General features: G+C 42.2%; 7 protein-coding genes, 2 long non-coding RNA genes and 2 other non-coding genes across 52 annotated transcripts; 4 read left to right on the forward strand and 7 right to left on the reverse strand.

The window, feature by feature from the left end:
* The first annotated feature begins 7,441 nt into the window (after window positions 1–7,441).
* ANAPC5 (anaphase promoting complex subunit 5) lies at window positions 7,442–51,271 on the forward strand. Its single transcript, XM_011287834.4, has 17 exons — window positions 7,442–7,754; window positions 11,235–11,314; window positions 12,198–12,307; window positions 13,117–13,309; window positions 22,899–22,965; window positions 25,307–25,408; window positions 26,202–26,392; window positions 30,234–30,315; window positions 30,964–31,053; window positions 32,758–32,939; window positions 34,005–34,140; window positions 38,030–38,104; window positions 40,838–40,959; window positions 41,418–41,525; window positions 41,609–41,756; window positions 50,385–50,547; window positions 50,948–51,271. The coding sequence occupies exons 1-17, from the start codon at window positions 7,548–7,550 to the stop codon at window positions 51,157–51,159; spliced, it is 2,268 nt and encodes a 755-aa protein (XP_011286136.1). The 5' UTR covers window positions 7,442–7,547; the 3' UTR covers window positions 51,160–51,271.
* A 6,657-nt stretch (window positions 51,272–57,928) lies between these two features.
* CAMKK2 (calcium/calmodulin dependent protein kinase kinase 2) lies at window positions 57,929–105,575 on the forward strand. Of its 5 annotated transcripts, none has more exons than XM_023241394.2 (17): window positions 57,929–58,082; window positions 73,005–73,498; window positions 77,570–77,617; window positions 78,301–78,354; window positions 79,081–79,132; window positions 79,491–79,624; window positions 82,209–82,245; window positions 88,158–88,179; window positions 88,329–88,417; window positions 89,610–89,809; window positions 90,416–90,469; window positions 92,558–92,631; window positions 92,727–92,814; window positions 93,961–94,089; window positions 98,976–99,076; window positions 99,583–99,625; window positions 102,469–105,575. In XM_023241394.2, exons 2-17 carry the CDS (start codon window positions 73,046–73,048, stop codon window positions 102,631–102,633), a joined length of 1,743 nt encoding a protein of 580 aa, XP_023097162.1. In that variant the 5' UTR covers window positions 57,929–58,082; window positions 73,005–73,045; the 3' UTR covers window positions 102,634–105,575. The 5 variants fall into 5 exon arrangements, with proteins under 5 accessions (XP_023097162.1, XP_023097165.1, XP_023097164.1 ...); XM_023241397.2 differs by having other exon boundaries at window positions 102,785–105,575; XM_023241396.2 differs by lacking the exon at window positions 99,583–99,625.
* A 2,008-nt stretch (window positions 105,576–107,583) lies between these two features.
* P2RX4 (purinergic receptor P2X 4) lies at window positions 107,584–126,321 on the reverse strand. 2 transcript variants are annotated; one of them, XM_023241408.2, is made up of 12 exons: window positions 126,188–126,321; window positions 121,732–121,879; window positions 117,099–117,170; window positions 116,935–117,007; window positions 116,425–116,521; window positions 112,477–112,557; window positions 112,233–112,374; window positions 111,998–112,134; window positions 109,340–109,433; window positions 109,113–109,178; window positions 108,686–108,781; window positions 107,584–108,117 (listed from the first exon to the last, which is right to left on the reverse strand). In XM_023241408.2, exons 1-12 carry the CDS (start codon window positions 126,319–126,321, stop codon window positions 108,091–108,093), a joined length of 1,167 nt encoding a protein of 388 aa, XP_023097176.1. In that variant the 3' UTR covers window positions 107,584–108,090. The 2 variants fall into 2 exon arrangements, with proteins under 2 accessions (XP_023097176.1, XP_023097177.1); XM_023241409.2 differs by lacking the exon at window positions 126,188–126,321 and adding an exon at window positions 126,069–126,166.
* A 64-nt stretch (window positions 126,322–126,385) lies between these two features.
* Window positions 126,386–355,712, forward strand: IFT81 (intraflagellar transport 81). Of its 23 annotated transcripts, none has more exons than XR_006587848.1 (24): window positions 231,591–231,829; window positions 234,452–234,610; window positions 235,130–235,233; window positions 235,638–235,818; window positions 237,955–238,044; window positions 239,903–239,968; window positions 240,281–240,391; window positions 242,215–242,299; window positions 248,465–248,628; window positions 250,259–250,354; window positions 257,611–257,757; window positions 279,181–279,330; window positions 288,782–288,910; window positions 290,657–290,746; window positions 301,977–302,063; window positions 303,094–303,165; window positions 303,250–303,335; window positions 310,939–310,984; window positions 316,711–316,854; window positions 325,952–326,092; window positions 334,709–334,872; window positions 338,181–338,739; window positions 354,089–354,189; window positions 354,319–355,712. XR_006587848.1 is itself a non-coding variant. In XM_045041408.1 (21 exons), exons 3-21 carry the CDS (start codon window positions 234,467–234,469, stop codon window positions 320,071–320,073), a joined length of 2,094 nt encoding a protein of 697 aa, XP_044897343.1. In that variant the 5' UTR covers window positions 126,386–126,518; window positions 127,104–127,192; window positions 234,452–234,466; the 3' UTR covers window positions 320,074–320,148. The 23 variants fall into 23 exon arrangements, 12 of the variants coding, with proteins under 12 accessions (XP_044897343.1, XP_044897344.1, XP_044897342.1 ...); XR_006587849.1 differs by having other exon boundaries at window positions 355,006–355,712; XR_006587852.1 differs by having other exon boundaries at window positions 334,784–334,872.
* Window positions 146,348–197,461, reverse strand: P2RX7 (purinergic receptor P2X 7). Of its 10 annotated transcripts, none has more exons than XM_045041423.1 (14): window positions 196,982–197,461; window positions 180,038–180,206; window positions 178,801–178,869; window positions 177,736–177,808; window positions 176,587–176,683; window positions 173,861–173,941; window positions 173,094–173,223; window positions 168,554–168,690; window positions 159,492–159,582; window positions 157,881–157,946; window positions 157,645–157,794; window positions 155,760–155,861; window positions 150,595–150,729; window positions 146,348–146,551 (listed from the first exon to the last, which is right to left on the reverse strand). In XM_045041423.1, the coding sequence occupies exons 1-13, from the start codon at window positions 197,104–197,106 to the stop codon at window positions 150,637–150,639; spliced, it is 1,383 nt and encodes a 460-aa protein (XP_044897358.1). In that variant the 5' UTR covers window positions 197,107–197,461; the 3' UTR covers window positions 146,348–146,551; window positions 150,595–150,636. The 10 variants fall into 10 exon arrangements, with proteins under 10 accessions (XP_044897358.1, XP_019670072.1, XP_044897359.1 ...); XM_011287830.3 differs by lacking the exons at window positions 146,348–146,551; window positions 150,595–150,729 and adding exons at window positions 151,811–152,352; window positions 185,067–185,216; XM_019814513.3 differs by lacking the exon at window positions 150,595–150,729 and having other exon boundaries at window positions 196,982–197,460.
* On the reverse strand, window positions 300,552–300,661 carry LOC111557447. The gene has a single exon (XR_002737482.1). It is a non-coding gene; the product is annotated as a U6 spliceosomal RNA (small nuclear RNA).
* LOC111557433 lies at window positions 335,615–335,721 on the reverse strand. The gene has a single exon (XR_002737471.2). It is a non-coding gene; the product is annotated as a U6 spliceosomal RNA (small nuclear RNA).
* A 9,112-nt stretch (window positions 355,713–364,824) lies between the features above and the next one.
* On the forward strand, window positions 364,825–423,579 carry ATP2A2 (ATPase sarcoplasmic/endoplasmic reticulum Ca2+ transporting 2). Of its 2 annotated transcripts, none has more exons than XR_002737073.2 (21): window positions 364,825–365,533; window positions 366,243–366,260; window positions 366,346–366,428; window positions 374,429–374,533; window positions 378,419–378,557; window positions 399,051–399,131; window positions 401,018–401,103; window positions 402,090–402,554; window positions 407,153–407,241; window positions 407,626–407,728; window positions 408,561–408,692; window positions 412,303–412,425; window positions 412,526–412,744; window positions 413,526–413,861; window positions 414,896–415,116; window positions 415,524–415,726; window positions 417,629–417,714; window positions 417,980–418,113; window positions 418,724–418,841; window positions 418,930–420,513; window positions 422,768–423,579. XR_002737073.2 is itself a non-coding variant. In NM_001009216.1 (21 exon segments), coding segments are annotated over 21 exon segments (2,994 nt in total). In that variant the 5' UTR covers window positions 365,257–365,415; the 3' UTR covers window positions 422,782–423,579.
* On the reverse strand, window positions 406,168–411,084 carry LOC123381396. 2 transcript variants are annotated; one of them, XR_006588276.1, is made up of 3 exons: window positions 410,363–411,084; window positions 408,775–408,838; window positions 406,168–407,399 (listed from the first exon to the last, which is right to left on the reverse strand). It is a non-coding gene; the product is annotated as an uncharacterized LOC123381396 (long non-coding RNA). The 2 variants fall into 2 exon arrangements; XR_006588277.1 differs by having other exon boundaries at window positions 406,168–406,646; window positions 407,256–408,838; window positions 410,363–411,079.
* LOC109493184 lies at window positions 420,350–430,413 on the reverse strand. The gene is made up of 3 exons (XR_002737182.2): window positions 428,805–430,413; window positions 424,415–424,477; window positions 420,350–420,759 (listed from the first exon to the last, which is right to left on the reverse strand). It is a non-coding gene; the product is annotated as an uncharacterized LOC109493184 (long non-coding RNA).
* Window positions 430,414–438,197: 7,784 nt separating this feature from the next.
* Window positions 438,198–457,992, reverse strand: ANAPC7 (anaphase promoting complex subunit 7). 4 transcript variants are annotated; one of them, XM_003994652.5, is made up of 11 exons: window positions 457,796–457,992; window positions 454,054–454,240; window positions 451,619–451,738; window positions 448,342–448,453; window positions 447,602–447,755; window positions 446,712–446,854; window positions 444,899–445,016; window positions 443,989–444,185; window positions 441,521–441,745; window positions 440,711–440,861; window positions 438,198–439,069 (listed from the first exon to the last, which is right to left on the reverse strand). In XM_003994652.5, exons 1-11 carry the CDS (start codon window positions 457,894–457,896, stop codon window positions 438,880–438,882), a joined length of 1,698 nt encoding a protein of 565 aa, XP_003994701.2. In that variant the 5' UTR covers window positions 457,897–457,992; the 3' UTR covers window positions 438,198–438,879. The 4 variants fall into 4 exon arrangements, with proteins under 4 accessions (XP_003994701.2, XP_023097178.1, XP_044897366.1 ...); XM_023241410.2 differs by having other exon boundaries at window positions 454,054–454,263; window positions 457,796–457,933; XM_045041431.1 differs by lacking the exon at window positions 457,796–457,992 and adding an exon at window positions 450,065–450,104 and having other exon boundaries at window positions 454,054–454,193.
* Window positions 457,993–469,435: the final 11,443 nt, after the last annotated feature.

Here is a 469,435-nt window from a genome sequence, read left to right on the forward strand (position 1 = left end):
AGCTGGCACTTTGGTCTTGGGCTTCCCGACTTCTAGAACTCTGAGAAAAAGAATCTTGTTTAAGCCACCTGTCTATGGCATTTTGTTATGGCAGCCTGAGCAAACTAAGACAGCTCGTACATCTTTTTATACAACTGGTTGGTAAGATTAAAAACATAAAAAATCAGATCCATTCTTCTTGGACCCAATTTTTCCTTTTGCCTAAATAAACTGAGGACCAAGGATGTTCTTCTCAAGGGGATGAGAAGGGACTGCTTCTAGTCGATAGCACTTTGGTCCCAATTCTTTACTGCCCCCTGTACCCACGCTTGTCACCATGTGACTTTGCAGCTTCTCTTGCTAAAGAGGTAGAGCCTATTTCCCTGACCTGGGCTAGTCTTATGCTTTAGCTAATAGAATGTGGCAGAGATACTGCTGTGTGTCCCCATGGAGCTGAGGACTCTAGGAGGGACTTGTCTCTACTTTCTTACACACAGGAGAACATTCTCTGGCGTAGCCTGCCAGAAGAGGAGAGACACATAGAGCCACACTCCAGGGGTCCCAGTCACGGCCATTCCAGATACCCAGTCAGCCAGCCCCCAGATCTATGATGGAGCTCCACCAGGGTTAGCAGAGCTCAGCATTATTGCTGCAGTAGGGAACTACCTTGCCGCTGTTTGGCACTAGATGTTCATTAAATGTCAGAGATCCAGAAACCCCTGCAAACTAAAATGTATGCAATTTTTACAAACCAAGGCATTAACATCCTGCAAAGAAGGAAAAGCAATGAACAAATATAGTTTCCGTTTCTGTTACTGAAAGCAGCCGTTTCTGGAAACTGCCATCTAGTCAAGTATTGAGAGAGAGTCAGGGTATCTTCAAAGAAATGAAAATGATGTGCAAAATGTACTCATATGCTTGTGAAAATTATGTAATGCATATTATCTCCCGCTTATTAGCACTAAGAGATACGCGAAGTGGTTCAAGCACACAAATGATGAGAGTTGACAGAAGTGTAAACTCCAACCCCAGTTAATTCATTTGTTCATTGATCCTTCCAGTTGTGGATGGTGAGGTTTCCTTTAGATGAAATAAGAGGTCCAGAGACAACAAGGAGAGTTTCTTTCCCCAGGGAGCGAAGTCAATTCAGGTCATGAGCTTTGAGAAGCTGGAATGTTACCTTGGGTCTGGAAATACTTAGTGATGCTTGTCAGGCTAGAGATCAAGTTTCCCCAGCAGCTCAGTTAATTACCCAGAACTTTCTGTATTAATTGAGCTCTGAGACTCTACGTGACTCTCTCAAAGTCGGGGCTCATTTTATTTAATAGGAATTATTTTCTTTTCTCTCAGCTGGATTTTCCTGGATTATCAAAAGAGATTGTTTATGCATGTATGCAGGAGACCTGGTTCACACATTACATTTTCCTTGCTCAGGGCAATCTGAGCAATTATATGTGTCCTCTAACAAGATGCTTAGAATTGCACAAAAACCACGGTTAGGGGGTTGTCATTTTCAGAAGTTTTGGAACCGATCAGCAGGTAAAGCATGTGCTCGGTGACACCACTGGCTTTCCCATCTGTTCTGGGACGTGCAGATGATGGGCCAGCACTTAGCTGCTGGAAAGCTACTGTCTAATGAGCAATGGGGAAAACTGGTTCTATTTGGCGTACTTCTACTTGCGAGAGTATGGTGTGCAGAGATACAGAAAATCATGAGTACAGTCATCCATTACTCAGAAAAACTTAAAACACCTCGATAATTACTCAGTTCTTTCATAATCATGGCATTGCTAATTATGACTCCTGATTAAATAGCAGGCTGGGTTCCTGATGTTCTTTAAAATGTAGAGGCCACCCTCGTTCATTGCTGCTGGGAATGTGAAATGGTGCACCTACAGAAAAGAGTCTGGCAGTTCCTAAAAAAGTTAAACATGGAGTTACTGTATGACCCAGAAATTCCGCTCATAGGAATATACCCAAAAGAGTGGAAGATATATGTTCCCACAAAAATGTGTGCATGAATGTGTGCATGACTTCACAAGAGCCAAATGATAGTGTAGTCTATCCTTAGAGTGGAATATTATTCAGCCTCGAAAAGGAATGAAGTTCTGACATAAGCTACATGGATGAACCTCAGAAATATTAGGCCACATGAAAGAAGCCAACACAGGGGCACCTGGGTGGCTCAGTCCGTTAAGTGCCCGACTCTGGGTTTCAGCTCAGGTCATGATCTCATGGTTTTGCGAGTTCGAGCCTCGAAATGGGCTCTGTGCTGACAGCGCAGAGCCTGCTTAGGATTCTCTGCTCTGCCTCTCCCCAACTTGGGCTCTTTCTGTCTCTCTCAAAATAAATACACTTTAAAAAAAAAAAAGCAAGTCAACACAAAAGGCCACCGATTGTATGGTTCCATTCATAAGAAGTGTCCAGAATACACACATCTATAGAGACAGAAAGGTTAGTGGCTTCCAGGACTTGAGGAGAAGGGGAACAAGGAGTGATTGCTAATGGGTCTGGGGTTTCATTTTGGGTCATTGAAATGTTCTGGAATTAGAGGGGCACCTGGGTGGCTCAGTTGGTTAAGCCTCTGACTCTTGGTTTTGGCTCAGGTCATAGTCTCACTGTTGGTGTGTTTGAGTCCCGAATTGGGCTTTGCACTGACAATGTGGAGTCTGCTTGGGATTCTCTCTCTTCCCATCTTTCTGCCCTTCCCCAACGTGTGCTCTCTCTCTTTGTCTCTCTAAATAAACAAATAAACTTTTAGAAATATTCTGGAATTAGATAGTGGTGATGCTTGCAGGGTCCTTTCCCATCCAAACTTTTCATTGTTTTTATTTTTAAATGTTTACTTATTTATTGTTGAGAGGTGGGTAGGGGGGCTCGATGTGGGGCTCAGACTCACGAACCATGAGATCATGACCTGCGCTGAAATCAATAATTGGACGCTTAACTGCTGGAGCCACCCAGGCGCCCTGCAAACCTTTCCTTGTTAATGTGATTGGCTCAAGTTCCAGGTGGCTGCTTGAATCACAGAGCTAGTTGGTTTTAAGGCCAAGACTGGATCGTGGGGAGTCTGATTCCCAGGCCAACTCTCTTTTTGTTTCATCAGTCATGCCAGATTTGCATCACGTTTTCTCTGACCGGCAGGAGAGTATTTGGTGACTGGGGAAGTAAAGGGGACAGTAACTGAATAGCACATAAGATGAGATGAAGGCTCATATAGGAACAAATCAAGGACCCTGAAGGTTTTTCCGGGAACTAAACAGGTCTGACAGGATAAACTGCTTTGCTTTTAGTATTTTCAAATATATATTAAGAAAGATGATTTTGGTTGCAAGAGCCAGAAACCTTCCTCAATCGAGCTAAAGTGAAAAGCAAACAAAACAAAAGCCCCAAAGCAAACTAACAAACATTTGCTAAGTTTTGTGGCTGCTAGGAAAGCCGATGCAGTTCAAGAATGAGTTGCAAGAACTATGGTCTCAAGGTAGAAAGAGAAGTCAGCGTACCACAGCTGTCTATTTCTTTCTCCCCTCCCTCCACCTCAACTCTGCTTGATTCTGTTTCTCTGTGCAAACTGGCCTTGTTCTCTCTTCCTACAGGTTACCTTTATTCTGGCGGCAGAGAATGTGGCATCAACAGCCCCACCTAGCATCCCCAGGAGAAAAAGGGATTCTTCTTTTTCCATAGTCCATATGGCAATCCTGGAGAAGGATCTGATGGGCTCTACTAGGGCCATACGCCCATCCCTATATTCAGATGGGCATGTTCAGTAACTTTGTTCAAATCAAAGACAACACATTCTGGGGAAGATAGTAGAGAATGCTCAACACACACACACAAATAAGCCCAAGTCCACGACAAGTTATAAATCCTTGATTCTTTTGTTGACTTGGAGGGCTGCTTTGAAATGTGAAAGGTGTAGGAGGTCAGCACTCAATTTTCATTTTTCATATTTTTAAACTCTTTTTCAAAAAAAAATTTTTTTTTGAGAGACGGAGAGAAAGAGAGTACAGGCACAGCAGAGAAAGGAGGCAGAGGAACCAAAGCAGGCTCCGTGCTGTCAGCCCAAAGCCCAACATGGGGCTCAAAATCTTAAGCTATGATATCATGACCTGAGCTAAAGTCAGATGCTCAAAGAACTGAGCCCCCCAGGTGCTCCCAGCATTCAGTTTTCATAGTTAAAAGTAAGGGAGGCCAGGGGCGCCTGGTGGCTCAGTTGGCTAGGTTTCTGACTCTTGATTTCTGCTCAGGTTATGATCTCACGGTTCGTGAGTTAGAGCCCTGCGTAGGGCTCTGCACAGATAGCTTGGGATTCTCTCTCTCCCTCTCTCCCTCTCTCTGCCCCTCCCCCACTCATGCATGTGTGCCCACCCTCTCGTTCTCAAAATAAACAAACTTAAAAAAAAAAAAAAAGTAAGGGAGGCCAACCACACATCTCTAACAGGATGTCCTTCTTAGTCTCCCAGAGACAGGGTGATTCATCAGGGATTTCTGACTCGTGACCTATGCCACTTTTTTTTTCTATGAGGTCAAATAACTAGTTTCTATATTCGCTGCTGTATCCCTAGGACTTACCACAATGTCTGGCACAGAATAGGTACTCAGAAATATTCTTAGAGTGAATTTTAAGGATTTGAAGCACAGCTGACTCAAAGGAATCTTGGCAATAATGAGCACATACCAGATGTCAGGTGCCTATGTCACTGCAAAGACTGAAAAAACAAAACCGGGTGCCGGCCCTTGAGGCACTCACACAGTCCATCAGAGTGGACTTTACTTATGCAGTCCATTATATGGACATTATCTGGACTTATACAGTCCATTACTTATGCAAATCATTGGTAAAAAGAAAAAAAAAACCCAAGGTTTGATAAGGCTTGAACAAATTGCTATGAAAATGGTTACATAATGGTGCAGTACATCCCTAACAGTTAAAATGGTTTCAGAATTTTGGTAACATTTAACCACGTTCTTAAAATCAAATATATACAGATGGAAACAGGAATTTCCAACCCAAATGTCCAGGTGAAGCTGCACCAATGGGTAAAGTAGGGTAAATGGGTGACTCGAGCTGCCTTTTAAGAGGCAATAATGAATGGCCAGGACTATTGTGATCTGGGGACAGCATTCCCTGAATAAAGGTGGCTCTTGCTTCTTATATCCAGTTAATTATTACCCCACAGGAATAAACCATGTTGCCAAATATTCTAATTTTTCAAGTGAAGCTGGAAATAGACTTTTTCAGAGGTATCAAATTTCTTAAAATTTTTTTAATGTTTAATGTTTATTTACTTTTGAGAGAGAGAGAGAGAGAGAGAGAGAGAGAGAGCGCGAGCAGGGGAGTGGCAAAGAGAGGGAAACAGAGGATTTGAAGCGGGCTCCAAGCTGACAGCAGAGAGCCTGATGTGGGGCTTGAACTCACAAAGTGGGAGATTATGACCTTAGCCAAAGTCAGATGCTTAACCAACTGAGCCACCCAAGCCCCCTGAAATTTCTTAATTTTTAAGTGTTGGCAAACATTATGCAAGACAAAACACGGGGCGCCTGGGTGGCTTGGTCAGTTAAGCGTCCGACTTCGCTCAGGTCATGACCTCGCCGTCCGTGAGTTCGAGCCCTGCGTCGGGCTCTGTGCTGATGGCTCAGAGCCTGGAGCCTGTTTCGGATTCTGTGTCTCGCTCTCTCTCTGACCCTCTCCCATTCATGCTCTGTCTCTCTCTGTCTCAAAAATGAATAAACGTTAAAAAAAAAAAAAAAAAGACAAAACACGTTTGATGGGTCACATTTGGTTCAGAGGCCACCAGCTTGCAACTTTTAGTCTAGAAGTTCACCACTTTTATGTCCAGCATCTAGAACAGCCTTGAATATAGTAGGAGCTCAGCATATATTTATTGAATAAATAAATGAATGACTCAAAAGTCTTATCAATTTAGAGTAAAATTGTTACTTAGGATTTTCAAACACTTACTTTCCTCTTTACATTCAGTAATGTGTTTCTATTCAGGATTTTAAGGTTGAATAAAAGTTCCACAAATGTCCTTCACCAACTTTTATTCTATGCTATACCCACCATGCAAAAAGATTCTGAGGGAGCTGTGAAATGTTAAGTATGCTTTTTCATTAAAAAAAAAAAAAAAAAAGGAAAGGGGGATGGTTTTACAAAAATAAACTGAGGCAAGGAAAGAAGTTATTTACGAATTAAATTTCCTGCAAAAAGTCAGTTTCCCCCTTTATAAATAAGACACGGTTACATAGGTATTGTATGTGGTGAAATGCACAGTCATATGTCCAAAATATACGTAATTGTATGTGTAACATGTGAAGAGTTCTCAAGATATGGCATCAAGGTCTTGTATTCCAAGCTATCAATAACTTCTTTTCTGGCACAGTTATTTAGTCTGTATATAACCTGCCTCCTTTTCTGTTTTTGTGAACTAAAACCACATATTCATTCATTACTTATCCAACAAAATAGTGATTGAGACAACAAAAACAAGGCCCTAGGGGATGCCTGGTGGCTCAGTGAGTTAAGTCCTGTGACTTTTGATTTTGGCTCAGGTCATGATCTCACGGTTCTGAGATCAAGCCCTGAATCCAGCTCCACCCTGAGCATCTCTCTCTCTCTCAAAATAAATAAATAAACCTTAAAAAAAAAACAAAAACAAAAACAAAAACAAAACACCCACAACTCTCCAAAAACAAACACAAGGCACTACTAGGCACAGTGCATGTGTATAGCCAAAGTTGAATAGACATGGTTTTTCTTTCAAGGGTCATAGACACTACTATACAGGCAAATCATTATTAATAATAAGTCAGGCTATAGAGAAGTGTCTTGGGAGAGATATCGATGAATGGAAGGGGAATTGTAATAAATCAGATTTAAAATATTGTCTAGGGATTGATTTTGGAGGGATACAAATGCCAGACTACGGATCTTGTAGTTTATTAGGTAGGAAACAGAGGCTCACTAAACGAAAGTGATGTTACCTTCCATTTCATGTAAGGATGCAAGGTCACTTGCAACCTGACTTGGCTGTCTCCAAATGGCATTTGTGAAGTACTGAGAAAAAAATGCTTCATCATGTCTTAAAAGAGTTTAATGAAACTCTCAAATTTTGAATTTAGAAATTAACATAATGGATCAAATACAAATTTTAAAGGTACAAATTTAATTTTGTTGCTTCGTTTCAAAATTCAATTTTAACTGTTTTCGAATTAAACAAAAGGGCAGTCGCCGCACCACAACCTGTTCAGCTCCGGTTCCAAAGCGTCAGCTCCCTTCCACGGTTCCATTCCAAGCCACCCCGGAACCTGCTCTTTCATTCGAGTTTCTGTAGGGACTCAGTCTTTAAGTACACCGCCTTTGCCCCACCCTGCGCAGCACCCCTGGACATTCTGATTGGCTGTAGCCCTTCCATGTGCTTTGGTCTGGCTTCTCTGATTGGCCAACGGCGAAGATGCCCGTATCCTGGGCTACAGCGCGGGCGAACTGAGGCCTAGGGCTGGCTGTGGTGTGTTTCAAGCGGGAACCCGGCAGTCGGCCGGGCTCCTGGGCTTAGTCCGGGGGCGCCATGGCCAGCGTCCACGAGAGCCTGTACTTCAACCCCATGATGACCAATGGGGTAGTGCACGCCAACGTGTTCGGCATCAAGGACTGGGTGACTCCGTATAAGATCGCAGTGCTGGTGCTGCTGAACGAGATGGGCCGCACGGGCGAGGGCGCCGTCAGCCTCATGGAGCGGCGGAGGCTCAACCAGCTGCTCCTGCCGCTGTTGCAGGTGAGCGGCCCCCACCGACCGGCTCCCGCTCATTCAGCAAACCTTTTCTGAGCACCTGTTCTGTGCGGGACACCTCGCTGGGCCTGGGGGGCGCGAGTGTTCATCAGATACTCTTTCAGCCCTGGAGGACCGAAAAAATAAAAATAAATAAAGGAGTTAATACCACCTGCTAACTGAGTGCTTACCATGCGCTAGGCGCTGTTACATGCATTTTTTTCTTGCAGGTTCATATTTGGCTCCAGCATTTATTAGCTGAGTGACTGGGTAAGAGTTATTTTCTGACATCCTGCGTCTTCTATAGAAAGGGGCTACACGTAGTCCTGAGAGTTGGAGACAGATGAATCATACAGGCACCTAGAGGACCGCAATAAGTAGTAATAATGACCTATAACTAACATTGAACACTTCCTGTTTGCTAAGCACCTCACATGTTTTATTTCATTTCGCCGACTCAGGGTATAGTTTCACCACGTACTGGCTGTGTGACTGTGGCAAGTTCTATAATCTACTTGGGTCTTTGGATTCTCTGTAAAACGAGGACAATGATAGAAACTATGTTTGGGGATGGCTGTATTAAATTAGAAGATCCATGGAAAGCACATAGTTTGTGGCACATAGTAAATGCTCAATGTTAACTATTTTCATTTTCATGTATTCTCATAAAGCATGTACCTTCTTTTATATAGGTTGTGGGGTTTTTTGTTTTCATTTATGTGTGTGATTTTATGACTAATGTCTCTCCCTTAGTAGACTAACTTCAACGAGGGCAGTGTTTTATCCTACTTTTGTTCACTCTTATATCCCCACAGCTGAGTAGAGCGCCTAAGTAAATGTGTGGAATAAGTGAAATGGAATAAACCCTCTTATGGCAGATGTGTGAACTCGGGTGGAGTGGGAGGTCTTAGAAGAAGTGGTACTGAAGGGTGAGCAGTTGGCTATTGAGCAGTGGTGGCAGGAACAAAGATCTGGAGTCCTGGGCCCCCACATTATCAATATTCTTGACTTTTTATAGTCTATCACCCGTATGTTGGGGGAGAGAAGGGGTACTGAGGACACAGAGGTTAAGTGGCTTGCCCACCTGGTTGAATAAAAGGAATGGGGTCTCTTACTTGTAGCTCCCAGTCCTAGCCTCATTACTATTATTACAAATACATTTTCCCCACTATTGAAATAAAAGTTATAATACTAAAAGATTTGGTAATAGAGAAAAGAAACAAAACAGTACTTGTGTTTTAACTCACACATCTTTCTGCCTTTGCTCATACCGTGTTTTTTGTCCTAGATTTTCCTTTGGGTTCTTTGTCAGGCTGAATACTATGTGGTGTAGTAACATTCCAACCAGACTCCCAATTCCTTTGCAAAATTTGGCTTTAAACAGTTAATTTTTAAAAATTCATGTTTTAAAGTTTACTTATTTATTTTGAGAGAGAGAGAGGGAGAGAGAGTGGGGAAGGGGCAGAAAGGGAGGGAGAGGGAGAATCCCAAGCACGCTCTGTGCATGGTCAGTGCAGAGCCCAGTGTGTGTCTCAAACTGAAGGAACTGTGAGATCATGACCTGAGCTGAGATCAAGGGTCTGTTGCTCAAGGGACTGGGCCACCCAGGTACCCCCAAATTTGTTAATTTTTAACTACTTAACTAACACACAAAGATTCATTGTAAAAACTTCAGCTGATCCTAAAATTGATGGAGTGAAAGGTTATGGTTCTGCATGGCCTCCAATCCTTTTCCCTCTCAGAGATTATCACTGTTAATGTTCGTTCGTTTGGCCACAGGCCAGAATGGATCTTTCTAGACCTTTTGCTAAATGCCTGTATATAGATAGATGGAGCCATATGGTTTTAAGTATATATATGTGTGTGTATCCTTTTAATTCTGCTTAAATTTTTAAAAAAGTGTTTTTTTTTGTTTTTTGTTTTTTTTTTTTTACATAAATGTGACTTCTATTCTACAGCTTGCTCCTTTCACTTAACCAGTCTTGGAGACCTTTCCATATCAGCACATTTGAATAGAGCTACCTCATTCTTTTTTTTTTTTTTCTTTTTTAAACAGCTGCAGTGTATTCCACAATAAGAAAAGAAACATAACTCCTAACTTTAATTAATATTTAAATACATTTATAATTTATTATAAATTATAGATTAACTATTAATGGACTTATAGGTGCTTTTCAGTTTTTTTTTTTTTTTCAACGTTTATTTATTTTTGGGACAGAGAGAGACAGAGCATGAACGGGGGAGGGGCAGAGAGAGAGGGAGACACAGAACCGGAAACAGGCTCCGGGCTCCGAGCCATCAGCCCAGAGCCTGACGCGGGGCTCGAACTCACGGACCGCGAGATCGTGACCTGGCTGAAGTCGGACGCTTAACTGACTGCGCCACCCAGGCGCCCCTAGTTTTTCTTCATTTCAAACAATGCATGCCGAATGTACCTTCCCTACAAGTGGAATTGCTGGGTTAGCCACATCTGAAATTAGCATATATAGTGTCAACTTACTCTCCAAAAAAGATTCACTGTTTAGTTTTTTGTTTTTTTTTTTAGTTTATTTATTTATTTTGAGAGAGGGAGAGAGCAGGCAAGGAAGAGTGAGTGAGGGGGGAAGGGCAAAGAGAGAGAGAGAGAATCCCAGGCAGGCCCCAAGCCGTCAGCACAGAGTTCAGAGATGCAGGGCTTGATCTCACAACTGTGAGATCACCATCGGAGCTGAAACCAAGAGCTGGACGCCAAACTAAATGAACCACCCAGGCGCCCCCAGTGTTTAGTTTTTAAACCTCAATTATATTGTAGTTGTCGTTGTCTTCTTTTTTAAAGATTTTGTATTTAAGTAATCTCTATACCCAAGGTGGGGCTCAAACTCACAACCCTGACATCAAGAGTCATGTTCCACCAACTGAGCCAGCCAGGCGCCCCTACATTGTAGTCTTGACAGCTGAGGTTGCATACTCCTTGTCTCTACTGGTATGTTTTATGGACTTGGGCGCATAGTATGTCTGCCTACCTTACAAGGTTTGGGGAAGGATCCAGTAAGATTATGTTTGTGAAAAATAGGACACCTACGTTTGTATAATGTCTTCCAGTTTATGAAGCACTTAGCCTTTTTTTACTCTTTCTGGCACAAGCAAGGGAGATGGTTATTATTATCTCCGTTTTACTGATGAAGGTTTCTGAGCCCTAGTTAGGGCTCAGAGAGGCTACAGCTTTGCCATGATTACAAAATTAAGAAGGAAAGAACAGGTCCTCAGACTACAGGCAGGGTCTCTGTTTTGTTCCCATTTTAAACTATTCCGCAGATGAAACAAGAATGCTATGCAAATGTAAAGTATTACTTTAGTGCTTTAGTTTTTTTTTTTTTTTTTTCTTCCTGATTTGAGAGTTCATGTTTGGAATAATTGTTAAAGCAGAGAGAAATTCATGTTTACAACTGTTTATCATTCTCCAGCTCCTTGAAATTTATCCATAACCTCTCTATCTCCTTTACCCAGGGCCCAGATATTACACTGTCTAAACTATACAAGTTAATTGAAGAATCTTGTCCCCAGCTGGCAAATTCAGTACAGATCAGGTAAGCTTCCTTTTCTTCTGTATATATGAGAATATGTTTACGAAGATGAAAATTAGAGACGTGCACATGGTAATGAATTCTCTAAAAACATATCTTTGTAAGTCTCAGTAAACAAAAACTCAGTTTTCCTAAGAACTTTACTTTTTTCTTAATGTTTTTTATTTTATTTTAATTTTTTTTAAGTTTATTTATTTTTGAGAGAGAGAGAGAGAGAGACAGTGCAAGTGGAGGAGGGGCAGAGAAAGAGGGAGACAATCCGAAGGAGGCTCCAGGCTCTGAGCTGTCAGCACAGAGCCTGACACGGGGCTTGAACCCATGAACATTTAACCGACTGAGCCATCCAGGCGCCACGTTTTTTATTTATTTTTGAGAGAGAGTACAAGCCGGGAAGGGGCAGAGAGAGAAGAGGACAGAGGATCTGAAGCAGGCTCTGCACTGACAGCAACAAGCCTGATGGGCAGCTCGAACTCACGAACTGTGAGATCATGACCTGAGCTATGAAACCAAGAGTTGGACCCTTAATTGACTGAGCCACCCAGGTGCCCCTACTTTTTTTTTTTTTTTTTGAAAAATGGTAGTTAACATTAAACCTATTTCAAAATTTATTTTTCTGTATGGATCTTTGTTCTTTTATTTGCTGCAGGGAGTTCCATTTTGCTAGCTGATGTGTTACTCTGACAGGTTTTATGATGAAAACGGTGATACTTTTCAGAATAATGGGAGTGACATTTTGAATTATCAAGTTTGTTTTATGTGCCACCATTTTCTATGAATCTCTGAATTGCTTTTAAAATAGATTTATTGGAGATAATTGTGGAATGTGAAACATGGAAAGATGTTTAAAGGGCCTTCCTAAAATGTGCACCTCAATTTTCTCATTCAGAATCAAACTGATGGCTGAAGGCGAATTGAAGGATATGGAACAATTTTTTGATGACCTGTCAGATTCTTTTTCTGGAACTGAACCAGAGGTTCACAAAACGAGTGTAGTAGGTATGAAGCTCTTCTAAGGAGAGCAGAGAATATTTTCATTGAAGTGAGCAGCTTTCTAAATCACATCTGTCATCACTCTGCTATCTCTGAACAAACACAGTGGGACATGTTTTAGTTGTACTTACTGCCTTGCCATTTTGTTCTATGTTTAAATAATTGTCTTGTAGAAAAGCGTCTTCTGTTTTGTCTGTAGTAGTCCAACTATTAGCCCAGTCCTGCGGGCTTTTAGGGGTTCATGGCTCCTTCCCACAGTCCTCTGGGCTCCTGGTCTGCATTGTGCAACTCCCTAAGTCAGGGTCACCAACTAAACTTTTATGAAAAGAATTAAGTAAGAATATGTTATTGAGGGCATATGTGGACTTTCTTGATGCTTTCCTATTAGCTTTATATCCATGCTGCATCCATTTGGCTTTTTCACACGGTAGTTTTTATGTTACTCAACATCAGCTATTGTTGATCGCCTGTGTGCCAGGCTCTGGACTTACAAGATAGATAGGGACCTTCCTCTTAAGGAGATCACGTACTGGTAGGGTGGGGCCAGATGGTGAAAAGTAAGTAGGTAAATAAGATAATTCAAATAGTTCCAATAGCCATGAAAAAAGATATTGGATGGGTAAAGATGATGGAGTGCAGGGGTGGGGAGGAAACCAGTTTTGTAAGAGATGGGGAAGAACGTTCTAGGTGGAGGGAATAGAAACTGCAAACGTCTCTTTTTGATGCTTTTGAAGCAAGATTGCAACATATAGTATGAACTCTGTGTAACCTGGATTTCAATTAATGCCTTCGCCTGCGTATGTCTTATTTTATAGGTTTATTTCTGCGCCATATGATCTTGGCATACAGTAAGCTTTCTTTCAGTCAAGTATTTAAACTGTACACCGCCCTTCAACAGTACTTCCAAAACGGTGAGAAAAAGTCAGTGGAGGATGCTGACATGGAACTGACCAGCAGAGAGGAGGGGGAAAGAAAAATGGAAAAGGAAGAACTTGATGTATCTATAAGGTAATTTGGGTTTTTCGGATAGACATCCCTTTCCTGTGAAATAGCATAATTACAGGCATAATAAGTCCTCATTCATTCAGAGTTCACATGCTGGCTACCATCTTTTTGCCTCTCCAGATCCAAGAAGTGGACCCATATGGGCTGCATCAGTGAGTGGGCTCCTTGCCCTCTGACATCTGATTGGGAGGCACTGGTGGGAAATCCAGAGTGAGGAGAGTGGGGACAGGGTGTTGATCCACTTGCTCCCTTACTTCAGGGTCATGGTGGACTGGTTGTAGGGTCATACTCCTATCAGGTGGTCCTCCCTGCATTCTTCTGGGGTTGGGGAAGTAGGAAGATTTCCCTGGCCTGGGGTGTAAGGTGCCCCACTGTTACCAGTCCTGGGGACTGTATTGTCCCTTATGGCTTCTCTGTGTCCTGCCCCTGGTTCTTTAAGTGGTCCTTTTTTAAACTCTTCTCAAATCACCATGTTTGAATGTGCCATTTGTTTCCTGCTGGGACCCCGACTGATAGTGTTCCATGTCAGCATCCAGCAGGAGCTAATGACTGAGTCAGTGAAAATGGATTGAGTGCCTACGGAAGTTTAAGCATTGGGGATGACGTGCCACTGCTCACCTAGTTGTTTAACCTCAAAACCTTGGAGTGTCCTTGGTTCTTCCCTCTTTGTCACCCTGACAGCTAGTGCTTCAGCAGGCCAGTCAATTGTTCCTCCACGATAGTTTTTGTTTTTGTAATTTATTTATTTATTTTGAGAGAGAGAGAGACAGACAGACAGACTCGGGGCTCAAACTCCCGAACTGTGAGATCACAACCTGAGCTGAAATCAGGAGTCTGATGCATAATCAATGGAGCCACTCAGACACCCCCATGATAGTTTGGACTTAGGTCATTTGTCTCCATCATCACTGCTGCCCCTGCAGCCCAAGCACTGCATTTTCTTAGTGGATGACTTCTGTAGCCTCTTCACTGGCCTCCTTGCCTCCACTCTTGTCTCCCTGCAATCTGTTTTTCTTATTTACTTGTTTGTTTGTTTGTTTATTTAAGTAATCACTCCACCCAACATGGGGCTCGAACTCATAACCCTGAGATTAAGAGTCTCATACTGTATCAACTGAGCCAGCCAGGCACCCCTCCCTGTCCTCTATTTTTCATGCAGCATCCGGGGGAATCTTTGTGAATGTAAATCACGCCATGTCACCCTTCTGCTCCAAACCCTCAGCCATTGTCCTTGAAATTTAGATGAGAATCCAAGCTTATCACAGCCTCAGTGCCTGTGTGATCAGGCCCCATCATCCTCCCTACCTCTTGCTGCTTACTCTCCCCTTCACTCTCAGGAGTCCACCTGCTCAGGCGTGCTTTTGGCTTTGTGAACACACAGGCCTTTGCTGACCACATACCTGAAGTAACCTCCATCCCAAATATTCCTGGCAGCTTCAGTTCCTTCATAGCTCTTCTCACTGAGTAACTTGTTACATTTATGTGCTTACTCGTTTGTATCTTGTTTCTTCTGCCTTAGCATCCCTTCAGATCTAAGACCCTTCTCTGTCTTGCTTCATTGCATTTTTGCCAGTGCTCCGTGTAGTGCGTGTCTCATAGAATGTGCCTGTGCTGGGTGAATGAATGCAGAAAATCAACATAGGCAGTCTGTCACTCACACTGGTGAGTGGTCTCATAACATACTTTTTATTGCCTTCCCTCACTTTGCTGTCTTGCTTCCCCTTCACGTGAACTGTTACCTGGGATCACCTCCCAAATAAACTACTGCTACTTGGAGGGAAAAACACATGTGTGTGTATACCTATGTGTATATTCCATATTCCCTGATCTCAAGGAGCCCACAGTGTGGTGTGGAAGACTGACACCCAACAGATCATTACATGGCAGTGTGCTCAGCTCTGATTTAAATAAGCTTCATCTGCCCTAAGAAGGCTGGCTAACTGCCTTTGGGGGGGGGGTGGTGTGTGGTTCCTGTGAGTGGCCTTTGTATGGTTGTGATTTGTTTAGCACATGCTTGGGCTCTGGGTTCGAGGGATTATATAGTACCTTTAAATACTTCCAAACCTCCCTTACTTATCGTTGCTTACAAATGTCTTTCCTCTAGTGGAGAGGCAGGAAAGTGTGGGGTTAAGAGTCTGGTTGCGGCCTTGGACTGCTGGGTTTGAATTCTGACTCCTCCACTTATTCCCTGTGAGACTCTGAGCCAGTTACTTACCCTCTCTGTGCTTCAGTGTCTTCATCCGTAAAGTGGGGGATCTGATTCCTTCCTCAGAGGGTTGTTGTGACAATCAAATGTCAAGTCCGCATAAATATTCTGAACTGTGCCTGGCGTGTAGTACATGTTCAACAAATACTGGCTATTCTTATTCTCTTGTTTCTTTTTTAGCTGAGACCCCCTAAGGAGTGCATTGGGGCTGTCCTGTAGTCTTTGTTCTGGCTACTTAATATGCTTCAAATAGCAGAATGTCACGTCTTGTAAAATGTTAAAATTCAGACTTGTTTTGCATTGGCTTTCTCCTAAATTAATCCCATTTAATTAGGTCTAGCTACATTTTTTGTTTTTATCCTGTTCTAAGAATTCATTTGTGTGTGACCCAGTGTATTTGCTATGAAGATGTATCATTTCATGTCAAATCACTATGTTGTACACCAGAAACTAATGTAACATTGTGTGAAAAAGAAAAGGAAAAAAAGTGTATAGTGATTTACAATGTATACAAAATTTTGGGGGGCGCCTGGGTGGCTCAGTCAGTTGAGTGCCCCGACTCTTGATTTTGGCTCAGGTCATGATCCCAGGGTCCTAGGATTGAGCCCCACATTGGGCTCCGTGCTGAGCGTGGAGCCCGTTTGAGATTCCTCTCTCTCCTCTGCCCCGCTCCCCAATTGGCGCTTTCTTTCTCTTAAAAAAAAAAAAAAACCTTAAAGTAGGGGTGAACAATTTGAAACCATAAGAACTGAGAATCAAATTGTGTACTTATTACAATTTTATATCTTCAAAGATGAAACTGGAATGTTATTTCACTTAAAATGTACAACATGCAGAATGCTCTGTAATGGTAAAAAAATGTACACCAATGTAAATTTTTATAATTTTCCAGTAAATGACATTTCTGGATCAAAGAAAAAGGTATAGTTTCAGAAAATAGCATACATATAGTAGACGGAATTTTGTCACTGAAATTAAGAGGTATATTATTTACATATTCTCATTAAGTATTATAATAAGGGTTTAAAAAATTTTTTTTTAATGTAAGTAATCTCTACACCCAGTATGGGCCTTGAACTCACGACCCTGAGATCAAGAGTCACATGCTTTTCTGACTGAGCCAGCCAGGTGTCCCTAGAATATATTTATGTTAAAAAAATATATATATATATATTGCAGTTGTTTCTTGGTTCTTTTAAAGAGGGAAATCTTATTTTCTGGTGATCTTTTCTAATGTTTTATTGCATTTATGAAAAATTTCTCAATTTAGTCCTTTTATTCTTTCTTTCTTTCCTTTTATTTATTTATTTTTTAATTTATTTTTTAATTTTTTTTTCAACGTTTTTTATTTATTTTTGGGACAGAGAGAGACAGAGCATGAACGGGGGAGGGGCAGAGAGAGAGGGAGACACAGAATCCGAAACAGGCTCCAGGCTCCGAGCCATCAGCCCAGAGCCCGACGCGGGGCTTGAATTCACGGACCGCGAGATCGTGACCTGGCTGAAGTCGGACGCTTAACCAACTGTGCCACCCAGGCGCCCCTATTTTTTAATTTTTTTTAACGTTTATTTATTTTTGAGACAGAGAGAGACAGAGCATGAACGGGGGAGGGGCAGAGAGAGAGGGAGACACAGAATCTGAAATGGGCACAAGGCTCTGAGCTGTCAGCACAGAGCCCGACGTGGGGCTTGAACTCACAGACCTTGAGATCATGACCTGAGCCGAAGTCGGACGCTTAACTGACTGAGCCACCCAGGCGTCCCTTTCTTTCTTTTTTTTTAAGTTATTGGAATGTTTTCAGGTCTCTTTTCTTCGGGAAAGTTATTTTTCTTGCCCCAGAAATTTGTATTAAAATTAGAAAGGGGAAAGAAATATTGTATAGTTTGTAAATCTCCCGTCCTCCAATGAAATGACTCCTGTTTGGAAAGAGGAACCCGACTGTTAATTTAGAAGGGAGGGAATAAATATTCAGTCAACACGTGTTTGTCATAAAAAAAAAAAAAATCCGATCACAGATGCACCTGGGTGGCTCAGTCAGTTAAGCGTCTGACTTCAGCTCAGGGCATGATCAGGTTTGTGAGTTCGAGCCCTATATCGGGCTCTGTGCTGATCGCTCAGAGCCTAGAGCCTACTTCAGATCCTGTGTCTCCTTCTCTCTGCCCTTCCCCTGCTCACGCTTTGTCTCTCCCTCTTTCAAAAATAAATAAACATTAAAAAAATTAAAAAAGCCATCACAGAAGAGAGGGCACACTGAAACTGAGCCTCTGTGCTTCCTTTGCTGGCAGTTGCCAACGGTCTGCAGTGAAGAGCTGGCTGATAGGTTTGCCCCACGTGAGTCTGTAGCGGAGGCTTCTGGTCTGCAAGCTGCTGTAGTTACAGCTTCTCTTTACTCCTAAAAGGAACTAACAGAAGTAGAAATTCTCTGGTATTTCTTCCCTTGATTTAATAGAAATCTCCCAAATTTGTTCATTTATTCCACAAATAGTGCTTCCGATGTGGCAGGCTCCCCGTTAAGGTGCTGTGTTGTCAGCCAGGAGGACAAAGTCCAGTCCTTGAGGGGTTACGTGGGGGAAGGTCAGATGGTAGAGAGCCAACTGATAAGGAACGTAGTTTCAGAGCAATGCAGTGCAATCAAGAGGAGAGGGGACCCACGGGTAGAGAGTAACTGGGGGTTCCACTGGGGAGGGGCCTTTGGACTGGGAGCTAGGTAATGAAGGAGCCAGGGGGGAATTGCCAGAGGACACAGCAGACACACAGCTTCCAAGACAGGAGAAGCTGGCATATCGGAAGCATAGGTGGAGGGCAGTGTGGCTGCATCATGCCCTCTGGTCACATACCTCAGAAGGGCTAGGGTCCTTGCTTCCTCCTTGGATATTTAGTAACTGTTCCTGTCTCAGTCCCTCGCCTCCCTTGCTTCTGTCAATACCCTGCTCAGAAACCTCACCAGATTCCACAAAGTCTCCTCACCTGGTGTTCCAGGCCTTCCACAGTTGACCTTTCTGACCTTACCTTTAGTTTCTGAGCTTGGATCCCTGGCGTCTTTTGTTTCTGTTTCCTGAAATGTCTTCTTCCTTCCTCATCATTTTCTCTGCTCCTTCCCAACTAGCAAGTGATTTTCCCACTTCTCAGTACAGAGTTCATATCACCCTTGGCCTTTACCATTTACTGCCATCTTTTCACCTGGGCTGGCCTTAGCTTTCCCCAAGATTAAGCCTGTTAGCACACTATATCCTCCAGGACCTAAAATGGTGTTTTACGTATTGCAAGTGGTCAAAAACAAAAAAATAAAACCTTTGTGGATTGATTAATCTCATATGTATTTTTTTTAAGTGTTTATTTATTTTTGAGAGAGAGAGACAGCTCAAGCAGGGAAGGGACAGAGAGAGGGAGACACAGAATCTGAAGCAGGCTCCAGGCTCTGAGCTGTCAGCCCAGAACCCGATGTGGGCTTGAACCCATGAACTGTAAGATCATGACCTGAGCCAAAGTTGGACGCTTAACTGACTGAGCCACCCAGGAGCCCTGATTAATCTCACATTAAAAAAATTTCAATTACAGTGGTAGATTTAAGCCCTTTAGGGGAATTTCCAGATTCCTGAGAATCTTACAAATGCCATGTACTAGGTTAATATTAAAAATGCACATCTTTGGGGCACCTGGGTCGCTCAGTTGGTTAAGCATCCAACTTCAGCTCAGGTCATGAACTCACGGTTCATGAGTTCGAGCCCCGCATCGGGCTCTCTGCTATCAGCACAGAGCCGGCTTCAGATCCTCTGTCCTCCTCTTTCTCCTCCTCCCTATGCATGCTGTCTCTGTCTCTCTCAAAATAAATAAACTTAAAAAAAAAATGCACATCTTTGCATGAGCACCTGGGTGGCTCAGTTGGTTAAGTATCTGACTCTTGATTTTGGCTCAGGTCATGATCTCACAGTTCAGTTCATGAGATCAAGCCCCCTTGCTTGGGATTCTGCTCTCCTCTCTCTTTCTCGCCCCCCCTCAAAATAAATAAGTAAACATTTTTTTTTAAATGCACATCTTTGCCAACTTTTGAGTACAGTTTTACAAGATTCATGGACTTAGAGCCCATCCCTGAACCCAACTTAAGTGCCCTTGATTTATGGACTAGTAAGTCTAAAATTCTGTCTCAGCTAATAACTGAATTTATAAGCAAGGTATACTTGAACTTTTTCCTAAGTGGGTAGCCTTTTTCCTAAATTGAATACTTCTGTGGCTTCTTAAGAATTACTTTTTTCCTGCATATATTTGTGAGGCCTTAAGGAAACCAAGGAAGAGTCAGTAAAGGATGGTTTGGGCCATGGGGTTTTTACTTGCTCTTCCCAAGCTGGTTCATGTCAGCCATGATTGCCACCATGGAGGCCAGAACCAAATTCGATCTTCATTTATGGGAACTGTATTTCCGTTTCTTATAGAATCAGTTTGCATGATGCTGATTTTCTCTAGTTTATTAACCTTATTGCTCCTGTGTCCTTCCTTATAAGCTACCCCCAATTTTCAGGGACAGGGGAAGGGTTTAAATAAAGCATTTGTTAACTGTGAGCATTGTGGACTTCTAAGATTTTAAGTAATCTCTACACCCATCGTGGGGCTCCGAGATCAAGGGGCGCCCGGGTGGCTCAGTTGGTTGAGCGTCCAACCTTGGATCGGGTCATGATCTCACAGTTTGTGACTTTGAGCCCTGTGTAGGGCTCTGTGCTGACAGGTCAGAGCCTGGAGCCTACTTCAGATTCTGTGTCTCCCTCTCTCTCTGCCCCTCCCCCTCTCACACACTATCTCTCTCTCAAAAATAAACACACACAAAAAAAATAAAATTAAAAAAAAAAACAAACCAAAACTTCGAGATTAAGAGTTGCCTGCTCTACTGACCAAGGCAGCCAGGTGCCCTGAGTGTTGTGGACTTTAGAGGCAGATGGGACCAGAAGCCTGTGTCTAGTTTCATTCAGAGTCTCACCTGTCTCTAGCCTTTTTGCATGCAGCCATATATAATTATGCCAAGCCTTGGGTTTAACCTTGGTTAAAGCGGTGTGCTAAGAGAAAAGGACTTCTTACTGTCCTGATACTGTTTTCCATTTGAGAACTTGGCCTGTGAATTTTTTTCCATTTCCCTCTAGGTCACTATTGTGTTACTGATCTTTGTTAGACCTGGGCTGGAGCTGGTTCTTGGCAGCTCTGATGGCTACAGAATCTGATACACTGCTTAGGGATTATTAAGTAATATTTAACAAAAATGAAGCCAAGAGGGGTGCCTGAGTGGCTCAGTTGGTTAAGTGTCTGATTTTGGCTCTGGTCATGATCTCACAGTTTGTGGGTTTGGGCCCCATGTCCGTCCAGCTCAGCTCTGTGCTGGCAGCTTGGAGCTTGGAGCCTGCGTCAGATTCTCTGTCTCCCTCTCTCTCTGCCCCTACCCCCCTTGCACTCTCTCCTCTCTAAAAAGTAAATAAATAAACATTAAAAAAAAAAAAAAGGCACCTGGGTGGGTCAGTCAGTCGAGCGTCTGACTTCAGCTTAGGTCATGATCTCATGGTTCATGAGTTTGAGCCCCGCATGGGGCTTGCTGCTGTCAGCGCAGAGCCCGCTTTGGATCCTCTGTCCCCCTCTCTTTACGCCCCTCCCCCACTCATGCTCTATCAAAAATAAACATTAAAAAAAAGAAAGAAAGAAAGAAATGAAGCCAAGAGAATATTAGAGCAGTGTTTCCCAAAGTGTTTTCTGTGGAACACTAGTAGTTCATAAAAGATGTGAGGAAAGGATTCTTTGGTCAATTAGTTTGGTAAATGATACATTAAACAAAAGTAAATGAAGTTTCAGGGTGCCTGGGTGGGTCAGTCAGTTGAGCAGACAACTTTGGCTCAGGTCATGATCTCGTGGTTCGTGGGTTCAAGCCCCGCGTTGAGCTCTGTGCTGACAGCTCAGAGCCTGGGGCCTGCTTCAGATCCTGTGTCTCCCTCTCTCTCTGCCCCTCTCCTGCTTATGCCTCTGTCTCTCTCTGTCTCTCAAAAATGAATAAATGTTAAAAAAATAAAAAAAAGTAAATGAAGTTTTTTTTTGTTGGATTTCTCTCAGGTGCATCATTAATCTCGAATTAAGATAGAGCATACAACTGTCTCCAAATTACATAACCTCAGAAGAATTTTTTCTTCTTTCAGAATATCCATTTATATATTATTTATGTGAAAGTTTGAAAACTGCTTGTATTAGATGCAGAGTGCTTATGAAAACATTATTTATGAGTAAATATTGATTTTTATACTTATCAAAATCTTGTAGAGCAGGCATTTCTTAGAGTCATGTGGCAAAAGGGATTACTCATACTTTTCCTCTCAAAATAAGACTTTTCTATTGTGTATATGCAGATTTGTCAGGTCTAGGTTTATACCCGTATATTCCTTGTCTGTTAAATCTGCATAATCTAAACTTCTAGGCAAATGGTTATGTCTTAGGAGAAGCCACTTTCTTCTGCTCTGAAGTATCCCACATCTTGTATCTGTAGCAAGGAGTTAGAAACTCTCCATCCATTCATTTCCCAATCTCTTGAGTGCCTGTTTTATTCCTAGGCATGGCACTAGGTATTGGCATCCAGTTGCAAGTACGAGCAGCCAGGTGTGGCAATGCATAGGTGCTGTGCTCAGCCTCTCTAGTAGGAGACAGTGGCAGCTCAAATGAGAGATGTCAGGAGAGATTCTTGGAGGACATCACATGTCAGTTAGTCTTGAATGATGGGTGGTGTACCGTAGTCCAACAGTGGGTGGGACAATGGGCTTTCAGGCCAAGGAAGCAGCAGGGGCATCTTGATGCCGTAGATCTGCGAGGACGTCATCAGGCTGGGAATGTGGGTGAGAAAGAAAAGGCAAAGGAGAGAGGTAGGAGCTAGGATCACTCATGGAGCATTGCCCCTGCCCTGCTATAATAAAATCCCCAGTGTGGATTTTATTCTGGAAGCTGGGTACCACGATAGATTCGCATTGTAGAAAGATCATGCTATGTAGAATTTAGGTCTATAGCTGTCCATAGTTACATGGTGTGAACTTTGGCAGGTCATTCAACATCACTTTTTAAGTATGTCTTTTCTATTCCTGAGAGGAGAGAATTAATTTTAAAAGTTTTTGAGATCTTCTGATGAAGCCATTTGACTTGGTTAGCATTACCGTTCTTGCTGTTGTGGAATTCTTTTTTGTTTGTTTGGCTTTTTAGGTTTAATGCCATTATAGTTAACGCACAGTGTAATACTGGTTTCATGTGTACAGTATAGTAATTTGACATTTCATAAACCCCTGGTGCTCAACACACGTGTGCTCCTTAATCCCCATCACCTAGTTCACCCTTCCATGTTGTGTAATTCCTTGTTATTTTTGTTTTATTCTTTTCCAGAGAAGAGGAGGTATCTTGCAGTGGGCCTCTCTCCCAAAAACAAGCAGAATTTTTTCTTTCTCAACAGGTATGTGTTAATTCTGTTATTTATCATGAACTTTAAAAAAGATATGTCATCACATACGCCTGTTTCGTTGGTAGGCTTATTAGTGAATCTGCTTTATTCCTTATTCTTGGTCCTCTTTCCTTTACTAACAATACAGTTGTGGTTATGTGTTCTTTCCGATTTTGTGTGTGATTTTCTTTTTCTTTTTCTTTTCTTCTTTTTTTTTTTAATAGATTTTATTTTTAAGTAATCTCTACCCCCATCGTGGGGCTCAAACTTAAAATGCTGATATCAAGAATTGAATGCTCTACAAACTGAGCCAGCCCAGTGCCCCATGATTTTATTTTTCTTAAAGTTATAATGCATGCTCATTTTATAATAGTGTGTGACTAACACAGGCCAAAAATGTGCTTTGGAAGACTTACTTCTCTTCCCCCAACATTTTATTATGGACATTTTCTTTTTTTTTTTTTTTTTTTTTCAACGTTTATTTATTTTTGGGACAGAGAGAGACAGAGCATGAACGGGGGAGGGGCAGAGAGAGAGGGAGACACAGAATCGGAAACAGGCTCCAGGCTCTGAGCCATCAGCCCAGAGCCCGATGCGGGGCTCGAACTCACGGACTGCGAGATCGTGACCTGGCTGAAGTCAGACGCTTAACCGACTGCGCCACCCAGGCGCCCCAATTGTGGACATTTTCGAACAGAAAGAAAAGTTGAGGAGCATTGCACAGTGAATACCTATATACCCGTCACCCAGATGCCACAATTAGTATTTTGCTCTGTCTTTATCAATACCTACACGTCCTCTATCCAGCCACCATTTCATCTTATTTTTTGATGTATTTCAGGTTGCAGACACCGGTACAGTTCACTCCCAATGTTTCTTTCTTTCTTTTTTTTTTTTTTTAACCCCAAACATGTCTTGCTGGTGCTTTTGAGCCATACTTTTTCATTTGCTCGGAAACAGAAGCTGAATATTTTTCTCCCATGTTTTTTTTGAGCATAGAATTTTGATATTTTGTTCTACTTTTCTAATTCTCCTTATTTTGTTATTAATTTTCTTTTTGCAGAAAGATGTACTGTTTAGGTCTAGCTGAAAAGTCATAGAATCACCCCTGCAGATGAATTTCAGACAGATTAGAAAAAAACCCTCTAGACAACCAGTGAAGTATGGAGGAGACAATATAGCTAGAGCCTCACCACATTCTCACACTTCATTCAGTCCGTTACAGGTGGATTAAAGGGTAAATGTGAATAGTTAAAGCTATAATTAGACCAGAAGGAACTACATATTAACTTTTAACTGATCTCTGGGTGGGGAACGACTTTCTAAACATAAAAGCTGTGGAAGAAAGCATGTAGGAGAAGATCATTTGATTTTTCAGCATAAAAATTAAAAACGTCTGCATGTCAGAACACACTCTAACAAAACTAAAAGGCAAACAATAAAATAGGAAAAAGGATTTGCAATAAATATGGCAGTCACAGGGTTAATACTTTTGCTTTAAAAATCATATTATCAAAGACTTTGATGATGAGACAAACTTTATACTATTGAATGAAAAGAGCAGGAAGTAAAATGATATACAGTGTTCTAGTTTTATTAAAAATATGGTCTATGTATGTACATATAGAAAAAAGACTGGAATAAGACACTGACATATCAATAGTGTTATTTCTGGGTGGAGGGGTTACAGATGATTTTTGTTTTCTTCCATATGTCTTTCCATGTTTTGGAATCTTCTATAATATAATGAATTCAAGTGAAATTAGAAATTATTATTACTTACAAATAAAAATTTGTGTAGGTAAAGTTGAAGAGTTTGTAATCAAGTTAAGTACTAATAATTAATTTAGGACTGGTTTTCTAACATATTTTATATAATCATTGCTGGTACCATCTACTTGAAACAGATAGCCAGGAGTAGGGCATCTGGGTGCTTTGAGGCCCTTTGCCAGGCTGGAAGTGCACACTACCTGCCCTGAAGGCACTCACAGTCCGGGGTGGGGTCACACTGGCACTTTTAATGTAGGTTGCTAAGTACTGCAGGAAGGGTTCCTGCAGGGGCCTACGGGAGCATATAGGGACTTACAGGACCTTACCTAGTCTAAAAGCTGATATAAGCAAGTGACTAAAGTCTACATGGGGTCCTGAAGGACAAGTTTGAGTTTGCGAGGCGTGTGAGGAGTGTGTGGATGGGGAGAGGGAGTTGGCAGGCTTTTTGTCTCAGGAAGAGGAAACGCTGTGGCCAAGAGGAGAGAGGAGCAGTGGGAAGGAACATAGGGGATCCTAGTCAGTATACATTTCCATATGTTGACCGGCCACGTCTTTCTTCTGAGTTGTCATCTTTAAATTTCAGGCTTCTTTGTTAAAGAATGATGAGACAAAAGCCCTCACTCCAGCTTCTCTGCAGAAAGAACTGAACAACTTGTTGAAATTTAATCCTGATTTTGCTGAAGCGGTGAGTCTTTTGAGTTGGAAAGCCACAATCAGGCTACTCTTTATATTGAAGAGCCATGCAAATGAGGATTGTCCCATTGGCCCAGTTTCTTGGAAAGAAATGTTGTTGGCAAGTCTATAAGCCTGGGTTGCAAAGCTTTCCCTCCTACCCCCTCCTCCCTGGGCCATTAGGGGTTTCTTCAATCCCTTTTCTGTTGCTATTCCCATTCATTCATCATCTCTCTGAGGATGTGAATTATTGACAGATGATAGTTCAAGTGCCTCATCAGGCTCCATGCTGACAGTGTGGAGCCTGCTTGGGATTCTCTTTCTCTATCTGCCCCTCCCCTGCTTGCTCTCTCTCTCTCTCTCTCTCTCTCTCTCTCTCTCTCTCTCTCTCAAAATAAATAAATATAAATTAAAAAAAAATTTTTTTTTAAATTTTTATATTTGAGCTTACAGTCTTCCTTGATACCTGAGGTAGGTGAGGTTCCCCCCCCCCCCCCCATCACCCTCGGGTCCTAGTATAACCAGTGGCATAGTGGATATATATTTGGCATAAAACTCTGACACAGATCATAATGGGGCTCCCATTTTTCATTTGGCGACTTCCTAGCCCATTCCCAGGGAGGAAACAAACCACTGTATCTTGAACTTGCTTCATCCTGCCAGTGGGAAAACATGAAGCTAAACTGTCTTCACGGAGGGCGGAGGAACACGGGTATTTGCAGCTAGTAGGCCGCTCTGAATTAGTCTCAAGCCAGTGGAAGCTGAACATTTAAAATATGTGGATTGTTTCTTGTTTCTTGTTTCAGCACTATCTCAGCTACTTAAACAACCTCCGGGTTCAAGATGTCTTCAGTTCAACACACAGCCTCCTTCATTATTTTGATCGCTTGATTCTTACTGGGGCGGAAAGCAAAAGTAATGGGGAAGAGGGGTACGGCCGGAGCCTGCGATACGCCGCGCTGAACCTGGCCGCCCTGCACTGCCGCTTCGGTCACTAGTGAGTTGATAGGTTTTTGTTTCTGCAGAAACTGAAGAAATCAACTCTCAAATGTTAACGCAGATGTAGGTTTTAAATGCAGTGTTGAAAAATCAAAAGGGGCGTCTGGGTGGCTCAGTCATTTAAGCGTGGGACCCTTGATTTTGGCTCAGGTCATGATCTCATGGTTGGTGGGATTGAGCCCTCGACTGGTTCTGCGCTGACAGTGGAGCCTGCTTGGAGTTCCCTCTCTCCTTCTCTCTGCCCGGTTCCTCCTTGCACTCTTTCTCTCAAAATAAAAGAAGAAGAAAGAGGAGGAGGAGGAGGAAGGAGGAAGAAGAAGAAGAAGAAGAAGAAAGATACCCTCCTACCTGGGCTTGTCAATAACTTCCCAAGAGGGAAGTTCCATGGACAGCAGTTAATGAAGACCTTCTCCTTAAGCAGTCTGCCCCCTGGTGTCACCAGTGAGCATTACTAGCTAGTGTATGGCCTCTTTCCTTACTTCTAAGAACAATAGCCTTTGAATTAAAAGGAAATTAGGTCATTAGGCCAGAGATTCCCAAAAGGAATTTTTGGAGGTAATGATGGGGATACAAAAGCTATTTTCAGTATTTCAAAAAGCCAAAATGAAGTTGTACCTTTACTGGATAAAACACTGTACGGCTCACTAAGCCACATATTTGTGCTTTTGGACAGAATTCAGGCAGCTCAGTGAGGTGACACTGGCTTATGCCATTGTTAAGATATGCTTATGATTTTAATGAATAAAAATAGGAAAATTCCCCAATTATTTAGTAAATGGAGTTATGTCAATAAAACCTTAAAACATGGGGGCTATTTTGGAAACTGAAATAATGTGAATAAGGGTAAAAAAACTGGGAATTATTCATTGAAGGGGTCTCCTTGCCCCCCGTGACTTTTTCTCATTTGAGAGAAATGTGGTCTCTGCTACAGGCATCTTTAAATAGAGACTGTAGGGTATGTTACTGTAAATATGGTGTCCAAAGTTCAAGAGCTGAGACTTCTACCCCTTGCACTATGGGTCAGAAATGCTACTAATTTCTTTTATTTTTATTTTTATTATTTTTTTTATTTTAGAGAAAGAGTGAGTAGGGGAGGGGGGCAGAGGGAGAGAGAGAGAAACTTTTTAAAAAAGTTTATTTTGAGAGACAGAGTATGAGCAGGGGAAGGGGGGACAGGGGGAGAGAGAGAAACTTAAAGTTTATTTATTTTTGGGGGGGGGAGGGGGGAGAGGCAGAGAGCGAGGGAGAATCCCAAGCAGGCTCTGGCTCAGACTCAAGAAACTGTGAGATCATGGCCTCAGCCAAAATCAAGAGTTGGACGCTTAATCGACCAAGCCATCCAGGAGCCCTGAGACAGAGAATCTTAAGCAAGCCCCACACTCTGTGCAGAGCCTGACATGGGTCTCAATCCCACAATCCTAGGATGATGACCTGAGCAGAAATCAAGAGTCGGATCTCAACAGACTGAGCCACCCAGGTGGCCCTCTGTGGCCCTCTGTTAATTTCTGATTGTCTCATTTTAAAAGGGACATTGACAGGCTGGAGCTTGTGTAGGGGACACTCTCCTTGTAGGTGTTCAAAGCCATGTCATATGAACAGTGTGGGAAGGGTATGAGAATGGTGAGCCTGGAGAGAAAATGGTTTAGCCAAGCACGTGTTTGGCATCTTCATGTAGTAAAAGGTCATGTGAAGACAGCTTAGATTCCTGGAGAAGAACGAGAGCTAGGATGTGCAAGGGAAAGACAGTGCTTTCCTCATGATAAGGTTTTTCCACATGGAACCTCTAAGGAAGGGCCAGTGGGGTGCTCAAGCCTAGACCAGAGGTGTCAATGAGGGAATTTAAGCATTACATTGATAGTTGGACTCAGGAAGGTTCAAGGCTACTCCAAACTCCATGATTTTATGAGATTCCATGTTATCTTTTGACAGTCGACTTCTTTTTGCCTGCCCAGCTGTAATGACCTCTTAATTGGGGCCTTCCATTTTTTAGTTGTCATAATAAATAGCAACACTATTTCTAGTATCTACCATTAACCAATTTCTGTGTTTAGACCAGTTTCTGGTAGGATTTAGAAATTTGTATCTAGCATTCTAGATACAAATAATCTGTTGTGCAGAATTTCTTTATATTTACAATATTATCAACAGATAGGTAGCTAACTGCATGAAATTAATTGCTAAATTAATTTACTTGGGTCCATGCTTCTTTGTTTCTAGTCCTGGAGCTGTGGGCCCGTATTCATCTCTGTCACGCAGCTTATAGGATTGTGGGGACTTCTTGAAAATCGTTATAGTTGTTTATTGAGCATCTATGGTGTACTGGGTGCTGTTCTAGATGCTGAGGTTATAGCAGTGAAAAAAGAGGGGGAAAAAAGCCCCTGTTTTCATGGAGCTTGCCAGTGGGGGAGATAAACCATAAACAACACTAAACATAAGTGTAATGTATCCAGGTGATAGATGAGGATAAAGGGTCGGGGAGTGCTGTTGTTTTCATAAGGGACACTTCTCCAGATATATGCACAGATCACTCCTTCAATTTGTGAGTCTCTGTTTAATAAGGTAGCAGGTCAGCCCTCCCTAAGCTCTACTAACTTAATGTATGTATGAATTTGTATATATACATATCTATATATACACGCACATATATACATACATGTATACACACACACACACACACACACACATATATATTTTTAATGTTTATTTTTGAGAGAGAGAGAGAGAAAGAGTATGACCAGGGGAGGGGCAGAGAGAGGAGACAGAATCCGAAGCAGGCTCCAGGCTCTGAGCTGTCAGCACAGAGCCCGACGCGGGGCTTGAACCCACGAACCGTGAGATCATGACCTGAGCCAAAGTCAGACACTTAACTGACAGAGCCACCCAGGTACCCCTGCTAACTTAATGTTTGAATAGAGATTTAAAGCAGTCTTTAATCTACCTGGGAATCTACCTTTTGATAGATGTATCTGGTTTCTTTATTCAAACAAGTGGTTATTGAGGAACACACCAGCTCTCCCTAATTAAAATGGATTGTGTGAGGCTGATGCTAGAGGTGAAAGAAAATTCCTTATGTAAATGTTTCCTAAATAAGTGATACCCATTGATTCTATTTTGAGATCTTCAGTAACCCTGTGTTTATGAACTTCTTTTCTGTGACTTGCCACTGGGAAACTCAAAGTTTAAGAGCTCACCCTCTGCAGGCTTGTAAAGTAGTTGAAGAGATAAAATTAACAAGTAGAAAGTGATTAACAGTAGTATTTAATTAAACACTACAAGGTGGGTTACAGATTGCATTTCTGTGGGTGTTTTCAGAGGTGACAGCTCAGTAGGGCCAAGGATAGTTGGCTGAATTTCTGCAGATCTTGAGATTAGCTCAGATCTCCCAGATGGAGGGGAACCACGTCAGCAGGAAAAAAATCTCAGAAGTGAGTATCCTCAAAATACTTTTTAAAACTAGTTTTGAAAAAATACAAAATTATCAAATGCCATTGTAAAAAAATTCACATAATGCAGAAGGGAGTGCAGTGAAAAGTGAAATATTGTATCCTCTCCTTGTCCATCCTCCCAGTGGTAGACAATTAAAATAAAAATCTTAGGAGCTGAGATCAAGAAAAGCCCTTCCTTCTTGCCCTTTGTAGTAGAAATCCACCTTAGAAAGGATATGTTCTGTCTCCTCTGTTAATGTTTCTCACTGCTGGGGGAGGAAGTGCCTCTGAGGGAATAAGGTCATTGTTAGAGCTTCCAACCTCAGATGAATTACCGTGCAGATGCCTTCCTGTTAAGATGCTTGAACATGTTTGTGATTGTTAATGAGTTATTAATGTTCGGTCTGTCTCTAGTCAGCAGGCAGAGCTCGCCCTGCAAGAGGCGATTAGGATTGCCCAGGAGTCCAACGATCATGTGTGTCTCCAGCATTGCTTGGTGAGCCATCCCCTCCTGTCTCGGAAGTTTTGCCCCTGTGTTGAGTTGGCCTTCTGAAGGTCCCGTTCGAAATGGGTTGTTTTGCTGTTAGAAGGTCCTTAGCAATGAAGGGAAACTAGTTAGGTGGTTGTGGGAATTCAGAAAGGCAACCCATCATTATTTTCTTTCTTAATTCATGATTTCTATTTCACTTTGCGGGGGAATTTCTTGTCTACAGATTTTAATGCAAAGCTAACACATTAAACATTGGCATTAACAAAAAAGTGAATACAACACCTAGTAACTTGATGAGACATCCTCTTGTGAAAGTGTCAGCACCAAGCATAGGTAGAACACAGACTTCATTGAACAGTCCCTGAGAATCTCGATTTCTCAATTAAAGGCCATATGGGGGCTTCATGTTTTTTTTTTCCCCCTGGGACACTTGCCACTCACTGCTGTCAGAGGTGAAGATCAGTGGTTTGTTTATTTCAGTCTGACAGTTTTAATGTGTTCAATGGTTTTCATTTAGGTTCATACTTCATGAAAGAGAATTTTAGAGGATTTGTCTGTTCTCTTGTTGAATCTTTCTTATAACCACACTGATATTTGAACAGAACGTTAAGCATTATCATAGTTAGGATATATCCTGATGATTTCTCTTACCAGAGCTGGCTGTATGTCCTGGGGCAGAAGAGATCCGATAGCTATGTTCTGCTAGAGCATTCTGTGAAGAAGGCAGTACATTTTGGGTTACCGGTAAGGCTCACCTCCCTGTGAGATTATTTAAATAAATGGTGTGGTTTTATTCTTGGTAGTTTCATATGACCTTAATTATTAATGAAATCACTAAATTCTATTTGATGGGTTTCTCTCTGCTCCCTTTATCTTAATAACATCTATAAAAGTTCACTTATCAATTTGATGACGTCCTTATTTAGTTTATTGATCAACATTGACTTCCACATATTTACTTAGAAAAATTTCAGGAAAGGTTTATTTTTAAATCAGGGGTTGGCAAACTCTTCAGCCCATGGGCCAAATCTGGCTTGCTGCCTGCTTTTATATGTCCCTCAAGCTAAGAATGGGTTTTACATTTTTAAATAGTGCGGGTAAAAACAACAACAACAACAAAGAAGAATATGTGACAGAGACCAAATGTGGCCTGAAAAACCTAAATTATTTACTACCTGGCCCTTTATAGAACATGTTTGCTGATCCTTGTTCCAAAAGCAAACAAAGCCAGGAACCAGTAAACCTGACAGGCACATTTGTCCTTTCTTATTTTGAGTGATAGGGAAGGACCTGAGTTTTAGTCCTTGGTGACAGATACTCAGGGGCAATTAAAGGGCATAGTCTCCACACATGTAGTAGTAATGACGGTCAGAATCTAGATTACTGTTCCTCAAAGAACCTTCTTCTGTCTCAAAAACATCTGCTGACAGCTACATGCACGAAGGGTAGTGAGGCTGCTTAAGCATTCCATCTTGTGAGGTTTGCAGCAAGGTCCAGAAGAACTGAAAGTAATATGTGTAATAATTTAATGTATATGTTTTCTTAAAATTATAGTTGACACACTGTATATGCTTTTAAAATCTGTAAATTGTCCATTTAACTCATTTTGGGAAAGGAAACTTGTATGTACAGAATTGAATATAATGATAAAAGTAAGATGCCCCTTAAAATAAGTGATAGACATCTTAAGTACAATTTTTTGTTATGAATTTAAGCTGACTTTTTTTTTAAGTTTATTTATTTGTTTTGAGAGAGAGTGTGTGTGTGAGAGAGAGAGAGAGCATGAGCTGGGGAGGAGCAGAGAAAGAGGGAGAGAATCCCAAGCAAGCTCTGTGCACAGAGCCCGATGCAGGGCTCCATCCCACAGACTGTGAGGTTGTGACCTGAGCTGAAATCAAGAGTCTGATGTTTAACCGAATGAGCCACCCAGGTGCCCCTAAGCTGACTTTTGTAAATTGTGCTTTCATCTTTGAAAATTATACCAGAAATTAATGAAAAGATAATTATGCTCATAATAGGCATCCTTTAAAAAGTCTCCTACTCCATAATGTTCCCAGCACTGTTTGACACATACTGTTTTATTTTAATTCTTAGAATATTTTTTTATGATAGGGTCGATACCCATTTTGCCGATGAGGAAGCTGAGGCTGGCTAAGAAGCTAACTGACCCTTAGGTCACAGAATAAATAGCAGAGAAAGTGTTTAAGTCCAAGCCCCTTTTATGTCAAAGCCCTGGCTCTTCCAGGTCTACCATCCGCCTCTCTTCCAGCTCCAGTTTTTCGGGAGCACATTTCATATGGGTTAGGGTCAGGCTGTAGATACTTTCCTTTTAAATAATGCTGTCGGTTTACATGTGCTGAAACGTGAAATATGCCAAATTTCTGAAGAGCAAAACAAATTCTGTCATGTAATCTCTACCTTTCATCATGGGTACATCTGTCCCCTTAGTACCTTGCCTCCCTGGGAATCCAGTCCCTTGTTCAGCAGAGGGCTTTTGCTGGGAAGACGGCAAACAAACTGATGGATGCCCTTAAGGACTCTGACCTCCTGCACTGGAAACACAGCCTGTCAGAGCTCATCGATATCAGCATTGCACAGAAAACAGCCATCTGGAGACTCTATGGGCGCAGGTGGGTCTTCAAGCCGACTGTCTAGGCCGAAGGGGCCATCCTTCCAGCTATGAGCAGAAGCTAGCAGAGTGGTTCTATGAAAGGCCAAACGGGCAAGTCATTTCCGCCTTTGATGAAAGTTGTTTGTGCAGGGGATTAAAGAAAATGCTTATAGTTTTAAAACACTTTATACTTTGCACAAACTTTGTAGAGTTCTTCCCTATGCTCATTCATATTTACTCCTCCCAACTGCTCTGTGAGGTCACTGGTCATTGAGCTCTCAGGTTCACACATCTGATCTGCCCAAGATCACAGATGTCATTAGCAAGTGACAGAGCCAAGGCTGAGACCCAGGTGGTCTGGCTCCAAGCACCATGCCCCTGCGATCTGGGATGGGAATCTCTGGAATGTCGCTTCCTGTCCATGGGAGGCATGAGCCACATTTGCTCAGGTTGGGCTTCCCTGTTAGCCAAGGTGTGTTCTCTGAAGTGTCTCTAGTCCCAGGTTTAATTTTCCATTTGGCCTCCTTTAGCTTGGAAATCAACTTCTTGAACGAGGTTTTTAATCCTGGAGCCCTGTCACTACCTCACCTCCCACCTAGACAGTCTGCTCTTTCTAGGAATTTGCTAATGAAAGGAAGTGCCTCCTTCAGCAGTCTTGTTTTTGTGCTCGAGATGATTTTTTGGCATGATGCGCTCTGAGACAGCTGCGAACACTGGCCACTGCTTGCATTGCCAGAGCAGATGGTGCCAGGATGGCATCGGGTCTGAATTTATCCATGAAAACTAATTAACACGCTGTGACCACAGGGAAAATTAGAGGCAGTTGGGGGGTCTACGGCTTGGAACTTCCGGTTGTACCATAACCTCTCCATGTTTCCTTTGGGGCTGCACACCCAGGGTGCTTTTCTGCTTTCCCTATGCTGAGGGCAGGAGGGCGGGCGGTGGGAGGCAGCTGCTCCCATGAAGCCAGAGCCTGCAGAGGGCCTTAGCTCCCTCCCATTCCCACTCAAGTAGTTGTGGGGTGTGGCTGAGGGGAGCCTGGGGCTCTCGACTGAAGGGAATTCCTTCCCGTGTCCTCGCCCAGCACCATGGCGCTGCAGCAAGCCCAGATGTTGCTGAGCATGAACAGCCTGGAGGCGGTGAATGCGGGTGTGCAGCAGAACAACACAGAGTCGTTTGCCGTCGCCCTCTGCCACCTCGCAGAGCTGCACGCAGAGCAGGTAGGCTGGTGGCTGGGCCTCCGTGCTCCCGGAGCAGTGGGGGTTCTGCCGTTTCTTTCCTCTGCTGCTGGGGAAAAGCACTGGGTATGTCTTGGACAGGTCTGGTTGGATGCAGGGGGCAGAAAGGGTAAAATCCCGTCAATGGAGATGGACTGGATGTGGACTCTACAAAGCTTGTTGAACTTGGGATCTCTTGTGGCATCGGCAAGGAGAATAAGAGGTCAGCTGTTTTTATGTCACAATTGGAATAAAAAGGAGTCTTTGAAACTTAAGGTAGTAGAGCTGTGTATGTTTATAGGAGCTGGGAAAGCATAGTAGAAGATTGCTGAAATGATAATAGCTAATGTTTCATGTACCTTTGTTCTGTGCCAGGCCCTGTGCTTGGTTTTTTACTTGTATTATCTTACCGAATCCTTATAATAGCACCATTATTCTCAGCCTTATTAGTCTCCCTATTTCACAGAACAAGAAACTGAGATCCAGGGAGCTAAGTCCTATATCTACACCAGTTAATGTTAAGTCGCCAGCCCAAGTCTGATTGGCTCCTAAGAAGGACGGTGGGAATTGGATGTAACCTTGTAATTTTACAGGATTGTGTTTATAGGGGATTGATTAAAGGGTTTGTCATGCTGCTCTAGGCTTTCTCTCTCCTTTGCTCCAAAATGTCTCCTTTCATGGGAAAGGAGTCAGGGAAACCTCTTACCCAAGCGCTGTATCTCAGTAAACACTGCCTTGGCTACAAGTGCATTTCCTTGATCATATAACATTTCTCCACTTCTCTGTGGCGTCCATTATTGTTAGGTTGTATGATAGCACTCAGTATTCCCTAATCTGCAGCCTGAGGATCTATGGATGGTGTCCACCCTTTCAGAAGTCTATAAATACTTCCCTCCACTAAACTTATTTTAGCATTTTACTATCCTTTCGGTATCTCTGGAGACAAAGGGGATGGATGGACTCTGGCTGATGGGTCCCACATGCACCTTCATCAGCTGGCTTCTTCCTGCACCTGGGAAGCATCACCCACACTTTCTGACAGCAAAACAGCTGCCAGCTAGCTGCACTTGCCATTTGCTTTCCCCAGGAATCTGCACGTTCATCTCACTCTTGGTTCTCCCCCACCCGCTTAATGACACTGGAACCTCTTTAACATCTCTTTTCCTCTCCTGGTACCATGGTTAAGTGGAGCAACTGGTAATGAATGAGTCGGTGAACCTTTAGTTAAGTATTTGGTATGAACCTCGTGTGACTTTTTTTCCCCAACAACTTCATTAAGATATAATTCACACGCCACTTTAAGTTTTCCCATATGGCTATTTGAAGTCAGATTCTCCCCACCAACCCCAGCCTTACACAGTGGATAACTTCCTTTCAATTCCCTTTGAGTTATGTAGGATAGAAATGATTTTTTTTTTTCTTCTGGACTGAAAATCTACTTAAAAAAATCTTGGTCTTGGCTCAATGTCTAAACCCTGAAGCTTTCTCCAAGGCCAATTATTAGACGTCTATGATGCTTCCTGGGGGATTTTTCTTGCTGTTGGATCTGTATTAGTATTTCCATCTTCATCTCCCTTATATCCCTAGGCTTATGTGAAAAACCTGCTGATCCATCATTGCCTGGCTCCAGTGGCCAGGATGTGTTGGGAAACTTTAGTATTGCACAGCTACAACATAGGCAGTGGCTTCTTCTTTTTTAAAAAAAGTTTTATTAATGTTTCTTTGTTTTTGAGAGAGACAGACAGAGAGAGAGAGAGAGAGAGAGAGAGAAACAGATCGTGAGTGGGGGAGGGGCAGAGAGAGAGAGGGAGATACAGAATCCGAAGCAGGCTCCAGGCTCTGCGCTGTCCACATGGAGCCCTATGTGGGGCTTGAACCTATGAGCCGTGAGATCATGACCTGAGCCGTAGTCAGATGCTTAACCGACTGAGCCACCCAGGGCTCCTAGGCAGTGGCTTCTTAATTTCAATTCAGTCTCCTCCCGCCTTCTCCTCAATCCGTCTTGGAAAGACTTTTCTAGTATTAGAACATCAACCAGGTAGCTATACCCACAGGGCTGATGATTGTCACATTTTTAATTATACACGTTAGGGAGACACCTGTGAAATTGAGTTGGCCAACTGTGGAGAAGACAGCTTTATCATGAGTCTCCATTTGCTCTTTTGTTTCCTTTATGTGTGCTTTGAATTGTGTTCTGAAATTGACCTCCAAATAAACTGGGTGCTGCTGTACTTTGGTATGGCCATGACTTGGGCGTGAGTGAACCTACAAAAAAGTTACAGGGTCTGAATTGCTGTTCCTGACCTTCCTCCTGTAACTCAGAGGAAGTGCTAAGACAGCCAGCCTCTTGCTCTTTTTGTGTGATTCTAGACCATCTGGTATTCTTCTTCCAGCCTAAGGAGAGGCAGGTCGCAGTGGGGGTGTTTTGGGGGATACTGCAATGTGTGTCTCTCTACTTGGCCTAAAGTTTTGACAACCCAACTCGATCCACATGCCCAACTCCCTCTGGCAGTCAATGGAAATCATTGGCAAGACTGGCCAGTTAAAAGTCCTAAGAATAAAAAGATTATTCACATTGTATTATAATTCAGTGTAATTTCTACTTAATTTACTTCAAATGAAAGTTCACTTTTGGTCTAACTGAGCTTCTATGTAGACAGAAGGTATATCATCTAATCAAAGGATTAGGACACATTGAAAAGCTTTTGGAGTCAAGAAACATTGCAGGAACATAAGGGTATAAAAAAAGATGAATATGTATTCACAGAAAAAATATAAATGACCAGAGAACATGAAAAATTTTCAGTCTAGTCATTAAAGAAATTCATGTTAATACAGTGAAATACTAGTTTCACCAATCAAATAGGCAACGCTTAAAAATTGTGGTAGGAGAAAGACATAGAAGGCTGTTATGAAAGTTCTCGGTACATTTCCGGAGGGTAATTTAGCAATGTGTATCAAAGGGCTTAGGAGTGCCTGCCATTTGACCAGCCAGTTCCACTTCAAAGGTCTTATCCTAAGGCAAGGACTGGACAAGTGGACAGTTACACAAAGGTGTGTGCACCAGGATATTCGCTGTAGCATCCTTAAAATGGAAAAAATTAGAAACGACCAAACTATCCCAAACTAGGAGGTCATTTAGATGTATCATAGTTCATTTACCTAATAAAATACTATGATGATATAACTTTGTATTTGTTAACACTGGAAAGATTGATTCAGTCAAAAAATATGCCTACCATGTAGTAAACAGTGTTCTAGGTAATTTACAAAAATAGTACGTATGCCTTTTTTTAGAATATGTGTATGTTTTTATTTATGTGCATAAGAGAAGTTTAGAAGGATATGTGCCCAAACATTCCTGTGATTATCTTTGGTGAAACTAAAATTGGCCTTTTTCTTATTGTTTACATGTATTTTGTAAGTTTTTTTCCTAGAGTGAACATACATTCATTACATGTGTAATTAAAAAAAAAATTTAGGGGGTGGCTCATCAGTTAAATGAGCCAACTTTGGCTCAGGTCATATTCTCACGGTTGGTGAGTTCAAGCCCCACGTCAGGCTCTGTGCTGACAGCCCAGAGCTTGGACCCTGCTTCAGACTCTGTGCTTCCCTCTTTCTCTGCCCCTCCCCCACCCACTCTCTGTCTCTCCCTCTCTCTCAAAAATGAATAAGCGTTAAAAAAAATTAAAAAAAATTTTTAATGAACAAAATATACTAGAACCTAAAAAAAAAAAACAAAAACAAGACCCCCTGATGTATGACAGTCTCTGCTTCATGTCTTCTAGGGTGCTGTACCACAAGCAGGTGCATCATAGCAACATCCTATGAGTGGTGTAGCAGATGTAGTTTCAACACAGGTGTGTTCATCAGTTCGTGTGTTTCCATTTAGGGCTGTTTTGCCGCAGCTTCGGAAGTGTTGAAGCACTTGAAGGAACGATTCCCGCCGAATAGTCAGCATGCCCAGGTAATCTAACTTTTGCATGGCATCCGATTTATTTCCGAGGAGACCGTTTTTACTGTATTGTTGTCAGAGTGGAATATTTTAAGGCCTCCTCTCGGTTTCTTGTGTCTTGGTTCCTTTCTGTGTCATCTGTGCATTGAGGTCAATATACATGCATACCAGCCTCTAAGCTCTGTGCAAGGCAGAGAATGGGCGCCTGGGTGGCTTAGTCGTTTGAGTGTTTGACTCTTGATTTTGGCTCAGGTCATGATCTCAGGATTTGTGGGATTGAGCCCTGCATCGGGCTCCATGCTGATAGCACAGGGGCTGCTTGGGATTCTCTCTCTCCCTGTCTGCCTCTCCCACACTTGCCCTCTCTCTCTCTCTCTCTCTCTCTCTCTCTCTCTCTCAAAATAAATAAATAAACTTTAAAAAATAAAAAGAAGGCAGAGGGATGCATGGGTGACTCAGTTGGTTAAGTGTTTGACTTTGGCTCAGGTCATGATCTCAAAGTTCTTGAGTTTGAGCCCCATGTTGGGCTCTGTGCTGACAGCTCAGAGCCTGGAGCCTGCTTGGGATTCTGTGTCTCCCTCTCTCTGCCCCTCCCCTACTTGCGTGCATGCACATGTGCGCTCACTCGCTCTCTCCCTCTCCCTCTCTCAAAAATAAGCAAATATTAAAAAAAAAAAAAGGCAGAAAAATAAACTCTGATACAAGATTTAAAGATTTATTTAGGGAACTTTTTTTCTCTCTGTCTTCATAGTTTTAAGTTTGTATTCCTTATATCTCTAACTGGAAATAAGAAAAGAAAATCATCCATGTCCATGGACAGATCAAGAATTAGGTCTCAGTTTGGTGCTGTGTCTCTTACTTGGCAACTCTAATCTCTTCCTCCCAGAATTAAATAACCTTTGGGAAGATGTTGTGCCCAGAGGGAATTGAATTAATTTTATAAAGCAGTCCCAGGCCCTGTGTTCCTTATTGCACTTTATCTATCTCTAATGGGGCTGAGAAACCTGTTACAGGAGCCCCTTCTTCTTCCCTCACTTTCCAAGTTTAGTCTTCAATGGATTAGAGAATTTGAAATCTTAAGAGACCATGGCCTGGGAGTCTCCTAGTGCTGGTCACTGAGGCTGCCACTCCCACAGGTTGTTGGCTCCGTGGCATTAGCTATAGTGTGGGTGCCCCTCTGCATGTGAAGTGTGCTTGGGCCTCATCGCTGCCTTCAGCAGGCTATGATCTGAATTCAAAGTGCCCAGCTGGGAAGGTGGTCTGCACATAAGATAGAAGATGGGAGATGATAGCACCTAAGGATGATGTGGGAACGAAAGAATTAAGGGGGTTCTGTGGCAGTGCTAATGCAACGGAACAGTTTTGGTGACAGTTCTAGCTGTTGAAGAAAAAAAAAAGGCAATTCACAGTTCACAGAAAAAACATATGGCCAGTAGGTATATGATAAGATGCTCAGCCTGGCTGGCAGTCAGGGAAATACCAGACAACAGTAATGAGATATTTCATACCTGTTAGATTGGCCAAAGGTAGAATATCTGACAGTACCAAGTGTTGGCAAGGATATTACTGGTGGGAAGTATAAATTGGTATAACCCACTTGAAGAACAAATGGGCACTGTATTGAATTGAAGTTGTGTATATCCTCCACCCGTGTTTCCACTGCTTGCTGTAGACCTGACATAAACTCTTGCACCAGCAGAGATGCACGAGAATGTTGATTGCAGCATTGTTCAGAAGAGTGAAAAATTGGCACTACCTAAATACTCATCATTGTGAGAACAGATATTCGTATAATTGAGAACTATTCGTTAGTGGAAAGGATGAACTAGAGCTACTTGTATTAACATGTGTAAGTCTGGGGGGTGGGAGGGAGGGGAAAGTGGGTGATGGACATTGAGGAGGGCACCTGTTGGGATGAGCACTGGATGTTGAATGGAAACCAATTTGGCAATAAATTTCATATTGAATAAAACACACACACACACACACACACACACACACACACACACACACACACAAACATGTGTAAGTCCCAGAAAAATACTGTTGAGCTTAAGAGCAAGTTGTCAAAGGATACATAAAGTATAGTGGTATTTACTTTCTGCAAAATTTAAAAACCTACACGATCATACCATATATTGTTTAAGGGTAAGAATATATGCTGTAATAGTATAAAAACATGAATGGGAATGATAAACACCAAATCAGGTGCTTACTTTGGTTTTATTTATTTGTTTGTTTGTTTTTGAGAGAGAGAAAAAGAAGGCACCAGTGAGCAAGGGGCAGAGAAAGAGAGAATCCCAGGAGGGGCAGAGAGAGATATAGAGAGAGACAGAGAGAGAGAGAGGGAGAGAGAGAGACAGAGAGAAGCGGGGCTCGTGTTTACCCAATGCGGGACTCAGACTCACAAACCATTAGATCATGACCTGAGCTGAAGTCGGACACTTAACAACTGAGACACCCAGGTGCCCCAGGTGCTTACTTTGGATAAAGAAAGAGAGGAATGGAATTTGCAAAAGACTTCGTTAGTATGCAGTAATATCTGAAGCAAATCAAAATGTTATGTTTTGACAAAGTTGGTGATTGGCACACATGTGTTTGTTACTTTATTCTTAGGGCTTTTTTACATCCTTGAAATATTTATAAAAAATTTTTAAATCTCAAAAATGCTGAAATATTTTTATATCTGTTGAATAACGAGGTGGACACTTGCATTTTGTCCTCAATTTTTTTTTTTCTTATTAGCTATGGATGCTATGTGATCAAAAAATACAGTTTGACAGAGCAATGAATGATGGCAAATACCATTTGGCTGATTCACTTGTTACAGGAATCACAGCTCTTAACAGCATAGAGGGTGTATACAGGTAAGAAACTTTGAAGATTCCAACCCCAGAATAAGGTAGTTCTTAAATGGCTTTATTCTTATTTTTGTGTGGATTAATTTATTAACTTTAGCTTAGGAAAAAACTTTTTTTTCCTATTTATTACAGGAAATTAGAAAATACAGATGAGTAATAGGGAGAAAATAAGTATCACCCAGAGAAAATCATGAACATTCTAATATCTGTAATTCCAGACTTGTTTTTTTCTTGTGTGTGTGGGGGGGTGCCGGGAGGGGTGTATACACACGTGTTTACACACACACACACACGCACACTTTTTTTTCTCCTCTTTTAACAAAAATTGTATCAGGCAAAGTTCTTCCCCTTGGGAGGTTTACAGTCTAATTGAGGAAGTAGAGATTGTAACCCTGAAAGTGACTATACTTGCAACCCTGGTAAAATATCAGCATAACCATTTGTTTATTTTGTTTCTGTGTCAGAAAAGCAATTGTACTACAAGCTCAGAACCAAATGTCAGAGGCGCACAAGCTTTTGCAAAAATTGTTGATTCATTGTCAGAAAATCAGGAATACAGAAATGGTGATCAGGTAAGGGAAGTCCCTTGAACATTTCCTACAGGTGGTCCTTTGTGCTGGATCTTCTCATCCCATGTCTTCCTCTTTGTGGGCAGTGTCCTGCTGTCTGTGGCCGAGCTATACTGGCGGTCTTCCTCCCCTACCATCGCGCTGCCTGTGCTCCTGCAGGCTCTGGCCCTCTCCAAGGAGTACCGGTTACAGTACTTGGCCTCTGAAACGGTGCTGAACTTGGCTTTTGCTCAGGTAAGCTGATCTCTGTTTTTATAGCACATATTTGTGCTCAAGAACTGCTTAGTCTGTTACTGCTTTTTGGTTTTGAAAGGGATAATAATGAGCTTTGACTTCTTAATACTGAAGTCTGGGAATACAGTCTCATTGTGTAAGCCCTCCAGGAAGTCTGAAGCTGTGAACCTGGTGGCTATACCGAGCTGTGTATCTAATAAAGGGGATGCACCCATTCATCGAGGACACTTGCATCATATTAATGATTTAGCTGGCCCAGAGCTCTGCTTGATTAACAAGGGGATAAATAAAAAAATGAGGAAGTTGTGTGTTCATTGAAAGGTTTTGGAAGTTAAAAGGTATTTTATGTTTGTTTACTGTCTCCCCCTGAGGAATGTAAAGGCCGTGAGAAAAGGGACTTTGTTTTTTCCTTGCTGTATCTTCTGGTACCTAGTAGAACCTCTACATAATAGGCTTTTAATAAATGTTTATTGAATGAATGCATTTTGAACTCACTGGCGCTAGGAGAATTTACTAACTAAAGCAGAGATTTCCCAAACCATGCATTAGATTAATTAGGAAGGGGCACCTGCGTGGCTCAGTCCGTTGAGTGTCGGACTCTTGATTTTGGCTCAGATCATGTTTTACATTATGGTTTGTGGGTTCAAGCCCTGCGTTGGGCTGGCTCTGTGCTGACATCGTGGAGCCTGCTTGGGATTCTCTATCTTCCTGGTCTCTCTCTTTCTACCCTGCTCGTGCTTTTTCCTTCTCTCTCAAAATAAATAAATAAACTTTACAGAAAGAAAGAAAAGGGGCACCTGGGTGGCTCAGTTGGCTGAGCATCTGACTTCCGCTCAGGTCATGATCTCAAGGTTTGTGAGTTTGAGCCCCAGACAGCCTGTTGGTGCAGGGCCCGCTTCAGATCCTCTGTCCCCCTATCTCTCTGCCTCTTCCCTGCTTATGCTCTCTCTCTCTCTCTCAAAAAATAAACAAAACATTAAAAAAAAGAAGCAAGAAAAAAATTGGGAAGATTTAAAAAATATCTACATATCTGGGGGCACCTGGGTGGCTCAGTTGGTTAAGCATCCGACTTCAGCTCAAGTCATGATCTTGCAGTTCCTGGTTCAAGTCCCACATCAGGCTCTCTGCTATGAGCACAGAGCCCGCTTTGGATCCTGATCGTGTCTCCCTCTTTCTCTGCCCCTCCTCCACTTGTGCTTTCCTTCTCTCAAAAATAAATAAACATTAAAAAAAAATCTACATATCTGGCTTTGCCTTGAAACATGGAGTCAGAATCTCTAGGGAAGGAGCAGAGGACTCTAATCTGTTTTCCAGCTCTAGTGATTTTTTTTCTCAATTAAGATAAAATTCACGTAACATAAAATTTACCATTTTAATCATTTTAAAGGGTACAATTCAGTGGTTTTAAGAATATTTACAGTGTTTTGCAGCCATCAACACTGTTTAATTTCAGAATATCTTCATCATTCCGAAAAGAAACCTGGACTCATTAAGTAGTAACTCCCATTAACCACCAAGCTACTTTCTGTCTCTGTGGGTTTGCCTATTCCGGATCTTTCATATAAATGGAATCATACAATATCTGGCCTTATGTAGTCTGGCTTCTTCACTTAGTAAGATGTTTTCAGGGTTCATTCATGTTGAATGGGACGTTCAGCATGTGTCACTGCTTCATTCCTTTTATTATTTATTTATTCTTTTATTCCTTTATTTATTTTAAGTTTATTTATTTATTTTGAGAGAGAGAGAGAGTGCCAAAGAGAGGAGAGAGAGAATCCAAAGCAGGCTCCACACTATCAGTGTGGAGCCTGAAGCGGGACTCAAACCCATGAACTGTGAGATCATGACCTGACCTGAAATGAAGAGTGGGAAGCTTAACCGACTGAGCCACCCAGGTGCCCCGCTTCATTCCTTTTAATGGCTGAATAATACTCCATTGGATGGATAGACTACATTTTGTCCATCCGTTGGTAGACATTTGGGTCAGCTATTATAAATAGCTGCTTTAAAAAATTATTTTTAATTGTTTATTTATTTAGAGAGAGAGGGAGAGAGAATATCCCAAGCAGGCTTTGCACTGTCAGCACAGAGCCCAACTTGGAGCTAGATCCCACTAGATCCCATGAACTATGAGATCATGATCTGAGCTGAAATCAAGAGTCAGATGCTTAACCAACTGAGCCACCCAGGTGCCCCTGAATAGCTGCTTTTAACATTCACATATAAGTTTTTGTGTAGTTACATGTTTTCATTTCTCTTGGACTTACTTAAGAGTAGAATTGCTGGGTCATATGATAATTCCATATCTAACTTTTTGTGGAACCACCAAACTTCCACAGTGACTGCACCATCTCTTCTCACCAGCAATGTATGAAGGTTCCGGTTTTTCCATGTTCTTGCCAGTACTTGTTATTTTCCTTTTTTTTTTTTTTTTTTGGTATTATACCCATCTGACTATAAAGTTCTATCTCATTGTGGTTTTGATTTGTATTTTTCTAATAACTCATGATATTGAGCATCTTTTTGTGTGCTCTTGGCCATTTGTATATATTCTTTGGAGACATGTCTAAGTCCTTTATCCACTTTTTAATTGGGTTATTGTCTTTTTGATGTTCAGTTATAAGATTGTTTTGTATATTCTGAATACTAGACCCTTGTCAGATATATGATTTGGAAATATGTTCTTTTCTCGGGGTTGTCTTTTTACTTTCTTGATCATGTCCTTTGATGCACTAAAGTTTTAAAATTTGATGAAATCCAATTTACCCTTTTTTTTCTTTTGCTGCTTGTGCTTTTTTTTTTTTTTTAAGTTCTTTGTTTTTTGTTTTTTTGGTTTACTTATTTTTGAGAGAGAGAGAGAAAGACAGAGCACAGGCAGGGGAGGGCCAGGGAGAGAGGGAGACACAGAATCCAAAGCAGGCTCCAGGCTCTGAGCTGTCAGCACAGAGGCTCTCAGAGCCTGACACGAGGATTGAACTCATGAGCCATGAGATCATGACCTGAACTGAAGTCAGAACTCAACTGACTGAGCCACCCAGGCACCCCTGTTGCTTGTGCTTTTGATGTTCTCCTTAAGAAACTGTTGCTTAATCCAAGTTCACAAAGATTTATACTTATGTTTCCTTCTAAGGTTTTGAATAGTTTTAGCTCTTCCATTTAGGTCTTTGATCAATTTAGAGTTAATTTTTTTAAAGTTTATTTATTTATTTTGAGAGAGGGAGAGAGCAGGGGAGGGGCAGAGAGAGAGGGGAGGGAGAATCCCAAGCAAACAAACCCTAAGATCATGACCCAAGCCAAAATCAAGATTCAGATGCCCAACCAACTGAGCCACCCAAGTGCCCTATTTTTGAGTTAATTTTTATATATGGCGTGAGGTAGGAGTCCAGCTTTATTCTTTCACATATGGATATCCCGGTGTCAAAGCACTACTTGTTGAAAACACTGTTCTTTTCCCATTGAGTAGTCTTGGCATCCGTGTCAAAAATATTGATCATTAATGTATGGATTTATTTCTGCACTCTCAGTTCTATTCCATTGGTCTGTTCTTATGATAATACCACACTGTTTGATTATTATATCTTTGTAGTAAACTTAAAATTAGGATGGAAGTAAGAGTTCTCTAATTTTGTGCTTCTTTTTTCAAGATCATTTTGGCTGTTGGTATTCTCTTGCAATTCCATATGAATTTTAGAATAGCTTGTCCATTTCAGTAAAAATAGTATTTAGAGTTTTGATAAGGAATGTGTTCAATCTGTAGATGAATTTGGAGAGTGTTACCATCTTCACACTATTAAATCTTCCAGTCCATTAACACAGGCTGTCTTTTTTTTTTTTAGGTCTTCTTTAATTTCTTTTTCTTTTCTTTTCTTTTTTTTTTTTTTTTTTTTAAGTTTACTTATTTATTTTGAGGCAGGGAGGAGCAGAGAGAGAGGAAGGGAGAGAGAGAATCCTAAGCAGATTCTTTGCTGCCAGCGCAGAGCCCAGTGTGGGGATCGAACTCATGAACCATGAGATCATGATCTAAGCCAAAATCAGGAGTTGGATGCTTAACGAGCTGAGTCACCCAGGTGCCCTAGGTCTTCTTTTTAGTTTTTTATTTTATTTATTTATTTTGAGAGGAGAGAGAGCAAGCAGGGGAGGGGCAGAGAGAGAGAGAATCCCAAGCAGGCTCCACACTGTTAGTGCAGAGCCCGATGCAGGGCTTGAACACACGAATGGTGAGATCATGACCCGAGCTGAAATCAAGAGTTGGATGCTTAACCGACTGAGCCATCCAGGTGCTCCCCCCGCCCCCCAGGTCTTCTTTCATATCTTCAATAGTGTCTTCTAGTTTTCAGTGTACAATTCTTACAGTTTCTTAGTTAAATTTATTCCTAAGTATTTTATTCTTTTTGATGCTATCATAAATGGAATTTTAAAAATTAATTTTATTTTTGGATTGTTCATTGCTAGTGTATATTGATCTTACATCCTGCAACTTTGCTGAACTTGTTTAATACCTGTTACAGGTTTTTAAGGATTCTTTAGAAGTTTTCTGTATATAAGATCATGTAACTCTGCAAATACAGAGTTTTACTTCTTCCATTGCAATTTGAATGCCTTTCATTTCTTTTTCTTGCCCAATTGCCCCATGTAGAACTTTCAGAACAGTGCTGAATAGAAGTGGCAAGAATATACATACTTGTTTTTGCTCCTGATCTTAGGGGCATGATTTCAGTCTTTTTTTTTTTTTTTTTCTGTTAATGTACTTTATTTGTTTGTTTGTTTATTTATTTATTTATTTAATATATGAAATTTATTGTCAAATTGGTTTCCATACAACACCCAGTGTTCATCCCAAAAGATGCCCTCTTCATTGCCCATCACCTCCCCTCCCCTCCCTCCCACCCCTCATCAACCCTCAGTTTGTTCTCAGTTTTTAAGAGTCTCTTATGCTTTGGCTCTCTCCCACTCTAACCTCTTTTTTTTTTTTTTTCTTCCCCTCCCCCATGGATTTCTGTTAAGTTTCTCAGGAGGATCCACATAAGAGTGAAAACATATGGTATCTGTCTTTCTCTGTATGGCTTATTTCACTTAGCATCACACTCTCCAGTTCCATCCATGTTGCTACAAAGGGCCATATTTCATTCTTTCTCATTGCCATGTAGTACTCCATTGTGTATATAAACCACAGTTTCTTTCTTTTTTTTTTTTTTTTTAAACCACAGTTTCTTTATCCATTCATCAGTTGATGGACATTTAGGCTTTTTCCATAATTTGGCTATTGTTGACAGTGCTGCTATAAACATTGGGGTACAAGTGCCCCTATGCATCAGTACTCCTGTATCCCTTGGGTAAATTCCTAGCAGTGCTACAGCTGGGTCATAGAGTAGGTCTATTTTTAATTTTTTGAGGAACCTCCACACTGTTTTCCAGAGCGGCTGCACCAGTTTGCATTCCCACCAACAGTGCAAGAGGGTTCCCGTTTTTCCACATCCTCTCCAGCATCTATAGTCTCCTGATTTGTTCATTTTGGCCACTCTGACTGGCGTGAGGTGATATCTGAGTGTGGTTTTGATTTGTATTTCCCTGATGAGGAGTGCCGTTGAGCATCTTTTCATGTGCCTGTTGGCCATCTGGATATCTTCTTTAGAGAAGTGTCTATTCATGTTTTCTGCCCATTTCTTCACTGGATTATTTGTTTTTTGGGTGTGGAGTTTGGTGAGCTCTTTATAGATTTTGGATACTAGCCCTTTGTCCGATATGTCATTTGCAAATATCTTTTCCCATTCCGTTGGTTGCCTTTTAGTTTTGTTGATTGTTTCCTTTGCTGTGCAGAAGCTTTTTATCTTCATGAGGTCCCAATAGTTCATTTTTGCTTTTAATTCCCTTGCCTTTGGAGATGTGTCAAGTAAGAAATTGCTGCGTGTGAGGTCAGAGAGGTCTTTTCCTGCTTTCTCCTCTAGTGTTTTGATGGTTTCCTGTCTCACATGCAGGTCCTTTATCCATTTTGAGTTTATTTTTGTGAATGGTGTAAGTAAGTGGTCTAGTTTCATTCTTCTGCATGTTGCTGTCCAGTTCTCCCAGCACCATTTGTTAAAGAGACTGTCTTTTTTCCATTGGATATTCTCTCCTGCTTTGTCAAAGATTAGTTGGCCATACTTTTGTGGGTCTAGTTCTGGGGTTTCTATTCTATTCCATTGGTCTATGTGTCTGTTTTTGTGCCAATACCATGCTGTCTTGATGATTACAGCTTTGTAGTAGAGGCTAAAGTCTGGGATTGTGATGCCTCCTTCTTTGGTCTTCTTCTAAAAAATTACTTTGGCTATTCGGGGCCTTTTGTGGTTCCATATGAATTTTAGGATTGCTTGTTCTAGCTTCGAGAAGAATGCTGGTGCAATTTTGATTGGGATTGCATTGAATGTATAGATAGCTTTGGGTAGTATTGACATTTTAACAATACTTATTCTTCCAACCCATGAGCATGGAATGTTTTTCCATTTCTTTATATCTTCTTCAATTTCCTTCATAAGCTTTCTATAGTTTTCAGCATACAGATCTTGTACATCTTTGGTTAGATTTATTCCTAGGTATTTTATGCTTCTTGGTCCAATTGTGAATGGGATCAGTTTATTTGTCTTTCTGTTGCTTCATTATTAGTGTATAAGAATGCAACTGATTTCTGTACATTGATGTTGTATCCTGCAACTTTGCCGAATTCATGTATCAGTTCTAGCAGACTTTTGGTGGAGTCTATCAGATTTTCCATGTATAATATCATGTCATCTGCAAAAAGTGAAAGCTTGACTTCATCTTTGCCAATTTTGATGCCTTTGATTTCCTAGCACTTCCAACACTATGTTAAACAACAGCGGTGAGAGTGTACATCCCTGTCGTGTTCGGTCTTTCATTTTTAACTATGATGTTAACTGTGGATTTTGCATAGATGCACTGGTACTAAGTTGAGGAAGTTCCCTTCTACTCCTGAATATTTTTATCATGAAAAGGTGTTGGGGTTTTGTGAAATGCTTTTTCTGTATCAGTTGAGTAGATCATGTGGTATTTTTCCTTTATTCTATTAATATTGTATATTACATTGATTTTTTTACATATTGAACTACTGTTGCATTCTTGGGATAAATCCTACTTGATTATGATGTATGATTTTTTGTTTTTTTGAGAGAGTGAGTGGGGGAGGGGCAAAGGGAGAGAGAATCTTAAGCAGGCTTCATGGCCAGCACAGACCCCAGTGTGGGGCTCGATGCAAGACTTGATCTCACAACTGTGAGATTATGACCTGAGCCAAAATCAAGAGTTAGACACTTCACCGACTGAGCCACCCAGGTGCCCCCGTGTATGATCCTTTTAATATGCTATTGGATTTGGTTTGCTAGTATTTGTTGAGGATTTTTGCATGCGTATTCATAAGGGATATTGGTCTGTAGTTTTCTTTCCTTTGATACCTTTATTTTGCTTTGGTATTAGGGCAACAGTGGCCTTACAAAGTGAGTTCCTTTCTCTTCTATTTTTGGAAGAATGAGAAGGATTGGTGTTAATTCTTCTTTAAATGTTTCGTAGAATTTACCAAGTTCTGTTCTTTGGTGTATATGTGTTTATAATTGTGTCTTCTTGATGAATTGACCCGTTAGCAGTATATAATGCCCTTTGTCTTTTGTAACAGTTTTTGACTTAAAGTCTGTTTTGTTTGATGTAAGTGTAGTCACTCCAGCTGTCTTCTGGCTACTGTTTGATGGAGTATCTCTTTTATGTTCTTTTACTTTCAGCCTGTTTGTGTCTTTTTTTTTTTTAAGCCTATTTGTCTTTTAACCAAGAGTGAGTCTCCTTGTAGATAGCATATAGTCAGATCATGTTTATTTTAAATCTACTCTGCTAATCTCTGCTTTTTAACTGAAGAGTTTAATTCATTTATATTTAATGTAATTATAGATTTGAAATTTTTTTTTTCCAACGTTTATTTATTTTTGGGACAGAGAGAGACAGAGCATGAACGGGGGAGGGGCAGAGAGAGAGGGAGACACAGAATCGGAAACAGGCTCCAGGCTCTGAGCCATCAGCCCAGAGCCTGACGCGGGGCTCGAACTCACGGACCGCGAGATCGTGACCTGGCTGAAGTCGGACGCTTAACCGACTGCGCCACCCAGGCGCCCCAATGTAATTATAGATTTGAAAGGACTTCTATTTTGCTATTTTTTTCTATATATTTCTTACATCTTTTTTGTTCCTCGGTTTCTCCATTACTGTTTCTTTTGTGTTAAATGGATGTTTCTTGTTTATTTTACTGTATACTTTCGAGTTATTTCTTAGTGGTTCCCCTTCTCCCAATGATTCTTGCACAATAAGTTTAACCCTTTGGAATCACCAAGCTAAAGGATATTGATTCTGAATGTTGTTGTAAAGACAAAAACCTTCCTATAGTGTGAATAACTACTACCTGCTATATCCATCATAATCTGAAGTCAGATTGTCATACAGTGTTTTCTAGGAGTGTGGTGCATATTAAATGTAGTACATGTCAGGGAGAACATAAGCCAGACATGGCCATTCAGGAAATAAGGTTCAGAAATAAAGCCTTTTCTGTAGTGGGCAGTGGGTGTGGGTAGGTACAGTACCACAATGTTTCTTTTTCAGCTCATCCTTGGAATCCCAGAACAGGCCTTAAGTCTTCTCCACATGGCCATTGAGCCCATCTTGGCTGACGGGGCTGTCCTGGACAAAGGCCGCGCCATGTTCTTGGTGGCCAAGTGCCAGGTGGCTTCAGCAGCTGCTTATGATCCACCAAAGAAAGCAGAAGGTAGGGAACCATACAAAGATTGCTATGCAATACTATTGCAGAAAAAAAATTAAATTTAGGACCCAGAAGAAGGAAGACATTAAATTTGGGATAGTATTTAAGTTCTCAAATACACGTTAAGATTTATGCAGTATTTAAAGTGCTTTGACATGCATGCTTGGGGTGAAGGTTGAGGGCAAGTGAATGATTATTTTAACCCTACAGAACCAAGTACCAGGCTGGAAATCAGGACTAAAGACCTTTTTTAAAACCTCCCACTAGTGTATTTTTTTCTTCTCAAAGAGTAGAGTATAAAAGTATCTCTGGTACATGTTAAACCAATGAAAGTAGATGTCAAGTTTTGAAAATTGTATGCAAAGTGTTGAGTTAAACATTGTGCTTTTTTCCCATTTTCCATCAGCTCTGGAGGCAGCCATTGAGAATCTCAATGAAGCCAAGAACTATTTTGCAAAGGTCGACTGCAAAGAGCAAATCAGAGATGTTGTTTACTTCCAGGCCAGACTCTACCACACCTTGGGGAAGACCCAGGAGAGGAACCGATGCGCGATGCTCTTCCGGCAGCTGCATCAGGAACTGCCCTCTCATGGGGTGCCCTTGATAAATCATCTCTAGTGAGAGCATCCCTGCTGGGCCGCTATACAGAATATAAGATTTTGGACTTCCCCTCCCTCCATGTAAATGATGTATTTGATGTCTGTCTTATCAATAAACTGCATTCTGATTAGTTTGTCTTATTTTGTTGCTAGAATATACATACTTATTTTTTCCCTTTTCTTTTTGATAGCAAAAGATACCAACTTTTTGTTGATAAACAGCTGTTTTATTAATAAGCTATTACAAGTGTTAAAGGTTATGTTCTCTCTGGGCAAAGTTGCCAGTGTCTTCTTAGGATCTGTGCACATTCTGCATCATCACAGGAATTTGTATTTAGCACCTATGCTCAGACATCAGCTCTTCTGGGTATCGGCAGGTCTCTCCAGGGGGTCAGTGGAGGTTTCTCTAAGACTTAGATTTTCCTTCTGAAGTTTCCCTGCTTTGTTGGACTGAGCTGGGGGGTTGTGGTGGGCCTGTGTGTGCTTGTAAGCACATGTTGGTTCTTGACTGGAAATTAAGAAGGAAAAGATCTGTTTATGGTTTTTGGACCAATGACAAGAAACAGATTTCAGTCACTTTCTGGGTATTTGTTTTCTTCTGTCTTCTACATTACTGTATTTCTTCTCTCTTTAACTATATTAATGAAGGATGATGATAACAAGTCTAGGAATTCATTATGAATGAGGGGATTATAAATTAAGAAAAGGTCTAAAGCTCAGAGGTGTGTGGATGCTATCACTCAAATATGTAGAGTATCTAATTTACACATCTCAACCCTGCCTTTAAGCAGAACCAGTTATTGCTTTGCAAATTTATCTTATCCCTCAGTGTTCACAGGAAAATCACTCTGTTTCAAGTCCAAAACAGCAACAAGGAACCAACCAAATTTTTCAGCTTCTATCATTGGCTCTTTCTCCGTTAAATTTAAACCTTCTGATGGAAAATAATTTATCTCCAGGGCTCTTTGAAACAGCGTAAAACAACTCCCACTCATAGGGAGCATTTGCCGGCTAAAGACAGCCGCTCTGGAAACAAGAGACTCTGTAAAGATAGAGACAGTAAGTGGTATGTTGATGTTTAAAAATCTTAAATTAGGGGCGCCTGGGTGGCTCAGTCGGTTGAGCGTCCGACTTCGGCTCAGGTCGTGATCTCACCGTCCGTGAGTTCAAGACCCCCGTTGGGCTCTGTGCTGACAGCTTGGAGCCTGGAGCCTGCTTCAGATTCTGTGTCTCTCTCTCTCTCTGACCCTCCCCCATTCATGCTCTGTTTCTTTCTGTCTCAAAAATAAATAAATGTGAAAAAAAATTAAAAATATTAAATTAATTTGAAAGGTTATATATGGAGATAGTAAAAGTTAAATTTTTTTTTAATTTTTTTTTCAACGTTTATTTATTTATTTTTGGGACAGAGAGAGACAAAGCATGAACGGGGGAGGGACAGAGAGAGAGGGAGACACAGAATCGGAAACAGGCTCCAGGCTCTGAGCCATCAGCCCAGAGCCTGACGCGGGGCTCGAACTCATGGACCGTGAGATCGTGACCTGGCTGAAGTCGGACGCTTAACCGACTGCGCCACCCAGGCGCCCCAAAAAGTTAAATATTCTTAAAGGCTGTAGAGTAAAAAGTAATTCTTCCTCCCAGGTAGTAACCACAATTACCAGTTTCTTTTTATTCTTCCAAATATAGTCTCTCATCTGATGTCAGTTTTGGCCCATGTATTTAAACTACAGTCTTTCTAGCCTAAGAAGTGATCACTCTGTCTCAGTGTAAGAAGGTTCAAGAGATGGGACAACATTGCTCAGCCGATCCCTCATGCATCAACATTAAAAACCAGAAATCATCAGATCTGACCAGGACTAACTACATGATTTGTGGGGCCAGTGCAAAGTAAAAATACAAAGCCTCTATTAAGTAGAGCATTAAACCAGGTAAGTGGCACAATTCAGTTGGAAACAGCAGAGTGACCCCCACATTCATAACTGGGTTACAACTCATTGGCTTTTTTCCTGGTGGAGCATTTGGTGAGGGAAGAGTCAGACTGGTGTAATGATGGGTGGTTTAATATAGGAGTGTAACAAAATGATGATTTGTTTAAATGGGGAAAGGGTTTGGCGAGGAGGGAATTGAAGCTATATAGCCAGTGGCCCTTCGGGTCTACACCAGAGAACTTACAGAGAAGAAAGTTGTAGTGACCCAAGCCAGTGGCTTGGCATGGTGGGAACTCTACCAGCAGGTTTGGTGTTGAGTGTTTCCAGGCCTGGGGCAAATGGGAGCAAATATTTTAACACTTAACAGACTGCCCTGTTGTAATTTATGTAAATATACTAATACATTTAATCTTTACAAGAATCCTAAGAAGTTGGCTACAGCATTAATCCCATTTAACAGACAGGAAACCAAGGCATAAGGAGATTAAGTCACTCATTCACCCAAGGCCACACAGCTGGTAGGTTGCAGAGCTGGGAATCCAACCCAGTTGCTACATTACCCTAGAGCTGCCTGTTCCTGGAGTTTTGAAAAGCACTGTAATGTTTTTGTGAACATTCTTTTCCAGTTCATTGGGCACATAGTTGTCATTTATCTAGTGCCCAATATAGGCTAGACACTGTGCTGGATACTTCCACACATACCATCTCTAATGCTTGTCGGCCAAATACCATTTTACACTTGAGGAGACTGCCTCAGAGAGTTGGCCTAATCCAGCCCCCTCACTAGTGAGGATCAGTCCCGGTGTACAGGCTTCTCAACCTCATCCCGGGACCACCTTTGTATTGACCTATATGCCTTGAATGCGTCTACTTGTTCAGAGCATTTTACATTTTGCCCTGATGTTTTTGGGTATTACACTGATTTTTTTCTTTCTCGTAGCACATCTAAGACAAACGAAGAGCTTCATCTGTGTCCCTGCCGACTTCTCCTTTTATGCTGTTGCTTATGTTTGAGACTAATAAACATATTAATCTCACTGCTCATTGAAGGGAAACTTCCCAGGCTTTTTTTCTTTTTTTTTCTTTTTTTTTCAACTGGTGTTTTTCTACTTTCCTGTTGAATGGGAAGGAATTCAATGAATTAAGTATATCAGCATGATTTATCCTGCTCTCTCTACCTGGATGTTCAAGGTTTGGAGAGTGGAATATTCCAGTGAACACCATGAGTAGAACATAGAACAGTTCCTAAAGGAAAAGACAAAGCCTTGGCAGGAGCTTATGATGCTGTACTATGTGGTGAGATAGTTAAAAAAAAATTTTTTTTTAATGTTTATTTATTTTTGAGAGAGCAAGACAGAGTGTGAGCAGGGGCAGTGGCAGAGAGAGAGGGAGACACGGAATCCGAAGCAGGTGCCAGGCTCTGAGCTGTCAGCACAGAGCCTGATGCGGGGCTCAAACCCACGAACTGTGAGCTCATGACCTGAGCCAAAGTTGGACGCTTAACCGACTGAGCCATCCAGGCGCCCCAGTGGGATAATTTTTAAGTCTTACTTTTCAGCCCCTCCCTTGTACTGTCCAAGTTTTCTTAAAAATAAGATTCAGATGCTTTGTTTACTTATTTTCTTGGCAATCTGTGTTGTCAAGACAACAAGATCTGTTTGCCTAGAATAGGTCTTTCTAGTGTTCTTGGAGGAAAAAACCCAAAAAGCAAAGCCAATTTTTTAAAAAAATTTTTATTTTAGAGATTGAGAGCATGAGCGGGGGAGAGGGGCGGAAGGGGAGAGAGAAAGAGGGAGAAGGAGAGAGAGAGAGAGAGAGAGAGGGAGAGGAAGAGGGAGAAAGAGAGAGAGAGAGAGAGAGAGAGAGAGAGAGAGAGAGAGAGAGAGAGAATCTTAAGCGGGCTCTATGCTTAGCATGGAGCCTGATGCAGGGCTCGATCCCACGACCTTGGGATCATGACCTGAGCTAAAATCAAGAGTTGGATGCTTGACTGACTAAGCAACCCAGATGCCCCAAGCAAGGCCAATTTTTATTTTCATATCTCTAAGAAGAAAATGGTTTCCTTCAGTGGGATGATTCCTATCATAAGAAAGGCCAAATGTCAATGAAAGGCAATTATGATGTTCCCTGCTTTTTTCTAATTCACTTCAATAAGGAAGGCACATAATTGATGGGGTTTTAAGCTCTGTACTAAGTATATTAATAGTTAGCACCTCTGAGCACATACGTGCCAGGCACCAAGCTGTTATCTTCACACACGTAATTGTATTTAAACTGAGCCTGTGAACTAGGTTTGTTATCTCCCTTTGACAGCTGATGAAACCGAAATCCCTTGTCCAAGACCATAGACCTGGTAACTAGCAAAGCTGGGATTTGAGCTACATCTGTTTTGACTCCAAAGTCACTGCTTTCAACCACAATGCTAAAGATAAACAAATGTTTCAGATGCGGTACTCATCTGTCCTCCAGGAATTTATAGCTCTCTTGGCAAGTCTGAACCCATTAGTGAAAAGGAAGGAATAGAGACAACCTGGTGGCCGAGCATCCATTACGTGGTATAGTCCTTGCCACAGGAGGTCAGAGAGGGGAGAGATCAAGGAGGGCCTGGGTCATAACATTTCAGGAACTTCTTGCAGAAAGTAGTGGATCTTGGGCTAGAGTTTGGATTTGAATGGGCACTTTCTTGCCTGTCTCACATAACTGGCTTCTTGCTTTATACAGCTGTATGAATATCTAAGTTTCTGACTGTTAGTTATAGTGTTCTAATACGACATAGATGATTTAGTAACATGATATAAACATACAGAATTGTATATTTTAACAAGTAGCAGGTACAGACATCAACCAATATCTATTTTGGTTTCTTTAGTAAAGCAGGGGTTGCCAAGCTATTGCTCACATGGGTCAAATCTGACATGTCGCCTGTTTTTAGAGGTCCTGCTAGCTGAGATTGGTTGAAACATTTTTAAATGGTTGAAGAGAAATCAAAACAATATTTTGTGACATGGGAAAATGAAATACAATTTAACTTTGAGTGTCTGTAAATAAGAGTTTTATCGGGACACAGCCACACCCATTCATTTATTTTTTGTCTATGGCTGCTAGAATGGCAGAGTGAGAAGTTGTCACAGAGACCACATGGCCTGAAAGCCAAAAATATTTACTATCTGGCCCTTTACAAAAAAAGTTTGTTGACCCCTGACATAGAGTCAGATATGTTCAAAGTGCTCCCTAATACATATTTTGGGGGAGAATATAGCAAACTATAGAAAAATAAAGAACTATGCATCCACCACTCAGAACTGACTTAACATTTTACCATTTGCTTCAAGTACATTCATAAGTGAAAGGCACAAAACTGTCTGGGTTGCTTGTCTCTATTCTCTGTCCCTACTCCCATCTTTGTAGCAGATTGTCATGAATTTAATTCACAGCCAATCCCTATTAACCTTTTTAAAAAACACTTATGTGTAAGCATGTGTCCATGAACAAGATAGACTATGTGGGGGTTTTAAATACGAACTGTACATCATACTGTATTCTGCAACTTGCTCCTTTACACAGCATTCTGGTTTGGGGATCTTCCCATATGTGTGCAAATAGATGTAATGTACTCCTTTGAACTATTGACAGTATCCCATCAAACGGCCATAACACGTTTTGTTTATCCATTCCCCTGATGAACATTTAGGAAGGCTATTTCTGGGTTTTCACTATTACCACAAAAGCATGAGACCTGGTGAATATCAGAAAGGGTGTACATCTTATCCAAAAGCTCTGAATTGTCTATGAGGGCTCCTGTAGCATGGAAATACCAGAGGACCTCAACAGAAATCCACCCAGTTGACAAGAGGACTTTGAACCTTTAATTACTTTGGCCTTTGACTCCCCTCTGGACTTGATTCCCTTTTGGCTTCTTGGCAGGGTCAGGGAAGACATCCCTTGGGTAACTTTTGGTTCAGGACTGGGTTTCAAAACCATCTAAGGCCGCTAGGTCAGGTAACCCTTGAGGTCTTCTCTCTCCCTCCCCCTGCAGTGCTGTTTAGTCCCAGATGGGGGACTAAACACACTCTCAAGGCTCCAGCAAAGTACGGCACCCAAAGGGGTAGACTGTGAAGAATATGATGTATCTCACAAAAAGCATCTAAGTAGTTTTGGGGGAAAGCTAGAACTTCATTGGGTTTGGAGTAGTTTGGTACATCCGGTGGAGTGGGGGTGGGAAAGGAACAGTGTTCCCCAGCCTTTAGGGCAGGCCCCGAGCGGTGGTCAGTGGAGAGGCGGGTGAGGAAGGGGGTTCCCCGAATGAGCGGTGACCCGAATCAGGCCGCATCCACCTCCCGGCAGCTGGTGCAGAGGCAGCAGCCCCGGGACGGAAGCCAGGCCGCGAGGCGGGACCCTGGGTGTCCCGCGGGCTTGGGGAACTTTCCACGACTCAGCCGCCGCCCTGCAGTCCCCGCGTCTGGCCAAACAATGCGAGCGCTGCCCGCGCGTCCGGCCTGCCCTAGGGTGCCGCAGCCGCCGCGGAGAGAACGGGCGTAGGGGCGCGCCGCGGACGGGGGCAAAGTTGCCGCGCAGCCTCTCGCGCTCGGACGCCCGGCAGGTCTCTCCCCTCCTCGCGGGTCCGCGGCCTCCTTCCACCGCTCCCGGCCCCGCCTCACTTCCCCTCGCCGCCGCCTCCTCCCCTTTCTTCTCCTGCTCCACCCCCCCCCCCCCCACGCCAGCCTTGCCGCTACTTTCGTCTCAGCCGGCTCCCACCTCCCCGCCCTCACCCGAGCGGGGCCGAGCCGGCGGGGGCGCGCCGAGGGCGGCTCCGCGCCCGGGTTTCCAGCGGCCGCGGCCAATCCCCGCGCAGCCCGCGGCGGCGTCGCGCTCCAGCCGGGACCGGGCGGCTCCTCCCGTCCCCGCCCCCTGCGCGCCCGCCGGGGCCGCGGAGTGGAGCGCGTGGCCGCGCCGAGACCAGCGGAGCCGAGCCGGGGGCGCAGAGCGCGGGAGGCGGCGGCGGCGCGGAGCCCAGGTGAGCTGACGGGAGCGGGGCCGCGGGTCGGGGCCGCAGCGCCGCAGTCTCGGGCGCCCTCGCCTCCTAGGGGCTGGGGGCCGCTGCCGGGATTGCAGACAAAGCCCAGAGGCCGGCCCCAGGTTCCCTCCACCGAAAGGACCCCACGTGCGCCGCCCCACGCCCCGCCACGTGGGGGGACCCGGTCCCCCGGCGCCCCTTCCCCCCGCGTCCTCGGGGCGCCCGGAGCCTCGGGGTAGCCTCCTCGGCTGGGCCGCGCCCGGCCGGGGGTGGCAGGGGCGGTCCCGGAGTTTGGAACCCGTGTATCACCCGCGGCCGGGGCCGTCAAGGATCTTGGAGGCGGCCTAGGCCCACCCCCTCGCGTTTGACAGGTGGGGAAAGCCACAGAGCGCAGGAGAGCAGAGGGCCGACGGACTTTGAGCACCCCACCCCCGCACCCCGCTTGTCTTGGGGGCAAGCCCAGGCCCTGGTAGGTTGGACACCAGGCGGCAGGACCCTGGATCAGCAGTTGCGGGGCCTGGGGACCTTTGCCTCTCTTAGTCGGCCCTTTGCCTCCGCCCTCCGGAACCGCGCTGGCTCGGTCCTTTTGACCTAAATTTACCTCGGGACCGCAGCACTCAGTGAGTGCAGAGAGGTGCCTTCACCGGCACCCTCTGCTTGACTCCTGGGGACGCGGGCAATCTGGGCCCAGCCCCGCTTAGCATTGGGTCTTGGTTCCTGGAGCTCTTGCAGGCTCCCCCCACTCTCTGCACTGCCCAGTTTGGGAAGCGGGGTGTTTTCACAGCTCTGCCAGCCGCTCTGCTGCTTGCACTTGGCGCTGAGGAGGTTGCACCTTATCCCCTCCTGTCTCCCCCAGAAGGTTGGTCGGAGAGGGATGGCATCCGTGTGGCGGGGAGCTCAGAGAGGGCTCGCTGGCCTGGCGTGGGACTTCTAGTGTCCACTTCCTTAGGGGCAACTTTTACCTTCCTCACTCTGAGAGTCCCCACAGCCCTAGAGATAGAAACTTCACGTGCCCTAGAGTGGTACTGTCGTTTACCACATCCCCTCCCCTGGCTCTGCCCCCACGGGGTGAGGGAAGAGAGAGTTCTCCATCCCCATAGGCTCCCTTGTTCTCAGGGGGAGGTAGGGCAACCTGGGGAGGGCTTTGGGGACGTTAGCCCCCCTCCTCTCAAACCACCCCACAGAAACATGCAATTTAAGAATTAACTGGGTGCATGCTATGCAAATACAGCTTCATGGTGAGCCTTCAAATCTCCTTCCAGATTGCTCATCATAAACCCTTCTGACATAGGAAAACAGCTACTGGTAGTGAGAGCACAGTGTATTTTTGTAATAAAAAGGAATAGCCATCATTTGATGAGTCCCTAAATACTGTGCCGTGTGTTACATGCATCCTCTCATTTCCTACCAACATCCTAGAGGAAGAGATTTTTTATTCCCATTGTAGAGATGAGGAGATTGAGGGTGGAAACAATCCTGAAGCATTGCTGGGAGTTAGCCTCATTTTATAGAGGGGTCAGAGGGGTTAAGTAACTGGCCCTGGGGGTCACACAGCCAACCCGGGTATGTCAGGCCCTAGAGCCCGCTCGTTTTAGAGCAGAGTCCCTTGCAGAGTCCCCCAGCTTTTTGAGAGGCCCAGAATTGTTTACTAAACCAGTCTATGTGGACACAGATCTAAGCAGGCATGGTGCTGACTGGGCTTGCCCTTGCTCCCAAGTTGTGAGTGGGCCAGAAGCCAAACATATTCCTAATACCTTTGTTCCCATCGGGGTGGTCCTACCTTCCTGGCAAGAGTTTGGAAAAGTGTCTGGTGACTTTGGTTGTCAAAATGATGCTGAGCACTTCTGGCTTTGGTAGGCGGGAGCCAGGGATTCAAAATGTCCGGCAAGCAGGCCAGATCCATGCCAGGCGTAAAGAATTGTCCTGCCCTGAATGCCAGGAGCATCCCTGTTGAGAATCACCAGGAGGAATAAGTGTGGTGGCAATGAAGGAAGCAGATGGCAATGGAGGTTCTGGTGAAATCTCTTCTGGCTGGTATGAATCCAGGAGGCTCCCAGAAAGAGGTGTCCTTTGTGCTCAGCCTTGAGGGATGGGCTTAAAAACAAACAAACAAACAAACAAACAAACAAACAAACAAAAAAACAGATTGGATGGGAGTTGGAGGGGAGGGATCTCACCTAGCAGAGGGAACTTTCTGCAGTAACCCAGAGTTCTCTCCTTGAGAATGTCAGCTTGGAACCAAGATGGGCTACAAGGTGGGGAGACAGTACTCTCAGGAAGGGATGGACTGGGTGGGGCAGGCCAGGCCTATTTTGGCTCAGATTTTAACATGGGTCACAGAGTCGTCCTCACCCCATCATGAACCCATTTAATGGAAGGGCTCAGAGAGGCGAAATACTGTAACTTGGTTAGGGTCACTTAGAACCTGCCTCTCCCCGGCAGGCTGCCTCCCAGTGGCTATGGGAAGCAGAGAGCTGCCATATCCTTTCCCAATCCTGGAGACTTGGGACAAATGCTGTTTCAGATTTTCCTTTGGGTCAGAAGGCCTTGTGTTGCTATTTTCCCCTAGATGTTTTGCTTTTCCAGTTAACTCCACCCCCTTGGGTTACAGGCCCCGGGTGTGGGGTTCAGGCATGCCTGGCTCCACGGTGCTGCAACGGCCTTCTCCCTCATTTCTGGTCTTCTTTCCTGGAAGTTAAGGAAATTGCGTCTCTGTTTTGGAATGGCCTTTTTTTTCTTTCAGGCTGTGCTTGTCGCCTTCTTGGCCTGTTAATAATAGGAGACCTTTTGTGTCTGGCTTCTTTTTTGTGGAACATAATGTTTTCAAGGTTCATCCATGCTGTAGACTCTGTCAGTGCTTCCTTTCTATGGCCGAGTAATATTCCCTTGTATGGATAGACCCCATTTTGTTTATCCTTTCATCGGTTGGTGGATATTTGGGTTGTTTCCAACACAAGGGTTTCTTAAGGCCACTTTGTGCATTCCTCTGCCTTCTCAGCCCCCAATTAATAAACCTCTGGGCATAAGACATTATTGTGTCTCTCTGTTTGCAGGAAGAGGGTCATGGAAGGAAGGGTTTCCGAAATCAGTTGGGGAACAGCTTCCTGGAATAGGGTTTTCAGAACTCCCTGCGTCTCGCTCGCCCCCCTCCACAAGAATCCTGCTTCCTCCCAAAGCTCAGTGCCTCCAGGGTCAGTGCACAGGTGTGACACATGTGATCTTAAGGGAGAGTGTGGATTTCATTCAGTTCCATTCTCTTCAGTCGCGATGATTTGTTAAATGTAGGTCCCCATGTCATCTTATCGGTATGTATTTTGTGAGACTTTTTCTAGGTAAGGGAATCCGCAAAGCAGAGAAAGCCTCACCAGACAGATGGAGCCCTAACCCTGTGGCCGGGCATGGAGTCAGCTCAGTCTCCCGACAGCTTGGCCAGAAATGCCCACCACGGAAATTGGAAATCTAGCAAAAACCAAGCTGGGAGGAAGCCCAGAAAAGACTAGCCCCTCAGCCCTTCCCTGTTTGATAGCTGAGTAGGAGTGCAAAGAGGAGGAGAGAACACTGTCTTTGGGGGGGTTAACTGTGAGCTGGCTTTCACACAGAAGATGGACACCATAGCTACCCTCTAGCTAGGTCACAGCGGCTCCATTTTACAGATGAGAAAATCAAGGCCCAAGCCCCTGGGATCTGTATAGTTAGTTTCCTGACATACCTTTTAACATAATATGCTGGCGGATGATGCCCATTTTCTTATGGAATGGAATCCCCCTTTTCCAGGAGGGTATGGTTTTGCTCTCTGAAAAAATAAGGTTTTAAGTGATTATTTTTTCTTTCTTCCCTGATTGGATCCCTTCCTCAACACAACCCAAATCTGGCATATTTCAAAGGGGGTGGGTGCTGTTGCTCCTCTGAAGATCTCTGGCTCCGGCATTCCTTGCTGGGGATGTTAGTGACCAAAACAGGGAAGGAGTGATTTCAGGCGTCAGTGTTTTCCATTTCTGTCGTGTTGGTAGTGGTGCTGCTGAACTTTTTTCTTCAATTATGAAACATGTTAAGCATAGAGAAAAGCCAAGTTTTGTTTTGTTTTGTGTTTTTGACTGCCTCGTGTTTTTGGAAGGCTGGATGGAAACAGGGCAGAGCAGGGCGCCGCGTTTCACTTAGCGCTGGCTCTGGAACTTTGATGATATTTCACTGAACTGAACCTACACTTTTGGGGGAGGGGGGTTGGTGACAAGCCCTGTCCTCGGAGCTGAGGGACGCTGGGACTTGGTCCCTGTCCCCAGAGAGCTCCCAGGTGAGTGATCTGTGAACTCTCTGGGAGTGCTTTGGAAAAGATAAATAATTCTAGCATTTTCCCTTTTGAAAAGGAGAGCAAGAAAATTCCAAGAGTCTGTTGTACCCCCACCCCCACCCCATCCTGAAAGCTGCTGAGCAACTATTTTTATGTTGTCTCTTTTTATCCTGTTGGCTTCTGTAAATAGTTGAGAGATGGCAGTTGCAGAGATAAAAATGCTAATTCCAACCTGGAGAGGAGAGAGGATGGTCCCCCAAGAAAATGCCCCCTCATCCCTCCCCAGGCCAAGGCCTTGCCCCTCTGCCTACAAGGGCATGAGGTAGAAGGTGAGTGGATGGGGGAAGGGGCATCATGGGTGGTGCTAGAGATAAGCCTCGGCTAGTTTAAATGGAGAACTAGTGGTTTGGGTGGGGGCAGGGTGTAGAAGAAAGAACACCTCCCTCATGGGTTTTTAAAGGTGCATTGGGATTTTGCCTTTGAGGCTTCTGATGGAAAGAGAGTTTATTTAGATTCATCCCAGACAATTCCCCTGTCTTCTGTGTCCAGGTGTGGGGGACAGGGTTGGTCCCTCAGAGGCAGAGCCAGCTCCCAGCCCCTCCTTGCCCCTACTAGCTGGGGTTGCTTTGTGCTGGAGGCTGCGGAGGGAACTAGATTTAGCATCACCTCCAAACAGCAGGGAAGAGGGAGGGAGGGAGGAGCCCTGTGGGTGGGCAAGGCAGGGGTGCTTGTGGGTTCTGAGCTGGCCCCTTCTATCTCCTGCTTGCCAAGCTTCAGAATGTTGGAGTCCAGGTCTTTTTCTTTTCATTACAAACTGAAATTCCGGTTGTTTCCCTGTCTCTTCCTTTGGTTCAGTGAAAGATGCAGTAGGAGAGGAGGAAAGAAGTAAATGGCTCCTACCTCCCTTTGCCAAATACCCCCAACACCCACTCCACACTCACCCACCCAGTCGCCCTTCCTGGCTCTTCAAGGTGGGGACCACCAGTGTGCACCTGGCTGTGTGATCCCAGCCACTCTCCACGACACTCGCTTATCCACCAATCAGTAGCCTCAAAGGAAGACACCTGAGCTTCTTGCTCTGTAAGCATCCTGGCCCCCAGGGCACACGGGGCTGCAGGGGTCAGGACTCCTGGTTTTCTAGCCCTGGAGACCTGCTGGGCTGCCTCGTGGAGGTCGCCTCACCTCCCTGGGTCCGAGGGACTCCATCTGCAGCCCTTCACGCTGATGATGAAAGCCTTGGGAGTGTGCACAAATTGTTTTGACATACGTAAGCAAGGACGCAAAGTTGTATGCACACTTTAATTTACATCTTGCAAAAAGTGATGTATGTGGACAAGAGTTAGAGGAGAAGATGAAAAGAATAAAGTTAGCATGGTGGGATTAGAGATAACAATTTTTGTTTTAATATAAATTCAGGCCAGTTGAGGGGCTTGAACTTGCTAGCTGTAGAATGCTTTCTTGGCAATAGCCTCAGTGTAGGGAGCATTTGCTGTGTGCAGGAGAAGGGATGTGCACTTGATCACCATGCCCCACCTCTCCAGGAGCCTCTGGTTTCACACCTGTGCTTTCCCAAAGCACTGTTTGATTGTGGGCAAGTCACTTGGACTCTGCCTCAGTTTCCTCACCAGTGAAATAAGCATGATACCTTGACATGGCTCCTAATGTTGTGACAGTTAGATGACATGATACATGCAAAGTGCTTAGAATAGTGCCTGCCACTTGGCAAGCACTACAGGTGGCTGGCTCCCATCTAAAGCTGCCATGGCCGCTGCTACAGTGATACATTTCTTGTACTGAAGGTGCTGGTCACTTTCTTTCCTTTGCTCTGTCCTATTTATCGGCCCTTCCTTTCCCCATCCTTGATTTTTTAATTTAAGGTTAGAGAGAGAAAAAAAAGACTTTGGAAGTTCTGGTTTCTGCCTGACTGTCAAGGTGAAGGCTATCTGGGTTATCAGGGAACCTGCAGCTGCCTGGTGGTTTGGCCTGGTTGAGAGCCTTAAGGTGTAGGCAACTGTTGATCTGTCAAGAAGCTTAGTGGGGAAGCTTTTCTGTCAATCAGCTCTGGGTTGTCTATCAGTCAAGACCCTTGGTTGTAAGTGACAGAAGACCAATCACAAACTAACAAGCAAAAATAGGTATTGGCTCATGTAGTTAAAAGCTTCTGGTATCTATGGACTTCAGGCATGGCTGGATCCAGGTACCCATACAATGTCTCCAGCTTCAGTTCTTCTCTGTCACCTCTCTTCTCTCTCTGTTGACTTTATTCTAAGCCAGGGTTCTCCCCAGCCCCTGATAACTCTAGAAATCCATCCTTCTTGTTCCAAGTACCATAGAAAGAGACATTTGCAATACTTCTGCCAAACCCTAGAATAAGACTTGGTAGTCTGACTTAAGTCACACACCTACTCTTGAATCAAATCACTTGACCAGAGAAATTCACGCCTGATTGAGCAGACTTAAGTTATATGGGAACCCCTGAAGTTGATGGTGCAGACAGCTACATGGAATCACCTTTCACAAGAAAGAGTGGTTTCCCAGATGTAAATCAGGCTGCTGCTATGAACTAAAGGAACATAGACAGATTCAAGGCCAAGTAAAGAAAACTTCTGAGCAGACTTGGGATGAGTGATACAAGCAACGGCCTCTAGCCAATATTTACTATATTTACTAGCCAATATTTACTGAGTGCCAACAGTGTTCTGGAAAGTTCTAGGTCCTAGAGTTGAGGAGTAAACAAGAAAGGCAAAGCCTTGGCACTTAGAAGTTAAGTCAGGTTGCTGTCTCCATTCCCAAATCCTATGCATTTCTTTTCTGATCACCCTAAGACCCCATGTCTTTGTACCCCTCTCGAGCAGGTGGAGGTTTTGGAAGTCAGAGGAATGGGCTGTCTGCTCCCCTTTGTTAGAGATTTTGCTCAGCCTGGACTTTATTCAGGATGCAACATGTGGACATTGCAGGGCTGTACTTGCAATTTTTAGCCCCTTCTTGAAAAACTCAGGCCAATTTTAGCTTTTCCTGGAACCACCGCTTAACTTTGGGCAAATCAGTAAATCTTTCTGGACGTTCATTTTCTCATTGGTGAAATGAAATGGTTGGAGCAGGTGACCACCGACGTGTGCCCTAATTTAGCGCTGTCATCTGATGCATCTCCAAGCAAGGCCTGTAGGGGTGAGATGTGGAAAAGGGGGAGGGGGCGTGTGACAGGCACTCAGCCTGTCCTGGGTGTTGAGGAGGCAAGGGGAAGTGGTGAGGACTGACCTTATCCCCTGTCCAAAGCTGCAGTGGGTTGTTGCCAGGAGAGAATATGGACCCAGTGCTATCAGAATGTCCAGTACTTTAAGAGACTCTGGAAATTATGACTTTTATCTGAAATGTGCTGGCTTTGAAATGTTGACATCTCATTCAAATAGTTTTAGACACAGGGTAGGCCAAGCAAAATAGGTTGGTGGCCAGATGTCACCCGAGAGTCACCATTTGCCACCTCTTTGCTCTAAGGACTGTGATGGGCACCGGGTCTGTGCACGCTAGCACCAGCATTATCCTTCCTGCCGTCTGCCAAGGGAGGGCCTTTGTCTTCTGGGGAGACAGTTTTAGTGCTTCCAAACTAAGGAGTGCTGAGGGAGATACATTGCTAAGAGTTGGTGTCACCGAATTGATAAGACTGTTTGGCTGGGCCAAGGCCCGAATCTGGAATATTCCTGCTGGCATCAAACCTTAGCGCTGTGTTGGCCAGTCCAGCTGAGCTTCCCAGGTCTCGCGCTCGTGCACTAGGAAACTCTTCTGAATCCGTGGCCTCTGAGTCAGTGGGCTTCCCTGGGTAGGTGGGAGCTGCCTTAGTTGGCTAGGGCTGCTGTGAGGGAGGATACAGCCTGGGGGGCTTCAAGAGCAGAACTGCATTTAGTCACAGTTCTGGAGGGCAGAAGTCCTAGATCAAGGTGCTGGGAGGGAGAATCTGTTCATGTCTCTCTCTGGTGGCTTGCTGGTGATCTTTGGCCTTCCTTGGCTTGAACATGCGTCCGCCTTCATGTTCTCATGGGGTTCTCCCCTGTGTGGCCCTAGGTCCAAATTCTCCCCTTTTTATAAGGACACTGGTTATATTCGAGTAGGACCCACCTAGTGACCTCATTTTAACTTGATGACCTTTGTGAAGACCCTGTCTCCAAATTAAGTTACATTCTGAGGTCCTGGGGTTAGAACTCCAGCATATCTTTTTCGAGGGGCACAGTTCAGTCTATAACAGGTGCCTAATGGGGTCCCTGTGACCTTGCCCTGGGCTGCCCTTTGTGTTCTCCATCAGCTTCCTATAAAGTTCTTGTCTCCAGCCCCTCCAGCTTCCTTTCCACAGTCCCTGCACACACTCGCACTCACACTCATGCTCACACCGGCCTCCAGTTCCAGGAGGGGTGGGGTGGTGTTTCTGTTCCTCAGCCTTCCCACGCCTTTACTGCCTTGGGGACTTCTCAGAGCTCACTCCTCCTGGAGCAAGTTCCTGCCCCCTCACCACCTACTCACCCTGTGGGTCTCAGCCTAAATATAATTTCCCCAAGCAAGGCCTTCCTTGACCCGCCCCCCATTCTGATCTGTTCTCTTTTGTCTTGGTTTCTCCCCGCTTGTACTTATACAGTCATTTGTGCTTTTAAGAAATCACATCTGTTTTGTTTATCCACCGCATAGTAGGTCCTCAGTAATTACTTGAAAGAACAAATGGGTGAGTGAATTTCCTTTAGGACCTCCCTGGGCCTCAGCTTCCCCACGTAAGAGAGGAGGTGGCTGGCCAAGCCTGTTATCTCAGGGAGGACATCATTGCTGGCCTTGGCCAAGGCATCCTTACAGCTATTTGGGGCCCCCATGTTGTCCCATGGTGCCCGGAACCGTGTAGGCTGTTCTCAGGTTGGGGCACACGTCCCTGGCACACTGGCTACTTGCTATCCCGGGCTCTGTGGTGGCTCTGTATTTGGTGAGCAGGCGCAGGTTGGAAACGACCCCCAGGAAATGAGAGCACGCTTCCAAGAGGCCAGGGCCACTGGGCTTCCTGGCAGAGGAAGCAGTGCTTCCCTTCACCCTGGCCCGGAGCCTGGTCCATCTGCTTCGGGAAGGGGCTGGTGGCTCTGAGTCACCCCGTGAGAGGTGGGGGAGCTTGCCACCGCCAGCCCTGGGGAGATGGGGAGGCCTTCGAGGGCAGGGAGAGAGGACCCAGGTTTGGGGCCGGAGGCTCCAGGGAGAGGACTCTTAGCATTTAGTCAAACCCAAGGAGCTTTGCGGAAAGGTCCTCTTATTCTGCTCCCCCCCCCCCCCATCCCCAAATACCTTGCTTAGCAGTCCCTCCCTGGCAGAGAGCCTGGGGGGATCAAATGAACCAGGCTGAGCCCTGCTTGGTGCAAGGTAAATGCTCAGTTGGATGTTAGCTATTGCTGTTGTTATGCAAACCATTGTCTTTGTATGATTATTTTCTCCTGGGCAGAGTGTTTTTTTTTTTTTTTTAAGTTCATTTATTTATTTTGAGAGAGAAAGAGAGAGCACAAGCAGGTGAGGAGGGCAGAGAGGAGCGAAAGAATCCCAAGCAGTCTCTGCACCATCAGCAAAGAGCCCGAGGCAGGGCTCTAACTCACAAACTGTGAGATCGTGACCTGAGCTGAAATCAAGAGTGGGTTGCTTAACCGAGTGAGGCACCCAGGCTCCGCTGCCCTGGGCAGAGTGTTGATAGGTTTCATCAGATCCTTATAGAGCCTGTGCCCTTGTAGAATCTGTGTCCCCAAAGCTGGTCAGAGCCAGACTCTGTAGGGGTCAGTGGTAGAAAATGACCCTCCTCAGGGTGAATGACCGGCTTGCTGATCAGGCCTTGCTGCAGACGGGGTGGGGGTGGGCAGGCTCCAGGTGACCTCCAGGCCCTGAGGTCTGGGCTCTCCTTCCTGAGACCCAGACACACCTGCCCCTGCAGCACAGAGGCCCCCATCTCCATCTCAGCTGGAGCATTTCTCCTCTCCCGCCTCCTCCAGACCTCAAGGGCCAAGGCCCTGGCCAGACGCCAGTTTGTCAAGGAGACTGATTAAAAGCAGCTTTGCTGGGGGCAGATGGCTTGGTGTCCTTGGCCTGAAGTGAAGATCGATAAGCAATTGTTTTTCTCTTGGCAAGAAAAAAATTCTCCATTAACTTTCTTAGGTGCTGCCAGACCAGTTTTCTTTTCAGGAACGCTGCAGTCCTATCAGAGGTGGTTCTGGGAGGGAAGACAGGTCACTGGTGCTGCTCTGCTCCCCTGCCCTGGGAGGGCTGTGGAACCCACACAAGAGCAGGCTGGCTCAATTGGACGTCAGTAGCTCTTAGGAACATTCTGGAACACGGCTGGCAAAACCCAGCCTAGTAGGCATTCAATAGGTAATTGAAAGAATAGCTTTTTGAGCACTTAACCAGGTACCAGACATGATACTGCGTGCTAGCTATTTAATCCTCATGACTAATGGGTTACCTCCCATTTTATAGATAAGAAAACTGAGGCTGAGGTGGGGCTAAGTCATTTGTGTGTGGTGAGCCCAGGCAGTTGAACTTCAAAGGCCCTGCTTTTCTTTTCCTGGGGAATACTCAACATAGCAAGCTGGACCGCAGAGAACCTTGAACTTGTGTTGGATTCTTTCACTGATAGGGAAGCCATGGCAGGAACACAGTTAATGATTTCTTTCTCAGACACAGTAAGGATGGGATAGAAGAACAGGAGTGGGACCAGCTGCCCCCTCCCCCTGCCTCAGCCCTCTAGGTTTATTATCCCAACTCCTATCATGGTCACAGCTGTCCTCTTTTAAGAATTCATCTCAGAAGAGTTACTGTTTGTCCATGGTACCCAGTGGAAAGTTAGTCCTTCCCACCCTGTCCCCTTGCTTCTGCAAACTAGTCATTTTCTCTTGAGGCCACTGTTAACCATTTTCGTATATACCTTTCCAGAAATATGCTGTTGCATATATAGTGATTTTCACACGTATGGCCTTTTTCCTGTTACGTCAAAATAGCAGCATACTAATGCTGTGGTTTTTTTTTTCCGTGTAACAGTGCGTCATGGAGCTAATTCATATTAGGCTGTGTAGAGTTACCTCTTTTAATTAAAAAACATTTTTTTAATGTTTATTTTTGAGAGAGAGAGATAGACAAAGTGTGAGTTGGGGAGGGGCAGAGAGAGAGGGAGACACAGAACCAAAGCAGGCTGCAGGCTCTGAGCTGTCAGCATAGAGCCTGATGAGGGGCTTGAACTCACGAACCGTGAGATTATGACCTGAGTCAAAGTTGATGCTTAACCGACTGAGCCACCCAGGTGCCCCAAGAGTCACCTCTTGTAAAATAAACGCATGTTTTCTCTGGGGATACATGTACCTCATCTTTTTTACTCAGTCCCCTGTGGATGGTCATTTCAAATCATACTGCCACAAGAAATCACTTTTTACATGTGTGAGGTTGTCTGTAGGGTAAATACTCAGGTGAGGAATTGCTAAGTCCAAGGTATATTCATTTGGAGTTTTGTTAGATATTGGTGAATTTCCATTTTTTTTTGTTTATTGTTTATTTTTGAGAGAGTGAGAGAGGGAGTGAGAGGGACCGAGCGTGGGGGGGGGGGAAGGGGCAGAGGGGAGGAGGACAGTGGATCCAAAGTGGGCCCCACGCTGACAGCAGGAAGCCTGATGCGATGCGGGGCTCAAACTCCCGAACCCGTGAGATCCTGACCTGAGCGGAAGTTGGATGCTTAACCTACTGAGCCACCCAGGTGCCCTAGTGAATTTCCTTTCATAAGGGTGCCCAATTCATACTCTCTGTAGCCTCACCAAAATAGTGCTATTATTACGTTTTTGGTCTTTGCCAATCTGATAGATGGAAAAAGTAGTAATTCCTTATAGTTTTATTATTAAAAATTTTCTTAATTTTGGTAAAATATACATAAAATAAATATTTACCATTTTAACCATTGTTAGGTGTACAATTCAGTGGCATTAATTACATTCACAGTGTTGAGAGACCATCACCAGTATCTATTTCCAGAACTTTTTCATCACTCCAAACTGAGGCTCTGTACCCCTTAAACAATGACTCCCTGTTCCCCTTTTCCCAGCTCCTGGTAACCTTTATTTTCTGTCTGTATGATTTTGTCTATTTTAGGTACCTCATATAATTGCAGTCATAGAGTATTTGTCTTTTAATATTTGGCGTGTTTCACTTAGCATGTTTTCAGAGTTCACCCATAGGATAGCATGTGTCAGAACTTAATTCCTTTTTACGGCCGAATCATATTCCATTTTATGGATAGAACACATTCTGTTTACCCATTCACAGTAGATGGACACTTGGGTTGTTTCCACCCTTTGACTATTGTGAACAGTGCTGTCATAAGCAAGAGTATATATGTATCTGTTTGGATCCCTGCTCTTAATTCTTCTGGGTATATACCTGGGAGAGGAATTGCTGGATCATATGGTAATTCTACAATTAACGTTTTGAGGACCCATCAAACCATTTCATTGTAGTTTAAATTTGCACTTCTCTTACTATAACTAAGGCTGAGCATCTTGTCATATGATGGGTTTCTTGGTTGATCTTTTACCGTGAACTCTGTGTTCATAAATTGTACCTGTGTCTGGGCTGGGCCACTGCAGTGATTTTGTTAATGCTTTTCCCATTGGTCTTTCCCCTGCTCCACAGGGTAGGGACCCCATCTGCTTGCATTACTGTCCAGATTGCCTGACACAGAAGCTGTTCCATAAATACTTCTTGCAGGACTGTCGTAAGAGGGCAAGTGGCATTTTTCAGCCTCTCATCCACCTCCTCCGCTCCCATCGACACCCTCCTCTCTATCCCCTCACTGCCACCCACTGTCATCAAGAGATATCCTTTCATTCATTCATACAATTTCTCTGCTCAGCACCACTGTTTGCCTGACATCTTCGTGATATGGGTGATCGATATGGAGAGCCACCACCATGAGCCTCTGCGGATGTACTCCCTGAATTCTAGTGGCACCTGTGACATTTGTCCAGCAGAATTTGTCAAACACATGAACCAAAGGTTAATATTCTGTCCCGGAGACAGAAGGAATTGACAGTCTAAGGAAGTGTCAACTTTTTTTGTTCACATAATATGAACTTAACCATTTAAAAATGAACACTTCAGTGGTACTTAGAACGTTGACAGTGTTGTACAGGTACCACCTCTGTTTACTTCCAGATCGTGTTCAGCGCCCCAGGAGACCCTATACCCATTTGCAGTCACTCCTGTGCTCCCCAGTACCTCCTCAATCATAGGCAATCACTAATCTACTTTCTGTTTCTATGGATTTACCTATTCTAGAAATTTCAAATAAAGAGGATTGTACGTATGTGACCTTTGGGGTCTGGCTTCCTTCACTTAGCATGATGTTGTCGAGGTTCATCTAGACTGTAACATGTATGAGTATTTCATTCCTTTTATGGCTGAATCATATTCCATTGTGTGGATAGACCACATCCTGGTTATCCATTCATCTGTTGATGGGCATGTGGTTGTTTTCCCTGTTTGGCTATCATGAATAGAGCTGTTTGAGTATTTACCTAGAAACAGAATTGCTGGGTCATTGTGGTAAATGTTTAGTTTTGTGAGGAACCACCAAGCTATTTGGTGTTCTTTTTTTTTTTTTTTTTTTTTTTTTTTTTTTTAGACACCCATCGTGGGGCTTGAACTCACAACCTGGAGATCAAGAGGAGCATGCTCTATCACTGAACCAGCCAGGCGCCCTGATCCTAATCTTTTGACTTCATGTTTGCCTTCTGCCTGGCAGGCACCAAGTAGCAGCTGAACTAAGACAACATTAGATAATAGATATGTTGAGTCTGGCTCCTCAGACAACATGAGCTGCCTGGCCCACTCTCTGGTGTGCCTTTCCTTCCTCTGATGTGACCTCTGACCCCTGCTCTTCAGTTGGCCCGAGGCCAGTCCAGACTGGACTGCTGTGCCAGTGGGTTTTGCTTAAACAAATCCCTTTCTTTCTCTCAAGCCTCAGTTTCCCCATTTACAAAATGGGACTGTAATAGCAAACCTAGGGTGCTTTTGAGATTATGCAGGCGTGCTGAAGGTGTTTTGTAAACTGTAAAGTGCTGTCTGAATCATTGCCATTGTGAAGTCATACAGCCTAGACATGGTCACGAGGAAGTGTTTTATTTGGCTGGTCCAGCATTTAAAAATATTTGAAATAATTGCTAATTAAAAAAAAAAAATCAAGAGACCTCACCTGATGTGTAGGTTCAGAGCTTCTCTATCATCATCATCATCATCATCATCATCATCATCAAAAAGTGGTGGTGGTGGGGGGGGGTGGGTACTGGCAATTCTAGACCCAGATCCAGTTTAGCAACAATTGGCTTGAGTTGAAAGTAGCTGCCAGCGCTGTAGGGCGCATGCGTCCTCTGTTTTGGGGTTTTCTCCTACTTTGTCCCTCCAGGAAGGGTTTGGGATTCTTATGTGTGTGAGGAGGACCTTTTCAAATAAGGAAATGTGGAGTGTGCTCCTCTGTTTACACTCAGAGATCACATCGCATCATGTTTTACAAGATGTCTTGAGGATGTCAGCTAGAGGCAGGAACAGACCCCCCAGCGGGGCCACAGGGGTGCTGACCCTTCCTCTCTCTGCAGGTGGCGCTGCCGCCGGATGGGAGTGCCCGGGCCCGCGCACCATGTCATCATGCGTCTCTAGCCAGCCCAGCAGCGACCGGGCCGCCCTCCAGGATGAGCTGGGGGGCGGGGGCAGCAGCAGCAGCGAAGGCCAGAAGCCCTGTGAGGCCCTGCAGGGCCTCTCGTCCCTGAGCATCCGCCTGGGCATGGAGTCCTTCATCGTGGTCACCGAGTGTGAGCCGGGCTGTGCGGTGGATCGCGGCCTGGCCCGGGACCGGCCCCTGGAGGCCGATGGCCAAGAGGTACCCCTCCACGCCTCCGCCTCCGGGTCCCAGGTCCGGCCCCAGCTCTGCGGTCGCAAGCTCTCTCTGCAGGAGCGGTCCCAGCTGGACGCGAATGGACGCTGCGTCCACCCGGCCCTGTCCCACTCGCCCGTGGGCTCCCCGCAGTCGTCGCCGAGGCTGCCCCGGCGGCCCACGGTGGAGTCCCACCACGTCTCCATCACTGGCATGCAGGTGTGTGAGCCGGCCCAGCCGATGGGGGGGGCCTCTGTTAGGTGGGGCTCCCCTAGAACACTGATTTGAGAGGTGACCCCCCCTCCCCGTGGAGACCCAGGTGGGGGTGGGAATGAGAGTAGAAGAGAAGGGGGTCAAGAAAGGGTGCATGATGGAGTTGGTTGCCACCATGGGCAACTGGGGCTCCATCTCTGGGGGACCCTGTTAGTGTAGAAAATTCTGTACCTCAGAATTTCTGTATCCTGTTTGAGGGCCAAGGGAGCCGGACCTTTTACACCAGCTCTTGGTGAGAGCTGCTGGGGGGCAGGTGACCTGCCCTGAGAGTGGGCAGAGCAGTGGGGCCACAGAGAGCCTCTAGGGGAGATGGAGGTGCTGGTGGCTGGGAGTTGTGCGGGAGATGGGGGTGGGTGAGAGACCTCACGGCCTAGCAGCAGGGCACCAGGCAGGCACTGGGCACTGTGTGTGCATGTCTCTTCTGATTCATACAAAAACTTCTGGGAGTTAGAACTGAGTCCCACTAGGGCTCATCTGGCCCTGTGTGATCTGCTCCTGCTCCTCCCCCCCCCCCCCCCCCCCCCGCCCGCCTTTCTGCTGCGACTCACAAGGCTCCTTCCACACTGCCTTCTTAGATTCCTCAGGTGTCCACACTCATTCCCTCTGTTAGGCCTTTACCCCTACTGTCCTCTCTGCTTGGAACCTCCCCGCTCTTTGCAGGGTCATCTGCCTCTGACAGCCAAGTTTCAACTCAGATGTCTCCTCCTCTGAAGGGCCTCTCTGACCACCCTCTGTAAGCAGCCTCAGCCTGCCACCCCTCCCTGCCCTGTCACCCTATTGACATAGCACTCAACACCATCTGATTGTTTGTGTGTCTGTTGAATTGTTTTTGGCCTGTCTCCCCAGCTAGAATGTAAGCTCAGAAGGAACAGTCCCATCCACTGTCATGTTTCCCAGCACCTAGCACAGAACCTGACACATAGTAGGAGCACAAAAATATTTGTTGAAGAAATGATTGAATTTAATTGGAAGAAGTGTGGACATTGAGAATAGCTTCCTAAAGGGGCTGACACTGAACTATATTTTGGGGGCTAGGTAGGACTTTCATAATTGGAGATGGGTACACACAGAGAATTCACTGCAGGGGGGATGCACAGCATGAGCAGAGGCCCAGAGGTAGAAGACAGGATATGGGGGAGAGGGCAGTCAGGGGTTCAGCTAGCTGAAGAATGGGGCCCATGTGTGGAGCACCGTGGCAACAGGGCTAGACAGAGAATTTGGCTTTATTTCAGTTAGAATTGAATCAGCTTAGAGAAACAGAGACCTGCCCCCCTTCACAACAGTGGCTTTAACACAATAGGGCTTGTTTATCATGTAAACTAAATCTGGAGGAGTGGGGACTAGTGTGGTGATTCTGTTGTCCTTAAAACCTTACTGCTGTGACTGTAGCCCTCACAGCTCCATTGCAGACAAGAAGAAGGAGCAGAGAAGAGGAAAAGGCATTTGCCTCCTAAGTCTGTCCTTTTTCTTGGAAGCTCTGCCCAACACTTCTGCCTGCCTCCTACTGGCTGTGTGGCCACCCCTAGCTGTAAGAAAGGCTGGAAAATGTAATTTTCCATCCTGGGCCATTGCCACTAAGCTATCCATTTATAAGGAAGAAAGAGGAGACTGGTATTTGGTGGGCAACTAGGCGACTCTGCCAAGGTCAGAGGAGTGGAGTCAGAACTTGACCTTGGAAGCATCAGGAACTGATATGATCAAGTGGAATCTAGGAAGAGGAATTCAGCAATATGTAGGGCTTGGATTAGGGGGCAGTGAGACCCCTTAGGACAGCTCTGCAGGGCCCCACTTCTGCTGGTCACATCCCTTCAGGACTCAGGGGGATGAAATCAACACTGGAGAGAAACAGTGCAACCAACCTAGTGAAGGGAGGGTTCTGTGAGCCGTGGAACACTATCCAGCAGATGAAAAGATGCAGGTCTGTGTGTACAGTCTGCCCTGGAACTGTCTCCAGTGATGTTGAGTGAGAAAAGAGGTTGAGAAGTGATTTAGTGTGACATCATTTTTGCCTCCCCAAAGCCCTATCCCAAAACAATGCTCTGTATTTTCAACAGGTGCACGTATGCGTGCATTTACATAGAAAAAGGCCTGGAAGTTTGTACACCAAACTGACATCAAGGTTTGGGGAAAGGGTTAGAGTTGGGGTGGCAGTGGGGTTCAAGGGAAGTGTTGGGCTTATCGGTAACACTTGAAGTTTTATTTTCTATTGTGTTTCTTTTCCCATTTTTACCTCTTTTTTCACTTCACATTTCCCCCCTAACTATATTGAGGTGTAACTGAAGTAAAACAAACCACATATTTCACGTGTACAATATGATCACTTTTGATACATGCATACATCTCTAAAAACATCACCCCAGTCAAGATCACAGACATTTCCAGCACACCCGACAACACATCCCTCCCTCCTCTTCCCCTTTCCCAGGTCACCACTGACCTACTTTTTATCATCATAGATTAGTTTGCAAGTTCAAGAATTTTCTGTAAGTGGAATCATTTAGTATGCACTCTTTTTTTTTTTTTTTTTGGCTTCACTTCTTTGATGGCATAACAATTTTGAGATTTGTCTTTATTACTGCATGCTTCCTTTTTATTGCTGCCTAGCATTCCATTGTCTGCAATGGACCACTTTTTGTTTATCCAGTTACCTGTCACTGGACTTTTGGGTTGTTTCCAGTATTTGACTATTACCAATAAAGCTGTTTCAAACATTTGTATGCAAGTCTGCACAGACACAAGTTTTCACATCTCTTGGATAAAGTTAGGAGCAGAATGGCTATGTCGTAGAGGAGGTGTTTGTTAAGAAACTACCCACTTGCTTTCCAAAGAGGCTGCACCATTTTAACTTCCTACTAGCAGTGTATAAAGGTTCTCCACGCCCTACATTCTGACAACATTTGGTATGGTCAGTCTTGGAGTTTAGCCAGTCTAATGGGTATGGTGTTAATTTACATTTCCCCAATGAGTCATGATGTTAAGCCTCTTCTTTTTTTTTGAGTGTCTTTTCATGTGCTTACTGATCATTTGTATATCTTCTTTGGAGAACTGTCTTTTCAAGTCTTTTGCCCATTTTTGTTATTTTTTAATTAAAAATTTTTTAATGTTTATGAAAAGCATTTTAATGTTTTTAATGTTTATTTGAGAGAGAGAGATAGAGACAGAGCATGAACAGGGGAGGGGCAGAGAGAGAGGGAAACACAGAATCCGAAGCAGGCTCCAGGCTCTGAGCTGTCAGCACAGAGCCCAACATGGGGCTAGAATTCCCAAACAGCAAGATCATGGTCTGAGCTGAAGTCAGCTGCCCAACCGACTGAGTCACGCAGGCACCCCATGCCCATTTTTAAATTAGGGTGTTGTTATTAATGAGTTTTTTGTGCTTTTTATACAAAAATAATCTTTGAGAAATTTTGTTAAGAAACCATTCTCTGCCCACAGTCACTCGGATTTTCTCCACTTGTGTTACTTTGTTTATATTGGACAACATAGTCCTTATATAGGATTACTTGTTTAATTTAAAATCAGCGTTTTAGGAACACCTCTTTAAAAATGTGTATTAAAAGAGTACATACTGTATGATCACATTTTTTTAAATATATATTTTTTAACATTTATTCATTTTTGAGACACCGAGAGAGACAGAGGTTGAGTGACAGAGGGGGCAGAGAGAGAAGGAGACACAGAATCTGAAACAGGCTCCAGGCTCTGAGCTGTCAGCACAGTGCCCGATGCGGGGCTCAAACTCATGGACTGCGAGATCATGACCTGAGCCAAAGTCAGACCCTTAACCGACTGAGCCACTCAGGCTCCCCATATTTTTTACAATGTACAAAATCTGTGTTGTTAAAGGTCAGGGTAGTGGTCACCCTGGAGACGGGCCAGTGTCTGAGAGATGCTTCAGGGGGTCGGGAATATTCTCTTTCTTGATTTGGGTCCTGGTTCATGTGTTTGTTTTGTGAAAAACGTATCTAGCTGCAAACTTACAATTCATATTCTGTGTGTTTCTACTTAACATTGCAGGATTGTGTACAGCTGAATCAGTACACACTGAAGGATGAAATTGGGAAGGTAAATATCCGAGGAGCCAGGCTGGTTTTCTGCATCTACCAAGGATGTCTCAGATACGGTGGAGGGAACCTGCTGGAGCTGGGAGCGAGAACGAGTCCTTGGAGGCAAAGTTGTGGGGGAGGGTTTTGTCATCACTGGTCCATCTGGTTTATTTTCTTTTTACATCAAAATATTAATGTGTTTCTACAGAAGCCCAGACAGCTTTAAGGGAATAACATATCACCAACATTAGTGGTGGTGTTTTTTTCTCCCTGAGGTACTCTCGCATCTATTTTTGCTTTTATTTCAGCCAACGGGCAGTGTTATTGCAGGGGTCAAAAACTCAAATATCAATAGAAAGCAAGTGAGTAATATAAATGAACAAAGCCTGCTAGGTGTAATGTATTAGGGAGTGGAGAGGACTATGGCAAACTGTTGACATGTGGAGGTGATTATGGGTCCATATGGCCAGATCTTCTGATTTTTTTCAAAAGAAGCTGAGAATCTAGATTTTTATATCTGATCTTTTTGGTTTTAAATGTCGGCAACTCACTCAAACTTTCTAAAAACTGCAGATGCAACAAAATGTAATTGCATAGCAGATTTGGTAAATTGGCTGCCGGTTTGCAGCCCCTGTATTAGGGTCCTCATTTTGCAGATCATAACTTCTGGATAGTATGTCATGGGCATCTCCCTTTATCCAGGGCTCCTATGGCGTGGTCAAGTTGGCCTACAATGAAAATGACAATACCTATTATGTAAGTATCCACATTCCCCTCCCCATCCCTGTCCTCGTCCAAAGCAAAACCCTCCTTTCCAGAATTAAGCTTCCTGAAAGATTTTCTTCGCTATTGTCTCATTTTATCCTTAGGTTGTTTCATTTTGTGCCTTAGGAAGGAAGTGATGTTCCCATTATACAGATGGGGAAATGGGGAGGCAAAGTGATCGGCTCAGAAAGAAAATGGATAAATTCAGCAAACGTCTCCTATTCTTACTCTGAGCTACCATTTCTACATCCTTCACAGCACCAAGAACCAGGTGGTAGTGAGGCAAATTGCCCTCGTTTGCCTTTGGAAGTCAGTCCAACTTGGGTTCAAATTCTGGCTCTCCCATTTGCCAGCTGTGTGTCCTTGGCCAAGTGACATCACACCTGAGCCTCAGTTTCCCCATGTGTAAAATAGCCAGTCTCTCGTCCATCACTCCAGCTGACTCATGTCTTGATTTAGTTGTAGCGAGTCCCAAGGCTCATGGTCCCAGTCAGGAAAGCTAACCTGGAGCCTTGGAAGCACTCTCAGGGCTGAGGGAACCCTGGCAGTTCAGTTTCCAGCCTGCAGCTGCTTGACCCACTCCAATGACGAGGCGCTCACTACATCGTCCTGAGGCCACCAGGGCACCAAGAGCTTCGGCAGGCCTAGGAGTGGAAGGAGCTCTCTCTCTCCCTTCCTCCCCATTTTAACCAAGATATGGGGTCTTGTCTTCCACAGGCGATGAAGGTGTTGTCGAAAAAGAAGCTGATCCGACAGGCAGGCTTTCCACGTGAGTTTGGTGGGCCAGGCCTTTGTTCTTAGGTGCGGGGCTGGGGCAAGAGAGAAGATCCCATTGAATGGTGTCCCCTACAGAGAGTGCCCAGGTAGATGCCCCAAAGACTCCTGTCACTGGGGCATGGGGCAGGAAGGAGGGTATTAACAGAAGGTTGAACAGGGGGCTGGGTCTCCATCCTCACTGATTTCCAGCAGCAGAGGAGACAGATGACAAGCAGGCTCCTTAAGGCCCCTGGGGACATCAGCCACTCCATCCCTGGCAAAACCCCCCCTACCCCCGACTTGGGTTGCCCCCTCTTCAGCTGCCATCTGCAGGGGAAAAGCTGTTTGCCCTGACCCTGTGTCTCCTCCAGGTCGCCCCCCGCCCCGAGGCACCCGGCCAGCTCCGGGAGGCTGCATCCAGCCTAGGGGCCCCATTGAGCAGGTGTACCAGGAAATCGCCATCCTCAAGAAGCTGGACCACCCCAATGTGGTAAAGCTGGTAGAGGTGAGCTGGGGGTCCAGGGAGGAGGGAGGCAGGGATAGTGATGGTCCAGTCTCGGCTCTGTTATTACCCACATGCCACACCACTAGTTTCTAGGGAGAGCCGCACCACGTTGAACAGCTTATTGCAAGGCTGAGTACTAGTTATTGCTCCCGACTCCTTGACTGCTGTTCTTTCATGTTATTCTCACCCTTTCCTACGACTATTTATTACTTCCATTTTATAGATAAAGGAATTGAGGGTCAGAGGGATACTGAAACTTGCCTGTTACCCATTTCTGTCTCTTTATTTATATATATAGATATAAGATAGATATAGATATAATATATATATATTATATCTGTATCTTACACACCTGTATTTCTATCTATATTTATATATGTTATACTATACTATACTATATATATATAAGTATACTGTATATATATATATATATATATATATATATATATATATATATATATATAATATTAGCACAAAAGCAACCCTATACATGTAAACAAATGGATGTGGCTGTGTTCCAATAAAACTTGATTTACAAAAACAGGCAGAGGCAGAGGGCCAGATTTGGCTTGCATGCTATATTTGCCATCTTCTGTTCTAGATCAGTAGTTCTCAAAGATTTTGGTCTTAGGATTCCTGTATGTTCTTCAAAATTATTGAAGACCCCCAAAAAAGTTTTGCTTATGTGGGTTGTATTTATTATTATTTGCCACATCAGAATTTAAAACTGAGAAGTTTACAAATTATTTATTAATTCATTTAAAAACAACAATAATCCCATTATGTAGCAATATATTTTTATGAAAAGTAACTATATTTTCTGGAAAACTGTGGTGAGAAGGGTGGCATAGTTCTACATTTTTGCAAAGTTTTGTTGTTTATGTGTGGCTTAATAGAAGATGGCTGGATTCTCATATCTGCTTCTGCATTCAGCCTCTTGTGACCTCGCGTGTGATGTGGTTTCTGGTTTCTCTACTAATAGAGAATGAGAGTGGAAAGGGCAAATATTATCTTAGTTTTAGAGTGAAAATAGTTTTGACCTCATGAACTCTGGGAAAACATCTTGGGGATCCCTAGGAGTCCCCGAGCCACATTTGGAGCACCTCTGGTGTAGATGACAGGACTTATAAGCAGCATGTGATAAAACATGTAACTGGACACGTGTTCGCAGTGCTTGCGGGAGCATGGAGTGCCAGCAGCCAGCCGACCCAAATGGCTGAGGAAGTCTTCTCAGGAGAAGGGATATTTGAGATGGTCCCGGTAGTTCCCTGGATGGAGACAACAGGGAAAGATGGGGAAGGGCATCACAGAGGGAGGAACAACATGTGCAAAGGGCTGGTGGCCTCTATTTGGGGGTATACCCCTGCCTTTGGTGGGTGTGAGGGTTAGCAGCCATGCCTTGACTGGGGCTTGTCAGGTGCAGAGCTCTAGGTAAGCCAGGCCCTGGGTCTGGCTCCTCCCACTGGGTAGGGCTTAGGGCTCCAGGTTGGCTGCCCTGGGCTTCTGCCTAGGGTAAATCTCTTTCTCATCCTGTGGATGTTGGTTGGCTGGGGAAGGTGAGGACGATGTGGGAAGAGGCGGGAAGACCAGTCCAGCCAAGGAGCCTGCCTTTGTTTCTTCTCAAAGGAGAGAGATGGTGGCTGCAGGCTATCTCCACTTGTCACACTGTCTCACAGTGTCAATTCACTGATGCTTGAGTCACCCATCTTAGAGGAAGCCCAGAGACACCTGTTTAGTGAGTGGCTCTGGGTCCTGACAGGATCTCCCCTCTCCCCACTGCCCTGTGGCATCTGAACTCTTCATCCAAGGCTGTTTGCCAGCCTGTTAGTCTATGCATCAGACATTCTGAGCACCTGCTATGTAACTTTGTCCTGTACAGGGCACCACGGAGGCAAATGAGGTGGATACAGCCCTTTGCAGAGAGGGGGAGATATAGAAATATATGACGAGATGAAAGCAGGATGGCCCTGAGAGGAGGACAGAGAGAATGTGCCATGGATGTTCTGGGCAGGGAGACGTCCTTTTCTGCAGGGGCAGGAGGTCATGGGGGCTCTTCATGGAGGAGTCAGAAGAGCCCAGACAGGATTTGAATTTTCACCTTGTGGATCAGTCCATTGTCTCGTAGGAGAGAGGGGGGATTCTTATTGAAGCTGAGACATTTTCCGGGGGGGAAGTTAAAAACAATTAAAAAAAAAAAAAAGTAATTTACTACTCCCAACGTGGGGCTCAAACTCATGGTCCCATGATTAAGAGTTGCATGCTCTACCGACTGACCCAGCCAGGTGCCCCCATTTCCCAGGGGAGGACTTTTTCCTCTCCTTTTTGTAATCTCCTTTCTGGGGGAGGTTTTGGACCCTTGAGGATTGGGCTAGAAGGTGTTTATTTTCCAGATGGCCATTTGGATCGCACACACTGTTTTTTTTCCTGTGCCCTTCATCTAAACCAGGAAAGCCAGTGGAAAGCACAGCCCTTCTGGTGGCACATGCAGTCCCGTGGCTGCTGCTTCCCCCCGCTCATATCATTTCCCTCTCTTCCTTTCCCCTGCTCTGTGTTTCCGGCCTGTTCCATGTGGCTGTGCCAATAGGTCCTGGATGACCCCAACGAGGACCATCTGTACATGGGTAAGAGAGCCCTTGCCTTCCTCTGCTCCTGCTCAGGCAGTTGCACCTGCCAAAGCTCAGGGGTCCTCTCGAGCAACCCCTGCCCCTGGCGTCTCCCACCAAGGACAGACAGCTTCCCCTTTCCCGCCGAGGCTGGGCCCCACAGTGAGCCACAGAGTGAGGCTGCTGCCTTACTTTGAAGCAGGAGGTAGAAGGGAGTGCTTGCTGGGACTTTATTGGGGGGGGGCTGTTTATTCATTTGCAAATATTTATTGAGCACCTGCTAATGCTGGGCAGGTTCAAGGCACTAAGAATGCATTGGTGAGTGAGAAAGTTGAGGCTTCTGCTCTTTAGAAGTTTAGAAGCTGACATTTTCGTCAGGGAAGACAGATAGTCAACAACTAAATAAACCAGTTAACTTCAGGTAGATCCTCTGAAGAAGGTTAAAGAGGATGACATGAGAGAGAGGGACTGAGGGGCCACGTCACATACGGGGTGATGATTTGGTACCTGAATGTCAAAGACACAGCCCTGTTACATCTGGGGAAGAGCATTCCAGGCATAGGGAACAGCAAGTGCAAAGGCTCTGAGGCTGGTGAGAGCTTAGTGTGTTTGAGAAGAACGTGGGTGGGACAGGGTAAACCAGGGAGAGGGGATGGGGGTGAGGTTGGAGAGCCTGAGAGGCCACAGTGGGGCATTCGGAGGCTTGGAGGGCACTGCACAAAGAAACAGAAGGACTCAGGCATGTCCTCAGAGACTTGATTTTTAAAAACTGGTGAAGATGTGGGGGAGCCCTGACTGTAGGTACTGATGAAGGAAGAAAGGGCAGAACTAATTCAAAACTGGACCGCAGACTGTTGGGTCCAGGGATGCATGATCAATAGGTTATATGTCCTTGCAACTTGGCTTGGTGGGCATTCACATGAGCCTGTGCATTTCAAGTGGGTACAGATGACAGCTGGGAGGGGTACCAAGGAGGTGAGGGGAGTGGGCGTGGCCAAGCCCAGCCTAGAATCCAGAAGTCTCCTGGATGAGCATGAGGATGATCCTGGGATAATCTTATGTTGCACAGGAGTGATTGGTCATCTGGGGTCTGGTTTGAATGGGTGTGGTTTGAAAACAGAGCTCAGCTTCTCCTCATGTAATTGCTGTGGTTCAGTTCCAAGAGAATGTTGTAGCTTAGGACATTTTATTTTTCATTCCCCCTCCTCTTCCCCTTTCCAGGTTTTTCCTATGAAAAATGTAAGCCTATAGAAAAGCTGAAAAAATAGTACAGTGAATGCCTGTATATCTTCTACCCAGAGTCAGCAGTTAATAATTTTTTGTCATATTTGCTGTATCAGTCTAGCCATGCATCCATCCATTTCTATTTTTTTTTTTTTTCTGAACTGTCCAAAAAGTAAATTAGCAGACATCTTGACACTTCAGGCCATAAATACTTCAGTGTGCATCTCACATAAGAACATTCTCTTAGGTGGTCACAATACTATTATTACATTTGAAAAAGTTAACTTCAGTTCCCTAAGAGCATCTAGTGTGCATTCCATGTTCAAATTTTAGGACTTTAAAAACCTTCCTGAAGAAACAATTTAGAAGCTACACAGTAAATAACATCAGATGTTAACTTTAAAAAATTATGTGAGAAAGAAACATTATTAAACTCTGAACAATACAGACTTGCAATATTTCCCAAATGTGGTATCATCACCACTTTATTTTTTTTTAAGTTTATTTTATTTATTTATTTATTTAAGTTTATTTATTTTGAAAGAGAGAGAGAGAATGAACAGGGGAGGAATAAATGGGGGGGGGCGGGGGATGGGGAGAGACAGAGGATCCGAAGCGGGTTCTGCATTTGACAGCAGAGATCCTGATGCAGGACTTGAACCCACGAATGTGAGATCATGACCTGAGCTGAAGTTGCATGTTTAACCGACTGAGCCATCCAGGCGCCCCTACCATCACCACTTTAAATATATGAGATGATTTTAAGTGATACATGGATAGACATTTAAAAAAAAATTTTAGATTTAATTTACCATTGTGTAAGAAAAACTATAGTGGCACAATAACTCTTGACTTCATGGATGTCATTACCCAGGATAAAGCTCAGAGTTTTTAAACTGAGTCATTTAAGGAAAAATATGAAACAAATAATAGTTTATGTGGTACATAATGGCCAGATGATAAACATATTAGGCAAATGAGTGAAGTTTAGGGAGCTATAGCAGATGTCATAAAATATAAAAGATAATTTTTGTCCCAGAATGGCATTCCCAGCACAGTTTGCTCACTTGGGGCTCCTGACAGGACTCTGCATGGCTTTTGTCTATTTCTGGGGAGTTTGGTTGTTCATTCAACAAACATAATTTGTTCTAGGTTTATCAAAACAAAAAAGAACACTCTGCCCTCAGGGGACTTTGTTGCTCTCATAAGGACAGATGGACACCGTCGTACTTAAATATTATGCTTAGCCTTTGAAGGTGACAACACCATGGAAAAAAAGTAAACCTGAGCAGGGTCAGGGGAACCAGGAGTTCCAGTTTGGGGGACTGGGAAATAGGGTGGCTCCTTGAGATGCTTCACCAGGGTGACATTTGTGCAGGACAGTGGGGAACAAATGGCAGAGGACATTTTATACCATTGTAAGACTTTGTCTTTTGCTGTGAGCAAGAAGGCAGCCATTGGAGGGTTTTGAGCAGAGTTGAATGAGTATAAAAAGAACCTGACCCAAGCTTGAAAGAGGAGTTTCCTAAGCCATTCGAATCAGGCAACTTCATCGACAGAGTTTTTCTCTTTTTGAGGCAGCGGTGTAGAAAGGAGCTAGCCTGACTTTGGGTATGTGATTCTAGTGAAAGTCCTGACATGGTTAGTTTTTAGTTTCCAGGCACAGACGTGTGTCGAGGATAGACAGGGTAGCACATGAGACTGGGTAGCAGGTATCAGCAAGGGTCCTACAGCTGCAGGCCTGACCCCCAGATAGTGTGGTCAGTATTTCTAGAGGCTAAAAACTCCCCACCCATTGTTCAGCCGTAGAAGGGGGTTAAACTATTAGTGACTGAAAATAGACCTGTTTCAACAGGCTGGCTTCTTCCAGGCCAACTAAATTATGGTGCTTGGGAATAAGCACAAAAATTCATGAAGCAGCTCTTGAAAGTCAAGTCTTCCAAAATGAAGGTGGGATAGGCCGGAGCTGAGGGGACCAGAGCTCCTGTCTGTGGACACCTTACCTTCAGTGCCATTGCTTTTGTTTCTAACCACAGCCTGAAGCCACAGCAGATCTGCCCCAGCTCAGGTTTGCCCAACACTGGTTGATGAGCCTGAAGACAGGAAAGGGCCTTAGGGAGTTAAGTTCCTTTCTGGTCAGAACCTTTAAGCTTCCTTTTTATTTTATTTTATTAAAAAGTTTTTTTTGTCGGGACGCCTGGGTGGCTCAGTCAGTTAAGCGTCTGACTTCGGCTCAGGTCATGATCTCACGGTTTGTGGGTTCGAGCCCCGCGTCGGGCTCTGTGCTGACAGCTCAGAGCCTGGAGCCTGTTTCAGATTCTGTGTCTCCTTCTCTCTCTGCCCCTCCCCCACTCACGCTCTGTCTTTCTCTCTGTCTCAAAAATAAATAAACATTAAAAAAAGAAAAAAAAAGTTTTTTTTGTTTAATGTTTATTTATTTTTGAGAGAGAGAGACAGAACACGAGCAGGGGAGGGGCAGAGAGAGAGACACACACACACAGAATCCCAAGCAGGCTCCAGGCTCTGAGCTGTTAGCACAGAGCCCAACACGGGGCTCAAACTCATGAACCGTGAGATTATGACCTGAGCCAAAGTCAGACCCTTAACCAACTGAACCACCCAGGTGCCCCATTTTATTTTTTTATTTTTTTATTTTTAAGTAGGCTCTATACCCAGCATGGAACCCAACGTGGGTCTTGAACTCATAACCCTGAGATCAAGATCTGAGCTGAGATCAAGAGTCAGATGCTTAACTGACTGAGCCACCCAGGCGCCCCTAAGCTTTATTTTTTATCTGAGGAGCTGGCTCTTTTCCCTCAACCACCTTAGCCCTTAGAGATCTTTGAAACAACCTTTTGGTTTCTTCTATAAGAAATTCCAATGTGGGTAGATGATTTCAGAACAACAGACAGCTCCAGAGTCCTTTTCCACTTGAGTTTGAAATTCACTGTGTGAATTTTTCACTTCTTAAAGGACAGCTTCATGGTCCCAGTTATGTTTGTTCAAGCAGGACAAAATTAAAATAACTATGAGACATGACCTAGTAACTCTGCTCTTAGGTATTTACACCCCAAAGAACTGAAAACAGATATCCACCCAAGTACTTGCACATGAATGTTATAGCAGCACTATTCACAATAGCCCAAATGTGGAAACAACCCAAATGTTTGTTAGCTGATGACTGGATACACAAAATGTTGCATATCCACAGTGGAATATTAGTCAGCCCTAAAAAGGAAGGAAGTACTGACATGTGATACAGTGTGGATGAACATTAAGTAAAAAAGCCAGTCACAAAAGGTCACTTAGCGTATGATTCCATATATGTGAAATTTCCAGAAAAGGCAAATCCGTAGAACAGAAATCTGGTTAGTGGTTGTGGGGGAGGGGGTTGGGAGGAGGGGAATGGCTGCTAATGGGCACAGGGTTTCTTTTTGAGGGGGTGAAAATTTTCTGGAACTAGGTAGAGGCAATAGTTGCACAACACCGTGAACACTAAATGCCACTGAATTGTAAACTTTAAAATAGTTAATTTTATGTTTTGGAAATTTCACCTCTATTTAAAAAAAAATTTTTTTTTAATGTTTTTATTTATTATTGAAGGAGAGAGAGACAGAGCATGAGCGGGGGAGGAGCAGAGAGAGAGGGAGACACAGAATTTGAAGCAGGCTCCAGGCTCTAAGCTGTCAGCACAGAGCCTGAAGCGGGGCTCGAACTCACGAACTGTGAGATCATGACCCGAGCCGAAGTCGGACGCTTAACCGACTGAGTCACCCAGGTGCCCCTCACCTCTGTTTTTAAAAATGCAAAAAACAAAACAAAAAGCCCCAACAACAACTTGTGCATTCCCTGAACACAGCTTAGCTAACTTGGTGGTTTGGAGCGGGGATCCCACACACATACAGGACTGGGAAGAAGCTCACACAGTGGGAGTCGTCTGCACATTGTACGTGAATGGGAGCCAAGCAGGGACCTGTTTAAGAGGAAGGGGATGGGCCCTTGAAGGGTGAGGAAATCTCCACCCCCACCTCTTGCTCCAAGTCTTGTTTTGGATCGAGAGTCACAGGGATGAGTCTGATGGTGCCAAGTGTGGGGTGTCGAGGAGCTGGAAGAATCTACAAGCATTGTTGGTCTGTAGCCTGACACAGCCTGGCAGTGTGGAGGAGGTGGGAGTTTCTTGAACCAAACATGTTCTTGTTTCTTGAACCCAAACTTTCCAGGGGTTCTGAAGACCCCTAGGGCTACTTCTTTGTGTCTAAGTAAAGAGAAATTGGGTTGTGTCCCCTTAGACCTGTTCTTTGGCATAAGGTGTCTCGGGACCTGACTTAAGAGGACATAGTTTAGTATCAATTGTGTCCCTGGAATCTCCAAGGTGTGAGTGGAGAGAAGAAAGGAGCCCGTGAGCCATCCCCACCTGTGTCCCATCTGCCTGCTTTGTTTTCCCCTGGCTGTAAGGTCCTTGGCTGTTTTGAGGATGAAAAGTACAGCCAGACCAGGGGTCCCAGGGACATCAGAAATCTCTGACCCCTAGTCTCCTAAGTAAGACCTTGACCAGTTTGGGCTGAGTGGACTGTTCCTTTCCCCGGCCCCAATATTCATTTCTGTGTTTCTTGGTGTTTTTATGGGCATTTGGGAGGTAGAGGAGGAAGAACAAGGTGGATTTCCAATTTCCCAATGTAACAGTTTACCCTTTCTCTTCCCTACAGTGTTTGAGCTGGTCAACCAAGGGTGAGTGTCCCCCCTCCTGGTGGGTATGACGCCTGAAACTTCTCGAGCTGCAGGAGCTTCTTGAGCGAGGTGGTGCTTGGTTCTGCTGGTGAAAGAGGGCGAAGGCCAGTGTGTCTGGTTTGCTTCTCATGCATGTGTTGACCTTTCAGGCCTGTGATGGAAGTGCCCACCCTTAAACCACTCTCTGAGGACCAGGCCCGTTTCTACTTCCAGGACCTGATCAAAGGCATAGAGTACCGTAAGCGGGGGCCTGTGGGAGGATTCTCAGTCAGGGGTGGTTAGCATCCCAGCTAGTGGATGGCAAGTGAGAAAGTAGAATTTCCCTCCTGGAGTGCAGGCAGATGGGTGGGAAACAGAATTGTCTGAGATGCAGTCGTGGACAGCTGCGGAAAGCCATGCCCTTGATGAGCAGAAACCCTTCTTTCTGCCACAAAAATTAAGAGCAATAGCGATAGTGGCCATTTTCCCTGGCACTTTCTGTGTGTACCAGGCACTGTTAGGGGCTCTATTCGCATTGTCCCTTATTCCCAGTGGCCCTGGGATAGGGATCCTGTTAAACCTCCTGGAACCTAAGTTTTCTCATCTGTAAAATGGAAATAAAGTATCTCTCACCAGGTTGAAATCAGCCAGTACATATTAGTAGCTCAGATTGGCAGGTGTCCTTTCTGCTTCTGGTTGTTAAACATTTTGTCCTTTAACCTGGCCTATCACGTAGTATTGTCATGAGATTTAAATGGGGTCCATGAGAAGCACTTAACATGGGGCTAGGCCCCAGACTGGGCACTCAACAAATGGAGCTGCTGGCCCTATTACTTAACTGACTGAGCCACCCAGGTGCCGCCCTGCTGGCCCTATTACTGATACCATCATCATCATCACCACTACCACCAAAGAAATGCAGTTGAGTCTTCCAGACTGTAGGATTGTTCTCTCCTATGGGTTGACATCCAGGCAGGAACAAGTTAAGCAAGTCCCCAATCCTATTTTGTGGCCCACACTTCCATTGGATCGGCTCCAGTCATTGTTGGTGTGGTGAGCAGGTTGAGTGTTGGCATTAGTAGGTGAAAATATGTTTGACTGTCACAAGTCTTGAGACTTCTAGCTGGAAGCCAGCCAGACTCAGCAGAAACTCTCCATGCACCGTCGGCACCCACAACTTAGACTAGCAGGCAGTTACTAATTATTATTGGCAGTCAGTGTTCTACTACTTCTTTCTGAAGATGGGAGAACTTCCTTAAAGACACTCTTTCTCCCTTATCTTTTAAAGCTGTGGGTATCCAGCAGGTTTGGGAGGGGGAGGCTAGGAGAGGCCTGGGGCTGTGAGAGAGCAGAGGGGTCCATATCTGTGTTTCTGGATTCCGTGGGCCACATAGAGCTCCTCACATGGTGTTCCTGCCTCCTCTCCTGTCTGGTGTCCGCCCTATCCCCAGTACACTACCAGAAGATCATCCACCGGGACATCAAACCTTCCAACCTGCTGGTGGGAGAAGATGGCCACATCAAGATTGCCGACTTTGGCGTGAGCAACGAGTTCAAGGGCAGTGATGCGCTTCTCTCTAACACCGTGGGCACACCTGCCTTCATGGCGCCTGAGTCGCTCTCAGAGACCCGGAAGATCTTCTCTGGGAAGGTAGGTGTGGACCTGCCTGAGATGCGGAGCTCTGTCGATTTAAGGGGCAAAAATCCAACTCACACTGGCTTAAACTGAATCCACTGGATCATGTAGATGAAGAGTGGCATCCAGCTTGGCTAGATACAGGGATTCAGTCAGAAATCCATCTCTCCATCTCTCAACTGTTTTCTTGAACTGGTTTTCTGCCCAGGTAGGTGGGTCACCTACAGCTCCAGGCTACTTTCTATCAGCTTACCAACCTCAGAGGAAAGAACATTCTTCTTTCTGAAGAGTCCTAGCAAAAATCTTGGGGTTGGCTCTGATTGGCTCAGCCTGGGGTCATGTGCCCATCTTTGAACCAATCACTGTGGCTGGGGGAAGTGGTGTTCTTATTGGCCAGGCCTGGGGCACATAAGCCAATCACAATGGCTGGGGGAAGTGAAGCTCTTACTGGCCAGACTTGAGTGGGGTGGGATCAATCTCACCTTAACTCCCTGGATCAGGAGTCAAGAAGGGGTGATTCCTTAGAGGAAGGCAAGAAGCTTTGATTCTTGGCGGGGCAGAAGCATTAGACACCCCTCACTGCCCCCTGTTCCCTTACACAAAGCTCTCTTTTTCTTACAGGCTTTGGATGTTTGGGCCATGGGTGTGACGCTGTACTGCTTTGTGTTTGGCCAGGTAACAGGGTGGGGTGTCCTGTGTCCTGAGTGTTGCTAGGCGGCCCCCTGGTTAATAGTTACCCTTGCAGGGAGACTGCTTATTCATTGAGTTGTATCATTCCATTTCCACAGTTGGACCTGAATATGGAAAGGATGGCTTTCCAAATGTACCTGCCTGTATGTAGTAATCATATCTGTGAAGAATGATCTGTTAAAATAGAAGGATTAGCATGAGGTTCCAGAGGTGGTAAATAGTTGATGAAGTTAGGGCAAGAACCACAAATGTGCTACCTCTCTTCCCACTCCTGAACGAGAGACCCATATCACAAATCAATAGCTGCCCTCTTTCTTCCTGAGCTTAGGACTGCTTTGATGTGCTTCTCAGCAGTGTTCCCAGAAGTTGTTGTTTGGAGGGATAGAATTGGAATGGAAGTGAAAATCCATTTGTCATTATTGATTTAGGGAGTTCTGTCTTGTCTCTCTGTTGTTTTATATTATTGATTTTTAGGAACTTCAGTTTTTAACTCTGAAGTTCAGATTAATTATGTGAGCAATAAAAATGTGGACTTTTCCTGTCCATGAACTTGTGGCTTTGTTGAGGAAAGCTTAAGAAACTGGTGTCATAGTTTATAATATCTTCCCTACCAGTGTTTGCTCAGGTAATTTTTAATCATATAGCAAAGTTGAAATAACTGTGGTAAACACCCACACAGCCACACCTGCATTCTACCATAAACAATTCACGCTGCTTGCTTTATCACATGTCTGTCCTTCTTCAACCTTATTTTTTTTATGCATTTTAGAGTAAGTTGCTAAGATCTCTACACTTCCTCCATATGCTTCAGAATGCAGTCATCAGCCAGAGCTCATAAGTTTTTTGTGGTTCTCCCCTGCCTGCCCCCCCCCCCACCCCCCGCTTTGGGGTAAAGTCTACGTATAATGAAATGTACAGATCTTAAGTGGTTAATGATGAGTCTGTCAAATGGATATACCTAGTGCAATCCAAACTCTGATCTCAAGTAACTGCTCTTAATGAAATAATTTTCCTTGGACAGGAGTGGACCAGGTCCCGTTCTGTGACCTTTTCCAACCTTCTGAGCACCCCACATAAAGGCTTCTTTTTCCAGCACGATACCTGAGCTCCTCCTCCTGGGTCAGGTCCTCCACTGAGTGAGAGCATTGATTGTCACCTGGGAGGTGGTGCATGAACAGGCTTCATAGTCAGCCCAATCTAGACTAAATCCCAGCTCTGCACTGCTTAAGACATGCCACCTCTGTGAGCTTCTGTTTTTCTCTTCTGTAAAATGAGAAGAGTATTTATTATTTCTTAAGGCTCTGAGAGCATCATCAGAAATAATTTAAGCATTCATTAACTCAACAGGTATTTATCAAAACGCTACTTTGCACCAGGGATGTTCCTGGGCCCTGGAGAATAAGCAGGAAGCAAGACAGATGAAAATCCCTGCCCTCTTGGAGTTGATGTTCCCAGTGCAAGAATTAAACAATAAGCAAATACAAATGTAATATAACGTCAGGCATAGGTGCTCTGATGAGAAATCACATGGCATTGAGGGGAACGGTGTGCTTTAGATAGGAGCTCGGGAAGGCCTCCCTGAGAAGGTGAGCTTTGATCAGAATGATGGGAGAAAATGAGCCATGTAGTTGTTGGTGGGAAGAACATTTCAGGCAGAGGGGCAGCCAATGAAGTATTGGTTCTGAGAAACGTCAGTACAGAGCCTGGGCCAGGTTAAGCCCTCACCAGTCACTGCTGTTGCTGCTACATCTTATGTATTGTTCTTAGTATTTATTGTTTCCCGGGCAGGTGGGTGGGGAGGAGTATTTGCTTCTGTATGAGTAGGTAAAGTAAAGCACAGCTACAGAGGAAAGTCACAGTGTGATTGGGAAGGGCTCTAGCCCTTCTAGAAGTCCATTCCTGGTTCTTCTAGAACTTGGGGGCATGGGAAATGCTTCCTCACTAGACTGGGCTACTACAGGGACATTTATTTCTCTGCTGTAACCCATGTGGAGTGACGCCAGCACGTGGCAGCCCTTGCAGACTGATGTGCCAGCCAGTGACGGCTACTCTGTCCCTGACTTCTCTTCATAGTGCCCGTTCATGGACGAGCGGATCATGTGTTTACACAGTAAGATCAAGAGTCAGGCCCTGGAGTTTCCAGATCAGTGAGTATTGCCTGTCTGTCCCAAGTCATCTTCCTCACCAAGCCTTTGGTAGTCCTGTGTATGTTTTCCACCCTTGATGTGTCTTCCACCCCCAGGCCCGACATAGCTGAGGACTTGAAGGACCTGATAACCCGCATGTTGGACAAGAACCCAGAATCAAGGATTGTGGTGCCAGAAATCAAGGTACCTGGGGGCCACCGCTCTGCCATGGGATGTGCACCAGGGGTCTGGCCTATGTTCTCTGCTTGGAATTGTTTGGCTCAACCCTGCCTTGGCCAGGCCCCACGCCCCTCCATCCACAGTGCTGCGCCCTCTTGGCCCCACTGCCCTCCCATGCCCTCAGTGTCTGGGCCGCTAGGTGCTGGTGGTGGCGGGGTGTGGGGAGGAGGGTTTGTACTCATGTTCACTGTGATTGTGGAATTGGGATCTGCTGTCAGTGGGGCAGCCAGTGCTCACTCCGATTGGCTTGGGCTGATGGCATCCACCCTCCAGACTGGGGCCTCTGTGTGCTCCACACCCTGGCTGCTGAAGTCCTGGGCCCTTTCCTTGACCCTCCCCATCCCTTTGAAGAATCTCAGTGAGGGTGGAAGGAAATTAGTGAGCAATCTGACACCCCCAGAACCTGCTGAATTCCATGTTTTGGAGAAAGCACTGTCAGGAGAGACCCCTGTGCACCCACTACACCCTGGCCAATGCCATATACATGCATATATCTGACTCTTTAAGAAATCTAGAGGTTTCCTTCAGGAACTCCTAGGCATCTAGCTAACTAGCGTTTGAAGAGAGGGAGGCCAAATGGTTACAGATAAGGGCTTGGACCCCAGGGGTGGGTAGTGGGATGGGAAAGACCCCTGCCTGGGTCCTTTCCTGACTGTGTCCTTCTAAGTGGTCTCACTGTGCCTCCCCAAGCCTCTCTTTCCCCTTCTGTGAAATGGGGAGGATCTGCCTGCTCTGAACAGAGCCTTCCGGGCATGAAGGAGAGTTGCTGAGGGATGATGGGTGCTCCTTGGGCACCATGAAAGGCAGATGCTGAATCTGATCACTTCTGTCAAGACCTGGGCCAGCTGGAGAATGCAGTCTGGCGCATACCCCGGCCTGGTGGCTCCTTCCCATTCTCTGTCTCTCTGTCTTTTCCACGTTTCCTCGCATTTCGCTCACCCCCCACCCTCTGCCTGGCTTGCCAGCTCTCTTGCATGCCTGACCTCAGGCCACCACCTCTGCCCTCCCGCATTTCCTCCCTGGCTCTGCTCGCTGGCAGGGCCTTGGTTTTGCTCTCCGGCCTCTGCGAGCTGGCCGCCTGCCCCTCACCCCTCCTGTCATTCGTTGAAGCTGCACCCCTGGGTCACGAGGCACGGGGCGGAGCCGTTGCCATCGGAGGACGAGAACTGCACGCTGGTCGAGGTGACCGAAGAGGAGGTCGAGAATTCGGTCAAACACATTCCCAGCCTGGCGACCGTGGTAAGGCGGGACGGACCACTGACCGAGCACAGGGACAGCCTGAGGCGGGCCGGCGAGGACAGGCCGGGACACAGGCGGGCATCTGAGAAGCAGATATTGGGCCTGAGAGTCAGGGGATGGCCGGGTCTGTCCCTCACCCACAGCCACCAGCCTCTCGGCCTTGGTCACACACACATCAGACCAGGAGGCCCCTGCATCTTGTAGCTTTAGTTCTGTCTCCAGACAGGTCCTGTGTTACTATGCAGAGCGGTAGCTCCTCTCCACAGATCCTACTGTCCCTTCTGGAATTCCTGCTCTCAGAGCATGTCAGGTGGAGCAGGAGGAGGACCAGGGCAGGTGCCAGGGGTGGGAGTTAAAGCTGAGGTCTCCAAGGTGGGATTCGTATCTGCTGGCTCTTCAGGCTCCAGAGTGGACGGCTGAGCTAATCTCACATCTGCTGTGTGGGCAGCTACCAGGGCTAGGGGCATGGGCTCCCAATTCATGTGCTCAGGAGCTCCTGGGCCCCTTTTATGGCCTGACATTTGGGTTCTGACCCAGGAAAAACGAGCCAGAATGTGGAATCCTCAGGCTTAACCTTGGAGACTCTGGGAATCGCCCACTTGCCAATCCCCTCCCTGCCTAGGGGGGCATCTGGCTCCAGGAGGGAGACCAGTATCCTCAAGGTCCTGGGGTCAGGGCTGCAGTCCCAGGGGCAGAATCCACCCCACTATGGCCACCTTGAAAGCCCTGGGGTGTGTCTGGCCAACGTCGGCCCCAGCAGGCAGGCAGGGCCCTGGGCTCTGGCCGGGGACTGCTGAGACTTTCTACAAAGACACAGTGTCTGACCTCAAGTAAATGCCCCTCTAGGAGTCCAAATGCTGGCTCCTTCTCTCCCAGCTTTGCACTTCTCCCTCCTGCTTCCCCACACACTTTCTCTCTCCTTCTTCCAAAACTTGAGCCACTGGGGTGGGGCATCCATTCATATCTTCCTCCTCCTCCCTGACCTGGGACCTCTGCATGATCTTCACTGTTAAAACTCACCCACACTCACTCTTTCTCATCCACCCACTGTACCCATGTCCTGTGCCCACAGCTGGGGAGGCAGCTGGCGTCTGATCCAGGTGCCCACCATGGGTTATTTCTGTTCCAGGCCCGAGATGTTCTTGGGAGAAGATGTCGGACCCTAGGGGTCTGGGAGCAGGGGGTACAGTGATGAGTAAAACCAACATGGTGCATCCTCTGTCCTAGAGAGACAGATGCTGGGCAAACAGCCAATAGATAAATGTATAATGTAACGGGGGCTGCAATGTGTACCCCTAAGGGGCACTGTGTAGCCCTAAGAGGGGAATGTGGCCAGTGTGATGGGTTGGAAAAGGGCCTCCTGGAAGAAGCAGGTGTGCACTGAGAAGATGGCAGAGTGTTAACTGGGCCACGGTACTATTGGGCCGAGGGTGTTCCTGGCAGAGGGAAGAGCAAACGTGGTGATCCTCTGGTGGGAGGAAGCTAGGCCCACAAGAAGCTTTAGAAAGCCAGGCAGGACGAGGAAGGTGGGGGGACAGTGACATGAGTCTGGGCAGCAGGTGGGGCCAGCCCACACAAGACCTGAGGCCACAGCCAAGACTTAAATCTTAGTCCCAAGGGATGTGGGGAGCACGTGCAGGATTTGAGTCAGGGGAATGGGACCATCTGAGTTGGCCTTAGAAAGATCCCACTTGGAAAATGGACTGTAGGCACCAGGGAGGAAGTAGGGGCTACTGTAGTCATCCAAGGGCGCGGGCTGGAGTGGGGAGGTCCAGGTCCCCTCCTGGCACCCGGTGTGTTCCAGGCACAGGGTTACAGAGATGAATGGAGTACAGCACTGGCCCTCATGGGGCTTCTGGCCTCGTAAGAAAGATGGAGTGGGAAAAATCACCCTCCTGTGCCATTATGTGGTGACAGGCCAGCGCAGAGAAGCAAGAGTGGAGGCTGCACAGAGGAGGAGCCCCTTCCGCTGGGTCCTGAGGGCTGGGAAGTTTGGCTGCTCTGACAAGGCCACAGGGAGGGGCGGGGTGGATGGTCTTGCCAGGGGACCACCCCCGGCAAAGGCACAGAAGGAAGGGGCTGGTGTGTTCCAGAAGCCACAGAACACAGTCCCAAGGGAGGCACCATGAGTGTCTTGCCACAGGGCATAGCCTTCATTTTCTAAGTCTGTGTTTTCCTTTTCTTCTTTAACGACATAGAATTCATGTAACATAAAATTAACCATTTTAAAGTGAACAATAAAGTAGCATTTATTATATTTTCAGTATTGGGCAACCATCACCTCTGGTTCTGAAACATTTGCATTTCCCCCACCAAAGAAATCCTGTACCTGTTAACAGTCACTCTGTTCTCCCCTCCTCTGGACCCCTGGCGACCCCCAGTTGGTTTTCTGTCTCTCTGGATATGCCTTTCCTGGGCATTTCGTGTCAGTGGAATCACACAGGATGTGGTCTTCTGTGTCTGGCTTCTTTTGCTCAGCATCATGTTTTTGAGGTTCATCCGGCTCGTAGCATGCCATTCCTTCTCATGGCTGAAGAATATGCTGTAGTATGAATAGGCCACATTTTGTTTATCCGTTTTTCAGATGCCGAGTGTTTCCACCTTTTGGTAAATCGGTGGGTTTTTAAAAAATGCTTAGATTTCTTCTTAGCAGCACACACACAAAAACAGTTCAGCACATAAAACAGCTTGAAAAGGCACCATGTTCTGCTTGAGGGGGTGGGGGTTAGAACCTTTCAGGGGGCTGAAGTCTTTTCCTTGAAAATTCCTTTGCAGGACACAGCAGCCAAAAGCATCACCAAAAATGACTAATTCGCTTCCTTTCTCCAGAACCTTCCTTGGCTCTCTGGCCAGCAACAGTAGAAGTTCCAGAGTTGTATGGGTGAAAGATTTTAAGCCAGGGAGTGAGGGAATCTGATCTGGGTTTTGGAAAGGATGGGACAGATCAGTAGGGGTGAGGCAGAAGACAGGGAGGCAGAGGAAGGCAGCTGAGCTGGGGCCGCGGGATGGGACGAGGGACGGTACCTTTTCCCAAGGGATCCTCTCCTCAGGCAGGTGTTTGCCAACCAGGCAGGGGACCCAGTCTGTGTTAGAGTGGACGAGGGGGCACACCTGCAAATTCCCGCTACTGGCAGTGAACAAGCCTGCCCTCAGGGCCTCTCAGACATGGATGGACCTTTGGCACCTCTCCGCTCCATTGCCCTCCCGCCACACCACCTGGTGCCCTGGGGTGCTGCCTCAGCAACTTAGACCTGGTCGGGTGTTTCCTGTCCTGCACTAAAACGCAGCCCCCTGAGAAACTAGTACCCTGTGTGATGCCAGTGGGAATGAATGTACAATGGTGTAACCACTGTAGAAACCAGCCTGGCAGTTCCTCAGAATGTGAACATGGTCATAACACGATCCAAGAATTCCACACCTGCGTGTGTACTCGAGAGAAATGAAAGCATTTTGTGTGGAAAACATGTCCACACACAAAAATGTGTACCTGGATGTTCATAGCGTTATTCACAATAGCCAAAAAGTGGAAATAGTCCCCACATCCACCAGTGGATGAATGGATAAACAAATGTGGCCTATCTGTACAAAGGAATGTTCTTTGGCAGCGAAGAGGGATGAAGCACTGATTCAAGCTGCAACAGGGTGAACCTTGAAAGCATGATGCGCAGTGTGGTAAGCCAGACACACTGTGTGGTTGCATTTGTGTGAGATGTCCAGAATAGACCAGTCCACAGAGACAGGACTCAGATCCGTGGTTGCCAGGGCCTGGGGGGAGGGGAAATGGGGTGTGGGTACTGCTTTTTTTTCTTGGGGTGAAGGAAATGTTCTGAAGTTAGTGGTGATGTGAATGTTCTAGAAACCATTGAACCGTATTATTTTTTTTAATGTTTACTTATCTTAGAGACAGAGTGTGAGCAGGGGAGGGGCATAGAGCGAGGGAGACAATCCAAAGCAGGCTCCAGGCTTTGGCTGTCAGCACAGAGCCTTATGCAGGGTTTGAACTCACAAACTGAGATCCTGACCTGAGCCAATATCGGACGCTTAGCTGACTAAGCCACCCAGGTGCCCTAACTTTATTATTATTTTTAATGTTTATTTATTTATCTTAGAGAATACAAGTGAGGGAGGGGCAGAGAGAGGGAGACACAGAATCTGATGCAGGCTCCAGGCTCTGAGCTGTCAGCTCAGAGCCCAAAGCGGGATTTGAACCCATGAACCATGAGATCATGACCTGAGCCAAAGTCAGACACTTAATGGCCTGAGCCACCCAGGCACCCCTTAAACTTTACACTTTAAAATGGTGAATTTCCTACTTTGTGAATTATATTTCAATTAAAATAAAAGTGCAGCCCTTGTTAATTTGACCTGGAAAACAATAGTTGGGTTTCTCGTTGGGGTGGTCATAGATAGCTTGCACTGAAAGTAAAGGCCCAGATTTGAAGATGAGACAGGTTGATGGGCCAGGAGGGCATGTGCAGCGATGGCTCAGGTGAAACAAATGGTGCCAGATGCAGAGACACCTGGAAGAGGAGGGACAGTGCAGGCCAGCTCTTCTGGAGCACAGGGTCCCCCTGAGGCTCAGGTAGAGATTAAGATAGGAGACTGTCAGAGCAAGGATTTTGGACCTTATCTTATTGACAGCCAGGGAGCCATAAATGGTTTTGGGTGCGGACTAGTCAGATTTGATGATGGCTTTGGCTTTTGTGTCCTGGGTGGGAGGGATGCTGCCCAGGGTGTTTCAAAGGCCAGTCACCAGCCACAAGCCCTGGGAGCTGTTGGGGGCTGGGAGAGAAAGGAAGAGGGAGCTAGCACCTGGGGGGTGGCACAAGGGAGGCTGTTGCCTGGAGTCTCCCCCAGGTGGCCCAGCTTCCTCCTCTCTCCTTCAGATCCTGGTGAAGACCATGATACGGAAACGCTCCTTTGGGAACCCGTTTGAGGGCAGCCGGCGGGAGGAGCGCTCATTGTCAGCGCCTGGAAACCTGCTTACGTGAGTATCCACCCTGAGTATCCACCCGCCTTCCTGTGGGGTGGGGAGCCGGAGGGCAGCCTTGCCCAGCCCCCTCTGCCTGGGCCCATCCCTGGAACGACTCAGACCAGACCTTCCAGGAAATCAGAGAAGCTGCTGGGTTTGGGTTTGCCCCACCCCAGGCTCAGCCCACCTCCTTTTGCTGACTGCTAACCCACACTGGAGTTATACCTTTCTCAGGGAGACTTGCATAACTGGGGGAACCTCTTGACAATCAGAAAGTGTTTTTGTGGCCCAGAAGCATGCATGCTTGATGGTGGGATTATCAGCCCTGTGGTGGACGAGCAAGCCCTCTCTCTCATGTGACCCAGTGTGTCACAGCAGAGATGCCCTGCTCAATATCCCCCTGGCAGCAGCTTTGTGAAGCTGGTGTTTGGGGTCTGAGTGTCTCTGGGGTGGGGGACAGGCATCTCATAGATCCCGTGTCCCTTCTCACTTCCCTTTTCCCTCCCCTCTGGCCATTCCAGCAAAAAACCAACCAGGGAGTGTGAGCCCCTGTCTGAGCCCAAGGTAATGCCTGCCTGCCTGCGCTGTAGCCTCTGCCGGAGCCTGGGGGCGGGGGCAGCTGCAGAGTGCGGGGCACCCCTACCCAGGCGGAGGCTCTTTCCAGCTTGGGCTGTGTGCCCAGGCTCACCTTGGGCCTCGGGACCTAGGATAAAAACAAGGGTCATCCAGGGGCTTGGACCCGACGGCGGGTCGTGCATGTGGGCTGGGCTGCGGGTGCATGGCGCTCCACCCGGAATGCCTGTGAATTCACCCAGGTCTCATGACCCAGTCTGGTACCCACACGTTCTCAGTGCACGTCAACGGCATTGAAGCTGCGTCGCAGGGTCCCATGGCTGCCCCTGCTCTGGGTCCATGTGGTCAGAGCTTAGATCAGGCATGCTATGCTCTGGGGCTGTCCAGCATCTACCCTTTCTTCTCCGATGGGTTAGGACCTAGAAAATAAGCCCTCTTCCAGCCTGCTGCAAATCCTTGTGAGAGTCCTCTGTCCCCTGGGTGGATCTGAACCTTTTCCCTTTTGGCCATCCGTCTTCTAAACACATAGTCTTGTCAGCATTACCCCACCTCCCAGGGCAGGTGAGAATTTTTGTCCCTGTGCACTGAGACGGTCCACACTCAGCACCCCTGCTGCCTCTCACCCTGCTAGTGCCTGTGGCAAGATAGAAATTCCAGTGTTCTTTCCTTTGAGTTCCACTCACTACCTCATTCTCAACTGGGAGCTCCAGGTCAATAACTGGAAAGCCATTTTTGTGTTTTAAGAGCAGCTTTATTGAGATATAATTCACATAGTACACATTTCACCCATTTAGAGTGTATGATTCAGTAGTTTTTAATATATTCACAGGGCTCTACAACCAACACCACAATCAATTTGAGAACATTTTCATGAGCCCCGGAAGAAACCCTGCACCCTTAGCTATCACCACTAGCTCCCCATTCCCAGCCAGTGCTAATCTACTCTCAGTTTCTATGGAGGTGCCTATTCTAGACATTTCACATCAATGGAATCGTACAGTATGTGACCTTTTGTGTCTGCCTTTTCTCACTCGGCGTCATTTTTCAAGGTTCAGCAGGTGTCGGTGCTTCATTCCTTTTTATGGTCAAATTCTATTCCATTGTATGGATAGGCCACATTTTATACATCCCTTCATTAAGTGATGGACACTGTTCCCATTTTGGCTCTCAAAGTGAATGCTGCTATGGCCATTCACATACAAGCAGCAGCCATTTGTGTTTGGTGAGATGGAATGACCTGTGTCACAGGAGTCAAGGGCTTATATAGGCATGCAGCGGACTGTTTACGCTCCGGGAAAGCGGCAGTTAGCAACCAGCCGGTTGTTGGCAGCCTGAGACTGCCTCCTCCCTGCTAGGTTGGTCCCCAGTTCTCTGCTGCCAGATGACAGGGTGGCCCTGTCTACTCTTTGACCTGCCATGGTGACAGAGAGTGGAAGCCTAATGAGCAGGCTTTTTTTTTTTTTTTTTTTTTTTTAAGTAGGCTTCACGCATACGTGGGGCTTGAACTCACAACCTTGAGATCAGGAGTCGCATGCTCTACGGACTGAACCAGCCAGGTCTTTTTCTTCTCAACCTGAAGTGTTAGGGTTGACCTCCCATCTGTGTGCAAGTCTGTCATTCATTATTTTCAGTGAGCTCAAAATCACAAGATACCAACAGACTGAGATTGGCCCAGAGGGTTTTAGTTCCCCTTTATTCCCTCACCTGCAGTCCCAGTAGCACCTGGGCATTACCTGCTCTTGCCCTCAGCCTGCTGGTGGGATGCTTCGATTGTCCAGATGACCCAGCACTCGAGTTCATAGGGCTTATTCAGGTGTTGGAGGCCTGGGGCCCAAGGCCTGCAGCCGACCATCTAAACTAAAAGCCAGCTGGACCAAGCAGTGCTTCTAGGGCAGAAGTGAAGGACCTGATTTGACATCTAGTTACCGCTTTCTTCCCTGGAGATTTGACCCCCTCTTCTGTGGCAGAAACATAAAAAGCCAATGAGCTTGCCTTTTAAACAAAGAGATGTTTCTTCCTAGGAATGTACAGACATCACGCTTTTCTCTTCCCTTGTGCAGGGACAGAGTTTCCCTCCTGGCCAGGGGCATACAGCAGATGTTAGTTAGTCCAATGTGGCAAGCCCAGTGGCTTCCCTTAGATGGGGCTGTCATCGCTTGCTGGTGGCAAGGGATTCAGCCTTCTCCTCAGGGATTTTCATTCCCAGCTCCCATAATAGCCCAGTCTGTCCCCCGGGCAGGTCTAGCTTCAGGATATGGGCTCTCAGGGGCACAGGGATGCCTTTCCTCCTTGGTCTCTTCTGCTCTGATCACTCACATCACCAAGAGGAGGGGCCTTCTCTCCATCCAAGGTGTCTCTTGGGCCTGTGTGCGGGGGGCAGTTCTCTTGACCACCATTTGCAGACATATGCAGGTTGGCCTGCTTGCTGCCCCTCAAGAAGCTCACCTTCAGGTGACTGAAGAATCTTCAATCTTAGCGTAAAGAAGTAAGGTTGAGGTGGGGTGGGGGACCCATCAAGATCTCTAAAAAAACCCCGTGGACAGGCCCCAAAGCTGGCGGCACACTACTCACTTGGGATGATTTGAGGTGTTACAGGGATAGGTTCGCATCTATTTTTATATGGTTCCTTTCTATTTTTAGCAAATGATGCTGCTTTTCCATTCACAGAGGGGGTTACAGAGTCTCCTTTGAAACTTTTATATAGGCAAGAAAAGGGGAGAGCATCTAGAAGGAAAAGCCAAGTCAATGACGTTCCAGGTGGTGTGGGAACGTGGGAGACGCCGGTCAGGCCACGGCAGCCTTGCCTTAACGTGGGTTTTCTGTTCGGTGAGCAGGAAGCAAGGCAGCGAAGACAGCCTCCGGGGCCCCGACCCGCCCCCCGTGGGGGAGGAGGAAGTGCTCTTGTGAAAGGCGGTCCCCGCGCCGAGAGTTGGGGGGCCCCGGCCCCCGGCCCCCGCGCACGCATGCATCCTCTGCGGCCCGACGAGGCGATGGAGTAGCTGCCCGGACGCGCGACCTCGCATGCAGGCTGCACCCTGCGTTTCCATAGCAGCATGTCCTACGGAAACCCAGCACGTGTGTAGAGCCTTGACCGTCATCTCTGGTGTTTGTTTTGTTTTTTTTTTTTTTCCTTCCTTTGTTGTTTTAAAGGGGACAAAAAAAAAAAAGACTTGACTCCATGACATCGACCTTGGCCGCTGGCTGGCTGAACGGGCAGGTGTGAGGAGTTGCAGACCCAAAGCCACATGCATTTTGGGACAATTGCTTTTTAAAACGTTTTTATGCCAAAAATCTTTCATTGTGAACTCAGAACCATGTCAGATATACCAAGTGAATGTGTGGGGTTTGAAAATCATGAAAAACTGGCAGAAAACTCTGGCGGTGTGGGCTGAGACCACAGAGTTAGTTGCTGCGTTTGAAAGGGAGAGGAAGAGGGGGTGTGATTCCTCCTACAAACCCTGAAACCCCCGAACTCCAAGCCAGTTGGCACCTTCCAGGACTGTGGACTCACGGAGTCAGAGCAGGGCCAGCCCTCAGTAGCTGCAGGGAGCTTCGATGCAACTTATTTGTAAGAAGGACTTTAAATTTTTTTATGGGTGGAATTGTAGTCAGGAAAAGGGAAAGGGCTTGAAGCTTAATTGCTTCACAAAGGGGGATTTTCCACCCCCAGAAGGGTAGTCTGTGCTTGTTTGGGGAGAGGGGAAAGGGTTCACCTAAAGGACTGATGGTCACAGCAGGTTTCTGAAATAGTTAACTGAGCTCTGGTAAATCTCTTGTTAAATTACAAAAACTTCAGGGTGAAATCCTACACTTCCATGTACATTACATGGCTTAAGAGTAAACAAAATATTTTCAATTCTCTAACAAGACTGAACTCTAGAGTAGTTCAGGGGTCATTTTGAGCTTCCAGGATATGTTCCCCGGCTTCAGGCATGTTAGATCCCAGTTAGAGCCTCTGCCTGTATATTAGCAGTTTAGCTTGTTGGTAACTTGTGTATTCTAGAGACGCCAAGGTTCTGTTTTCTTAAATACTAGCTGATTGTTGTAGTCCGTGAAACACTTAGTTTCTGGGGGGCCAGTTATGAAATACTTTGATTCTCATCCTGACAGGCAAAGTTCTATTAGGATCTACCCAATCACTCTGGGGCACCCTTTTAGAGAAGATTGTTGACACCCAGAGCAGTCCTCAGGGTCCACGAGGACCAGGGCTTGGCACAGGGAGTTCTGTTTTGTAGCCAGAAGTCCAGAGAGAAAAGGTTTACCTTTTTGACTTCCAACTAATACTGGGAACTTTCATTGCTATTCAAGTGCAACTTTTTCCAGAGCCAGACACGGGTGAGTGTGAAGTTCAAGGGGGAGGAAAACTAGAAGGCCTTTGCCCTGGGAAATTCCCAGTGCTTTGTGGACTCTGGCTTGGGGGAAATAGTGTCAGTAACTGGGTCCAGAGGCCATGCTTTTCTGTAGTTTCTGTCTGATCATTATTGGTAGGAGGACTTCTTGGAGAGAGACAGTGAAGCAAGGCCTTCCTGCCCTTGCCTGGTTTATTCACGGAACCTGAGTGTTACTGGCTTCCACAGATCTTCGTAAGCTCTTGAGTGTCATTTATTTAGCCAGACTTTTCTTGATATCTTGTAAACGATACAGAATTAGGGAATGCTGGTTTCTAAGAGCAAAGGACACCCATCAGATGAAGGGTTGTCTGGCCTGCTTACTTTCTTTTTTGTAACCTGGTACTTCCTCTCGCATTCCTGCGCTTGTTTATATATATGGGCAACACCCCTTCTGGGAGCAGATGGGGTCTGGTTAGTTTGCAGTAAGCACCTTGCGGTAGTTATAGTTAAAGTCACCCTGTCCTAGGTCCCAGCCTGTCTGTGTGGACTCTGGCCTGGCCGAGTGGCTTGCCCAGGGAGGGTGGGCAGCATATGGAGCTTCTGCGTTCTAGAACTTCTGTGTTTATACAGCTGCATCAGGCAAGACTGTTTCTTCCACCATGAAACAACCCATGTCGGATTTCCTCCTATGGGTAATGTCGGCTGTTTAGGCGGGTGGGTGGGGGGGAGGCCCGTATTCATAACTTTTTTTTTTTTCCAAAGAATCACCAAAGAAAGCTGTGGGAAGGAATCACTACCCCCAGAAAGTATAAGCAGAGGGCCGTACCATAAAGTGTAGAGCTACCATTCTCTCAGAGCACAAACATTGATTTTTCAGAAGCCGGCTCTGTCAGGAAAGGGGAGAAGCTGTCACGGGCAGCTTTTCTAGGTGAGCCAAAGGATGCCCTATCAGTTTCTTCCATTGCTGGCTCATCCATGGGACCAATTTGGTATAAGCAACCTGGGCCCTTGTGCTAGTTCTTGCTCCTTCTTCCTCTGCCCTGCTCCACAGCCCCCGTCTCTTCCGCAGGCTTACCAGGGGCTTGAAGAAAGCCTTAGCTAGCCCCTCATTGGCTCTGGGGGCTGGAGAGGCTGGCTTCCCAGGGTCTGGCCTTTCCTGTGAGTTAGGGCTCCCATCCTAAAAGCCCTTTTGGAACAAGGAGGCGAATACCTGAGCATTTGGACACACAGGCTCAACCTATTGCTCTCACTCATCTTCCAAAGGGGAGCTTTGCGTTGCTGGGCGAGGAAGAACCATGACCTCCACTTGCTTCCAAGGTGCTAGGGAATGTTTCCAGGTCGTCGGTTCCCATCCTCTTCACAGCTTTATGGGCCGAGTTCTGTGGGACTGCTGAGTTTTCTATTCTGTTTGATTTAATGCCCGATGCTTCTGTTTTATTCCTGATCCTTTCTACTATGCATTTTCCTTTTATCAGGTGTACAAAGTTAAATACTGTGTATTTATCACTTAAAAAGTACATGAACTTAAGAGAAAAATAAGCCTTTGGTGTTTTTTCCACAGATGTTTAAGCTTCTCTGTAAACTTGAAATAAACAGCAAAATGGTGCAAAGCCTGGGCCTTTGGGGGATATTTTTGTTGGTTGTTGTTTACAGGTGTCTCTAGGACATCGTCTTTATGGGTGTTTTCCTTCCTTAGGCTATGAGATCAAATGCCCAAGCCAGGGCTAATGTGTTCAGCATTACATTATTCATGCCCAGTATAACCATCTCCTAGTATCCCGCTACTGAAAGTGTGGTCCCTGGGCCAGGAGCATCCGCATCTCCTGAGAGTGCTTTGGAAATGCAAATTCCCAGGCCCCACTTAAACAAGATACCCGGGTGACTCGTGTGCACGCTAAAGTCTGAGAAGTACTGCTCTAGCAGGCTAGATTCTCCCAGTGGAGACGAACCAGATGAACAGCTCTGGGAGCCGCATTAATTGCACACAGAACACTGTCCTGTGAGCAGGCAGGTTACAGGACACATCACCCCGCGAGGTAGGTATTTAGCCCGTTTTATGGATCATCACCTGTAAAGTGAGGCTCAGAAATTTACTTAAGTCTGTTGTCTGAAGGCTTTGTCAGCAAATTCAGCGTTCTACAGAACCTGGACAGTTGCCGGTTCTCGTGGTGTCTGGAGACTGTTTCAGAACTGATGCTTCCTCCAGACTAGAGGCTGGGGGTTCCCTGTACTCCAAACATGAAGTGAGCCCAGAGCATTGCTTCACTGGCTTTGAACCTCGGTTTTCTGTCATGAAGGGATGGCAAATAAGTTCTGAAAACTTCCTGTTCTATTGCTGCAGAACTGTGATTATTGGAATATGGGGTCTTTAAGAGCAGGTGTTCCTATTCAAAGACCCCACTGAGAATCTGATGAAAGCTAAAAACAATGCACACAGGTGCATCCCTTTGCTGAGTTTTAAGGGTTCCTGAGACTCCTGAAAGTCCATCCACGAGTGCAAGGTGAAGCAGCAGCACCAGGGAGTGCCAGCACGTGGGAATATAGCTGAATACAAGATGCCTGGTGAGTAAAATAAGCAATCCCTCCCCCACCCTTCACCCCAGCTGGCTGTAGCGTTCCATCTGAGCTGAGGCCGAAAGAAGTGGCCCCCAGTCCAGAAACTCCGTTCTTAGCCTGCGAGATGAGAAGCCATCCCTAAAACGTCCACTTCCATTTGATCCATGTGTTCAGGCAGGCGTTGTTTTCAAAGAGGCAGCACGAACCAGAGCTTTTTATTCAAAGGGGTTCGGTAAACTTCCCCCCCCCCCGCCCCCAAAGCAAGAAAAGCCCAGGTTTTATGCAGCAGAAGCAGGCACTTCTAAAATAAACGTTCCCTTCAGTACTTGGAAATGAATTCGTGATTGGGGGGGGAGGGGCAAGCAGCTTTCTTTAAGGAGATCCTGAAGACTCCATGCAGAATTAAGTTGGTGTGAAGGCGAAGCTAGAAATAACTTCATTAACATTTCAAACAAGGTAGGTGTAGGTGGTGCTGCTTGTGGTTGGAGACTTCTGGAAAGCAAATGGGGAGGGGACAGGATAAGCCATGTTCTTGTTACTTAAAATTGTGTCCCCCATAGTGCAGGACCACAGTTTTATGTAAAAAAACACATGCACATGTAAGACTAGTCACCACAAGGGGGCACCTGGATGGCTCAGCCGGTTAAATGTCCGACCTCAGCTCAGGGCATGATCTCACGGTTTGTGAGTTCGAGCCCCTCGTGAGGCTCTGTGCTGACAGCTCAGAGCCTGCTTCAGATTCTGTGTCTCCCTCTCTCTCTGCCCTTCCCCTGCTCATGCTCTGTCTCTCTCTGTCTCAAAAATAAATAAAAACATTAAAAAAAAAAAGACAGTCACCACAGGACAAAATCTTGTAAATTCTGTAGGAACACAGCCTTACAAATATCAAGATGCCGAGGCCTTCAAGAGAAGGTCGAAGTCGGGGAAGATGCCTAAAGCCCCAACAACAGACTGTTTCAGGAAGCTTTTTCTGAACATGGTGAGCTGTGACAACAAATGGGTTTAGTGGTCGAAGTCAAAGGGAAGAGAGGAAAGTTCTAGTTCATGCTATGAGAACAAAGATTGAGAAAATCGTTTTAATGTTTGGTCCTTGATCACCTCGACATGCCTCTTCTCAAGGAGACGTGCTAACTCTGTCCCATGACAGTATGGATTGGGGGGAGGAAGAGTGGACCGGGTGACCAAGAGCCAGTGACCACACCCAGGTGCCCTTCCTTCCCTTATAAAGTGCTTGAACAGAGCTGCTGGGCCCCAGCTGGACCGGTCTCACAGTGGCCTGGAGACTGGAGCCCCTGAGGAAGGCTGGCCCTGCCCAGCAGCAGCAGTAGGGCCAGAGCCCTTAGGCCAGAGGTCGCCCCAACAACCCCACATTGAGGTGACCCACTGTGCAGGGTGGTTTACTACACACGCCCTACACACAAAACACGGGAGCAGCTGGGCAACCATGAAGTTCTTGTGCAGTGGAGATGGACTCAGAGTCTGGAACTTTCTCTGGGGTGACAATGGCAGCCTTTTCTCCCTCCTCGCTGTGCTCTGATGAGGGCCATGGGGAGCCCAGGTGTGGAGGCATCACTGGTCCATCTCACTGCCAAGCCCCTGCAAAGAAAGGTATGCTTATCGTTGACTGATACGCTTCTGGATAGATGTATAGACACCATGGGCTGCCCATAGGCAAGCCTGGGCCACTTGGGGCAGGCGAGAGCCAGGCACTCACCCTGAGAACTTTGGGCAGCCCTTCACAACTGTACATACTCAGCTTAGCCCGGTGCATGGGTTCTCAAAAAGCATGTTACCCAACCCCTCTTGCTATGTGAGGCAAGTTTAAGGAGTGTGTGGACATAGATTTTGTCATCATATTCATGATTATAAGTAACCTGAGATGTCACTAATTAAAATGAGGCTAGATTTTACAGAGTGAGCCCGTTTGAAGAAAAGTATGAAGTGAATACTAGTACAGATGGTCTAGAAATGGAGCGGAGGATGAGGGTAGTGAGCAGTGTGCCGCTGCCTGGGGTGACCACATGTCTAAGGAGTGCCACCTTTGCACCCGGGTCTCCCCCCAGATGGCCCAGCGCCCCAGGTGCTCACCACTGGCACAAAAAAGAGGCAGAGGTGGCAAGGTGCTTGGACCTTCCTGCCTGCTGGAGGTCAGGAGGCGGCCTACCTGCTCGTAATCCTCCACATACTTGTATTTCTTCTCCCGGTAGTAGTATCTTTTCTTCATGCAGTAGAGGACTATGACGTCACACAGCACTGTCGCCTGAGTGCAGCACAGGGCGAGAAAGAGCGAGCCAGGATGCTTCAGCCCCTGTTATTCTATGCATGCCCCTTCCCACAAAGCCTGGAATCTTTCAAGGATAGAAAGGGCAAGGCTCCACCTCTCAGGAGAAGGCAAGGCCCCGAGGGCCATGGTCTTGGAGAAGGGAAGGGGAGGTGGGGTTGGGGGCAAGGGCAAGAAACTTGGAGGGTTGATTCCAGAAACAAGTGTCAAGGGTAGGAACCAGGATGCCAGTGAAGGGTCTCACCTCACTGTGCTAACTACTGCTGAGGAGGGCGGGCAGCTGGGGGGGGGGGCGGTCTAAGTCACTCACCACCCCTAAGAGCGCCAAACCCGAGCCAATGTTGATCATGGTGGGAATGATGTCAAATTTCCCAGCCTACAAATGACCGAAGAAAAGGACAAAGTTGTGAGAGAGGTGGGCAAGAGCAGATAAGAGGTGGGGAGAGGGCCCGTGGACCCTGGCGAACCCAGAAGCCCGGGGTTCAGAACTCGGAAGCTCTGAACCAGAGCCCCAAGAGAAGCCGGCAGCCAGGCTACCTTTCCGAACACTATGATGTCGAAGCGGATGCCGTAGGCCTTGATGAGCGTGCGGTGCTCGGCGCCAGTCGGGTCACTGTAGTACTTGGCAAACCTAGGGAAAGGGGGACATCAGAGCAGAAATCCCGAGGCCCTCGGGAGCCGGCACTGCCTGCTGGACAGATGATACCTGAGCACCTCAGGGCCTCTCCCGGCTAATGTGGGTTGCACAGGAAGTGGGCTGGGCTGTTGGCAGGAGGATGCCAGGGCCCTTGGGGCACCAGAACTACTCTATCATCACTGTCCCCTCCTACGGTGGAGCTGGAACCTCATGCTCTGAACCTCCTTGACACAGCAGAACCACCTGCCTCTCTCAAGGAGATCCTGGTCACCGACAGCATGTGGCCGGCCAGCAGCTAGCCCTAGGACTGCCTTGTGGGTAGGGGCATGGAGCTGGCCATGAAACTCCACAAAACTCACAGAATCAGTGCTGGACATTTTTTTTTTTAAAGAACTACTGACCCATCGATGGATAAATGAGTAAATAAAATGTGGTATATCCACATAATGGAATATTCTTTGGCCATAAAGAGAGATAAAGTAATGACAAATGTACAATATGGATGAACCTTGGAAAAAAACATGATGCTGAGTGAAAGAAGCCAGTCACAGAAATCCATATAGTGTGTGATTCCATTTATGCAAATCCAGAGAGAAAGGAAGCAGATGGTGGTTGACAGGGACTGAGGTAGATGGGAAGATACAGGTGATGGCCGAAGGGGTTTCGCACTGAGGGGATGAAAATGTTCTAAAATTACACCGAGAGTGCTACAACTCTGTGAATGAACTAAAAATGACGGAATCCCACACTTTACATGGATGAAGAGTGTTGTGTAAACTATATCTCAATAAAGCCATTAAAAAAAAAAACATACACATGGGGGAATGGTGGTAGTGGGGGGTCTGTTGAGCCATGATGCCATTTGCTGCCCGTGTTACACATATAGCACGTTGATTCAGAGAAGCCTAAACTCTTGGCCCATGATTAGTCTGGCCCACAACCTCTATGTCATGGTCAGGCCTGGGGAATTCAGGTGGGGCCTGGTGCTAGTGGAGGTCAGGGGATGGGTGTCTTTCTGGTGATGGTTCCCATCGGCTTCTCTCTGTTCTGAGGTTCTGACCCAAGCTTGAGGTTTTTCCACAATGGTTTCTAAACTGTGTAACAGTAGAGACAGCAACACAAATCTAATTCCTTTACTAGGGAAAAAAAATCCAAATATCTGCCCTAGTATCAGTGAGTCAGGTGGTTCAAAATGATAGCTGACTGTAATTCTGGAGGTTTCTGTGATCCCGTATTGGCTTGCACACGTCACCACTAGAGGGAGACAAGTGCAACACAAAAGCACCTCAGACCTATTCAGGTGGCCCCTTGTGGGGATGCTTTTTTTGAGTGGCAAAATGTGTGACAGATGCCACAAAGGGCACACAACAATGTACGTGGCTACGGGTCTGGTTGCCTCAGGAAACATGACCCTGGCCCCCTGGTCCTCCCATCAGATTACCAGCTGTACCGGGCTGAACACTGTCACCCAAGATTCGAATCCACCTGGAACATGTGAATGGGAAAAGGAAATAGGAAAATAGGGTCTTTGCAGCTGGAATTAGTTGAGATGAGGTTGGACTGGATTAGGGTGGACTTTGATTCAATATGACTGGTGACCTTGTAAGAAGAGAGGACACACGGGGATGCGCACAGAGGGAAGGCTGTGTGACAACAGCGGCAGAGGTGGGAGTGATGAGTCTATGAGTCAAGGAACACTGGGGAGCCCCCAGAACCTGGAAAAGGCAAAAAAAGGTAGCTGGCCTTGCTGACATCTTGATTTGGGGACTTTGGCCTCCACATCCATGAGAGAATAACTTCCTGTTGTTTCAAGCCACCCACCTTGTGGTAATTTGTTGTGGCAGTCTCAGGACATGAATACTTGGTACTTTCGGTAGGGAAGTACCAGCAAAGGCCTTTCCTGAGGCTTAAGCCTGTATCTCCTGCACCCTGGGCATTCCAAAGGCAGACGTGGGTCTTTGAGAAACTAATTCCTGGGTCAGGCCCCAGAGGTCTTCAGACTGGAGGATCACAAGCTCACCCACTCCTCAAAATCAGTGAGCAGGGGTCCTAGGAGGCTGGCCCAAGGGAGCTCAAGCAGCCAGCCTCTCTGGGCTACTCTGAAAATTGTATCAACATGATTTTTTTTTTTTTATGTTTATTTTTGAGACAGAGACAGAGTTGGAGCAGGGGAGGGGCAGAGAGAGAGGGAGACACAGAATCTGAATCGGGCTCCAGGCTCCGAGCTGTCAGCACAGAGCGTGACAGAGGGCTTGATCTCAACAGACTGCAAAATCATGACTTGAGCTGAAGTCGGACTCTTAACCGACTGAGCCACCCAGGCGCCCCTCAACATGATTTCTGAAGTAAGAAGGGGCACAGGAGGCTCTCACGGGCCAGGATACTGTGGGCACAAGATCTACTAGGAACACTCTGGTACATACCTCTCCACCTGCCCTCAGAGGCTGCCTGAGTGCTGGTCTTTGGTGGGCACGGACACCCCCGCTGGGGAGTGATCCAGGCACTGTCGCCCCCCCACCCCCCAACACAAGAGAACCAGGCCCCAAGCTCACGCCTACCTGAAATTGTAGCCGGGGGACACATTGTGGTCCACATCCCGGGTGTCCAGGCGGCGGAAGGAGTACCTGGGCAAGCAGAGGGAGGCGGTTCTGTCCAGGTTGCAATCCCAGTTGATCTGGATACCCATGATACCTCCCTGCAGGTTGTGAGCAGAGACAGCAAGCTTTCCTCGGGCCCATTCTAGAACAAGATGCGTTAAAGGCTGTGTCAGAAAAGCCAGGGGCCTCTGCCTACCTCAATGGCCATGTCCTGGAAGCTGTGCCCTGCATTCTCCACTATTTTGCCAAGACGGAATATGGGGCAGAAGGGATCTGTTATGGCATCATAAATGCACGATTTGAGGTAGGTCGTGGTGATGTTGGGAAGAATATTCCTCCTAAAGTCAGGAGGAAGCAGAAATGAAGTGAGGGAAACCTCAAAGAGGAGCCAGAAGTTGCTCTAAGACACTGGTGAACTCACACAGCTGGCCGCCACTTACTTGCTGAAATTAAATTTGGGATACCAGATGTTGTTCTTAACCAAAAGAGTGAAGTTTTCTGCAGCCTTTAAAAAAGCAGGTCTGAAAAAGATAACGTAACATATTGTTAATAAAAGTACAAGTAGATGTATGCTCTCCTCCTTACGTAATATTTTTAAAAAGCACAGACACGTGTCCTACAATGTCATTTTGTCAAGAAAAAACATGATAACCTCTCGAGCATTTTCTACCATCCTCTGCATAAACACTAGGTTAACAGAGGAGGGTAAACTAAACCTTTCCTTTTCTTCCTGTCATGCCTCTTGCCGAAGGCAGTGGGCATTTAAGAGTTTGAAGAATAGCTAAGGAGAAAGGATGCCCGGTAGCTTCCCTTGAAATTATTCAGCCTGCAGCCGGTTTCGGGGTTTCAGGGTTTCAGAGTGAGCGCATCTCACTCAGGTGCCCTCGGGGGAATGCTCAACAGATCTGGTTTTACAAGTCCAAGCAAAGGTGAATTCACCAACAGGGTGGATCCTGATCTCATCGCAAAAGTACACAAAAATCACGTGTCTGCTGGCACTCTCTTCTTGGAAGTGCCACATCAGCTCCTGGCTGACAGGTACACGGTAAATCTGTCTCCAAGGGGACCCCGCTTCTTTGGTGCATCTCTACAGGAGAATCCAGTGCTGGGGGCAGACCCCTCTGTGGGGAAGGGCAGGGGGGGAGGGGGCAGGGGAGGCTTCCCTGATCCAGGTGGAATATTTGAGTTTATAAACAGTATCCATAGTCTTCTTAACCCTGAGACAGAAGCAAGTCCACACAGCAAAGACAGCTGAACCTGTCACCACTGATGCCAAGAAAGCCTTGACCAAGGTACTTCTCTCAGGGCTTCAAGTTCCCACATCCCTGTATCAAGAGGGATGGACTATATTAGGGTTTTTCAAACTATTGCCATTCTCTATACCATAGCTTTCCCCCCACATCTGTCTAACTCATATGTAAAACTTTTAACTTTTATTATTTTTTTAATTTTTTAAAAAATTTAATGAATTAATTTTATTTTAGAGAGAGAGAGAGCACACAAGTGGGGGAGAGGAGCAGAGGGAAGGGAGAGAGAGAGAAAGAGAGAAAGAGAAAGAGAATGAATGAGAATCCCAAGCAAGATCCATGCCTAGTGCAGAGCCCGATGCAGAGCACGATCCCAGGATTCTGGGGTCATGACCCAAGCTAAAATCAAGAATCAGTTGCCCAACTGACTGAGCCATCCAGGTGCCCCTAACTCACAGTTTAAAAAAAAAAAATGCTGGGGCGCCTGGGTGGCGCAGTCGGTTGAGCGTCCAACTTCAGCCAGGTCACGATCTCGCGGTCCGTGAGTTCGAGCCCCGCGTCAGGCTCTGGGCTGATGGCTCGGAGCCTGGAGCCTGTTTCCGATTCTGTGTCTCCCTCTCTCTCTGCCCCTCCCCCGTTCATGCTCTGTCTCTCTCTGTCCCAAAAATAAATAAATGTTGAAAAAAAAAATTAAAAAAAAAATGCAGGTGTAATCCACACAATATAAAATTAACCATTTTAAAGAGTTAATTCAGTGGCATTAAATACATTCACGATGTTGTGCAACTATCACACATCTAGTTCTAGAACATTTTTATCACCCCAAAGAGAAACTTTGTACCCATTAAGCACTAGTATCTATTCCCCCCACCCCCACGCCCTACCTACCCCCTGCCTTTGGGAACCACTAATCTACTTTTTGTCTCTCCAAATTTGTCTACTCTGGACATTTTATATAAACAGATTCATACAATATGTGGCCTTTTGTGTCTGGCTTCTTTCACTTAGCACCATGTTTTCTAGGTTCATCCACATTGTAGCATCTAGCGTTTCATTCTCTTTTTATGGCTGTGTCCTATTCCTTTGCATGGATGGACTGTAATCTGTTTATCTCTTTCTCTGATGGACATTTGTGTTGTTCCTGCCTTTAGGATCAACTGACTGTTTTTTACTGACATTCATTTTGAAATGAAACTTTCCATCATGACCATAAGAAGTATCATTTGCCTCAAGTCAGAGGTCATTGTTCAAATAAATATAATCATATCAAAACAGTATTACTAAAAGTTGTAGTTAAGGGGCACCTGGGGGGGCTCAGTTGGTTAAGCGTCCAACTCTTGATTTCGGCTCAGGTCATGAGATGGAGCCCTATGTCAGGCTCCGTGCCTAGAGTGAAGCCTGCTTGGAGTTCGTTCGTTCATTCTCATTCTCTCTCTCTGCCCCCCCCCCCCTCCACCGCCCCTCTCCCCTGCTTACACTATCTCTCTCTCTCTCTCTCAAAAAAAAAAAAAAAAGTTCTACTTAATATTACTGTTTGCCCAAGGTGCTGAATCTGGGGATTGTAATTTATGAGAAATGGAAATCAGCAAGTTCTAAAAGACACCCCAAACCAGGATTTCCTCCTTGATATAAGCTTAGAAGCTGAATAAGAATGGGAATGTCCTTCTCTTCATGTGACTCATGTTATTTCATGTTATCAGTGTATACTTAAAAATCATCCTCCACTCGATTAGATACATAACAGTGCTGTCCAATGAAAATATACTGAGACACAAATACAAGCCACCTTGCAATTTCAAGTGTCTAGTAGTCACATTAAAAAGTAAAAATAACAAGTGCAACTAACTTTTCTATAATAACCCAATATATCTGAAGTATTATTTCACCAGGTAAACATATCATATATATATGTATCATATATATATATATATGATATAAAGTATCATATATATATGTATATAGTATCATATATATGTATATAGTATCATATATGTAATATATATACATATAATTTGTTTCCCATAACGTCTTCAGGCTCTGGAGTACATTTTACACTGAGCATTTTGTTTGGTTCCAGACACCTTTTGAGTGCTCGACAGCCACCCATGGCCAGTAGCACGATGTTAGGGAGCACAGCTCCATAAGACCCTTTGCAGCTCAAAAATGCTAGGATTCATTTTCTTTTAGTATTTCCTTCCCTAGCCTGAGCTGCTGCCCTCGGCAATCTTGCAATCGGCACCTCTCAGCCGTTTCTTCCGTTGCAGTGTACCCCAGATGCGGTTAACGTGGCTGGCTCCCTGCCAGGCTTATCCAGGCCTCCGTCTGAACTCTGGGTCAGGAAGGCTGGAGTTGCAAGCAATTCTGAGAGCGTTACCTCTGACCCACCCAATCAAAGTGAGCAAATTACTATTGGGAAGAATGTTATTCTAGGGCAGCCCTGAGCCTGCTCTCCTTTATAAAACACACTACAGTGGACACTAATTATTTTCCTGCCCAGCATCTGTTCCCTTCTTTTCTGGTAATGATCCCCCAATTTCCTTTGGAAGCCACACCTCTCTACTCTCAGGCTATGTGATTTGGGTGGGAATGACTGCGCCCTAGCTCCAGAGGTGGGCAGGTGACCCAGGCCTGAGCTGATAAGCAAAATCCATGCCTCAGCTACAGTGATGGGTGGAGGGATGTGGCTGAAGATGTGATGATGGACAGGTCTAGAATCTTTATGGACAACCGGGCTGGGAGACTTGGGAGAATATAAGCCCAGAGATGCCTCCTAGGACTACACCACAGTCCTGCAAATGAAGCCAATATGGGGGAAGCAGAGTCAAAAGGTGGAAACTCTGAAGCTGTCCTTTGAGTCCCAGGTCTAGTCGTGCTGGGCTCTTCATAGTTAGTTGGACAGTAAACTGCCCCTGCCATGTGTGTGTCCTGCTTGAGGCACCGAGAACTGTTTCCTGTTAGTTACTTGCAACTGACAAAGTCCAAACATAGAAATAAATCATCTGCACTCTTCTCGCAAGTGACAAATGCTGTGGCCCGCCTTGCCATTGGTCCCGGCCCTGGGGAAGCCTGATTCCACAAAGGCACTAAGAGCACAACACACAGGCTTAACTCCCCTGCCGCCTTCCCTTGGGCAGGACTCACTCAGGCACATGTGTGTCATCTTCCACTGGACACCAGGCTGCCACCTCGCACGTCTTCACGGTCTCATTGAACAGCACGCATCTTCCTGTTGCAATTCCTGCAGGGGCAAGGGGCACCTATTTTCTACTTTTGCAAGGGAGAGAAGGGGAAGCACCGCCATAACATCCTGTGCAATTGATCTTGAGCTGTTCCAGTTACAGGCTTTATACAGTTTCCACAAATTAGAGGAAAACAGTTGCCTGAGTCCAGCAGCAAGGCTAGGGTGATGGCACAGGACAAGATCTGGGTGGCCTCTGGAGTATGGGTAACAGGTGAATGTCGAGAAGATCCTAAGAGCCTAATCGGTACACCAGGCTCACCCAAGGTCATATGAAGGACTGGGGAATATAGGGGATTTCTTCGTCCCGAACATCTCTCTGGGAGAGAAGCCCCACAGGGGAGGCAGTCTGGTCAGGGGCTGCCTTCCCCACGCTAAATGTCTACTGTGGGGTCACAGCCACGTGCTCATACCGTTGCTGTGGGTGCCTGAAGAGCCAGCAGCACAGTTGGCATCAGATTTACACACAGTGGTCTTATCTGGAAGCTGGAAAAAGAAGAAAGAGTGAAAACAAATTCCATGTAGTCAGTCAGGTGGGGGAGAGGGGCCTGAGGCTCTTTCCTGAGAAGCTGCCTACCTCAGGACAGAGGCCCTGGGTCTGGTTGACGGTGGTGATCATGTTGGTCATGATGAAGAGGGAGTTCTCCTCCTGCAGAGGGGGAAAGGGGGGAGAGAGCACCACTGTGTTACCTTCAGAGGAGTCAGGCCAAGCCATAAAGAAAGCCAGGTGTTCATTTAATAGGACAGTACCTTTCACTTCTCCCATATGTCATGCAGAAAACATTTTAAAAACTGATCTTTTGGGGCACCTGGGATTAAGCCACCGACTTCAGCTCAGGTCATGATTTCATGGCTTGTGAGTTCAAGCCCCACATCAGGCTCTCTGCTGTCAGCATAGAGACTGCTTCAGATCCTCTGTCCCCCGCCCTCCCAACTCTCTGCCCCTCCCTCCTGGGTACACTCTCCTTCTTTCTCCCTCTCTCTCAAAAATAAACACTAAAAATTAAAGAAACAAAAACAAAAAACAACCCTGATCTTTTTTTTTTTATATCTTGTTCTCTGAGAGTTTATAAGCTAACTGAAGACAGGATTCAAGTAAATACTTGTACCACAATCCCCCCTTATCTGCAAGGGGATAACGTTCCAAGACCCCTGGGGGATGCCTGAAAATGCAGATAGTACCCAACCCTCCATATACTGTGTTTTTTTCCAATGCAGACATACCTATGATAAAGTTACATTTTAAATTAGACATAGTAAGGGGCACCTGGGTGGTTCAGTCAGTTAGGTGTCCAACTTCAGCTTGGGTCATGGTCTCACAGTTTGTGAGTTCGAGCCCCGTGTCAGACTCTGTGCTGACAGCTCAGAGCCTGGACTCTGCTTCGGATTCTGTGTCTCCCTCTCTCTCTGCCCCACACCTGCTTGCACTCTGTGTGTGTGTCTCTCTCTCTCTCTCAAAAATAAACATTTAAAAAATAAATAAATAAATTAGACACAGTAAGAGATTAACAACAATAACTAATACTAAATAGGACAATTATAATAGTATACTATAATAAAAGGTATGTGAATTTAGTCTCTCTCTCTCTCTCTCTCTCAAAATACCTTACTGTACTATACTCACCCTTCTTTGGGTGATGATAAACTGCCTATGTGAAGACATGAAGTGAGGTGAATGTTTGAAGCATTGCGCTGCTACTGACTTGAGGTTATGTCAGGAGCACCATCTGCTTCCAGACTACGGCTGACCATGGGTAACTGAAACTGTGGACGGGCAGGGTGGGGTGGGGGGGGGCTACTGTTTATATGTGTTCATGGCAGAATTGTTCATAGTGACCCAGAGGTGGAAACACCCCAAGTATCTATTGACAGATGAATGGATAAACAGATTGTGGTTATCTATACCTACGTGTGTACCTACAATGGAATAGGACTCGGCCATAAAGAGGAATGAAGCACTCAAACAGGATACAACTGGGTGAACCTCAAAAACATGATGCTAAGTCAAAGAAGCCAGACACAAAAGGCCACATATTTTATGATTCTATGAAATTTCCATAGAGCCAGAAGGTAGGTGAGTGGGTATCTCAGAGGCAGGGGTAAAGTGGAGGGTAGGATGAGCAGTGACTGCTTAATGGGTATGGGGTCTCCTCTTGGGGTGATGAAAATGTTCTGGAACTAGAAGGAAGTTATAGGTGCATAATATCATGAAAGTACTAAATGCCATGGAATTTTTCAATCTGAAATAGCTAATATTATGACATGTGAATTTCACCTCAATGGAAAAAAATGTCTATAATCTGAAGTGGTTCCTTAATAAAGCTTGGCTTGTTAAGGGAAAAGAGCCAAAAAGTGCTCAAGACATCCTCTGCCAAACAGATTACCTCAGAGGTACAAAAACGCAAGGCCACCAAAGTCCCCAAATTTGGCTGGTTTTCTTTCCTAGCTGAAATTAAAATAAATAAATAAAATATTCTAGAGAAGATCAAATCAGGGTCAGCAATTGATACTTCTCCATTTGAGAAGGTTGTTTTTTCCTCCCAGGAATGTGCCAAAAGGTTGATTTACAGTTTCTGGAGAGGGAGCACCTGGGTGGCTCAGTCGGTTGAGCATCCAACTCCTTTTTTTTTTTTTTCCAATGTTTATTTCTGAGAGAGAGACAGAGCACAAGTTGGGGAGAGGCAGAGAGAGAAGGAGACACAGAATCCAAAGCAGGTTCCAGGTTCTGAGCTGTCAGCACAGAGTCTGACACGGGGCTTGAACTCACAAACTGTGAGACCATGACCTGAGCCACAGTCAGACGCTTAACTGACTGAGCCACCCAGGTGCCCCAAGCATCCAACTCTTTTTTTTTTTATTTTTTTTTAAATGTTTTTATTAATTTTTGAGACAGAGACAGAGCATCAGCAGGAGAGGGGCAGAGAGAGAAGGAGACACAGAATCTGAAGCAGGCTCCAGGCTCTGAGCTGTCAGCACAGAGCCTGATGCGGGGCTCAAACTCACAGACTGCGAGATCATGACCTGAGCTGAAGCTGGATGCTTAACCGACTGAGCCACCCAGGCACCCCCCACCAAGCATCCAACTCTTGATTTTGGCTCAGGTCATGATCTTGCAGTTTGTGGGTTCAAGCTCCACGCTGATAGTGCAGAGCCTGTTTGGGATTCTTTCTCTTTCTGCCCCTTCCCCCACCAAAATAAATAAATAAAACATTAAAAAAAAAAGATCAATATTTAGAAAACAAAAGTTTCTAGAGAACAATTCACTGGGGATGAGACTGAAGAATTGCTAAGGACCTTCCAACATAAGGAATAAAAGATGTCCAAAAATCCTAGTTGGACCTCCCCCTCACTGAACACTGGCATTCTAAAATGAAATACCAGAAGCTTTCTGTTAGTGTTTCGTACTCTGTGGAAGAGTGGAGTCAGTACCGGGAGCCATCTGGAGGATCAGGGTAACTCAGGGATCAAAATGTCTGTAGACCTCTCCACCCCCAGGTCTGACAAGGCGTTGGAAGCTCTGGGAATAGCTAGCATCTTCCAAAGAAAGATCTAGAACAAGCCAAGTTGGGAGACAAGGAAATGTCTTGAGGAAGCATGAAGATGTGGCATGATGCCCAAGGCTCTCCTGGCTTTTCTTTGTTTGATTTTTTTTGAGAGAGAGATGGAACATGAGGGAGCTCAGGCAGGGGAGGGGCAGAGAGAAAGAGGGAGACACACAATCCGAAGCAGGCTGACAGCTCAGAGCCCGATGTGGTTCTCGAACTCAATAACCATGAGATCATAACCTGAGTGTAAGTTGGAAACTTAACTGACTGAGCCATCCAGGCACCCCTATTTCTTTTTAAAAAAAATTTTTTTTCAACGTTTTTATTTATTTTTGGGACAGAGAGAGACAGAGCATGAACGGGGGAGGGGCAGAGAGAGAGGGAGACACAGAATCGGAAACAGGCTCCAGGCTCCAGGCTCCGAGCCATCAGCCCAGAGCCTGACGCGGGGCTCGAACTCACGGACCGCGAGATCGTGACCTGGCTGAAGTCGGACGCTCAACCGACTGCGCCACCCAGGCACCCCAGGCACCCCTATTTCTTATCTACTTTAAGCTCAGGGAAACTTCAGTCTGGAGATGAGCACTGCAAACAAATGTTTGTGGTCCATCCGCAAAGAAGCAGAGGGCATTGTGCAAGCTCATGAAGAGAGAGCACTGTGGGGCTCACGCAGCCCCCAGCCCAGAGTTGAGCTGGAAGGCAGAGCAGCTGCCTATTCCTTTCCACTGAGGGGCAGAAGCAGTGGGTCCACGGTCTTCCTTGGCCCCAGTAAACAGACTGGGTATGATGGTCCCCATGGCTTCACAGGAAGCAGAGGTCTCTCTGTTGACGCAGATGCATGCCAACAGGACCACCTGCCTCCAGCAAACTATGAATCCGCTGTTCCATTTGACCTTCATTGCTCATTAGCTTTGGTATTCTCTGGGCACCCCACAAAACCCTTCTCTTGAGAAGTCGGGGATGGGGGGAGGGAAATGAAGAAAGAGAGTTTCTCAACTCCTTGCTTCGCTCTGAGCCAGGAGCTGACAGCTTATTTGCATTTAGCCACCCCAGGACCCTAGCATATAAGGCATCTGGAGGGATATGTCAGGGTCTGGCCATGGACCACAGCCATTATCGTGGCTAAAGACAGTTAATACTTAACTTGGAGCTGTGTCAATTAACAGACTGGATACTAGGGTGCTGTATCACTTTCTTCCCTTACCTTTATTACTGACAAAATCCTATACGGGCATGTCTGTTTCCTTGTGGTTTGGCTTTGGTCTCGAACTGCTGATAAACTTTTTACACGGTCTGCAAAGGTTTACCTTGTGGATTTACAACAATAAAGCAAATACAAAGTGTGGAATGGTGGTATTTCCACCTGAATTTTTCCCAGGATTTAAAACATTTGCTTCTCTACCTTTCAGGGCCTGAGACAGGCCGAGCTGTCTGTGTTTAAGCCAACCATGAATTAGAGCTGAAGCAACCTAGCTGGTTGAATATTATTTATTTGACCCCAAGCCAGAAAGGGATCTGCCTGTGTTGCTTTCTTGGACTAAGAAAATCAGTCTGGGCATCAGTGATGTTAGAACTCGGCGAATCATTAATCAAGAGAGCAAAGTCAGTAAAGGGAAGGGAGCTAATGAGAAGCTTTAGTGTTAGAAGCCATGGTGGGAGGCATACCTGAGCTGGAATCACATAGTCCGCCACATCCCAGACCCGGAATCCAAGTGTAGAAGTGTTGGTTACAGTCACGCCTTTGGCTTTGGTAGTAACGGAGCTGACCACGGAGTCCATTTCCTGGTAGCCTTTTTCCCACACAAACACCCACCTACAAAATAAAACACTCCTCTTAAATTGCCATTAGGATTCAGTGACTTTGAATTGATACTAGGGAGTCTCTGATAGCCAGAGGCTGACAGTACAACATTAACTAATTATGCAAATTTGCAAAACTGTTTAACTTGGGGGGCTCTGCAAAATGGGCATATAGAACATAAATCACAGGGTGGTTTGTGGGAGATAAATGAGATGATGTAGGTAAAGCCCTTAGCACAGTGATCAGCACAAAGAAAGTACTCAATGAATGTCTTTATTTGACAAATATCTATAGTTGAGCACTTTCAATGCACTATGACCTGCAGAATCTCCAAAGCAATTATAAAAATTATGATAATAGTTACCATCTGGGTGTTTTCTAATCCAAGGTGCTAATCTAAGCTCTATATATTTATTAACTAATTTAATCCTAACCACTTTATAACCAGATATTATTCTCTATTTATTTTAAAATTTATTCTCTATTTATCTTAAAGTTTATTTATTTATTTTGAGAGAGTGAGAGTGTGTGTATGCATGAGCAGAGGAGCAGAGAGAGAGGGAGAGAGAGAATCCCAAGCAGCCTCCACACGTGGGGCTCTCTCTATCCCATGAACTGGGAGATTGTGACCCGAGCCAAAATCAAAAGTCAGACACTTAACCAACTGAGCCACCCAGGCACCCCTATTATTCTCCATTTTTACAGAGGAGGAAACTAAGACAGAGAGAGGTTAAGTCATTTGCCCAAGGTCACACAGTTAGTGAATGACAAAGTGAGGATCTGAACTCAAGTCTTTTGCCTCTGAAGCCTCTTTTCTTGTCCTGTATGCTATACTCCCTCCAGAAAAGAGAATCTCACTGTTAAAGTAACTTTTTATATTAGTTTCATACTTTTTCTCCAAGAATTCAGGTCCCATGTATGCTTCTCTTCTCTGGGGAGAATTGAGGGTGTTGCAACCAGCTTGAATAATTAAAGGAGGGCCTGGGTGGCTCAGCCATTTAAGCGTTGACTTTGGTTAGGTCATGATCTCATGGTTCATGAGGTCAAGCCCCGCATCAGGCTCTGCACTGACAGTTCGAAGCCTGCTTGGGATTCTCTCTCCCTCTCTCTGCCTCTTCCCCATCTGTATTCTCATTCTCTCTCTCTCTCTCTCTCTCTCTCTCTCTCTCTCTCTCTCCCTCTCAAATAAATAAACTTAAAAAAAATCTAAAGGCATTAGCACATAGTGGTTAGGACACTGGAACCTAGACTGAAGTCAGTGATCATGGTTCATTTCTAAGCTCTACCTTCACTAGGCATAACTTTGGCCTTTCTCTGTGCGTCAGTTTTTCCTATCAATAACATGGGAATGATAATAGGACTTCATAGGATAGTTGTGAGGTTAAATAAGTTAATGCATGTCAAATGTTTAGAACAATGTTTGTGTTGCCATCAAAAGGCTAAAATTGGCCATGATGGGAGGATTTACACCATGGAAGTTGGCTAATACTACAAGTGAGAACTCCTTTCCACCAGAGCTGTTATTAAACACCTACCAGCGACCATTATTGTTATTTTTTGTAGAATCAAGAAATGCTAGCATCCCTCTCCTCTCCTTATAAGCTCTAGCTGCTAAGACTCCAAAAAATCACTGGCTTTGGTTATTTATGGGTTTGGCTGGTCTGAGCAGTCTCCAAATTCATTGTTCAACCTAGAGGTAGGCTTTTCCCCAAACAAGTCCTTTTCTTCAAGTGTTCTAGGAATTTAGCTGCAATATAAGCTTTCATTTAATTCTACTGAGACACACAGAAGCTTATTTTACCACAGAGTACAGTGAGTTGCTAAATCAGAGACACATGGTTTCACACGAATCACTATGTGATTAACTACTGCCTCATCATGTGATAGATGACAGAATCAGATAACTGAGAAATCCATGTCCAGTCTAAGATGAATTGGCTTAGGAAGCTAAGAGATGAGTTAAAAAAAAAAAAAAAAGAAAAGAAAAAAAAAGAAAAATGCCTTTAATTTCCTGAGTCAGTTTTGATCATAGAAGATGGAAAAGCAAAACATTTACTGCTTTATAAATCCTCATGATCAAGGTAGCACACACTCTATGGGAACCTTGGAAAGCTGTGCTACCCAACAGAAATAGAACACAAGCTACATATGTAATGTAATTTCTAACAGCCATGTTAAAAAAGTAAAAAGTGTGGGACCCAAGGAATTTTACAAAAATCCCCTACCCCTGGACAAGCAGAGCAAGACTAACTCTATTTTGTGCTACACCCACCATCTCATGTATAACCCCCACATGACCTACTTATTGCTTAAGACATTCCCCCACCCTAGTCAAGCCGCTGAGCACACCCTTACTGGAAACCGGCTCATTTAGGAATGCGGAACCCCTAACCGCCAAATAAGTAAACCCCACCTTTTGCTCGCCAAACTTGCGCGCCAATTCTGACCAGAGTGATAGGCTAGTTCAAACAGTTACTATGGGGTAAATTGTAATTCAATTGGCCACCTGCGTGTGGACTGACACGAATATGCAACTTTCTGTGTGTGTTACAATCTCATTGGCCACTGGCCCCTATAAAACTGCTACCCCTCTTAACCTAGGGGTCCAAGTCCCTGCTCCCCTGTGTCGGGTATACTTGGGCCCAAGCTCGAGCTTGCAAATAAACCCTCGTGCGTTTGCATCGGTATCGGCTCCTTGGTGGTTTCTCGGATTCGAAATCGGGGGGTTTACAAAAGAAAAACAGGTAAAATTAATTATGATATATTTTATGTTACCCAATATATCCAAAATATTTTATCATGTTATCAATGTAAGATGTATTAATGTGATAGTTCACATCTTTATGGGCAGCTATAGACACTTTCTGTAGTCTAGAACTTTACAGATAACCTAAAGTAGATTTAAACTAATCCTCCCTTGAGGATCGAAAGCCAAGAGGAAAAAGCTGAGAGCTTTTGATTCTAAGTGCTTCCAGTCCAATCCAGCAATGTGAGTTTACTTAACCAGTTAGAAGCAGGTCTCAAAATTTAAGGTGCATCAACAATCACTGGGGGGCAAGGAGTTACTGGTGGTGGTATGTAATAAGACTTAATAAATCCAAACCTGGGAGTGGGCCAGGTGGTTCTGATGTAGAGCCCATATGTGGGAAACCATTTTATTGAATCCTGTCAGTGCTTACTGCTGCTCAGCTGACAGCTGTTAGAACCCATACCTAACAGCCAGATCATGTGAATTCCCAACAGCGGTGTTAACAGATTCCAAGCCCCACTCCAGGGTGGGGGATCTGTTACTTTTATACAGTTTCTCAGGTGAATCTTTCACAATCAGGTAGGTTTAGAAAACACTAGGACATTGGTTCTCAAACTTTGCTGCACATCAGAATCACGCTGGGAGTCAGTCATACTCCGTAGCAATGAAATCAGGTCTGGGGATGGGAGTCAGCAATCTGTATTTTTAAAAGGTTCCCAAAAGGTTCTAATGTGCAGCTGGGAACCACTGCATTAAGCCTTTCAAGAAAAGGAATGCCAGAGTAGATAACATGTCAGCTCAGCAGCTGTAGACGCTGTAACACCCAGGTGGACCTTGAAAGTGGGCCCTATTGGTAAGTTAATTTCTACCTCCTCTTTGAGTTTCATTAAATTGTAATGGATGCATTCAATTAAAATTAAGCACTTGGTGAGACTAGAAGGTGGCAGAGCACATGGAAGCATAAAAAGGGAGCACAGAGAATGATGAGGCTAAGTAAAGTACTTATACCAAAAACCCAAGCACTTCACAAAACAAAGGAACTGAAATGCTAAAATGCTTTTTAGAAGTGTGACCTCTTCACTCTCTTGGGTTACCACACGGTACTTAAAGGAAAGGACCGGAAGCCACAGACCCAAAAGGAACCAAATGGAAATCCCAAGTCTTGTTTTCTGTCAGCTGATCATTAGAATGGGAAGTGAAGTGCAAAGACTGAGCCATTTAGGACAAAGCACCCCCGCCGCCAAAGGACAACACGGAGCAAGTCAGAGAACAAGAAGCAGGAAGGATGAAGGTCTAGCCAGGCTTTGCCCTGAAAACACAACATCAAAGCTGTCTCCTGACTCAGAGCCCGGTCCCCCGGTGGCCAGGGTCCGGGGAGGGGTGTGTCACCCGTCTCGGGTCGCGCCCCCCCCCCCTCGCGGACAGCACCTGGAGGCCGCTCGAGGGGCTCACCGGGTGACCTAGGCCAGGAGGAGCAGGTGCACGGGCGGGACGCAGAAGGGGAGTTCCCGGCCGTCACGACACTCCTGACCCCGGGACCCCTCGGGGACAGCGCCTGCGGTCGCGCTCACCCGATGACGTAGGCCAGGATGAGCACCTGCACGGCCCGGTTCATGAGCCCCACTTTACGGCTGCGGATGAGCACGATGCGCGGCGTGTCGTACTCGAACAGGAAGGCGGCCAGCGCCGCGCAGCAGCCCGCCATGGCCCGCGCTGGCTGCCGTCCCGCCGCCCCAGCTCGGCGCTCTGGGCCCGGCCGCCCGGCCCGCCGCCTCGTATCCGCGCGGGAGCCCCGCCCAGGCCTCCGGGAGCCCGCGGCGCCGCCACGCGCGAGGCAGGGCCCGGAAGGAGGCGGTGCTGCGCCTCGAGGCTGGGGCCGGGCGAAGGCGACGCTCCGCCTCGGTACGAGCGGCTCTCTCCACGGAGAGTGGGGCCGGTGGGGAAGGGGTGAGCTCCCCCTTGAGGACGAGTGACCCCGTCAGTAGGGCCGGGGAGAGCGAGCGACCCCCGCAAAGTGGGATTGGTTCTATCAGGAAGGAGTGACCCTCTCTCCGTGAATGAATGGCCCTCTGGAGGGCCGGGGAGAACAAGTGACCGGCTTGGTGGAGATAGAGCCATGGAGGAGAGAGTGACCGCTCCCTTGGGAATGAGTTACGCCTCAGGGGGGCTGAAGTGGGAGGGCGGGGGGATAGTGAGCGACTCCTTTAGGTGGTTTAGGAGGTACGAGTGACCTGTCGGGGACGGGGGCAACATAGAAGAAAAAGTAGTCCCTTTGGAGGTCCAAACTTGTGCCTTCTCAACCTCTGGAGGAGGTTGTCAGGTGCCCGAGGAGCCCTTGGCTGGAGTCCCACACCCTTTCAAGTGGCCCTCTTGGAATTGGAGTCAGGTCGCATCCCTACTCCAATTCAGATGCTTCCTTAGCTACAGGACAAGGAAGGGGTTTCTGTGACCATCCTTTCAACTGAGACAGTTTTATCACAACTTTAGGGAGACTTGGAAAATAGAGGGAAGTGGAGGAAACACCCACAGTTCCGCTACTCGAACATAATTTTCCACGTTTGCTCATTCCCTTTCAGGTATGTTTTCAAAGATATGTTTTATATTTAGTTTCATTAATTCATTCAACAAGCATTAATAAGCACCTTCAATACGCTGGGCACTGTTCGGTGAACAGAACAAACCCAAACAGCCTGCCTTCATGAAGTATGAATTCTCACAGGTAGATATGTATAAAGTTGTAGTTTGTATATCATAGGCGATGATGATGTTTTTTCTGGTTTACACTGCTGTTTTCTGTGTTACTGCAGTCTAGTTATAATGTTCATTTTTTTTAACGTTTATTTTTTTTGGGACAGAGACAGAGCATGAATAATGTTCATTTTTAATAAATGGACTATTTCTTACAGAGGGTATGCCGTGATTTTCCTAACTGTTCTTATCTGGTTGCTTCTAGTTTGTGGATCCTAGGCATAATCTTTGATATAATATTTTAGTTCATTTCTTGGATGTGAGTTTCCTAAGCCATACCGCCTTATTTATCCAGATACAAAAAAGTGAATAATAAGAAAATTTGGAGAAAACAGACAATATCTACCTCTAGAGATGGAATTGTTGAGTTAGAAGGAGGCATAGAACTGCCACCTGCCTCAGTCCAAAATGGTCCCAAGAAAAGGTGGTGACAGCTTAAGTGGAATTTTATTCATTCATTTGACAGATATTTACCGAGTGCCTGTTGTGTGCTTGGCAGTATTCTTAATGCTACGGGTATGAGGGCGAACAGATAGATGAAATCTCTGCTAAAATGGAGCTTGGTGCCTTTGGGAGGTCTTAAATTCTATGTAGAAAAGGAAAATCCAGTTGCTAAATTCTCATTGGAAGGAAACTTAAAAATGCTTTCCTTAAGGGCCCAAACTCAGTTCTAGCTCTCATTCATACTTATCCAATAGTAATGAGATGGTCCCAGCCTTAAAAATCTTGAATTTAAATGGTTTGCTTGTGTTTGGGAACAAAGCAGGTAAGAGAAATGTATAAACAAGTTTTCCTAAATTACTAGTTGGTAATCTATCCTTAGGACCAACCAGAGAAGCTGATCTTGAAAAATGATTAGGAAAAGAAAGTTACTTCATGTACATTCTTGCCCTTAGTTTACCTGTTTTTAAAAACTGCTTTCTTGGGGCACCTGGGTGACTCAGTCGGTTAGGCATTTGACTTTGGCTCAGGTCGTGATTGTGGGTTCGAGCCCTCCATCAGGCACTGTAGTGAAAGTGTGGAGCCTGCTTTGGATCCCTTGTCTCCTTCTCTCTCTGCTCTTCCTCCGCTTGCCACTTGTGTGTGCACTCTCTCTCCAAAATAAATAAACATCAAAAAAAAAAAAAACAACTTAAAAGCAATCCCTATCAAAATAACACCAGCATTCTTTGCAGAGCTAGAACAAACAATCCTAAAATTTGTATGTAACCAGAAAAGACCCCAAATAGCCAAAGCAATCCTGAAAAAGAAAACCAAACTGGAGGCATCACAATTCCAGACTTCAAACTGTATTACAAAGCTTGTAATCATCAAGACAGTATGGTACTGGCACAAAAATAGACACTCAGATCAATGGAACACAATAGAGAACCCAGAAATGGACCCACAAACATATGGCAACCTAATCTTTGACAAAGGAAAGAATATTATCCAGTGGAAAAAAGACAGACTCTTTAGCAAATTGTGTTGTGCAAACTGGACAGCAATATGCAGAAGAATGAACCTGGATCACTTTCTTATACACAAAAATAAACTCAAAATGGGTGAAAGTCTTAAATGTAAAACAGGAAGCCATCAAAATCCTAGGGGAGGAAACAGGCAACAACCTCTTTGACCTCAGCTGCAGCAACTTCTTACTTGACATGTCTCTAGAGGCAAGGGAAACAAAAGCAAAAATGAACTATTGGGACCTTATCAAGATAAAAAGCTTCTACACAGTGAAGGTAACAATCAGCAAAACTGAAAGGCAACTGACAGAATGGGAGAAAATATTTGCAAATGACATATCAGATAAAGGGTTAGTATGCAAAATCTATAAAGAACTTATCAAACTCAACACCCAAAAACAAATAATCCAGTGAAGAAACGGGAAAAAGACATGAACAGACACTTCCAAAGAGGACATCCAGATGGCCAACCGATGTCACTCATCATCAGGGAAATACAAATCAAAACCACAATGAGATACCACCTCACACCTGTCAGATGGCTAACGTTAACAACTCGGGCAACAACAGATGTTGGCGTGGATGCTGAGAAAAAGGAACCCTTTTACACTGTTGGTGGGAATGAAGCCACTCTGGAAAACAGTATGGAGATTCCTCAAAAAATTAAAAATAGAACTACCCTATGACCCAGAAATTGCACTATTTAGTATTTATCCGGAGGATACAGGAGTGCTGATGCGAAGGGGCACATGTACCCCAATGTTTATAGCAACACTATCGACAATAGCCAAAGTATGGAAAGAGCCCAAATGTCCAATGACTGATGAATGGATAAAGAAGATGTGGGGTGTGTTCTGTGTCTCCCTCTGTCTCTGCCCCTCCCCCGTTCATGCTCTGTCTCTCTCTGTCTCAAAAATAAAAACATTCAGAAAAAATTAAAAAAAAAAAGGGGTGTGTGTGTGTGTGTGTGTGTGTGTGTGTGTGTGTGTGTGTGATGGAATATTACTCAGCGATCAACAAGAATGAAATCTTGCCATTTATAACAACATGGATGGAACTCGAGTGTGTTATGCTAAGTGAAATAAGTCAGAGGAACAAATATGATTTCACTCATGGACTTTAAGAAATAAAACAGATGAACATAAGGGAAGGGAAGCAAATATAAGATAAAAACAGAGAGGGAGACAAACCATAAGAGACTCTTAAATAGAACAAATTGAGGGTTGCTGGTGGAGTGTTGGGTGGGGGGATGGGCTAAATGGGTAAGTGGCATTAAGGGGGACACTTGTTGGGATGAGCACTGGGTGTTATATGTAAGTGATGAATTGCTAAATTCTATTCCTGAAATCATTATTATACTATATGCTAACTAGGATTTAAATTTAAAATATAATAAAAATAAAAATAAACCACTTTCTTAAGGTATAATTGATGTACAGTAAACTGCACATATTTAAAGCGTACAGTTGTTTAAGTCTGACATGTGTATATATCCAGGGAACTATCACTAGTCAAGATAGTGAATATAGTGGCACCTGGGTGTCACTTAGTGTTAGGTGTCCAACTTTTGATTTCAGCTCAGGTTATGATCTCGAGATTGGTGAGATCAAGCCCTGCATCAGGTTCTGCACTGACAGCCCAGAATCTGCTTGGGATTCTCTCTTCCCTCTTTCTCTGCCTCTCCCCTGCTTGCATGCACTCTCTCTCTCAAAATAAATAAATAAAAATATATCCATTGTACTAGCCAGAGTAATCTTAGTTTATATAAAGTGAAAGTAACTGCTGATTACAGCTGGGACTTTTCACATACCTACATCTTAAGTCACATCCAGTTGCATATTTGTTGTATACTTGACTGAGTATAGTCAGTTACTGAGCAACCTTGGGAATTTAGTTTTTAAAAAATGAGATTTTCATTAAAGGTGCCGAGATAATTCAATAAGGAAAGAAGTCTTTTCAATAAATGGTGTTGGAACAACTAGAAATCTACATGCATATGATGAAGTTGGACCCCTATCTCATACCATGTATAAAAATTAACTCCAAATGCATCAAAGACCTAAGCATAAGAGCAAAACTGTAAGACTCAAATGAAAACAGGTGTGAATCTTTGTGACTTTGGATTAGGCAGTGGTTTTTTAGGCATGATGCCTAAAGCACAGGTGAAAAAAAGACAAATTGGGCTTCATCAAAATGTAAAACTTTTGTGCTTCAAAGGACATCAAGAAAATGAAAAGAATACAGAATGTGAAAAATATTTACAAATCATGTATTTGATAAGGGTATAGTATCTTAAATATCCTAACTAAGAGTTCTTATTTAACTTTTATAAGTCATCAGTAAAATGACAACCCAATTGAAAATGGGCAAAGGATTTGAATAGACATTTCTACAAAGAAGATACAAAATGGTCAATAAGAACATAAAAAGATGTTCAGTGTCCTGCACTAGGGAAATGCAAATCAAGATCGCAGTGAGATCCCACTTCATCCGCTAGCATGGTTATAATTAAGATGAGGGACAATCAAAAAGATGGCAAGCCTATGGATACATTGGAAGACTCCTACACTGCTGTATAATTGGCAGGAAAGTAAAATGGTACAGCCCCTTTGGAAAACAGTTTGGCCGTTCCTCAAAATGTTACACAATTACCAGGTGACAGTGTTCTGTACAGCAAGAGAATTGAAAAGATGTTCATGCAAAAACTTGTGCATCAGTGTTCACAGCATCATCCCTGGTAGCCAACAAGTGGAAATCACCTAAACGTCTATCAGCTGATGAATGGGGAAACAAATGTGGTATGTCCAGACAATGGACTATTTCTTAGCCATAAAAAGAAATGGAACCCAGATACATGCTGCAATGTGCGTGAACCTTGAAAACATAATGCTAACTGAAAAAAGCCAGTTACAAAAGGCCAAATCTTATGTGATTCTGTTCGTATGAAATGTCCAGAGTAGGAAAAGTAGCAAGTAGATTAGCAGTTACCTAGGGCTGGGGGAAAAGAATAATGGGGATTGATTGCCAATGAGTATGAAATTTGTTTGGGGTGATGAAATGTTCCAGAAATTGCATAATGGTGATAATTATAGAACCCTTGTGAATATTCTGAAAGTCACCAAACTGCACATTTTAAGAGGGTGATTTGTACGGTGTGTGAATCATATCAAATTAAAGAAAAGAAAAGAAAAGAAACAGGGAATAGACAACCAAGGCCTCAGAAAAAAACAATATACATACACAAAAATGGGGCCAAACCTCATGTTTTTTTCTTCACAGGGGAGCTCCTCGGGCCCTCACACAGAGCTTATTTTTAATTTAGATTAAGTTCTGACATATGAATCATCTGGCTCCTTTGTTGTACACTAAGCCAGTTTACCACAATGCTCTTCCTCTAAAAACTGCCCTCCCTTGCAGAGGTGGCCCCAACAGCCATTTTTATACTGTGTGACCTTATCATTTGGGCCACACAGGAAACCTAACCCCAAAGGGCCAACCGGATTCTCTCCTCTGGGACTGTGGCAATTGGAGAGAAGAAGTTCTTTGTTCTCTGCAAGTGACCAGAACTGAGTTGATGTAACCTTCCAGTTGTGGCAGAGTCATGTCCATGGAGAAGCCCAGAAGGGGAGTCTGCAGAAACAAAAGAATGAGACAAATGGGCAAAGGGGCACAGAGGTGAGAGCGACTAAGAAAATGGCCTCTTTGGTTTCTGCTGAGTTTCGTTTCCTGGTTCTGCCCCCTTGCTTCACTTTTCCCACTAAGATGTCTTCATAGCCTCATAATTAATGTTAATTTTCCCCCTCCTTAACCTAGTAGGCTTTGAAACTTGGAATTGAAAAGACTTTGGCTATAGTGCTGGGTTCCAAGAGGTGAAAGATGTATTGTCACCAGTAATGTGGGCATTAAATATTTGTATCAATGCAGCCAATTAAAGGGAGGAATTGCCTGAAGCCACCAATACTAAGAGCAGTAAAAAAGAAATTAATAGCCCATAAAAACAAGTCTTTGGGAAAAGTAGAGCCAAAAACTCCAAAAAGCGCATAAGTCTAGGACCATTTATTTGAGAGGCTTGCGGTGGCTGACCTCAGTGCACCTTAGGGCATCATTTGGTTATAGCATGGTAAGAATGATGTTTGTTACAATGGTCTTGAGCCACAAAAGGCCTGTCAGATGAAGCTGTATTCTTTGTTCAGGAGTATCTTTAATGAAAAAAAAAAGTTTAAATTAAATGTTCGGGCATTTAAAAGATGTAAGATTTACTTATCTGGCACATAGACCTTGTGAAATACGTCATTGTATAACATAATGACAGATACATGTAGTCCAAATGTATAATTATATATACCTCCAGAAACAGCCTATCCCCTAAATATAGAACATGTTGGTAGCAAAAGTGAGGAATAAATTATTTTATAATTTTACTGTTTCTTTCCCCACGGAGTCCTTAAGCCTGAAGCTGTTGTGGAAGAAAAAAAAAACCCTCTTCTTTTAGAGGCCATGTGCTAATCACAGATAATCCTCTGTGTGTCCCAACCCTATCCAACCCAGAGTCCCTTTAACAAGAAATATTTTCTAATATCTCAGTAGGATTCCTGAAAATAATCAATATGGACTGTAATCTACCCATACTCAAACATGTAAATGTTTGTATGTATATTTGATTTGCATTTCCATAATTAATGATAATTGAGTTTTTCATGTGCTTGTTGGCCAATCTGTACATCTTTGGAGAAATGTCTGTTCAGATCCTTTGCCCATTTTTTTAATTGAGTGATTTGCCCCTTCAAGTTTTAAGAGTTCTTTATGTATTTGGGTACAATTCTGTATCAGATATATGCTCCGCAAATATCTTCTCTCATTCATGGTAGCAGGGATTACAGGTTATTGAAACAGAGAAAATGGGAAGTATGATATTCTTGCTGCTGAACTGGATGTTTTTCTGTAACTGTGTTTTGAAATCCGAATGCCTTTGACATTTGGTCTTGGATGTAAAAAAGACCTTGGACGCCACCCCCTTTGGAAGGTGACAGAGAGTAGAGGATGCATAGGGGATGAAGTTGCGAACTCAGGAGGTAATGGGACAGTTGTGAGGTTGACATGTAGGGACTGGGTCTGCTCTAACTGAAAACAAGGTATTCAGGAATGGGTCCTTTGTATGCCAGGCACTGGAATATGGTTATTTACTGGTTGTGCATCCTTAGAGCTATTAACTTTTTGGCAGTGTTTCTTTATGTCAAATGGAGATCAGTGTTACAGTGTCAAGTATGGCATTGTCTTTATGATAGTAATAAAAACAGCCAAGACACTGCTAAATGCTTCATAAACTTCATTTCATTCAGTCTCCCATGAAGCATGAGGTAGGCATTTAAGAGAACAACAGACTCTGAGAGTCCATGCAAGCAGTTGAGGCAGGATTTGAGTCCATGTTTGTCTGATTCCAGAATCTTGGCTCTTAATTATTTCATTATGCAGCCTTCAGATGCGGTGAAGCTGTTTTGTTCACTCTAAATCAGTGTGCAGTGTTATGTGGGATTATTTTTGTGGCTCGACTACTTGGTGTGTACCAAGATTAAGGGATAATGAGGATTGTGGGGGTCAACTTGACATGGGAGAAATCTTGCTTATGGAGGTGATAGTTATTGGAAACCCCGTACATTTCATCATGCTCCCTGATGCTAGCATACAGTGTCATCAAATATCTCAAATTTACTTACAACTATTAGATTCTAAATATTTGGAAGGATTATCCAACAGACTCAGGAAAATAAGACCCAAAGATACAGTGCCATTAGTGTCAAATCTGGTAACTTTCTAAGATGGTGTCTTAATTACTGTGGGAGGCAGAATAATGTGCCCCCTCCACATCCATGTCCTAATCCCTGAAACCTGTGAATATGTTCTCTTATTTGGCAAAAGAGACATTGCAGATGTGATTAAGTTAAGGATTTTGAGATGGGGAGATTGTCCTGGATTATCCAGGTGAGCTTTTCACAAGGGTCCTTCAAAAATGTTAAGGAGGGGCTGCTGAAGACATAGTCAGAGAAGGCCTGGGACAACAGCAGTGCAGGTCAGAGGGAAGAGATTGCTAGCTGGAGGCCATGAGCCAAGGAATGAGGCTGGAAAAGGCAACAGGTGAATTCCTTCTACAGCCTACAGAAGGAATGTAACCTCGATGTTAGCCCACAAGACCCATTTTGGACTTCTGACCTCCAGAACTATAAAATAATATATTTGTGTTGTTTTAAGCCACTAAATTTGTGGTAGTTTGTTACAGCATCAATAGGAAACTAATACGGTTACTAACTCCATAGAAGTATTCTGAACATAAGATTCTTAATTCAGATTAAGCTACAAAGAATTTAATTTATTATTAAGGACTTTAGTTAGTGATTAATCTCAGGACAGTTTTGTTTGTTTCCTTCTGGGAGGATTTCAGTGTATGTTTTTCTTTGTACACTCAAATATGTGGCAAAGGACCAGGGCTCAAGGGAGATGTACAAAGCTAACTCAGTTAGGACAATGATATCCCCCTACAAAATAAGTTTTATAAGCACAGAAGATAAGTCTCTCACCCAAACAAAATGAGAGCTTTAAAAAAATTTAAGACCATTTGTGTGAATTTGGATTTTTTCTCTTAAAAATTAAGTGGAAAAATAAATATAACAGAGTAGAAATGCTTGCCTCATTTAATGATGATTTTGTGGTAACTAGGTGGGAGTCCTATTCAAGGATAGAAAAAGATACTGTGGTAGGTGATATAAAGAGACAAAGTCTACAAAGCACACAGATTTAACTTGAAAAGTTTATAGTGATTTGAAACCCACCCAGGATGTATATAGTACAGCTTAAAGCAAGAGAGGTAAATCCTTAGGTGATAGCCGCCCCGGTTTGCCTAGGACTGAAAAGTTTGCCAGGACATGGGGTTTTTCGTTGCTAAAGCTGGGGAAGTCCCTTGGCAAGCGGGGTGAGTGGGTGACTCTCAGACGGACTAAGCTAGACTAACTAGCTTCAGGAAGGCTCATGATAGCATGGATTCTGAGCCAGGCCCCCACCGCCCATTGACAGTGCTTACCACACTCCCTGGGTCCACCCCAAGCTTCACTCTCAAGAGACTTGTACTGGTTAAACTTGAACTAGATCTGTCAAAAAACAGAAGGGACTGTTGCAAGAAGCAGGAAGGCTTTCCAAGAAATGTAGCCTCTAAACCTCACTTTTCCTGATCTCATATCCAACCACTTCAAGCCTACCTGGAAGTCTGAATAAAAATGAAACAAAACATAGCAACAACAAAAAGCAATAAAGGTGCACGTTTTATGTAACTTGTCTCATAACGAAAACCCATCTAGGAGCGCCTGGGTGGCTGGGTCGGTTGGTTAAGCATCCAACTTCAGCTCAGGTCATGATCTCGAGGTTTGTGAATTTGAGCCCCGTGTTAGGCTCTGTGCTGACAGCTCAGAGCCTGGAGCCTGCTTTGGATTCTGTGTCTCCCCTTCTCTCTGCCCTTCCCATGCTCATGCTGTGTCTCTCTCTGTTTCTCAATAATAAATAAATACTCAAAAAAATATATAGTCGTTAAATCCTAATATAAACCTAGAAACAGGATTAAAAAAAAAAAAAAGAAAACCCATCTACTTTGTTCTCTATTGAAGACAGAAAGAAATTTCTAGAATACACAGAACTGTGTGTTAATCTTTCCCAGCCCCCAGCGATTATTGTATTTTATTAGCCAAATAAATAGCTCTAGCAGATCTAAATCCAACACAATGGAATACAGGTTTCTTTGGCTCTGCATAGCACTGTCTATTCTGAAAACCACCTACATGTGAGTGATACTCAGAATCCCATTTTACAGTTGAGTAAAAGCTCAGTCTCATTAGTGTTTGATAAAACACTCTGGAAATGTTGCTTTTTTCCTAGTTATTACGCCCCTGTCTGTCATTAAAGATTTCTCTTGGTAATAATTGGTGGCGAAGAGAGAACAAAAGCACAGAGGGAAGGACTTGTCACACTCCAAAAATATCTACCTGATAATAACATTTTGAATTTCCATTGTCTGGGTACAGATAATAGTCACCTCTAAGTTCATGTAAGCAAATCACAAAGCCTTCTCTTGGAATTTTCCCAGTTCTTTCCTGTTCTTAAGTGTAGTCTGAACACTATGCATCTGAGTAGTTTGATAACTCTCAAGTGTTCGGTATGTGACATGAGCTGTGCTGAGATACGAGAGATGTATGGCGTGCCTGGGAGTTAGCTCAACCAAGAGGAAGTGTTTGTGAAAGAGACGTCTTTTCTCTTCAGTTACTTCCTCTTTTCTTGTTTTATCATTTCTCTGTCAGTAGGAAATTAAATGGGAAGTGAGGTGACAAACTACAGTCACTTTCTTTGAGCCAGCTGAGGGTAAATGTTGCCTCTTTCCTGCCCTGAGAAATATCCAGAAGGCTCATCTCCTGTTCCCTGTAATTAGCCTTTTTATTAGAGGTGGGACCCATTGGCCTCAGCTTTCTGTTTGGCCCAAATCTGCCATTTGACTTTGGTTTTGGTCTCAGTTTCTGGAAAGCCAAGTAATCATTTGACTACTTCAGCATCATTTCTAGCCTCTCTGAACCTTTACGCCATCAATGAATGTGGAATTGCCTAAGTAACCATCATCTCCAATCAGAGTATCAATGTGAGCAGTATGAATGAGGCCTATAAGTTATTGCAATATGTTGTTACTACATTAATATTCAGTTTTGAATGTAGGTGAGTATTCTAGTTGTAACTGGAATGAAAAAGGTCTCCTTAGGTTCTTTATATGTTGAAATGTTATCAGTTGTTTAAATATACATGTAGAGGGGCACCTGGGTGGCTCAGTTGGTTGGGCATCCAACTTCGGCTCAGGACATGATCTCACAGTTTGTGAGTTGCAGCCCTGCATTGGGCTCTGTGCTTACAGCTCAGAGCCTTGGAGCCTGCTTCAGATTCTGTCTCCCTCTCTCTCTGCCCTTCCCCCATTCACACTGTCTCTCTCACTCTCCCTCTCTCAAAAATAAACATTAAAAAATAAATAAAATACATTTATAACTAAAGTAAAATAATGATTGACACGATTTTGTTTTCAAAATAAAAAGAACTTTCAAAAAGTTTAATAGAAAAATTGATAGGCAGGCTATTAGGAGAGTTTTTTTGGTGGCTGAATAATAATTTGAATAAGAATAAAGGCCTGAAGATAATAGAAATTTAAAATATGTGGGGTGCCTGGGGGGCTCAGTTGGTTAAGCGTCTGACTTCAGCTCAGGTCATGAACTCACAATTTGTGAGTTCAAGCCCCACATAGGGCTTGGTGCTGTCAGTATGGAGCCTGCTTCAGATCTTCTGTCTCCCTTTCTCTCTGCCCTTCCCCCTACCTCTCTCTCAAAAATAAATAAACATTCAAAAAAAGAAGAAGAAATTTAAAATATGAGTGAAGACGGGCACTTGGCTGGCCCAGTCGGTGGAGCATGAGACTCTTGATCTCGGGGTTATGAGTTCAAGCCCCACATTGGGTGGAGAGATTGCCTAAAAATAAAACCTGAAAAAAATACAATAAAAATAAAATATGAGTGAAGAAAATCTGTAGCTTGCTTTTGAAAATATTCAGGAAGTATCCTCAAACAGTATGCAAAGCTTTAGTTTGTGGGATCATTTCCATGAAAATGCATCATCATTGTCAACACAGTTTTCAAGTACAGAAGTTGAGGAGGACATGTCTTTACCATAATGGTATAGTCTCTAGAAGGAAGGAAAATTTGATAATTTGATAGCAACATCACTATCAACAGTGCTCTGTTCTGGCAAAACAACCAAAAGTATCTTAGCTCTGCCTTTGAACAATTTGAAGTGAACATCAAATCAATATCCAATTGTTCAGTGGAACAATCCCAGGGACAGTCTTAGGGAATTAATGTTCATATACTATAAAATTCAAACTTTAAAATTTGATTAGTAAAATGTAATAGTAAAATTGAAATAACAAACCTTTGGGAAATCTTCGGATTTATGCTTGTACTATGGCAGAGACATTGGGCTGTGGTTATTGATGTTAACACGTAGCCATTTGGCCAAATATGTATTTGGTTTGTATTGTGTATTGTGTATGGTATGTGTGTGTATTCACATAACATAAAATTAACTATTTCAAAGTGAACAATTCCATGACATTTAACATACACACAGTGTTGTGCATCCACTGCCTTTATCTGGTTCCAGATCACTTGTATCCCCTCAAGAGGAAACCCCACACCCATTAGGCAGTGGTTCCCCACTTCCCTCTCCCTCCCAGCTCCTGGCCACTGCCAATCTGCTTTGTGTCTCTGTAGATTCACCCCGTCTGCATGTTTCATGTAAATGGAATCCTACAACACATGACATTTTGTGTCTGGCTTCTTCCATTTAGCATAATGTTTTTGAGATTCATCCATATTGTAGCACACATCAGTGTTTCATTCCTTTTTCTGGCTGAATAATATTCTGTTGTATGGGCATATCCTGTGTGTTTATCCACTCATCAGCTGATGGACATTGGGGTTGCATTCACCTTTTGGTTAGTGTGAATAGTGTGGCAGTGAACACGTTGTGTGCAAGTATTAGTCTGAGTCCTTGGGTTTTGATTCTTTGCAGTATATACCTAAGAGCGGAATTGCTGCATCCTATGGTAATTCTATGTTTAACTTCTTGTGGGACCACCAAACTATTTTCCCTTCTGTTATTCCTCATATCCAGGATGTGTGCACAGTTGTGGCCTGTGAGCCAGAAAGTCATAGCTTCTCTGAGTGGCTCCCAAAATAACCAAGGTGTGGTAGCCCTGTATCATTGGTAGGATCAGCTTCCAGAGACCTTTTCCAGGATTCCTTTGCAGTTGTTCTTGTACCTGGGCAAATCTTCTGAAGACAAACCGAAACATCTGTGTTGGGAAGAACTCACCTGACCTCATTGTGTTGGCTTACTGGGGACATCCATCCATGCGTTCATCAAATAGTTATACAGTATGTGGTGTTTATCTGGAACCAAACAGACAAAAACCTCTGCCTCCAGAAGTTTACATTCCAGTGCCAGAAGATAGGCAACAGACAATAAAAATAGTAAGTAGGGGCAGTCAGAGAGAGCCATGCAAATTTATTATCCCATGGTTCTTTATAATCGTCTTAATATTTAAAAAAAAATTCTGTTGTGACTGTCATTATGTTCTACTTTTTCTTTAGTTTATTTGCTTCTTTTTATTAGACACACGTCTCTGGCAAGGCTTCTGTCTTTTTAGTTTTTTCATAGAGCCAGCTTTTAGTTTTATTAGCTGTCTCTGTTGCTGTGTATTTCAATGGTTTCTGCCCTAATCGTTATTATTTCCTTCTTGTTTCTTTCAGTTGGTTCTGCTGCTCTTTTTTTCCCAGTGTTTTGAGTTGAATGCTTAGCTCATGTCTTTTTGTTGTTGTTTGTTTATTTATTTTGAGAGAGAGAAGGCACGAGCAGAGGAGGGGCAGAGAGAGAGAGGGAGAGCGAGAATCCCAAGCAGGCTCCGCACTGTCAGAGCAGAGCGCAAGACGGGTGTGGAACTCACGAACTGTGAGACATGACCTGAGCTCAAATCAGGAGTTGGACGCTTAACTGACTGTAGGTCATGTCTTTTTAAACTTTGTTTCCTGATAAATGTATTTAAACCTATAAATTTCCCTTTAAAGTAGTGCTTTTGCTGTGTCCCACCAATTTTGACATGGTGTTTTTATTATTATCTAGTTTTAAATATTTCCAAAAGTAATTTAGCAATATGTTACTTGGTTTCCAAACATTTTTAAAATCCATCTTTAAAAAATCAATTTCTAGGCCACCTAGGTGTCTCAGTTGGTTAAACTTGATTAACCGAGTCTTGATTTTGGCTCAGGTCATGATCTTATGGTTTGTGGGATCAAGCCCTGTGCTATTAGCACAGACCCTGCTTGAGATTGTCTCTCTCTGTCTCCCTATCTCTCTGCCCCTCTCCTCTCTCTTTCTCTCAAAATGAGTAAATTAATTAATTAAAAAAATTAAAAATCGATTTCTAATTTCATTGATACGCAGTTGGAGAACCTAGTCTGTATCATATTGATCATCGAAGGAAATATATATTCTAATTAATGTCTGTTTTTGTAAATGTTCTATGTGTACCCTAAAAGAATGTGCATCCTTGGCTGGGTGTTGAATTCCTTATATATCTACTAGTTCAAGGGAGGCCCTCTCTAAGGAAGTACATTTGAGCTGAGATCTGAACATCAGGAAGGAGCCAACTCTGAAAATCGGGAAGAAAGGATCCCAGGCAGAGGGAACAAGTGTAAGGGCCCTGAGGTACAAACAAGCTTGGTATGTTCCAGGAGCAGAAAGAGGGCAGTATGAATGGAGTGTAGTGGGCAAGGAGGAGAGTGAAGTGAGCTAAGACCCTGAGAGGTAGTCAGGGGCCAGATCAAATAGGGCCTCAGAGACGATGGTATGGACTTTGGATTTTATTTTTATCTCTCTCTCTTTTTTTAAATGTTTATTTTTGAGTGACAGAGAGACAGAGTGCAAGTGGAGGAGGGATAGAAAGAGAGGGAGACACAGAATCCGAAGCAGGCTCCAGGTTCTGAGCTGTCAGCACAGAGCCTGACGCGGGGCTCAAACTCACAGACTGTGAGATCATTACCTGAGCTGAAATTCGATGCTTAACCGACTGAGCCACCCAGGCGTCCCTGGAGGAATCATTTTCATATTAAAAGTGCTTAAGAGATCATATTCAGCCCTGCCTTTTCCTTTTGTAAATAAGAAAACTAAGATGAGGTCTCAAGGGTTCTCACAGCTGCTTGTTTGCAGCCCAGGCTCTTTGATAGATTAGCTCCTAAAAAGGAGGACTCCATTTTTATATAATTTCATTGAAATGTTATTGAAAGCAATCTTATCTTGTTATGAACCCCTTTGTAAAACAAAAATCACTTTCACCCACACTATTTACTTCTTTTGTAAATGTAGATTCTTTTAGATTGGATTTATTTAAAGTGAATTTCCCACAGGAATTCCTTTCTCTTCTAAAATGTTCTGCTCACTGTCATTTTACCCCTCTGCTTCAGGTCGACATTTGGATGTGTTTCTATGAGGCAGCAGCTTCAGCTGCCCTTTATTCTCCTGGGTGCCACCTTCATTTCCAGGACGACCTTCCCAGCCCTTTTTTGATGAGGCCTCTGTGGCACATTCAGAAGCCTCTGCATCATGAAGACTCTCAGTAATGGCTCACTGGCTCTGCCTGGCTGCAGACAGGTTTTCCCACCTCACCCTCCGTGGAGGCCAACCACTTTGCTCTCCTGGCAACAGGAACAACTGTAGACGTACCCTGAACAAGCAAAGCTGAATCCAAGTGCTGTGCCAGGCAGTCCTCAAATTGTGAATGGTCGCAGTGCACATTCGATGCCTACCTGCATATGAGCCTGACTCAACACAGGGATCAGCAAGTGCCTTTGTGAACCTTGTCCTCTAGCGCTTTATCTGAAGTGAAGGCAGTTATTCCCATTAGGAAAGTAGACATTTTTTTTTCCTGATGGTGGATGGCAAAGTCAATGCCCCAGGCAAGGTCCGTGCTTGAGTTGCACCCTAAGAAAGCCAAAGGTAAGATTTATACCCACCAACCTCTGGCTTATCCCTTCTTCCTTGCACATCCTTGCAAATATTGTTCTTCTGGCTTGCTGGCCCTGCTGGGGTCTCCACTGGAATATTTGCTTACAAGACACATTTATATGCCTTTGGGGGGTATGAGGAAATCTGAACAGAAAGCTGGCCGCAGCCTCCATTTGAGACTCAGACTAAAAGAAAGTCTAGATGCTGTAAAGAAGGTACATATTTTTAATACCATAAAGAAATATCCACAAAATGTAAAAATTGCTCAGTTGCCTATGCATTAGTTTTTGGTTTTGTTTTTGGCAATTTAAAAAATTGTGGTAAATAAATATATATACCATAAATTTGATTTCAACTATTTCTAAGTGTACAATTCAGTGGCATTAAGTATATTTACAATGTTGTACAACCATCATCACCATCCATCATCACCATCCATCTCTAGAACTTTTTCATCCTCCCGAATAGAAGCTCTGAACCCATTAAACACCAGCTTTCTATTTCCCTCCTCCCCTAGCATCTGGTAACCTTTATTCTACTTTCAGTCTCTATGGATTTGCCTGTTTTGGGTATTTCGTGTAAATAGAATGATACAGCGTGTGGCTTTTTGTGTCTGATTTATTTCACTTAGCATAATGTTTTTAAGGTTCATCCATATTGTAGAATGTATCAGAACTCCATCCCATTTTATGGCCAAATGCTATTCCATTGTATAGATACATCCCATTTTGTTTATCTACTCATCTGTTGGTGGACATTGGGTTGTTACCATCTTTTGGCTATTGTCAGTAATGCTGCTATGGACATTTGTGTATGGGTATGTATTTGAGTCCCTGCTTTCAGTCCTTTTGGGTATATACCTAGAAGTGGAATAGTTGGATCATATGGAAATTCTATATTTCAGCATCTGACAAACTGCCAAGTCTAAGCATTATGTTTTATATTCAGGATATATTTGTTACAATTAAAAAGAAAGAAAGGAGGTGTATTTGGTAGGACTGCCATAACAAAGCACCATAGACAGTGTGGTTTATTTATTTATTTATTTATTTTAATAAAGAAATATTTATTATAATAAAAAAATTGTATATCAGAAAAAATACCCTAAAGCTAGTCTATTTCTTTTTTTTTAAATATGAAATTTATTGTCAAATTGGTTTCCATACAACACCCAGTGCTCATCCCAAAAGATGCCCTCTTCAATACCCATAACCCACCGTCCCCTTCCTCCCACCCCCCATCAGCCCTCAGTTTGTTCTCATTTTTTAAGAGTCTCTTATGCTTTGGCTCTCTCCCACTCTAACCTCTCTCTTTTTTTTTTTTTCCTTTCCCCTCCCCCATGGGTTCCTGTTAAGTTTCTCAGGATCCACAAGAGTGAAAACATATGGTATCTGTCTTTCTCTGTATGGCTTATTTCACTTAGCATCACACTCTCCAGTTCCATCCACGTTGCTACAAAGGGCCATATTTCATTCTTTCTCATTGCCACGTAGTACTCCATTGTGTATATAAACCACAGTTTCTTTATCCATTCATCAGTTGATGGACATTTAGGCTTTTTCCATAATTTGGCTATTGTTGACAGTGCTGCTATAAACATTGGGGTACAAGTGCCCCTATGCATCAGTACTCCTGTATCCCTTGGGTAAATTCCTAGCAGTGCTACTGCTGGGTCATAGGGTAGGTCTATTTTTAATTTTTTGAGGAACCTCCACACTGTTTTCCAGAGCGGCTGCACCAGTTTGCATTCCCACCAACAGTGCAAGAGGGTTCCCGTTTCTCCACATCCTCTCCAGCATCTATAGTCTCCTGATTTGTTCATTTTGGCCACTCTGGCGTGAGGTGATATCTGAGTGTGGTTTTGATTTGTATTTCCCTGATGAGGAGTGACGTTGAGCATCTTTTCATGTGCCTGTTGGCCATCCGAATGTCTTCTTTAGAGAAGTGTCTATTCATGTTTTCTGCCTATTTCTTCACTGGATTAGACAGTGTGGTTTAAACAATAGAAATCTGTTTCCTCACAATTCTGGAGGGCAAAACTCCAACATCTGTCTAGGTATCAACATGGTTCATTTTTTCTAGGCTTCTCTCCTAGTCCTTTCCCTCTGCACCTGTGTCCCAATCTCTTCTTATAAGGACACCAGTCAGATTGGAATAGAGCCCACCTGTATGATCTCATTTTACCTTAATCACCTCATTGAAGGCTATATCCCCCAAACCAGTCATATTCTGAGATAATGGGAGTTAGTATTTCAACATGTGCATCCAGTGGGGGTGCAAACTTCAGCCCATGACAGGGTAGAGAGCCAGCCATAAGCTAACTCTTCATTAACTTACCTAAACAAACCATGATAGACGGAAAACTGAAAAGATGGTTTTTAATCTGGATTTTTGGATTTCAGGAAATGCCATTGACCTTTTCTGATATCTCTAAATTGATTTGTCATTATCCATGGTATATTCCAATGAGGAATGAGGAGGCTCTTCTTAAATGTACATTCAAGAAAGATTAAAGGTTTTTAACAAATACTATCTTTGCTGGAAAAGAGAGAGAGCACTCTTATTAAAGGCTCACCTTGTCCTTAAGGAAAAATGTCATGCACATTGTGTCCTGCCTTGACTGTCTCTCAGTGTCATTTGATACCCATCTCTGGCATCATTTTAAGAAGTTGCTGTGTGCAACTCTGTTACATGAGTGTGCCTTAACGTATTTGACCAATCCCCCATTGTTGGACCTGAAGGAATTTAACACAATTCTTTCTTGGATTCTTTCTTTTCTTCCTGTCACCATCACCAACTTAGGAGTCCAGGTTGCTTCCTTTTTTTTTTTTTTTAATATATGAAATTTATTGTCAAATTGGTTTCCATACAACACCCAGTGCTCATCCCAAAAGATGCCCTCTTCAGTACCCATCACCCACCCTCCCTTCCCTCCCACCCCCCATCAGCCCTCAGTTTGTTCTCATTTTTTAAGAGTCTCTTATGCTTTGGCTCTCTCCCATTTTAACCTCTCTTTCTCTTTTTTTTTTTCTTTTCCTTCCCCTCCCCCAGGGGTTCCTGTCAGGTTGCTTCCTTAGTCACTCCTATATGATCCCCGCCAACTTTCTAGGTTTCCCCTCCAGCCAACATCCTCATGACTGCCCAAAGGATGTTCTTGAGTCACTGCTCTCCTCATGTCCCTGGGCAACCCAAGAGTTGCCCCATCTTGACTTTGCAATTGGTCCAAACATCTACGCTTTTTTTTTTCCTGTTTGTTTTGTTTAAGTCTCTTTTTAATCTTCATCTCCTTTCTGGGGAGCCAGCCAGGTCTACCAGTAATCTGAGCACATACATTCTCATTTCTTTCTGGGCCTGCTTCATGCTGCTGTTCCTGTCAGCAGTGCCTCTTCTCATCCCACCAGACAGTGTGTCCCATGTTCCCGCTCTCTTCATCTAGGGAGGGCCAGCTCATGTGTCACGAGCTCCACAAAGCCCCCCATGGTTACTCTTGCCTGTGTGGATTTTGCCTTTCTTTAACCTTCTGGTTCACTGGGGTGGACCCACACCATTTATGAAGCAGTAAGAAAACAAGTCCCTCCCCAAATAGACCCAGAAGACGAGGACTGTATAGTAAATGTCCCTGTCATACTCGCCATCGGACAGCTCTTGGAACACACTTTTTTTCCACTTCAGTGTTTGTACTTGCTGTCCCTGTGTTCCTCCAACTTGTCAAGTTCCTGACATTCAGATCCAGCTTAAATGCCACTTCCTTGGAGAGGCCATCCCTGACCGCTGTCAGAAGTAATTCTATTGTTTCTTCACAGCATGCTGCTTGTTTTTCTCATACCCTTTATCCCAAGCTATTCCCATCTCTTTACATATCGCTTACCTGCTTCCCCCACTGCACCTAGCCTCCAGGGGAGCCTGTCTTGTTTACTTGTTTATTCACACCAACTGTGCAGTGCTGGGTTGCTCAGTAAATGTTTGCTGAGGGAATTAATGAGATTGAATGGAATGGGGATAGAGAAAGGGGACAGGGGACATGGAGACTGTCCCTTGGATTTCTGGTTTGGGAAATTGAGCTGATGGCAGGTGACACTATTACTGAGCTTGGAACTTCTGGAGGAGCACCTGTGGGTGAGGTGGAGAGAGCAGAGATAGATAGTGATTTCTCCTTTGTACCCATTTGATTTGCCTCTAAAGTATTTTAAGTAGAATATCCAGAGGTGGTTAAATATATGGGCCTGGGGTTTAGGAGTGATACTAGGGCATCCAAATAACAGGGGCGCCTGGGTGGCTCAGTTGGTTAAGCATCTGGCTCATGGTTTGTGAGATAGAGCCCTGAGTTGGGCTCCATGCTGACAGCGTGGAAGCTGCTTGGGATCCTCTCTCCCTCTCTGCCCTTCCCCTGCTCATGCTCTCTCTCTTTTTCTCTCTCTAAAAATAAATAAATAAACTTAAAAAAATAATATCAATGACTAGCTAGCATATTTAGACCTATGGCTAAAACTTTATTTAAAAAAATTGTTTTAATATTCATTCTTGAGAGAGACACAGACAGAGACAGAGAAGGAGAGAGAACACAAGTGGGGGAGAGGCAGAGAGAGAGGGTGACACAGAATCTGAAGCAGCCTCCAGGCTCTGAGCTGTCGGCACAGAGTCCAATGTAGGGCTCAAACCCATGATCTGCGAGATCATGATCTGAGCAGAAGTTGTATGCTTAACCGACTGAGCCACCCAGGTGCCCCTGAAACTTTAAAAAATAATAATAGCCAACATTATTGAGTGCTTACACTGCAACAGGTGGTGAGCAAAGTGCTCTACATACATTTACACATATAATATTTAAGACTTAAAACAACCCTTGGACACAAAGATACAACTGAGCATTCTAAGAATTGGATAAACTGCCTGAGGCCACTGAGCTAATTAGTGAGTGAGCAGGATTTGACTTCAGGTGATCAGTTTCCAGAGTCTCTTTCCTACTGTACCATGTGCTGGAATAGGCATGCAATGGACCCCAAACCAAGATGAACCCTTTGCCTTTGAGGAGCTTATTTTTTGCTTGGGGAAATAAAATATAGCTCATAAGTTACCATACTCAACAAGCTTGCATAAGACACTTATTCAACCTTGTCAAGAATGGCAGTTATTTAGGGGTGCCTGGGTGGCTCAGTTGGTTAAGCATCTGACTCTTGATTTTGGCTCAGGTCATGATCTCACAGTTTGTAAGTTCGAGCCCCGTGTCATGCTCTTTACTGATAGTGCAGGGCTTGCTTGGGATTCTCTCCCTCTCCCATTCTCTCTGTCTCTCCCTTGTTCTTTCTCTCTCTCAAAATTAATAAAATGAACTTAAAAAAAAAGGCAATTATTTGGTTAAAATGGCCAGTCAGTGTTAGCTACCTCCTCTGCTGATTCCAGAAGACTCAGTCTCATGTGACCTTGACAATTAAGAGGAACTAAGGATGTTAGAAATGCAAAATCCTCTCTGTGAATCATGTCTGGAAACATAATTTGTAATCCTTCTGGGACTGGAAAAGAGGAAACTGAAAGATCACAGTAAAAGCAAAAAAAGATAGTGATCTCTTCCAAAGAGGGCAGAAATGAGTCAGGGGACACTCGGGATTCCCAGAATGATGACTGCATGGGATTAGAATATGGGTTGAGAAATATATAAGCAGTAGGAAGTGAAAAACCACACCCAGTGCACACGTTTGGCTCATTTGAATAAAAGGGGGGTGGTGGTCCCAGTTTCTTGCAGGCTCTACAAGGCAGGGTTTTATACAGACAGTTACTGTGCAGCAACCATGCCAAGCCTTTTAATTTTTGAGGGCGGCCAGTTGGCCAGGAATTAGGGGTGTTTTAATCACCTCCTTTTCACCCCATTGGTGAGGGAAGGATTCCCATCCTAAGATTATGGAGATGGCCAAATGCATGACATCCATCATTACACAGGTGAAATTGGCAGCAGTTTATTAATCACATAATCAGGGGTCAGAAGGTTGCATTTGGGAACAGAGTGAACAACCAGAGGCAGTGGGAGGCAGTCATGTTTTGCAGTATCATGAGAGTGAGGTGCCCTGTGGCTCCCACAGGAGGATGTGATTGTCTTTTGGATAATTCCATGGGTGGCAGAGAACTCAAACTCTCTATTCAGGGGTCAGCAGAAAGTGCATCTGCTCCATATGCCAAAGAAGGTCATTTGTCTAGGTGACTTCTTCTACGGGAACAGGTTGGGGAGGGGAATTTGCATTTAAGCCACTACGCCCTCCTGATTTCACCAAATGTCAAGCTGTAATGGTTCATAGAACTTAGGGAAACCCTTGCTTACATTTACTGGTTTATTATAAAGGATATAATAAAAGATACAGATGAACAACCAAATGAAGAAGTACATAGAGCAAGGTCCTTAAGGGGCCTGAGCACAGATGCTTCTGTCCCTGTGGGGTTGGGGAACACCACCCTTCCAGCATGTAGATGTATTCATCAATCCAGAAGCTCTCCAAATCTCACAATTTAGACAATTTTACGGGGGCTTTGTTACGTAGGCACAATCAATTATTAACTAAATTTCCAACCCCTCTCCATCCTGGAGGATGCAGAGTGGGGCTCAAAGTTCTAAGCTTCCGATCATGGCTTGGTCTCTCTGGTTACCAGCCCCCGTCCTGAAGTTAGGAGCCCACCAAGAGTTGCCTCATTAGAATATACGACACTCTTAACACCCAGAAAATTCCAAGGGATTTAGAAGCTCTGGGAACAGAGACCAAATATGTATCTTGGTGTCAGGAACTGGGAATAGAGACCGAATATATATCTTACTATGTCATAGTGCTTCAGTGAATATATGTTGAATGAAAGTGTCAATGAGTGACTGTGATTTGGGGATCTTCTGAGAAAAGGAAGTAAAAGGAGCACTTCAGTTATAAATTATACATTACTTTTTATTATCAAAACAGTCTAGTTAAGACAAGTACATTGCCAAGCTAGAATTAGGAAGTGTGCAAAGACTTGTGCCCTCTGAAGAGAGGAATGCAAGTTCGTTACCAATGCTACATGAAATCTGTCAACGTTTACAAAAAAGCATGAACACAGACAGGAAACAGTGACTACCCGGCAATTACCATATAGAATAATGGAAGTAAGTCCAAGGAAACAGTCCCTACAAAGTGTGATTCTCCTTGGGATACCTTTGCTGATGACATTACTTTATGCAGTAGGGTAAAAACAAGTTACAAATATGGTGCATATTATTGCAGGAAGTGTCAGACATTTCACACACGGTTGGCATAACACATCACTCTCTCACCTAAAGCATCTGTGAGGAAGGCAGAGGAGAATAGTAGGTGGATCCAGTGACTACCTGTCATTCCACATTCTGACTCCATTTGGGACGTCCAGAGGTGATAGAAACCAGGGAGAAGGCACCAGAAACAAACAAAAAAAAAAAAAAAAAAAGTATAAAGGCTCAGAGGCTGTCAGAATGGAGATCTGTAGCTCTTACATAGAATTCTAGGAGTAAAAGTTTAAATTCTGAAGAAGTAATGTATCATTCACTTTTCAAAAAGATCTCATATATATAAGAAGTCCTATCTACTACCTCTGAACAGTAGCAAAAATGAAAGTTCAGTCTGGCCTAGCTTATTCCTGAGTTTAAAGCCAGATAAAATCCTGGGTCAAAAAAAAAAGTGTCTTGTTCATATTTGATTTACATTAATACAGTAGAAAGCATCTGGTTTTCAAAAAGTATCTAAATGGCAAATCTTGGAATATGTGCTAAAAAATCACAGATCCTTCATCACTCACAGTGTTGAATAGTGGTCTCTATTTATTCTTTAAAATAGTTGTTTAGAAATAATCAATTCCAGTGCCAAAACCGTGAAAAGGAAATCCTGAAGGAGGATCCTAAAACCTCCTGACTCTCCATTTTCATATTCTTAGCAGTTGACGTATAGAAATGATAAAGATTTGGGTGTGAGTTACTTTTTAAGGAGCATCCAAACCTCATCCATTCTAATTGTCTGCAAAGTACAGAACGTTAAAGGCATAAACGTGGCCTTTTCTAGTTTTTAACAGCAGTAGCTACTTCCAGTCATAGAAGTAGGATGTGGATTAGAATGTATTGGGTAGCTCAGCAGTGAGATCGGATGGATTCCAGAGCTGGTCTGGTGGGTTACCTGATTTGGTCTGCAGCCCCTATAGAATTGCTGAACAGACACCTAAGCCCCTAAGGGACTTCTGTGGTGGTCCAGGTATAGGCTGAGTCTCTGTTCCAGTGAGTCAGGCTTGCTCTCTGTCCCAGTCATCTGTTGCTGTGTAACAAACAACCCAAATTTAGTGGCTTAAGACAACAGTTCCGTGGGTGCCTGGGTGGCTCAGTCGGTGAAGCGTCTGACTCGATTCCAGCTCAGGTCGTGATCTCATGGCTCGTTGGACTGAGCCCCCGTCAGGCTCTGTGCTGACAGCGCAGAGCCGGCTTAGGATTGTCTCTCCTTCTCTCTCTGCCTGTCCTCTGCTTGCACGTGCTCACTCTCTCTCTCAAAATAAATAAACGTTAAGACAAAAAGAACAGCAACAATTTTGTTCTGTGGGTTCCCTGGGAAGCGTCTCATGCAATTGCAGTAATATGTGAGCAGGGTGTGGAATGACCTGAATGCTTCTCTCCCATGTCTAGTGAGTGGGTTTGGAAGGCCTGAAAGCTGGGGACTGGTCAGGTGTCTCTATTCTCCATGTGGCCACTTGCGCTTCCTCACAGTAGGGTGGTCTCAGGATGGACGTTTATACCGGGGCTAGCTTCCTTCACAGCAGATGTGTCAAGGGACAGGAAGTGGAAGCTTTCTGTCAGCCTCAAGACCAAGACCCCAAAGCTGGCACAGCGTTACTTGTAGTACTGGATAAAGCAATCAGAGCTGCCCAGATGCAAGGGGAGGAGACATAACCCTCAGGTTCTGAGGCATCAGCGCCAAAGAATTTGTGGCCACTTTTAATCATCCACATTTTCCAACCAGCACCCAAACGGTTTGTTAGGGTTTGTTCGTAGTTGTCCATTGTCCCACTCTGGCCTCATAAGGAGGCTCTGCATTCATGTAGCAGCTCTTTGTGCATGAACAAGAAAGTTCATGTACACTCTCCCAATTTGTCCTTCCAGTATCTCTGTGAGATAGGTTGGGTAATACGGCAACGAGGAACAGAGGTTAAAGGCCTAGGATCACACAACTTCCCAGTGACAGAACTGAGACATCAATCTGAATTTCTTGACTCGGTCCATGCTGAGGGGTTCTGGCTTATGTGCCTATTTGTTCGGTCTGCTCTCTGACACACATAGAGCTGCAGGAGAGGAAAACACATTTCCCTTTGGCTGAAAATTTGGCCACAGATCTTTGCAGGTCAAGCTCAGGTTGCAAACAAAGGTCATGTTCACATGACTGCTCAGCCCCGTGCCTTCAGTAAGGACTCTTGAAGCCACTGTACTGGCCTTCACTCTTGGGAAACTCTCTCCGGATCCTCCAGCGGCAGCAGCTGGGCAGGATGGCAAAGTCAGCGAGGTCCTGGGAGCCGAAGCGCCAGGTGGTGTAGCACCTGTAGGCACAGTGCCGCAGCTGGCTGTTGGCGTTTTCGTCCAGCGCCAGCAAGGGCTCCTGGTAGAGCAGAAGGAACCGCAGGACGCGCCGGGACAAGACGAGCTTCCTGAATGGCTCCGAGGTGGTGATGCAGGCGCCAGCCTTTTTCCGACAGCACAGCTCCTCCAGGCACCTGTGGCTCTCAGGGAGTTGGGACGGGAGGCAGTGTCCACACTGGCACCAGGCAGGGCTGTCGCCGAATCTAGGAGTCACTTCACTTAACAGCTGCATCTCCTCCGGCTGTCCAGGTATAGGGGGTGGGTCACAGAGAGACATGGGCAGCCTGGACAAGTCTGTGAAGTCCGTTGAGGGTCTCTGAAAAAGTCAAGTTTCCAAGCCCATCAGCAATGACAACCCCCAGGTGTCTAGGTTCTTTAATTTTGGTATTAATTTATAAAATTACACCTAATATCCCATGAATAGTAGCTCTCATTTATCAAATATATGTATCAAGACTGTGCTAGTGTTTTATAAACTCGACTTATTTAGCCTTTGAAGAACCTCATGAGATATGTGTCCTTATCTCCATTTTACAGATTTGGAAAGTGAAATTCAGAATAGCCAGGCCTCAAGGCAGGTATCACCTCTTCAGAGAGACTTTCTTGCCCTGACCACCCCAGTCTAGGGAGTTCCCGCCACCCAGGTCATTTTCTTGGCGCATCATGAGATACTGTGTTCTTCATCGTCCTTATCACTATCTGAGATAATCTTCCTAATTGATATGTTCGCCTGATGATTCTTCTTCCACATGAAAGCGGGGGCCCTGTCTGCTTTGTTACTGCTGTATCCCCAGTGCCTAGGACGGTACCCAGCACATTATAGGCAGTAAATGTTTGTTGACTTTGCTCTGCCCTCTCTCTTTCCACCAGGCTCCTTCTTCTGGCAAATCCATTTGTTATCCTCCAAGAAAAGTTGCCATAATTCATATCTGTTCTTTGTAACACAGACCTTCATTCACAGAGTTTGAGTCTGTACCTTTATTTATTTTTAATGTTTATTTTTGAGAGAGAGAGAGATAGAGTGTGAGTTGGGGAGGGGAAGAGAGAGAAGGAGACACAGAATCTGAAGCAGGCTCCAGGCTCTGAGCTGTCAGCACAGAGCCGGACATGGGGCTTGAACTCACGAGCAGTGAGATCATGACTTGAGCTGAAATCAGATGCCCAACCTACTGAGCCACTCAGGTGCCCCTGAGTACATTCCTTTAAATTAAGTAGTTCTTATACATGAGTGCGTACAGCAGCACTATTTACAATAGCCAAAGGGTAAAAACAACCCAAATGTCTGCCAACGGATGAATGGATAAAAATATGTTATGTCCAAAGACTTGTACTTTCAGAGATCATTTCTATAGTTTGTTTAAAAATATGTTATATCCATGCAGTGGAGTATTATTCATCTAAAAAAAAATAGGAGCAATGTACTGACACCTGCTACAACATGGATGAACCTTGAAAACATTATGAAAAGTGAAAGAAGTCAGACACAAAAATCATACGAATTTTGTATGATTCTGTTTATATGAAATGTCCCAAATAGGTCCATCCATGCTGACAGAAAGCAGATGGATGATTGCCAGGAAAAAAAATTATTTCCAGGGACCAGGGGGAAGTGGGTATGAGGAGTAACTGCTGAGTGAATACAGGGTTTCCTTGTGGGTTGATGAAAATGTTCTGGAACTAGATAGTGCAATGGTTGCACAGCATTGTGGATAAACTTTTGAATTTTGAATTTTAAATGTCACTGAATTGTACACTTTACAATGGTTAAAATGGTAAATTTTATGTTGTGTGTATTCCTCCCTGCCCCAAGTTCACATTACACCCAAATCCAGCAAGGACATTTCAAGAATGGAAAAATTTTGGCCAGCCTCTCTCAATAAGAGATATAAAATCTTAAGTATTTGTGAATCAAATCCAGCAATAAATACAAAGAATAATACATTACATTCAAGTTGATTTTATTGCAGGAATACAAGGTTGGCTTAATATTTGGAAATCAATTTGTGTAATTCACCACATAACAGAAAAAGGAAAGCTCATTGATCATTTTTTTAAAAAGCAGAAAAAAACATTATTTTAAAATTCAGTATCCATTTGAGATAAAAATTCTTAGCAAGCTGAGAACAGAGGGGCTTCCTTCCTTTCTTCCTTCTTTCCTTTCTTCCTTTCTTTCTTTAATATTTTATTTTTGAGAGAGCACAAACTGAGGAGGGGCAGAGAGAGAGAGGGACAGAGGATCTGAAATGGGCTCTGCACTGACAGCAGCGAGCCAGATGTGGGGCTCGAACTCACGAACTGTGAGATCATGACCTGAGCTGAAGTCAGACACTCACCTAATTGAGCCACCCAGGTGCCCCCAGAGGGGACTTTTCTTAATCTAATAAAGCATTCATTAAAACCCTACAACAGGGGTGCCCAGGTGGCTTGGTCAGTTAAGTGTCTGTCTCTTGATTTCAGCTCGTGTCTTGATTTCAAGGTTCATGAGTTTGAGCTCCATATTGGGCTCTGTGCTAGCAGTGTGGAGCCTGCTTGGGATTCTCATTCTCTCCCTCTTTCTCTGCCTCTCCCCCACTTGCTTGCATTCTCGCTCTCTATCTCAAAAATAAATAAATAAACTTAAAAAAAAAAAACCTACAGCAAATACTATAGTAAAATATAGGAAGTTTTCTTCCTGAGGTAGGGAAGGAGACAAAGAGGCTTGCTATTACAGCTTCTAATCAGTATTGTACCAGAGGTCCTAGCAGGTGTAATAAACACCAGGAGCTGGAAGAGGCAAAGAAGGATCCTCCTCTAGAGCCTTCACGCGGAGCCCTACCAATGTTTTGATTTCAGACTTACAGCCTCCAGAATTGTGAGAAAATGAATTTCTGTTGTTTTAAGCTACTTAATTTGTGGTGACTTATTATGGCAGCTATAGAAATAATACAGTTAGTGAAGCTATCTGGCAATCAGAGCTGCTGAGGAGAGTGGGAATTAAAGCACTTCCTTTAGGAGTGGCTGGGTGGCTGAGATGGTTAGGTGACCTACTCTTGATTTTAGCTCAGGTCATGATTTCATGGTTCATGAGATCGAGCCCTGCATGGGGCTCTGTGCTGACAGCTTGGAGCCTGTTTGGGATTCTCTCTCTCTCCCGATCTCTCTGCCCCTTCCCTTCTCAAAAACAAACAAAAAACAAACCACCCCCTTTAGAGAATGGTTTGGTAGTATCATATGCCTGTCTTCTGATCCACCAGGTCCACTTGTAGGTACTATATGTTTACCATGGCAGAATTTTTGGCATGAGCTACAAACTGGAAACTACCCAAATGTCCATCAACAATAGAAGGGATAAATAAATTGGATGTTTATAAAATGGAAATGATACACCATGAGAATGAACTATTGCTATATTCAGTGTTATGGATGACTCACAAAAATAATGTTGAATGAAAGGAGCTAGACACTCCACAGAGTATATACTAAATACACATAGGATTCAAATTTTATAAAATTATGGAAGAGATAAAACTAATCTTTGGGGGCAGGATAGTGATGACTTTTAAGAGAAGGTAGTGTGATTGGGTGGACGCATGAAAAGTGTTTCTGCTAATAATATTCTGAGTGCTGGTTACATGTACTTAACTGTGTTAGAATTCATCAATTGTGACTCACCCAGATTGATAGATATATTTATATTTAATAACACATTTTCTTTAAAAAAAAAGACTAAGTGTTTTAACTTACTGGGACTTTTTCACCTTTGACACCTTGCAGACTTCTCCCAAGTAGCCTCTGGTCCACCATTCTAATGTGGGATTCATCCACAAAGGACACATATTTTAACGTCTAGGAAAAAAGGGTTAAAATTTTTACCCATTTTTGTACAGAATTATCAACAATCACACACCTGAAACATATCTAAAGGCAAATGTTATTCCTATTTACCCAACAACATACTGTAGAGAAGCTGACCCAAAACTCTTGCTAGCCAAGAATGATGTCTGAGTCTAAAGGTAAATTAGCTGTGGAGCCCTATGCACGTAATATGCCGGCTTGGAGTCTCCTCGGTTTACCACCTGCTATTTTTAAGTCTCCCACGTGCGATGTAAAAGTCCTTTGTTGTGTTCCCTCAATTTCAGTTACTCTAGATGGAATATCTCCAGAAAACTGTACTATTGCAGCTTAAGCTGTTTATTATTTTTGTCGAGTTTCATCCCATCTTGGGCCGTGAAATGGTAATTGTTTTCAGTTTCAAAATGAACTTTTATTTCAAATTGTATAATACATGTACAGTGGCCAGTGAATTGTGCATTCAGCTGCTGGGAAAGAACAATAACATTCTTGGGTGAGGGAAAGACAAAGAAACCTTCTTTGTTGTTTTAGGTACTGGAGATCTCTCCTTGATGGGGGGAAATCATGGAACCAAGTGTAGGGGACTTGCTTACTAAAACCCAAATTAAATAAGTTGAAACAATGCAGATGAGCTAAAATTCCCTTTGACAAGTCCCCCATTCTAGGCTCCTCTGCAGAAGGAATCACTGTTGTCACTTTTGTGTGTGTCCAGTAACTTTTAGTGTACATGTTACCCTCCCTATACACAAATGTGTGTGTGTATAATAAATGTGGAAAATATAGAGCATACATATATATAGATTATATGTGTGTATTTGTGTGTATATGTGTACACATATAATATACATGTAGAAAACACATAAAGTAAGTATATGTCTGTAGTTGTGTTTTAGCCTATATATCATGCCATATATGTTGTCCTGTAGTTTGCTGTTTTGCTTTCAATAACGCATTTTGGATGTTTGTTCATGCCAGTACTTATGACACAGTGGTCCTGAAGATGCATTCTGGATTCTGAAACCAGCCTGCCTAAAGCTGGAATTTCAGCTCTGCCACTGAGTAGCTGTATGGCTTTGGGCAAATTATTTAACCCTCCTACACCTCAACTTCCTCATCTTTAGAAAGAGATGATAGTAGCATCTATTTATAGGGTTGTTGTGAAGATTCAGCGAATTAATAGATATGAAGCACTTTGAAGTGCTGTAAAATGTTTGCTCTTAATATTATCCACCTCATTCTTTTAAACTGGTGCCTGGCACTCCTTACTATGGACCAGTCATAGTTTCTTTCACCGTCTGCCTGTTGGACACTTGGGTAGATGCTCTTTCTTCACTGTTACAGACAGTGCTGCAATGGATCAAGCGTACATGGTACCGCTTGGGCACTCACGTGAGTGCTTCTCAAGGGCAGGTATGGAGAAGTGGAAATGCCAGGCTGTAAAGTATGTCCCACTTAAATGTTACTAGATACTGCCAAATTGTTCTCCAAAGTCATTTTACTATTATTTTTTTTGCTGAACTAAATTAATAACTCTGATGAAATTGACAAGTCCTAGAACATAAAAATTTGTTCTCCCTCTATCTTGCCTCTTTATTTTTATTTCTATTCTTCCCTAAGACCAAAAAGGATTCATCTGAGAGTGGTGGATCAGGGTAGAGTCCATACACTTGTCCACCATGGGATTACACTTGTGATTTTGGCCTTATTTTTGCACGGTTCTCAGTGATCTGATGGACTTTCTGGGTGTTTTGGCACCTCCTGACGCGACGCGCCTTACCGCCTTGGGCTCCACGATGGTCTCACACTTCTTCCGGTAGTAGTATTCATTGACTGCACAGCATTCGCAGCACTTGAAACATGGATAAATGTGGGATCGGCAGCATTTACTCGAGTAAGTGTTGATGAGAAAGTCAATGAACAGAGTGGCCTGGGAAAAAACCCAGACCAGGGCCATGTTAGCGAGATTTCTTTTTGCCAAATCACTTTCCTAAAGCACGGGAAAGAATCCCTTACCAAACCAAAGTAGGAGAGGGTTGAGCCAATGTACACGACCAGCTGGATAATGTCAAATTTCCCTCCCTGAAAACAGAATGGAAAAGGTTACTTCATTGACATTCAGAGCAGTGCTCTTTTGCTCTAACATGTAATTGTTAGCTCCAGCAGAGGAGGGAGTCTGTGACCGTGACTTCCATAGATGAGTCCAAGTTGTTCACGGTAACAGAGGCCACAGAGACTGAAAATAGGATACCCATTCGTTCTGCTTCTGCCTTCTGGGATGTGCTCAAAAACATGAGTGTTTTAAACAAAGAAGCACTGGAGTCCACACACCAAGAGGAGAACAATTAAAGGTTTGTTGTTTTTCCATACAAGGTGAGAGTTTCAGACAAGTTTGCCCTAAAAGTGGTTTACGATTACTTTGGAAGCAGAGGGGAAGAATGTCTGCATGGTCTTCCCTTAGGGGCCCTTGTGGTTTTTATTCTCGGTGGTCTTTCTGTCCTCTCAGTTTCTATCTCATTGACTCTTGTGCTGCTTAGCACTATATGACATAAATAATATACTGTTGGAGAAGGCATTGTGAGCATCTATGGATTTTGCATGCCCAGCATCCCCTCCCTCCTTATTCTGGAGATAGCACCCCAGTTTCCCTTTGGAGAACCATCTCTGTCCATACTTGGTCCATGTAGTTTGCAGGCAAGGAGCTGATTCAAGGCAAGTCCAAGATCAGCCATTGAGAGTATGGTATGATCCAAACATAGTGATTATTTCAGCAGTGGGCATGGGGCTCATATTGGGCCAGTCAGAGCCAATGGCATCTGCGTGAGGCCTTTGATGAAACTTTTAGCAAAGACATGTTCTCTTTGTATTGAGATTGCTAACCTGGCAAGATATAAGGAGCTGCCTGAAACCACTGTGTAGAAATGGACAGCTGAGGATGATGCCAAAACAGAGGAGAACATATGTAAGAAATGGAGGGAGGCAGATTCCTAATGATGTTATTTGAACATCTGGATCCAGCCATGCCTGAATCCTGAAAACTGCCCCTGAGTTTTTTAACTATGTGAAATTAAAAAAAAATTTTCCCCCAAGCCAGTTTGAGTTGGCTCAAAGTTGCAAAGGGATTTCTTTCTCTTTCTCTTTTTCTAAGCATCAGAGTATTTTTTTTTAATGTTTATTTATTTTTGAGAGAGAGAGAGTGAGTGAGAGAGACAGAGCACAAGTGGGGAAGGAGCAGAGAGAGAGAGGGAGACACAGAATCTGAAGCAGACTCCAGGCTCTGAGCCGTCAGCACAAAACCCGACATGGGGCTTGAGCTCACAAACTGAGATCATGACCTGAGCCGAAGTCGGACGCTTAACTGACTGAGCCACCCAGGCGCCCCTAAGCATCAGAGCGTTTTTTAAATTGAATATTAAAAATTTTTTTCCAGTCCCTTTCTTGTACTCATCAGATGACTTCATTGTGGACAGGACCCCAAGGACACTTCTTCCCCCTCTTATCCCACATGCTAATGCACAGTGCCAGCTCATGACTATGGTGGCAACATTCACCCCTTCAGGTACTACAACAATAATTAGGATGCAGTCACAGGAATGGAGGTGCCAGTGGCTGGGAGCAGAGACTTACGGTGCCAAAAACCAGGATGTCAAAACGGATCCCAAAGACTTTTATCAGAGTCCGTTTTTCAACGTTGTTTTCCTTATAGTACTTGGCATATCTGTAGGAGGAGAAGGAACCATGTTTATAAAGCTCTATCTGAACGTGCTGGTATTTCATGAAAGGAAAACCCAAACAGGAGCTAGGCTAGTTTTTCTTGTTCATCCTCTAGCTCTGCTGCAGTGGACAGAGTGAAAAACATAATCCAAACCCACAAATTACTCTTTTGAAACTGAAGATCATTTCCGTACAACACCTCTTCTTCTTCCACAATCACAGAGCTATGGAAAATCTGCTTTTCATTTAAGATTAAAATCAACAATTTTTAACCAATACAGGGTTCACAATGAGCAGAGAAATCTTTAAAAATAGCTTCAAGCAAATCTGATTATTTCTTAAGAGGGTTTGGCTTCTAGAACAAAGTGGGGTGGAGGGATCTTAGATACTAATTGCTGGATTGGGGATACGTGCCCCTCAGCAATCTGTTCTAATTGTATTTTCTTAGGTTCTGTATTTGTCTATTTGCATCTGTTATCACAGGGCCAAACTAACAGCCCAAATTGTTTATATCTTCCCTGTGATCCAGCTTTTGTGGAGTGAGTGAAAATCATGTTAGGAGCCCATACCCCATACTGAATCCATATCCCCAACCACCCCCTCAAGCCCCGGCCAATATTTCCCCGGTGCCAGGTCACCCAGGGCCAGGTACCAGACAGTTGGAGACTGCACCTGTAGCCCAGAGCCTGCCCACATTACTCAGGCCAGCCAAATCCTAAGCTGTTTCCGCTGCCCTGTCTTGCCTGTCCCATGGAAAACACAGTAAAGGTTCTGGGCCACCTCCCAACAAATCTGGTCCTTCCCCTGTGGGCTTGTGTGGCATGGTGTGCCCCTCCTCTTGGGAAATGTAAGTAATAAAGTTCTTCCAGTGACAGTGACCTCTCCATGTCATTACTCAGCCACCTTTATAAATTAAGACCTGGGTACAAATCACAATCGGCCCAAATACACAGCTCTCCCCAGTGTTGCAGTCAGGAAAAGTGGAATGTTTTGTTTTCATGGATAATTAGGAAGGCTTAAACCACATGCCTCACAAAACTTTTTAAATCTGTCCCTCCCTCTTACCACCTTTTGGTGGTGGTTTTTAGGTAAGGTATTTTCTTTCTGAGTTATTAGTTGACCATCTATTTACAGGTGCAGAGAGAATACACCCAGAATACAGATGCTCTGCCAGAATATACTATGGAGCATTTGAAACTCTAATTTCTTTTAACTCTCAAAATGTGATGTTGAGATCGGTTAGGTATTCCCAGGTGCTTCAGCACCTATTTTTGGGCAGAGGGGTTTTGATTTCTTTGCTTCTTATTGTTCTCATTCCATGACTGTTGTTTCTTTTGCTGCTCTACTGAGTGATTTATTTTTTTAATACACAAAGCAAAAGGGTCTTGGTACAGTGATTCTTGAACTCAGGATAAGAATCACATGGGAAGTGTGTTCAAAGGTAGATTCCTGGGCCTCACCCTCCAGGGGATGGTTTTAGAAGGTCTGAGATGTTCTTAGAAAGGTACCAGGTGGGTCTGGTACGTGTGGTCAGTGGTCCATGCTCTGAGTGGGATGTTTTTTGCACACTGTAATCGTTTGAATAATGGCCTCCCAAAAAGGTAGGTCCAAGTGCCTAATCCCTGTACCTGTGAATGTGACCTTATTTGGAAATAAGGCCTTTGCAGATGTGATTAAGGATCTCAAGATGAGATCATCCTGGATTTAGGGTGGGTCCAATGACCAGTGTCTTTATAAGAGAAAGGAGAGGGGAGTTGAAACAGAAACACAGAGGAGAAGCCCATGTAAAGAAGGAGGATCATCACTGGAATGATGTGGCCTTAAATCAAGGAACACCCAGAGTCACTGGGAGCTGGAAGAGGCAAGGAAGGATCCTTCCCTAGAGACTTCAGAGAGTGTGTCCCTGCTGACTCCTTGATTTTAGATTTCTGGCCTTCAGAGCTGAGAGAATACCCTCCTGTTGTTTTAAGCCACCAAGTTTGTGGTCATTTGTCACAGCAGGCACAGGAAACTAACACATGGATGTACCCATTCTGAACCAGAAAGGAGCATTGGGCATATGGTGTGGGTCTGCCCTACTTTATACTTGCTGTAAATAAACTGAATCACATGTTCACTGAATAAGGACCATTTGCCATGGATCTTTTGATAAAGGACAAAATTCTGTAATATGATCAACTTCTTCAACTTCTGTGTTTTTGGAAGTTATATATATTTTTTCATATACCTCACTTAACCTGTAATTCCCTTTTCTTTTGTGTGGCTAGTTGAAAGTAGCCTGTCCAGTTTTCCATCAGGACTTGACTATTCTTAGCCAAAGATTTCTTTTGGTGCTCATTCCAGACAACATGTCTATCATTTTGTTCTAAAAGAATATTAACTTCATAACCACCTCAGTTCTTCAGAAAGCTCAGATCTCTCCAGGAGCTGATGTTCTCAGGCTTAGCTCAGCAATTCAAAGGGCATTTGCCAACATCTGTTTGGGACTTTGCCCTACATGCTTCTGCAGACTGCTGAAAAAAACAAAAACAAAAACCAAAAAAAAACAAAAAAACAAAAAACAGCCTGAGAGCCTGCAAAGACAGTCAGGGGACCACTGATCCAATCGTCTCTTCTGCTAATTGCCTTAAGTCTGTTCAGGAGAGCAGCAGGGGATATCAAAACATTATCTAAACTAGGAGCTGCTTTCAGGGCCCTGGATGAAACTCCACTGACCCAGAGGAGGCAAAAAGCATCCTGTGTCTTGATCTCAGATGGCCTTTAGTCAAGGGTCTCAAACTCATATGCCTACAGGGGCCAGGCAGATGACAGAAGTGAGTGATGCAGGCCAGGTAAAAGGGAATAAGGAGTGGTGGGGACAATGGCAAACCAAAAAAACATATGCCCTTTCCAAAGGGAACGACAGATACCTCCAGCTGAGTCCTGCTGTGTGGGATATGAACCCACAGCTGTCAAATGGTTTAGTTTTTTTTTTCACCCCTAAATAGTTAAATTTTTCAAGAAAAGTAGGAAGTCCAGAATTTTATGTAGAATGCCTCAACTTTCAAAACATCGTGTAGGCAAAAAAAACCAAGTAAACAAAAATGAACTCAAACTTCAATGTGCACATGAATCTTCTGGGAATCTTGTTAAAATGCAGATTTTGAGGGGCACCTGGTGGCTCAGTCTGATAAGCATCCAACTTCAGTTTAGGTCATGATCTCACAGTTTGTGAGTTTGAGCCCCATATCAGGCTCTCTAAGATCCACTGTATTTCCCACCCCTACCCCTTCCCTGCTTATTCTCTCTCTCTCTCTCTCTCTCTCTCTCTCTGACTCAAAATAAATAGATAAACTAAAAAAAAAATAAAATGCAGTTCCTATACACCAACAATGAAGCAACAGAAAGGGAAATCAAGGAATGGATCCCATTTACAATGGCACCAAAACCCATAAAATACCTAGGAATAAATCTAACAAAAGAGGTGAAAAATCTATACACTGAAAGCTAAAGAAAGCTTATGAAAGAAATTGAAAAAGGCACACAAAAAAATGGAAAAGTATTCCATGCTCTTGGATAGGAAGAACAAATATTGTTAAAATGTCAATACTACCCAAAGCAATCTACATATTCAATGCAATCCTTATCAAAATAACACCAGCATTCTTCACAGAGCTAGAACAAACAGTCCTAAAATTTGTATGGAACCAGAAAAGACCCTGAATAGCCAAAGAAATCTTGAAAAAGAAAACCAAAGCAGGAGGCATCACAATCCTGGACTTCAAGCTGTATTACAAAACTGTAATCATCAAGACAGTATGGTACTGGCACAAACACAGACACTCAGAATAGAGAACCCAGAAATGGACCCACAAACATATGACCAACTAATCTTTGACAAAGCAGGAAAGAATATTCAGTGGAATAAAGACAGTCTCTTCAGCAAGTGGTGCTGGGAAAACTGGACAGCAACATGCAGAAAAAAGTACCTGGACCACTTTCTTACACCTACACAAAAATAAACTCAGAATGGATGAAAGACCTAAATGTAAGACAGGAAGCCATCAAAATCCTCAAGGAGAAAGAAGGAGAAACCTCTTTGACCTTGAGCAACTTCTTACTCAACACATCTCCGGAGGCAAGGGAAACAAAAGCAAAAATGAACTATTGGGACCTCATCAAAATAAAAAGCTTCTGCACAGCGAAGGAAACAATCAACAAAACTAAAAGGCAACCAACGGAATGGGAGAAGATACCTGAAAATGACATATCAGATAAAGGGTTAGTATCAAAATCTATAAAGAACTTATCAAACTCACCCAAAAAACAAATCCAGTGAAGAAATGGGCAAAAGACATGGATAGACACTTCTCCAAAGAAGACATCCAGATGGCCAACTGACACATGAAAAAATGCTCAACATCACTCATCATCAGGGAAATACAAATCAAAACCACAATGAGATGCCGCCTCACAGCTGTCAGAATGGCTAACATTAACAACTTGGCGTGGATGTGGAGAAAGAGGATCTCTTTTGCACTGTGGGTAGGAATGCAAACTGGTGCAGCCACTCTGGAAAACAGTATGGAGGTTTCCAAAAAATTAAAAATAGGACTACCCTACGACCCAGCAATTGCACTACTAGGTATTTATCCAAGGGATATAGGTGTGCTGTTTTGGAGAGGCACATGCACCCCCATGTTTATAGCAGCACTATCAACAATAGCCAAAGTATGGAAAGAGCCCAAATATCCATCAATGGATAAAGAAGATGTGGTATATATATACAATGGAGTATTACTCAGCAATCAAAAAGAATGAAACCTTGCCATTTGCAACTACATGGATGAAACTAGAGGGTATTATGCTAAGCGAAATTAGTCAGTCAGAGAAAGACAAGTGTCATATGACTTCACTCATATGAGGACTTTAAGATACAAAACAGATGAATATAAGGGAAGGGAAGCAAAAATAATAATATAAAAACAGGGAGGGGGACAAAACATAAGAGACTCTTAAATATGGAGAACAAACAGAGGGTTGCTAGAGGGTTGTGCGAGGGGCAATGGGCTAAATGGGTAAGGGGGGGCATTAAGAAATCTGAAATCATTGTTACACCATATGCTAACTAACTTATATATAAATTAAAAAAATAAACTAAACAAAAATTATTTTAGAAAAGAAATAAAAAGAAATAAGTAAACATTAAAACAAAACAAAACAAAAAAATAATTGCAGATTTGAATCCAGTAAATCAAGCATAGGGCCTGAGATTCTGCATTACATTGGGCTCCCAGGTGAGGCCCGTGCTGCTGCTGGTCCCAGGACCACGCTTTGAGTACCAAGTTTCTAGATCAGTGGTTCTCACACTTGAGAGGCTCTTACCTAGAGGGCTTGTGAAGACAATCCCCAGGGTGTCTGATTTAGTAGGTACAGGGCCGGGCCTGAGAATTTGCATCTGACAAGTTCCCAAGTGATGCTGATGCTGGGAATCACACTGTGAGAACAGCTGGTCTGGACCATTAATACCAAAGGTATTCAGAGAGGCTACACATTTTTGCAAGATGATTCCACTAACATGGGCTCCTGTCTGTGCAGTTGCTCTTCTTAACTAGGAAAGCACAGTCCTTAGGAAAACTCATGGTATCTGTAGGGGTCCCACCCTGAACTTGGAGAGGCTTTCTCTGGTCACTCCCCAGCCCTCTCTGCCCCAACCCTACATCACAGTATCTTGTTTGATTTTCTTCAGAGCATTAATCATCATCTGAAATGGTCTTGTTGGAGTTGTTTGGTTTTTTTTTTTTTTTTTTTGCGCTATTGAGGTATAATTTATGTATAATAAAGTACACAAGTCCTAAGAGTTGAGTTTGATGAGTTTTGACAAATGAATACACGGTATAGCCTATACCCCTATCAAGATCTAGAACATTCCACTACTCCAGAAAACTCTCCTGTGCTGCTTTCCAATCAGTTCCTATTTTGCCTTTTCCCATCCCCCAACCCCCAGCCCAGCACCCACCATTGTCTTTTATCATCACGGAAAATTTTTGCCTATTGTACTTCATATAAATGGCATCATGTAGTATGACTTGTTTCAATCTGACTCCTTTCCCTCAACGTAATGTTGGTGGGACTCCTCTATGCCATTGCATGTACGAGCAGTGTGTTCCTTCTTTATTTATACTAGCTAGTACTTTATTGTATAAATATATCACTATTTCTCCGGGCACCTGTTGCTGGACATTTGGGTTGTTTCTGGGTTTTGGTACTTACAACTAAGGCTGTTGTGAACATTCATGTACAGATCTTTGTGTGTACCTAGGTTTTGTTTCTTTACCTGAGGGTGGGATTTCTGGATTATAGGATAGATGTGTGTTTAACTTTCTAAGAACTTTCCCAATAGTTCTGTAATGTGGTTGTACCATCTTATACTCCTACCAGGGAAATAGGAGAGTCCCAGTTGCTTCTCCTCCTTGCCAACATTTGGAATTGCCAGGCTTTTAAAAATTTTTACCTATTCTGGGGGGTGTATAGGTGTATCTCATTGTGGTTTAAATTTGTTTTTCTGATGACTGATGATGTTGCCTTGTTGGATTTTCTTATATTTTTGTCTTACGTATTATAATACACTTATATTCATGCCCTACTAGAATATAGGCTAAGTAGTAACTTTGTCTGTTTTGTTTACCAATATAAATCCACTGTCACAACAATATGTTTTCTTCAATATATATTTGATGAGTAAATAAATGAGGAATGCCAATATCAATTTCCTACGGGCTCCATAGGCAAAATGATGGCTAGCCCCCATTCTAGGAATGTAATTGGCAACTCTTTTTGAAAAGGGAACAGCATAAGCCTACTTTGTGTCTGGAACCAGGGCCCAAAATGATCAACTATAATTACAGTTGCCAAAACCTGACTGGCACCCAGAAGCAATGAGAGGTCATGGAGCCTCAAACTTAAAGGCCAAGTTAGTGCTGAGACAGAATTGTAGGAATGGGCTGAAAAAATAACCCAGACGTAGGAGGTAACATGGAAACTTAAGTTAGGATGGCACAGGATCACCACTGGGGAAAAGTCAGGGGCAGAGGAGTGAACTGTGCAGAGGGTCAAAACAAGAGTAAGTCAGCACCAAACCAGCACCAGCCTGTTTAAATGGTGAAGAGGAAACAGGATTCTAGTCAATTCTTATAGGGTTGGAGTCCAGAAGCAAGAAGCATCAAAGAACCTTAAAAGTCAGACAAGACTGCCGGTGTGGACGCATTGTAGCCTCAGGAGTCTTTAAGATGTTCTAGTACAGTAAGCCTACCACCTCCCATACAGAAAGAAATACAAGATTTTATATATATATATACATACATACACACACACAAGATAATACATATAAGATAATATATATATGTATATATATATACATACATATATGTATATATATGTATATACATACATATAATATATATATTTAATATACCTATTAAAGTCATATCAATATATATATGTATGTATATACATATAAGATAATATATATATTTAATATACCTATTAAAGTCATATCAATATATTACTGAGCTCAAAACAAGGACAGATATTTTTTAGGTGCTAGAGATGAGTGATGGGGGGAACTGGGGCCATGTGTCTGTGCCCTAGGGGTACCCCAGCCAGATCTGTATCTAGAAGCTAGAGTCTTACACCTATGGGGAAGGGAGCCGAAGCTGCAGAAGCCCTACATAGCAAGGGAGCAGGGATGGGATACTTTTGGCAGAGTGAAGACATCCAATGCCCAGAAATTAACCCCCAAACTGGTTAATGGATAGATGTTACACAGTCCTGGAAGATTACAAAATTACATAATCCCCACTGAGGAATATTCACATCCCACAGTACACACAGAACTTTGCACAAGGTCTTTCTTGCTGAAACCCACCAACAAATACTCCAACGCTTCGGAAGAAGAAATCCCACTCTAGTTACTACAGATAAGGGTCAACTTGAAAGAGGTTATACAGTAGAACAGACAGAGAAGAGGATCCATAAGGTAAGAAGGGACCTCACTGAAACAATAATAGATGGCTTTGAGAAAGAACCAAATATGAAACCGAGAAATGAAAAAGAGTCCTAGAAAAAAAATTTTACAACGTATGGTAAAATGTTAATAACCTTTGATCCAATAACTCTACCTCTAGAAATTTATCCTAAGGAAACACTCTGGAATTCAAAGATTTATGTACACAAATTTGCAGCATAGAATTATTTGTCATAGAAAACCTGGAAGTGCCTCAAATGTCCAGTAATGGAGGCACGGGTGAGAAAATCATGAGATGGAAGGGAAAGCGCATGGGCTTGGGAGTCAGAGTGACCTAGGTTAGTTAGTATCATGGAGCTACTGTTAGCTGTGGGTCCTGGGCAAATCACTTCACCTTTCTCAGCTCTACCTGGGAACACTAATATCCCCTTTTCAGGGTTGACGTGAGGTAGAGGGGTGATGATGTCCAGGGCCTGGTATATAGAAGACCCTCCCTAAGTTGTGGCTGTTGATATCATTATGTTCCCACCATTGGCATCATTAACGTGATGGTCACAACGAATTCTGAGTGACCCAGGATATGGCAAAACAAACGCACAAACACAGAATAGCAGGTTATAAGCATGATACGATCTCCTAGCAGCCACATAAAAGAGTCAGAGGAAGGAACACTCACCAGAGGGCTATCTTTCATTATCTCAGGGTTGAGGACTTACGGGTGATTTTTATACTCTTCTCTATGTTCTTCCCTGTTTGCCCACTTTTGTTTCTGTTTTTTTTTTTTTTTTCAAAAGAAAAAAAATTCGTGCAAAAATCCAGCCATTCCCTAGCTCATAGAGGACTTTTGCATTCATCTTGTTGCCTTGGGAACCAAAATTAATTCTTGCCGGCTGCTGGTTATGCAATTCAGCCTGGCCTTGGAGGTTTGTGCAGAGCCAGTGGTGGCCGGTCTGACCTGGAGCGCTGTTACCTGAAGTTGTAGCCAGGATACAAGGACTCATTTGTGGTCTTGTCGTCAAGGCGACGGAAACTGTATTTTGGATGGCAGCGATGGAACCAGCTGTCCAAGTTGCAGTCCCAGTAGATCTCAATGCCCATGATTCCTCCCTGGGGAAGACAAGGAGACACAGTTTGCAAGTCCTGCTGCATGTGGGACACAGCTACCAGACCTCTCCCTGCATAGGGATGATCATTAAGGCAAAGGTTTTCTTTTCTTTTCTTTTTAAAAAAATTTTTATGTTTATTTTTGAGAGTGAGAGCGAGAGAGAGCATGAGTGGGGAAGGAGCAGAGAGAGAGGGAGATACAGAATCTGAAGCAGGCTCCAGGCTCTGAGCTGTCAGCACAGAGGCTGATGTGGGGCTGGAACCCACGAACCATGAGATCATGACCTGAGCTGAAGTCGGATGCTTAACTGACTGAGCCACCCAGGCACCTCAAAGGTTTTCTTTTTAGAGGAAAACACGGATTACATTTCAGAGCCATGAGTACATGAGCCCATCTAACACACACAAGTAGCTGCAAAGGTGTCTCCCTGTTCTTCTTCCCATTTGGGACACACCGTTAGATTTCTTTTCCTAAAATACAACTTTCAATAAATCTCTCCCATAATCAACACCTTGACTGCCCGCCTCCCATTAAAGATGAAGTTGAAGTTTATTACACTGGAATTCAGGGCGCCCCATCACATATCTTTTCTGCTTTACCTCCCAACAACCCCCTGGAGAAAGCTCTTATTCCAAACTGTGTATACTTTTCCCTTAAAGCACTTGAAATTTTCATTTCTTTTTTTTTTTTTAACAGATTTATTGAGATACAGTTTAGGCACTTAAAGTGTTTAATTCAATATTTTTTGGTACGTTCACATATATGTGTGACCATCACCATAATAAATTTTACAAGTTTCGTTACCTCCAAAAGAAACCCCTGAACTTTTAGTCAACACCCCTTTCTCCCCTCCCTCAGCCCTAAGCAACCACTAATTTACTTTCTGTCTCTATAGACTTCCTTCTTCTGAACTTTCATATGAATGAAATCACATAATAGGTGATTATGTGTGTGGCTTTTGTGTGTGGCTTCTTTCACTTGTCGTAATATTTTTAAAGTTCATCCATATTGTAGCCTGTGTCAATCCTTCATTCCTTTTTTGTGGTGGAAGAATACTTCTTTGTATGGAAAGACTACATTTGATTTATCCATTTATCCTCTGATAGACATTTGGATTGTTTCCACCTTTTAGCTATTATGAATAATGCTGCTGATGTACGAGCTTATGTACAAACACTTAGTACGAGATTTTGTGTGGACATATGATGTCCTTTCTCTTCTGTGTCTACTTATGATGAGTGGAATTTCTGGGTACACTTTGAACTTTTAAGTCTTGGCCCTTGTCCTTTTCTCCCATTGAAATATTTCTCCCACCCATCTCTCTAGCTAAGTCCTCATCTGCCTCCAAGACCTAATGTACATCCTTCCTTGTCAATTCAGCCACCCCATTCTCCTCAGTTCAGGCTTACCTTTTTCTTCTCTGAACTTCTAAGGAACCTTTTAATCTTTTACCTCTACTTGGTACTTCTTTCTTTCTACAAACATGTTTTGAACACTGACTGTCCTATTTCACTGAATCGTAGACACCATTGCTTATCAGATACATAATTTTCTTTTTATGTTCCTCTGAGAAGGAACATAACAAATGTTGTCAATTAAACTGTGAAATTCCATGAATCTAAAGTATTTCCTGATTCAGAAATATAAATATTAAATATTTCAGAAAAAAGTATGTCTTTGAATTGATATAATATGGTATTTCAAGACAGTATCTAGATGCTAGGGATAGAAAGATGAAAAACAAGCAGATTCTGACTTGGAGAAAGGGGAAATAATACAGAATAATCACAATTATCATTTATTGTCACTAAGCCAAGCACTGTACATATTATTGTGAATATCTGATGTTTCTGTCACTCAGCATCCAGTTCTCCTGGTAAAAGTCCCTGGAAGTTTCTTTGGGAAACGTTTCTCCCAACTGAGTGGTTTGGATGGGACTGTCGCCTCTCCCAGCTCCAGGAGTGGGAACATGATCTAGGCCTGGCCAGTCAGGATTAGGCATCCCTCTGGACCTGGTGACTGGTTCAGGAATAGGTATGTGGCCCAAGATTGACCAATCAGAGCCCTCTCTGAGACATTTTGCCAGAACCATAAAAAAAAGAGGTCCTCTATTGGTTGGGACCACCGCTAGAGAGTGTGAGAGTTCAGAGTAACATTGCCCAACAGAATATTCTGTAGTGATGAAAATATTCTATATTCATGCTGTGCAATAAAGTCTCTACTAGCTGCATGTGGCTACTGAGTGCTTGACATGTGGCCAGCATGACAAAGGAAATAAATATTTCATCTCAATTAATTTAAATTTAAATAGCTTCATGTGACTAGTGGCTACCGTATCAGACAGTGCAGTTCTAAAGGCTCTGGTGCCTTTGTCTTGACATGAGGACGATCTGCCTGAGAGTGACCTTGTCATTAAAGAAAAAGCAAAGAGATGGGGAGCCAGATTCCTAAAGACCTCATCTGAGTTCCTGGATGCAGCCATGCCTACTGCTATCATACACTTCATTCAGTCGACAAATACTTATTCAATGTCCTTTATGCTGAGCATTATACAAAAACTAACGAAAGAAGCCAAAGATCCCTGCCCTCATGGAACTTACATTCTAGTCAGGGAAAACAGACAACAGACAAATGGATATGTAAATTATATAGTATGTCAGATAGTGCTGGATAGGGTTAGAAATTGTCACTTAAAAATTTTGGGGGGGGGGGCGCCTGGGTGGCGCAGTCGGTTAAGCATCCGACTTCAGCCAGGTCACGATCTCGCGGTCCGTGAGTTCGAGCCCCGCGTCAGGCTCTGGGCTGATGGCTCAGAGCCTGGAGCCTGTTTCCGATTCTGTGTCTCCCTCTCTCTCTGCCCCTCCCCAGTTCATGCTCTGTCTCTCTCTGTCCCCCCAAAAATAAATAAACGTTAAAAAAAATTAAAAAAATAATAAAATAAAATAAAAAAATAAAAATTTTGGGGGGGGACACCTGGGTGGCTCAGTCGGTTGAGCATCTGACTTCAGGTCAGGTCATGATCTCGCAGTTTGTGGGTTTAAGCCCCACATCGGGCCTTGCGCTGACAGCATGGAGCCCACCTCTAATTTGTTGTTCCTCTCTCTCTACCCCTTTCCCATTCATGCTCTCTCTCTCTCTCTCAAAAATAAACACACAAAAAAATTTAAAAAAATGTTTTAATGTTTATTTATTTTTGAGAGGCAGAGCATGAGTGGGGGGAGGGGCAGAGAGGAGAAGGAGACACAGAATCCCAGGCAGGCTCCAGACTCTGAGCTGTCAGCACAGAGCCTGACATGGGGCTCAAACTCATGAACTGTGAGACCATGACCAGAGCTGAAATTGGACATTTAACCAACTGAGCCACCCAGGCACCCCTAGAAATTGTCATTTTAAATGAAGTGGTAAGGGAAAGCTTCACTGAACTTATATTTGAGCACAGACTGGAAGCAGGTGAGGGAGACAGCTAATGGTATGTCTGGGGCAAGACTTTTCCAGAAAGGAAGAAAATTTCCGAGATAGGAAAATGCCTTAGCTGTACTAGAAGGTCCATTTCCCCTGGTGTCTTTATATGAGTTAATATGGCTCTTTTTTTTTTTTTTTTTTGGCCTAAACCAATTATTTGGTTTCTTTTTGCCCCCCAGATGCTTTTTAATTTATTCTTTGCTCACATCATTTGGTTTGGATGTCTATAACGTACAACTGGAAGAATTCTGACTAATTCAAGTATGGTAGTCTGAATCATTGCCAAAGATATTCCAATCCCAGGTCCTAATCCTTGGACTCTTTGGATATATTATCTTATAGGGCAAAAGAGACTGCAATTAAATTAAGGATCTTGAGATGGGGAGATTATCTTGGATTATCCAGATGGGCCCTACATGTTTCCTTTTATAAATGTTCTCAAAAAGATCAGTATCTTTATAAGAGGGAGGTTGAGGGAGACTTGACACAGAACAAGAAGTCAGTGGGACCACTGAAGCAAGACGTCATGCAGCTGGCTTCAGAGCTGTAGGAAGGGACCACGAGCCAAGAAATGCAAGGACCGTAGCTCTAGAAGGTGGAAAAGGCAAGGAAACGGATTCTCCTGTAGAGCCTCTGGAGGGAGCATGGCCCTGCTGATACCTTGGTTTTGGTCCAGTGAAACTGACTTTAGACTTCCAACTGCCAGAAGTGTAAAAAAAAAAAAAGTGTGTTGTTGTAAGCCACCAAGACTGTGGTAGTTTGTTACAGCAGCCACAGGAAACCAGGGATCTCCCCCACAGCTTTGTTGCCTGATTAGATGAGGTAATGCAGAGTGTGAGATTTACTAAATGCTCAGTGAAGGAAGCCTTATAATTAAGACCCGGAGGCCCGGCCTCTTGGCCGTTTGAGATCCCCTGACTCACTGTACAAAGAAGCCACCAACCTGAATTGCAGCATCTGAAAAATTATCTCCTACTTCTCGGAAGATATCTCCTAGTCGGAAGATGGGACACTGTGGATCCTGAGTCTTGTGAAAGGTACAAGTGATGTTTACACCCGGCAAGATGTTTCTCCTGCACACAATGAGAAGCAACAAACCAACAAAAATGTCTATTGGAAACTGAGACCCATCTCTTTCATAGGAGTGAGCCAATTCTTAGCTGGTTTCCATGAGGGGCCCCAGGGGTCCTCAGTCCCTGGAGTTACACCCTTGTGTAGTCCCCTCCTACACTGTGCAGGGTTAGTCTGTGTGACCAATAGCATATGGCAGAAGTGATGCTGTGTCACTTCCAAGATGAAATCATAAAAGGCTCCCATCTTGTTTACTGTCTGGCTGGCTTGCTCTCTCTACCTCTTAGATCACCTGCTGTAGGGGAAGCCAGACACCATTCCTAAGGATACTCAGGCAGTCCTAGGGAGAGGTCCATATGGTGGGGAACTGAACTCCCTGCTGACATCTAGGTGAGTGCGCTTGGAAGAGGATTCTCAGCCCCGGTCAAGCCCAGAGGTGACTGCAGTCCCCACTGACAGATAGCTTGACTGCCACTTGAGAGACCCTGAGTCGGAAACACCCAGCAAAGTAATTCCCACATTCCTTACCCACAGAAAAAGCATGAGATAATAAATGTTGGTTGTTAAGCTTCTAAGTTTTGGCATTATTCGTTATATGGCAGTAGATAGCTAACACAGTCTGACATTCTGGACACTTACGTGGTGTAGTTGTGGCCAGGGAAGTCGATGTTATTTTTGATGAGCACTGTGAAGTTTTCGGCAATGTTCAAGAGCGCAGGCCTGAGAGAGAGAGATGCCGGGTGGGGGTCAGTGGGCCAACGGGACCACAGGCTTCTGGTTTCTGGCTCGGGTCATTGCAATGAGTGAAGAGAAATGTAGTCTAGTGGGCAAAACCTTCCTAAAAATCTAAAAAAGAGGAAGAAGCTCTCTTTTCTTGAGACCCCATGGCATTTACTATAACTCTTCTCACACTCTGATGTAATTCTGTGTTTAGGTATGTGCAGTGGTGTGCTGGTAAATATTTAACAACCAGGTCTCCGGGTGGGGGGGGGGGTGGCGGTGAGGTGGTGGAGCTCTGATCTGCAGCAATTACTGATGACTGTAGTATAAGCCCTCCCACCATGGCCGATCTCAAGCTACTAGCAGGTATCACTGAACTTGGAGTTGGGAAGGGATGAGCATAAAGGGCTCAGAGCTAGTATAGGCCAGCTCCAGCACACCCTTGTGTGTATCTTTCCCAATAGGCTTGGAGTTCTTGCAGGGCTAGGATAATGATTTTTTTTTTTTTTTTTTGTACTGGCATCCCCAGGCTTTAGCACAGGGCCACACACATAGAGTTGACTTCATCACTTATTCTCTAGAGGCTCTGAGTAGCATAAATTCTCCATGAGTTAGAGGAGACCAAATCCTAGACTGTAACAAGGTGCCCCCCACAACCCATCCATCCATTCATTTGGCAAATATTTACTTTGCTGGGCACAGGGTTGGGCATTGGGAATGTAGTGCTAAACAAAACAGTCAAGGTTTTTGTCCTCATGCAGTTGACAGTCGGCTAAAGATGGAGAGAACTGGCTATGAATAAAGAGATACAACTGGTACTTTATTGCTTGGCATGCCTGAGTGGGTGGCAGGTATATATAATGGGAGTAGCACCGGGAAAGGACAGACATATTTGGAAGGGGGCACCAAGAATGATCTACTTTCTATTCCAGAATAAAAAGGATGTAACTATAGAGAACACCAGTTTTTGCCTTTCCAACATCCATTCCCCCTCTGTTAGAAGCACTTCAGTTTTCTCCCGGTGGGAAAGCCATGTCTCTCCCACTCTCAGCCCAGAAGGTTGGGTGAGGATGAATCTATCTCCTACCCATCCTTACCGCTCCCAGGGTAGGCAAGTGACCCAGAGCTTGCTAGACAGTATAACTCAATCCTCTTGGCCACAGTGATTGGTTCAGAGATTGTCACATGACTTAGGCCAATGAAAACATTCTAGGGCTTTTGTAAGAAATACTGGGAAAAGAAAAACTCACTTTCTTTAGGATTACTAGTAGTAAACACAGTGTAAACCTGGAGTTCCCTGGGCCACAGTGTGAGGAAAGCCAAAACGGAGGAAAGAATAACTGGAGGGTGGGTGTGCGATGGAGGTGGGAAGAGACAGAATGAAAGAGAGAGAATCTTAATGACATCATTTTAATTTGAAGCCTGGATCAAGTCTTTCCTGAAGCTAGTACTTTTGGACTCTTCATTTACAGGAATAAGAAAATAACATTTTCTTTTTTCCTGAAGCCAGTTTAAGTTGTATTTCTGGCATTTGCATTAAAAAAAAAATCTTATTTACAACAAATGCCTACTATATGCTAGACCATTTACTTTTAGAACATCCTAAATCCCATGCTTTCTGGGCAACATTCTAAGAATAAGAGGACTACATGATTTTGAAACTTTAAGGATCAAAGTCCTTTATTTCTCTCTTATGACACTCTTAACTTTCTATCTTGAATTATATCTCTCTATGCACATATCTTATCTCTTTGATTAGATTACAAGAGGCTTGGGACCTGCTCCATATCTGGGTCTGCTTCTGTTTTTTTAGCACAGTCTCTTGTGCATAGTTACATGTAAAATAAATCATATGCATGTCTACGCACACATTATTGACTACTATAAGCCAGGCATGGGGCTCACTTTGCAATTGCTGTACAAGTATCATCTCATTTAATTCTCATAACAGTCCCGTGAGGTAGGGGCAACTATTAGCCTCATTTTACAAATAAGGAAACTGAAGCTCAGAGAGGTCAAGCCATTTGCTCAAGGTCACACAGCAAGGAAATGTTAGAGTCAAATTTGAATCCAGGTCTCTCTGTTCTTCTGCTGAAATGCACCAATCCCTGTGGTTTCTGAGATTTAACATCAAGTTCTGCCTTCTGGGCCTGATGTTGTGTGTTAAAGAGAAGAATCAATTCAGGGATCAACAAATCTGTGTGCCACTGTGACCACTTAATTTAAGAAAACTTCTCTTCCCTCCCTCCCTCCCTCCCTCCCTTTTTTGCCCTCTTTACCCTCCCCTACCCTTCCCCTTTCTTCCCTTTTTCTTTCTTGCCCCCCCCCCTTCTTACCACCTTGCCATACTTAATCACTCAGTATGGGCACTGACCAATCAGAATGAGGTCTGCGGTAGTGCTGGAGGAGGGCTCCAGAGGTCCTCAGCCAGGGGTCCAGGGGCAGCCAAGGGTGCTCAGGGTAGTAGTTGTTTACCAGCCAGTACAGAATTATTGCAATATTTTAACAATTAGCATGGGCCCCACAGAGACCACTGGTGTGCCTGGGACAGAGGGTCACCACGTCAGTAGGACCCAGGACTTTTCAAGACTTTTTATCTGATCACTGGTCAGGGCCACCACATCTCTCCCAACCTTGCAGCTCACCGGGGGGGCTCTTTCGCTGCCTCGATGGGACACCAGGCGGAGACTTCACAGGTTTTCAGCTTCCCTTTATACTCTACACACCTTCCGGTCTGGATCCCTGGGTGGGGTGGGGTGGGGCCAAGGGGCCAAAAAAGCACACGTGTGAAAACTGTAGGCACATCTTGAACTCAACCCAAGCAAGAGACTATTTATTTATGCTTTTCAGCCCAAGCAGTTTTAACTTCCACAAAACCTCATTTGAACCACAAACTTACATAAGGAAACCTAAGCAGAGAACACATCGGACGGTAAGCTTTTTTAAAAAAAGATTTGGAGAGAACACAGAGAGACCATGGATAGCTGTTGGCTCTTTTGGTTTCTTTGCCAGAAAAGATGCTGAGAAAGGAGCCGAACAGGGCATGTTCTCTCGCCTGGCATGAATGGACTAGAACCTGGCTTTTAAGTGGGCATCTGAGCCACTTAGGGGTGAACAGCCCGGACCAGGGATGTGCATAAGCCACAGAATGAGCACGGCACATCTTTCTGGAGCATCAGAGCCACTCGCAGATTCCGAGGGGGAAAGTTAAATAGTAAGTAATGTCTGAATGATCTCTATACCAACTCAGACAGACATATATACATCTAAAGGAACAGAGTGTGACATCCATAGGCCTTTTTTTGTGTATGTGTATATGTTATAACATATAAAGATATGTTCTTTTTTGTGGTCATTTTTTAATTGTCATGTGCCTCTTTAAGTTCAAGTAAGAGATAGAGAAATTCTCACGGTTAATGGTGGTACCGGTCCCCAGGTGCCCTGAGGGTACAATCATATTCCTCAACCTCCAGGGAAATTCAAAGGGGAAAGTTCAGCATACACAGAAGGTACTATGGGCCATTCAGTTTTCCTGTCAGTGAGAACCCTGAAGATGCTAATTCTGGAGGTTTTCAGGAGCTGCCCTCCCTGGGGAATTAGATCACATTCCTAGTCCTCTGGGGACAGAGCAGAGGCATGGGGGCAGACACAGGCTCCCCCAGGGCCTGGTGAGGGTGGAAGAAGGCATCTGAGAGCCAGAGTCTAAAGATTTGAACTTTAGGGCATTTGTGAATGTCACCAAGATACCAGACCACCCCCAACCCCCAGGATCCCAGAGAAGAAACATAACATACCTTTGCTCTGCGGGTCCACCCGTCCCTTTTTACAGCCCAAGTCAGAGGAACAGAGTGTCCTGCGGGTGGGAAACTGCAGGGAGAAGGATGGGATAGTGGGGAGTAAGCAACGCGGGTCTCTAAGATACAGAAAAGCAGGTGCCTGTGCCTGCACCAAAAACTTATACACAAATGTTCACAGCAGCCAAAAAGTAGAAACAACCCAAGTATTCATGAGCTGATACGTGGACAAATACAGTGTAGTGTATTCATACAATGGACTATGACTCAGTCATAAAAAGGAAAGAAACACACCTGCTACAATATGGATGAACCTCAAAAACATGATGCTCAGTGAACGAAACCAGACCCAAAAGGCCACATACTGTGCGATCTCAATGATATGAAATACTCAAAACAGACAAATCCACAGAGACAGAAAGTGGATCAGTGGTTGCCAAAGGCTGAGGGAAGTGGGGAGTGGGGCATGACAGCTGACGGGTACAGGACTTATTTTGGGGAACATTTGGAAAATGTTCCAGAATTAGGTAGTGTTATGGTTGTACAACATTGTGAAAATACTAAAAACCACTCATTTCTACACTTTAAAATGGTGGACTTTATGGTATATGAGTTATATGTCAACAAAACATAAAAATAAATAAAGATCCAAAAGGTAGATGTAACCAGGTACCACTTTCAGGGAAGGCCCTTGGGGTAGGGGGGAGGGGGCCTGGTCCAAGCACCTCTGTGGCTGCAGAACTGGGCTAAGAGACAAGCTCAAAGGCTCAGCAGGAAATGGGAAGTAAGGGGTGCCAGCCAGCACTTTCCCCTGGCCTCAGAAAATGAGGTCAGCCCCGTCTTAGGCCTGAGGACAGAAGAAGAAAAAGAAATGAGATGGCTGGTTTATGCACATATGACTTCCGCTTTTCTGGGGAGGAGGTTTAACGGCCAGTCTTAGGGGAACCAGAGCCTGACCTTAGGGTGGGGGGTGGAGGATAGCATCAGCAGTTCATTATCTTCCTCTGACCTGTGCCCCCTCCAGCGACTCTTATTACCTGCCAACCACTCTGGTCCCCTCCTTACCTCAGGGCATAACCCCTGCTGTTGGCCTTCTGTCTTGAGGAAGTTTGTCATCACGAAGAAGGAGTTTCCCTGTAGAGAAAGGAGAGAGTAGGCAAATGCCAGACGTTGGAGGGCAGAACTACTTAATCAGAATAATCTAGCCTGCCTAGTGCCTGGGGGCGAACCTTCCACCTTTCTAAACCACACTCTGGAAATCAGGTCTGGGAGCAAATCAGGTCTGGGAGCAACGTGGACTGCGCTCGAGGGCTTAATATCAAAGCTGATGAGCCACCCCACTGAGCCGAGGGAGAGCAAAGGGACATTCTAACTGACTGAGTATTCATTTTCCGTTCCAGCCTCAAAAGCAGCCTTGTCATTTTTTGGACGCAGTAAAATCCCATTAAATCGAAACTTAAGAGAACCCGGGGCGGGGTGAGAGGGGTGCAGTGTTGGCTTCATCGGAATGCTGTTCAGATTATCCAGGTTTTTAATTAAAGGCATACGGCATCCCGCAACCCGGGTAATAGCTGGAGATCTTACTGACCCACTGTTAGAAACCGACAGACAGTGACTTGGGTTTCATGGTTTTGCTGAGCACCCCAGCTCCCAGAGGCTGCAAAAGTGCCCTTTTGTCCCTCAAGCACCCCCACCCCCATCTGTTCTTTGGTTTTCTCATTCCTACTTTGATTTCTCCTTTTTTGACTGTTCTGCTTTTATTTATCTTCTTGCAAATATAGACAGTCACATAGTCTTTCTCTGTGATGCACACCCTTCCTTTCTTTGTCATCTATATCCTTCCTTTGTGCAAAAATGTATTTGAGAAAACGTTTTCCTGGAGACATTTTTGTTGATAAAACGCCACACAAACCACATAAAAGGGCTAGTCCTGTCCAGGCAGGAAGTTCTTTGTCCTTCTGAATCTAGACAGACCTTGCTGACTTGATGGCCCTGCTTCCAAAAAGCTGTGCATAAATCAAGCGTGAGTGAATCAAATCGTGCTTTAAATGCACCACCAGGACACGCTGCTATTCTGAGAAACCCTGTAGGACTTGATAAAGCAAAGAATCGTCTTTGAGCTGCTGGATCTGACCCAATTTTGCAATTTTTAGGTTTTCTCAGTTGGGATTTTCACAGAGCTTTTTAAAATAGGGCCAGCATTTTTCTGCAGTGAGGCTCTGGGTCCCAAGGGAGGGAGGCAAGGCCCTGGGGACAGTGCCCAGGGAGGAGTCCTGGGAGGGGGTGGCTGGCAAGTGCTCACCTGCAAAGGGAAGGTGTAATCCGCCGTGTCAAAGACACTGGACACCACCTTCTTCATCCCGTTCTCCAAAATCTCCTCTTTCACCTCTGCTATCCCTTTTACCTTGGTGTGCACAGAACTGATAACAGGCTCTTTCCGCTGGTACAGCTTGTCACTCACCAAAGCAAAGCTAAGTGGCAGACACAGAAAAGCATCAGTGGTTTTCTCAAGGGAGGCACAGTGCGGGAACTTGGGGGGCAGGTTCTGAAGGCTGCCTCCATTCAAATCCTAGCTTTGCTGGGTGACTTTGGGCAAGTTACTTGACTTCTCTGTGACTCATTTTCCTTATCTGTAAAGTGGGAAGAATAGTCATACCTACTTTAGGGGTTGTTGTGAGGATAAAATGAGATACGTGTGCAAACTCCTCAGCATCATATGCTGAGTGCACACTGAGCACTCACTATCTGGAAACTACTGCCCCTGATGCCAACCTCCAATACTGCCTAATATAGACTCTAATTTATAGGACAGCTTCTTAAATAACAAAGTCCAGCTCCAGACTGGTCCACTTGCTTTGTCCTGGGGCGAAGCAACACATCAACACTTAAGGAAGTACCCAGCAGGTCAGCCACCTGTTTTCCAGAAACACCCACCTGGTTTATAAATAATATTGATAATAGTAACTGCCCTTTATTGAGCAATTAGTACATGCCAAGTGCTCCATATGCATCATCTGTTTAATCTTCACAGTGATAGGAGATAGTTACTATAATCATCCCTTTTGTAGATGAGAGAATGGGCTCAGAGAGGTAAAGGAATGCGCCCAAGATAACACAGATCGTCAGTGGCACTACTGAGGTCCTCAACTGGTCTACCTTCTAGCCCAGAGCCAGACCTCTTAACCCTGTGCTACACGTGTTCATGCATGATTTGGCTCTGACTCTGGTTTCCTGCCTTTGGTCAGTTTATTACCTGTTAATCCCTTCTTTAGAATATCAATTTAAATTATTATAAGTGTGAGGAAGAGAAGGAGAAAGTGGAATTAACAACAATGGTAGGGGCGCCTGCATGGCTCAGTCAGTTGAGCATCCAACTCTTGATTGAGGCTCAGGTCATGATTTTACAGTTGTGAAATCGAGCCCCATGTCAGCCTTTGCGCTGGGTGTGGAGCCTGCTTAAGATTCTCTCTCTCTCCTTCTCCCTTTCTCTCAAAAAAGAAGAAGAAGAAGAAGAAGAAGAAGAAGAAGAAGAAGAAGAAGAAGAATTCAAAATGGTAGATTCCACCACCGTTTGTTTTTCCTGTCTCCCATTGCCCTGAATAATTCCGACTTTATTTTAAATGCTTTGTTTATTCATTCAGCATGTGTTTATTTGGTCTCTTCCCTCTGGCCAGCACCTAATATCCAAATGATTTAGGAAGTGTAAGCCAGTGGCTGCCTTCTATGACCTGGCCTTATGAAACCAAAGACAGAGTGGGCCATGACTTGGTCGCTGCTGTTTCTAGCCTTGGCTGGGTAGTATAATCCCCAGAGAGCTTTCAAAATTGCTGCTCCCCAGTTCCATCCCTGGAAATTCTGCTTCAGTAGGTCTGGGGGAGTTATCCAGGTACTTATATATATTTTTAAAGTTTGCTGGGTGATTCTAATGCACAGCCAGGGTTGAGAACCCTGGGAGACTATTGAAAAGACAACTAACATTTGGGAATATGTAGTGCATTCGAGGAAGTGCATCTCCTAGGACCCGGCAATTCCATGCTTTTGTACACTCCCTAGAGAAATCCTCATACGTGTGCCCAAAGAGTTAGGTACAAGACTGTTTATGGCAGCATCATTTGTACGAGGGAAAATAAAATACCCTAAATGTCCTTAAATATTTAATGGGTAAATGAATTGTTGGATTCATACAATAGGATGCTCTAGTGAGAATAAATGGAGAGCTACTCATATCAATATGGAAATAATATAATATTGAGAAAACAAAACATGCCACAGTATGAATACAAAATTTAAAGAAATCCAAAACAACATTTTACACTCAAATGCCTGTCTATGCATGCCCATAGCAGCACTATTCATAAAAGACAAAAGATGGAAATAGCTCACATGTTCATCAGTAGATGAATGGATAAACAAAACATGGTCTACCCATACAATGAAGTACTATTCAGCCATAAAAAGGAATGAGGGGCACCTGGGTGGCTCAGTCAGTTAAGCATCTGACTCTTAATTTTGGCTCAGGTCTGATTTCATGGTCATGAGATTGAGCCTTGCATCTAGCTCTGTGCGGGGCATGGAGCCTGCTTAAGATTCCTTCTCCCTCTGTCCCTTACATGACTGCACATGCGTTTCTTCCCTCTCAAAAAAAAAAAAAAAAAAAAGGAATGAAGCACTGAGACGTGCTATATTGTGGAGGAACCTTGAAAACATGCTTTATAAAAGAAGGTAGATACAAAAGGTCACATATCGTATGGTTCTATTTATATGAAACAATCCAGAATAGGTAAATCCATAGAGACAGAGAGTAGATTGATGAGTGCAAGGGGGTGGGGAGCAGGGGTGACTTCAAATGCGTGTGGTTTTCTTCTAGAGTGGTGAAAATGTTTGGGACCTAGGTTGTGTAAACACAATATGGTGTGTTATTAAATGCCACTGGCATCATCACCTTAAAATGGTTATTTTATCTCACCTCAATAAAAAAAGGAAAATATTTTTGTAGATATACACAAATGTTGTAGAACTATAAAAACATAGAATGACAAACACCAAGTTCAGGATGGTGTTTATAAGGGGAGAGGAAAGAGGATGGGATCCAGGCTGGGTTTACAGGGAGCTAAAACTGGATTAGTAATATTTTATTTCTTTTTTTATAATTTTTAAAGAAGTTCTTATTTATTTACTTTGAGAGAGACAGAGAGTGAGCATGCGCAGGAAGAGCAGACAGAGAGGGAGAGAGAGAATCCCAAGCAGGTTCCACACTGTCATCGCAGAGCCTGACTTGGACTGGAACCCATGAAACATGAGATCATGACCTGGGGCTGAAGTCAAGAGTCGGCTGCTCAACTAACTTGAGCCACCCAGATGCCCCAGTAATGTTTTATTTAAGTTGGATGGTGGTACATGGGCGTTTATTATATTATTCTCAACATGTTTTAGTATTTATATACCATTCATTTAAAAAAGCTCATCAAGAAGGACATTGGGGCTAGAGATCCAGATTTGAGGTCCAATCAGCATATATAAGAAAGGGCCATTCCATATAACTCCATAGACAAATATAATACTTGTTCAACAATGTATCTCAGCCTAGCATTGCAATATGTACATGGTCTGTGCAGTGTTCCCTGTTGGATATGGCGACATTCCCACAGAATAACACTGGGCCCATTTGGCCCACCATTTGGAAGCTCGATTCAAATCTGTCATATTCATTCCAGAATTCACAACATATCATAAATCAGCCATAATGGAATCCAACCCTTTCATAAGTCAGAAAATTTATCTTTGTATGATAACGAACATACCATTTTAAGAATTAAAATGCTTCAGAGTTGCAGCAAAGGAAAAAAGAGGAGAAGAAAGAGTTGGTGGTATCCTGCCCTAACGACCATCCCTAATGACTCAGACAAGCCATGTCACCTCTTGCCACGGGTGTAGTCCTTGAACAAGGGGAGGGCTGCCTGGCTCCCTGATCCCTGTGAACTTGCAGCTTGAAGAAGCTGCAATTCTGTGCATGTTGGAGAAGGCAAACCCATCGGACCCTCTAGCACACCGGCAGGAAAGGGCTGGGTTTTGGTGGTGCTTGGTAGGACTGGAGAAAGAAATGTTGGGTCAGAAAGCTGAGGAGTCTGGGGAGATGGAAGGGGACTGATCTGAGGGACTTAGGCACTCACCAGCAGGGCAGGTCTGGCCGCAGAGGGGGCTGTGGAGGGGTGGGGAGGAGAGAAGGACAGAGCATAGCTCAGCTGTGGAGCCTGAGGCTTGCACACAGCACCGACTCACCAGGTGTAGACCAAGGTGCCCACTACAGAGAGGACCCACATGCTCTGACTGTGAATGGCTTTCTCATACTGGCACTTCAGGGGGCCCTGGCCCATGCCCAGGTGGTGAGAGAGTCCTCAGAGGACCACAGGCTGCAAGCGCCTCCCGGCAAAGCCTGGCTCTCCCTCACTGTGCTTGGGCTCACACAGCGAAAGGGTGGGATTTGAAAATGAACTGCCCTCAAAGTCGGGTAACTGACACCTACCCCAAGGCCAACAGACATTCTCTAGGCCCCTAAAGGAACCATGGGCCCTGGGCACTATGTCCTCTGTGTCTCTACTTCTTATATTTAAAATCTCAAGAGAAGAATCTGATTATTTCCATCCCTGGCCCACTCAGCAGTGGGGGGAGGTCAGCAAGGGGCCAAGGACAGCAAGAGATGAACTGAGAAGAAAGCAGAGGAGAGCATCCACCCCCAAGGCAAATTAAGTACTGATTGTATTAGCTTCCCATTGCTGCTGTAACAAATTATCACAAACTTAGTGTCTTGAAGCAATACAATTTTTTTCTCTTAGTTCTGGGGATCAGATGCCTAAGATTGGCCTTACAGGGCTAAAATCAAGGCGACACAGGGCTGGTTCCTTTTGGAGGCTCCACGAGAGAATCTCTTTCAGCTCTTCCAGCTTCTACAAGCTGCCTTGGCATTCCTGGGCTTGTAGCTATGTCACTCCAACCTCAGCTCTTGTTGTCATGTCTCCTTTTTCTCACTTTGAGCCTCTCCTTTTCCTCTTTCGGGGACTCTTGTGATTACATCAGAGCCACTCAGATAGTCAAGGATAATCTCCCCATCTCAAGGCCTTGAACTCCATCACACCTGCAAAGTTCCTTTTGCCACATAAGGTAACAGATTCACAGGTCCCAGGGATTGGGATGTGGAGATCTTTTGCAGGCCATTATTCAGCCGACTGCGACATAGTTGGCCTGTTGTAGCTTTATAAGAGCTGCAACCCTTTCCACCCTACCCCACCTTTCCTTGAGCTAGAGCAAAGGGGTTTCAGTTCCTTATAACTCACAGCTTGACTAAGACATCATCTTTCCTCTTAATTCCCTTTGGCCATTGCATTTCTTCTCCATTAGCCAGCATTTCCTTTTCACGCTTCCCGAATGCTCTCTCTCATCCAAAGAACTCCTACTCCAGGACACAATGCTGTCTACACATTCAACTGCACAGAGAAAAAAGAGTGAATTTTAATCTACTAGTTAATGTTTATCAATTAGAGGGAAAATAATGGATACATGTAAAATCCTGACCTTGAACTAAAAACTCAGTTATGCCAGTACAAACCATAGACCACACAAATTGGCAGAAGTTTATGTTAGAAGCCCCAAAATGTTAGATAACCCTAAGCCCATAGGAGCCAACATTGTGTTATATCATCCAGAAGAAAACAAAACAAACAACTAGTGTTGTCTTAAGCTTTGGTGAGAAAAGCATAATATTTCACCCTTAGGGTCGTGGTAAAGTGACCTGTGGCCTCAATAGGCAGCAAGCGATAGCAGCCCTCTGTTCAGGTTTTATGAGCCACATTTTTCAAGAAAACTGCCTTAGTTGTTGTAAAAGTGTAAATTTCACAGAAGTGCACAAAGGATATGAAACGCTCCCAACATTCTCCCTCCCAGAAGTTATTGCTGTTGAAAGTGAGAGTATCTTCCAGGTATCTGTTTATGCCCACATCTTGACTCACAAACATGACCACACTCTGCATGCTCCGTGGAACTTGCTATGTTTACTAATAATATATTATTAAATCTTTCTTTTTTAAAAAAAAATATTTATTTATTTATTGAGAGATTGCAAGCAGGGGAGGGGCAGAGAGGGAGGGACAGAGGATCTGAAGCGGGCTCTGTGCTGGCAGGCTGACAGCAGTGATCCCCATGTAGGGCTCAAACTCACAAACTGTGAGATCATGACGTAGGCCGAGATTGAGAGTCAGATGCTTACCAGAATGAGCCACCCAGGTGCCCCTATTACTAAATCCTTCTACAACAATAGTGATATATGTATGGTAAAGAGAGACCTATGATATGGAATCACTTTTAATAGTTACAGAACATTCTGGTGTTTAGTTTGGAACATATGAAACTGCTCATTTTGTAGCCCAAAGGAATAGAATATCAGCAGTTCCATGTAGTCCAACCTAAGTGAGTTGTGATAATTTGCCCCCCGTCTCTTACTGGTTGGTATGTAACTGGAAGTTTTGGTCAGTTTTTCCAATTGTAAATTTTTTTGTTCGTTTGTTTGTTTTGGTAACCCTGATAGAGTTCTACGTGCCAAGCATTCTTTTAAGTATATATAACCCTCACCTCCCTCGAAACCACCTAGGAAGGTACTAGAATTTCTCCCACCTTATATCTGAGCAAACTGCGGAACAGATAAAGTGAGCCTAAGTTCACATAGTGCTATAGACTGAATGTTTGTGACCTGCCCATAAAATTCAAATGTTGAAACCTAACCCCTAATGAGATGGCATTAGGAGGTGGGGCCTTTGGGAAGTAATTACGTCATGAAAGCTGAAGGGACTAACGCCCTTATAAAAGAGTTTCCAGGGGCACCTGGGTGTCTCAGTCTGGTTAAGTGTCCAACTTCAGCTCAGGTCATGATCTCACGGCTTGTGAGTTCAAGCCCCGCATTGGGCTCTGTGCTGACAGCTCAGAGCCTGAGGCCTGCTTCAGATTCAGTGTCTCGTTCTGTCTCTACCCCTCCCTTGCTCACGCTCTGTCTCTCTCAGAAATAAATAAACTTTTTTTTTTAATTAAAAAAAAAAAGTTTCCAGAAGCTTCTTGCTCCTTCCACCGTGTGAAGGCACAGCAAAACGATGGCTGTCTATGAACCAGGAAATGCATTCTCACCAGAGACCGGGAGAAGTTTCTGTCATTTATAAGCCGCTACTCCATCTGTGGTTATAGTGGCCCCAACAGACTAAGACACGTGTGTAGCAACCCTGGCCCCACAGCTTATGCTCTTTTGGATGCTATTATAAATGCAATTATTTTCTTAATTTTCTTTTTGAGTTTCTCCTTTCTGGTGTATAGAAACACAACTGATTTTTACATGTTGATCTTGTACCTCGAAACTTCACTGAATTGGTTTATTAACTGTAATAGCTTTTTGTGATTTCTTTTGGATTCTCTATATATAGGATCGTATTATCTGAGTGTGGTTTTTTACTTCTTCCTTTCCAATTTGGATGCCTTTTATTTCTTTTTCTTGCCTAACTGCTCTGGCTAGAACTTGCAGTACAATGTTGAATAGCAGCAGTGAAAACAGACATCCTTGTCTTGTTCGTGATCTTGGAAGGATAAGCATGCAGTCTTTCACCACTGAGGCTCAGTCTGTTCTCTTAAGCACTGTGCTTTGTTGCCTCTCCATCTTCCTCTCTCACACTGCCAGGCATGTACTTGCAAAAGAATCTTTTCACACCAAAGATAAATTTCACACCTTAAGATAAATTTCTGGGTTAAAGGATGCATACATTTTATATTTCAATTCATTTTGCCAAACCACAAAAAGTTGAACCATTTCATGCTTCCACCAGCAAAGCCAGAGTGCACGGACCACTTTTAAGAGGGCTTTGACAAAACAAGAGCGTGGTTGTGTGGGATTGGCTGAGATAGTAAAATATCTGGGTATCGTGTTGAGGGCACATGGCCAGAGGGACTGGCGTTATTCCTTTAAAGTAAAGGAAAAATACAATAGCAGGGTGCAGCCATTTGAAGAGTGTCAACTACAACAGAGATCACAGAACTCTAACTAAAGGGGAAAATTACAGGGAGACTGATTTGGACTCAAAGTAAGGAAGAAATGTCTAACAGTTAGTCCCAGAAAAGAACAAGCTCTCTTTGTGGTTGTTAGTTGGTGACAGTGATGATGATGGTGATGATGATTTTCATTTATCTCATCATCTCCCTTTCTCTGGCCTCCTCTCCATCTGCACTCAACATCATTTCCCATCTTAAAAATAAATCCTCTCATGACCCCACATTCTTCTCCCACCACCACTCGATGCCTCTCTTCTCCTTTGTAGCCAAGTCCCTTGAAAGAGTGAGTCACCACATCCATTTCCGCATCTCCATTCACTCCCCTGCCCACTCCAGTCTGGCTCCCACTCCACCACTTCTCTAATGCCTCTCTTGCCAAGTAAACAGCAACGTCATCCTCGCTAAATCTGATAGACATACTACAGATCTGATCTTCCTAAAACTCTCAGCAGCATTTGACACTGATGACCATGCAACACCTCCTTTCCCTTCTTCCCTTAGCTTCCTGGAATCCACCTTCTCCTGACTTTTTTGGATCTCCATGGCCACCCCCTCTGAGAATCCTTTGGGGGCTTCTGTGCTCCCCATCACTTAAAGGTCAGCATTCTCCAGGGGTCTGTTCTAAGCCCTCTTGCCTTCTCATTTACATCTTCTCTTACTGGTCAGTTGTAGCTACTTCCATGGTTCTAGTTACCATCTATATGCTGGTGATACATAGATCTCCATCTCTAGTTCCAAATTCACATATCCATCTACGCACTAAGTGTCTACATTTGTAAGTCCCATAGATATGTCAAACTCTGTGCCTCCAATTCTGAACTCATCTTCTGCCCCAAATGGGCTCCCCCCACCCCAACGTTTCCTATCCCAACAAGTTCTCCCACCACCCATCAGTTGCCCAATCCAGAAACATTCCTTAACATCTTTTCCCTCATTACCCCTCAACCATTCAATTGTCAAATCCTGTTGTTTTATCCTCCTCATGTTATTCATTTACTTCTGTCCTCTGCCCCTGTCACCTCCTCAGTCCAGGTCACCATCTGCTCTCACCTGGACTGCCCTGTAGCCTCCTGACTGGTCTCGCTGTCTCCATTTGTGCTCCTGTCTCCTCCATTCCTCCATTATTTAGTAAAAGCTTGCACTCTGGAGTGAGAAGCTTGGGTTTGATCTTAGCTCTACGCACTTACCAGCTACATGATCATGTGTAAGTTACTTAACCTTTCTGGGTCATTGTTTCTTCTTCTGTAATAAGGAGATGTTAGTATTATATTGGGCAGGGTATCTGGTTCTAAACAGAATCCACTCTGCTGAGTTTGAGAGGAAATACGGTTTAGAAAAGGCAATCCAAATGGCTGAAATTTTTCATAATGAAATGTTGGTGGCAGGGTGGGGAAGACTCTTCATGCTTTCTCCGTATCCTCAGGATGAAGTTCAAGGCTGTTCATAACATGATCCTTGCTGGCTTCTCCAGTCCCACCTTTGCCTCCTCTTCTGGGCATCTTGTGTGTTGGCCAGTTGACGCATGCTGCTCTGTGAGTAATCCATATATTCAGGTCCTTTCTCTTTTCAGTGCTATGCTAAAAACCCAGGAGGGCTGGGAGGTGCTTGCCCTGGATGGGGGCCTGGGCTGGAGTGTTGGTCTCCAGAAGCCCGTGGGTGTGTGACAGCTGGTCCACAGAGAAGCCTTGGCCTCTAGGGCAAAATGAGAAAAACAGGACAACGAGGCAGGGCCTTCATAAAGCTAAATTTATTCATTTGAAAGCACCTTTTTTTTTTTTTTTTTTTTGTAGACTGTGTGCTTCCAGCTCTTTTAATGTTTTAGTTTAGACATTAATGGAGGGATGCCAATAGATGGTAGTAGTTGTTTGCTTGCTCAACATCATTACCAATGCTTAGTTGGCAAGCTTGCCTCCTTGGTCTTCCTCCTGTCAGTACAAGGCATCATCGGCCACCAGAGAACCCAGAGTCATCTTCCACCTCCTAGCAATCTGTCAGTTCTGCCTCCAAAACGTATCCCCGCTTTGCCCACTTTGGTCCACCTGCGCCGCCCCGTTCTCATCCAGGTCGCCATCTCTCTCATCTGGGTGACTCTGGTGGCTTTCTCACTGCCCTCCCCTTATCACTCCTGCCCTCTACAGTCTACCTTCTGCACAGAGGCCTGAGAGCACTTTTAGACACAGGCATCAAATGGTTTCACTCCCCTCTGTAAAAGTTTTTAGTGGCTTCCCAGGGCCCTGAGAAACAAATTCCAAATCTCTCTGCACTCAGCCCCTGCTCCTCCCTCCTCTTTCACCAGGTCCTTCTGGCTGTTCCTCTTTTTTTTTTTTTTTTTTGCTTTCAGATATGTGGATCAGGTGGCTGGATTCTCCTCCTCCTAGAGCTGTTTCCTCCTGAAGTGGGTCTTCTCTGGACCCCCCTTCTCTATCACATCACACAGCGGGGTCCAGAGTGGGATGAGAATGTGGCAAATCTCTTCCTGTTTCTGTTGCCCTCAAGTGGCAGGGGCCAGAGGGGCTGTGCATGGGCTGAACCTGCCCCTCCCCTGCCCCCGGTGTCTCCTCCCACCTCTATGGTAGACTCCCTTCCACTCAGTTGGAACAGGCCCAGCCTCAAAGGTGTGTGGCAACCCTCCCATGTAACAGGCGGCCAGCCAGGAGCTACATTTTAACAGCCACAAACTAGCACAACAGCACCGTCTCCATGGTGACAGACAGCCCGAGGCTGTGCAGGACAATATTGCGCTCTCTGTTAGCTTAAGTAGAGGTTGACTGGGTGAGGGAGAAGAAGCAGTTTGAATGGAGTCTGTTTTCCTGTTTTTCTCTCAATCTTCTCTAGTCTTCTGTATCACTGGGGAAGCTTCTGAGAGGACTAGTCTCCAGGGAAGAGGGAAATCTTCCCGAGAAAATGCAAATCTCTTTTACTTCTCTGCTTAAAATCCTCCCATGGCTTCTCAACTCACTCAGAATAAAATCCAAAGAACTCAGAGTGGCCTCGAAGGCCCTGAATGATCTGCCCTTCCAACCCCATCCATGTTACCTCGCCAGTCCACGCACCACTTCTTGGTTCGCTAACTTGTTCACTCTGCTCCAGCCACCTGACCCCCTTGCTTTTCCTTGAACACCCTATCAAATCTCTACCTCAGGGCCTTTGGACTTACTGTACCCTCCCACCAGAAACACTCTTCTAGATACGTCATGGTTTGTCCCTCTCTTTGTGCAGATCTAACCTAAATGCCTCTATCACACACATGCTCACATTTGCCCATCTTCGTTGTCTGTCCTCTTCTCTGCTTTATTACTCTTCATAGATTTATCACCATCAGACATTTTATTATGTCTGTTTTGCTTTTTGGTATCATATCTTTCTCCTCCACTGGCATATAGCCCCATGAATTGTAGGCACTTCGTTTCACTCACTGTTATAATCTCTAGAGCAACAGACAGTGCCCAACTCATAGTAGATAGTCTAAAATTTATTTGCCAGAATGAATGAGTAATGGAAAAGGACAAGCTAATGGGATCCTTATCCCAGCCTCCCTCCTTGTCCTGCACTCGCCCAGGCCAACCCAGAAAGACGAATCAAGGTGAAGAATAAAGAATGTTTGGCCAAGGATTCAGGAGGCCTAGTACTTGGGCTTTTGCACTCTGCCAGGTAAACACTTCAGTAGTGTGGTTTCTGGGTTAAGAGCATTGCATTGGTTTTGGATTTGAATCCCTTTTGAAACCCACTCTCTACCTGGATGATCTTTCAGAAATTAACTCCATCTTTCATAGCTTCCCTTTCCTTATCTGTGCAATAATGAAAAGAATACCTGCATGTCATGAGATGATACAAATAAAGCCAGCAGTGTAAGGAAGTTATTTTTATTGTCATTCAGGTTTTTTGGTATCAGTTTTCCTGGGAGTATAATCATCATTATCCCATTCTTCCCATGCCAGAATCATGGGTTAGAAAATCCTATGGAATTCTAGGAGCTGATTCTCAGAGGAAATTTCTGTCGAGAATCCCAGAAAGGTCCCTGCCGTGGCAATAACCTGGGGCAGAGTCTCCACAGTCCAGGCGCGGGGCTGAGACAAGCCAGGGATAAAGCAGTAGACTTCAGAAGTCTCTGAAATTTCTGGCTTTTGGAAAAACCTTGTAATGAATGTTTATTTTTTTCTTTGCCCCACCCCCCCCCCTTTCTTTTCCCATTTCTTCTGGGAACAGTATTCTTCTTTCCTAAGGTAAAGTCACTGGATGTGGTTTATTCAGCCATGCCACTCTCATTCAGCCCTGCCACTCTCTCCCTACTTCCTGCCACAGGAATGAGCACATGACCCAGGATTGGCCAGTCAGGTGACACCATGCCTCTAGCCACAAGGCTAGGTTCAGCGGTGGATATGTAACTGAAGCCCTACCAATCAGAGACTTTCCTGGGACTTTCATGCCAGAGCTATCAGGAAAGACTTGCTTGCCCCTCTGGAGTTGCTGAGGATGTGAGTATGGCATCTTGCTACATAGAGAGCCTATTCAAGAACAAAGCCAAATGGAGTCACAATGAGAAAGCCAGCCCTGATGACATAGTTTGAGCTTTTAGAACCATCCATGTCTGAGAGCAGTCCCATCTCTTCCACTGTGTGATGTGGTGGCTTACCTGAGTTAGGTCTCTGTCACTTATTATCCAAACAATTCTGACTAACACAGGCCTACTCAGCATCCTGTCTACACACTCCTGCAACCCAGGAGCTGGGGCCATTTGACCCTGCCTGTAGCTGCAGCCCCTGCCTTTGATTCCAATTTGAACTTGGTTTTGAGGGACTAAGAGAAGCTAACCAGTCTTATTTCTTTTATTGACAGCCCCTGCCTTGTACCCCAGTCTCAATAACTGAAGCCCCATCTTACTTCATTATCCTGGCTCTTTGCCTTTTCAACCCTAGTAAGGGCAGACTCTGAACCTGGAACTCCACAGCTAGAGCCCACGACCTGATGCTGTATGTCTTGAGTATTACGTGAGCCTGTCAGGATTTCCCCCTGTGGTTCATACCAGTCCCATTTGATGTAAATGGTCAAATTGAGGCCTGACAGTAAAACTTAAGGCAGGATTTCCTAAGCTGTTGTCCATGGGACTCCATTCAGTGGGATATAAATAGGTATTCCATTAACATAGAGTAAAAAAACAAAGCTGGCAATATTTTTTCTTTAATTTTATATTTTAAAATATAAAAAATGGAGTAGTATTTTACATAGGGGTTACCTTCTAAAGTCAGTGCTCAAGGTAAAAATCATATCCTGTCAAAATTGCCTTTGGTTAGGGGCACCTGGATGACTCAGTTGGTTGAGTGTCTGACTGCGGCTCAGGTCATGATCTCACAGTTTGTGAGTTCAAGCCCTGCATCGGGCTCTGTGTTGACAGCTCAGAGCCTGGAGCCTGCTTCGGATTCTGTGTCTCCCTCTCTCTCTCTCTCCCCCTCCCCTGCTTGCACTCTGTCTCTCTCTCTCACACAAATAAATAAACATTAAAAAAATTTTTTTTTAATTGCCTTTGGTTAAACCTTTGACTTGTCCACAAAGCATAGCAAACAGACCTTCTACCTTCCAACAAGTCCATCAGAGTCCCTTTTTCCTCTGACTCTGGAACAAGTTACTGTTTTTCCAGTTTTGCTCCAAGGGAAGGTGAAAGATGTGGCTTATTTTCGGGGACATGCTGGGTGGGGAGTATGGACTGAGATTCACAGGCAGGGTGCAAGGCGGTCACTCTGTGAGAAGTGTGAGGGAACAGAGACTGATTGAAGGATCCCCAACTCAAGTACCCCCCTCATGCTTAGTCTGGGGCACCCAATCACTGAGTCATCGCACTGTTTAAACTGTGCTGTCTCTCCAGGCTCCCATGGAACATGTGTAACTGAATCTGAGGGACTTAAATGCATGTAAGGTAAGATTCCCCCATATGAGAGAAAAATATTTATCATTATAAGGCATTCTCATAGCAATCTGTTCTTATGTATACAATAATTTGCTTTTAAGAAATTGTGTGCCAGGAATACCAGGAAATCACGTCACCTGTTACATGGAATTGTGACACACGATCTACCTGTTGGTGCATAAAGGAGCATTTACTAACTCTGTCCTTCATCATCAGTTCTATGATACCTGGCTTAAGTAATGAGCCTTATTTTAGAATGTACTATATGTGTTTATTATTCAGTATTTGTTGCGTAATAAACATATGAATCAAATCATGATAATCCTAATAATATTAATAAGAATTAGTACTTGGTAAGGGGTTGCCATACACCAGGTATTTCTCAAGCAACTTTGTATTTAGTAACTCATTTAATTCTTATGACAAACTTTGTCCTCATTTTACAGATGAGGAAACCAAGGTTTAAAGAGGCGAAGGATTTTTTTAAAAAACTTTTTAATGTTTATTTATTTTGAGAGAGAAAAGAGAGCAAGCAAGCATGAGCAGGGGAGGGGGTGGAGAGAGAAGGGGGACAGAGGATCCAAAGCAGGCTCTGCACTAACAGCCCGATGTGGGCTCACAAACCATGAGATTATGACCTGAGCCGAAGTTGGATGCTTAATCGACTGAGCCACCTATGGACCCTGAAGTGAAGGATTATTGAATCCACATTTCCAGACCTCAAATCCCAGGCATGGGCATGGTTACTTTGGTAGTCAAAGGAGAGAATGTATATGAAAATAGACTCTTGTTTTAGTCAAGTATAATTAACATAGTATTGTATTCATTTCGGGTGTACAATATGATTCGACAATTCTATACCTTTCCCAGTATTCATCAGGGTAAGTGTACTCAATCTCCTTTATCTATTTCACCCATCCCTCCCACCCGCCTCCCCTCTGGCAACCACCAGTTTGTTGTCTGTATTTAAGTCTGTTTGTTTGCATCCCCTTTTTCTTTGTTTGTTTATTTGTTTTGTTTCTTAAATTACACATATGAATGAAATCATATGGTATTTGTCTTGACTGATTTATTTCTCTTAGCATTATACTCTCTAGCTCTGTCCATTGCAAATGGCAAGCTTTCATTCATTTTATGGCTGTGTAATAGTCCATTGTATATATATACCACATCTTCTTTATCCACTCATCTATCAATGGACACTTGGGTTGCTTCCATATCTTGGCTACTGTAAATAATGCTGCTATAAACATAAGAGTGCATATATCTTTTCAAGTTAGACTTTTCATTTCCTTTGGGTAAACACCCAGTAGTGGAATTATTGGATCTTGTGGTAATTCTATTTTTTAAGTTTATTTATTTATTTTGAGAGAGAGAGATTACATGAGCAAGGGAGGGGCAGAGAGAGAGAGAACCCCAAGCAGGCTTTGAAGCTCAATGTGGGGCTGGAACTCATGAACTGTGAGATCATGACCTGAGTGGAAATCAAGAGTCAGATGCTTAACTGATTGAGCCTCACAGGTGCCCCTGTGATAATTCTATTTTTAAGTCAAAAAGATTATTTTTTTTAAATAGCTGCTATTTGTGGAGCTCTTACCCTGTGCCAGACATCGATAAGCACTTGTCATGCCTTTTCTTGTTTAATTATGATAACTCTATGAGCAGATGCAGAAAGGGAGGCTCAGAGAGGTTAAGTGACCTGGCCAAGGAAATTTACCCAGGATTATAAAATAATTGCTCTAACCCTTAGCCAGTAAACTACACTGCCTGCCTATAGAGATGCAAGTTTTCATTATTATCATCACAAATAGCAATGGGGCATTAGCCTTTAGGTAACCCTGAATCAAAACCACAGTGAGAACCACTCACAGCTCACTAGGATGCCCATGACCAAAATAAACAGACAAGAACAAGTGTTTGTTGAGGATGTGGAGGAATGGAACACACACTGCTGGTGGGAACATGAAATGGTGCAGCCGCTTTGAAAACAGGTGGGTGGTTCCTCAAAAGGTCGAAAGTAGAGCTCCTAAATGATCTTTCAGTTTCACTAGTAGGTACACCAGAAAACTGAAAACATGTTCATGCAAACACATGTATACTGGTATTCATAGCACCATTATTCATAATAGCCCCAAACTGGAAACAACCCAAATGTCCACCAAAAGAAAACAGTCTATCCATACAATGGAATATTACTTGGCCATCAAAAGGAATGAAATAGAGATACATTTTCCAACATGAATACACCTTGAAAACATGATGCAGGGGCACCTGGGTGGCTCAGTCAGTTAAGCACCTGACTCTTGATTTTGGCTTAGGTCATAATCTCACCATTTGGGAGTTCCAGCCCCACATCAGGCTCTGTGCTGGCAATGCAGAGCCCGTTTGGGGTTCTCTCTCTGCCCCTCCCCCCGCTCGTGCTGTCTCTGTCAAAATAAATAAATAAACTTAAACAAACAAAAAGAAAACATAATGCAGAGTGAAAGAAGCCAGACACAAAGGACCGCATACTGCCTGATTCCATTTATATGAAATGTGCAGAACAGGCAAATCCTAGAGACAGAGGGTAGATCAGTAGGTCACTAGAGCTACAGGTGAGCAGAAGGGTTCGGAGTGATGGCTAAGGGATGTGGGGTTGCTTTTGGAGGTGATGAAAATCTGAAATGGATTGTGGTGATGGTTGCACAACTCTGAATATACTGAAAACTGCTAAATTGTACACTTCAAACGAGAGAGTTGTATAGTGTGTGAATTATATCTCAGTAAACTTAAAAAACAAAACCAAAACCAAAAATGAGCAAGGGAGGCCTTCCTGCCACTGGAGAGGACCTGGTTACATTGACAAGTCTGGTCCTATTCCTCCCCTAAGCAGTGATGACTCAGACAGATGCCAGCATTATCACCAGGCGTGCCCCGAATCCTTGTTTCCTCCCTAGGAATCCAGGGTGTTGCCCTGTTTCCCACTTTTCCCGGGCATGCCTTGCCCAGCTCACCCTGGCAGGCCTGGGGTAGAACCCTGAGTATGGCTTTGCCTCTTGTGGCTTCTTTCTGCAGCAGCCTGGCACTGTTTCCCACACACCCCCCTCCAACCACCTGCCTCTCCCACCCCAACACCCACTCCCACCTCCAGCCCCAGCTTGCTATCAGAAAAAAGTCTCAGATTTAAAACCACGTGGAATTCAGGCTGTGCACCAGAAGCTGCACCTTGAGGTTTCTTGTGCTGTCAACCCCTGCAGACATCCGGGGTCATCCCCGCACCCCACTTACCTAACGTAGGAAAAGACGATCATGTGGAAGATCCACTTAATGGTGCCATAATTCATGCTCTGGATCCGGGTGACTTTGTTTGTCTCATACTGGAAAACATCATTCCAGCTGCAGCAGGCTGCCATGGCGAGAGACTCACTGTCCACAAGGGTCTGGACCAGGGCTCAGCCTTCCCAGACCAGCCACAGCAAGCCCACCAGTAAGAGGAAAATGAAACATCCTGATTCTTAGCAGGAGCCTTTAAGTTTGAGTTCCTCCAATGACGGCAGAGTGGGGGCGGGCCCTGGCAGCTGCCCCAGATGTGGCCGGGGATAAACAAGAGAAGCGAAGTCCTACAGGCCTGGCTGGCAGATAACCCTGCCCCGGCCGGCCTCCCCCAGATGCCTGCACAAAGATGGTGTTCAAAGGAAGGGCATTTTTAGAATTCTGCCTTATCCCCTTTTTTCTTTGACTTTTTTGGACTCATTTCAGTTAGGGGAAAGGGGTAGCCTTTCAAATGTCAGGAGACCCAGTGTTTCCATTGTGACTTAATAAAGGGGCCTAGATCTTTCTACTGTCTCAAGGCCCACTCAGAGACTGACTAATTCATTTCTACAACCCTTTGTTCAACCCCAGATGTCTGTGAACACTGGTGAATGAAGATCTTGCTCTCCTCCCTCTCACACATCCTCCACAGCACTCTGGTCTGTAGATGGGGGTGGTGGGTGGGAGGGGGGCATCAGATCTGCTGGGGCTGGGAGGGGAAGAGGGCTTTATTTCTATACTGGATATTTCCTGCGTGACCCTCTAGATCCACTCTCTGCCCTCTTCTGTGCCCCCTGAGTTACACGTGTGATGTAGGCCAGTCAGCCTAAGACCATCAGAAACAAACTTACCATTCAACAAAACTAGGTTTACTGACTCATTCCATGAGAAAAAGCTCATGCCAGAGGATCTAGGGGCATCATTAAAGGGACAGAGCTATCATAGGATTATGGGGAATGGTGGGGTTTAGATTAAATTTAAATGAAAACAGATTTTGATAGACTCAGAGCAAAGCAGGTTTGTATACAACGGTCATCTTTAGATCTGGATTGCAAAGTGGACCCAGGGCCCTGCTTCCTTGGAAGCAATAAAGCTAAGATGGATGTTGAATGTTGTGTCTAGAAACCCTTTATCCGAAGCTTTGTACCTGAGATGCAATTTGAGGCTGCTTCTCTTTGGCAAGGTTGTGATTTAGATCCTCCAGGCAAAAGTGGAGTATTTCGTTCTTATTGATGCAATTCCCAATAGCAAATTTTCTGATAGTTTATTATTTTAGAGGATGATATTTCTCAGTAAGAAAGCAGCAATCACTCAAAAAAATGGGAGTGGGGGTGCTACAATACACCTAACATACCCTTCAAAACTCTCAAGGTCATCAAAAACAATGAAAACCCTAATAAATTGTCACAACCAAGAGGAGGCTAAGGAGACATGACAACTAAATGTAATGTGATAACCTAGATAGGATCCTAAAACAGAAAAGGAACATCATTTAAAAACTAAAGAAATGTGAATAAAATATGAACTTTAGTTAATATTGATATATCAATATTGATTAATTATAAAAATGTACCATACTAATGTAGGATGTTAATAATCAAGGAAACCGGGTATAGGATATATGGAAAAGCTGTGTACTATCTTTGTGATTTTTCTGCAAACTTAAAACTGTTATAAAATGTCGTAGATTCTAAGTCTAAAGTTTTCTTTTGGCCAGCAAAAGAGCAGATGAGGATTAAAGCGAGAGATGGCTAATGTACGAGAAAAGACAAAAGCCCCGATTAAGGGTCCTTGCCCTGTATCCATTCATGCCAGAAGGTTTACAAACATGATGGGCATGTACAAAGAGATAAAGAAACTAAGAACATTAACTTGGGGATGTGAGGGAAAAGGGGGGTTTTGAAGATATACAGTGTTTGGGGTTTGGGTCAATATAACACAAAATCCGGGCATCAGGCAGTCAGGAGGAAGGTTGTTTACCTTGGACGTGAGGCAGCACCTCTGTTTACCTTAGCCAGCCTAGGGGATGAGACAGATGGGGGAATAGCCTCAGGGTTAATAAGGCACCTTTTCTTTTGTTAACCATCTCCACTCTGGGCTGCTTTGCCTGCAGCACAGTGGTCCATAGTCCAATTCACCAATTTACCTAACCTGGTCCTATTCTCCTGTGAAAGCAGCTTTTCTGCTATAGTACTAAATTGGGGTGCTTCCACCCTGAACATCTAATCTTGTTTATTTCATATACCTATATATTGGGCACCTTTGCACTGTTTCTATTTCAGACCTTTGCCTCTCCCTCTCTATTTTGGGGTGCCTTTGCACCTCCCTATTTCTGGCACCTTTGCGCCTCCCTTTTCTTGGGGTGCCCTATTCTTGGGGTGCCAATCTGGTTTACCCAAACTTGGGTGTGAGCATGTTATGACTTTGTATTTCTTTATGCCTTGTTAACCCATTGATGTAAGCCTGGGGGATTCCTAAGCTTATCCCCCACAGTAAAATGAAAGTTTATCTTTAAAACAAAAAAGATTGGGGGTGGTGGTATTATCACTTTACAGGTACAGTGAAATACTGTTTGGTGTTATTTTTGCAGCTGTCTTTACTCATTACTGCTCTTCCAGATTGCTAAGCGGCCAAGCCAATTTTTACTTTTCCAGTCTGAGCTAAATTTTACTTTCTTACTCATGTGAGCTGCACCAGGGGCTACATTACCTCCTGGCTCTCAGTTCAGGAGACTGGAGAGCGGGAGAAAGGTGAGATTGAATGCAAATTTTCTCGACCCTTCTCAAAAGTGCTCGTGGCAGGGATTCTGGTCTTTCTGCTGAACTCAGACAATGATATCTCATGCTCTTCCTTCTCCGCTTCCTCAGCCCTCTGTCTGCTATTTCTCCCACCACCACTTCATGGGTACTGTTCTTTTTTTTTTTTTTAATTTTTTTTTAACGTTTTATTTATTTTTGAGACAGGGAGAGACAGAGCATGAACAGGGGAGGGTCAGAGAGAGGGAGACACAGAATCTGAAACAGGCTCCAGGCTCTGAGCTGTCAGCACAGAGCCCGATGCGGGGCTCGAACTCACAGACCGTGAGATCATGACCTGAGCCAAAGTCGGCCGCTTAACCGACTGAGCCACCCAGGCGCCCCTCATGGGTACTGTTCTTAATAAGCTTACCGATAAGTTATCAGTTGCCATATTTAGTGATATGTTTTGTTCCTTATTTCACCTGGCCTTTTGGACCAACACCATGTACCACTCTCTACCTCTTGAGCAATTTATTCCCTTGATCTTCATGACTCCCTTGGGCCCTTTCTCCTAGTTTTTTTGTCTTTGCCTCTATGTTCTTTGTCGTATCTTTCTAGGACTCTTCTCCTTTTATGTGTCAGTTCCAGCAAATTCTGCCTCAGCTTTTTTTATATTTTATCAGTCATGACAGGTTATGTTGCAATAACAAACAGCCCTCCCAAATCCCATGGCTTAAAAACGATGTCGTTTTATTTCTCATCCACAATAAATATTCACCATGGGCCACCTGGGAGGCTCTGCTCATCGTAGTCACTCAGAAAACAAAACTAATGGAATAGCCACTATCTGGAACTCTTGAATGAGAAATCTGGCAGGTCTTAGAGTGGCATTTAAATGCTCTGATCTAGAAACGATGCATTCCATTTTGCCCCTAACTCACTGGTCAAAACTAGTCACGTGGCCCCAGGAACTTGGTCCCAGGGAATCAGGAAATGCAATTTCACCCAGAAACAGAAGAAGCAGAAGTATTTGGTAAATTGCACTAATAACTTTTGTATCTTCTCCCTGGGAGATTTCATCCACACACATTCTTTTAGAATCACCAAATGCTAAAAGAAAAGGAGATGGAAAGAGGGGTATATGTGTATATCACGTGTTTAACTATGCATGGAATATAGCTGGAAATAAAACCTACTACTAATTTGGGGGACCAGTGCAGGGGGGTCCCTTATTCAAGATAAGGAACTTCAAGATGGCAACAGCAGAGCATTAGACCAAGCTCAGGTCTCTCTTAAGTATGGGTCCTTAATGGAACTGCACAGATCCCATGTCCATGAAGCTGGCTGTGTCTGGAGGGATATACAAGATGGTCTCTGGGGAGGGAATTGGAGGATTAGTTAGTGTTTGTTAAGAAACTTATTTCTTACCTTTCTATGAAGTTTTTCTACCATACTCATGCATTCTGTTTTGAAAATCTGTATCTCCAGACCAAATCTGCCTTCTGAGCTCCACACTGGTACAATCTATGAACCCCCAGATCTAAAAATCCCATAGACACTTAAAATCATATCTTTAGAATGGCACACTTCCCCACAAAATAATAGTGCTTGTAAGGACTGATTAGAGGGAGATAGTGGAGACCGGATGTGGACCACTTTCCTTCTAAGCTCAGCTTGAGGGTTAAGGGTGCTTTTTAAAAAAATTTTTTTTTAATGTTTTTTTTTTATTTTTGAGAGAGAGACAGAGACAGAGACAGAGACAGAGAGTGAGCAGGGGAGGAGCTGAGAGAGGGAGACACAGAATGCAGAGCAGGCTCCAGGCTCTGAGCTGTCAGCGCAGAGCCCGATGCAGGGCTCGAACTCATGAACTGTGAGATCATGACCCGACCTGAAGTCGGATGCTTAACTGACTGAGCCACCCAGGCACCCCAAGGGTGCTTTTTAATGGGAAATGTAGCATCAAGAGGAGATTGGGGGAGAGAGGTAGTTAATATGGAAACATTTGAGCCATTCAAAGATGTTCAAAGTGGAGTGTCAAGAATGGTGGTCTCTGTTTCTTTGTGAAGTAGGAAGTTAAGTCTTGAATGGAATGGGGCTTGGGTGAATTTCTCTTAGTCAAGGGCGTGTGTGTGTGTGTGTGTGTGTGTGTGTGTGTGTGTGTTTCTGGTTACAAGTCAGAAAATCAAGTGACTTCCTTCAGCAGAAAAGGTAGTTTTTTGAGGAAACACTATCATCTTAACAAGTGCAGGAAACGTGGCCCAACGTGGTAAGAACTTACTAATAGACATGGAAACTAAAATGTCCTGCTCTGAGGTTGCACTTGCAGTTTGTCTGAAGCTGTGGGTCCTCTTTCTGCCTGCTTCTCTGTGTACCCACTGCATATCTCTCTAAGCACTGGACTTCTCTACTGCTCCAAGGGCATGTCACCAAACAAGGTCATCTCGGCAGCCACATCAGATTGGCCACAGTTCCTGTCAAAGCCCAGACCTACGGCTTAATTCTGGAGTCCCAGAGGAGTGAATTTGATTGGTCTAGCTATTTATCTCTAGTCCAATCAGCTTAAGGTTGTGGGCGGGGTCACATAACAGACATGGTGTCAGGGACCCATTGGGGAAGGGGGGCGGCGAGGAGGGGAGAAGGGGAAGGAAGGGAGCAGAGTGGAGGGAGGGAGGAAAGGCTGGGAGGAAAGAAAGGGAAGGAGAGGGAGAAAGAAGTGTAGCTCTCAGGGAATACAGGCTCCTAGGCTGGGAGACTCAGGTTAACTACTGCTCTCAGGTGGGACGATGCAGTCTGTGCAGTTTCCCAGAGGTCCCTAGTGGGATTGAGCCCCAGATGCCTACAGCACGACCTGTTCTTGAATGCTTCTTATATTGACTGCTTTCCCTCCCTGTCCCATTTCCCCAGTGCCCTTCCTAACTTCACCTCCCAAATAAACTACTTGCATCTGAATCCTTGTCTCAGGGTCCACTTTGGGGGAAACTCAGTCTTTTCCAACCTCCTATTGTTAAGGAGTCAGGAATGTATCCTGTTGTTAAGGCTGTTGTTAAGGAGTCAGGAATGTATCTATTCCTGACAGCAATAGGTGGATTTGTAAGCAGAGTCGTAACACCTCACACTTTAGTGAAAATCACTCTGGCTGCACAGTGGAACGCAGACAGAAGGGGCAAGAATGGAGGCAGGGAATCTGCCCAGGGAGAAGGTATAGTGACATGGAGGGGGGGCTGAGGATGGATCCCTAAAGGATCCAACACCAAGGGGACGAACAAGCATCAGGGAAGGAGAGGAAAACCAGAAGGGAGTGTATACCCAGAAACCAACGGAAGAGCTGTTTACCAATAAGCCCGTGGCCACAGGAGGTAGCAAGAACAATATAAAGCAAGGGCACTAGTGAGGAAACTGACAGATAAATTAATGAAACAGGATAGAGTCAAGTATTGAACACAAAGATAGGTGAGTACTTAGCATATGACAAAAACGTTTAAAACCAAAGGAGGAAAAATTACCCAAAATATGATCTCAGAGCCATTGGCTAGCCATTTAGAGGAGGTCGGTGGAGGTAGGAGGATGTGGTATTCTAACTTTTTATATTTCAAAAGATGTGTAACTGTTTGAAATGTGATAGAATGATAAAAAATGAGCAAAACTCAGTGGCGCCTGGGTGGCTCAGTCAGTTAAGTGTCCGACTTTGGCTCAGGTCATGATCTCGAGGTCCATGAGTTCAAGCCCCGTGTCTGGCTCTGTGCTGACAGCTTGCTTGGAGCCTGGAGCCTGCTTCCAATTCTGTGTCTCCCTCTCTCTCTGTGCCGCCCCCCCCCCTCAAAAATAAATAAACATTAGAAAAAATTTTAATGAGCAAAATCAGCTACACAAAGGGACATGCACGTCACTTACTGTTCTGTTTGTGTTGTGTACATTTTGCATTTCAGTAGAGAATCCAAACAAAGATAACTGGATTCTTTTTGAAATAACTGACACCACACTGTCACCTGGCTGGTGTTTAGGTCCTCCTCCCACCAGACTCTGTGTTGGTGTCAATACCAGTGTGGATTTGCAGTAAAGATACTATGAAGGGAGCCTCTTATTCTCCTTCAGGAGTACAATGTTTGAGCCAGGATTCACTGTGGTTTCTTTCTTGGCAACTGGAGCCCCCCAAAAAACAAAGCATATTGGGGCGCCTGGGTGGCTCAGTCAGTTAAGCATCCAACTTCGGCTCAGGTCATGATCTCACAGTTCATGGGTTCGAGCCCCGCTGCAGGTTCTGGGCTGACTGTGCAGAGCCTGGAGCCTGCTTCAGATTCTGTTTCCTTCTCTTTCTGCCCTCCGCCACTCGCTGTCTCTCAAAAAATGAATAAACATTAAAAAAATATATCTTAAAAAAAAGTATGTCAAGTGATGCTTTTTTTCCTCTGTATTTCTCCATGGCAATTTCTCATGAACATGCCTTTCTGACCCTCTCTTTCTTCCCTCTCATTATCTAATTCAGAATTTTTGTAACAAGTTGATCAAGAGTCTACTGCTTAGGGATGTCACAGAGTTAGGAGAGATCCCAGTGTCCTGGTATTCAAAACAGTTTTTCTTTGAGTGACATTAAACCAGTGCTGCCTAAAAAGGTAGAAACTAACCATATATGGTCATTTAAATTTAAAATAATTGGGGGGTGCCTGGATGGCTCAGTCAGTTAAGTGCCTGACTTCTGCTCAGGTCATGATCTCATGGTTCGGTTTGTGAGTTCAAGCCCCACATGGGGCTGTCTGCTGTCAGCACAAAGCCCACTTCAGATCCTCTGTCCCCCTCTTTCTCTGCCACTCCCCTACTCATACATGTGTTCTCTCTCTCTCTCTCTCCCTCTCCCTGCGTGAGGCTCTGTGCTCACAGCTTAGAGCCTGGAGCCTGCTTCAGATTCTGTGTCTCCCCCCCCCCCCCGCCCCTCCCCTGCTCGTGCTGTCTCTCTTTGTCTCAAACAACAACAACAACAAAAAAAAAACATTTAAAAAAAATTAAATGAAATTTAAAATTCAGTTCTTCATTTGTACTCCCCATATTTCAAGTGCTCAGTAGCTACATGTGGCTCATACTATATTGGACAGTGAAGATACAGAACACTTACACCATTGTAGAAAGTTCTATTGGACAGTACTGCCGTCTGTGGGATAGAGGAAAACGTGAGTACAGTTGCGGGTAACTGAGGATGGTGAGGGCAGGACCTAGTCAGATGGCATCCATTTTCTGTGGGAAATAAGAGGCGGATGTATCTGAGGAGAGAGAAGGAGAAGGCAGAGGGGTGGGAGGTTTGATGGGAGTGAAGAAGATTCAAAACAGTTGCTATGGTGAACAGGAGAAGAGAGCCAACAGGGAAAACCGGAATTCCAGGGTGGCAGTGAGAACTAAAAACCATGAATTGGTTATTGCAGCAGTCTACGTGACTGAGATTATAACAGGGGCCCGGGCCTTCCCACCTACAGGATCTGCCTCCCACCTCCACAGCCAGGGACCCATCAGGCCTTGCCAAGTAGTTCAGATAGTTTTAGAATTTGTAAGCATTGGCATCTAGTATGTCTATTTTGGTCTTTTACATTCGTTCCTGAAACAGTGTGAGTGGAGCTACATTTCTGCCCCTCTGCCCCCCTCAGTTACCCTTCCCTGGGGCTCCTGTCCCTTGCCATCCCGATGACACAGAGCAGAAAGCTTTTCTTTGTCTCCAACTCAGCCCGGGCACTGGGAATGATTGGTTCACTCCATTTATTTGGGTAAAATTACTCTATCCTTCTCACGAATGCTGGATTTCCTTTAATCCCAGGATCTTCCCTTCCCTCCACTCCATCCAAACCCATAACACACACTTTCCTTGAGAACTTCAAAAATTGATTTCCTGACCAAGACATCTGGCCACTTCAGGTAATAACTAAGTCTTCTGCAACCCTAATCACAGAGGCTGGGGTTGGATGGGGAGAACTGGGAATTTCCTTCTAACGGTGGATGGTAGAGAGATGTCTGAGGTTTTAGAGGACCCACTGCTCTATCAGTCTTAGCAGAACAAATATGAAAATAGAATAGAATGAAATTTACATTGATCCAGGGCTGAGCTTTTGCTGGAAGTCTTGAATTATGTTAGTTAGGGTGCTTTTGTCTGAAGGTAACAGAATACCAGACACAGACTGGCTGAAATAGAAAAGAAGGTATTATCTCATATAGAGCCTACCCAGAGGGAAGGCAAAATATAGAAGGGGTTGATTTGGGGCTTGAAAACATCATCAGGGATCCAGGTTCTTTCCATCTCTCTGCACTGCTGCCCTTGTTGTTTCATCCTCAGAAAGAAAATCAATTCTTCTGTCTCTCTGATGGGAAAATCTTTCCTGGAGCCCCTTTCTCCTCACCTCACTCTACTCTCTAGTGCTGGAAGCGAGTCACACTCCTGATCCTCTCCTGGAAAGCAAGAGGAAATGACCATGACCAGCTTGGATCAATCATTGGGGTGGATGTTGGGCAGTAGTCCACAATGTCTACTACTCCAGCACTGGCAAGAAAGTGGCTAAAATGAGGACCAGGGAATCTATGCTGGACTGTGAAGGAAGGAGGGTCCTGAGAGGGAAAAAGTAGAATAGTCAAAGGATTTTGGAGTTCAAAGAACTGCTAAGCCTAAAACAACTGAAACAAACAAACAAACAAACAAACAAACAAACAAACAAACAAAACAGAGGATACAACCGGTGGCCAGAGAAATGTAAGACTAATTCCAGGAGAAACTGATGTCCAGGACATGGTCAAAGGATGTGGTAGCTAAAGTAGAGTGAAGGTGAAAATAATTGGAATGAGCAGGGACAAGAGCCAAGGGACCAGGACCAGGAGGTTGACCATGTCTTGGGTCATCTTACAATCATTAAAGTCATCAATATGGTGGTAGGAACTGGGGTCGGGGGGAAGGATGAGCTAGATACCAAAATCTGCTAAGAATAAGGGTTGATTAATGAATTGACTGGTTGATTGGTAGACATCAGCAATGGAAAGGCATAGAAGGTGGTTCAGCCAGATGCTGTGAGCCTCTGAGTTTACTCAAGACGGGGGCTCATGGATCTGGGACTAGAGGCAGAGAGTATGGAGGACACCAGGAGAGTGGGAAAAGGATTAGCATCCTCTGGGGAGGGCTTTGAGGTCTCTCAGTGGGGAGCCAGGTTATACTTGGGGCAGGAAATAGAAAGGACTCTGTGTGCTGAGGTCATGACCTAAAAAAGAAAAGAGCATGCCCTCCACTCTTCTCTTTCCCCTTCTCACAGGCTGGAGTGAAACCTGGAGGTGAGCCATCTTTGGCCCAGAGTATCAGAAATCAGACTCTTAATCCACTTAGTTAATACAGAGGCAAGCCCAAAATAGCTCTTTCCAAGATTCAATTAATCTCCAGAGTTTATCATTATCTGGGGGGTTAGCAGACACTTGATTGTCCACTCAAACTCTATTCTTTTTTTCTTTGTTAACAGTGTTCCCAGTTTTGTTCAGGTTTCAAACCCTCAGGAAAGAGAACTCTATCCCACTCAGGGGTATCATGTTAATCCCATTCTGTCTGTAGGTGACTGCTTCAGGAATGGGTACGAAAGCCCATTATGGACACTGAAACATGAGGGAAAGTTGGGATCTTCTTTTTTTTTTAATGTTTATTTATTTTGAGAGAGAGAGAGAGAGAGAGAGAGAGAGAGAGAGAGAGAGAGAGAATGAGCAAAGGAGAAGCAGAGAGAGAGAATCTCATGTAGGCTCTGTACTGACAGTGTGGAGCCTGACACAGGGCTCGAACTCACGAACTGTGAGATCACAACCTGAGCTGAAATCAAGAGTTGACACTTAACCAACTGAGCCACCCAGGCATCCCTTTTAGGAATCTTCTGAAGAAGGAGGTCATTCTTAAGAAAGAGATATGAGAAGAAATGGTCTTTCAAATGTGACATGCTCAGGACGGCAGAGCAAAACAACGGAAAGAACTTGGTTGAAGCCACTGGATTAACTTTTTTTTAAGTTTATTTATTTGTTTTGAGAGAGAGAAAGCACGAGTGAGGGAGAGGCAGAGAGAGAGGGAGAGAGAGATCATCCCAAACAGGCTCTGCATCGTCAGCACAGAGTCCTATGTGAGGCTTGAACTAACAAACTGCAAAACCATGATCTGAGCCAAAGTCAGACACTTAATCGACTGAGCCACCCAGGTGCCCCAAGGGTTAACTAATTGTGAATCCACTCTACCAGGGACTTCTTTTTAAATATACATTATTTAAGTCAGTTTAATTGGACTTTTTTGTTATTCATACCCAAAGCATTCCGATTTAAGAAGCATTGCTGGGAACCCTTACAGAGTTCACTGGGAGGCTGGCAGATGACATCTCTGAAACCCAAAACAAGTAGAGATACAACTTATGTGCTTTCACAGTGAACAGCTTCCCTGAAGTACAGAGACAAGCAAGGACCTAAATTCCAGGAGGCAACTTTCCTGGGTGCTGGGATGTGTCTTAGGTCCATCATCCTGGCAGGCCATCTATTCTGTCATCTTTTCCTTGGTGCCCTTGCCCTGGCATCTCCTGGTAATAGATGGATCATGGAATATGCTATTGGATGTGACTCAGGTACACTGAAGGCTCAGTTTCCTTCCCTTTTCTCATTCCCTGTGACAGTTCTGCCAGCTTCTCTTTTAATCCAACTAACACAAGAAATGCTCTCACTCCAATGAGAGATGGATTGACTACCTCTAACTTTCCAAAACCCAAAAACATTTTTGAGATGGTGGTAAAATAAACATAACAATTTTTTACCATTCTAACCATTTAAAAAAAATGTTTATTTGAGAGAGAGAGATCATGCAAGCAAGGGAGGGGCAGAGAGAGAGAAAGAGAGAGAGAGAGAGAGAGAGAGAGAGAGAATCCCAAGCAGGTTCCGTGCTGATAGTGTGGGGCTCAATCACAAACTGTGAGATCATGACCTGAGCCAAAATCAAGAGCCAGATGCTCAACTGACTGAGCCACCCAAGTGCCCCACCATTCTAACCACTTTTCAGTATACAGTTCAATGGTATTAAGTACATTCACATGGTAACCATCACCAACATCCATCTCTGAACTCTTTCATCACCTCAAGCTGAAACTCTGTCTCCATTAAACACTAACTCCCCATCTCTTCTCCCAGCCACTGGAAACCACTTTCTGTCTCCATGAACTTGACTATTCCAGGTCCCTCATATAATTGGAGTCCTACAATATTTGTCCTTTTGTGTCTGCTTATTTCATTTGGCATAATGTCTCCCAGGTTCATCCATATTGTAGCATGTGTCAGGATTTCCTTCCTTTTCTAAAAACATTTTTTTTAATTTGAGAGAGAGAGTGAATGGCGAGAGAGAGAGAAGAAAGAGAGAGACTCTTAAAGCAGACTTCATGCTCAGCATGGAGCCCAATGCAGAGCTCGATCCCATGACTCTAGGATCATGATCTGAGCCTAAATCAAGAGTCAGATGCTCAACTGACTGAGTCACCAAGGTGCCCAGGATTTCCTTCCTTTTTAAGGCTAGACAATATTTTATTATGTGACTAGAACATATTTTGTTTATCCATTTATTCATCGATGGACAATTGGCTTGTTTCCACCTTTTGTGGCATATTGTGAATAATGCAGCTACAAACATGGTTGCACAAATTCCTGTTCACATCGCTGTTTTCAACTCTTTGGGGTATATGGCCAGAAGTGTAATTGATGAATCATATCATAATTCTATTTAATATTTTGAGGAACCAAGTTTATTTATTCATTTACTTATTTTTAATTTTTTTTTTTTTTACTTACCAAGATAGCCACATGTGATTGACAGCTTCTCTTTTTTAACTCAAAAGCTGAATACAGGGGTACCTGGCTGGCTCAGTTGGTGGAGCATGCAAATCTTGCTGTTGGAGTTGTGAGTTCGAGCCCCACATTGGGTGTAGAGATTACTAAAAAATAAAATATTTAAAAAAAAAACTGAATACATCACCCTTGTATAGGGGTGAATACCTTTCTTGTATTAATGAGTCATCATCTCTGTCATTAACTTGGAGGTAAAAACCATTTGTTTAATTGCAGCAAGGCATTCAGGTTCAGAGAATGGAGGAGGAAAGGAGAATAAAGTTGTGCTGAAAAGGTGCGAATTTAGGACAAGAAACAAAAAGCAGGAGCAGAGAGCCAGAGGGAAGGCAGAGGGGAGCTGAGGGCGGGGCTGTGGTGTAAAGACCCACCAGCGCCATGGTCCCTAGAGTGATCTAGAATAGAGAATTCCTCCCTAGTTCTGGACTCCCAAGAAGCCTGACCCAGTTACAACTTCTCTTGGGTTGTTTTTTTTTTTCTTTCTTTCATGAAATCCCATCTTCCATATTTGTGTCTGAGCATGTGCATAGTAAGCCCTGTGTAAATAAAAGGAAAAACCTCTGTCTATACTCTCACACCACTTCTGACACCAAATGTATGGGGTTCCCACACTAAACAGTTCTCCAATTATGTCTGGACACCAACTAAGTGTCCTACAATTCAATTTGACACTAACTACCTGGAGTTAGTGTAGACCCCACAGATGAAGGGCTCAGTCCCCTAAGATCGTCCCCCACTTCAGATGGCAACCAGAAGTAGTGGGTCCCCAGATGACTGACCTGGCTGCAAATTGGGGGTTCACCCAAACCCTTCCTCAGGTTTGGTAATTTGCTATAGTGGCTCATAGAACTCAGGAAAACATGTTTGCTAGTTTATTACAAAGGATATAATAAAGGATACAGATGAACATCCAGATGAAGAGGTACATCTGACTGGAAGGGTTCTGAGTGCAGGAGCTTCTGTCTCCGTGGAGTCATGGTGCACCGCTGTCTTGGCATGTGGAGGTGTTCACCAACCTGGAAGCCTTCCAAACTCTGTACTTCAGGGATTTTTATGGAAGCTTCATTATGTAGGCATGATCAGTTATTAACTTAATCTCTAGCTGCTCCTGTCCCAGAGGATGCGGGGCGGGGTTAAAAGTTCTAAGCTTTTAGGCATGGCTTGGTCTTCCTGGTGACCATCCCCCATCCTGAAGCTATCCAAGAGCCCACCAAAAGTTGCCTCACTAGGACAAAAGTGAGAACCTGTGTCAGGATCCAAGGTCAAAGAACAAATGTTAAAATAAAAGATACTCTTAGCATCCCTCTCACTCAGAAAATTACAAGGGTTTTAGGAGCCCTATTTCAGGAACTGGGAGAAGAGACAAAATATATACTATGCATTATATGCCACAATGACATAGTGTGACTGAGTATTTATTCCTCACAATAAAGCTTAACCAAAACACAGCCTCATGCTCTTGGCCCTGTCAAACTGACAGTACCTCATGTGAAAGATGTTGACTTGCTTTGACCCTTTTGGTTGAGCCAGTGATGTGGCATTCATCAGGGTGGTCTCAATCCAGCTCAAGAGCACCAAATTACATGGAAAAGTCAATGGAATGGGGAGGGCCCGGGGCCAGTCACCAGAATGAAGAGATGATGACATGGGATAGAATAGGCACAGCAAACAGAAGTGAGGGCTACAGCCTAGGGGCAGGTCCAAGGCTGAACTCAGAGTCTCTGGAGGCCCCAGGAAGAAGAGGAGAGAACCTTAGTTCTGCTCATCTGCCAAAAGAGGGTGGGGAGATCTCTGTACTTCTCCCTGATGATTTCATTGCTTTTTTCAGAATTCTTACTGTCCATTTTATCCATCAAACCGAATTTCCCTTGGCTCTATTGCTCTTTCTTGATTTTTTTTCATACCCACCCCCATTTCCCTTATGCCTGGAACAGTCTCCCACTTAGCATCTGCCTGCCCAGTGCCTTGCCTTCCTTTACAATGCCACCTACCACTTAGTTTCTCTGATTAAGTGAAAGCTGAATAATCATACTTCTTTCCCCAAAATGCATTTACTTAAATCCCAAATGTCCCTAGGGTTGCCGTACATGATGAAAAGTCTCTGACTGACTGATTTTCTTTAAGGGAATTAAATGAAATTACTCATTAAAAGCACCATGCCTGGTACATAAGAATGTTCATTGAATTACAGCTGGTTAATTAATAATGACATATTATTCATAATAGTAACAAGAAGAAGATATAGGCTCTAAGAAGACAAGAACAATTGGCCAATGGTCTGGTTCACCTGGGCAGATGCCCATCCTCTTCCAATCAGCCATGGTTAGGCCTATGAAGGCCTGCTGATTTCAGGCTGAGTTAGAGGGAGGAGTTAGGCATGGCATAAAAATCTATTAATTTCTGCTATAATTAAATATTTGAATATTAGGTTACTGAACCTGGGCATAGAGTAAACCATTGTCCTTGTCTTGACCAGTACGCCATCTATGTGTGCCCTCATGCCACGGCTTATCACTTTGTATCCAGGGTTACAGTTATTCCTGAACACATTTCGTGTCTCATGGTCAACTATGTGTTCTTGAAACTAGTCTCCTAGATTCCAGGCACAACCCAGATGTCTGGGGAATGCTTGGTGAATGAGTGGATGGATCATCGGATGGATGGGTAATGAAAGAAGATAATACACATCCTCTGAATATCAAACCCCAGAGTAGCAGCCTATGCTTCTCCAGGCCTTTCTCATCATCCTTTCCCCTTTCATTTGTTCATTCATTCAGACAACAAATGTTTACTGAGCACTTACTATGTGCAAGGGTCTGGGAATCCTGCTAAATATCCTACAATACCTAGATCAACCCGCAGGTCAAAGAGTTATCTGGCCCAAAATGTCAATAGTGCTGAGCCAAGAAACCCTGGTCAATACAGTGTTGGCATCTAAGCTGTAAATTCAACTGTAAATTGTGAAATCAAAGACCAAGTATAAGGCACAGAGTAGGTGCTCAAAGAATGTTTGTTAACCACATGAATGAATGAATATCTTCCATTTGTAATTTGGCTGAGTGCCTGGTATGGGGTTGTGTCAGAGTAGCTGTTCCATTAATGGCTATTGACCTGTTCCTGTAAATGTTACCCCCTGAAGAGCCACCTGTGCAGCAGCTGGGGATGATGTCTTCCTGGCTGGGGGACAGGATGGCTTCATAGCTGCGGTCTGGGGTTCCCATAAATTGCTGTGGGAAGCCACAAAGCAGAGGAGCAGACAGTGTTTCTCTACATTGTGATGGATTCATGGTCTCTTCTCCTGTCCCTCTTCTTTCTTTTTTTTTTTTTTTTATTAAGAAATTTTTTTTTAAACATTTGTTCATTTTTTGAGAGACAGAGAGAGACAGAGCATGAGCTGGGCAGGGGCAGAGAGAGAAGGAGACACAGAATCCAAAGCAGGCTCCAGGCTCTGAGCTGTCAGCACAGAGCCCGATGTGGGGCTCGAACTCATGAGCTGTGAGATCATGACTTGAGCCAAAGTCAGACCCTTAACCGACTGAGCCACCCAGGTGGCCCGTGTCCCTCTTCTTTCAAACTCTGAGACAGAAGGTATAAAGGGCTCAGCCAAGTGAGATCCTGTGAAATCAGCTCCTCAGGAAAGGGAAGAAGAAATGAGGCCAGACTGAGGGTTATTGTTAACACATTTGAGGATCAAGAGCCCATTAGAAGAGGAGATGGGGTGGAGCTTGGGGGACAGGACTCTTCTTCACTGTGTTCTTCCTAATTCATTTACACAACAAATATTCCCTGAGTGCCAGAGACTCTTTAGGGATATGTGAGTTAATAGAAGAGACCCAAATACCCATCCTCTTGGAACTTACATTTTAAAGAAACAGGATGGACAATTGATAAGTCAGTCAGATATATAGTGTGTGACAGGGTCATATGCCTGATGGAGAAAAACCAAGCAGGGTAGGAAAATAAGGTTGCTTGGGATTGAATTTGTTGGTTAAATTGAGGTGAAATTCACATAACATAAAATTAACCATTTTAAAGTGAACAATTCAGTGGTATTTAGTACGTTCACAATGCTGTGCAAATCCACCTCCATCTAGTTCCCAAACATTTTCATCACCAGAAAGGAGACCCCACACCCATTAGCAATCTCTCCCTCTCACCTCCCACCCCCAGCCTGGCAACCACAAATCTGCTTTCTGTCTCTGTGGATTTACCAGCCCCTTGTAACCACTAAGTTTCTTTCTTTGTGGATTTACCTATTCTGGGCCTGTCACGTAAATGGAATCATATACTGTGTGGTCTTTCGTGACTGGCCTCTTTTCACTCTGCATCATGTTTTCAAGGTTAACTCATGTTTTAGCATGGATCAGTCCATTCCTGAATAATATTCTGTTGTATGGAGATATCACATCTGATATATCCATTCATCAGCTGATGGACATTTGGGTTGTTTCCACCTTTGGCTACTGTGAATAATGTCACCATGAACTTTCTGGTACAAGTATTTGAGTTCCAGTTTTCAATTCTTTCAGGTAACTACTTAAGAGTGGAATCGCCAAACTGTTTTCCACAATGGATGTACCATTTTATGTGTCTACCCGCAGTTTACAGGGTTTCCAGTTTCTCCACATCCTCACAAACACTGATTATTTTCTATTTAGTAAATAATAGCCATCCTAGTGGTAATAACTGGTGAGGTTCTGATTTGCATTTCCCTGATGCAGGTCATTAGGTGAGCATTTCTTTGTGTGCTCTTGGGCCTTTTGTGTATCTTCTAAGAGAGATGTCTCTTTAAGTCCTTTGCCCACATTTGCATCAGATTGTCTTTTTGTCATTGAGATATATGAAGGGGGGGGGTTGGTCTTTTAAATAAGGTGGTCAGAAAAGGCCTGTGAAGATGACTTTTATTTATTTATTTATTATTTTTTTTCAACGTATATTTATTTTTGGGACAGAGAGAGACAGAGCATGAACGGGGGAGGGGCAGAGAGAGAGAGGGAGACACAGAATCGGAAACAGGCTCCAGGCTCTGAGCCATCAGCCCAGAGCCTGACGCGGGGCTCGAACTCCCGGACCGCGAGATCGTGACCTGGCTGAAGTCGGACGCTTAACCGACTGCGCCACCCAGGCGCCCCTGAAGATGACTTTTAAATGAAGACCTAAAGAGGTTGAGGGAGCGAGCCACTGGAAAGTCTGAGAAGAGCATTGCAGGCAGAGGGAATGGGAAGTGCAAAGGACCTGAGGCAAATTATCTTCACTTGTCCTAACTGTTTTCTGGTCTGCAAATGGGGAAGAATAAGACTGTGAAGACAATATCACATAGAATGTTAACAGATTATCAACATCAGGAAAAATAGTTGTTCTCTACTTCACAGTGTTCTCACAAGAATTAACTTAAATAATATACCCAGCCCAGGCCTGACACATAGTAGTGCTCAGAAATGTGGAGTTTGAACCCAGATCAGGAGGACTTCACATCCTGAGGCCACCAGGAAGGAAATGGTTTACAGGAGAACCTGAGGGGTTTCATGGCTGGGAGGCCAGTCTGACCCAGGCTACCATGTTCTGTCCTCTGTTTATGTTTTTATGTTTATGTTTTGTAATTTATTTATATACTCACATTAAGCAGAGGGATTTGGGTCTGAATGCCAGCTTTCACCAAGTAACATGAGGCAAATTTCTTAACTTCTTTGAACATAGTTTCTTCATTTGTGCCTCAGTGTGTAGACAGGATTCAAGATCATATATGTATCAATAGGAGATTGAACAGATATTGTATGTGAATGTCACCAGTAGATGGCAGATGCTCAAAAAATTCCCCTCTCTGATTATTTCATCATGTGTCTTGCCAGCATATATACTATTTTCAAAAAATACATTACCTTTAATCATGTCTTCAACACAAGTTGCCATGTTGTTTTGGTTTGTTTTGTTTGGCAGGTATAGAAGATGGGCTTTGGGGTCTCAGGTGAGAGTTCATATCCCAGTTCCTGTGCTTCCTGGCTGTTGGACCTTGTGCCTATGTCTTAACTTCTCTGAGCTTTAGTTTCCTAGTCCACCTTCCAAAGCAGTTGTAAGGATTCAGATCATTTCTATAAAGCGCCCAGTAACCAATGAGGATTCTTGTCCTCAAGACCACTAGTGGCTACCTTGAAAAAGGTAAAGGAAGTCCAGGAAGTCTGGGTGGCAAAGGAAGAATAAGAGAAAAATCCCAAACAGACTATCTAGAAAAGCTCCTTAGAAGTCTAGCAAGAGTGAAACCATAATGGATGAATTTTCCGGTTCTCACTCTTCTCCCTCTAGAAGGAGCTAAGAGTCGGGAATTCCAGATGCTGTATCTAAAGCTAACTCTGTGCCCTCTGGCGAGTCCCTTACCCTCTGGGCACCTTAGTTTCCCAGGGGTCGTTCTCCAGGGTCCCTCTCCTCTCTGTAACCACTGCAGCACCATTGCTGACCAGCAGAGGGCAGCGATGCCCCAACATTCACTATGGAGTCTGCCTCCTAGTCTAATTTTGTTTGCTCTGTTGCTATTGTCTGACTCCAGACAAGAAATAGAGATAGTGGTATGTTTCTCTTTTTCAAAGAGTCTTATTTTATCCTCAGTGCGCAGCCAGAATAAGGTCTTGCCACAGGATACAGATGAGGAAACAGAACTCAGAAGCATAAGAAACTTAACAAGGCCACATAGAAACACAATTGACTGACAATTTTGGTCACACCACATCCTAAATTTAGACTGTTCCAATTCTGGAGATGCATTGCAATATGTCTGATCTGCTTAGTGTAGATAATCCATTTTTTACTTTATGGTTCATGAAGTATTTTCTGATCCTTAATGTCAGAGGATTCTAATCTTGTTCTCACCAGTGTACAGTTGAGCAAATGGAGGCTTCTAGAGGTTATGCCATTTGGCTTAGCATTTCCTTAATCAGCTCCATCTTAAAGGTTGTTGGGTAGACTCCAGAAATATTAGCTTAAAAAGTACAGAACTTGGTGTTTTGCAGCAGTTTTCATGTGATGGGACATAGTTCTAGTCCAAATACTGTTAAGGTATTTGCAAAAGGTATTTGGCCCCTCTCTGTCTCAGCATGGTGATTAGCAATTCCATGTGGAACTGGAATAGCTGTAGATTGACAGGGGTACTCAAAAGGGACTATCAAATGATATACCTGTCCCCAGCTCCAGATTTTGATATCCACCCCCAACCACTGAATCTCTGGGTGTTTCTTGTTTTGGGTTTTTGTTTTTGTTTTTGTTTTTGTTTTTGTTTTTGCTTACTTTGTTTTAAGTAGGCTTCACCCCTAATGCAGAGCTCAATGTGGGGCTTGAACTCATGACCCTGAGATCAAGACCTGAGCAGAGATGGACACTTGACCAACTGAGCCACCGAAGAGCCCCGAGCATCCCTGTTTTTGATGGCTGTTTCATTTGTATGTTTTGCAATGTCTTTAATAAACCCTTGGGTTGGTTAAGATGCTGTAACAGAAAGGCACAATTCAAATTAGCTTCAACACTTAAAACATTAAGGAAGATTTTACTTCATATAACAAGTAAATTCCAAGGTGGCTTATGAAGCAACCCAACAAATCAGTAGAATTATCCTCCCCAAAATGTCAATAGTGCTGAGGTTAAGAAACCCTGAATTAGACCAGATAGGATTCACCTTTTACAGCAGGGGTTGGGGCTGGGGTCTGCTTCAGTGAAGTACATGGCGGGAGGACACCACACACAATTGGGTTTGGAGAGTCTGAAAGAGGAAAGGAGGACTGGCTTTTAGGAAGGAAATCAGCAGTCTGTTATAAATCCCGATGCTGTAAATTTAGCTCTCAGGGAGGTCGGGCTGGCTCTTACACTGAGTACACCCTGCTGTTGGCAGTTAGGGGAATATAAGAGAATCAATACTTGGCTCTTACCTTTATCCTGCTTATAGTTTGGCTGTTTATTTTTTATTTACTTATTTATTTTAAGTTTATTTATTTATTTTGAGAGGGAGTGCGTGCACGAGCAGGGGAGGGGTAGGGAGAGAGAGGTTATGCCATTTGGCTTAGCATTTCCTTAATCAGCTCCATCTTAAAGATTGTTGGGTAGACTCCAGAAATATTAGCTTAAAAAGTACAGAACTTGGTGTTTCGCGGGCTCTGAGCTGCCAGTGTGGAGCCCAACACGGGGCCTGAACTCATAAACCGTGAGATCATGACCTGAGCCAATTTCAAGAGCCAGACCCTCAACTGACTGAGCCACTCAGGCACCCCTATAGTCCAGCTGTTTAAACCAGACTTGTATTACTTCCTTTTTCACTATTACCATTTGTCTTTTTTTTTTTTAATTGTAGACAATATTGAAAGGAATAGAGAAGAGCCAGAATCACCCATATCCAGGCAAGGTAGCTAATGTTATTGTTTATTTTCTTCTTATGTAGGCCCCTTCTTATCTTCTTCTGATGTAGGCCCTGTTTTCTAATTGTTGATTTCACACACATCGTTTCCTCATTCTTTCATTCAACAGCTATAGAGCTGAGTGCTAGTGTGTGTGGTTCAGATTCTCACTGTACAGAGACACAATTTCATTGTAGCCCACAGTGGTCTAATAGGGGAGGGGTAGCCTGGGTCTGGAAATCCACTTTAGTAGGAAAGAGCATATGAGGATGGAATGAGAGGAGGGGAATGTCCCAGAAATAAAGGCAGAGCAGGTAAGGGTAGGAGGGAAGACTGATGGGTACTACAAGGCCAGAGGGAAGGAGTCCATGGCAGGGAAGATTCTAGGTGTAATAGACATGCCTGTCTGGCATTCATCCCCGCTTCTGAGAACACCACCCAATTTTACTTTGGGGGAGTCACTCCTCCACTATCAACCGTCAGCTCCTGGGGTGTAGCGAACGGGGTCCCCTTTGTTTGGTGGTGGTCACATGACCAAGACTGGCCAATCAGCACACCATATCCCTCTGGCCGGTGATTGGCTCCCGGGTGCACTCATAACTAGATTACACTAATCCGGACCAGTGAGACTCAATTCCATCTGTTGGCACCATCTGGAAGAAGAAGCCCTCTTTCTATTGGATTTGAAGCTAGGATGAGACCTCGAACTGCTGGTAGAAGTCTTGGCTTCATGAGTGGAGGGCTACCTGAAAATAAAGCCAATGGAATAAGGAGTGAAACCAAGAGAGAAGAATTGTTGGAGTTCTGAGGACAATATTTGATCTTCTAGATTCAGTTGTGCTTGAAGCCTGTGGCTCCTTTGGATTGTCCAGTTATATGAGCTAATAAATTGCCTTTGTTTTTCTTTTTTCTTTCTTATTTTATTTTATTTTTTTGCTTAAGGAAGTTTCAGTTAACTTTCTTCTGCAACTGAAAGGTTTAATACACTTTGCAGCCTAGAGTAATGGAAAAAGCATCAGAATCCTTGGGGTCAGTAGGACTTTGCTCTGCCACTAACCAGCTGTGTCCCTGGGCAAACCACTTCATCTCTCCAGGACTCAACTCCTCTCTAAAATGGACAAAATAATATGTGCCTCTTGGGTTCTTGTTAGAAGTGAATGACAGTGCTCTGTGCGCTAAAAGGAAATGAAAATGTAGAGGATTCTTATGTAATTGCAGGGATAATTTTAGGAAGGAAATTCCAGAAGGGCTAGAAGGCTGGCATGGTAAACTTGGATGCTGCCAATGCCAGGTGGTGATCTAAGTGAAGTGAAGTGGGATCAGGTGCAAGAAAGATCGTAGACCTCCTGGTCTACTTTCCCTCCTTTGATAAATACATGAGAAAAGGAATATTATTCTAAGGAAAATGGCAGCACAAACATGATCAGCAACTGACACGAGCTCCAGGATCACAGACGATGGGGTGTGGGGACTGTGGAAAACTGGACAGTGCGCGTCCCATCTGAGGCATGCAGCCTCTTCTCAGTCCTAGCCAATCTGCCACATGGTATATCCAGGTTTCCTAAATTTTTGAGGGAACCCAGAAATCCAGACAGTCTGAATAAATAGAATCGAGAGGCATTGGTTTTGATTGTCCTCATCTTGAAATATCTCAATTTCCAAACATTGGTTCATTCTGTTGGTTGGTTTGTTTAGCACTCTGTGAGCCCAACACAACTTGCCTACCTGTCAAACTTAGCGCTCAGAATGCTAGTTTGTCGTCCCTTGTGTAGGTGCCCGGATGAATCTCCATTGGAAGAATGAGAGAAGGTGGTTAGCAGGGAGATATCCATACAAAACCAAGGGATAGGCGGAAGGTTCATGCAAGAGGACCTTCATCCTCTCCTGGAAAGCAGCTCCATAAATATTCATTCAATTCTCACATCAACCCTATGGGATAGGGCAGGTTGGTTCCATTATGCAGATGGGAAACCGAGGCTCATGGAGTGCCCACATCCACAAGTTACAAAGTAGCCCCTCAAGGCAGTACTCCTTAGCTCCTTGCTGGTGGTACCCAGGTAGGAGATGACTTTGAAGTTCACTAAGAAGCTCAAGGCATTCCAAGGAAAATGGACCCTTTGGCTTAAAGGATGCCAACCTGGCTTTGGAACCCACTATATCTCCAATAACTTTTAGATCTCCTTGCCTTAAAGTGAATATTAGCACTGGGCAGCACTTTTCTGATGATGTGGCAGCTACAGAGTGTACCGTTCAGAAGTCCTTCAGGAGAGTCTGCTGCGAAGAACATGGTTGACTGACAGCCCTGGGTCCTGCCCTCTGGCTCTGCCAAATTCACGCTAAGGCTGTATTTCCCCCTGGCTGCTCCCAGCCAACGACTGAGCACAGTGGGACAGTTATCTGCTAGCAAGGAAATAGGGTTTCACATTGTAACGGTGATGCCCATGGGCCCTGGAACCAGAATCATTAGGGCGTGAGCCCTGCTTGCCAGTGGTCTGACCGTTAGAAAGTTTCTTAACCCACTTTGAGTCTCTACTTCCTCATCTGTTGAATCAGTGATTCTCAACCAGGAGCAATTTTATCCCCCCCCCCCGGGGGGACATTTGGGAGTGTCTAGAGATATGTTCGGGTTGTCACAATTGGAGGAACTAGAGGGAGAGGGGGTTACTGCTACTGACACCATGTGGTGAGAGGCCAGGGACATTGCTGAATATCTTACAATGCAAGAGCAGCACCCCAGGCACACACGCACACGCACACACACCCCCCAAAGAATGATCCAGCCTGAAATGTCCATAGTGCTGGGGTTAAAAAATCCTGAGTCAAATGGAGATGGTAATGGTAGCTAATTCAAAATGCTGTTGTGAGGGTCCTCTGGCATCATGTTTTCAATACCTACCATTTCCACTTTCCCCCACCCCCTCTGCAAAGTCCACAGGGCAGGGGCCCAATGATTCTAGATCAATGTTCTGTATCACCAATGACTAGAACATGGAAGGTGCTGAGTAAAGTATTATGAATTGAAATATTTATCAGTGCAAATCAACAAATGGTAACCATCATCATCACCACCACCATCATCATCATCATCATCATTCACTATCAACAGTCTTCCCAGCCAATGGCTCAGTGCCTGGGGCATAATTGGCCCTCTATGTTTGTTGAACGAATGAACGAATGAGTGAATGAATGAAAGAATGAGAAATGAAGGCATATTTACTCATTAACCACTAATTTATGTACTTTGGAGAGATACTGGAAACTCTTGGGAAAGAGGCCCAGTCTTTCCCTTTTTATTTGCAAAGAGGAGTTTTGTTCGTCAAAGAAATGACTTGAAAGGGTTGAGACCTCTGGCAAGCCAGAGTCGGGGGGCCTGAGTCAAAGTCGTGTACAGTTTAGGACGCACATCTTGCTTGGCTTAGGCAAAAAAGGAAAACGGGCCAGGCTTTGTGCAAACTCGCTGTGAAACAAGAGCTGTTTTCAGGGCCCAGGAACACGCTCTGTCCCATGTTTAATTTCTTCCATCTGTCTGGTATCTGACCTCTGCTGCACTCTAAGGCATTGCCACACATTGTCTGCGCACGTTCCCATATAAGGTGATCTCTCTCTCTCTCTCTCTTTCTCTTCCTCTCTTCCCCTCTCCCTCTCTTTCCAGGGGTTGGCCGGCAGCAGCACTCGCTTCCTCCACCCTGCTCTCCCTCTCTTGGCCTTCCCTGGCAGGCTCTGCTGTGAGGATGGATGGCTGGAGAGCGGGAAGGGGCAGGGGGCTGCCAAGGAATGTGGCAGGTTTATTTTTGTTCAGGCTGCATTCTTTGCCAGGCCTGCAGGCCCCAGCCACTTGGGGATGTCACATGCTGATAAGACAGTGGGGGTGACTGAGAGCTGTGGCTCAAATCTGTAACACCCCAGGTGTGAGCCGTCGTCACAAAGTGGGGGGGGGGCAAGGACTGTGAGGTCATGGAACTCACCTTTTCCCACTGCCTGGGTCTGATTCCCAGAAAGACAAGTTTGATCCTTCAGGGAAGCAATTGCAGGAATTGAGATCTGTAACCACTTAGACTGATCTCTGGGTAAAACCCAATGTTTGCAGCAGAGTGGAGCAGAGGCAGGTCAGGGTGAAATGATTAGCTGTGTGACCTTGGGCAGATTGCCTGACCTCTCTGACTCTCAGTTTCTGTATCTGTCAAAATAGTATCAACGAATCTCCTCAATACTACTCTAGAATCATAGTGAAATGTAAACTTGGTGAGGGCAAGGATTATCGTCTCTTGCATTCACTGTTGTTCCACCAGAAGGTAGAATAGTGCCTGTCACAAAGTAGGTGCTCAAATAGGTGTTGAATGAATTAAATGAGACAATGCTTTAAGTGCTCAGCACCCAATAACTGATAGCTGTTTCTACCTATTTAACAGCAACAGATGTTTATTAGGCACCTATTAAGTGTCGGGCACTGTTAGGTGCTGGGGATGTAGCAGGGACAAGACAGACAAGGTCCTTGCCCTCAGAGAGCTTATATTCTAATGGGAGAGACACACAATCAAGTAAATCAAGTTCAGAGAGTACTAAGTGCTATAGGAGAACCTTGAAAAGGAATGCAGAAGATGTGTGTTTTTCAGACCTTTTGACTGTGACTCACAGCAAGAAATATGTTTGTCGTGTGACCTGAAGAACGCACATGCATTTTTATTAAACTGAAATAAAACCTTCACAAAACAATCATGGTAGATTGTCTGCAAAGATGTGTGCCAACAGTATAGCAAACATTGTTTCTGGTATGCACATGCCGCTCCCTGATCCAGAGGTGGAGTCTGTGTCTCCTTTCCTTGGATCAGGGAAGGTCTTTGGCCTTGCTTTGACCCACAGGACGCAACAGCAACGGCACTGCTGTTCTGGGTCTGCACTGTAAGAGGCCTGTCTGGCGGTTCTCACTTTTATGCTCTTAGTACCCTGCTGCCCTGCGAGGACGTGCAGGTGAGGCCCTTGCATGATGACAGACCACAAGGAGACAGCATCCACGTGAAGGAAGAAGGGCAGCGGGCACAGAGGCCTCGGAGAGGAAGGAAGCCCCTCTGGGTGTTGTAGCCCCAGATGAGCCCCTAGCTGAATTCAGCCACAAGTCCGCCTGGCGTATCCCATGTGGAGCAGAATAACTGCCCCGCTGAGCCTGGCTGCCCTGCAGACTTGTGGGGGAAAAGCATAGTTTTTAAGCTAATAAATTTGAAATGCTTTGTGACACAGCAAAAATATCTCTGACACAGAAATGTTTACCTTATTCTGTGGGATATTTTCTATTCCACTTCATTTCCTCCTCCTGAACGAGGAGGCGGAGCCAGGCCAGGGTGAAGATCCGGGTGAAGAACAGCCAGGGCGGGACAAACAGCAGTGCCAAGGTCTTGAGGCTGGGACAGCTTTGTTGTGTGCGAGCCACCAGCCACCGGAAGGAGGACCGTGGCGGGGGAGTAGAGAGAGAAGGCAAGCCTGGAATGAAATCAGGCCTTGCGCCATGAAGTGCATACCGCCTGGAAGACTTACAGTGGATGGCCAACCTCCCAAGCCCCTGACTGCCCATCCTTTCTTTTTCATTCAGGTGAGATTCACATTGTATAAAATTAACCTTCTTAAAGGGAACGATTTGGTGACATCTAGAACATTCACAATACTGTGCAACTACCACCTCTATCTCCAGAAGATTTCCATCACCCCAGAAGGAAATCCTGTACTTGTTAAGCCTGTGCCCCACATTCTCCCCTCCCCTGAGCCCCCGGCAGTCACCAGTCTGCATTCTGTCTTTATGGATTTGTCTCTTGTAGATATTTCTCATAAATTGAATCATACGGTATGTGGACTTTTGTGTCTGGCTCCTTCAACTCAACAAAATGTTTTCAAGGTCCATCTATGCTGTAGCAGGTGTCCATACTTACTTCTTTTTTTAATGGTTGAATAACGTTCTGCTGTATATTTATACCACAATTTGTTTCACCATTCATCCGTTTGCCCATCATTTCGGTTCTGTCACTCCATCTATAGCACTCTTATAGACTTGGATTTGACGTCATCAGCCCAGAAGGGAGAAAAGTTCTTGGCAACATGAAGGAGAAGGCCAGTTTGTGCCCTGCTGATCTTGGCCTTTACTTGTCCCCTCCCATCAACCTTTTCCTGCGTGATTTGAAGCTTCCTGATGGCCCCAAATGCAGCTCCACTGCTGGTTACCCTTAAATACTCCCCCTGAATTCTATAAATACACCAACATTCAGCTGGGAAAAAAAGAACTTGAAAGGCATTTGAAATGAAAATACACTTTTTTTCCCATCACGGACCAAGTGTTTTCTCTCTGTCTTCCCCCTCTGTGATTCCAGGGTAAGCACTTGGATTTTAAACCATTAGCCCTACCTGCGTAAGAGAAGACTTTCCTTGGCAAAGCCCTCGTAGTCAGAGAAAGCCAGACGGCATGTTAACACTGGCCCTCCCACACAGAAAATCCCTTTGCCTCCTGCTTCAGTGGCCTGATTTATGGTCCTTCTTTCAGACTCTGCTGAGCCGGTTTTGAGCCAGTTTAGTAGGTTGTGAAAATGGCTTTGGGATCAGGGCGATCCGTGTCTGAATCTTGGCTCAGCCAGCTGCTAGGTATGTCACCTTGGGCCCTCTACTAACTCTCCAGGCCTCAATTTCCTTAATTATAAAATAGAAAAAACAATATTGCCTTGCAGCCTTGTTGTGAAGATCAAATGAGACGATGTGGATGTGGGCAGTGTGCTGAAATGAAATTAGGCCTCACTCCATGCCATGCCTGGAGCTAGAGGGCCAGGGGAGCTTGGAGACATGGGGGTAGTACAGTTGACCTCTCCAGGCCTTTCTGCCCATCACTTGGATTGTATAATTCAATATAGAATTCAATTTATAATTTGCGCAGTCTGCCCCTCCAGATCCCCATACTACCATTTTCTTCCTGGCTCTTTGTCCTGGGAGCCCAGTCTGCACCTGATGACCTCAGCAGGGTTGCCTGCCCTTTTGGCACTCTTTTGGGTTTAGCCAATGAGAGACCAGATGGGAGATCAGAGGGTGGAAGGAGAGTGAGGTCAAGAATGGCTGCATCTAATGGGTTCTGTTAGGCAACCTTCTCCATAGAGCTACTCGCTCTGTTGGGCTTTTGGTGCCTGTTCCCTTCTCTTGCTGAGTCAGACTTAAGGCAGCAACGGCTGCCTTTGTTGTTGGTGTTTTGTTAGTTTCCCTAAACCCTGCCCACACCTTTATAAATGGTCCTTTATCAAGCTCTCCTCAATTGCCCAGACTGTGCCATCTTTATTCTGCTAGGAAGCTGACAGTTACAGAGATTAGCCATTTTACTCCACAGCTCAGATTTGCAAAAAGGACATTATTTTATAATCACCTGAAATCCAAATATGAGATCCCATCCTGTCATTATTGGGCATCTCCTTCTCACACACATCCTGGGTGTTGCCAAGTCCTTGGGCTCTTCTGTGGGGGCAAAGCTTCAGAGAGTCACTTGCAGTCTTCTGTCGCTGGCCCATCCCAGTGACTACTTGATCACCCACCCATCATCCCTGACTGCCTGGTCCTTTCAGGTTGAATAGCATCATTCGATGCTTCCACGTCAGGCCTGGGACAAGGAGTTTGGGCCACACCAGAAGCTACTGGATTCACGATGTGGCTTCCACAGGGTATTTCTCCCTTCTTAGGAGCTGCCCCAGAACGATCGACCTGTGATCCTTTCTCATTCTCCTTAGCATCTCTCTTCTCTTGCCTTACTTTGGAAGGAACTCCTCTCTCTACTTCCTCTTGAGGACGGCCAGTATAATCTCTCCCAAAGACTGAAGACCTTCACAAAAGGCAGGAAGTACAGCTTCTGATTTCAGCCTGCAAATCTCAAGGCAATGCACATTGTTTCCAGAGGAGGGGAAACAGAAGGAGTGCACACAGAAATTAATATTTCAATAAATTCCAACACATATGGGAAGCATTTAACAGAGTTCCTGACATACAGTAAGCACTTAGTAAGTGATGGCATGATTATTATTTGAGCCCGATAAAAACGTTAGGTGCATCCTATTTTTTCAATCCATACTTGCACCCAAGGACTTAATAGGAATTGCATATTATTTTGACTCTTCTACACTACATTGCCCATTAATCTCCCCAAACCCATTAAAAAGCTATTTTACAAAAATGTAGTACCAGACACACATTTAACAAGACCTCTGGAATCTCATCCATCCAGTTGAATGTTTCACGTATTATTTATCTTTTTACCTTTTAGAAAAGCACATTGTGCTACTAAACATACCCACAAGATTAAATTGCCAGAGCTGAGACAATTTAGGATATATGCAAAACTCAATTCAGGTTTCTGTTTAAATTCAATTTCTTTCCTCTCCAAGTAACCTAGATGGCAACGGCATTAAGTGACAATTAATGGATAGCAGAATAACCCACTTCCAAATTTGTTCCTGTGTCTGGGTCATTTTTCCCAGTTTTGAAAGAATGAGCTAAAGCGGGCAGTGTGCAGAGGAGCCCCAGATGGGATAGCATCTTGAAAACTGGCATTCTCTGAATACTCATGCAGAATCCAGAAATATCTCATGGTCAGGATGAAAGGTCTAAATTTAATACCAAAAACAGAAAATTGGCTTCGCTTCCCTGTACTCTGCACAGGAAAGTTCTTGTTTGGAAGTTCTGAAATGAGAAGGGGCTGGAGGCATTATGTTCACAGCATCCTCAGATTTTCATGGAGACCTGGGGAGTCTGCTGATACCTCAAGACCTCAGTTGGCCCATGATGGAAGCTTGGATTGATGAAAGATGATTTGTTGGGAGGAAATCAGGGAGAGGGTTTGCACTGATACAGATACTCCACACAATAAGTACAGGCTTATTTCTTCCTCTTCTGGTTTTGCTTACCCAGCTTTTAAGATTTAACCACCTTCCCTTGGGGCGCCTGGGTGGCTTAGTCGATTAAAATGCTGACTCCTGATTTCAGCTCAGGTCATGATGGCCTCACGGTTCATGAGATCGGGCCCCATATCAGGCTTTGTACTGACAGCGTGGGGCCTGCGTAGGTTTCTCTCTCTCCTCTCTCTCTCTGCTCCTCCCCAACTGGTGTGTGCATGCACGTACACACTCTCTCTCAAATAAATAAACTTAAAAAAAAAATTTAACCACCTTCACTGTAGGAGACATCTGCTGTTCTTGTTTGCATTGAATCTCTATCTCTGGTAACAGAACCCGGCTCTTCCTTTTTTTGGGAGTTGCCCTCACGTGACTCATCTATCAGAGTCATAGCCATTGAATCAAGAATGGTCTGACACACTTGAGACCAGCGAAGAGTCGGCTCTGGGAATTTGCTGGAACTATTGGAGAAAAGATTCTACTTTTAGTGAGGTTGCTAGGCTGGAAGAATGTAAACCTCTTGCTACAAGCGGCCCATTCAGAGGGAAGTGGAGACAAGAGACAGAGAAATGGAGGGAGAAAGAATGTCAAGATGACATCACTGATCAAATCAAGCCATACCTGAAGGTAGAATATCCTTGGACTTCACAGTTGCATGAAATGATGAGCCCCTCCTTGTTTTAATTTTGTACTAAACTGACTCTTAAAAAATACACTTGACCAGGAGTGATTTTTCCCCCCTCTGAATAACCAGAGCAGGGCTTCACAACCGTGGATGGCCTTGCAGTATCTACAAGGTTAAATAAGGGAGTCATAAGGGGCAGCTTCTAGATTCTCTCACCAACTCCACACCTGTCCCCACCCTCTTCTCCACTAGAGGCTGGTGAACTTTTAAAGCACACTTCCTTGTAATAGCGTCTTTATCAGAGGGCTTCAGGTGGGAAGCATATTGGGAATTTTAGTGCTTTGGTAGCAAGGGACAAGTAGGTTTCAACAACAGTTTGTCGTTAAAAACCAAAAACTGCTAAAGAATCCACATTTTGGGTTCTGTAGTCTACAACCATGAGCACCCAGAGGCTAAGATTAACAAGAATTGAAAAGACAAACCCAAGAGTGAATGGCCACTCACCTCTCACTCACCCATGCCCTTGACGTTATATACCCTGTTCATCTGACTTGGCCAATGGAAGTGCTTTAGCCATAAGACGGTGGAGGTATGTACATGGATGTTCACAGCACCATTGTTCATTATAGCCAAAAAGTGGAAACAATCCAAATGTGCACCAACTGAGGAATAGATGAACAATGGAATATTATCCTGGCCACAAAAATGGAGTGAGGTACTGATACATGCTACAACGTGGATGAACCTTAAAAACACAATACTAACTGAAAGAAGCCAGACACAAAGACTCACGTACTTTATGATTCCTTTAATACGAAATGTCCAGAAAAGGTATTTTCATAGAGAAGGAAAGCAGATTAGTGGTTGCCAGGGGCTGAGCGGTGATAGAGGTTTTGGAAATTGTGAACTAGGAGTTGATGGCTAAAGGGTCCAGGGTTTCTTTTTGGGTGATGAAAATGTTCAATGATTAGATAGTGGTGATGGTTGCACAACTTTGTAAGTATGCTAAAAGCCATTGAATTGTACACTTTATTTTTTACAATAATTTTTAAAAATCTGAGTGTACTTGACACACATTGTTAACATTGTTTTCAGGTATCCAACATAGTGATTCGCTGTATGTTATGTTATGCTTAGCACAAGTGTAGTTACCATCTGTCAACATACGTCACTGTTACAATATCATCGACTATACTCTCTACACTGTGCCTTTTATTCCCATGACTTAGTCATTCCTTAACTGGAAGGCTGTTTCTTGCACTCCCTTTCAACTGTTTTGCCCATCCCCCCCCTTCCCTCTGGCAACCACCAGTTTGTTCTCTGTATTTATAGTATGACTTGACTTTTTGTTTGTTTATTCATTTGTTTTGTTTTTTAGATTCCACATATGAGTGAAATCATATGGTATCTGTCTTTCTGAGTTATTTCGCGTAGCACCACCCTCTAAGTCCATCCTTGTTCAAGTGGCAAGATCTCATCCTTTTTCATGGCTGTGTGATATCCAGTGTGTGTGTGTGTGTGTGTGTGTGTGTGTGTGTGTGTGTGTGTGTATTTTCTTTACCCATTTGTTTATCAGTGAACACTTGGGTTGCTTCCATTTCTTGGCTATTGTAAATAATGCTGCAATAAACATAGGGATGCATATATCTTTGGGATTAGTGTGAATTATACACTTTAAATGGGTGAATTGGGTGCTCGCTTCGGCAGCACATATACTAAAATGGGTGAATTGGGGGCGCTTGTGTGGCTTAGCTGGTTAAGCATCCAATTTCAGCTCAGGTCATGATCTTATGTTTGCAATTTCAAGCCTCGCATCGGGCTCTGCTGTCAGTGCAAAGCCCACTTCAGATCCTCTGTCCCCTCTCTCTCTGCCCCTCCTCTGCTCTCTCTCTCTCAAATAAACTTTAAAAAATAAATAAATAAAATAGGGGTGCCTGGCTGGCCTAGTCAGTTAAGCATCTGACTCTTGGTTTTAGCTCAGATCATGATCTCACGGTTTGTGGGTTTGAGCCCTGTGTCAGGCTGTGCACTGGCAGTCTCCTGGGATTCTCTGTCTCCTTCTCTCTCTGTCCTTCCCCAGCTCACACTGTCTCTGTCTCTCTCAAAATAAATAAATAAACTTTAAAAATTTTAAATTAGTTAATTAATTAAATGGGTGAATTGTATGTATGTGAATTATACCTTAATGAAATTTTTTTTTTTTTAATATAGAGTCAGGGTAGGTGTGGAAACCTTTCAGAAATACTGTCTCATATAACTGGGCATCCCCTCAGCTATTAAGAATGTTTGATACAGGGGTGCCTGGATGGCTCGGTCAGTTAATCATCCTACTTTGGCTCAGGTCGTGGTCTTGTGGTTCATGAGTTTGAGCCCCATATCAGGCTGTCTGCTGTCAGCGTGGAGCCCACTTCAGATCCTCTGTCTCCCTCTCTCTTTGCCCCTCCCCCCCTCGCATGCAGGTGTACTTTCATTCTATCTTTCTCTCAAAAATAAACATTAAAAAATTATTAAAATGCTTTAAAAATGCCAAATATAGTTCAGCCAAGAGGCATCTTTGGAGGTTTACAAGGAAGACTCAATATAGCATCTAAGAGGGAAAACAAAGTCTTCATGTGGGTGGCTTGACTTGGTATGTTATCAGCCTTCAGTGGTGTGGAATTATTGCTGAGAAGTTCCTCTTGGGCTCTTCAATGAATCCATTCAAGGTTTTATCTTAAATGAATCAGAGGGTGGTAGCAAGCCTTCCTTTGGCCCGTATCTAGGCCCTATAGATAGGCAGACACCTAATATGAGCTGGCTCCTCTATGTTCTCTCTTTTCTTGCTTCAAGTTGGAATATAAGCTTCTCAGTATATGGATCCGGGAAGTAGGCTGACTGGCCTCAAATTCTTTCTTGTGTTCCAGAGCAACTACATTAAGTATAGAATCCATTCAAGTTTGAGTGCAGAGTGGATTGCATTACTTACTTGAATTTACCCAGGATTGCATTCTCATAACTGAAAAGTATAGTGTTTCTATAATAGCTGCAACAGGCAGAGGAGGAACTAAAAACTACTTGATAAACCACTCTTCTCTCTCTATAGCCTACATCTGTAGACTCTACAGAAGGAATAAATCTAACCATCTCTTTTTTTTTTTTTTTTAAGTAGGGGAAAAAAGGTAAAATGTCCTTAGCTCTTCCAATGCCAAGCACTGTTCTAATCACTTTCCTTTTATTAACTCAATCCTCACATCAGCCTTTTGAGGAAGGTGTTCTTAGAGCCACATTTTATAGACAGATGAGGAAAGTTCTGAAAGGTGAAGCCACAAAATGGCAGACCCAGTTTTCAAATCCAGCTCGCCCAGAGAATCACCAATACACCGACCAGGATCAATTAATTATGCAATCCCTATGCAGAATCTTTTGTTTTACCAAAGTTATTTAAATTATTTAATTTTTCAAGGTTTGAAGTGTTACCTCCTCCAACTCCTCATGAGCACCTGTGAGCCAGGATGGGTCTTTGTTTTCTTCCAACCGCCCCACAGGATGCCTCTGCTTGATAGTTCAATAGTCAGAAGGCAGCCAGCAATGGATTCGTCTTGCAATATTCTGTTCCCTCTGCCGGAAAAAAATATCCCCTTTCCCAATTGGCTAATTTTCACTGGTCCTTAAACATCATTTTTACCGATGGAAACTTTCCTAAGAGTATCGTCCGTTCAGCCCCAAATAAGCTTGGGATACTCCATCTGGGTCCCCCCATCTTTGGGTCCTTTTGTGATAGCATTTATCATAGTAGTATCAGAGTTGCCTTTAAATTGTTTCTATCTGCCCTTGAAGACAGGACCCTCATATTCCTGGCTTCCTTTGCATCCCCAGCAGCTAGCACAGGGCCAGGCATATAGGAGATGCCTAATATGGAATTTGTTCCTTTTGTTTGTTTGTTTTATTTTTCTCTAAGACTGATGCTAAATCTGTAGTTGGTTTTGTCCAAGACGTTTGAACAGGCAACTACATTTTCAGGGCATGAGGAATTCAGGTTTTTTTTTTTCCTCTCATATTTTCCTTGCCAGCTGACATCACGAAGTACAGTGCTCTCCAGTCCTCGCCCTGGCTCAGGACCCGTGAACCCACTTTGCACGTGGGCCGGGCACGCCACTTTTCCCAGTCAGGGACCTAGGCCCCAGCGCGCGCCCCCGAGGGCCCCGCGGAAATGCCCTGGCCCACCCGCCGGAAGTGACGTAACGCCACGTCCTAGCAACCGTTGCCAAGGAGCTCGTCTCTAGGAACCCACTAGAGCCTGGATGCCTCCTGCGGGGGGGAAAAAAGTGGTTTCTTGACGAGAATTTGAGGTAATCTCGCCAACCCGCGCTCGGAAACTCCCCTAAGCCCCCCAAAAGAAAAGAACTCCCTCCTCCTCCTCCTCCCCCTTCCCAGTGCAGCACCTCGCCAATGGAGGGTCGCAGCGGTTAAGCCCCCAACGCCGGGGTCTGTGCCTGCCGAGCCTCGCGGGGGTCCAGGCCGCTCCCAATGGGCTGAGCAGTCGGGGAGCCCAGATTACCCGCAGCGAGGTGCCTGGGTCCGATGTGGGGTCCCCTGTCCTGTTTCCCAAGCCCCGGGGGCGGGGGAGGGGGAACACTATTTTGGGGAATCCTAGGAGGCTGCTGGTCCAGCGCTCGTGCCAGCCTGGGACCAGGGCAGTGTCGTTTCTGTCCCGAGTTGTGCCAGATAAACGCACGTCCTGGTTTTAATTCCACCCCCACCCCCTTGGGCTCTTATGTGGGTAAGTGCTTGTGAATTAGTGTGGCGACTTTCCGCTGGCAGAGGGAGAGTAATTGCTTTTGCTAATTTTAGAGCTCAGAGCCCACTGGGCATAGACAACCTACCTGTTCAGTACATCTTTGTCCTCAGCGGGTGACCACCTGAAAGCTGGTGGGCAACCAGGGGGGAACCCAACTACTTTTTTTTCCTCTCGTGGTAACATTGTACTCGTTTATCCAAGTGATTTGTGTTTCTGAAAAGGAAGAGAAGTATATGTGTGTGTATATATGTTATATACTATATATACATAATTTCTAAATCATTAAAATTAAGTAAATATGTGTGTGAAGATTAGGACATGGACTTTTACTTAAAATACTTTTAACAATGAAAAATTTGCATCTCCAGTGTGGATTCTTACTTGATTTACGTAAAAGTTTTCCTTTTATGGATTGAAGGGCACCTCAAAATTTTAAACCGCATTATCTTTTCTGTCTTTTGACTTACTTTTAAACAATAATAATCCTTTACTCATAATTTTATTATAATTATGGAGAAATCATAATATCTTTACATTTGATGTTTTCCAAATATCCAGCTCCACCAATTAAAAAGAATCTATTTTAGAGCAAAATGCAGGCAGCCCCAACTTTGATAAAATAGCATCTATTCATTTCATAGTTAAAAACTGTTAAGGAACACTGAAGTAGTTCTTTCTGTATTTCTTTTTTTAGCAGTTCATTTTTTAATTCATTTTTAAAATTGCTAGTTTAAAAAATTGCCTGCCTGCAAAATTTCTACCACTCCTGCCCCTACTAAACAAGTGATATCTTCATGCAGGAAACACTAGGAACCTTGGTAAAGCCATTTCAGCTGTTAAATAATCAAATATTTAACCTTTTAAAAGTTATAATCACCACCAACCTACTCATGAGTGCGTGTGTGTGTGTGTGTGTGTGTGTGTGTGTGTGTGTGTGTGTGTGTGTTCCTGGCCTTGGGCCTGTGAATACATTTATTCAGTCTATGGAAAGAAGTCACTATTTTGATGCAGTGGGTATTCACAGATGGAATTAGGCACAGATATGTCCTTATGGAATTTATAGTTTAGTAAAGAAGAGAAAATGTACATAAATAATTAGTACAAAACAGAAAAGTAACTGTAAGAAAGCGGTGCAGATAAAGTGTGATTAACTTGGAGGTCAGGGACTGCTGTTATTCTGACACAGAACATGGGAGATAGAGAACGGCTTCCCGGAGGAACGTGCATTTGGAGGGCAGGGCTTGAAAGACTTAGGATTTGCACCTGTGGAGATCAGGCAAGGAACAGGCTTTCTGGGCACGAAAACAGCATCAGCTGAAGGCAGATGTGGAAAAACTAGGGAGCAGTGACTATTTCAGTCCGGTGAAGTTTAAAAGAGTGAAAGGTAACAATTTGGAAATAAAGTTGGGAAAGCTAAATGGAGCTAGATCTTAAAGAGTCTCGAAATCCAAGAAATTTGGACTTTGTGAGCAATGAAAATCATACACATGATTTGGAATAGAAGCGGGGGCCAGAAAACTTGAGGCTGTTACCTTATCGAAGGCACAAGGAAACATAGGCCTGAATTACTCAAGGGTGGCAGAGTCGATGATGGTGAAGAGTGCTTGGTGGAGGAAACCAGAACAAAACCAAAGAGAGCGTGCCTAGGCTAAAGCTTGCGGCATCCGTTCAGCTTCAGTTGGGTGTGGCTGTGCACAAATGTGTGCCCAGGGTTGCCAGATCTTACTTTGAGCAGAAATTAGGTGTCTGGATTTTAATGTAAAAAGATCGCCCAAGTTTTAAGCATGGGCTGCTAATTAAAACAAAATTAGAAGCATGTCTGTAGCCTAACAGATCTTTACCCCTGGGTAGTTGTGGAGCTGAGTGGAAGAGATGTCAATATAGGTGGAATTTATTACTCATTTGTCCGTATTAATTCAATGTTAACTCAGATGATTGCTATCATACCAGATGCATATATAAAAACATTTGGTATTAAATATTAACAGTATGTACTGTAACATTCATAATAAAGTCTTCATATTCTGATTTCTTTCAGCAAAACAACCCTTTTCTTAGCATTTTGTGTACTATGTAGAATTATACCTTTCATGCCTACCTCCTATAAACTTAATACTGATTTTTTTCCAGAATGTTTATAACAAGTATTAAGGAATTTTATCTCTATTTTTAGTTATAAGACCTAATTATGAGCGATCAAATCAAATTCATTGTGGACAATCTCAATAAGGAGCCTTTTAGGAAGAACTATAATTTAATAACATTTGATTCCCTGGAGCCAATGCAACTATTGCAAATTCTCAATGATGTTCTGGCTGAGATTGACCCAAAGGTAAGAGTTTTTCTTGTGATGAAAAGGGTAGCAGGAAAGCCAGTTTCTGCCTGTAAGTATCTGTGAGTCTTGGGCAATTTATTTAACCTCTGGGCCTTATTTTCCATGCCTGTAAAGTAAAAATAAATGATCTTTAAGGTTTCTCTACTAACTTAATAATTAAATTACCTACTTGTACCTTATTTAGAAATGATTTCTCTACTTCAAACATAAATAGATTTGGTCTTGGAATGAAAATGCTTTTACAAAAGGTTTTATTGTATTGCAAGTTAGTTCATGTTTCTTATACACTGGTCTTTCCACTGGATACTTTTTGAGCTTGACATTCTTAATACGAATCCTGATCTGACTTGTATGTACCCTCACTTGGAATCTGGGGGCCTCCATACTTCATCTGTTTTATGAAGAGTCCATTGTACCTGTTATGCTCTAGCAGAACAATTTTGTCAATGAGTTTAAATATCGTTCTTTGTTAGATATACAACAATAACATGTTTTTTCAATTTCTTTATTTGTTAGCAAGTTGTGGATATCAGAGAGGAGATGCCAGAGCATACAGCCAAAAGGATGTTGAGCCTTCTTGGTATCCTTAAATACAAACCTCCAGGAAATGCTACAGACATGTAAGAATCTGATCACATGTTGCTTTCTTAAAGCTATGCTTTAATATCCAAACCTTCATAGTCTACAGTCAGAATTTCTAAGTTATACCCAGTCTCCTTTAGTCAATGACTTCAGAATATCACTGAATATCAAAATAATCTTGAACTTTTAATATTATTTTGTCATGGAGAGTCTTAAGTGGGTCATTTTCCCCCTAATCAAACAAGTCAGGCAAATCTATTCCCTTTTATCATTTATCCTTTATCTGCCCTTTTAGGTAGAAACAATAATTTAAACCTGCCCAGTCAATAAAGCATTAAGGCTGACTATACCAATTTATGGCTCCAATACAACCTCCCCATGTAGTCCAGTGATATACTAAAGGTCTAATTTTACGTTTATTGTTGATATTTTCTTTTTGTAGGAGTACCTTTCGTCAGGGTCTGGTGATTGGAAGTAAACCTGTAATTTACCCAGTGCTCCACTGGCTTCTTCAGAGGACTAATGAACTGAAGAAAAGAGCATATTTAGCTCGTTTTTTAATAAAACTTGAGGTACCAAGTGAGTTTCTTCAGGACGAAACAGTGGCTGATACCAATAAACAGGTATACAATACACAAATGGCACTTTTAAACTATCTGTATGGATGTCAATGTGCACATGTTTAAATACTTGTTAATCTCTCTCTAGCTTACTTGCTTCTCTGTATTTCCAGGTGGCACCAAAAGGTAAAATAGTTATTAGTAATGTTCAGCTGCAATCATGTATGAAAATATTGACTTTTGCACACAAATGCCATTTCAGTGATAGAAAAAAATCGTGAAATTAGGATTTTAAAGTAATTTATTAAGAATTGTGCGTCAATAGGGTTTTAGGTTTGGGATTGTAGAGTACTTTCCTGATCAATTAGGTGACTATTACAATTTGTCATCCAAGTCAGCGAGAAAGGAACTATCATAATAATTGGGCAAAAGTATAGATTGACACTATCCCAGACAAATCAGGATATGCGAGACCCTGAGAGGATTGTGTATAGGCAAATAAGCTAGGTTTGAGACCTCAAAGGACTTCCCAGTCAGGCAGAAGGTAGAGAAAGGGCTAGGAGTTTGAAATTTCAGTGTACTTTCCTTCTAGAGTTTTAGGATATTGGGTTCTGGCCTTACAGTCTTAAAGCTGTTGACTACTGAGGATTCTGGCTGATCTGGCTCTTGGTCCTGGGATTTCAAAGCACATCGCTGATCAAAGACCATGGAAAGAGAGGATTCGAGCTTAAGATTTCAAAGGACTTTGATTTCTAAAAGGTGTCTCAGTTTAGCACTTTGTGCTTTTATTCTATGCTATGTACATAGACTGATTTGTGCCAGTTTGTTGTGAATAGTTTGTCAGTCTTTCTCTCCCAACAGATTATGAGGTCTGTGAAGACAGATATCCTGTCTTATCCATCTTTGTTTTCCTCCAGGGTTTTGTAGAGTTGCTTCTATACAGCATGTACTCAAAATTGGGATTGAATCAAAGCAATAAAAACTAAATGTTTCTTCATCCATGTTTTGTTATTTTGGATTGTCATGGCAGTCATTCAAAATAGAGTCAATATTGATCTCTTAAGACATTTTGGGGATTGAAAAGTTTATGTAAATAATCATGTCAAATGTTATAGTAGATACCTTGGGAGAAATACAGCAGAATGGGACCACCCCAACCCCTACATTTGAAGGCTTTACATAATGTAGGAAATGGAGAAGCATAAATGTGAAATATTTTCTCTTCCCTACCCACCCCCATCAATAAACTTGATTAAAACTAATTCCCCTGGAGGAAGTTTATTAATAGTTTTTACTAAATCTGTCCATATAATTCATGGAAGAATTAGTGATAATAAAGACATGTTTGTTCTTGAAGCATATCTGAGATATATATATATATATATATATATATATATATATATATAAAATGGCTTATATACTTAGCCTGTCATTTAGCACAGACCCTAATAAAAAATGCACATTGTCTTCCTGAATGAAGAGTTTTAGAATAAATGATTTACAGATTTGTAGGATATTATCAGTCAGGAAAAATATTATTAATTTTCTGTCATTGCTCACAAAAAATACTATTTTTAAAGAATTTTGGATAAGAGTTGTGATTTTTTTCATTCATTCCACTACTTTTTATTGAATATCTATATCAGTTATGCACCACGCTAGGTCCCAGGGATACAAAATTGTACAGGATCAATAGGATTCTTGTCCTCCTAACTCTCCTTGTCTAATAGTGGGAGAGAGAGAAGTAGCTAGACAATTATAATTTTACATGCTATTTACTCTGGAATCATGACACTCTGATCTAGATAGGTATAGGGCTAGAGAAGTCTTCTCTGAAGATGGTGTTATCTATGCTGAGACCTGACAGATGATGAGCTGAAATTATCCAAGTAAGGAAGTCATAGAGTGTTCTCAGAGGAAATAGGGTGTGCAGACTGGAGATGAGAACCAAGAATATTCCAAAGATTTAAAGATCACCATAGTTGGATGATGTGAGTTAGGGAAGTAACCAGAGAGGAAGCTGGAAAAGTACTTAGTGACCAGATCTTATATACCTACTTTTTTTATATCTTATATGAAAGTATTTTTAATGCCATTCTATAATGGTTTAAGTAATCACTATAAGTTAATGAATAACCTGATTAAGAAAAGCCTATTGGATCTAGTCATTAATTTATAATTTTTTAACTTATCTTTTAGTATGAAGAGCTGATGGAAGCCTTTAAAACTTTGCATAAAGAATGTGAGCAACTCAAGACATCTGGATTTTCTACAGCAGAAATAAGAAGGGTAAAGAAAAGAAAATACAGTAATATTTAAAAAAAATTTTTTTTTAATGTTTATTTATTTTTGAGACAGAGACAGAGCATGAGCAGGGGAGGGACAGAGAGAGAAGGAGACACAGAATCCGAAGCGAGCTCCAGCCTCGGGGAGCTGTCACCACAGAGCCCGATACGGGGCTCAAACTCATGAACTGTGAGATCATGACCTGAGCCGACATCGGACGCTTAACCAAATGAGCCACCTAGGTGCCCCTTAGGACTTTTGGTACATGTTACTTAACATTCTCCAAAAAAATTTTTAACATTCTCAACCAGGCATGGAAACAATAGAAGTTGCTTCCTCAGGGAGGCTTTCTCTGATCTCCTACATGAATTAGTTCCCCCAATTCTTTTTGTTTTATCACACTTACCAGACTTAGGATTACTTGAATGTCTGTCTTCCCAACTATTTTTATGCCCTATGAGGGCAAGGACCATGTCTGTATTTCTTGTTCACCACTCTACCCCAGTGTCTATCACAGTGCCCCGTACATGGTAGTTTCTCAGTGAGAGCTTGCTGAGTATATTCGAAATGAAAGATGAACTCATATTAATGGGAGAGAAAGATCCATAAGTAGGATACTTATAGTATGAAGGAAGAATGATAGACCTTCATCCACTCTTCCTCCATTATGTCATGTGAGTAAACTGAAATGATAAAATAACCGAGAGTCTGTCGTTTTAATTTCACTATTACCAGGGTGTTTTTGAACATATTCTTTGTAGAAAATATGGTAAGCAAGATAGAAATTAATTCACTTATAATCCCACACTGTATAGATAACTACTATTGACATTTTAGTGAATATATTTAAATCTTTTTCTTCATATTGTGCTATATATAAATGTTGTAATCTGCTTCTTTCAAGTAATGTCATATCATGACTTTTTCTGTCATTAGACATTCTTCTGCACAATTTTTAATGACTTTCATTGTATCGTGCCATAGTTTACTTAAAAATCTTCAGACATTTGGATAATTTACAAATTTTAGATATAATTAGCATCTGTAAAACTCCTCATAGAGAAGTCTTTGGCCTTCCATGAATATTTTATAAGGAAAAATTCCCAGACATGGAATTATCAGGCTAGATGGTATATATGTTTATTTTAAGACTGTTGATATTGTTCTTCAATACAGTGCCACCAGGAATGAGGAAGAGTGCCTATATCCTCAGATCCTGTGAACACTGACTAGTGTGTCTGTTTTTCTCTTTAGTATTACTGTGATGGTTAGGCTATTCATTCTTTAGGTTTAGGAAGGAATTTTTGTTTTCACTTGCAAATATTATGGAGCTGTTTAACAGGAAGGTGGTTTATTTTTGAAGCCTTTATTTTTAGGAAGGGAATTGGTTAATTGACAAAACCAGATGCAAATTTATGTCTTGAAAACACCATAGTCTTAAAAATAATTTTGATGGAAAATTGGCAGAATATATAGTTTGGTATTTAACAGAGCAGATGGGATGTCAGCAGCTGTTGTTCATGTTTTTAGACCTGCACACTTTCCATCATAGAAGACTTTTGAAAAATCATGTGCCCATATTTGGAATCAGAGCACAAATGTGCTGGTTGGCAGCTTTACCTTGCTACGTTATAACCTGTTTTATTTGCTTTTCTAAATGAACACCAAGCTGCCAAATAAATTACCCTGCATAAAGAACCCTGGGGAGAAATAAAAATGCCCTTTATCCAAAAGAGGATCTTTGTTCCTTAATTCTCTGGTTATATGTAGTGAAAACGGTCAATGCACAATCATATGACAACTTTATTGGAATTCTACAAAGAATACTTTTCCTTATAATGTCTCCTTGACTACTTTTTAGGATATCAGTGCAATGGAGGATGAAAAGGATCAGCTCATTAAGAGAGTTGAACGTTTGAAGAAAAGGGTAAGGCAAGAATTAGCACTGTGAGACTTTGGTCCCAAGTCCCAAGCACTTGCACAGATTTAGGAATGAAAATGAAGATTAAGCAAGGCATGGGTGTACATCTGAGGATGGACTCAAATAACACCGACAGAAAGGGAATCTCCCCAGGCAGTAGCCCAGAACTTTTAAGACCTGGAGTCTGGAACGTTACTGTCATCTCTAGGGAGTACTGTTTGCCAAAAGGAAATGATAAGTGGATGTCTGAGTCACATGACATGCTAATTTCTTTCTTAAACTTGACAGTAACATGTACTACTTATTCCTTTACTGTAGGTGGAGACAGTTCAGAATCATCAACGGATGCTTAAAATAGCAAGGCAACTTCGAGTTGAAAAAGAGAGAGAAGAATTTCTTGCACAACAGAAACAGGAACAAAAGAATCAGGTATCCTCACAAAAGTTTATATTCTTATGGTGAAAGAAATAGTTCCTTTTGGTTATCCAAATGTAAAGAAAAAAGAATTCTAGATTGTGGAAGTTCATGTTTCCTTTTGTTAATGTGATGGAATACTTCTTCAAAGGATTTTGTGTCACCAGTAACAATAATGCTACTTTTTAGGTTCAGTACCCAGTATATATCTGTATACTACCTTCTAGCTTGTGCTTAACTCATGTTGAGTCAACATCACAGAGCATTCATCATAATGTTAAGCATTAAGATTAACGGCTGATAAAACTTCCAGAATCTCCAAAGGGTGTCCTGAGATTCGGGGCCTATGAGAACATCCATTTTATTCCACCGATCACAGTATCCACTACTAGACTTTATTCCAGTGGCAAATAAGCAAATCATGAAAAGGTGCAAAATCACCCACATTCCACATTTTTAGACTTTGCCTTAAAGAAAAAATAATTCGGCTAGAAAAGATTATTTTTACTTTATTAAAAATTTGTCTTAGGGGCACCTGGGTGGCTCAGTCGGTTGAGCATCCGACTTCAGCTTAGGCCATGATCTCACGGTCTGTGAGTTCGAGCCCCGCGTCAGGCTCTGTGCTGACAGCTCCGTCTGGAGCCTGCTTTGGATTCTGTGTCTCCCTCTATGCCCCTCCCCCACTCATGCTCTGTCTCTCTCTGTCAAAAATAAATAAACATTTAAAAAAAATTTTTTTTAAATTTGTCTTAAAACTGAGTAGACTAGGGGCACCTGGGTGGCTCAGTCAGTTGAGCATCCGACTTTGGCTTAGGTCACGATCTCACAGTTGGTGGGTTCGAGCCCCATGTTGGGCTTGGTGCTTACAGCTCAGAACCTGGATCCTGCTTTGGATTCTGTGTCTCCCTCTTTCTCTGCCCCTCCCCTGCTCATACTCTGTCTCTGTCTGTCTCTCAAAGGTGAATAAATGTTAAAAAAAATTGAAAAACTGAGTAGACTATACATTAAAAATACACTTTGAAACAGCTCCATTTCCTACTCAATGAGATGTTTGGCTCTTTTGGAACTTGATTTGGCATCATGGTAGTTCCACTACACTAATAAGCTGCATTGCTTGGTCCCTGAATGGTCACCTAGCATCAGTGTCTGAGACACTGAGAGAGAGAGAGAAAGAGCAAGAGCGCTCAGCGTGGGGCCTGATGCGTGGCTCAATCTCACAACTGTGAGATCATGACCTGAGCTCAAATCAAGAGCTGGATGCTTAACTGACTGAGCCACCCAGGTGTCACACATCAGTGTCTGAGTCTAAGACATCATTTTGTGGCTGGCTCAGTTGGTAGAGTATGTAACACTTGACCTAAGACCTTATTTGTGAAAATGCTAATATTCCTCAGAATTAAGAAAACCATGTTAGGGGTACCTGGCTGGCCAGGCAGTGGAGCATGCAACTCTTGATCTTGGGGTTGTGGGTTCAAGCATTGGGTGTGGAAATTACTTAAAAATGAAATTAAAAAAAAAAAAAAAGAAAAGAAAGCCATTGTTATAACAAGAAAAGCCTGATGCATATATTTTTTTACCAAGTATTTTTCCTTGATCACTAAGTACAACAGATAACTAAAGAAAAAATATCTGAAAGCTTTTTTAAAAAAGCTTTATGTGAAAAGGTATTGAGAAAACCAATTACATTTTGAGCTCAACATAGTAATTTTCTTAGTTCTTATTATATGTTCTTTTTACATCATAAGAATTACGTGGAACTTGTATTTTTCTTTGTTTGTCCATGTGAGTGGTAGGTCTCAATACACTAAGGAAATAATGGATCTAATTATATTTTAAAGCTATTTCATGCGGTGCAGAGACTGCAAAGAGTACAAAATCAGCTGAAAAGTATGCGCCACGCAGCAGCAGATGCAAAGCCTGAAAGTAAGTGGAAACTGTTATATGATCTAGATGATCAGAGAATATTAGTTTAAATCAGTAGTTTTCCTTAAAACAATCAACTCATGGGAATTAATTATTGTTGAGTGATAGCTCAGCATTTTAGAGTGGCATTTTCTAGTTAATTAATGAGAGTCCTATTGAAGACATCCTTAACTTTTACCGGGGTTTTATGGTTCCCATTCAGTGTTTGGTCAGAAGGTAAAGATAGTGAAAACCACCATGGAGGGAGGCTCTCTGGTATGTGAGTATGTACCTAGGATGGATGTTATGAAAAAGATGGATGGGAAAAATGTGAATAGTTTTAGAGCCTGAGCCATAAAGAAAAGGAATAAAATGCTGGACTCTTAAAGCTTGGTGTTTTTTCTTATATTGGGCTGTGCTAATGACTTGACTGTTGGCACATTAGCTTTACATAGGGGATAAATTGTTCTAATACCTGAGATAATACCACCAAACCCATCTTAGGCATTTTAAAAGTATTTTTGCTCATCAGAAGGGAGACCGTGTAAACTGGAGGAGCAGTGGAAAGCTATCATTGGTACTGGAGAAATATTTCAGTGTAAATATCTGGCTGTTCAAGTGTTAATTCATCTTTCTGTAGTATTCTATGAAATACTATGCTCCAAGCTATAATTCATAGAATAAAAAAGATAGACAATAACAATAACAATTGTTGGCAACAATGTGGAATTGTTGTTGGCAGGAAGGTAAAATAGTGTGACTTCTTTGAAAAACGTATCTGGCAGTTTCTCAAAATGACCCAGCATGTTTCATTCCTACGTATCTACCCAAAAGAATTGAAAACATATGTCCACACAAAGTCTTGTACACAAATGTTCATAGCAGCCTTATTCATAATAGTCAAAAAGTGGAAACAACCCCAATGTCCCTAAACTGATGAGTGAATAAACAAAATGTGGTGTATCCATGCAATGGAATGCCAAGGAATGAAGTACTGATACATGCTACAACACATATGAGCCTCAAAAACATGTTAAGTAAAACTAGTCATAAAAGACCACATATTATATGATTCCATGTGTATGAAATGTCCAGAATAAGCAAATCCAGAGAGATAAAATCCAACTAGTGATTACCTAGGGCTCGGGAGTTTTAAGGCGGGGACAGCTGTGTGTGTGTGGTGGAGGGAGGAAGGGACTGCTAATGGGTATAGAGCTCCTCTGGAGCCGATAAAAATGTCCTAAAATTGATTGTGGTGCTAGTTGCACAACTCTGTGAATTTACTAAAAACCATTAAATACTTTAAATGGATGGATTTTATGGCATGTAAATTGTATCTCAATACAGCTGTTAAAAGAGATAATACGGTATTTCCTTAATTCTAAACACATATTCTTTCCCATTTTAGTTGTTTTTGCCATTGGGGTATATGTTACATTTTACATGTACATTTAACATGGTATTTGTTACTTAATCAATGGCATCTTAGAATCAAGGAAGTATGGTATATTTAATTCATGTTTTAAAAACCAGTATAGTGTTGCCTCTAAAATATATGGTTAATACATGTTAATTGGTGACTTTCCATAGACTCTCTCACTCCTCTTAGTCTTATAAATTCAGGTTCAAGCAACACCTGGAAGTTGCCATGCATTTAGTTGTTGGTGTCATTTCATTCTTTATTCTCTAAGTTTTCACTTGCTAGGAGAATGTTAATTTTCAGGACAAAGAAAATAATTTTTTTTTTCTTTTAATGTTTATTTATTTATTTTTTGGGAGAGAGGTAGGGAGGGGCAGGAAGAGAAGGAGACAGAAAATCCGAAGCAGGCTCTGCACTGTTAGCACACTGTTAGGATTTCACAAACTGCGAGATCATGCCCTGAACCGCAATCAAGAGTTGGACACTTAACTGACTGAGCCACCCAGGTACCCCCAAGAAAATAACTTCTTATGATTTTTTTCTCCTCAGTGTGATGTATATCTTTTTCGTGTATATTCTTTGGATTTGATGTAGTTTCCTTCAAAACTTACTGTAAAAATTAAGACAAATCTTCAAAAGAAATCTGTTGTTATAGCCATTTAAAAATTAATATCAATAAGTAATTTGCATAGGCCTACTCTTACTAAGAAATTATTAGAAATTACCACTAATAGTGAATTTATTGAGGGGCACCTGGGTGGCTCATTTGTTTAAGCATCCAACTTCAGCTCAGGTCATGATCTCACAGTCTATGAGTTCGAGTCCCGTGTTGGGCTCTGAGCTCACAGCTCAGAGCCTGAATCCTACTTCAGAATCTTTGTCTCCCTCTCTCTGCCCCTCCTCCGCTCATGCTCTGTCTGTCTGTCTGCCTGTCTCTCTCTCAAAAATAAATAAACATCAAAAAATTTTAAAACAAGTAGTGAATTTCTTGAAATGAAGGTAATGTGTGTAAGAATTGAAAGATTTTGTATGCAGAAAAAAACTGATCAGTGAAGTTTAATACAGTGTGAAATGTTCTTCAATATCTGTTATCTTCAATTTTATTAGGTTAAATACGTTGTTATTATGTATTAATTCTGACAACTAAACATAATATCCAAAGGTATTTATAGCATTTGTAATACTTCATTTTTTATTTGAATTGATAGTCTTTATTTTACTTTGGCTTTCTACCTAAAGAGAAATTATTTGGGCCAGGGAGTACATAATTACTCACTTAGTAATAAAATTTACAAATAAAATTGTGTTTTATGCATCTCTTGGGATGCTGGTGTAAAATATTAATGTGAGTAATGTTCATAGATGCTACTAAATAAAATCAATTACATTGTTAAGTAGTTACAGAAATAATTGGCTCAAACCTATAGTGCATTAATTCAATTTTTGTTGAACATCTACTACATGTCAGGTACTGTGCTGGGTGCTAGGAATAGAAAGCAAAGATATTTAGGATCTCACAGTCTAATACAGGAACGACAGGCAGTGAACAGTTATAATGCAGCATCACTAATTTGCTGATGGAGCCCAGCACAGGGTTCTATGAGAACAAAGAGACAAAGCACCAAACCCTGTCACAGAGTCAAATGGCTTCCTGGATGAGGTGGCACCTGAGTTAAGTTCGAGTTGGAAAGGTAAGGAATAGAAGACATTCCATTCCAAGGCACAGTAACCAGAAAGAACATAAATATAATAGATGAAGTAGAGATAAAAGGGTAGGCTATTCCTGACTGCTTGTCTTTGAAAAGAAGGCAAGAAGGAAGAAAAAAAAAAAAACAAAAGAAAAGAAAAGAAGGCAATAGAGGGAATGTGCAAATGAATGAGAAAGACAGTACCATGCCTAGACTGATTGTGTGCTGGTGACTGTGATAGTGATTGTGATAGGGGTGATTGTGTGCTGGAGGAGAGAGTCAGTTAGACAAACAGAAATTGAAGATTTGGGAGGAGAAGGTGAGAGTTGATAACAGCCTTTCCTGTGTGTAGGGCATTGAGTGTTCTGCAGCAATTGCCACAATATGTTAATTGTTGGCGTATCTGACTCTGACTCAACTAAACTCCAGACTAGTTACCAAGTCATAATTGGTCTTTCTATTTCCAGGCCCTAGCATGCTAAATTACACAGAGCAGGCATTCAGTAAATAGTCTGTTAAGTAGTTAGGAGGTGGGAGTAGAGACCAAAACCCTGGATAGGAAGAAAATGATCTTTTCCACAGATAGGAGGAGAATCAAATGAGAAAAACAGGGCTGAAAACATAAAAATAAGGTATTATGTGTGTAATATGTGTTCTTTGGGGCAGGGCGTAGGGAGCAGGAAATTAAGGAGTTCTTGCTTTGTGGACATCTTTCTGGAAAATAGTCTTTTTTTTTTAATTTTTTAACATTTATTTATTATTTTTGAGACAGAGCATGAGTGGGGGAGGGACAGAGAGAAGGAGACACAGAATCCAAAGCAAGCTCCAGGCTCTGAGCTCTCGGCACAGAGCCTGACGTGGGGCTCGAACTCACGAACTGCCAGATCATGACCTGAGCCGAAGTCAGACCCTCAACTGACTGAGCCACCCAGGCGCCCCATCTGGGAAATAGTCTTAAGGGTTGTATTCAGCAGCCTAGGAAAAGAGTAGATAAAACATGTTTAATTGATCCAGGTATTTCCTTTAAGAAGGTCTATCTAAATTTTTTAAGTAACAAAAAATAGCTTATAGAAAGTTTCTATTTACTTGAATAACATGAAAAGTGTTTTTAGTGTAGGAATGTGCTTTGTATTTTTTCAGAGTAACAGCCATATTATAAAACACTCATGGAGGTTAATTCATCTTTATACTCTGTACTTATTCGTGAGATTTATTATATAAAAGAAGCTACTCATTTTGTTGTAGGGTCAGAGAGATGTTTTCAGAAGGTTTTTAACCAGAAAGTTTGCTGAGATCTTAGTGACTGTATATTTAATTTCACCAGGATTTTGAAAGATATTTTTTTAAAAGTTGCATTGAGAATATGACTACTCTTCAAGGTCTTAAGTTAAAATTTTTAAGAGAAGAATTTTAAATGTGATGGAAACCCTATTTTTATGTTTCTTAACAGTTTTATTGAGGTAAAATGGATGTTTAATAAACTGCACATATTTGAAGTGTATATTTGATATGTTTTGACAAAATACACACACTGTTGAAACCATCAACCTTAAGATAACAAATATAACCATCACTCCCCAACATTTTCTTTTTTTTTTTTTTTTAATTTTTTTTTCAACGTTTTTTATTTATTTTTGGGACAGAGAGAGACAGAGCGTGAACGGGGGAGGGGCAGAGAGAGAGGGAGACACAGAATCGGAAACAGGCTCCAGGCTCTGAGCCATCAGCCCAGAGCCCGACGCGGGGCTCGAACCCACAGACCGTGAGATCGTGACCTGGCTGAAGTCGGACGCTTAACCGACTGCGCCACCCAGGCACCTCTGCCCCAACATTTTCTTGTGTCCTTTGTAATATCTCACTTTTGCCGCTTTGTGCCCCTCTACCCATTGCCAGGCAACCACTTTCTGTCACTATACAGCAGTTTGTATTTTCTAAAATTAGAATCTTTCTTTTAAGTAGAAAAGATAATATTTAAGAATTTTAAATCTTTGAAAACATTTTAGTATTTGATTCTTTATATCTCTGGTTACGTGTAGTATGTTTAAGAACTTGACAATGGAAAAAACAGTCACCTAATAGCCAAAGGAGCCAGGATGTAGATTTAATCGGAAACCACATAGGAATGACTGCCTAATTATAGTGTGATTCATTAAATACTCTCTCTTCCCTCCCTTTCCCCAGTCCCCAAAAAGGGGGAAAAATTGTAGGGATGAATGGAAAACTTGTGATTTTGCCATTAATAAAGTTTTACATGTTAATATATAGTTAGCACAACAGAACTAAAAATAATTTTTAAGGTTTTGGGCCAAATTTATTAAGCAATCTACCTACGTAGATTACTTAAACCGGAAATCCAGTGTTTTAAAAAGTCAAGCCAGAATTTGTAAACGTGTCATGGAAAGATCTGAAATAAACCTTTTAAAGCTCTCTAGACTGGGAATTTATAGCAAAACTATTATTCACTGAAAATCTGTGTATGTGTATGTGTACTCTGCCAAAATAAGAAAACTTTCAAACACTTTAAAACCTTTAAAATACAATTTAAGTTGCCACTTACTGTAAGCTAATACTTTACAATATCAAAACTACCAACATGGAAAGCCAAAAATGCTTATGAATGTAGATAATTTTTTTTTTGGATTCTGACTTGTACCTTTAGTAATATTTTCATTGGTTTGAAGCTGACAAATTATAATGTATTACCATTTATGAAATATTAGAATAGAAATACAAATTGCATCAGAAGTATTGTTAAAGAAAAAGAATAAATGGCCACTTATAGAACAAAGAATCTGGGTGGAATTTCATTTGTGTTGTCATTCAAAAGATTTCAATGGTTGGGGCTCCTGGCTGGCCCAGTCGGTAGAGCTTGTGACCTTTGATATTGGGGTCATGAGTTTGGGCCCCACCTTGGGTGATTACTTTTTTAAAAAATTGAAAAAATATTTCAATGGTCAATTTTTTATTATACAGAATGCTTTCAATAGATAAGCCTATTATTCAGGTCTCATATTTTAAAGTGTACAAAGTATCACTATACCTACTCTCTTGGGCTGAATAATTATTTTATTTTTAAAGGTTTAATGAAGAGACTAGAGGAAGAGATAAAGTTTAATTCTTATATGGTAACTGAAAAATTTCCTAAAGAATTAGAGAGCAAGAAAAAAGAATTGCATTTTCTACAAAAAGTGGTTTCAGAGCCTGCCATGGGCCATTCTGATCTTCTTGAACTAGAATCTAACGTAAGTGGCAACCAGTCTTCTTTTTATAACTCCCAATTTTATCTCATCCCCAGTCCTGTGAAAATTATATGAACTGCTTTCTATGGTGTCTTGCTCTTGACTCTTAAGTTCCCCTGTGCTGAGTTGACAGTTTTTATGAGGAGTTGTTCTTTGTGAGAAATTATAGCATGTAATGCCATTACTTAATCTACATGATGTTTTACAGACTTAGTCAACTGATTAGGAAACTAAACAGCTTGAATATATAAATTAATGCATATCATTGACTCATAGGTTTATATATTCATAATATAATCATTTAGATGGTAAATTTTTAAATATTTTGCATATCATTATTTTTTATTTCCAAGAATAATATTATAGCAATTTTATATTTAAAGCTAATATTTTTATTTGCTTTTTCATGCCTGCTTTGGAATTACTAAAGTTTCTTGTAATGTTCATTGAAACTTGGTTTCATATTATTACATTTTTGTTCCATAGAAATAAAGCACCAATCAGATGTATATTTTTTAAAAATACGAATTAAATGGTATGATGATTGATTGAAAGATTTTGGCTCACTAATCCATTAATGTGCGTAATATGTGCTTAATGCCCACTCTGATTAAATACATAATTCTGGCCATTTTATTCTTTTAATTTTCTTAAAGAAATTAGATGTTCAAGTAACATTTAGCTCAAATTTAATGTCATAGAATTAACAGGAGTAGTCTAGTCTTTTTAAAGGATAGTTATACTGAAGCCATGTAATTTTTTTTTTTCTTGAGGGACTATCTACTTTTATTGGCTTTATTCACTTTTATTTTATTACATTTGGTAAAGGGTTAATGAGTAAGATAAATGGCAGCTATATAAAATCACAGATCATTAGAACAGGAAGGGTTATTAGATGTCATCCATGAACCCAAAAACTCTCAGTAACCTGGATTCATGAATTCCTTACACTAAATCCCTCGGGAATGTTAGTCTGGATTTTCTTTATCACTTGCAGTGACTTGTAAGTCACGACGTAGGTGAGGGATAACTTCAGATTTTTAGAAATTGTCTTTTTGATAATAATGTATAAAATTTCATGTAGAATACTTCAGGATAATTTCAACATGGATGGTTAAATCCATATAAATAAAGTGTGTAAATATATATCATCAACTATGAAATGTAAATTGTTTCTAAAAATAATCATAGTAACCTACTTAGAACGTTAATGGACCTGTTCCTCCCATGAAATCACTGAGATAAAAACTGAATTCAGGGACACCTGGGTGGCTCAGTCAGTTGAGCATCCGACTCTTGATTTTGGCTCAGGTCATGATCCCAGGGTTGTGGGATTGAGCCCCATGTTGGGCTCGGTGTTGAGGGTGGAGCCTGCCAAAGATTCTCTCTTTCTCTCCCCTCTACTCCTCTCCCCCATTTGTGTGTTCTCTCTTGCTCTCTTTCCCTCTCCCCTCCTCTCTTTCTGTCTCCCCCTCTCCCCCCACCCCTCTCTGTCTCACACACACACACACACACACACACACACACACACACACACAACTATGTAAGTTCAAAGTTTGGTTTAGCTAGATGTTCTCTAGTTTATGTAATCATAGGGAGAGTTTTAACCTTTTTTACTTTCATGCTGTTTTAGATAAATGAAATAAACACACAGATAAATCAGCTGATTGAAAAGAAAATGATGAGAAATGAGCCAATTGAAGGCAAACTCTCACTATACAGGCAACAGGTAAGACCACTCTTTTGGCTTTCATATTTAGATCTTTAATCTTATTGGTGAACATCTTCATAAATACCCTAGGCTGTGTTGTGGATAGTCTTAAAGTGAGAAGGAAGTAAAGAGTAAATGTTCTTGGGGCGCCTGGTGGCTCAGTTGGTTGAGCAGCCGACTTCAGCTCAGGTCATGATCTCACAGTTGATGAGTTCAAGCCTTGTGTCGGGCTCTGTGCTGACAGCTCAGAGCCTGGAGCCTGTTTCGGATTCTGTGTCTCCCTCTCTCTCTGTTCCTCCCCGCTCACCCTCTCTCTCTCAAAAATAAATAAAGATTAAAAAAAAATTTTTTTAAAGAATAAATGTTCTTCTGTTATTGCTAATCTCCAGATTATAACAAAGAATTTGTGGAAAAACCATAAAGACACATGTTTGAGTTTGAAATTCAGTACACCTGATAATGCTTAGTTTCCTTAGCATCTGCCAACTGTGATGATAGATCTATTTGTGCTTATATCTGTAAGTGTGGAATTTGATTTAAAAAAATTTTTTTAACATTCGTTTTTGAGAGATAAGATAGAGACAGAGTATGAGCAAGGGTGGGGCAGAGAGAGAGGGAGACACAGAATTCAAAGTAGGCTCCAGGCTCCAAAGCTGTCAGCACCGAGCCTGACGCAGGGCTCGAACCCACAAACCGTCAGATCATGACCCAAGCCAAGGTTGGACCCTAACCGACTGAGCCACCCAGGTGCCCCAAGACCCTATGGTGTTCTTTTAACATGTTCCTTTGTTTCCTGTATTTCCTGAAAATTCTGGTTTGATATTTTTTGGCAAGAATACTTTCTAGGTAGCATTATGTACTTCCATTTGGAGGTGATAATGTCTAATTGTCTCTTTTTTTTTTTGGAATGTTAACAGCCATTGATTATCATTGCTCATCTGTTAATTTCATTAAGGTTTATAAAATGTTGATACTTGGGGCACCTAGGTGGCTCAGTTGGTTGAGCGTCTGACTTTGGCTCAGGTCATGATCTCACGGTTTGTGAGTTGGAGCCCCATATCCACCTCGCCGCTGTCAGCGCAGAGCCCACTTCAGATCTTCTGTCCCTCTCTCTCTGCACCTCCTCCGATCTCTCTCTCTCTCTCTCTCTCTCTCTCTCTCTCTCTCAAAAATAAGTGTTGTTAAAATCTGTTGATACTGTGATTCTTTCTTCAATTATTAGCTTGACTGCCTCTATGGAAAAACCTCTCATCAACTATTTGGTTAAACTGAGCTATAGTTCACATAGGAAAGGCAGGGTACATGCTTGATTCTTTATTTATCAGTTTTCAAGAAGAATTTGTTTCCTCCACCTCATTTTCATCCTCCAACAGTAAAAGTGATCAATTAAGGTTAGTTTTTAATTTTTTGGTTCCTCATTTATTTAATAATTATGGGGTCTATCCATCAAGAAGAGCTAACAATTATAAATGTTTATGCACCGAATTTGAAACACCCAAATATATAAAACAATTAATCACAAACATAAGCAATCTTATTGGTAAGAATACAGTAATTTCAGGGGACTTGAATACTCCACTTATAACAATGGACAGATCATCTAGATATTTAACATCCTTATGAATCATAGATTTAATTCTATTTGATAAGTTTCTAGTATTTTCCTTGATGATGCTCAAATTGTCCCATTTTTTAATACTAGGAGGCTTTTCAAGTTAACTTTTGGTTCCTTTTTAATATTCTCTTCGTCTTTGATAATGTCTTTGCTTTCTGGTTTGATAAGAATATTTCTATGTTCATCTTTTATATTTCCTTCTCTAGGCTTGGAATTAGACTTCCTTCTATGAGCCTGATTTGTTTCATTAGGAAATGATATATAACGAATGAAATTTGGGTATTAGGATTTCTCATTGCTCCTTGAGTGGCCCTTATTTTTAGGTCTTTTTTGTGGACAAAGCTAAGAAATAGTTTTTTTCTTCCTCTCTTCCTAATGTCACCCTGAGCTCATATTTACCCTTCCAGTTTAGATTCAAGGCTACTGGGCTTCTGCTTAACCTCATCAGTCTCACATCTTTCTCCTTATCCCACACTGGAAATTCTGGTTCTCAGTAATACCAACATCATTTAATCCTTTATTTGCTTTAATCCACACTTTACACACAACAGTTTCAAAATAAAAGTAACAATACTACCACCAAAAATATGATTACTGCTGAAAATTGTTTTTTATTTTGTTTTGTCCTTAGGATGTATGCCACTAGGAATATACAAATTACTGTTTTGAAGTCACTTAGAATAGGTCCTCTATATGGTTATGCCACACATTAAACTGGATACATATGTATGTTTATTTTTATTTTTAGGGATTAGTTTTATGATTATTTAAAATATTTACATGATTCCAAGTCAATTCTAAAAAACAAAAAAATATTCAAAGACATTTCTAGCATCTACTCCTGTGCTATCTATCCTAATATTTTCTTCCCTCATAGGTAATTTTTTAAAAATGTTTAAAGTCGGGGCGCCTGGGTAGCTCAGTGGGTTAAGCGTCCGACTTTGGCTCACTCAAGTCATGATCTCGTGGTCCGTGAGTTCGAGCCCCACGTCGGGCTCTGTGCTGACAGCTCAGAGCCTGGAGCCTGTTTCAGATTCTGTGTCTCCCTCTCTCTGACCCTCCCCCATTCATGCTCTGTCTCTCTCTGTCTCAAAAATAAATGTTAAAAAAAATTTTTTTGGGGGCGCCTGGGTGGCGCAGTCGGTTAAGCATCCGACTTCAGCCAAGGCACGACCTCGCGGTCCGTGAGTTCGAGCCCCGCGTCAGGCTCTGGGCTGATGGCTCAGAGCCTGGAGCCTGTTTCCGATTCTGTGTCTCCCTCTCTCTCTGCCCCTCCCCCGTTCATACTCTGTCTCTCTCTGTCCCAAAAATAAATAAACGTTGAAAAAAAAATTTTTTTTAAAAATTTTTTTTTAATTTTTAAAGCTAATTATTCCACTAAAAAATAATGTTATATATGGGGGACCTGGGTGGTTGGTTAAGTATCCAACTCGATTTTGGCTCAGGTCATGATCTCACAGTCATGAGAGCATCGAGCTCTGGACTGGGGGTAGAGCCTGCTTAAGATTCTCTCTCTCTCTCTCTCTCTCTCTCTCTCTCTCTCTCTCTCTCTCTCTCTCTCTCCCCCCCCCTCCCCCCCCATTCTCCCTCTCCCTCTCTCCCCCACCTCTCTCTCCCTCTTCCCGTCTCCTTCTGCCCCTCTCCCCTGCTCACGGGCGCACACATGTTCGCGTGCACTCTCTCTCGCTCTCAAGATTAAAGTAAAAAACAAAACAAAATAATATTATATATACATAGATCCATATATCTCCCTTCTGAGAGAAGGAATCACATACACACTTTTCTTTTTAAAATTCTTAACAGTATATGCTGCTAAATAGAATAATCTTTGTTCCTTTTTTTTACAACTTTATTGAGATACAATTCACATACCATATAATTCACTTGTAAAATGCACAATTCAGTGGTTTTTAGTATATTCACAGAATTGTGCAACCATCACCACAATCAATTTTATTTATTTTATTTTATTTTTTTAGTGTTTATTTGTCTTTGAGAGAGAGAGTCCAAGGAGCGGAGGGGCAGAGAGAGAGACACACACACACAGAATCCAAAGCAGGTTCCAGGCTCTGAGCTGTCAACACAGAACCCGACATGAGACTCAAACCCATGGACAGTGAGACCATTGACCTGAGCTGAAGTCAGACGCTTAACTGACTGAGCCACCCAGGCACCCCCCACCACAATCAATTTTAGAACATCTAAACCTATTAGCAGTTACTTCCCATTTCCTTCCCAACCTTCAGCCATAGGCAACTACCAGAGACCAAGCTGTCAGTATAGATTTGCCTGTCATGGACATTTCATATTCATTGACTCAAATGATATGTGACCCTTTGTGACTGGATTCTTTCACTTGGCATAGTTTTTAAAGTTCATCCGTGTTGGGGCACCTTGGTGGCTCAGTTGGTTGAGCATTCAACTTCTGCTCATGTCATGATCTCACAGTTTGTGGGTTCGAGCCCCACATCAGGCTCTGTGTTGACAGCTCAGAGCCCAGAGCCTGCTTTGGATGCTGTGTCTGCCTAGCTTTCTGCCTCTCCCCCGCTCATGCTCCGCCTCTCTCTCTCTCTCTCTCTCTCTCTCTCTCTCTCTCTCTCTCTCTCTCTCTCTCAAAAATAAATAAACATTAAAAAAAATTTCAAGTTCATCCATGTTGTAGCATGAGTCAGTACTTCATTCTTTTTGTTACTGAATAATATTCCATTGTATGGATAGATCATGTTTTGTTTATCTATACATCAGTTGATGGACATTTGGGTTATTTCTACCTTTTGGCTATTATGAATAATACTGCAGAGGACATTCTTGTACAAGTGTTTTTATGAAAATATGGTTTCATTTCTTTTGAGTATATTCCTAGGAGTGGAATTGCTGGTTCATTTGATAATTCTGTGTTTAACATTTTGAGGAAATGCCAGACTGTTTCCAAACCAGTCCTACCAACAGTGTATGAACACATTCATTCCTCCACATTCTTGCCAACACTTGTTATTATCTGCTTTTTCCTTTTTATCATAGCCTTCTTAGTTGGTGTGCTTATTCCAGTTCATGGTACATAGTATCCCACTGAGTGCTTATACCACCTTTCATTCAGCCAGTCACTAGTTGATGGACATTTGGGTTGTTGCCATTCTTTTGCAATTGCAAGTCATGCTTCCATGAACAGATTTTTGCCTATGTCTTTGCACATGTTTGCCAGCGTTATCTTTAGGATATAGTCCCAGAGGTGAGATCGCTCCATCAAAGGGTAAATGTGTATGTAACTTTGTTAGATGTTGCCAAATTCCTCTCCATAGAAGTTGCAGCATTTCTTGTTCCCACCTGCCATGCAAGAGAGTGCCTGCCTCCTCACTGCCTCCAATATGTGGTTGAACTTTCAGAGTTTTGCCATCCTTGTAGATAAGAGATGGTATCCTGTGATAGTTTTAATTTTCACTTATCTTATTATAAACAAGGTTGAGCATCTTCTCACATGAGTAACAGTTGTTTTAATTCTTTTTCTGTGAATTGTCCCTTCATGTCCGTATCCCCACTTCTCTATAGGGTTGTCGGCCTTTTTTATGTATTAGAAGTATTTACTCTTTGTCTGGTTTATAATTGTAACGTTTTCCTCCAGCTTGGTGTTTGCCTTTTTATTTGTTTATGGTGCTGTTATATCACCATGGGAAAGTTCTTCATTTTTATGAAATCAAATTTAATAGTTCTTTCTCTTATTATTTTACGTTTTGAGTCATATTTAGGAACATTTTTCCCTCTTGTAAGTTATAGTGAAATTTACTCAGGTTTTCCTTTTGGATTTCTATGATTTAATTTTTTATATTTGAATCCCTGATTTATTTAGTTTTTTTCTGGTTATATGCTATTTATTGTATATGGCTATCCAATTATCTAATTGTCCTAATATCAGTTAGTAAAAAATACATTTTTCACCTATGGATTTGAGATTCTGACTTTGTTTTATTTCAAATTTAAGAATGATACTGGATTTATTTGTGTATTTTCTATTGTTCCATTGGCCTGTCCAGGTACACATATTAACTTATTTGCAGAAGCTTTATAGTCAAGTTCAAATAACTGATAAAAGTACCCACCTTCACCTCCAATTGCTCTACTTTTTCAGGGTTTTCCTTGCAATTCTTGTTTGTATGTTCTTTCAGTAAGCTTTATTACCAACTTGCCTAGCTCTTGAAAAAAAAACATAGTTTTTTAATTATTGGGTTTGCTTTATATTTATCAGTTACTTCAGAACTTACATCTTTATGATATTTCATCTTTATGATATGGTGTTCTTCCCATCTAAGAACATGTTATGTGTCTCCATTTGTTCAAGTTTATGTTTTTTGTCTTTCAGGAGTGTTTGTTTTCCTCAAAGTTTTGGGACTTCTCTTGGCTCCACATTTTATTTTTTGCTTTTATAACTGAGGGCTTTTCCTCCCTTATGTCTTCTGACTGATTTGTCTATGAATACTACTGATTTGTTTACTATGGTTTTCCCATGGTTTCTCTTCTCTTTTTTTTAGACATATAATCATATACTATGAAAACTCCAACTTTTCCTGTCAAATTCTTATGCTTCTAATTGCTTTCTCCTGTCTAATGATATGAGCAAATACCTTCAACACAATATTAAATTATAGTAGAGATAGTGGGCGTTTTTACCTTGTTCCAGACTTAGTGGGAGATACTCTCATGTTCATTAAATAAGATCCTGTTTTGGACTGAGGTTTATATTTATTTATTTTATTGTGTTAAGGAGGTATACTGTCAATTCCTGTATGCTTCTGGTACTCATCATTTCTTCTCTCTTTTTTTGGCTGGAATAATTCTATGGAGAGAAACATTCCTTCGTCATCTGTCTTTTCATTTTTTAGACAGAAAGAATAGACTGGTTTAAAGGGTTTGTATTAGAGATTTCCCCTCTCCTGTCAAGTTTGTGTGAAGAAAATATTTGTACTATTTCACTTAAGAAGACAGTTTGGCTAATGTTTTTCTTACACTAGTACAGCTGTGGTTCATTTGAGGAAATCCCCCAAGAGTTGCTAAGTAATGGAAAGTGCTGTGTTCATGGCTGAGAACAGCCATTTGGATTGTGTAAACATTTGCATAATTCCGGTGAGTCAGATGTTTGGTTTTAAACCTGCACTTCATTTATTAGAATGCCCCAAATATAATAGATGTTTTAACATTTCATTTTAAAAGTATGGCTATTGAATTTAGGTAAGATAACCTGTGTTGTAGTTTTGAGAATAAAACATTCTTGTTTTCTTCTGGTGAGAGGAAAGCTACCATGAAGAAAAACACTAGAATTAGAGATAGCTTCTATTTGCTTACCTAGAAAGTATCTTCATTAACATTTGAGTGTTACCTGACAATATTTGAATATGTATAATACTATTGTATTTTTGTTTCTCTGCTGATATAGCGGTATTTTCAGGGCTTTTGTCATCCAAAATGTCTTTGGGTTGATATTTAATATACATTACATGCTCATATTAAACATATAACTAGTGATGACAGGTAGTAGGGTATTGGTTAGGAGAAGCCAACCAGATATTGAAAGTTTAGCTTGGGAAAATCTAAAAAATAAATAATTTCACAAGATAATAGAAAGTTGATTGTATGTCTAATTTCACATTCATATTTTATACTCAATTAGGCATCCATCATTTCTCGTAAAAAAGAAGCCAAAGCTGAGGAACTTCAGGAAGCGAAGGAGAAGTTAGCCAGCCTAGAGAGAGAGGTATCAGTGAAGACAAATCAGACCCGCGAATTTGATGGTACTGAAGTTTTGAAGGGAGATGAGGTAAGTTGAGGTATCTAATGGGACAAAGTTATGAGTATTGCTTTTGTTTGAAACCATTCATGTGTTTTACTTTTTTGGTTTAAATGTCAGTAATGGAAAGTTCATCTTATTTTATAAAACCTACTTATTTAAAACTGAAAAGCCTTTGCAATGGTATTAAGATATTCTTGATATATAATGACATAGATCTTAGTGATTTAACAACATAATATTCCAAATTTTCCCTTTTTAATTGGGTGAATTTATATTGGATTTATTTATTATAAGTATTAAGTTATAAAAGTAAAACAAAATGACTAGGAATTAACAGGTAAGACAAAAATTCATATTCCTTGATAAATGTAATTCCATAAAGGGCTGAGAAAATATCATCACTCAGTTACTTTGTCAATAATGTGTATTTGGCCACTGAGACTGGTACCATTTAAATGACTTCATTGTAGGAGTACTACATGGCAATGAGAAAGAATGAAATATGGCCCTTTGCAGCAACGTGGATGGAACTGGAGAGTGTGATGCTAAGTGAAATAAGCCATACAGAGAAAGACAGATACCATATGTTTTCACTCTTATGTGGATCCTGAGAAACTTAACAGAAACCCATGGGGGAGGGGAAGGAACAAAAAAAAAGAGGTTAGAGTGGGAGAGAGCCAAAGCATAAGAGACTCTTAAAAACTGAGAACAAACTGAGGGTTGATGGGGTGTGGGAGGGAGGGGAAGGTAGGTGATGGGCATTGAAGAGGGCATCTTTTGGGATGAGCACTGGGTGTTGTATGGAAACCAATTTGACAATAAATTTCATATATTAAAAAAAAAGAAAAAATAAATGACTTCATTGTAGATGCTTATAAATTTTAAAAATACAACTATATCTAATGTTGCTATATACTTAAATTTTTGAACAATGTTTCAATAGCTGTTATTTCATTTATCCTTCTTTCAGACTCATGAGATTAGTAGAACAAGTAATATTGTCATTTATATATATGGCTAAATTTAAGCACCAAAAATATAATTCCCCATCTCATTTTCATAAAATTAGCTCAAGAATGAATGAATGAATGAATGAAGCAAAATATCTTGTGTGAAGGACAGTGCTTTTTTTTTTTTTTAAGCAAATCAAGAGATAGGTATAGGTTATATTTTAATTCCTAAACATTGCCTATACTTTACCACTTCCTACAGCTTACTTATTTTATATTAGCTACTTAGCTACTAGGCCTCAGAAAAAGCTACTTTGAAAAGCTGCTCACATCCAAACTTCAGTTTTGGCTTTGAATAGTTACAGAATTCATACTGTTACAAATTGGCAGTGAACCTTCACTGTGCCAAACACAAGTGAGTTGTTCCCATGGTGCCACTTTTCTCTGTGGTACTTGTGATTGTAGTCTCCCAATATGCCTTTAGCTTTTGGGGAAGTAGTAGATTTCAACAGTCAGCACTTGACTGAAAAATTCCTTTGGCTTTTAACATCCACGTCCAGATTGCTTTAAGAGATGGGAATATTTTAAGTGTTACTTGGAAGCCAACGGGGTGTGCTTTGTGACATACTTGCTATCCGAGGGGGAAAGGTTAATTATGCAACAATCTTGTTTTATAAGAGGCCACGCTTCCTCCTAGCATTTTTGTTTTTTCTTAAGAAAATGCTGCCCAACTGACAAGAAATACTAATTGCTATGGCCACAGTTGGCATGAATAGTGCTTATAAATTCAGTGTTAGATATTCCTTCTATGCAAATGTGAGGGTATAGAACGTACTGTCAACCTATTAGGTTTTATTTTTGATAAATTATGGTGAATAGAAGTGTCTGATGACAGAAAAAGGCATACTTTTCTTAAAGGGAAAAAGGTAACTTTGGAAATGAGGTCAACCTAATTTTTAAACAATATCTGGTCAGAAACTAGAACAAATTAAGTAAATCACTTGGCAGTTACCTAAAAGAACAGAAGGTATTGGGGAACATTAAGCATAATTTTGTAAAGAACAAATCTTGGTAGACCAGTTTTATTTTCTACTTTGATAAAGTGGCAGACCATATGGACAAAAGGGAGGAAGTTTGTTATACTTAAAATTATATAATATAGCTGGACTTCACTGAGGTTTCATTTGGTATCACATGGTAATCACCAAAAAATCGTGTTTTTTTGCCACCCATCTGTTAACACAGTTGGTGAGACGGCATCGAGAAGTAGTAGCATGGTATTTGGAAAGAATTTCTATGGCAGGAGTCACAAATAGGAGAACAAGGAAGGGCGGGCTAACATTTATTGAGCACTGTTTATACAAGGCTCTGTGCTAGATGCTTTGCAAACACACACTCCTTTACTTCTTGTGTTCTTATTCCTGCTGTTCCCATTTTGCAGCTGGGTGAAGCTCAGGGAGATTGTAGATGCACTTCGAGGTAACAAGTGGCCAAGCTGGAATCCAGGTCTCTCTCACCTGTTCCTATAGACCTGAGCAAATCACTTCTCCATCTGTAAAATGGAGATGATTGCTCTTCACTGTCATTATGAAGAACACGCAAAATAATGGATGTCACAGCTTCCCAGTCAACATATAACATCTGGCATCCAGAAGTCATTCCTATGGGTCTCATGTCACTGCATGTGTGAGAAGCGGTGTAGTGGAATGGTTATGGGCATGGGCTCTAGGATTTGATTGTTGGAGTGCAGATCCTGGCTTTGTCATCTTACTGGCTGGGCAACATTGGGCAGATTCCTTAACCTCTTTGTACTCAGCTGTAAAATGTGACTTTTATCGCTATATACCTCCTGGAATTATTACTGTGCAGATTAAACGAATTAATACCTGAAAAGTGCTTAGAATAGCACTAGCACATGCTAAGTGCTCAATAAATGCTAGCACCTGATATTTTTATATTTTCGTCAGTCACTTGAATGAAGAGTTTGAAAGCTAAGAATATAGTTTGCAGCTTAAAACTTGAACTTAGTATTTCCCAAACTGGGTGCAATTCAGTAGGAATAAATATGAAATAGTTTCTGTTTGTGGATAAATGATTTACACAGATTCAGGATGGGATGAGATAACACTAATGAGAGTCGTTTTAGCTGCTATCCACTGAGCAGTTACTGTGTGCTCAATCTTTAAAAACATATCGTTGGTGATGGTTGCACAACAGTGTGAATACACTTACTGCCACAGAACTGTACCCTGAAATATGGTTAAAATGATAAATTTTATACCATGTATGTTTAATCACAGTAAAACACACATGTAATATATCCTGATTCATCCTCTCAAAACACTTGTGAGGTAAACACTATCTGCATTTTGTAATTGAGAAAATAAGATTAGAGAAGTTTAAGTAACTTGCCTAATGTCATACAGTTAGTGAGTTGCAGAGTAAGGATTTGAACTCGGGTCTGACAGTCACAAACTGGAAACGTTAGCCAGGTAGAAACTGTACAACAGCCATTTGTTTGGATACAAACCTTCATTCCTTGATTATCCATATGTGATTGTTTGATTAATCTTTTCTTAGAAAAATTTAGGAATGTGACTGTTAATGAGGATAAATACTATACATATAGTAATTTCTATTCCTTTGTCATTTTCTTTTTAGAGGTCAGCTAGCAGTTTTTAAAGTTCAGTATTGAAGTATGCATTTTGATGCTTCCCCTGCCATTAAAGTTATTATTCCAGATGTTGCATTTTGTCTGAGAATTTTAGCTCTTCTGTTTGCAGATGACAGGTACTACAGGCATTTGTGCTTCGCTAGACTCTCATTAGTATTCCCTGGATGTTTCTTATTAATAATAGATGAAGTGTCTAAAAATTCTCCTTTTTCTTTCATTGTACTTTGGTTATCATTTTAACATTTTAGTTTCATTGTATTGCCTTGCTTAATTATGGCAGTAAGCATAGGAATGTGTTTATTTCTTATTCTGCCAGACTTCTAAGGTGGGTAGGAATTTCTTGAACTGTTGAAATTATCTTCTCAGTGATAGAGATTTTCTTGCCAGTCTAGTCTATCTTGATTTCTTTTTCTTCACACCAGTATTTTTCGGGTGATAAGAAGGTTAAACTTAGAGACTAGAGTCTCTTAACATAACTGAAGATTGATACTAATGAATATGTTTCTGTGTCTTGAAGTTTTTTATATTGGATTTAAGTATGTAGTAATTAAGCACAAATCCGGTTGAATTGATATTCTCAAAGAATTTTTTTTTTATTTTTTATATATATGAAATTTATTGACAAATTGGTTTCCATACAACACCCAGTGCTCATCCCAAAAGGTGCCCTCCTCAATACCCATCACCCACCCTCTCTTCCCTCCCACCCCCCATCAACCCTCAGTTTGTTCTCAGTTTTTAACAGTCTCTTATGCTTTGGCTCTCTCCCACTCTAACCTCTTTTTTTTTTTTTTTTCCTTCCCCTCCCCCATGGGTTCCTGTTAAGTTTCTCAGGATCCACATAAGAGTGAAACCATATGATATCTGTCTTTCTCTGTTTGGCTTATTTCACTTAGCATCACACTCTCCAGTTCCATCCACGTTGCTACAAAAGGCCATATTTCATTTTTTCTCATTGCCACGTAATATTCCATTGTGTATATAAACCACAATTTCTTTATCCATTCATCAGTTGATGGACATTTAGGCTCTTTCCATAATTTGGCTATTGTTGAGAGTGCTGCTATGAACATTGGGGTACAAGTGCCCCTATGCATCGGTACTCCTGTATCCCTTGGATAAATTCCTAGCAGTGCTATTGCGGGGTCACAGGGTAGGTCTATTTTTAATTTTCTGAGGAACCTCCACACTGCTTTCCAGAGCGGCTGCACCAATTTGCATTCCCACCAACAGTGCAAGAGGGTTCCCGTTTCTCCACATCCTCTCCAGCATCTATAGTCTCCTGATTTGTTCATTTTGGCCACTCTGGCGTGAGGTGATATCTGAGTGTGGTTTTGATTTGTATTTCCCTGATAAGGAGCGACGCTGAACATCTTTTCATGTGCCTGTTGGCCATCTGGATGTCTTCTTTAGAGAAGTGTCTATTCGTGTTTTCTGCCCATTTCTTCACTGGGTTATTTGTTTTTCGGGTGTGGAGTTTGGTGAGCTCTTTATAGATTTTGGATACTAGCCCTTTGTCCGATATGTCATTTGCGAATATCTTTTCCCATTCCGTTGGTTGCCTTTTAGTTTTGTTGGTTGTTTCCTTTGCTGTGCAGAAGCTTTTTATCTTCATAAGGTCCCAGTAATTCACTTTTGCTTTTAATTCCCTTGCCTTTGGGGATGTGTCGAGTAAGAGATTGCTACGGCTGAGGTCAGAGAGGTCTTTTCCTGCTTTCTCCTCTAAGGTTTTGATGGTTTCCTGTCTCACATTTAGGTCCTTTATCCATTTTGAGTTTATTTTTGTGAATGGTGTGAGAAAGTGGTCTAGTTTCAACCTTCTGCATGTTGCTGTCCAGTTCTCCCAGCACCATTTGTTAAAGAGGCTGTCTTTTTTCCATTGGATGTTCTTTCCTGCTTTGTCAAAGATGAGTTGGCCATACGTTTGTGGGTCTAGTTCTGGGGTTTCTATTCTATTCCATTGGTCTATGTGTCTGTTTTTGTGCCAATTCTCAAAGAATTTTGAATGCTGTCATCTCTGAGAGAAGTTACCCAAAAAATACCATGAAGCTTCGTCCCTAATACTGACCTGTTTGTCATTCTTATCAATAATTTAGATTAATTAATAATTAATGTTTATTATGCAGTTACACTGTGCCAGGCACCATATTAGGCTTCTTATATACATTATCTCATTTTTTTTCATTGAACAACTCTAATTGTTACGATAATTATTCAAGTTTTTACAATTATGGGAACCGAGGCACAGGGAGGATTTATGCTAACTCACCAAGATCACATGGCCAGTAAGTAGCGGTGCCATGATTTGAACTGAGGTGGTCTGCCTCCTAAACCCTTACTAATTTTCACATGACAGGAAGCCAGAAGGAATAGTCAGCGAGAGACAGATGATAGAATTGGGATTCAAAGTCATCTTGGAAGCCAGGAGCATTGTGCTGAAACAAACAAAATGCTGTTAATAGGATGATAAACACAATGTTGTGGAATTCAAGTTCTGTCTGCCATCTCAACATATCACCCATGAATAATGCAGCATTAGAAAACAAATTATTATACTCCATTAATAAAAATGTAATATCCCATTTATGGTGATATTATGCCTGGAATGTTATGTTACAGTTTTGGCATATGTGTTAAGAAGGACATAGTCAAGGCAGAGTCCAGGTGTAGGTGACCAAAATGGATGAAAAGTCTGGAAACTTTAGTAGAGAGAATTGATTATGTATTAACTGAGCACACACACACACACACAAAATAGAATTGCACTTAAATTTCAAAAGGATTATGGAAAGGATGGTGTGCAGAAAAAGAGTTAACATAGCAGACCTGAAACTGCTATTCTTAGAAAATCTTGTTTGCAAGGTTGGCCCTTGTCTGGCATCTAGGAACTTTGATTTTAGAAAGATTTCCACCATTCCCCAATAAGAATTGCTCACTGTGCCTGAACTGTGTGTACAAAGAAAGTGGTTTATGTTGAACATCTGCTTTCCTTCTCAGAGCCTGGGATTTAGGTAAGGGCTAGGCAGACAGTATGCCTCTGTGGCCAGCCCCCAAGTAAAATGCCTGAGCACAGAGTCTCTAATGAACTTACCTGGTTGGCAGCATTTCACACATATTGTTACAACTCATCACGTATTGTTACAACTCATTGCTGGAGGAATTAAGGGAGAAGACTCTTGGAAGCTTGCCCCTGGTTTCCTCTGGATTTCACCTCATGTGCCTTTTCCTCTTGCTGGTTTTGCTTTTATGTTTTCACTGTAATAAAGCATAGCCAAGAATACGACTATATGCTGAGACCTGTGAGTCCTCCTAGCAAACCATTAAACCTGGGAATGGTTTTGGGCCCCCCCCCCAACACAAATCAGTTAATATTCTTGTTTGACAGAAGGCAGAATTAGGACCAATGGTTAGAAAGAAATATTTGATTGACTATATTTGATTGACTACTGAAAATTTTCTACAACTTAAGCTTTCTTCAGTACTGAAGCAGGCTGCTTTGGTGAAGCAGAGTGCTCCAGCATTTAAAATATTCTGACAGAACCTGGATGAGAGACATTTTAAAAGTAACATGCGCAGTTAGAAGAAAGATTGTACTGGATCAATGTTTGGGGTTTTTTTAATCTTAAAAAATCTGACTATACAAGTAATACCTGAATACATTCTTGTGGTATGAAAATGAAGCAATAGGCATAAAGTAAAAGTCTTCCTTGACTGTCTCCCACCCCCAATCCCAGTCCCTCAGTCCCTTTACCAAAGAGAAGCCACTGCTTCCAGGTTTGTGTGCCCTTTCTTTTCAGTCCTTTCTCTAAAGACAGATGTAGATCCTACCGTTCTGTGGTTTGTAAAAATGTAAATGGTATTATACTGTGTGTATTGTGCAACTTGCTCTTAATAAAATGTCTTGGGGATTTTTCCATGTCCATAATGAGGAGATTAAGAGAATTCTGTAGAATTTAACAGAATCAGCTCTGGAGCCAGAACACCTGTGTGCAGATCTCTGCTCTGCCACCTGTTAGCTATTCAACCTTAACATGTTACCAAACTCCTCTGGGCCTCAGTTTCCTTGCCCATAAAGTGGGTGCAACTGCTGTGGAAAACAGTATGGCAATAATTCAAAAGTCAAACACAGAATTACCATATGACTCAAAAATTCCCCTCTGAGGTTAGAATCCTCATGTGATTTTCTGTTAGGATTTTCTAAGTGCACATTATTGCTATTATTCCAAGTTATGGTAACTTCAGATATTTGGACAGGATTTTAATATTAAGTAACCTTAGTTTTCCATAAGTTGGAGTGCTTTTAAAATGTTTACACAGAATTCTCTAACCTTCTGCAGGATTCAGTGTGAGAAAAAATAGGAAAACATAGTATTATACCCTAATATAATAGCTAATGGTCAGACATCTGACTCTGAGTTGTCAATAAATTAACATTGCTGTGGTCAATGTGATTTTTGAAGATAGCATAATAACTAAGTAGCACGTCTTCCAGAATATATACCCTGTTATTGTTTCCCCAGCTCATAGCCCATGGCCCTGAAATGTACTTCCATAGCACTCTGTTCCTGTGTGTTGTAACATAACACACTTAAGATCACTTGTTCAGTTTCTGCTTCCCCTGAGAAAGCAGTGAGCTCCATAGTGGCAAGAGCATATCTATTGTTCACCATCATATATTTAATACTTGGCACATAACAGACACTTGGTAAATGTGTGGAAACCTGAAAGTATATAGTGTAGTCTAGACGTGTGTATGTCTTTCATCAGAAAAGTGATAATATTAAAAATGTCTTGGTCCTTTTTAGTAGGCTTTGGTTGATAAGAAAAGTTATTTATATTAATTCTTCAACCTAACCATAGTTGCATATTTCATTGTATAGATATTTCATTGTACAGATTCATTATTTTTGGATACCTGACCACACACCTAAATTTACCATTTAATCTGGTAGCCTCCATTAATTCTTAGGTAAGTACAATTTTGCTATTTTTTTCTTTGCTCTTCCATTAAGAGAGAGACTCAGATGAGCAAAGAAAGAGCCTGTGCCTCTTGTAAATAGTTCCACATAGCTACTGATCATTATTGTCTTAGTCACCTTCATATCTCAGAATCTCTGCTTTAATTATTTGAAAAAGCAAACAAAAAATCTGCCCCAGTGATATAGTGCTGGTCCCCTTCCTAGAGCTGTCATTCAGATGAATGCCTGCCTTTGGGGTCTGAACTTTTTTATAGCAACAAACGAACCTCTGGTTAAAGTCCCACTGGCCCTTCATGCAATCAAAGGTCACTCCTGGTTAATGGTGTGTGAGTATAGAATCCATTGTGTTTTGTTCCCTAACCATTACAAGAAGCTCACCTGTTTTGCAGCTATGACTGCTTTAAAAATGTGCTTGGTCAAATAATGTTTATGAGAAGCTTTAGAAAGTTCCAACCAGTTCATTCTACAGCTACTGATAGAAATCCTAGAGCTAAATTGCAAAGATTATGAAATCTTCTTTAAATACTTCAAAGAGAAGCACAGCGAAGATAAGGGAATCCTGGCAAGGTTTGCTGCAGCTGTCAGATCCCGAAAAATTAGGAATCAAATTTTGACACTTGTAATTGAATCATCCACCCTTCTAAGTGAGCCCAGGCAAACCTGTGATATTTTTAGAACCTTTCAAACCACATCACACTCTTTAGAGTTCATAGCAGGACCCAAGGCCCCTAAAATTTCCCAAGACATGGAACAAAACAGAATCAAATAAATTTAGCTCAATCTGCTAGAATAGAAGTAGTGTATTTATGCATGCAATCTAGGTAATGCCACAGTTTCAACTGAAAATTTGAAAACTTTTCATTGAAAAATTTTTTGAGAGTTAACTGCTTGGACAGCCATTGAAAAATCCATTAACTCTAATATAATAACAGCTGTGCAGTGGTGATTTGATTTATAATAGAAGCATAGAGACCTTGGATGGTATGATTAACTGTGTTTCACAGATGGATGTTCCTGTGCCACAAGTTTCATTTAAGACAGATTTCTACCAGCATATATCATATTGCTTATTATAGACTCTCTCAAAAGAATTAGCAGTTAATTATATTGCTTATGGTTGGCTTGGTGAGGTTTTCTAATTTAGAGTTAAAAACGTAATACTAACAGGTTGGAAAAGGTTAGAATAGTATTTGTATGTGTGTCTGTGTTGGCACTAGTTATGATGAGTGATTTGAAAAGACTGTCATTTTAACAGAAAACAAAGGTTGCTTTGAAACATTTTGTCTTGCCTTAAAACAAGTAGCAAGTCTGAGACCAGACTTCAGGGAGTCAAAATGATTTATTGGAGCATAACGTGAAAAGACGACCTCTTCAGGTTTTCTACGAGTCTGAATTCAGCCAGAAGACACTGACAAATGGGTGAAAAAATCGTGACCATAGGGCATATTCATGCTACTCTTGAACAGTCATCTGACACCTAACTCTCTTGGGCCTATTTCTGTAGTTTTCCATGCTTAAAAATCATTTGATGAAATAACTGACCAAGATGTGATTTAATTAATAAATGGAAAATAGCATGCATATTGGACTAACAGGATTTGAGGACAAAAGCATTCGTTCTAGTCCAGTTTTTTTAACTTGCTGAGCTTTGGTGAGTTGTATTAATTTCTCCATAGGTTTCTTTCTTTATAAAAGGGAAGTAGTGCTTTTTCAAAAAAAAAAATAGATCTTTATGGTTCTTGACAATATATATATTAAATGGGAGTCCTCACAGCTAATTACTGTGGAAATAGTTTCATGCTGGATATTGAGGTGGAGAATTTGCAGCAGGAGCAGAGATTCTGGTTTCCATGTAAATATCCAGAATGATGCCTGGAATCTAATAATGCTTTTGAGTTCCAGATAAGCTTGAAGAGCATTCGTAAATGGTTACATACTCAAGGAAATAAGCTGCTTTGTCCATTTAAAAAGCTAGCCCAGATTTTGATCATTATTATTAAAGGTTCTAAAACGTATTAAGTGGATAAAAGGAGAAAGAACATCTGGCAAATTCCATTTTGATCACAAAGGAGTAAAATTAGTCCTGAAGCTAGAAGCTAGCACTATAAAGCCTTAATCTTATTGATCTCAGAGAATGATGGCTGTTCTTTCATAAATGACAAAGTTAGGTTACAAATGCATGTTGGTCCAAATGTTTAATAATAGCTGCTATAATGGGCCTTCCTGCACAATGTAAAGCTTTATAGTTCATTTTAATGACAAATTTGCTTGATTGACCTGCAATAGTGCACTATAGAAAGCTTTTCCCTAATGATCCAAGGATTTGGTGCTTATCTCCTATGCCAGACTCCCTTTAAAAATTATTTTTAAAATATTTTTAAACTAAAATATTTTTTAAGTTATTTAAGAAAGAAACCTTAAAGAATTCACTAATAATCCTACTTTCCCAATACAACGGCTATTTTTCTTTTAAAATTTTTTTTTTAATGTTTATTTATTTTTGAGAGGGAGAAAGAGTGTGAGTGGAGTGGGGCAGGGGGGAAGAGAGAGAGAGAAGGAGACGCAGAATCCAAAACAGGCTCCAGGCTCTGAGCTGTCAGCACAGAGTCCAATGTGGGGCTCAAACTCACGGACTGCGAGGTCATGACCTGAGCCAAAGTTGGATGCTTAACCCACTGAGCTACCCAGGCACCCCACAATGGCTACTTTTATTTCTTAATTCTCTTGGTGTGTGTGTGTATACACACACTCCAAGAATATAGATTTGTAATTGCTTGCAATAGTGATTATTCTGTTTTAGTTCTAAAGAGCATCTACCACACTTACATTTTTACTTTTCTGCTTACTCTAATTACTTGACATGTCTTTATTTCTTTACTGTTTAGAAGAAACAGTACTCGTCTCTTATTTTCTAGGTACTCCTTAACTATATTCAAACAGAATGACAGACATTAATCATTATTCAACTTTTATAGAATTTTGGTGTATTTTCTCGATCTTATTTAAAAACTACCTGGTTTTATTTTAGACAAATAATCTTTCATTTTACAATGGAAACACTGTATGTTTTGATCCTCAGAGGTTATAAAAACCCTTTACACAATAATAGAGTATAGTTTACACAATAATAAAGTATTTTCAAGAATTGGCTACTGAATAATGGCAATGATGGTTATTAATAATTACAGATATTTAGGTCAATAATTTGTTTTATTTTATTAAACTGTAAACAATGATAGCTCCTATTTATTGAATGCTACACTAGGCATTGGGCTAATTGCCTTATGCACATTTTCGTATCACTCTAAGTATTGTTACCTTCTTTTTTTTCCAGTTGAATTAATTGATATATAAAGACAAAAAAATAATTGCACAAGGTCACTTTAAGTGGTGGAGCCAGGATTTGAAATTATATTTCTCTGATTCCAAAGCCCATGATCCTGACAAGTCTCTGAACTGCTTGTACTGCTCCTGTTGTACTGCTCCCGGGACCTTTAATGATTTAAGTTCTAAATGTGACTTTTTTGCTCATATAAATTATTACAACACAGAATTATGAGTACATTTAAATTTTAATCCTCAAAGTCTATTCAAAATAAAATCTATCAGCAGTTAGGTTTTTGTTGGTGATGGGCAGGTTTTGAGGTGGGTTGCACTTTTAATTTAATTATACTTTTTTTTAGATTGATACAAATATGTAGTTTAAAAAGCAAAACATTACTACACAGCTCATAATGAAAATAATGATCCTCTTTCACACTCCCAAGTCCTCCTTCCTTGAGGCAACCACTCTAAATGCCTTTGGTTGTCTCTTCTAGTGTTTACTTCTACATTTCTAAATAACGTTTATGCTGAAACTTTAAAACTTTTTTCAGTTGTTGGCATACTACCGTAGGAAATAAGGATTTAGCCCTACACTCCCCATTCCCTGTCTACTCCCATACCCATCCTTTCATTCATTAGAGCCTCCCAATATAATTATAATTGGTTAAATCATTATTTAGTATATTCATTGTGATGATTGTAGAACCATAGTTTACAGCTGAGACACATAGTATATACTATGATTACATATCTGTTCTTGTACACTTTTTAAAAAATTCATACTGACCTCATTTTTTTTTGGTTTGGTTAGTTTTTAAATGTACCTGTCACCCACTCATCTCCAGACCTTCTGATAGAACCATGCAATTTATCTTAATATGGCATATGTTCATACACAGTAATCTATTAATTACATTTTGTAAACCTTAGGTTTATTGTTCCTGGAGTCCCTTTCATTCTTCTGTTCCAGTCTTGGAAGATTTTTATGTAAGCTTGCTGTAAACCGTAGATCCACTGTAAACTGTAATCTGGGGCTTTGTATTCATCATCCTGGAAATTTCTTTAGTGATTCTCTTGTTTTGGATCCCCTACTTCCCACATCCCAAGTCTTCTCTTTCTTAGTTTATTTCCTTGTTGTAATAGAGAATGTTTCTGAAAAGGGGGGACTAGGGAGGTACATTTTTGAGAAACTTGCTTGTTTGAAACTGTTTTTATTCCATCTTCATATACATGATTGATAGTTTGACTGAATGATGAATTCCAGTTGAACATCTTTTTCCCCGAGAATTTTGAAGGCATTGTTCTGTTGTCTTCTAGTATTCGTTGTTGCTGTCTGAGGCTGTTTCGATTCCCAGCCCTTTGATGTGACCTTTTATTGTTATTATTGTTGTTATTTTACCTCTCTTGAAACTTTTGGGATTCTCTCTCTACCTCTGATTTTCTAAATTTTTAAGATTATGGGCTTAAATGTAACTCTTTTCTTCTTTCATTGAGCTGGGCATTCTGTTGGCCATTTTAATTTAGAATCTTATTTTATATCCTACAGTTCTGGGAGATTCTCTTGTATTATTTCTACTCTTTAAAAAAAATTCTCTTCAGGGTGTCTGGGTGGCTCAGTTGGTTAAGTGTCTGACTTCAGCTCAGGTCATGGGTTTGAGCCACTTGTTGGGCTCTGTGCTGACAGCTCAGAGCCTGAAGCCTGCTTCAGATTCTGTGTTTCCTTGTCTCTCTGCCCCTACCCTGCTTATTCTCTGTCTCTCAAAAATAAATAAACATTAAAAAATATTTTTTAAAATTTCTGTTCTGTTCTAGAACTCAGTTACAGTTGGAGTCTTCTATATTGATTCTTTAATGTTTACTTTCAAAATGTTTAATTAAAAAAATGTTAAGTAAGAGTAGGTGACAATATGTGTGTGTTGTGTTGTATGCGAAGAGTAAAGAATAATGAGATCATGAACATATATACACTTAACACTCAGCTTTAAAAAAAGAAACTGTGTGGCTCCTGTGTGCCTCTTCTTTATCCCATTCAATTCCCACCCCTCTCAGAGGTAACCACCATCTCAAGTTAGGTATTTGTCATTCTCTGACTTTTCTTTACCGTTTGACCACACATTTGTATCCCTAAATGATATATTGTTTAGTTTTCCTAAGCAATACTAATGGAAGCCCTTCTCTGTATATTCTGTAACTAGCTTGTTTTGCTCTACATTATTTCTTGAACTTATAATTGTTTACTTCCAGTATAGAAATATAAATATATAGAGATATATAAAATTGAATCTACAACAATTCATTGTGGCTTATTTTCCAGGTTTTTTTTGCTATTGCAGTGTTTCTGTCAAAATTCTTATGTATGTCTCCCATGGCTGTGAATAGAGTTTCTCCAAGGCAGTGTTTCTTACCTTTTTTCACAACATGACACTTAAAAAAATTTGATCATTGTTTAGCATACTGAGATAAAAGGACAAGGCTGCTTATAGCTGAGGGTGACTGGCTTGGGAGTTCTTCATAGTATCTTACCCAACTGCTGCAAAATCTTAGTGGATAAATGCCTTGGCACACACTTGATATTTGTGCCACATGACTGCAGTGGAACATAGAGCATGCCCCACTTATGAAGCCCTGCTCTGGAGCGGTACCTTTCACAGAGTTGTCTGAAGACCAGTTTTAGTCCACAAACTGTTAGTTACTAATCCATGGCCATGTAAGTTGAGCAGAAACATTTAGAAACATTTATAGTAATGTGATATTTTTATTATTTTAAAAAAGTGTCCACTCTACAAATGATTAGAAATTTTAAAAACTGCTCCATCACCATAGATAAATTTGAAATGCCTGCCATTCATGGAGTGGAGTTGGTGGGGCATAGGGTGAACACAATGTCAAGTTAAGTAGATACAAAATGTTTTCCAAACTGTTGCTCTAAATTAGAAATCTCCCACTCCAGTGGTGTCCCACTTCCTCCTCATCTTCACCAACACTTAGTATTGAAGGACTTACTTTTGCTAATTTGGTGGGTGTTAAAACAGTATATTAATGTGGTTTTAATTTGTATGACTGATTTGATTACTAATGAGACTGAGCATCTTTTATTATGTTTATTGGCCATCTTGGGTTTCTCCTCTGCTAAAAGTCTATTCAAGTATTTTATCTGTTTTTCTACTGAATTTATATTTGTCTTTCACTTACTGATTTATAGGTTTAATTTATATATTTTGGATACAAATCCTTTATTGGTTTAATGTGTTACAAAAATGCTCTCCCAAATTGTGATTTATATCCTTAATCTCTTAATATATATTTCGATGAATGAATGTTCTTGATTTTAGCCAAGTTGAGTTTATCAATCATCTATTTTCAGTTTGTGCATTTTGTGTCTTGTTTAAGAAATCCTTTCCTGTGGTGCCTGGGTGGCTCAGTTGGTTGAGTGTCTGACTCTTGATCTCGGCTCAGGTCATGATCCCAGGGTCATGGTATTGAGCTTCATGCTATCTGTGCTATATGTGCTAAGCGTGGAGCCTGCGTAAGATTCTCTCTCTCTCTCTCTCTCTCTCTCTCTCTCTCTCTCTCTCTGTCTCTCTCTCTGTCTCTCCCTTTCCCTCTCCCTCTCCCCCTCCATCCATTTGCACACATGCATGCTCTCACTCTGAATATCAAGAAAAAGTGTTTCCTATCTCAAAATTATAGTGATATTTTCCTATATTCCAGAAGAATTTTAGTTTCGTCTTTCACATTTAAGTCTGTAATCCAGTAGGAATGGATTTTTATATGTTATGAAGCAAAGGGCCCATTAATTGAAAGTCCATTCTTTTCCCTCAAATTTTCCACAGCAGCAGTCTACATAAACAAAATCCCTTTGAGAGCTTAAATAATTTAAAAAATATATAAAGGGTTTCTGAGACCAAAAAGTTTGAGAATCACTGTTACAGATCCACAAGAAAAAATTAAAAGCTCCAATAAATAGGCAAAGCAATCTTGAAAAAGAAAACCAAAGCTGGAGGCATCACAATCCCAGACTTCAAGATGTATTACAAAATTGTAATCATCAAGACAGTATCGTACTGGCACAAAAATAGACACTCAGATCAATGGAACAGAATAGAGAACCCAGAAATGGACCCAGAAACATGTAGCCAACTAATCTTTGACAAAACAGGAGAGAATATCCAGTGGAATACAGTCTCTTCAGCAAGTGGTGCTGGGAAAACTGGACAGTGACATGCAGAAAAATGAACCTGGACCACTTTCTTACACCATACACAAAAATAAACTCAAAATGGATGAAAGATCTAAAGATAAGACAGGAAGCCATCAAAATCCTAGAGGAGAAAGGAGGCAGAAACCTCTTTGACCTCGGCTGCAGCAACTTCTTACTCAACACATCTCCGGAGGCAAGGGAAACAAAAGCAAAAATGAACTATTGAGACCTCATTAAAATAAAGAGTTTCTGCACAGCGAAGGAAACAATCAGCAAAACTAAAAGGCAACGAACGGAATGGGAGAAGATATTTGCAAATGACATACCAGATAAAGGGTTAGTATCCAGAATCCATAGAGAACTTATCAAACTCAACACCCAAAAAACAAATCATCCAGTGAAGAAATGGGCAAAAGACACGAATAGACACTTCTCCAAAGAAGACATCCAGATGGCCAACTGACACATGAAAAAATGCTCAACATCATTCATCATCTGGGAAATACAAATCAAAACCACATTGAGATACCCCCTCACACCTGTCAGAATGGCTAATATTAACAACTCAGGCAACAACAGATGTTGATGAGGATGCAGACAAAGAGAATCTCTTTTGCACTGCTGGTGGGAATGCAAACTGGTACAGCCACTCTGGAAAACAGTATGGAGGTTCCTCAAAAAAATAAAAATAGAACTACCCTACGACCCAGCAATTGCACTACTAGGTATTTATCCAAGAGATACAGATGTGCTGTTTTGCTGTTTTGAAGGGGCACCTGCACCCCAATGTTTATAGCAGCACTATCAATAATAGCCAAAGTATGGAAAGAGCCCCAATGTCCATCGATGGATGGATGGATAAAGAAGATGTGGGGTGTGTGTGTGTGTGTGTGTGTGTGTGTGTGTGTGTGTGTGTGTAATGGAGTATTACTCAGCAATCAAAAAGAATGAAATCTTGCCATTTGCAACTACGTGGATGGAACTAGAGGGTATTATGCTGAGCAAAATTAGTCAGAGAAAGACAAATATCATATGACTTCACTCATATGAGGACTTTAAGATATAAAACAGATGAACATAAGAGAAGGGAAGCAATATAAAAACAGGGAGGGGGACAAAACAGAAGAGACTCTTAAATATAGAGTACAAAGAGAGAGTTGCTGGAGGGGTTGTGGGAAGGGGGATGGGCTAAATGGGTAAGGGACTTAAGGAATCTACTCCTGAAATCATTGTTGTACCATATGCTAACTAACTTGGATATAAATTATAAAAAAAATAAATTATAGAAAAAAAACTCCAATAAAAAAGTGGGCCAAAGGCAAATAATTTTTTTAATCCCCACGGATGAATAATGAACATGACAAAAAAGTGAGTTTCCTTAATAAATGCAGATAAAAAGTAAAATACCATTTTAATTATCAAACTGACAATTATTAAAAGTACTCTAAATAGCCTTTGAAGGGCGGTTTGGCAAAATCTATCAAAATCCTACTTCCTTCTTACCATTTCTGAAAATATGTCCTATAGAAATAATTAAGAATGTGTCTGAAGATTTAGCTTCAATATATTCATCCGGGTTTTTTGTGATAGTTTGAAAATTCAGAAATAATCTAAAATCCAAATGATAGTGAGAAAAAATGTCCAATGGAAGAAAAACATGGATAATGTATTTTATTTCCTCTAATTCATCCAGAGTAGTGGGTCCCTTACAGTGCTTTGATGGCCACCTATTGCTTAATTGTACATAACCATCATTAATCTGGCCAAAACTAACCTTCCCTTACTTAGGTAGTCTGTCCAGTGAATGTCAAATAGTAACTAATCAGCATAGAGCACATTGAGTAATTGGTGGGTTTGTTCTTCCACCAAAAATATTTATAGCTTTTAGCTTTTAAAAATAATTCTGGAGCACAGCAAGATAAAGAAGGGAAAAATTGGCCTAGATTACAGAAGATAGCAGATGAATAGGGTTGATTTCACTTTGGGCACTTTGCCCAGGACACTTTTAATAGAACATATAGTTACTCTAGGGATTCTGAGTCTGTGGTTATGGCAGGCTTACACGTTTATTCTTTAAAAGGAAAAACTGCAAGTTATTAGACTCTAGGTACATTGGTATGACTTAAATTTTTAAACCATTCCTGTAATCCAGCTATTGATAATTTGCTGTGTGTGGGCTGGATTCCTTACCATTAAAACTAAATCATGGATAGAAAAATATTTTGAACTTCCTTCCTCTAAAATACAGTGGGTTCTTCATTTCTTTCAGAGCTTAAGTCAAGTTTAAAAAGTCTAAACTAGGAATTAGAAGGTTATTTTTTTTAAGTATATTTATTCTGAGAGAAATAGAGTATGTGTGTGAGCAGGGGAGGGACAGAGAGAGAGAGGGAGAGAGAGAGAATCCCAAGCAGGCTCCACGCTGACAGTGTGCAGCCCAGTGCAGGGCTCACACTGGAAATGTGAGATCAAAAGTCAAGACGCCTAACCAGCTGAGCCACCCAGACGCCCCTAGGAGGTTATGTTTTTGTGAAGAATTTTTAATCTTACTATTTTTGAGGACTTTCTTTGTGTACTGAAAAATCAATCAAGTCTTCAAAGAAAAAAATCACCTAAATGTTAGAAATGTTGTGCTTCCTATTTTTTTTTTTAATTTTTTTTTCAGCGTTTTTATTTATTTTTGGGACAGAGAGAGACAGAGCATGAACGGGGGAGGGGCAGAGAGAGAGGGAGACACAGAATCGGAAACAGGCTCCAGGCTCCGAGCCATCAGCCCAGAGCCTGACTCGGGGCTCAAACTCACGGACCGCGAGATCGTGACCTGGCTGAAGTCGGACGCTTAACCGACTGCGCCACCCAGGCGCCCCTGTTGTGCTTCCTATTTTATACCTTACAATTTAGAATTATTGCCCTCATGTTTAGCCTTATAAATTAGAAGGAAAAATACCAACATGGTAGTAGAGCTTAGTAGGATAGTAGAGTAGGATAATGGCTTTGAGTGAATTTTATCCTTTTTTCTGTTTTCCAAAATTTCAGTAATTCATGACTTTTATTATTTGTAAAATTATTTATCACTCTCCTCTCAAGTTAGCCTTTAGAAGGACTGAGTATTAAAAAGGCTAAGATTCTCGGGGTGCCTGAGTGGCTCAGTTGGTTAAGCATCCAACTTCGGCTCAGGTCATGATCTCGCAGTTCGTGAGTTCGAGCCCCGTGTCGGGCTCTGGGCTGACAGTTCAGAGCCTGGAGCCTGCTTCAGATTCTGTCACCTTCTCTTTCTGCCCCTCCCCCACTCACGCACTTTGTCTACCTCAAATATAAACATTAAAATTAAAAAATAAAAAGGCTAAGACTCTTAAAGAATTATCTTGTATTAGGTAAAATGGGAGCTTACTTTTGTTTTGAAGTAATGTGCTTAAATATAACAGGCCAAATTCTTAGTTGGAATTTTTCGAAAAATGTAGTTAATAAAAGGATAAAGCAGGAAGAAAAATTATTTTATGTAGTAAGAGAATCTGAAAATTATTAGTATAATGGTACATAAGAGGAAGTAATTTTTTTTTTAAGTATTATGTTCTGTTTCAGAAATACCAGAAATTTCTCACATTTGCTTCTGGTATTTGCTTCTTATATCAAGCAATACTTTTAATGAGCCAGAATCTTTACACCTGCTGTTTCCTCTACCTGGAATGCTCTTTGCCTCTTCCTCCTTCCTCTAACAACACACTCTTACTTCTTCAGTCTTGGCTCAAATGTAATTATTTTGGGAAGCTTGCCATAATCCACTTCCCCTAAATCCCAATGCCCACCTTTCCTACCTTCATCCCAACCCAGGTTAAACTCCTGTTATTTATTCTCAGGACACCTTCATAATGTTCAACCATGGTTGTAAACATCAGTTCAATGTTTGTTTTCACCACTGTTTCCTTAAGCTTGGTGAGGGCAGAACTTCTGAGTATCTTGTTTAGAGTTGTATTCTCAATGTCTGGCACAGTGCCTAATACATGATAGTTAGTAAATAGAGCTTATCAAATGAATCCCTGTAATTACTATTCATTTTCATTTGCTTTTTCCAAACTATAGTTGGTATTACTTAATAGTGGGGATCTTTCCGCTAGAGTAGTTATAACTTTATACCTTTGGTATAAAGGTCGGTAGATAGCTGAATTAAGCAACTGTAAATTCCCACTAACCTGGAATATTCTTAGCTTTTTAAGGTTTGGGATGGGCTTCATTCCAATGTCTCAGATGCTTCTTAGTGTATACGGTCACAGTACACTTCTTTAAATGATAAATAGTAGCTATAGGTTTTGACTATTCTGATTGGCCATATTAATCTCAATAGATGTAGTACATGTAGTACATCCAAAATAGTACAGTATGCAAGAGGTATCATGGTAAGATCACAGCCAGAATTGGTTTCCTACTTTTTCTCCCCCTCCTCCCCCACCTCCTCCTCCCCCTCCTCCCCCACCTCCTCCTCCCCCTCCTCCCCCACCTCCTCCTCCCCCTCCTCCCCCACCTCCCTCCCCCTCCTCCCCCACCTCCCCTCCCCCTCCTCCCCCACCTCCCCTCCCCCTCCTCCCCCTCCTCCCCTCCCCCTCCCCACCTCCCCCTCCCTCCTCCCCCACCTCCCCCTTCCCCCCTCCCTCCTCCCCCACCTCCCCCTCCTCCCCTCCCCCTCCCCCACCTCCCCTCCCCCTCCCCCCTCCCCCTCCCCCTCCCCCCTCCCCCTCCCCCTCCCCCTCCCCCCTCCCCCTCCCCCTCCCCCTCCCCCCTCCCCCTCTCCCCCCCTCCTTTTTTAACCTTTTTTTTTTAATAGGGTTGAGTTTCTGGTTTTTTTTTTTTTTTCAACGTTTATTTATTTTTGGGACAGAGAGAGACAGAGCATGAACGGGGGAGGGGCAGAGAGAGAGGGAGACACAGAATCGGAAACAGGCTCCAGGCTCCGAGCCATCAGCCCAGAGCCTGACGTGAGGCCCGAACTCACGGACCGCGAGATCGTGACCTGGCTGAAGTCGGACACTTAACCGACTGCGCCACCCAGGTGCCCCGAGTTTCTGGTTTTTTAAACCCTTATTTGTAAAGCCCCAAATGAACAGCTTTTACATAAGGATTTACAACATTTAGATGGGTCCAAAAATTAAAACCTACACAAAATATTTTAATTGAGCAGTTAGTCTTTCCAAGTTTTCTAATGAAACTAAGTTATTATATACTCGTGACACAAATGTTAGACAGTAGAAAATAAAATGTTTCTAATACATTGAAGTTAATATATTTAGCAACTACTTTTATATTCATGTTACATATTGTGTTCTTTTATAGTTCAAACGATATGTCAGTAAACTTCGAAGCAAGAGTACAGTTTTCAAAAAGAAGCATCAAATAATAGCTGAATTTAAAGCTGAATTCGGCCTCTTGCAGAGGACAGAAGAACTTCTTAAACAACGGCATGAAAATATTCAACATCAACTGGTAATACAATATTATCTGGAGTGCTAGAAATACAAATGCCAGGAGGTTTATAGGTTGTAGCTGTATACTGAGGTTATTGTTTTTACTGAAAACATCATAAAATTATTAATTTTCTCTAATTACAGAGATGTCATATAAGCTGATTCATTTATTTTTTTAATGTTTATTTATTTTTGAGAGAGAGAGACACAGAGCATGAATAGGGGTGAGGCAGAGAGGGAAGGAGACACAGAATCGGAAGCAGGCTCTAGGCTCGGAGCTGTCAGCACAGAGCCGGATGCAGGGCTTGAACTCTCGAACTGTGAGATCATGACCTGAGCCAAAGTCAGCCACTTAACCTACTGAGCCACCCAGGCACCCCAATTCATTTATTTTTTTAGTGTAGCCGTAAGCACTAACTTTTTCATGTGTGCTGACATTGGGGTAATTAATAGAAGCTGAATTCCAAATACATATTTCTAGTTAATATGAGAAAAATTATCATACCAAGAAGAGTGACTGTAAAACATTTATTTATCATGGCCTGTTGGGCAGAAGTTTCTAAGCAGCCACTTACATGGAGCTTTGAAAAGAAATATCCGGGAAAGGTACCACATGGAAGTTTGCCTGCAGGCTTGCTCCTTATGTATTTGTGCCTTGGTTGTCATAAAAGAGTTAAGTCCAGAGCAGTCCCTCTAATAGCAAAGCTGTTCTCATTATGGACACCAGTTCCTCAGAGTTTTCTTGATTTGAGATTTTTTGTCTTTTCACCCATGGGGAAATTATTTCATCAGGTTGTTGGTTTACTAGCTAGCAATAATCTGGTGGAAGTAAACGAAGTTTCAACCAGTCATGGTTAAGGTGGCAATATGAACTTTCTGTCTCATGCTGTTAAATGGTGTTTGGTTCTAGGCAACTTAAGATAGAAAATATACTATGTAGCAGCCATGGATTCTAATGACACTTCTTCCCAAGTTGATAGGTAGTTAATTGTGTTTCTGTTCACTTCAAAATATTTTCAAATTTCCATTATGATTTCTTTGAGCTATGGATTATTGCTTAAAACTAAACATTTTCTAGTTACCTTTCTGTTATTGATTTCTACCTTATTTCCACTGTGACCAGAGAACATTCTGTGTGATTTTAGTCCTTCGGGATTTGTTGAGTGTTTCATTATGGTCCAGCAAATGGTCTATTTTGGTCATCGTGCCAGCGCAGTTGAGAAGAATGTATATTCTGCAGTTTGTTGGGAATGGTGTTCTCTGTATGTCAATTCAGTCAAGCGTGTTAACCATGATAGTCAAATCTTCCATATTCCTACTGATATTTTTGTTTTCTTGTCCCATTAGTTATTGAGAGAGGTGTGTTAAAATCTCTATGATTATTGCTTTGTCTGCTTTCCTTTAAATCCCTCAGTTTTTTCTTTACATTTTTTCTTAAGTTGGGTTCCCTAGAAGCAGAGCCTGAGAAGGCAGTGCTCTGTACAAGTGATTTATTGAGGGAGGGAGTGCCTTCAGAAGAAGGGGAATGAGGAGAGCAGATAGGACAGCAGAAAAGAGCCAAGCAAGGATGTAGTCCTGACTAGACAGCTTCATTTTGATTCTGTGAGGAGCTTTGGAGCATAAATTACAGCATGAAATTGATTCCATCTTGAGGCAAGGGGGCTGGCCTTTTATACTCCTGTATCAGTCAGTCATTGGCTGTGGCACAGTGTAACCTCCTAGCCCAGTGAGGCGGCACTCTATGGAGAAGGGGCACCTGTGAACCTTTAGCAGCCAGTAACTATCATGGCAGCTTGCAGACAAGGTCTGAGTGAGGCACCAACAACGTCCATTACAATCTACCCCTTACAATGTTGGTATCTACCTGTTTTTCATGTTAAACTCACTCCATTTAGGTATAGCTTCTACAGGATTCTGACTGGTCACAATTTCTAGGAAAATTTGTAGGAGGAGGGTTAATTGGACAAATGAAAACTCCCATTGCTACATTTGGTCCCAAGGACATAATAATAATCAACATCCCCTTCCTTTACCATCCATTCTAGATTTCCCTCATGTTTGGCTCGCACCTCCACTGGTCTAAATGATTTATTTGTGGAATGACCCAGTCCCTCATCTTTAAGAGGTGCGCGTAATCATGACCTTATCAGGCTGTGGTTGCTGTCTTTACTTATTTACTGTTAAAACCGGGCATGGGAGTACCAAGATATGCCCTAATGGATCATCTGACTGCCAAACATATTCCTATCTGTCCTTATTATATAGCAGCTTATGTATAGCATTATGATGTCCTGCCAATATAATAACTCCTTTATTTGTCTGCTGGTCTATGAGTATAAGGAGCCCAAGTGACGAAATGGTAGCCAAAGCATTAAGTTTAAAGGCCTTTTATTGCGCCTTCTGGTAAAAGCATATGCACTCTGGAAACCAGAAAATCTGCACCTACAGAGCCTAAAGGTGCCAAGAAAGGAAATATAATTCCCTAAGTGGATAAGTTGGCATCCTGGTGAGTGGTGACACTCATACTTTCATTCTGTGGCTCTAAGACCAATATATTCCTTGTTTGCAACACAGCACCAAATGGTGGGCATTGGTCTAAGATGTACATTCCATCCAGAAGAATAGAGCTCATCCTCACAGGCCATCAACTCTAAGCTGACACCTTAGCTGTACCTTCAACAAGGCCTTCTACCAGCCTATCAGGCTATTAGCTTCCTGGATGGTGGAGTATGTGACACAGAGACTGAATCCCATGGTCATGTGTCCCCCACCATATCTCCTTTGCCATAAAGAAGATTCCACATCAGTGGAAGATTCCACATCAGTAGATCAAATACTCTGAGCCCTTGGATATTGATGCTGGCTACAGCACTGTGGGCAATAAAAGCAAATCCTTACTCAGAATATGGGTCAGTCCAAGTCAGGATGAAATGTTGCCCTTTTTAAGGCAGAAAGATGATTGGTTTCCTCAAGGTATGATTATATCTAGAGCTCAGGATTGGTCTCTCTATTGTTGCCAGGTCAGACATTTGGCAGTGGGCGTAGCTAGATGGGCATTGGTGAGGGAGCCCATGCTATTTGGCCCTTGCTTAGCCCCCATCTCTGTCAACATAGCCATTCTGTTCATGAGCCCATTGTCTAAGCACTGGGTGGCCAATAACAGAGGCTGGCTGATATCTACTGGCCAAATCGTCCTTTCCACTTGGTTGTTTAGTGTCACTTCTGCTGTGGACATTCTCTAGTGGCCATTAGCTTGTGATCAAAAGATCTTCATACTTAGTGTGTTGCGCCCATAGGTCTATCTGCATGCCCCTTCCCCAGACCTCCCAATCTTCCAGTCCTGGCACCTTGCTTCTTCCAGGCCCCTGGCCAATAAGCTAAGCCACTTGCCATTTGGCCAGAGGATACAGGATAATCTAGGGGTTCAAGTGAGTCTTGGCAGGTATTCCATTCCAGACTCAGCACTTTCTCAGAGTCCTGACTTTAGCATAGAATATATTCAGTTTTCTCTGAAGTTTTGCCCTGCTAACAATTAAATTGTGTGCCTGGTTTTCAGCTCCCTCTGACCTTCAGCCATAGGAAATGAGGGTTTCTTTGAAGTTCCTAAGAAGGTTCTCTAACCTTATCACTTTACTTTAAATTACTGATGAATATATTTGAGCCTGTCATTTTAGCTCTTCAACTATACCTGGAGCTTAGCCACCCCAATTCTATAGTCCTTATAGTTATTATTTCTCCATGCTTCTCAAACACAAGCAACATTGTACCAGCTAGTATAGTGCATCCCTGTGACAATTCAAGAAGCAGACACCAAGATGTACAAGAGATTTGTTGGAGGAGATACATAAGAAAGGTAAAGGCAAGAGAGCCAAGAGGAGGCAGGGAAAATCATTAGGCCTTAATATAAGTGTGACATCCATGAAGGGAGAGAGAAGGAAGGACGGTTATGTAGGAAGAGCCTCAGACTGCAGCACAGTTTGGGGAAAGTTTTGGTTAGAATGAGGGAGATTCCTGAACTAGTCACCCACGAGAGGAGCCCCCTGTCAGGCAGGAATGGGCCAGCACTAGTACCATTGCCATCCTCAGTCATTGCTAGGAGCACCCTGGGAGAAACATGGGCGTGGTAAGAACATGATGGTAGATCCAGAGGGGCAGCGGTTATGGCTATCAGTCCAATCTGTTCTTCTCAGCAGGCTCTCCTGAAGGAGATCTGAGCAGTCCATTCTCATGGCCACCACTGTCACCTTCCACATATACTCTGCCTCAGTTCACCACAAGTCTTAGCAATTGCACTGCTATAACATGTATGGGACTAACAATATTCAACCTGCCACCAGTGATGGAGCCCTTGGTTCCATTCAGCCAGTGAGTAATGCCACTCTAGAAGCCCATTCTTAGAGTTTGATCAGGTTCTCTAGAAGCAGAGAAACAAGAAGTCCTGCTCTTCATATGATTAATTCAGAGAATGCTCTTAGGAGAAAGGAAATGAAGGAACCCGAATGAAGCAATGAGGCAGAGTGGATTCATTTGGAGCCCAGTTTCCATCTGATCCCATGAGGAGCCCCTGGAGCACAAATTGCATCATAAAGTTGGTCTCATTTTTAGGCAAGAAAACTACCCTTTTGTACCTCACTGTCAGTCATTTGCTGTGGACCCTCACTACCACCCAGGAGGTGGTATGATACAGTTCCTGTTCAGCCAATCGCATACTTTGAAGAAGGGGTAGCCGTAAGCCATAAACAGCCAACAGCTATTCTCACAACAGCTATGGGATTAGGTACCCTGACCCGGTAAACAAATCAGGACAGAGCCCCCACTGCAAATATTCTGAGATTATGTTATTAGTCCATACAAATCTAGTATCATTATCTTCCTGATAAATTGGCCCTTTGATAATTAGGAAATACCCTTTTTTTTAAATCTCTCATAATAGCCTTTGCCTTAATATATACTTATCTGTTATTAATACAGCCACACAAACTTTCATTTAGTTAATGTTTAAAAGACAGATATCTTTTGCATCCTTTCAACCTTTCTCCATCTTTGTAATTATTGTGTATTTTTTGTAAGAAATATATAGTTAGCTTTTTTATTTTTGTACAGTGTGGCCATCTTTGCCTTTTACTTGAGGTATTTAATCTCTTTACATTTAATGTAATTACTGATTTTTTCAACATTTTCTATTTGTTCCATCAGTTCTTCACTCTTTTTTCTCCTTTCTTCCCTTCTTTTGCATTACTCAAATACTTGTATCTTCCATGTTTCCCCCCTTTTAGCTTACTGGTTATAGCTTCTTTTTGTTATCCCTGTTATTTCTTAGTGTAGTGCATAAGCCAGAAACTATAACATGCACCTCTGACTAATTACAGTCTTCCCTGTTTTACTATATCGGGGGCAATGTAAGAAACTTATGACACTTTTGCTCTATTTATCTCTTCCTCATATTATGTGCTATTGTGGATATATATTTTTAAATTCTATATATAATGTAAATCCCACATGATATTATTATATTTAATATTATTCTAGATTTATCTACCTGTTTACTCTTCTCATGGCTTTTTCCTTCCAGCACCATCATTATTCTATTGGGATCTCGTTTTCAGTATTTCACTTAGTGTAGGTCTGCTGGTGATAAGTCCACTCAATTCTTGCTTTTCTTTTTCTTTTTCTTTTTCTTTTTAATTTTTTTTTTCAATGTTTATTTATTTTTGGGACAGAGAGAGACAGAGCATGAATGGGGGAGGGGCAGAGAGAGAGGGAGACACAGAATCGGAAACAGGCTCCAGGCTCTGAGCCATCAGCCCAGAGCCTGACGCGGGGCTCGAACTCAGGGACCACGAGATCGTGACCTGGCTGAAGTCGGACGCTTAACCGACTGCGCCACCCAGGCGCCCCCAATTCTTGCTTTTCTTAAAACATCTTTATTGTACCCTTATTTTGAAGCACATTTTCACCAAATATAGAATTCTTGTGTGGCAATTACTTTCTTCCAGCACTTTAAAGATTTAATTCCATTGGCTTCTGGCTTCCATTGTTTCTCGTGTGTGTGTGTGTGTGTGTGTGTGTGTGTGTTTAAGGTAGTGTGTTATTCTCTGCTAAGATTTTTTTTTTTTTCTGTCTTTGGTTTTTAGCAGTTTTAACTGTGATTTTCCTAGGTTTTCTTTTTTTATTCATCTGGCTTGGGGTCTGTAAGGCTTATTAGAAGTGTGGCCTTAATGTCGTTTGTCAGTTTTTGAAAAGTCCTCAGCAAGTAGCATTTCTTTAAATATTATAGTCTCATTCTCTTCTCTCTTCTGTGAGCTACAATTACAGTTACATGTATGTTAGGCTTTTTCGCTATTTACCATATTCATTATGGGTTGTATGTTTTGCTTTTTTTTTTTTTCCATTATTTTTTTCTCTCTGTGACTTAATCTGAATTTTTTTTTTGCTGTGCTCTCTTTTAATTCATTAATCTTACTTTTTTTGTTGTGTCTAATCTGCTATGTAATCTGGGTATTGAATTCTGAATATCAGGTATTATGTTTCTCCGTTCTAGAATTTCCATTTGATTCCATTTGATAGATTCCAGTTATTTGTTTTTTTTTTAATATGAAATTTATTGTCAAAATGGTTTCCATACAACACCCAGTGCTCATCCCAACAGGTGCCCTCCTCAATGCCAGTTATTTGTAACATTCTCCAACTTTTCATTTATTGTCTTGAATATAATAATTGCAGCTATTTTATTTTTTATTTTTTTTTAATTTTTAATGTTTATTTATTTTTGAGACAGAGAGAGACAGAGCATGAGCAGGGGAGGGTCAGAAAGAGAGGGAGACACAGAATCTGAAACAGGCTCTGGGCTCTGAGCTGTCAGCACAGAGCCCGACGCGGGGCTCGAACTCACGGACCGTGAGATCATGACCTGAGCTGAAGTCGGATGCTCAACCGACTGAGCCACCCAGGCGCCCCAATTGCAGCTATTTTAAATGTCCTATCTAATAAATTTATCTGGGTGTCTGTTTCTATTATCTGTATTTTTCTCTTGATTTTCAGACATTTGTTTCTGTTCCTTTGCTAACCTAGTACTTTTTTATTGAATATCAGCCTCTGGAAACATTTCTTTCCTTAAAGAGCATTTCATTTTTTTTTCCTCATAGATCATCTAGATCCAGTTTTGTTAGTGCTGATATTTTTCAGTTTTCTCTTATTCCTAAGATTCAGCCCTTATACCTGTGGCAGAAACTCTATTCCCAGGAAGTAGCCCTTACTTCTAGGGCCTAGCTCTTATTCCTAGGTTATAACCCTTACTCCTAAGGTGTAGCCCTTCTGGGGTTTCAACTGATAGTCTGAAGCAACATACTTTGACAAGTCCTGAATTCCTACCTCTGTCTGCCCGGCACTATGAGATACTGAAAACTTTGCCCAGCTTTTTAGTCACCTATCTACTGATTTTCACTTGGTTTTGGGGAGTCTTACTTTCCTTGCACACAGCTTAGGATTTGGTAATGTCCAAAGAGGAAATTGCATACGGAATCTTGGGCTAATGCTTTGTAGTTCCTACTCCTCCTTTCTTAGGGATCTCAATCTTACTGTCCGCCCCCAATTCCAACTCTTCCATCCCTCTCTCCTTGTCTTTCCTTCCTTTTGGTTCTTCCATCCTCTTTTGAATCCTCTCCAGTCAGGTCTTCACACCCACCATCTTACCAAAATTTCTCTTGTCAGGATCACCAATACCTTCACATTGCTAAACCCAGTGAGCAATTCTTAGTTCTTTTCCTACTTGGCCTATTAGCAGTTTGACATAGTTTGACATAGTTTGACATAGTTGATCACTCCCTCTTCCTTTACTTATCTTCTAATGCACTACACTCTCCTGGTTTTTCTCCTTTACTAGCACTCCTGTTTCTACTCCGTGGCTGATTTCTTCGCATTTCTCCAAGGTCTAAATATTGGAGTCACCAGGCTTAGCCCTTGGATTTCTTCTCTAGTTTCACTCCCTTGGTGATCTTATCCTGTCTATGGCTTTAAAGACCTTCTTTATGCAGACAACTCACGAATTGATATCTCTAGCCTAGATTTCTCCTCAGATTTCAGTCTTGTACTTATAACATCTTGACCTCTCTATTGGGTATCTGCTAGATATTTCAAGTTTTTAACATGTCCAAAACTAAATTTCTTACCTTCATTATTCCCTCAAATCTGGTCTTATCAAGTCTTTCTCATTTCAATAAATGGCAGCTCCATCCTCTCAGTTCTGCAGGCCAGAAACCTTAGTCATTCTTTACCCCTCATTTTCCCTCACACCTCACAGCTAATCTGTCATAATATTTTTTTGGATTTATCTCTAAAATATGTACACAACCACTTCTCGTTACCTCTACCGCCACCATCTGATTCATGCTACCATTATCTCTAACCTAAATTACTGGAGTAGTCTTCTAACTGGCTTCCTTTGTCCCTCTATAGTTTGATCTCAGCACAGATGTTAAAGTGGTCTTTTAAAAATTCCTTTACTCTGAGCCACCCGACAAGCCTCCCATCTCATTTAAAATAAGTCCAAGCTCTTTCATTGGCCTAAAAATAAAGTAACCATATAATTTATCATCTAAAGTAGGACACTTTTGAGAATGCAAAGGACAACAGACATTAACTGAGACTGTTCCAGCAAGCCATCTGAGTCCCGTATGATCCCTCCCCAACCCCACCTCATTCTCACTCAGTTTTCAGCTCACCAGTCTCCTGGATATTTCTTGGAAGGGACAGGTTTGCTCCTACCTCATGTCTTTTGCCCTTGCCAATCCCCTGGATATCTGTATGACTTGCTCCCTCCCTTCATTCGGGCTTTGCTTAGATGTCATCTTCTCAGGAAGACCTCTAACCACCCTGTTATTTAAGATTCCAGCCCCACTCTCACCTCACACTATATGTATTTTACTTGTCTACATATTGCTTGTTTACTCTCGCTAGAAGTAAGCTCCGTGAGGGAGGGTTTTTTTTTTTTATGTTTTGTTTTGTTTTGTTTTGTTTTGTTTTGTTTTGTTTTACCTGTTTTGTTACAAGTGTTTTCCCATATGGTTTGCAGCCTTAATAATTGACATTTTATTTTTTCTATCTATCTGGTGCTTAGAACTATGCTCAGCACATTTAGGTATCTAATAAATATTGGACGGCTGAATGAATGCAAGTATATTGGTCACTTGAGAATTCATTCAGTCACCAAGTATTTATTGAGTGCTAAAATTAGAAATACTATGCACCCGAAGATACCAAAGCAAAATTTAGCCTAAGTTTATAACATACAACAGTATGTAATTATTGTTGAAGTCAATAAAAATTACTCTCTAGCATTGTAAGCTAATTTATTTTATTTGTAACTTTATTGCTATGTATTAAGTCTGTATACTACTTACAGAATCATCAAGGTTTTGACACCCATTTTGTAGACCCCAATTTTGACACCTATTTTTATTCTTTACTTTTAGCGAACTATTGAAGAGAAAAAGGGCATATCTGGATATAGTTACACTCAGGAAGAGCTGGAAAGGGTGTCCGCACTGAAGAGTGAAGTAGACGAAATGAAAGGCCGAACGCTAGATGACATGTCTGAAATGGTGATTATGCTTTTTTATAGGTTTTTTTTATTGTATAGCTAGAGGCAGATATTTTTGTGTTTTGTTTTCAGTGAAACACTGAAATTTCCATTTCTGCACATTGTTTACCTTATATTCCTTCATCTCTCTTTATCAGTCTCTTTCGAGTGTTTCCATTTTAGTAAGTTGTTCAACTTGTAATAATTTAGGCATTTTGCAGGGTTTTTTTCCCAAGGAAACACGATAGGGTTATTAAATACCCTATAGAATTAGGTATTGAAATGCCTGCCTTATCTTGTGGTTTTTGAAGTGTGTAAAAGTTCTATAACATTAGAGAAATACTTAAGATAAAAAATAAGTTTTCCCAAATCATACCACCCTGACTAATAAAACTATTTCATTTTTGTGTTTTTCCTTCCTATCTGTCCTTATTTGGAGCTGCTACTCAGCCTGAATGAACTGATGCTGCTTTAGCAGGCATTAAAATGTTGAAATCTTTCCTTCCTTACTAGAAGGAAATAACTGTTGCCTCAAACTCTCAGAGTACCCACTTCCACCTGGCTTTTCCACATTGGCTACTTGCCCAGAACCCTCTGGATCTCACTACTGTCTAACTCCTAAAAAGATGAATGATTAACACAGCAGAGACCTTCAATACTCTGTTAATCCCCATGCTTGGTGTCCATTTTGATTGGTCATTACTTATATCATTTGGGTTATTAAGTATTTTGAATATCACTTCCTCATGTTTCGTATATACTCTATAACCTACATAATTACATTTTTTTTTACATAATACAACATGATTGTAGTTGTATTTAGGCAACTTTATAATTTGTTTTCATTATTCAGTGTTAGATTACAAGTATTTTCCCATATAGTTTGCAACCTTAGTAATTGACATTTTATTTTATTGTATTTTATTGTATTATATTGTATTGTATTGTATTTTTGAGAGAGAGAGAGAGCATGTGTGCACACAAGCAGGGGAGGGGCAGAGGGAGAGAGAGAATCTCAAGCAAGCTCCATGCCCAGCACAGAGTCTGATGTGGGCCTCAATCTCACAAACCATGAGATTGTGACCTGAGCTGAAATCAAGAGTCAGATGCTTTAACCGAGTGAGCCACCCAAGTGCCCCAATAATTGACATTTTATTTATTTTTTAAAAGTTTATTTATTTTTGAGGGAGAGAGTGCAAATGGGGGAGGGGCAAAGAGGGGGGAGACAGAGGATCTGAAACGGGTTGTGAGCTGACATCAGCGAGCCCCATATGGGGCTCAAACTCATAAACCATGAGATCATGACCTGAGCTGAAGTTGGACAGTCAAATAACTGAGCATGCCCCAATAATTAACATTTTAAATAATTAAATGCTGGGCTCCTGGGTGGCTCAGTCAGTTAAATGTCCGACTTTAGCTCAGGTCATGATCTCATGGTTCATGAGTTTGAGCCCCATTGGGCTCTTTGCTGTCAGCACAGAGCCTGCTTCAGATCCTCTGCTCCCCTCTCTTTCCGCCCTTCCCGCACTTGCACGAGTGCGCACACTCTCTCTCAAAAATAAAAAACATTAAAAAAAATTTTTTTAAGTTAAATGCTGTTCCATATTACCAAATCAACATTTACTAAATCATTTTCCCATTGTTTGATGTTGAAATAATTTAGTCTTTTTACTTTTAAATAACACTTTAATAAATATATTTATGCATGTAGGGTTTTTGCTCTTTTGAATTCTTGTTTTAGATGTCATGTATTTTATTTAAATGACAGGTAAAAAAACTGAATTCACTGGTGTCTGAAAAGAAGTCAGCTCTAGCCCCAGTTATAAAAGAACTACGACAGTTGCGTCAGAAATGTCAAGTAAGTGAATCTGACTGTGCGATACTTTTAGCACCTGATCTTGTTAAGATGTGCTGGTTATAATCCTGAATATTTTACTTGAGTAATTTATAGAAAACAAACTATGATGATGATGATGATGATGATGATGATGATGATGATGATTCCACAAAAGAGTAATAACATGAACTTTGAAGTTTTTTATTTAATTTATGCTATTTGTTTTGTCAAATTATTGGGGGGAGGGGAGAGAGAAGGAGAAGGAATTTAAGCCAAAATCACAAGTGCAGCTAGATTAGATTTTTACTTTAAATCTGATGCATGTCAGAGCTATAAATATGAAGTCACATTCTTCTGTGGCCAGGTAAAAGCTCAGAGTCTGCCAACGAGTGGTGACAAGTTAACTTTAGATTAATGGACTTGCTTAGCTGGGGAGCAGGGCCAGGGGCAAACTACGATAGCTCGTGATAAGTGATGGAATACCATTACTTGGAAGCTAATTCTAACCACTGCTTTGAAGCTAAACTGTTAGAAGGTAAATGCCCTCCGCAAATCCAGATCAGATGGCCTCCGCCATCTGACATTAGCAGTTGTTATTTTATCACTCTCTGTGTAGTAATTTTAGGTTTGAATGTGGGTTGTACTGCATGTGCCTGAGTGTGGAACTATAAAATTCTTCACGAATGCCATCCATCAGAGCACAGTGAAAAATCACATGGACTTTGAAATCAGATAGACATCGCTTCCTTTTTATAGAAAATGCCATGGAGTCTGAGACAGGTTTAGTGACTTATCCAAATAGACAAATAGGCAGTGAGAGAGTTGGGGCTTGACTCCAGCATCTGTATTATCATATTTCAAATCTCCTGCTCATTCCATTACACATCGCTGCCATCACAAAAGAAGTGAGAGACAAGTCCCTATTCTCTCGAGTTCATACACTCATAGGTGAGATGAGACAAATGTGAAGAAATTCAAGAAAGACATAAGATAAGGCAACTTAAGAAAAATATAGAAAAGAGGTGCCTGGCTGGCTCAGTCGGTGGAGCATCTGACTCTTGATCTCAGCATTGTGAGTTCAAGCCCTACTTTGGGCATAGAGCTTACTTGGAAAGGAAAGGAAAGGAAAGGAAAGGAAAGGAAAGGAAAGGAAAGGAAAGGAAAGGAAAGGAAAGGAAAGGAAAGGAAAGGAAAGGAAAGGAAAGGAAAGGAAAGGAAAGGAAAGAAGGAAGAAGGAAGGAAGGAAGGAAGGAAGGAAGGAAGGAAGGAAGGAAGGAAGGAAGGAAGGAGGAAGGAAATATATAATCAGAATCATAATTGATAAGAGGAAGCAAATGATGTGATTGTTAGGAAGGAAAAGTTTCAGAAAGAAGATTTTTGAGCAAAGTTTTGAGATTGAGGACATCAAGAATTGTTTTCATGGTTACATTCTAATCCGTTGATTTTCTTAAAGCTTTTCTTGAGTAAGCAACTTGGAAACCAAAGGGACTGGTTATGTGTATTTCTAGTGATGATAAAATTTCTCCCTAATAGTAAGCTAATAAATCTATTTGTAAATAATTCTTTTATTAAATTCATTTATATATTTTTTCATTTATGTATTAAATGAGTTTTATTGAAAGGATATTAAGGACAGTAAAGAAAAAGTGCTGTTATGGAATTCTAAGGATCAGAAACATAATCTGTCTGGAACAGGTACAGGTACCATAACCTGTACTCTTTATGTTCATCTTACATGCTAAGACCTTCCTCTCTACATATTTTATGTTGAAATTTCACTAACTGTGCTATTTTCTTTGTATTTTCTAATTCAAATCCCTGGTGCAGCTCTTCTCTTTTGGGGGCAGTTTTTCATGCCCAACTATCTCATAGACTATTGGCTATCCTCAGGTCAGGTCAGGGGTCCATTCTTAGTCCAGCCAGCTATGCTTGTAAGGACAGGATGAGAAGAAAGGACGGTAATATGGTACCAAGTATGGCTACCTAGAGAATTTTCCCTCTGGAGAGGCTATAGATATGTCAGTACTTTAATTGACATCTTTTAATTCACCACCTGTTATCCTATTTGTAACAGCTGAACAGTGTTCATCTTTGCATTTCAGCCTTGTCCTCTCATATATACTTTTTTACATGGTTGGAATTTTAGTATATACTGCACTTAGTTTAAGGTTCTATTCAGACAGTGTAGATAGAATGATTAAGAACATGCACTACAGAATCAGGCAGACCCTGGATAACCTTGGGTAAATGACTTTATTCCTATAAACTTTAGTTTCCTCATCTGTAAACTAGTCTCTTCGTAACAGGGTGGTTGTAAAGACTAAATGAAATAATGCATATAATGACTAATGCAACAATGACTAATACATAAGAACTTTTTAAAAAGTATTTATCTGGGGGCGCCTGGGTGGCTCAGTCGTTTAGGCGTCCGACTTCAGCTCAGGTCACGATCTCACAGTCCGTGAGTTCGAGCCCCGCGTCGGGCTCTGGGCTGATGGCTCAGAGCCTGGAGCCTGCTTCCAGTTCTGTGTCTCCCTCTGTCTCTGACCCTCCCCCGTTCATGCTCTGTCTCTCTCTGTCTCAAAAATAAATAAACATTAAAAGGTATTTAAAAAAAAAAGTATTTATCTGTCATGCCTGGGTGGTTCAGTTGGTTAAGTGTCTGACTCTTAATTTCAGCTCAGGTCATGCATGACCTGGTGGTTCATGAGATCAAACCCCACGTCAGGCTCTGTGCTGACATCATGGAGCCTGCTGGGATTCCCTCTCTAAATAAATAGATAAATAAATATTTTTAAAGTATTTATTATTATAATTATTAAAGAGACTTTTAAAAGAAGGGATAGTATTTATTGCTTTTCAACCAAATTGTTTCCTGAGTAAACTATATACCAGATCTTAAATCCTATAGAGTCATGTATTATAATAATGTAACCAAACCTGAAACTCATTTTCTTGTGATTTAACTCAATTTCTCTGTATGTGACAGACTGCCTACCACTCCCATCACAAAGAAATGTACCCCTCTTACCACCAGTCCCAAATAATACAACTCTCCAGTTCTTTCCATATCATTAAGTCAGAGGGGTACCTAAGCCACATCAACATTTTCATCTCTGTCTTCTGCCGTGTTGAAAAGGCACTCTGCTAAGGACAAATACTGCATGATTCCACTTACATGAGGTACCCAGAGTAGTCACATTCACAGACACAGAGTAGAATGGTGGTTGTGGGGCCATAGCGAATAGGAAATTAAGTGTTTAATGGGGAAGAGTTTCAGTGTGGGAAGATGAAAAGAGATCTGGAGATGGAAGGTGGTGATGCCTGCACGACAATGTGAATGTATTTAATGCCATTTAAAAATGGTTTCAGTGGTGGGGCACCTGGGTGGCTCAGTCAGTTAAGCATCTGACTTTGGCTTAGGTCATGATCTCACAGCTTGTGAGTTCAAGCCCCACATCGGGCTCTGTGCTGACAGCTTGGAGCCTGGAACCTGCTTCAGATTCTGTGTTTCCCTCTCTCTCTCTGCCCCTCCCCCACTCACACTCTGTCTCTCTCTCTCTCAAAAAATAAACATTAAAAAAATTTTTTTTAATATTAAAAAAAATGGTTTCAGTAGTAATTTTTATTTTATGTATATTTTTACCACAAGAAAAAAATCTTTTAGGGGCGCCTGGGTAGCTCAGTGGGTTAAGTGTCCCACTTTGGCTCAGGTCATGATCTAACTAACAGTTTGTGAGTTCGAGCCCTGCGTCGGGCTCTGTGATGACAGCTCAGAGCCTCGAGCTTGCTCCCAATTGTGTGTCTCCCTCTCTCTCTGCCCCTTCCTCCCTCCCTCCCTCTCTCTTTCTCTCTCTCTCAAAAATAAATAAACATTAAAAATTATCTAAAAAAATCTTTTAAAAGGGGACAGGACTTGCCTGTTTGCGTTAGCTGTTGGGTTTGTTTTTTGTTTTTTTTCCCAGTGGTTGAGTTCATTGTATTTGGTGAGTGTCTGATGCTCATTTTGCTTATCTCCATATGTCAGTCTCCTGCATCCATGTATAGTTCTACTTTTATCCAGAAACCTTTTGTGATAAAAAGTATACTAAACAAAAGAGGCTAGCCAAGTCATTGATTGTAAGCTCTTTTCAAATCTTAACTGAAATTCTTAATTGTTCTCTACTTTAAATATTATTTGGGTTTTTTTTTAGAAGAAAGCATTTTTCTTCTATTTTTTTAAATGTTTATTTATTTTTGAGAGAGAGTGAGGGAGAGAGTGCAAGAGGGGCAGGGGGAAAGAGAGGGAGATACAGAATCCAAAGCTCCAGGCTCTGAGCTGTCAGTACAGAGCCTGACACAGGGCCCAAACTCACCACCTGTAAGATCATGACCTGAGCCGAAGTCGGACACTTAACCGACTGACCACCCAGGTGCCCTGAATATTATCCATTTTTAACTTGCATGTACTTACCACTCAAAACTACATAAATGTCTTGTTAAAGTGCAGGACTACTTGAAAATACTTTATACTTCTTGCTTTAATGGGCAGTTCTGAAATATTTAGGAAACTTTATAGTGAATTGTTTATAGTGAACATTTCCTTTCTATTGTACTTGTATGTTCTAAATTTGAATAATAACAACTGTTTGAAAACTAGAGCACTGCAACTCCAGATGTATAACTTACATTTATCTAAATCTTTTATAATCACCTAGAATGAGAATAGCATCTTGAAAAGTGTTATGTTTATTTTCTTAGGAGTAGTTCTATAAATTACATGTAATTAAATGTCATAATACATAAAATTGCTAATATAATGGAAGAACTAAAATGCTCATTTTAGAGTATAAAATCTGACAATTATTGATTTCACTGAGATATTTCTCATTGATCCCTTTTTCTTATAAAAGTAAAAACATGTTCTTGGTAAGAATTCAAACTGAAATTCTATACCCATTAAAAACAGACCATTCACCAAGAAGCTTTAAATGATACATTTGAAAAGCTTGATCTGATGAATACATGGATAACCCAGTACTCAACAAATGGAAAATACATTCTTTTTAAGATCAAGTCACCAAAAAAAATTAGGTTGGCCTCTGATCTCTCCATGGCCACACTTAACCCTGGAAGACAGTAGAGCAGTATACTTTAAAAAGGGGAAGAATAGAAATTATCTCTCTCTCTACACTCCCCAGAAGTAAAACAGGTCCTTATGCGTTTTCCAGAAATTTCCTGAGAATTAATGAATGGATAATGATTTATTGGCTGCCTAAAGTTTGTTCTACTCTCCAGAAAGACAAAGGCTTTTTTTGGTGGTGGCAGACAGAATTAAACTCTGACTGATAATTAAGAACAAAACATCTGCTTCCTTTTGTTTGCATTTGCCTACTGTACTTTTGCCCATCTTTTGCTTTTAACTTTTTATTTGCTTTTTTTAATTTGTTTTTAATGTGTGTTTTTTTGAAGGAGAGAGAGACAGAGTGTCAGTGGGGGAGGGGCAGACAGAGAGGGAGACGCAGAATCCAAAGCAGACTCCAGGCTCCGAGCTGTCAGCACAGAGCCCCACGTGGGGCTGGAACTCAAAAACCGTGAGATCGTGACCTGAGCCGAAGTCAGACACCCAACTGACAGCCACCCAGGCGCCCCTGCTTTTAACTTTTTAAAAATTATCTCGTTGTAGGTGTCTCTGAATAGGTCTTGAATTGGGTTTTGGTATGCGATATAATCTGAAGGGTTTGTTTTAATAAGTAAGTTTAGACCCTTTAACTTTATTGATATGCAGACATATTTGATCTTAGTACATGTTATGTGTAGCTTTTGATTTTTTTTAAGTTTATTTATTTTGAGAGAGGCAGAGAGCGAGCAGGGGAGGTACAGAAAGAGAGGAGGAGAGAGAATCCGAAGCGGGCTCTGTGCTGACAGCAGAGAGCCGGACATGGGGTTCGAGAGAGAACCGCGAGATCATGACTGAGCCGAAGTCAGACGCTTAACCAACTGAGCCACCCAGGTGTCCGTAGCTTTTGATTTTAAAGCCCCCCAAAAAAATCCTGGGGTTTGTTTTGTTTTGTTTTGTTTTCATTTTCTCTCTCCTTTTTTTCTCCTTGTCCCTCTCCCTCATCCTCCCTGTATGTGTTTCTGGCTTGTGGTTTTGGTCTGGTGGTGATATTTGTAACTCTACCATTAATCATCCATTTCTATAGGTATTATCTATTAATCCCCACTGTGAGCAGTGATGAAATTAGTTTTTTTCCTCTTCCTTTTCCCCTCCTTCCCTCTCTTTTAGTACTTGAATTTAGCCAATCATATTGTCTCTTACTATTTGCCTTTATACTTTTAATATACTTATAACTTGATTCATCAGATTTAAATTATATCTGTTGATATTCCCCCACTCACCCCTAGCAATTAAAAATTGAGGAAACCAGCTTATTTATTCTACCTTCCACTTTCTTTTCCCTTTCCCTTCCCTGCAGATTTTGTAGTATCATTTCTACATTGTCAGGGCATGTAACATTTACATTCTCTTCTATTACCCTGGTTCCCACTTGTGTTTTCAGTGTTAAACCTGTAATTATTAGATTCAGTGCTCATTACCAATCCTTTCACTGCCCTTTTTCCTAATTTTTATTGTCTGTGATTTGTCCTCTAGGAGAATCCTCAAAAAAAACCTCACAGGAACAATATTCCCTAATGAGTTCTTGCATGTTCCAGAGTTTCTTGCCTTAAATATTTAAAAATTAGCTTGACTGAGCATAAAATCTTTACATTGTGCTTTCTTTCCTTGAGAATTTTTAAAGTATACTGCTCTACTGTCTTCCAGGGTTAAGTGTGGCCATGGAGAGATCAGAAGCCAACCTAATTTTTTTTTGGTGACTTGATATTAAAAAGAATGTGTGTTTTCCATTTGTTGAGTACTGGATTCTCTATGTGTTTATCAGATCAAGCTTTTCAAATGTATCACCTAAAGCTTCCTAGTGAATGGGGAGTTGTTTCATGGGTATAGAATTTTAGTTTTACAAGATGAGAATAGTTCTGGAGATTGGCTGCACAGCACAGCGAGTGTACTCAGTACTTAACTGTACATTTAAAAATGGTTACAATGGTAAATTTTATGTTATTTTGCCAGAGTTAAGAAAAAGATTCCTGATTTAAAAAAAAAAAAAAACACCTTCCTGGTAAATTATTCATTTTATCATTTTTTTTATTCTCTTTATTCCTGCTAAGGTTTTGGTCTAAGATTTTTATTTTGTCTGCTATTAATGTAAGTATGCCAGCTTGCTTTCTTATGATTAGGATTGCCTGGTATATCTTTTTATTTCTGTTTTCTTTTAGCTTTCTGTGTCCTTACTTTTGTCATATGTCTCATAAACAGCATATAGCTAGATCTTATGTGGGTGGTTTCTTCATTCAGTTTGAGAATCTGTCTTTTAATTGGTGTATTTAATACCATTTACATTTACTTTTAGTATTGATACGTAGGGATTTATTTCTGTTTTGTACATCCGGTTTACTGTGCTTTTTCTTTGCTGCTTCTTTCCTGCCCTTCAACGCTTCACTCTGTGTTCTTTTATCTTCTTTGTTCCCTTTATTTACTTTTCTATCTTCTATTCTGGTATTGTTATTCCTAAATTTTTAACATATATTTTCATGACTTAATGAATTCTAAATCTAGTAGGCATCTCCTGAACAATACAGGGACCTTAGAATAGTTTAACACCCTCTCTTGCCTTACATGTGTGTTGTTATCCTCTAGTAGTTTATTTCCATTTTATTTCTTCCTCTCTCTCTTGTTTTTAGTAGGCTCCACACCCAGAGTGGAGCCCAACACAGGGCTTGAACTCATGACCCTGAGATCAAGACCTGAGCTGAGATCAAGGGTCGGATGCTTAACCGACTGAGCCACCCAAGCACCCCTATTTCTTCATCTCTAAAAGTAGTTGTCGGGTGGTCATTACTTATAATCACTATTTTATACAGTCATTTCTTGCTTAGATTGACTCACAAATTTAACCCTTCTCACCATTGCTTCTTACATTTTAACCCTTCCTTCTGGATTCAGTTTCTTTCTTCCTGAAATTAAATGTCCTTGTTTTTTTTCTTTTAGCAGTTCTCTCAGTAAAGAATCATCACTATAAGTAAACCACCTTTTTTTTTTTCTTTAATAATGATTTGTTCATTGCTTTCTGGTTTCTCTTGTGTTGAAAAGTCTGCCATCAGTTTAATTATCATTTCTTTTTAGGTAATATCTTGCCTATAATTGGTTATAATATTTTTATTTTTGTCTTTGGTGTTGTCCAATTTCACTACTGTGATCTAAATACAGATTTAGTTTTATTTGCTCTGCTGGATTTTGTGTTTTTTGTCTTCCATTAATTCTAGGAGAATTCTCCATGATATCTTCGAATATTCTCTGCCCTGTTTTCTTTAGTTCATTCTCCAGCGACTGCTATTATTTGCAGTTAGGCATACTTATGACCCTGTGGGGATGACAGGGGATGTCTGTCCCCTATTGCATGACTTTGTCTTCATATTTTTATCTTTTTTGTCTCTCAGTGATGAATTTTAAATAATTTCTTCAGCTCTGCTTTCAAGTTCATTCTTTGTATCTTCTGAGCTGTGTCTAATTTCACATTTATACCATTTAATTTTTAATTTCAATGACTATTTTTTCATTTTTGTCTATTTTTACTCACTGTACTTTTTTTCTTAATCTTTTGTTTTCAGTTCCTTTTTTATGACTTTGTTTCAAGCACACTTTCTTAATAGACTTGTCTCTAGTATCCAAAGTTCATGGAGGTGTAGTCCCGCTGTTTTTTATATCTTCTGATCCTCACACATAAGGATTGATTGTTTCCTTGTGTATTTATACTTTTGGATTGTGAGCTTGTCTTTAGTAGGGTTTTGTCTTCTGAATCCCAGCAGCTAGGATGGAGCATGTGTCCCTCCAGAATGGCTTTGCAGTTGGCTCTCCTGGTGTTTTGGGAATATGACAAGCTCAGAGCTAATTTTGAGTTTATGTCTTGGCTTGGAAGTTTGTGTAGGAAAGGGTAGATTTGAACGAATCTGCCCAAGGATGGGCCCTTCTCTCCAGCTGCCCCTGCAGCAGCACAGGTGCATTTTCTGATCAGTGTAGCCATCAGACTCATAGGCCACACATGCACACACACACAAAAGCGACCATCTGCTATAGCACCTTCATCTCATTGAGAGTCCCAGCTGCTACAGCCACTGTTGCCCCTCCTCCCATTTACGGTGGGAATGACCATCACCCACGAGAGTCTGAAATATGTGTAGGTCCCTTTGATACATAAAAGCCACAGCTCCTTTTTATAACCAGTTTCTTTTTTCCAATAAAAATTAAAAGGATTTTTAACTTCCAAGCGTTTTTTTGAGACAGCACAACTAACACAATGAAAATCAGAACATCTTAGTAATAAATGTAACAACAAACCAAAGTAATTTTGAGCATAAGTTAACCCATTTATTATAGGCTAGTAATGTTTGAAATGGTAGAGCTTCCACTGGTCTTTTGATGCCTTCAGATGTTACTGTGATGGCAGAAGCGGTATTGTTAAGTCCGGCCCCACCAGCTACCTTTTTCATGCAGGAACCACGGTGCCAGATCCCCACAGCTCGTCTTTTCATCTTGGTTTTGCCACAGAGCAAGCAAATGTACTTGGCATGCTGGCTTGTTTCAATTTTCTTCACCGTTTTCCTGAAGGAGGCACCATAATGGAGCCCATATTTACATATGATTCTGACCTTCTGACCTTGGTGCATTTAGCCATGTCACCACAAACTAGGGCTGGGCCTGGAGACAGCTCCTACCAGGCTGGTTTTGTTTTGATATGGAAGCTTCACAAGTTTGCAGTTCATCCTTGCACAGAAACGCCATGCTAATCTTCTCTGTTTCATTCCAATTCTTAGTTTATGTGCTGCCACAGCAAGCACCCCACCGGTTTTTTATACTATGCTAGTCACCCCAAACCAGATGCAGTCCCACACAACAAAGGAAGCACACACAACATTACCCATTCGTGTTCGCTCTCCTTTTCCTTCCCCAGAAAACTGCTGCGTGAAACCTTGGTCATTCTGAGGCCGGCTTGCTTCATTCCAAGCCTGGTGTTAACCCTTTACACCCAGCCGCCCAGGTTGAAAAACAGCCTGGATTCTATGGGGTTCTCAGTTCTAACTTCCCACTCTGTCTTCTGCCCTGCCTGGATATTAGAATCACTCCATTACTGAGATTGACTGCTCCCAGCTTCCTTTCCCAAGGGCAGCCACAGTGTGTCATCCTTCATTTCTGGCCCTGGTAGTTCCTCTTCCTTCCTGAGAAGTTCATTTCAGCTCTGGATTTGAAAAGATGTTTGCTCCACCTTATCAAGCATTTGTAGATATTTTTAGCATTTCCAGTATTTATAGATGATTTTTGGGTTATCTAATCCAGAATATTACATTAGAAGGAAGTTTGAAACTACTCAAACAGCCTGAATTCAAATTCTGACACTCCTTTTCTTCAGTATAATCTTTGACAAAGTATGTGGCTTCCATGAACTTTCTCCAAGCATGATATGGGGGTATTAATACCTACCTCAAGGGGTTGTGGTGAGATTGAGTTATTGACAAGGGTAAGCTCAAAGGCCCTACCATGGTTTCCAAAGTTCTGACCAAGCCCCTGCCAAAGCATTCAGCATCTTCTCGCACTTTCCAGACATACTCCAGTATAATAAACTACTTGTTCGTTCTGAATTGTTCTTCTCTCTGGCTTCCAAGCCTTTATACACAGTGTTCTTTTTTTCTGAACATTCTCCTCCCTTGTTCACCTTCCCCCTAGCTATTGTACTAATCCTTCATCCCTCAACTTAGGTATCAGTTTCTCTATCACTGCTGATCTCCAAGCCTGGGTTAAGTCCTGTGAGAGTCCCACGTTCTCCTATAACACTTACATTTGCCCATCATACCACTCAACAGGCTGTTTACTTGTCTGAACATACTTTAGGGGAAGGATTTTGGCTGTTTTGCTCACTGTTGTATCCCAGCTCCTAATAAAGAGCCTGGCACACAGCTCAATACATGGTAGCTATTATTTTTATCAGCATCTTCATCTGCCATAATTCTCAAATGTCTGATTGTTGTATAAATAACTCTTAAGTATGCCAAGAAGCTTAGAGTTAAGTTACAAGACTGACAAGGGCATGTATTGTTTCAGAGCCACATTTTAGGCCTTTGTTTTTCACTTATTCAATCATTTATCCTTTCATACTAGGAACTAACCCAGGAGTGTGATGAAAAGAAATCCCAGTATGATAGCTGTGCAGCAGGCCTCGAAAGCAATCGGTCCAAATTAGAACAGGTAAGAAGATAGTTTTTATTTTTTCACAATTTAGCAGAAACTGCCTGTGTATGCATGTTTTCACTACCCTGACATCAAAAGATTCCCAAATCTTTACCCTCATTCTCTGAGCCTGTCCCCTAAGCTTGAGAGATCTTTATTTCTTCAGACGTGATGCATACACACCAAATTCTCCATCTGTACCACAACCACCAAGGTCCAGGCCACAAGCGGGTGTCTCCCACAGTAACCCAGCTCTGCTCTCTTACCTTCACCCTTGCCTTCCTAAGGTTTTTTCTCTATAGAGCAGCCAAAGAAACCTGTGGGAAACTTGGGCCACCCTCCACTAGCTTCCTACTGCACTTAAAACCTGACTTCCAAACTATGGTCTGCAAGGCCCACCTGCCTCCTGAACTTCACGTTCATGTGCTGTTCTCTTCATCCACAGGGCCACAGCCACACTGGCCTTCTTCTTGCACATCAGACAAGCTAAGCTTGTTTTCACCTCATGGCTTTTGCTTGTGCTATTCTCTCTCTGGGACACTCTGCCTCTAGCTCTTTACCTTGATCTCTCCTGCTCATCATCAGGTCTCAGCCTGAATGTCACCTCCTCCTGGAGGTCTTCTCTGATCATCCTATCTAATGTTGCCTGTTGGGTCGCCCTATCACATTCTACTACTACTGACTTTTCTTCATAGTACTGAAGAAAAGTCTGAAACTACCTTCATTACCTATCTCCTTGTTTATGCCTATTTCCTCTACTTGAATGAGAGCAAGGGCCTATAGTCTTATTCACCATTGTGTCCCCAGCACCTAGCACAGAGTTGGGCACATGGTAGGTACTTAATAAATTAATAACTGAACCTGTAGGTTTTGGAGCAATAGGAGTAGTCTTTAGAAAAGATTGCAACCTAGTCTATGATGGCAAACAAAATTATAATCACAAAAGAAGAAATTACTCTGATGGCATTTTGTTGTACATTTAAAGTCATCCTTTCTGCATTTGATTATTCTTTCAATAATGTTGCCCATTTAAAATTATATATTGTAGGAAGTCAGAGGACTCCGTGAAGAATGTCTTCAGGAAGAAAGTAGATACCATTACACAAATTGTATGATTAAGGTAAAATAAAGAAAGAGGATCAAGAATTTTTCTGAGATTTTTCTGTATCAAGGACTTAACCTAAAATTTAATCTTTCCACTTAGAACCTAGAAGTACAACTTCGTCGTGCTACTGATGAGATGAAGGCTTATGTTTCTTCTGATCAACAAGAAAAAAGAAAGGCAATTAGGCAAGTAATTTTGTTGTTTCTATATTGAGTTACTTAACGTTTTCACCTATAGAAGTTTCTTTTTAATTTTACTAACTTCTGTATTTAAACTCCAGTATAGTTCTTGTAGTGTTACATTAGTTTCCGGTGTACAACATAGTGATTCAGCAATTCCATACATACTCGGTGCTCATCATAATTGTACTCTTAATCCCCATCACCTGTTTCACCCATCCCCCCTCACCCACCTCGCCTCTGGGAACCATCAGTTTGTTCTCTAGAGTTTCGAGTCTGTTTCTTGGTTTGTCTCTCTCTCTCTCTCTCTCTCTCTCTCTCTCTCTCTCCCTTTGTTCATTTGTTTTGTTTCTTAAATTCCACATATGAGTGAAATGATATGGTGTGTGTCTTTCTCTGACTGACTTATTTCACCTGGCATTGTACTCTCCAGCTGCATCCATGTTGTTGCAAATGGCAAGGTTTCATTCTTTTTTTATGGCTGTGACCTGTAGAAGTTGTATACATAAGATGGAATTACTAAATTGGGGGTACTTAAATAAGCAGATATTAAGATATTACTTAGGATTAAATCTTATTAAATATCTTCCTGATACTCCAGCCCTACTAAGTAGGAATACCTGTAATTTACTTTCTGGATTGCTTGATTTTTTATCATGGCAAAAAAAAACGATATAAAATTTGCCATGTTGGGGCACTGGGTGGCTCAGTAGGTTGAGCGTCCGACTTCGGCTCAGGTCATGATCTTGCGGTTTGTGAGTTCAAGCCCCGCATCAGGCTCTGTGCCGACAGCTCAGAGCCTGAAGCCTGCTTCGAATTCTGTGTCTCCCTCTCTCTCTGCCCCTCCCCTGCTCATGCTGTGTCTCTGTCTCAAAAATAAATAAAACATTTTAAAAAAATTAAAATTTGCCATGTTTACTACTTTCTTTAATTTTATTTTCAATTTTTTTAAATTTACATCCAAATTAATGAGCATATAGTGCAACAATGATTTCAGGAGTAGATTCCTTAATGCCCCTTACCCATTTAGCCCATCCCCCCTCCCACAACTCCTCCAGCAACCCTGTTTGTTCTCCATATTTATGAGTCTCTTCTGTTTTGTCCCCCTCCCTGTTTTTATATTATTTTTGTTTCCCTTCCCTTATGTTCATCTGTTTTGTCTCTTAAAGTCCTCATATGAGTGAAGTCATACAATTTTTGTCTTTCTCTGGCTGACTAATTTCACTTAGCATAATACCCTCCAGTTCCATCCATGTAGTTGCAAATGGCAAGATTTCATTCTTTTTGATTGCCAAATAATACTTCATTGTATGTGTGTTTGTGTGTGTGTGTGTGTGTGTGTGTGTGTGTGTGTGTGTGTGTGTGTGTATATATATATCACATTTTCTTTATCCATTCATCCATTGATGGACATTTGGGCTCTTTCCATACTTTGGCTATTGTTGATAGTGCTGCTATAAACATGGGGGTGCATGTGTCCCTTCAAAACAGCACACCTGTATCCCATGGATAAATGCCTAGTAATGCAATTGCTGCATCCTAGGGTAGTTCTATTTTTAGTTTTTTGAGGAACCTCCATATTGTTTTCCAGAGTGGCTGCACCAGCTTGCATTGTCACCAACAATGCAGAAGAGATCCTCTTTCTCCGTATCCTCACCAACATCTGTTGTTGCCTGAGTTGTTAATGTTAGCCACTCTGACAGGTGTAAGGTGGTACCTCATTGTGGTTTTGATTTGTATTTCCCTGATGATGAGTGATGTTGAGCATTTTTTCATGTGTTGGTTGGCCATCTGGATGTCTTCCTTGGAGAAGTGTCTATTCATGTCTTTTGCCCATTTCTTCACTGGATGATTTGTTTTTTGGGTGTTGAGTTTGATAAGTTCTTGATAGATTTTGGATACCAACCCTTTGTCTGATATGTCATTTGCAAGTATCTTCTCCCATTCCGTCGCTTGCCTTTTAGTTTTGCTGATTATTTCCTTCGCTGTGCAGAAGCTTTTTATTTTGATGAGGTGCCAGTAGTTCATTTTTGCTTTTGTTTCCCTTGCCTTCGGAGACGTGTTGAGTAAGAAGTTGCTGCGGGCAAGATCAAAGAGCTTTTTGCCTGCTTTCTCCTCAAGGATCTTGATGACTTCCTGTCTTACATTGAGGTCTTTCATCCATTTTGAGTTTATTTTTCTGTATGGTGTAAGAAAGCGGTCCAGGTTCATTCTTCTGCATGTCGCTGTCCAGTTTTCCCAGCATCACTTGCTGAAGAGACTGTCTTTATTCCATTGGATATTCTTTCCTGTTTTGTCAAAGATTAGTTGGCCATACGTTTGTGGGTCCATTTCTGGGTTCTCTATTCTGTTCTATTGATCTGAGTGTCTGTTCTTGTGCCACATGTTTACCATTTTTAGGTGTATAATTCAATTGCATTGATCACATTCACAGTGTTATGCAACCACCACCACTATGCAATACCAAACCTTTTTTTTTTTTTTAATATTTATTTATTGTTGAGAGACAGAGAGAGAGAGACAGAGCATGAGCATGGGAGGGGCAGAGACAGGAGAAGACACAGAATCTGAAGCAGGCTCCAGGCCCTGAGCTGTCAGCACAAAGCCCGACGCGGGGCTCAAACTCACAAACTGCGAGATCATGACCCGAGCCGAAGTCGGATGCTTAACTGACTGAGCCACCCAGGTGCCCCTATAATACCAAACCTTTTTCATCACTCTAAACAGAAACTCTTATAATCATTAAACAGTAATTCCCCATTCCCCTTCCCCAGGAAAAATATAATTTCATAGTTCCTTTTTTTTTTAATATTTTATTTATTTTTAAGGCAGAGAGAGACAGAGCATGAGTGGGGACGGGGCAGAGAGAGAGAGAGGGAGACACAAAATTGGAAGCAGGCTCCAGGCTCTGAGCTGTGAGCACAGAGCCTGACGCGGGCTTGAACTCACAAACTGTGAGATCATGACCTGAGCCTAAGTCAGATGCTTAACCAACTGAGCCACCCAGGCACCCCAACATAGTTCCTTTTTTTTATAAGCATTCAGATTGGTCTATTTTTAAAGTCCCACATGACCTGGACTCTAGTCATCTGCCTGTTCACTGTGCAGTGTGAGTGCATTACAGTGAGAAGCTGTGTGTCTGCAGTGTGCCAGCCTCAGAACAAAGAAGGGTGTGTAAATATCACTGGTCCTTATATGGTGTTTTTTTTGGTTATCCAAGCTTGCAACATTCTGTAATATATCAAATATGGCCGGGGCACCTGGGTGGCTCAGTTGGGTGAGCATCCGACTTTGGCTCAGGTCATGATCTCACGGTTTGTGAGTTTGAGCCCCGCGTCGGGCTCTGTGCTGCCAGCTCAGAGCCTGGAGCCTGCTTTGGATTCTGTGTCTCCCTTTCTCTCTGCTCTTCCCCTGCTCACACACTGTCTCTCTCTCAAAAATAAATAAAGATCAAAAAAAAATTTTTTTAATCAAATTCTTTAAAAAATACGTTTATGCGGGCGCCTGGGTGGCGCAGTCGGTTAAGCGTCCGACTTCAGCCAGGTCACGATCTCGCGGTCCGTGAGTTCGAGCCCCGCGTCGGGCTCTGGGCTGATGGCTCAGAGCCTGGAGCCTGTTTCCGATTCTGTGTCTCCCTCTCTCTCTGCCCCTCCCCCGTTCATGCTCTGTCTCTCTCTGTCCCAAAAATAAAAATAAAAACGTTGGAAAAAAAATTAAAAAAATAAAAAATAAAATAAAAAATACGTTTATGGTTTAATTGCTAGGTGTGATAAAATGCAGTAATTGAACAAGCTAAGCTCTCTGCCCCTTACCACAATTCACATGTTTCACTTTTACCATCCAGTAAGAACTCCCAAGTTTAGGATTCACATTTATTCTAGATTGCAGTGGAGATTTTTAGTGGCATATACAGTAATGTTTCAAAAAGGAATCTAGTAAATGGAATGTCTTGCAGAATCTAATTTTTAAAATCTATAATGCACTGGAATGCAAGCCAGACTGAAAATACCCTATAAATAGAACAATGTTTTCTCTAATACTCTGACATATTACACATATTAAATGTACTTATTCACATTCTTTCATTGAGTGTAAACTTGGCTCAAATCTGTATGGTCAATGTTAATATTTTACAAATGTGAGAAGTTTTTATTCTTGAAAAAAAGTTTTAAAAATTTAAGTTCCATTTTTTCCAAAGGTATCAATATAAATAGGAAATAGGAAATATTGTCACTGAACTATTGGTTTTCTGGCCAGGTATTCTTTTTTATCATTTTCAAAATCATCATAAACATTTACCATTAGTTTTCCCATAGAAAAAATATTTTGCCCTGACTAGAGTAGTACATAAGAATATTATAAATAAAATAGTGTTAATTGTATTCTAAACTCATTGATATATGTTTAAATTATTATTATTATTATTATAGTTACAATATTTTTATGGTTGTCCCATTTTCTTCTTTTATGATACTTTTGAGTAAGGCCAATGGTCTAAGAAATTAGAATGGGGTTTTTTTGTTTTTGTTTTCGTTTTTAAGCTTATTTATTTTGAGAGAGAGAGAGAGACAGTGTGAGTGGGAGAAGGAAAGAGAGAGATGGAGACAGAGAATCCCAAGCAGGCTCCTCACTGTCAGTGCAGAGCCAGACCTGGGGCTTGAACTCATGAAACCATGAGATCATGACCTGAGCCAAAACCAAGAGTCAGAAGCTTAACCAACTAAAACCACCCAGACACCTGGAGAAATTAGCATGGTTTTGAAAGATTGCCTGCAAATTTTAATTTTATTTAAAGAGGCAGCATGTTGGGGCACCTGGGTGGCTCAGTCAGTTAAGCGGCCGACTTCAGCTGAGGTCATGATCTCACAGCTCACGGATTTGAGCCCCGCGTGGGGCTCTGTGTGACAGCTCAGAGCCTGGAGCCTGCTCCTGATTCTGTGTCTCCCTCTTTTTCTCTGCCCTTCCCCTGCTTGCTCTCTGTCTCTCTCAAAAATAATAAACATTAAAAAAAATTTTTTTAATAAAATAAAGAGGCAGCATGTTTTATTTCAAAGTACTAAAGAGGGACTCATAAAATTTTCTTACTAACCTGGTTTTTCTAGTTCCAAGTTTTGTGACCTTGGGCATATCATTTCCTCATCTATATAATAGGGAGAACAATTTATACCACAGAAGATCAAGTTAAATATAATGCATGCAGCAGTGTTTTGGAAATTATATAGCATGAGTTACTGGAGGACAAGGACTCTGTTCTGTTTTCTTCCTGAAACCCTAGGGCATGCTTGGTACATAACAGGTGCTCCATAGTTATTTCTTGAATAAAGTCATTGAATAAATTAAAATAATTACATATTAGTGTTATATGGTAAAAGAGCGTGAGCCTTTGATCTCTTGATAAAATATAAATGGAAATTCTGTGAGGCACTTGGGTGGCTCTGTAGTTGAGTGTCTTGACTCTTGATTTCAGCTCAGGTCATGGTCCCAGGAGCATTGTGGGATCAAGCCCTGCATCAGGCTCCACACTGAGCATGGAGCCTACTCTCCCTCTCTCTCTCTCTCCCTCTCCCCTTTCTCTTTCTCTCTCCCTCTCTCCCTCTGCCCCTCTCCCCCACTCATGCTTTTTCTCTCTCTCTAAAAATAAAATCTTTAAAATATATATTTTTATATATTTTATATAATAGGTCTTATTTAATATATAAATATATAAGAGTCAGAGGCTTAACCGACTGAGCCACCCAGGCGCCCTGAGGACTTTGAGTACTTGTGAAAGCCACCCTCTCTGTTCTAGTCAAGTTTACCTCCCTTGTTACATGAATGTAAATCTTCCTTCACTTAAGCTGCTAGAGTTTCTCTTTGTGGTTTATGATTTCGTGGATTCCCAGTTTTGTGTTGTTTAACTTCTTACTACAGCATAAGTTTACACAGAAACACAGTCTTTTTCCTCTAAATTTGAGGTCTGAGGTCTTTTTTTTATCTTCTTTGTCATTGGTTCCTTTCTCTTCATCCTTCCATCTTTGTCCTTAATACTTTAAATATCACTTTTGTCTTATGGAGTGTTAAAATATAATTATATCTTTTATATTTTTAAAAACACAATACAATGTTATTGTATTTTTATTTTTACTTGAAAATTATGAGCTGTTTTAGCTTGTAAAAGAGATGCTTATAAAAACAAAAGTAATGGGGCGCCTGGGTGGCGCAGTCGGTTAAGCGTCCGACTTCAGCCAGGTCACGATCTCGTGGTCCGTGAGTTTGAGCCCCGCGTCAGGCTCTGGGCTGATGGCTCAGAGCCTGGAGCCTGTTGCCGATTCTGTGTCTCCCCCTCTCTCTGCCCCTCCCCCGTTCATGCTCTGTCTCTCTCTGTCCCAAAAATAAATAAACGTTGAAAAAAAAATTTTTTTTAAATAAAAATAAAAACAAAAGTAAGCATTATGGAGTATAGTACACAAAAACTGAATGTTGTCCATGTTGCCATGCCTCAGAAATACCTACTGTTAATATTTTGGTGTATAATTACTCCATATTCTTTCCCCATGCATTTGCTAGTGTGTGTGTGTGTGTGTGTGTGTGTGTGTGTATGCGTGTGTTAGCAAATGCATGGGGGGAAATTTTATGTGTGTGTATACAAAATAAAGTTAAACTTAAGATACAGTTTTTCCCTTAATTTTATATCTAGAGTTCTTTCCACTTCAGTATTTATAGATCTACTCCTTTCTTTTTACAACTCTGTATTATTCCTTTGAATGGATATACCAAATTTATTAAAAATTTCCTCATCTATTGACATTTAGTTTGTTTGCAGATTTTTACTGTTATAAACAATGGTGAAGTAAATAGTCTTTACATTTACCTTTCTTAAGTTATGAGAGTCTTTTTGTAGGATGACTTCCCAGAAGTAGAATTGCAGGGTTAGATGTTAATGTTTATTTAAAATGTGTATCCTTTCTCCTTTCTATAAACCTCTTCAAAAATAAAGTGTGGGGGCGCCTGGGTGGCTCAGTCAGTTAAGCGTCCGACTTTGGCTCAGGTCATGATCTCACAGTCCATGGGTTCAAGCCCCACGTTGGGCTCAGTGCTGACATCTGGGAGCTTGGTATCTGCTTCAGATCCTGTGTCTCCCTCTCTCTGACCCTCCTCCGTTCATGTTCTGTCTCTCTCTGTCTCAAAAATTAAAAAAATAAAAAATAAATTAAAAAAAAAAGTGTGACTGGGGTGCCTGGCTGGCATGCAACTCTGTTTCAGAGTTGTGAGTTTGAACCCCACATTTTGTGTAAAGATTACCTAAATAAATAAAAAATTTTAAAAATTGTGACTTAGACAGATGGTTTGCCATTGTTTTAAGTGTAAAATAGTACTTAAGTACTATTTTAAATACAGAAATAGGACTTAACATTTTAATTCTCTTAATTATGTGGTGTTTTATGGGTTTTTTTTCCCCATAAATTACTATTTACTAGAAGAATTGACTAAAGATGGGGAAAGAGAGTATTTGGTTTCATTCTGACTCCTCTGTGTAATATATTTAGATAGATATGTTAATTTATAGTTTAGTTGTATGTCCAAATCAATTGAGATAAATTGAAACTAAGTCATTATGTTGATTCCCCAGGGAGCAGTATACAAAAAATATTGCTGAACAGGAAAACCTTGGAAAGGTAAGAATGTATTAGTTATTTTTTTAAGTGTGTCTAATTCAGGCTTTCAGTACATGGTTTTGACACTGTCATTCTTTTTTAAAGGTTATGGTACAGTTTTCAAAGGGAAATTGAATCTTTCTTAATTTCTTACAAAGATGAAGTTTCTTCCTTAGGAATTTATATGTGTGTGTATACAAAAGTGAAGGCACATGGATTTTTGGAAGAAAAAAATCTAGTTTTATTTATTTTTATATCAAGTTTAATTAACAAAGAGTTTATGAGAAGGTTCTAAGAAACAAAAGCACCATGTGTAATAAACTACAAGTTTTCAGATAATTCTCAGGTATCTCTTAATAAGTATAAACTTATTTATTTTATTTAATAAGCACAAAGCTCATTACTATGATCCAGGCACTGGTCTATGTCCTTTACAAATATTGATACATTTAACATAAATAATCAAAAACCCTTACTTGTCATATTCAGCTCCCTCCCTGCCAGTCTTATGAATGGAGGAATATGGGATTGAGTCTTGTTTTCTCAGTTCTCTGAGCCGCTCCTAGTAGAAGAGGTGGTAGCTGGTAAAGACCTTGATCATGGGGACTTAAGTGACTAACTCACTGATTTTTCTAATTGACTTCATAAAGCAACACATTTTGACAGTCATTTTAAAGATACCAGCTCTGTCATTCTTTTTTTTTTTTTTTAAGATCTATATTTATCAAACTCAGGACCAGTCATCAAGTAGGCTGGGTTCAGTCCTCGGTTTGTGGTTCTGGAAAAGCTCCTTAACCACTTTGGAATCCATTTCCTCATGTTTAAACTGAAATATGTAGATTGGGGTACCAGGGTGGCTCAGTCAGTTGAGCATCTGACTCTTGATTTCGACTCAGATCATGATCTCGTGGTTCATGGGTTCAAGCCCCATATTGGGCTCTGCTGCAGTTTTTCTTTTAAAATACTGACTATATATTGGCATCTAATTTTACTGTTCAAATATTCTTGAGTCAGCAACCTAAAAATGACTACATCTATATGTGTGTGCGTGTGTGTGTGCGTGTGTGTACACACATCTATATGTGTGTGTGTGTGTGTATATATATATATATATATATATATATATATATATATACATGTACATATGGGTGTGTGTGTGTGTGTGTGTGTGTGTGTGTGTGTGTGTGTGTATACATATACATGCTTGCCCATTTGGAAAGTACAAATGAAAAATATGGCTTTGTTTCAGTCTTAATGCATTGTATAATTAAGCTTTTGGTCTGACTCAATATATTGGTGATGATAAAATTATTCATCCTTATTTACATATTCTGGTTTGAATTATTATTAAAAACATACATGTATCTATGCTTTTATATAAATGCTGAATCAGTTCCCATAAACCTGTAAGTAATATGCTAAATTTCAGGGAAAAAATGGTATGGAAAACAATGGCATAATTCCTAAATAGTCTTTGTAAAAGTGTTTTTAAAAGATTTTTTTAAAAACTAAAAAACTTAGAAAAATGATTATGGAAAATTTCAAGCCTATATAAAAAGTAGAGGAAATAATGTAATGAATTCATGTGAAACCATCATCCAACCTCAATAATTAGACTTAATGACACATTTTATCTATAGTCCCACCTATTTCCCACCCCAAATCATTTTTAGGCAAATCTCAGAGATCCTATTATATTTTTTTGATCATATTTCAGTTTGTATTGTAAAGGCCTTTTTTGAACATAACCACAATACCATTATCATGCCCAAAATAATTTAACAATAATTGCATAATACCAAATACTCAGTCAATGTTCAAGCTTCACCAATTGTCTCATCATTTCTTACTCTTTATTTGTTTGAAACAGGATCCTAATAAGAATTCATACAGTGCTATTAGTTGATATAGCTCTTAAGTATCTTCCTCTGGGTTACTCTTTCATCTTTCTTTACAATTTATTTGTTGGAAAATTAAAAGAAAAATAAAATCTAGTTACTTGTCCTGATGGGTTTCCAACATCCTGAACTTTGCTGATGACATCCCTATAGTGTCAACTAGCATGTTCTTCTGTCCCCAGTATGTCCTTTGAATTGGTAGTTAGCTATAGAGGCTTGATTAAATATAATTCAATATTTGGGAAGTATACTTCATAGGTAGTAGTATGTATTCTTTGAGGAGGCTCTGTATAATGTAGGCAGCCAATGAAGTCACTTCCTAGACCCATTAATTCATTAGAGGTTGCAAAATGATGGCATTCTAATTATGTTGTTCCTTCTTTATTTATTGGCTGGAATAATTCTGTGAAGAGTAACTCCTTATCAACTATTTAGTTACCCTAAGATACAGCTCAAATAAGAAAGGCAGAATAACTGCTGATTTGCTTGTTTATTGGTTTTCAAAATGATGAGTTTTTTTTTTTTTTAATCATCCTTGACAAGTACCTTTATGACTCCTGGATTTAACTTATTGGAGATATTTCAATCTATTATAATTATTATTCCTGTCAGTTCTTGAATTGCCCCATTTTAAGCCAGTAGAAGCCTCTTGAAGTCAGCTCCTGAATGCTTTGGAAACAATCCTGCTAGATTTTGATGGCTTATTTTCTGGTATGACAAAATGTTCCGGGCTTATCCTATACTTTTCCTATTCCAAACCTGGAATTTCTCTAAAAAGTGTTTCTGTTTCTCTAAAAAAAGTGTTCATCTGTTCTTTCTGTATTATTTGTGAATAAATGCCCATCATATTAATGTAAATTTAAAAAGAAAGGAAACCTTAAGTTGATACCTCCAATCCCTCAGAGAAATTGTGAGTTCTACACATCTCTTTCCATTTATGGGTTGACATACCATACTCAAAAAGGAAAAAAGAAATAATTTCATATTTGAAAGCATATATTTGAATCAAGTTGTAAACATTCACTAGAGATTTTGGGGTTTTAGGATTTAGTATGACTGTCAATAACTAGCTTTCACCCAAACATTCTATATGTTAGGTAATATATTTTTTATATGAAAGCATTCCTTTATTTCTTTTGTTTTGAAAAGTATGTGGATGGATGCTTTGTGTACAGAAATTTTTATCAAATCTGAATCCTTTCAAAGACCCAAATGTAACTGCTAAATCAGAATAAAGATTATTCTTTCCCTTTCCAGTGTAGTGTTTTACTGCAGGATCTTTACGAAAAGTGATAGTAACAGTCTGACAAGTCTATTTCAGCAAAAGGAGCCATTGATTAGCTCATTCCCCAATTGTCAGGATGTATCATTTAAGAAACAAAGTTCTTCAATCCTCTCATTCCTAGAGTAGATCTAAATTTTAAGGCAAATACTGAATAAACCTAGCCTTTCAACGTGATGATAGCCTAAGCCTTCCAAACCAGCATAGACTGAACATCCACTCACCACCTCAGTCCAACTGACTTTCTGGAATTAACCAATCTATCATAGTGCTAAAATTCACATGATCATATACTAGAATTTGCCTTACCAAGTACTGTGGAATACTGTACTGAAAGTTGTAACTCCCCTCTACCCACTATACCACCTCCCCTTTAAAGAACAATCAAATTGTGACAAGTATTCTTTGTGCATTACAACTATCAACAAAATAAATTTGGATTAAGTGGCAGTAACATTAAAAATAAATTACATACTAAGGCAGTTGTATTCATAAAATTAAAAGTTTCAAACACACATGGTTATGAAGTACATTAAATTTAATATTTCTGACATAGACCATGCCCACATCCTGTCTTTGGTTCTTTAAATAACTTTTATAGGCTGTTAGGATTTTTGGCAAGGAAACTATTTCAATAATATAGGAAAATGTATAGTTAAGTAGTACCTTAATCTTAAAAGTTATTCTAAGAACTCTTAAAATTCTAGATCTGACTTACTACTTTTGTTTTAGTTCATGAGGATAAAAATATTTGGGTTTTTTTTAAGCTTTTGTTTAAATTCCAGTTAACATACAGTGTAATATTTCAGGTGTACAGTATAGTGACTCAGCACTTTCATATTACACCAGTGATCATCACAATAAGTGCATCTTTATTCCCCACCACATCAACTATTTAACCCATCCTCCCCCACCCACCTCCCTTCTGGGAACCATCAGTTTGTTCTCTATAGTGAAGGGTCTGTTTCTTGGGTTGCCCCCCTCTTTTTTTTGTAACATAGACTTAAATAGATGTATTTGCATGCCAGATATTGTGTCAAACATTTGCTGGTTATATTTAAATTATATTTTCTTAATTCTGCTTTGTTTCCTGTTGCTATTTGCGGTCAATTTTGCTTTCATTAGCAACAGCTGTGGAGGGCAGTCTTTAGTAAAGTGTTTTGAATCTAGTCTTAGCTTAGTTTACCCTCTTATTTGGGCAAGTACCAATGGCCAGCCTTCTCATTTGTGTCCTTACATCACCTATTAGATCAACTATATACCAAGGGCAGAAAGAATGGGAGCCATTCTGTTACCTATTTCTGCATCTTTGCTTATTTTTCTGTCCTTAGTGATTTCTCATAATCAGTGTCACTGTGTACACTGTGTTTCCTGATGTGTGCGCTCTCATCTTCTCTGTTTTCCTCTGCTTACCTGCCTTCCATCCTTCCCCTCTTCCTTCCTTCCTCTCATTTCCTGCTAAGCCTCCTTTCAGTCACCCTTTCTGAATTTGCCAAAGTATATTTTTACAGTTTATTGAAAGCTTTTCTTATTCTTGTTTATAATGTTAGAGTCTGTGAGTAGAATAGTTTTGACAGATGGAATCATATAGGCTATTGGTAACAAAAATAATTCTGATAGGGGTTTGGGCCTATTTAATAGTGTACTTTTTAAAAAATCATGAAACTTTCTCCCTGAGAAATATATACGTACAATTTTATTTATTTAGGTATACACAGAGCATACACAGATTCAGGAAAGGATATAATACTTAATAATAATAACATATAACACATGATAGTTTATAAAGTATTTCCAGATCTATTGTATCTTGTGAAAAGATAATCTTATAAGGCAGTTAATTTTATAATTATCCCCTATTATTAGCTTTAATTACAATTCCGAAAACTGAGGTCCAGAGAAGTTGTCTTACTTAGAGCTAGTGACCAAGCCAAGTTATATACCAAAGTCTTCCGACTTTCAAAATCTACACTCTTTTTTCTACACCATGATGCTGAACCACTTTCTACTTTCCTGATTCCCTTTATTCCCCACCCCACCCCACCCCCGCCCTTTCTTTTTCTTTCTTTTCTTTCTTTTATTTTTTTTTTTAGGGGAATGGTTGGATGATATGGTTGTTCTATTTTGAGGTTTTTTTTAATGTTTATTTATTTATTTTTGAAAGAGAGGGCACAAGCCAGTGAGGGGCAGAGAGAGAGAGAGGGAGACACAGAATCTGAAGCAGGCTCCAGGCTCCAAGCTGTCAACACAGAGCCTGATGCGGGGCTCAAACCCACGAATCATGAGATCATGACCTGAGCCAAAGGTGGTCACTTAACCAACTGAGCTACCCAGGTGCCCCCCACCTCCTTTTATATTTTTCTATTCTTTTTATCTTCAAGCTGTCCTACGTCTATCATAAGTTTAATTAACTTTTATCATTTTAGTTTTCATTCATCTCAGGAGAACCTGGTTTAGTTAACTGCTACTCATCAAATGTTCAAAGCATACCATATTCTTCTGATTATAGCAACAGAAGTAAATCCCTGTAACTGAGATTTAATTATTCCTGATTTTTTTTATAATAGAAACTCCGAGAAAAACAAAAAGCTGTACGAGAAAGTCATGGTCCAAATATGAAACAAGCGAAAATGTGGCGTGATTTTGAACAATTGATGGAATGTAAGAAACAGTGCTTTCTGAAACAACAAAGCCAAACTTCCATTGGTCAGGTAATTCAGGAGGGAGGAGAGGACCGGCTGATACTCTGAATTCATGTACCATCGTTTAGGGTTTTAGTTGATGCTACTAGATGTAAGCATAATCCCATAATGTATTTCTCTTCTTGAAAATGATGTGTACAACATTTTGCTTTCAGATTAGCCATTCCCTATTAAGTTTTCTTGGAAGATAAGATTAAGGTAGATTTAGGTTTTAAAGTTTTTTAAAAATAAAAACCGCTTTTATTGTTTTGCTTAGTTTAGATATCAGTCGTGTCGTCTGAGTTTTATGAGACAGGAGACTAAGTTTGCTCTCTGTAAATGTAAACATATGTCCATTAAGAAGCATGTAGTTTTTAAAAAATGTAATAACCCAATGGCTTAAAGTTCTTCTTAATCTTTTTTTAACTTTAGAGGAATCTTTTAGGAACTAATATCTCTTGTTTTGAAGAAACATTTATCTGAAGTTCAGCAATTCCTACAGTTTCACTTCAGTTTCTCTTTCTTCTGTAAAATTCAAGAAAATTTACTATTTTGAATAACACACTTGTTCTGACTGTATGATTTAAAAGCAAATAAAACTTGGTGCACATGTCATGGCTATTTGTTTTTGAATTATATAGTTGCATCAAAATTATTTTTTAAGTATTCATTTTATAGTATTGTTTGTTTATTTATTTATTTATTTCTGTTTTTGAGAGAGAAAGAGAGTGTGAACAGGGGAGGGGTAGAGAGAGAGGGAGAGAGAACCCTAAGCAGGCTCCACACTGTCAGCACAGGTCCCAGTGCGGGGCTCGAAATCACAAACTGTGAGTGAGATCATGACCTGCGCTGAAATCAGGAGTCTGACGCTTAACCAACTGTCACCCAGGTGCCCCTCATTTTATAGTATTGTATTAAATTTAAGGATTAGTTGTTATTTTTACCCAAAATCTAACAGTATGAAAAATAGTCATGGAATATAGATATTATCATGTGCTAAAAAGTTAGCATAGGATTCCAAGTGAAATTCAAGAGTCCAAAGTGCTTCTAATTTCTGCTTCATTTGGACAGGGTACTTGAAGGTTTCTTTGATTTTCCCTTAAAGAAAATTATTAAATTCACATACTACCCTTAACTTCACTTCAGCTTCATTATACTTTTTTAAATGTCTTCCCTTTAGATTTGAAAACAGATTTCATATTATTAGCATGTCCATCTTGGGTTAGTTCTTTGTAGCTTTCCTAGGGGTGGCAATGAGAGGTGAAGGACATTTCAATGAAGAAAGTTGTTTCAGGGCGCCTCGGTGGCTCAGTTGGTTAAGAGTCCGACTCTGATTTCAGCTCAGGTCGTGATCTCATGATTCGTGAGTTCAAGCCCCACGTTGGGCTCTCTGCTGTCAGTATAGAACCTGTTGGGATCCTCTGTCCCCCTCTGTCTCTGCCCCTCCCCTGCTTGCATACGCTCACTCTCTCTCCCTCTCAAAAATGAATAAACATTAAATGATTTTTTTTTAATTTTTAAAAAATTGCTTCTACCCTGTGTGGAACATACAGACTTGATTATGGCTTTGGATCTCTTTGTTTCCAAGTGTGTTCCTACTTTTACTTTTTTGTTTGAAAGCTCCTGGTCATCAGAGAAACATACCAGCACAGAGATTATTGGTAACTCTAGCAGCTATGGCAAGAAGAGATGGGATCCCTCAGAGCAAGGAAGAACTTACCAAGAAAGTGTGGAAACAAACTTCTTTTAACAAATTTCAAGAAAAAAAAAAGCATTTTAATGTTTTATGTGGTTTGAATATGGTACTCAGGTTACTTTAGCCTCTCATTTGGGCAAGTATCAGCTACCAGAATACCAGCTACCATTTGTGCCTTTGGATCAACAACTTGATCCACCAGATACTAAAAGAGGAAAGGCTGTGTTTCAGTGTGGAAGCAAACCTTTCTTAATTCACTTAAGTCAGTTTCTGAACATTGAGGTAGACATCTTTGTTCAGTATTGGCTACTGGCTTGTTATTTTTAAGCCTGTAGCAAGTGATGTTCCTTTAGCCAGAGTATGTATTCCTTTGCAAATATTTGAAAAAGACTGGATGTCCTTCACAGGAACAGCATTTTATTCCCCTAATGAAAGTCAGCTTGTAAGATTATTAAGCTTGGTGATTAATTTTTTTAGCCTTTACTGTCTTTGGTGCTCTTCCCTTAATTTTTAAAATTGTTAATGACAGATACTCCAAGGAATGCTTATAATTCTTTTTTTTTTTTTAACGTTTATTTATTTTTGAGACAGAAAGAGACAGAGCATGAACGGGGGAGGGTCAGAGAGAGGGAGACACAGAATCTGAAACAGGCTCCAGGCTCTGAGCTGTCAGCACAGAGCCCGACGGAGGGCTTGAACTCACTGACCGCGAGATCATGACCTGAGCCGAAGTCGGCTGCCTAACCAACTGAGCCACCCAGGCACCCCGGAATGCTTATAATTCTGATTTGATTATTGCTTGCCATCTTATTCCACACAGAAAGAGTGTGTGGATTAAACACTAAGGCAGCTCCAAAATCACTTTATTAACTGAGGCAGAGCATCATTATTACTTCAAGAAAAGCAAATTGAAAAAAAAACACCCTAAAAGTACAAAGTTATTTATAGTTTTTATGTAACATTGGACATTTAGTAATGCATCTTAATGGGTTTTCTACAGTGACTTTCCACTCATTTTGTGATTTGATTGGAACATTAAAAAGCTTTGACTACCTCTGACAGTTTTTGACAGCTGGCACTTCCAGAAGGGCTTATTATGTTTTTCCTTCAGGACTAATACTCTAGCTGGCTAATTGATGAGAGTACTTAATCGTTTTGGAAAATAATCTGTCTTCCACATGATGGCCCAAATAAAGGAGAAAAATGTAGCCTGTGAAATCTGCTTTTGCGTTCATGGATTTGCTCCTCCTAAGACTCGGTGCTGCCAGCTGCTGCGTGAAACTGACTCGCTAAACTGTAAATTCCAAAAGGCCACCGCTTATCTTGCTTTCTGTATTAGTTCAGGAAGTAATCCAACTTTAAAGGTTGTCCTTTAAGAACCATCTTATAATAGGATAATGTCTTTTCTGTTATAAGTCTATTAAGTGAATACAAGATCATGTCTTTTTCAGGTCCAGGGAGTGTACCAGAATGGTCTGAGAGCACTGTTCAAAGGCTTGTGGAACTCAAACCGGATCTTAAGAAATTACAAAATGCTTCACTTTCCTCTTTAGATTGATACTTTCTATCATTTTGCTTTATTTATTTCCATGGGCAGCAATAATAAAAGAAGCCATTTCATTAAACTATCAAATCCAAATGTATTATTCTGCCTTATTAGTTTATATAACATATATAAATTTTCTGGAAGATTTTAAGCTCTGGTCATTTTCCAAGTATGATTATTCCTTAAGGTTTTAGGCTAACATGATGCAGAGCACTTTTGGTAATTGGAGTAAAATAAAAGCCCAAATATGTTGCTCCAACTAAAAATGTATAAATTTGCTGAATTCTCCTGAATTGAATCTGAAAATACGCAGTAATGGATAACTTGCCAAAGCTGCCTTTACAAAGGCAAAATCAAGTTTGGGTTGAAAATGACTTCGTATGGAGATGTGTGTCTTCTAGAAACCTCTGTGTCATATGCCGGCATTTTCCCTAAATTAGTGACTAATGAGCATGAATCAAAGACTTGTTTCTACAAATGGTTCTAGGCGCTTACATCATTCCCCTTGTTTGGCACAAAGGAGTGTTTAGCCCTAGGGAGTGGGTAAGTAAGCAGCCTGATGATTAACTTTCATTAAACTTGGTTATTTCAATAACTTATCCATTGTCGTAGTGAAGGTAAGATCTAGATTATGTATACAACGAATCCTTCTTTTTTAAACAATCTGTGGCAGCCAGGAGATTTTTTTTAAAGGCACTTTGATTAAATTTGTAATTGTTTTTCCAGCCAGGAGGAGTCACTGGCTTCGCACCTCCTCCCTTTCCTTTTAATGAGAGCAGCTTAATTAGAGCTGTTTAGTATATGGCAGCCAGGCATGAGGTGAACACTTTGTCTGGGAGGGATAGAGAGAGATCTTTCAAAGTTATCTGTGTATTTTCAATCTTTGACTGTCCCATCTTGAGACAATATTATGAAGAGAAAGTTGGCTATAGCAATCATTTAGTCCCATCCCATCCTTGCAAAAGAAATAAAAACCTAAAACACAGAATCCAAACAAGTGTTTTGTGAAAGACTTGGACAAACGTGCTTTCTGCTCCTATGCTCCCTCTTTTGGCAAAAACTGGAAGTACTTTCTCGGCAAACACGGATAATTTCACAATTTCCTCTCTAGAATTGCTGAGCGACTTGAGTCACCAAACTTGGTTTACTGCTATGGAAATTCACTATTCAGAATTCAGGAGGAGATTAAAGATTTCTGCTTTTCAGTGAAAGTAGTAGTTTCCACCTTGGTTCAGAGTGTAACAGCAGGTTCCCTGCAGGGCTGCCGCTTGACCCTGCACGTGGCACACAGCCATAGAACTTTGGAGCTTGAAAAGAACCTCAGAATGAGTCGTGCAATCATTTATTAAACCGGGACCTTTGAGAGCTCTCTCTCAGTACCGCGGCTATTGCAGCAGACCACTTTCCAGCCACAGTAGAGTAACCGCAATGCGGCTCACTCCTCACGAGGGAGCCTGTTTCATTGTTAAAGAGCACCGCCTGATTAGTCTCTTGGTTCTAAAAATGAAGCAAACTCAGATTGGGAAGGAAGTTTTTTTTAAAAAACAGCAGTTAGGCAAAGCAAGATTGAACAAATTAACTCCCTGAAGCTTTGTAATCATAATCATGATGATGATGATGATGATGATGATGATGATGATGATGATAGCAGCTAACACATTCTTGGACCCTCAGTATGTACCAGATACTGTCTAAATGCTTTATGTGTATGAACGAATGTAACTCTCACAGCAACCCTAGGAGGTAAGTATTATCACCCCCATTCAATAGATGAGGAAACTGAGGTACAGAGAAACTTCCACAGTATATCACACCACTAATACCTGTGGCAGAGCCAGGGCCCAAAACCTGTGCTCTTCACTATTGCGGTGTAGGTACTACAGTGTGACCCATGGGTATACTGGCTGTGTATATGCAGACAGGTTGATGTCCATTTAATGAACTATAATACATGTGAAATTATAATTTTTAAAAATGTGTTCACTTACTATGTGCCTAAAGGAAAAAAAAACTTTAGCAAATGTTTAAAAATAAACTCTACCAACCAGATGTGGGAATTCCGCTAAATGAATGTCAAGTAAATGCAAAAAGAAATTTAGACATAGAACAAATGGAAGCTGTATAGGTTATAATTTAAATCTTTCTCTTTCTCTGTGAAAGTGTTAAAATCATATATATCTCTTGTTGCTGGACATATAGATAGACTCCAGTTTCTTTATGAACAATGCTGCAACGCAACTTAAGAGTTGAAATACAATACAATATTAAACAAAACCACAAAATTTATTTAATTTGGTCAAATCCAAAATCCACTGAATAGTTTTACAGACATTTCTTGCCTCCCTCTATGAAAATGCCAAAGCTAAATCAAAGAAATTATCAAGATATTACTTTCTTAATTGGAGAATGAAATTGTAAATTCATTCATTCATTTATTTATATACAAATATTTATTGTCTTCTGGGTGCCTGACATTGTGCTAAGTGCTAAAATATAAAGTGAACATGATCTGGTTTTGGCTTTCGGAGAGCTCACAGTCTAGAAGACTCTAATACTTTGTAGCAAAAATTAAAAAGTTCTTTTATATGTAAAAAGATCAAGGAGCTCAGAGGAAGAAGCGATTAATTCTGACATGGGGTACTGAGGTAGGACTTGAGCTGGATTTGTAAGGAGGAGTTAAGATTTTGATAGCCATGGGAAAGGAGGAAGATGTAAAGGCATTTAAGAAAATGGCATGCTCAGGAAGTGACAAGAAGTCTAGTATGGCTCGTAAAGTTACCTACCCATTAGGGTGAGGAAGGAGCTCCTGTCACGTGCCAAGCCCTTGTGCTATGTAATTTGTGTGCTGGGCACCCAGCTAAACTCTGTGAAAAGGTACAATAAATGTGTCAGACACGGCCCTGTCATTAACAGGACTACGATACATTAATTTTTTTAAAGGACTACAATACGTTAGACAGCAGCTAATATACTAAAACCTAATAACCAAGTGCTGAATTCTGTGTTGCTATCGAAGTTCAAACAAAATGGAGATCTAGAGAAATCAAAGAGGAATCAAGGAGGTCTGATCAAGGAGGTCTGATCAAGGAGGGAGGAATGATCAGGGCCTGGAAAGATAAGGATTTGGACAGGTGAATGGGAGAGCATGAGAGGGCAGCAGGGATGAAACCAGCAGGTGCTCATTGGCCCTTTGCTGCATCCAGCTTTGTATCAAGCATATGAAGTGAGAAAAGGCGTGGCCTCTCCTTCCAGGGAACTTGAAGTCTAGTTACCAAGATGGAAAACGGAAAAACGTAACCAATGGTTGAAGTAGTTTACAGCACTGGATTATCCAGTGGGCAAACTGATACACCCTGAACTTTCTGAAAGTGTTTGGTATTTCAGAGATCAAAGTTTTCATTAGGAAAATCAGAGCTATTAGACTTCCTTACACTCTTCTCAGGGTTTAGGGTCTCAAAGTTTTGATTCAGCTTTTTGGAAGGGGATCAAGAGTTAACAGACCTAGGACGTTCAAAGGAAAAAACACTTTGGGCTGGAACAATTTGGGCAGGCTGGAGAGGGACATGCAGATACAAGTTAACTCTTCTGGCCACAAGGGCAGAATGTGACTCCGGGAGGAAGCAAGAGCTTGTGGAGAAGAGGAAGCCCTGAGAAAGGAATGCCCTGAAGTACTAGCCAGACAAGGCTGGAGGGAATCAGGAACAAATTGGAGGTGGAGAAGCAGTCGTAAACCAAACTGCTGAAGGTTTTGAGTTCGTGCAATTCCAAGTTCTGTCCATCGGTGTATGCTAATCGGGAGTTGTTAATATCCCTGCTTCCCTTAGACCCTCGATGAAATGAGAGACTTACTACATCGTAGAGAGTAGCAAACAGTCACTGCCATGGGAGGCCGTTATCATGGGTAACATGATTTTTTTTTTTTTTTATGACAAAGGAGAGGCAATAAGCCAGTTATTTATTGCTTTGCATTTAGGGAGATATTTTTTACACTAACTCAAAGATTCAGCATTTTATTCTTTGATTCAGGTTACAACTCTATGTCATTTCTATCATCACTTTTTTGTTCCATGTAACATTTTCAGATGTGTGAAACAGATTTGATAATTCCAGGGAACTGAGCTTAGAAGCAGTATATGTAAAAGTTACACTTCTGTTGAGAGACATTTTTATAAGTTTATATGATTTTCTATATATTAAAAAATGTGAGAAAAGATTTCAGAGCTGGTGTTTAACTGCACTTGATTTCTTTTTCTTGAGAGTAGGAAAAAGAACTCATTTTTTGTTGTAGTAATTGCCAAGTCACCAAGCAGAGCCTCCATGCTCAAAGAGACCCACTTGCTAGTGACTTTGCAGTGTCAAACAAATGTTCAACTTTTATTCTGACACTTCTTGAAGAATTTGATTGAAACTATATATGTCCAGATAACACTCAGCAAAGTGCCCTTCTTGCATTTGTTTCAAGATATATTTGGAAACAAGAGAGATGACCTTGGATGCAGCTGCTTTTCCAATTTAGGACTTCTCTCTGGGTCTACTGAATAATATTTCCCAGCATTGAAAATTCAAAGGATGGAAAAACATTTTAGTTACTATATGCCATAAGCCCTATGATAGAGGATTTTTCCCCCAGCAATATGTTCTGCCTCTAAAAGAATGATATATTTAGACCACAAACTCTATGCTAGCTTTCTAACCATCTATTTCAAAATACATTCAGGAACACATTTGCTTTTCATCAGAGCGCCTTTTTGTAATCTAAATTGAGCTGCCTTGCTTTTTAAAATATTTTAGCATCTAAGAAATAAAAAATATCAAGCAGTTAACCCTTCGCCTTTGCTTTCTGGCATTGAAAATTTGTTTCAAAGCCAGGGTTCATTGTAACTTGATGTAAGATCTAAAAGAAGACTGGGGAGGCTCTGACATCCACAGCTAAGGTTATTGCCACCTGTCCAGATGACAATACAAGTCCTACTAGTCTAACCTCAAGCCTGAAAGCCAAGGCTAGCTTCCAGTTGTATCTACATTTAGCCCACGGAGATGGATGGTTTTAACTGTCATTAAAGTGACATTCTTTCAGTTACCATTATGCATATTTTGGAGGTTCAAGCAGTTCCATTTTTAATTTGTTGTCACAGTCACAGGACAAGACTTAGGTAACCTGTTTGATAAAGCAATTTTACCTTTAAGCAAATGAATAACTAAGAATTATAGTCTTATCATTGTCCTACATGGCATATTACCAGAGATAGTAACATTTTCTATTTTCATATGGTTTCCTAAGATGTTATAGTCAATCAGAGCATTTATAGAGATGATTATGTTGTTGGCAACAGTCTCCAGCATACGCAGTACATGAATGCCCAGTAAAATGTGTTAACATGCACACACACACACACACACACGTAGACATAGAAAAACCATTTTATAATACTTCAAAGGATAACTTGTTCTCAAGGATTCCTTGTTGCTTGATTTGGTATCCAATCAGTTATGTCATCTGTTAGCCACAGGGTGAGTGATTTTGAACAGTCAACAGATTTTTAAAACTTACTACTTAAGATACTCTTAAAGATGACCCGTCCATCAGATAACAGACTGATCTTAAATTTTTAATTGTCATAAATTATTGCCCCAGCCTTGCTTTGCAGTTTCCTAATTCAAAAACTGGTGACTTTTATCTTTAATCTGACATTTATTCCTTAGTAAAAACAGATTTTTTCCATGGGTGTGGCTATCGTGTATACATTTCCATTATTTTATTGATGTTGAACCAAAGTAATTGCTACAGTCACTGCACTGCCCTAATTAAGTAAGTAAGAGTTAATAGTACCCAAACTAATAGATTTTATAGGATAAGCAATAAAGTTTTCTCTTACTGCTGCCAGAAACTCCTCCAACTGCACAAAACTTCTGAACTGTGCTTTTTAAAGATATGAAAAAGGAAAATATGATGATACCTACAAAATACTCCCAAGACCTGTAGTTCTCAAAGAAGATTTTAGTGATGGAAAAGTCTCAGAGAAAAGGTAATTTTATTTTAAATATTACAGAAATTAAATGTGAGTTTTGCTGAATGTTTTCATAAAATATCTTTCAAATATATGTTTTCTCATCCTTTGTCTAAAAACATACAAAACTTTGAGCCAAAAAGAATATTCCTGCATGGTTTGTGGTTATTAAGTCTGTCAGTATGTCTTGGGAGCCCTTTTCTCTCTATCCAGCTCCCCTTATATTCTCAGATACTCTTAAGCAAATCAGAACATTATTGATGTTCAGTAAGTATTCATTGCTCGAGAATTACTATCTCACTGTCAGCCTTCCTAAGACAGGAGAAATTTCTAGCAACTACAAAGTGAATATATTTCCCTAAACGCTTTTTATCTGTGTCTTCCATAGATGGAATTTATATCCAGCTATCTGCAGATTTATATAGAATCTGGTTTACCCAAATATTTGCAGTACCATCAAATTAAGTTTCTTTATTTTCTTTTTCTTATCATGCCCAAATATCTTACCTTGATCTTTTTGTTACAAAATACAGATGTGTTTATTTAATGAAGGCAGATCTAGTATGTTTCTGGTTCAAACTCATTTTAACATCGTACCTTTTTTCTGTCCCTGACCCTCTCCAACTTTGTTGGTTCTCATATCTTTTTCTCCTTGTTTATGCATACCATTCCATTACTATTTAAACTCTCTCAGATTGTGGGGCTCCTTGGTGGCTTAGTTGTTTAAGCATCCGTTTCTTGATTTCAGTTCAGGTCCTGATGCCATAGCTTCGTGAGTTCGAGCCCCATGTTGGGCTCGGGGCTGACAGCAAGGAGCTTGCTTGGGATTCTCTCTCTGCCTCTCTGTCTGCTCTTCCCCCACTTGCACTTTTTCTATCTCTCTTAAATAAATGTGAAACTTTCTCTGATTGTGTGTCACACATTCTCTTGCCACTAGTAAGTTCACTTTTGGAGCATCTTCCCCCAAAAATTGTTTTATTGAGGTAAATTTGGTATATAACATTATATGAGTTTCGGATGTGTACATCTTTGCACACTGATAATTGTACGGCTCTGTGGATATATTAAGAAACATTGTGTGACTACACTAAAAACCACTTTAAATTGGTGGATTTGTGTGGTATGTGAATTATGCCCCAATAAAACTGTTAAAAATGAATATATAGCTCAGTGTAACAGAAGTCAAATGATATCAAGCAATATTTGTTTAAAAAAACAAAAATCCTTCACCTACTTCAGTCTTCTCCCTTGTTTGAGGTATTTCCAAAGCTAGCTTTTGGAATATTCTTGCTGACATTTTCATTGTGCACACAAGCGCATATGTGTATTTACAGCCTTTTAAAACTGTGTACAAAGGGAGTTATATTCACCATTCTGCAACTTGCTTTTTTAAAATTTTTTAAATGTTTATTCATTTTTGAGAGAGACAGACAGCGCATGGGGGGGGGGGGGGAGAGGGAGACACAGAATCTGAAGCAGGCTCCAGGCTCTGAGCTGTCAGCACAGAGCCCGATGCAGAGCTCGAACTCACAAGCTGTGAAATCATGACCTGAGCTGAAGTCAGACGCTCAACCGACTGAGTCACCCAGGCGCCCCTGCAATTTGCTTTTTTGCATCAAAGAGTAAGTTATAATAATATGTCCATATAGAGTTGTTCTTAACAGTTGCAAGTATCTAATTCTTTTTTTTCTTTTTTTTTTTTTAAATATTTTTTAACATTTATTTATTTTTGAGACAGAGACAGAGCATGAATGGGGGGAGGGCCAGAGAGAGAGGGAGACACAGAATTTGAAGCAGACTCCAGGCTCTGAGCTGTCAGCACAGAGCCTGATGCGGGGCTCGAACTCACGGACCATGAGATCGTGACCTGAGCGAAGTCGGACGCTCAACCGACTGAGCCACCCAGGCGCCCCATCAAATATCTAATTCTTAAACAATGTTCCACTACATGCATGTAGCACGATTTGATTAAGACGCTCCTGATTGAAGATCCCTCTATATGTGTCTTGCACTCTGATGCAATTATATGTGTCAGGCAAAAAACAAAAAACAAAAAACCTTAGAAGTAGTATTATTGTATTCAGAGGTATGTGCATTTAAACTTTTGATAGATAGACATTGCCAGATTACTCTCCAAAAAACTGGTGATAATTTGTAATCCCATCAGTTGTGTATGACAGAGCCCAGTTTGCTATTCTGTTGCCTAGACTAGGTATACTGGCTTTATAACACCTTTGTCAGTATGATAAGTTGAAAGAATTAATTTGTATTTTTAGATTTATGAGTGAGGTTGAGTTTTGATGACCTGTTTTTAATTGATTATGTGGTATTTTTTCTAACTGAAAAATATATAGTGTTAATTGTAGAAATTTTGAGTAATACGGCAGATAATTAAAAACATGTATAATCCCCTACCCAGAGATTATCACCATTTACAATTTTTCTTCTGGCCTCCTTTCTATGAAATTTATCTTTTGATTATTTTTAGCAGATAATGAGGTTGGTAAAGGAGCTAATTTTTGTATTTGAAATACACAGCTAATGGGGCGTCTGAGTGGCTCAGTTTGTTAGGCTTCTGACTCTTGATCTCAGGGTTGTGAGTTTAAGCCCCACGTTACTACTGCTTAAAAGAAAATATGCAGTTTACAAAATGAGGTTATAATTCAGCTACTTAGAATATTGCTTTGAGCTCTTTTAATCAAGGTGCTATATAAATATTCAGTGGACTGAACTCTCCTGTGCCAAGCTTTTGGGATCAGCTAGTGGAAAAATCATTAGCATTCTTTCCTTGACACTGTACTGTCACTACCAGGGCTGAAACTGGATGAGATTTCCTGGGAGCCAATGGTCTCTTAGTAAAGGAGACAGCTCTACAATCCTTTAATGGCATGGAAGATAGAGGAATCCTGTACCTTAAAAGACAAACACACATTTCATATTATATGTTTATGTGTGTGCCCATATATATAACCATTATTCTCACTCGCACATGCACAAAACAGAAGATGAGATTAGTGACCCAGGATAGGAACATGCTGAAAGAGTGCTGGACACCTGGGGAACAGTAAAATGATTAGCACACAGGGTAAGCCATCCAAAGACAAGTCCCATATGGTAATCATGTTTCCTTATCTGATTCTTCCTTTGGACTGGAAGAGCATGGGCTACAGGATTAGTTTCTGTTCACAGTTGTATTTCCCGTGCCTAGTTACACACACAGGCAACTTTGATCGGTGAATAATGAATGAATGAAAAGTGAATGAATGTGACCTTGAATAAATCACTTAATTTCTTTGGACTTCAGTTTCTTTCTCTGACAACTTCAAAGAATAACTAAAAGGATAAAATAAGGTAATGTATGAAGGTGGTGGGTAAGACTGAAAGTCGGCTCCAAGGTGACTGTGTCTCCTCCTTATTTTTACGGAGCTAGATATAGTTGCCATTCAGGCCCTAGTAAGGAGGCCCTACTGTATAGAGCAACTGTCTGCACATCATCTTCCTGGTTAACCAGAGAATAAAGTAAATACAATGCAGCTTTATAATTAGAAGTAATTGCCAGTGACCTGGAGGCTTTGCCATCTTAACCACTGCCTCATTCTCAGTATTCAGGGGTATCTTATGGGGGACCTGGGTGGCTCCATAGGTTAAGCAACCAACTTCAGCTCAGGTTATCGTCTCACAGTTTGTGGGTTCCAGCTCTGCATTGAGCTCTGTGCTGACAGCTCAGAACCTGGAGCCTGCTTCGAATTCTGTGTCTCCCTCTCTCTCTCTCTGCTCTCCCCTGCTCATGCTCTGTGTCTCAAAAATAAATAAACGTTAAAAAAAAAATTTTTTTTTAAAGGCATCATATAAATCTAACACTGAAGTCCCATCAGGCTTAGGGTAAAGTTATAGAAAATGGATGTTACTGTGCCTTTAACATGCTTAGAAATGCATCTAGTGATTATGTTTAAAAGCAGAGATGATAACTCAGGAAGGCACATGGTATATGTTTAGAATAGTAGCTATTCTCAGAGTTGACCTATTGTACATGATTGCAAATGAACGCCTGTCCTTTTTAGTTTATCTTGTATCAAATTGTCAGAGACCCATTCCAAGTAACGATTACATTTTGGACTAGTGTAAAGAAAAAAAAAAAAAACTTCTACGAAAGATTTTGTGATTTACTCAAGAAATATTCTATGACCTTTTAAGTTGGTTGAAAGAGAAAGCTGGTATGATGTAAAGCCAGTTAAAATAAGAATAAGCTTGGAAATATTAAATAGCATCAACTCCTAGCCCTTAGGGAAGATAACTAATGGCCCAGTCCCTAAAATTACAATTTTTTAGAATTTTTCATAAAAACTTGATGTAAGTAGAAACATTTCTCAGGCCAGTACACCCTAATGAAATGCCATAAAAATAACAGACTAGCACATAAATTTTTTTTCTATTTGTAACCAACAGCATTGCATAATCAGGCAGGAACCAGGAAGTAAAAATAATCACAAAATTAAACAAAGTGATCTGTTTTCGTTACTCCAGCAGGAGTAAAAAGTGAAGATAAATACAGCCAGCAAGTTCCTTTATCAAATTTGAAAATTCTTTCCTTGTCAGTCATTCCTTAATAGCAGAATAAAAATGAAATTTTTACTAAGGCTTTTAACTCAACACTATCTTTTAAAAAATCTTTTTTAACTGTGGTAAAAAAAAAAAACACATACTCTAAAATTTACCATCTTAACCATCTTTAAGTGTTCAATAGTGTTACCTATATTCACATTGGTACTGTAGACCAGCAGAATGTTTTCATGTTGCAAAACTGAAAACATTATAAGCAACTCTACCCACTAAGCAACTCTCCATTCCCCTTACCCCTGGCAACTACGATTCCACCTTCTGTCTCTGAGTTTGACTGCTCCAGTGCCTCATATAAGTGGAATTCTACAGTATTTATCTTCTTGTGACTGGCTTATTTCACTGATCCTGAAGTCCTCAAGGTTCACCCATACTGTATCATGTGACAGGATTTCCTTCAAGACTGAACTCCATCCTTTTTAACATCATTTTTGTGGTACAGTCTATTCTACCCTTAAACATCTTTTAATGCTCCAGACCATAACCAAATACAGAGTGATGAGAAGCAGGTCGGAATGCACATTTGACCTTCCGAATTCTCCTGTCAAGAAATCAAAAGAGGTTATAAAGTGATTAAACACTGTAGGACTTCCCCAGTGTGAGAAAAACTATTTGATGCTAAGTTAGCAATCAAGACTCTGAAGACCTTTTGCAAGCCACTTGTATTGAAGGTTTTTATTTGTTTTGTTGTTCTAGAAATGCATTTGACCTAGTACAACTTTTTTTTTTTTTTTGAAGTATCTGCAAATATATCTCTGCTGCTGGGTTATTTTTTTTTTTCCTTCAAGCCTGCAGACATTCTTTCCAACTTCTTCAGATTGAGTTAGCTGTGTTCATGTTTGAGAATAACCCTCCCCCCCCTATTCTGTCATAGCAACAGTGTGTTAAGAGAATGCAGTCGGGAACTGGAGATATTGTTAGGTCACAGAACGAAACAGGATTGAGTGTTAAAAAGAAGCAGAGCTCATTCAATTTCAGAAGATGTTTGTTTATTTTTGAGAGAGAGAGAGAGAGAGAGAGAGAGAGAGAGAGAGAGAGAGAGAGCAGGTGTAAGCAGAGGAGGGGCAGAGCAAGAGGGAGAGAGAGAATCCCAAGCAGGCTCTGCACTGTCAGCACAAGAGCCCTACTTGGGGCTCGAACTCACGAACCGTGAGATCATGACCTGAGCCAAAATCAAGAGTTGGATGCCTAACCGACTGAGACACCCAGGTGACCCCCTACCTTAATTTTTAACAGCTTTGTTGAGCTATGATTCACATATCATATGCTTCACTCATTTAAAAATTCAGTGGTTTTTAGTATATTCCCGGAGTTCACAACCATCACTACATTCCCTTTGAGAACATTTTGCCACCCCCATAGGAAACCCTGTGCCCATTAGCTGTCACTCCCCATTTCCCCCAGATCCCCCAGCCCTAGGCAATCACTAATCTGCACTCTATAGATTTGTCTATTCTGAAATTTCATATAAATGGAACCATACGATATGTGGCCTGGCTTATTAGCATGTTTTCAAGGTCATCCATGTTATAGGATGTATCACTTATCCCTTTTTTTTTAATTGTGGGAAAAAAAAATTGACCATCTTAACCATTTTTAAGTATACATTTAAGTATTTTAAGTACATTCACATTGTTGTGCAACCAATCTCCAGAAATCTTCATCTTGCAAAACTAAACTCTATTTCCATCAACAGTTTCCTGTTCTCCCTTTTTCTCAACCTCTGGTAACCATTATTCTACTTGGTCTCTATGAATTTGATTCAGGTACCTTATATAAGTGGAATTATACAGTATTTGTCCTTTTGTGACTGGTTTGTTTCATTTACCACAATATCCTCAAGAACTTTGTCATTCATGTTGTAGCATGTGTCAGAATTTCCTTCCTGCTTCGTTCCTTTTTACGACTGAGTAATATTTCATTGTGTGGATATACTTAATACATTTTGTTTATCCATTCATTAGTTGATGAGTGTTTGGGTTATTTCCACTTTTTGGTTACTATGAATAATGCTACTATGAATAATGCTACTATGAACATGCATATGCAAGTTTTTGTATAGGCATGTTTTCAGCTCTCTGGGACATCTACCTTGGAGTAGAATTGCTGAGTCATATGGCAGCCCTATGTTTAACTTTTTGTGGAGCTGAGCAACTTTTTCACATCAACTGCCTCATTTTACAGCAGCAAACTAGAGAGGTTCCAGTTTCTCCACATCCTCACCAAGGATGTTGGAGAAAAGAATGTTGTTATTGCCCACCCTTTTCATCATAGCCAAACTAGTAAGTGTGATGTAGTATCTCATGGTGGTTTTGTTTGCTTTTGCCTGGTGGCTAGTTTTACATGAGTTTATTGGCCATTTGCATATCTTCTTTAGATATATGACTCTTCAGATCCTTTGTCCATTTTTTAATCATCTTGTTATTGTTGATTATTCATGAATCCTGACTACGAGTCCCTTGTCAGACAAATGACTTCCAAATATCTTCTCCTATTTTGTAGGTTGCCTTTTTCACTTTCTTGATGGTGTCCTCTGAAGGTTTTTAATTTCAATGAAGTCCAATTATCTGTTTCTTCTTTTGACACTTGTGTTTTTCGTGTTGTATCTAAGAAGGTTTTGCCTTCTTAGGCACAAAGATTGGGATACCTGACTGACTCACTTGGAAGAGTATATGACTCTTGATCTCAGGGTTGTGAGTTTAAGTTCCACATTGGGTATAGAGATTAGTAAGGAAACAAACTTAAAAAAAAAAAGCACAAAGATTTACTCCTGTTTTCTTCTAAGAATTTTTAGTAGTTTTTGCTCTTCTATTTAAATCTATGATTCATTTTTGGTTAAGTTTTGTATATGCTATAAGAATGAGATCCATCTTCAGTATTCTACATGCGTGTATCCATTTGTCCCAGCACCATTTGTTGAAAGATTATTTGTTCCCCCTTCCCCTCCATTCAATTGTCTAGGTACCCTTGTTGCAAATCAGTTGACCATAAACCATGACAGTTTATTTCTGGATTTTCAATTCTATTCCATTGATCTATCTTCTAACTTTGTTTTTCCTTTTTAAGATTGTTTCAGCCATAATCAAAATAATCAAAAGATGATTTTCAGATTTTTATCGTGTACTGAGTTGAGAGAGGAAGATTTAGGTTCTGCTTTGTCTGTATGAAGTTGGAGGTGCCTACTGGACACACAAGGGGAACTGTCCAGTAGGAACTATATTTAGGAGTCTGGTGTTCCAAGGAGAGAACAGAGCTGGGGATAAAGATAATCAAGATGTGAGAATCAAGAGCACGTAGGTCCCATCACCCTTCCCATCTATTGCTCCGTCCCTCTGTGCTCTCTTGGGTTCCCCCCCCAACAGTCTTTCTCAAGTTATTTCTTCACAGTTTCCTAGGTGCTCCAGACCAGAGAGATTTCCCCATGCTGCCATTCTCTAGAAGCCTTTCCATTATGGAACTGACTTCACCAAGGTTGAAAAACCATTACCCCTCAACCTTTCAATTCTTCCTTTTTGTTTAGATATTAAGTATGCAGTCATCCAGGGAAACCAGAAGGGATGAGTAGGTTTAGGAGAGGGGATCTTTGGAAACAGGCATTTATGAAGCTGGTTCAGATTTGGATTGGCCCTGAAATCATTGCTAAGTGGTAGGGATGGTGGAGCCTGAAAAGAGAGTGAAGCGGGGAGTCACTATGGTACACAGGAGCGTTTACTACTACTACTCCACCATGGCATTTCTAGCTCAGCTCAAAAGGACTTTTGGTATCTTTCAGGGAGCTACCATAGTTTAAGAGAGAAAGATGTCACAAAGGAAGGCCAGAAAAGGCCTTCCCAGGGAAATCAACTCCTTGCTGTGATCATCACTTTAGAGTCTGATTAAACATTTTGCAGATGGTGGTGATGGGTGCACAACACTGCGAATGTACTTAATGCCACTGAACTTACACTTAAAAATGGTTAAAATGGTGAATTTTATGCTCTGCATATTTTACCACTATTAAAAAAAAATGTTTTGCAGGTCTAGAAGCCAGATCCCAGGGCCAGGAATGTTTCTGTCTAGTCCCTAAGATGCATCTTTTCCTGTTACCAAAAGGTCTGAGACACCCAGTTGGTAATCAGAAGCTCTTACAGGGAGCCTGGAAAGTAGCTGCAGACTCTTACGGCATTTTTACTTCCAAGTATGTAAGTACAGCTCTGTGGTGGCTGGGAAACCGACCAGGAGACTGTGTCCCTGTCCTTGCCTGTGTAATGCTATACAAATACTGTCACATTTGTGTCATGGAGGGGGTCTCCTTTGGTCAATACCCTGTGGGCGATCCCTCTGTTTGTTGTTACACAGGATGGAGTCTAAGTAGACAGTAAATGAGAAGGTGAAGTTTCCTTGAATTGTCCATGGTGGGGAGGCCCCAGGTACAGGGAGACTGAAGGATGAGTAGAGGCTAGCCCATAACTGCAAGTTCACAGTTGCCCCCAGCAACACCTCTTATGACGTGTCTGCCTTTAAGTGGCCGACCTTAGTAATTTTGGATTCTCAGTAGTTTTCTTCTCAGAAGTTGACCTTATAAAGAGCCTCTGGGGTTATCTCCTACCTGATCCTTCACCCTGGGCCCCCATCTTCCCTTCCCATTTCTCCTTCACCAGTAAAACCCATTCCTTCATCCTGCCTTGCCTGTGCATGTACATCTCTAGCACGAGGGAAGGGGACTTGGGGGACATTGGTTATTTTTAGTTTAGGACTAGTAGAAGGTTGAGACATGGTCAACCAATCCCAGACCTGAGCCCACTGATGTCTCAGATTTTAAGAAGCACCAACCAGTCTTTCCAAGTGCCATGTTCCACCAACCCTTTCTTTCACTTGTCTTGACATTGTTAGACCCCCCACGGTGTGGTTTTATCGCCTGCCTCCATTCAGATTTTCTTTTTCCCAGATGTGGGACGCTTCACAAATTTACGTGTCATTCTTGTACAGGAACCATGCTAATCTTCTCTGTATTGTTCCAATTTTGGTCTCTGCACTGCCACATCAAGCACCTTCCTTTCAGATTCCGAGGGTCATTTGACTTTGTCTCTGGCAGCTGCCATTTTCTGCCTCCTACCTGACATGGCACCCTGTGTCATGTGAACCCTTACACATGGTGGCTCTGCCCAGTCTGGGCCCTTAGGGAGGGCGTCTAGCAAGATCAGCTTAATTTCTACGTCCACTTTTACAGGACAACCTCATTCAGTGTCCATTACACTTTTTGTGTAATATTTATTTTGGGGAAAGCGGAAACAGAGGAGGGGCTGAGAGAGGGGGAAAGAGGATCCGAACCGGCTCTGTACTGACCAACTGAAAGCAGTGAACTCGATATGGGGCTCAAACTCATGAACCATGAGATCATGACCTGAGCCAAAGTCAGATGCTCAACCAACTAAGCCACCCAGGTGCCCCCATTACACTTTTAAAATGCTTAAACCAAATCACTCCAGTCTCTTTTCTTGATACCTTTTCTTCATACCTTTTCTTTATACCTTTATACCTTGGCCTTTACACCGAGCTGTGGGCTTCCACACTTCTGGCCCTAAAGCCTCAGCAGCTGTTTGGTGTAAGCCAGCTCAGTGCCCTTGCAGTGAGTTTGGGGAATCTATTAGCTTTGTCCCTAAAGTTAGACTCCACACTGTCTCAGAAGAATGGTGGAGGGAGACAGAAGACGAGGGGTGGTCAAGAGAGAAGCTAGGAAAAGATTTGTACCGATGCTAGAAAAAAATGAAAGCTCTTCATGGGTTTACTGATGCAAGATGCAAGGTAAAGTACAAACACCTTGACCCGGCAGTTGTTCCGCACCCCTGACCACCTTCCAGATTCACACACACACACACACACACACACACACACACACACACACTCACCAGACACACTTAGCAATTCAAAGCTCTGGTCTGGAAAATCTTGCCCCTGGGGTGTCAGTTAGTCCCCTAGTGATGACAGGTTTAATGGTTCCGTATCTCTGCATTCCACAAGGACCACCTACCCAGAGGCCACACCCTCCTGACCTGGTTAGGCAGGGCCTGAGACTCTACACGGAACATGAGAGCAGTATGGATCGAGGGTCCAGGGGCCTGTGCTCTGGTTTGGGTGAATCGCTCTGGGTTGCTGTGTGACTATATCTATGTTGCTTGCCTTCTCTGTAATTCAGGGTCCGCGGGTATAAAATGGGATTGATGGTTCTTGTCTCATAGAAATATCATGAGAAAGTAAACTATGGTCTTTGAGAGTTTATGCTTCTAAGTAGTCAAGGAGTCAGGGAAGTCCTGTGTTTTCTCTTTTTTGGATATTGAGGGGAGGTTTCCTGGGCTCTCTTATGCAAGCCCTCAGAAGACATTTAATCAGAGAGTAAGGCTGAAATTTTCTTTTTAATTTTTTTTTTCAACGTTTATTTATTTTTGGGACAGAGAGAGACAGAGCATGAACGGGCGAGGGGCAGAGAGAGAGGGAGACACAGAATCGGAAACAGGCTCCAGGCCCTGAGCCATCAGCCCAGAGCCCGACGCGGGGCTCGAACTCACGGACCGCGAGATCGTGACCTGGCTGAAGTCGGACGCTTGACCGACTGTGCCACCCAGGCGCCCCAAGGCTGAAATTTTTTAAAAAGCAAACCTCACAAAAGAAGAGCCTTGGGGCACCTAGGTGGCTCAGTCAGTTGAGCTTCTAGATCTTGGTTTCAGCTCAGGTCATGATCTCACAGTTCATGGATTCAAGGCCCGCATTGGGCTCCACACTGACATTGCAAAGCCTGGTTGGGATTCTCTCTCTCCCTTTCTCTCAAAAGAAATAAACAAACTTAGAAGAAGGAGGAGGAGGAGGAGGAAGAAGAAGAAGAAAAGAAGGAGGAGGAGGAGGAGGAGGAGGAGAATAAGGAGAAGGAGAAAAGGAGAATGAGAAGAAAAAGAACCTTGAAGTATCTTAAGTGTTTCCTTCCAGACAAAAGACCAGGAGATTCTTTGGCAAGTTTCTAGCCAGCGACCTGGAATAGGGGATAGAGATGCTTTATTTTTCTTTCTTCCAGTTTCCCTTTCTGGTCTGATATCTCTTTGAATGACACTCGTTGGGGTAGGGCCACAGGTTGTGGTAGAAAACAATGTCCCAGCTGCTCAGGTCTTTCTATGGGGTAATACTTGATCAGCCTACCTTGTGGGGGGTGGGGGGGAAAGAAACAGACTTTTTATTGATTTGTGTTTATTTGATTGTTCGTTCAATCAGCCCAGCTGATTGAGTGCCCTCTGATGGTCTGGTCACCCGTGGTAAAGTGCATCTGGAGGGAGACACTATGGTCTGCCAGTTACCAGCCTGCAGTCCTACAGCCCTGTGCCCAAGAACCAACCATAGCTTCTCGTCCTGGTGAAAGACCCTTGGGTTCTTGGTTGCTGTCTCAGCCTCCTATTGTTGCTGTAACAAATAACCACAAACCTAAAACAACAGAAATGTGTTCTCTTATATTTCTGGAGGTCAGAAGTCTTATGAGCCTAAAAATCAAGGTGTCATCAAGGCTCTGTTCCTTCTGGAGGCTCCAGGGGAGAATCCAACTTGGTGCCTGGCTTCTGAGGCCACCACGCTCCTTGGCTCGCGGCCCCTTCTCTGCCTTCCAGGCAAGCCATTCCAGCCTCTGTCACACTTCTCTCTAGCTGACCCTCCTGCCTACTTGCCCCAAGGGCCCTTGTGATTAAGTTGGGCCCCACCCTCTCCTTTCCTGGGTTTCTTGGGACCTCAGGGCTGGGTAGGAGCCAGTGGGGGAGTACACTGATTAGAGCCTTTGGAACTTTCCTCAAGACAGGAGGCAGTTGGACATTACAAGCCTATTGAGCCCCCTCCCTGCCATGGTCTCCATTGATGACCATGGAAAGAACTAAGAGTCGGGGAGTAAAAAGAAGAGGGACCCCACGTGTCTGGAAGAAACTGGATGAAGAAGGCTGAAAGCAGTCAAAGGGGTTGACACCACTTAAACGCGGCCTGGTCAACAACATCCTCATTCACCCGGATTTTGGAATCACTTCACCAGAGCACGACCTCAGGTTTCCAGCCCTTAAGGCCTTTATTTTCGGTTTGGGGTATTTTCTATTGTTTGAAGGTTGCCTTGCAACCCATTTGCCTGGAGGGTTTAAACAATATAGAGTTTCTTTGCTGAGCAGCAACAGTAGCCAAGAGAGACCGAATATAAACTTTTAAGTCTATTTTCTCAGAGTTCGTACATCAGCAATGGCTTTAAACAGAAGAACTCGCCCCCCTGGCTTGCCTCTCCCTGGGGGAGGGGGAAAGGGTGGCTGGTGGAGAACATTTTGTGTTCTCTTATCTTTCCTACTGGTGGAAGGGGACAAGCACCAGAATAGGAAAACAAATATCGGGCTATTAATACACCCTAAGTCCTCTAGCACATGGATTGGATTTGTTTATTTGTGAAAGAGAAGGATGCTTCTCTCTGACCGCAGGCTCCCCTGCCAGCTGGAAGGGAATGCCAGGCACAGTGCCCTCCATAAGGTGAAGGGGATAGGGGACCTGCACTGAGAACTTCCCACTTAAAAGAGAAAACGCTCAGACTTTTCTCAAGAGAAGTTGCTTTTCTGGCTCTACCTGCCTCAAGCCCCAGCAGCGTCATTCAGGGGGAAATTAAGAAAGAAAGGGGGGAAAGAAAAGGAGGGTTTACCACCAAAGGGCCATGGAGTTGGCCCCACCCCACCCCCCACCAGACATGTGCGTGCCACCTCCTTGTGCCCAACCTGCGGAGCCAGGGGTCTGGAGAACCCTGCCAGAAGAAAGGACATACGGGTTCCTCGGGTGGATCACTTTACTGGCAGTGAGCAGGGCAGAAACAGGAGTGTTTCCCCCTCAGAGGACAGGCCCTTAAAGCGGAAGGCAGGCCCCTGAGCTCAGATCTTGGGCTCCTGTCCTCCAATATGATCCCTTGGGCCTTTTAGTGGTCTGAAGAAAGCAGTGTCCCATAGTAGACAGAGCTTTCTGGAGGGGCAGGTGGTTAATTAATTATAAGCCTGCTAGCTGGGAAAAAAGCCAGAAGAGGGAAGAGCTTTCTCCCAGGAACAGAAGCACGTACACGCCTATGAGCCCCATACCTGCCATGTCTTGAGCAAGTTTCAGACTGCCCTTTGACCGCCTGAAGAGGTCTCTGCTTGCCACCCACCAGGGTCAGGCCTTCTCAGGTTCCCGGGAACATTTTGATGAGCCAGGAGTCCCAGGCACACACAGAGAAGAGGAGGCCAGTACTGGCGGGGGCCTGTCCTCTCCAAGAGCAAACAGGGACAAAGGTCGGTGTACTTACGGCTGCCTCTCCCAGCCTGCCTGCCTCCCTGCCAGGCCAGATGCCCCAGGTTGTCCCAGCCTTGCTACACGATTGCAGGAATCTGTCATCTCGGAGCCTGCTGGGTCACCCATTACCCCAGATCCAATTCCCAGGCAGGGGAGGTTAGGACACCTGAGCAGAAGGCAAAGGCTTTGGCAACTCAAGAGCTTTCAAACAGAAATGCTGTCGTGTCTTTACCTGTTCGGTTGGGAGCCAGACGTGTTCCACGTTATGATGCCATCATGGAAATATGTACGAAAGGAAGAATTTGTAAACTAGCTCTCCTGCCTGTCTGGAAAAGGGGGGCCCTCTGAGTGAACCACAGCTCTTCAGACACTCAGAATTTGCACAAACTTTCTTTGTGATGATTTCTTATACCATCTTCCACTGCTACCCCCAGAGCGTTTGACTTTGTCTGTGCCCCAGCGGGTCTAGGTATCTGTTGGGCTACTCAGTGAGAATTTAAACAACTTGGAGGCCACTGAGGTTGCCAAGCATACACCCGTCTGGCACAGATTTGGCGTGAGAGCAAACAGGAGAAAGAAGCTTGGTGTTTTGTAAAATCACTGAGGCTCTGGCCCACTGCCCTTCTTGTTTGGGATTAGAATTAGAAGTGGTGTTTGTTTGGGGCGCCTGGGTGGCTCAGTCAGTTGGGCATCCAGCTTCGGCTCAGGTCCGTGAGTTCGAGCTCTGCATTGGGCTCTGTGCTGTCAGTTCAGAGCCTGGATCCTGCTTCGGATTCTGTGTCTCCCTCTATCTCTGCCTCTACCCCACTCACGCTCTGTCTCTCTCTATCAAAAAATGAATAAACATTAAAAAAAAAAAAAGTGGTGTTTGTTTGGGGCACCTGGGTGACTCAGTCAGTTAAGCGTCCGACTTTGGCTCAGGTCATGATCTCATAGCTCATGAGCTCGAGCCCCGAGTCAGGCTCCGTGCTGACAGCTCGGAGCCTGGAGCCTGCCTCGGATTCTGTGTCTCCCTCTCTCTCTCTCTCTCTCTCTCTCTCTCGCTGCCCCTCCCCCGCTCTTGCTCTGTCTCTTTCTCTCTCAAAAATAAACATTAAAAAATATTTTTTTTAAAGTGGTGTTTGTTCTCCTCTTCAACCAATGGAATGATGATGACATAGCAGCTAACATTCATTGAGGTACTGCTGTGCTAAGCACAGCACCCACCTGAAATATCTCATCTCACTTTCCACCTCAAACCTGTGAGGCAGACACAACCTGTAGGTGAGGACCAAGTCTCCGAGATGTTGAGCAGCACGCTGGCAGTGACCTGGCACATTGATCTGCGAGTCTGACGTGCTTAGCTCCCTGTTCAGAGGAAGAAGAAATTGACAAGTATTTCTTTTTTTTTTTTTTAATATTTATTTATTTTTGAGAGAGAGAGAGAGTGCACGTGCAGGGGGCAGGGGGCAGGGGGGCAAAGAGAGAGGGAGACACAGAATCCAAAGCAGGCTCCAGGCTCCGAGCTGTCAGCACAGAGCCCGACGCAGGGCTCGAACCCATGGACCGTGAGACCGTGACCTGAGCTGAAGTCAGACGCTTAACTGACTGAGCCACCCAGGCGCCCCAATAGACAAGTATTTCTGATGGCTGCTGTGTGGACAGGTTTCTTAGAAGCTAGGGCCCTTGTGATTTATATTCCATGGGGCCATCTGAGGAAGCTGTTTAGCTTCTGAGGTGATAGATGAGGGCAGAGCGTGGGTTGAAGGGTAAGTCAGGACAGTGTTTCTTCTCTGGTCCCCGTCAGGGACTCCACAGGCTGACTTCTGGGCTGTGTTTATATCATTATTTTTAAGGCACCAACACCAGCTCAGCAGCTTAAGCTTTCTCTTCCTTTAGCCATCCACCATGAGGAAAGAAGCCAAGAGAGAGTTTCCCCAACCATTTCCCTCTGCGCAGCTGATCGCAACTTGAAACCTAAGACCTGTAACACTGTGGCCCAACTGAAGCCTGGCTAAGCCGCTTGTCTTTAGACCCAGCAGGAAACCATTCCATGCTCTAAGTATCAAGACTCGTCTCTGGGCCCAGGGGGCTCTGCTTCCACGGTTTGACCTCAGGGTGTTAGTTGGCTGGTGAAGCCCTGTCAGTAGTAATCCTGTACACTGGGACTGTCAGCAGCAGTTTACTGGAAAAGAAGGGGAGGAGGGATGCCTAGGGTTTGCATGTTGAATTTGGGGCTTCTTCTTGGAAAGTAGTCTCTTTGGAAAAGGAAGATGGTAGAGGAGCTCCTACAGCATTGGAAGAGCTGCCTCCATTTGTTTCTCTGAGGGGAGTGATGATCCCTGCCCTGCCCTGCCCCCCACAACTGGGATTCCTGCTCTGGGCCCCAGAGCCATTCACCGTCCTTTGTCCTGGCTGATGGAACTCTTCTATGGATGGGCACCGTTGGTAGTGAGCCCCTGGCTCTCTTGGCCACCCGCAGGTCCCAGGACCCTCCAATCCGATGCTCCAGCTTGATGACCAGACTCTGGCTCCATCCTGCCAGGCTCCGTCTGTCACACAGGCTGCACACATCAGCTATGCTCCACTCTGCGTTTCTGAATTGCCCTCACTGGCAACTGTGCGAGCAATCCCCTCCCAGTGTCCTGATATCCCCTGGTTAATAAGCAGTTCACATAAAGACACCAAGGACTGCTGTGAGAGGGGGAGAAAAGCTGAGGTTCTCTGAAAACAGGCCAGGAAACCCTGGACTTGGCCCAGGAACTTGGTGGCTCTTTCTGTTCTCTGCCCTTTGGTAGCCTTCCGCACGGGTTATAGAAAAAAGAGAAGCCCGAAATGCTTCATCTGAAGCTGTACGGGACCACAAGGCGATGAGGTATTTATTAATCAATGAGACTTGCTGAAGCCTGAGGTCCTTTCCTGGACGATACCAGTCCTCTCTAGAAGAGAATAGATTTCTGCCCTTTATTCTTTCAAACCTATTTCTAGAAGGGTGTTAGGTCCTTGTTAATTAAAGCACTAATCATCCACTTCCCTCTCATCTTTCTGAGCTGCCCAGATGGCATTCTTCCCACCAACCACCCCCCATCTCCTGTACTATGTTTTATCCCCCAGAGTTTGCAGATGTCCTTGAGATGTCCCTGTGGAAGGAACTAGTGGGGAGTGTGTGCCAGACAGGCGCCCCCCCCCCTTATTGTCACTATGGTCTGAATCCAACCCATGAGGGCAGCTGGAGCCCTCTCCCTGGGACTGCCCATTGTCAAGGTCCTGGTCACCTTTAAAGCCTCCTGCAGGGATCCCCATTGCCAACAGAGCCTTTTTCTGAAGCTCAGCACTGTGACATTTTATACTTGGAAATCCCTAGGCAAATACGTCTCACTTAATCCTCACCGAGCTGGCCCCCAGTGGAGACTCTTTTGGCCAAACTTATCAAGTATCTCTAGTTCTTGCAGCAAGTGTTCTCTTTGTCCCCGACATTGTGTTCAGGGCTTGGAATACAGGATAAACAAGGTAAGGTCCCTGTCCTTAAAGAGCAACCAGACTATCAAAGAAGCACACGCTATGGGCCCCTCTTATTTGGAATGCCTCAGACTCCTTTACCTTTCCAGGCTCTGGAGGGCCCCGCTCTCTGCCATTTACCAGCCCTGCGACTTCAGCTTCATTGCTTACCCTAAGCCTCAGGTTGCTCTTCTGTAAAATGGGGTCATGAATGGCATCTATCTCAAAGAGACATTGTGAGGATTGAATAGAACCACTTCTTTCTAAGGCACTGAATACATACTGACTGTTAACTATTTTCCCCCTGAAGGTGGCATGAGCCAGGGGGAGCAGAGGAAGCAAGGCAAGCTGGGTCTGGTCCCCAGCTTGCAGGCAAAAATGCCTCTTCTTTCAGAGCATGATATTCACAGGTGATAATAATTTACTTAATTTGAGTAAATTGGCTGAGGTATGTCAAAATACCTAATACATAGCAGGGGTTCACCATGTGTTAGTCTCTTGGAACGTCTTAAGGATCTGAAGACCCTAAAGCTCCAGGAAGCCAGCAGGGACTCGGAAAAAATGCCAGCGCCACCCTTAGGACATGCCCCCCATTCTCCCAGTTGGTTCTCAAGGCTTGACCCTCCCCGACTCGTTCTCATCTCGCCGCCGGAGAGCTGTGCTCCGTGATCAAGCGCTCCCTCCCTCTGTCCTCTACACTTCTGTACTAAGTACCTGGAGGCCCTCGTCCTGTCCACACTCAAGCATCACTCTGGCCCCAGATAGCCGTCCACCTGCTCTAATCTCTCCCTGCAGCTCCATCTGCCCCTCTCCTCAGCCCCCACTTCATCCCTTGTCCCCCCAGCCCCTTAATCAAATTAAGGGAAAGAAGAGAGTTTAGATAGGGTTGCTAAATATATTTCTGTTCAGGGGAGGGAGGAAAAGGGAAGAGTTTGCAGGAGGAGGCAAGAGTGTGAAATTCCTTAATGGAATGTGCTCTGAGAGCCTCCTTTCTCTAGAATAAGCCCGGAATCACCTATCTGGATAGAGTTTTCTCTCTGGCCAAGTGCTTTCACAAACATTATCTCATTACGATACAGGCCCGGTGGCAGAGTGCCCACTCCCTGGAAAGGTCTGCCGAGGCCATCGTGCCTCACGAGCTGGCCTGACCCTGCTCTATATATTTCACAGGACACCCTGGCCCCACAGGGGTGACTCGGCTTTCTGTGGAGGATGACACCAACGGAGGGGCCGCTCACAGCTGGAGGTCACAGTTTTCCCTTTTGGGTCCCCCACCACCACCAAATCTGGAATCTTCTGGACATTTTTACTTTTTAAAAATTATAAAGTGCTGATTGTAGAAAATTTTAAAAATATACTAACGTAGGGCGCCTGGTGGCTCAGCCTGTTGAGTGTCCAACTTTGGCTCAGGTCATGATCTCATGGTTTGTGAGTTCAGGCCCCACATCAGGCTCTCTACTGTCAGCCTTTAAGCATGGAGCCGGCTTCAGATCCTCTGTCCCTCTCTCTCTCTCTCTCTCTCTCTCTCTCTCTCTGCCCCTCTCCCTCTCTCTCTCTCTTTCTCTCTCTCTCAAAAAATAAATAAAACATTTTTTTTAAAAAGTTTAAGGGGTGGCTGGGTGGCTCAGTTGGTTAAGCATCCGACTCCGGCTCAGGTCATGATCTCACAGTCTGTGAGTTTGAGCCTCGAGTCAGGCTCTGTGCTGACAGCTCAGAGCCTGGAACCTGCTTCAGATTCCGTATCTCCCTCTGTCTGTGCCCCTCCCCCGCTCGTGCTCTCTCTGCATCTCTCTCCATCTCTTTCTCCCTCTCAAAAATAAATAAACATTTAATTTTTTTTTTTGAAAAAAATTAGGGACACCTGGGTGGCTCAAGTCAGTTAAGCGTTCAGCTCTTGGTTTCAGCTCAGGTCAGAATCTCACTGGTTGGTGAGTTCGAGCCCCACATCCAGCCCTGTGCTGACAGCTCAGAGTCTGGAGCCTGCTTGAGACTCTCTCTCTCCTTCTCTCTCTGCTCCTCCTCTGCTCTCTCGCTCTCTCTGTGTCTGAAAATAAATGAATAAACTTAAAAAAAAAAGAAAATTTACTAACGTATAAAGAGGGAAACTAAAGTCACCCATAGTCCACAACTTAACTCCTGGTAATACCTTGAGGCAGCTCCTTTACGTGTTTCTGAATTGCACCCACGTCTCTGTGTATATGCGTGTGTGTTTGCGCAAGACGGACTTTATGCACACCCATTGTTTGTATCAGCGTTTATAATTAATGTGTTTTTGTGTTCTGCTTCGTCAGAAATTCTTCTGACATATTACTTTAAAACAGCATGAATTAGGGGCGCCTGGGTGGCGCAGTCGGTTAAGCGTCCGACTTCAGCCAGGTCACCATCTCGCGGTCTGTGAGTTCGAGCCCCGCGAGTTCGAGCCCCGCGTCAGGCTCTGGGCTGATGGCTCAGAGCCTGGAGCCTGTTTCTGATTCTGTGTCTCCCTCTCTCTCTGCCCCTCCCCCGTTCATGCTCTGTCTCTCTCTGTCCCAAAAATAAATAAACGTTGAAAAAAAATTAAAAAAAAATAAAAAATAAAAAAATAAAACAGCATGAATTAGAATTTTTTTTCCTTATTAAAAAAGAATACATGTCCATTTTGAAATGATCACCGTTCACACCGATCGAGTCTTATGAGACTGGGAACCCCGCTAATCACTTTACACCCATTATCACGGTTCATTCTCCAAGCAGCTCTCCTTGGTAGATGCCGAGAAACTCCTTTTACAGAGAAGGGAGTGAGGCCTCCCTCCTTTCCCAGAGAGGTAAAGGAGCTCCTCCTGGCCAGCAAAGGGATTTCACACACAGGGTTTCATCAAACTGGCTACACCTGTGCCCTTATTTAAATTAGTGATGACATAATCTCCAATATGCATTTATGGTGATTAACCATTCCCTTTTGTTGGACATTTAAGGGTTGGGTTGGTGTTTTGTTTTTTTTTTTCCTTTCATAATGAAGCAATGATAATCTTTGCATAAAATCATCTTTGCTCACATCTCTTGTTATTTCTTTAGAATCATTTCCTAGAAGTGACATTACTGAGTCATCCTTCTTGAAGTCTTGTTACTTATTACCAAGTGCCTTTCCGGAAAGCCAGAAGGCATTCCCAGCGTGTCTGAGGGTGTCTAAGACAAGGTCCTCTTTAAGAGCAGTGCAGTATGGTCGCTGCAAATTGTATGTCTTTGATTGGATTTACATTTCCTTGGTTACTAGTGAGGCTGGACTTATCTTTCATACATCTTTTAACTAGTCGGTGTAGACCCGTGAGTAATCGTCACACAGAGCAACTCGTCATTCCTGTCCATACTTCGTTCTTGCTCTCACGCTGTTGATTTTGCCTTTCAGTCCGGACCCAGATAACTTAGGGGTGCCTCCGCGAGGAAAATTGTTTCCTATTCGACATATCCAGAAGAACTTTGTTCTCAGTGAGGACTTGTGTCTCCATTTCGACCCATCACCTCAGCCCCTGCCACCCTGTCAGCTCCCTCAGAGGTGCCCCACCTCAGAAGAAAGGTCAGAGTTAAGATTTCCCTTAACTGAAACTCAATCTGCAAGCTCAGACCATTCTAGAAACAGTATAGGATTTTTCAGGAAGTAACTGAGCTAAAGCCAAAGGGCCCATGCACCCCGCCTTCTCTTCCCAAGAAGTTTCAATTCTTTTTGTTCTCAGGGGAGATGAGAAAGGGAGGGAGGCCAGAAGAAGAAAAGGGGCCTTCTCAGGTGCCCCCTCACTGAGCTTCCTGATGGGAACCTCCTGGGCTCCTGGGTCCCTGAAGAGCCTGCGGTTCTCTGAGTCAGACAGGAATGCACCATCACCTCAGACAGGTGACAGGTCGACAGGTCGTGTAATCCCCTTCCTCCCCCTGGAGGGTCAGAAGGACAGAAGGTGCAGCCCAGCACCCTGCGGGGAGAGGCAGGTGCCAGCAGGTTAGTCACATGCACCCTTGGAGTCCAGAGGGATTTGCATGAATCCCTCACCTCAGACTCCAGTCCCAAATATCTGTTCCCATCCGGTGAGGCTCCCGGATGCCCGGATGCCTGGTACCCTGTCCTGCCTGCTGCTCCAGGACCACCCAAGGCTTCCTCCAGGCTGTCCTCCAAAGGGAGATTCCTTCCGGGGACTCCTTCCTCTGCCAGGCGCCAGTGCTCCTCACCTCCACTTAGGATCTTTGGCTCAGGTTGTTGGATAGTCAGTTCCTTCAGGTTTTCCCTGCATGGAGCCAGAGATTTTGAATGCTTGCAAGCAGGGGAAGTGAAGAAAGTGGGAATCTGGCAGTAAGACCTTTCCTCAGACTCTTTTTTTTTTTTTAAATATTTTAATGTGCATCTCTAGAAATCAAGGACTCCCATTTATTTATTTATTTACTTACTTACTTACTTACTTACTTATGAGAAAGAGAGAGAGTGTAGGGGAGGGGTGGAGAGGGAGAGAGAGAAATCAGAAGCAGGCTCCATGCCCAGCCCAGAGCCTGACACAGGACTTGATCCCATGACCGTGAGATCATGACCTGAGCCAAAATCCAGAGTCGGACACTTAACCACCCAACTGAACCACCCAGGTACCCTGCCTCAGACTCTTGACATACACAATTCCTATATGTGTTTACATCAAAATCTTGTCTTTGGCTCTATTCTCTATTTTGAGTCATGTTCCAAAAGCCCCCCCACCACTACCTTCTGTCACTCCAGCCTATCCGAGCGTCAGAATATGGGTGGGGGTGCTGCACACCATGAAAATGCTGGCACTTGTGAAGCGACGGGCATTATGAAGTGCATCAGAAAGCTAAAGATGGCACTCCACTTATGCTGGCAGGGCTTCAGTGGCATCCTCAACAAATGTCTGGGTACATCCTTCAGGTGGGGCAACAGTTAGAGTTAGGGAAGCAAAGATATAGAGGTCACGCTTCTGACCCTGACCAGATCATAACAAGATAAAGTCGGTCTGCAGGCCGAATGAGTGGTCACCCACAGCGCTGTACGAACTCCCAGGAGGGAGAACTCATAGAGGCGAGGTGGCCAGGAAGTCTTCCCAGAGGCAGCTCTTCAAGCTGGACTTTGAACTGAAGGCGAGAGTCAAGACTTGACAAGTGGCTCCCTGGAAGAGGACGTCCCAGCAAGGCTGTAGGGAACAAGCTAAAACTCAGAGGTGGAAATGCAGCTGGCACCTTTGGAAATTGCAAGACCATTCTAGCTGCTCCAGAACACGCATGAAGGGTTCTGCATCAGTCAGGGCTCCCAGAGAAGCAGAACCAGTAGGAGATATATAGTAAGAATTGGCTTATGAGATTGTGGGGGCTGGTCAGGAAAACCTGAAACCCATAGAGAGTGCCACCAGAAAGGGGAGACTAGAAGGAAACTCTCTAGCAGGAACAGAAGCTGTTGGATATATATAGGAATTGATATAGATATAGATATAGAGATATAGATATAGATATAGATATAGATATAGATATAGATATAGATATAGATAGATATATCATATCTATATGGTCTCATATTCACCTGTTGATGGACACTTAGGTTGTTTCCATGTCTTGGCTATTATGAATAATACTGCAGTGAACTTGGGAGTGCAGATATCTCAATATCCTGTTTTCATTTCCTTTGGATATATACTCAAAAACAGGATTGCTGGATCATATGATAGTTAGTTCTATTTTTAATTTTTTGAGAAACGTCCACACTGTTTTCCCCAGTGGCTGCACCAATTTACACTCCCAACAGTGCACAAGGGTTCCCTTTTCTCCACATCCTCACCAACACTTATCTCTTGACTTTTTTATGACAGCTATTCTAACAGATGTGAGGTGATATTTCATCGTGGTTTTGATTTGCATTTCTCTGATAATTAGTGATTTTTAGCATATTTTCATGTACCTGTCGGCCATTGTATGTCTTCTTTGAAAATCTGTCTACCCAACTCCTCTGCCCTTTTTTTAATAGGATTGTTTGGGCTTTTGCTATTGAGTTGTGTGAGTTATTTTTATATATAGATATTAACCCTTTATGAGACACATGGTTTACAAATAGTTTCTCTCACTCCATAGGTAGCCTTTTCATTTTATTGATGGTTTCCTTTGCTGTGTAGAAGCTTTTTAGTTTGCTGTAGTTCCAATTTTTTTATTTTTACTTTTGTTGCCTTTGTCAAGACTGGTGTCAAGGAGCTTACCCCTTATGATTTCTTCTAGGAGTTTTATGGCTTCGGGTCTTGAATTTAAGTCTTTAATTCATTCTGAACTGATTTTTGTGTATGGTATGACACAGGGGTCCCAGTTGCATTCTTTTGCATGTGAGTGTCCAGTTTTCCCAACATCATTTATTGAAGATACTGTCCTTTCCCTGGTGTATATTCTTGGCCATTTTGTTGTAAATTAATTGACCAAATTTGCATAGATTTATTTCTGGGCTCTCTATTCTATTCCATTGATCTATGTGTCTGTTTTTATGCCAGTATAATGTGTTGATTACTTTAGCATTGTAATATAGTTTGAAATCAGGAAGTATGATGCCTACATAAAGTCAACTGATCATGAATGTCAATCACATCTACAAAATACCTTCACAGCAACAACTAGATTAGTGTTTGATTGAATAACTGGGAACTGTAGTCTAGCCGCACTAACACATAACACTGACTATCACAGGTAGCAATCAGAAAGGAAAATAGAGAGAATGAGGTCAGCATGGTTTTTCAAAGCCTGAGGCTCATATACATGAGTAAACTTAAAATTTCCTCCCAATGGAGTTAGATTTCAGTTATCTTTCTCTATTCCCAAATTCTCCAACTGGGTATCTCTTCAGTGGAATCTTAGGGTCTAGAGAGGAAAATTAGGTTCATCATGATCCCTTTTTAGACCTGAAACATCATTTTTCCAAGGCTAAACCAGATAGGTTAGTTAATATGTACAGGTTCCAGCCTACCCATGTTTCTAGCACACATAGCACCAATAAGCACTAGGCCTGAGAATTCGTGGGTTAAGAAGGAAGACTATTTCAAAGTTTTCTCTCTCTCTTCCACTCTGTCCATCACTGAAACTAAGGTTCCAGAGGGCAAGAATAATGTTTGAAGGTATTTGTGTCTCCTTCCATACCTGCCACCCTTCCCCAAAAGTCTAAGATGGACCTCTGAACACCCAACAGGTCAAATCTACAGCTGAAGCCCAATGAATTAGGCATAGGTGGGAAGCTGCTGGTGCCACAATGACCCTGGTTAGATGATTCAGGATTCACCAGCTCAGGACTAGTAATGAGCCAGTTTGCTCATTCCTGGAATGGTCATACAGAAAAAGAAAGACTAAAACTCTCTGGTCTGATATGGAGCTTATGTGAGAGATCTGAGGGAGGATTCTATCCATTCTGTGACTTGGGAAGTGAATCATGCATGACTCTGGGCCTTGCCCTGTTAAGAGTTTGGTGCTCTTAATGCCTTAGAGCCACAGGTGACCCTGGGGAACAGCTAGGAGGAAGCTTCCACTGAAAGTTTACATCTGTGCACCTGGGCTTCTGAGAGCTGGTTCCATCCACGTCAGTAGCTTCAAGAGCAGAAAAATGACAGAATGAGGCTGATGAACTCCTTCTGACAGTTACATCTGCCTTTCTGGAAGAAAGAGGAGGAAAATAAGAAACAAGTGGCAATGCTTCCCAGATTTAGAAAGTAAAAAAATAGCCAACATGGCATCTGAGATGCTTTGGTCACTGGGATCTTGGGTCCTGTGCCTGAGCCCTGCTCCATCTGGAATCACTCTCAAAGGCCTAACCTAGGGGGTAGAATGGGGTGGCCTAACCTAGGGGGTGGAGTGGGGTGGAGCTGCCAGAGCCCAGAGCACCTAGTGTAGCTACAGTTGAATTAGCAGAATAGAGAGCATAGGTGAAAGGTGGGCTCACTAAACTGGTATTGTCCTCAAGAGCAGGACAGTACAGCCAGGATCAAAATGATATGGAGCAGCCTCTAAGAAAAACAGTATGGAGATTCCTTAAAAAAATTAAAAATAGAACTACCATATGATCCAGCAATTCCACTTTGGGTATATATCCAAAAGAATTGAAAACAGATCTTGGAGAGCTATTTGCACACCATGTTCCTCGCAACATGTTCACAATGGCCAAGAGAAGGAACCAACCTAAATGTTCACCAACAGATGCATGGAGAAAAAAGATGTGGTGTATACATGCAATGGAATTTCATTCATCCTTAAAAAAATAAATAAATAAATAAATAAATAAATAAATAAATAAATAAATAAATAAATAAGGAGGGGCACCTGGGTGGTTCTGTCGGTTGAAAGTCCAACTCTTGGTTTCAGCTCAGGTCATGATCTCACGGTTCATGAGTTCGAATCCCACATTGCACTGTCAGCGCAGAGCTTGCTTGGGATTCTCTCTTTCTCTCTCTTCCTCTGCCCCTCCCCTGATCACACACGCACACTCTCTCTTACTCTCTCTCTCAAAAATAAATAAACTTAAAAAAAAAAAAGGGAAATCTTGTCATATGCTACAGTGTGGATGAACTTTGAGGGCATTATGCTAAGTGAGATAAGCCAATTGTAAAAAGACAAATATTGCATGATTCCACTTCTATGAGGTATCTAAAACAGTCAAACTCTCAGAGAGTAGAATGGTAGTTGTCGGGGTCTGGGAGGCTGGGGACAAGAGGGGAGTTGCTGTTACACTGGCATAGAGTTTCAGTTTTGCAAGATGAAAAAGTTCTAGAGATCTGTTGCACAACAAAGTGTATGTAGTTACTACCATACACTTAAAAATAGTTAAGATGGTAAATTTTATGTGATGTTTTTGACTGCAATTAAAAGAAAGGGGGGTGTGGCACTATAAAACCCAATTATGCATGTGCTAAGATTAGCTCAGTAATGAGTCTTGAAGTGGAATCCTGTCTGCTGTGCGGGGTACCCCATACACGGCATGGCAGGCCCCTGCCCAACCTCACCAAGCCACCTGGTCCACCCAGAACACATTATCTGGAAGAACAAAAGCATCATCTTCATATACATTGGCCATTTCCCATGATTCCCCCAAGCTGATTTTGTTCTAGTATTTTTACAAATCAGTGAAGTACTTCTCTCTAATAATAATGGTAATAACCAGCATTTGCTCAAAACTTACAACAAAGAAATTACATTATATATGATGAGTAAGATGAAAATTAACTGTAGTCAAGCCAATCCCCAAAAGCCCTTTAAATTGCCAACAAAATACTATATATATATATATATATATATATATATATATATACGGTTTAGTGTAAACAACCCTCCTATATAGTAGTTCTTATACAAACTAAACTGTTTGAATTATTGTGGTAGCTCAGAGGAACCAAAAGGAAAGTATACGCAAATGTCTGGATAGTCACATCATTTCATAACTATTGGTGGTGGGGGGGTGCTGGCGAGTGAAAAGTTTATGCTGATCTGCGGGTTTTACTCGGTTCTCTCTTTTTTTATTTTTTAAAGTTTAAACCTTTATTTATTTTGAGAGAGAGAGGGAGAAAGAATCCCAAGCAGGCTCCATGCTGTCGGCATAGAGCCTGATGTGGGACTTGAACCCACAAACCCTGAGATGATGACCTGAGCTGAAATCAAGAGTTGGACACTTAACTGACTGAGCCACCAAGGCGCCTCTTGTTTCTCTTTTAATACTAAGGCTCTATAAAAACCTGACAATTGAGAAATTGTCATCAGCCAATATTCCCACAGTGCCAAATCCCATGGCAATGCTTTCTTCAAGGTACGAGCAGCCTTCACAGTCTGAAAGAGGAGGTGGGACCTATCACACAGAGATGAGTTCTCTACGGTGCAAACCAGTCTATTTCCAGGCACCGGCAGTGCAAAATTTGGCAGCCCTAAATGAAGTCACATCAGTTTTGGAAGCAAGGGGGAAAAAACAGCTAAGTGTTTTAGGGAAGAGAGAGAAAGTGAAATCCTCATCTTTGATTTGGTCTGGGAAATCCGACATTGTAAACTTAATAATATGGATTACAGAGGAAGGGGAACAATGAGGATTTCAGCTTTTCCTGTGTTGTTCTACTTATTTATTTCAATATATATATAATTAGAGAGGAAGAAAAATGAAGTAGCTGTAGATGTAGATAAAGATATAACTAAACCTGAAGTTTTTTTTTTTAAAAAACAACATAATTGTGAGTAAAAAAAAAAGCAATATGCAGGAAACACACAGAATTGGTGAGGTCTGTATGTACGATTAGAAAATGCAAAACAGTACAGTTTGCAAAATTGCTTATGGAGATACATATAGATATTTATCTTTGGTAAAAATATAAAACTGTGCATGAGGAAGACAAACTCTGAGTTCAGGACAGAAGTCTCCACTGAGAAACAAAGGAGGAGGAATTCACAGAGCTCACAAGGACTCCGATTGTGCCAAGCGTGTTACATTTCTTCAAATGGATGATGGGTATATGAGTGCTTATTATATAATTATTGTACTTTTTTATATGTCTGGCATATTTCTTACTAAAAAAAGGAACATATGAAAAATATGAAGCCTCTATATACTCAATAACGTTAGCAGATGTGTTTATTGTTGTACGATTGACCCCAATGATTTGTTTCAAGGAGGCTGGATCTTAAGAGGAGCCTAAGATAAAGGTGTGTGTCTGTCCACCAGCTCTACCAAGTGCTATGCTACACACTTCACTTGAGGAAAGCTGCCTGAGGTAGGTTCTATTTTCCACATCTCACCAAAGAGGGACTAGGGACACCGATTAAGTAGTTTGCCTAAGAGCATACATTCCTCACCAGGTGGCTGCAATTCCCTGAATTTGTTTCCCTTCAATTTCCAAAAGGTGGTATTTTGGAAGACCTGTGATAACTCTGAATCATGAAACTGGAGGAACAGAACAAATCACAAGTTAAAACATACCTAACATCTGCCAGAAAGTACCCGCTGAGAGCATCATTAGCCTGAAGTCTGGATCTAATGCACTAAGCCCTTCCCTTCCCTCTTAACCCCAATCTCTTTAATTGACATTTAGTTGCCTGCGGTCAGATCTCTTTCAATCCCAGTGTCTACAGGCTCCTGATCTTGGGCGACTGGGACAGCTAGACCTATCTTTTCTTAGGCCCACTCTTGCTTTATTTCCCTTTTTTTGGTGTGTGCATACTGCTTTAATTGGGCAATCATTATGCCATACTCCCATTAACGTCGGTGGGGAAGTGAGTAATCAAACTCTCAATTGTAAGCTTCGGTAAGATAAGGTCAGCAAGACGTGTGGTCCTGAGATGGCACCCCGCACCCGCAAGGGAAAATGACTCTCGGTGGCTCTCACTGTTTTGGGGCTTGTTTGCGTTGCTGTGCACTTGTAATGGAAAACGAATAAAAATAAAAATCCCGGGGCCCATTTTGGCGCGCGCTTGGGAAGTTAATCCCACTGTCCTGGCAGAATTCCAGCTCAGGTCACTGCATTCTGCTGGCGGAAGCCGCCTCATGCGGTTTTCAGTGGATGTCACTTTCTTCTTTGCATCCTTCTCAGGGCTCCGTGTGCAGCGCATTCAACAGCTGGCCCTTCCCCACCTGCAGGAGCTACAGTTCTGCAGAACTCAGAATGACCCCTGCCTCTTCCCCGGGCAGGAAATTAACCTGCTCCAAGGACCAGCCACTGAGATATTTGCTACAGTCAAGATCTATATGAATGTGTCTTTCTCTGAGTGCCTTTAAGCAGCCACAGAATCAGATTACTCTCCTTAAAAGATTTTTCAAGGAATCACACAGTTTCTTACAAGTCTCTAATGCATATATTCCCTCCATTTGTTTTGTAACGTTTTGTTATGCAAACTAAAAATGTCTCCTTATCTGAAGTACTTAGAAATTTATCTCCCTTCCACCCATATATGCTTATTGTTGCTGCTTTTGTTTTCACAGATTTTTTTTCTAGTGTGTAACTCTTTCCCCTATGAAATGTATTGCATTTTATGGTGCGAGGAATGGTTCTAACTAGTTGTTCCCCCATACAAATAATCTTCTGTTCTTAACAATGTTTACTGAATGGCAGTTTCCAATTGTGTGTCTTCCGCACATGACTTAAACCTGTCTGACCATCAGCTTTCAGGATCTGGGGAGCTAGGAATGACACCTACCTGACAGGCTTATCCCAAGGATGGAGTAAGCCAGCACGTGAAAAGGTCCTAGCACGTTGCATGCATGGCAGATATGTGTTTAATAAATGATGTCTTCCTTTTAGTCTCCTTTCCTTCCTTTTTGTCTGCATCCGCCTTTTTTCTCCTAGAGCCCTTTTATGTACCACTGAAATCAAGCGTCTCTAGAATGATCCAGATGTTGTCTATCCCAGGTTATATATTAGGAAGCTACTAAGTAGAAAGGTTGGGGGAAGTGGAGGAGGTAGAAGGCAGTGAAGACACTTTTCTTCAAGGGACCCCACCTAACAACACTTACACTTTCTTCGCTTGCAAATGACAGGCTGTTTCTGCAGCCTCCTCTGTCCCCACGTCAGAGGATCCCTCTTAGAGGCTGCTCTTCTGAGGCCTTAAAATGCTCCCCTCCCCAAGTTGCCATGTCAGATGTTTAAGGGAAATCTGATTTTTTAAGGACAAGGCTCTATGTGTGGGTTGTTTTATTTCGGGGGTAGGGTGGGGGTAGGAGTTGGCCATGGGTTTGCTGCATTCCAGGAAGAGGGAGGACTCTGCTCTCCTCCGATGAGTCATGGAAGAGAAACGTCTAATGTTTGCAAACATCTCCAGCCAAGCCTTTGCTTTCTTGGACTCCACCCATCCCCCCCCACATCTGTGCAGATTGGACCCACCTGAGAAGATTCAAAAGCGAAGCTTGAAGGCTAAAGCAGAGGCTGTGGATTCTACCACCATTTGAAATGGAAAACCACTAAGAGAAGGAAGGGGAAGCAGTACCCTTGTATCTGGACTCCAGCATGTGAGACACGGGACAAGACCTTACATTGGGTGTATCTGTCTCCAAATCAGGACATGATCTGGGTGGTGCAGGAGCACTGAGTGAATGAACAAGGCTGTCCCAAGAGGCGTCTGCAAAAGGACTGGAGACTGAGAGAAGCCTCTGGTGGGAGAAAGGAGCAAAGGGGATTGCAGAGAAGAAAGCAAGGGCTAGGAAGAGGGGAAGCCTTGCAAGTGGGAGAAGCCAGGAGCTGCTGCTTTCGGGGGAGGATGAAGGCCGAGCGGGCTGGTGAGAGACCGGAGCAGGCGGGGGTGTGCGGGCGAGGACCATCGCCTCAGCCTCGGCAGACTGCTGGAGCCAGATGGGGCTCATGATGCATCTTCCCAGATGGAACGGATCAGGCTCGTCAGACATGCTTCCCTCAGGATACACAGTGTCCCCCTCCCTCCCCCTCTCTGAAATCAGGAGAGAATCACAAGGTGACTTGGGAGGGCAGCCAGCCTCCAGGGATCTTGTGTGAACTATCAGGTAACGACAGCGGAATCACAATAGGAGACCTAAACATGCCTCCACCACCACCACCCCCTTTTTTTTTCTATTGTGGGACATCAAGGGAGCAAGCTCATGAGCTTGGGAACAAAGATCCTATTCTAGGAATTTGTCCACTGCAACCCTACCCGGCACATTCACAAGCCTTGGATTTCTGCCCGACGGAAACTCTACCTGCTCACTGTGCCCCTACCACCGCCAGAGCAACACCCTGGCACCTGGCAGGGAAGGGAGACTCTGAGTGGCTCATCATTTAAAATTAAAAATCACATTTAATCACTGTTCATTTTTCTACCAGGCTCCGAAGGCCCTGTCGTCTCTTCATTTTAAACATTTTGCTGTTCAAGATCTGAGCACCTTGGGGGGTGAGACAGGAGGGCAGTGGAAGAGAACTTTTGAAATCTTTCCACAAAAATCAAAGAACAAACCGACTGGAGGGAAAAATAGCTGCTATATTTAAACTACATTATCCCATCAGGGAGTTATGGTTTTGAAAACCATTCCGCAGTACTTTGTTTGGCACTGATGCATGGGTTTCTTGTCTTTAATTTTTTTTTTAAATGGCAACATTTTTTTTTCCCAGAGCAGCAATTGCAAAGGAAGTGAAGGGCTTCGTGAATTAGTTTGGGAGATATGTACCGAACACCTGCTACAAGCCCTGCATCACGCTAGGCACTGGGAGGACAGAGTAAATGAGGGAGCCCTCAGGTCCTCAAAACAAATAATTATCATGCATTCATTCATTATTGTGCATATTTTAAGTACATATGATCTCTGTTCTCCTGGAATTTTTTAAAAATAAGTTTATTGTGTGTGTGTGTGAGAGAGAGAGAGAGAGAGAGAGAGAGAGAGAGCGCGAGCGAGAGAGAGCGCGGGCGAGCCAGGTGGGAGGGGCAGAGAGAGCAAATCCAATGCAGGCTTCGCACTGTCAGGGTGGAATCCTGCTGGGTGGGGGGCGGGGCTTGAACTCACAAATCGTGAGATCATGTGACCTGAGCCAAACTCAAGAGTCAGACGCTTAATCGACTGAGACTCCCAAGCCCCCCTCTCCTGGACTGTATAATTTGGTGGAAGAACACAGCAAACAAGTGACTTGGTTGATAAGCAGAGTGAAAGAGTACCATTCACATGTACATTTGCCAGTTTGCTGTTCCTTCTGTTCCAAATGCTGTTCTTCGCAGCTCTGACTATGCAAATGGCTATATATTATTCGTGTGCTCACTTCTCAGAGGGAGGTGACCATCCATCCACCCCCCTATCCCCCAACTGTCACTCTCACATGTGACTCCATGTCACTGTCAAGTGGCAAGATCAGGTAGACGGGGGTACAGGAGTCTGGATATACAAATGTGTCTGTCATCAATATTTAGGTGGAATTTAAAGCAGTGGGCCTAGGGGTGCCTGGATGGCTCAGTCGGTTAAGTGTCTGACTCTTGATTTTGGCTCCGGTCATGACCTCACGGTTCGTGAGATGGAGCCTCATGCTGGGCTCTGCGCTGACAGTGCATGCTGACAGTGTGGAGCCTGCTTGAGATTCTGTCTGCCTCTCCCTGGCACTCACTCTCTGTCTTTCAAAAATAAACATTAAAAAAGAAAGGAGTCAGATGCTCAACAGAAAAAAAAATAAGCAAATAAAGCAGTGGGCCTAAGGAAAGACTGTGGATTGAGAAACAATGTCGCACGTCCCTCGGTCCTGGAACACTCTGCATTTCGGGTTGAGTACAAGATGGGAAAGGCAAGAAAAAAAGGCTGAGAAGGAGAAGTCAGAGAAGTAGGAGGCAAACCCGAGTTACTATACTATAGTTGAGTGAGATACAGAGTGCCATGTGGGACACAGGACAAGGCACAACTCATTTCTGGGGTGGTGAGATCGGAAGTGATGGAGAAGCGATGGCCATTGTCAGAGAAGGCCACCAAGATGGGATGGGATTTAGCCTTCATCTTGGGAGGATGATTAGGGGTTTGCCGGGATCTGAGCAGCAGGCACAGCCTGAGCAAAAGTGCAGAGAAAAGATAAATAATCCATTGTGGCAGGAGCTTTAGAACTAGAGGAGAGGCTGTGGCAGATAGATGGCAGATAAAACAGAAAACTGCAATGGAATAATCTAGGGCCATTCCTAACCAGGCTTCCCAGTGTTCCATGCTAGTTACTTCCTCCAAGAGGAGTTAAGCTCTTTGACTTTCCTCAATGAGGTGGACCTCTTCTGCTTTGTCAACCCAACATTCATTCCTTTCCTTGATTTGATTTTCCTTGGGGGCACTGTTTTCCAGGGTGCGAGTCCTAAACCAGCAGCATCAACATCACCTGGGAACTTGTTAGAGATGCACATTCTTGGACTCTGTCCCAGATGTACTGAATGGGAATTCTGGAGATAGGGCCCAGCAGGCCCCCTGCATGATGTTGCCGCATGCCAAAGTTTGAAGACCACTGCTTCAGGGAAACACTGCTTCCCAACTCTCCATCCATGTAATTCAGGTAGGGCTGACCACAGTCCCTGTTTCAGGTGGAGCACAGGTCTCTCAGGAGATATTAGACTTTTCCCTCCATGAACCTGCTAAACTTGGGGGACTATAAACTGGAGATGCTGGGGGCCAGGTCTGCTGTCACCTAGAGAGACCCTATGTCAAAGCCAAAAGCAAAGGGAAGCAGCAGAGCCAAGGAATAGAGAGATTCTCAGTGATTTTATTAGAGCACCTGGATCAAGCTGTTCTGAATTTGGTGTCTACTCCCAGTAAGTCCCTTTATTACAAGCATCAACTAGTCAGTTGGCTTTTGGACACTGAGTCATCAAAAGAAGACTTATTGGGGTGCCTGGTTGGCTCAGTCAGTTAAGCATCCAATTCTTGATTTCGGCTCCAGCCTTGATCTCAGGGTTTGTGAGATTGAGCCCCATGTTAGCTCTGTGCTGACAGTGTGGACCCTGCTTGAGATTCTCTTTCTCCCTCTTTCTCTGCCCCCAACCCCTGCACTTGTGCCAGTATGCAAGCACGCACGCACTCTCTCTCTCTCTTTAAATAAATTAAAAAAAAAAAAAAAAGAATACTTATCAATGGAGGTGGGAGGCAAATCCTGGAAAAGGCATTATGTATCTGGCAAATTCTCAGATGTTAAAGTTGTAGTTTGTGAACATGTAGAAAACATGGTAGTCACTAGGCACTGGCATGTGTTCAAAAACAAGCCATGCAAACTGAATACATTTCACAGAAATTTGAAAATTCACTAGAATGTGACTTGGAGACTGTTCACTAGAACGTGGACTTTGAGTCTGTTGTAGACAAGGCATGTAGAGCTTAGCAACACATTGGAATAGTTCTCTCATTAAGTTCTTATGGGCAAGTCAAGAAATATGGGCTACATAATAATGCAGTGAATTAACATCCCATAGTTACCTGAAGAGACTTTAATTTACATAACAAAGCCTTGTAATAGTGTAACAATTCTGCTCATTATTCCATTCACCAGGCATGTGTTCCAGAGTCAGTAGAAGATGCCAGATGTGACTGAGTTGGGTGGCCTTGGTTCCTACCTGCCTCTCAGTGTGAACACCTGTTTTGAGCCTAGCATATAAATATGTACTTTTCATATAACATGATCCTTAAATCAAGCTGACCACATCAGGTGCTCAACCAAAAGAATGTATAGCAAAGTATTCCAATGCTGTATAACAAAGTATTATGGGAGACAAAGAGGCAGGAGAGTGCATTATAAGATTTTCATTTTCCTGACTTTGGAACCTGTAGCCAAGTTGATTTTATAGCCAAGTTGATTTTATAGCCAAGTGAACAACTAAATCCAGCTTATTAGTTATTTTCTAATCTGGAATGAATGTCTAGACATTCTATTGGATGAAGACATAGAAGTCATAAGTCATGCTTACCAAATTCATGCGTAACCCAAGCTGGGACACAGAGATAAAACGTGACTTGACGATGAAGACTCCAAAAAAACCACAACAGACTGCAACGACCAAAATGAACATGAGAACATTCCATCATAATCAGAGTTCAATGCCTGGGTTAAAAAGAATCAACAGTGCAAGTACCCCATGGGAAGATTTAATATGACTGCAGTTTATGTATACAGGACTCAGTTCTCAGTTGATTGTTAAGACAAATCAACAACGTGCAGGGGAAAGCATCAGAACCAAAGGAGGACAGTGCGAACTCCACTAGGTCCTTGCTCCAAGACTATGCCCAGACTTTTGTGTTCAGTGTTGGGTGTCTCCAAGCCTGGACAATGAGGATGCTGAGGGTTTGCAGACTCCTGCTGTAGGAGGAATAGCTCAGGGACCAAGCTGTTCCTTTTAGCTGAGAAAAGAGACTTTATAAAGCACAATAGATATCATGAAATACTCACAGGGATCTCACACAGAGGAGGGATTAAATGTATTCAGAGTTGTTCAGAGAGCTAAAGGAGAACCAATATAAAGGAGAAGCTAGTTAGGGGAGGAGGATTCAGCCCAGAATGAGATGGCTTTAATGATGAGAGCTGTCCAAATATGGAACAGGCTGCCTTTTGCAATAACCATCGCTTTACAGGAGGGCTGTTGAGGGTTGGAAAGTTGGCCAGGGCCTGCTTTCCAGGTCACTTGTTTTTTACTGGGTCTTTTCTGTCTGCCTAGCTTTTTTAACTAGCTTGCCTATTACCAGCTAATGTCCTCCTTTATTAATTCCTTTGAGGTTCTTTGATCAAATCATCCATCATTCTGAATTACTGTTTCTCTTCTTTTTCCTCTCCCTGTCCTCAATTGATTGAAAATAGCTGCAATCCTTGGAAGACAATATTTTCTTTTTTTTATAAATTATTTAAAAAAATTTTTTTTAACGTTTATTTATTTTTGAGACAGAGAGAGACAGAGTATGAACGGGGGAGGGGCAGAGAGAGAGGGAGACACAGAATCGGAAGCAGGCTCCAGGCTCTGAGCCGTCAGCCCAGAGCCCGACGCGGGACTTGAACTCACGGACCGCGAGATCGTGACCTGAGCTGAAGTCGGACGCTTAACCAACTGAGCCACCCAGGCGCCCCAACAATAGAGTATTTTCAAAACCCATTCTTATTTTTTTTTTTAAACCTTGTTAACAAGAAGCACGTTTAGGTCAATGCACAAAATAAATTGAATATAAGTTTATTTCTACATAAGAGAACCTTGATCTTTCTGCCCTTGGGAGGCTGGCTTTATGCTAAATTTTGGCAACCTATAAACAAATTTCAGAGACACCCACAGGTTGAGGAACCAAGAGCATAAATGGTATGTGACACAGAAGGGGACAACTCTGGACTAAAAATCAGTTTCAGTGTAAAGGAGTATTCCCACCTCCCGCAAATAGCAGACTTGCAAAGAACAGTCTCGGAGGTGATGACAATGTGGTAACAGCACCAATAAGAACTTACACATCGCTCCTCTCCGAGAAGCCTTTAATGCTGCCTAGTTTTGTATTCATTAAACCTGACTAACCTTCACAATCATTCCCATGAGGCAACTAGTTCAGAGGCCCTCCTGTTTATTTCACAAATTGGAAATCAATGAACCTGGTTCAGCAAAAATTTATTGAGGTTCCTCCCATGGTGAGGCCCTTTGCAAGTCACTGATAGATCAGGGATACCGGGACTCATTCATTCCAACAGTAGGTGTTCAGTAAATGATGAGTATATACCAGAGACCTTTCCACATCCTGAGGATGGACAAGAAAGACAAACCCATATTCTCATGGAGCTGGTTTCCTAGTAAGGGGAGACAGACAGTAAACAGCTAAAGGAAAACACAGTATCACAGATAAATGCTGTGAAGAAAATAAAACAATGGGATATCAAGGGGGACTGGGGAAGGTAACCACTTTATGCCCGCCAAGACATCTACAAGGAGATGACATGTAAGCTGAGATCTGAATGATAAGATGGAACTAGGCACCTGACAATCTCGAGAAGACCACTGAATACAAAAGTCATGGTCGAGAACCCCTCAAGAAACTCATGGGGCGCCTGGGCGGCGCAGTCGGTTAAACGTCCGACTTCAGCCAGGTCACAATCTCGCGGTCGGGAGTTCGAGCCCTGCGTCAGGCTCTGGGCTGATGGCTCGGAGCCTGGAACCTGTTTCCGATTCTGTGTCTCCCTCTCTCTCTCTGCCCCTCCCCCGTTCAAGCTCTGTCTCTCTCTGTCCCAAAAATAAATAAACGTTGAAAAAAAATTAAAAAAAAAAAAAAAGAAACTCATGATCACACTACAGGTGCTTACAATCCCAAGTACCCGTGGAGCCATGGAACAGAGACCCAAAGTCAAATGTCCGAGATAATTTCCAGGCGAAGATAGGTAGCAATCCTCCTGCCTGTAGTGCTTCTATCGTTGCCAAGAGATGAGGTGAGGCCAAAGAAATGGTGCAGACCTGGTCTCAGAGGGAAAAGAACCACCAGCCCTCCATTACTACACCCCCACCATGCAATCAATCACGTGTCCCTCCTGGAGGAGGCTCCAATCCTGTGACCTAACCAGTTTCCACCTTGCTTCTCTCAGCGCATTGCCATACACTAGAATTTTGTTTGTGTTTTGTGTAGGGTTTTGTTGGTCCTTTTCCAAGTATCAATGAAAACTGCACGCCAGCCTCCACTCCTTGGAAATAATTAAATGAAATGACGTGCCTGATTTTTTCAGCTGGGTAATGCACTGTGATTTGCGTCTGCTGAAGGAATTCATCTTAAGTCCTGAGGCTGAGCCATCGGGGACAACTGAGGTGTTTTTTCTCTGCTTTGGCTCTTGCGGATGGCACACTATCGCCAAACACGAAAGTAGACTAAATGCTTCATTCTGCGGCATATTCGCTTAAGAAAGCTGCTCTTTGTGATGCGAATATGTTCACCTTTTGTTCATGAATTCAAGGCAGAGGTCCCTTCCCGTTTAGTAATCTAACTTTACAGAAGAAAAATGCCCTTTATTTTGCTGTCACCTAGGTTTTGTACAGACCTCTGCAGCAAGTCCTCTGAGGTTTAAGAATAGGTTTTGGATTAAAGTCCTTCTTGCTCCTAGTGGGGAAATTGGAAATCTAGAAAACAGCCTTGATCTTAATGCCCAAGCGAAGCACCTTCTAGCACAATTCTCATTATTTAGCAGTTATGGTGGCATAGCCTGTGACACGTATCACAGGCTGTGTGAGCTATAAAAATTAAAACCTCCTCCCCCGAGTGGGATTTCTTCGGTCAGAGCACGCAGACCCCGCTGGGGAAGGGCTGACATTTGTGTGCGGTAGAGCGCTCGGCTGGGGGTGTGGGATGCGGTGTTCCTGAAGCGATACATTCGAGCCGTGTGGGAAATGAACTGCGGAATTCCTCCCCTTGATTCCTGAAGGGGGCTCTGAAGGAGACAGATTAGGATGCAGAGTGCGGCCCGGGAGGCGGAGGGCGAGGGGGCGAGCCAAGGACACCAACCCGAAAGCGCTTCGGAAAGCCCAGTGCGGAGCGAGTTCCCAGGTTCCTCGGCCTCGCCTTCCCCACCACCCACCCCCGCCCAAGGCTCAGGCTGACCCCGAAGAGCAGGCAGTAATCCTCAGGGCAGCTAGTGCAGGGGGCCCACCGTGAGCCCTCGACCTCCCTGGGGTCTGTCCGTGAGTGAGCGGGGTTGAAGACCGATGGAGCCCAAGACCCGCCGAAATTCCGCCCTCCGCCAGCCGCTGGCTACGGCGCGTACTGCGCGAGCGCGGCCCGGCGCGCGCCGGCCTCTATCCGGGTTCCTGGGGGCGGTGCGCAGGGGGGGGCGGGGCCTGCGCGGCGGCGTGGGCGCGAGTCGCGCGGGAGGGAGGGAGCCGAGGGGAGGGGGCGGGGCCGTGCCGCCCGCGCCGCGCTGGGCCCTCTCGGCCAATGAGCGGCGTCCACATGCTGCGGCGGCGGCGAGAGGGGAGGCAGCGGCGGATAAATGCTATTAGAGCAGCCGCCGCGGAGCCGTCCCCGACGCCACCTCCTTCTCCTCCGCCGCAGTTTCCTCCGCCGCTGTCGGGGGTGCGGAGCTGAGGGAATAGGGTGAGCGCGCCGCGCACCACCCTGCCGGCTCGCTGCCCTCGCTCCGTTCCGCCCTCAGGGGTCGGCCGCGCGCCCCCTCCTCCGGCCCGGGTGGGGCCGCGAATCACCTCGGAAGAGCGGGGAGGGGGCTCTGGGGCCGCGGCCTGCGCTCCCGGTGGGCGGTTGAGGGCGAAAGAGGCCCTTCCTTCTGACGAGGGGAGGGAGGGTCAGGAGCCCCCCACCGCCCAGCTGAGCCAGGGGCGTGCGCCCGCGAGGGCCGGGCTGCGAGAGGGGCGGTTGTCTGGGGGAGGGGGCGCGGGGTGATTCAGCGCCCGGCGAGGCGGAAGCGGCCGCAGGAGGAGGAGGAGGGGGGAGAGGCCAGTCAGCGCCTGGGCGCCCAGGGTGGCACGAGCCCGCGGCCCGAGTGCGAGGCGGAGGCGAGGAGGCCGCGGGGACTGGAGGCGAGGCCGGCCGGGCCCCCGCAGCCATGGAGAACGCGCACACAAAGACGGTGGAGGAGGTGCTGGGCTACTTCGGCGTCAACGAGAGCACAGGGCTGAGCCTGGAGCAGGTCAAGAAGCTCAAGGAGAGATGGGGCTCCAACGGTAGGTGCCCGGCGCCGGGGCTGCAGGGGCCCCGCGCGGCCCGGCGCGGGCCCGAGAGCCAGGGAAGATGGCTGACCGGGCTCCACCTCGTGGGTCTGGGCTCCGCGCCCGCCGAGGGCTGCAGGCGGCGGGTCGAGCCCGCGCGCGGGCCCCGCGGGAGAGGGGTTGCAGGCGGGGGCGCCGGGGTCTGGTCTGCGCCTCCTAGATCTCGCGCCTCGAACCCTTGACCTTCCCCGCACACAGCTAGCTCTCCGGCTTCCCGCACGCAGCTGCGGGCCCCGCTGGAGAGACGGACGAGTCTCCTGCAGCTGGGTTGTTCCCTGCGAGACATTTTCTCGTCCCCAGCCAGTTTATGAGGCGTCGTTGCAGTTGAGAATGCCTCTAACCGTTCTTGTACTACCCAAAGTTACACATCTGGCAGAAGTCATGACATAGCTGAAATGACTCCTTGTTTCGGGAGCCCTGTTTAGGTAGCGATGAGATTTTATGCTTCGGGGTAGACCTAAGGTATTGGTTACGGCAAATACTGCATGTTTTCTTGGGGCTACTATTTTAGTATGGTTTCTATTAAAAGTGGTTGAATGTTCATATACCTAGGTATGTCTTTCAAAGACAGTGGTAATTTTAGGAATTCTCTTTTGAAAGACCATGCTAATTTTTTTTTTTTCCTCCTTGTTGACACGTTGCCTGGCGAATTTCTGCATTATAGAGTTACCGGCTGAAGAAGGTGAGTAATCTTAACATGTTTTTTTTTCTCCCCTTTGTGTTCTGATGTTAAGATGACATTTACAACAAATGTTTGTTTCTCACAGGAAAAACCTTGTTGGAACTTGTGATTGAGCAGTTTGAAGACTTATTAGTTAGAATTTTATTGCTGGCAGCTTGTATATCTTTTGTAAGTATAAAGAAACTTATTTTCTCTCAGAAAGTTGACTCTATTTCATAGATGAAAAAACAAGAAACAAATGTCTATTGGGTGACAATGTTATATTTAGAGATTTAAGCTGTGTCTCCATTTTTTTTCAACTTCAGTATTTTAAAATTATAAACAAAACACTTGAAGCCATTTGTGTTGTAGAAAATCAATGAATGCCTGACATTGACAGTGCAGTTAGAAATTGTTGCCAAATGGCGCAGGGTCTTATAAATTTTTGTGGTTTATGAGATTTTAACATCAAAAAGTTCTTTATCGGGAAGTCTTTTTTCTGTTTGGGTTCTTCCACTGTGTAAGATCACACTAATATGATGTTGGGCCCTTTGTAGTCTGTAAATAGAACTTACAAAAGGAATATTCCAGTTGCTCTCCCTTCCTGGTAATGGCAAGGTGACAGTTGTTTCTGACAGTGACAAGAATGATGACGGCAGTGATGGCACTACTGTTGACCAAATTTGGTCACTGACCTTTAGGGTGGTATATTTATCTAAATTGGACCCCTGTCTTGAGTGACTCCTAGGTAGAAAGAACAAGGTTTAGTACAATTGGTTCTAGATCTTAAAAATAAAAACAAAACATATAGTGTTTTTTCTTGTTCTGTACGTGCTTACCGAATTGAGTCCTGTATGGTTGCTAAGAAACTAGTGAAATGCAAAGGACTACAGCAGAAACAGGGTGATGGGTTGGTGAGGATATTTCTAGGTTATATTAACATTTTTTTTCTGTTCAATATTAATTTTTTATTGCATTTTTTCTTGGGCAGTGGACTTCTTGGTAGTTTTCCTAAAAATGGTCATGAGTAGGACATACAAGTTCCTAATCCTAGCAGCAAGGGATGACTTTTGCTATTTTTTTTTTCTCTTCCAAATTTTTATTTAAATTCTAGTTAGTTAACACATAATGTAATACTGGTTTTAGGAGTAGAATTTAGTGATTCATCACTTAAATACACCCAGTGCTCATCATAACAAGTGCTCTTCTTAATACCCATCACCCATTTAGCCCATCCCCCACCCACCTACCTCCCTCCATCCACCCTAGTTCTCTTATCATTACACTTTTGTTTTAAATTACAGTATATTAGTCTTATAAAATAGGATGGGAAGTGATGGGAAGTGAAATTCACCCAGTGTAATATGTTTTTTCAGGCTTCACAAAATTGACAGAGCTTCAAGGTTTCATTTTTGTATGTTTGTACATAGGCAAGCCCCAGAAATCTCCTTTGTTCTTTATGACAGCCATATCGTAGAAAACTATTTTGAGAACTAAGTAAAAAGGAAGCAGTGGGCACTTCTTTAGGTGAGGGGGGAAATTTGGTAAGAGGTGAGTTTTTTGGAGTAATACTGTTTACAAATTCTGTCATGCCATTTGGCAAAGTGATATGTAGCTATTAATAATTCAGTCCTCAAGAATGTTTTCTATGGTTTTCATTGAATAAAATTAAGAGAGTGTCATAGCAAATCATTCAGCATTCTGAATTACTCTATACCTCTTAACATGTCTGTCTGTTCTTGATTAATTCAACACCACCCACCCCTCCACCCTCCCCCACCCTCTCTAAACGGCTGCTGCTTTACCGATGAAGATAAAGGAGTAGAGCTGTTTGATTAACCAGTTTCAGTACTTTGTCATGGCACAAAACAAATAACACATTTGGGGTAGTGTAATGTGTATGTTTAAGCTAGCTGCATAATTCTGAAGTAGCCTCAGCGTTGGTAATTAAAATACGGGGGTTCAATAACGGTATCAGGGACCCCTTAGAATAAGTCAGCTGGTATATACAGGGCAGAGAGGAAATAAATTTTTTTGAGTTATTCTGTGTGTGTAACTTAAGGCAGTGTTGTAACATCACTGGCATTATTTCTAATAAACAAGCTCTTGGATATTTAGGTTGTATAGGATCTCTTGAGTTGCCAGTTTTGAATGACTTTATATTAGCACTTTGATTTAGTAATGTATGTGATTTTTACTTTGAAGAAAGGATCTTCTAGTTTCTAAGCATTTTCAAATGGGTTTTAAAATATTTGCTTTAATTTTATCATAGGGCAGGGTGTTGGATTTTTATAGCTTTATAGAGCTATATTTTGGAATTGAAATTTAAATTACCTTTTTGGTAACTACTCGGAGTTAATGCTCAGGAAATGAACTGGGTGACATTTTTATTTTATGGGTTGATAAAGAAACATAATAAATTTTAGGAAATACTGTTAGTTTGCTTTGACTTGGTTGATCAAGACATTTTGGATTTAAAACTTGTTTCGTTGATTTTCTTTATGTGGAATTGGCACTACTGCTACATTGTGCTTGACCTTTTCATTCCTCATTTCTTTATCTTTCAAAAGATCACTGGGTCTATTTTGTGGTAATCTGTTTATTCCTATGTAACAGGAGAATCATGGTAGAATATTCATGCTCTTTTGGAAGAGTGAATAGGCAGTTATACAACATGTACACGATGTATGATATATCCTCAGGTTCTGCTGAAGTTAAAAAGAAATATTAGGCATTAGTGATTTATTTCAGATGTCAGACTAAGTGTTAACTGTAGGAAGCTACATTCATGTTTTACACTCATGACCTGTATGGATAAAGGGTTTTTTTTTTTTTTTTAATGTTTATTTTTTGAGAGAGAGAGAGACAGAGCACGAGTGGGAGAGGGGCAGAGAGAAAGAATCTGAAGCAGGCTCCAGGCTCTGAGCTGTTAGCAGAGTCCAGCGTGGGGCTTGAACTCGTGAACCACGAGATCATGACCTGAGCTGAAGTCAGATGCTTAACTGACTGCACCATCCAGGTGCCTAGGGATAAAGTTTGATTAACTTGTAATGTTCACCAAATATAAGTATTTTTTGTTTTCTTTATTATTATTATTTTTTTTTAAGTTCACTTGGATTGGAAGAAGTGAGCTATCTCTGTCCCATTGCGTATAAAGTAACATTAGAAATTCCTTAATTTGACATTTAGGACCTGCTGTCCTTTCAGTTTGTCTTTACGTCCTCCTTAGTCACAACTTTGCCCTTCATTTAACACATCATATGGTTGCTTACTGGAATACCCGTTCTTTTCTCTCTTTTACTGCTTCATTAGGTATTTATTGAACACCTGGGACACGGCCCAGACGCTGGGGATATAGCATTGAACAAAATAGGCAACGTCTTTGACCTGGAGCTGACATTCTAATGGAGGCAGATTATAAACAAGTAAAACATGTAGTCTGTTGGACAGTGATAGAGAACTAAAGCAGAGGGATAAGAATATGAGGAGGGAGGAGTGCAGTTTTTAAGTAGGGCGGTCAGAAAAGTCTTCCAAGAAGGTGACATTAGAGAAAAGACCTGAAGGAGATGAGCAGGAGGGCCATATTTGCCTCCTCTGTATCCATGAAGTCCTCTGATAACATGGTTTGTCAAAGTTTCTCTACCCTCCATCCCCCTGTCCCCACCACAGCTACTTCGATGGATTCTGAAATGCTACTAAAACTTTCTTAGAGCAAGGCACTTTTCAGCTTCTCACTTGTAATTGAATAGTTTGTTTTTCCTTCCTCCTGGGCCCTTTAAAAGGGATTCTTAATATTTTTTAGAGCCTAAGTTAGTGCTTTTGATAGAACAGATAGATATTTGAGTGAGTTTGTGTTGGTAGCATTTTCCAAATACAGAAAAATGTAGATCTGTTTTCTTAGAACAATATAGTCAAGAACTGTTTTATATAATGTAGTGATTTTATTTTTTTCCCTGTATTTTAATTTCTTAAAAAAAAAGATAAAATGGGTAGTTTACTGATGGGTTTAATTTATTTAGAGCTTTTCTTTAAAATGTTTTGAAAGGTGAATGTTTTTGTTTTTGTTTTTTTTTCTTTTTAAATATTTGTTTTAGAGAGAGCAAGACTGAGCATGAGCAGGGGAGGGAGAGAGAGAGGGAGACACAGAATCCCAAGCAGGCTCCAGGCTCTGAGCTATCAGCACAGAACCCAATGCAGGGCTCGAACCTACAAACCCTGAGGTCGTAACCTGAGCTGAAGTCGGACACTTAACCGACTGAGCTGCCCAGGCACCCATGTGTTTTTCTTTTTAAACATTATGTTCTCAAATCTAAAAACAGTATTTTTATTTTTTTTAAACATTTATTTTGAAAGAGAAAATATGAACAGGGTAAGAGCAGAGGGGGGGAGAGAGAGAGAATCTCAAGCAGGCTCCATGCTCAGCACAGAGCCTGACATGGGGCTCAATCCCATGACCCTGGGATAAGTTTTGTGTGTGGATCAGAAGAGAATATGGTCTAATTCATACTTTTTTTTTTTTTTTTAATGGCTGAAAGAATTTTCGCTTTCTGCCCTCAGAAAATTGTCATAACATTTGTTGGTGATACTTTTTTCATTCTTGTGTAGTGTTTAACTTCCATTTTCTCTTTAAAACTTTTTATGTGAATTTTTTCATTTATTGAATAAGTGTTTGAGTATCCAATGGCATCGCAAGTTTCTTAAGGATAAAGGAGGAATGCAGGCCAGTGCCCTTGGTCTTAAAAATGTGCTTATGCTCTCTCTCATTGTCTTTTTTTTTTTTTTTTTGGATCTTGTTAAGAGCTCAGTACATTATCCCAACATGGAGCTAAGATAATGGAGTCACAGAACCATGACTGTCTCCCACTGGAATATACCTTTTTACTTTGGATTAAAATTTGCTTTTTTTAAAATTTTTTTTCTTTTAACGTTTATTTATTTTTGAGACAGAGAGACAGAGCATGAACAGGGGAGGGGCAGAGAGAGAGGGAGACACAGAATCTGAAACAGGCTCCAGTCTCTGAGCGGTCAGCACAGAGCCCAATGCGGGGCTCGAACTCACAGACTGTGAGATCATGACCTGAGCCGAAGTCGGACGCTTAACCGACCAAGCCACCCAGGCGCCCCATAAATTTGCTTTTATTCATTAAACTCTGCTCTCCAGCATCTTTTGGTTGTCACATCAGAAATTACTGTGATGTGCAGAGATCAGTCTTAACAGATAACTAGACAGCCTGTCCTACTGTACTGAAGCAGTTTAAACTGTAGTTGAACATTCATTAGTAAGTGGTTACCTTGAATAGGATTGGCAAATTTGAAACTTTGAACTTGCTGGATTATATAAGCCCCAGAAGATTGGTATTGGTACTGTATTAATAGTGCAAAGCAAAGGAAAGAAGAAACACCCTGCCTAACATTATGCAGTAGAATAGTGTTGATTAAGTTGGTTACTTCTTACCCTGAGTGTTGAAGTTCATATACTCCCCTTAGGGTCTTGTACCGCAAAAGTTGTATGAAATTTTGTTTCATTCATTCATGCCTCTCTACAGTAAATAGCATCATCTGTGTACCAGAGACTCTTCTAGGCCTCTGGGGATACAGAGGCAAACACAAGGCAATATAAATAGATAATTATTTGTGTTCACCTATTCTCAGTAAAGATTTTTAGGAACATTCTCCCTCATACAAACATTTGTATGACTTGGGATAAACCGTAATTATGAACTAACTGTGCTATAATGTCAATAAGGCATCTTTCACCAAAATGAAAGATGCCTGTGCTGCACACTCCTCCTCACTCCCTTCCACGTCTCATGGGATCTTTCATTTGTCAGCAGCATCATCCCACTTATACTGGAAGTTTTCTTTACAATAGAACAAACCATGAAGGACCGCATAATATGATATGAACCTGAACAACTGGATTGGTTCCTACCAGTTAACGAAATATGGGTTGATCTTCACTTTGGACTGTAGCATTTAATTATTTGGCTTATTTGTGGTTTCAAAACAGACATTTTAAAAAGTATTCACGAAGTTGATGGTTGTCTATTTTAAGTAGGTTCAGCACCAGCCTTCCACCCTGAGAATTTGCCTACTAGTTTCTCATCAAACAGTAGTTAATATACTTGTAGAACTTTCAAATAATTACGAATGCCTGGGTATCTTACACAGAAACATTTAAAGTCATATAGTGTTAAGAAAAGGCTACTACATTGTATAGATTAGGATTTTTACGTAAGTGATAAATACTATTTGTGCAGAAGAACCACACGTTTCTTGAAAAGTAGAGATTTGGTCTGATAGTCCTGTCCTTTGCTCCAACTCTTAGGGGTTATTGCTTTAAGTTTGTTCCTGAGGACTAGCTGCCAAGAGGGAAGTTCATACCCTTTTTAACAAGGTGTGAAGCTTATCTTACAGTTGCTAATGCCTCACTGACCTTTGGAAAGGTCCTGGTTACTCTTCAAGTTGAGCGATTTTTCTCCCCCAAGAGCTAATTAAGTTTCTTATTTCTGATATGTTCTCCTTGGCAAATGTTTGAAAGGCTAGTATCAAAGCAGCTGTGATCTTGCATCTATCAAAATTTATAACTTCCTAGAGAAGTTTTCATTTTGGCACTAGGCCTGACCTTAACACCAGGAATGCCCTGTTGAAAGCTTGTGGCAACATTTATATTCATTCTGGTTTTCTGCCTGCCCTGGTTCTCTCACTAGCTGTCAGTGGTCATTGGTACCTATCAGAACCTGGTCCTCGTGTCTCCTGGTTTTTTTTTTTTTTTTTTTTCCTGCTCAGGTTGATATTTCTTGTTCATCATTCCCCTATCTTGCAAAATCCATGTTGGGCCTGGCCTTATTCATCTCTCTGATTGTTTACTATGTTTCCTATATGTGTAAAAGCTCACTTTATAGTATTCCACTAAGTATAAACAGATGGTTTCATTATTGCCATGAATCCTATCCCACGGTATTAAAAAGTATCAAAACCAGTACCTTGATTGTTTACTAAATAGATTTAAAGAAAAGGTTTTATTGTGAAACATGCAAGCATGTTAAGCAATGTTAAAGGCAAATCTTATCTCCTAGATTGAATATTAGATACATTTGACATCCTTTCTGGATTGGCAGTTTTTTACAGAAATGAGTTTTTAACCATTTAGATGGCTCTTTTACTGTGTTCTTTATCATTAAAGATTTGTTGTGTTGGGTTCTCCTACCACCTTAAGTTTGCTCAGTTATGAAGTTTATTGTGGCTCTCTTAACTCGTAGCTTTTATGTCCTGACAAGGTTATGGTTGTGTGAGCTAGAAATTAATTTTCTGCTCATTTTTCTTGGGGCAGTGTTCTGTGTCCATTTGTAAATAACATTTTTGGACTTCTGTCATCTCTGAAGTGCTGTATTGCTATACTGTCATATGTAGGATAACCTTCAAAATATATTCCTGATCAGAACAACCTTGAGTATTAAGAGGCGACCTATAATAGAACCACTGAAAATAACTGGGACATTATCAGGTTTTGCACTCCAGAATTTTGAGTTCATGATCAAGGTTTTTGTTTTATTTTGTTTTTGTAGAGATGCGGGGAGGGACAGAGAGGCAGAGGCAGAATCTTAACTAGGCTCCACGCTAAACACAGAGCCCAGTGGGGGCCCAGTCTCAAAACCATAAGATCATGGCCTGAGCTGAAATCAAGAGTCAGACGCTTAACTGACTGAGCCACCCAGGCGCCCCTCACAATATTTTTACTATAAGTTTATGTCTGTGGGTATTATTTGATATTAGTTGATATTAATTTGATATGATTTGATATGAAGCAAGTCAGAGTTGTGGATGATTGCCTTTTATTTTAACAAAACCAAGAACTTAAGTTTTACTTCTGAATATATACATATAAAATGAATGGGATTTAATTCCCAGAAATCATTTTATTTGGATTTTAAAACAGTTATTATGTGAAAAGTTAGCTTTTGAAGGGTATTAAGAAGTTGTATAGTTTCGATTCTCAAGAAGTACTGTGAGCAAGAGACGTAGGCCCGTTGTTTATGTCCTTACATTTTGCCACCATTTGTTTCTAGGGACTGTAAGAAAAGAGACTTGGTATATTGCAGTTCCTTTAGTGCTCGCCACTTCTGGTGTAAAGTGGCACTAAGCCTAAAAACATATTACAGTTCTAACCTGTGCCATTTCTCTTCTAGGTTTTGGCTTGGTTTGAAGAAGGTGAAGAAACAATTACAGCCTTTGTAGAACCCTTTGTAATTTTACTTATATTAGTAGCCAATGCTATTGTGGGTGTATGGCAGGTAAGCAAAATTATGCAGTGCTAGATTTTAGTAATTTATGTAAGCGAGTTAAACTGTGTTAATCTATTTTTTCCTTATGTGTTAACTAAAAAAATCTGGAGAGTCTACAGGTGTTTTTTCTTTTGTCTGTTTGTTTAATGGCAACATTTTAGACCTCTCCTGCATGTATATAATTTGCTGTTAAAATTGCTCATCCTTCATGGTAGCATGGAGTTAAAAATAATGGATGAGAGAAGCTACTTAAGAAAAAACCAGAAAATTTGAGATCCACTATCTTTGTATTTCCTAGCTGCTTCCTTTGAAAAATTTCATAAACTCAATGTCAGTTTTATGTCCTTGGATTTGTGGTGGTGGTGGTGGTGGGGTGTGTGTGTGTGTGTGTGTGTGTGTATATTTAGCAATATAAATTGTTTTCTCTTCAGAGCATGCTCCTGGCTATTTTCCCTCAGTTGCCTAGGCCTTTCTGACTCACAGAATGGAAGCCAGTGTATAGAACCATAATATAATGGGATTCCTACCCACCCCACTTTTTGTAATTAACTGTTCTGTAGATACCTACTTTGAGGACTTCAGCTTACTAAGACTGTTGATGTGTTTGATTTTTTTTTTTGTTGTTTGAATATATTTTAACAGACTGAGACTAATACTTCAAGTTCATTTTAAGTATTGATATTTAAGCATGGATATAATCACCCGTTTCAGGACTAAAATAGAGTGCGTCTACAGTCTTAATTTAAGTGGAAACATTTTATAATCATACTTAATTAGCCCTGTTAGAGTTTAAACTTCTGATCTTATAAATGAACATGAAGGTCTTTGTATAGTGGGATCAGATAGAAAAGATGACCTATTTGGAAGAAAATTTTAATGGTGCTATTCCTTTTAATTTTGTCTAAAATTGTTTATATTTAAGTAGAAATGATCCCTTTGTGAATATGGGCTAGAGAAACAATACATGGCATTAGATTGTCCTTCTCAAGCTAATAATACATATTTTCCTATTAAATAATCACTGCCGGTTACGAGGTAGATACTACATACATTCCCATGTCATTGTTACAGTGATCTTGTAAGGCAAATGATATTCCCATTTGACAGATGTGATGTTAAGGTCCACAGTGATTAAGTGACTTTTTAAGGGCCATACAGGTAGGATGTAGAGTATCTGGGATTTGAATCCAGCCTCAGTCTGATCCAAATTCCAAAGTAAAATTTTACACCAGTTTTCACAGGACTTTTATGTTTATCTTAGTTTTAAAAATAACATTTTTAGGTCTTAATCTCATTTACATAGTATACAGAATGGTATGAGTAATACTGAAGGGTGCTTGCCTTCTCGAAGTAGGGAAAGTAGAAATCCAGTGCAAGGTAGTATTGGGAGGTGGGGGGGCACATACTGCTGGCCAGTGTCATCAAAGAAGGCTTCTTACAGAAGGTGACAAGTGATTGGGAGCTATAGAGAAACCAAGCTTTGTTCAGTTTTAGTATGTATGTTGCCAAAGTGAATGCCTGATACAACCTATTTGAATCTGAGATCATTTGTTTCCCTTTTCCACTCCTATGCTCTAAATATTCCTTTTGATTGAGTTGAAGGAAAGGCTTTTAAAGTAATTTTAACTGGCATCTTTGTCCTTGGGGTCTGAGATAATTTATCTTTAATGCTTCTAATTTAAATTTCTTTTTTTTTTAACCTTTATTTATTTTGGGGACAGAGAGAGACACAGCATGAACGGGGGAGGGGCAGAGAGAGGGGGAGACACAGAATCGGAAACAGGCTCCAGGCTCCGAGCCATCAGCCCAGAGCCTGACGCGGGGCTCGAACTCACGGACCGCGAGATCGTGACCTGGCTGAAGTCGGACGCTTAACCGACTGCGCCACCCAGGCGCCCCAATGCTTCTAATTTAAATGTACCTTTGCTAATTTTTAGTAGAAGTAAAATACAGTGCTCTTGGGACATTTCTTAACCTTGAGCAGTCTAGTTAAACTCTACCTGACATGACCTTGAAGGAGAGAGAAAAGGAATTAAAACTGCCACAGTGAATAAATGGGAAGGGGTAGTCCTGCAAAATAGTTTCACATTTGACTAATTGAGTAGCAACAGTGCTGAGAATTTACTCTTTCTACACTGTCAGTAGCATTTGAACTTAATTAGGGTTAAATGTTCTAGTAGTTCTGTTTTAAGGTGATGCAGGTGATATTCTTTAAGCAGATCTTGTATGGGGTTGAAGTTATTTTTATCATGAGGTCCCCAAATTTAACATCTTTTATACTTTTTTAGGGATGCATACATTAAAAAAAGTGAGACCTGGGGCGCCTGGGTGGCTCAGTCGGTTAAGCGTCCAACTTCGGCTCAGGTCACGATCTCACGGTTCGCGAGTTCGAGCCCCGCGTCGGGCTCTGGGCTGATGGCGCAGAGCCTGGAGCTTGCTTCCGATTCTATGTCTCCCTCTCTCTCTGCCCCTCCCCCGTTCATGCTGTGTCTCTCTCTGTCTCAAAAATAAATAAACGTTAAAAAAAAAAAAAAAAGTGAGACCTATGCTATTAGCTTTCAGGTTTTTTTTTTTTAATTTTTTTTTTTAATGTTTATTTTTGAGACAGAGACAGCACGAACGGGGGAGGGGCAGAGAGAGAGGGAGACACAGAATCGGAAGCAAGCTCCAGGCTCTGAGCCATCAGCCCAGAGCCCGACACGGGGCTCGAACTCACGGACCGCGAGATGGTGACCTGAGCTGAAGTCGGACGCTTAACCGACTGAGCCACCCAGGCGCCCCTAGCTTTCAGTTTTGAGTCCTCTCAATTTCACTTTAAGCAGGTTTCAGGATTTTTCACAACAGACCATAATTCTTAGAGTAGGGTAAAAAATGAGATCACCTGGTATTGTGCATAAATTCTGTCCAAATAAAGGTTAAATTGAGCTTTATATCAGAAAGCAAAAAGTGAGAAATGAACCTTGTCCTTCGTGCACTGAGTAGCCCTCTTGGGCATGCACTGTGTCGATTTGCTCCTTCACTTCTGATTGCTTAGTCTCCAAAATGAGAGGAGACAAATGGCACATGTGCTTTTCTTTCTTCTTTTTTTTTCTCACCCCCTTACAGGAACCTTCCCATAGCTTTTTTTTTTTTTTTAAGCATTACTCATTTTGATTTCTGTATCTTTCATCTCGAAATTTGGAAAGAAAAACTGTGTGGCTAATTTTTGGTATGTTCATATGCAGTATTACAATAAATATGGTATGGGACTGGCAGTTCTCTTATGAGACTCCAGCCATGTATTGGTTTTCAGTACTGTAGAAAGATCTCCTAGAAATTGTGAGATGTAACTTGATTTTTTTTTTTTACAGGTGATGACCTGTAGCATGTACTGTGTGCCAAAACACAGTCTAAATGGTTTGTTAATCCTCACAGTGCTTGAGGTAGTAGCGTCAGTGTCTAAGCTTTGTAGGCACCAAACCTTGTGCGTTGTGTAACTCATGCACAGTCACATAGCTGTTAAGCGAAAAAAGCCTGCAGTGACCCTAAGCAGTCTATCCTAGACCAGCACCTTTTACTGAGACAGGATCGGTTTCAGTGGTGTGGCTGTGTTTGGAGGTGAGGGCCATGTTACATAGTGGGCTTGGGGATGACAGATTCTGTAACGGCTTTCCCTGTTGTTTTATTCCCTTATCCTTCTTAGGGTGCTTGGCTTCTTCGTTTTCTAGCACAGGATCCTAAGAGCCTAGTGTTTATCATCTTATGATGTGTATTGTTAATAAATGTCATGAATGTGCATCTCTGGTGTCTTTTTTTTTTTTTTTTTAAGTTGAGAAGTCTGAAATTTGATTCCTTGGAATAAAATACTAATTTGCAGTGGTGGGTATATGTTCATTGCTTTTATCTTTTTTATAGGAAAGAAATGCTGAGAATGCTATTGAAGCCCTTAAGGAATATGAGCCTGAAATGGGCAAAGTGTATCGACAGGACAGAAAGAGTGTACAGCGGATTAAAGCTAAGGACATAGTTCCTGGCGATATTGTAGAAATTGCTGGTGAGTTGAGTTTTTCATTGTCTTATCTTAGATTGTATATCTGAATGCAGTTCCATTTCTCAAAGCTCATAATTGTTTTAAAAATATGCTCATGTATCAATTCTATCAACAGGTTTTGGTGATTTCCAACCAAATCAAGTGTTCTCTATATTTTGAGGTGTTTGGCACCTCCTTTGTGTTGTATTCATAAGGTTTGTTGTAAACAGCGTTTTGAACTATTGTACTTACTTTTGGTCCATTGTAGAACACTAGCACTAGTGAAATAGTGAACTTAATCTCAATTTGACACTTAGTTGTAGTGAGCAATTTAGAATACTAGTTAAGGGCTACATAGTTATTCCTGTTTTGATTCTTGACACAATGTTTAGCCATACTTGTAACTATCAGGTTAAGTAGATGGTTAAGAGTAAGTTCATGGCTCTAGGGGCGCCTGGGTGGCTCATTTGGCTATACTTCCGACTTTGGCTCAGGTCATGACCTTACGGTTTGTGGGTTCCAGCCCCACATTGGGCTCTGTGCTGACAGCTCAGAGCCTGGGGCCTGCTTCCAATTCTGTGTCTCCCTCTCTCTCTCTACTCCTCCCCCACTTTTTCTCTCTCTTTCTCCCTCTCCCTCCCTCCCTCCCTCCCTCCCTCTCTCTCTCTCTCTCTCTCTCTCTCTCTCTCTCTCAAAAATAAATTAAAAAATTAAGAGTAATTTCATGGCTCTAAAAAATTCTGCTTTAGAATACTTTTACAAAACACAGAGCCTGAGGTCTTGGCCTGGGTTCTGTGGGTGGGCTTCAAAGAGTTTGTGAATCCAAAATGCAGGGCCAGAGCTCTCCACAGGTCTTAAAGGGGTTCGTATCCTCATTGCTCAAGATTGGTGCCATGTTTTTAGGTGGCCCAGGATGCTTAGAACTAATAAGAATAGTCTAGGCTTTTTGCTGGAGATATTATATTGGATAATTCACATTATCCTGGTTTTTCACACCTTTCTTAGCTCAGAATATTTTTTACCAGTTGTCCCTTGAACAGTGCAGGAGTTGGGGCACTCAAGAATCCATGTGTAACTTTTGACTTCCCCAAATTTACTAGTGGCCTGCTGTTGGCCTTATGCAGAACATAGTCAACACGTGTTTTGTGTATGTTTTATATACTGTATTCTTAAAGTAAGCTAGAGAAAAAATGTTAAAATCATAAGGAAGAGGAAATACATTTATAGGACTGTGTTGTAAATCCACATGGAGGTGGACCTATGCAATTCAAACCCATGATATTCAAGGGTCAGTGGTACTCAGTTTCTTTTTGTGAATTGTCTTGGTAATGCTTCACACTGGCTTGTGACGAAGTTGTTCTTTGTCATCATTGTGTTTTTCCTTTTAATGAACAGGATTCAAAGTGCTACATCTCTTGGCCTGTGTTCTGCATTTTTGGCCTCTGAAAGGAAATTGCCTTGTCATAGGTATTCTCTCATCCATAATTTTTCTTTCTTCCAGGGAAGGAGCAGTGTTGCCTATATGCCAACACGTTGGTTTAATTGTGTTAACAAAAGTACAGTTCAGAATGAAGTGGGCCATTGCATTTTTTTTTTTTTTTTTTTTTTTGAGAGAGTGCAAGCAAGGGAGGAGCAGAGAGACAGAGGGAGAGAGAATCTCAAAGCAGGATCTGTGCTGTCAGTGCAGAGCCCGATGTTGGACTGGAACTCAAGAACTTGAGATCATGACCTGAGCCAAAACCAAGAGTTGAACACTTAACCAAATGAGCCACCCAGGTGCCCCTGGATTGATTGATTGATTATTTATTTATTTATTTATTTATTTATTTATTTAGCGTAATCTCTACACCCATTGTGGGGCTCAAACTTAGGATCCTGAGATCAAGAGTTCCATGCTTCACTGACTGAACCAGCCAGGTGCTGCCCCATTGGATTTTTTTTTTTTTTTTGACAGTCACAACAAAGTTTATTACAATGAGAGGCAAGGCCGACCTATCAGGACCAACACTCTTGATAAGAGTGCGGCCTCTTGAACAGCCGGGGTACAGAGTTGTTTTGTTTTGTTTTTTTCTTCAATATATGAAATTTATTGTCAAATTGGTTTCCATACAACACCCAGTGCTCATCCCAAAAGGTGTCCTCAATACCCATCACCCACCCTCCCCTCCCTCCCACCCCCCATCAACCCTCAGTTTGCCCATTGGATTTTTTAAATTTATTTAAAAAAAATAAGAATATTGCAACAATAGTACAAAGTTCCCACATAGCCTTTACCCAGTAAATGTGTTAATGTTTTATCACATGAGCATTATTCTCTTTCAGTCTGTATCTATACATTTACACCTTTTTGTCTGAATTATTTGAGAGTACATTGTAGGCATGATGCCTTTTTAATCCTCAGTACTTGGTGTTTATAAAATCAGGAACATGTCCTCAGTATAAGTCCAGCACAATTATCAAAATCAGGACATTGATACAAAACTTTAATCTACAAACTTTATACCCATTTTACCATTTGTCACAGTGGATTTTATGGCAGAAATGTGAATTGGGGAATTCTGCCTGTGATACAGAAAATAGGTCAGAATGGAGAAGGCTGGAGATAGGCTATTTTGATAGCGTAGGCCAGAGGTAATGAGACCCAAGACATAACGAGAGCTGTAGCATTAAGAATAATGGGGGATTTTGTTTATGAATAGTGGTTCTTAAGCAGAGATGCACATCAGAGTTGTCTGGGGGCGCTGTCTTTAAAGTTTTTACGAGGTCCCAACCCAAAATAACAATCTCCCTTGAGCATGGAATTATAGTCATTGTAGTTTGACAAATGAGTCTCAGATTTTGATGGAAAGTGACAGGTTTTAATAACCATATGTGTGTATGGCACTGACTGGGCTTCGCATGTAGAATCGGAGCCACTGGCCAGATTTCTAGCTTAGGTGACTGGATGGTGTGGTGCTAGTAACTGGGGAAGGAAACATCAGAGGAAGATAGCTTGTCTTCCCAGAAATAGGAATGTAGTGGGTGCAGTTGCAGATAACATCGCCTAAATTTGTTTATGAGATTTCATTTGACTTTGTGTGTTTTCCATTTCTCCAGTTTAATCTGGTAATAAACTGTTCAGCCAGTCAAACAAAAAATATTTTAAGAATTTTTGTGCTGGTTAGGCTATTTTAGTATATTGAATCTATATGAAAAGTTAGAAATTATGACCAAAGTGTTTATCCTGAGTTTGCATCAGTAGATGGCGGTGGTAAACAGCATCAGAGGAAGCTGTAACTTTGACCCTCAAGGCATCTTCCCCTTGGAAGAAATAAAAGCTAGCTTCTCTTTTGATTTGTCTTTTCCTCTCAGTCCAGTCCAGTCCAGGCTTTCCCATTGCAGTGTGTCACTCTAACCATCTACTTAGCTGAGAGAAGCTTGGGAGTCATCTTGGTCCTTCCCTCTCATTCTTGAAGACCAGTTGATTCTGTTTCCAAAACACCCAAATTTGTGAAATTCTGTTTCTTCAGTCACCAGCTCTCCCTGGGACTGTCCTTGTGTCCTAAATGGGCTCTGGGTTCTTTTTTCACTCACCTTCTTCCAGTCCTTTCTCCATGTAGCAGCCAGAGCAGTTTCCTAAAGGTCCTATTGTTGACTCATCTAAAATTCTTCAGTGGCTTCCTGATCGCACTTGAAATATAAAGTGCTTTTTCCCCTAAGAGACGTGGCATCATATGGCTTCTGCTTGCTTCTGTGATTTCATCTTATGCCACTCGCTGTGCTCTAGCCATTCAGGCCTCTGTTTTCAGTTTTCAGTACCACCAAACTTTCCTGGCCTTTTTTGGGAAGTTAAGCAGATTTTATGTAATTTATTAATTTGTCCAGTGCACAGATCTCACCACAGCAAAGTTTTGGTTATAGCTCTGATCTGTCTGACTCTTGTTGCCCAATGTGAACTTTCATTTCCTATTAAGTAGTGTTTTGTATGTTGTGTTTGATGGTTTAGGAACGATAAATACGATTGATTCAGTGTGTGTGACCTAAGCTCTCCAGTCTACTGAAGTGTCCTTTATTTGCTAATGTTGTGGTAAAATACATAATATAAGGTTTACCATTTTAACTGTTCTTAAGTGTGCAGTTCAGTGGTATTAAGCACATTCACATTGTTGTGCACCCATCACCAGATCTTTTCCAGATCTCTTTTCATCTTCCCAAACTGAGACTTTGTTCCCATTGAACACTTACTGCCCTTTACCCCCTTCTACCTTTTGGCAACTGCTCCCCTTTCTTTCTATTCAGAATACAATTGGTTTAATATTAAAAGATGGATTTAATTCCTTCATCTTAGATGAATATATTTACTAGTAACTATTCTGAGCAGTACACACCCTTAAACCTAGTCTGCCTTCACCTGTTTTCTGAATCCTTAGCGGGGAGTGCTGACAGTTCTAACAGTTTAACACTTTTTCCTTCCAGCTCTTCCCCCCCCACTATACACGAATTGTTAAAAAAGCATGTGCAGTGCTTGAACATTGGCCTCTTGTATACTACTCATATTGAATTTTGACCATTCTGGCGGATGCAGAACAGAGGTGATTCCTAGTTTTAGATAGATGCAAACATTTTATTAAATACTATTATCATCCCACTAGGCAGTGAGCACCTTAAGGGCAGAACGGTCACACATTGTACTCTACTTGCTGAACGTGTGAATAATAAAATGAAACTTGAAATCAGAAGTATGTGGTTGGTTCACCTAATATAAACATGATTATTGTGCATCTTCTGTACAGAACAGATAATTGGAAGTCTATATGCATACATTGAGTAATGGCTAAACTTAGCTTGTGTGCCAATACTGTGAATGGTTCCAAGTGTTTGGTTCTTAACCATCAGCCACTCGGTAGATGTGTACAGATGAAGGGGGTAAAGGGCAGTAATTGTTCAATGGGCACAAAGTCTCAGTTTGGGAAGATGAAAAGAGATCTGGAAAAGATCTGGCGATGGGTGCACAACAGTGTGAATGTGCTTAATGCCACTGAACTGTACACTTAAGAACAGTTTAACACTTTACAGTTGAGGAAACGGAGTCTCTGGTTTATTGCTCTGTCTTCTGTAGTTCATGTGCTAGAGAATATACAGTGTGTTTAGTGTACACACAGCAGGTATATCAGTCCTATCTTGATGGGTTGGAGGTCCGGGTCACCTTTTTTTTTTTTTTTTTTTTTTTTTTTTTTTTTTTAATTTTTTTAAGAGAGTGAAGGGAGGAGCCAAAATCAAGGTGCTCAATTGACTGAGCCACCCAGGTACCCACAATGTTTTTTAAACAGCTTTATTGAGATGTAATTCGCATGCAGTAACATTCACTTTTTTGAAGTGTACAGTTAAGTGGTTTTTAGTATATTCAGAGTTGTGCAGTCATCATCACTATCTAATTTCAGAACATTTTCATCCCCTAAAAAAGAAACTTCATACCCATTAGCAGTCGCTTCACCTGCTCCTTGCCCCCAGGCCCTGGCAACCACAGTTCTGTTCTGGATATTGCATACAAATGGGACCATACAATATATGGCCTTTTGAAACTGCCTTCTTCACTTAGTGTGTTTTTTCTTTTCAGAATTCATCCAGGGGCACCTAGGTAGCTCACACATTGGAGTGTCCAACTCTTGGTTTTGGCTCAGGTCATGATCTCACGGTTTGTGAGTTTGAACCCTGCATTGAGCTCTGCACTGAGAGCGTGGAGCCTGCTTGGGATTCTGTGTCTGCCTCTCTCAAGATCAGCTTCAAAATAAAACTTTGGGTTTTGATAAGAATTATGCTGATTGTATAGATTGGTTTGGGGAATATGGCCATCAACATTAAATCTTCCAATGCAGGAAAGTGCTACTTGGTGATCATAGGGTGTCTTTCCGTTTATTTAAGCATTCTGTTGTTCACTGTGTACAAGTCTTCTAAGTATTTTATGCTTTTTTTGTGTTTGGAAGGTATGTATAATTGGAATTGTCACAATTTCATTTTCAGATTTTTCTTTAATAATGTAAAATTGATTTTTGCGTATTGCTCTAATACTTTGCGATGTTGCGGAAATCCTAGTAGTTTTTCAGGAGCTCCTTAAGATTTTCTGTATATAAAAGATCGTGTCATCTGCAAACAAATACATTTGCATCTTTCCAGTATGGATGCCTTTTATTTCTCTTTCTTGTGTAATTGCCCTAGCTAGAATTTCCAGTAGAATATTGAATAGAAGTGACAAGAGCAGACATCTTTGTCTTGTTCCTGATCATAGGGGGGAAACCATCTTCTGTCATGAAGTCTGGTGTTAGTTGTGGCTTTTGTAGATTATTTTAATCATGTTGAAGCCCAATCACAATTTAATTTTTAGGTTGTCAGTATATTTTTGTTTGGTAACTTTTCATGGTGGTTGTATATCCGTGTCCAAATTAGAAATTGCAGTTTTGGAGCACCTGGGTGGCTCAGTCGGTTAAGCATCCGACTTCAGCTCAGGTCATGATCTCAGAGTCTGTGAGTTCAAGCCCCACATCGGGCTCTGTGCTGACAGCTCCGAGCCTGGGGCCTGCTTCGGATTCTGTGTCTCCCTCTCTCTCTGCCCCTCCCCTGCTCATGCTTTGTGTTTCTCTCTCCCTCTCTGTCAAAAATGAATAAACAAAAAAAAAAAAAAAAGAAAGAAATTGCAGTTTTGCTGAATTACTAGAAGCAGTGGGTCACTGAATTGGGTAGGCTGTAATTCTTAGACATTTACGGTGAGTTGTATAGAACGTTTAGGAAAAACTTCCTGTGACTGCTTTACCTGAGCCAGATAAATAAGTGTTTATTTTTAAAAAATATACATGTTGAGGCTTTTTAACTTCTACTTTTATTAGGTTAGTAGTCTAATTGACTGTGTCATTTGTCATTTAGCCCAATAATTTGGTTCTGTGAAACTATAGAGATGAACAATTTGAATTCTAAGTGTACATCGAGATTATCTCTTGCCAGGTGGCCTTGGCAGTGCCAGTGTACTCTCTACATAGCCTGAAGGGATAAATGGCATGAATTGTGGTTTTATACTTGGTAACTTTTATGCTTTAAATTAGGAAATTAAGTTTGAGGAATTCTTTGATGAATTGAAAAACACTGGAAAATACTGTGAAATATCTTGTAGATGACAGCAAATGTGGAGTTGCTATTTGAATACTTGTAGAAAGAGACCTTTTTGTAGTCAGTTTTTGGATATAAGGATCATCTAAACTTAGATGATAAAGTTCTTTCTGCTAGCTTTTGGGAGACTATAGAGTGGTTTTGCTGAACTTGCTGAAGGTTAGGCTGGACCAAGAGGCATTTTGAGGGAGAGATGTAGGAATTGAGGAAATTAAATATATGTTGCTATACCAGCTAATAATCTTTCCCAGCAGACATTGTGTAAGCATGCATAGCATATGCGATGCTTAAGAGGTATTTAGAATACAGGAGCCAAATAAAATTGCTTCAGCAAGTAAAAAAAATGGAGATAGTTACCACATTTTCATCTTCTGAAGCCATGGTGTTTTTTAAGCTCTCTATATTATCTGCTTATCAAAGTGATTCAAGCTATGATAGTCATAAAATTTTTAACTTTAGAATTTTGGGGGTCCCAGTGTATGCCTGGGGAGTAGGTTATTTATTGACTCTCCAGGCTATTGTTTTCGGGATTGTTTAAAAACAAACCTTATGTATCTTGGTAACCCGGAGTTGGCGAACAGTACAAAGACATAAATACCCAAAGACATAGATGATTCCTGTCCTGTAGTATACTCTGGAGCAAATCCTACTTTAAGATTATGTAAATGATAGAAATGACACATTCTTAACGTGAAATTACATTTGCTTTAGCTTCTAAGGAAGTCGATTTTCTTTTTCTTAAAATGAAAAGTCAACGTTCAGTAGTGCCAGCAATTTCAGGATTTAGTCAGTAAAAAAACTAATTCTTTAACTTGGTAACTAAATATTTGTAGGAAGAAAAGTTTCACTTTTGATAGTCATCTTGCACAGCCATGGAAATTAGTAACCCCTGTGAAGTAGTGTTGTTTCTAAGCAGTTGAGGGAAAGAAAAGACAAAATTGTAAAATTCAAAGATGACTGATTCACTGAAGGACCCAAATTATTATTCTAATTCTGCATGAAGCCGGACAGATTAACCTCTACAGAATTGGGTAATTGGAGTAGACTTTTTAAAGGAGCTTTCTGGCTCTAAAAGATGTCTGATTCTGATAATGTGGTAATGTGGTCTTATCATTTGTTAACTCGGGCTGTGAATCCAGGTGTACTTTGGCTTTTAGAAAAAAAAGGATTGGAGTAGTCTGACTGAACATTCAGCAAACACTTAATCCATAACTGCCAAGCTCCCTAACACAAATACCCAAGTGACCAATTCTGTGCTGTAGAACAGAGGAGTTGGCAAACTCTGTGTGTGTGTGTGTGTGTGTGTGTGTGTGTGTGTGTGTGTGTACAGAGCCATTTTATTTTATTTTAATTTTTTTAATTCTTATTTATATTTTTTAACGTTGATTCATTTTGGAGAGACAGTGACAGAGTGCAAGCAGGGGAAGAACAGAGAGAGAGAGAGGGAGACCCAGAATCCGAAGTAGGCTCCAGGTGCTGTCAGCACAGAGCCCGATGCAGGGCCTGAACCCACGAACCATGAGAGCATGACCTCAGCCTAAGTTGGATGCTTAACCAACTGAGCCACCCAGGTGCCTTTTAATATTTGAGACTGTGAGCCCCAAACAGTCTTTGTAGAAAAATCTTTTTTTTTCCTTTAAGGCTTTAAAAATGTAAAAATCATTCTCGTCTTCAGGGCTCTTTTAAAAACAAAAACAGGCCTTCAGATTTGGCCAGCTGCTTAGAACAGTGTTTCACTAACTTTATGTGCATGGGGATTTTGTTAAAGTGCAGATTTTGATTCTGTAGGTCTGGAGTGGGGCCTGGTTATTCAGCATTTCTACCAAGCTCTTAGGTGGACCACATTTTGAGAAGCATAGCGCAGTAGTTCTTAATCATTTCTAGATCACAGTCCCTTTGAGAATTGGTGAAATTTCCCCAGAGGCCCATTCAAAAATTTTGCATGCAATTCAGGGGGGTTCATTTGCCCTTCTCTGCAGAAATCCACTTCAGGATCTAGTTATGTGGTTTTTTAAAGTACATACTCCATATGATCCAGCAATTCCATTTCTGGGTATATCTGAAGGAAAGGGAATCACTATCCCAAGGAAATAACTGTACCCCCATGTTATTTGCAGCACTGTTTACAATAGGCAAGACATGGAAACAGCCTAAATGTTGATGAATGAATGGGTAAGGAAAATGTGTTAATATGCAGTGGAATATTAGTCCGTCATAAAAAAAAAAAAAAGGGAAATCCTGCCATTTGCAACATGTATGGACCTTGAGGTGTTGTGCTAAGTGAAATAAGTCAGAGAAAGACATACTGTGTGATCTCATTTATATGTAGAATTAAAAAAATTATAATAATCTGAAATTCCTAGAAACAGATCAGATTGGTGTTTGCCAGGGGCAGGAGTGAAGGAATTGGGTGAAGGTGGCCGGAAGGTACAAAACTCGAGTTATAAGACAAGTGTTCAGGGGATGTACTATCCAGCATGATGACTATAGTTAACCATACTATATTATATGTTTGAAAGTTGCTAAAAGTAGCTTTTACCACAAGGGAAGAAATTGTAACTATGTGAGCTGATGGATGCTACCTAATTGTAGTAATCATTTTGCAATTTATACGTAAATCGTTATGTTGTACACCTTAAGCTTATATAGGGTGATATGTTGATCTTAATAAAAATGGGGGGCAGTGAAGTACAGTTAAGTGGTGTAACTAAGTAAAATATCGTCTTGTTAAGCAGTTTACATAGTATTGCTGAACATTGTTAAAAAGTTTTCACCTGTTTCTAAAATGATAACATGAGGTGCCTGACTGGCTCAGTTGATAGAATATGCGACTCTTGATCTTGAGGTCATGAGTGTCAGTCCATGTTGGGAGAAGAGATTACTTACCAAAAACAAAAAAAACAAAAAAAAAAACCAAATGCTCTAAAATGATAAACATGGATCAGAGAAGGAGAAGCAAAAATGTATGACCAAATAAGGTGGTGAGCAGGTTTGCTGTGTAGCCTTTTCCCCCATATGGAATTGTTTTGCAGTGAGGGTAGGAAAACCAGGCTAGCTAGAGGTATTGGTCTCAGCCTCTGCAACCAGATAATGTAGAAATCATGATCTTAGTTGTTCCTGTAAGTCATAGTTCAGTTTTACAATCAGAAATGGTCTTAACCTTAAATAATTGTACATAAGCAGAAGAGCAAATAATCTAACAGAAATCAGTTCAGATATATTAGAAGCAGAGTTTTGAGACCTAGGGCCCTTCATTCATTAGTCAGGGTAGCTAAGACCAGGAACCATGAGAAATAAGGAACTCATGTCTCTCTGACCATCAGATCACAATGGACTAGTTGATTTTGAAGCTTTACCTGAATCTCCTGGGGCTGGCGTTTCCTGATTTCCTGTAATTACCTCCTCTCCATTCCCCATGACTCAGTGGTAGTCACAGTACCAGTAAGTGCCAGCTCCATCCGTGTCACTGTGATTAAGATTTTGGAAAACTTAGAAGAAACCACATAGTATAGGGAACATGTTTCCTAAGTATGAAACAGAACTGCCAAGATCACCAGATTTGACTATGTAAAAATGTGGAATGATGTTGATTTTTTTTGTTAAAAACTTTGATCTTGAAGATAAAAGAATTTTGGAAAATAAGGTGCTGATTGTTACTAATGCTCAGAAAAATACAAGATTGAAAGTATTAGGAAATGGCAGGAATTAAATTTGGTGGAGTATATGTTTGTGAGAAAATTCTGCTTCTAGGAGTCTATCTTCCAGAAGTAATCTCCGTACACAAAGATGTTCAGCATAGAACATTGTAATGGGAAAAATTATAAATGCCTAGATGGCCATGAAAATAGTGACTGATTTAGTGTGTGGTGTGGATATAAACACTGTGACCTTAGCTTTCTGTGCCTCCTTTTCTTCATCTGTAAACTGGGAAAGAGAATCACACCTTTTAGAATCATGAAGATTGTTCTTAACCCATAAAGCCCTTATAGTAGTGCTTGGTATAGAATAACCAAGCATTCTCCAAATTTTAGTGTATGTTATTAACTATGCAGCCATTAAAAAAGCATAAGACCGATAAGCATATATAAAGGGAGGAGGTTTATGATTTCTATTTTTTTAGATATATTTTTTTAATGTTTATTTTTGAGAGAGACAGTGACAGAATGTGAGTGGGTTGGGGCAGAGAGAGAGGGAGACATAGAATCCGAAGCAGGCTCCAGGCTCTGAGCTGTCAGCACAGAGCCCAATGCGGAGCTTGAACTCGAGCTGCGAGATCATGACCTGACCTGAAGTTGGACGCTCAACCAACTGAGCCACCCAGGCGCCCCTATGATTTCTATTTTAATAAAGTTTTAATAAGTGTTATCCATAGAGAAATACCTAGCAGATAAAGACGTCTAACAGCTGGTGTCTATTTTGATGAGAGGAGTAAGGAATGGGTTTTCACCTTTTATTTTATTTTATCTTATTTTATTTTATTTTATTTTATTTTTCAACGCTTATTTATTTTTGGGACAGAGACAGAGCATGAACGGGGGAGGGGCAGAGAGAGAGGGAGACACAGAATCGGAAACAGGCTCCAGGCTCTGAGCTATCAGCCCAGAGCCTGACGCGGGGCTCGAACTCACAGACTGCGAGATCGTGACCTGGCTGAAGTCGGACGCTTAACCGACTGCGCCACCCAGGCGCCCCGGGTTTTCACCTTTTAAAAGCAGGCTTTACTTCTGGAATAATGAGAAAAGTCAGGGGATGTGCTGGATGCTGTGTACTGTGAGCTTAGTGATGGACTGTGTCAGCAGCATGTACTGAGTGAGCATCATCTCCCACCTCTAGTAACTGGAAACCTGGCTCCTTAGGACCAGCTATGCCATTTTTAATCAGTTTTATTATAAAACAATCCTTACTAATAGCTAAAATATAGTTGTCTGTTCTCCACGTTAGTTTTCACTTTGTAGTCACACAGAAGTTTGATGGTTCCTCCCATGATGGCCTGTTAGGTAGGGGAAGGTAAATTCATTGCCTTTAGAGAACTAGAAGGGAACTTCGCCAGAACTCGGACCCACTGCAGCTTGTCCAGTAGCAGGTGGCAGTTGGGGTGGAGCAGGGAGTCTGGAGTGCAAACGGTGTGAGGATGCTAAAAGTTTATTTCCAAGTTAGTTTTTGCTCTTTCAGCTGTTCATGTAATTATTTTCAAACCCTTTACCATCTTGATGGTTTTCTTTGGTGCTCAGACGTAAATGCTGTTATGTAAATGGAGTCTGGTTGATATTCGAGACGCTCTTCTGCTTTTACGGACTAGGGACACTTCTTTGGCAACCTTCATTGCTCTACCAGCTAAAACCCTGCTCTCACATGTGCTCTTTCCCCTCCACCTCTAGCTAATCTGTGCTAGCATACATGTTCTGTTTTTAGTCTAAATGTAAAATTTAAGTAACAATCACTTGTTTCTTCATTCAGCTTAACCAAGTCTGAGATCTCTTTGGTCTTGACTCTCTTCATTGTTCCTCCCTTTGTGACATTCTTCAACTTGATAGTTGTCATAAGTCCCTGATGGTTGTTTATTAAAGGAAATAATGTGTGTAAGTATTTTATTTGTTAACAGATATTTATCTGGCACCCACTGTGTGCCAGCACAGTGCTCGGGGCTAGGAAATGCACAGTGACTGCGTGCGTGCCTCATGGAGCTTTTGGTGTAATAATGGGAAGACTTACTGAGCACGTATGTGAGCGTGTCCGGAAAGGAAAGAACAGCTCTCTGTGGGCGCATCGAAAGGGATGCCAACCTAAAATGGGAATTTGAGGAATGCCTCGCTGTTCGGGGTGGGGCAAGGTGGCAGAGAAGAGGGTGTATGAAGACTCAGAAAGAGCTTTGAGGAATTGGAGACCGTTGTGTCAGAGGTTAGAGGGAGAGGAAAGTGGTAAGAAGCAAGCAGCAGCTGGGCCCTGGGAGGTGCTATAAACCACCTTTAAGATACTGACTTGATCTCAGTTCTGGGAGGAAGAAGGTATTTAAACATTTTAAATAAGAGACTGTAATATTTGCATTACTTTTTTATTTTTTATTTTATTTTTTGAGAGAGAAGGGGCAGGAGGAGAAAGAGATCATCTTAAGCAGGCTCCATGCCCAGCATGGAGCCCAACACGGGTCAATCTTAAAACCGTGAGATCATGACTTGAGCTGAAGTCAGAGGCCTAACCAACTGAGCCACCCAGGCACTCACCCCTCCACCCCCCTTTTTTTTTTAAGAGAGAGTGTGAGAGGGTGCAAGTATGGGAGAGGGCAGAGGGAGAGAGAATCTTCTTAACCAGGCTCCACTCTCAGCACGGAGCCCTACGCAGGGCTCGATCCCTCTACCCTGGGATCATGACCTGAGCTGAAATCAAGAGTCCCCAGCTTAGCCAGCTGAGCCATCCAGGTGTCCCTACATTTGCATTTTAAACCATCATAGATAATACTTTGAACAAATGGACTGGAAGCAAACTTAGTGTACTATGGTGATTTGTAATGTTCCTTCCCTACTTACCCTGAGGTCTGGAGAAAGCAGGCAAGTGGACTTCTCAAGTGAGGAATTTCATTCACTTTGCCCAACTATAAAATTGATGACTCAAATCAGAACAATGAAAACATTTAAGTCATAGTTAAATGTTTAATCTAGGTTAATTCTATTACAGCTTGCTTTTCCTAGGAGCCATTTAAAGTAAAAAAACGACGGGCGTGTGGACGGCTTAGTCAGTTGGTCTCGGGTCATGATCTCACAGTCCATGGGTTTGAGCCCCACGTCAGGCTCTGTGCTGACAGCTCAGAGCCTGGAGCCTGCTTCAGATTCTGTGTCCCCCTCTCTCTCTGCCCCTCCCCTGTTCATGCATGCGTGCTCACTCGCTCTCTCTCGCTCTCTCTCAAAAATAAACATTAAATAAATAGAGATAAACACGTATATTTAAAAAATAAACTAAAAAACAATAATGGTATTTAGGAGATAATTTCTGATCTTATATATAGTTTTTTTAGAAAAGACTTGAATAGCTGGTAGAATTTGCCTCAGTAAATTAGATTTTTTTTCCCCTTCATAGAACTAGTTCATAAAAAGGCCTTTTCTGAGTAATGCTGATTTAACCATCAGTATTTGTTTATTTTTAAATATTTAATTTTTTTTTTTTTTAAGTAATCTCTACATTCAACGTGGGGCTTGAACTCATGACCCCAAGATCAAGAGTCATATGCTCCACCCACTGAGCCAGCCAGGTGCCCCCATCTGTATTTATTTTTGACATAGTGATGTAAACATCGTTTAAGTACCATGGATTGCATTCCTTTCTAGGTTTTAAGATAAAGGAAGTTTGCGTTCATTTCTAAAATGTGGCAGAGTCATTTCCTTTGACTTTTACTTGCATTCTTGGTGAGCTAGTATTAATTATACATGGAGGATTTTTTTCAGAGTAGAAATCCCTATTGTGGTAGCAGGTTAAAGACCGATGGACTTATGAAGCCAAGAGCTGAATCTGAAAAGTGTCAGAGGTTAAACAAATGGAAGGTATTTCTAACAGTTTATTCTTTTATTACGCCACCAGAACCTAAGAGACGGGGAAAAAATTTTCAGAGGAGAAAATTGCAGAGCATCCCCTTGACAAGAGTAAGAATTTTCCACTACCACTTGACGTTAAGGGCATTGACATGCTCCATCAGGGAAATATTACTGGGTGCGATCATCAGGAACAGCACTGCCTGCTCCTCACACACAAAACCCTGTCTGAAATTCATAGAAGCCAGCGGACAAGGAAAATAATCATGTCTTAATTTGAAAAGTATCAATTGAATCTTTTGCTTCCTTAGAGAGTGTGTGTCCTAATAGATTGAATCCTGTATTGATTATTACAAACAAAAGCATAAAACAGAGTCACATAGCAGGTTAAAAGAAGTCTTTCGTTAATTGAGGTTCCTTAGGCAAGACTCCTTTTACTTCGAGCTGTAGTTTCCTGACTAAACTGAGGGTTGATCAAGATGATGTGGGGGGTTTTCTAGCTAAGAGGATACTAGAACAAAGCAGGTGTTGAGGAACACCAGTTTGGACTGATGCTTTGTTATGGATTTATGCTTCCTTTCCTCAGAGATAGTTTTTGATGAAAACAATGAAATGTAGAACTTTAAGATGATAAATTTCTCAGGTGTTGGAGGACTTAAGGTCCTCTTGGCCTAGAGCTGGCATACTTGGTACATGAGATGCAGCACACAGTAGGCTGTTCTGAACAAGCTCTTCATGGGATCTGTGACTCCAGTTATTGTGCATGGTGGTAATTGTTTCTTCTTAGGTTTTTTGGGTTTTGTTTCCTTTTGTTTTGTTTTTTGTTTTTTGTTTTAGTGTTTGGAGAACTTTTTTTAAAAATTTATAACGTTTAATTTTGAGAGAGAGAGGGTGAGTGGAGGAAGGGCAGAGGGAGAGGAGGGCACAGAACTCGAAGCAGGCTCCAGGAGGCTGACACAGGGCTTGAACCCACGAACTGTGAGATCGTGACCTGAGCTGAAGTCAGACGCTTCCCAGGCACCCTTGGAGAACTTTTTAAAAGGTGGATTACTGGACCCCAAGCCAAATGCATTAAACCAGACTCTTGAAGAGTAGTTTCTGAGAGTGTATAGTTTATAAAAGGCTCCCAGGTGATCTTTTGTTTTAGCTCCTAAATATTTAATTGCCCCCCCAGTTAGAATGCCTGTTATCAGAAGCAAGAAAAGTTGAGAAAAGCTTGAGGTCAGTTTTTAAGGGCTTCCCAGGTCATCTGTTCCACTAGCATTTGACATTTGAGTCATTCCTAAATATTTAGCCAACAATTAAATGTATATCCATATAATTTCTGTACAGCAAAGAAATGACCTTCATGTATTTTTTTTTAATTTTTTTTTAACGTTTATTTATTTTTGAGACAGAGACAGAGCATGAACAGGGGAGGGGCAGAGAGAGCGGGAGACACAAAATCTGAAACAGGCTCCAGGCTCTGAGCTGTCAGCACAGAGCCTGACGCAGGGCTCGAACTCACGGACCGTGAAATCATGATCTGAGCCAAAGTCGGATGCTTAACCGACCAAGCCACCCAGGCACCCCGACCTTCATGTATTTAATATAGACCTTTGGGGGCACCCAGGTGGCTCAGTTAGCATCCAGCTTTGGATCAGGTCATAATCTCACGGTTGGGTGAGTTCAAGAATGTGTGTGTGTGTGTGTGTGTGTGTGTGTGTGTGTGTGTGTGTGTGTGTGTGTGTACATGCACACCTGTGTTTGGTTTTTTTTGTTGTTGTTTCTTTCAAGAGTAGAATTTAATGATTTATAACTTACATGTAACAAGTATTCATCACAGCAAGTACCCTCCTTAATGCCCATCACCCATTTAGCCCATCCCCCCACCCTCTAGCAACCCTGTTTATGCCCCTATGTTCACCTGTTTTGTTTCTTAAATTCCATGTATGAGTGAAATCGTAGGATATTTGTCTTTCTCTGACTGATTTATTTCACTTTTAACATAGTACACTCTAGTTCCATCAGAATGAGTATAATTTTTAAATGCTGCATATATTTAGTATTGATTCTGGGGTGCCTGGGTGGCTCAGTCGCTTGAGCGGCCGACTTTGGCTCAGGTCATGATCTCACAGCTCATGAGTTTGAGCCCTGCATTGGGCTCCGTGCTGACAGCTCAGAGCTTGGAGCCTGCTCCAGATTTTGTGTCTCCCTCTCTCTCTGCCCCTCCCCCACTCGCATTCTGTCTCTGTCTCTCTCAAAAAAGTATGAACTAGGGCTTATATATGAAATTGTTGAACTAGAAAAACAGGATTCAACTTTTAACATAAAATGAAGTGTTCTTTTAAATTTTTTTTTTTTCAACGTTTATTTATTTTTGGGACAGAGAGAGACAGAGCATGAACGGGGGAGGGGCAGAGAGAGAGGGAGACACAGAATCGGAAACAGGCTCCAGGCTCCGAGCCATCAGCCCAGAGCCCGACGTGGGGCTCGAACTCACAGACTGCGAGATCGTGGCCTGGCTGAAGTCGGACGCTTAACCGACTGCGCCACCCAGGCGCCCCTGAAGTGTTCTTTTAAATTGCTGGTATATGTTCAGCTGTTAGAGTACCGAAGTGTCAGAGTACTTACAGATTGTGGGGACCTCTATGCCATGTTAGACATTTTTTTGTAGGACCATGACATAAATTGCCTCTGACAGCAGGAAACATTTTTCTTTCTTTCTTCCTTTTTTTATTTATTTTGAGAGAGAAAGAGAGTGGGGAAGGGGGAAACAGGGAAGACAGAATCCCAAGCAGGCTCTGTGCTGCCAACACAGAGCCTGTTGTGGGGCTTGAACTCACAAACCGTGAGACCATGCATGACCTGAGCCAAAATCAAGAATGTCAGACACTTAACTAACTGAGCCACCCAGGTGCCCCAAGAACCATTTTCAAGTAAATTTTCCATTTAGAGTCCTATGCTCATGATTGAACCTTATAATTCTTTTCTTTAAAAAAAATTTTTTTTTAACATTTATTTTTTGAGAGAGAGTGAGCCGGGAAGGGGCAGAGAAAGGGAGTGACAGAATCCAAAGCAGGCTCCGGGCTCTGAGCTGTCAGCACCGAGCCAGATGCAGGGCCCAAACTCACAAACCGCAAGATCATGATCTGGGTCAAAGTCAGACGCTTAACCAACTGAGCCACCCAGGTGCCCCTATTCTTTTCATGTTCAGGATCACACGTGATCGAATTAATTGTGACATCCAGAAATAATACAGTAAAATTTTTATTAAAATTTTTTTTTAATCTTTATTTTTGAGAGAGAGAGAGACAGTGTGAGCAGGTGAGGGGCAGGGAGAGAGGGAGACACAGAATCTGAAGCAGTCTCCAGGCTCTGAGCGGTCAGCACAGAGCCCGACGTGGGGTTCGAATTCATAAACCATGAGATCATGACCTGAGCTGAAGTCTGATACTTAACCAACTGAGCCACCCTGGCTCCCCTACTGTAAAAAATTTTAATTGGTTTCAAATTTTTGTCTTGATGGAGCACTTGAGCTGTTGTTAGGCCATTGAAGTTTAGTTATATATGGTTACTTACTGTAGCAGGAACAGAATTAAGAGAAAACGTTCTCGTTTATTCAGTTGGGGAATATTGCTGTTCGTTGCATAAGCATTTCCAGCAGGAGTTTCACTTTAACTTAATGTGTCCCTGCAGTCAAATGCAAGGGTGATCCTTGTCCCTTGAGATTATATACTGACAGTCTGTTTCTGTGCCCCTTTGTGACCACATTCCCTAGTTAGGCTGCAGGGTGGTTTAATGAACTAGAGGTCAAAAAGCAAACCAACTCTTCCTGAACTTCAAAGCTCTGAAAGGCAGAAAAACCAGAGCTAAGTGTTAGGTGTTTGACAAATAAAATGAGTCTCCTTGGACAGAAAAGCTATTTTGCCAGTTTGTATATAACCAGTGACAGTTAAAATTCAGTTTGTAGAGTAAGTATGGAAAATGAACATTTGACTTAAAAATACTATATGTAATGCTAGGGGGGACTATATTTCTTCTAATTTTTAGCTCTCCTTATATCAGACTTCCAAAACTACCATAGTTACCTTTTTTTTTTTTTTTAATTTTTTTAATGTTTGTTTATTTTTGAGAGAGTGTGAGCCGAGGAGGGTCAGAGAGAGAGGGAGACACAGAATCTGAAGCAGGCTCCAGGCTCTGAGCTGTCAGCACAGAACCCGATGTGGGGCTCGAACCTACAAACCCTGAGATCATAACCTGAGCCAAAGTCGGACACTTAACCGACTGAGCCACCCAGGCACCCCCCCCCACCTTAGTTACCTTTTAGAAGGTCAGGAAAAGCTGTTGTACACTTAATGCCCAGTTGCTTTGGTACTGATATGTCCTCATTCAACAGTATTTGAACACCCACAGTGTGCTGGACACTATTCTCTAGGCCCATGTGAAACAGTGGCTTTATCTGTTCCTATATCTGCAATGTGGCATTTACTTTATACAAACTAGAGATGTGAGCCCTTTAAAAGAGCTGTTAAAGGAGCTCTTTGACCTAGTGAAGAAGACTGTGTTGACTTAAAGATCCTCTTGAGGTGAATTTTTTTTTTTTTTAATGTTTATTTTTTGAGAGAGAGTGTGAGTGGGGGAGGGGCAGTGAGAGGGGGAGACACAGAATCCAAAGCAGGCACCAGGCTCTGAGCTGTCAGCGCAGAGCCTGAAGCAGGGCTCGAACTCACCAACTGGGAGATCATGATCTGAGCCGAAGTTGGACACCCAACCGACTGAGCCACCCAGGCGCCCCTTGGGGTGAATTTCAAAAGGCTTATTCACTTATTTGATAAATCAAATTTCAAAAGATACCCAAGGGTACAAAGTGAAAAGTCTCCCTCTATCCACCACGCTGGTAACCCCCTCGTTAACATTTTGTGACCCCTTCCCGGAGGTATTTCCCTTATGAATGGTAGCTGTCTATAAGTGATGTTTCACACTCATGTCCCCCCCCCCCCCCTTAATATACAGTATACCTAAGGAGGAAATTTTCACTTTAGCATGAATGGAGTTGTCTTATCTTTCTACTGTTAATAAAAAACTATGCTGTGACTAACTACATTCTGTATGAGCCTATCTGAAGAGTAAATTCCTTGTAGTGGAATACGTGGTGTAAAAAGATTGTGCTTTGCAGTTTTGATATATAGTGCCGAATTGCCCTCCAGAGATTTTGTAACAGTTTTTTCTTCGTACTCAGCAGCGTATGAAGGTGGGCACAAAGTCTGGAACCAGAGTGGAATTACACATTAAATGGACTGCTAATATTACGTAGAATGTTTACTGACATTACATGCATTTAATTTGTCCTTGTTAACTGTGTACTAACACAGCATTTCATTGATCTCTGCTCAGGCACTTGCCCCCAAGTGATTTATGACACTGATAATTTTTTTTCCTTATTTAAATGAAAATTTTCAGACATTAGAATCACCACCCTGTAAGAATCCCTATTTTTTATACATCCTTGCATAGTTGGTACATTTTCTGAACTCTTATTGTCTATTTGGTAGTTTAAAAGTGGTGTCTCCTGCTTCTATTTCTTGTTACTCTTACAAGTGAGATTTTTTTTTTTTTAGTGTCTTTGAGACGTTTGTTACCTATTTGTGATATTTTAGCTTTTCTGATGGGATAATCTGTTACCTGTCTAGCAAGAGTTTTTCTAACCCTAAGGATAAGTTGATTATCTTAATTTAACAGATTTTGATATATTTGTGCTGTATACAGGCTATGTATTTCCCTTAAAATTTGTTTTATTTGGAGACAGATTTATCTCTATGAAACACGAACATGAATTACAGAGTTGCTTATTTTAACTGCCTTTATTCTCCCCAATTAGTTGGTGACAAAGTTCCTGCTGATATAAGATTAACTTCCATCAAATCTACTACTCTGAGAGTTGACCAGTCCATTCTCACAGGTAAACATTATACATTGGAAAGTCTTTGAATGTGCAGATTCTCTCAGATCCCATGCTAAGAGTTGACTCTTGCCTCACTGTCCCTTTATCGTACTTCACTTAACCTCTCCAAAATACTTCTTAAAACTTCATAAATTAGGCTTTTTGCCAATGTATGAGGTTTAAAAACAAACTTGGCTTTCATCTCCTAAGGCCCCTTTAAATTTTACCAAAAATTAGCTTTCAAAAAAAAAAAAAGTTACAAATTCCTACATTAGCAGAGGCAGTATTCCTTCCTTCCTTCCTTCCTTCCTTCCTTCCTTCCTTCCTTCCTTCCTTCCTTCCTTCCTTCCTTCCTTCCTTCCTTATTTTTGAGAAAGAGACAGCATGCAAGCAGGGAAAGCGCAGAGAGAGAGGGAGACACAGAATCCAAAGCAGGCTCTAGGCTCTGAGCTGTCAGCACAGAGCCCAACACGGGGCTCGAACTCACCCCGAGATCATGACCTGAGCCGAAGTCGGACACTTAACCGACTGAGCCACCCAAGCGCCCAGCAAGGGCAGTAATCTTCAGGTTGAAGTGTTGTCTCTCTCTTTTGTGGAAAATGAATTATTTAGTGTTGTTTTTCCAGTCAGGAAAAAAAGGCTCCAGAGCTGTAATTTTTTTCATTGGAGGAATGCTACTCTTGCATCTATCATACTTGGCAATGATCAAATGTAGAATTAACAAAAGCTAGCACCTTCCAAAATGGTGAATGTTTTACTGCCTGAAGTTTGCATGTTTAGATCTGAGATTGTTTGGAACATTTTTCCATTTTTGTTTGATAAAGGTACAGTCTAGGGGGGAGGGTTCATATTAACTGGAAGTAAGGTGGTCAGAAGATTAACTCAGACACAATGCTAACCTGAATTAAATAGAGTATAAAATCCAAAGGTAATCAAGATTTATCTGATTATCAGTTTTGTAAAGCAGCTGAAGTAATGGGAGGTAGTATTGTGAGTAGCCTGAGCTCTGTTTTTTATTGTTTCGTTATGAATAGCTTATTTGCTAAAACTCCCATTAGCAGCAATAGCTGAAAGCTGATTAAGCCATAAAATGTTGGGAAACTGATTAGGTTGTGCATATAAAATTTTCATCGTGTGCCCATAGAAATAATTAACTTTTAAAACTTTTTATAGAATCTCTTAAATGTTTTTTGTTAATCATGTTCCAGTTTTAATAACTGGAGCCGTATTTTGCATTACTCAGAGTGACCCCAGTTATTTTCATAAGTGATGTTAAGTAAAGTTGAAACCAAATTCAATGAGACATTGTAAAAGTTGTAAGAAGTTGTCCTTCATATACCATGTGGTGTTTTTAGTGCAACTGCTGATGTTTTTCAGTTTTGTTTTATTGAAATAGAATGGTCTGATCACTCATCACTAATGCAGATATTTCTAAAACTATGTTTTCATTTCTCATGTCTGACATTACTGAACAGGTGTCCCATTGATGCTCCTCATTACGTAATATAATGTATCTAGTTTTTTAGTGTGTTAAGAATATATGTTCACCTTTTTTTTGGAAGTATTAGTGTGAATGTGCAACTACAACAAATACATATAAATACATATTCACAGTATTAGAGTATAAAATTGATACCTGAAAACAGACTAGATTTGAATAGTTACTGTGGGAAATAAAGGCAGTTGACTGGGATTTTATTTCAAAATTAAGTTTATTTTGAAATTGTACTAATTTTAATCCTGACATTCTTTGCTCTGAAGTTAGTTTCTAAGTTTTACTAGCTCACCTCCTTCGAGCAGATGGGGTCTTTTATCCTGAGAGTGCTAGCAGTTAAATGAGTGAGGGTCCAGGTTCTACATGTGGATGGCACAGATCTAATGGTTCCTTCTCTCAACCTGCTTAGGTGAGTCTGTGTCTGTCATCAAGCACACTGACCCTGTCCCAGACCCACGGGCCGTCAACCAAGATAAGAAGAACATGCTGTTTTCTGTAAGTACTTTGTCAAATGTAAAGATCAGGTCAAACACCTTTAAATTCTTTATCTGTATACCTAGAAAAGTAGATCTGTGTGAGAAAGGCTTAGCCTATTAAGATGTTTTTAAATGATGTGGATGATATCAGTATGTAGATCACAGGAAAAAGGTGTGTGTTTAGAAAGTAAGCAAATGTGGCAACAATAATAAGAGGTGAGTCTGGGTGAAAAGTAAAATGGATGTTCATTGTACACCAGTTTTTCTGTTAAATTTTTTTGAAATGAAAAGTTGAGAAATTGATAGGCTTTGCTTGTTTGGCATTTAAAATACTTCAAATGGTAGGTATTTGTATACGGGTTAGTTTGGGAGCCTAGCCACTCCTAGTAAGTAAAGTGCTATAGGATTACAGTGAAAATCATGAAGTTGTATCACACCAGCACTGGGAAGTAAAGTGGGGTGGGGAGAGAGTGCTCCTACTTGATTTCATGATTTCTGAATGCCAGTGCTTGAGTGGAGGTCCTCAAGGTAGCTCACGGTGCTGGTGGCCCTGCTTGTTATAGGTGATCACAGTGGGGGCAGGGAGGTTGAGCTATTGGAGCCAGCTGTGGAGAATGCTTAGGGTTGAGGGCCGGATGGAGTTTGAAGAGTCAGGAACGCAGAGGGGTTAGAGCCCTGTTCCAGCCCAAAGCCAGTCTGCAAGCCAGGCTCAATATTATGAATAGAGTTTCCAGGGGCAGGTGGTCAGGGTGGAGCTTCCCTGGGCAAGTAGGAACTGCATGAAATGAGAAACAAGAAGAACCAGACCATGCTGCCTGCATTGTCCAGGTTGGATGGCTAGTTCTTTGAGTAGCAGCAGCCACTGGAAGGCCCAGCAGAATATGAGAGTGTCTGGGTGCTCTAATAAATACCCACAGACTAGTAAACTGTTCTGAGTTCACTAGTCGGTGTTTAAGTTGGGTGCAGTGTTACTCTTCTAATCAGTTTCCTCCACTTCTGTTGTAGGGAACAAACATTGCTGCTGGCAAAGCCATGGGAGTGGTGGTGGCAACTGGAGTTAACACAGAAATCGGCAAGATCCGGGATGAGATGGTGGCAACAGAACAGGAGAGAACACCCCTCCAGCAGAAACTAGACGAGTTTGGGGAGCAGCTTTCCAAAGTCATATCCCTTATTTGCATTGCAGTCTGGATCATAAACATTGGGCACTTCAATGACCCAGTTCACGGAGGCTCCTGGATCAGGGGTGCTATTTACTACTTTAAAATTGCGGTGGCCCTGGCTGTGGCGGCCATTCCTGAAGGTCTGCCTGCTGTCATCACCACCTGCCTGGCTCTTGGAACTCGCAGAATGGCAAAGAAAAATGCCATTGTTCGAAGTCTCCCTTCTGTGGAAACCCTTGGTTGTACTTCTGTTATCTGCTCAGACAAGACTGGTACGCTTACGACGAACCAGATGTCAGTGTGCAGGGTAAGTGGGAGTGATTTAAGACTCTTTGCTGCTGGTGGTTATTGATTCATCCTAAGAATATGCCCTCATGTCATCAAAACCTTGGATTTGTAATTTGATACCTTTTAAAGTACTTTAAACAAATAGGGTTGTGTGTGTAGCCTTAACCCAAGGTAATCTGATGCCTCAAAGGAATTTAGTCTTCTAATTCCTAAAACTAATTCATGAAATAAGGGTATCTGCATGGTTAACGTACTTACACTGGGGAAGGTAACTATAGACGGGCTGTAAATGTGTTAGGTGACTGCTCCATCACTGAGTGCATGTATGTTACTGAAACAGCCTTAAGAGAATTCTGTAAAGCAGCTAGTTCCCTACCTACCAGCCTAGCTAAACTTGTAACTTGTGTTTTCATAACACAGTGGATGAGACATGCTTTCTTGAAAGGCAAATAATTGCTTTGTTCTATGTTCATCCTTCTTTCTTAGGTTGTCTTGACCATCACTTGGGGGATAAAATAAGAAACTGTTTAAACTTGCCCTTAGAAAAGTAATAACTACAGAAATACTGATACAGCTGAATTAAGTTCTTTCCCTAGATTTTATTTGAACAACTTTATACAAGTGAAAGTATAATTTTCCCAAAGGTACACAACTTGTAAAATACTGAGTGGACACCAAAGATCCTGTTTGGCTTGTAAAATATTGAGAGAATCAGTAAAATGGTAAAACTGATTACAAAGAGCATTTGAGGAAGTACTCAATATTAGAATAGAATTGCTGTATGTTAGATTACAAAAACTGGTTAATATCCTATAGGGCACTGGCACCTGGATGGCTCAGTTGGTTAAGTGACCCGCCACTCTTGATTTCGGCTCAAGTCATGATCTCACGGTTTGTGGGTTTGAGTCCCGCGTCCAGCTCTGCACTGATAGTGCGGAGCCTGCTTGGGATTCTTCCTCTCCCTCTCTGCTCCTCTCCCATGCTTGCACTCTCTCAAAATAAACAAATAAATAAACTTTTTAAAAAAGTAGTCACTAGGGTAGTGAAACTACAGTTTGTCTTTCCTGTAGGAGTATCCACAGCCTCCTGTAAGTAACGAGCTCTAAATAAATAAATAGCACAGTGGAACAGTGTTTTATATTTCTAGAATACTAATCTTTGAGCCTGTAAAGTAATGCTTCTGAATGACATTGAAGGGACTGTGGATATCCTGTTGGCCTTATTTCCAGGTTTTCGATAATGTTTTTTCGTATTAGAAATCATTTTTCTTCTAATACAATTAAACCCTTGGAATTTTTATCTTGCCAAGTTGAAACTCATGATGATTTTTAGATACACAACCCCCCCCCCACTCCCACCAACTCTTTGTGTAGTCCAGACCCCAATTTAGAATGAATGGACAAGTGTTTTGTCTCTTATGTGGTAATAAGCAGGGTTTGACTCAGCTACCTAGGTTTACCTAGGTTTTCATTCCTTGGAACCAGAAAAGGTGTAAATTGGCTAATAGCTAGTGGTCAACTAATTTCAAACTGTGGGAGCAAATCAGATTTCAAACTAAGAATAAAACAGAGTCTGTAATAAAAGATTTTTGTTTTTATATTTTCTCTTAGCTGGTGTAAGATGTTTTCTTCCATTAAACAGCATAGCCTGCCTCTTTGTTCTGTTGTACCTCTGTGACAGAAAGCTGATGCTAATCTGTATTCTATGGGAGGTTTCTTGCAGCAGGTTGCATAACTGCCCTTGACTTAGAAATACTTTCATCATGCAGTTCCTAAATGGTTTACTTGCTTGTAATCTACCATGCCCACTTGCATTCAGATTTACTTAACGTGAACTAAAATTCTGAATATCTTAGAATATTTTGGACCGTGGTATAAACTGAAAGTCTCACTTTTTTAAACTGTATCATTAAAGAAATGACATGGTGTGTGGTAATAATGTCAACTTATGATGTTGCTTAGTGCACTTAGTTTTTCACATTGTGACTTTATGGATCCTGGTAATCCTGCTCAAGAGGTTTAAAAACTCAGGCCCTGAGAAGTTAAGTGATATGTCTGGGGGTCACACAGCTTCTAATAAAAGGGTAAAAAAAGGGTAAAGTTGGGTTTTTTATAGGAGAGATGGGTAGTTAAATCTAGTCCTCTGTCTTCCACTTAATAATTATATAACCTTGAGCACTTGTTTAACCTCTCTGGTCCTTTGTTCCTCTTCTGTAAAATGTCAAACATATTTGGAAGGAGCCATTTGACAAGCTTCCTTTTTTTAGTTGTTGTATCTGTTAGAAAAAAATGTAGGCGTCACTGATACTGCTGCATGTGATCTTGGACATGAATCTTTTCCTCATTTAACACTGGTTGCGTATGTTTGAATTAGAACCTTTTTTATCAGGAGTCATCACAGTTTTAAATCCTCTTATATAATTTCATTTAAAAAAAAAAGACATATGTCTTGTTTGTGGCTCTAGTTCCGTTCCAGGGTTAATTTATATCTAAATAGCTTTTGAAATGAAGCTTTTTGGGTGCCTGGCTGGCTTAGTCAGTAGAGCATGTGACTCTTGATCTTGGGGTTGTGAGTTCGAACCCCGTGTAGGGTGTAGAGTTTTAAAAAAAAAAGAGAGATGTGGGGCGCCTGGGTGGCTCAGTCGGTTAAGCATCCAGCTTCAGCTCAGGTTATGATCTCACAGTTCATGAGTTCAAGCCCCGCATTGGGCACTGCGCTAACAGTGCAGAACCTGCTTGGGATTCTTTCTCCTGTCTGTGCCCCTACCCTGCTTGCACGCTCTCTCTCTCAAAATAAACTTTAAAAATATATATTAAAAAAAAAAAAAGATAAAACTTTTAGAACTTAAAAGTTTGTCCTATATAACAAGCAAAAATCTTGTGAGGCAAAAATAAGTTATTTTAATTTTTTTTTTTTTAATGTTTATTTTTTGAGAGTGCTAGTGAGGGAGAGGCAGAGAGAGAAGGAGACACAGAATCCGAAGCAGGCTCCAGGCTCTGAGCTGTCAGCACAGAGCCCGATTCAGGGCTTGAACCCATGAACCGTGAGATCATGACCTGAACCGAAGTTGGATGCTTAACCAACTGAGCCACCCAGGCGCCCCTAAAAAAAAGTTACTTTAAAATAAGCATGAACTGATTTTGTTACTGAATCTGAGTTGAGATTCTCTGAAAAGATACCTTAAAGCACTACGTGGCTCTTTTTAAACTTGAGTTTAGTAGTTTTAAATTATTGTAAATGGTTTGATTATATATTTAAAAAATTTTTAATGTTTATTATTTTTGAGAGAGAGACAGAGTGAAAGCAGGGGAGAGGCAGAGAGAGGGGGAGACACAGAGAATCTGGAGCAAGCTCTAGGCTCTGAGTTGTTAACACAGAGCGAACCGAGAGATCATGCCCTGAGCTGAAGTCAGACACTTAACTGGCTGAGCCACCTAGGCATCCCGTTTTCTTCTTCCTGTCTCTCCTCTCTCACTCTCTCCTTCCTTCCTTCCTTCCTTCCTTCCTTCCTTCCTTCCTTCCTTCCTTCCTTCCTTCCTTCCTTCCTTCCTTTCTCTTCCTTTTTTAATGTTTTATTTGTTTTGAGAGAGCACACATAAGGGGAGGGGTGGGGGTGGGGGACACGGGAGAAAATCACAAGCAGGCTCCAAGTTGTTAGTGCAGAGCCTGACTATAGGGCTTGATCCCACAAATGGCAAGGTCATGACCTGAGCTGAAATCAAGTCAGACAACCAACTGAGCTACCCGGCCGCCCCTGGTCATGTTCTTAATTGTTCATATTTCAGAGGCATTTTGGCACCATAAAGTATAGTTGAAGTAGCACTTTGTGTTTTTGTTCTGTGTTTTATGAGAAGGTGTTATAGTTTCAATTTGCATGAAAACACAAGTCTAAATCTGAGTCTTCCAAACCGGGCTTCGAAATCATGATTGAAAAGCAAACCGAGGGGGGCTGGGGGAACCTGATCTTTAAGAAACTAGCTCATGTCACTGTAAAATTAAGAATCCTTACCTAAGCATGCTTCTGTCTGTGTTCCCTTGGTGATGTCAGTTCAGTCAGTTCTGCAGGCTCCTTACTGTGCACATGGAGTTATGCAGCTTCATAGAAAATGAGCTATTGCCACAATAAAAATAAGTGGGAAGGAGGAGAGAAGTGATTTGTCTTATTTTACTCAGGGAATGTTTATGCAGCTCTGAAATGTGAGTTTATTCTTCCCAGGCTTTTACTATTAGCTCCCAGGCATGACTACCTAATATTACTTTCTCAGCCAGCCATTTGAAATTGGGAATTCAGAGTCCTCTGAAGACTACTGCTGTGTCTTTGGAATTGAATGACCTGGAGTCCTCATAACTTAGATTTCATGTGGGTTGTCTTCTGTGTCTTTGGTGCCCCTGTTGTTTATTTATTCAGCACCTCTGTGATACTGTTTTTCAGACTCTTGGATGGATTGGGGAGGCAATCCTAAATAGCATCTAGTTGGAATAAGGAAAAATCTGATGCTGAGGTTCAGTTCATAAGTTTCATTAAAATCGTTTTCTTCCATGAGAAATGCTTTTTGTCTTAGCAGAGATTATTTTTTTCTGGCACATTTTAAACACTTGACGCTTTCTTTTCTGTAGATGTTCATTCTGGACAAGGTTGAGGGGGATACTTGTTCCCTTAATGAGTTTACCATAACTGGGTCAACATATGCACCTATTGGAGAAGTGTGAGTAAACCCACCTTATCATTTAAAGGATCCGTTGTAGCAGTTTGGTACTTGTATAGATTTAAGAGAAAACAGGTTATAAGTCAGTGACTTTTTTCATTTTTATTTAGCTCTGCTTTAGAGCCTAATTTTTCAGCTGGTTTGTTCTGTATTGATATCTGTGGTGGAAGAATTTCATTAATTAAGAACTTCTGGTCTTTACTGGTTGATTCCTAATATCAAAGACACATTCTGTTGTCTCCAGCATCAGATTTCTAAGAACCATCACTCAAATTCTTTTGAATACTTGCCAGGCTGTTGCCCACAAAATTATATTACAAATTAAATAAAAATCAATAGAGATGACCACATTATGCTCTAAAAGTGTTTTTCTTCTTTTGATAGGCATAAAGATGATAAACCAGTGAAATGTCATCAATATGATGGTCTTGTGGAATTGGCAACAATTTGTGCTCTTTGTAATGATTCTGCATTGGATTACAATGAGGTAAGGCTCCTCATAAATGAAAAAGTAGACCTGGCTATTCTAGCTCAAAGGTGGGGTGGGTGGAATGAAAATCCAGCCTTCCTTCCTCTGGAAAGTAACAGTTTCTGATTTTATTTCCTCTTTCCATTTTATCCGAGTCAGCATGACCTAGTCAAAGAAAGCCGAGGACCTTTCATATATCCTCTGAGTGTTGCAGTCACTTTTAAACTAAGAGGATGTATGCGATGTTTCCTTTGGCTTGTAGTGTGGCTACCAAAAGTGAAGAAAACCTAGGAGAGGAAATGTTTTCCTGAAAGTAGAGGGTATTAATCTTGTTTTTTAAGATAGGTAGTATTATATCCTTGAGGATGAGCTGAGGCTTAGAGGGCTGTTGTGATGATGATGATGATGATGATGATGATGATGATGATGATGATGATGATAAAGATAAAATAATATAAAATTTAAACAGTAGACCTTTTTTTCCTCCCTTTTTACTTACAGATTAACCCACTGGTTTCTAAAAGACAAGCCAGTCTCCATCAGAACCTGAATGTGAACTCTGTAGAATGATAAATAATGACATGCAATTTCACATACTATTTGAAAGTTGTTTGAATTAATACTATGACTATTGGCTTCTCATAGTTAAAGGAAATAAAAAATATAGTTATTAGAATAAGATAAAATGTGCTTTGAGTGTATTTTTGTCTGCCTCATTTGCTCCAGAGTAGGATAAAAACAGCCCCAACAATAATGGTGCAACGAAAGACAAGCTCTCCTCTGATGGGAAGTCTTTATTGATGAAAAACTTATTCACTGCTTTTTCACTTTATGCTTTTAACCAATACAGGCGAAGGGAGTGTATGAAAAAGTTGGGGAAGCTACAGAGACTGCTCTCACTTGCCTAGTAGAGAAGATGAATGTATTTGATACCGAATTGAAGGGTCTTTCTAAAATAGAAAGAGCAAATGCCTGCAACTCGGTCAGTATTGAAGCGTGGGGTGTTGTGTGCACTGCACTGTCTTTCGTTCCCCGCCCTCTTGGACAACTAGGTAGATTCATACCTTTCTCCTCAAACTGGCGGCATCTCCTTCTCTCATTTGCTCTCTGGTACAATGATCTGGCTACCTGTTTGACCAAGAAAATAGAAGCAATCACTAGATAATTTCCATACGCAGCTGTCTGCACCTGTAGGCTCTACCTCCTCTCCCGTGGCACTGCGAGCAATCTGTCATCCTTGCTCCTGTCAGAACCCCCTGCCCTTTGTGCCATGAGTCCCGACTTCTCTCTCCTGCACTATCCATTTTCCATCTCTGGTAGATCCTCATCAGCACAGGACAGAGTAGTATGTTTTTTATCTTAAAACTTTGTTTTTTTTGTTTCCCCCTTTAGCACTCTGCTTCTTTTCTTTTCTAGTAAAATTTCTCAAAGTAGCTGTTTTAATGTATTCTCTTGTTTCACTTTTCTGATTTTCTCCAGTGCACTCCAGTCAAGTTTTTTTTTTTTTTAAGTTTATTTTGTGAGAGAGAGTGCATGTGCAATCTGAGGAGGGGAGAGAGGGAGAGAGTATCCCAAGCAGGCTCTACAATGCCAAAGCAGAGCCCGATGCAGGGCTTAAACTCACGAACCGTGAGATCGTGACCTGAGCCAAAGTCAGACACTTGACTGAGCCACCCAGATGCCCCTCCGGTCAAGTTTTTTAAGCATTTTGGTGAGCACACCAATGTCAGGCTGTGAAAGGGTCCATCCAGTCCAGTCTGGCATTCACAGACAGGGAAACTGAGGCCTGCAGTGATGAGCATAGTTTCACAGGGTGAGGCAGAACTGGACTCCTTCTCTAACACCCTCTCTTTGCATCATTTTATCTCCTTTACATTATCAAGAAAACAAAGCTCACACCAGAATTAAGGCCCTCCCCGCTGTGACATGATCCACACTCCACCATTAGCAATCTCATAGTCACAAGGGTCCTGGGCAGCTCCTGTGGCATCCATAAAATGGGAGATGTCCTGGTCTCCATTTTAGAGCCCTCACTCTCACACTGGCAGTGAGCTGGGGTGGGATAAAGGGGGCAGAGGGGCATCCTTGCAAAACCACATTGTCTGACAGCTCTATTAGTTGGTTTGACTAAGTCCCTCAGAGGCAACCTTCACAGAGACTGAGGGTTAGAACTGTTTGATTCTAGACCTGTAACCACTCGATAAAGGGAAACAAGTAGTATGGAGCTTACAAGCAGTGTATTAACTGTCATTTTGACGGGACGTAAGGGCAAGGCTGTCTGTTCTCTTGTCTGCAGACTAAGCCATTTCTTGATCCATGGCTGCCTCATTTTTTTGTCAGCAGCTGAGCGAGGAGATCAGTAATGACTGTCATGGGGGCTCCTTCACCAAAAATTTCCAGATCTGAACTCATGCCAGTCTCCGGCCCCTAGAAAGCAGGAACCTGTTGTAGTTCAGAGAGGAAGTGGGCAGAACCCAGCTTTTTAAGGCCTAATGGACTATCCTGATGCTGTTAGAAATGGCTGTATTCTTCTCTCCACCCAGGATGTATCTGGTGCCTAGATCTACACCTAAGAATCACTACACATTCCTTCAGTCTTTCTAGAGTATTTGGTGGAAATGCTTAATGGAAACTAAACACGTAAATACATACGAGTCAAATAATGCAGAATTCAGTGATGGTCTTTTTCTGCTTGAGGCAGCTCTGGCTGAGAGGATGACCATAGTCCACCCAGCCTGGCAGAGAACCCACAGATGTCTGTGCACTCGTCACTGCCCACATTGGATGCTGAGGTTCTTGAGGATTTCTGCAATTACTAGCTTTGTATCTGAGTGGGGGATGGGGGAGGATCAGTGTAATTCACATAATTGAATAAAGACAGAAAACCATAAGATCATTTAAGTAGATACAGAAAGGGCATCTGGTAAAATTTGTGTTCATGATAAAAACTCCACAAACCTGGGCACCTAGGTGGCTCAGTCGGTTAAGCTTCCAACTCTTGATTTCAGCTCAGGTCATGATCTTAGTTTGTGAGATAGAGCGTGGAGCCTGCTTGTGATGGTTCTCTCCCCATCCCTTGCTGACTTGCTCACTCTCTCAAAATAAACTACCAAAACAAAACAAAAACAATTCAGCAAACCTGTCTTCAAGTTGAAGGTATATTTACACAGAGTCTGTACTAATGTCATACTTAGTAGCGACAAAAAGTTTTCTGCTCTCAATGTTTCTATTCAGTATTGTCCCAGCAGCCCCAGTCAATGCAATAAGACAAGAAAAAGAAATCAAAGGTATAAAAATTAGAAAGGCTAGTGTAGGGCACCTGGGTAGGTCAATGGTTAAGCATCCGACTTTGGCTCAGGTCATGATCTCACAGTTCGTGGGTTCGAGCCCTGCGTCAGGCTCTGTGCTGACAGCTAAGCCTGGAACCTGCTTCAAATTCTGTGTCTCCCTCTTTCTCTGCCGCTCCCCTACTCATGCTCTCTCTCAAAAATAAACATTAAAAAAATTATTTTACTGTTAAAAAGGTACAGTGTATGTTGTAGATAACATGGTTGTGTACACAACGCAACAGTGTCTGAATCCAAAGAGTCATTTTCAGTCATTTACCTGAGCTGTTGGTCTCTCCCTCTGTGAAACATTCCTTCACTTGTTCTCCTCCCTCCCATCCCTCTGCCAACTCCTTGGCTGGATCTTACACATATGACCGGGGGTGGGGAGGCCCCAGAGCCCAGTCCTCAACCTTTTCTGTCTTCAGTTACTTCCATGAGCTCTTCTGGTCAGTGTGCTGGCGTCTAATGTGCAGGCTCCCTAAAGCTATTTAGAATAAAGAGAACAATGGCTTTTCAGGTGCTTAGTAGCCACATAGGACAGCTACATGAACAGCTCCCATAGAACATTTCCATCACAGTAGACACTTCTGTGGGGCAGCAGTGCTGTGGACCAACCATTCCTGCCCACGGTTGCCATCATCTCTCTTAGATTATTTGTACTAAATGGTGCTCCTTGTCCCCCTTCAACTGCGAGAGCTTGAAACCCTCCATCATCTTCCTATTTTCACTTGCTATAAAAGCCAATTGCCTTAAAGGGACTTTCAAAGTCCTACAACCTGCTTCTGTCCTCCCACACCTACTCCCCGCCACCCCCTGCCCACCGGCCATTACACTTCTCTCTTTTTCTTGCGACTCTTCCAGCTATATGGCCCGGAGGCTCCTTGAACATGCCAGGTCATGCCAGCCTGCACTTCGGCACTCTCAGCTCACACATCCTTCACATTTTTACTCAAACTCTGCCTTCTTCTGACTACTTTATGTAAAATTGCAACCTATACATACACAAATTTTCTATCTCCCTTCCTTGCCTTATCTAAACATTTTTTCCTCCATAGCATTTACTGTATGTGCATTTACCTTCTAGTGTGTCTTTCCCAAATGAGAGGGCAAGTTTAAACTTCATGAGGGTGAGAACTTATTCGCTGTCCATGGCTAAACCCCAGCACCTGTCACAGAATAGGCGGTTAGTGAACATTTGTTGACCAAGTGAAAAGTATTCAGAAATTGTTACCCAGTAGTATTCCATGTGTGTTCTCTTTTCAGGTCATAAAGCAGTTAATGAAAAAAGAATTTACTCTCGAGTTTTCACGCGATAGAAAATCAATGTCAGTTTATTGTACACCAAACAAACCAAGCCGGACATCGATGAGCAAAATGTTTGTGAAGGCAAGTACAGCAGATTGCAGTTGAGATGTTCTTTCCAGGATTAGGATCCTGGGTGAGCCCAGTAAGTACAGTTCCTGATCTAAATCTGTAACATTTCCAGGGCGCTCCCGAAGGTGTCATTGACAGGTGCACCCACATTCGGGTTGGAAGTACCAAAGTCCCTATGACCCCTGGAGTCAAACAGAAGGTCATGTCTGTCATCAGGGAATGGGGTAGTGGCAGCGACACACTGCGGTGCCTGGCTCTGGCCACTCATGACAACCCACTGAGAAGAGAAGAAATGAACCTTGAGGACTCTGCCAACTTTATCAAATATGAGGTTAGCTAACAAAATGCTCCTTCCCCCACACCCTGCACACTCATTGTGTTCAAACAGCGCTCCTTCAGTAAAAGGTCAAATGAGTCTTGCTTTTGCCAAGAAAGAGGTGTGGTTATTTGTTTTTCTGCAGGCCAAATGCCCCACCATTCTAATTCAGCGTGCTGTTTCCAGCATGCCTAGTTAACAGTTTAATACAGGTCTGTTGCTTTCGAGGTAGGAAAGTCCAGACTTGAGCCAAAGAAACTTGTAAAAATGATTTTGCAACTCTTAAGTAAATTAAGATGTTTTAAAAATAGGGAATATTTTTTTAAACATTCGGTAGTTACTGAAGGTCAAAATATCCAAGTTGAGAGATTTCTTCTACTCCTCTGCTCATAGTAGAACTCTTTAATTCTGGGTGTGTGACTTCCTGAAGCACTGACCGAGAGGCATTAGGAAGAACTGGTCCTCTGGGCCATAAGAGTGGCCAGTATCAAAATGCTCTTACTCCTTAGTATGTTTTTTTTCTTCCTTTCAGGATATTATCCTGAAAGTTAAAGGATGATTTGGTTCAAGAAGGTAGTGATGTTTTTTATTCCTTTCTGGTTCATTGGAAGAAATACTATTCCTCATTGGATTTGTATCTGTATAAATGTTAATCTTAGAGAAGAGTCACAGCTACAGAATTTACCATAGGAAAATGGGAGAGGCCTTTGCTTTTTATGTATAACTGGTCCTTGTTTTACATTAGGGGAGAAACTAGAACTTCCTGTTTTAACGTAAGATGATTCTTTTGCTGTAGACTAATCTGACTTTCGTTGGCTGTGTGGGCATGCTGGACCCTCCAAGAATTGAAGTGGCCTCTTCTGTGAAGCTTTGCCGGCAAGCAGGCATCCGGGTGATCATGATCACAGGGGACAACAAAGGCACTGCTGTGGCCATCTGTCGCCGCATTGGCATATTTGGGCAGGACGAGGATGTGACGTCAAAGGCTTTTACGGGTCGGGAGTTTGATGAGCTCAGTCCTTCAGCCCAGAGAGATGCCTGCTTGAATGCCCGCTGTTTTGCTCGAGTTGAGCCTTCCCACAAGTCAAAAATTGTAGAGTTTCTTCAGTCTTTTGATGAGATTACAGCTATGGTGAGTACCTTTGGACTCATGCTACACAGATACAGCAAGTTGTAATTTTGACTGTTAAATTTTTAGTAACAGCTCCCAAATTCGGAATATCTTGATTTTTGTCATGATCAGAGCTGTTTCTCTAGGGTTCTGTTAACCAGTAGTTGGCATGCTATGTACTATTACCTTCAGGGAAGATTCTAGACTAGTTTACGATGTTGAAGTATGCCTTCTGAATCAGTCACAGGGAAATATGTGGTGATATCTAGTCTTTGTCTTGGTTAAAGTATACATGTTATCTCAAGTTTTCTAAAAATTGATTTAGGACTGAACTCCTCTGTTTTCTATTCCCAATCTTTGGATAACCCTACCTGAAATTAGATGTACTGTTGAAGCATTAAGAACTGCTTATTGGTGAGGCATTTCCGGGATTCTTCCCTTTGTGTGATTCTTCACCCAGACAAGTTCACATTGTGGAGTGTTTGCTTTCTGTTGCTCGTCTGTGAAACTTTTTTAAAAGGTGTTATTTGAAAGAATATATTAACAGGTGTTCTTCCTTCTCTCAAAGGGAACCACTTTTCTGAATTGAATGTTGGGTGTTCAGTAAAAGTTTAAAAAAAAATGGGAGTGATAGCTTTGTATCTGTTGACGATATTTAGTATTTTTCTGATCTTTGTAAATGGCATGTTCTAGTTTCCTAGAATAGTGCACCTATTGTACTTGAGATTTGTCTGTGTGATACATGTGCTTCATCTTTACTGCCACGTGGGTGGTTTTGTGTTTTGTTTGGTAAAAAAATAATACAGAAGAATTTGAAGTCCCCTTTGTGCCACTTCCCTCTGAAATCTCTTCGGTAAGCTCATTCACCGGTTGTACGTTTCCCAGGTGAAGTGCATTTTGTGACACCAATTTGTAAAACTGAAAATTCTCTAACTGTGCCCAGAAGCCCAAGGCTCCATTCAGTGCCCTTGCTTCAGGACAGTGAAGCCTTTGTTGGGGTGCATGTGTGAGGTGATGGCAGGTGTGCAGAAACCAGTTCTCGCTTTCCCTTTCAGACCGGGGATGGCGTGAATGATGCTCCCGCCCTGAAGAAATCGGAGATTGGCATTGCCATGGGCTCTGGCACGGCAGTGGCTAAAACCGCCTCTGAGATGGTCCTGGCCGACGACAACTTCTCCACCATTGTGGCTGCTGTCGAGGAGGGGCGGGCGATTTACAACAATATGAAGCAGTTTATCCGCTACCTCATCTCTTCGAATGTGGGGGAAGTTGTCTGGTGGGTCCCTGCGAAAGAGCACTTGTAGTCTTTTTTCTAAAATTGGCTTGGGATGACCAGTTTTCCAGATTTGTTCATGTGGCAGCAGCTTTGGTCTTTGTGCAGGAGTCGGGAAGGAGGAGTGAGAGGAAGGAAGGTAGAGGTTCATTTGGCTCACGGGAGAGCTGTCTTTGGCTGTCTTGGGCAGTGAAGGATGCCCTAGAACATAGAAATGAGTTTATGGCCTTCTAACATTTTACTTTAACTCAAAATTAGGTATACTGAGTGTTTGATGATGGCCAAAAAAAGTTATTTCAAGCAGTCATTGTTACTGTCCATTGATTTTGGGAGGAGGAGAGGGTACTAATGCTATTTAAATAGTGGCAAAAAATAATTTGGGGTCTTTCTCTTTCTTTGGGTGGAAACAGTATTTTCCTGACTGCAGCCCTTGGATTTCCTGAGGCTTTAATTCCTGTCCAGCTGCTCTGGGTCAATCTGGTGACAGACGGCCTGCCTGCCACCGCACTGGGGTTTAACCCACCTGATCTGGACATCATGAACAAACCACCCCGGAACCCGAAGGAACCACTGATCAGCGGATGGCTCTTTTTCCGTTACCTAGCTATTGGCTGTGAGTACAGTTTTTTATAATCTTGATTTAAAAAAAAAATTTTTTTAATGTTACTTATTTTTGAATTTTTTTTTCAACGTTTTATTTATTTTTGGGACAGAGAGAGACAGAGCATGAACGGGGGAGGGGCAGAGAGAGAGGGAGACACAGAATCGGAAACAGGCTCCAGGCTCTGAGCCATCAGCCCAGAGCCCGACGCAGGGCTCGAACTCACGGACCGCGAGATCGTGACCTGGCTGAAGTCGGACGCTTAACCGACTGCGCCACCCAGGCGCCCCTAATGTTACTTATTTTTGAAAGAGCATGAGCAGGGGAGGGGCCAAGAGAGAGCGAGACACAGAATCCCAAGCAGGCTCCAAGCTCTCAGCTGCCAGCACAGAGGCCCGACGTGGGGCTTGAACTCACAAGCTGTGAGATCATGACCTGAGCTGAAGTCGGATGCTTAACTGAGAGCCACACAGGCGCCCCTATGTTGTTGATGTTTAAACGTAATCTTCATAAGCCAAAGTTTTGTAAATTCATCCCTTAACACACATTTTTTTCTTCTATCCTCATATTAGGGTAGCAAAAAATGGAGTTCAGTAAACTGTACGTCCAGTTTACAGGAAAGTTAGTCCCTTGTTTTAGCATCCTTATCATCCCTTGGGACTTTGTGAATGAGATTTTCAGATTTAATCTAAGGGCAAAGGGATATAGGGGTGAGTCAGGGTCAGGCCTTACATCCCCAAGCTATGAAACTAAGCCTTGCTTCCCCTGAGTAGAGAAGGGTGATGTGCATTGATCTGCAGAGGTTGGTAAACACACAGGAGCCTCGACCACAGGTCATGTTCCTCTACCTACATTGTTTCTGTAGACTTCATGCTCTTGGCCCAGCTGCTGATTCTTGTCCCCCAGCTTTAGAAAAGTGAGGCCTACAGAGTTTAAATAACTTCCCTGGCGTTCCATAGGAAGGCGTTTTGGTTTTGTTTTAATAAGTTCGCATGATTTAAAATTCAAAAAGGACACTGGCATAGCGTGAGAAGGTTCTCAGCGAGTCAGTTGCCCTCCAGCATTGGGTTTTTCATGTGCCCTCCCAGAAATAAGTCTAGCAAACAGATCTATTTCATGTATTTATTTTCATAAGTGTTGGCGTGCTGTAAACACCTGTGTGCTGAACCCTGTCTCCGTGTACCTTTTCCTGTTTGCTGGGAGTTGCCACATCGGTGTGTGTAGAGCTGCCTTGTCCCCATGCACCAGCTCTCTCATTCCTGCCCATAGCTGCCAGGTTAGGGGATGCACCTGTGTTGTGGTGGTGGGTGCTGCTGCATCGGCACCATCTTCACAGTGTCCAATCCCTTGTTCTCCACTACCCCGTTGCTTTGTAGTAAACTTGTTGAGTTCAGAACTGATAGGTTGGGAGGGAGGGTGGTCCCAGAATCAGCTCTGGGTTTTTGGCATGTTGCCTGTGTTCTGCACTAACTGCTCTGACAGCATTTCCACGTAAAGGTTCTGCAAGGCCTTTGATAGAGCAAATAAGCGTACACCTGGGAGCATCAGTTTCCCTAAAAGTCCTGGGTGCTGTGATCTGAGCCAACACAGCGAGGGCTTACATAGAGTATGTGTGTACCTGCTGCCAGTTAGAGAAGGCATGGCTGTCGTCGAGGTCCCTGCCAGTTGCAGTATTTCCTTTTTCTCATAAACTCTGGAGGAAAAGTTGCCTGGTTTTTCTGTACCAGACACCCCTCTCCTTGCAGAGACCCACCGTCAGCTGCTTGGGCTGATGTGAGTGAGCAGTTGCTAGTGGCAGCAAAGCTCTCCAGTGCCATCGACAAACCAGGTCTCATCTCTGTGGGGGATTGGCCTGTGAGGCAGAGCCTGCAGTATAAGCTGTGGGCTGCAAACCCTGCCTGTGTCTGTTACCAGGTTACGTTGGCGCTGCTACTGTGGGTGCTGCCGCGTGGTGGTTTATTGCTGCCGACGGGGGTCCAAGGGTGTCCTTCTACCAACTGGTACGTATCCACCTTTCTTTCCTGTACCTTAGAGGCAGAGCATAAGATTGCCCTTGAGTTTTTGTGGTTTCGGTGCCTACCAAATCATCTTAATGCGTAAATAATAAACAGTTGCATCTAAGATTATTCTGAAGGACCAGGGCTTCTCTGGTGGATGGACTGAGATCTCCTGTGGGTCTGTGTTCTGAGATTTACTGTGTCACTGGGGCATGGACCTTGGAAATGGACTTGGCTGATCAGGAACTTGAATGGGTGTTTGTTGCAGAGCCACTTCCTACAGTGTAAAGATGACAACCCGGACTTTGAAGGAGTGGATTGTGCAATCTTTGAGTCCCCGTACCCGATGACCATGGCGCTGTCTGTTCTAGTAACCATAGAGATGTGTAACGCCCTCAACAGGTCAGTGAGTCCGCCACAGGCTGGGGCGAGAGCTCCCCCAGCCAGGGCCTAGGGGAACTGTGTGTCCTGCTTGATGGAGGATCTCAGGAAAGCTCCTCCCTCCCAGAAAGAAAAGAGAACAAGCAGCACAGGTTTTAAAAGCTTAAGTCGTCATCACCTCCAGGAAGTAGTGGGAGTGTTTAACCACACGTTCTTTATGAGACAGCAGAGGCCAAAAATAGGGACTTCAGAGCCTATATGCCAGTGCCCACAGGGAAGGTGCTCTTGCTCTTTAGCAGTGAGATAAATGGTATCCAATTAAGCCCATGACAAAAATGGAAATCCCAAAATAGCATTAAGCATCAAGGGCAATTGAGAGCATCTTGGAGTCCACTGAAATCATCTGTGCCGAAGGAAGCCTAGATTTAAAATTGGAAGTTTGTCCTACATTTGAGCATTCTTCTTTAATTTTGCCACAGTAGAAACTTCACTCAAAAGAATTGGGTCAGTGGGCAATGCCAAGTTAGCCACTATCCTATTAAAGCATAGCTCCAAATGGTCTTTGTCACTTGTAACAAAGGTGTTTGCCTTTTGGACAGGCATGTGTCATGTCCCTCTCCTTGTTCTGCAGCTTGTCTGAAAACCAGTCTCTGCTGAGGATGCCCCCTTGGGAGAACATCTGGCTCGTGGGCTCCATCTGCCTGTCCATGTCGCTCCATTTCCTCATCCTCTACGTGGAACCTTTGCCAGTAAGCGGTGGCGGGACCAGGACCAAGCTGGGGCCTAACTGCCTGTCCTGCAAGTTTGGGAACTTGACAAAGCTTCTTTGTATTTCAGCTTATTTTCCAGATCACACCGCTGAACTTGACCCAGTGGCTGATGGTGCTGAAAATCTCCTTGCCTGTGATTCTAATGGATGAGACACTCAAGTTTGTGGCCCGCAACTACCTGGAACCTGGTAAAGAGTGTGTGCAGCCTGCCACCAAATCCTGCTCGTTCTCGGCATGCACCGATGGGATTTCCTGGCCGTTTGTGCTGCTCATAATGCCCCTGGTGATCTGGGTCTATAGCACAGACACTAACTTTAGTGATATGTTCTGGTCTTGACTGACAGTTTTACATAAAGAAGATGTTTAACTTAATCAATTAATTTTTTTATTGTTTAAAGCAACTGTCTATTTCTGCTGAATTTTCACATGAACATACTGGCTGGTGAAGGAGATTTCATACTCTAGATTTTGTTTTGCTTTTTCTGACTCCAGTGGGGCAAGATTTTCCTTTTTTATACACATAATTAAAGTGTCCATTGACATGTACAGAGAACTAACACTATTTTATGCAAATATTTTTTTGTAGATGAAAAAGCATGTACAGTGTTCTGTTTAATACTCATCCTTGTATAAAAAAAATAGTTGAGCCAGCAGACATTGTCAGCAAATTAATTGGCAGCAGATTTTAGGAAATGAATGTGTGTGTTTTTTTTTCTAAAACTAAATAGCATGTATTGTGTCTTCTGCATGATCATCTGGATTTAATCTGAGATCACAGTCTAATTTTTTATTCATAAGCCAATTTTTCTGCACTGAGCAGAGTACTGCTACCTCAGTCAGTATTTTTTGGTTTGCCACTCCCCTCACCCCCTGTGGCCCCCATTCACTTCCACCCCCACCCCCCACACTCCCAGCCCCGCTCGGCTGCTTCTCCTGTAGGGTTTTGATGGTTCTGTTTACATCAGTCTTAACAAGAGGTATGCCTGTTCTCGCTTGTGCAGAAAACATTGTTCCAGATACAATCGACTGGGTTCATGTCCCCCCACGTAGTTTTTAAGGTTATTTATTTAAATGTCTAATGTATTTTATTGTAACAGACATTGTTTTGCCAACATTGCCTATTTCAGTGGCACTTCACAATCTAGTTTAAAAGGAAAATAAAACATTTTAAATGGACAGAAAAATAACTGTCTTGTTTTTAACTTTTAAGTGGCTTAGCTTGAACTATCTAACAGCCGTGTCCAATTTTCTCTTAAGTTCTTAGCTCAGAACTTTAGCTTTACTGTGCTCTAGGGGAAGAAAGATCCTGTTCTGCTGCATAGGTAGTTGTAGGAGTTCATGTATATGTACCAGTTGTCATCTGTGATACTTTTTATGCAAGTTTCTGCTGGCCTGTTGTAGCCTGGTGTAGAGAACATAAGGGCGCGTGCGTGCGTGTGTGTGTGTGTTTTTGTAAAATCTGTAAATAGCACATGACCAAATGAACATATTGTATAGAACTATTTTTATTTGAATGTGGCACTAACCAACACCATGTTACTATGATAAATGTTTGCGCATGTTCGAGATCAGTCTTACCAACAGTGTGTAAGCCATTAACTGTCCTAACTATGGTGTTTTCCTCCAATGCCTTCCAACATCATCAACTAACGTGAGTATTCCCTGGAATCCAGATGCTTTAGCCTAAAGGTGACTGCCACCGAGTGAGCTAGCTGTGTGACATGAAAAAGTCCCTTGTGTCATGCACTGCTGTGCTCTGTGACAGTCTCTGAGTGCAGCAAGTGTACGATGCGTGGTACCTGTGCACACGGGGGCTGGGTTAGCTGACGCGAGGTGTGACATCTGTAGGCTCCATGCGCTGCCTTGGTCAGTGGCACAGCCGGGTGTCAGGGAGAGCCTGGGGAGAGAGAAGCTCGTTTTGCTTTGGTCCAACTTACAGGCTGAGAGAATGCTGCCTTTGCTAATGCCAAGATGAGGACTCTCAAAAACTTGTGGTTCTTTGGTCTTTACTAGCTGCAAGGATTCATCCAGGAACCTTGCTACCTGGTTCATTAAAAAGCAAAAACCTAGTGAAAGCAAATAGTTGAACCAGTCAGTTCGTGTATCCAATAGGTTGGTCTCAAGTAGGCCACCTCTTTTCACCTTCTGGGTCCTATCCTTTGCAGCTGGGACTTGTCTTCTCTCTCTCCAGGGTACGTTAAAGCAGAGTTATTTAGGGCATGGCTCTGCTAGCAGCCAGCCTTGTCCGTGAGCCAGGGCGAAGGAGGCCTAAGCAGGAGCTCCCTCCCCATGAGGCCCTGAGTGTTCCTGTGAAGGCTCTGGAGGCCCAGATTTGGGATCAGCCAACAGATGTGATGTAAAGGCTTCCAGTTTGGGGGAGAGTTGGTGGGAATCATCAAGCGGGGCAGGGTACTGCCAACTTGCAAGGTCCAAGTGTAAGGGGACAGAAGTCCCATCCTAACTGCATGAGGTCTCTGAGAAAGGGAGGTTGGTCGGTTTGGCAGAGCGTGTAACAGGGAAGAGGATGGGTTTTGCCAGTTTCGGCATCATGAGGCCTAAAAAGGACCAAATGCAAGGTGTGTGCCTTGGCTGCAAACCAGAACAGGATGTCTGAGCTTGTTGGGTGGTGTGCTATTCAATGGAAACCAAACTTACCCAATAGTCAGCTTTTCCTGACTTGGTTCCTCGAAGTAGTAGCCTTTACAAAAGAAGTTAAATGTTGTTTGCTGCTGTCGGAGAAATGCACAGCTCCAGATCAGCCTGGGCAGGCTGTTGCCTTGTGGTTTCTCAGCTTCAGGCCCATCCAGCCTGGAGGCAGTTTCAGCGCCCGCTTCCCTCAGCCCAGGCAGCTAGGAGCATCCCCTTGTGCCCTCTGCTTCAGGCTTTGCCACATCAGCGCCTCCTCAGCAGTTGTACTGTTGTGGACGCATCCAGGGCCTCGGGCCTCCCACAGTGAGGGGCAGGTGCCCAGACCAGACCCATCCTCACCCAGCACCTGCAGGAAATTCCCAGGCAGCCTCTGCTTTTGCCGCCATCAGTACCGGTGTCCTTTTCAGACCTACCAGAACTTGTTCGTGTTCTCACCGATGGGCAGGTAGGCCTTGCACGGCTTCTTGGTTAGGCCTTTGCCTAAAAGATGGCGACGTCACACATCCTCCAGGCGCTCATCTGCACAGTGCAGGTGATACTTTCTATAGAGAGCTGCGTGAGCTCACAGACAAGCAGGGTGAGTGCCAGCCTCCCCGCAAGCAGCTGCTATCACATCACCCTCAGACAGGGGCCTCAGCTCCCTGAATGTCCTTTAGGCGGCAGACCTTCTGGAATATGAGACCACAGGCATTAGCTCGGGGTCTGTAAAGCGGCTCCCCACAGCCTAGAGCCAGAGGGGTCTGCAGCGCCCATGGGCTAAGTCGGCCAAATCAGCTGTTGCCTTTTTAACGTAACCACCAATTTTGTCAGAGCCACCACCGCTCAGCCAGCCACAAGAATGGGGTGGGGAGGAAGGGGAGGTAGAGGCTTCGCACTCAGCCGCACTGCTCGCCTGTGTGTCACCCTCCTTACCGTCCACACTGCTAACCGAGAACTCTTTCCCCTCTTGCCCACTGCCCTTCCGTGTCTGAAGCAAGAATGTGTCTGCCTGGTGGGGTTCTTCCATGAGCCAGGGTGGCCTTTGCTCTGTAGCCAGGCGACATGAAGGGTTTGTACCAAGCCAGTGCTTCTGGCTGCTGCCTGATGTAGGCAGCACCTCAGGGACAGTTAATCAGAAATGCTGGTCTTGAAATCTTAAAAAAATCAAACTGAACATTCCTTTTCACCATTCCTTGTCACTATTAATCTTATATGGTTATTCTAACATTTCCTCCCCATATTTCATAAAGCTGATTTCCTCTCTCTTTCCTTTTCAGCAATACTGGAGTAACCGCTTCCTAAACCATTTTGCAGAAATATAAGGGTGTTCGGTTGCGTGCATGTGCGTTTTTAGCAACACATCTACCAGCCCTCTGCATGATTGATGTTGGGGGAAAAAGAAAAGTAGAAAAAAGTCCCCAACTCATTGTGTGTTATGTGGAGGAAACGTGTATTACCAACGGGTTTAGCTTTTAAATCAAAATAATAATTACAAATGTACAATTTAGCTTAACGAATCAGAAAGCCTCTCCAGCGAACTTTGGTTTCTTTGCTGCAAGAAGACTGAGGTTTTGAAACCTTATCTAAGAACTTAGAAGCCATCAGCCAAGTCTCCATATTTCTCTGTGCAAAATGTCATAGCTTATATAAATGTACAATATTCAATTGTAATGCATGCCTTCAGTTGTAAGTAGCTAGATTTCTCTATGGTGTCATTTAAACATGCTACTTTTTAATTGGCTCTGTACAGTTTGCTTATTTATAAATTTATTGAAAACACTGCAGGTGTTGAAAGGTTAAAACGTAGGCCTCCAGTTCATAACTTCAGTTATTTTTTTTGAGTGTGCAAACGGCTATTTTGCACTGTATTAAATGTAACTTATTTAATGAAATCAGAAGCAGTAGACAGATGTTGGTGCAATACGGATATTGTGATGCATTTATCTTAATAAAATGCTAAACGTCAATTTATCACAACGCATGTTTGACTTTAGACTGTAAATAGAGATCAGTTGTTTATTTCTGTGCTGGTATAGCAACAAGCATTGCACAGACATGGTTTCAGGTAAATAAATCTATTCTACGATAAGTTCACAGTGTGGTGCTGAGTGTTCTCATGCAGGAGGGGTGGGTGATATGCACTGAGGGCCTCCAGTCTTGCACCCTGAAGAGTTTTGGCTTACACTGGGGGAAGGTCTTAGACTTGACTTTCTGGGTAGGAGAGCCAAGTGGTAGGAGGTCTGCTTGTATGACACGAGATCTGCAAAATGATCTCCCTTCAAGTATGGGGAAAGCCGAATGTGAATGTCTTATTGTTGGGGTTTTCAAAGATAGTTGTCAGCAGCTTGGAGGATGTACCAATGGAGAGATGCTTCTAAAACTGTTCAGATGGCAAATGTAAAATCCTATACTTCTGTGAACAGATCAACAGACGCTAGCGTTCACCCATTTGATGGTTACTTAGTGCTCCTCTACCAGGCACAGGGTTGGGGTGGGGTGTTTCTCTAATTTCCTAATTTCCCTAAGATGAGTTGTTTTTTAAAGTGTTTTTTTGATAGAGAGCAAGCCGGGGAAGGGCAGAGAAAGGGAGAGAGAGAATGCCAAGCAGCCTCTGCACCAATGCCGCCGAGCCTGATACAGTGCCCGAACCACAAACCACGAGATCATGACGAGCCAAAACCAAGAGTCAGATGCTTAATCACCCAGGTGCCCCCCCCCACCCCCGCAGAGGATTCTTATGTTGTGAAAAACAAAACAAAAACAGGCAAGGATAGATGATACTATAAACCTAATAATACAAGTCCTAGCAACTACAGATATGAAGGAAACATTTGATAAAATTTTTCATTTTTTACTTAAAAAACAGTATCCATAATTGCTGGAAAATAAACCACAAGTACTGACACGACCAGAATTATACTCACCATCCGCTATTACTAAGCACTGTCTGGACGGTCACTGTAATCCAGCAAGAGAAGGGACAATGCCTAGGAGTGAACAGAAAGCCCCGAGAGTCTTACTAGATCAATGGTAGGATCTTGTTCATAGGAAAGTTTAATAACTCAGGGGGAATGAACATCTTGAGATAGATGATACATAATTCATGGGTTAGTGATAAATACTAGCACACATTTTAGACTGATTCTAACAAACATGAAGAAAAAGAATAGCAAGGATGTGCACCAAACCCCTCAAACATTAAAGCTCCAGCCTTTGAATGCTCAATTTGGAAAGGTGGCATTTCAGCTTAGTAGGTTAAGGTTGGGTTATTCACTATGTCACTGGTCATCTTGAAAAACACACAGCTGTATACCTTGTACTCAGTTGCAAATGGATCAAAAGAGCTGAAAAATGAAACTATGCCCCCAAAAGAAAAATAGCTAAATGACATAAGAAGAAAACCTGAATGGCTTATAAATATGAGAAGATGTTCAGCCCCAATGGCGAAATCACAAGGAGCTAGCATTTCATGCCTGGCAGCTGACAAGGCGGCCGTCTTTACCCTGCAGAACAAATACCCCACAGTGAACTTAGGGATGTCCTCACCATCCAGCCCAGCAGGCCCACTCCCATGCCTACCTCAGAGAATCCCTCCCGTGTGCTGCAAGAGCCACACCAGCATGTTTGTAAAAGCACTGGAGACAACCTCAGTGACCAACAGCAGGAAAACCAAGAAGTGCCTCTGAGACATGTTCACTCAGCAGCAATGAAAATGAGTAAACTGGAACAGCAGATAGCGACAAATCTCCCTGCACAGTGGAAACCAAGTGTAGTGTAGTGTATACAAAGTTCAAAATACGCACTTAGGTGCTACGTATGTGGGTGTACGGTATGCCTGTTTGCATGTCTGGGGTTTCTGAAGAAAACCACACGAAGTACTCGGAGAGAACATGGAAGATGAGAAGGCTTTCCATGCATGACAATCCCAGGAGAAAAGGGAGAAACGGACCATGTATAAAGGTAAACATGTGGACCAAGATACACCTCTCTAGAGTTAGGAAAACAGATTTGCTGTGCCTACGACAAAGAGCAAATTCCCTTCACATGACTGGCAAAATTCAAAGGTTGACAGCTACTGGTCTCTCCCTTGCAGCTGGTATCAGGAAACCGTATTTGTGCATATGATGAGCATGTAAACTGGCTCAGTCTTTGGAGGAGGGCAACTTGAATGAGATTTTTAAACATCCATTTGGATCAAGTACTCGCTTCAGTGAAATCCTGCCACGTGTTCACAGAAACAATGTAATCCTGCTGCAGGATTGTGTAGCAAGAAATTGGAAATAGCCTGGATGGCCATCAATAGGCAAAATGTTCAATAAGAACATTAGTACCATGGAATATTATGCAGCCTTCAAAAAACACGAGGTAAATCCTGTGTGAATGAGCAAGGGAAGATGTCCAACAGATGTCTGCCAGTGAAACATGAAAGTACAGAACAGTTTGTATAATACTCTGTCATTCATTTTTTTAAAAAACAGGAGGAAGTTAACAGGTTCCAGTTATAATGGTTACTGAGAATAACTGATAGTGATACAGATGGCGGATGGTGGGAACCAGTTTTCTCATGTTGGTTACAGATAAGCCAGGGGAGAGGGCTAGAATGATTCATGTGGTAATGAATTACACTTGGAGACACCAGTATAAGATCCTGTTTCACTTGATATTGATATAGATGATCCTGTATAGAAATACTTCTAGTTATGTGTATATAAGCACTGAGAGGGCCGGGAAGCAAGGACACTGCAGCAGCAATGAGCATACTTAGCTTCAGGTTTCTGATCTCATTTCTCCAATGAAAGGAATCAGGAATCAAATCTGCTTAGAAAAAAGATGGGAGTCTAGGGCCAGGGCAGAAAATGTACAACACACACCTGGAGAACACTGTAGTGTCAGGAAGTGCAGATGGGCTTAAAAAACAACAACACGCCAATGATCAAGGACGAGGTTGTGTCAAAGGGACAGAGGAACTAACTGAAAACGTTCTGCATGGCCAAAGCTAAAACAATTTCAGCAACAAAATAAAGTAGGACTAGATTATCATCCAAAGTATAAAATAAATATCCATCAGTCTCTAGTGACATAAGCAGGAGAGACTAGAAATCTCCCATGCAGAAGAAATCCAAGTAGCTTCTCAGAGAACTCTGCCCTTAGGGAGGCGAACCATAACTCCAGTTCCTTAAGTGTGAGCTATAGCTATGCACAGTGACCGCGTTCCCTGGAGTACATACAAGTGTGGACGAGGGAGAAGTTAACCCACAGTGGAGAAACCTAACAGACACTACCTCAGCCAAGTGATGTCATTCGAAAGCATGTGCCCTGGATGTGAAGTGAGGAGAATGGCATTTTACCTGTGGTCTTCCCCCCACCCCCCCCCCAAAAAAAACACATAAACTCAGTCTAATCAAAGAGAAAACACCTGACAAATCCCAAAGACAGACTGCAAAATACCTGACCTGTACTCCTTAAAATTGCTGAGATCATCAAAAACAAGGAAAATCTGAGAAACTATCATAGCCAAGAGGAGCCTAAGGACACAGGACAACTGAATAATACAGGATCCTGGATGAGATCCTGGAACAGAAAGAGGCAAAAACTAAAATCTGAATGAACTATGGATCTCAGTTAATAGTAATGTATAAATACTGGTTCATAATATGTAAGTACTGTGACAAATATCATGTAAAATGTTAGTAACAGGGGAAACTGGGTCTGGGTCATATAAGAACCCTCCGTACCATGTGCTCAATTTTTCCATATGTCTATAAATATTCTAAAATAAATAGTTTATTTTAAAAAGCTGAGATAAATATTTTTTTACTCTTTATAGGAGCATCAAAGAACTACAAGAGAGTACAGAACTTCCGGGCCAAAATCTAAGCAGCAGCAAGGAGAATCAGAATATCCAAGGTCTCTTTTCCCCTTGTGGCATCTACCTCTCCAAATAAGCTAAGCTGTGAAAATGAGCAGGGGTTTTGAGAGCTCGCAGAGTAGAAAAGGCAAAGTCAAAATCCAGGGCTCAGCAAAAGTGAGAAGTCTCATAGGACATTAAGCTGTGGCCCCAAAGGGCTAACACCTTAGGATAAAGGCAAACCAGATAATAAACCTGCCTTCCTTCCCCGAAACAAAGGGCTGCAGGCCCTGCCGTGGTACCAAGCAGAACCAGAAAAATACCCACCTCTAGAAGGGGGTGTAAACACTGGCTCTGGAGGATCTGCAGCCTCGAGGCATGAATTTAAAGTCACAGGCAGTATCCCTGAGCCCCAGGCAGAAATAAGTGTAAATCCTCCCTAGAGGAATATGCACCTTAGTTTTATGTCTTGGAAGATCTACGCAACTATTTTACCAAGTGGCCTATAGTAAAAGCTCACCAAATACACAACAAGGTACCATGAGGGAGAAGCAGCAGGGAGAAACACACACTAGAGACCGACCCAGACTTCACATATTAGAAATATTAGAGATCAAAAAACACCCCCTGGTTTATTTTGTTTCAAAAGAATAAACCTACTCGAAAATCTGCAGGAGACAGGAAATTCTAAAGAAATGAACATATAGCAGATATGAAAATCAAATGGAATCCTAGAAATGAGAAGTACAATCACAGAAATTAAAAACTGCATGGATGGGTGTGGCATCAGAGTAGACACAGCAAAATAACAAATGAAGAGGAAGACAGATAAGAAGTTAACCAGGGGCACCTGGGTGTCTCAGTCTGCTAAGCAACCAACTCTCGATTTCAGCCCAGGTCGTCATCTCACGGTTTGTGAGTTTGAGCCTCAAATCAGGCTCTGCGTGACTGCATGCAGCCCACTTGGGATTCTCTTTCTCCCTCCCTCTCTCTCTGCCCCTCCCTAACTCACGCACACATGCAAGCCCTCTTTCTCTCTCTCTCTCTCTCTCTCTCTCTCTCTCTCTCTCTCTCTCTCTTCTCAAAATAAATGAATAAACTTAAAAAAGAAATTTTAATTAAAAAAATGATTAACCAGAATGCAGCAGAGAAAAAGAAAAAAAGATAGAAAATATAGAAGAAAGATTAAAATACCTGGAAGATAGACTGAAAAGCTGACAAAGTCAAACATACATTTCATCATAGTTTCAAATGACAAAAGTATGAGGTTATTATTTGAAGAGATAATGACTGAGAATTTTCTAGAGCCGATAAAAGACAGCAGTCTACAGATGCAAGAATGCCAACAAATCCCAAACAGGATAAATAAAAAGAAATCCTGCCCCAGACATGGTATATTGAACTGCACAAAATCTAAGACAAAGAGAAAATCTTAAAAGCAGCAGAGTAAAAAAAAGAGACATTACCTTTACCTTCACAGGAGAGGGAGTGACACCGCTGACTTCACAGTATCAGTAGAGGCCAGGAAACTGTGGAAGGACAGCTTCACAGGATGAAAGAAATTACTGGCAACCCCTAGATTCTAAACCTGGAAGAAAAAAAAACATACACTATTTAAAGAATCAAGGTAAAATAAAGAGCTTTTCAGACAAACAAGAACTGTGCTTCACCCACAGACTCTCACACTAAGGGAATTTCTAGATGGGGGCAGAGGTAATTGCTCTAAGTGACCTGCGGCCTCTGTGACGCAGGACCCACGGAGAAGATACTGGCCAGCTTCAGATGCAGATACACCCGTAAGTATGTTGCTATTCCTCGGGTGAGCAGAAGACAGAGAAAGGCAACACTAACAAATCAACAGAAGGAGAAAATGAAAGAACAAATAGGACAATAGGAGTTGACAGGAAATCCCAAATATAATTCATAACTCTCTACGAATATCCTAGATGTGTTATTTCTGTCACAGCTATTGCTGAAAGAGGGATTTCAGCCTGACCCAGATGTTCCTGTTTTGAAAAACAATCTGTGCCTCTAACGTGATTCCCTGAAGCACCGAAGAGACACAAACCCATCCAGAACTCTGCTAGGAACGTTGGGGAAGCTAAATTGGTCGCTTTTCCACCAAAATTAGCAGAAATTATAAAACACATTTTGTAATTTCAGAAACTACTCAAAATTACTTCATTTAGGACTAAAAATATACAAAATTTAACATTTATTACCTCTTTGGTATTTATAAATCATGACCTGTTAAGAAAGTTTTTTTCCATTGAAAATTGTTTACTTTTTAAATAAACTCTGCTGATGAACTAGCCAACTACAAAAAGGGGGGTGATATACACACAAGCTTTGGCAACTTAAGATTATTTCTAGAAAAATACACAAAAAACTATTGACTGTGGTCACTTCTACAAGAGGAAACTGGGAGAAGAAAGGCAGGCTGGGTTAATTTTACCATATGCTTTCTTGAGAATTGTGAATCTAACTTAAAAAATATATTAGAACATCTGATACTAACAATTTTATGGAAAGACAAAGCTAAAAATAGCCAAAACACAATTAAAAATAACGTCAGCAGTTCTTGTTCTTCCAAATACCAATCTCTATAAAGTTATAGTAATTAAGATAGTGCAGTGTAGGTGCGGGGCTACAAAAATGACTAATGGTACAGAAGGGAGGGTGCAGAGACAGGTGTGCTCCTCCAGGAACACCTGATTTGTAAAACAGCTGGCATCATAGGTTGGTGAGAAAAAGTAATTTTGCAGTAACGGATGGTTATGCATGTTTAAACATAAATGAAAAAAATCAATAAAAATGGATCCCTACCTTACACCATACAAATGGGAGAATAGATTTTTGACCCTGAGATAAGGATTTCTTAAGAATTAGAAAACACAACTATAAAGAAAAAGATTGATAATATTTAACGACATTAAATTAAGGCCCTCTGTTAATCTGGGGCACCTGGGTGGCTCAGTTGGTTGAGCGTCTGGCTCTTGGTTTTGGCTCAGGTCATGATCTCATGGTTTGTGGGTTCAAGCCCTGAGTCAGGCTTTGCACTGACAGCACGGGGCCTGCTTGAGATTCTCTCTCCCTCTCTCTCTGCCCCCCCCCACCTCATTCTCTCTCTCTCAAAATGAAGAAATTTATTAAAAAAAAAAAAAAAGATCCTCTGTTAATCCAAAGATACTATAAAAAGAAGGAAAAGGAAAGCCATAAACTGGAAGAAGATATTTACCACTCCTATTCTGAGTTATAACTAGAATATATAAAGAACTTCTGTTGAGTAAAAAGAAAACTCAATAGAAAAGTTGGGGGGGGGGGTGGAATTTCATGGAAGAGGAAACACAAGTAGTTTGTAAATATATGAAATGGTCAAATTTGTCATAAAACAGAAAACTGTAAATTAAAATCACTGTATCATCTCACACCTACTATTGGAAAAAAATTGAGGATTGATAATACCAACTTCTGGTGAGAAAGTGGGACAAAGGACTGTGGTTATACCTGTAAATTTATTTCTTGGGATAACAGTGCGACAGTAACTGGTAAAACTGAACATGCACATACTCTGTATCCACCAATTCCACCTCTGGCTTTAGGCCTACAGAAATGTGCGCTTCTGTGCACTAAAAGACACATCCAAGAGTAAAATAGCAGCACTGTTTGAAACAAAAAATTAGGAACTGAAATGTCCATCAATGGAAGAATAAGATGGGAGTGTTACAACCATACATTACATATTAGAATATATTATTTATATTGTCTTATGTAGCAATGAAATTATATATCACACAGCAACAAAAACTGAATGAGATATCCTACAAAATGCCTGACAGTCCTCAAAATCGTCAAGGTCATCAAAAACAAGGAAAGTCTCAGAAACTTTCACAGCCCGAGAGCCTATGGACACATGGCAACTGAATGAAACATGCTATCCTGGATGGGATCCTGGAACAGAAAAAGGGCATCAGGTAAAAATTAAGAAAATTTGAATAAATTATGGACTTTTATTAACAATAATGTACCAATCCTGGTTCATTAATTATAACCAATGTACCATACCAACATAAGGAGACAATGCGCAAGGTATACGGAAACTCTATGTACTAACCACTCAATTTTTCTGTAAATCTAAAACTTTTCTAAAAACAATGTCTATTAATTATACATTAATGAGTTATAGCAGCATTAACATAAATCAATTTTTAAAATAATGTCAAGCAGGGCGCTGGGTGGCTCAGTTGGTTGAGGGTCCTACTCTTGGTTTCAGCTCAGGTCATGAGCTCACATCAGGCTCCAGGTCAGGCTCTGAGCTGACAGCTCACTGCCCGCTTGGAATCTCTCTCTCTCTCTCTCTCTCTGCCCCTCTCCTGCTCATGAGTGCACATTCATGCTCTCTCAAAATAAACAAACATGAAAAAAAAAAAAATGTTAAGCAAAAGATACCATGGAAAAACAGACAGGACTCTATTTACATTAAGTTCAAGAATAAACAAATTTGTTTAGGATAAAAACATGGTAAAACACCTAAGAGTATTATTGTACAGGTGAGAACAATTAGTTCACCACTTGCAGGGTCAGAAAATAAAGGAAGTGTAAAAACAAAATTGAGAATGGTGGTTACCTCTGGCAAGGGGAGCAGGTGGAGAACAGAAGGAGGGAGGGAAAGGGCTGTGATCAGGTCTGAGCATGCAGGGGGCTTCTGGGATTGTAAAGCGCTCAATTTCTTGTCCTGGGTAGAGTGTACGTGTGTATTTTATCTGTCGTTTTTTAAACACTATATGTTTTCATATACTTCTGTATGTATGCTATACTTCACAAATACACATTTTTATTTATTTATTCATTTTTTAACATTTATTTATTTTTGAGACAGAGAGAGAGAGGGCATGAACAGGGGAGGGTCAGAGAAAGAGGAAGATACAGAATCTGAAACAGGCTCCAGGCTCTGAGCTGTCAGCACAGAGCCCGACGCAGGGCTCGAACCCACGGACCGCGAGATCATGACCTGAGCCAAAGTCAGATGCTTAACCAACTGAGCCACCCAGGTGCCCCACAAATACACATTTTTATTAAAAAATAAAATAATTACCTTTCTGGTCCCCTGGGCAGGCTCTGGGCCCTGACACACACACCAGGCTGCTCTCCTGGACCTCCTTAGGGGGTCTGTCTCCAAATGGCCCTGATTCAAGGTGGCTCCCCTTGGATTCCCCTAAAGGTGAATGCATTACTGGCTTGAGTATATGCCCACTGTTCTGGAAAAAGCTCCAGATTGGAAGCAGGGGAGGTCATCTCTGTCCCTTCCCATCACATAGCACCAGGCTCAGCAAAGCAGCAGCACAGGAGTGGGAAGTGGCCTGGGCCTGCGAGGATGTTGGGTATCAGCTTGTTTCAGCTTCATAAGGATGAGGCTTCAGTCTGGGCGCCACCCAGTCTAGAGGGCACAGGCCTCTCCCAGGACAGATATCTCTGCTTGATGCCACGCCATTCAATTCCTGGACAAAGTCCCCAGTGCCTCAGGGGACTGACATGGGAGACAGCCGGTGGTGGGACAAGCAGGCTGAGGTCATGGATGGAAGATGATCCCGCAGAACTAAATCTGTCACTGAGAGGGGCTCAGGGCAAATCTGTTAATTTAGCACCAAAAGAGGTCCAACCTGCAGGCCAGAGGGCAAGGCCCGTGTCCACAAGGACACTGATCCCCAGTTTAGCTCTTGGAGGCTGTTGCCCTCCCAGATGCTCCACCCAGGCCTTCAGTGCTGACATCCTTGCCACAAAGCCCCTCACACCCAACAACAGGGAGACAGAATCAGACACCCTGAGTTCTCTTCCAAAGGAACATGGAGGCACAGAGAGGCTAAGAGCCATAGCCACATTGCTAGTGACAGATCATGGACCTGAGGCTCCCACCTAGTGATGTAGATGCCCTCCCTCCAAGAGGCTCAGCCCTCCACTGGGGAGAGTGGGAATCCTTCAATGGGGCACTGAAGGAAGGATGGGGACTCAGGACACAAGTAGCCAGCAAATACCCCCTCCCACACACACAATAAACCTCATCAGAGTCTTCTTCAGCCCTAAAGCAAGCTAGATCTGACTTCAATCCAGGAAAACACTCCCCAGCCTAGAGCCAGGAAGGGCTATCCTGTGGGGAAAGAGGCCCCAAATCCCAAAGGCCCAAGAAAGCAAAGGCAGACACCTTGACAGACATCACCAGAGTCCACCACAAGATCTCAACTCCAGCGAGGGGAAGCAAGGTGGCAGTTTCAGAGACCAGGGAGCTAACCTGAAGCCAATAAATGGACTGACCCCCTGGAAGGACTGGGATGGCCAGAGGACACCATAGGGCCAGCCTTGGCTTACAGATTCACTGAACAGAGACAGGACCAGCCAACCAGACCCCTTAAAAATTCCAAAAGATTATACACTATCACTCCGACATCCCCCTCCTGGAAATTTACCCAAAGAAGGAAAAAGCTGTGAGCACAAAGAAGGTCACCAGAGGATTGTTTATAAAGAGACAGACACTGGAAGATTTAAGTGACCAACATGATGATGTTGCCCTTGACTGTCTGGCAATCTTTAAATGCGGCAAGGCTGAGGACCTTAGTCCATTTTCTCTTTATACCTCAGGGGCATAATGTTAAGATGTCCTAACATAAGCAAAGGGCTTGCCTTGTGGCCTGGCCCAGATGATCACTCAAATACAGTTCAAACTAGTAAAAATGATGGGAGTATGTATCACATCTAAGACTGGTAAAAGAAAAAAAGCCACTTGACACTGGTACTGGTGAGTATGCAGGAAACAAACACCCCCACCTACTGGAGAGCAATCTGACAACATCCATCAAAGCCTTAAATGCACATGAGACCCAGAGACCCAGAAATTACAAAGAATTTGACCTGTGTGTCTTTGGAATATTATGCCAAAGCACGTTCACAACAGTGCAGACTATAATTATATACAGAACTGGAAACAAGTGTCCACCAAGAGCAGAAAGATTACAGAAACTGTTCCATCCGCAGAATGAACTTCTGTGGAACTGTCAAACAAGGAAGAGCACACAGACACAAATGGCAGGAATTTCTCAGGAGGGACAGCATGACCGCTTCAGTGTAACTTTCATATACACAGACCATTAAGTAAAAGCTCAAAACTATTTTCCTAAGGTAGTACTAGAACATTTATAGAGAGACTGGGATTCAGTAGAGATAGGAAAGTGAGTAGATTTTTAATTTTATACCTTTGAACTTTTTAAATCATGTGTACATTTACATAACACATATAACTACAAACGTGTTAATAGGCCATCTAGATGACAGGCTACAGGCCGTTTCTTTACTGGTTGTTAGTTGTATACGTATACACATAAAAGTACATATATAACTATATAGTTATATATAGTTATATATATAGTTATATAGTTATATATGTATATAACTCTCTCTAAATATATATAAATAAAACTTACCATCTTAACCATTTTTCAGTTTGGTGGCATCAAGTACATTCATTCATATTGTGCAACCATCACCACCACCCATCTCCAGAACCTTTTTCAGCATTCTAAATGGAAACCTCTGCCTGGTAAACACGAATTCCCTATTCCCCCTCCTCCTTCCAGTCCCTGGTAACCAACATTCTACTTCGTCTCTATGAATTTTGCTCCTCCAGGGATCTTAAGTGGAATTAATAGCATTTGTCCTTTTGTAAGTGGCTTGTTTTGCTTAGCATGTCCTCAAGGTTCATCCATGTTGTACCATGTGATAGGATTTCCTTCCTAAGGCTGAATCACATTCCACTGCATATATATACTGCATTTTGTTTATCCACTCATCTAACAAAACACACTTGGGTTATTTCCACCTTTCGGCCATTGTGAATAACGTTGCTATGAACATGGGTGTGCATCTGTTGAAGATCCTGCTTCTTTTGGCTACATACCCAGAAGTGGAATTGCTGGATCATATGGTAATTGTTTAAACTTTTGAAGAACTGCCAGACTGTGTTCCACAGTGGCTGTATCATTTTACTTTCTCACTAGCAATGCATGAGGGTACTCTTATTTTTAAACTGTTTTCTTTTAATGGCTGCTAAGCAGACCAACTTGTAGGCTTCTGGCTTATTCCTGGTGTTGCTGATACTGTGTGGTTTGTGAAATAAGTGACATGTTCTGTGCTGCCAACAACTGACTTCTTCCATAGCAATCTGGAAAAACCCCACACATCTAGTGGTGCAGCCCGAGCAGCTCAGAAACATCCAGACAACAGAAGCCTGCCGTTTTGTGCCCCAAGAGGGAATGTGGGAGCTGGTGTGCGCGTGCACACGCACACACACATGCACACGCACGCACGCACGCACCCCGCCCCACCATCCACTGCCCCTGGGCAGGGAGGCTCCAGAGAGAAGTGGAAAACCTTAGTGAGGCACTTACCTCAATGGGCCCTCCAAGTGCCAGGGATCCCTGGCTGGCCTGGCTACGGCCGTGGTCCCCAGAGGACACGGTGAGGTGCTTGTTGAGTCAGGGCTGTCTGTAGCCAACAGAGAATGCAGTCACCACGCAGCAGGCAGTGCCTGTGACCTCAGGGATGGCCAAGCAGCCCTGGTCTAGGCATGGCCTCCAAAGACCTGGCCAGGCAGTTGTATGGTGAGGTCCCCACAGGCCTTCTGAGGTTAAGCCTACAGCTTCTGGGACCCTCAACCCCCCACTCCCAGTTTCTCAACATTTGGACCATGGAACACCTGCATCAGAATAGCAAATCAAGGTGGGAATGATTGAAGATGCAGACTCCTGGGCCCAGGCCCTGGCATTGGATTCAGGTTTGATGCTGTGCCTGGTAATCTGCATCACTGAGAAGTATGTTCAAATTTGAGAATTAACAGATTTGGGTAAAAGCTGTTCTCATTCCGAGGAAGAACTCATTGGCAGGAGTGTGGCTCCCAAACTAAGGCTGGCAAGGAGAGCTCCTGAGAAGCTCCTGACATTAACCAGATCTGCCAGGTCCCTGGCACATAGCAAGAGTTCATAGTGTGAGAACCCAAGCCAGAGGGCAGGGAACACCCTTCCTTAGGACCCTGCCTCTCCACTTAGCTGAGGGACCTCCAGGAGAAAAAGGCAAGAAGGCTTTGGAGTGATCCCACCAGCCCCCAATTCCTGAGGGGAAGACAGGCAGTCTGGCATTTACCCTAGTAATGATAACGTGATACACAATGGGCACCGTACTCAACTCCTTGTGGGCTTGAGTCCTCAGCCCAGAAGATATGGGAGCCCACACCAAGGAACCTAACTACTTGGCTCCTGACCTGCAGCTCTGACAGCGGGACAGCAAGGACTTTTAGAATGTAGCCTTACTCCAAACCAGTGCTATGATCCAGCTGCAAGTGGTTGGGGTAAAAGACAGGATCAGTTAAAACATCCCTCTCCTCATAATGGTGTGTGAAACTCCAGACACCAGAATATCTCTGGTGACTGTAAGCACTTGGGAGGCCATCACTTGTCAAGATGCTTCATCTCCTGGAAGGTGGCTCAATGGGACAACCGGAACGCTGGGCAGCCTGATTCTGTCCCTGCTTCATGGAGCTCCCTGCCCTCATAAGATTTTTTTGTGAAACCAAATGATAGCAGCAATGCCAGGTGAGATCTTCAAGTCACACTCCTCCCATTCTTTGATGTGAACCAATCCCACATCAGGTGCTCTCAAAATGTAGCTTCAGTCGCCTCTTCTAACCTGGTTGTGACACTGACACGGTCCGGGTAGAACTGCTGGAGCTGTAGTTGGGAAGGATTGGAGGGATCCAGCCCAGGGTGTTGGTGGGATGGAGGTGCTGGGGATGATCCAGGGGCTCCCAGAAGAGCTGAGGGCCAGCCCAGGAAAGGGGAGAGGAACGTGCTGGGGCTGACAGAAGGTAATGTGCAGGGCCTGGGCTCTGAGGCACATCCTGACCCCATGGGAACCTCAGAGGGAACAGTGACAAGCCTGACATGCAGAAACATGTAGGCTGGATGTGGCCAGGCTTCTTCCCCTAGCCAGGGGAATGGCAAAGATGTTTCACCTTTTCTTCCAACGCACAGACTGGTTAACAGCTGCTAAGAGGCAAGGCGAAGGCCAAGAAGCTACATCCAGAGCAAGCACTGAGGCCAGTACGCAGTGCCTTCTCGGGGCAGTATGCTCACCTGGAACGACCCCAACTGCTGGCTGGGCTCTTTAGAAACTGCTTGATCAAATGGTGCTGCCCAGGCTTTAAGTCTCATACTGAAATATACTTGAACAGTAACTTTTTTTGCCCTTATGGTTATCAGATGTTCTGAGCTCCTAAACTACCATACACGTCCATGGTTTTTACACTTTAAGACAGAACTTTCCATTTACATCAAAATCACCTATTGTACCACCTTTGAATAATTTTGTTTTAGTGAGAATTTGGGGTTAGCTGTGCCATTCTCCCCACCTTCGCCTCCAAGTTAAGGATATAGTGAAAAGCACTGCATCTGAAGAAACAAGGGGAAGACGGTAGGCGAACTCTCCCAGCACCAAGCCCAGGGAACGCGCCCCCTGCTGACCCGGTGACAGAATGCTGAAACCATACACAGACTTTAGTGCCTCTGACAGAACTGGGAGGAACCAGTCTAAAACAGGCCAAAGACTCACCCCCCCGGGGAATTTAACCAATCAAAAATGCAAATAGATGAATTAGCTCAATGTTACCCGAAGTTACCAATCCTCCTGGCTCCCAAAACTCTGGGAAGAAAGGGAGTGTATTTATGGCAAATAATTCTGGGGCTGAATCAATGCATTGTGAGAGACCAAAAAAAGTTAAGAATCTATAAAGGGCTTCCATTCTGATCAACCCAACACCATTACTGTACAAAAAACAGTTTTATTAGTTAATTACCCCAGGTGTGCCTCTGGTCATGCTCTAGGTCACACCTGTTTCTCAGATCCGGCCCAGGCTCATAGGCAAGTTACCAGATTAGCAAATAGGAAAATTGTTCTGCAAAATAGCAACTGTCAGCTTAAGGCATTACTAACATTGCAGAAGGAAGCAAGGTTACTAGGGAAGTTTGGACAGCTCAGGATGATGATTTCCGGGACAGGAAACCCGCTCTGAAAGGGCCAGCCCATGCTGCTGTCTGACATGGGAGAGGACGCTTTTGCTCTGGGTGACAAGTCACTCCTTTAAACTCACCCACAATGTCACAGACAAAACACTGTCTATTCCTCAAGCTTTCAGATTTAGAAATTAGTTATATAAAAAGCACTCTGTCCCAGAAGCCCTGGCACATCTGCAGGCCTCCCAGAGAGCTCACTCGATCCTCCCTGGCTGGAGCAGGGGAGGACAGAGATAGATGGAAGGTTGGTCAGGCTCAGTTTTTAAAAATGAATTCACTACTAGAAATACGGAGCGAGGGGCAGAGACCCCTGCTGCAATTACATGCGGAATCAATGTCCTCCCAGAGAGCGGGCTCCTCCGGGCTCCTTCAGTCCACGGAAGTGCTCAGAGCAGGGCAGGCCAGTGTGGCCACAGAGCTGCCGCCTGCCTCACTGCATGCCGAACCACTGCTCCTGGTCAGCCCACTGGGCCGCCTCACTGTCGCTGCCCTCCAGGTCCCCTTCTTCCCCACTCCCTTCCATGTCGTCCACATCCTCCTCCTGAGTGGCATCCGTGGGACTCTCCTCCTTCTCCATCTTCTGCATCCCCTCTAGAGACTTCTGGTCATTGGGGTCCAAACTAGGGGACAACAAAACAAAGGAGAGGCCTGAATCTCTGCCTTGCTTCTTGCTGGCTGATGCGTCATCTCCCTGGCACGGCAGTGAAATGACCACCCAGTCACAGAGAAACTGCTAATGCCTGGCCTCTCCAAACAACTGTGGTTCCACAGGCAGGATCGAGGGAGTCCACCACTAGAAGTGAAAAAAGGCGTCTTGTCCTAATTTTTAGAATTCTTAATTTGAGTTTTTCTCCACGTATTTCTTAAACATTATTAGCCCAGCATTCTGCTAGAGGAAGATACTAGATAACACAAATGAAAAAGCAGCAAACCACCATTAACAGAAAAATTCAAATGTAATTTCTTAACAGTATCAGATTTTTAGGCTACAAAGTTACAAAATAATACTTATTTTTCTGTGAGTTAAGGTGTTTCACATTCTTCTGACATAATTAACCATATCAGCATTTCAGTAGTCAATCAAATCATGCTTACCATGGAACAGATTTGTCAACTCCTAAGTTAGACCCCAGGACCCAAAGCTACCCCCCTACCCAAGCATTCGAGTTTAGCAGCTGAGTCATTACACATGCCCAAACCCCCAAAGTTCAGAGGCTCCAGAACATTTATGTGACTTCTAAGCAATTCTTCCTCTTGCCTTTGTGGTTACCATCAAGGCCAGCGGGTGTCCAATCTCTAGCAAATCCCACCTCTAATGAGTCCTGTTCCTACTTACATAACTGTAGATTGATTTGTTACCTCTTCCCTGAAAACTTCCATACAGCTCTCACCCACACCCAGGGCTCCCAGCCCTATGGGCTCCCACCTTGCCTTCTAGAGACTGCTATGAAAGCACTTAGCACGTGGCATCGATCAGTCTGCACGCCTGAGACCGAGAGCTCCCGGAATCACAGCATACCCAGTGGTTACTGAGATGCCAGGCACATGCATGGTGCTCAACTGCTGAACAAGTAAATGGATGTGATCAGACTCAGTTAAAGACAGGCCTTCACCATAACTTTATAGACACGGAGACAACCCTCAAAGAAATCACTTCTATGTTAAACAGTAAGAATACCACTATTTATTTAGTATTTACTATGTACCAGGCACAGCACTAAGAGCTTTACATGGAATAATAATTTAATCCTCATTTAATCATTTAATACCTAATAAGGTAGATATAGACAAGGAAATCTGTTAGTAACTTGCCCAATATAACAGGTGTTGTGAAGGTAGTATTCAAACTTCAGAGCTTAAGTTCTTAACTACTACAGTAAATAGAAACATGGGAAAGTACTTACAATACTTTGATTTGAAAAAGCAGAATATAAAATATATAACTACATATACCCTATAAAAATACGTTTATGCATGGGTGAGGCCAGGAAGATGATCTACACAAATGAAAACTGATGATATAGTGGTGTGGGCTGGTTAGGAGTGAAACAGTTCTTTAATGTTGCTAATATACTTTATGAAATTATTATTTTTTTTTTAGAAGTTATGAACTCACAAATAACTCTTCTACCATTACTATCATTACTCTGTTTTCAACCATGGGCACAAAAGTGTGTGTGTTTCCAGAACTCCTGTTACATAGTTCCCTGCCTCTTCTACCCCTCATTGACCTTCCCCCCCATGGGAGGCTAAGTGCCTACCTTAGTGCTATACTATATTGGTCCATTGCTTCCTGATACTCATTGACAGCTACAAGGAAATCTCCTAGGATCCGATGCAGGACACAGTCACTCTGATTAGCTAGTGCATTCCTCAGCAAAGCAATTCCATCTTCATATTTCTGTTCTCTGCCTGAAAAGAAAAAGACCCTCATTTTCCTACTTACACAACGTTTTGAAAATATACTCCCATCTCAAATCATATACACAAAACCACAACAATGATTATAATCCAACAATCTATCTGTAGATGTCCTTAAGAGAACAGTGGTGTGGCAGGAAATAAGAACAAGCTCATATGAATTCCTCTTCTATTAGGAAATGTACAGCCTGAGTTCTGATTTTGAAAAATATACTCTTAACCTAAGTTCAAATAAAAAGCCAAAATGCATTTTATTTGCCAAACTAGCCCAAACCCAGGACTTTATCATAAATTAGGACTAAAACAACCAAAGCTAAAAGGAAGTCATAAGCAAATCCAGATGGGTCAAAACAGTTCAAGCTGGCTAAAACCAGTTATATTCAGCCCAAACTAGTTCAGGACAACCAAAACCAGATCAAAGTAAGCTGAACAGGTACCAACCAAGTATAGCTGGTTTGAGCCACTCAAAAAGTCAGTCACTGCCAATCCAGGCCAGTTTAAGCCAGCTACATTTGGTTGTATGGACTCAAACCTACTGTAAAAAGGCACACACCTGACTGGTCATCTGTAACCAGCTGGGACCAGGAAATCCAATGAGATCAGGTTTTATATAATTAATGACAAAAGGGAAGTAAATAAGATACACTTACTAAGTAGTTCTGCTTTTTTCACCACAGCCTTAATGTAATCCGGCCTTTGGGTCAGGGCTTTATCTAACAAAGTTTTGGCTTTCTCCTGTGTCACTGGGTCTTCAAGACAAACAGTGGCTAAAAGGGTAAGGGTCTGTGCATTTGCTCCTAGAGTTTTGTAAACGTTGTTAGCCATTACCATTGCTTCACGAATACTGTTGGAAGCTAAGTAACATTCAATGAGACCTGAAAAAATAAAACACAGAAAGCTCAACCACATTACCATTCCAAGCAATGCTTCCACTCTGACAGCCTTCCAGATTGTAAACCTTCAAAGTTTCAGACAAAGGGCAGGCCAGGGGAAAACTCTGATGATGAGATCAGACTGGAGAGTGTCTAGATGGAATAAGTGCTCTTCCCCAGAGCACTTGAGGGATGCGGAAAAAGGCTGCATGCACTGCAAAGGCACCTTTAGTTAGCGAAGGAAACACACATAAGTAAACTGAAGCATGTAGGCAGCCCAGCTGAATGATAGAGGAACAAACGTGACCCTAATCATTACTTGAAACAGAGATGGTGCTGACAACAAAACCCAAGGTTCTACTGCCCCTTAATGAACTATTGATTTCCAGCTGTCTTCAGTCACCTTTAGTCCTAGGCTTACATGGAAGAGCTCCTAAGTTCCAAGTGAAATCCAGTTCTACAAAACTACTAGTTTGGCGTAGCTTTCTACTAACAGACTTAGGGAGCAACCTAAAGAGAAGGACAACTTTTCATTTAAAACATAAAAGCTATCTCAAAAGACATTTGCTGAACGTTTCCCTAACCTAGATGGAAAATACTTACTCAGATGGGCCAAATACATCAAATCAAGACTGGCAGCTCCTGCCTCTTATCATACCCACAACAAGATGCCCTATGGGGACACTTCAAGCAGAGTCAACTCTCAACTCTTCTTGCCAAGAACTTGAGAACAGAGGAAGTACTTTTTGACACAAAGCACTCATCAAAACAGAAAAACAGCTTAAACTCCAAACCCACACATCCCTGGCAGATTTTCTCTGCATACTCCTCCACCCCAGCAGCATTTATAATATTTGTGCATGCACATTCTACCACACACTATGGTTACTTAACAGAAATTACCTAACTCTTCGGGTCAATGTGCTGGATTCCGAATACGGCTCTTTCAACTACGTATTGAGTAGTTTCATTTCCCTGCTAAAGCCCCCACTGGAACTTCAGAAGGAAATGGAAAGAATGCACTTCACTAATCCAGTGCCTCTGCCAATAAAGGAAGCTCAGCTGGAGGTTGCAAGAAGCACTGGACAGCATAATGTCATCCTGATTCAAAACTCCAAATGGTAGCTTGAGTGCAGGGAGACCACGAAGCTGGCCTGCAGAAGGTCCTCCACCCCCAGTGACTCTAACTATCCTCTGTCCAAATATTGTGGAGTTCGTTATTCAACTGCATTCCTAGGCTCTTGTGAAACAGGCATGCAGCAGAAAGGAACTAGCGTGACAAAAGCAGCTCAGAGGCTTGGGAAGTTACAGTTTCAGGATCAAAAATTTAAACTGGAACCAAAAGCCTGATTTACTGGGGACACTTTAAGAACAAATCCACAATAGGCAAAGCTCTCTGAATATCTAAGCAGATTTGTTCTTTACCCCAACTTCCAAATTTTCTTTCTCAAATCTGAAACTCATCTTCCTGTTAAGAACAAGTCACTCCTAGACTCCTGGGTTTATTTTTAAATTCTTATAAAAATATGCTTTTGGAGGAACTGCATCTTGTAAGATCTATTTTAACATCTGTGACTGAGTCACCAAACGTTGCTGAAGCTGGCACAGCTCCTTTTAACTCCTAGGGTCAGTTCACATGTACTTAAAATAGCACATAACAAAACAAAGTTTGACCCTGATCGTGCCCACTCAGGAGGTCACAATGAACAGACTAGTTCCCACAACTGACACTGTCATATGGATATGGAGTTACCCCATGAGTAATATTTCTGGCTTGAGGTAAGACAACTGTTAAAAAATAAGACACAACCAAGCACTCTAGCATACTGCCAGCACAGAGATTCACATTAAGGAGTGGGCCATGTTTGAAAAACAATCAGAAATAGGACAAAAAAACCTACCCCAACTACACCCTCACCAAAAACCAGAAAAAAAGAATGAGAAAAAAATTCTAAAGTTCAAGTGAAAATCCTAAATGATTTCTAAAATGCCTAATAAATGCCTAATGCAGTGATTCCCAAACTTACGTGCATGTTGGCATTACCTGGGATCATCAAAAAAATACTGTGCCTATGACACAACCACAATATTCTGATTTAGACTATAGTGGAGTGACCTGGCATCAGGATTTTAAAATGTACCCCCAGAGAACTCTAACATACAACAGGGTTTGGTAACTGCTGGCCTAGCAAAACCTTCCATCCAAGTTGATGCCACACACTATTTATCTATATCTTTCATCTTACCTTCATAACAATCTAAGCGACAAGGTGCAAGCCGTATAGCCTCCCGAAAGTGGATTATTGCTTCTTGGACTCTGCCCATGTTTCTAAGTGCTGCTCCCTTAAGTAGCAAAGCTTGAACACTATTACTATTCAGCTGAATGGCCTTGGCTCCTAAATAGAGGGCCCGAGAGTAACGTTTGCTATAGAAGCTATGACACCTGGAGGGAAAGAAAAAAAAAAAAATTACCTAAAAGAAAATGGTAAAGAAACTTCATCTAAAAACCAAACAGAAGGCATGCTACCTGATCCTCATTGCAAACCATTAAAGGTTTAACCTAAGATACTGACGGGAGAGGGGGTACCAAAAAACCCATTTTCTGTATTTCATTTATTTATGAAGAGAGAGAGAATAACTTAAGCAGGATCCACACTGAGTGTGGAGGCTGACACAGGACTTCATCTCGTCACTCTGAGATCATGTCACGGGCCTAAATCAAGAGTCAGACGCTCAACCAACTGAGCCACCCAGGCAATCCTAAATATTTATTTTTAAGAAATCTTGATATGGAAGGAAAAATTATAGAAAAGAACCTGATGTCTGGATATGTTATCAGGTGAGAGATATTTAGAGAACTTATAAAGCCACGGTAAATAACAAAGCAGCAGCTCCTAGCCTGTTCACTGATGGCTTCCAGTGCTAAGCATGATGCACTGTCTCAGTTGATACCTGCCCTATGAAAATCCTCATTTTCCAAATGAGAAAAGAGATTCAGAGAGATAACTAATATATCCAACGTCAAAGGCCTTGATCTGAATCTAAGTCTGATTATCTCTTAATCTGTGTTTTCAACCTATATTCTATTTGGGAGGCACCACAATTTCCTAAAGGATGTACTGAAACCTGGAAAGAAAAAAGAATGCATAAACATACCCAGAGACTACCCAGGGTTCTGCATGCTGATCAGAAATATTAAAAAGGCGGCAGCCAAGGTTCTCCACATCCTCTAGCCGCCCTTCTCTTGCCAGGAGGTAGCCATATACATCCATTCCTAGAAAGGAAGAGGCTTTTTTAAAAAGCAGGCAGGAGTCCTTTATAAATGAGCAGCAGCCTTCATCAGAGTCCCCACTGAGGCCCCAGCTCCGGCTCGGTCTGAGCCCTTTCCACAATCATGAGCTCCTCCCACCAGCATTCCCAGTTTCCTACAACGTGACTATTAAAAAGACAAAACACATCCAAAAAATTTAAAAAGCAAAGGAGTAGAGGGGCACCTGGGTGGCTCAATCGGTAAGTGTCCAACTTTTGATTCCAGCTCAGGTCATGATCTCATGGTTCATGAGTTTGAGCTCCACATCAGGCTCTGTGCTGATGGTGCAGAGCCTGCTTGGAATTCCCTCTCCCTCTCTGCCCTTCCCTCCCTCCCCCCACTCCCCACTCACTCTAAATAAATAAATAAATAGCTAGCAAAAAAGCAAAGGAGTAAAGGAACTACACCTCACAACTTGAAAGCCAATTATTTTCGGGAACTGTTCATCCCTACAACCTGTGGCATGATATATAGCTATCCAAACTCATATCCAGAAAAGGCCCCAAAAAAGCATTAAGTAAGTTCTCTTCTCCAAGAGGCCTAAGCATAGTCAAGAGTATACACTGAATATGCCAGTGGGTCTCAGAAAAAGTTAGCCTATTCCAGAAAAAGCATCTAGTTCTTTCTGGAGTCCAGTTGATTTAAGATCACCCCACTCCCTGCTTATTCTCACTCATGTTCTATAAAAAGGGTAGCATGCTTGCTGTCACCTAGCTCCTCCCACCACCCCCCTCATCCCTTGTTATCCCTTCAGGCTCCAAGGAAAATGCCTCTCATGACAAGATCACTGCAACACTCCTGCTGACCCCCAAACTCAGGCCTGAGGTTTCAACTCCAAGCTGTCAACTAATGCCAGACTAGTATTTCTAACACACCATTTTCATCATGGGCACAGGCAGCTCTGAGGAGAGAAATAAGCACTGGACAGGAGGGAGACCTTAGGCAAATGAATTCATCTTTCTGGATCTGTTTCCTCATCTCCCTGCTCTGTTGTTTTCATGGCTTAAGAGTCTACAGAACTAACTATTGTCACCAGGTCATTATTTTTCTGATGGCCTCTTTTGGGACTTTACAAGCAGATTTCAGCCTATCTATCAGACATTATTTCCCACTACCCATCACTTGCTGCCAGTCACTGGACACTCACCCTTTGGAAGTCCCTATGGCTCACTCCTTCAGCTATAATCTTTCAGATCAATGATTTTTTTGTTGTTCATTCCTAATCACTTCCTTCAATCATCTCATCCCTTTCTTAATGTCTATTCACTTACTGCCTTTTAACTATAAGGACACAGTGAAGCTACATTCCCTAAAAGGATATTACAGTTTTGGGGATGCCATCCAAATTCCCAGTCAGGCACACCATACATAAATTTACAAATCATAAGGAAGGGATATCACCTCTCCCAAAAGAAAAAGAGCCAAATAATGATCTGTCTGGAGACACTTGAATTCAAGCAAAAACAACTGCTCAAAATGGAATGACTCAAGTGTTACAGACATGTGTCAGGACCTCTAAAAAGGTAAAAGGCTACTGTAATAAGTTCCACAAAATATTTATATGAAAACTAGTATCAGAAGCTCATGCTATATTTTCTCCCTTTCTTTCCTGATCCTCCCCTCTACAGGTACTTTCACCCTGCCTCAAGAATTACTTACCTTTTATCAGATAAGGATCCAACATCTGTGCCTGTTCAAACTTGAGGACAGAGTTTTTATTGTCTCCAGCTCTGAAGTACAGATCTGCTAAGCTTCCCAGCAGGTCCACGTTATCTCGCAATAAGGACTTTTTCTCTAGTGAACTTCAAAATATTAAACATTGACCCTTAACATCTATTATGAATCCTCTTAGTTGCTGAATCTGGGTGACAGGCAATATAGGTACTATTCTCTTTTGTGTATATATATTTCATAATAAAAACTTTTAAAACAAACCATATTGACTATATTTTCTCATTCTGAGTTTACGATTTAAAGAATATTACATAGGGTAAGAAATCCAATATTCAGAATGAACAGAAATCTCTCATTACCTAGAAAGAACTTTTTGGTTGTAGGTTTTCAGAGGACAACATGGTGTTAAATGTAATGTCATTCACAAGTGACTGCTACTTACGACTCAACCAAATTACTTCATATAACACAAGACCCAGTCTCTTGTCCCAGGACTTTACTTGAGTAGAAAGAAAATCCCAGTTCTACAGAAACAACCCAGGTCAGATGCTGCAATTTATGCTCCTGGGATGTCCAAAGACGATGTTCATCCAGGTTCAAGCATGACACACTAAGACAATCTGCTTTACAAGGGTTACCACTTTTGCAAATACAGAGCTGAACTTGGTCAAAGTTTACATTTAACAGGTCCTCACAGCAGGGATTCTTACTCTTAGGACCATTAAGTACGTTAAGAGACTAAGAAAGCCTAAAGACAATAGGCTACGACACCAAGAGATAAGCATCTCCTATTTCTATTTTGCTAATTTAGATACATCAGATCTCCATATAAGCAAAGGGCCTCAAGAAAACTGAATTAACTTTGTGTCTCTCACCAGATGGTATTGATTGCTCTCGAGTTGTCACCAGTGTGCACAAAAGCATATGCTTTGATCCACACAGAGAGCCAATCCAAGTTAGGCACAGTCTGGATCACATTCATTGTCATCGATGCCACCTCTGCGCCTTTTACAGAAAGGGACAGCAAACCTAATCCAACAGAAAACAGGAGAAATAAAGTGAGGCACAGCTCTCCTCTTCTGCAATGCAAGAAGCAATAAGTTACCCTTTCCATGGACTACAAGGTGCCCTTTCCCTATTCTGAGCAAGATGCAGATGGCAAAACAACCATAATTTAATATTCTTGATTGTGTGAAATCAATTTAAATTTAAATTTCTTGATGTGTGAAAAATACATGACAATAATAATCTACTGGATCACTCTCTGGAAGTTAGGTACGGGAAAATTCTAATGTATAGCCAAGACTGAGAACTAACATCTCAGAGAGTAAACACTACATAGAAATAAACTGAGAAAAGGGGCGCCTGGGTGGCGCAGTCGGTTAAGCGTCCGACTTCAGCCAGGTCACGATCTCGCGGTCCGGGAGTTCGAGCCCCGCGTCGGGCTCTGGGCTGATGGCTCAGAGCCTGGAGCCTGTTTCCGATTCTGTGTCTCCCTCTCTCTCTGCCCCTCCCCCGTTCATGCTCTCTCTCTCTCTGTCCCAAAAAAATAAATAAACGTTGAAAAATAAAAAAAAAGAAAAAAAAAAAAAAAGAAACTGAGAATAATCTGTACCTAGAATGGCATCGAGGGCTAATGGGCACTGCCTCAGCACTTCCTTATAGCTGGTGACTGAAGGGCGCTCCTGACCAGCCTTCTTGTATAGATTTGCCAGCATCATGTTTATCTGTAACAAACAAAAACACAAGACAGTAAGATAAGCGTACATTGCAAAGAAAGTATCTCACCACCAATTAAGTCCTGATTTTTTATTACCAGCTACTATTCTACTTTTTACTGGAAAATCTATCCATAGCTCAGTGGAAATAAACAAAGACCAATCCCATTCTTTAAACCAAAGAGGAAATTACTACCTTTGCTTTTCCTAGGTCCTCCCATTTCTAAGAGGAAAGTCAAATTCCTCTCACTTACCCAAACAAAAGGTCCAGTAATATCTAGACCAAAGATACTGCCCCTGGAAATAGGAGTAATATATATTTGAGAAATGTTACAGAAATCTAATTACCTTGATTCTTTCTTGATCTTTAGAAGATGAACTACCTAGAAGTGCTCAAGTTTACATACTTTAAATGCAATTATATCGAGGCATAAGAAAGAGAGGAATTCTTAACACAGCTTGTTAAGAAAGACCAGATGAATTTTCCCCAAAAAGGAAATGACAGATACAGAGTTACATACTTGGCTTCTGATAATTATTCTAGAAGCTAGACTGTTGCCTTTCTAACGCTTAAAGCTTGGACCTATCTGACTATCTGACTCTTCCAAGTAATGCTACAGAAGAAGTCAAACTCTGACTTCTAGAAGTGACAATGATCCAAAGGTTAGCTACATCACTTAAACCCAATAAATGCATTTTTAGCACAATTCAAATATGTAACTCAGTAAAGCTCTATTAAAATAACCCTAAAAATGCAACAAGGAAAATTTGAGAAAACCTAAAAGTTCCAAAGAATGTAGAAGTTACAGGGAAAAGTAAATGATCTTAATACTACAGGGAGAAAAAGAGAACATTCCAATTTGAAATTAATAGATCTTAAACACAGCAATTTTTGCCAGGTCATTAACCTAAGGAAGCAGTCAACATGAACACACAAAAGAAAAAAAGCCAATCCCCAATCTCTTCAGTTATTTGTAGCCTGGTATGCCAGATATTTACTCAAAAGAGTGGCTCTGAAGATGAAGAACATCTGTTCCAATTATGACTTACAGTATATAAAACAATCTAGTATGGCATTAATCCATACTGATGATTCAAACAATGAAATAATGAAATACCAGAAATAAAACTTTATTTGGCCTCAGCTTTTCCATTTTAGGCTATGTTGAAAATGCAAAAGAAAATACTTAAAGGAAAACTCCAGTATTGGTGTCAATACTTGAAAAGAATAAAAGGTTAAATTTAAGATCCTTTCTTGACTGCTTGTTATTAACAAACTATGACCCACACATCATCTGTCTCAACAAATATTAAAATTCCCTTTAAACTACCTGTCACTTCAAAAGAATGAGTTTTGAGTACTACCTATGAGAAAGTCAATCCTTTTTAAAGCAGATCCTTACTTGGGAACATCACAAAGCCACACGCCATAAACACAAGCAGTCATCATTTTCTAAAAACTGAGTGAGAAATTGTATGTTGATATGTTTACTTTTAAAAGTTGAAGATTTACCAAGATATAATAATCTCACACTGGAATTTTCCTTTAAAAAGTGAAGAAATGTGTGGTGGTGTTTACCATACATTAACAGACGTTCATTTAGACGTATTTTGACTCACTTCCTTGTCCTTTACACAGACTGAGAAGCCAGTTAACTCCCTAACGGACAAGAAAGAAAAACTGTAAATATTATAGGTTTATGTTTGAGGCATACATCTTTGCTTGTTCCTGGCTACAACAGCTCTACAGAATGAAGGATATGTACTCCTAACAAATGTGGATTCCTTTAGTCCCTCTTAAAATGGTGGCTTTAAATACCAAAGTGTTAGATACCACAAAGCTGAGCTTATTTGCCATTACTCATTTTCAAAAAATGTCCCCACCCTCAAGTCATTAAGGAGGAAATTATGGTACATTTCCAATAAGATAAGGAACAGGTATCATTCAAAGTTTATAATCAAAATGGCATCTTCCAAAAGAAAGACACTCCTCACATAGGCAAAAAAATTATCCTTGGGGTTAAGACTTTCATAGGATATCAGAAAAAAATTCAGCATATAGTATCCAAGCTTATTATGAGACAGGTTATTCTAAAACATGTTTCCAAATATTTTTAATAGCAGCCAGTACCGTAAAATAAACTGGGAAAATCGCTTAGTTTTAAAAAACTCAGAAAATAATACATAAATCTTCAATGAGGAGATGCTTACACAGTTCTAATCAAGTTTGATTGGTTACTTTTAAAACTCAGCCGACACTTAGGAGAAAAAACACTACACCACCGCTTAGATTCCTTTTCTAAGGGCAGGAGGAAGTACACAGGCATCTTACATATAAAATTCCTTATCATTAAGCACAAGGTGCACAGAACAGTTCTTCAGTGAAGTGAGGAAGGCAGGTGACATGAGAATACATGGTAGAATATTAACCACTGATGTGAATTCAATACTAAAAGCAAAGATTCTCACTGTTCCTCTAAACTGGACTTCAAAAAAAACCAGTAATCAAAGATGCCCAATATAATACTCCTTACAGTATAGTACTTTAAAAAGTATTCTTTCATAAAGGAACTTAAAGTTAGCAAAGTATTATTAACCTCATTTTATAAATAAGAAAAAAAAAGTAAAGTTCAAATTGGTAACTTGCCCAAGTTCATACTACACACTTCACAGCTTGTATGCCCTAAACTCAGACAAGATCTTTTGATTTCAGTTGAAGGTGTTCTACTGATATGTTACCAATTCAAACACAAATATGTATCTCACACACAAATAAAGATCTTGTAGTCCTGGATCTTGAAACCAAAGGGATTAATAAACTCATTCATATAATCAAATGGGGACACCTATAGAATGCAAAACATGAGATTCTTAAAAAAGTACTGTTGCCACCTGGAAGCGTTTACAAATTATTTCCATTGGTAAGAAATACCAAAATATGAGCACTTGTAATATTCTCCAGCTACCATTTTCATCAGACGAATTTTCAGAGTTTCATAAGAAAGTAATTCTTCTATCTCTCTGAACCTCATCTACTCCATTTTCAGGGGAACAAAGTGAGTCAAGAGTAAAATATTCAGATGGACTCCCTAATGCATGGAGAAAACATGGAGGAAATGGGTTGGAAGGACTGGGTAGGAGAAGAATATATACCAAATTGTCAATTCAACTTACTTTGGGAGTTCTTTGTCTTGAAGGGATCCCATCAAGAATAGCAATGGCATCCTTATCTTGTTTTAGCATTGTATAACATTCAGCCATTTTGTATTTCACTTCAATTTCAGATGGAAGACACTAAGAGGCAATGAAAACATTTCTTCAAAATATTACTTCAACGGTAAGGCAGTTCCTCAAAACGTTAAACAGAGAGTTACTATATGACCCAGCAATTCTGCCCCTACACATCCAGCCAAGAGAACTGAAAACCTATGTTCACACAAAAACCTGCACATAAATGTTTATATAAACATTACTGATAGACAAGAAGTGGAAATAACATAAATGTCCATCAACTAATGAATAGTTATGGCATATCCACACAATGGAATATTATTCAGCAATAAAAAAGAACAAAGAACCGATTCATGCCATAACATGGGTCAAATCTAAAAACATTATGCTCAAGTAAAAGAAACCAGACACAAAAGGTCACATACTGTATGATTCTATTCATATGCAATGTCCAGAATAGGTAAATCCATAGAGACAGAAAAAGGTTAGTGATTCCCAGAGGCTAAAGAGATAAAAGAGATAAAAGGCTTGCAAATTTCCTAGGGTGATGAAAATGTTCTGGAATTAAAGTGATGACAGTTGCACAATTTTGTGAATATACTACAACCCAGTGAATTGTTAATTCTGGGAGGTGAAATAGATCTTAATTTTTGAAAAATTCCTTAAAGATTAATTATAGAAAACAAAGTGATGGTTACCAGAGGGGAGGGGCTAAGGGGATAGGTTAAATAGGTGATGGGGATTAAGGAGTACACTAGTTGTGATGAGCACAGGGTGATGTATGGAAGTGGTGAATTACTATATTGTATATCTGAAACTAATACAACACTGTATGTTAACTAACTGGAATTAAAACAAAAACTTAAAAAAATTAAAATGTGAGGTAAAAAAAATTCCTTAAAGATTAAGTGCATTTAATTAATATGAAAGGTTTAGCATGGTGCTTGGCATACTGAATGCTCAAAAAGTTAGCTACTTCTATGAGTGACCCTGTGTGGATAATATACATGATTTCTATTCAGTGTCAGAAAACAGAAAATCCTGGGGTGCCTGGTTGGCTCAGTCAGTGGAGTGTGCAACTCTTCATCTCAGGACTGTGAGTTTAAGTCTCACACTGGGTGTAGAGATTATTTAAAAAATAAATAAGTAAAATTAAAAGAAAATAGAGAAAATCCTGGCAATCAGCTCTTTAATAACAAAAATCAAAGGTTTTACATAAAGAAAAAAAAAACAAGATGAAGATATAGAGGCTTTAAAAAAAAAAAAGGGAAACTACATTGTCTTTTTTCAAAATGTGGAAAAATACAAAGCAGAAAAAACATGACTTATAATTTCACACCCAGTTCATCCTACTGACATTACTTTTCAGTGTAAGTTGCATGTATAATTTAAACTTAAAAGAGGGTCAAATTGCAAAGTAAAAATTCCCCTCTCCCTAAAGCTTTCCACTGTTAAATTTCTTTCCTTCTACACATAAAATCCTTCATACATAATGCATATACAACATATGTTTATATATAACATAGATATATATCTGATACATATCCATACTTTATATTAACATCGATTTTCAGCATTTATATATATATATATATATATATATGGCATATACGAAGATATATTTATGTATCTATAATCCATCCCCTTTAAACAAACAGAACAGACTTCTACAAATCTTATTTTCCTTACTATTATGTGTAGTTCTTTTCAAATCAGCACATGTACCTCTATCTCATTTTTCATTTCAGTAATAGTTCATCATATCCCATCTTATGGCTATGCGCTAATTTAACTAGACTCCACTGATGAACACTTGCTTTCAGTTTCTTACCATTAAAAATAATGCTGCAATAAGCAGCCTTAGTTATACACCCTGTAAATCTTCTGGAGTCTACTATTAGAGTTAATTTCTGGTAATTGGATATCTCCATCAAATCAGAAGACTGTGTGAAATTACAATTCTCCCCTTCATTTATTTAATTATCAGGCAACCAAAACTGGCAGGAATTCTTAGTATTTCCCATAAATTTCCCTAGGTTCTTGCAATCCTAATACCTGAGTTACATTTTAAAAGTTGTACTTTAATTAAACTTATAAAAACACTGGATTTTGAGTTCTGTTTGTATAAAAGGGAGGAACAATGCAGAACCTCGGTGAACCCATATAATTCATGTTTAATTCCATTTTGAGATTCATCCAGAGTGAATTTCGCATTCTTGCATCTATGTGGTTTCTCATCTTTGTTTCTCTAGTCAGCTCTCCTTTAAAACTATTTTTTATTTTCCCCTCCTCTACATCTAGTCCACAGTCTTATAAATTCTTTCAGTCTCTCACCCTCAAAAAAAAAAAAAAATTTTCACACTTCCATCTCCATTTACCTGACTTTGCGGAGTAGATGCAGAATTGCCAGTTGAAGGTCTCACTTTTGAAGTTTTACTTAGGGCTTTCTTCTGCTGCAAAGCCATGGTATACTTACTCACGGCATTCCGATATTCTTTATCATGAAAGAGAGAATCTGCGTGATACACCAAGAGCTGGTACTTCTGGGATGGGGAGAATAACTCACTGGAAAACAAAGAAAATACCCCCTACATGGGTTATTTTGAACTGTTAGACAGAACACCCTCTTTAGTGTCCACATAAGCCTAGCATAAAGCCTTGTATAAGGACAGTTTACAAAAAAGTCAACATATCCTAAATGCTAGTCCTTAAAATGAGAGGCATGAGAGTCGCACTCTACGCTAATATGGTCAGCACATCCAGGAAACTGCTTTAAATTGCTCTATTTTAATGTTTTTCTCCTTTATTTACTAAAAAAGCAATGATACCTCTAAATCAAATACAGTAATACACACATATACAAAGAGAAATGTTATACCTTTTTTCCTCCCCTTCCTTAGCCCAAGTCCTCTTAACTTAACAATCTGATATATATATCCATACTTTCTTATATTAACATCGGTTTTTAGCATAATATAGACAAAAGGAGAAAAATCACAATGACTTAACAAATTCTACCAGGAAGGGTTGAACAACTTGGAAAAGAGAAACCTCACCACTTTGAAACCTTTTCAGGAAAGTGCTGAACAAAAAGAGGTTTCAAAGGAACTGAAAACTCTTCAAATACTGAAGAAGATAGGAATACTAAAATACTGAAGTATGAGAATAGAACAGAATAGAATAAAATAGAATAGAATAAGCCAATGGGACAGAGTAGGATAGAAAGAGGATTAGCCTTATTTGATGAAGTTTTTTGTTTTTTTTTTAATACAAAAGTAAACTTCTACTAACACTAGAATTTTTATCTCAAGTCACAGGGATTTAAGGACCAGTGTAAAAGAACCAAGATGTTTCAAAACTTTTTCACTAATGTTGAACATTCCTCACAAGCATAATAACTGCCTAGAAGCTGGCCACCATTCTTAATGGGAAACATTTTTAATCGCCAATTCCACCTCCCCACCATTCCTGACAAGAAGAATTTACACATTTTTGACGAGTAAAGCTATAGCTGTTTAAAATGAAAGAACAGTCACAGTCAACTGTGTAAACAGTTAATTTGTCAACAAATGAAGGATACTCAAGAATAGATACCAGAGATTAGTAGCTGCCAGGGGCTGGAGAAAGTGGGACCAGGGGTGATTACTAATAGAATACGGGGTTTCTTTTGGGGATAATGAAAGTTTGGGATAGACAGTGGTGATGGTTGTACAACTCTGTGAATAGATTTAAAACCAAGGGGGCCCTTGGGTGGTTCAGTCAGTTAAGTGTCCAACTCTTTTTTTTTTTTTTTTTTTTTTTTTTGGCTCAAGTCATGATCCCAAGATGGTGAGATAGAGCCCCACATCGGGGCCCTGCACTGACAGTGTGGAGCCTGCTTGGGACTCTCTCTCTCTCTCTCTCTCTCTCTCTCTCTCTCTGCCCCTCCTCCACTTGTGCTTTCCCTCTCTCAAAAATAAACTTAAAAAAAAAAAAGAACACAGAAATGTATGCTTTAAAATGATGCATCTAATAGTATGTCAAGTTTATCTTAAGTTTTTTAATCTTAAAGAAAAAAAGGACAGGTACGCTGAACACTGGATATAAAATTACAAAGGAAATTCAAGGACTAAAAGGTATAGTCCAGCTAGTTAAGATCTCTTCCAACTCTGAGAACCTATATATTTACTGAGAAATAAGATTTAATAGAAAATATTGCTACACTCAAAGCATTCAGATATTTATATATTGTAACACATATGCCTACTTATACACCTATAAATTATCTTCGGAATGACACACGAGACTATAATCGTTGTCGCCTGTGGTGAATGGAAACGATGGAGTGAGGTCTTGTGGTGAGAACTTTTAAGATCTGTATTCTAATCACTCTTAACACCTAAGGAGGTCAGTACAGTGCTTTTGTGCAGTGAGCACTCACATGTTTATTGAATGTGCTAAGGAAGTGTGTACAACCTCAGGGAGGTAAAACTGCCCAAATTCACACACTCCGTGAGAAGCCACGATGTCTGGACTTTGCTCCTTCTGATTCTAAAGTCTTCAGTCTGACCCACCACAGTCTACTTCTGAGTGGCGTAACTGAATTTTCTACTCAGGGTGGACCCATTTGCATTTGGCCTGCTCTAGAAGCTGTCTAGGTCAGAAAGGAAAAGCCTGTTAAGCGCCTGTAATGCAGCTACTCTATTTTATTTCCATGAGTGTGCTTCTGGACCTTGCTCCGTGAGACCCATCATTTCACCACCATCCACTTAGTGCTGACAGCAAGGAAGCCCTGGTCTCTTTCAGCCTTCTGTGTTTATTCTGCAGCCTTGCAGTTGGTTTTGAGTGACTGGTCAAGGCACACTTTCCTTCATGGGAATTTATGCACCAGTTAGTCATTACTCTTGGTTCCTGCAGATGTTACAGGATAATTAGAAGCAGTTTAATCCACTAAGCTCAGCCCATGTTTCTGTAAATTAGGTTATCTGCATACCTCTTCTGTACTGTTTGAATTTTTTACTGTGTATACTGCCAATTCAATATGAAATTTAATAATAAACGATAAAGGTCAGAATTTAAACTGACCTCCCTGAAGCTAGGAAAACACCTTCTGACCTTCATCAATTTAAAAAAAAAAAAAAAAAAAAAAAAAGAGGGGCGCAGACTATAAAACAGGACAAAGGGATGGAGTAGTGAGGGTAAGGGACAATTCTGATGGTTACAGAAGCTGTTCTCTAGGAGGGATGTCTTGAGCTGGAACCTGACGGAGGACACAGCTCTCTGAGGTGAGGACTGCAAGCGGAGCAGCAAATGCAAAGCCCTGAGTTGAGAACTGAGCTTGGTGTGTTCAAGTGACAGAAAGAAGAGCCTGCAAGGCTGAAGCACAGTGAGCAGAGGACAGGAGAGGAGGTCGGGGAGAAAAATGTTTGGCCTTGGAGGTCACGAGAGAGAGTTTTAAGTACAATGGGGGAATTAAAGCAGGGGGGGCAACGCGCACTCAAGGCTGGAAAGAGCCCTGCGCTGCATCCGTCATAAGACTCCAGAAACCGCAGCTCTGAAAACAAGAAAGGGGCACTGCATGTCCTTAAAAAGGCGCCACTCCCACCCAGCAGAGTCTCCCGTTTTCAGGGGTTCTGGAGGCCAGAAAGTGGACCCTTCTGACACATTCAAGGGGAAAAGATCAATCTCAGATGGGGGACGAAGGTATAAGACCGGGCCTTTCTGAGCGGCGGCGAGCGAGAAAACGTTCTTCGGGGAAGAGCCGGGAAGAGAGGAGTCAGCCCAGCGAAGTGACAGTCGTTCTGCCGGGCGACAGGTGCCTCGGGAAACCCGCCGCTCCCAACTTTCGGGAAACCCTAGCCAGGCTCGCCCTGAGAGCCTCCGCCTTCCATTTCTCGAAGCGGCCGCTCGCCACATCTCCCTCAGGGAGCTCATCCCAGCGTCTGGCACAGCGCAGAGACCAAGTGAACTCAACTTGCGTTCCCAGAACGGCTCCGCCTGACGACGCCTTCGCTGACCCCGAAGCCTCAGCGGAGAGGCCCGCGGTCGCTCTTCCCGCCAGTCCCCAGGCCCCCTCTGCCCCCGCTCCCAAACCGGAGCCACTTTCTCCTCAGCCCCAGGCCGCTCCCCGCCTCAACTCACGGGTTGTTATTACTCATTGTAAGTAACAAGCTGCTGAGGAGCCGCACGTTAGAGTGCAGCCCCGCGGCCGCCATGTCTCGCACGTGGTCTATCACATTCATCCTGCCCGGCAAGGCCGCTGGCAGCGGCGGCAGCGGCGCGAAAAGCCGGTAGAAGCTCCTTAGGGAAGACTCCAAAATGGCGGCCTCACCGGGGTCCATCGGGTCCACAAGCGGCACCGCCCCCAGGAAAATAGGCAACTATTGAAGTGCCTGAGGAAAAAAAAAAACCCACAAATATAATAAACTCCATTCCTTTCCCCAAGCATCCTATGAAGTGGAATGATTTGGTTTAGGGGTTGTTTTTGTTTTATTTTGTTTTGTTTTAGCAAAAGTTATGTCATCGTTCTAAGCGGCAAACTTTATTGAGGGCTCACAATGGGCTGGGGACAAAAGGCACTTCGGTATGAATACATGCTCAATTGAAATAAGATGGCTCGGGGAGAAATTTGTGTCTCAAAAATTAATAAAAACGTATGGATTTATCATAAATCAATACAGGAGAGTTGGGGGAGAATCTCCTACAGCTGGAGTTAAATATTTTAATCAGGCGCTAGGGGCAGGCTTAACTGCTTTTACAATCGGACTTGCGCACTAGGCTGAAGACACCACGCCCCCTTCTTTCAGATATTGTGTGTACCTGCAGAAGTTAGGCTTCACCCTTTGGATAACTTCCGAGGGTGCAAAAGGGTATATTTTTACCCTTTGAAGTGACTCACTAGCTCGGAGTGAATAAGGACTAGGTTGAGTTTTAGCCATCTTAATATCTGTGTAGTGGTAACTTACTGTTCTAATTTGCAGTTCCCTGCTGACATACGATGTTGAGCATCGCATTTGCCAATTGTAGGTCCTCTTTGGTGAGAGAGATATCTGTTAAAATCTTTAGCCCATTTTTTATTTGGGTTGTTCATGCTCTTTTTAACTTTTTTTTAAGGTTTATGTAAGTAATCCCTACACCCCGTGTGGAGCTCAAACTCATGACCCCCAAGATCAAGAGTCACGTTCTCTGGGAACTGAGCCAGCCCCAACCCACCCCCTTCCAGGTTGTTCATTTTCTTATTGTTGAGTTTTAAGGATTCTTTGTATATCTTAGATAACAGTTCTTTATCAGGACTGTAAAATATTTTACAAATATTTTCTCCCAGTCTGTGATTTGCCTTCTCATTCTCTTGACCACCTGCTCTCTGTTAGGAAAAAATCACTTTCAGCAAAATCCTGAAATGAAATGACTAATAATGGCCAGAAAATAGTGAAAATATTATCTTAAAACTTTACATTTCATCTAAATAATTATGCTAACTTGTAGTCCATTGAAAAAAATAATAAATCACAGAGCTAGAACAAATAATTTTAAAATTTGTATGGAACCAGACGTCGAATAGCTAAAGTAATGTTGAAAAAGAAAACCAAAGCTGGAGGCATCACAATTCCAGACTTCAAGTTGTATCACAAAGGTGTAATCATCAAGATAGTATGGTACTGGCACAAAAACAGACACATAGATCAATGGAACAGAATAGAGAAACCAAAAATGGACCCAAAAACTTATGGCCAACTAAGCTTTGATAAAGCAGGAAAGACTATCCAATGGAATAAAGACACTCTCTTTGGCAAATGGTTTTGAAAAAAATGGATCACTTTCTTAAATTCAAAATGGATGAAAGACCTAAACCTAAGACAGGAAGCCATCAAAATCCTAGAGAAGAAAGCAGGCAAAAACCTCTTTGACCTTGGCTGCAGCAGTCTCTTACTTGAAATGTCTCCACAGGCAAAAGGAAACAAAAGCAAAAATGAACTATTAGGACCTCATCAAGATAAAAAGCTTCTACACAGAGAAGGAAACAATCAACAAAACTAAAAGGCAATTGACAGAATGGGAGAAGATATTTGCAAATGACATATCAGATAAAGGGTTAGTATCCAAAATCAATTAAGAACTTATCAAACTCAACATCCAAAAAACAACCCAGTGAAGAAATGGGCAAAAGACATTAAGACATCCAGATGGCTAACAGACACATGAAAAGATGCTCAATATCATTCATCATCAAGGAAATACCAATCAAAACCACAATGAGATACCACCTCACACCTGTCAGAATGGCTAAAATGAACAACTCAGGCAATGACAGATGTTGGTGAAGGTGCAGAGAAAGAGAAACCCTTTTTCACTTCTGGTGGGAATGCAAACTGGTGCAGCCACTCCGGAAAACAGTATGGAGGTTCCTCAAAAAATTAAAAATAGAACTACCCTACGATCAGCAATTGCACTACTAGGTATTTACCCAAGGGATACAAGTATGCTGTTTCAAAGGGGCACATGCACCCCAATGTTTATAGCAGTGCTACCCACAATAACCAAAGTATGGAAAGAGCCCCAAATGTCCATCGACTGATAATGGATAAAGAAGATGTGGTGTGTGTGTGTGTGTGTGTGTGTGTGTGTGTGTGTGTATATATATATATATATATATATGTATATATATATATATATATGGAGTATTACTTGGCAGTCAAAAAGAATGAAATCTTACCATTTGCAACAATGTGGATGGAACTAGAGTGTACTATGCCAAGTAAAACAAGTCAGTCTGAGAGAGACAAATGTATGATTTCACTCATATGTGGAATTTAAGAAACAAAACAGATGAACATAGGGGAAGGGAAGCAAAAATAATATAAAAACAGAGAGGGAGACAAACTATAAAGAGACTCTTAAATACAGAGAACAAACTGAGGGTTGCTGGTGGGGTGTTGGGTGGGAGCATGGGCTAAATGGGCAATAGGCATTAAGGAGGGCACTTGTTGGGATGAGCACTGGGTGTTATACGTAAGTGATGGATCACTAAATTCTATACCTGAAACCATTATTATACTATATATTAACTAACTTGGATTTACATTTTTTTAAATTTTTTAAAGAAAAGAAAAAGATAATAAAGATGCCAGTAAAATGTTTAATGAGAAATAAAACCAGTATTATAGTACAAAGGGTGAGAGATTAATACTTTTTAATTACGTAAATGTATTTTTTAAAAATTTTAATGTTTATTTTTGAGAAAGAAAGAGCACAAGTGGGGGAAGGGCAGAGAGAGAGGGAGACACACAATCTGAAGCAGGCTCCAGGCTCTGAGCTGTCAGCACAGAGCCTGATGTGGGGCTCAAACTCATAAACTTCAAGATAATGACCTGAACCAAAGTTGGATGCTTAACCAAGTGAGCCACCCAGGTGCCTCTATAGAAATGTTAAAATGCATTTTATCCTACGAGAACATTTTATCCTACGAGAACATTTATCCTAGGAAAACTTTTATCCTACGTATTGGATTAACAAAGAAATGAATGATACAGTTTCTGCATTTGTCAATGACTGTCAAAACAACATCTTTGGGGGCACTTGGGTGGCTCAGTTAAGTCTTGATTTCAGCTCAGGTCATGATCTCACGGTCGTGAGATTAAGCCCCACGTGGGACTCTGAGCTGGGTGTGGAGCCTGCTTAAGATTCTCTCTCTCCCTTTCTCTCAAAAACAAACAAAAAACACACACTCAAACTGACCATCTTTGGATATTCGTGTTCCATGAGCAGTATAAACCTATTTGTCAATTGCTGGAGCACAGCCATGAAAAGACATGAAGGAAATAGAAAGTCATACTATCAAGTGAAAGAAGCCAATCTGAAGAAAGCACCTGGGTGGCTCAGTGGGTTACGTGTTGACTTCGGCTCAGGTCATGATCTCACAGTTTGTGAGTTCAAGCCCCGTTATGAGGCTGTCTGCTGTCAGCACAGACACAGAGCCCACTTTGGATCCTCTGTCCCCTCTCTCTTTGCCCCTCCCCTGCTTGCACTCTCTCTCTCTCAAAAATAAATAAACATAAAAAAAAAAAAGAAGGAAGAAGCCAATCTGAAAAGGCTACATACTATGCATGACATTCTGAAAAAGATGAGACTGGAGACAGTAAAAAGATCATTGGCTGCCAGGGGTGGGGATGGGGATGGGAGGAATAGGTGGAGTACAGGGGATTTTTAAGGTAGTGAAACTTCTATATGATACTGTAATGGCAGATACATTTCTCAAAATTCATAGAATGTACAACAGTCAAAGAAACCTAACAGTAATCTTTGGACTTTGGATGATAATGATGTGTCAATGTAGGTACATCAGTTTGTAACAAATGTACTCTATTGGTGTCAGATGTTGAAAGTGTGGAGGGCTATGTATGTGGGGGAGCAGGGGGTATATGGGAGCTGTCTGTATACCCTCAATTTTACTCTGAAGCTAAAACTGCTCTAAATAACAGTTTACCAAACAAAGAAGAAAGACGAGGAGGGGGTGTAAAAATTGACCTGTTCTGGATGTGAAACGTGTTAGACACGCCACTGTATCTAACACACTTAGACCAATGGCTAGCACAGAGTAACACTATATAAATGCTTGATGTTATACTTTTTTCTACTTTTAAAATATTTCATAATTAACACTACATCTAATAATTTCAAAAAATGGAGAAAATTAAAATGTCCACCAAGTGATGACTATATAAACTAAAGGTGGTGTATCCCTATAGCGTGATCCTATTCAGCAAAAAATAAAAAACGAAAAGAACAAACTACTAGTAATAACATAAGTGAATCTCAAGAATATTATGCTAAAAATAAAATCATACTAGATGAAGGAAGTCAGACAGAAAAGATTACGTAATCTCTGTCTCCATTTATGTTTGTTTTACTGTTGGCTTGTTCCAACCTGGATCTAAGAAAGATCGATTCTTGCAATTGGTTGAAATGTCTCTTAAATTGTATAAGTTCTTCCTCTCTTTGTTTTTTGTTTTTTGTTTTTTTACCCCTTTACATTTTATTTCATGAAGAATGAAGATTGTCTTTAAAGCCACGAGACTGGATAAGATCACCAAGTGGATGTGTGTACTTAGAAAAGAGGTTTGAGGACTGGGCAGCTGATAAACAGGTAAATGTTTAACTGGTGAGGTGGAAGCCATGACTTGTATCTTTTGCCAGTTTTCATGGTGTAAATATTTTACCATGGACAATTGTAAGGTGCCAATGGTCTAGTGATCTGGCACAATTTCTTAAACATAACAATTTCTTTTTTTTATTATTTATTTTGAGAAAGAGAGAAACAGAGAAGCAGAGAGAGAGAGAGGGAGAGAGAGAATTCCAAGCTGTCAGTGCAGAGCCTGGTGTGGGGTTCGATCCCACGAACCACGAGATCATGACCCGAGCCATTAAATCAAGAGTTCAACACCCAACCAACTGAGCCACCCAGGTGCTCCAAACATAACAATTTCTTAAAAGGTAACTGGCTTCAGCACGCAGTTACCCCTGGGCATCCTACCATCAAGTGGTCAGAGAGAAGAGGAAAAACCAGTAAAAGAGACTGAGAAGGAATAGGAAGTGAGGTGGAAAGAAAAGAGAGTGGTGCTCTGGAACATAGAGTGCCGGTAAGAGGTCAAAAGGGATGAGAAATGGCCATCAGATTAACAGCATGGAGGTCACTGAGGACCTTGACAAGAACGTTTCGGTAGGGTAGTGGTCAAGAGAAGATGGGAAAAGGGGGCCCTGGGTGGCTCAAGTCAGTTAAGTGTCTGACTTCAGCTCAGGTCGTGATCTCAGAGCTCTTGAGTTTGAGCTCCACATCAGCTCTGTGCTGACACCTCAGAGCCTGGAGCCTGCTTCAGATTCTGTGTCTCTGTCTCTTTCTGCCCCTCCCCCACTCGTGCTCTATTTTTCTCTCTGTCTCTCTGTCTCTCTCAAAAATAAATAAACATTAAAAAATTTTTTTAAAGAGAGGATGGGAGGACATAAATGTGAGACAGTGCAGATCTTTCTTTCGAGGGGTTTTGCTGCAGAGCAGTGGTTCTTATGTGGGGGTGATTCTGTCCCTAGGGAACATTTGGTAATATCTACAGACCTGTTGAGGGGGAAGCAGGGTATAACTGGCATCTGGGGGTAGAAATCAGGAATGTTGCTAACCATCCTGAAATGCACAGGACAGACTCCCACAATAAAATGGAGCAGAAATTTAAATGTATACATTTATTTTTTTTATTTTTTTTTAACGTTTATTTATTTTTGAGACAGTGAGAGACAGAGCATGAACAGGGGAGGGGCAGAGAGAGAGGGAGACACAGAATCTGAAATAGGCTCCAGGCTCTGAGCTGTCAGCACAGAGCCCGACGCAGGGCTCGAACTCACGGACCGTGAGATCATGACCTGAGCCGAAGTCGGATGCTTAACCGACCGAGCCACCAAGGCACCCCTAAATGTATACATTTAAATATCAAGTCTAAACATAAAGGGAAGGAGGAAATAGGTGGCAGCAGATGGGGAAAGTAAAAGAGAGGATTTCAAGAAAGAGAACATGTTTATACATGGATAGGAATGAAGGAGAACATCTCACCGGCTAAATGGCAGGAGAAAAGTTGATAATTGCTATAAAGAAATCGTGCCAAAACACACTTGTGCAGTTGAAAAACCCACAGAAAGAATCATAAAGTGAAAACTTTATGAGAAAAGGAGAGATAAAGGAAAGTGCTCTTTTGGAAATTTTGTACAATCCTTTTTATTTATGTATTTATTAATGTTTATTTATTTTGAGAAAGAGTGTGTGAGCTGGGGAGGGGCAGAGAGGGAGAGAAAATTCCAAGCAGGCTCCATGCTGTCAGCACAGAGCCCAATGCAGGGCTCAATCTCACAAACTGTAAGATCACAACCTGAGCTTCTGAAATTAAGAGTTGGATGCTTAACTGACTGAGCCACCCAGGCGCCCCTACAATCTTTTTTTTTTTTTTTAATGTTTATTTTTGAGAGAAAGAGAGAGCTGGGAAGGGGTAGAGGGAGGGGGCACAGAGGAGCCGAAGTGGGCTCTGTGCTGACAGCTGATCCTGACCTCAGCTGAAGTGGGACATTTAACCAACTTAGCCACCCAGGCGCTCCCTTATCCTTTTTAAAATTAAATAACCCAAAGTAAAATAAATTCATGGTCAGTTTCCATTAACCTAATGTAAGTCAGATCATACTGATTGTAATATTGTTTAAAGGAATGTATCCCATTAAAACTAACTTGGGACACTCGAGAGAGATACCCAAAACAAGTCCTCCTCCTTCTCATGGAATCATCTTCTAAAATGATAATTTTGGAACTAGAGGGGACTTTAGAGGTCATCTCACCTTTAATCTCCATTTTATCAGTAAGGAAACTGAGGCTCTGGGATGGTAATTGATGGAAGCAGATACACAGATGGCCCTGAACTTTCAGGTAAGCCACTTAGCCACTTTTGAATGATGCGAATACCATGCATAACATGGAGTGCTGAATCAGATACATCGGAGGGACAATTTATAAATGTAAATGTTCTGTTCCACTTAAGTTCATTTCTAAGTGTTCAGCAGCCTCCTAAGAATTGAAATGTTTCCCAGCTGCATTAGACATTTTTCTTAGATCTGCCTTTTGTACAAGGGGAAAAACACAACGCTTGTAAATTGCTGTAAGGGAAACATTACTTAACATCTCTTAAGTGTCTCCTGGCAGTGACAGCCTCCTTTCAAGTGGAAAAGTAACTTCAGGTTAGAGAATTTGGAGGGAATACATATGGCCATCTTTCTAACAGATTTTCTTCCTTTTCAGTAAAAGTGGCTGGCAAGGGAATATTTTTGGGTGCTAAGGCATCCATTTTATTTATTTATAAAATGGGCAGAAAGTAAGCTAGAACAGCTAACTCATTCAAATACAAATGCAAACTCAAGAGGGCTTTCCCAAGCCAGTGTTCAACTGCCATAAAATAAAGTTTTCTGATGATTTTAATCATATTAACAACCCCTCCAAAAAATTCCTATGACTACCATGTTTTACTGATCAAACCTCTTATTCTGACTAACCTTAGACTGATTCCTTGCTAATTCCTTCCTTCTTCCTGATTTGTAACTGCTGATTTGTCTCAGAGATCGAATTCTATTTCCTAATTCCACTAGAAGTCTTTATTTCTATTCCTGATCTTTCACACATATTTGCGTTTGCTGCTGGATTTCACTGAGGCCATCAGCAGCCGCCTCAAAAGTTCAGTGTGCTCAACATTAAACTCCTCTCCCACTTCCCTTCCAAAGGACTCCAGGCCCAACTCCTTACTTCCAGAAGTTTCCTCGGGACAATACCAGTTTATGCCTACTGACCCAACAGAATTAACTATTGCATGCTCTTTTACACTCAAGAATTTGGATGACAAATTATATTGTCACCCAACCTATTTCTATCAAAGGCACTGTAATGTTTCAAGTCAGCTAGACTCAAAACCTCAACCCATCCTTCAGCTGCTAAATACAAAGTAGGAGAATCCTCTTTTGGGGTGTTTGGGTGGCTCAGTGGGTCAAGTTCGGCTCAGGTCAGGATCTCATGATTTGTGAGTTTGAGCCTTGCATCGATTTCCCTGCTGTCAATGCAGAGCTTTCTTCAGGTTTTCCGTCCCCTCCCTTGCTGGTGTGCTTTCTCAACAAAACAAAACAAAAACAAACCAACAATAGAACCTTAAAAAACAGAACCTTCTTTTAGAATGTCCCTCAAATCTCCCCTTACTCTGACATTCTCAGTAACACCCACTAAGCCCTTACATCGGGACCGCTAATAAGGCTTCTTACTCCCTGATATATCTTTCTCCCATCTCTCTACATTCCAATCCACCTAGTACAATGATGTAAATAACTCAGTCTTATAAAAATCCTCATTTTACCCTCTTGCCCAATCCTATAAGAATCCTGATTTTTTCCTCTCACTACTCTGCTTGAAAATTTAAATGTAATAATTCAATGAATATTTACTATGTATTTACTGGTTGAGAAGCCGTCTGTCTTGGCCCTCAAAAAGCTTCATTCATTCAGTGTATATTTGAGTGCTTACTGCATGCACCTTAATTTGGTAGGCATTGGGGCACAGTGCTGATAGGCATGGCCCATGGCGGTGTAAAAAAACTTCAATAGCAATATAAGACAGCCAGATAATGATTTAGAGGGAGGTCTTTTCTTAAAAATGTTTTCTTTATATTTTATTTCATAACATGATAGTTACAACTTAAAGTTGCAGGTTTTTTAAAATATAATTTATTTTCAAGTTGGCTAACATACAGTGTGTAAAGCGTGCTCTTGGTTTTTGGGGTAGATTCCCGTGGCTCATCGTTTATGTACAACACCCAGTGCTCATCCCAACAAGTGCCCTCCTCAATGCCCATCACCCATTTTCCCCTCTTCCCCACCCCCTCATCAACCCTCAGTTTGTTCTCTGTATTTAAGAGTCTCTTAGGGTTTGTCTCTTTCCCTCTCTGTTTGTAACTGTTTTTTTCCCCTTCCCTTCCCCCATGGCCTTCTGTTAAGTTTCTCAAGATCCACATATGAGTGAAAACATATGATATCTGTCTTTCTCTGACTGACTTATTTCACTTAGCATAATACCCTCCAGTTCCATCCACATTGCTGCAAATGGCAGGATTTCATTCTTTCTCACTGCCAAGTGGTATTCCATTGTATATATAAACCACATCTTCTTTATCCATTCATCAGTTGATGTACATTTAGGCTCTTCCCATAATTTGGCTATTGTTGAAAGTGCTGCTATAAACATTGGGGTTCATGTGCCCCTATGAATCAGCACTCCTGTATCCCTTGGATAAATTCCTAGTAGTGCAATTGCTGGGTTCTAGGGTAGTTCTATTTTTAATTTTTTGAAGAATCTCCACACTGTTTTCCAGAGAAGCTGCACCAGTTTGCATTCCCACCAACAGTGCAAGAGAGTTCCCATTTCTCACATCCTCGCCAGCATCTGTTGTTTCCTGAGTTGTTAATTTTAGCCACTCTGACCGGTGTGATGTGGTATCTCATTGTGGTTTTGATTGGTATTTCCCTGATGATGAGTGATGTTGAGCATCTTTTCAAGTGTCTGTTAGCCATCTGGATGTCTTCTTTGGAAAATTGTCTATTCATGACTTCTGCCCATTTCTTCACTGGATTTTTTTTTTTTTTTTTTTTTGGGTGTTGAGTTTGGCAAGTTCTTTATAGATTTTGGATGCTAACCTTTTATCTGATATGTCATTTTCAAATGTCTTTTCCCATTCTGTTGGTTGCTTTTTAGTTTTGTTGATTGTTTCCTTTGCAGTGTAGAAGCTTTTTATCTTGATGAGGTCCTAATAGTTCATTTTTGCTTTTATTTCCCTTGTCTTTGGAGACGTGTCAAGAAGACGTTATTGTGGCTGAGGTCAAAGAGGTTGTTGCCTGTTTTCTCCTGCAGGGTTTTGATAGTTTCCTATCTCACATTTAGGTTCATCCATTTTGAGTTTATTTTTGTGTTTGGGGTAAGAAAGTGGTCCAGTCCAGTTTCATTCTTCTGCATGTTGCTGTCCAGTTCTCCTAGCACCATTTGCTAAAGAGACTTTTTTTTTTCCCATTGGATACTCTTTCCTGCTTTGTCAAAGATTAGTTGGCCATTAGTCTATGTGTAAAAGTCTTTTTTTTTTAAGTTTATTTATTTTGAGAGAGACGAGCACGAGAAGGAGAGAGGCAGAGAGAGAGGGAGAGAGAGAATCCCAAGCAGTCTCCATGTTGTCAGCACAGAACCCTATATGGGCCTCAGTCCCATGAACCATAAGATCATGAACTGAGCTGAAAGAGTTGGATGCTTAACGGACTGAGCCACACAGGCGCCCCTAGAGAGAAATCTTAAGAGGACCTGTGATGAAATGGCAAATGAGTGATTTGTTTTTTAAAACACTCTGAGAAACAAGAACTTGAACATATACACCAATGTTCATTACAGCATTATTCATAATGGTGAAAAGGTAGAGACAACCCACCGACAGATGAATGGATTAAAAAAAATGTGGTCCATCTATTCAATGGATTATTATTCAGCCATAAAAAAGGACTGAGTTCTGATAAGTATTACAATATAGATGAACCCCTAAAACATCAAGCTAAGAAGCTAGTCACAAAGGGACAAGTATTGTATGATTCGCCTTATATGAAATATCTAGGATAAGCAAATCCAGAGACAGAAAAGTAGATTGGAGATTACCAGGGGTTAAGATGAAGGGGCATGGGGAGTTATTTAATGGGTACAGAGTTTCTGTTTGGGGTGATAAGAAAGTTTTGGAAATAGATAGTGGTGATGATTGCACATTATTAGTATAATTAATGCCACCAAATTACACACTTAAAATGGCTAAGAAGGAAGATTTTATGTTACATATAAAAATCAATAATATGCTAAAAAACATTGAATTGTATACTCTAAATGGGTGAATTATATAAAATTTAAATTGTGTTTCAATAAAACTTTTTAAAACAGCACTTGAGAGTTAAGTGCAGAAACTATGGAATGGCTTGGAAAGAAAAAAAGAGCAGGAAAAATGATAGTTGCTCAGGCAAATAGTTCTCATGGTGATAGATGAAAGCAAAATGGTGCCCTGGTGTGGAAAATCTGTCCTGCTGTCTTGCTAACAGAATGAAGTTGAAAGTTCTAAGCTTGACCCTGGTTCTCAAAAAATGTGCGACACACCTCCTGCTATGGCACCTTCTTCCCTATCATGTTCTTTGCCCTAAGATTTC

Source organism: Felis catus, chromosome D3 (assembly GCF_018350175.1).
Source record: "Felis catus isolate Fca126 chromosome D3, F.catus_Fca126_mat1.0, whole genome shotgun sequence".
NCBI lineage: Eukaryota > Metazoa > Chordata > Mammalia > Carnivora > Felidae > Felis > Felis catus.

What these genes read in the sequence shown, in the direction of transcription:
- ANAPC5 (XM_011287834.4), top strand. Translation starts at nt 7,548, where the DNA reads ATGGCCAGCGTCCACGAGAGCCTGTACTTCAACCCCATGATGACCAAT. An exon ending in CGAATAGTCAGCATGCCCAG is followed by an intron (nt 38,105 to 40,837) that starts GTAATCTAACTT and finishes TTTTCTTATTAG; the next exon opens with CTATGGATGCTATGTGATCA. An exon ending in TCCACCAAAGAAAGCAGAAG is followed by an intron (nt 50,548 to 50,947) that starts GTAGGGAACCAT and finishes ATTTTCCATCAG; the next exon opens with CTCTGGAGGCAGCCATTGAG.
- CAMKK2 (XM_023241394.2), top strand. Translation starts at nt 73,046, where the DNA reads ATGTCATCATGCGTCTCTAGCCAGCCCAGCAGCGACCGGGCCGCCCTC. An exon ending in ACTGCTTTGTGTTTGGCCAG is followed by an intron (nt 90,470 to 92,557) that starts GTAACAGGGTGG and finishes TTCTCTTCATAG; the next exon opens with TGCCCGTTCATGGACGAGCG. An exon ending in TTGTGGTGCCAGAAATCAAG is followed by an intron (nt 92,815 to 93,960) that starts GTACCTGGGGGC and finishes CATTCGTTGAAG; the next exon opens with CTGCACCCCTGGGTCACGAG.
- P2RX4 (XM_023241408.2), bottom strand. Translation starts at nt 126,321, where the DNA reads ATGGCGGGCTGCTGCGCGGCGCTGGCCGCCTTCCTGTTCGAGTACGAC. An exon ending in CCCAGGGCCTCTGTCCTGAG is followed by an intron (nt 117,008 to 117,098) that starts GTAGGCAGCTTC and finishes TTCTTTTTCCAG; the next exon opens with CTTCCAGATAAGACCACTGT. An exon ending in GTTTGGCGCTCTTAGGGGTG is followed by an intron (nt 108,782 to 109,112) that starts GTGAGTGACTTA and finishes TGCTGCACTCAG; the next exon opens with GCGACAGTGCTGTGTGACGT.
- P2RX7 (XM_003994650.6), bottom strand. Translation starts at nt 197,106, where the DNA reads ATGGCAGCCTGCTGCAGCTGGAATGATGTTTTCCAGTATGAGACAAAC. An exon ending in AGCAGGGGTTATGCCCTGAG is followed by an intron (nt 177,809 to 178,800) that starts GTAAGGAGGGGA and finishes TTCTCCCTGCAG; the next exon opens with TTTCCCACCCGCAGGACACT. An exon ending in GCAGCGAAAGAGCCCCCCCG is followed by an intron (nt 173,942 to 176,586) that starts GTGAGCTGCAAG and finishes TCTCTCTCTCAG; the next exon opens with GCCTGCGCTCTTGAACATTG.
- IFT81 (XM_045041408.1), top strand. Translation starts at nt 234,467, where the DNA reads ATGAGCGATCAAATCAAATTCATTGTGGACAATCTCAATAAGGAGCCT. An exon ending in TCTCACTATACAGGCAACAG is followed by an intron (nt 250,355 to 257,610) that starts GTAAGACCACTC and finishes ATACTCAATTAG; the next exon opens with GCATCCATCATTTCTCGTAA. An exon ending in TAGATGACATGTCTGAAATG is followed by an intron (nt 288,911 to 290,656) that starts GTGATTATGCTT and finishes TTTAAATGACAG; the next exon opens with GTAAAAAAACTGAATTCACT.
- ANAPC7 (XM_003994652.5), bottom strand. Translation starts at nt 457,896, where the DNA reads ATGAATGTGATAGACCACGTGCGAGACATGGCGGCCGCGGGGCTGCAC. An exon ending in AGCCCTCGATGCCATTCTAG is followed by an intron (nt 447,756 to 448,341) that starts GTACAGATTATT and finishes CTGTTGGATTAG; the next exon opens with GTTTGCTGTCCCTTTCTGTA. An exon ending in AGAGCAATCAATACCATCTG is followed by an intron (nt 446,855 to 447,601) that starts GTGAGAGACACA and finishes AATATTTTGAAG; the next exon opens with TTCACTAGAGAAAAAGTCCT.